Source organism: Phacochoerus africanus, chromosome 1 (genome assembly GCF_016906955.1).
Source record: "Phacochoerus africanus isolate WHEZ1 chromosome 1, ROS_Pafr_v1, whole genome shotgun sequence".
NCBI lineage: Eukaryota > Metazoa > Chordata > Mammalia > Artiodactyla > Suidae > Phacochoerus > Phacochoerus africanus.
In genome coordinates, this window is record NC_062544.1 from 35,945,263 (window position 1) to 36,394,947 (window position 449,685).

Here is a 449,685-nt window from a genome sequence, read left to right on the forward strand (position 1 = left end):
CTTGGGCCGCTCCCGCGGCATATGGAGGTTCCCAGGCTAGGGGTTGAATCGGAGCTGTAGCCACCGGCCTACGCCAGAGCCACAGCAACACAGGATCCGAGCCGCGTCTGCAACCTACACCACAGCTCACGGCAACGCCGGATCGTTAACCCACTGAGCAAGGGCAGGGACCGAACCCGCAACCTCATGGTTCCTAGTCGGATTCGTTAACCACTGCGCCACGACGGGAACTCCGATTTTTTTTTTGAAGTAAGCAAATACTATCCCAAGTATACCAGGTCCCTTTTATAGAAAATACAAATACTGTTGTATTTTAGAAAATGTAAGTTCTTCAATAGAAAGATGTCATACAAAAGTACCTTCCTAGAATACTCCAGTTGGGAGGCAAAGGAATGAGCAATTTTTCATTCCTTGAAGTTACTAGAGTGAGGAGAAATGATTTCTGACAGGATAAGTCTGACAACAGTTCTATACAGCAGGTTGCAAGAAATAGATAAAGGCAATAAACAATTTGATGATTTATATCTACCAAAACTTACACAAGGGAAAAAAGTAATTTTCTATAAGCCTGTATCTATTAAATTAATAATTAATAAGCTTTCAAAACAGAGAACATTAGGCTTAAATAGTTTCACTGGTGAATTATACCAAACATTCAAGAAGAAAATGATGTTAATTGTGTGCAATCTGTTCCAAAAAAAAAGAAGCTAATTCATTCTGTGAGGCCAGCATTACTTTCAACCAAAGCCAGACAAAGGTATTACAGAAAGGAAAGCTACAAGTATCTCTCATGACACATATCTTTCATGAACATAGGTATAAAAATCCTCAACAAAATAATCAAATTCAACAATGTATTACAAAAAATTATGCACCAGAGCTAAGTGATATTTATTCTGGTATTCAAGACTGGTTCAACATTCAAGATCAATTAATGTAATCCATCACTTCATCAGATTAAAATAGAACAATTAGGAGTTCCCTTGAGGTGCACTGCCTAGGGATCTAGCATCACTTCAGTGGCTCTGCTTACTGCTGTGGTGTGGGTTCAATCTCAGGCCTGAGAACTTATATATACTGTGGATGTGGCCAAAAAAAGAAAAAAGAAAAAAAGAAAAAGAAAAATCATATGACCATACCAACAGATTACAAGACAGCTATTTGACAAAACTGGATACCTACTCATGACGAAAACTCTCAGTGAACTAGAAACAGCAAGGAACTTTCTTAGCCTGATAAAGGAAGAACATCTATAATGTGATGCATTATTACTTATTCTTGAAAAAGAAAAAATCTACAGAGAACTTATGACTAACATACTTAATGGTGGGAAACTAGATACTTTCCATCTAAAATCAGGAACAAGACAAGAATGTCTTATCTCACCACTGCTATTCAACATTGTACTGGAAGTTCTACCTATACAGTAAGGCAAAAAAAAAAAAAAAAAATCCCCAAAATCAACAAAATCTCTTGGAAGTAAAGACCAATTATATCAAATTTATGGATATAAAATTAACGTAGGAAAGCCATTTGTTACCTATACACCTGAAATTCAAAACAGTACATTAGCATGAAAAATATGTATAAGATTAATGTGAGGGGAGTTCCCGTTGTGGTGCAGTGGTTAACGAATCCGACTAGGAACCATGAGGTTGCGGGTTCGGTCCCTGCCCTTGCTCAGTGGGTTAACGATCCGGCGTTGCCGTGGGCTGTGGTGTAGGTTGCAGATGTGGCTCATATCCCACAGGCTCTGGCGTAGGCCAGCGGCTACAGCTCTGATTAGACCCCTAGCCTGGGAACCTCTGTATGCCACGGAAGCGGCCCAAAGAAATAGCAAAAAGACCAAAAAAAAAAAAAAAAGATTAATGTGAGGAAACTTACAAAGTTATACAATTAAAGATCTAAATAAATAGAAAAATATTCCATGTTTATGGCCATTAAAACTCTCATATTGTTAAAACTCAGTTCTTTCCAAATTTTAATGTAATCATAATCAAGATTCCAGCAAGTTACTTTGTGGAAATCAATTCTAAATTTACATGGAAAAGCAAAAGGCCCAGAATAGCTGCCACAACATTGAAGTACACAGTGGAAGGACTGACAGCAACCACAGGACACTATGGCTACAGTAACCAGGACTGTGATATTGGTGAAAAAATCAAATAGATGAACAGAACATAGATCCCAGAAGTAGACTTGTACAAATATGGTCAGCTGACCTTTGACAAAGGAGCAAAGCAATCTAATGGAGAAAGCTTTAGTCTTTTTCAACAAATGGTGCTAGAACATGCACATGCAAAAAAAGAAAAACTGGAAACTGACACACTGACATTACACCTTTAACAAATATAACTCAAAATGGATCATAGATCTAAAGGTAAAATGCACAACTCTGAAACTTCCAGAAAATAACATGAGAGAAAAATCTAGTTTGAACTTGTTAGGTTCAAAGACTTTTTAGATAAAATACCAAAAGCAAAATCCATGGAACAAAATGTTGCTAAGTTGGACTTAATTAAAATTAAAACTTTATGCTTTAAAGATACTGTTTGAATGAAAAAAAACTAGGCCACAGATTGGGTGAAAATATTTGCAAAACACATATCTGAAAAAGATAATGTCGAACTCACCAAAATATAGGACTCTTAAGCAACAAAACAACAAATATCCCAATTAAGAGGGCAGAATGTCTAAACAGACCTCAGCAAACAAGATATACAGAAGGCAAATAAAGCAGATAAAAAATCTCTATCATATCTCATCATAGAAATGCAAATTAAACAATAGTGAAATACTACATACCTGTCAGAATGGGCAAAATCCAAAACATTGACAATAAATTCTGACAAGAATTTGGAGCAACAGGAACTCTCATTTATTGCTGGTGGGAATGCAAAAATGATATAGCACTTTGGAAAAAAGTATCCTAAGCATACTCTTACTATACAACCCACCAATTATGCTTCTTGGTATTTGCCCAAATGAGTTGAAAACTTATGTTCACATAAAGTCCTGCACACCAGTGTGTATAGCAGCCCTTTTTAGTAACTACTGAAATTTGGAAGCAATCCATATGTTCTCAGTGAGTGAATAAACCATGGGAATCCATGCAATGGAGTATTCATCTATGAAAAGAAATGAATTATCAAGCCATGGAAGGACATGGAGGAAACTTAAATACATGTTCCGTTTAAGTGAAAGAAGCCAATCTGAAAAGGCTTCATACCATATGATTCCAGCTGTACGCTATTCTGGAAAAGGAAAAACTGGAAACAAGGTCAGTGAGTGGTTGCCAGAGGTTGTGGTTTCAGGTTATTGGTACAGGGGAGGGCAGGGAACAGTAGGATGAATAGGTGGAATATAGGGAATTTTTAGGGCAGTGAAACTCTTCTTTATGATATTGCAATTGTGGATACATAGCATGTATTTTTCAAAACTGGTAAATCTATACAATACAATGAATCCTAATGTAAACTATGGACTTTAGTTAATAATAATGTTTCACTATTAGTTTATCAATTGTAACAAGTGTAACACAAATACAAGATGTTAAAGATAGTGGAAACTATGGGCAAGGGGGAAGGGAGTATATGGGAATTGAGGAACTTTGGGGAAAGATTTTTCTTAATGATTAAAAAAAATACAGGAAGAGATGGCTTCTCTAGTTCCAGTGGATGTTATTGGGTCTGCATGGAATACCTGCAACTCTCTATCCATTTTTGTAACCATAAAAAATTCCATGGACAAATTTGACATATATAGTATGTCAGTCTCAAAAAAGAACAAATGCTGATAATGTCATAGAACCAGGGAATTAATTGACCTGCTATACTGGGAAGCATGATATACAAGATAATATATTTTCCTTTTGGTTTAATCACTTGAGACAGGTTTTTTTATGTTACTTGCAAATGAGGACATTTTAGCATCACTCAAAATCAAATGAAGTTTTCACTCTTGTGGAAATTAATTTTATGCAACAGTCTGACACAGACATAGAAATGTGTATTTTGAGGTTGTTGGAAGAAATAACATTTCTATTTAAAAAGGGCTAGGCATTGTACAGCCCTTAACTCTTGTGGTAAAGTGGGTTAAGGATCTAGCATTGTGACTGCAGCAGCTTGGGTTATTGCTGTGGTGCAATAGGTTAAGGACCTGGTATAGGTCACAGCTGCAGCTTGGATTCAATCCCTGGCCTAGGAACTTCCGTATGTCACAAGTGTGGCTAAAAAAGGGGAAAAAAAGGAACAAATGAAATAACATTTGGTTATGAAAAGCAATTAATTATAAATCTTATATCTGATTAAATAAAATAATTAAAATACAAATTCTACAAATAGGTTGAACTCTTGCCTAGGTAAAGATGGAATTAATGAATTTAAGCATAATTTGAAGAACTCATCCAGAAAAATAAAGAGAAAATTATGAAGAGTCAATAAAATGAATAGAGGACAAATTGAGGAACTTCGCCAACATAGACATTCCCAATGAAAAGAATAGAGGGCATGAGGAATAATCAATATTTGAATAGATAACAGCTGAAAAAACAGAAAGCCTTAGAAAAACATGTACAGCAAATATGGTGCAGGATAAATCTAAAACCACACCATTAAATAGTTTACTGAATCTGTTAAATATCAAGGAGAAAGAATTTTCAAAGATACAAAAGAGAAAAAGATAGTTTACAACACCGAAATAGAAATTTTGTCATTTATCCAAAAAAATAGATGTTGGTGCTGAAGGAAAAGAAAGATTATCAACCTAGAATGTCATAATAAGCTAAACTATTAAAGAATGAGGTCAAAATAATTTTTTTGACAAAATCTAAAAACCTTTCCCACAATACACTCTCCCTAAAAGAACTGTTAGCATGTACCTCAATCAGAAGAATTGTTTAAGGAGTTCCCTTGTGGTACAGTGGGTTAAGGATCTGGCATTGTGACTGCAGCAGCTTGGGTTATTACTGTGGCATGAGTTTTGATCCCTGGCCTAAGGACTTCTGCATGCTGTGGGTGTGGCATAATAAATTAATAATAAAAGAAGTGTTCAATCTAGGAGGAGGATGGAGCATAAAGGAAGCAATCATGAATATATCGATTTTTTTAGTCTCAATTATGAAATGAAGACCTTGGAGTTCCCATCGTGGCTCAGTGGAAATGAATCTGACTAGTATCCATGAGAATGCAGATTCAATCCCTGACCTCAGTCAGTGAGATACGGACCTAGCATTGCCTTGAGTTGTGTGGATCATAGATGCAGCTCGGATCTGGTATTGCTGTGGCTTGGGCGTAGGCCAGCAGCTACAACTCCTATTCGACCCCTAGCCTGGGAACCTCCATATGCTGTGAGTGTGACCCTAAAAAGATAGATAGATAGATAAAAAGGAAGACTAGCTTTAGAAAAAAGTGTTTCTGGGAAAGATAAAAAGATACCACACTTTAAAACACCAGGCTATTCAAATTTTAAAAAAATCAACAACCTATGTTTAAAGGAAAAAGCTCTACAACAGGTAGTCAGGTTTGTGTTAGCTTGTTCATAGTGGGGGGGGAGTATTAATTTTTCTCCATCATTATTGTATGTATTTATCTTCAGGCATAAGTACATGCATATGCATTTATTTTTAGGCAGAAGTAAGGAGTAAAATTTTGGTAAGTTAATTTATGGGAAATATTCAAGGTTTTTTGAATGTAGAGGATGATACACATTCTTACTGTTGATGGCAGAAGGGCAAAGTGTTGCTTTTGCTTTGGGACAGTTGCATATTATAAAGGTATCAAAAAAAAAGTGTATCAAGAAGGCAAACATTTTTTTAGGAGAATACAAAGAACCCTATACATAAAAGCACAAAAATTGAAATGAGTTATATTAAACCTAGAAATTTCTGTCTATAAAAATGGAAAACACTTTTAAAAAGAGTTAGAAGGCAGTGCATAGAATGGGAGAAAAGTATTTACAGTGTCTGTATCCAACAAAGAACTCCAGTTTGGGATATATAAAGAATGTCCCAGAATCAACAAGTAGAAGACATTCATCCCAATTAAAAATTATGTTGGTAAAAAGATGCTTCACAGTAGAGAATAAATATCTTGAAAATGTTTTTAAAATAAAGGAGAAAGAGCATCTTTGTTCTGGCTGCCTTAAGAAAACACCACAAACTGGGTACTTACAAACAGATTTCTTTTAAAAATTTAATTATAATTGATTTACAATGTTCTGTTAATTTCTACTGTATGGCAAAAATGGCCCAGTAATAACATGTATATATACATTCTTTTTCTCGTATTACCTTCAATCATGTTCTATCACAAGTAATTGGATATCGTTCCCTGTGCCATACACCAGGACCTCATTGCTTGTCCATTCTAAATGTAATAGTTTGAATCTACTAACCCCAAACCCCTAGTCCATCCCACTCTCTCTGTATTGGCAACCACAAGCCTGTTCTCCATGTCTGTGAGTCTGTTTCTGTTCTGTAGGTAGGTTCATCTATATGTATTTAGTCTTTTTATGGCCTCTCCTGCAGCATATGGAGATTCCCAGGCTAGGGGTCCAATCAGAGCTACAGCCGCTGGCCTATGCCACAGCCACAGCAACTTAGGTCTGTGACCTATACCACAACTCATGGCAATGCCAGATCCTTAACCCACTGAGCAAGGCCAGGGGTCGAACCTGCAATCTCATGGTTCTTAGTTGGATTCATTGCCATGATGGGAACTCCTCCTGTGCCATATTTTAGGTTCCACATATAAGTGATATGATACTGTATTTGTCTTTCTGACATACTTCACTTAGTATAAGAATCTCTAGTTGCATCCATGTTGCTGCCAATAGCATTATTTTATTCATTTTTATGGCTTAGTAGTATTCCATTGTATATATGTAACACTTCTTTTTTTTCTTTTTAGGTCCATACCTGCGGCATATGGAGGTTCCCAGGCTAGGGGTCGAATCAAAGCTGTAGCTGCTGGCCTACACCACAAGCACAGCAACACCAGATCTGAGCCAGGTCTGTAACCTACACCACAGCTCATGGCAATGCCGGATAACTTAACCCATGGGGTGAGGCCAGAGATCGAATCTGCATCCTCATGGATCCTAGTAGGATTCGTTTTTGTTGAGTCATGACAGGAACTCCTGTACCACATCTTCTAAATCCTTTCATCTGTCAATGGACATATATGTTGTTTCTATGTCTTGGCTGTTGTGAATAGTGTTACAGTGAACATAGGGGTGCATGTATCTTTTTGAATTATAGTTTTGTCCAGATATACACTCAGGAGTGGGGTTGCTGGATCATATGGTATTTCTATGTTTAGTTTTCTGAGGTACCTCCATATTGTTTGCCCTAGTAGTTGTATCAGTTTACATTCACACCAACAGTGTAAGAAGGTTCCCTTTTCTCTACACCCTCTCCAGCATTTGCTATTTGTAGACTTATTAATGATAGCCATTCTTACTGGTCTGAGGCGGTATCTCTTTGTAGCTTTGATTTGCATTTCTCTAATAATTAGTGATGTTGAGCATTTTTTCATGTGCCTGGTGACCATCTGTATATCTTCTTTGGAGAAATGTCTATTTATGTCTTCTGCCTATTTTTCACTTGGGTTTTTTTTTTTTTTTTTCTGTTGAGTTGTATGAGTGGTTTGTATATTTTGGAGATTAAACCCTTGTGGGTTACATTATTTGCAATTATTTTTTACTATTCTGTAGGTTGTCTTTTCAGGTTTTTTGGTTTTTTTTTTTTTTTTTTTTTTTATGTTTTCCTTTGCTGTGCAAAAGCTTGTAAGTCTGATTAGGTCCCGTTGGATTATTTTTGTTTTTATTTCTATTGCCTTGGGAGCCTGACCTAATAAAACATTTGTACAGTTGATGTCAGATAATGTTTTGCCCCTGTTCACTTCTAGGAGTTCACTTCTGTAGCCATGTCTTATGTTTAAGTCTTTGAGCCATTTTGAGTTTATTTTTGTGCATGATGTGAGGGTGTGTTCTAGTTGCACTGATTTATATGCAACTGCCCAGTTTTTTCAGCATCTCCTTCTGAAGAGACTATCTTTTTCCCATTTCATATTCTTGCCTCTTAAGTTGAAGACTAATTGACCTTAGGTGTATGGGTTTATTTGGGGGTTTTCTATTCTGTTCCATTGATACTTACCTCTGTTTTTGTACCAGTACCACCCTGTCTTGATTCTGTAGTTTTGTGATATTGTCTGAAGTCTGGGAGAATTATGCCTCCTGCTTGTTTTTTTTTGTTTTTTGTTTTGTTTTGTTTTTTCCCTCAGAATTGCTTTGGAAATTCTGGGTCTTTTATGGTTCCGTATGAATTTTTGTATTATTTGTTCTAGTGCAGTGAAAAACGTCATGGGTAATTTGATAGGGATTGGATTAAATCTTTGTATTCATAGGGTAGTCTGCCTATTTTAATGATATTGATTCTTCCAATCCAGGATCATGGGATACTTTCCATTTCTTTGAATCCTCTTTAATTTCCTTAATTAATGTTTTATAGTTCTCAGCATATGTCTTTCACTTCCTTAAGCAAGTTTATTACTAGGTATTTAATTTTGGGGGGTGTGATTTAAAAAAAATTTTTTATATTTATTTTCTAATATTTCATTGTTAGTATACAGAAATGCAATTGATTTCTGAATGTTTATCCTATATCCTGCTACTTTGCTGAATTCCTTGATCAGTTTGAGTAGTTTTTATGTGGAATCCATAGGGTTTCCTGTATATAGTATCATGTCATCTGCATATAGTGAAATCTAACCTCTTCCAATTTGGATACCTTTTATTTCTTTTGTTTATCTGATTGCTGTGGATAGGACTTCCAATACTATGTTGAGTAGAAGCAGTGACACTATACTTGTCTTCTCCCAGATTTTAGCAGGAAGGCTTTCAGCTTTTCTCTCTCGAGTATTATATTAGCTGTAGGTTTGTTATAAATAGCTTTTATTGTGTTAAGTTATATTCCCCTCTATACTAACTTTGATAAGAGGGTTTTTTTTTTTATCATGAGTCAACATTGGATTTTGTCAAATGCTTTTTCTGCATCTGTTGAGATGATCCTGTGGTTTCTGACTTTCCTTTTGTTAATGTGATGTATGACAATGATTGACTTGCATGTGTTGAACCATCCATATGAACTTGGAATGAATCCCACTTGGTCATGGTCTATGAACTTTTTTATGTGTTGTTGGATTTGGTTGGCTAAAATTTTGTTGAGGAATTTGCCTCTGTATTCTTCAAAGTTATTGCCCTATAATTTTCTCTTTTTGTAGTATCTCTGGTTTTCATATTAGTGTGATCATGGCTTGATAGAATATCTTTGGAAGTGTTCCTTTTTGTTCTATCTTTTGGAAAAATTTAAGAAGGATAGGTATAAGTTCTTCTTTGTGTGTTTGGTAGAATTTACCTGTTAACCCATCTAATCTTGGACTTTAGTTTGTAGGGAGTATTTTTATCACATATTCATTTTCATCTCTAGTGATCAGTCTGTTCAAATGATCTATTTCTTCTTAATTCAGTTTTGGTGGGCTGTATGTCTCTAGAAAGTTGTCTCTTACTTCTAGGTTGTCAAATTTGTTGATATATAAATTCTGGGCCAGGGATTGAATCCCAGTCAGAGCTGTAACTCACTATGCTGGACTGGGGATTTAAGTCTCTGACTCTGTAGTGACCTCAGCCATTGCAGTCAGATTCTTAACCCACTGAACCACAGCAAGAAACTTCTGATCTTGTACTTTTAATAAGAAAGTAAATAAGGAAAGAGAGGTTCAAATGAAAGTAGTTTTTGCTACTATCTAGGTTAAAAATTTGGTTTAGAAAGACTGAAATTATAAAATAAAATCTAGGTCATGAATTTTCATGAGCTTTGCTCACCCATTAATATATTATCATATTGCTACGTGCAAATCTGAATCTTGTTGAAATTGCCAGATAAATTGTAATAACAAATCACAATAATCTTTCTATTTTGTAAAATTATAAATCATTTTAACTATACAGACATTAAAATAATAGATACTCATGTGTACTTGATACTCTGAATTAATAGGTGTTAACATTTTATGATAAGTGAGGTTGTTTTGTTTTTCAAGCAAAATTTTACAGGTTTAGTTGATGCTCAGTTTGTGCTCCTCCTTAATTCCATCCTATTCTTTCTCCCCTAGGTAACTATGATCTACTAAGATTCTATATATTCTTCCTCTGAATACTTTGGTAAGTTTGAGATATGTATTTATTGTTAAAAATATTTATAATTAAAACTATATAAATTATCATATATTCACATCCTATGCCAGTATCTATTATATACATCCTTTCCCAGTTTGAATCACAATGTATCCTATTGCAGCATTTCAACTTAATTCCAATTTATCCATGTTAACATGCATTGATTCACTCCATCATTTAACTTCCATGTAATACTTTGTAGGAAAAGATTACAGCTTATTTTTTCTGTATTAATAATCATTTAGGTTGTTTCCATTTATACTTCTATCAGCAGTATATTAGATTTCCAGTTTGTCCCCTCCTCTCAAACACTTGATATTATTAAATTTTTAACCTTGTTGCCACTCTAATAAAAGAAAAACCATTTACATTTCCATGATTATGATTAAGATTATACATTTCATTACTCATTTATTTGGTTATTAGCTTTTTTCTCCTGTGACTTTCCTGTTTATGCCATTTTCCTGTTTTTAATTTTTTGGCTAGTCTCTTATAGATTTTTGAGAGTTATTTCAATATTCTAGATATTTCTATGTGTTGTAAATTATTCTCCCACTTTCTGGCTTGTATTTTCACTTTTTAATATTTTTAAAATTTTCATTTAATAAATTTAAACTTATCAATATTTTTCTGTGTGCCTTGAGCCTTCACACATTAAGAAATCCTATAATAGTCCTTCAAAAGATTAGAAAATATTTATTTTCACTGTATCAAATTCCACTCAGTCTCATTGAAATAATAACATGTTTTGTGTTGAAAATGTGTTAGATTTTATTTTATGTGTTGAATTTGGTTTTAGTGGTCTTAATGTCTGGGAGGTAGAATTCATAATTCATCATCTTTAGAAACAGTCAGTCACCTGTTCCAATTTAATCATTTCAAACAAGCATAAAATCAGAACTCTTTTTTTTTTCTTTTTATTGCCATACCCATGGCATATAGAAGTTCCCGGACTAGGGGTGGAATCATCACTATAGCTGCAGGCCTTTGCCACAGCAATGCTGGAACCCAGGCACATCTGCAACCTACGCCACTGTTTGAGGCAACACAGGATCCTTAACCCATTGAGCAAGGACAGGGGTTGAACTGGCATCTGCATGGACACTATGTCTGGTTCTTAACCTGCTGAGCCACGACAGGAATGCCCAAAATCAGAATTCTTGATCTCACTTTTTTTCTTAAAATACAAGCAGTCTAATTTTAAGAAATGCTTTGTTTTTTTTTGACTAAAAAAAATTAAATTTATATGCTAATGTGTTAAAAATTATAGCATAGAAATTTACTCTTCCTTCTAAAAGTTCCCCAGCACATATTCTTTAACTCTCAAATTCTTCTGCCTTCTGGTTTTTCATCTCCGAAGTGCATAGACACATGGATGCAAGCATACCTACACAGAGATTGCTTCCTCTCCCAAATTTCTATTTATTCCACCTTTAATTTACTGCAAGGGTACTTTTATTTAGGTTTAATTAGACTTCTAAAGACTGAAAGCAAAGCTTTTTGTTTTAAGATCTAAGTATGGAGTTTGCTATCATTTCTACTTTGCCCATAATCCTCGTTTCTTAATTAAACAGAGGAAGAAAGGGAAAGCTGGAGTGGAAAAAACTAGAGGTTTGGTAATTATAAAAATTTTATTAAATTGAATTAATTAATTTATTGGTCTTTTTGTCTTCTAGGGCCACACTCGAAGCATATGGAGGTTCCCAGGCTAGGCGTCAAATCGGAGCTACAGTTGCTGGGCTATGCCAGTGCCACAGCAATGCGGGATCCAAGCCCTGTCTGCAACCTAAACCACAGCTCATGGCAACGCCTGATCCTTAACTCACTGAGCGAGGCCAAGGATTTAACCCGCAACCTCAAGGTTCCTAGTCGGATTTGTTTCTGCTGCTCCACAATGGGAACTCCTATACAATTTTTATTTATTAATGTTTTTTATCTTTATAATATTTTTATTTTTTCCATTAGGCTGGTTTACAGTGTTCTGTCAATTTTCAACTGTACAGCAAGATGACTCAGTCACACATACATTTTAAATATTTTTTTTTATTACTCAAATGAATTTATCACATCTGTCGTTATATAATGATCATAACAATCTGATTTCACAGGATTTCCATCCCATAACCCAAGCATATCCCCCCCACCCCACAAACTGTCTTCCTCCAGAGACCGTAAGTTTTTCAATGTCTGTGAGTCAGCATCTGTTCTACAAAGAAGTTCAGTCTGTCCTTTTTTCAAATTCCACATGTCAGTGAAAGCATTAGATGTTGGTGTCTCATTGTATGGCTAACTTCACTTAATATGATAATTTCTAGGTCCATCCATGTTGCTGAAAATGCTGGAATATTGTTCATTTTAATGGCTGAGTAATATTCTCTTGTGTATATGTACCACATCTTCTTAATCCACTCCTCTGTTGATGGACATTTAGGTTGTTTCCATGTCTTGGCTATTGCAAATAGTGCTACAATGAACATCGGAGTATAAGTGTCTTTGCAAGACGTAGTTTTCTCTGGATAGATGCCCAGGAGTGGGATTGCTGGGTCAAATGGTTGTTCTATGTTTAGTTTTCTGAGGAATCTCCAACTGTTTCCCACAGTGGCCGCACCAATTTACAATCCCACCAACAGTGTACTAGTGTTCCTTTTTCTCCACACCCTCTCCAGCTCTTATTGTTTGGAGACTTTTTGATGATGGCCATTCTGGCTGGTGTAAGGTGATACCTCATAGTGGTTTTGATTTGCATTTCTCTAAGAATGAGCGATGTTGAACATCTTTTCATGTGTTTTTTGGCCATCTGTATGTCTTCTTTGGAGAACTGTCTGTTTAGATCTTCTGCCCGTTTTTTGATGGGGTTGTTTGTTTTTTTGGTATGGAGCTGCAGAAAGTGTTTATAAATTTTGGAGATTAATCCCTTGTCAGTCGATTCACTTGCAAAGATTTTCTCCCATTCTGTGGGTTGTCTTTTCGTTTTGTTTAGGGTTTCCTTTGCTGTGCAGAAACTTTTAAGTGTGATTAGGTCCCATTTGTTTATTTTTGTTTTTACCGTTATTTTCTAAGAGGCAGATCTGAGAAGATGTTGCTGTCATTTCTGTCAGAGAGTGTTTGGCCTATGTTTTCCTCCAAGAGTTTGCTAGTGTCTGGTCTTATATCTAGGTCTTTAATCCATTTGCAGTTTATTTTTGAGTATGGTGTTAGGGAGTGTTCTAACTTCATTCTTTTGCATGTGGCTGTCCAGTTTTCCCAGCACCACTTGCTGAACAGGCTGTCTTTTCTCCATTGTCTATTCTTGCCTCCTTTGTCATAGATGAGTTGGCTGTAGGTGTGTGGGTTTAATTCTGGGCTTTCTATTCTCTTCCACTGATCTGTATTTCTGTCTTTGTGCCAGTACCGTATGGTTTTGATGACTGTTGCTTTGTAGTATAGTCTGAAGTCAGGGAGCTTGTTTCCTCCAGCTCCATTTTTCTTTTTCCGGATGTCTTTGGCTATTCTGGGTCTTTTGTGCTTCCAAACAAATTCTAAAATATTTTGTTTGAGTTCTGTGAAGAATGTCCTTGGTAATTTGATAGGGATTGCATTGAATCTGTAGATTGCCTTAGGTAGTATAGTCATTTTGATAATATTCACTCTTCCAATCCACGAGCATGGTATGTCTTTCCATCTATTTGTGTCGTTTTGATTTCTTTCATCAGTGTCTTATAGTTTTCAGAGTACAGGTCTTTTGTCTGTTTAGATAGGCTTACTCCTAGGTATTTTATTCTTTTGGATGTGATGGTAAATGGGTTTGCTTCCCTAATTTCTCTTTCTGATCTTTCATTGTTAGTATATAAAGAAATGCAGTTGATTTCTGTGTATTTATTTTGTATCCTGTGACTTTGCCAAATTCATGGATGAGCTCTAATAGTTTTCTGGTAGAGTCTTTAGGATTCTCTAGGTATAGTATCATGTCATCTGCAAATAGTGATAGTTTTACTTCTTCCTTTCCAATCTGGATTCCTTTTATCTCTTTTACTTCTCTGCTTGCTGTGGCTAGGACTTGCAAAAGTATGTTGAATAGTAGTGGCGAGAGGGGACATCCTTGTCTTGTTCCTGATCTCAGCGGGAATTCTTTGAGCTTTTCCCCATTGAGAATGCTGTTCGCTGTGGGTTTGTCACATACGGCCTTTATCATGTTGAGGTAGGTTCCCTCTATGTCCACTTTCTGAAGGGTTTTTATCAGAAATGGGTGTTGGGTTTTGTCAAAGGCTTTTTCTGCGTCTCTTGAGAGGATCATATGGTTTTTATTCTTCAGTTTGTTAATGTGGTGTATCACACTGATGGATTTGAGGATATTGAAGAACGCTTGCATCCCTGGGATAAATCCCACTTGATCATGATGTACAATCCTTTGAATGAATTGTTGGATGCGGTTTGCTAGGATTTTGTTGAGGATTTTTGCATCGATGTTCATCAGTGAAATTGGCCTGCAGTTTCCTTTTGTTTGTGGTATCTTTGTCTGGTTTTGGTATCAGGGTGATGGTGGCCTCATAGAATGAGTTTGGGAGTACCCCTTCCTCTGCATTTTTTTTTTTGAAATAGTTTCAAAAGGATAAGTGTTAGTTTTTCTCTAAATGTTTGATAGAATTCGCCTGTGAAGCCCTCTGGTCCTGGGCTTTTGTTTGTTGCATGTTTTTAAATCACACTTTCAATTTTACTTGTGATTGGTCGGTTCATCTTTTCTCTTTCATCTTGGTTTAGTCTTGGATGATTGTACTTTTCTAAGATTTTGTTCATTTCTTCTAGGTTTTCTGTTTTATTGGCGAATAGTTGGATATAGTCGTCTCTTATGATCCTTTGTATTTCTGTGATGTCCATTGTTACTTCTTGTTTTTCATTTCTAATTTTATTGATTTGAGTCCTCTCTGTTTTTTTCTTGATAAGTCTGGTTAAGGGTTGATCAGTTTTGTTGATCTTTTCGAACAACCAGCTTTTTGTTTCATTGGTCTTTTTTATGGTTTTCTTCATTTCTGTTTCATTGATTTCTGCTCTGATCTTTATGATTTCTTTCCTTCTACTATAGGTCTTGTCTGTTCTTCTCTCTCGAGCTGCTTTAGATGTAAAGTTAGCTTGTTTATTTGGGCTTTTTCTTATTTCCTGAGGTGGGCTTGTATTGCTGTAAACTTTCCTTTTAGAACTGCTTTTGCTGCATCCCATAGGTTTTGGAGTGTTGTCTCTTCGTTGTCATTTGCTTCTAGGTATGTTTTAATTTCCTCTTTGATTTCTTCAGTGATCCATTGGTTGTTTAGTAGCATGTTGTTGAGTCTCCACGTGTTTGCATTTTTTGCCAATTTTTTCTTGTTGATTTCTAGTCGTATAGCATTGTGGTCAGAAAGGATGCTTGATATGATTTCAATTTTCTTAAAGTTATTGAGGTTGGATTTGTAGCCCAGGATGTGATCAATCTTAGAGAATGTCCCATGTGCACTTGAGAAGAGTGTGTATTCTGTTGCTTTTGGATGGAATGTCCTATAAATATCTATTAAGTCCATCTGGTTTAATGTATCATTCAGGGCCTGTGTTTCCTTATTGATTTTCTGTCTGGTTGATCTGTCCATTGCTGTAAGTGGGTTGTTAAAGTCCCCCACTATGATTGTGTTATTGTTAATTTGTCCTTTTAAGGTTGTAAGCAGTTGCCTTATATATTGTCGTGAACCTATGTTTGGTGCATAGATATTTAAAATTGTTTTATCTTCTTCTTGGATTGATGTTTTGATCATTATGTAATGATCTTATTTGTCCCTTAAAATATTCATTTTAAAGCCTTTTCTTTTGTCTGATATGAGTATTACTACTCCAGCTTTCTGTTGGTCCCTGTTTGCATGAAATATTTTCTTACATCCTCTTACTTTCAATTTGTATGTGTCCCTAGAAGTGAAGTGGGTCTCTTGAAGACAGCATATGTATGGGTCTTGTTTTTGTATCCACTCAGCCGGTCTGTGTCTTTTGGTTGGGGCGATTAGTCTATTAACATTTAAGGTAATTATTGATATGTATGTTCTTATTGCAATTTTATTAATTGCTTTGGATTTGTTTTTGTTGCTCTTTTTTCTTTCCTTCTTCTCTTGTTCTTTTCTGCCTTGAGAAGTTCCTTTAGTATTTGTTGTAAGGCTGGTTTAGTGTTGCCGAATTCTCTCAGTTTTTGCTTATCTGTGAAGCTTTTGATTTCTCCTTCAAATCTGAAGGAGAGCCTTGCTGGTTAGAGTAATCTTGATTGGAGGTTTTTTCCTTTCATCACATTAAGTATATCATGCCACTCCCTTCTGACCTGCAGAGTTTATGCTGAAAAATCTGCCTATAACCTTATCGGGATTCCCCTCTATGTTACTTGTTTCTTTTCCCTAGCTGCTTTCAAGATTTTCTCTTTGTCTTTAATTTTGGTCAGTTTGATTATTATGTGTCTTGGGGTGTTCCTCCTTGGGTTTATTTTATATGGTACTCGTTGTGCTTCCTGGATTTGAGTGAGTGGTTCCTTTCTCATTTTGCGGAAGTTTTCGGCTATTATCTCTGGAATATTTTTTCTGTCCCCTTCTCTCCCTCTTCTCCTTCTGGCACCCCTATAATACAGATGTTGGTGTGTTTAATGTTGTCCCAGAGTTCTCTGGGACTCTCTTCATTTGTTTTCAATCTTTTTTCTCTTTTCTGTTCTGCATCCACCAATCTGTGCTCCACCTCGCTTATTCATTCCTCTGCCTCCTGTATTCTGCTGTTAGCTGCCTGTAGTGAATTTTTTATTTCATTTATTGTATTGTGCATCTCTTTTTTTTTTTTTTTTTGGTCTTTTTGCCATTTCTTGTGTTGCTCCCGTGGCACATGGAGGTTCCCAGGCTAGGGGTCGAATTGGAGCTGTAGCCACCAGCCTACACCACAGCCACAGCAACTCGGGATCCGAGATGTGTCTGCAACCTACACAATAGCTCACAGCAACGCTGGATCCTTAACCCACTGAGCAAGGCCAGGGATCGAACCCGCAACCTCATGGTTCCTAGTCGGATTCGTAAACCACTGAGCCATGACCCATGACGGGAACTCCCTCTTCTTGTTTAAGTTTTATATCTTGTATTTCTTTGCTCGTGTTTCCTGTAAGTTATCCATCTTTGCCTCCAGCTTATTTCCAATGTCTTGCATCATCTTCAGCATCAACAATCTAAAGTCTTTTTCCTGGAGGCTGCTAATCTCCTCCTCACTTAGCTGATTTTCTGGGGTTTTTCCTTTCTCCCTCATCTGAATTATAGTTCTCTGTCTTTTCATTTTTATAGGTTTTTGGTGTGGTGACCTTTTTACAGATACTAGATTTGTAGCCTCTTTTACCTCTGGTGTCTGCCCTCCTTGTGGCTGAAGTCGGGCTTGCTGTAGGCTTCCTGATGGGAGGGGTGATGCCTACCCACTGGTAGGTGGAGCTGATTCCTATCCCTCTGGTGGGTGGGGCTTAGTCTCTGGATGGGATTAGAGGCAGCTGTGTGCCTGAGGGGTCTTTAGGTAGCCTGTTTACTGATGGGTGGGGCTTTGATCCCACCTGGATTGTTGTTTGCCCTGGGGCTTCTCAGCAGCTGACTGAATGGTGGGGCCAGATTTTCCCAAAATGGCCATCTCCAGAAAAAGGCATGCTGCTGAATATTCCCGAGAGCTTTGCTTTCAATGTCCTTCCCTCACAACAAGCCACATTTACCCCTGTTTTCCCAGGATGTCCTCCAAGAACTGTAGTCAGGTTTGACCCAGATTCCTATGGAGACTTTGCTTTGCCCTGGGGCCCAGTGCATGTGATAGTCCGTGTGCGCCTTTTAAGAATGGGGTCTCCGTTTCCCCCAGTCCCGTGGAGCTCCTGCGCACATGCCCCACTGGCCTTCAATGCCAGATGCTCTGGGGCTCTTTCTCCCTGTGCCAGATCCCCACACATGAGAGTTTGATGTGGGGTTCAGAGCTCTCACTCCTGTAGGTGAGTCTCTGTGAATCAGTTAATTTTCAGTCTGTGAGGCTTCCCACCCAGGTGGTATGGGGTTGTTTATATTGTGAAATCGCCCCTCCTACGTCTTGATGTGGCCTCCTCTTTGTCTTCTGGAGTAGGGTATCTTTTTTAAGGTTTCCAGTCCATTTCTGTGAAGATTGCTCAGCCTTTAGTTGTGAATTTTGTTGTTTTTAGGAGAGAAGTTGAGCTCTAGCCCTTCTATTCTGCCATCTTAATCCCATCTTCAAATAATTTTTTTTACAATTTAAATTCATTCAGTGTTTTATTTAAATTGGTTTCATATAAATCAATTAAGAAATAATGCCTGGGGAGTTCCCATTGTGGCTCAGTGGGTTAAGGACCTGACGTTGTCTCTGTGAGAATGGGGATTTTACCTCTGGCCTGTCTCAGTGGGTTGAGTATCTAGCATGGCCATAAGCTGTGGCAAAGTTCACAAATGCAGCTCATATCTGGTGTTGATGTGGCTGTGGTGCAAGCCTCAGGTACAGCTTTGATTCAACTCCTGGCCATTAAAAAAATAATAATAATGATAACTCTTGAGTATCACAGCAAAGCAATAAACCATTTCTATGGTAATGGAAGTGTTGTATATAGTACTGATGGCAAGATATGGGGTTTCCCATTATGGCTCAGTGGATTACGAACCCCTCTAGTGTCCATGAGTATTCAGGTTAGATCACTGGCCTTGCTCAAAGGATTAAGGATCTGGCATTGCAGTGAGCTGTGGCATAGGAACCAGATGAGGCTTGGATCCTGCGTTGCTGTGGCTGTGGTGTAGTCCAGTAGCTGCAGCTCAGATTGGATCCTAGACTGGGAACTTAAATATGCCTCAGCTATAGCCCTAAAAAGCAAAAAAAAAAAAAAAGCAAGATATTAATATATTAATATAGCATTTATATTGCCAAGAAATGAGGAACCAATAGATTATCAGAGTTACATGGTTATATGGGCATGTCCTCTGTGAAAATTCATTAGATTGAATAGTTTTCTTGAAGTTATATATATATATACTCCTCTTTATGAGTATTCTACTTTAGTAAGAAGTTTTTAAAAAAGACATTAGAGATAGAACAACTTAATGTATTGATCCCGATTCCAATAAAAATAGTTCTTTTTAAGACTTAATTTGAAATCGAGGAAATCTGATATTTTGTGAAATTAAAGAATTATTACTGTTTTAAGAGTAATAGTCGTATAATAGTGTTTTTTTTTAAGTCCTTATATTTTAGAAATACAGATAAATATTTATTTATTTATTTTTGTCTTTTTAGGACTACACCCACAGCATATGGAGATTCCCAGGCTAGGGGTGTAATCAGAGCTATAGCCACAGGCCTACGCCAGAGCCACAGCAATGCCAAATCTGAGCTGTGTCTGCGACCTACACCACAGCTCACTGCAACGCCGGATCCTTAACCCACTGAGCGAGGCCAGGGATGGAACCCACAAGCTCACGGTTCCTAGTTGGATTCCTTTCCGCTGAGCCATGACGGGAACTTCAAGATAAATATTTAATGGATGCAATGAAATGTTTTCTGGGGTTGACTTCAAGGTAATCCAGTGCGGGAGAAAAGTAATGGGGAAACATTGGTCATGTTTTGACACCTGTTGAAACTAGATGATGGATACATTGGGTTCATTGTACTGTTTTTCTCCTTTTGAATGTGTTTTGAATTTTCTGTAATGCAATTAAAATGTACACAGACAAATTTAAATTGACAATTTCTCATTTTTCATTGCTAATAATTTCCCCCCATATTCATATTTTCTTAACTTGGGCATTGGGAGAAAAAAATCTTTTAGAAATTTTTCATTACTCTGTTTAGACACAGGATGGCACTCTTTGAATATGTAATTAACCAAAGTCCACTTCTCATTGAATTAGTTCCTTTCCTTTGCAATGCTGATACTTCTTAAGGCAGTTTAGCTTAGTTGAGAATAAAATCTTTTCAGTTAGCTTATATAGATGATTACTACTCACACCTTAACTTTAGTTTTTTCTGCTGGCTGTGTTTATCTACTACCAGTTTTTGAAAAATTACAGATAATGTTTAATAGCTATTTAAAGTGTGGTTTGATGCAAAACCAGCTCTGTACCCACTCTTAGCCATTTTGTGTATTTAATGCAAATGTATACATCTATATATCTTCATATGAATCATTTTTATTTAAAACTGTCAGTTCCAACCACAGGACATATTTCTATGTTTTAAATGGCTTTAAGCCATGTACTACTTACTAATTTAGGTCAAGATGAGGACTATTGACTGTGGACAGCCTTTAAAGAAGAATGGAAATAACTGTATTCTTGGATGTTCTAAGTCTGATTCTTGCCTTCTTTTAGCCAACTATTCATGTATTCACCAGAAGAATTACACCTACTACCTCCGGTGTAGGAAGGGAAAAAAAATGTCAAATGAGCAATAATGTTAACAGAAGGTTGAAACTTAAGAGCTGATACTCAGAAAGGCCCCCCTCCCCATCCCCTTCCCTCCCGTCCAATTCCCCTTTCTGGTTCTGGCCATCGGAAATTGACTTGGCCTTAACTGTGAACTGGAATTTCAAGGCGTCAATTCCCGTCCCCCCCTCCCCCCTCCCGGCCGCCCCCCTTCGGAAACTCTTAAACTTCTCCCTACCCTACTCTCAACCATAGAGACAGATAAATGATGCAGCAGATTACACCGCTGAAAGGCGACATTTGTCCTGAGCTATTTTCACATTTTTTCCTGTTTCCGATTTGTGTGCCAGACTTTGTTTGCTTGCTTAGGACATGGAAAACAGATTTGGGCATTTCCCCCACAGTTTAATTCCAGTGGCTTTCTCACAGCAAATGAAAGTGAAAGTGCTACGTTGTAGCCGTGTTTTATCCTTAAAGTATGGACTGGCAGCTGGTGTGTAAGTAGTTGAGGGGGAGGGGGTTGGACTGGGAAGCTTGAAGAACCAGTTTTGAGGTTTTGTTTGTTTATCTTGAGATCTCAGCAGGGTTCCTGCTCCTCTCCCCCTTTGGGGTCTGACTTCGGATTTATTTTCGTTTGGGCAGTCATTGAGGTTTCATTCAATGTACTGTCTTAAAAAAATACACTCCACTTGTAGCTTCCCCCGGTTGCACTTTAAAACACCATCCAGTCTCATTCTCATCTGGAAATAATGCAAGCTTTTCTCTCTTCCCCGGCTCCCTCTCCTCCCCCACTTCTCCCCCCCACCCTTTTTTTTTTTTTAAAGCCCCACATAACCTTAAGTCAGTAATCAGATGGAAAATGTGCTGGTCTTAGTTTATTTTAGTCTACTCTCCCTTTTGCTGGCAATATTACTCATTGAGGTATATTAAAAAAACAAAAAACAACCCCCCCCCCAAACACAGGCATTTTGTGCATGTGTAGCTACCGAGACTTGAATCTTCCATTGAAGTTTGCTATAGTTTCCTGAAAGACAGTATTTATGTGCAACTTTTAACATTATTGTTGTGTGGACTTTAAAAAAAATACACGGAGAGGGGCACCGGAGATCTCAGTAGTGACATTAGTTCTAAAGCCATTCATCCTCCCTCCTCCTTCCCAAGAAACAACTAATCACAAACCAGGCTAGACTTTCTAAAGAGGTTAGAGGAGGAGGAGGAAAACAGGAGGAGTGGGTAAGGGCACTGAGGTTAGAAGGGCCAGAATTTCTCTCATTCACAGGGTGGAAAAGTTGACATTGTCTAAGCCCTTCTGAATGGCTGGTAGTTGGTTACCCTGATTGTACCTCTACCTCCCCTCCCCCTCCACGTGACGGCCCAGGACACATGCGCACCCGACGCAGCCCGGCACATCTGCAGACTGACGTCAGTGTGCTCTGCCTCCGAGGAAAAGCTGCCAAAATTTTCTCCTGCTGCAATTCAAGTTGGCTGGGGGCCGGTAGTGAGATCTAGGGCTACTTCAACAAAACTTTGCTGCCCTTCCTGCTCCTCTTGTCTTCTTTTCTCCTGATACCTTTTGATGCTCTTCACATGTTATTTGCATAGCAAAGGCACTAAGCTGTCCAGGAAGAGGGCACCACTTCCACCCCCAATAAGTCTTTTTTTCCCTTCCTTCCTTTCTTTTTTTTCTTTCCTTTTTTTTTTTTTTTTGGAGGGGGGGAGTTGCGGGAGAGAAAGTGGGTTTGTAAAGACAGCACCTCAGGATGATAGCCTGGATGTATTGAAGGCATCTCTTTTTCTGCCAAGTCGGAAAGTCCGTTCTCTAAAGCCCGGGTTAGCCAGACTATAGGGTTTTATTCTGGCTGCAGAATAACTAACTGACTGCTGTGGCTTTGCAAAGGGGGGCAGAAAAAAAAGTTAAGAGAGGAGAGGGAGTACGTGAGTCGTCCAGTGCAATCTCTATTGTTTGAAACTTACTTTTTATCAGAATTTGAAGATGAAAACGGTAAGGAAGACTTCACAATATTCAATGAAACCTTTTTTTTTTTAAATTAAAACTTGTGCTTTGCTTGTCTTCCGAATAACGCGTAGAAAACTTTTTTTTCTGTGTGTGGTGTTTTTTTTTTTCTTTTTTTTTAAATGGCAATGAGTGAGCTTGACTGAACTCATTTTACAGATAGAACTCTTTTAACTCCAGACTAGTCGGGGGTTGGAGAATTCTGGGTCTTGCAAATATTTTATGATGCAAAAATATATACGTTTATTATACGAATATAGACATGTTTTGTGAAATATGACTTATGATTTTTTGTGGTCTTTAGTCACCAGATAGTAATCGGGAAAGTAGTAATGGTGTTATCTTTCTAACTGATTTCTAGTTTTCTTAAAGAAAAACCTGCATTTTATAGTTTAAAGTCAGTGTCTTTAGTTAGACAAGTGCATATTTTATGCCTTGGCTCAGAGGGCAGAATTAATGTACTAGCTATAGTCCTGATGCTCTAGGATATGTTAAGCTCTTAATAGGCTAATCAAAGAGATGGAAACGTGTGTTTTTGATTTACTCTTGGCCACTTGGGACTTGCTAGACTCATAACCCTTTGGAGCCTTGAACATTAGGATATGTCTGTATATATGCTATATGTGATCAAAATTCAGAGACTGAGGGGAAGGTTGTGCTGCTGGAGGGGTTATTGGAAACCTGTCTTCCGATAACGTGTGTACTACAATTCCTGTCTTTGGTAATTTCTTTACTTGTACTGGAGGCAAAGAGAGTGAGAGAGTGAGAAAGCGCACTGAGAGGGAACAAGAGTGAGTTTCTTACTCTTGTTTTTATTTGAGCTGCCGGTGCAACGCGTTTGGGCCAAATGCCAACTGTCTGGGTCACACGCGTTTTATCCAAATAGATTTAGCGCTGCTGTCTGGAAATGGGCTGCTGAATGTTAACTTTAGGATCAACTCAACCAGGGCAGCTCAGACTGTTAGCCTCTGTCTGGGTGAAGTGGGGCGGGGGTGGGGGGGGGGATGATGAGTGTGTACAGAATGGGGGAGGAAAGGAGAAACTGAACTATTGCTTGCAACTTTTAAAAACACAGTGGAGTGTGATTTTCAACATTTTTTTTTTCGTTTAAATTTCTTGGACAATTTTTCTTTCTCTTTTTCCTTTCCTTTTTTTAGTTTATGTTGATTAGAATGAAGCATAGATGTATGAATGACAGCCCTCAAAATTCACAATAGGGAAAGAAATGTAACATAAAACTGGTGTAGTTGAAAAGAATTTGAAAAAATTAATTTTGGGAATAATTATTTTCCTGTTTTTCACCAAAGTGGTAGCTACAGTTCTGGTCTGTATTAATTTATATACGATCATTGGTGTGTTAGAGTTTTGAAGACTATCTATATAGGCAAATAAGTTGATTTCAAACAAATCAAATTCATTCATTTCTCACAAATGGCAGCAAATGAAATCTCTGTTGTGGTATTAATGTTTTTGTGACTCTCAAGGGGGAAAAAACCTCTAACCTCAAGACCTGAACTACTTTTCATGTCTGGGCCAATACATGTAAGATTAATTCCCACTCTTGTCTACTCTTACCACTTCCTCTTCATTTCCTTAGCAACCATTAGTAGCTACTAGTGGTTTAGGATGGTCTTCTATGCCAAATCTTACCCTGTGTGTGACTTTTGTGAGAGAATAAAGAAAGTTAACATATTAAGAGAGTTAATGGCACAGTCTTTGGAACATTATGGAGGGGAGATTAAAAGGTGAAAGAGGTGGATAGTGCTCTTGGTTCTGCCAACAGATATAGTTGATTATCAACATTTTGAACTAACCACAAGAGAAGCTGTTTCTGTTTTTCAGGAGAAAAGCTATGAAACGTATAATGTATATTTAACTTGCCATCTGAAAAAAAAAAAAACAGTTTGAGACTTTGAGCCTATGTGTAATTTGGAGTTTGCTTTTTTTTTTAATAATATTTTGTATTTTTGCTTTTGGCTCATTTGCTTGCTTTCCTTGTGGGGTAAGTTTTGAGTCTCTTTAACTATACCTGCCCTTGGAAACCAATCTCACAAAATTTATAAATGATCTAGAAACATTTGTACTTCAAGCCTTGACATATTGAAGGTGACGTTAAATATTTGTTGAGAGAGTAAATGGAAAGTAAAATGAGAAGTTAATTTTCACATATAAAAATTAAATACCTGAAGGAAGCATTGTATTGTTGCTTCCTCTATTTAGACCAAATCAGCTTTAAAAGAAATAACCAGGTTTAAGATGAATAAAAGAAATTGAGGGAGTTCCCGTCGTGGCGCAGTGGTTAACGAATCCGACTAGGAACCATGAGGTTGAGGGTTCGGTCCTTGCCCTTGCTCAGTGGGTTAACGATCAGGCGTTGCAGTGAGCTGTGGTGTAGGTTGCAGACGCGGCTCGGATCCCGCGTTGCTGTGACTCTGGCAAAGGCTGGCAGCTACAGCTCCAATTCGACCCCTAGCCTGGGAACCTCCATATGCCGCGGGAGCGGCCCAAAGAAATAGCAAAAAAAAAAAGACAAAAAAAAAAAGAAATTGAGAAGATGCTATACATGTTCTTTAGCTCCATAATAATAGTTCAGGAAGGAAATTATTACCTTGGCTACTCATAGATCTTTTGAATGGGGAGTAAACATGATAGGGGAAAAAGACAACTACTTACTCTCCAACCAGAGCAGACTACTGAGGGAATCACTCAAGTGCAAGTTGTCTGATCTTATTTCTACTTAGTGTAGCTTGTTTCCAAGGATGTAGATAAATGATTCCTAAACTTTACCAGTTGGTGCATTTGTATTAGGGAAAAAGCCTTTGAGATCAAAGTAAACTGGAAGTTTTGATTCTGTTTTCAAATTTAAAATAGTTGTAAGCCCAGTTATCATGACCTAAATTCTTTACTGTTTGATCTAAAAGACAGTACAACCTAGTTAGTTGATTGCATCATCATATCCAATCATTCCAAATTTTTAAGGCAAGGAGGACATGAAACTGTTTTTGAAGGAAGGCCTTTGAGAAGTGATGAGTCAGATAAAGAGGAGAGGGGGGCTAATATTTATGTAACCACTAAAATGAAATGTGTGGATACTTTACATCATGTGCAATCTAATTTAATCTTTCAAAAGTCTTTTAAAGGTCAGTATCATTATCAAGGTTTTATAGTAAGGAAAGAGATGCAGAAAGGTTAAGTAACTTGAAGTCAAGCCAGAACTCAAAGCCTTTGTATTTTCTATAGCATGATATTTCTCCTACACAATGTAAAGAGTTAATGCATTGTGATTTATGGATAATTATGTACTATTTTAATATTATTCTGGATTTTGGAAACTATATCTGGAAAAGTTAGTGCCTCTACATATTTGTTTATGATATCTAGATTAACTTTTCTAGTAGGAACCAGCAAGTAGTTTCACCCATTCATTTTTGTTGTGTAGGTGACTAAGAGTGGTTAAATATGTTAGTTGTTGATTTTAGTTGCACTTGAACCAGCTCATTTACGTATTGTTAAGTTTCTTCATTGGCAATGGAGATTTTTAAAATGTGGGGAGGGAAGGAAGGAGTGAGAAAGGCAAAAAAACCTCAAATTTATTGAGTGCCCATGTGCCAGACATTGTAACTAGTTGTGGAACCAAGCTGTAGCTCTGGTTTGTTTAACTTCAAAGCTCCCTCTCTATTATGCATCAATGCCCTTTTTACTACACGTCCTTAAATCAAATGTAAGTCTACTTCTGGCCAAGTAATTACATACTACTTTTTTTCTTGATGCTACTGGCTTACTTAACCTGGATGTTTATAGGACCAGTGCTAGTAATGGTAAGAATGGGGGTTAAAAAACTATGAAGAGCAAGAAATTTCTCCCTAAACTTTGGTAATTATATTGTAAGTTTATCAGTTTCAGAGTCTAGGAAAAAAGGATGAATATTATTCAATACAAATCTATCATCACTACTAGAAAATTAACTCAAACTCAAATATGTTAATTATATATTTCTCTTTAAAGGGAGATTAAAGTGTATGAGGAGCTCAATGTCAGACATTGTTTTGTTTTGTTTTGTTTTTTAGAGCTGTACCCGTGGCATATGGCGGTTCCCAGGCTAGAGTTCTAATCAGAGGTATAGCTGCTGGCCTATGCCAGAGCCACAGCAACACCAGATCCAAGCTGCGGTCTACAACCTACACCACAGCTCACGGCAACACCGGATCCTTAACCCACTGAGCAAGGGCAGGGATCGAACTGGCAACCTCATCGTTCCTAGCCGAATTTGTTTTCAATGTGCCATGACAGGAACTCCAATGTCAGATATTTTTTATGCAAAGCCCTCAGGACATCTGGGAAAAAAAAAAAAAAGAAATGTTAATGAGGCAACAGGTACGGAATTGGAGACTGTACTTAAGTAGATTGGGAATCAGGATAACTGGATTATTTTCTTTTTTTTTCTGCTGCACCTATACCATATGAAAGTTCCTAGGTCAGGGATTGAATCTGAGCTGCATCTGTGGCTTATGCCATAGCTACAGTGCCACAGCTGTGGCAACGCTGGATTCTTAACCCACTGTGCCACTCTGCGGATCAAATGGACAATTCCACAGAGACAACTCAGATCATTAACCCACTGCACCACAGTGGGAACTCCTGGATTATTTTCTTTACTACAGTTGACTATTGAGCAACATGGATTTGAACTGTATAGATCCCTAATACAAGGCTTTTTTCCTAAGAGTAATTTTACAGTACTACACTAGCCTTCGTTGGTTGAATCCATTAAGGAGATACCATGAATGTAGAAGGCCAAGTTATACTCAGATTTTTTTTTTGTCTTTTTGCTATTTCTTTGGGCCACTCCTGCGGCATATGGGGGTTCCCAGGCTAGGGGTCGAATTGGAGCTGTAGCCCCCGGCCTACGCCAGAGCCACAGCAACTCGGAATCCGAGCCGCGTCTGCAACCTACACCACAGCTCACGGCAACGCCGGATCGTTAACCCACTGAGCAAGGGCAAGGACCGAACCCTCAACCTCATGGTTCCTAGTCGGATTCGTTAACCACTGCGCCACGATGGGAACTCCTATACTCAGATTTTTGCAGACAGTTGGTGGCCCCTACACCATATGTTATTCAAAGATCAATTATTCTGTTATTAAATGACGATATGATTTAATCTCTTTATAGATTTTTGCCTTAGAAAGGATATATATTCCCTGTTGGTTTGCCTAAATCATTGTAGAAGAAATTTTGAGATGAAATAATTATTTTGTATCAAGTTGCTTAAAACTGTTCATGTTAATTAACTTATATCATTTATGAATATATAATTTGATATGGTTTGTATGCAGTTGCTATTGAATATTTAAGTTATAGTGACTTAAAATAGAAGTGTGATGTAATAGAAAGAGCTGGGTAGTCTTATATGTGACTCTGGGCTCTGCTGTATAGCCGCTATGAGCTTCAACTTTTTTATTTGTAAATTGGCAGCTGTATTAGTTATCAATTGGTGGAAAAAAAATATCACCATAAACCTAGTGATTTAAACCAACGTACATTTATTAACACTCATTTTCTGTGGTTCAGGAGTCTGGGCATGGCTGAGCTCTATCTTTTGCTTCAGAGTCTCTCATGAGACTGCAATCAAGGTGTTGGCAAAGACTGAGATCACCACAGAAAACTTGAGAAGGGCAGAATATGCTTCTAAACGCAGATATTCAGGATTCAGTTTCTTGCAAGCTGTTGCGTTGAGGGCCTCATTTCCTTACTAGTGGTTATCTGAAGGCTGCTCTCAGTCCCTTGCTATGTGAGCCTCTCCATATGGTAGCTTGTTTCATCAAAGCCCGACAAGGGAGTCTACTATTAAGATAGAAGTCAGAACCTTTGGTAATCTAATCATGGAAGTGACATCCCTTCACAGGTGAGGTGTTCCATTTAAGTTAGGATAGAATTACCAAAGAAAGTGGATTACACAAGGGCATGGATATCAGGAGTCATAACTATTAGGGCCATTGTAAATTCTTCCTCACACAAGGACAATAATACCTACTTTACAAGATTGTTGTGAATATTGAAAGAAGTAACATATATTTAAAGTCCTCTTTATTTTTGGACCTGACCTTAAGTTACTTTTCTAGATATTACCTATTAGTCTTATGTATAGGGACCAAACTTACTATTATTACTAATACTATTTTCCGTTTTTTTCTTGCCATCTCTACTTTGTGGAATTTATCTCTTTAACTTGTAATGAATTCCCCCACAGATTTGACTTCTTAAATTCTGTTCATCTTCCAGTATGTCTATCACATATGTTACTTTTTTTTCATAGAATTTCCTTTGCCCATCCATATCTGATGTCATCTCCCTCATCTGATCTCCTCTAACATGTTTCATGATTTTATTATGGCATGTGTCAGTCTGTTTTGAGTTTTTTCTTTGTTCTTTAGATTATGAGCTCCTGAAGGACAAGAATTGTGTCTTAGTCTTTTCTTATCCTCATACTGTTATAACATCATTTTTAAAACATTGTAAGACAACATTTTTTGATTAATGAATTAGATTGTCCAAAGTTTACCAGATTAATAAACCTGGGGAAACAGATGTAAGGAACTTTAAAATGGTTGTGGTTGTTTTACATGTTGTAATAAACAATATTTCTAGCACCATAGGAAATGTAGTATTCCATATAAATTAATTTTACAGTCAACCTTAAATATCCTTTAGTATTATCCCTAAAGTGATTTTATTTTAATTACCATCCATTCATTTACTCATTCTTTTTTTTTAAGCGCAGAAATATGTAAGGATTTATGATATGATAATTTCATATATTAGGGATTTGGGATGAAAATCTTTCTGGTATCTTGTGTATTTCTCTGTCATAACAATAAGTTATTAAAAGTAATTTAACTTTTTATCATTGACTCAGGTAGATTTTGAATATTACATATAGAACTATAACACAGTCATATATATAACATAAAGTATTAAGCTATATAAAGGCCATTTGCCCCTATCTTCAACTATATTACTTTGGAATCCTAAAGCTATTTTTAGTTTTTCCTCTCTTTTTTAAAAATCACATTTGTGCTTTTATTTGGCTAGTTTCTAGTTCCTTTGTTATTTTCTTTTTCTAAAGTGCTATTCAAATATGCCACTGTTCTGTTTAAAATGTGAATCCATGAACTGAGTGAGATTGTAAGTCAAAAGGAATGTACATGAGATGCGACATGAAATCTGTTGTGATACCTGAATTTTTTAAAAAATTCATTTCTTTTCAGAAAATGAATGTTTTTTCTGTACAGTTACATTCTTATTTTATTTTATTTTATTACTTTTTTAGGGTCAAAAGTGTGGCAAATGGAAGTTTCCAGGCTAGGGGTCGAATTGGAGCTGTAGCTGCCAGCCTATGTCACAGCCACAGCAATGCCAGATCCGAGCCAAGTGTGCGACCCTCCACCACAGCTCATGGCAACGCCAGATACTTAACCCACTGAGCTGAGGCCAGGGATCGAACCCGCATCCTCATCGTTACTAGTCAGGTTTGTTACTGCTGAGCCACAATGGGAACTCCTACAATTACATTCTAGATAGTTAAAACTGCCTCGTATATGTTGCCTTATTAGTCATATAAGACTTCCAAATAAAGTCAAGGGTTATGGTAAATGTGGCTCAACTTTTCAGAAGTTTAGTTTATGCTGCTGTCTGAGTTTTCACAGACAGCTGCTTAATGCCACTGTGTATTTGTAGATCTCTGTATCAAAAAAGTTTTTCTGTAAGAAAATAAAAGCAACAAATCAATCTCTGGATAAGAGTGTACTAGAAAGCATGTTAAGTGATATGATCATATACTGTTTATCACTTTCATAAAATCAACTTTGTGAAGTCAGTCTAGTTTTTATTTTATCAAAAGGAGGTTAGTCACTCTACCCACACATTTTTATCTTTAGTTTTAAAAGGAGAATTTTTATGATGCCTTTCAATTTCCTTTTTTGATTGTTAATTAACTATGGCATTGTCCTGGTAACCATTTAGGTTTTAATTCTGTGTTTAGTCTTCTGAATGTTTATTTAAACTATAAAGAGCAACAATAGTCTGATTTAATTATGTTATTTTGTGGTATGTGTCTTTTTGCAAACATTCAGCAAAATAGATCTGTCCATGCCAGATGTTTTTTCAGTTAACTTAAACATTTTTGTTTGTTTGTTTGTTTCTCTAGGTTAAAAAATGGCCATACTTTAGCAATTAATCAGCCTAATGCTCTGCTTATGAAAATTTTACCATCATTATTTTTTTCATTTTGGATTGAGAAAATGAATCCAGATATAGAAGAAAGTATGGGATGTTGGAAAAAAGAACCTCTTAAATAGTGGAACATCTGGTAACTAATCTGCAAGAAGTTTTAAAGAAATAAAATTGTTATGCTTCGATTTTGGTATGGTATTGACTCTCTAGCACATAGGTAGCCCTCTAAAAATCATCCAGTTTTCTAAATTATGGAAATTTTGTGGAAGACGTTGACCTGGGTTTTGAGCCTCATCATGGCTTCATCACAATTTCATAGTGACCGCAGACTTTCATACAGTTCTCAAGGTAGGATTCCTGCTTTTGAAAGTGACAAAAAAAAATTACTGCTATTATTCTGGCAAGAAAAGATTAAATATTTAGTTTGAGTGATCATTTTTCGGGGGATGTATAGTGGTAGGAACCTGCTGTGTCAATTCAATGCTAGTTTCATAAATGTTATTGCCTCTAGGAGTCCATTTAACTTGTCCTATTAGTATTTAACATCCACTGCATTTTCAAGTTGACTTTTCTTTCTTAGAAAATGACAGACTCAGGCCTATTCTTCTGAATTCTGACCTTTAATAAGCTCATGCAGTCATTTCCAGGGTTTACAGGCAAGGTCATTTTCAAAAGAAATCCAAAGGTTTTTGTGCTGTGAAAGAGCCAGAAACCAGACAAATTCTCATACAAGATCCTTCTAACATGGACCCTTAGTGAAGAAAAAGTATTTTCAAACTTAAGAATTCTGATCTAAAGACTAGAAGCTGAGTAAAAAAAGAAGAGTTATAAGAAGTTCAACTTTTCAAATTCTAATTCATAGGTCCCTGTAATTTAAATCCATAAAATTAAACTTTATAGATTGATATATATGTCTAGAAGTCTGTATGTACAAAATATGGCTCTCAAAGTAGTTCGACAAAGCCATAGCATTTAGTATTAACTCTTACTTATGAGAAATGAAATAAATATTATCTTTTAATTTTTTTCCTTTTGGTCATGGTTTCATGGGAGTTTATATTTGTGGATGAACTTCAAGTATAGACAGTGAAGCAATTTGCAGACATTTGGTTCCCCCTTAGTGGTAAATTTAACCAAAGGAAGATGTGGTTAAGAACATAGATTGGTAATATTTAGTACACCTAAGTGAGGAAAATATATTTAATAGTCTTCTGAATATTTTGTCATTCTGATGGTTTTTAAACAACTGTATTGTGATAATATACATATCATATCATCACCCATTTGAAGTATACAGTTCAGTGGTTTATAGTGTATTCACAGAGTTGTACGGCCATCATCAAAATTTTAGAACATTTTCACCACCCCAAAAAGAAACTCTTAATCTATTACCAGTCACTCCTAGTTCCTTCCAAACTACCTTACCCCAGCCCTAGGCAACCTTTAATCTATTTTTGTCTATAGGGATTTGGCTGTTTTGTATATTTTATATAAATTGAATCAAATATGACTGGTTCCTTTCACTTAGTTTTTATACTATTAGATAATGAAATTTTATTATGAAGTTTCATTCTTGTCATAGCATATATCAGTACTGCCTTTTTTATTGCAGAATAATATTTTGTGTGAATAGAGTGCATTTTATTCATTTGTTCATCAATTGATGGACATTTGTGTTATTTCTGCCTTCTGGCCATTATGAATAATGCTGCCATGAACACTCATGTACAGGGTTTTGTGTGGTTGTATGTTTTCATTTCTCATGTAAAAATAAGAGTGGAATTGCTGGGTCAGATGGTAGTTTCATGCTTAACTTTTTGAGGAACTGCCACACTGTTTTCCAAAATGGCTGCTGTATGTTATATTGGACTGATAATTTTTTTTTTAAATGCTATAAGTCTTTAGAAATTCTATATAAACTTTTTTGGATAACTTTCATAAAAATATTTTACCTGAATGAAATTCTAGTCTTTTACATATGTATAGTTTTCACTGTTTTTTATTTCAATATAAAATAGTCATATTTACTGTAGAATTTAGCTCTTAGAATTTGTGTTTTTAAAATTTTAAAATGAAAAATAGCCTTTTGAAATAATCTTAAAATGTTATTTTGAGGAAAGAAATATATGGTATGTAATTCATCTTTAGATTTTAAGCTTTCAGTCTTTCATTTTTGTTTAATATAACATTTTTTGTCCGTATCTCACATTTAATGATACATAATTTAAGCATTATAGTTGTTGTTTGTATTGCTACATCTTTGTTCTGTTAAATATTCTTTTCTTCCATGTGTTTTTTTCTGGATTCTCTGCCTTGTGATTACAAAGAGGAATTCCTGACTTATCTAGAACACTACCAGCTAACTATTCCAATAAGGGTTGATCAAAATGGAGCTTTTCTCAGCTTTACTGTGAAAAATGATAAACACTCCAGGAGAAGACGGAGTATGGACCCTATCGATCCACAGCAGGCAGTATCTAAGTTATTTTTTAAACTTTCAGCCTATGGCAAGCACTTTCACCTAAACTTGACTCTCAACACAGACTTTGTGTCCAAACATTTTACAGTAGAATATTGGGGGAAAGATGGACCCCAGTGGAAACATGATTTTTTAGACAACTGTCATTACACAGGATACTTGCAAGATCAACGTAGTACAACTAAAGTGGCTTTAAGCAACTGTGTTGGGTTGGTAAGTAGATGTTACAATTTTACATTTCTGGCGGGAAAATGCATTCATGATGCAGTCATCTTTCTTCAGGTTAAAATACACACACACACATAAATGGTTTATTTAGGGAGGGTAACATTCTAAAAATTATTGTTATTGCTGCTGTCTTTGCTTTTGATAATGTTTGCATTGACTTTTCAAAGCAAGAACAATTTTTTTTCTCTGTTTTGGCTACCCTATGGCATATGGAGTTCCCTGGGCCAGAAATCAGATCTGAGCTGTAGCTGCTGCCTACGCTACAGCTGCAGCAATGCCAAATCCTTAATTGTGCTGGGTGGGGATAGAACCTGCGTCCCAGCACTATAGAGATGCCGTCTACTGTGCCACAGTGGGAACTGCAAGAACAATTTTTAAAACCCTATAGTAAAAGAATGAATGAAACCTCATGTTTCCTCTTCGATTTATGTTTTTCTATTCAGATAAGATATACTTGATATATAGACGAAAGTCAGTCATTAAGTGCGTAAGGGTATATGTGTATGCATGTGTGTGTATTATAGCAGGAAATCATGTTGCTGATTGCCTCCTTAGGTCTTTCTCTGGTAATCACCATAGCTTAAATGACCTACTTATGTTTATAAATTCTTTAAGCAAAATCTTTTATACCAATGTCTCTTTATGAAATAATTTTTCCTTTAATTTATCTGAAAATTGATAATAAATCTTATTTTACTTAGAAACTGGATCTCAAGGGTATAGGATCTATGCTGGGGATTTGAGTCCATTTTAGTCTAATGGTAAATGCACAGTTCAAGGTTGTATCTAATAATGGTTGTAGAACAAAGCATGTTCTTCTACTTCCTCTATTCTGTACTTCCTCTACTGCTTTTACCCTGTTTAGGCTAGTGTAGATGTTCTATTAAAGCTTTATCTGTATAAAAGAGTACAATTTTATGCTCAACTCATATTTAAAGGAACTGTTTTTCTTCCTTAGGCTATTACATCCTTATCTTCATTCTTACTTAAGTATAAAAAGCTACATAATTAAAGTTGGGTTTAAATAAGTTCTAAATATGAAAGGAGTATTAAGAACCACACATTGAAGAAAATTTTTCAATATAGGTATATATAAGAATTTACTCAGATTGTCAATTTTCTATAACTCTTTGTTAAGTCAAAATGATTGCTTAGATGTTATTTGGGTTTAATTCCTATAAAATAGACAAATTGAATACATTTACCACTAGTTTTTCTGTAAGTGATGTTAAGCTTTATATACAAAAGAAACATGTTTTTTGAATAAATTGTCCAAAATAATTCTGTTTTAAAACTTTGTATATGTTTAACGGCACTTGCTTTTATATATGATGGAGAAATACTATTCCTGGTCATTGACCAAGCTCTTTAATTTTGGCATTAACATTAATAATGCCATTGATAATTTTAACAGGGTGGTAAAATGACAGATTTGAAATTTAGGGGGAAAAACACTAATTCCACTGTGATATTTGAGGAAAGAGGAGTGATTAGAAATATGATGATGAGTTAGATCATGTAGGCAGTAATGAAGGCCTATACCAAGATGTTGGCACTGGGAATAGAGAAGATAGAATGAATTTGAACCACATTTTGGTGAGAAAATTTATAGGATTTGTGTCTTATTAATTTCTCTTTCCTGGCATATAGTCCATATCAGATATTTAATACTTTTAAAAAACGAGATATTCTACTGGATGTGGAATGAAGGAGAGAAAGTAATTGAAGATAGCTGGGGTGTCTCTTTTGGATGAGGCTGTCTAGGAGTTTTACTAATTGAGAAGGGGAATGCTAGTGGAATGCTGGATTGGATAGGAAGATTAAGCGAGTGATTTTGATGTAGTAAATATGAGGAATCTAAAGAAATAAAGATTAAAGATGTCTAGCTGACATTTGGGAAATATAGCTCTGAAATTTAGAAAAGAATTTAATTCTGAAAACAAGTAATTTGAGAGTCATTAATATAAGTGACTATTGAGGAAATTGTGAAAGATGTTGAGTCAAAAGTGAGAAGGTTGAAAATGAAAACTTTTCTGTACTTAAGGGGATAGCAGAGTGTCACACTACTATTTTTCATCCTCATTGAGACTTTCTGTGTCTGTTGTTCTGTCTTCCTCTATTTGTTAACACTTTACTTTGTTTCCTATTGAAAAATGCATGGTCCATGTTGACTAACTTTAATTATTTGATTAAGGTGTGGTCTGCAGGTTTAGCACTAAAGTTTCTGTTTCCCCTTTGAGACTGTGTAAAATCTTATTTCTTATCACAGTTTTTCCCACCAGTCTTAGGAATCCTTGCCTTCATTCTTATTTTATATCATGTTACATTTTTAATCAAGTAGAATATGCAAACAAGTTTTCCTAAAATCCCACTTTCTTAAGGCTTCTTTTAATCAATTCTATTTTTAATTCTTCTATGTAAAATGGTTTTCAATGTAGAGATCACTAGTGTTTTCTAACCGTTATTTCCTTACCCATAGTTTGTCTTACAACATTTGCACCATTCAAAGGAAAAAATTCCTAGCATTATAGTCTATGAATTATTTAAAATAACTTCTGCTTTATATTTGGACTATGACTTTCTTATTCATGTTTTTTTTTTCTAGAGTTTCTAGTTACTTTTATTTTGTCTTATTGAGAAAAAAATATGATTTCTTTACCTACTGATCAGTGTCATCCAGTTCTTTAGTCCTTGTATCTGTTGCTTGGGATATATTCCATTCTTCTTTGGAGGCATTTTTCTTGGTGTCTACTAGTTAATTTATTTCTTGAGCGACTGCACTTCTCTCATCTTGGGATTTCTTTTTTCCTAGGTTAGTTCTACATCTTCTTTCTGAGTTTACAACCTGATTTTGTTGGAGAACATCTTCAAGTAATTACCTCAGAAAAGGTGCCTGAGAAGTAAATTTTTGAGTCCTTGCCTGTTTGAAAGTGACTTTATGTTACCCTCATGTTTTGTTAATAATTTAGCTAGATGTTGAATTCTAGGTTCAAAAATAATTTTCTTTCAGAACCATGGTGATGGAATAGGAAAAGGGATTATAGGGGGCCTCAAATTTACGTGTATGGTTAATATATGAGGAAAGGATTTAAAGATCTAAAAAAAAAATAGCATTTATTCTTTTTGAGTGGCAGAAGTCTGCTTCTTGTTCTTTTCTTAAAAATTTTTTATCTTCAAAATGATATGATTTTCTCTATATCTTTCCATTTCAAGAAGTTTACAGTAATATGATAAGCTGTGGGTCTTCTTTCCTGACCCCTCCTTTGTGTTTGATGGGTGCTATTACATCCTTATCTTCATTCTTACTTAAGTATAAAAAGCTACATAATTAAAGTTGGGTTTAAATAAGTTCTAAATATGAAAGGAGTATTAAGAACCACACATTGAAGAAAATTTTTCAATATAGGTATATATAAGAATTTCAATTTAAAGCCCCATCTTCAACTTAGAGAAATTAAAAAAATTATTTCCTCAATAATTTTCTCTATTCCCCCACCACCCCATTCTGTACTTAGTTCTCTCCTACTGTTATCTCTGTCTTTTTTCCATCCTTTTCATTTTTGTTCTAAGTTCTTTGAGATTTTCCCAATTTTGCCTTCTTTTTCTTCAATTGATTTAAAAAGTATAGCAGTCATATTTCTAATTATCAAGAGATCTTTATTTTCTTGATTGTTTCTTCAGATTTTGTTCTTATTTCATGAAAAATGATTTTCTTTGGTCTCTATAAAGATACTAAAGACGGTATGGCTAGAAGAAACTATCAATGACCCCACTAGACTTTCTATTCAGTTAGATATGTCCACAGTTGCTTTTCTACTTTTTCTGTTATTAATTCATCCATTATAAAAATGTTTAGAAGTACCTGTCATATAGTAGACACTCTTCTGTGGTGCTAGGAGTACAACATGAACAAAACAAGAATCCCTGTTATTGTATAGCTTGCACTCTAGTGGAGGAGATATACAGTAAGATAAACAAATAAAAATCATAATATGTTAGATAATGATGAGTTCTAAGGTGGAAAAAATATTGATTTAAAGACCTTAAAAGAAATGAGGAAAGAAATGGCTAACATCTGAGGGATAAGATTTCTGAGTAGAAATCTTCAAGCACAAAGCTCTGATCTGAGAGTGGTTTGAAGAAGAGCAAGAAGACTACCATGGCTCCAGCTAGTGAGAGGCAGGAAGAGTAATGGAAGTAATGAGGTTAGAAAGAAGGCTGGGGGCCGGATGTTTAGGATTTAGAGACAGTTAGGATGGGATAAATGATGATTCCAAACTTGGGGCCTGAGCAACTAGAAGAATATAGCAGCCATCACTTGAGATGAGAGACTCAGGCATTGACTGAGATGGAAAAGCTCTGGCAAAGTAGGTTGGGGGGGTTATATATCATAACTTCAGTTAGACATGTTAAACTTGAGATGTCGTATAGGATGCTAGCTAGATATGCAAGTCTGGAGTTCAGGAGAGAGATGTGAATTATAAAGTTAAAATTTTGAAAGTCCTCCATATATGGATGACATTAACCTCCAGGAGATTTTGTGAAATTGATTAGGGTGGGAGTATATGTAGAATAAGTAATAACTCCAAGGAACTGAGGCTTTGGACACTCTGAGGGGTTAGGGAGGTCAGAAAGATATGATGGAGACAGCAAAGAACAGTGGAGTAAGAAAGTCGAAGGAAAACCAAGTCAATATCCTAGAAGTCATGAGAAAGAAGTATTTCAAATGAAAAATGCTGCTGAGTCAAAATAAGAGTGAAAACTGATCACTGAATTTATTAATGAGGACATTGTTGATGACCTTGGCAAAAACAGTTTTGGTGAAGTCATGTTGTAATTTGGAAAAGAGGCAAAAGCCTGATGGGGGTAGGTTTAAAAAGAAACAGGAGAAGAGAAAAGAATGTATAAACAATTATTTTGAGGACTTTTAGAAAAGCATGAAATGATCAATTGCTGCAGGCAGAAGTGGGGGTCTTTATCATTTTGTTTGATAAAGATGACAATGGGAGTTCCCTGGTGGCTCAGTGGGTTAAGGATCCAGCATTGTCACTGCCATGGCATGGGTTTGATCCCTGGGCCACCAGCATGAGCTAAAAGAGAAAAAATGAATATATAAAAAGAAGGGAAATTTCTGCAGGAATTCTTTGATAGGTGAGAAGGGATGACATCATCTACATAAATAAAATAATTGTTCTTATCTAGGAGAATGGACAGTTATGTATAGTACAGAATATATGGACATGAGGTGCAGGTAGGTGAGTATCTTTGGTTGTAGGAGTTTGTAGGAGTTTGCATGCCGTTGTCTAGTGGAATGGAAGATGGAAAGATAAGGTGTTAGGAGATTAATTAGAGAGGAGAAACTATGAAATATTTATCCTAGAAAGTGGGATAGTGAGTGAACTAGAGAAACATAGTATAATTGCCATGAAGCATTAAGGACACAGTTGAGATTATGATGATGAATTTAAAGTAAGACTAGTCAGCATCTTGGTATGTTTTTCTCTGGCTAAATGAAGCTGCAAGGGTGTAGGCCCAGAGCAGCAAAATTTAATTTAATCAAGGTTGTGGTTTAGGCAAAAAACTCTACAAGGGGAGGTAAGGGCAAGAGGTTTGAAGGTAGAATTGTAGCTTATTTAGGAGGGAAGTGAGAACATGATGTGGGTGGAAGACAATGAAAAGATGATAGAATTCATGGGTCCTGGTGGGTGTAAATGGACTAGTATCTTGGGGTCAGGATACTAGAGGGATACTACTAGAAAGAGAGAAGAATGGGATATTTGAAATTGATATTATGGTAGGGTTGCAAATACTGATAATGTTGAAATCTAGGGTTTAACTGTGGTTATGAGTGTCTCAGGTAAGGGAGACACGATATTTGAAGGAAGGAAAACCAAGGAATTGAGAGGACAGGGATTCAAGAGACCATCTGTTATAGTAGTTCTTAACTGCGGTTTACAGATGGAATTCAGGAGGTTTGGTAACTGGAATGGGGAAATTTTCATCTTTACTAATTTTTCACTGAAATTTAACATTTCCTTCAATTAAGAATGTAGGTCACAAGCCAATAAAATAACAGCAGTACCTTTGACTTTGTCTCCAGTAGAAATTATAGATATTTTCTGAGGAGTTCCCATCATGGCTCAGTGATTGACGAATCCGACTGGGAGCCCGAGGTTGCAGATTTGATCCCTGGCCTTGCTCAGTGGGTTAAGGATCCGGCGTTGCTGTGAGCTGTGGTGTGGGTCGCAGATGCAGCTCGGGTCCCTCCTTGCTGTGGCTCTGGCATAGGCCTGTGGCTGCAGCTCCGATTAGACCCGTAGCCTGGGAACCTACATGTGCCACGGCAGTGGCCTGAGAAATGGCAAACAGACCAAAAAAAAAAAAAAAAGTATAGATATTTTCACATCATGTTACAGTTTTTTCAGGTCCTTTAAAATATTAATGTTAATCACTATTATGAGATTATGGTAGTTATTAGATCTATGGCAAAGCTTCTTATTTAAACTGTTGCAAAAAGTCATGTGTATTATTATATTACATTTAAAAATATTTTGATAATTATCTTTCATTACAGTTGGTTTTATTTATAATCCTATATAATTCTTTTACACTTAAGATATTTTCTGAGAAGTGGTCCCCAGGCTTCACCTGTAGACCTCCAGAGGGATTTGTGTACACACAAATTTTAAGAAGCAATGATAAGAGAAGATACTGAAATCAACAGTTATTTAGGAATGGTATTGCAGAGAGTAATAGAGATCCAGAAGCTAAGATCTTTGAGGAATGAGGGAAGTAACTCTGGGTCAGTTGATAACTACAGCTAGCAAAGGGAAAAGGTAATGGTATGGGATTCAAAGGTGGTGAGGTTTTTTCTTTTTTTTTCTTTTTTTTTTTTTTGTTTTGGAGGAGAGAAGGAGAATTATTTAGAAATGTCAGTGCATGCAAGGATACTTAACCCTACCTCCAAGTCCAATACAAGGCATGTAGAAGAGAAAACAGCCACCATTCCAGAGGATCGAAGGGAATAAAGAATGTTATTTAGGGAGATTCAAGTTTTTGAGCAAGATGAAAGTGAATATTCACAGATGAGGCTGAGGTTATAGATCTTGCAGACAATTGACCTGGAGTTTTAGAGGACACAATAGAAGTGTTTTGAGTAGTGAAGAGGCAAATAAGAGATGGAATCAGAAAACATGAATTATATAACCATATGGGGAAATAGAGTCCAGGGGATGGGTCGGGTCTTGGGCTTTTTGGAGGGATTGGCATTGCAGGGAAAGGGGGCATGGTAAGATTAATCCTGATGGTTGTAAAGCCAATAGTGCAGAGGTGCATGGGGATGCTGAGGGAAGTGGAAGTAGGCCTTTTGCTAGGCATGCACAGATTTCTTGGTCTATCACTTAAATCAGATTCTCCATCATCTGGCTTCCAATACTTTTCTGATCACATAGTCATTTCCCCCTTTCCTCCCTGTAACTGCAGTAGCTCCTTGTTGTTTCTCAAATACGGCATACATGCTTCTGTCCCGTTGCCTCTGAATTTGCTTTTTCCACTGTCCGATCTCTTCTTTTCCCAAGATATCTGTTTGGCATGCTCCTTCACTTTTTTCAGGTTTCACTTCATTAGAGAAGATGTTCCTGACCATGCTAAATTGTTTGTATAATTCTCTCCATCCTCTGATTTTTTTTTTCTTCTTAACATTCTTACTCCCTAATTGATCCATTTATCTAATGAATGAATGACTTTCTAGCTCCTCCCAATAGAATGTAAGCTCCATGATAGAGCCAGAACTTTGTTTTGTTCGCTGTTGTATCCCTACCACATAGAACAGTACTTGCCGTGTAATAGGCACTCAAAACGTATTTGGTAAATGAATAGATAGAAGTTAGAAGTACCCCTCAGAGGATAAGCAATTATAGTATAGTATATAGTAGCTAAGAGTCCAGGCCCCAAAGCCGATTGAGTGAGTTTGTTGTTTAACTTTGCTCACTATGGGTTTCTCATCTGCCAGGTAGATCTGATAGAAGTACTTCAAAGAGCTATTAAGATTAAATGATACAGGAGTTCCTGTCGTGGCGCAGTGGTTAACAAATCCAACTAGAAACTATGAGGTTGCAGGTTCGATTCCTGGCCTTGCTCAGCGGGTTAAGATCCGGCATTGCCATGAGCTATGGTGTAGACGCAGCTTGGATCCCGTGTTGCTGTGGCTGTGGATGTGGCTGTGGCCGGCGCCTACAGCTCCGATTAGACCCCTAGCCTGGGAACTTCCATATGCCAAGGGAGTGGCCCTAGAAAAGGCAAAACAACAACAACAACAACAAAAAAGATTACATGATATAATGCATGTAAACATGTTACGGAGTACTTACCACATAAAAAGTCTGGATTTTTCTTCCAGAGTCTTTCCATTCTTAAAATTGAAGATTTTGTTTACTTACTGGTTTCTGATTCTATTTTTCTTTTGTTGGGGACCTTAAAACATTTTTTGCCCATAGTCCAACATCACATAAGTTAATTGCTCTGCCCTTTCTGGGGACCCTACATCCTGCACTTCGCTCTTATCAGAGCTTCTTATAAAAGCCCTCTCTTCTGCATGTGCCCTCTTTTCTTCAGGAACCTTGCTCAGTTTGCTATCACTTTGTTAATTTTCTTGGTAAAGTTAATTCATGATCACGTATTAGTTCATTAGTGGCATATGGTATTCCTGTCAGGATTTGCATTTAATTTAGGGACTAATATCCTTAAAGTAAAGCCAACAGTGGTAAAAATAATGTCAAGTGATTAGGTCTTCTTTTTTTTTTCTTTTCTTTTTTTGTATTCTTTAGCTCATTTCATGTAGGTGGCTGCCAACTTCATCCATAAGTTAGAGCATCTTTGATTATGTCTTGTTTTTCTTTCTAAGAATGAATTTCCCTAAACAGAATAATGGCGATTTGGATTCAAAGGGATCTTAGAGATTATCTGGACCAGAGGTTTTCAGTTTTTTTGTTTATTTTTTTTTAAAGTGGCAAAACCCTTTTCTCAAATGAAATGTTATGTGGAAACTTAATATATAGATTAATTAAAGCACAGCTGATTCCTAAGCCCAGGAATCCAAGTCATGTAGGTCTCCCTTTGTTGTCTGGGGCAATCCCCTGAGGGCACTTCCATGGAACCCTTAGGGCTCCCTAGAGTGCTGTTTTAAAACCACTAATTTACATCAACCCTTTCATTTTTCTAGCTGAGGAAATACACCCAGAGAGTTTCTGTTTTATCCTGTTAAAGGGTAAATTAGTTGGATTAAGAGCAGTCCTCACATGTGCCATTCTTAGGAAAACACTATTAAACAAGGATGGAAAATCTTATTTCTGATGCAGATAACTTAATATCTCATTTCTTTTAGTAAGCAAATTTTATTTGTTGTATATACTACACATGAGACACTTTCTTTGGCTGTAACTAATACAAAAAAATATGGGACATAACCCTTTTACTTTAAGAGAGCAAATACTATGGTTGGGAAAATAAAACATGTAATTGAAAGGTTATAACAAATTTAAATATGAGATGTAGCAAAGCAGTACAGAATTAATTATAAATAAATGATACCAATAATAAGTTCTGTAGAAGGTCAGAGGAGGATGATGCTACTCCAGTTGGGCTTGAAAAAGTTTTAAAGAGGAGGTATGACGGAGCTAAGTTGGACTTGGCTAAGTAAATAGGTATAAGGCAATATAATACTGTGGAAAAAGAGCAGAGCTTTGTGTGAATAACAGTTCCTTCACTTACCTCCTAAGCTCTAAGCCTATTACTTCATTTACAAAATGAGACTATATTAGAATGTATATGAATTAAGGATGTATTAATTGGTATAACATAAACCTTTAAATGTAAGAAGTTTATTGCAGTAGAAGTTTATTTCTCCCTTAAATCAGTGTTTAGATTAGATGTCACTCAAAGACCCAGGTTCTTTCTCTTTTGGCTTCCACCTCCCCTTGGTCTTTTTGCAGAGAGACTAGAAATTCCACTTGGGATGTTCTCAGGGCCTGGGCAGATTTATATAGCCTTCCCTTTTTCTATTGGGCAAAATTCAGTTACAACTATGCCTAAACACACAGGATTCATTTAAGTCATGTGCACAATTTGGAAAGGAAACGAGTCTTAGTGAACATAAACAGGGGCCTCTTCTATCTCACAGAGTTATTGGGAAGATTGGGAAATAATGTAAGTGTCATGTGTAGTACAGGGCATAACATATAGTGGTATCTAAACATCCTTTTAAAGTACAGGAAAATTTATATAATGTTTTGCTGAATATAGATAATTAAAATTTCTATTAACGTTTGCTTTAACCTCCTTTTTTGAAGTGGTATCAATTTATTTTTGACTCCTGATATAATGGTAATTAATATTTAAAATGGTTCTTCTTGGTAAATTCTTTGTTTCTTTTTCTTTTAGCATGGTGTTATTGCTACAGAAGATGAAGAATATTTTATTGAACCATTAAAGAATACCACAGAGGATTCCAAATATTTTAGTTATGAAAATGGCCATCCTCACGTTATTTATAAAAAGTCTACCCTTCAACAACGGCATTTGTATGATCACTCTCATTGTGGAGTTTCAGGTGAGTGTGTGGCTTTTATTTTATTTTTTCTTTTTTTGCCACCTTCAGTATATGGAGTTCCTCGGTCAGGGATCAGATCCTATATACAGTTGTGACCCACACTGCAGCTGTGACAGTGCTGAATCCTTTAACCCACTGTGCCAGGCCAGGGATTGAACCTGCACCACAGCAGGAGCTCCAAGTATGTGGCTTTTAGTTTAGTATTGTACTGCCACTCTCTTTCTTCTGGTAAATATGATAAGATTAATAATAAAAGTAAATAGGAATTTGAGTAATTAGAGTGCTAATGTCCAGAGTCCTCTTAAAAGATGTCATCTATCAGTAGTTTTAAGTCAATTATGGAAGCTCTTTAAGAAATCCTAAAAATACAAGTTTGTGTAAAATTTGATAAATTGTTCTTTGAAGGGGAAACCTTATTTTATCCGTAATACAGTTTTCATGCATAGGCGTTCCATAGTAATCTGTGCTATTTGGTTTACCTGATATTTTTATGCTAGTGGTAGGAATCTAAATGCTTGAATAAGACTTGAAGTATCTTAAAGGTAGTATTTGAAGCTAATGTCAGTTAGAATACTATAGAAATACATAATAGACACAACAAACCTACACATCAGTGGTCAAAGAAGGCTTCGTGGAGGAGGTGACTTCTAAACTGAGAGAGTAGTGAGTAGAACGCTCCAGATAAAGGAAATAACGTTTATAAAGGTACTAAATTAGAAAAGAGAATGTCACATTCCAGGAACTAACAGTTCATGTAACTGGGCATTAGAATATGGATTAGAGAGATAGGAGTGAGATTCATAGTGGTTGGAGGGAAGAGGCTGTGAGAGGTAAAGCTGGAGAGATAAGATGTGGCTCAGTCACAAAGCGCTTATAAGCCATGTCAAGGACTTTGTTTATCTTAAGTGTACTGGAATCCCACTGAAAGTTTTCACACAGTAGAAATCACATTGATCAGACTTATGTTTTAGAAAGATTATTCTGGGCAGCCGTATGGAGACTAAAATAGAAATGAGAAAAACTAAATGTAAGGAGTTTGGAGGCTGTTTAGTGTAAAGATTAGAAAGCTTAGAGAAATAGAGGATAGAGCAAAGCATGGTAGAAAGAACGTGGGCTTCAGTGTACTTGTGGACAGATTACCCAACCTCTCTGATACTCCTCTCAGCACACTTAAGTCGCTCAATCCAGTTGTAGCTATCATTATTATTGGGATGACTGTTTTTAGCATTTAAAGGGCCACTGTGTGTGTGTGTGTGTGTGTGTGTGTATGTGTGTGTGTGTGTGTATGTGTGTGTGTGTGTGTGTGTGTATTAAAGATTAGATTTAGTCTATGTAGTTCTAGTAGCTGGAACTAGGAGAAGACTATTTCAGAGGCAGATTTCAGCTTACTACAAAGAAGAGTTAACCAACAAGTAAATTTAGTAAAAAATAGAATGGGTTCAACATGTGGATTTGTTAAAATGGAATGGGTTGCCTTGTGAATTGGTGAATGCATCGCTGTCTTGCTTCTTCTCTGTGTTCTTCATAAGGTCTTTTTCTTCTGCTTCAGGTGTAAGAGTTCTTTGGAGTTCTTTTCCTAAGCTGACTGTCCTCATTCTCCATAGTCTCTTCAGTAATCTCTGAAGCTTTTAATCATGGGAGGTCCTTGTTGGTTGAGAATAATTGGTACTAGAAAAAGGTCACTTTAAAGTGACTCACATGAGACATGAAATACAATTTCATAGTAAAGTAGTGAAGAAAAAATATTTGATTTGTCTTTGGATTGAACAGTGAAACTAAACATTATGTAAATAGTTTAACTTATAGTAAGTTGCCATAAGTACAACTTACTATAAATTCTTTAAAAGCTAGGATTCAGATATTTAGTTTGTTGTGATATAATTTTTGCATCACATGGCATGCTTCATATCATGATTGTAAAGATCATCTTTTGCAAAAATACTTAAAGATTTTGTCTTATTCTGAAAAGTATCTCTTAACCATTTGATATTCAGATTATCCTCTTTTGAAGTGCCTATTTCATTATTAACTGGTATTTACCAGGCACATTCTTATTTTTCAATGGCATAGGCATAAATCAGGAAGTTCTCCAAATCTACTGTAATTGCCATCATAAAATTCTGCCTTTTGGGGGAAGATTTTCATATTCTACAATCTCTCCCCTTGGATTACTGAGACTGTTTCCTAAATGGTCCCCCTTGCTTTTAATGTGTTCCATTCCACTAGCCATTTCTACTACTTCTAACACCAGTGCATTTAGTTCAGACCTTCATTATCTCTTGCATAGACTATTTTGTCTTTCTGGCTCTGGGTTTATCCTTTTCTGTCTTTGGTCAAGTCTGTTCCCTAATTCTGGCTTGCAGACTTTGACTAGCTTACTAATAGTGTGAATATAGTAGTGGTTACCTAAGTTCCATGGGAATGCAATTGGGAAAAAAGCATTTTATGTTTAATAAATTTGGGAAATGTCTGCTTAAGAACTACTGATCCTAATTGTGATCCTATTTCAACACACCTAGTTCAAGTGTGATGTGCATTTACTGGCACATTGCCAGTTAACCTGTTATCAGGAACTCGAGTTAAATCAAAATATAAGATATAAAAATCCTTTTGGGAGTTCCCACTATGGCGCAGTGGGTTAAGAATTCCACTGCAGGGGCTCAGATCACAGCTGCAACTTGAATTCAGTCTTTGGCCGGAGAGTTTCCATATGCCATGGGTATGGCTTAAATGATATAGAACAAAACAAAACAAAACCAGCCTTTTGACAATGGGTATATTTATCTCACACTCAGATATGAATTTTCCCACTTTAATTAAATTTAAGCTATCAATTAAAATTTTTAATGTAAGTTATATCTGTTCTTTGTAGAAATTTTAGAGAATATAAAATAAAAAGTTGCTCTCATACCACCACTCAAAGATAACTGAATATTCTTATGGTCCACTCACATAAATATTGTTGTCTCTCTCTTTTTTAATTACTTAATGAACTTTATTACATTTATAGGTGTACAACAGTCATCACAACCAGATTTTACAGCATTTCCATCCCAAACCTTCAGTGCATCCCCCCAGCCTCCAACCTGTCTCATTTGGAAACTATAAATTTTTCAAAGTCTGTGAGTCAGTATCTGTTATGCAAAGGAGTTCATTGTGTCCTTTTTTTAGACTCCACATGTGAGTGATAGCGTTTGATGTTAGTGTCTCACTGTCTGACTGACTTCACTTAGCATGATAATTTCTAGGTCCATTCATGTTGCTAAAAATGCCATTATTTCTTTCCCTTTAATAGCTGAGTATATTCCAATGTGTTTTATGTACCACATCTTCTTTATTCACTCCTCTGTCGATGGACATTTAGGTTGTTTCCTTGTCTTGGCTATTGCAAGTAGCGCTGCAATGAACATTGGAGTACATGTCTCTTTTCGAGTCATGGTTTTCTCTGGATAGATGCCCGGGAGTGGGGTTCCTGGAACAAATGGTAGTTCTATTTTTAGTTTTCTGAGGAATCTCCATACTGTTTTCCACAGTGGTTGTACCAGTTTGCATTCCCACCAATAGTGTAAGAGGATTCCCTTTTCTCCACACCCTCTCCAGCATTAATTGTTTAAGGACTTTTTGATGATGGCTATTCTGGCTGGTATAAAATGGCTCATTGTAGTTTTGATTTACATTTCTCTAATACTTAGTGATGTTGAACATCTTTTCATGTGTTTTTTGGCCATCTGTATGTCTTTTTTTGGAGAATTGTCTGTTTAGATCTTCTGCCCATGTTTTGATGGGGTTGTTTGTTTTTTTGGTATGGAGCTGCAGAAGGTGTTTATAAATTTCGGAGATTAATCCCTTGTCAGTTGGTTCATTTGCAAAGGTTTTCTCCCATTCTGTGGGTTGTCTTTTCGCTTTGTTTAGGGTTTCCTTTGCTGTGCAGAAACTTTTAAGTGTGATTAGGTCCCATTTGTTTATTTTTGTTTTTACTGTCAGTACTCTAAGAGGTGGATCTGAGAAGATGTTGCTGTCATTTATGTTAGAAAGTGTTTGGCCTATGTTTTCCTCTAAGAGTTTGATAGTGTCTGGTCTTATATCTAGGTCTTTACTCCATTTTGAGTTTATTTTTGTGTATGGCTGTCCAGTTTTCCCAGCACCACTTATTGAACAAGCTGTCCTTTCTCCATTATATATTCTTGCCTCCTTTGTCATAGATGAGTTGGCTGTAGGTGTGTGGGTTTAATTCTGGGCTTTCTATCCTCTTCCACTGATCTATATTTCTGTCTTTGTGCCAGTACCAAACTGTTTTGATGACTGTAGCTGTGAAAAGGATCTTTGGTAATTTGATAGGGATTGCATTGAATCTGTAGGTAGTATAGTCATTTTGATAATATTCACTCTTCCAATTCAAGAGCATAGTATGTCTTTCCATCTATTTGTGTCATTTTGATGTCTTTTGTCAGTGTCTTATAGTTTTCAGAGTACAGGTCTTTTGTCTCTTTAGATAGGCTTACTCCTAGGTATTTTATTCTTTTGGATGTGATGGTAAACGGATTGCTTCCCTAATTTTCTTTCTGATCTTTCGTGGTTAGTATAAAGAAATGCCATCGATTTCTGTGTATTCATTTTGTATCTTGCAACTTTACCAAAATTCATGGATGAGCTCTAACAGTTTTCTGGTAGAGTCTTTAGGATTCTCTAGATATAGCATCATGTCATCTGCAAATAGTGATAGTTTTACTTCTTCCTTTCCAATTTGGTTTCTTTTTATCTCTTTTACTTCTCTGCTTGCTGTGGCTAGGACTTCCAAAAGTATATTGAATACTAGTGGTGAGAGTGGACATCCTCTTGTTCCTGATCTCAGCGGAAATTCTTTGAACTTTTCACCATTGAGAATGATGTTAGCTGTGGGTTTGTCATATGTGGTCTTTATTATGTTGAGGTAGGTTCCCTCTGTGCCCACTTTCTGAAGGATTTTTTTAGATATTGTTGTCTCTTTAACTTCATTGTCTACTTATGTATTTATTAAATAAATACTCATTTATCATTTAACATGTATACTTAAGACTTTACTAGATACTGAGCAATAAAAAAATAAGAAAAGTCCTTACTCCCAAGGATCTTATATTCTAATGAGGAGAGACAGTTAACTAAATAAGCATTTAAACAAACAAATAAATGCATGGCCAACTGCAAGAAGTAATGAGTAGTGGAGTTCCTGTTGTGGCACAGCGGGAATGAATCTGACTAGGAACCATGTGGTTGCAGGTTCAATCCCTGGCCTCACTCAGTGGGTTAAGTATCTGTCATTGCTGTGAGCTGTGGTGTAGGTTGTATATGTGGCTCTGATCCTGCATTGCTATGTCTGTGGTATAGGCAAGCAGCTATAGCTGCTATTTGATCTGTAGCCTAGGAACCATCATATACTGCGTGTATGGCGCTAAAAAGCAAAAAAAAAAAAAAAAAAGCAGTGAAGAATGAAAGATAAAGCAGGTCCTTAACAAATTTAAGCATAGAAATTATTCAAGTATCTTCTTTGACTAAAAGGGCATGAAATTAGAAAGTAATGATGGGAAAAGAAATGAGAAAAGCCAACTGCATTGAGATTAAACAATATGCTACTAAAAAACCAGTGGGTCAATGAGGAAATCAAAAGGGAAATTAGAAAATACCTTGAGATAAATGACAATGAAAACACAACCATACAAAATCTATGGGGTGCTGCAAAAGCAGTTCTTAGAGGGAAGTTTATAGCAATATAGGTCTTCTTCAAAAAACAAGAAAAATCTCAAATCAACAACCTACCTACCATCTAAAATAATTAGAAAAAGAAGAAAAAAAATCTAAAGTCAGCAGAAGAGAGGAAATCATAAAGATCCGAGAGGAAATCAATAAAGTAGACATTAACAAATAATAGGAAAAAAGTCAATAAAACCAAGAGTTGGTTCCTTCAAAGCATAAGCAAAATTGACAAACCTCTGGCCAGGCTCACCAATAAGAAAATAAGAGAGAAGCAAAACAAACAAAATAAAAAATGGAAATGGAGAAATCTCAACAGATACTGCAGAAATACAAAAAAACCATAAGAGGATTCTACAAACAATTACATGCCAACAAATTTGAAAACCTAGAATAAATGGACAACTTTCCAGAAACATATAGCCCATCCAAATTGAGTCAAAAAGAAATAGATAATTTTTACAGGCCAATCAGTAGAAAGGAAATTGAATATGTAATAAAAAAAATCCCCATGAACAAAAGTCCAGAACCAGATGACTTCACAGGTAAATTCTACCAAACATGCAAAGAACTTATATCAGTCCTTCTTAAATTCTTCCTAAAAAGTGAAGAAGGAACACTTCAAAGATAGTCTATGAAGCTACCACCACACTAATACCAAAACCAAAGACCCCACCAAAAAAGAAAATTATAGGCTGGTATCATTGATGAATATAGACAGATATTCTCAACGAAATACATGCATGGATAAATAAGATCATATACCATGACCAAGTGGGATTCATCCCAAGCTCACAGGGATGGTTCAACATATGCAAATCAATCAATGTAATATAGCACCTTAACAAAAGAAATATCAAAAACCACATGGTCATCTCAATATATGCAGAAAAAGCATTTGATAAAATCCAACATCCATTCATGATAAAAATTCTTATGAAAGTGAATATGAAGAGAATATATCTCAACATAATGATAAGCCATTTATGACAAATCCACAGCCAATATAATACTCAGCAGAGAAAAGCTGAAAGCCCTCCTGCTAAAATCTGGAACAAGACAAGGATCTCCACTGTCACCACTTCTATTCAACATAGTATTGGTATTCCTAGTCACAACAATCTGACAAAAGAAGAATAAATGAAAGGTATCCAAATTGGAAGAGAAGAGGTAAAATTGTCACTATATGCGGATGACCTGATACTATATATAGAAAACCCCAAGGCGGCCACACAAAAACTACTCAAACTAATCAATGAATTCAGCAAAGTAGCAAGATACAAGTTTAACATTCAGAAATTGTTCACATTTCTGTATACTAAAAGTGAAATATTAGAAAAGGAATATAAGAAAATAATACCTTTTAAAATCATACCAAAAAAAAAAAAAAACCTGACCAAGGAGGTGAAAGATTTATATGCTGAGAACTATAAAACATTAATCATGGAAATTTAAGAGGATTCAAAGAAATGGAAAGTTATTCCATGATCCTGGATTGGAAGAATTAATATTGTTAAAATGCCTATACTACCCAAAGCAATCTATAGATTTAATGTGATTCCTATCAAATTACCCATGATGTTTTTCACTCAACTAGAACAAATAATCCAAAAATTCATATGGAACTATAAAAGAATTGCCAAAGTAATCCTGAGGAAATCAAACAAATAAATATGAAGCATAATTCCCAGACTTCAGAAAATATTACGGAGCTACAGTAGTCAATAGTGTGGTATTGGTACAAAAACAGACATATGGATCAATGGAACAGAAGAGAGAGCCCCCAAATAAACCCATACACCTAAAGTCAATTAATCATTGACAAAGGAGGCAAGAATATAAATTGGGAAAAAAGACGATCTCTTTAGCAAGTGATGCTGGGAAAACTGGACAGCTGCATGTAAATCAATGCCACTAGAGCGCATCCTCACACCATGCACAAAAATTAATGCAAAATGGCTCAAAGACTTAAACATAAGATATGACACCTTAAAACTCCTAGAAGAGAATGTGGGCAAAACATTCTCTGACATCAACCATACAAATGTTTTATTAGGTCAGGCTCCCAAGGCAATAGAAATGAAAACAAAAATAAACCAATGGGACCTAATCAGACGTAAAAGCTTTTGCCACAGCAAAGGAAACCATAAAACAAACAAACAAAATCAAAAAGACAACCTATGGAATGGTAGAAAATAGTTGCAAATGATGGAACCAACAGGAGCTTAATCTCCAAAATATACAAACAACTCAACAGGAAAAAAAAAAATTGAAACAACCCAATTAAAAAAATGGGCAGAAGACCTAAATAGATATTTCTCCAAACAAGAGATTTGGATTGCCAGTAGGCACATGAAAAGATGATCAACATTGCTAAGTATTAGAGAAATCTAAATCAAAACTGCAATGAAGTACTACCTCATAGCTATCAGAATGGCCATCATGAGTAAGTCTACAAATAGCAAATGCTGGATAGGGTGTAGAGAAAAGAGAATGTTGCTATGCTATTGGTGGGAATGTAAATTGTTACAATTACTGTGGAAAACAGTGTTAAGCTTCCTCAGGAAACTAAAAATAGAACTATCATAAAATTCAGCAATCCTACTCCTGGGTATATATCTGGACAAAACTATAATTCAAAAAGATACATGCACCCTTATGTTCATTGCAGCACTAATCACAACAGCCAAGTCATGGAAACAACCTAAATGTCCACTGACAGATGAATGGATTTGGAACATGTGGCACATATATACAATGGACTACTACTCAGCCATGAAAACATGATATAATGTAATTTGCAGCAACATAGATACAACTAGAGATTCTCAGACTAAGTGAAATAGGTCAGAAGGAGAAAGACAAATACCATATGATATCACTTATATGTAGAATCTAAAATATGGCACAGACGAATCTATCTACAAAACAGAAACAGACTCACAGACATGGAGAACAGAGTTGTGATTGCCAAGGGGTTGAAGGGAGGGAGTAGGATGGGCTGGTTGTTTTGGATTATAAAATGCAAACTATTACGTTTAGAATGGATAAATAATGAGGGCCTACTGTAGAGCACAGGTAACTACATCCAATGTGTTGGAATAGACCATGATGGAAAATAATATTAAAAAATAATGTATATATATATGTATGACTGAGTCACTTTGCTATACAGCCAAAATTGGCACAACATTGTAAATCAACTATCCTTTAATAAAAAATAGTAAATTTTAAAAAAGAAAAAAGAGCAGGTCAGTGAGAGGCTGTTTATATTAAAAAATTTTGTTATTGATCAAAAACTCAAGATCTTATTTCATGTGACAAACAGATCCATATATTTGCTTTGGGGAAAAATTATTTAATTGTATATTTTTGTGGAGGAATGTTTTCCTTAATATTCTATACTCAATCCAAAATTAAACTGAGCAAAGCAGGAGTTTCTGTCATGGCGCAGCGGAAATGAATCTGACTAGGAACCATGAGGTTGCAGGTTGTATCCCTGGCCTCGCTCATTAGGTTAAGAATTCAGTGTATGCTGTGGTGTAGGTTGCAGATGTGGCTCGGATCTGGTGTTGCTGTGGCTGTGGCGTGGGCTGGCAGCTGTAGCTCCGATTAGACCCCTAGCCTAGGAACCTCCATATGCTGCTGGGTGTGGCCCTAAAAAGCAAAAAAAAAACAAAACAAAAAACCCCACAAAAACTGAGCAAAGCACATGTTATGAGTATCATTTGAAGAATTAATTTATATTTTGAAGGAAAATAAAACAAGTCAGTTGTGTATTCTATTTTAAACTAAAAAAGGTATTAATCTCAGATCATTAAACTTAACTTTAAGCAGTCAATTGACAGTTATAAAATGCAGCTGTTTTGTAATGATCTAACCATGCAGTGAAGATTTTTATTTAATCCTTAAAATGTAACTGAAGATCTCTTTAGACTTCATTCAATATGTGTGTATATTATATGTATATATCAGATTACAAAGTTTTTGGGTATAAGGATTATATCTTTTCATTTATGAATGTCCATCAGAGATAGTGTGTGTGTGTGTTTAATGGATGAATAGCCAAGCAATTAATAATTAAAAAAGTAAAAAGTTGAAAATTATGAAGATGATGACTAATAACAGTAGCTACCACATACTAAATACTGTTAAATGGAAACACTGTTGTTAAGCATTTATTTTGCCTAATCATGTCTAATTCTTTATACAATACTTTAAATAAAAATAAGGAGAAATTAAATGAGAAGTGTAAATGATCAAAATAATGTCCCATATTTAGACATTTAAGCTGTCCAGCCAGAAAAAGAGATGACTAGGCATGATCTGAATACATAAGTGGTTTCATTATCACAGAAGACTGAGCAAGCGAAATTGGAGTTATATTAATGCAGCAAGAATTTTGTCTGTGTCATAACGATGTACCACAAACACAGTGGCTTAAGAGTGCACTTTTATTATCTCACATTTTCTATGGACCAAGAGTCTGTACACAGATGGGTTACATCCCATCCATTTCTGGTTCTCATTCAGAATCTTTAATCAGGAGGAATCCACTTCACTCCCATGGTTGTTGGCAGCATTCAGTTCCATGTTGTTGTAGGAGTGAAAGCTTTCGTTTTGGCTGGGTGTCTTCCAGAGGCCACCTGTAGTTCCTAACCATGTTCAGTTCACCAACCTTGTTGGTTGTTTCCTATGTTCAGTTCACCAAACTTGTTGGTTGCTTCCTCTAAGTCAGCAAGGGAAGGACTCTAGTAAGTGAGATGGTACAATATTATGTAGCATAGTTACGTCATTTTATACATGTGATTATCATCTTTTCTTTCTTCTATTTGTTGGAAACAAGTCACAGGTCTGGATCATACTGAAGGGAGGAGATCAGGAGGCAGCATGTTATGGGAGTCACTTCAGGAGTCTGTCTCCCACAGTGGACATTGGGGAATACTTACTGGCTGTAATAAGAAGTAGTATGTTTCTGACTCTCTTGACCTTTAGGAATAAAGATACTCATTTAATCTGTATGAGTTTCAAAAGTATTTGACTAATGCTTCTGGTGGCCATTTCCATCTCTTATTTCTTAAAATGTATAACTTCTATCAAAGTAATTTTTTTCTTTTTAGGGCCATACCTGCGGCATACGGAGGTTCCCAGGCTAGGGGTCCAGCCTATTCCACAGCCACAGCAACGCCAGATCTGAGCCATGTCTGCAACGTACACCACAGCTCACAGCAATGGCAGATCCTTAACCCACTGAGGGAGGCTAGGGATTGAACCTGCATCATCATGGATGCTAATCAGATTCATTTTCTCTGAGCAACAATGGGAACTCCTCAAAGTAATTTTTTTTTTGTCTTTTTTCTATTTCTTGGGCCGCTCCCGTGGCATATGGAGGTTCCCAGGCTAGGGGTCGAATCGGAGCTGTAGCCACCAGCCTACGCCAGAGCCACAGCAACTCGGGATCCAAGCCGCATCTGCAACCCCGGATCGTTAACCCACTGAGCAAGGGCAGGGACCGAACCCGCAACCTCATTGTTCCTAGTCGGATTCGTTAACCACTGCGCCACCACAGGAACTCCTCAAAGTAATTTTTAAAAGGAAAAATCTAAAGGAAAAGTGAGAATAGTGCTACTCTCTGTCAAGTAGATTATATATGTTACTCCAATTTGTCCTCACTAAATTTTTCAGTAAGTGGCAGTTAGAAAGATTTCCAGCTCACGATAAGGATATGAAAGTGAGGTGTACAGAAGACTTGTACTTGCTCAAGTTTATTAAATGAAGATTAATATAAACGAGGCAAGTGTTTATAAATGCCATTGTACTAAAAGGTTTCCTCTGTACTGAAGGACCAAATGTCTAGAAATCGAAGGATAAAACTACAATCCAAGCTAAAATGTGGAATCATTGTCTTTCCGCTCTCATTCTAGTGCCGTTTACCTCTGGGTTTTGGAAAAGGAATACTCTGGGTACTTTGCCAGGATAAATAGTTGTAGACCACAAAACTATATGAAAAAGATAATTATACCCTTTTAGAATTGAGATTTTTAGAACAGTAGAATTGCTGTAATTAAGATAATTTTAAAAACTTTAAAATAAAATATCAAAAGCATTTTAGGAATAGATTTTTACAATATTAATGTTCTTTATCAGAACTATCCTAGGGAGCTTAGAAAGTTAATGCTCTAGGTGCTTTTTAAACAACTTTAAGTGATTTTTAAAAAGCACTTATTCTAAATGTAAAGGTATTTTTTATGATATAATTACTCACTGGAAAAATATGAAGTGATTATTTTAAGATTCCTTTGTTAAAGTAAGCTATTAGATTTATTTTGTTTTCATGAACACTTGCATATTATTAATGTTTAACTTTTTCTAGATAATAGGATTATTTTGAAAAATTTTGAGTTTACTTTTTTTCACTACTGCATTTCCTTATCCCCTTCCCTCACTTTGAAAAATCTGAATAGAGAATTTATGAGAAATGTCTACGTGAAAGCTCTATGGATAAGAGGTTTATCTGGTGAACCTCTCTGAACTAATTATTTTTATTGTAGACCTCATAAGAAATGGCAAACCTTGGTGGTTGAATGACACATCGGCTTTTCCTTCTTCAATCCCATTTAATGGCACACATATGCACCAGAGACAGAAGAGATCAGTAAGCATTGAGCGGTTTGTGGAGACATTAGTAGTGGCAGACAAAATGATGGTGGGCTACCATGGCCGCAAAGACATTGAACATTACATTTTGAGTGTGATGAATATTGTAAGTTTGATCCCTCTATATAACATTTTAACTTAATTTGTTGTGGTTTTTGACTTAGGTCATGGATTTATATTGTGAAATAATTATTTTGAGGATTTACTTTTTGAAAGTTAGAAAAATTTATATGTGTTTCAGTTCCATAGAAAATAAATCTAAAGGTGACCTTATGGTTCATTTTCATATATTATGATTTTTTGAGTGCATCATGTTAGATCCTATTTAAGATTAGCCTGCCGTCTTAATTACTATGTTGTAGTTCATAATTAGAAGAATATATTTCTTGAAGTAGACTTGTACAACAAATCTTTTACTGAGGCATCTTGAGGGTAGAGTTCTAAGTGATGTGGGGTAAAAGAATACCTTTTTATATACATAGCAGTTAAATTAATGAAAAATTGTTTTACCATTCAAAAAAAAATAAAACAATAGCCTTATGATTTTTGTCTGACTTTGTGTCTTTTCTTATTTTCTGGAGGTCAGGTTGCCAAACTTTACCGTGATTCCAGCCTAGGAAACGTTGTGAATATTATAGTGGCCCGTTTAATTGTTCTCACAGAAGATCAGGTAAGAATGAGTTAGTTTATAAATCTAACACTCTTAACAGACAGGCTATAGAATTATGTATTAAAAATATATCTATTTTTATTATTACTATTAGGAACTTCTAGTTGAATGTGATTTCTAGCTCTAAGCATTTAATGTTTTAAGCCAATTTTAAAAACTTACAAGAATACGTCTCTTACGTCTCATTAAAGCTATATATATATATGCCCTATGTTTCAGTATAAAGAAGAACATTTGGATGGTGGACTTTATAACAGTGGTTTGGGTTGTTTTTGTATGCTCAGTATCACATATATCATTAAAGCTGGAACTAGAAAGACTGTTCAGTAATACATTATATTAATTTTAGATCAGATACTACAGAGATAGAAATTGGCAAGAGATTATTCCTAGAAACTACTGTTTCTAATTATAGTCCCACTGTAGTCTTCAAAACTTTTAACAACTGACCTTAGTAATTTGTTTGGAACATTTCTGGTATGCATGTTGTATTGCAGCCAAACTTGGAGATAAACCACCATGCAGACAAGTCTCTCGATAGCTTCTGTAAATGGCAGAAATCCATTCTCTCCCACCAAAGTGATGGAAACACCATTCCAGAAAATGGGATTGCCCACCACGATAATGCAGTTCTTATTACTAGGTATGGTTTGTTGAAAGTATTTTACTCTTGATTGTTGTGTTTGATATTGTAACTCTATTTGGTTCTATCTAAACCCTCATTCAGGTAGTGAGCATAGAGAAAGCAAAATGATAATTTATTATTCACAATTGCGAAAGAATATTTTACAATATTATTGTGTTTGTGCCAAATGAACTAGGTAAGAGAAAGGATTTAGAACTTAGAGGTTTATGTTCTAAAGATATTTAATAAATATCTTTTCTTCTTCTAATGTTTATTCATAAGGCTTAACTGGAAGCATGTGTATGTTTTATTGCTTGAACAAAATATATTAAAATCAAGATTTAAAAGTATGAGAATACATTTTAAAAATAGAAATGAGTCATCATTCTTGGTTATAAAACATGTTAATTATTCTTACTGCCAAATTGTTAAGAGGCAGGACATCAGTAATAACACAGTTTACTGAGATGAATATTTAATTAAAATATTTTAATTAAGAGGTGTAAATATAAGGAAAGCAGATTTATTACACTTTATGATGAACAGCTTGTCTCTCCAGCAAAATTATTACTTGGTGATAACCCAATTAATTCATATATTTCTCTCCAGTTTTTTAAAACTGTATTCAGATCCATTTTGTTCCATACTCTCCAGTGAAGATGCTGTGAGGTAGATAATGTTTTTATCTTTCTCATGTAAGAAATGAGGAGACTGAAGGTCCTGTAGTGGCTCAATGGTAACAAACCCAACTAGTATCCATGAGGATGGGGGTTTGATACCTGGCATTGCTCAGTGGGTTAAGGATCCAGCATTGCTGTGAGCTGTGGCACAGGTCGCAGACAGGGCTTGGATCTGATGTTGCTGTGGCTGTGGTATATAGGCTGGCAGCTACAGCTGATTTGACTCCTAGCCTAGGAATTATGCTGAGGGTGCAGCCTTAAAAAGGCAAAAAAAAAAAAAAAAGATATCAATACAAAATATTTCAGTAAATGAGCAGGCCCCATGACCTCGTGATCCTTTCTTCTTTGATTATACTATGCTGTCTGTCTTAATCTTTAATACTCTAATTATGGTTGGTTAGAAGCACGCTTAAATCATTTACAAGATACTTGCCCTTGACCTCTTAGCAATATTTAAAAATGAAAAAATAATAATAACAAACAAACAATAAGCAAAATGGAAGTATTATTCTATCTTGGCTAAGTGGAATAGCCTTTTTTTATCTTGATTATTTCTTTTAATTTGCAAGTCAGTATCTAACATATACTTCATCTGTGGTGTGCCCATTGATTCCACATTAGACTCTCTGGAGGGAGGGTATGAAGTATATGGGATCAGAATCTTGAGACCCAGTAAGATATGTGAATTTAGCTTTCTCAAAAATGTTCCCTTTAAGTGAATTATAGAGCTAATGTTTCTGGGTTTATTTTTTAAAAACAGTTACACTTATTTGAATTGATTTCATCTACCTGGCATTGTAAACCAAAATATTTTGTTTATGACATGCTTGCTGAATAAAACCAACATTGTAAAATTCTATATGCAGATGTATTGACATGTCAGCCTCATAAATTCTGCAATTCTGCAAAGTCTTGTGGACTGGAATGTCTCCCAAATATATTTGAGGAGTTAAAAATATACTTAGAATTGTGCAAATATAGAAATTTTTGTGAAAAAATATATATGATGTGATTAGTTGCAGTGAAATTACTAGAGGATAATATCTGTTATATATGGTTAACAGGCTGATCACAGATGTTTACGTTGGCATCTGTACTTATATTTATAAAACCTACCTCTCCCCAAAAGGCACATTTTTGTTATTGTATCTGCTTTGGATTTTTAACTTTTGCATCAAATGACAGGAGTATTCAGCTCTCTGAATTGTTACTCTGAATTGGCCTAGCTATTTTTTTGATCCTCTGCAGAAGTCTTCTTTGAGCGCTTTTTGGCTGTCTGAGGGATTTGAGCCCCAAATTTTCTTTTAAAAAATTTCTCCTAATGGTCAGATAGCACTAGAAATAATCTCAGGATTTAAAGGACAGTACTACAAAGAATTCATATCTCGCATCATTTTAGATTGGTTCTGTAATGGAGGTTAGAAAAATGCCTTTTGGGGAAAGCATAGAATGCCTTTTTGAGTTTATTAAAGTTTTACAGTAACTTTTAATTTATTTAAAAGTCTACAATTATCTTTGAATTATTAGGGCCACAGAGTGACTTATCTAAATGAGAGGACTATTTGAGTATTATCTCTAGAGTTTTTTGGTTGAGAGTTTTACCAGTGCTTGAATCTCCTTGCATATACTTTTGATTTATGAAATTAAATATATGTTTAAATTATGGTGCTACTTTTAGCAAAAATAAATATGAGAATTCTGCAGGTGACTTTTGTTAGTGTTGAAAATTGCTTCATGTAACTCACTTATTAACATATTCAGTGCTATGGCTCCATCAGTTAAAGGTAAGATCATGATTTATGTTTGCTTGAAATGTCATCTCACTAGGGAGAGTATATAATGTGTTTATCAAGAATTCCGGAGAAAAAATGATGTATATGTTTATTTCTGGTAGGCCAAGTTTTGTCCTAGGGATTTAAATGATTTAAGTAGAAAACCATTTGAATTATAGTTACTTAGGTAATGATAGTTTTGAAAAAAATTTTGAAAACTCAAAATATTATCTCCTCTTAGCAAATAATATTTTATTACTTTATTTTATTGATACAGATTTAAAACAAACCACTATAAACTATTAGATCACCATTAACAGAATGGAAATAAAGAAAATTAAAAAATTAGAATTTTGTTGTTTTATCTGTTATCACAATACTGAATTAGGGTTCCTGTTATGGCACAGTGGGTTAAGGATCCAACATTGTTTCTGCAGTGGCATGGTTTTGATTCCCAGCCTGGTCCTGTGGGTCAAGAATCCAGCATTGATGACACTTCGACATAGGTTGCAGCTGAGGCTTGGATTAGATTCCTGGCCTGAGAACTTTGCTATGCTATGAAAGTGCCTTCCCACCCCCCCAAAAGTATTGAATTAACATCAAAGAACATATTAAAAATAATATGTATATTTTAAAATATTTTATATTCATGTTTATTTTTATATATGAGTATATATATATATACATATATATAATAGTGAGCATCTGTTGTACACTAGGTAGCTTTATTTAATCTTTTTAAAAATGAGGTATGATTGACAGAATTGTGTATATTTAGTATACAGTGTAATGATTTGATGTACATATATGTTGTGAGTCGAATGCTGTAATCAAATTAACACATCCATCATCTCATAGTTATATTGTTTTTTCTCCCATTTTTGGGGTGAGAATGCTTAAGAGCTACTCAGTGAATTTTAAGTATACATACAATATTATATGTAGTCATCGTACTGTATATTAGATTCTCAGAATTTATTCATTTACTAACTAAAAGTTTGTGCCCTTTGGTTAATATCTCTTGATTTACTCTAGCCCTGCAACTCTGGACAAATACCATTCTACTCTTGGCTTCTGTGAGTTCAACTTTTTTTTTTTTAAGATTCTACATATAACTGAGATCATATATTATTTTGTCTTTCTCTGTCTGGCTTATTTCATATATCATACAGCCAAATGCCTTCTAGTTTGATTCATCTTGTCACAGATGACAATATGACCTTCTTTGTTATGACTGAATAATATTCCTGCATGTGTGTGTGTTTCACCTTTTCTTTATTCATCAGTTGCTGGACACTTGGGCTGTTTTTATATCTTGGCTTTTGAATAATGCTGCAGTGAATATAGGAGTACAGATATCTCTTCAAGATACTAATTTACTAATTTTATTACTTTCAGATATATCCCTAGACGTGAGATTACTGGGTTGTATGATAGTTCTATTTAAAAGTTTTAAGGAACCTCTGTATTGTCTTCCATAATGGCTATACAAATTTACATTCCCACCAGCAGTATACAGAAGTTCCCTTTTCCCCATGTACACAGTACACGTCATCTCTTCTCCTTTTGACAATAGACATCCTAATAGGTTTGAGGTGACATCTCATTGTGATTTTGATTTGCATTTTCCAAGTGATTGGTGATATTGAGCACCTTTTCATGAACCTATTATATAGGCTGTTTTTGTCACCTCTGGAAAAATATCTATTTGAGTCTTTTGCCCATTTTTAAATTGTATTATTTTTGGTTTTGGTTTTTGGTTTATATACATCTTTATGTACTTCAGATGTTAATTAGTTATCAAATATGTGGTTTGCAAATTTTTTTCTCATTCCTTAGATTGCCTTTCCATTTTGTTGTTTCCTGTACCATGCAGGAAGGAGCTTTTCAGTTTGATGTAGTTCTACTTGTTTATTTTTGTTTTATTGCCTTTGCTTTTGATGTCATATATATATACAAAAAAGCAAACCATTGCTTAGAGCAATGTCAGGGAGCTTTTCACCTATGCTTTCTTCTAGGAGTTTTATAGTTGCAGGTCCTACATTTAAGTTTTTAATCTATTTTGAGTTTATTTTTGTAAGTGGTGTAAAATGGGAATCTATTTTTTGTTTTGTTTTGCATATGGATCTCTCATTTTTCCAACATCAATTTAGAGACTATCCATTCCTTATTGTATGCTCTTGATGCCATTTTCAAAGATTAGTTGGTCATACATGCATGGGTTTTTTCCTGGGCTCTTTATTCTGTTTCACTAGTCTATGTGTCTGAGGTTATGGTGGTACCATACTGTTTTGGTTACTTCAACTTTGTAATGTAGTTTGACACCAGTATGTGTGATGGTTCCAGCTTTGTTGTTCTTTCTCAGTGTTACTTTTACCATTTCATATTGTGTTACCATATGAATTTTAGGATTGTTTTTTCTATTTCTTTGAAAAATACCATTGAAATTTTAATTGGAGTTGAATTGCATCTGTAGATCACTTTGGGTGGTATGAATATTTTAACAACAGTAATTCTTCCAGTCCAAGGGCAAGCAGTACCTTTCCATTTAAGTGTTTTTTCTTTAGTTTCTTTCATCAATGTCTTGTAGTTTCCACTATAGGTCTTTTACCTCTGTGGTTAAGTTTATTCCTAAATATTTTATTGTTTTTGATGCTATTATAAATGAGATTGCTTTCTCAATCCTTTTTCAGAGAGTTTATTGTTAATGTATAGACATATGACTAATTTTTACATGTTGATTTTGTATACTGTAACTTTAGTAAATTCATTTATTAGTTCTAGCAGTTTTTGGTAGGATCTTAATGGTTTTTCATGTATAAGATTTTATCATTGCATACAGATTTTTACTTCTTTTTTTTGGATACCTTTATTTTTTTTTTTCTTGCCTTTCTTTCTTTCTTTTTTTGGTATTTTTAGGGCCGAATCTGTAGCATATGGAAGTTCCCAAGCTAGAGGCTGAATTGGAGCTGCTGGCCTGTGCCACAACCATAGCAAGGCAAGATCCAAGCCGCATCTGTGATCTACATGACAGCTTACAGCAACCCCGGATCCTTAACCCACTTGAGTGAAGCCAGGTATTGAACCCACATCCTCATGGATACTAGTTGGATTCTTAACCCACTGAGCCCCAACAGGAACTCACCCTTATTTCTTTTCTGGCCTAATTGCTCTAGGAATTTCACTACTATATTGAATAAAAGTGACAAGTGGATATACTTGTTTTGTTCCTGATCTTAAAGGAAACGCTTTTAGATTTTTAACATTGAGTATAATTTTAGCTGTGGGGTTGTCATATATGGCCTTTGTATTGTTGAGGTATATTCCATCTACTCCTGATTTGTTTATGGCTGTTAAGTTTTGTCAAATACTTTTTCTGCAGCTATTGAGATGATCATATCATTTTTATCCTTCATTCTATTCATGTGGTATATCACAATTTTTGATTTGTGAATATAGAACCATCCTTGTACTCTAGGGTTGAATCCCACTTCATGGTATGATTCTTTCAAGATTCTCCTGCATTGAGTTTGCTAATATTTTGTTGAGGATTTTTACATCTATGTTCACCATGAATATTGGCCTATAATTTTGTTTCTTGCAGTATCTTTATTTGATTTTGATATCAGAGTAATGCTGGCCTCTTAAGATGACCAGGAAATGTTTATTTATCTTCAATATTTGGGAACAGTTTAGTGATTGGTATAAAAAAGATAATCAACAAGGGCTACTCTATAACACAGGAAACTTTTTAATATTCTATAATAACCTGATGGGAAAGGAATCTCAAAAAGAATAGATATATGTATATTTATAACTGAATCACTTTGCTGTACACCTGAAACTAACACAGTATTGTAAATCAACTATACCCCAACATAAAATAAAAATCAAATTAAAATGAAAAGAATTGGTATTATTCTTTAAATTTTGTAGCAGTCACTAGTGAAGCTAGCTTGTACTGGGCTATTCTTTGTTGGGAGGTTTTTCATTACCAACTCAGTCTCCTTACTGATTGTATATCTGTTTATACTTTCTGTTTCTTCATGATTCAGTTGATAGGTTGTATGTTCCTAGTTGTTTATCCATTTCTTCTAGGTTGTCCAATTTTTTGGTATATAATTGTTGGTAATAGTTTCTTATGATTCTTTGTATCAGTTTTAATGTCAACTCTTTTGTTACTAATTTTATTTATTTAGGGCTTCTCTCTCTCCCTTTTTATGTATTTATTTTTTTAGTTGAGCTAAAGGTTTATCAATTTTGTTTATCTTTTCAGAAAACTAGCTCTTAGTTTTGTTGACCTTTTTTATTGGTTTTCTAGCATCTATTTTATTTATTTCTGTTCTGATTGTTGTTATTTCCTTCTAAATTTTAGGCTTAGTTTGTTCTTTCTCTGTTTTCTGTAAATTGTTAAGCTAGATTATTTATTTGATATATTTCCTTTTTCTAACATAGTCTTTTATTGCTGTAAACTTCCCTCATAGATTTTTGATGTATCCCATAAGTTTTGGTACACTGTTTTCTCCTTTTTGTTTGTGTCAAGATAGCTTTTGATTATTATTTTAATTTCTTCTTTTACCCATTGTTCAGCAAGTATTTTTTAATTTCTATGTATTTTCTGCCCTTTTCCTGTTGTCAATTTCTAGTTTCATATCATTGTATTCATGGTTTTAATCTTAAATTTGTTGAGACTAGTTTTGTGACCTATCATATGATCTATCCTGGAGAATGTAGCTGATGTGCTGAAGAAGAATATGTGTTCAGCTTCTGTTGAGTAGAATATGTCTCTTATGTCTGTTTGGTTTAGAGTATAGTTCAAGTCCAATATTTTCTTATTGTTTTTCTGACTGATTTTTCAGTTGTTGAAAGTTGAAGTATTGAAGTTCCTTACTACTATTGCATTGCTGCCTATTTCTGCCTTCAGATCTTTTAATATTTGTTTAATGTGTTAAGGTGCTCTGATTTTGGAGTACATATATATTTACAATTGTTATATACTCTTGGTGAATTGATCCCTTTATCATTTTATCATGATCTTTGTTTCTTGTTCAGCTTTTGACTTAAAGTCTGTATTGTCTAATATGAGTTTAGCTACTCACTTTCTAATTCTTTTGTTTTAGCACTGCACCCACATCATGTGGAAGTTTCCAGGTTAGAGATCAAATCAGAGCTGCAGCTGCCAACCTACACCATAGCCACAGCCATGACAGATCCAAACCATACATACACAGCAGCTCACAGCAATGTCAGATCCTTAACCCTCTGAGCACAGCCACAGACTGAACCTGCATGCTCATGGATACTAGTTGGGTTTGTTACCACTGAGCCACAATGGGAACTCTGCTACTCCTTTTCTGTTTTAGTTTCCGTTTGTATTTATCTTTTATGTCTTTTTCCAGCCCTCAACTTTCACTCAATGTATATCCTTAAAGGTTAAGCATTTACAGCTCTGGAGAAGGGCCAGCAGTATAGTCTTCATGCAGTCTGTTCAGCTGAGATTAGCGTTTTTGAAGATTGTTGGTGTCCCCAATGGCCAAGGTTGCTGTTGTCTGCAGTAGCAGTAAAGGCTGCTGGAGAACACCTGATCTCTTTTTCTCCTACAGGGGATGGTGAGGTGAAGGAGATTTTCCTTAGTACTGGCTCCAGCCTACACCAGTGCTGTATCTGATGTGCAGGTACCTGTGGAGCAGTGATGGAGCTGAGGACTGGAGGACTAGTGCTTGCAGAGTGATAGCAGCTCTGGGGTTGGTGTGCTGGCTGTTCCGCAGCAGCAATAATGTATGAGTTCTAAGTGTATGTGAAGTGGCCATGAAGGTGGATTCTGAAGTATGGGCATATAGAGAGCAACAGTGGCAGTAGAGTCTAGCTGCTAGACTCTGAAGTGATGTGGATCTGGTTCTTAAGATGTGGGCATATGTGGAGCAGTGACAGAGCTGGATTCTGGAACCTGGGTGCCACAGAGTGACCCTAGGTCCAGGATCTGGAGTGTGGGAACAGGTAAAGCAGCTGTGGCTCTGGGGTCTAGAGTGTGCTCAGGGTTGGGGAATGCTGGCACTTCCGTTCTCAGGGCAGCACAAGAACAGGTCCTTCTTGAGGTGAGTATGGTGGCATTTCCCTCTCCAGGGTCTGTGGTAGAAATAGCCTTTAGTTACCTTGGTGGTGAAAGCTGCTGGTTTCCTCTGAAACAAGCCACTGGGGTTTGTGCAAACCAGCATTAAAGTGTCTTCCACTATGAAAGCTGTGGGTAGTCCATGGCTTTTGTGAAGGCTATTAAGGCTTATGTCTGAAATTGATAGTGCCTACCCTTCCTCTTTTTTCCTAGCTGCCTCCAGACATCTCCATTAATCTCATCTCCCCAGTGTTCCTTTCTGTGCAGTTGCTGGTTATTTTTTGTTCCACTATGTGGCTGTAGGTTCTTAATTGGGGCTCTTGGGCCTTCCTAGGGCTATTTTCATTTGTGGATTCCTATTTAATTGTTGTTTTCTCTTGGGTAATGAAGGTTGCTATCTCCTATGTCACCATCTTGCTGACATAACTTTCCTAGCTTTACCAAAATTATGCCACACCAAAGAGCAGTTCTGTGTTACTTTCTAAAGTGACGTACTTGAGAAACAATGGCTTTTTCTCTGTGGTACATCAACTACCTGACATTTTCGTCCTGAATACCATCATTAGTGCTAGAATGTATAGATTTGGTGGAATATGGCTCTGTGAAATCAATAAACATTAATGGTGGTTTATTGAAACTGGGATCTTTCATTTTTGTGGTCTGTTTTAAGTTAAAATATCAGTAATAGTAACTTACACTGACTGCTTCTATAGGTTAGATCTGTTAGATAATTATTAATGCTCATTTAAATAAACCTGATATTTATTAACTTTTTAAAATAATAGACTATGACACAATATAATTAGATCAATAAATAATATTTTGTACTTGATGCTCTAGAAACAGAATTTAGGAAGATAAAATTGGGTGTATGTATACACTTAAAATGTTATACCTGCTATGATACTTTTAGATTATTCTTATTAAACTTTGTATTGAGAAATTGTTAATTGTTACTCAGGAATAAAAATCTTTAATTTCACAGATTATATCAAAATTACTTACATTTGCACATGAAGTCAGGAAATATCCACCACTAATTTAAAGTTAAACTAATTTCTAAATTTATTTAGTGGCAAACACATTCAAGAAATCCATTTACAAGTCTGAAAATGAGTAGGTACTATTGACATATACTGTACTTGCATCAGTGCTGGTCAAGTTAACATGTATAGACTAATGCATGTATTTCCAAGTTTTCTTTCCTATCAAGCTTTGGAATCATGTTTTCCATTTTTAAGATATTATTGTGTAACAGTATATGTTTTGAATAGGAACTATAACCTAAGTTCTTCTTTTGGTCTAACAGCTTTATTGAGATACTTTTCACACACCATACAGTTTATCAACTTAAAGTGTACAATTCAGTAGTTTTTAGTATATTCATGGGATTGTGCAAATATCATATAATTTTAGAACATTTCCATCATTCCCAAAGGAAGTCATTCCCCATTCCCTTCATCCTCTCCACCCTAGCCCGTCTTAGGCAGGCACTAACCTACTTTTTTTGTCTCTGTAACTTTGCTTACTATGAACTTTTCATATGAATGGAATCATACAATATGTAGTGTCTTGTGAATGGCTTCTTTTACTGTGCATAGTGTTTTTGAGTTGCATCCACGCTGCAGCACATACCAGAACTTCTTTCCTCTTATTAGCCTAAGTTCTTGAAAATTCAAGGTATAGATCTTTTAAGAGTTTCTCTTTTAATAAGCCATTCTTCAAGAACTATACTTTCTTATACATTTTATTAATGAAATACATAGTACATATAAATATGAATCAAAATACAGATGCAAAAATTACATACCAAGTTACATAATTTAGTCTTTAATTAAAATGATCATATTTATCCTCTTAAGGGATCATGACTATTTGCTTTGATGCTGTTGAATTTTAAAGGGATTAGAATTTCCAAAGTCAACTAATGCTTTCAGGTAGGAGATTAAAAATAGCTATAAAAATGGTTTCTTGCTAAAACCTGGCCTTTAATGGGTGGATTTAAGCAAGTTTTAAATATATTTTAAAGAATATTTCAGTTATATATTGGCTTTATGTTTTTATATTAAAACAGAAGAAAGGGAAATTAAAGTTGTATATTAATATTTACTTGGTATTCATTTTTTTTTAATCCTCAAGGGAATGCCAGTTAAATTTTTTATGAAGTATTACTAAGATTTAAGAGTATGTTGGGTTTATAAGCAGCAGAGGAGTCTTAAATTTAGGTTGTGGATGAATTGATTTTGGACATTTTGAAGCATTTATTATTCTCTTATCACTCTGGCTCTACCATTCTTACCTATCTATCCCCACTGCCTATACATTTCTTTTTCCTTTTTCAGGTTTTTTTTTTTTTTTTTCACTCCATGGCTGATTTGTTTGATCTTTACTCAGATGTATTTATCTAGATTCTGTTTCCTTTCCAATCTAGGATTATGACACTGTTGAGTGAACCTAATTTCTGTGCAATCTGTGACACTTAAGAGTGAAAGAGGGTACCATGGACAGTTATGCCTAAACAACAGGCACAAAGTAGAACCAGGTTAAACAAGATTAATAATAACAAGTTGTTATTAATTATATATTAGCCACAACCAGGTTTTGAGAAGACAAAGTATAGTGGAATCATAGAATCAGCACTTGATTTTACCTGATAGTATAATATTTGATCAGGGACCTGAAAGTTTTATAGGAATTTAGGTAAATGATAGGTACCTGTTCAAAGAGCAGGCACTGCATATGCAATGATATAAACTGTAAGAGGAGAAAATTTGGAGAACTAAGAGGTTATTTGGGTAACTAAAAGCTCAGTATTTTTAGGGTAGAAAGTACAGGTAAGGATTTACAGAAGCTGAGGTTGGACAGGTAGAAATTCAGTCCCTGGTTCATTCATTCAGTCTTTATCTATTGAGTTAATAATAGTCATAATGCTCTGTGTTTATATATATATTCCATTTCCGGGAGCTCCCATCATGGCTCAGTGGTTAACGAATCCGACTAGGAACCATGAGGTTGCGGGTTCGGTCCCTGGCCTTGCTCAGTGGGTTAACGATCAGGCGTTGCCGTGAGCTGTGGTGTAGGTTGCAGACGCGGCTCGGATCCCGAGTTGCTGTGGCCTTGGCGTAGGCTGGCGGCTACAGCTCCAATTAGACCCCCCTAGCCTGGGAACCTCCATGTGCTGCGGGAGCGGCCCAAAGAAATAGCAAAAAGACAAAAAAAAAAAAAAAGAAATATTTATTAGAAGGCCTTCATTTTTAGTTTGGTTTTCACACTGTTTCTTTTGGGACAATATTTATTAAATTGGCTTTGTCTTTCCTACCCTACTCCCCCCAAATTTAGCAAAAACCAGCATCCCTAGAAATGGTGTATATTTCTCATTTCATAAATTCTTAGCACATTAATAATATGTCAATGCTAAAGAAATGTTGATAGAAATTATTCTGAAAAGTCTTTCTAGAATAAGAAAAAAAGCAGTGCTTGAGTACCTTAACCATTTCTTTCACAATCTCTTTTCAACTTTTATTTACTTTCAGTGATCTCATTCATTTTCATAATTTTAAGTACCATCTGCATGGTTAGGAACATCTATTTGTATAGTTTTAAGCACCGTTTATATCTAAATATACATCTGCAGCCCAGACCCTCCCCATAACTCTGTAATTGTGTATTGCATTGCCTGATATCTTTATGCTTTTCAAACTTAATATGACCTAAACCAAATTCCCAGTCTTTCCTTTAAGCCTGCTCTTTCTGCAGCTTTTCTTATTTCAGGTTCTCCCTGAATGGCAACTACAGTATTTTTTTGTGTCATGTAAAGCAAAAGAGGTTCCAATTAGGAAACTAATATCGATAAAGTAATAACTTGATGCTAGGAAATTAATATATATTAGGTTCAGCTCTTACAGAATTTTCAAGCATTTCCTCTATTTCCTTACTTTCTGTCGATCTGTTTTTTTGTTTGTTTATATGTTTTGGTCTTTTTAGGCCCACACCACGGCATATGAAAGTTCCCTAGCTAGGGGTCTAATCAGAGCTGTAGCGGCCGGCCTACTCCACAGCCATAGCAACTCTGGATCAGAGCTGCATCTGCGACCCATGCCACAGCTCATGGCAATGCCCAGCTCGCAGCAATGCTGGATCCTAGACACAGTGAGTGAGGTCAGGGATTAAACCAGTATCCTCACAGATACTACTTGGATTCCTTTCCCCTGTACCACAACAGGAACTCCCAGAAAGGTCTCTTTTAATAAGTTCTGAAGGATGAGGAGTTAGCCTATTGGGGGAAGAAATGATGAGGGCCTGTGTTTTAGGAAAAAGAAGTAGCACATGCAAATCATAAATAAACACTAGTAAGCACAAGAGAAAGGAAAGAATTTAACTTGTTTTGAGAATATTTGCTACAAATACAAGCACATTCACTACTTTTTCCCTGTTTACCTTTGCTTTCTTTTTCTTTGAGCACCCTTGGCTGGCTGTCTGTTCCTATTGAAAAAATGCTAATTAAGAACCATATTACATTGTGTATAGGATTTGTTGACCAAGAATTTCCCTAAGGGTGATTGCAAGTTGGTTGACTTTAAGGGATCGGTATCTATGAGTCTTTTTTGTGAGACCATTCAGTTTCTCCAGAAATAACCTAACAGTTTCCTGCCTAATTGCAAGTGTTCTGACGGTATGATGGAGGAGGGAGTAGAAAGGTTCCATGAGAGCACTTTTTTCAGCCTTGGGCTTTACCTTTACCTTCCACTGGGTAAGATATCTTTGAAACTGAGCCTCTCTGTTTTCATTTCCTTAGGTAACAAAACTGGCAGGCAGTTAGGGGTAAGGAGGAAGGCAATCTTCTAGACTTGTAGAAATAAGTAATCTTTTGTATACAGATTTTTGAGCCAATCTCTATTTTGGGCCTCATGTCTCAGTCCTTTCAAAGGTGGTTAATTCTTAATTTTCCATTTCCTTTTAGCAAGTATTGTTTATTTAAATCATTCAGAAATATAGATCTTACTTTGATAATGATAGCCAAAGTTGGCTATTATATGATTAGGGTTTACTTTCCTTTTCCTTTTTCCTCAAGTACCTTTTTAGTTTATTTACAGAAAGTCTGTTTGTAGGAAACTTCTGTTTTTTTTTTGTTTTTTTTGTTTTTTTGTCTTTTTTGTCTTTGTTGTTGTTGTTGTTGTTGTTGTTGCTATTTCTTGGGCCGCTGCCGCGGCATATGGAGGTTCCCAGGCCAGGGGTTGAATCGGAGCTGTAGCCACCGGCCTACGCCAGAGCCACAGCAATGCAGGATCCGAGTTGCGTATGCAACCTACACCACAGCTCACGGCAACGCCGGATCCTTAACCCACTGAGCAAGGGCAGGGACCGAACCCGCAACCTCATGGTTCCTAGTCGGATTCGTCAACCACTGCGCCATGACGGGAACTCCAGGAAACTTCTGTTTTTGATCTTGAAATATTTTGCCCTCGCTCTTGAAAGATAGTTTTGCTCGGTTTACAATAGCAAGTTAATAATTACTTCCTCTCAACATTTTGAAAATAATATTTTAGTTTCTTTTGGTTCCCATTGTTGCTAGTATGATGTGTGAGGTTAGTGTGATTGTCATGTTATGTGGGATCTATCTTTTTAACTGCTATTAAGTTCTCTGTATCTTTGCTATTCTGAATTTCTCTTAAGGAATATATTGTTAGGTTTTCATCCTGCTTAAATTAGTATATCTTTTATATCTGCAGATTTGTATCTTTCATCATGTTGCCAAAATTCAGCCTCATGTTCACTTGGGCCGAATAGAAATGTGGAGACAGAGTTTTGGGTGAAGGAGAAAAAAATAGCTTTTACTGTTTTGCCAGGCAAAGGGGACCACAGCAGGATACTGCCTTAAAGACTGTGTCCTCCCTTGGAGAAGAATTGCAGGGAGTTTTATAGTCTAAAGGGAGAAAAACAGGTTTTCAGAAAAGACTCAGAATGGGGCAAACGTACATTCTTCTTCCTTTGGGGGAATCTTAGTCATTGAAGATGGCATCAGGAGATCTAGGCATGATCCTGGTGGTGGTCTTATGGATTATTGTTTAGAATAACAGTACTTGAAAAAAAGGCATATTGATCAGAACAAACTAGAATAGTTCCTGGAAAATGTCATGTACTAATAATAATCTTTAACTCACAGACAATTGTGCTCAGGGTGCTTAATCTTTAGTTTACAGATGATCGTGTTTAGGATGCAATCCAATGAGGGAGAAGCACAAGGAAGGGTTCCAAACTGTTAATTTTAAATATTCACTTCTAAAAGAAGCATAAGGAATATAACTTTTTTCATTGGTGTGTAAGATGCTTATGTCATTATGTATATCCATTTAAAGGCAACCAGGATAGTGCCTAAGGCTGTACTATTGTTGCTTGACTATTCATTCCTCCCTGTCTTTGCATCCCCTTCCTTCCCTGATCAGCAACTGTCTGAAACTGCCCCTTAGAACTCAGGGAGGGCCGTGGAACCTGAAAGAGGCGCATTTTCTAGAAACAAGAAATGGGGGACACAGAAAGGCTTTTGTGTCCAGGAGCTCTAGAGGGCCCTGCTTGGTTATAATCACTGCTGGAAGTTTACTGAGTGTTAGATTTGCAAATACAGGTTTTCTTTAAGTCTTATTTCCTCCTGGGTCTCTTTAGATGTGTGTTTGATCTTATTATTTAGCTTTCTGTTCTCTTAATCTTGTATTTTTCCCAATAATTTCCATGTACCTGTGTCTTTGTGCTGCAGCCTGGGTAATTTTTTCATATCAAAATTTCCCAATTCTCATTTCCTTTGTGATTAATCTGCTATTTAACTTATCCACAGATTTTTTTGTTTTTAAATGATATATTTTTCTTTATCTAGAAGTTCTTTTTTTTTTTTTGAAGTCTGCCTGACCATTGTTCTCATCTGCTTACTTTCCCCTTGCTTTTTAAATATTCCTTTTCATTTTTTTGTTATTAACATTTTAATCCACTTTCATTTTGTTTGTGTCCAGTTCCCTGTGTAAAATAAAAAGTAGATTAATCTTCGATTTAACTGAACCCATGTAGAAATTTGCCTTTCCTTTTAAAAGTTTGTTTATTTATTACTTAAAGTAATGATATTTCAGGAAGGTATGAATGATAATGACTAAATTGCCCTAGGCACAGAGAGACAAATTAGGAGGCATCTACATGGAATATATATTGTGGTGTAGAATTAGAAAGTAGGAAATACATTTAATGCAGAATACATTTAATTAGAAAGTAGGAAATACATTTAATGCAGACACATCACAGACACAATTCTGGTCTGTTCTATGTGAGAACCAAGAAAGAGTAGTCAAAAATAACACCAAGTTTCAACTTGTGGGGTGAAAATGATTTTTGCATTTACAAGTATGGAAAAATTCAGGAAGTTAGTGACTTTAGAATGTGAGAGTGATGATTGGTTTATTAGGTACAAAGATATCCTAGGTAGGAGAAAATACAGATCTAGCATTTGAAAAGTAAAAGATTCCATATCATTAGGAGAAAGAGCTGAAACAAAGGGAATAGAAAAGCTTCCAGAGGAATTAAATTCTAAAGGGACTGTGACTATGATATAATTCCAATTAGGTCCTAGAGACAGCTGTAGATTCTATCAAGATAAATAATATAATTAAGAAATCAGTTTAAGATCAATGAAACAGGGAGTTCCCGTCATGGTTCGGTGGTTAACGAATCCGACTAGGAACCATGAGGTTGCGGGTTCGGTCCCTGCCCTTGCTCAGTGGGTTAATGATCCGGCGTTGCCGTGAGCTGTGGTGTAGGTTGCAGACGCAACTCGGATCCTGCGTTGCTGTGGCTCTGGCGTAGGCCGGTGGCTACAGCTCCGATTTGACTCCTAGCCTGGGAACCTCCATATGCTGCGGGAGCGGCCCAAAGAAATAGCAAAAAGACAAATAAAATAAAATAAAATCAATGAAACAATTGAGGCCGTAGTTTTTACTATCTTTTTGTATGGAATTGACTTGAGATTTTTGAGTATGCATGTACCTTTTTTTCCTAAGTAGACCATCTTCAAATAGCCACAAGAAGAGATGTTCAACATCACTAGCTTTAGCGAAATGCAAGTTAAAACCATTAGATACCACTCCACATCTATTAGAATGGTTAAAATTAAAAAACAAGAAAACAACAACAACAACAAAAGACAAAAAAAAAACCAAGAAAACAACTGACAGTACCATGTACTGATTGGGATGAGGAGCCAGTCAGTTGGAACTCTCATACATTGCTGGTAGGAGTTCAAATGGTACAGCCACTCTAGAAAAACACTTTGACAGTTTCTTATAAACATAAGCTTACCAATGACCCAGGAATTAGGTTTTTGAGTATTTATCATTGGGAAATGAAATTTGTGTTCAAACAAAAATTTATATATGACTGTTTATAGAAGTTCTAGTCACAATCACCGCAAAGTTGAACCAACCCAGATGTTCTCCACCAGGTGAATTCTACTCAGCAATTCAACAGAAAGACCTTTTGACATGTAGCAGTTCAGGTGAATCTCAAAGACATTATGCTGAAACCAGTCTCAAAGGTTATGTACTGCTATGATTACATTGATGTGAAATTCTTGAAAAGGCAAAACTATAGTTTTTTCTGGGCTCTGATGGTTAGCATTAGGGAGATGATATGAGAATAAAGGGCTGGCAGGAAGGAGAGGATTTTTTTGGAATGATAGAACTGTTTGTGGTAGTGGCTACACACTTGTATTTATGTTAAAATCCAAAGAACTGGGGAGTTAGCACTGTGGCTCAGTGGAAATAAACCCAACTAGTATCCATGAGGATGCAGCTTCGATCCCTGGTCTTGCTAAGTGGTTTAAGGATCCGGTGTGGCCGTGAGCTGCAGTGTAGATCACTGACACAGTTCAGATCTGGCATTGCTGTGACTGTGGTGTAGGCTGGCAGCTGCAGTTCTGATTCGACCCCTATACCCCAGGGGTGGGAACTTCCATATGCCTCAGGTGTAGCCCTAAAAAAAAAAAAAAAAAAAAATTCCTAGAACGATACACAAAAAGTTAATCTTACTGTAATGGTAATTTTTAAAATAAAAATTTTAGGTGTCTTTTTTTTAAAAAAGGCAATTTGGCAACAGCCTTAAAAATGTAAGAACATATTCTTTTAAGCATTTCAACTTTTTAGGAATATATATAGAACCTATGCTGTCCATGTTGTAACCAATAGGCACATTTGGTTAATGAGCACTTGAAATTGTGGCTCATCTAAACAGAGAGGTAATTTAAGTATAAAATACACATTAAATTTCAAAGAATTAGTATGAATAAAAGAATGTACAATATATTATGACTAATTTTTACATTGTTTTACACATCAAAATGAAAATATTTTGAACGCAATAAGTTAAATATGTTTTTAAATAAAAAATAAGCTATTTTGTGTTTTTCGTCTGTTTGTCTTTTTAGGACCAAACCTGTGGCTAATGGAGGTTCCCAGGCCAGGGGTCAAATCGGAGCTACAGCTGCCAGCCTGTGCCACAGCCACAGCAACACCAGATCCGAGCAGTGTCTGTGACCTGCACCTCAGCTCATGGCAATGTCGGATCCGTAGTAACCCACTCACTGATCGAGGCCAGGAATGGAACCTGCGTCCTCATGAATAATAGTCAGATGCATTTCTGCTGAGCCACAACAGGAACTCTTATTTTGTGTTTTATAGATGCAATCTTTTTTTTCCCTTTTTTTTTTCATTTTTAAAAATGTTATTGAAATATAATTGATTTACAATATTGTGTTAATTTCCTCTACATAGCACAGTGAGTCAGCATGTATATATTCTCTATGAATAGGTATATATACACCTATATAGCATTTATTTGATCCATTACTATGAATCAGAATATATTATCCTAGGCTCATTTGTGGAAAGGTGTTCTCACACTTTAATCTAAAATGCAACTATAGGAGTTCCCGTGGTGGCTCAGTGGTTAACGAATCCTACTAGGAACCATGAGGTTGCGGGTTCGATCCCTGGCCTTGCTCAGTGGGTTAACGATCCGGTGTCACTGTGAGCTGTGGTGTGGGTTGCAGACGCAGCTCGGATCCTGCGTTGCTGTGGCTGTGGTGTAGGCCGGCGGCTACAGCTCTGATTGGACCCCTAGCCTGGGAATCTCCATATGCTGCGGGAGCAGCCCAAGAAATGGCAAAAACACAAAATAAAATAAAATGCAACTGTAATTGAAATATCTGCTCCCCCAACTATGCTCATTTAGTACTGATAAATGCATAGACATTTACATATTATTCCAAGACTTTTAATATAGGAAGATGGAGAAACTTTAACTTCATGCACCTATTCTCCAAGCATTCATTGACAATATGATAAAATAATTTTATAAATTCTTTTTTTTTTTGTCTTTTTGTCCTTTTAGGGCCACACCTGAGGCATATGGAGGTTCCCAGGCTAGGGGTCTAATCAGAGCTGTAGCCGCCAGCCTATGCTACAGCCACAGCAACATGCCATCGGAGCTGAGTCTGCGACCTACACCACAGCTCACGGCAACACTGGATCCTTAACCCACCGAGCAAGGCCAGGGATCGAACCCACAACCTCATGGTTCCTAGTCGGATTCGTTAACCACTGCACCACGACGGGAACTTCTTTTTTTTTTTTTTAAATAATTATTTCCCCAATACAGTTTTTTTCTACTGTACAGCATGGTGACCCAGTTACACATTCATGTACACAGTCTATTTTTGCACACTATCATGCTCCATCATAAGTGATTAGACATAGTTCCCAGTGCTACACAGCAGGATCTCATTGCTAATCCATTCCAAAGGCAATAGTTTGTATCTGTCAACCTCAAGCTCCCCAACCACCCCACTCCCTCCCCCACCCCCTTGGCAACCACAGATCTGTTCTGCAAGGCCATGATTTTCTTTTCTGTGGAAAGGTTCATTTGTGCCATATATTAGATTCCAGATATAAGTGATATCCTATGGTATTTGTCTTTCTCTTTCTGACTTACTTCACTCAGTAGGAGAGTCTCTAGTTCCATCCACTTAGTCTTTATATATAAATTTGATTTTCTAACTAAACCTGCCCATTTAATTGCCTACTTCATGAGTTCTGTAGTAGATCTTTTGGGGAAAACAAAGGTTTCAGAAAAGCTTTTATGTATTTATTTTTTATGATCTGTACTTCCAAGTGGAATTTTTCTTGTTTGACTACACTTAAGGGAAGAGAGATTGGAGAGAAGGGGGAAAATCAAAGTGAGCTATGCTTTAAAAAGAAAAGAAAAAGCAATCCCAGCCTGGAAAACAGTCTCTTTAGTTTTATATTGTTTCAGGTAAACCCTTTGATGGGGTAATTCCTGGTGAACTACTTACTTCTTAAAAATCCTGCTGTTGTCTTGCCATCTTGTTATTTAGGAAAGAACAAATTAAGGCAATTACTCAATTCATGTCTGTTGAGTTCAGTAAATTTGTTCCCTGTTGATAATTGCTTCTTAGATGTGAAACGTAGAAGGGTTCTGAATATTAGGCTTTGAGACTCCACTTTTTTAAAAGTAGCAGCTATTGAAGTATAACATAAATACTAAGATAGTATTCATGGTTTCACATTTTGTGTTTTTTGTGATTAAAATTAGAAATCTAAAATGGTATGTAACTTTAAGTGCATTAATGTCATATTAAAAAAATTCTTTGAAGATTTTTATCCTAGTATGAATTTGAGATTAGTTTTGCTGGAAGAACAATAACAGAAAAAGTCCAAGAAGAAGATGCTTTATATTAAACAATAGATTTTATGTAGGTTTTTGCTTTTAATTCCTATTGATTATTAACTGAACAATGTAACCTTAACTTTAGGAAGCGGCCCTTTCTTTCAACTTTTGTTTCATTTAGTTTAATTATGTATTTTGTTTTTTTAGGGCAGCACCTGTGGCATATGGAAGTTCCCAGGCTAGGGGTGGAATTGAAGTTGTAGCTGCTGTCCTACACCACAGCCACAGCAACATGGGATCCAAGCTGGATCTATGACCTACACCGCAGCTCACAGCAACGCCAGATCCTTAACCCACTGAGCAAGGCCAGGGATTGAACACTCATCCTCATGGATACTCATCAGGTTCATTACTGCTGAGAATGAAATGGGAATGCCTTAGCTTTTTTTTTTTTTTTTTTTTTACTCTCAGAACACTTAACAGCTTTATTGAGATAAAATTCACATACCATATAATTCACTCATTTAAAATGTACAGTCCAGTGGATTTTAGTATATTTATAGATATGTGTTACAGTTGCCACCATTTTAGGGCATGATATTCCATTGTATGAATATATGATATTTGTTTATCCATTCATCAGTTGATGGATATTTAGATTATTGCCTCTTTGGAGCTATTATAAATAATGCTGCTATGAAATTGTGTAGAAGTTTTTCCTTGGAAATCTTTTCATTTATTTATTTTTATTATAGTTGATTTACAATATTCTGTCAATTTCTGCTGTACAGCAATGTGATCCAGTCATATATATATGTGTATATACACACATACATTCCATTTCTCACTTTATCGTCCATCATGTTCCATCACAAGTGACTAGATATAGTTCTCTTTGCTATACAGCAGGATCTTATTGCTTATCCACTCCAAATGCAATAGTTTGCATCTACTGATCCCAAACTCGTTTAATTATAAATCAGCAATGTTGAAGTCTTTCCCTGGAGGTAAAAATGTTATATTCCCAGATTCTGGAAATAGAAACCTACAGTGAGTTGGGCTTATAAAAGCCTTTCCTTCTTTTTAAGTAAGAGACACTGACAGTTGAGTTTAGAATGCTTTTCCCTTTTCAAAAAACAGTTTGGTACGTGTTTACTTTGATCTAATTAGTTGATAATTTATCCTGCACCAATTTACCTTCCCACCAACAATGTAAGAGGGTTCCCTTTTCTCCAGACCCTCTCCAGCATTTATTGTTTATAGACTTTTTGAGGATGGCTCATTTCGTTTTCTTAAGATTTTTTCCATTCAAGAAAATTATGCTCCACAACTTATTAGTTTAGGACTTCTTACATTTCTTATGTTGCTACTATAGCAAATCTTGCAATCTACTGTGCACTTCTCTGATTTCTCAGAAATCACTGTTAAGTACTTTCATTGTTTAGGTGTAATTGGCTAGGACATAAAAGTAACCAATAATTATTTTACCATATTTTTCATAGCTTTCATTTTCTACTTCTCTTCTTTAATAATGCTCACATAATTGCAAATTGCCAGTGATATTTTTGGAAAGATAATATATGAATATTAAATGATTAGTAGCTCTCCTGTAAGAATCCTACCTAAAAGATACAGAATTTTTTGTTTGTTTTTTGGCTGCCCCGGTGGCACGTGGAAGTTCCCAGGCCAGGGATCAAACCTGCGAAACAGCGGTGTCCTGAGCTACCGCAGTGACACTGGATTGTTAACCTGCTAGGCCACTGGGGAACTCCTAATGTTTTTAAGAAGTAACTTTAGGCACAGATATCCAAGCCAGTATTGAGGAGTGAAATATAAGAATTTATATCTTGTAACATTCATTTTGACAGCTTAGAGTGAGTTCAAAGTTTCATTCTGTTAACAATTGTAGTACAATTGTCATTCATGCTCATAAGTATGTAATATTAATATTAATTTGCATCTGATTACAATTAATTTTGTAATTGCCTTTACAAAATTCTCTTTGAAATTCAATGGTGATGTGAATTAAATATTTTTCCCTTACAATATGTCAGAATTACTGTCCAAAAATCTAGAGGAGTATTAATGGAATAAAAAGTAAAAGATTATTCTTGGAATATGTATTACAATTATGATTAAAGATGATATAGTCTAATTTTACTGCTAAAGTCTTCCATGCTTCCTGTATATAAAAGGAAATTCTATCTCTCAATTTTAACATGTGACTATAAAGTGAGAACATAAATTTGTCTAAGAATTTTAATTTTAGCAGGTTTTAAAGGAAAATTTTGACTTTTATTTCCAACTTTTGAATTACTTAAGAAAGTGATTTTTATATAACAGGAATGATAAACAATGGAAACTGGTATGAAGAAGATGCTTTGAGATGTCATAATGTTTCACTATAGCTTTTAAGTTGTTTTTTTAAAGATTGATATATAATTTGATACTGTGAATGTTTTGAATTCTAGAAATTGCTCTATTGGAGCTTCAAAAACTATTAAGAAAAAGGATTGAAAGGACAAGGTACATAAATAGTTGAAATCTGATTTAGGGGCTAAGAAAGACCCTTGAGATAGAAAGAAAGAAAGAGAGAGAGAGAGAGAGGGAGGGAGAGAGAGAAGAGAGAGAAGGAAGGAAGGAAGGAAGGAAGGAGGAAGGAAGGAAGGAAGGAAGGAAGGAAGGAAGGAAGGAAGGAAAGAAAAAGAAAGAAAGAAAGAAAGAAAGAAAAGAAAGAAAGAAAGAAAGAAAGAAAGGGAATTCCAGGACAGTTTTACATTCATGAGTTTTTGGTAGCATCACATTTGTGGGTGAATGAGGGAGGCATTGAGGAAGACAAGTCCAAGTCTCTGAGAAATGAACGTGTAAGAATTTGGTAAGCAGTGGTGGGGCTGACTGATTTGGATGGATGGAATCTGGGAGATGATATTGGGGTAAGGGAACCAAGAAGCAAAGGTTACTTTGAAAAAAGATTGGTAATGAATCTCTAAAACACTGTTATTTAAAATGATTTGGTGACCACTGTCCAATATCTGATATTAAAGTACAAAAGAAAGACTTCCCAGCTTTGACCCTAGTTGTTCTTTACTTATTATCATCCACATAATAACATATCTTTTGCGTTGTCGATTTTACATTTAGTTAAAACCTTCTCTGAAGATTAGTTTAAGAGAAAATAAGAGGTTATCAAGATTTAAATCTAAAATGCCCTTTTAGGGTTCCTGTTGTGGTGCAGAGGAAATGAATCTGACTAGGAACCATGAGGTTGCAGGTTTGATCTTATAAAATATATGATTTGCAATTTTTTTCCCCCATTCTTTGGATTATCTTTTCAATTCTTTTTTATTTTATTTTTGTGTGTGTGTGCAATTTTATTTATTTATTATTATTTATTTATTTATTTATTTTTTGCTATTTCTTTGGGCCGCTCCCACGGCATATGGAGGTTCCCAGGCTAGGGGTCGAATCGGAGCTGTAGCTGCCAGCCTACGCCAGAGTCACAGCAACGGGGGATCCGAGCCACGTCTGCAACCTACACCACAGCTCATGGCAACACCGGATCGTTAACCCACTGAGCAAGGGCAGGGACCGAACCCGCAACCTCATGGTTCCTAGTCGGATTCGTTAACCACTGCGCCACGACGGGAACTCCCAATTTCTTGATACTGGTTCTTGAAGCCAAAAAGTTTGAAATTTAATGAATTATAATTTATTTTTTCTTTGGTTTTTGTGCTTTTGGTGTTACATCTAAGAAACCAAAGCTGAATACAAGGTCACAGAGATTTACTCCTAGTTTTCTTCTAAAATTAAAAAAAAAACTTTCTTGTATAATTTTTTAGCTCTTGCATTTAGGTCTTTGACAGATTTTTGAGTTCATTTTTGTGTTATTAGAAGTAAGGCAAAGGACACTTCTTGACCTTGGTGTCCACAAAACACCATCACAATTTTGCCTTTATTTGAAAATGTTCCTGTACTTGGGCCACTCCTCTCCCATTCTGAATCATCTCTGAATTTTATGTCTTTTATGTCATAGTTCAAATGCCCAGAAATCCTTTAAAAATTTTTCTCCTTTACCCCCCAAGAAACCAAGAATAATCTCTCATATGGCTTTATCTATATTCTTCTTACAGCACCTTTGTTGCTTATTATCTAGTATTATAGTTATTTATGAAAATGTATTAGCTTTCCCTCCCTTACGGCAAGGTCACAGTTTGATTTGTTTTCCATAGTTTAGCATTATTATTATCTGTTGATTGAATTCTATAACCTAATGTAAAGGAGACAAAAGGTAATCAAAATTGTTTAGAGAGGGAATAAGATTAATTTAAAACACGAGTAGAGTAGCAATCGTCAGTGAACACTGAATGTGTATTTAATTGTTCCTTTATTAATCTTAATTGTTTTAATGTGAAAAAAGGATATTCTTGTAAAATGACTCAACTTCATGACATCAAGTTACAAATGTAATTTTTTTTTTGTAGGATTAAAAATAGAAGACGTTAGATGAGAAGATATTTTGGGGATGGAAAGGAATATTCATTATATAATTTAATTGGCCAATTAGATGTGATTAATAGTATTGCTTATATTTTAAGCCTTATTTTAAATATTAATCCTTTTTTACAAATGGTTGGTTATAGATAATGGTGAAAAAAGTTTACTTAAAAAAATTCCCTGCAGTGCTTGTTATTGGAAATGTTTCTGGAAAACCTAAGTAATAACATTGCCCTTTTGAAGAAAAAAAACTGCCTGGGAAAACTGTGACTGACAGCTTATGCTGAGGTTTGCAATCTTGCTTAGGTATCATGCCAAGCTTTTATTTATTCAGTTTCTTGAAAGTGGAAAGAGGCTTAGGAAAATGTAGGCTTACCACAGAGTTCCTTTTGAGAAACCATTGTCATCTGAGAGGATATCCTGCTGAGCCTGCCTATAGTTGTTTCTAGTGATTCTTTAAGAGGATATGGAAGCCTGTTGCTAGGTTTTATAAGGTCATCTTGAGAGGCTACAAATTTATCGAAACTACATGTTCTTCCTTTGGTGCTACAGAGAAGTAAATGCATTCTGTGAACTTTGATTTTTGATTTGTAGATTAAGGCTATTTATTAACAAACTACTAAGCAAGTTATAAAAGTTTACTAAAACTTAATATTTCATAAAATTAAGCAACACAGTGTATAATACTGAGATACACATGATTAGAGACTTGTCAGCCAACACTAAACAGTTTCCACCGGCAAATATTTGGATTTTCAGAAAAGCAGTTTGTTATTATTTTGAATTAACCCTACTCAATTCATTGCTGCTTTTGAATCATATTATTAATTTAATTTTATTCAATTAATTTTTTATTTCTTATATATATTTTTGCATAAACAATCTTTTCTGTCTGTTTGACATAATATTCTAATAACAATTATCATATATCTAAATATGAATCATCTATAACTTTATTGCTAAAGCAGATGTATACAAATTACCCTCTTCTCTAAGTTTGTTTGTGTAGGAATATATTATTGGTGATATGTGCTATGAAGGTATAATGTAAATAGTTTACATAATACTGTCAAGGTGAGAATAATAAAATTATTGCCCTAAAAATATTTATGGGACATTGTTTTATGATATAAAGTTATATGTATATGGTCAAGTAATTTGTATAAATGTGCTTGCCAAAAAAATGTGCTTATACATGACTTTACAATCTAATTAACTCTTCTAAGGACTAACTTTTATTAATAGGTGAGACTCTACATTCATTTTTGTCATTCTATTGTAATTGAATTTCTTGATTCTTAAAGACTTTTAGTTTTTATATTCCTGTTTTCCCTTTTTAAAATATATATTCTTCCAGAATATATCACATCTTAATCAATTGTTACATTAAAGATTTTCCTTGCTTTCCTAAATGTATGTCCTTGGGCAAATTATGTCTTTGTATTTAATTTTCTTCATATATTAAATGGGGATTATAATAATGACCTACCTCTTAGAGTGATTATGAAGATTAAATAGTTCTTGTAAGTATCCTATAACAGTGTTTGGTACAAATTAGCACTCAATAAATGATAGCTATTATTAATATTTGTACCCCTAATGAGATTAATTGACTTGGTAGGAGACTTACAAATGGAATATATCATAGGGCAGCTGTAATTCCCTACTTCTCCACACTTAAGAGCATAGTAAAGTGATCCACAGAAGAACCTAGAACTTTTAGCTTGTGACAACCTTCAACAAATGCATAATTTCTTTCAAGGCTTCTGTGCACCTGTTATTCTATAATATGTTCATGTTTATTTTAATAAGTGTTTTCAATTAATATTTAAATTGTTTTTCTCTCTTTCCCCAATGTACCCCTATCTTTGAATAAAACTGAATCAGCAAGAAGATGCACCATGTTTATCTTATGGTTTTGCCTACCTTTCGGCAACCTGCTAAGCTCCTCTCGTTACTCATGCTCCAGTTTGAGAAGTACAGGGACCAGATAGACTGTGGGAACAAGTTGGCAGCAAAGGATAGGAGGCAGTTGAAATAGGAATAAAAGGCTTATGAAAGAGACAATAGGATTCCATTAGAGTTATTTATATAAATTTGACTTTTAAACAGTTTTTTCCTTTTAAGTTGTCTTAGTTCAGACTGCAGTGAAAAAATACCACAGACTGGGATGCTTAAACAGCAGGAATGTATTTCTCACAGAATGCTAAGTTCAAGATCAATTTTGCTGTGCCTTAACAGGGGATAGAGAAGGAGGGAGGGAGGGAAGAAGATAGAGAGAGAGAGCGAGAGCGAGAGCGAGAGCGAGAGCGAGAAGGGGGTAGAGGTGGATGATCACTTCCTTTTAAGGAGACTAATCCCGAAGTGGAGACCAATCCTCATGACCTTATCTAAATCTTATTACTGTTTTAAGGCCCAGTCATGTTGGGGGTTAGGAATTTGGGGGAGGACACAAATATCAAGTCCATAATATAAGAAAAAGAAGCTAACAACTATTATTAGATATAATTGTATCTGTGATTTATGCAACTTAATGAATTATAGGTAGCTCAATATAAACTCTTAAGTGTAACATAATTGAATTTATATGTAATAATAATTTATATGAGAATAAATGTCTTTTCTCATAATATACAGACGTGTTTCTTAGTTGGTTACCTATAATGTTTGGGACTTGAGCACTTGTGACGTGGCCAAGTTTGTCATTGGGATTCCCAAGTTCTCTTTTTGATGCCCTTTCTTACTCTTGTTCCCAGTTGTGCCTGGGAGCATAAATATGTTTTTAGAAAAGAATATGGTAATTTCATTCAAAGGAAGTTGTAAATAATTTTCTGAAATTACAAATACTGTGTTTTCTCTTCTTAGAGTATGTGATTTTCATAGAGGCCAAAGCCTTTAAATAACTTACAGAGCTTATGTCAAAAAAAAAAAAAAAAGACTCAGTCAAGTATATTTTCTTAAATCATTGGTGAATTAATATCAATACTAAAATGTGCAAGTTTATTAGAATTTTTTTCAGAATTTGATATACCTGGATATAATGGACAATTTGGGTAAACATTCTTAAGCAATGATTTTAAATTGGGATAACATAATATTCATGGATCTATTTTTATTGAGCCCTTATGTACCATGTATTCTAAGAACAGAAGTACAGCAGTTAAAAAACAAAATTCCTGTTCTCTTTTGGAGAGCTTGCATTTAAGTAGGGGACACAGATGAAAAGCAAGATAAATGAATACCGAATAAGTTAGCTAGTGATAAAGCATGAAGATATTAGAGTCTAGAGTCATAGTATGTGTTTGTGTATGTGTAGGAATTGCTATTTTATGTAGTGTGGTTAGGAGGCTTCTCTTAAGGTGAAATTTAATTTTAGAGACTCAGTTGAAGTTATGATAGTGTAAGTCAGGTGGATATTGGGAGAAAGACATCTGGTCAAATGAAACAGGGAGAATAAAGGCCTTGGGGCAGGAGCAAGCTGAACATATTCAAGCAAAAACCAAGGGACTAATATGGCAGGAGCTGAAAAAATGATGGGGGGAGAGGTATAAGGTAATGTCAGAAAGGTTCATGGACTAGATCATATATGACCTAGGAAACCATGGTAAATATATTATTTTACTCTAAGTGAGAAAGAAAGGCACTGCAACATCGTTTTGACTTTTAGATGTGCAATATGCTATAGAAGAGCAATGGTGAAAGTCCAGTTGCCATTTAAAAGTTATTTGGCATTTTCAGTCAGACATAATAGGAACTTAGAACAGCTGGGTAGCAATGGGGTCTAAATATATACTTGGAAGGCAGAGTTAATGGATTTCTGTCAGTGTATTGAATAACGGGACAGGGGCATGAGAGAAAGAGAGGAGTAAATGAAAGCTCCAAAGTTTTAGACTGACTGGTTGAATGGAGTTGCTTTCTACAAGAGATGAGGAAGCATGCTTGAGGAACAGATTTTAGAGGAAGATAAAGTATTCTTGGTCTTGCTAATTTTAAGATGCTAATCAGATAGAGGAAATGTCAAGATATACAATTATGGATTAGCACTGTAATTAATGTTTGAGAGACATGAGTAGGTTGCATTTAAAGCCATTGAACTGGATTAGGTCACTTAGGAAGTAAGCACATGTAGAGAAAAGAAGTGGTCCAAAGATTGAACCTGGATTACTTTAAAGTTTAGAAGTCAAAGAAAAGTGGAAAAAAATCAAGAAAGGAAACTAAGTAAAAGCAGATATTGAAATAGAAGGAGAACCAACACAGTGTAGTATTCTGGGAGACAAGTGAAGAGAGTATTTCAAGGAAGGGAGCATGATCAAATATATCAAATGCTGCTGATTGAATAAAATGAGGGCCTAGAAATCATTAGGAAAGATGGAGGCTATTGGTGATCTTGGAAAGAGTGGTTTCAGTGGAAGGGTGAAATGAAAGCCTGATTGGAATGGGTTCATGAAAAAAGGAAGAAAGAAACAAAGAACGGTTAAGCAGCAGAGACAGTGAAAATACAATGAGTTTTTTTCAATGAGTTTTGCTGTAATCAGAAAAGAGAATTCAGATGGTAGTGAGAAGGATCATGGAGTCCATGGAGGTTTTTGTTTTTATCTTTGCTTTATAGGATGGAGAAATATTACATGTGTAACAGAAAATAATAAAAAAAAGAGGTAAAAATTGATAGTATAGAAGATAGATGGGAAATCTGAAGTAACAATGCCCTTGAGATGGTTTAAAAGGATAGGATCTCAATATGAGATAGAGTCCTTGAGATGGAGTCTGTTGAATTTATTCATTGTAATAGGAGGGGAGGGAGAATGTGTGTCAGAAGATAGTAAGATCTGATGTAGGAACATCTGGACGTTTTCTTCTGCTTGCTTCTATTTCTCAGTGAAAAAGGAAACAATCAGCTGAGGACAAATAAGGAGGAAGAAAAAGAGGCACTGTCATTTGAAGAGAAGTGTGAAATAATCATTTATGAAAATAGAAGGAAATGTAGTAGCATTATTGGGAATTGCTAAGGGCTTACTTCAATTCCTTCTTGAATTTCAAGTGAAGTCAGGACTTCCCTGGTGGCCTAGCGGTTAAGGATTTGATGTTGTCACTGCTGTGGCTCAGGTTCAATCCCTAGCCTGGCAACTTTTGCGTGGCTTGAGCACAGCCAAAAAAGAAAGAAAGAAAGAAAGAATGAAATCAATCAATGTGTTCATGTTTTTTCTTCAGTCATATTCATCTGGCTGAGTGTAAATGTATGACAGATGGAGAGTTAGATTTCTCTAGGATTGGGGTTTTTGCAAGTGGGTGCATTGGAGGGAGAAAAGAAAGGGTCACGAATGGTATATACAAGAGGGTGAGGATAGTGCTTGACCATGGTGTCTAACTAAGCCTGTTAGGAGGGAAGTCATTACACAAAGTTAGGGAGGAATAGTGAAAAGTGGTAAGAAGCTGGAAAACAGAAGGTGGTAGTCAGAAAGTGGAATGCTTGAAATTAGTAATGACGAGGTCTTGGGATTGGCAGAGGGGCAGGACTGTTAGTAATAAGAATGTTGAATAAATGAGAAGCCAGGGTATTAAGATGATTTAGGTTGGTATTTGTTTATCATTTATTTATATATATTTTTATACTGTACAGCATGGTGATCCAGTTACACATACATATATACATTCTTTTTTCTCACATTAAGTGTTCCATCATAAGTGACTAGACAGAGTTCCTAGTGCTAGGTTGGTATTTAAATCACTGAGAATTATCACAAGTGATAATGGAGACAGGGAAGGAGAAAGAAGGAGAGAAAAATGGAAAAGGAAGAAAGTGAGGGGAGGAAGAGTGACCTTGAAAAGTAATCTTTTCTATGCAGATCATTTCATTAGGAATTGTAATGATTACAGAAAAGTCAAAGTTACAAGGATCTAGGCAATGAATTTTTTTTTTTTTTTTGACTTTGGCCTGTAGTGGCTTGATGTGGGATTTCAGTTCCCAGACCAGGGATTTAACCTGGGCCACAGTGGCAGAGGTAAAAGCACCAAGTACTAACCACTAGACCCCTAGACCACTAGGGATCTCCCCTAGGCAATGAATTCTTATATAAAAACCATTTGTTTGAAAAGAGGAGGAAAGACAGAGAGATGAGATTGTCTTAGAAAAGAATAGAATAAGGATTGATCTAGTTAATTATTTTGAAGTACCCAAATAATATTTGAATATGGGGTGCTGAAATGTTACTTTCTTTTTTTTTTTCTTTTTTTCTTTTTAGAGCTGCACCCGTGGCATATGGAGATTCCCAGGGTCGAATTGGAGCCACAGCCACAGCAACTCAGGATCCAAGCCGAGTCTGCAACCTACATCACAGTTCATGGCAACACAGGATCCTTAACTTACTGAGAGAGGCCAGGGATTGAACCCACAACCTCACGGTTCCTAGATGGATTTGTTTCTGCTGCACCACAACAGGCACTCCTGAATTGTTATTTTCTATTTTCACAGAAGATGGAGATTGGAGAGCTGGAAACAGAAGGATGGGGGAGATTAACAGAATGAATGAGATGGGTTAGGTGAGGAGTGAGCAAGGAAGAAACTGGGTGGATAGTAGTGTAGTTTTCTTTTGTATCTCATGGTTAAGACTTTTTTTAGGGCTGCACCTGGACATATGGAAGTTCTCAGGGTAGGGGTCGAATCGGAGCTGCAGCTGCCAGCCTAGATCCTATCTGCATCTTCGAGCTACACCACAGCTCACGGCAATGCTGGATCCTTAAACCACAGCAGCGCCAGATCTTAGCTGCGACAACACAGCTCACGGCAATGCTGGATCCTTAACCATTGGGTGGGGCCAGGGATTGAACTCACATCCTCATGGATAGTAGTTGGGTTTGTAACTCACTGAGCCAGACTGGGAACTCTGATTGAGACATTTTTAAGTCTGTAAATGTTATCATAAGATGTTTTTTTTTCCTGAACTTAAATGTTTTACTTATATTAAGACTGTTATCCCAGTTCTTGGCAGGAATTATTAAAATGGCTGTATATATGCATAAAAACAGGGGGTTAGAAACTAGAAATGACATCATCTGGACTGTTTATTTACTTTCCCATAAAAAGGAAGGAGGGACAAAATGTTTTTAGAGTTCTAGTTTACTTTCTTGAGATAGCTAGTTTACCTTTTTATCTTTTGTCTCTATAAATTTCTGAAGGGGAATTATCAGGTTGAATTGTCCTGGTCTGTTACCTTAATTATATTTATTTGTTTATTTTTTCAGCACTAAAGTGCCCTTCTAGTGATAAAACAAGTGCATTGTGGCCTATGGTGGGCTAATGTCACAAGTATGTGGCTTGAAGCCAGTGTAATGTCTGTATCTTTGCAGTCATACTTGGATGTTTTCAAATATATAGCTATCATAATTACTCTGCCTGCTATACTGTTATGATTGTGTCTATTTTAATAGTAATTTTAAAGTTAATTGTTAAACTGTTAAAGTGTAAGTTATGAGATTTCTTTGTGCCATTAGTTCAAAGAAATGTTTGGTGTATCTTTTCAGTGTTGCAAAAGGGACCAGGGATTTACAGTAGAACTACAGAAGCTTTAAAATATTAACAGCCCATTAAGTACAGGATATGGTTCATGAAGTTTAATGGGAAGTTGTTAAAAGGGATGAAATTATTCCAATGGTTAGGGAGGGGTGGTTAGTGGCAAAGAACAGGGCAAAGAATTTTTTAAAAGCTTGTTTTTCCTATAAATAATCAATGTTTGGGTAAAGCAACAACAATGGCAACAAACTTTTTCCTTCTTGATAAGCAGTACTTGGAGCTCAATGAGAATTCCATTTGGTCCATATGTTAACTTTCCTTTTCGGAAGATATCCAGCAATGTTGTGCTAAAAAAATTTCCTGTGGATTTGAGATGCTTGGCATTCATTAAATCAAAACTTTGGACTTTGAAATAGTACCTACTTTGTTTAACATTTTAAAAATTACAAGGCTCCTGAGACTAGTCCTTGGAATAGCCTCTAGTGATTATCCAGAGAATAATAAAAATGCAAGTTTTTCAGAGGAGGGTATTTTTAAAGCAAAAGAGTGTAACACTTAAAAGCATGCTATTTAATATATGCCTGAATCTTCATTCTTGGAGAGTGGCACACTTCCAGCATATACCACAGGATCAGTGACAGAGTCTAACATATCATGTACCCCATGCACATACTTAGGTCTTGGATCCCAGGTCAAGACACCAGGTCTATAGTTCTACTTGTTTTGATTAAATATATTTTCTCCCCAGCTCTTCAATCCTGAGCAATTTGTGTAAATTCTCTGAGTCTCATTTTTCTCACTGTGAGGCTCTGCTACTTCACAGGTTATTTTTAAGATCAAATCATGCACATGAAAGCCCTTTGTAAGTTATTATTTACTAAGTATATATAATATTAATAGATTAGAATAGGTAAATCAGAAGCTAACACTCAAGAACTTTGGAGTTAGCTCCAATTATTGGAATCACAACTCTACTTAATGTTACTGCTAACTCTTTTTAGCAGACCAAAGTTGGTTTTATCACTTATGCTTCATAATTTTTTCTTTGAAGTTTATTTTATTTTTAATTTTGTCTTTTTAGGGCCGCACCCACGGCATATGGAGGTTCCCAGGCTAGGGGTCAAATCAGAGCTGTACCTGCTGGCCTACACCACAGTAAAGCAACGCCAGATCTGAAACCTACACCACAGCTCATGGCAACACTTACTTCTTAACCCACTGAGCGAGTCCAAGGATTGAACCTGCGTGGTCATGGATACTAGTCAGATTTATTTCTGCTGAGCCATGATGGGAACTCCTAAAGTTTATTTTAGATCAACATTATTGAATGAACTTTGAAGAAAACTGAGAGCTCTGTGGATATTTGAATGAGAATTACAATAAATATTCAGCATAACTTTCATACTTTTAATTCTTTACCTGGACATTTCTTTTCAAACCAGTCAATGGTAGTATTCACTATTTATTGTCTGGAATGCCAGCATGTTTCACTTATCTATTGCTGTATAACAAATCACCCCAAAACTTAGTAGCTTAACACCACAGTCATTTTTATAATTGTTCACAGATTATCTGGATCAGAATTTGAGAAGGCTCATCTGGGTAGTGCTGGCCTGTTCTCTAATGCAGTTACAGTTGAGTATAGTCAGAGGTGATAAAGGGGCTGATGAAACTGGGGGCTAACTGGGCATCTTTTTCTCTTTCATGTGGTTTCTCCATGTGGTCTAGTTGTGGTTTTCTCACAGCATGCTGGCCTTAGGTCAGCCAGCCTGCTCACAGAAGGCTCTAAAAGACAGTGTCCTGAGAGAAACAAGAACTGTAATGCCTCTTATGATCTCTCCTCTGAGGTCACAAACATGCCAAGATTCAAGAGAAAGAAATGTAGATCTCACCTTTTGAGAGAAGTGTCAAAGTCATAGGTGCATTGGAAGTGTCATTATGACCATCTTTGGAAAAAACAATCTGCCACATTAATATGACTAATCTTGTCCTTTCATGTGTAACTCTTGCCCCCACTGACTTCTTCAGGGCCACAATATGGAATGATTTACTTTCCTTTTTCTTTTGTAGCTATACAGTTTTCCTGCTACATATGAATAAGGAAAAATAAAAGCTAACTAGAAGTAATAGGCCTACTCTTTTTATTCCCTCTTAAATGTACAATTGGCTTCATTTTGGAAAGATTATTTGACACTCCTAATGAAAAAAGAACCCCTCAATTTTTTCTGGTGTCATAGTTACTTACCAAGTGTACTGCTAAATATTGGTTTGGAAGGCACGTTTTAGGAGAATACATTGCCATTGACTTGCATTAAAACTCTAGAAACTTTTGTTGGGAGGACTGTTGGTGCCATTACAGTAGTGAGGATGTTTATTCTTATTTCATATGGAATTTTTGGTACACTTTTCTTATCAAATTTATCACCTTATACTATGTTATAGTTATGTGCATGTTATTTTCCAAATATTTCATCATTTCTTTATTAGTAATATTTGTTAATTATTCATAACCACTGTAGGTGCTTGTTAAACATTAGTTGAATTTGAGAAAATAATCTATATTTTCAAGGAGTTGACAGGAATTGCTTCTGAGATGGACATGAGCACCCTGGTAGCTGGTGCCCATAGGTAGTGTCAGTTACTCAGTATTAAAGAACATTAACATCCTTCTGCTTTTGAAACCTCCTCCTATTAATTCAGAGATTTATTAATTTGGATAATTTACCTATTTTAAATGAAGCTCATATCTACTCTATTCTGTTTTTTTCTCCTCCAGATTTATTGCGATATAATTGATGAATAACATTTTATAAGTTTATAGTGTACAGTGTGACCATTTGATATAGTATGTATATAGTAATAAAATGATTACCAGGATCAAGTTAGCTATCATAGCCATCACCTCACACAGCTCCTTTTTGTTTTTCTATGGAAAGAACTTTCAAGATCTATTTTTTAAGCAGTTCTGAAATTTACAATACAGTGTTTTTAAATATAGTCATCATGCTGTACATTAGATCCCAGAACTCATGCATCTTATAACTGGAGATTTGTACCCTTTGACCACCTTCATTTCCCTACTTAAATCTCTGCCTCTCCCTGCCAACCACCAATCTACACTCTGTTTCTATGAATTAGTTTTTTGTTTTGTTTTTTTAAGACTCCACATGTAAGTGAAATTGTATTTGTCTCTCTCTGCATGACTTATTTCACTTACCATAATGTCCTCAAGGTCCATCCAGGTTGTCAGAAATGGCACAATTGCCTTCTTTTTATGGCTGAATAATATTCCATTGCGTATATCCAATATTTTCTTTATCTATTCTTCATTCACCTGTGTCTTGGCTATTTGTAAATAATGCTGCAGCAACATGGGAATGCAGATATCTCTTTTGACAATGATTTATTTCCTTTGGATATATACCCAGAAGTGGGATTGCTGGATTATATGATAATTCTATTTTTAGCTTTTTGAGGAAACTTCATACTCTTTTCCATACTAGCTGCACCAATTTACATTCCCACTAATAGTGCACTGCATCCCCTTTTCTCCACATTCTTACCAACACTTGTTACATCTGTCTTTTTTGTAATAGCTATTATATCAGGTGTGAGTTGATATCTCATTGTGGTTTTTATTTCTAGAACATCTTTTCATGTGCCTATTGGCCATTTTTGTGTCTTCTTTGTAAAATAGTCCATTCAGATCCTTTGCTCATTTTCTCATTTTTTAATCAAATTATTTGTTTCTTATCATGGCGTTGTATGAATTCCTCATATATTTTGCTATTTACTTTTTTTTTTTTAAGGGCCTCACCTGAGGCATATGGGGGTTCCCAGGCTAGTTGTTGAATCAGAGCTGAAGCCCCGGGCCCACGACACAGCTGCAGCAACATGGGATCTGAGCCGCGTCTGCGACCTACACCACAGCTCAACAGCAACACCAGGTACTTAACCCACTGCACCAGGCCAGGGATTGAACCCACGTCCTCATGGATACTAGTCAGGTTCGTTAACCACTGAGCCATGATGGGAACTCCAAGTTCCTCATATATTTTGAACATTAATCCTTATCAGATATATAGTATACAAATATTTTTTCCCATTCTGTAGGTTGCCTTTTCATTTCATTGGTTGTTCTTTTGCTATCCTGAAACCTTTTAGTTTGATGTCATCCGACTTGGTTGTTTGACTTTTGTTGCTTATGCTTTTGGTATCATATCCAAAAGATCATTGCCAAGAACACTGTCAAGGATTTCCCCTATGTTTCACGGTTTAAAGTTTTACATTTATGTCTTTATTAATTTTTACTCTATTTTATCTTTATTATGTCTTCATTCTATTTTACTTTTTGTGTGAGATCTCTAGTGTAAGGTAGCAATCTAATTTCATTCTTTTGTATAGAAACATCAACTTTCCCAGCCCCTTTTATTGAAGAGATTTCTTCCTACTTGAATTTCTTGACTCCCTTGTCAAATATTAGTTGACTATATATACATGGGTTATTTTAACAAATTTAACTCTTCTACTCCATGAACATGAGATATATTTTCATTTATTTGTGTCTTCGATTTATTTCATAAACATCTTACATTTTTTAGTGTATGGATCTTTCACTCCCTTGGCTAAATTTATTCTTAAGTTTTTTTTGGTGCTATTGTAAATGAGATTGTTTTCTTCATTTCTTTTTTCAGATAGTTCATTATTAGAATATAGAAATGCAACTGATTTTTGTATGTTGATTTTGTATTCTGTACTTTATCGAATTCATTTATTAGTTCTAACCATTTTTTTGGTAGAACCTTTAGACTTTCTGTGTATCTGTATATAAAATCATGCCATCTGCATTCAGGGGCAGTTTTACTTTTTTTTTTTCCTGATTTTGATGCCTTTTATTTCTTTTTCTTATCTTATTGGTCTGACTAGTTCTTTTAGTACTGTGTTGAATAGGAGTGGTGAGAGTGGAGAGGATACCTTTGTCTTGTTCCCGATTTTAGAGGGAAAGTTTTCCACCTTCTATGTTGAGTACAGTACAGCTATGGGCTTGTCATATCTGTCATACTGGTCTTTACTACGTTAAGGTATATTCCTTCCATGCCCACAAGTTGAAAGTTTTTATAATGAAAGAGGGTGTTGAATTTCATCAAATTTTTTTCTGCATGTACTAAGATGACCATATGATTTTTATCTTGTTTTATTAATGTGACATTTAATCACATTTACTGATTTGTATATGTTAAGCCATCTTTGCATTTTAGGAATGAATTCTACTTGATATGGTATGTGATCGTTTTCATGGTTTTTTTTTTTTTTTGCTAATATGTTGTTGGGAATTTTTGCATCTATAGTCATCACATTCATCAGGGGTACTAAAGAGTTTGTAATGACATTTTTCCTACAAACTTTAAGCAGTTTTACAAATTATCAGCTATCTGTGTTCAGTAAATGTAACATTTTAAGGTAAAAGAGTAATAAAAAAAGACATTCTTTTATTTTACTACCTAATTATCCTCTAAGTAGTTTTTAAATACTTTGTGACTTTAATATATGAACTAAGTTTCAAGATTACCTTTAAATGAACAACTGTAAAATGATAGGTATGTGAGCACACTTTGAAAATCAGTTTTCAACAGGAAAAATAAAAGTAAAGTTTTGCCAATTTGAAATGTTGATAAAATTTGGCAGCATTGGAAGGGAATATTCAGAGTACACTATTCACATCCTGAGATTCTAGGTAAGTTAAAAAGAAATATAAAATGTAATTATTTTATTTATTTATTTATTTATTTATTTATTTATTTATTTATTGTCTCTTTAGGGCCACACCCACATCACATGGAGGTTCCCATATAGGGGTTGAATGGGAGCTATAGCCGCTGGCCACAGCCACAGCAACGCCAGATCCAAGGTGTGTCTGTGATGTACACCACAGTTCATGGCAACGCTGGATCCTTAATCCACTGAACAAGGCCAGGGATCAAACCTGCATCCTCATAGATACTAGTCAGATTCGTTTCTTCTGAGGTGTGATGGGAACTCTGTAAATGTAATATTTTTAATTTTCATAATTATCATGTCTTAAATGACTCTATAGTTACTTGATAATTGAGACATTTAAACTTTTAAATAGTTGGAGAGTTTTAAAATATTAATCACCAGGCAGCTTTATAATGTTGGCTTCTCCATTGTTTTAAAACGTACTAAAATAGATGATCTTTAAATTCTAATGTTTCAAAATATTCTAACTTTGCAAAGGCAAAGAGGATCTGGAGACTCCTTGGAGAAATAAATAGCTGATTGCAGGAGTATATTAGTGTCAGTGCTCAAGAAAATGATGTTATCATATAGCAAGAAACTAAGAGGCCTATTGAAGGAGTTCATGATGGCCAACTTGGGACCATTTGAGCACCAAAATAATTAAATATACTAAGAAATTATAAATCATTGAAAAACTAGCAATTGATGAATCTAAAGATAGAAGAGAAAAAGCCACTCTTGCTTATAGTAGAAAGTTGAGGAGGTAAATGTAAATGAGGTCTGAGTGGGAAAATCATTATGATAAAGATTAGATTAGGCAAGGATTATGTATAGATGCTAAAGCCAGGGGGAATTTTTGATGAAGAGCAGGATATTTGATTGACTTCAAGGGTCAGGCTACTTATTAAGTTGCAAGAGGAGTAAAAGCCCAGTAATTATGTGTGGAGAAATCAGGCAACAGCTGGACCAGGTGACTGAAGTTTTCAAAGTGAATGAAGGACAAATAGACCTGGTGTGTCTCCAGATATGATATTCTGGTCAAGAGTGCCTGACATCATCCTAATAACAGACACATGCAAAACGAGGAATCTTTTATTTACAGAAGGGAGAGAGGACCATGTCCTTTAAAAAGTGTCAATATCATAGGAGTTTCCATCATGGCACAGTGGAAATGAATCTGACTAGGAACCATGGGGTTGCGGGTTCGATCTCTGGCCTTGCTCAGTGGGTTAAGTGGGTTAAGGATCCCATGTTGCTGTGAGCTGTGGTGCAGGTTGAAGACACAGCTTGGATCCCACGTTGCTGTGGCTGTGGTGTATGCCAGCAGCTGTAGCTCTAATTTGACCCCTAGCCTGCGAACCTCCATATGCCGCAGGTACAGCCCTAAAAAGCAAAGCAAGAAAAAAGTGTCATTATCATAAAAGACGGACTCTGGAAATGTTCACAATAAAAGAGATTAAAGAGACATAACAAGTAAATATGATACCAGACCCTAGATTGTTTTTGGTATCAGAAGAGAAAAGATAAATACTATAAAAGGCCGAGTTCCCTGGTGGCCTAGTGGTTAAGGATAGGGCATTGTCACTGCTTTGGCTTGCCTTACTGCTGTGCACAGGTTCAATCCCTGGCCTGGGAACTTGTGCATGCTGTGGGTATGGACAAAAAAACAAAAACAAAAACCCGGCTATAAAGGACATTATGAAATCAACTGACAAAATTAGAATATTTGATAAAAGTATTATCAATATAAATATAAACAGTTGATAATCTTTGTGATTATGTAAGAGAATATCCCTAAGTGGATTTCTTAGGAAATAATACACTGAAATTTTAGAGGTAAAGGACCGTAGTGTATGTAATTTACCATCTAATGGTTCAGAAAAAAAAAAGTATGTGTCTGTGTTTAGAGAGCATGGTATGAATAATAAAGCAAATAGGGTGAAAAGTAAAAAGGTAACTGTTGAATCTGAGTATTGTGTTTTTTGGTGCTATTTTTATTTCTACAGCTGTGTGTAAATTTGAAATTTTCAAGTAAGTTTTCTTTAAAAAAGGAATAGAAAACACCTAGATAATGTTAGCATTTTTAAAAATAAGTGAAAGCAAATCTAAAAGTTTCCTGGGACATAATTTCATTATTTAATAAACCAGTAGGAAATCCATTACTTTAAGACATTTGAAACTATAAAGTCATGAAAGAGATTATTTGGGGAAGGCTTCAAAGTCAGGAACATGATGGAATTATTTCTGCTGTCTTTGAGTTTTTCTCTCTGTGAGTTTGGCAACTGGTATAATCAAAAGTGTGAAAAAAAGTTGTAATAAAGATAAAGAAAAAATAGCAATGAGTTTATTGATAGCGTCCTAACTTGTTTCTCTTATTTTGAGGTATTCAGATGTGTAAATAAGAAAAAGGTGCTCAAATTATTATTCTTTCTTTTAGAATATCTAGAATTAGAGAATAAACAGCATACCTTATTTTCAATGACCTGAATGACTATGAATTTATACTGTTATTCATGAAAATAGTTGCCAACATATGCTAGTATATTAACCATTCCTTTGTTTATATCTTTCTTTGAAAGCTCCTTTTGCTTCTGTCCTGTAGCCCTGTAATAAAATTCATTAATCTTCTAATCTACCGTAATTTTCACCAGTTTACTGAAATCTCTGGCAGCCTACTCTATCAGTGCCTTCCTTTAAAATTTATTTTCTCCTCTTATTTTGACCCAGTGATAAGAGTTCCTCTTATCAACTAGTTGGGAGAAATCCTGACCAATTCAGTTTTAAAATGCTTGACTAAGCAAGTTGCAACACCAGGTGATATCTCTCACTGCTGTAGACCTGGTCTGTGGTGAAATTTGTCATATCTACGGCTTTGTTAATATGCTTGTAACAAATTCTTTATGGAAAGATGTTACAATTAAATGAATAAAACTAGTTTGTTTTCAGTGATTTTCTTACTTCTACTTTCAGGATTGTTAGAAAGGGCTAGAATTACTGTATAACTTGTAACCTGTTAGGCCCTAATTACTTCTGCTTGTTAGAAACGATATCATTCCAGGCTTTGAGTGGAATATCTCTTGAATACCTTACATCCTGTTCTCTTCATTAAACCAAAGGTATATGTTTCTAATGATAAAATTCTAAGAATGGCTATTGAAGGTGACTTTTTTTTTCATTGGAATGACCACGAAAGTGAGTACTAAATCTGCTACTCTGTACCCATTAATTAATTTCTGCTGAATAAAACCTAAAAATGGAAGTTAAATCATGCCCATCAAATCACCCCTTCCCAATCACCCATGGATATGATTTTTTTTTTTCTTTTTAAATATTATGTCTGCATCTGTGGCACATGGAAGTTCCAGGGCCAGGGATTGAATCCGAGCCACAGCTGATGACTTACTCAGCAGTTGCAGCAACACTGGATCCTTTGACCCACTGTGCTGGGCCAGGGATCAAACTTGTACCTCTGCAGTGACCTGAACTGTAGTCAGATTCTTAACCTACTGCACCAAAGTGGGATCTCCTACCATGGACTTGAAAAAGCAAAAATACCTAGCCAAATGCCAGATACCTACATTATAGTAATACTTATGTACAGGGAAAGGGATAGGGACTAAATTTTGGGTTAAGCACTATGTATGTATTATCCCAATTGATGAAAAAGAAAAGTACAGACTCCTTTTAAAGAAAAAAATATAGTCGCAGATACTCCAATATTAAAATGTTTTTATCATTGTTATGCAAATACGAACATACAAATATGAAACAAAGAATAAGTTTCTAGAATCGTAAAACTAAAATTAGTTATAAATTTAATAGCAAAAAGGACAACACCAATAAAAGGTTACATCACCTTCAAGGCAAAAACTATTATTAAAACTAAATTGCCTCTAAAAATGAATATGACAGATTTCTCTTGAGTTCAGTGTGCCTGCCCCACTTTGTGATGATAATTCTCCCACCATTTTTATCTATTTAAAACTATTAGGGAGTTCCCGTCGTGGCGCAGTGGTTAACGAATCTGACTAGGAACCATGAGGTTGCGGGTTCAGTCCCTGCCCTTGCTCAGTGGGTTAACGATCCAGCGTTGCCGTGAGCGGTGGTGTAGGTCGCAGACGCGGCTTGGATCCAGCGTTGCTGTGGCTCTGGCGTAGGCCAGTGGCTACAGCTCCGATTCGACCCCAGGCCTGGGAACCTCCATATGCCGCGGGAGCGGCCCAAAGAAATAGCAAAAAAAAAAAAAAGACAAAAAAAACCCAAAAAACTATTAGAAACCTTCATTTGTATAGCATTATGACCTCATTTGGCCTTCACTTGGCACAAAAACATTTCTTATGTAAGTATTCCTCTGCCAGTTTCTCATCACTCTATGACAACTAAAGTAGTACTCTGGGGGGACAATGTGATCCAAAATACAAATGCTAAAGCAGGCACTAACACGTCACAGCAGTACTTTATTCTCAGATTTTCATTCCCTTTATATGCTTATTTTTTATCATACTTAAGTTAATTATTTTAAAAAAGATTGTTACCAAAATGAAAATCTAAAACTAAAACAAAATTATTAGTAAACCTCTGACCAGGAGGAAAAAAATTACATTATCAGATTTAATCTTTTAACAACCTTAGATTGATATTTTTTTTTCTACCATTTTACAGATGGGACTACTAGGGTTCAGAGAAATAACCTGCTTCACCCTAGAAAGTAAATTTAGTAGAACTCTCAGATACACTGGCAGAAGAGTGGCAGTGGAGGAGTGTTAAGGGTTAAATGGCATGTTATACTTACTATGCCAGTCTTACATTTATTGTACAAATTCCACCATTTATTTTCTTCTTTGGTCTCATACCTTGTATAAGTATCCTAAGGCAGGAGAATGCTGTATTATTTAAGTTCACTATTGTTTCAATTCACTAAATAGTCTTTTGCCTATGGTAGCATGTGGTAGCCTACACTTTTTTTTTTTTTGGATGGGAGATTAACCACCAAACCTCACTGTGGAAATTTTCAGGGTAACTCCTGAGTTAGTTTAATCCATGTGAGATACACATCACACAACTTATTGATGGTCTCCTGCTTTATTACCTTCTGAGATCATGAATATTACCACTGTAAAACAGCTGAGGATTACCTGCTTGGATTCATGCAGTCCATTCTGCTGTTCTATCACTCAGATGTCAGGTTGAGTTGACTGAACCATGAATCTGAAGTTTATAGTTACCTTAATGTCAACCTGTCAGACATTTTAAAACCTCTGATTTAAAAGGTACCTTGTCACCATATATAAAGTGTAAAATTCTAGTCCTGTGCTGAAGTTAGAATTATAAAGTTCGAAAAATGTGATACTGAACACCTAGTCATAGTTCCTCATCATAGTTTAATGACTAAGTAAAGAAGGAATTAGCTAGTATATGAGGTGTACTTTTTTTCTCTTATTTTGAATGTGCTTTAAGTGAAGTGAATATGAATATATTTTTAAGGGTAATTATCTATCTATCTACCTATCTATCTATCATCAACTAGTCTTCTAGCTTTCACACTAAAATTAAGACTCATAGTATAGGTTTTGTTTTTTAGCACTGATAATTTTAACTAAAATAAATAGATATCTATGCTGAGATAAATGTGTCAATTATCATACACACTGCCCCATGTTTTAAACCAAAGAATGACTCTCTTGAAGGAATTGCATGTACCATGGAAAGGCAGCATGAGACAATTTTGAAATTGTACAGTTTTCAAGTGACTTAAGTAGAAACCAGCTTGTGTTATTGTTCTTCCCTCCATAACAAATCCAGTGAAATAAATAATCATTTTGTATTCATCATGAGCAAAAAGTTAATAGCATTGGCTTGTTAAGATGTTGATTAAAGAAGCCAGTAGCAATTCCTGTTAATGTACTGTGCCATAGTCCCTCATATCCCCTATGTTTAGTGGTATAAATTGGTATGGCATTACCAAAAGGTATTTTGTCAATATGAATTAATAGCTTTAACATTTATATACTTTTAGATCCATCAAGTGCACTTCTAGGACTCACTTGTAAGGGAATAAACAGATATATCATTCAAGATTTGTGTTCAAGGATATTCATTACCATTTTATTTATAATAGAGGAAAATTACGTGCAATTTAAATATTAAGTAAAGGAGGATGTTTAAGTGTAAAATTTCAAATATATACAAAAATAGAAGTTCCTCTTGTGTCTTGGCAGGTTAAGGACCTGATATTGTTTCTGTGAGGATGCTGGGTTTTATCCCTGACACAGTAGGTTAAAGATCCACCATTGCCAAAATAGGTCACAGATGTGGCTCAAATCCAGTGTTGCAGTGGCTGTGGTGTAGGCTGCAGCTGCAGCTCCACTTGGGAACTTCCATATGCTACAGGTATGGCCATAAAAAGGGTAGAAAAAAAAAAGTACTCATTATCTAATGTCAAAAAGGAACTTCAAAAAAAAAAAAAAGTGGGATATTTTCAGGGCCAGGCTTGGTATAATAATACATGGGTTAAAATTCAATTGTAAGAAAAATATCTAAAGATGTAGCTGAGGAGCCATCGGTTTAATTCTTTGTAGAATACTTACAACCCTGGTAGAGTGTAGCTTCATTAGTAAATTATAGAGCCTATATTGTTAACATTTTCAAATATGAGGCTGGAGAGGTTCTGATAAACTAGAGTGTCATAAACAACTTCTTTTCTCTGACCATAGAGGTCATCACTGCCCTAGAATTCTTAGTTCTTCCTCCATGCTCAGCCAAAATGAGTAGTGGTAAGTTGTAATGACCACATTGAAACTTACATTTGTGCAGTGCTTATATACTCTTGAGATATTTCTCATAATATACTATTCATTTTAGTAATTCTTTTTTTTAAATTTTTGTTAAGTGCATATTTTTTCACTCAATTTCTTTTATTTATTTACTTATTCATTCTTTTTTTTTTTCCCACTGTACAGCAAGGGGATCAAGTTATCCTTACATGCATACATTACAATTACATTTTTTTCCCCACCCTTTGTTCTGTTGCAACATGAGTATCTAGACAAAGTTCTCAATGCTACTCAGCAGGATCTCCTTGTAAATCTATTCTAAGTTGTGTCTGATAAGCCCAAGCTCCTGATCCCTCCCACTCCCTCCCCCTCCCCCTCCCATCAGGCAGCCACAAGTCTTTTCTCCAAGTCCATGATTTTCTTTTCTGAGGAGATGTTCATTTGTGCTGGATATTAGATTCCAGTTATAAGTGATAGCATATGGTATTTGTCTTTGTCTTTCTTAAATTCCTACAACCACTTCGTCTTGGGTATTAGAAAGTTGGATCTATTTAACCTTTTCTTTGTAAAATACTCAATAATCAAATGTAGTATCATGCCATAGCAAATTGAAAGAAGAATAAGCATCTTTTGTCTTGATGCTTTTCAAATTTACTGGGAATCAGAATTAGTTTTGAGATATTGTTTATCTTTACATAGAATGAATGACAAAATATAAATAATAAAAATGTAAATAATATAATAATAAAATGATTATAATTGTTATTTTTTAAAAAAGTAATATTATGAACTAGTCTTCTGATAAGCACTTTATATATATGAATGGAATTTTTTTTTGTCTTTTTTTTTGTCATTTTGCCATTTCTTGTGCTGCTCCCGCGGTATATGGAGGTTCCCAGGCTAGGGGTCTCTTTGGAGCTGTAGCTGCCGGCCTACGCCACACCCACAGCAACCAGGATCCTTAATCCACTGAGCAAGGCCAGGCATCGAATCTGCAACCTCACAGTTTCTAGTTGGATTCGTTAACCACTGAGCCACAGCGGGAACTCCTATTAATGGAATTTTAAGAGGATCCACATGTTGGTGAGAAGTAAAGAAAACAGTATATTTGAAATGGATTGCTTAAATGGGGAGACCTTGAAAGAAGGGACAATTCAGAGACTGTTGGAATAAATCACATTAAATGGATTTAACTGAATTATTTTCATTATTAAAGAAAGATTGCTAGACTGGATGGCTGATTGAATATCAGAAGATGAAAAGAATAAATTAAAGATCATTCAAGAGATCTGTGAGCATAATAATAGTATTGAAAGTTTTATGGGAAAAAATAATGCATTTTATATTTGATGGGATAATTATATATCTAACTTGAAATGTCCATTTGTCAGATGCTGTGAGTTGGATTGTTATCCCCTCCCTAAAAAAACCATACTGAAATCCTAACCTCCAGTACTCTAGTGATCTTACTTGGAATGCAGTCATTGCAGATGTACTTACTTAAATTGAGATAAAGTCATACTGGCATGGTATGAGCTGTTAATCCAATATGACTGGTGTCCTTGTAAGCAGAGAAGAGACAAAGAGACAGAGACACGGAGGAAGAAAAGAGCCATGTGACAATGGAGTCAGATATTGGAGTGTTGCACGTAACAAGCCCAGGAACCCCCCCAAATTATAGGCAAATAACAGAAGCTAGAAAAGGCAAAGAATGATTCTCCCCTATAGATTTTAGAAGGAGCGTGGCCTTGCTGACAACTTAATTTTGAACTTCTACCCTCTAGGAATGTGAGGCAATAAAGAAACTTCTATTGTCTTAAGCCACCCTGTTTGTATGCTCTGATATGGCAACCACAGAAAACTAATGCATATGTTGATGCTATTCTTTAATTCTTTTTTTACCATTCCTTTACCCCAACTTCATCCGTGAGAAAAAAATTACAGAAACAAACACAATTAAGTATATGGAATCAGAAGTAGAACAGTTAGTTAAATTTTTTAAAATATTTAAGCATTTATTAGTATTTATCATCATCATTCTTAAATGGGATTTTAATATGGGTCAAATCATCTTCGATTGTGCAGGGATAGGTCATTGGAGTGTGCACTCTGCATGTGCTCTTAGGGAGTACAGATAATAGTCTTTCCAGCTTGTTTGGCAATCTAAAATTATATTACCTATGTTGTCGAGAATATCAGATATCAGAAGTTAAATGGAAATTCATCCATGTGAAATGGGAAGAATATGAAGATCACAAAATGAGCAAAGAAAGCATAGGTTACAGAGCATATGAGTAATGGCATAAGCTCAGATGCTTTGAGTACCTGCTATAATAAAAGGAAACTAAAAAGGGAGAGCGTAGTAAATGCTTGTCTCTGTCACTCTCTTTAAGGAGGTCCCATGTAAGCACTTGCATTAGTGTTTTAACTGACAAATTCAATTTTTTAATGATTGAAATGATATCAAGGTTATATCTAATTTTAGACACTATTCTTTTCTCCTTAATCTGCTAAGTTTTGGAGATTGGTCAATTAGGCTACCAAATATTTAATGGAATTTGGAAAGTAAAACTATTTTAAGTGCATATGAACATTTGATTTTTTTGGAATTTGCAGTGCCTAAGCCACAACTTTTTATTCATTTTTTAAATGAAAATATAGAATTTAATTCCCATTGACCTTTGATCATAAGCTTCTTTTCCCAGAGAGTATGCATTATCCATTTAAAACTCTTCCTTTGAACAGTCTAAAGAGCTGTCTTTATTTTCCTCAGTTCTGTTATCAGCTGTGAAGCATGAGTGACTCTATACTTTTCCTAGTTTAGATGATTTCTAAAATTGTTATTTTGTTGCAGAATTAATCACATCAAGAGAAGATGTGCCAGAAGTGGAAAGTTTATGGTGAAAGGAAACCAGATAGGTCATATTTGTATTCTTGTTAATAATATACCTAATTTATAGTGGTTACTATCTTTATTCAGTTATAATAATTAAATAAAATGCCAAAAGATTTTAATATTCACTTTTGGTAAGATGTTATAAGGCTATTTAAATGAGTACTTAAATTTTTTGACTTATTTGTTGTTTTCTATAAAATCTGAGTTGGCTACTATAATCATAGTTCACATTTGCTTTATTCAGATTCTAATGTTTATTTTTTTAAAATGAAGCATAACAGTGATTAATGGTTCAGCTGGCTAAAAACAGGAAGATTTGAATGCTTAACCAAAAAAAAAAAAAAAGAATATCTTGTCTTTCTGAATTTCTGTACTTATTTTCAACCATACTAAACTGCCATTTTTGTAGGGCAAAAAGAGAACTTAATACAGTTCAGCTATTAATTAGTTCAGAATGATAAATTTCAGGTCTACCCTGCATTATCTACCTCTGTGTTAGCATATAACACACGGGGTATTAAAACAATAATTTATCACATTTACTGTACTTTTTTTGCATAATTAGAATGGATTTTCAGGTTTGGAAGATAGTTTATTTTTTAATCCAGTGCTTTAATTATTTTATAGCTAAGGTCAATTTATATTTTGAAATTACTGTGCCATAGCTAATGAAAGTAGTGTGACGTCCCCTCTTACTGCTTAAAAGAGTATTTGATTCTTTAGTTAGGACAAATGAAAGACAGAAAATCCAACTGTTATTGACTTCATTATGTAATTAGACTATTCAAATAAAACAACATTCTGGAAATATAATATTAAATTAATTTTATTTGGTCAGATACAAAACTGCTTCCTATGGGGGAATTCTGTCTTTTCCCTTAAGAATATCTGTAGTTTATCACTGCCTATCTATAATAAAGATTTTTGTTTTGTTAGCAACACAGAACACCTACACAAATGACATTTCTTATTAACTCTATTCTTGGAATTTTAGAAAGGGTTATCCAAAATGTTATGTTAACTATCTATCTTTCTAGGATTGACCTTATTTTATGTCAAATTAGATTAGTAAACTAAGTATTTCAGTTTTCAAAGACCCAGGTTGTAGCTGTATTTCTCTTTTGCATTTATCCCTAGTTCAGTTTCCTTCTCTCCCTCCAGCCTCTTCTTCCTTCATTCATTATTATGCCAGGAGTTGGCGAACATAATTTAGTTCCAGACCACTCTTAACACGGTGGTTAAGAGAAAGAAAGAAAATGTTATTCAGTATCCATGTGTGAAAACATGGTGATAAATTCTTCATATAATTTAATGTTAAGAGAAGTTTCTCTTAGCATACAGATATGCATCGTATTGTTGTTAATGAACATACTGGAAAACTAAAAATACTTTACTAGCTTAAGTCATTTTTTTAATTTAAAAATTTTTTTATTTTTATTTTTTTCTATTATAGCTGGTTTACAGTGTTCTGTCCATTTTCTGCTGTACAGCAGGGTGACCCAGTCACACATATATATACATTCCTTTTTCTCACATTATCATGCTCCACCACAAGTGACTAGATATAGTTCCCAGTGCTATACAGCAGATCTCATTGCTTATCCATTCTAAAGGCAATAGTTTGTATCCATTAGCCCCAAATTCCCAGTCCATCCCACTCCTTCCCCCTCCCCTTTGGCAACCACAAGTCTGTTCTCCATGCCCATGATTTTCTTTTCTGTGGAAAAGTTCATTTGTGCCATATATTAGATTCCAGGTATAAGTAATATCATATGGTAATTGTCTTTCTTTTTTTGACTTACTTCACTTAGCATGAAAGTCTCTAGTTCCATCCATGTTGCTGCACATGGCATTATTTTGTTCTTTTTTATGGCTGAGTAGTATTCCATTGCATATGTATACCACAGCTTAATCCATTCATCTGTCGATGGACATTTGGGTTGTTTTCGTGTCTTGGCTATTGTGAACAGTGCTGCAATGAACATGCGGGTGCATGTGTCTTTTTCAAGGAAAGTTTTGTCCGGATATATGCCCAAGTGTGGGATTGCTGGGTGATATGGTAGTTCTATATGTAGTTTTCTAAGGCACCTCCATACTATTTTCCATAGTGGTTGTACCAATTTACCTTCCAACCAACAGCACAGGAGGGTTCCTTTCTCTACACCCTCTCCAGCCTTTGTTATCTGTTTTATTAATGATTGTCATTCTGACTGGTGTGAGGTGGTACCTCATAGTAATTTTGATTTGCATTTCTCTAATAATCAGTGATGTTGAGCATTTTTTCATGTTCTTGTTGGTCATCTGTATATCTTCTTTTTTTCTTTTGTTTTTGCTTTTTAGGGCTATACCCATGGCATATGGAGGTTCCCAGGCTAAGGGTTGAATTGGAGCTACAGCTGCGTGCCTGTGCCACAGCCACAGCAACACCACATCCGAGCTGCATCTGCGACGTACACCACAGCTCACAACAACGCCAGATCCTTAACCCACTGAGCGAGGCCAGGGATGGAACCTGCAATCTCACGGTTCCTAGTCAGATTTGTTTCCATTGTGCCATGACGGGACCTCCATCTGTTTATCTTCTTTGGAGAAATGTCTATTCAGGTCTTTTGCTCATTTTTCAATTGGCTTGTTGGCTTTTTTGCTGTTGAGTTGTACAAGTTTGAATATTACAAATGATTAAGCCCTTGACATTTGCATCATTTGAAACTATATTCTCCCATTCTGGAAGTAGTCTTCTTGTTGTTGTTTTATGGTTTTCTTTGCTGTGCAAAAGCTTGTCAGTTTGATTAGGTCCCACTGGTTTATTTTTGCTTTTATTTCTATTGCTTGGTGGACTGACCTAAGAAAACATTTGTAAGGTCGACATCAGAGAATGTTTTGCCTATGTTCTCTTCTAGAAGTTTGATGGGGTCTTGTCTTACGTTTAAGTCTTTAAGTCATTTTGAGTTTATTTTTGTGCACGGTGTGAGAGAAGTCATTATTTTTCTTATGTAACAGGAAGTATGGTGGGAGCTAGTCCAAGCGTAGGGGTAGTTGCTTCTTCAGTGTTTCTACACTGCTATTTTTAGCACATGGCTTTTATTTTCTTTCTTATGGCTTCAGATTCAACATGACTCCTGCATTTCCGGACTTTACATTTACTTTCCAGGAAGGAAGAAGGATAAAAAAAACCTTATTTTTAGACTCCTCTTCCTTTCCTACAAAGAAGAGAAATTCTTACCGGGGACTTCTGCCTTCATCTGATTTTCTAGAATTGTGTTACATGCTTGAAAGTAATTTGGTTTTCTAATCTCTATATTGGAATAAGGCAAAAGAAAGATACTGAAATGTGTATTGAGTGACGCTGTGAAGCAACAAATGATAACCTAATTCAAAACTAGTAAATTCCGATTGACTTGATCTTTGCATTCTGAAAGCAGATAATGCCTTAAAAAACAGCAGGATCCAAAAGAAATCTTGTTATAGGTGAAATGATAGCTTAAAAAGCAAAGGAGTTCCTCATCTTAAACTTAGACAAACTGATTTCTAATGATCATATTTGCTCTAGGGTAATGTGAAATGATAATGAGGAGGAAAAACAGACATACTGTTACTATCTTCATTAACTCTTTCCTTTCAAAACATAGCCCATTAAAGCTTCTGAATTTCATTGCTTTAATAAAGGTAGATTTGCATCCTTTTAATGTTCTTTTTGTTTTATTTATTTGTTTTGTTATCTAATTATTATTGACATAGTTGACATACTATGTTAATTTCAAGTGTAAAATACAGTGATTTGACATTTATACACATTATGAATTGATCACCATAAGGCAGGTAGCCAGCTGTCACCATACAGTTATTTTATTATTATTGGTGATCTTCCCAATGCTGTATGTTACATTATCATGACTTAATTATTTCCTAACTAGAAGTTTGTACCTCTTAATCTCACACTTTTCACTCTGGCAACCACCTGTCTGTATTCTCTATATTTGGGTCTGTTTTCATTTTGTTTTGTTTGTTTTTTAGATTCCACATATACATGAGATCATAAGGTATTTGTCTTTTGCTATCTGGCTTATTTCACTTAGCATGATACACTCTGAATGTATCTCCTAACTGGCATTAGCCTGCTGGTAAGCTGGTTGCTTGGTGGGCATAGCCAGGTCCCAGAGTCTCTGACTGCAAGCTTTGGGGTGTCCAATGTTGATGTCAGCCTGCTGATGAGCAGAGACATGGTCTAGAGTATCCTGGGAATGCCTTTCTACTGGTGGGCAAAGCTGGTTCTGGGGCTAGTGCTGGCTTACAGTTGGGTGGATCCAGTTTCTAGCGACTCTGGCTGCAGGACCCTAAGGGTCCTGGAGTTGGTATTGGCCCACTGATGTGTAGGGCCTGTCTTCAGTTTACTGAGATTTGTTTGTGGATGTGTGTTCTCTCTTTGAGGATATTCCATGCTCTTGAAAAGAATGTGTATTCTGCTGTTTTGAGGTGGAATATTTTGTATGTATCTATCACGTTAATATGGTATAATGTGTCATTTAAGGCCTATGTGTCCTTACTTGTTTTTTGTCTAGATGATCTGTCCATTGACGTAAGAGAGGTGTTAAAGTCCCCTAGTGTTAGAGTTCCAACTCTGGCACAGTGGGTTAATGATCTGGCATTGCCTCTGGCAGCATGGGTTTATTCTCCAGCCTGGTGCAGTGGGTTAAGGCTCTAGTGCTGCTGCAGCTGTGACATAGTTCACAGTGGAGGCTTGGATTCCTTCCCTAACCTGGGAACGTCAATGTACCATGAAAAAGTCTCATACTACTTCACTATCTCCATTTATGTCTGTTAATTCTCTATTTACAGTCATTGTTTTGAAATCTATTTTGGCTGATATTTACATTGCTATCCCTTAACTTTTGCCATCCCTTAACTTTTGCCATCCCTTAACTTTTGCCATCCCTTAACTTTCAGTCTGTGTGTGTCTTTAGATATGAAGTGAGTCTCTTATAGGCACCATATATATGGGTTTTGTTCTTTTTCTCCATTTAGCCGTCCTATACCTTTTGACTGGAGCATTTAGTCCATTTATATTTAAAGTATTAATAGATTTCTTGTTGTTTTTGTAGTTCTTTGTTCCTTTCTTCTTTTTTTTTTCCTCTTCTCTTGTGATTTGATGAATTTCTTTAGTGTTTGTATTCCTTTCTCTTATTTAAACTTTTTGTATATTTACATAGGTTTTTGTTTTGTGGTTATTTTGAGGTTCATATGTAACATCCTATGTACATTGTAGTCTATTTTAAGTTGATGATTGCTTAAGTTTGTGTGCACTCTAAAAGCAATGCATTTTTAACCCCCCCCAAATTTTATGTTTTAGACATAGTATTTTGCATCTTTTATTTTGTGTATCATTTAAGTAATTATTTTAGATGTAGATGCTTTTGCTACTTTTGTCGTTTTATTTTTTCCGCCTTTTAGGGCCACACCTGTGGCATATGGAATTTCCCAGGCTAGGGGTTGAATTGGAGCTTCAGCTGTCGGTCTATACCACAGCCACAGCAACAGCAACACAGAGTCTGAGCCAAGTCTGGTACATACAACACAACTCATGGCAAAGCCGGATCCTTAACCCACTGAGCAAGTCCAGGGATCAAACCCACATCCTCACGGATACTAATTGGGTTCTTAACCTACTGAGCCACAACAGGAACTCCCTATTTTGTCTTTTAAGTTTCATGCTAGCTTCATAGGTGGTTGATCCTCTAAATTTAGCATATGTTTGCCTTTACCAATGAAATTTTTTTCTTTCATAGTTTTCTTGTTTCTAGTTATGGCCTTTTCATTTCCATTTAAAGAAGTCCCTTTAACATTTCTTCTATGACTTGTTTAGTGATGATGTAAGCTAATTGTTTATTTGGAAACTCTTTATTTCTCCCTCAGTTCTGAATGATAACCTTGCTGGGTAAAGTATTCTTTGTTCTAAGTTTTTTTTCCCCCCTTTTTTAACTTTGAAACTAGAAAGTTTACAGCTGAAAAAAATCAGCTAATATTCTTAAAGGGTCCCCTTGTATGTAACTAGATGTTTTTGTCTGATGTTTTTTAAAATTCTCAATCTTTGGTTTTTGAGATTACAGTTGTAATGTATCTTGGTGTGGGTATTTTGGCTTCATCTTGTTTATGCTCTCTGTGCTTCCTGGACATGGATGTCTGTTTCCTTTATTAGGTTAGGTAAGTTTTCGGCCATTATTTTTTTCAAGTAGCATTTTTCCCTCCTATTTCTGGGACTTCTATAGTACAAATGTTAGTATATTTGATGTTATGCAAGAGGTCCTTTGAATTATCTTCAAACATTTTTTTTTTTTTACGTTCTATGTTTCCTTTTGGGTGATATCTACTACCCAGTTTTTTAGTTTGCTGATCCAATTTGTCTACATCCTCTCATCTGAATACCTCTGGTTAATTTTCCTTTTCTTTCAGTTTTTTAATTTTTTATTTTTATTAATTTTTTCATTTTTTAAAGTTTTATTGAAGTATAGTGGATTTACAGTGTTGTGATAGTTGCTGCTCTACAACAAAGTGATTCAGTTATATATACACACAACCACTCTTTTTCAGATTCTTTCCTGAATAGATTATCACAGACTCTTGTGTAGACTTACTTGTGCTATACAGCAGGTCCATGTTGAACAGTCATTCCATACACCACAGTGTGCATATGCCATTCCCTCCATCCATATGTCCCCCTTGGATAACGATAAGTTTGTTTTCAAAGTTTGTGAGTTGTTTCTATTCTAGAAATAAGTTAATTTGTGTCTTTTCTTTAGATTCCACATATAAGTGATATTATATGATGTTTGTCTTTCACTGTCTGACTAACTTCACTTATTTTGATAATCTCTAGTTCCATCCATGCTGTTACAAATGGCATTATTTCATCCTTTTTTATGGCTTATTAATATTCCATTGTGTATATGTACCACATCTTCTTTATCCATTTTTCTGTCAATGGACATTTGGGGTATTTTCATGTTTTTGCTGTTGTAAATAGTGCTGCACAGAACATTGTGGTTCCTTTATCTTTTGAAATTATGATTTTATCTAGATAGATGCCCAAGAGTGGAATTGCTGGATCATATGGTCATTTCTATTTTTAGTTTTTTGAGTAACCTCCATACTGTTTTTCCATAGTTGTACCAGTATACATTCCTACCAACAGTGTGGGGGAGAGTTCCCTTTTCTCCACACTCTCCAACATTTATTGTTTGTAGATTTTCTGGATGGTGGCCATTCTAGCTGGTATGAGGTGATACCTCATCATAGTTTTGATTTGGCTAAATTGTAGCAAATAACTAGTGATGTTGAGCATCTTTTCGTATGCTTTTTGGCATTCCGTATGTCTTCTTTAGAAAAATGTCTGTATAGATCTTCTGCTTATTTTTTTATTGCATTGTTTGTTTTGTTTATTATTGATCTGGCTGAAATGTTTGCATATTTTGGAGATAAATCCCTTTTTGGTCGCTTCATTTGCAAATATATTCACTCGTTCTGTAGTTTGGCTATGATTGTTATGGACTGTCTAGTGCTATGGGCTGTCTGGTCTTGGAGTGGGGGTCATGTTGGAAGTGGGTGTGGTTGTGTGGAGGCACTTGGGAGGGGTGCCTTATTAAAGTGGCCTACCAGGTGGAGTGGGGCAGGGGTAACTTTGGGGGTACTGAGGTTGGTGAATTGGGCAGAGCTGGTCCTTTATGGCATGCTGCGGTGGGGCATTAGTTAGTGTTAATAGTGAGTTGATAGTGAGTGGAAGAAATGATGCCTGCCATCACAGGGCCAGCTGGGAGAAAGGAGAGTTTAAGGCAAAGAATTGGTATCTATCAGCACTTTCGTCTATAGAGAGTTCTGCCAAATCCCTGCCTCTCTGGCACATGTCCTAAGATTAGTCAATGAATTTCTTTCTTATATGACCCAGATGTTTTTCAAGCTGCTGCCTCTTCACTGGGACTAAGAGCAAGTGAATTTTTGCATGCGGCCATTAAGACTTGAGGCTCGATTTCCCACAACTCACTGGCTTTCCTGGGTGTAAACCTCACTGCTTTCAAAGCCAGATGTATGGCAGCTCCTCTTCCTTATGCAGGTTCCTCAGGGTGGGGAGCCGTATGTGGAGCTCAGACCACTCAATCCTCTGGGGCAACCTCTGTAGTTGTGATATCCCTCCTGCTTATGAGTTGCTGCAAGATAATAGCTTTAGGAACATGGATTTTGATGACAGTATATTATGATAGATGCACTAGTTATATGAGAGTCTCATACATCTTATATAGCAAGGTTGCAGTTTTTTGGAGTCTAAATCTACCAGGCCAAATATCAGTAGTGAGTGAAACATCATTTTACTCAGCTACCTGGGCAGTGTGACTAACTTCTTCCTTCATGTACCCCTGAGGTTGGTTAGATTCAAATATGATTGGTAGATTTTGGTAGAGTTTCTGTATTAAGTATTTTCTTCTTCCTTCTCTCACTCTTTCACCTTTCCCTTTGGCTATTTGAAGACACAATCAGAGGGGAAATTATAAGGGTTCCCTGGTGGCCTAGTGGGTTAAGGATCCAGTGTTGTCACCACTGTAGCTCAGGTCACTACTCTGGCAGGAGGAACTTCTGCATGCTGCAGGTGTGGCCATGAAAAGAAAAGAAAAATTAGAGTGAAAATTATTAAGATGGTACTTTTTTAATGCCTGCCAAACTTTTTATCATTATCATTAGCAAACAATTTGAACTAATTGATGTAGGGTTTTCTGAGTGATAATTCTCACTTACCTTTTTGTAGCACCAAAGGCTTTGTATCTCTTTGTCCCATAGGAGATTGCATTTACAAAGTGGCTTGCTTTTTTTCTCAGGTTGGTTTTAGAAGCACCGTTATCTGATATCTGATGGAATGGTCTAGTATAAGCCAGAAACAAATGGATGTTTTTTCTTTTTTAGTTTAGTTGATGACTTTGTGCCTATGCCATCAAAAGGGATGTTTTTCGTTTCATTTGGTGATTGTAAAGTTCAGAAACAGAATCAGAAATTTATCTACTAGGAGTTCCTGATGTGGCTCAGCATGTTAAGAACCCACCATAGGGTCTGTGCAGATACAGGTTCCATCCCTGGCCTCGCTCAGTGAGTTAGAAATCAAGTGTTGCTGCATTGCTATGGCTGTGATGTAGGCTGGCTGCTGCAGCTCTGATTTGACCCCTAGCCTAGAAACTTCCATATTCTGCTCCCTTATATATGGCACCCCCCTGCCAAAAAAAATAAGTTTATGTACTAGTATTTGCTGGTATAAGAATGCTCATTTTCTGAAACTATAGACATTTAAAATCTCTAAAGTGCTAACAAATCTGTACATAAATGTAACAATTAGCTGGCAAAGGCACTATTGTGTATTATAATCTATTAATCTTTATTTTACCTTGTAGAAAGAGTAACATTGCTTGCTTTTTAAATTCAGATTTGGGCTAATTTTACATAAAAAATGACCCATCTAAAAAAAAGGTACCCTAAATATGGTCCTTAGAATATTTAGACCCTTAGAAAATTTGCTCCAAATAATTTGTTTAACATTTCTCTGTTCAAATAATATTGAGGAGACATTTTTAATTTATTGTTATTTTTATTTAAATATAATTGATTTACAATGTTTCAGGTATACAGCAGTGATTCAGTTATACATCCTTACACATATATGTATGTATATATATCCTTTTTTAGATTCTCTTCTGTTATAGGAATATATTAAGCAATAACTGAATATAGTTCCCTTTGTTGTTTATTTTGCATATGCTAGTGTGCATCTGTTAATCCCAAACTCCCAATTTGTTCCCCTTACCCCTTTATTTTTTTGATAACCATTAATTTGTTTACCATATGTATGAATCTATTGGTAAATAAGTTCATTTGTATCTTTTTTTAAGATTCCACATATAAGTGATATCATATAATTTTTGTCTTTTTTGTTCTGATTTACTTCACTTAGTTTGATAATCTCTAGGTCTATCTATGTTGTTGCATGTGGCATTATTTCATTCTTTTTTGTTCCTGTGTGTGTGTCTGTGTGTCTATGTGTCTGTGTATACCAGATGAGATTTTTTGATTAAAATTTTTCCTATTTACAAAATAATTTTTGCATACTGGTTATAGAGTATTTGGGCATATTTCTTGGTGATTATCATAATAATTACGTGGAATCATTAAGTCAGTTATTGTCCATTGTCTATAGATGAGTGCACTGAGGCATACGATTAATAAAAAAGGTACATCTCACTCTAGTAGCCTTTCTACCACCTTACAGTATTTTCCGTGGATGAACAATTTTTTTTTGAGATTTTTTTTTTAATTATTTATTATTATTTTTTTCCCACTGTACAGCAAGGGGGTCAGGTTATCCTTACATGTATACATTACAATTACATTTTTCCCCCACCCTTTCTTCTGTTGCAACATGAGTATCTAGACAAAGTTCTCAATGCTATTCAGCAGGATCTCCTTGTAAATCTATTCTAAGTTGTATCTGAAAAGCCCAAACTCCCGATCCCTCCCACTCCCTCCCCCTCCCATCAGGCAGCCACAAGTCTCTTCTCCAAGTCCATGATTTTCTTTTCTAAGGAGATGTTCATTTGTGCTGGATATTAGATTCCAGTTATAAGTGATATCATATGGTATTTGTCTTTGTCTTTCTGGCTCATTTCACTCAGTATGAGATTCTCTGGTTCCATCCATGTTGCTGCAAATGGCATTATGTCATTCGTTTTTATGGCTGAGTAGTATTCCATTGTGTATATATACCACATCTTCCGAATCCAATCCTCTGTCAATGGACATTTGGGTTGTTTCCATGTCTTGGCTATTGTGAATAGTGCTGCAATGAACATGCGGCTGCACGTGTCTCTTTTAAGAAGAGTTTTGTCCGGATAGATGCCCAAGAGTGGGATTGTGGGGTCATATGGAAGTTCTATGTATAGATTTCTAAGGTATCTCCAAACTTGAACAATTTTTTTGATGTACATAGAAATTAAACAGGATTTCTTTCTGTCTTTGCCTTGAGCAAGCAGAATCTTTTTTAAAAAGGCAGTACTAGGTATTGTGGGTTATAAGAAATGCGGATCTTTATGAGGCTGCCAAGAACTGTGAATTGGTAAGTTGGTTTGATCTACACAGCATATTTATGATATGTGGATTATATAAAAATAAATCAGGCTTCCATGATCAGGAACTTAGCAAGGAGGTAAGAAAGCTTTCATAATGATCATAATAGCAGGGTTGAGTTTCAGAACTCCAGAGGGCATACTTTATTGTATTCTCTATGAATGTTATCCTCTGGAACTGTGCAGCATGACAGTACTCCATGATATATTGGGAATACTAAAAGAGAGTAGTTATCCAGTGAAGAAGTTCTGAAGACTGAGGTCTTTTATTCTGGCTAACTCTGATAATCAGTAAGTCATTTTCCCAGACAGAATCTTTTGGTCTTAAAAGCTGGGGTCAGCTCTCACATCTGTAGTTTCTTCAGGGAAAAATACTTGTACTTTGCCAAAAGACTTTCATGTCAACATTTGAAGAGAAAAAGAGAACCATGTCCTGTAGTCAAATTTGAGAATATTTATGCCCCTTCCAAACACAGGGAGGTTGGCTTTTTAAATGGTGAACTGTTTGGCAAGGTGACAGGAGTTCAGAACACCAGAGTCCTTATCATATCTTCATTTGATTTTTGTTCTTCAGTTTTTCTAAATTCAAAGTAAATTGTGACAGTTACTCTCAGTTGGATTTGAGAACTTATGTTATGGCTTAGATCAACTTGAATATCCTGGGATGAGTTTTAAATGATTCATAGTTAGGTGTTAGGTTTTTGTGATGTTAACATTTCTATTTGACATGAAAATCATTCTTTTTGAATAGTTGATGACTTATTTTGATTTGGTATTATAAATCCCAAAGATAATTTTCTTACCATAAACATCGTGTGGTTTGGCAGATAGCTCTCCCTAAAGATTATTTAAAAGTCTGTTACCTTTAACTGAATATGTTGCACAGCATAAAAGTCCACTAAGCAAAGCTTCCAAAAATTATTTGCATTTAGTGAAAATGCTAATACATTTAGGTTAATGTATAACCCTCTTTTAGATTTGATGATAGGAGTCAATAATAGTAAAATGAGCTTAAATGCATTTTCAAGATGTAGAAGTACTCATTGCCAAAGAGAAGAATAAATATTGGTCTGAAATGAATTAACAATAAATTTTGTCATATGCCAAAAGGTATCATTTTGGAGGGAGAAGATGATTTTAAAAATTCATGTTAATGCTAAAAATTTGTGTTAATTGCTAATGCTAAGGTCACTATTTGCCAAAATACCATAATTTGCATTATTCTTTGAAGCTCTTGTTATAACCTTGTTTGCTGTAGATTACCATCTTGGTATCTTATCAGATTGACTTAAAAGTACAAAAACAGGGAAACCAGTGTTTAAAACAGCTTACATCATGGCTCAGTGGTTAACGAATCCGGCTGGGAGCCATGAGATTGCGGGTTTGATCCCTGGCCTTGCTCAGTGCGTTAAGGATCCGGCGTTGCCGTGAGCTGTGGTGTAGGTTGCAGATGCGGCTCGGATCCCGCATTGCTGTGGCTCTGGTGTAGGCTGGCGGCTGCAGCTTCAATTAGATCCCTAGCCTGGGAACTTCTATGTGCCTCGGGTGTGGCCATAGACAAAAAAACAAAACAAAACAAACAAACAACAACAACAAAAAAGCTTACATTGAAATTATATCAGTAATATAGTTAAGTTTTCTCTATTTTTTCTTAAAAAAGATGGAATATTATATATTTTATTTATATGAGAATTGCAATATTTTACACATGGAATAGTATATAGTCATAGAACTAGGCTATAATAAATGCTTAATCCGAAAATTACTTTGAATATATTTTAATAAATATGAAATCCTGATAAGACTCCTGCATTGTCTTTGATACATCCTTATGAATTCTAGATATTAAACAATACCGTGGGAAAATCCTAGTTTTTTAATTTTTCCTTTTGGATTTCAGATAGAATCCTTCTACATTCTTTGATGCCAGATTTTCAGAAACAAATTATTTTTATTCATTAATATTTAAAAGTATCCTTTAAAAAAAAGTTTTCTACTGAAATAAGATAGTTTTCTGTGGTTTAAAAATCACAGTTGTGGGAGTTTCCATTGTGATGCAGCAGGTTAAGAACCTGACTAGTATCCATGAGGATGTGGGTTTGATCCACGGCCTCACTCAGTGGGTTAAGGATCCAGCGTTACCATGAGCTTTGGTGTAGGTCACAGATGTGGCTCAGATTCTGTGTTGCTATGGCTGCAGCATAGGCCTACAGCTGCAGCTCTGATTTGACCCGTAGCCTGGGAACCCTGCCCCCCCCCGAAAAACAAATAAAATTAAATTAAAATAAAATTGTAGATTGAGCTCTATTTGTTTCTCCCCCAACTGAAGGCATAAATCTCAAGTCATCAAAATGTTAGCAAGACAGAAATAAAATATTTGATTGGAAGAACTGAGTCTAGTGATTCCTGCTATTATTTTAACTTTAATTTAAACTTGTGAGATACTCCTCAAGCTCTATTTCCTATTGTTGAATTAATGTAATGTCATTTAGAATATGATTTGAGTAGTGTTCACTTTTCTGGATTTATGATTTGATTTTTTAGGAAACAGTTTCAGAAAAGTATTTTGCTTTGGATAATTGTTTTTGAAGGACAAATAATATATATGTATATATATATTTTTTATTTTTTATTTTTTTTGTCTTTTTGCTATTTCTTGGGCCGCTCCCGTGGCATATGGAGGTTCCCAGGCTAGGGGTCGAATCGGAGCTGTAGCCACCGGCCTATGCCAGAGCCACAGCAACGCGGAATCCGAGCCGCGTCTGCAACCTACACCACAGCTCACGGCAACGCCAGATCCTTAACCCACTGAGCAAGTCCAGGGATCGAACCCACAACCTCATGGTTCCTAGTCGGATTCGTTAACCACTGCACCACGACGGGAACTCCAGGACAAATAATATTAATTGAGAGAATTCTCTCTAGATTAAAAAGATGATATAATGAAGTTATTTTTGTTGATTTTGATTGATTGGTTTTTATGTTCATTGAATACTTTTCTGTTCATCTGGAATATTTCATCCGGCTCAGAGCCAGTTTTGGAAAATTATAGCACAGTGAGATGACTTATCAAAGGAAATGTAACTAGTTACTGGTAGTATCAGAATTAGAACTCGGGTCTCCTGACAGGCTAACTTCATGTTCTCTTTAGCCAGTCACAGTCTCATTTATAACCTGTTGATCACTATGTGCTGAAGTTTTAACGTTATAAAAATGATCTCTTTCGAAAACCTACCAGAATGATTCAATCAGGTACACTGTTATTCATACAAAGCAAGTTTTTTGAGTGATAAATACAAAATCACCATGATAAAAATAAAATTTTATTTAGAAAGATATAGAATGGAAATAAGGGGATGCTTTGACTTAAAGCACCGAATGCTAGCCCAGCGGACTCAAATCTTTATCCTGGCATGAATTTGGTGGCACCTCCTAGTCCCTCATGGATTTTTTTCCACATCAGACAAAACCACTGGATGGTTTTGTGCAGTCTGGCAGGATTGTTAGTTGCAGTGGTGTAGGAACGGAAACAATTTGGGACATGTAGGTTGAAACTGAGGTGCCTGGTTCTATGAAGTGGTATTGGTACTGAACTCTGAGTACCAAATTTATGTATATATTTAAAACAATTTTTTTTAAGGTAGATGGTAGTGGTGGCTATTTGAGTGTCTTTGGAATACTGAGACATTCAACATAATTGCACATCTTATAAAGAGGAATTTTGGAGCAAGATGGCTTGTAAATTCACTACAAATTTAGAATCCAAACAAAACTCATTTCATGTTTATATAAACTATATTAAGCCATCTTGTTCTTACTGAAATTTTTTTCTTTCATTCATAGTTTTTGTTTTTAAGGGCAGCTTCCCTCTTTTCACTACCAGGTTCATATTCATGGGCCTGCTGAATCTCTTCTAGATAGTTCCACACGTGGTTGATGGTACTCAATTTGGTTAAATACATTATGATCTTTATTTGCAAATAATTTTTGAGGATCCAGAGATTTCACTCAAGTTCTTGAAAGAGCTTACATGGTAGAGAAAATATATGATTAATAACTTCTAAAAGCTCATTTTAATGTGGTATTAGACTAACATAGTAAACTATTTAAAATATGAAACATTTTATATAAGATATATAGCATTAAGCTTGTATTTTTAGCAACTTCTATGCAGGAAACAGTTAAATTTGTAGTACTTTCGAAGACATACTTCTGTAAACTTTTAACATTATCTTTCTCAGGTCTCTGGGACAAAGGACTATTCAGAGTGTTTTGTAATGGTAAATTTTCAATGTGTGAATGAAATGAGGAAAATAGTTTTGAATTACAAATAAAATATTGCCTTAAAATCTGCAGTTTCATTAGACCTTTTACTACAAGGTCATCTTATGTAATTGCTTCTCAAGTAATTATAGTACATGGAGTAGTTTTGTTTGATTGTTTTGCTTTTTTTCAAGCCTTTTTAAAAAATTTAGTTGATGTACAATATTATATTAAAAGTTACAGGTGTACAGTATAGTAATGTACAATGTCTTAAAGGTTACACTAGCAGTGCCCATAGTGGCTTAGTGGGTTAAGAATGCAACTAGGATCTGTGAGGATGTGGGTTCCATCCCTGGCCTTGCTCAGTGGGTTAAGGATCCAGTGTTGCTAAAAGCTGTGGCGTAGGTCAGATGTAGCTCAGATCCAGTGTTGCTGTGCCTGTGGTGTAGGCCAGCAACTGCAGCTCTGATTTGATCCCTAGCCTGAAAACTTCCACTGGAGGTGTGACTCTAAAAAGAAAAATTAAATGTTATCCTCAGTTTATAGTTTTTATAAAATATTGCTTATATTCATTGTGTTGTATGGTATATCATTGTAGCTTATTTTATACATAATAGTTTGTACCTCTTAATCTTCTATTCAATATTTGTCTTTCTCTTTCTGAATTTTTCACTTAGCATAATACCCTCCAAATCTATCTGTGTTTTTACAAATGGCAAAATTTAGTTTTTTTATGGCTGAGTAGTATTCCATATGTTTGTATATGTATATATAGACACACACACACACACACACACACACACACATATATGCCATATCTTCTTTATCCATTCATCTGTTGATGGATATGTAGATTACTTCCATGTCTTGGCTAGTGTGAATAATGCCGCTATGAATATTGGGGTGCTTGTATCTTTTCAAATTAATGTTTTAGGTTGTTTTTTGGGGGGATATATATTCAGGAGTGAAATTGCTAGGTCATATGGTAGTTCTGTTTTTGGTTTTCAGAAAAATCTTCTTTATACTATTTTCCTCAGTTGCTGCACCAGTTTACATTCCCACCAGCTGTGTATGAGGGTTCCCTTTTCTTTCATTCTCGCCAACATTTATTATTTGTGTTCTTTTTGACAATAGCCATTCTGACAGGTGTGAGGTGATATCATTATGTTTTTGGTTTGCATTTCCCTGATGATTAGTGATTTTGAGTATCTTTTTCATGTGCCTGATGGCCTTTTCCTCCTTGGAAAAAATGTCTGTTCAGATCTTTTGCACATTTAAAAATGTCTAATCAGGTCTTTTGCCCATTTTGCCCAGGGTTTTTTTTTTTATATCAAGTTGTATGAGGTATTTATATATTTTGTATATTAAGTCCTTATCCATCATATCATTTGCAAATATTTTCTCCCATTCAGCAGATTACCTTTTATTTTATTGACAGTTTCCTTTGTGATACAAACACTTTTCAGTTTAATTAGGTACCATTTAAAAATTTTTGCTTTTAATTCCTTTGCTTTAGGAGACAGATCAAAGAAGATACTGCTATTATTTATGTCAAAGAGTGTTCTGCCCTTGTTTTCCTCTGTGAGTTTCATGGTTTCCAGTCTTACATTTAAGTCTTTAATTCATTTTGTGTTTATTTTTGTATATGATGTTAGAGAATGTTCTAATTTCAATCTTTTACATGTTCCTGTCCAGTTTTTCCAGCACCACCTATTGAAGAAATTGTCTTTTCTCTATTAACTATTCCTGCCTCTCTAATCATAGATTAATTGACCATAAATGCATAGGTCATAGAATAGTTTTATACATAGTTTCAAGTGCTGTCAATTCTATTAATTATGCTTTTACTATTTGTTTGACACTCTTCTTCTTTATCTTCACCCTTAGCACACTCCACAGCAAACTCCATGCCAAACTCAGTTAGTGGCTCCCAATCTGCACTAAAGATTTATTTCACTATTATTTTTATCACTACTGAAAAATATGCAATATCTTTATTTAAAATTAAAAGCTAAATAAAAGTGAGTTTAGATATGGAAGGAAAGCAGAGGTAGAAAGCTGAATGCCTTCAATGTGCATTCTCCAAAATGCAAAATTTTAATATGCCTTAAAACTTCATGGAGCAGCTATTATCAATATTTGTTTGGAACTTAAAATCCCTAATTCCAGCTTCTCAGCAAAATAGAGTTGGAGCAAAGTGATAAATGGTGTCATCGGTTTGGATTAATTTGAAGAGACATACACAGAGGGGATCCTTTGCAGAGATGGAAATGTATGTAAACAAAAGATATTAAATATTAAAACAGGAAAAAGTATGAAATATCTTCCCTGAGACAAGAGCTGAAAAGCACAACTTGGAGTTCCCGCTATGACGCAGTCAGTTAGGGATACCATGATATCTCTGCAGTGGCTCAGGTCACTGCTGTGGTGTGTTTTCAGTGGTTAGGGGATCCAGCATTGCTGCAGCTGTGGTGTAGGTCACAGCTGCATCTTGAATTTGTTTCCTGGCCCAGGAACTTCCATACGCTGCAGGTTTGACAAAAAGAAAGAAAGAAAGAAAGAAAGAAAGAAAGAAAGAAAGAAAGAAAGAAAGAAAGAAAGAAAGAAAGAAAGAAAGAAAAGGTAGGAAAAAAAAGCATAGTCAGCTGCTTTCTGGATCATGGGAGATGGGATCATATTGTTTGGCTCCTTTTTTGTATTGCATGGAATATACTTTTTAGATAAACAAGAGGGAAAAAATAGCAATCCTCATGTGACATAACTGTAGACAGTTTCACTGACATATCACAACCAAGAACAGGATGCAGTTCTCAGCTCTTTCCTTTGAGAACAGCTAGTTTGAAACAGAGACCTATAAAATTGTTTCATTTTCAAGATAAAATATTTGCGAATGAGATTATTTAATTGGATTATTAGTAGAAATATCTGTACTTTAAATTTTTTTGTGAATCCTTGTATTTTTCTGGCTGTCAGCTTACAAAATAAGTATTATATTGATGAATTGAATGTATATAATGTATTGACAGAATCTGAAAAGGCTTAGATTTTTGATCATTTAAATGTAAGATAAATTATGTCTACTAAAAGTAGGAGCCCTGGTATGAAAAAAAATCTCATACTAGCATAAATATTTTCTTAGCATCACTTTATTGTAGGAATGATTCTGCTTTTATTTTAGCCAGTAATGAGGAATGCAGTAATGAAATTAGAGGATAGAAGGAAGCAATTTAAAAAACAAAGAATCAAGAGTTCTCTTGTGGGACAGTAGGTTAAGGATCTGGCATTGTGTTGCTGCTGTGGCACAGTTTTAATTGCTGGCCTGAGAACTTCCACATGCCACAGGCACAGCCAAAAATAAATAAATAAATAAACAAATAAATAAGAAACAATTAAAATATATAATCTAATGTTATGATAGCAATTATAAATTCCAGATGTATTTTCTTCAATAATCTCATACCAGACGAATATGTACTGTTAGTTTTATTAAACATGTTCCTATACCAATTATAGTACTAAAACAAACCCTGAAAAATTAATTTAAATGAGACTGATAATGTTATTAAAGTAGCATATTGATCATACTTTAAAGGAGTGTTTGATTTCCATGTTTACTCGTTTTCCGTAGGTAGAGTAAACCCAGTTCTGTTTATCCAAGGTAGCTTTGTGTTTTATTTTTCAAGTGGTCATTAGGTTTCATTATTTTGAAACCTAAATGGCTATGTGCCATGACAAGCTAAAGATGAATTTTGAGAAGTCATTCAGTTTGAGTGAAGAAAATACTCTTTACTTTGGTTGAATTTTTTTTTCTTGGTTCCATAATGCCAAATGTGAGTGTCACAGTTTTTCCCTTTTGCCATACTGATTTCTTGGTGAGAGTACAATCATGTCTTATATAGCATAGGAATTAAGTTCATACTGGAAGTTTAGTCTTTGAGTAAAGATAAATTTTCCAGCTATTTTGGTATTTTGAGGGTCATTCTGCACTTTAGAATTTTGTTCTTTATGTCTGAAAAACATTCCCACCTTAGATTATTGCTTTGTCTTTGTACGGTTTTAATACATCATCCACATTACATCTTTTAACTAATCACACAATGATTCATTATCATGTTATATTCATGTTGATGTTCACCTCAATGTGATGCTTTTGTAGCAGAACATCACCACACACATTGTGACACATCTTTGGGTTACAATGACTCCACAAGACTGACCATTAAGACTTTTGCTCAGAAAAATTTTTGGTCTTGGAAGCAACATAAGGGGCATGGAACAAAAAGTTGAAACAAAAAGATATATGAGATTTGGCCCTCAAACAGCCCAAGCATTTGGGGATTTCACATTTGATTTATAACTCTTCTAAAAAAAAAGCTGACTACTTTTACAGTGCTCGCAAGACTAAAAGAATAGTGGTTTTGGAAGAAAGGTTAAGAATTCTTTAAATTGGCAGATATAAAAAATTTATCAGCCAAACAGACCTTCATACTTGCCGCAAAACTTTCCTGACACTTTATTTATCTTAACTACATTAGGGTTAATAATTTTTTAGTTTAGCATCCTCCAGGGAAACCTTGTTGAAAATTCAGAATAAATTGCAGGGCAGTTCCTAGCTTGCTATTAGTTAAATTAAAATTCTATAAATGTAATTTTCAGTGTCCATTTTGTGAATTTAATTTAGTGGGAATCTACAGGATGTAGAATATTATAAACTGCTTCATAATCTTTGATAAAAGAGTTACTGTTATTTTGAAATTATGCAGCTTACTGATGTGAAATTTGGAATTTGCGATTGTTTCAATAAAGAGATGAAAGATTTTTAAAACCAAAATAATACATTATTATGCTAAAAAGAAATAGTCTCTTGTCCTATTCCTTCCCAGCTATTGCTTTTGAGAGTTAGTGCTCTGTTTGTAAATAATATTGATTTATCAGTTTTAGATATTCTCTTTTAGCGTTTTCTCTTGTGGAAAATAATTTCACTGATTTAAACCACTAACTTTATGTGAATCTTCCTAATATAGTTAATCATTTAAAATTCCTCCTTTGGTTGCCATTTTAACTTTAAACAATTAACTTTGTTTCTTATTTATAACTATAAAAGTTATAAACATCTTTCGCTTTTTCACTTTGTAGAGGACAATATTTGTGCTCACTTGATATTTTTAAAAGTTGGCTGGAACAGCTTTGTTCAGATGGAGCATAGAACACCATGATTATTTTCTTTTCCTAGCAATTAAGTACTGATCCTTGTCTTTCGCCTCTTAAGTACATTTACTCTTTAACATTGTTTAATGTGTAGTTCATGTCCGTGAAAGTAGTAGGTGACTTGATGGATTTTATCTGGCTGTGTATACTTCCAAGTTAATAAGTTCGTACCCAGTGGAAACCAGGTCAATTTAATTTTCTTAGTCTTTTATCTGACATAGTTCCATATGTAATAAGGTCATTATGAAAGTGCTTTTTTGATATTTATCAGTAAAGTTATTCAAACAAATTTTGTTCGACTAATGACTGAATTGAATACCTAGTAGAGCAAGGTAACCCAAATAGTTAGAGTATGTTGTGATCCTGCAAGTTTTTCATTGTTTTCTGCAAAAGAGATTTCAATCTAGGTCTTTGAGACTTTTTGAAATTGTATTCAAAATTTTTTTGTTTTTGTTTTTGTTTTTTTCCCTTATATTCTACCCTCTAGCCCATGAGATAGTGTTGGGCTAGGACCTGAAGGTGATTGAGCAAATTTGAAAAGGCCTGTGTAATCATAGTCTTTCAGAGGATGACTTCTGGCATTTGGGGTTTTTTGTTGTTGTTTTACAAGAACACTTACTTATAGACATGTAGCAATTAGTTTTTCTAACATTCTTAATAAGTTATTGGCAACCGGAATTGGAGAGAAGTATGATAAGAGACATCAATACCTCATGTCAAAGTAGAAAGTGGTGTTAGACTAAAATAATTTAGCTAACTGGAATATTGATTAGAAACTTGAATAATGAATTATGGTAGGGGGCAAATAGAAAGCACTATGATTAGAGAGGGAAATGGCATAAACTGCAGAGGATGAGTAACTGACTATATTTAAATAAAGTTGGAAGGACACTCAGTAGTACAGGAATAATATTATGGATTAACAATGTAGTGTTGTGGTTAAAGGAAACACAATATAAGGTCACATAAATAAGAATAAAAAATGTGGGAAACTTGAGATTATTTTCCCATTGTACTTGCCACTGCTCAGACCCCTATGAGAGCATTGTTTCTAGTTCTGGGCTCTACCATTAAAGAAGGTTGTGGAGAACTTGGAGGAAGTTCAGAGGAGGACCACAAAGATGATTAGAAGGTTGAAAAAGAAACCTAAAAGAAAAATTGTAAAGTTGCAGGGATTATTATTCCAAAGAAGATTTAGAGGTATTTAACTTATGTATAAAGAATGGAGAACAGATGTTCTCAGTGTTCACTGAAGGTTAAACAAAAAGAAATCAACTTAACCTGTGGCATGAAGGATTTAGATTAGATATGAGAAAAATTTTACACATAGAATGTTAGATTAAGTGACTATAGGCCATGTGAAATCTTTGGCAACACTGTAGATCCTTACTGATAACATCAGACTGCTCACAGGGCCTTTGAGGCATTTATCATTGTAGTGGCTCATTAGGTACACCTGCATTTTTTTCATTCTGAGGAAAATTAACAGTTAATTCTGACTTGTGATCAGTACTTGTGGAAAAGTGTATCTAGTTGTCTTGATAGAGATAACATAATTCAAGTTTTATTCAATTCTGTTTGATGTTCCATTAAATCAGAGGGTAGTCAATATGACGTCGCTCCATATTTCTTCAACTAGACCGTGTTTTAGAAGACAAATGACAGCTGTTTATTAATAACTGGTTAATGGTAAATATCAATAAAACAGAGAAATGATTATATTGCAGGAAGGGGTCCCTTCCAGGTCCCAAGATTGGGCTCTTGTCCAACACTCAGAAATGAATGGTCAAAGGAGACACACTGTGCTGACAAAGCAAAAGACTTTATTGGGAAGGGGGGCCCAGGCGGAGAGCAGTAGGGTAAGGGAACCTAGGAGAACTGCTCTGTCATGTGGCTTGCCGCCTCAGGTTTTATTGGAATCGGGTTAGCTTCAAGGTTGTCTCCAGCCATTCGTCTTGCTTGGCCCTTGTTTGTTCTGACTCAGACTCCTTCTTGGCAGCACTCACATCTCTCAGCCGAGATGGATTCTGGTGCCAAGGATTCTGGGAGGTGGTCATCTCTTCCCTCCTACTGGTCCTTCTTAAATTCTTCCAGTTAGTTTTACAAGACATGTTAAGGGCTGGTGTCACCTCCCAATTTGTGGCTCCTCCCAATTTCTCCCAGTTAGTTTTCAGGGTAGCATATGTGGTGGTGCAGCCTTGGGGCAGGGTCCCGATTCCTCCTCGAAGAGTATGCATAACAATATCTTTGAGTTCTTCTGAAGAACTGAGGCCCACTGAGGTCGAGGAAGTTAACTTTAGGCTCATCACAAGATTCCTGGAGCACTATCCTGTTACCTCATCACTAACCAATCAGAAGAAAATCATACACATCCTGCAAATTTTGCCTTCCTTTTCTGTGCCCTACAGTAACCATCTTGTTAGGCCTCCTATCTGGCCCTGTGTGTTTCAGTTGCTAACAAAGTTTATCTCTGATGGGGTCTAACAGTTTCAGGCTAAATTGTTACAATGAGGGTGGAAGCCGTTTTGGACATGGAATATCTCAATTTAGATCATGTGGAGGGAAACTTCTACTCCATTAGGCAGGATGAGGCCCACTCCCATCAGGAAAGAATTATGGAAGAAAGAGACCTCTGCCCCAATTCCCAAGAAGTATCTTGAGTATTAAATCTCTCAGGGGGGAGTTCTTAGGGAATGGTTGACTGAAACTGCCCACCTTGGCCAGGCACGATAATAACTGCTTGCACAAGCTGTCTCACAGCAGGAAGCTCCAACAGGGAACATGGTGCTGCCCCAAAAACTAACTGGGAGAAATTGGGAGGAGCCACAAATTGGGAGGTGACACCAGCCCTTAACATGTCTTGTAAAACTAACTGGAAGAATTTAAGAAGGACCAGTAGGAGGGAAGAGATGACCACCTCCCAGAATCCTTGGCACCAGAATCCATCTCGGCTGAGAGATGTGAGTGCTGCCAAGAAGGAGTCTGAGTCAGAACAAACAAGGGCCAAGCAAGACGAATGGCTGGAGACAACCTTGAAGCTAACCCGATTCCAATAAAACCTGAGGCGGCAAGCCACGTGACAGAGCAGTTCTCCTAGGTTCCCTTACCCTACTGCTCTCCGCCTGGGCCCCCCTTCCCAATAAAGTCTTTTGCTTTGTCAGCACATGCGTCTCCTTTGACCATTCATTTCTGAGTGTTAGACACTCTCCGGTCCTGAAAGGGGATCCCCCTTTCTGATAAAATGTATTTTTATTTTATAGACATATTTACAAATGATAATACTGTGGTGGTGTTTTTTCTACGAGTAACCCTTTCATATGTATTTTGGAAACTCAGTCAAATTCAAAATTAATGTTGGTAAATAGCTTTATGACCATAAATAAAAACTATTTATCTTTGCAAATCAGCTACTAAAGTCCTGACAGGCAGAACTAGACTCTTGGTTGCCTGTGGTTTGATTTAAAAGACCCATGTGCTAACAATAGAGAAATTCTTATCCCTGTTGAGCAATGCTTTACATTGTATATTATGCTTTTCCTTTTTTGCTTTAAATAACTTCTTTGGTTTTGAGGTTTTTGAGGAAGAAGACAAAATAAACTGTGTACTTTATTTTAAGGCAAAGAGCTGTTGTGGTCTACCATGTACTGTAAAACTAAAAAGATGATATGGTAAAAGTTTGGAAAGAAAAAAAAATTTAGATGTGGTAAAGTATGTAGTCATTTGTGTAAACTATCTTTGTATTATAAATAATATAAAATGGATCGATCAATTTTTCATTATTTTTAAAGCATTTTCATTCATATTGATATCAAATGTAATTTTTTTATTTGTGCTAAAGGAAGTTGTGCTCTTTGTGAGCAGGTAGTTTGTTTTCTAATGTAAGAGCAACCTGTTAATTTTTTTTTTGAGAATCAACTTTTCATTGACCAGTCTTATCCATTTTTGGTCTAGGTGCTATAATGGTTTTAAATATTTTAATATTAAAAGTACATGATGTGTTTGTTTTTGCAACTGCAAAAGAATACTGAGATTCTTATTTATTTATTATTTTTTTTCCTTTTCTAGGGCCGCTCCCATGGCATATGGAGGTTCCCAGGCTAGGAGTCGAATCGGAGCTGTAGTCACTGGCCTACACCACAGCCATATCAACCTGGGATCCGAGCCGCGTCTGCAACCTACACCACAGCTCACAGCAACTCTGGATCCTTAACCCACTGAGCAAGGCCAGGGATCAAACCCGCAACCCCATGGTTCCTAGTCAGATTCGTTAACCACTGCGCCATGACGGGAACACCTTGAAATTCTTTTTAAATCCCTAACGAAAGAAATATGTATCTCTAGGTGGCATTCATTAATCAGGGCAATTTAGTATATTGTACAACCTGGTCCTTAACCTTCGAGATTTAAAAAACGACTTTTTGTCAGCATGCATGCAAATCGACTTTTAAAGATACATTTACAATTAACCAAACTTTTAAAAGCTGATCTATATGAAGTAAAAATACCCCATTCATTTTTAACTTACAGTGATAAATATGGCTAACAGTGGACTGAAATTTGCAAGTTAACATTAGCAGCAATTTTCTTTCTTGTAGCTAAACCACATGAAAAGCTTAATCATAATCTGGAACCATTTAATAATTTTACAGTGAGAAATATAAATATCCCAAGGATAAGAAACCCATAAGACTCTCACAGTCATTGTTTTTGTTCTCTCTCTCTTTCTGTTTTTTTTATTGAGGTGTTGGAAGGGTGATGGGGAGATTTTTTTATCCCCTAAAATACTGATGATAGTATTTAGAAGGAAAATGAGGCTTATGTAAGTAACTGTGGTAAAAACAACAATGTGAAACACAAGAATGCTGTAATAGGAGTTCCCATTGCAGAGCAGTGGAAACGAATCCAACTAGGAACCATGAAGTTGTGGGTTCCATCTCTGGCCTGACTCAGTGGGTTAAGGATCTGGCATTGCCGTGAGCTGTGGTGTAGGTCACAGATGCAGCTTAGATCTGGCGTTGCTGTGGCTGTGGTGGAGGCAGGCAGCTGTAGCTCTGATTCAACTCCTAGCCTGAGAACCTTCATATGCTGTGAGTGAAGCCCTAAAAAGATTAAAAAAAAAAAAAAAAAAAGAATGCTGTAATAATTAGAGAAGTGATAGATCACTTTAGGTATAGTGAAGGATGAAATATTTAAACTGGGCCTAAAGGATGTCTCGAATTTCACAGTAGAAATGGAGGAGGATATTGCATGATCAAAATGTGGGATGGGGGGAAGGATATTGCGTGATGAAAATGTGGGACACAAGAAAGATCAAGGCCTAATTAGAAAGTGGTGACTATCTAGTCAAATTTGGCTAGAGTAAAGGAAAATGCTAGGAAGATAAATTGATTTTGAGGGGTCTTGAACTCCAAGCTAAAATGTTTAGCTTTGGGGGAACAATTGCGTTTTTGAGTGGCAGAATAGCATGAACAGCTACACTTTAAGACTAATAAGCTGTAGATAGAATTGGGTAGAAGACATTTGCATATATCCCAACAGGAAATACTTAAGGATGTGAATTAGTAGAATTGGAGCTCAAAGGATGAATGCAGCTACCCTGAGAAGAGGTTATCCAGTTATTATGAAAAAACGAAGTAAAGGGAGGGCACAAAAATAACTTTAAAATGATTAAAGTTGTGTCCAATAAATCGTACTCTAGTGATGTAAAAAAGTGGAAAGATTTTCTCTTTCTGGTGATGCCTGACGAAATCTTTATTGATCTTAGAAAAGTTTCTAAGCTTATTCAGTTGAGGGATATGTTAGTTCTGTCCATGTTTTTCCTTATCCTAACACATGGAAAACTCTCAGTAAATATTTGTTGAAAAAAAAATTGTTTAACTTTGACGTTTACTAATCTGAAAGAATATTTTAGTAGATAAATTTTCAATGAATTGAACTTATTCCATTATCTATTTACCAGGGCAATGCTCTACTAAATGTGCCTTTAAAAAATTGGGAGTTCCCATTGTGGCTCAGCAGTAATGAGCCCGACTAGTATCCATGAGATTTTTAGTTGTTGTTTTGCTTTTTAGGGCTACACCTGCAGCATATGGAGGTTCCCAGGCTAGGGGTTGAATTGGAGCTACAGCTGCCGGCCTACACCCCGGTCACAGCAATGTGGGATCCTTAACTCACTGAGCAAGGCCAGGGATCGAATCTGCAACCTCCTGTTTCCTAGTCAGATTCATTTCCACTGAGCCATGACGGGAACTCCAAGGACACGGGTTTGATGTGGCTGTGGCATAGGCCCACAACTACAGCTCTGATCCACCCCCTAGCCGGGTATGCTGCAGGTGCAGCCTGAAAAAGCAAAAAAATAAAAATAAAAATAAAAAATTCTGCTTCCCCGACAAATGTATAAAAACGTCATTATTTAATTTTGTTTCAGTACCTTAAAATAACATTTTTCTTATTAACTAGTGACAAAAGTATTGGGGAATAGTTTTATGGAAGCCTTAACTAATAGGGCTTTTCTAGAGGGCATTAATTCTGTAAACACTAAATACCTATTGTGCTCCAGGCATTGTGCTGGGTGCTGGGAAACAGTAGTGAGCAAAACAGCCCAGTCCCTAATCTCAAAGGAATTTGCAGTCTAGTGGGAAAGACATACATGAAATTACCAGTCTGGTAAAAGCTATGAAGGAAGAATTTAGGGAGTTTGACAAGTGTTTATTAGGGTAATCTCATCTAGTCAGGAAAGACTTCCTTGAGGAAGTGCATTGACTTGGAATCTGAAAGATTAGTAGGAGAAACCAAGCAGAGAGTAGAGTCAGTAGAAAAATGTTTCATATAGAGGGAAAAGCAAGGTCAAAGCTCATGAAATAGTAGGAAAGGTGACATGTTCAAGAAACCAAAAGAAGGCAAATAAGACTTGAGACTGCAAAGAGGTGGGCATAAGGCAACCTCTCACAAGGGTGAAATCATGACAATATGAATGATAATCGTTTTTTTTCTTTTGTCTTTTCAGGGCTGCACATGCGACATATTGAAGTTCCCAGGCTAGGGGTCGAATTGGAGCTGTAGCTGCTGGCCTTTGCCACAGCCACAGCAACGCAGGATTAGAGCCACATCTGCAACCGACACCACAGCTCATGGCAACGCAAGATCCTTAAGCCAATGAGCAAGGCCAGGGAGTGAACCCACATCCTCATGGATGCTAGTTGGGTTTGTTAACCACTGAGCCATGATGGGAACTCCTGAATGATAATCCTTAAATGTGTTTCATTTCTAAGATTTTAATATGAATAAATATTCAGACAGGTGTGCAAATATATAGTAATGTTCATTGTGCTTAAGTTTGTATCAATGAAAACTTGGAAACAATTTAAGTTTTCAACAATAGGGAATTGTTTAAATAAATTTTGTTACAGTAGAATTTGATAAAGTCATTAAAATGATGGGCACATTTCTTTACTGACGTAGAAAGATGTTTAAAATACATTGTTTATATACCACATCTTCCGAATCCAATCATCTGTTGATGGACATTTGGGTTGTTTCCACGTCCTGGCTATTGTGAATAGTGCTGCAATGAACAAGCGGGTGCTTGTGTCTCTTTTAAGTAGAGTTTTGTCCGGATAGATGCCCAAGAGTAGGATTGTGGTGACATATGGAAGTTCTATGTATAGATTTCTAAGGTATCTCCAAACGGTTCTCCATAGTGGCTGTACCAGTTTACCTTCCCACCAACAGTGCAGGAGGGTTCCCTTTTCTCCACAGCCCCTCCAGCACTTGTTATTTGTGGATTTATTAATGATGGCCATTCTGACCGGTGTGAGGTGGTATCTCATGGTAGTTTTGATTTGCATTTCTCTTATAGTCAGCAATGTTGAGCATTTTTTCATGTGTTTGCTGGCCATCTGTATATCTTCTCTGGAGAAATGTCTATTCAGGTCTTTTGCCCATTTTTCCATTGATTGATTGGCTTTTTGCTGTTGGGTTGTATATGATATCACTTATAACTGGAATCTAATATCCAGCACAAATGAACATCTCCTCAGAAAAGAAAATCATGGACTTGGAGAAGAGACTTGTGGCTGCCTGATGGGAGGGGGAGGGAGTGGGGGGGATCAGGAGCTTGGGCTTATCAGACACAATTTAGAATAGATTTCCAAGGAGATCCTGCTGAGTAGCATTGAGAACTTTGTCTAGATACTCATGTTGCAACAGAAGAAAGGGTGGGGGAAAAAATGTAATTGTAATGTATACATGTAAGGATAACTTGATCCCCTTGCTGTACAGTGGGAAAATAAAAAAAATAAAAAATAAATAAATAAAAATAAAATAAAATACATTGTTAACTAAAAGACAGGATGTAAACAATGTAATACTCCATTGCGTGAATTTGTAGAGATATAATAACAATTTACTCATTGTAAATAATATATCATGATTTAGTGACAAATAATAAAGGAGAAAATCACTTAGTTAACCAGGAAATGTAATACTTTTACTTAGGAGATGGAAAAGTATTGAAATAGTATTGAAGATAGGCCCAGATGACAGAAATGGTTATCTGTCAAACTGAGGCTCTTGGTGATTGCAAAGGAATGAAAACCCTGTGTTGGTAGGCCTTTATAACTTAGATTTGAAAGTTTCAGTCTTGTCAGGTAGATAAATATTTTACACTGGTTTGGGGAAATTTGGTAAGGCCAAAGGGCATTCCTTGCTAATAATCTCTATCTTCCCAATAGAAACACCCTAGTAGAATACGTGGAAAACTCATATCATGATGTAAATAGCCAGGGCTATGTCTTATAGTCTAATGATAAATCTTTAATTCATTCCATGAGCAAAAGCATGGGTAACCTTTGACACACGATAAGAAGTAGTAGCTAAATATATCTAATATTTGTTAAATAAATAACTCTAATATATCTTTGAGAACTATTGTATAACATTCACATCATCATAATAATAAGCCACCTCATCAGATAATATGCATATAGGCTTTAGGTGTTCAAAATATCAGCAAGTTAACTTCCCAAGATAATGTCATTTGGATAAAGAGATGAGTATTATTAAAAATATAACTTTTAAACTAAAGTGCATAAACTGAACCAGATTAGCTGTTTTTTTTGTTTTGTTTTGTTTTGTTTTGTTTTTTTGTCTTTTTGCCATTTCTTGGGCCGCTTCCGCGGCATATGGAGGTTCCCAGGCTAGGGGTTGAATCGGAGCTGTAGCCACCGGCCTACGCCAGAGCCACAGCAATGCGGGATCCGAGCCGCGTCTGCAACCTACACCACAGCTCACGGCAACGCCGGATCGTTAACCCACTGAGCAAGGGCAGGGACCAAACCCGCAACCTCATGGTTCCTAGTCGGATTCGTTAACCACTTTGCCACGATGGGAACTCCCAGATTAGCTGTTTTTAAAGTAGTGCTGTGGGAGTTCCTGTTGTGGCTCAATGGGTTAAGGACTCAATGTTGTCTCTGTGAGAATGCAGGTTCAATCCCTGGCCTGGTTCTGTGGGTTAAGAATCTGGCATTGCCATGAGCTGTGGAGTAGGTCGCAGATGTGGCTTGGGTCTGTTGTTGCTATTGCTGGGGCATAGGCCTCAGGTACAGCTCTGATTCAGCCACTGGTCTGGGAACTGCGGCTGTAAGATAAATAAATAAATAAATAAATAAATGGTGTTGTGGATTGAATGTTTTTGCTCCTCTAAATTGCATATGTTGTAATTTTAACCCCTAATGTTATAGTATTAGGAAGTGAGACCTTTAGGAGGTAGTTGGTTTTAGATGAGGTTTTAAAGATAGAGCCCCCATGATGGAATTAGTGCCCTTATAAGACAAGACCAGAACCCCATCTGTCTCTGCCATATGAGAACACAGCAAAGAGGTGGCTCTCTGCAAGTCAGCAAGAGGGCCTTCACCAGGCACAGAATCTTCCAGCGCCTAGATCTTGGACTTCCTAGCTCTAGAAATATGAAAAATAAATGTTTGTTGGTTAAGCCACCCAGCCTATGACATTTTGTTATAGCAGCCACGTTAATTTAGCAATTGGTACTGAGAAATGAGATGCTCCTATAACAAATGCTTAGAAATGTGGGAGGTTTAAAACCAGATGGTGAGTGGAAGCTGGAAAAGTTTTGAGGTGTCTGCTAGAAGAAGCTTAAATTGCTGTGAAGGGATTTTAAAAAGACGATTCTGGTGAGAGCTCAGAAATAAGAGAGTTGTAGCAAAATATTCGTTGTTCTTAGCGAATACACAAATAATTATGAGCAAAATATTGAAAAAAGTATTGATGGAAAGGCCATTTTGGCAACGTCTTAGTCAGAAATGGGGGTTGCTGGACAATGGAGAAAAGATGAAACTTCTCATGAAGTGGCAAAGAGCTTGGTTTATTATGTTCCTGTTCTAGTGTTTTGTGGAAGGTAGAACTTGTGAGTGATGAAATTGGATGTTTAGCTGAGGAGTTTTCTAAGTAGAGCTTTGAAAGAATGCCTTGGTTCCTCCTGACTGCTTACAGTAAAATGCAAGAGAGAAATGAGGAGGAATTATTAAGCAAAAAGAAACTGGAATTTCAAGATTTGGAAAATCCTCATCCTGTCCAAATTGCAAAAAGTGAGGAAGTCTGTTCAGTAGAGAACACTAAAAGTGATTTAGATGATAGTTAAGACTCTGGACTTTAGTTGATTCTGGAATAAATTAAGACTTGAGGCTGTTGGGTTGGGATGAATGTATTTTGAATGTGAGAAGGACATGAATTTTGGGTATAAGAGTGACATGTTATGGATTAACTGTTTCCCTCCCCCACCTCAAATTCCAGTGTTGATGTCCTTAACTCCCATTGTGATGGTATTTGGAGGAGCCTTGGCAAGTAGTTAGGTGTAGATGGAGACATGGGGTTTGAGTCTTCATTATGGGATTAGTGTCCTTAATAAGAGGAAGAAGAGACACCAGAACTTTTCTCTTTTCATGAGCAAGCACCAATGCAAGGCCATGTGTGCACACAAGGAAAAGGCAGCTGTGTACAAGTTAAGAAGTGGGCTCTCACCAGACACTGAATCTGCAGTCACCTTGATCTTGGAATTCCCAGCCTCCAGAACTATGAGAAATAAATATCTGTCATTTAAGCCACCTAATCTATGGCATTCTGTTACAGCAGCACAAGCTAAGACACGTGGTCTTATAATTTTATCATAAACAGTGGTTTATTTTCCAACATATATTGGGTTAAAATAATTTTTGTTTTCATTATTTTATTACAGTTTTCTTTAGAAATGAGGTCAGTTTTATAATGCTGCTGCCTCAGTACATGTAAAGTAAGCAGGAAAGTGCTGTGTCTCTATCAACTTGGCTTTTGCCACAACATCTAAAAGAACAAAATGAGACAGCACAGTATGTAGGACATTCTGTTTAGAAGTTGATCTGTGATTCTGTTAAGTGAAACTCAGAGTTTAGATTTTGTTCATTTCACTTTTGAAAACTAAATCATTGAAAAGAATCCTTTGCAATGATTGTTTCTCTTATATAAGAGTGGAATTTAGTTTTTGGAAAAGGTTTGAAGAAACCATCCAGGTATTTCATCATTGTATGATAGTGTGATATTTTGCTTAAATGAAGACCTTAAAGGGTTGACAGTATCCACAATAGAAAATGTAATAGTAACAGATATTGAATCAAGTCCGGTTTTAATCTTGCTCAATCAATTCAAGCTTGTGAATTTAGGATAAGGAAATGACAATGTATGCACACGTCTACTTATCCAAAAGGAACCCTGATTTTCTTTAGTTATTTGGCTTAATGTAGAACTCCTATGATCACATTTCTTAAGCTTTTTTTTAAAATCTGCCTTGAGTTCTTTACTATTCTTCCATAAAAAGAAAACAAAAAGTATCACCATGATAAGGTGTTGCTTTTTTATCCAAATTCAGAATCCAGAGAGCCTTTTCTAATCATATTTCATCTTTTCTCTCACTAATTAGGACTCCAGTGTACTTCTTGGCTTAGCCTGTAGTTTAGACCAAATGCTCAAGTTTAGGGGCTCTTGCCACATCTGGATTGGTCAAAATTTAGTACAGACTGATTTGCTTACAGGATGCTGAGAGTCGGTAATGGGGAACTCCTTTTCCTTGTCTCTTATTTCTTCAGTTCATGTGGCAGCAATTTAAATCCTATAAGCACACTTGTTTTGGGATAAAGCAAGATTACTTGCACTTTTTTTCCTTGGAGTTTTTCCTGAAGTGGCTCAGGCTTGGAGGAAAATAAGGCAAAAACATAGTATGGCAGATAGAGTACAGAGTGAATTTGATGTGAGGTAAAAATGAGAAAGTCATGAGAAAGAAAGGGATGCAGTGTGAAATTTGTGAGGATTGTCATGGCATGATGCTGAAAAATGATGTTTAAAGATGAGATGTGAGGAGTTCCAGTCATGGCTCAGTGGTAACAAAACCGATTGGTATCCATGAGGACATGGGTTCCATCCCTAGCCTTGCTCAGTAGGTTAAGGATACGGCATTGATATGAGCTGTGGTGTAGGTCGCAGATGCCACTTAGATCCTGTGTTTCTTAGGCCAGCAGCTGCAACTCTGGATCAGCCCCTAGCCTAGGAACTTCCATATGCCATGGGTGCAGCTCTAAAAAGACTAAATAAATAAATAAATAAAAGATGTGAGAAGATTAAGGGATATACACTGAAGCTAAAATGAGCTAGTTCATACTTGGCCTAATTTCAGAAGTCATGGTTTAAGTGTAACATAGCTTGACTTAGATAACTCATCAAAATTCTTATCTTCTGTAGAAATATGGTACAGGCAACAAAGAGATATTTGTGGGAAAGCAGCAGAAATTTATGCATAAAAAAGGAAAAATAGTTATGAGAGAATGGATGTAATACGAAATAACACAAAAAAGACATTTAAAAAGCAAAATATGAAAGAATAATTTTATAAAAATATGGAAGTAAGAGTTCCCGCTGTGGCACATTGGGTTAATGATCCATTGTTGTCTCTGTGGCAGTGCAGGTTCTATTCCTGGCTTGGCATTTGGGTTAAGGATCTGGCATAGGTTGAGCTGCGGCGCAGATTTGATCCCTGGGCGGGAATTTCCATATGCCACAGGTGTGGCATTTTAAAAAAAGGGTTCAGTCTTTTTAACTTTTATTTTTTTATTCTCACTTTAGAATTTTGAATATTTTTGATTTTAGGGATTAGTTTACAAGGATGTTATAACTTAAAATAAATGTCCACATGGATACTGATTTTGCACTTTAAATATACTAAATATTAAAATATGCAACATTATTTTATGGATGCCATCTTTTATATTGCAGTACAGCATTACAATAAGTATCTGACCAACATTAGAAAAGCTTTCTATTGAACTGTTTCTTTAGCTGTTTATAAAATATTTGTGTTTTAACCACATTAAATTGCTGGTGTACAATTAGGAAAACTCTGTGATATCAGTTTTATTTCCATTGCTGTATTGCCCTTTTTTTTGTCTAAGCAAGAACCTGTGTTAGAGTTGAAGGAATTCCAAATATTGCTTAAAGCTCAGAAGTATAAAATATAGTCTGAGGCTAATGAAAAAATATTCCAGTAGATCCAAAAGATAGTGGGAATGAAAAGCCACCCATTTGCTTTTTGCAGAAGCAGTAGCAATCTGCAGACAGGCTATTCTAGCTTCAAAACAGTATGGTAGATGGTTTTATGGAACTTGCAATTACAAAAATCCACTTTAACCTTTCTTTCTTACTGGCAGGTGTCCCATTGGCTTGCAGCCAGAGGCTGTGAGTGTAGTGCAGCCGGCATGTCCCCTAGAGTGCTGAAAATGCCGACACTCCAGCTGGCTGCTCATAATTGCACTGATTGTGGTCTGACAACCAGAGCTCCATGGCAGAAATGTGATAATATACGAAAATATTTTACAAATTTGATCAGATTACAAATTTCATTTCTCTTTTTTCTCCTCTATAGATATGATATCTGCACTTATAAAAATAAGCCCTGTGGAACACTGGGTAAGTTTTTTTTTTTATAAAGGAAGGATAGTTCAGATTATCTTTTTGGTCCAATGACTTCACTCTTCGTCATTATTAATTAGGTAATGTTACTTTCTGGCATGTCTGAAATTATTCCTGTAAAGTATTAAACCTGAACTTTGTGGATGTCACTTAACTAGGAAACAAGTAGAATAGTGATTAAAAACAACTTAGAAGATTATTTGAAATCTTCAAACAGTAATGGTAAAAGTTACTACTCATTTTCGTATAACCCATCTCTGTAATATATTTTCCAAAAATACTATGGAGTTTGAGACCAAATTAAAGCAATCAGCAACTTCACATCTCAGTCTAGGAAAGGAAAGGAAAAAAAAAAAAACTTGGGGGATACATGGAGAGGCATTACAAACAGTACTTTTTTGGGTCCAATTTTGTGGAGGATTATAGTCCCATAATTTAAGATATTATTGGAAAAGTTTATTACCTAAACAGAAGAAAAGCAATTTGTAAAGTACTACAGCCAAAGGTAGAGAGAGAAGAAAGAATTGTCTTTCTTGTGCTTCCCAAATATCATTTTTTAAAATGCAATTCTGTACTATTATAGAATTTTTAAAAATCACATTTTCCGGAGTTCCCGTCGTGGCTCAGTGTCTAACGAATCCGACTAGGAACCATGAGGTTGCGGGTTTGGTCCCTGCCCTTGCTCAGTGGGTTAACGATCTGGCGTTGCCGTGAGCTGTGGTGTAGGTTGCAGACGCGGCTTGGATCCCGAGTTGCTGTGGCTCTGGCGTAGGCCGGTGGCTACAGCTCCGATTCAACCCCTAGCCTGGGAACCTCCATATGCCGCGGGAGCGGCCCAAGAAATAGCAACAACAACAACAACAAAATCACATTTTCCGGAAGAGCATAACTTCATACTTGTTAAAAGTTAACTGCAAATACAAATGGGGGGAAATTGTAGCTTTCGAGGTGACTAAATTGTTAAGCAACTAGATTTATCTTAAGAAATGGGAGTTTGTTTTCTTCCATGATTTTTTTTCAATGTCAGAGAGACTTTTTACAGACTCACAAGTTAAGCAACTGAAGGTGAATTCTCTAGGTTCTGTAACAAGTTTCACTTTTCTTATCTGTAAAGGAATAGTTATGAAATCTGTTCCTATGCATCTCATGAGAATTTTGGGAAGATCAAATTTCAAGTAGAGGTGGGAGAAAAGATGTTACCCAACTTTCTGGGGAGTTCAGTGAAACATCGCTTCAGAAATTAAATTTTTTTTTTAATGATTTTACCTGGCTTCCCAAGCTTCTCCTTTCCCACTTCCCTCAGGATTTATGGCTAAGAAGAAATACCAATCTGCCAATGACAAATAAGGTGTAAAGGTTTGCTAGTTACAAAGCATATAACCCAGGAGTTCCTGCTATGGCTCAGCGGTAATGAACCCTAACTAGTATCCATGAGGACACGGGTTCAATCCGTTGGCCTTGCTTAGTGGGTAAGGATCCGGTGTTGCTGTAAGCTGTGGTGTAGGTTGCACACCCGGCTTGGATCCCGAGTTGCTGTGGCTGTGGTGTAGGCCAGCAGTTATAGCTCTAATTCGACCCCTAGCCTGGGCGCTTCCACATGCTGCAGGTGCAGCCTTAAAATGACAAAAGAAAAAGCATAACCCAAGAAAGAGCTCTTTGCCAAGAGGGCTCACATCAAAAAGATTTTTTCATTATGTTTTAGCTAACAAGACCAACAGTAATCCAAAGGAAGGGAACATGAACTGGAAACCAACCCACAGCTGGCTTTGGCAGTTTCAGTGTATTACCTTTTACAGTTCATTTAGCTCTTTGTTTCTCAGTTTCCTAATCTATGAAGTAGATGTAATATCTGCCCTTATGCTGCAGGGATATTATTAAAATCATTTAAGGAAATATAAAGGCATCAGTAAAGAATACTATAAAAATGAACCTATATCATTATTTAATGTAGAAATTATCTCTACTGTTTAACTTATTTGCTCTATTATTGTTCAAATAATATAAGCACTAAGTGCTTAATTTTAGGTACAATATTCACTGCACCTCAAAGAAGTTACAAGCTTGGTTTATATTTTCTAGTGTATATTTTAAGGAAATATATATATAGAGAGAGAGCTATACATATATGTATAGATCTATACATATTCTGTTTTGTTTTTTGAAGGTAGTTTATTTATACTGAGATATGTTCTTCACTGGGACATTAGTAATAACACTGCTTAGTACTTCTGTCATCATTCTCGCCAAACTAGATTTGAGATTTTTTCCTATCCTACTTCTCCTTTTATTTTTTTCTAAATAATGTTTCAATTTTGATAGTTTATTAATTTCCACATATATGTGTTTTTTATATGACATAAAAAAATTAAAAATAAATAAAAATTAAAAGATTGATCAGGTTTTTCCTTTTTAAGTGGTCCCTCTGGGTAACTTTCATATTGGTTTCCATGCTGGTTCTTGCATACACTCTTACTTAGTGCTTCTTGTGACAACTGTAATATGGCTAAGTAGGTTTAAGAGCGCAAACTGTGGCCATCAAACTGAGGAAATCTAAATGACCTGAATAGTAATCAAACCTCTATTAACACAGTCACACATAACAACTTTGACAGCTTCAATTTTACAGGAATACAAAAAATGATGGGGAGTTGTGAAAAACACATTAGCATCTCAAGTATTCTTTTAGCTAAGGTTTACCTTGTATTTTCAATAAGTAGTGGTTATTTAAGTTGTTTTTTTTAGTGAAGGTAACAGTCTTATATCAGATGCAGAGGTAAATCTGTGCTTCCAAATCTTGGGGAATTATTAAGAATTCTCAATTAAAAATAGGGCCACATGGGGAGTTCCCGTTGTGGCTCAGTGGTTAACAAATCTGACTGGGAACCATGAGGTTGCGAGTTCGATCCCTGGCCTCGCTCAGTGGGTTAAGGGTCCAGCATTGTCGTGAGCTGTGGTGTGGGTCGCAGACGGGGCTCGGATCTGGCATTGCTGTGGCTCTGGTGTAGGCCAGCGGCTACAGCTCCAGTTGGATCCCTAGCCTGGGAACCTCCATGTGCCACAGGCGTGGCCCTAGAAAAGACAAAAAAAAAGAGCAAAAAAAAAAAAAAGTAGGGCCACATGGCACATAACAAACAACAAAAAGCTAACCTATGGAATGCTATATTTTCAGAAATATAAGAAATGTAAATTTAACATTAATTATTCTTAGTAATTATTTTTAAACCAAATTTCATGAAGCTCAAATCAGAAACAGTATTCAGAGTGGCCTTGTTTTTCCCATATCATCACCCATATTGAACCCGATAGCTTAAAGCCAGAAAATGTACTGCATACTTTTTGCATTTTCCCTCTGTCATTTCTTCTCTCAGTGGATTTTAGAAGACATATTTATTGAATATTTTTGATTAGCCAAAACAAGAAATTTAGTCATCTTTTTACTTCTGCCTCTTTTTACTTCTGCCTCTTTTTACTTCCTCTTCTTCAGGTCCAAGACTACTAAGTGAACAGAAGGGCACAGCAAGGGTATCACTAGTATTTACAATAATTCTTTGAGACAGAAATCAACTCCTTTCCCAATTCCTGCCCCTCCCACGTAAAACACTATGAAAAACAACTAATGTATACAGTGAAACACAATTTCTAGAGCTTTATTTTGTCAGTAAAAATATGAATTGAATAGATTTTATTGTTTCAAATTACTGTACCTAGGACATTGTACCTATCACAGAATATTGTTCATTGCCTTCAATAAATATTAATTGAATTGGATTGAAATCACTTTTGGTGGGAAAGTAATTATTAAGTGATGATAGCAGACTACTAACATATAAAATAATTTTCCCATTTTTCCTTCCATTTCTTCTAATTAACTTTAGAACATATTGGTGTTAAATATGATTTGGTTTCTGGTTCCTTATATCACATGACATTTTATCTTTTCTATAAAAATTCTTTTTTCTCAGCACTATTTTAATTTTATATACTAATTCACAGAACATGACATTCATTTGGAAGTAAATACTAAAACTTTTACATAGTAAAATTCTCAAGGGAAGAATACCTTGAGTAACGTATTTCACTAGAATCTGTGAATTAACACCATGGTTCTTGCTTTATTACTAAAACTCTAATGCATTTAAGGGGGATGGGAGAGGAGAGAACCACACTGAATGTGTGAATGACGTTCTGGCCATTCAAATACTTAAAGAATGGTTGCATCACTAGCAGGACTAATTTCAGAAGATCAAAAAAAAAAAAAGCAAAAACTTCCCATCTTTACTGTTCTTTTTTTCTTTTTCGTCTTTTTTTTTTTTTTAATGTCACTTTAAAAAAGCATTTGGGATTCCCTTTTTCTGGTAACTAAAAAGTTGCTTGTATATTTTTATGAACCCACTAAACTTAAACAGATCTCTTTAGAAAAATAATGTGGATATATTTTGCTTTCTACAGACTGAAGAATGTTAAAATAGAAATGCTTTCTTGAATTCCCTCTTCTGGCTCAAGTTACTAGGTGGTCCCAAGTTACCAGAAGTAAAATTTATAAATCTAACCCCTAGTCTAGACATTTTCCAGCACTGACTGCAGTTCAAAAAATATTAATGTCTAGCCGGCAAAGTGAAACTCCCCCCAGTGATTTTGCAAATGACTAGAAAGTTAACCTTTTGCCAACTGCTCCTTCTGTGCATGGAGGTTATTAAAAAGAATCCAGGCATTTATAAGTATGGGCTTTTTAAGACTGAAACACCTTGGCTTGACCCTTGTGTCTCCTTCTGTTTATTCAGGCTTGGCCTCTGTGGCTGGAATGTGTGAGCCTGAAAGGAGCTGCAGCATTAATGAAGACATTGGCCTGGGTTCAGCTTTTACCATTGCACATGAGATTGGTCACAAGTGAGTGAGTTTAAGAAAATCAAAATAAATTTTAGAACTCCACTCTTTTGAGCAACTCATAACTACTGTGTGGCATGCCTGTGCTCAACTGTATTTTACTGCTTTTCTGTCTGATTTCAATAGAGAATGTTATCATTTAAGGTATTGGGATAAATCATCCTAAGAACTAGAGACTTGTTAAATAATTTTTCTGATTCAATGATTAGTGTCCTCAGAGTGGTTGAATGTACCACACTTAAGTTTTGTTATATACATTTGATGTAATTTAGCTTTATCGTGGTCAACTCAACACCCAGTTTCTCAAAGTCAGACTGTTTAAATAGATCTTTCTTTTCCTCAAGTGATAATACATATATATATATATATATATATTTAAAATCATCACTGACGCCATTACCATGAAATATACTTTGAGTTTTCACTCTTCATATAGCTGTGAGCATGCCTTTTCTAGGTTTATGTAATCATTGTTCTACATCTTGTATTTTGAGGATATTTGTGTGTCAGTGAAAAAAAAAACAAAACAAAAACAAACCCTGGTATTACAAGAGTAGTGAAATACCATCTTCATTCACTACTTTTTAGGAGTATCTGGAGTTTTAATATCTGTTTTAAGTAAATCTGTGCCCAAAACTTCCAATGATAACCCCTCCCCTAACCCACTGCCCAATAACAATAAAACACTTACTTTCTTCATTTCAAACAATAAGCAATAGTAAATGTAAAATTTTGCTTACATGGGGGGAGAGAAGTTTGAAAACTTTAAAAGGATATTTAAACATTTTTAACTAAAACAAGCAGCCTGTTTGCAAAAATTTCTGATGTTTATATGATTTAAATATATATAAACATTTTTTGGTAGAGAAATGAATGGGGGAAATAGGAAGAAATAAACATGAATGTTTATTTCTTTATTATATATTTGCCTCAGAGGTCATTCCTGAGATAAATCTGTATTTCGGCTTTTTCTTTGTTCAAAGTGGAGAGTAAAATTGGTTCAGTATACTGTATTATTTTGAAATTTTCCATTTAAATTTTACCAAATTTGTATTGATTTATGTATGAATTCAAGTAACCAAGTTTCAAACCTGACTTAATTCAGATACAAGGAAGAGTCAGCATTACACTTTTAATGAAGTCCTAAAAATATTGATATTCAAGTTTCCATTGCAGTTAACAGCAGGGGAACAAAAGGGAAAAGCCCTCTTAACCAGGCAGTTTATCTTCAACCTACTTAAAAACCTGACTCATTAATGACTGTCATAATCTTATGTGACCAGACTGAATTTAATAGGTTCTGTTAGATTCAATTAAATTGAAAAGTCCAGACAAGTAACATGCAGCAGATGAATAATGTGTGTATGAGAGCACTAATACCCATGCAGCCACAAGTTAGTCAGTGTCAACATGTGCATTTTAAGTCCCATTCTTATATGTTCTTAAATAGCCAAGGTGAGGGTTTAATCTCTCTTTGTATCTTTTATTAAGATTCTAACTGAGCTACTCTCAGGATTCCTAGATTATTTTGTTGACCCTATGGATAATTCCTTTTAATTCTTCCTAAGATGAATGGTTTGTAGAAGAAATTTAAAAGAAAAGTAGAATATACCTTTCAAAATTTATGTGCCTAGAAGTAATTTTATTTCATAGCTAATCCTTATTTGATGATGTGAATGTTAAAAATGGGGGGAAGAGTTTCCATCATGGCTCGTCCTCCATGAGGACACAGGTTCGATCCCTGGCATTGCTCAGTGGGTTAAGGATGTGGTGTGGCCATGAGCTCTGGTATAGGCTACAGGCGCAGCTTGGATCTGGCATTGCTGTGGCTGTGGCGTAGGCCAGAGGATACAGCTCTGATTCGACTCCTAGCCTGGGAACCTCTGTATGCTGCAGGTACAGGCCTAAACAAGACAAAAAAAAAAAAGAAAAAAAGAAAAAAAGAAAAAAGGGGAGGGAGGGAATCCACAAAATGCTTTTGTATTGAGAGCTAGAAGAAATGCTTCAATTCAAAAATATTATTTGAAACCCTAAAATTTAGCTTTCTTTCCACGTTGATTACTATGACACTACCCCATATCCACTTTTCCTCAAATAACTACATAGGATATGTTTAACATACTGTCTTATTCATGGATGAAAATCCTTTTAGGTGCTTTTAAGTTCTTAAAGTTTAGCTTTAAGGAATTTAGCAAGTTAACTCTGGTACAAGTCATGTCATCATTAAAATATTGTGCTCTCTATTCTTCTTAATACAATAGTCATGGTAAATATGTCAAGTTTACTTTTCATCTTCTTAATACAATAGTCATGGTAAATATGTCAAGTTTACTTTTCATCTAGAGTATGATGTAGTCTATACTCTATGGAATATAAGAGTTCCCGTCATGGAAACGAATCCGACTAGGAACGATGAGGTTGCAAGTTCGATCCCTGGCCTCGCTCAGTGGGTAAAGAATCCGGCATTGCCATGAGGTGAGGTGTAGGTCGCAGACGCGGTGTTGCTGTGGCTGTTACATAGGCTGGCAGCTATATCTCCGATTCGACCGCTAGCCTAGGAACCTCCATATGCTGCAGGTGCGGCCCTAATACAAACAAACAAAAAGAATTAAGGCAAAAGTTCCTATAGCTCTTATCATTTAGTAGAATGAATGTTAAATGATGTAGTGATATCTGCAGATTTGTCATAGTGAAGAATATTTGCCACAAATTAGTGAAAAGTGCCTCTATTAAGTTACTAGATTGTGAAATTTTATACCTATGTTTAGGTTGTATAGAATATGGTTTTGTACCCAATGTATACTTATATAGGCATATAATATCCATTTTAAACAGCAATGGATAAATTTTTTCTTTATCTAGGCCTTAGTGACCACTTTTACTTCTGTTTATCCCTTTGTGAAAACAAGAAATTAGTTTCCTTGTCAAATGAAAAACTGAGATTTATGCTATATTTAAGTAATATGTCTCCTTTAATGTAGGCTATAAGCTATCAACACTTAATGAAACCTTATGAGGAAGACTGTTCTTTGAAGTTTTAAAATTAATTATTTAGTTACCATAGGTTTCAGAAGTTGAAAAAAATGTAATGCTGAAGAAGGGCCACAAGAATTAAACCAGGCATCTAGTATATTGAGAAAGCTATCCAATATTGTTACACTGTATCAAAAAAATTTTTTAAGAGAGATCTTAAAAAAAACCCCTCTATTTTAGAGATGCACATTGAAATATACATGACTGAAGTGGCAGGACATTTGAGATTTGCTTTTAAAAGAAAGGAGGAAAAAAGAGAAACATAAAGCAAGAATAATAACATTTTATAATCTTGATGACATGTGAATGAGAGTTCGTTATTGTTGCCGAAATTTAACTTCTGTCCACCTGTGCTGAATACAAATGGGGAGACAGAGTTTTGGGTGAAGGAGAAAAAGATAGTTTTATTGCTTTGGCAGGCAAAGGGGGCCACAGCAGGCCTTAAAGACTGTGCCCCCCATTGGGAAGAATTGCGGGGAGTTTTATAGTAAAAGGGGGAAAAAAAAAACAGGTTTTCAGATAGGAATCAGAATTGGGGCTGACATGCATTCTTCTTCCTTTGGGGGAATTTTAGTCATCAAAACTGATATCAGGAGATCTCCTGAAGAGATCTTGGCATGATCATGATGATGGTATTCTGGGTTATTGCCTAGAATAACAGTACTTGCGAAAAGGGCATATTGATCAGAGATTAGAACAAACTAGGAGAGTTCTTGGAAAACATCATGTGCTAATAATCTTATCCTATAGGCAGTTGTGCCCAGGATGCCTAATCTTTAGTTTACCACTAACTGTGTTTAGGGTAAAATTAAGCCGTGGAGGAAGATAAGTAAGGACTCAATTTTAAAGTATTCATTTCTAAAAGAAGCAAGTTTCCTTTTAGATGTATAAGATGCCTGTATTATTATGTTTATCCCTTGAGGGGGAACCAGGATCCTGTCCCAAGGCTGTACTATTGTTTATTGACTATTCCTCCCTTGTCTTCTCATCCCCTTCATTCCCTGATCGGTGACTGTCTGAACCTGTAACCTAGGAACTCAGGGAAGGTCATGACAGCTGAATGAGGTCCATTTCCTAAGAAATGGAGGACACAGAAAGGCTTTTGTGTCCAGGAGCCCCACAGGGCCCTGCTCGTTTACATTATGCTACTCTCTCTACTTATTTTTTTTTTCATGAAAAAATAGCAGGTTCTATGATGATAAATCTTTTAGATTTGACCTAACTCATTAACTAATAGTAATTGAGTAAACTATTACTGACTTTGAAAGAATTGAAAGAAGTGTTATATTGAAAGATTATCTTGAAAGCTGCAGAGTATATCAGTCTTGCTTTTGGAAATCAATATCAATTTTTAGTCACATAATAGGGTATGCTTTTTATAGAAGATTGGTTAGGAGATGAATTTTTTAAAAAGGAGAAATGTACCAAGACTTCAGGATAAAAGTGTAAATTCGGTTGGTTATGTTAGGAAGCTCTTATTATTGTTTCTTTATTCAAACTTCCCCTCTCCTGCTGCACATACCTAAGTGTCTTTAAATGCTGTGTTTTCTTGATAGAATGCTTATAATAAGCATCCACTAAAGTAGTTGGCACTTTGATGGCTTTGTCTAGTTTTGGTATCAAAATATTGTTAGTCTTATAAATGAGTTGTGTTCTATTCTCTAGAAGTGTTTGCTTTCCCACGGGTATGTTTAAAAACATTTAGGTATAATTTACATGCGATAAATAAGCACCCATCTTGTGTACAATTTGGTGAATTTTCACAAATGTAGCTACCATCTCAGTCAAGATATCAACATTTACATTACCTGAAAAAGTCCTTTTGTTCCCTTTTACAGTCTCCAGACCCCTCCCCCTTTCCTTGGCCACAGGCTACCACAGATCTACTTTCTAACTTTTAGATTAAACTTGTCCTTTCTAGAGTTTCATTTAAGTGGACTCATATAATGAGTATTCTTGTGTCTAGCTTCCTTCCCTCAGAATAATGGTTTTGAGATTCATTCTTATTGTGTGTTATCAATAGTTCTTTTTGTTTGTTTGTTTGTTCTGAAGAGCATTCCATATCATAGTAGCACACATCACACATTTTAGATGGTTTCTAGTTGGGGCTATTATGAATAGTTCTTTGAACAGCCATGTAAAAGAACTTGTATGAACATATGCTTTCATTTCTTGTGGGTAGTTCTGCTGGGAATATGGTATGTGTAAGTTTCTCTTTATAATGAATAAACTGTTTTTCAAAGTGTCTACCAATGTAAAAGTATATACCATTTTACATTCCCGCTAGAAATATCTGAGAGTTCCATTTACTTCAGATTCTTGCCAACATCTATGACTATAAGTCTTTTTAACCTAGCCATTATTATACATTTTAGTGGTAACTCATCATGACTTTAATTAGTGGGTTATCTTTAGTGGGTTTTCTGATAAATAATATAACAACAACATCCCTAGCAAGGGATGATGAGCATCTTTTCATGTGCTTATTTGTTATTCATTATTTTCTTGAATGTCTATTAAAAAACTTTTACCATTTAAAAAAAAATGAGATGTTTTCTTCTTATTGAGTTGCAAGAATTCTCAATATATTTTGAATAAAAGTCTTTGTCATGTATTCATAATATGAATATTTTCCCCAAGTCCGTTACTTGCCATTCATTTTTAGTGGTGTCCTGTGAAAACCAATTTAAAAATTTTGATGAAGTCTAATTTGTAGTCTTTCTTTTATGTTTTGTGTTTTTTGTATCCTCAGAAATCTTTGCCTACTTCAATATTGTGAAGATTTTCTTCTATAGTTTTGTCCAGAAGCTTTATACTTTTAGCTTTTATATTAAGATCTATAATCCATTCTGAATTAACTTTTTTGTATGATGTAAGGGTTGAAGTTCTTTTTTTTCTTATATGAATATCCATTTATTTCAGCACAATTTGTTAAAAATGTTTGTTGATTTGTAGTTTTCTTTTAATGTCTTTAGTTTTAGTATCAGAATAAAGTTAGTCTTATAAATTGAATTAGGAAATGTTCTATTTTGTGGAAGATATATATAAGATTGATATTATTTCTTCCTTAAATGTTTGAAGACTTCATCACTGAAGTCATCGTGAGCCTAAAATTTTCTTTGTGACAACATTATTAATAAATTTAAATTAGATAAAGGATAACATTATCTAAATCCTTTGAATCTTTTTTGATTATGTCTTTTGTAGTATTAGACTATTTCAACCTAATTCTCAGATTTTTATATAGTTATTCCTAATGTTCTCTTGTCTTTTTAAATATCTATAATATATGGAGTTCCCGTCGTGATGCAGTGGTTAACTAATCTGATTAGGAAGCATGAAGTTGTGGGTTCGATCCCTGGCCTTGCTCAGCGGGTTAAGGATCCAGTGTTGCCGTGAGCTGTGGTGTAGGTCGCAGATGTGACTTGGATCCTGCGTTGCTGTGGCTCTGGCATAGGCCGGTGGCTACAGCTCCGATTCGACCCCTAGCCTGGGAACCTCCATATGCTGTGGGAGCGGCCTAAGAAAATGGCAAAAAAGGCAAAACAAAACAAAAAAACCATAAATATCTATAATATAAATGATGTTTCATCATTTACTCCTGATATTGTAATTTGTTTTTTTCTTTTTAAATTTTTTTCCAGTTTTATTGAGGTATAATTGACATATAACATTATATAAGTTTAAGGTATACAATGTGATGATTCTATACACATATATATTACAAAATGATTACCACGATAGGGTCAGTTAACACATCCAACACATCATATAATTACCTTTTTATATGTGAGAACATTTAAGATTATGTAAGAACATTTAATTACCTTTTTATATGGTGAGAACATTTAAGATTCATTCTCACAGGCAACTTTCGAGTATAGAATAATGTATTATTAATTGTAAGTCACCATGCTTTATATGAGACCTTCAGAACTTTTTCATCTTATAACTGGAAATTTGTACATTTTGAACACCATCTTCTCTTTGCCCTAGGCCCCAAGTCCCTGACATCCACCAGTCTACTCTCTCTTTCTATGAGTTCAACTTTTTAAAATTCCACACATGAGATCAGACAGTATTTGTCTTTGTCTGTATGACTTTTTTCACTTACCATAATGCCCCAAAGATTGATCCATGTTGCATGTATTTTCTTCCACTCCATAGACTGCCTTTCATTTTGTTGATTGTTTCTTTTGCTTTGCAGAAGGAAATGGCAGAATTTCCTATTTTTAAATGACTGAATAATATTCCACTGTGTGGTGTGTGTGTGTGTGTGTGTGTATCACATTTCCTTTATTATGCATCCATTGATAGATACTTAGGTTTTTTCATATCTTGGATATTGTGAATGATGCTTCAGTGAACGTGGGGGTATAGATGTCTATTTGAAATATTGGTTTTATTTCCCTTGGCTATGTACCCAGAAGTGGGATTGCTAAATCATGTGATAGTTCTATTTTTAATTCCTTTGAGGAAACTTAATACTATTTTTCAAATGGCTATGCCATTTTATATTCCCACCAGCAGTATACATGTTCACTTTTCTCCACATCCCTGCTAGCACTTGTAATATCTTGTTAGCTGTTCTAACAGATGTACGGTGATATCTCATTGTGGTTTTGATTTGCATTTCCCATGTGATTAGTGATGTGAGCATCTTTTCAAGTACTTGCCCAAGATATTATTGGTCATTTGTCCATCTTCTTCAGAAGAAACACCCACTCAAGTCCTTTGACCATTTTAAAATTAGATTCTTTATTTGTTTTGGCTATTGAGTTGTCGTACAAGTTCCCTTATATTTTGTATTAATATCCTTATTAATCCCTTATCAGATGTGTGATTTACAAATATATTTTCTTCCATTCTGTAAGTTGTCTTTTCATTTTGTTGATTATTTCTTCTGCTGTTCTGAAGCTTTTTTTAGTTTGCTATAGTCTAACTTATTTATTTTTGCTTTTGTTCCATATGCTTTTGATATCATATCTAAAAATTCATTGCAAAGATCAGTGTCAAGGAGCATTTCCTCATGTTTTCTTCTGTAAGTTTTATAGTTTCTGGTTTTGCATTTGCATCTTTAATCTATTTCGAGTTAATTCTTGTGAATTGTGTAAGATAGGGGTCCAATTTCACTTGGGGGGGGCGTGGAAATGTCGTTTTCCAAACATCATTTATTGAAAGGACTATTCCCATTGAGTATTCACGGTCCCCTTTTCAAATATTAGTTGGCAATATGTGTGTGGTTTTTCTTCTGGACTCCCTGTTCTGTTCTATTGGGCCTACATGTCTATTTTCATATCAATACCGTGCTCTTTGGGTTACTGTAGCTTTGTAGTATAGTTTAAAATTAGGAGGAGTGATGCCTCCAGCCTTGTCCTTTCTCAAGATTGCTTTGGCTGTTTAGGGTGTTGTGTAGTTCCATGCAGGTTTTAGGATTGTTTTTCTATTTTTACGAAATGTGTCATTGATTTTTTTTTAATGGCCACACCCACAGCATATGGAAGTTCAAAGTACAGGGATTGAATCTGAGCTGCAGCTGTGGTAATGCTGTATCCTTTAACTCACTGCGCTGGGCTGGTGATCAAACCTTTACTGCCATAGTGATCCAAGCCGCTGCAGTTGAATTCTTAACCCACTGTGCCACAGTGGGAACTCCCTTGAATTTTTATATAAATTACATTGAACCTCTACTACATGGCTTAAATGGTATGAACATTTTAACAATATTAATTCTTTTCTATCCATTAACATGGAATGTCTATTAATATCCATTAAATGGAGTGTCTTTATAGCAAAACAATGTCTTGTAGTTTTCAGTGTATGGGTCTTTCACCACCTTGGCTAAATTTAAGCTATTTCTTTTTCGGCTTGTTCATTGTTAGTGTACAGAAATACAACTGATTTTTGTATGTTGATTTTTTATCCTGTACTTTACTGAATTCATTTATTAGTTCTTACCATTTTTTGATGGCATCTCTACATTTTTCTGTTCACAAGATCAAGACATCTGCAAAAAGGGACAATTTTACTTTTTCTTTTCTTACTTAGATGGCTTTTATTTCTTATTCTTGACTGACTGGTCTATCATGTCCTGTGTGGAATAAGAGTAGTGAGAGAAGTCACCCTTATCTTCTTCCTGATCTTAGAGGAAAAGCTTCAAACTTTTCATCGAGTATAATTTAGCTGTAGGCTTATTATATATTATTATCTTTTTTGTGTTAAGGTATTTCCTTGTATACTCACTTTGTTGAGAATTTCTATAATGAAAAGTTTTGAATTTTATCAAATGCTCCTTCTGCATCTACTCTGATGATCATATGATTTTTTTTAAGGATTTCATTGTATTAACGTAATATATCACAGTTATTGATTTGTGTATGTTGAACTATCTTTGCGTCCCAAGGATGAATCCTACCTGATACTGGTGTATGATGCTTTTAAAATATTGTTGAATTTGTTTTGCTAATATTTTGTTGAGAATTTTGCATCAGGAATATTGATCTGTAGTTTTTTGGGGTTGGTTTGTTTTGGGCCACACCCACAGCATGTGGAAGTTCCTAGGCCAGGGATTGAATCCACGCCATAGCACTGACAACAACAGATCCTTAACTGGCTGAACCACCAGAGAAATCCTGCAGTTTTCTTTCTTGTAGTATCTTCATCTAGCTTTGATACAAAGGTAATAATACTGCCTTGTAGAATGAGTCTGGGAATGTTCCTCTTCAATTTTTTTTGAAGAGTTAGAGAAGGATTGGCATTAATTTTTTCTATACTTTTTTTAGAGTTTACCAGTGAATCCACCTGGCCCTGGGCCTTTATCTTTTGGAAGAATTTGATTACTGAACAATGTCTTTCCTTGTCATTGATCTGTTCAAAATTCTGTTTCTTCATGATATAGTCTCAGTATATTATATGTTTCTAGGAATTTTTCCTTTTCTTCCAAGTTATCTAATTTGTTGGTTTATAATTGTAGTAATCTCTTATAATACTTGTATTTCTATGGTATTAGTTGTAATGTCTCATTTTATTTCTGATTTTATTTAAAATTCTTTTATTCTATTACACTATTTAATGGTTGATTAGTTTGGTTTATCTTTTCAAAATGCCAGCTCTTGATTTCATTATCTTTTCTACTGTTTTTCTACTTTTTTTACTTCTTCTCTGAACTTTCTTATTTTCTTTCTTTCAATTTCTACAAATTTTGCCTTTTTTTTCCCTCTAGTTGTTTAAAGTTAGGTTGCTTATTTGAGGTTTTTTTTTTTTTAAACGTAGGCATTTATTGCTATAAATTTCCCTTTTAAAGTTGCTTTTGCCGAATCCCTTAAGATTTGGTATATTTCCATTTACATTAGTCTCAAGATAGTTGTGATTATCCTTTTAATTTCTTCTTTGACCAGCAGTGTGTTATTTAATTTCTATGTGTTTATGAATTTTCTTACTTTATTTTGTTGTTGATTTCTAGTTCTATACTATTGTGACTGGAAGTGATTTCAGTCTTCTTAAATTTGTTAAGATTTGTATTGTGATCTATTATGTGATCACATATATTTGGAAGATGTTCTGTGTATACTTAAGAATAATGTGTATTCTCTTGCTGTTGGATGAAATTGTCTGTATAGGTCTTTTAAGTCCATTCGAAATATAGTTCAAATCCAATGTTTCTCTTTTGATTTTCTGTCTGAATGATATATCCATTATTGAAAGTGGGGGATTGTAGTCCCCATCAATTATTATTTTATTATTAATTTCTTTTTTATGTTTGCTTTATATATTTAGATATTCCTATGTTGAGTTTATAAATATTTACACTTGTTATATTACCTTAATGTATTGACTCCCTTATTATATGACTTACTTTGTCTTCTTACAGTTTTTTAGTTAACGTCGACTTTGTCTCTTATTAGTTTAGCTACTCCTGTTCTAGTTTGGCTTACATTTGCACTGAATATCTTTTTTCCATCCTTTCATTTTGAGCCTACTTGTTTCCTTAAAGCTGAGTTAATTCTCTTGTAGTCAGCATAATTGAATCTTTTTTCTTTAACCATTCAGTCACTCTGTGTCTTTTGATTGGAGAATTTAATCCATTTACATTTAAAGTAATTATTGATAGGTCAGGACCTGGTAATGCCATCTTACTATTTTTTGTCTGTTTCATGAATCATTTGTTCTTTCATTCCTTTCTTATTTCTTTGTTCTTGTCTTCCCTTTTGTTTGTTTTTTTGTTTTTTGGGGTTTTTTTTTGTCTTTTTGCCTTTTCTAGGGCCACTTCCCATGACATATGCAGATTCCCAGGCTAGGGGGTCTAATCGAAGCTGTAGCCACCAGCCTACGCCACAGCCACAGCAATGCCAGATCCAAGCCGCATCTGCAACCTACACCACAGTTCATGGCAATGCCGGATCCTTAACCCACTGAGCAAGGCTAGGGATCGAACCCACAACCTCATGGTTCCTAGTTGGATTCATTAACCACTGCACCATGATGGGAACTCCTTGTCTTCCTTTTTGAATTGATGATTTTCTCTGTTGGTATATTTGGGTTCCCTTCTCTTTATCTTTTGTGTATCTCCTGTAGGTTTTTGCTTTGTGGTAACAATGAGCTTTACACAAAACATATCATAGTTGTTAAGTTCTACTGTAAGGTGATGACAGCATTTATTGCATACAAAAATTATACCCTTTGACTCCTCCCCTTTTTTTGTGTTTTCTGTTTTAGACATCACAATTTACATCTTTTGGTCACAGTCACACACACACACACACACACACACACACACACACACACACAGACACGGAGTGAGAGAGAGAGTTAACTGGATAAAAATGAAAAAGCAAAAATGATATGATGCTAAAAAAGGACCCAGAAAGAAATGTATAGCTTCAAATTATTTCTCATGTGTTTTTTGTGTTTGCTGTGTTTCAAGGAGTTGCTACTATCTCACCCCTGAATTCTGGGATCCTCACAACAGCAACTTATCTACCTATATTTTCAAGTTCCTATTTCTGTGAAGGGAACCAAAGTTAGGAATTGTCTTTTTTGCCATCTTGCTAATCTTACTTCGCCTTTTTTTCCTGATCAATAAAGCAAAAGATTTATCGATTATACTGAAGTATTTTAAAAAAACAGATTTTGATTTATTGATTTTCTCAGTTTTTTTGTTCATTTTAAAGTATTGCTGTTTTATTCTTTATTTTTTCTTTCCTTATGCTTATTTTCAATTTTATTTCCTCTTCTTTTGAAATTGTTTAAAAATAGAAGCTTAGTTCATTACTTTCTGCACCTTTTTTATTAACAAAAATTTAATATATATGTATGCGTGTGTGTGTGTGTATGTGTGATTGTGACCAAATAATATACTCTATGATTTTAATCCTTCTGTATTGACTTGCTTTAGGGTCCTTCACATTTTTTATCTTAATGAATGTATCTTGCACTCTTAAAAATGAAATGTATGTTGCTATTGTCAAGTGGAGTGTTCTGGCATTGTCAGTTAGAGGCATTTTATGGGATTGCTGGATCATATGGTAGTTCTATATTTAGTTTTCTGAAGAACCTCCATACTGTTTTCCATAGTGGTTGTACCAATTTACATTTCCCCCAACAGTGAAGGAGGGTACCCTTTTCTCCACACCCTCTCTAGCATTTGTTGTTTGTTGACTTATCAATGATGGCCATTCTGACCTGTGTGAGGTGGTACCTCACTTTAGTTTTGATTTGCATTTCTCTAATAATTAGTGATGTTGAGCATCTTTTCATGTGCCTCTTGGCCATTCCTATGTCTTCTTTGGAGAAATGTCTGTTTAGGTCTTCTGCCCATTTTTCACCTGGTTTGTTGGCTTTTTTGTCATTGGGTTTTATGAGTTGTTTGTATATTTTGGAGATTAGACCTTTGATTGTTGCATCATTTTCAAAGATTTTCTCCCATTCTGTGTGTTGTCTTTTCATTTTTAAAAGTAGTTTCCTGGAGTTCCCATAATGGCTCAATGGTTAACGAATCCAATTAGGGAACATGAGGTTGTGGGTTCAATCCCTGGCCTTGCTCAGTAGATTAAGGATGTGGCATTGCAATGAGCTGTGGTGTAGGTCACAGACGCGGCTTGGTTCTGGTGTTGCTGTGGCTGTGGTGTAGGCCAGCACCTACAGCTCTGATTAGACCGCTAGCCTAGAAACCTCCACATGCCGTGGGTGTGGCCCTTGAAAAGACAGAAAGACAAAAAAAAATAGTTTCCTTTCTTCTGCAAAAGCGTTTGAGTTTAATTAGTTTCCATTGGTTTATTTTTGTTTTTATTGACCTTATTCTGGGAGGTGGATCAAACAAAATGTTGCTGTGATTTTTGTTGAAGAGCATTCTGCCTATGTTTTCCTCGAGGAGTTTTATAGTATCTGGCTTTAGGTCTTTAATCCATTTGGAGTTTATTTTTGTCTATGGTGTTAGAAGGTGTTCTAATTTCATCCTTTTACATGTAGCTTTCCAGTTTTCCCAGCACCACTTGTTGAAGAGATTATCATTCTTCCACTGTATGTTCTTGCCTCCTTTGTCATAGATTAGTTGACCATAGGTGCTTGGGTTTATTTCTGGGCTTTCTGTCCTGTTCCCTTGATCTATATTTCTTTTTCTGTGCCAATAGCATGTTTTTTTGATAACTATAGCTTTCTAATATTTTCTGAAGTTAGGGAACCTGATTCTTCCATTTCTGTTTTTCTTTTTCACTGTTGCTTTGGCTCTTCATGGTCTATGCTGTTTTCCAAACGCATTTTATTCTTTTTGGGGTTTTTTTTTTTCTTGGTCTTTTTGGGGCTGCACCCATGGCATATGGAGGTTCCCAGGCTAGGGGTCAAATTGGAGCTGCAGCTGCCAGTCTATGCCACTGCCACACAATGCCAGATCTGAGCCATGTCTGCAACCTACACCACAGCTCATGGGAATGCCAGATCCCTAAACCACTGATGAGGCCAGGGATTGAATCTGTGTCCTCATGGATGCTAGTCATATTCTTTTTCACTGTGCCACAAAGAGAACTCCTCTAAATTTTAAAACATTTTCTTGCAGTTCTGTGAAGAATGTCCTTGGTAATTTCATAGGGATTGCATTCAGTCTGCCTTGTAATATAGTCATTTTGATAATATTGATTCTTCTAATCCAAGAGCATGGTATATCTTTCCATAAGTTTGTGATGTTTTTGATTTCTTCAATCAGTGTCTTATAGTTTAGGTCTTTTTTATGTATATATTTTATTCTTTTTGATGAGATGGTAAATGGGATGGTTTCTCTTATTTCACTTTCTAATATTTCATGGTTAGTATGTAGAAATACAGTCAATTTCTGTGTATTAATTTTCTATTCTGCAACTTTGTCAGATTCATTGATAAGCTCTAACAGTTTCCTCGTAATGTTTTTAGGATTTTCCAGATATAGTATCATGTCATCTGCAAACAGTGATAGTTTTTCTTCTTCCTTTCCAGTTTGGATTCCTTTTATTTCTTTTTTCTTCTCTGATTTCCTTGCTAAAGTGGATATCCTTGTCTTGTTCCTAATCTTAGTTGAATTCTTAACCCACTGGCCAGGTTGGGAAATCAAACTTGTTGCTGATGGAGGCAAGACAGATCATTAACCTGCTGCACCACAATGGGAACTCCTTCTTTATATGTTTTTAGTGGTTGCTCTATTGTTTACAATTTGAGTCTTTAATTTATCACAGTTAATTTTTAAATAAAATTTCCATTTCAAAAAATTTTTTATTGAAGCATATTGATTTACAATTTTGATTAATTTCTGCTATACAGAAAAGTGATTCAGTTATACAAATATATGCATTATTTTTCATATTCTTTTCTATTATGGTTTATTCCATGATATTGAATATAGTTCCCTGTGCTATACAGTAGTACCTTGTTATTTATCCATTCTATATGTAATGGTTTTTACCTACTACCCCCAAAATCCCAATTGATACATACCCTATGCAAACTCTACCTTGGCAACCACAATTGTATTCTCTATGCCTGTGAGTCTCATTCTGTTTCATAGATAGGTTTATTTGTGCCATAATTTACATTCCACATATAAGTGATATCATATGGTATTTGTCTTGGTCTTTCTGACTTCATTTAGGATGAGAATCTCTACTTGCGTCTATCTTGCTGCAAATGGCATAATTTCACACCTTTTTTATGACTGGGTGGTATTCTCTTGTATATATGTACCATATCTTCCTTATCCATTCCTCTGTTGGCTAGAACGATTTTTTTTTAATAATTTTTTTTATTTTCCCACTGGACAGCAAGGGGGTCAGGTTATCCTTACATGTATACATTACAATTACATTTTTTCCCCCAGCCTTTCTTCTGTTGCAGCATGAGTATCTAGACAAAGTACTCAATGCTATTCAGCAGGATCGCCTTGTAAATCTATTCTAAGTTGTGTCTGATAAGCCCAAGCTCCCCATCCCTCCCACTCCCTCCCCCTCCCATCAGGCAGCCACAAGTCTCTTCTCCAAGTCCATGATTTTCTTTTCTGAGGAGATGTTCATTTGTGCTGGATATTAGATTCCAGTTATAAGTGATATCATATGGTATTTGTCTTTGTCTTTCTGGCTCATTTCACTCAGTATGAGATTCTCTGTTCCATCCATATTGCTGCAAGCAATGGCATTATGTCATTCTTTTTTATGGCTGAGTAGTATTCCATTGTGTATATATACCACACCTTCCAATCCAATCATCTGTCGATGGACATTTGGGTTGTTTTCCATGTCCTGGCTATTGTGAATAGTGCTGCAATGAACATGGCTGCACGTGTCTCTTTTAAGTAGAGTTTGGTCCGGATAGATGCCCAAGAGTGGGATTGCGGGGTCATATGGAAGTTCTATGTATAGATTTCTAAGGAATCTCCAAACTGTTCTCCATAGTGGTTGTACCAGTTGACATTCCCACTAGCAGTGCAGGAGGGTTCCCTTTTCTCCACAGCCCCTCCAGCACTTGTTTTTGTGGATTTTAATGATGGCCATTCTGACTGGTGTGAGGTGGTATCTCATGGTAGTTTTGATTTCATTTCTCTTATAATCAGCGATGTTGAGCTTTTTTCATGTGTTTGTTGGCCATCTGTATATCTTCTCTGGAGAAATGTCTATTCAGGTCTTTTGCCCATTTTTCCGTTGATTGATTGGCTTTTTTGCTGTTGGGTTGTATAAGTTGTTTATATATTCTAGAGATTAAGCCCTTGTCGGTTGCATCATTTGAAACTGTTTTCTCCCATTCTGAAGTTGTCTTTTTGTTTTCTTTTGGGTTTCCTTTGCTGTGCAAAAGCTTTCAGTTTGATGAGGTCCCATGGGTTTATTTTTGCTCTAATTTCTATTGCTTGGGAGACTGACCTGAGAAAATATTCATGATGTTGATGTCAGAGAGTGTTTTGGCTATGTTTTCTTCTAGGAGTTTGATGGTATCCTGTTGTCTATTTAAGTCTTTCAGCCATTTGGAGTTTATTTTTGTGCATGGTGTGAGGGTGTGTTCTAGTTTCATTGCTTTGCATGCAGCTGTCCAGGTTTCCCAGCAATGCTTGCTGAATAGACTTTCTTTTTCCCCATTTGATGTTCTTGCCTCCCTTGTCAAAGATGAATTGACCATAGGTGTCAGGGTTTTATTTCTGGGTTTTCCTCTTCTGTTCCATTGGTCTGTCTGTCTGTTTTGATACCAGTACCACACTGTTTTATGACTGGCTCTGTAGTATTTCTTGAAGTCTGGGAGAGTTATGCCTATTTGCGTAGATTGGCCCACTTTATATTATCCATAGGTCTCTTATATTGCCTTCCAGTTTTTTGATTCGGTTTTCTGTCTGTTGACCGGATTGAGTGATTTCCATTATTCATATCTCCATATCACTGATTCGTTCTTCTGCCATTATTCATTCTGGTTTTTACTGCCCTTAGTTCAGTTTGCATCTCTGCAAATGAATGTTCTAGTTTTTCTTGGCTCCTCCTTATATTTTCTAGTTCCTTTCTGAGGGTATCTGCATTACTGCTCATATCTTCTTTTAATTCCTTCAGTATTTTCACTGTTTCTCTTTTGAACTCCAGGTCTGTCAGACTGCAGGGATCTGTTTCATTGTTGACTGTTTTAGGTGAGTTCTCCTGTTGGTTTGACTGGGGGTGGTTTCTCAGCTTCTTCATCTTGCTTGTTGTTTTCTTTCTCCTGAGGGAGTTGTACTCTCCATTATCGGGCAGTGTTTGCCTTGTCACTGCCATGGACTATTTCCTGAGGGCTGGCGTTGTTGCTCAATCTTTTTTGAGGCAGTGTGGCTTTTATGGAGTGTTGATGGGGTAACAGTGTTTCTTTGAAGCAAAGGAGGGCTTCCTGAGGGCAGACAGGACTGGGAGGTCCACACCACGATGGTAGCAGATTTCACTTGGTCATGCAGAGCTTGCTCTGGTGTTTTTGGGCTGTGGGGTTCTTGCAGGGGGTTGGCGGTGTTGGGCAGCTGTTCCTCAGGAGTGCAGCAGCCCCTGGGGGCTGGAGCAGCTATCTGGGTCACTGAGAACCTAAGAGGCTCTTCCCTAGGGCAACCCAACTCAGAAGGACGGCCTGAGAATGTAGGTGGATCTTTTCACAATCTGGCCGAGTTTGTTGCAGCTTTTCTGGGCTGCAGGGGCTCCTCCAGGGGGCTGGTGATGCTGAGCAGCTATTCCGTGGGAGTGAGGCACCCCCTGGGGGCTTGGGCTGGTAGCAGGGCCGCTGGAAACCCAAGAGGCTCCTCCCCAGGGCAGCCCGACTCAGAAAGACCGTCTGAGATCTTTTCCCGACTCGGCCAGGCTTGTTGCAGCTTTTCTGGGCTGCAGGGGGTCCTGCCTGGAGCTGGCAGTCCTATGCAGCTGGTCCACTAGGTCTTGGCACCCCCTGGGGGCTTGGGCAGGTAGCAGGGCTGTTGGAGACCCAAGAGGCTCCTCCCCAGGACAGCCTGACTCAGAAAAACCGTCTGAGATCTTTTCCCGACTCGGCCAGGCTTGTTGCAGCTTTTCTGGGCTGCAGCGGGTCCTGTGTTGGCTCGAACTTTAAGTTGCTTCCATATCTTGGCTATTGTGAATGGTGCTGCTCTGAACATAGGGGTCCATGTATCATTTTGAATTATACATTTATCTGGATATGTGCCTGGAAGTGGGATTGCTACATGATATAGTAATTCTATTTTTAGTTTTTTTGAGGAACCTCCATACTGTTTTCCATAGTGACTTCACCAATTTACATTCCCATCAACAGTGTAGGAGGGTTTCCTTTTCTCCACTTGCTCTCTGACATTTGTAATTTGAGAATGTATTAAGTATAGTATCATGTAATCTGCAAACAGTGACAGTTTTAATTCTTGTGCATTTAAATTCCTTTTATTTTTTTCTTCTTTGATTGCTGTAGTTGGACTTCCAAAATTCTGTTGAATAAAAATTGTGTGAGAGAATATCCCTGTTTTGTTCCTGTTCTTAGCGGAAATGCTTTCAGTTTTTCACCATTAAGAATAATTTTAGCTGTGGGTTTGTTATTTATGGCCATTATTATGTTGAGGTAGGTTTCCTCTATGCCCACTTTCTCAAGAGTTTTTATCATAATTGGTAATTGAGTTTTATCAATAGCTTTTTTTAGCATCCATTAAGATGACCATATACTTTTTATTCTTCACTTTACTAATGTGGTGTCTCACATTGATTGATTGGTGGTTATTGCAAAATCCTTGTATGTCTGGGATAAGTCCCACTTGATCATGTGTATGATCCTTTTAATGTATTGTTGGATTTGGTTTGCTAATGTTTTGTTGAGGATTTTTGTATCTATATTCATCAATGATATTGGCCTTTAGTTTTCTTTTTCTGTTGTGTTTTTATTTGGTTTTGCTATCAGAGTGATGATGGTCTCATAGAATGTGCTTGGGAATATTACTTCCTACACTGTTTTCTGGAAGACTTTCAGAAGGATAGGTGTTAACTCTTCCTTGAATGTTTGCTAGAATTCACTTGTGAAGCCATCAGATCTTGGACTTTTGGGGGGAAGTTTTTAAATCACATATTCAATTTCAGTATTGGTGGTCCATTTATATTTTCTGTTTCTACTTTGTTCAGTCTTGGAAGGTTGTACCTTTTTAAGAATTTGTCCATTTTATCTAGGCTTTCCATTTTGGGGGAGGGGCATATAGTTGCTTATAGTACTCTCTTATGATCCTTTTTATTTCATGACTTCAGTTGTAATTTCTTCTTTTTCATTTCAAATGTTATAGATTTGGGCCCTGTGCCTCTTCTTCTTGATGAGTCTGGATAAAGGTTTATCATTTTTGTTTGTTTTTTCAAAGAACCAGATTTTAGTTTCAGTGATCCTTCCTATTTTTTTTTTCATCTCTGTCTCATTTATGTCTGCTGTGATTTTTACCATTTATTTACTTCTACTAACTTTGGGTTTTGTTTTTTTTTGTCTAGTTGCTTTAGTTGTAATGTTAGGTAGTTTATTTGGGACTTTTCTTGTTTTCCGAGGTGAGATTGTTTTGCCATAAACCTCCCTCTCAGAAGTGCTTTTGCTGTGTCCCTCAGGTTTGGAATCATCATATCCTCATTGTCCTTTGTCTCTAGGTTTTCTTAAATTACTCTTTGATTTCTTCAGTGATTCATTGGTTGTTTAGTGGCATATTGTTTAGCCTCCATATGTTTGTATTTTTTGCAGGTTTTTTTTTCTTTTGGTTAATTTTCATTCTCCAATTGTTGTAGACTGAAAAAATGCTTGATATGACTTCACTTTTCTTAGATTTACTGAGATTTGATTTATGCTCAAGTTGTGATCTATCCTGGAGAATGTTCCATGTGCACTTGAGAAGAAAGTGTGTTCTGCTGCTTTTGGATGGAATGTTCTATAAATATCAATTAATTCTGTCTGTTCTAATATGTTGTTTAAAGCCTGTGTTTCTTTCTTTATTTTCTGTTCGTAGGACCTATCCATAGATTTAAGTGGGATGTTTAAAGTCCCTCACTGTTATATATTACTGTCAGTTTCTCCTTTTATGACTGTTAGCAGTTGCCTTATATAATGTGGTGCTCCTATATTGGGTACCTATGTATTTACAATTTTTATATCTTCTTAAATTGATCCCTTGATCATTATGTAGTGTCCTTCTTTGTCTCTTGTAAACATCTTTTGTTTAAAACCTATTTTGTCTGAAATGAATATTGGTACTCCAGCTTTCTTTTGATTTTCGTTTGCATGGAATATCTTCTTCCATCCTCTCACTTTCTGTCTGTGTTTGTCCATAGGTCTGAAATGGGTCTCTTGTAGATAGCATATATATGGATCTTATTTTTTTACCATTTCAGCCAGTCTATGTATTTTGATTGGAGTTTTTAATCCAAAGTAATTATTGATATATACGTATTTATATTATACTCAAAGTATTTATTGACATATATGTGCTTATTATCATTTTCTAATTGTTTTGGATTGACATTGAACTTTTTTCTTCCCTTTCTCTTTTGTGATTTGATAATAATCTCTGGTGGTATATTTGGCTGCTCTTTCTTTTTCTTCTTTTTTTAAAATGTGTGTGTCTATTGTCCTTTCTTAAGGTTCTCATGAAGTTTTGCTATAGCATTCTGTATATATGCAATATTATTTTTATTATTATTATTACTATTATTATTATTATTTTGCTTTTTAGGGGAGCACCCATAGCAAATGGAGGTTCCCAGGTGCTGGGGGTCCAGTCAGAGCTATAGCTGCTGGCCTGCACCACAGACACAGCAACATCAGATCCAAGACTCATCTGAGACCTATACCACAGCTCACGGCAATGCTGGATCCTTAATCCACTGAGTGAGGCCAGGGATGGAACCTGCAACCTCATGGTTCCTAGTTGGATTCGTTTCTGCTGTGCCGCAATGGGAACTCACAAAATTATTTTTTAAGTTTCTGGTCTCTTAATTTCAAATGCATTTCCAGTATCCCATATTTGTACTTTCCTCTTCTCACAAGTTCTGGTTTTGAAACCATATTTGTGTGTGAATGATTTCCTACCTTTATTGTACGTTTGCCTTTACCGATGAGGTTTTGCATTGGTAATTTTGTTTCTAGTTGTGGCCTTTTCTTTTCAACCTTCAGCATTTGTTGTAAAGATGGCTTGGTAGTGCTGAATTCTTTTAGTTTTTGCTTATTGGTAAAACTTTTGATTTCCCCACTGTATCTGAATGAGAGCCTTGCTGGGTAGAGTATTCTTGGTTCTGGGTTCCTCCCTTTCATTACCTTAAATATATCTTGCCACTCCCTTGTAGAATGCAGAGTTTCTGCTGAAAAATCAGCTCTTATCTTTATGGAAGCTCCTTATATGTTATTTGTTGCTCATCTCTTGTTGGTTTTAACATTTTTTCTTTTAATTTAACTTTTATCAGTTTGATTACTATGTCTCTGGCTGTGTTTCTCCTTGGGTTTATTCTGTATAGGACTTTCTGTGCATATTCAACCTGAGTGTTTCCCTTTCCCATATTAGGGAAGTTTTGTTTGTGTGTAGTCTACTCAAATATTTTCTCTAGCCCTTTCTCTCTTCTCCTTCTATGATGTGAAAATTATTTAATGTTCCAGAGGTCTCTTAGACTCTCCTCCATTCTTTTTTTTTTTAATTGTTTCCATTGTAGTGATTTCCACCACTCTGTCTTCCACTTCACTTATTCATTCTTCTGCTTTCATTATTCTACTGTTGATTCTTTCGAGGGTATTTTTCACTTCAGATATTGTGCTATTCATCTTAGTTTGCTTGTTCTTTAAATTTTGTAGTTCTTTGTTAAACATTTCTTATAACTTCATCTTTGCTTCCATTCTTTTTCTTATATCTTGGATCATCTTCATTATCATCACTCTAAGTTTGTTTTTGGGCAGATTGCCTATCTCCTCTTCATTTAGTTGCTTTTGTTTCTTTTTATCCTCTTTCTTTGTCTGAAAGCTGTTTCTTTGTTGTCTCATATTGACTAACTCTATATTTGTGGTATTGTTTACATCAGGTGTGTAGATGTGGCAGCTGATGCCTAGTCCTGGAGTTCCCAGGGATGGTGGTGGCTCATGTGTATAGTATCTTACTACCTCTACTGGTGCCCAGTGGCTGCTAGGGGTGGGTTCTATGTGAGAGGTGGCAGTGGTTCACCATTCTCTGTATTGCTCTTGGAACAAGCAGGAGAGTCAGCAGTGGCTACTAAGTCTCCGCTAGTTACCAGGCTGCTCTCAGGTCCATTTCCTATAGCTGGTGTTGTTAGCAGCTGCTCCTGTGTCCTCTTCTTTTGCCAGGAAAGTTGCAGGACTGCTCTCTGTAGCCATGGGTGAGTGGGCAGTGTTCCTGTTGTACCTCACTTTGCCAGTTGGCTCACAGGAACACTCTCTAGCTGTCTAGTCAGCCAGCATTCCCACAGTGCCTCTCTTTGAATGGTGTCTCATAGGAATGCTCATGAAAACATTCTTGATCAAGGCTTATGATTTGTAAAATTTTTGGATTCAGGTTTTTTTTGTTTGTTTGTTTTGTTTGTTTGTTGTTTTTTTTGGCAGCACCTGTGGCACATGGAAGTTCACAGACTAGGGGTCAAATCAGAGCTACAGCTTCTGGTCTACACCACAACCACAGCAACACTAGTTCTGAGGTGCCTCTGCTACCTACACCATAGCCCATGGAAATTATTCATCCTTTAACCCACTGAGTGGGGCCAGGGATCAAACCCATGTCCTCATGGATATTAGTCAGGTTCCTTTCTGCTGAGCCGCAACAGGAATTCTTCAAATTCATTTTTTTTGAAAATTATTTATTGAAAACCTTCTCTTAATTTTCTCTCTTCCCTCAACTGGAGATAAATTTATCCTCCAGTTGAGAAAATTGTTTCTAGACTCCAAGAATCAGGAAATACTGATTTTCTTAATATATTCTATTTTCTTTCTTATTCTATTGTAGTTTTAAAGACATAACCTGTATAAATTAGAAGATATGTCATGACTTAAATAAAATTGATGTATTGCCAACATAGACTAAAATATCTCAATTGTGATGTTTGAAATAACATGAATCTAATCATATAATTTATTTTTCATTCTTTTAAAAATTATTTATAAGCGTAGCATTACACAATTCTAAAGTAAGTAGCCTAACATTAGAAATCTGTGATCAATGAAATATACAGTTTTAGTATAGCTTATTAAAAGTATAAGAGGAATTGAGTATGTGAAGGCTATCAGAAGGGACAGACAAAATGCCAGTTTTGTTAATTTTGGTCTCATATTCTGAAGAGAATTTTTATAGTAAATCTTATTTTTTCATAATTTGAGTAACTGCAAAATTAGTTTGTTTGTTTTTTTTTTTATCAAAGATCAGTCCACAGTATTTATGCGTGTCTATTTTTGGAGTCTACTTTGTTCCATTGATATGTGTCTGTTCTTTTGCCAGTACCACACTATCCTGATTATGGTAGCTTCATAGTAAGTATTGAAATTGCTACTATGAGTTAGCCAAATTTGTTTTCTACTTGAATACCATGTTAGCAATTCTGAGTCTTTTGCCTTTCTGTATAATATTTAGAATCCATTTTTTAATATCTGAAAAATACCTTCCTGGGATTTTGATTAGGATTTTATTTAATCTAGAGATCAAGTTGGGAAAAACTGACATCATTATTCAATATAAGTACTCATTATCAACAGTCTTTAGTCTTCTAATCCATGAACACAGAATATCTGACCATATATTTAGATCTTTTATTTCTTTCTTCAAAATCATGTAGTTTTCTGCATATGAATCATATATATTTTGTTAGATATGTAGCTAAGTGTTTAATTTTTTGGTCCTGTTGTAAATGGTATTGTATTTTAAACTTCAGTTCCAGTTCTTTGCTAGTACATTGAAAAGCAATTGACTTTTACATACTACCTCAGTTTCGGTGGCATTACTATACTTTCTGATACATTTCCATACTTTTCTGTTTTTTGGGTATTTTATTTGTGTGTGTGTGTGTGCCCTTTTGAAATTTCTTATAGACACAATTATGTAGTCTGTAAACTAAGTTACTTTATTTCTATTTTCCTAATTTCTATACCTTAACAAAAATGCATTCAGCACTTACCCTATGGCCTACAGCATGACTCCAGTGTTGTCACTGCAACAGCTCAAGAGCTGGCTCTGCAACTTCCACAATGGCACAAGTGTGGCCAAAATTTTTTTAAAAATGCATTCGTTCATTAATTCATTTTTGCCTTCCTGCGCTAGCTAAGATTTCCAGTGTGATGTTGAATGTAGGGGGAGAAGACATATTTTCCCTGAAAGTTCTCAATCTTAGGGTGAAGTAACTAGTTTCTCACCATTAATTATAACTCTAGGGATTTTTTTCTAGACTTTATTAATCAAGCTAATGCAGTTATTTTTTTCTCCTTGCTTTCTGAGAGTTTTAGTACAAATGGGAGTTATATTTTCTGAAATGACTTTTCTGCATCAATATTTGAATCATGTGATTTTTTTCTTCCTCACTGTGTAGATGTAATGGAATCCATTTGTTGATTTTTGAATGTTTAACCAGTCTTAAACTCCTGAAATAAGTTCCATATGGTCATAATGTATAGTTCTTTTCATACAATTGTTGATTTTTGATTTGCTAAAATTTGTTTAGGATTGTTACATGAGTGCTATTGGTTTTTATTTTCCTTTTTTTTTCTCTTTTTTTTTTTTTTTTAGGGCTGCACCCGTGGCATATGGAGGTTCCCAGGCTAGGGGTCTAATTGGAGCTGTACTGCTGGCCCATGCCAGAGCCACAGCAATGTGGGATCCAAGCCGCGTCTGCGGCCTATACCACAGCTCACGGCAATGGCAACGCTGGATCCTTAACCCACTGAGCAAGGCCAGGGAGCGAACCTGCAACCTCATGTTCCTAGTCAGATTCATTAACCTCTGAGCCATGACAGGAACTCCTATTTTCCTTTCTTATATAATACTGATCTCCCAGAATGAGTTGTGAAGTATTTCCTTGGCTTCCATTTTCTGGAGAATATTGTGGAAAGTGGATATACTATCTTCCTTAAATGTTTAATACAATTCACTAGTAAAATTATCTGGGCCTGATTTTTTTAATTTGGAATTTTTTAAATTACTTAATTCTTTATAAACTGTGTGTTTTGGTAGTTTAGATCTGTCAAGGAATTGGTCCACTTCAGCTAAGTCATTTAATTTGTTGACATAGACTTGTTTATAGTATTTCTTTATCATTGTTTTTCTATGTCTAATGGATCAGTAGTTAAAACCCACATTTCCGATATTTGCAAACTGTGTCTTCTCTCTGTTTTAGTTGGTTATCTTGGCTAGAGATTTATCAATTTTATTGACCTGAAAAAAGAATCAGCTTTGGTTTCTCTGTTGTTTTTCTCTTTTCAGTTTCTTTGGTTTCTTAGTATTTTGATTACTTCTTTTCTGCTTGTGTTTGGCTTAAATTAGTGTTCTTTTTTTGGTTTCCTAGAATGGAAGCTTAAAAGATCAATTTTATATCTTTATTCATTTTTATTATACGTATTTAATGCTATAAATTTCTAAGTGCTGCTTTTGCTGCATCCCAAACATATTAATAAGCTGTATTTTCATTTTCATTTAGCTCAAAATATTTTTTGAATTTCTCTTGAAACTTCTTTGACATGTTATTTTAGAAGTCTGTTCTTTCATTTCCAAATATTTTGAGGTTTTCCAACTAGCTTTATGTTATTGATTTCTACTTTAATTACATGTGATCTAAGAACATATTTTATATGATCCCTATTTTTAAAAATCTGTTAATGTGTGTTTTATGGCATACAGTGTGGTCTATCTTGGTGAATATTCTGTGCAGGCTTGAGAAGAATGTGTATTCTTCAGTTGCATGTAGTACTCTGTAAATGTCATTTGGATAATGTTGAAGTCAACATTAATTTGGATAATGTTCAAGTCAACTATATTTGGATAATGTTCAACATTATCCAACATTAATGAAGTCAACATTATTTGGATAATGTTCAAGTCAACTATATTCTTACTGATTTTTTTCCCTGCTTGATCAATCAATTTTTGAAAAAGGAATGTCAAAGTCTCCACTTATAATGGTGGATTTATGTATTTCCCTATGCATTTAAATGTATTGACACTGTTAAATGATACACTCTAAGTTGTTTGTCTCCTTGGATACTTGACCTCTTTATTTTTATGTAATTAATTCGTTATCTTGATTGTTTTCCATTTTCTAAAGTGTGCATTGTCTGAAATTAATATACCTATACCAACTTTCTTTGTGTAATTTATTTTTTATTGAAGTATAGTTGATTTACAACTATTTCTGCTCTATAGCCAAGTGACTCAGTTATACACATGTATACCATCTTTTTAATATTCTTTTCCATTATAGTTTATCCCAGGATATTGAATAAATTTCCCTGTGCTCTATAGTAGGATTTTGTTGTTTATCCATTCTACATGTAATAGTTTGTACCTACTAACCCCAAACACCTAATCCACTCCCCCTTACCCCTCTCTTCCCCTTGGGAACCACAGGTCTGTGCTCTATGTCTGTGAGTCTGTTCCTCTTTCATAGTTGTGTTCATTTGTGCCATATTTTAGATTCCACATATAAGTGATATTATATGGTATTGTCTTTCTTTTGCTCAACCAGTACGAGACTCTCTGGTTGCATCCATGTTGCTGCAAATGGCATTATATCATTCTTTTTTATGACTGAATAGTATTCCATTGTATAAATGTACTAATTCTTTATTCATTCATCTGTTTGCTGGACATTTAGATTGCTTCCATGACTATTGTAGATTGGTCTGCTATGAATATAGAGGTACACGTATCTTTTTGAATGATACATTTGTCTGGATATATGCCCAGGAGTGGGAATTACTACATCATATGCTAATTCTATTTATAGTTTTCTGAGGAACCTTCATACAGTTTTCCATAGTGGCTTCACCAGTTTACATTTCTACCAACAGTGTAGTAAGGTTCCCTTTTCTGCACACCCTCTCCAGCATTTATTTGTAGAGTTATTAATGATGGCCATTCTGACAGGTGTGAGGTGGTACCTCATTTTAGTTTTAATTTGCATTTCTCTAATAGTTAGCAATGTTGAGCACCTTTTCTTGTGCCTATGGGCCATCTTTATGTCTTCCACGGCCAGTGTCTAATTAGATCTTCTGCCCATTTTTCAATTGGATTGTTTGGGTTTTTTTATTGTTGAATTGTATGAACTATTTATGTATTTTGGAAATTAAGCCCTTGTCAGTTCCATTGTTTGCAAATACTTTCTCCCATTCTGAATTTTTTTTCCATTTTGTATGGTTTCCTTTGCTCCAACTTTCTTTTGACCCATGTTAGCATGGTATATCTTTTTCTATTCATCCCATACTGTTTCTTTTTAAATGGTCAAACCCATGGCGTTTGGAAGCTCCCGTGCCAGGGATTGAATCTCAGCTTCAGCTGCGACTGCTGCAGCTGGGTTAATCCTGGATCCTTTAACCCTCTGCACCAGGCTAAGGATTGAACCCATGCCTCTGCAGCAAACTGAGCCTCTGCAGTTGGATGTTAACCCACTGCACCACAGCAGGAACTCCTCCATTCCTTATTTTTAACCTATCTGGTTATATTTATAGTATATTTCTTATATTCAGCGTATAGTTGGGTCTTTTATTTTTATTCACTCTGATATTTGCTATCTTTTATTTGATGTATTTAAACCCTTCTTAAAGTGATTATTGATATATTTCCATTAGTATCTATCATATTTGTAAGTATTTTCTCTTTGTTGTGCTTTGTTTCTTTTCCTTCTCCTTTTCTCCCTTCTTTGCTTTTGTTTTTGTTTTTGTTTTCTTTTTTGGCCACCCCACAGCATATGGAATTCCCAGGCCAGGGATCAGATCCAAGCCCGGAATCAAACCTGCTTTGTGGCACTGCAGAAACATCACAGATCCCATTGTGTCACATGAGGAATTTCTTCCTTCCCTGGTGTTAACTGAACATTTCATATAATTCCATTTTATCTCTTCTCAGGGCTTATCAATTATACTTCTAAAAATTTTAGTGGTTGCTCTTGAGTTTTAATATGAAATTTTTAATAAAACATAATATTATATACACAGATATACAAGTGCTTACATTTTTTTGTGAATTTACATATATATATAAAACTAATGTGTGTCCACCTTCAAATAACGGCATCCTCCCTCATGTGTATTATAGGTAATTTATAGCATCATACTTTGAATTCCTCATTCCTGTTTCTTATGACATTGCTGTACTTTATTTTCTTCATTTTCCTCTTTACCATAATCACCAATACATTTTTACTGTTTTTTTTCTTTTGTCTTTTTAGGGCCTCACCTGTGGCATATGGAGGTTCCCAGGCTAGGGGTCTAATCAGAGCTGTTGCTGCCGGCCTACACCAGAGCAACAGCGATGCCAAATCTGACCCACATCTGCGACTTACACCACAGCTCACCGCCAGATCCTTAACCCACTGAGCGAGGCCATGTGTTGAATCTGCAACCTCATGGTTCCTAGTCAGATTCATTTCTGCTGCACCACGATGGGTACTCCTTTTTTTTTTTTTTTTTTGCTTTTTTAGGGCTGCATCCACAGCATATGGAGGTTCCCAGGCTAGGGGTCGAACTGGAGCTGCAGCTGCAGGCCTAAAAAAACCATAGCAATGCCAGATCCAAGCCACATCTGCAACCTACACCACCCCTCATGGCAATGCTAGGTTCTTTTTTTTTTGTCTTTTTGCCATTTCTTGGGCCGCTCCCAATGCATATGGAGGTTCCCAGGCTAGGGGTCGAATCGGAGCTGTAGCCACTAGCCTACGCCAGAGCCACAGCAACGCGGGATCTGAGCTGCGTCTACAACCTACACCACAGCTCACGGCAATGCCGGATCGTTAACCCACTGAGCAAGGGCAGGGACCGAACCCGCAACCTCATGGTTCCTAGTCGGATTCGTTAACCACTGCGCCACGACTGGAACTCCTCAATGCTAGGTTCTTAACCCACTGAGCGAGGCCAGGGATTGAACCTGCAACTTCATGGTTCCTAGTCGGATTCACTTCCGCTGTGCCATGACAGGAACTCCTGCTTTATTTATTGATTGCTTTATTTATTCCTTTTCTGATGCCTTTCCTTCCTTTATGTAGATTCAAATTTCTGACATATATAATTTTCCTTTTCCCTGAGAACTTCTTTTAACATTTCTTTAGTACCAGTCTGCTGATAATAACTTTACTGTTTTTGTTTGTTTGAGAAAATATTCACTTATCCTTCAGAATATATAATTTTCCTTTTCCCTGAGAACTTCTTTTAACATTTCTTTAGTATCAGTCTGCTGATAATAACTTTACTGTTTTTGTTTGTTTGAGAAAATATTCACTTATCCTTCAGAATTTTTGAAGAATAATTTTATTGGATATAGAATTTGCATTGTGTCTGATCAAAAATTGCTTTTATTGTTAACCTTGTTCCTCTAGAAGTAAGGTTTTCTCCCTCCCAACCCGGCTTCTTTTAAGATTTTCTCTGTGTCTTTTTTGTCTTCTGTAGTTTTGATTGATACACATAGGTATAGTTTTTTTGCTATTTATTTTGTTTGGTATTCCCCAGAATTATTGGTTCTGTAATTGGTGTCCATTGTTAATTTTGGAAAATGCTTGGCCAGTACTCAACTGTTTATTCTGCTCCATTCTTTATTTTATTTCAGGTATTCAAATTACATGTATGTTATACTTTTAGATGTTGTTCCAGAATTTATGGATGTTTTATTATGTTTCCTGGGTTTTTTTTTTCTTTCTTTCTCATATTTTTTCTCTCTGCATTTCAATTTGGGAAAATTCTATTGAACCATCATCAGGCTTACTGATTCATTACTTGATGACTCCAGTCTACTGATGAGACTGTGAAAGGCATTCTGCATTTCTGTTTAACTGTTTTTTGATTTCTAGTATTTTCCTTTGATTCATTCTTAGAGTTAGCATCTTTTTTCCAATATTACCCATCTTTTCTTTGATATTGTCTTTTTTCCATTGAAAATAAATATAATTGATATATTAATTACATAATGCACTAATATATTAATTGTATTTATCTTCAATTCCCTGTTAATTCCACAATTTGTATAATATCTGAGTCTAGTTTTGATTCTTATTTTGTCCCTCTTAACTGTGTTTCAGCATGTCTTGCCATTTGTTATTTATGGCCAGACATGATGTATTGGGTAACAGGAATTGAGGCAAATTTCTTTAATGTGAGGTAATAGGCATTCTGTCCATAATTGTTAATGAATAAATGAATCAGTGTATGATGATTGTACTGTAAGGTCTAGTTCTAAAATGAAATTTGTGGGCTTTTTTTTTTTTTTTTTAGTCTTTATACCCTTTGGAAAAAGCAAGTGAGCTCATTTTTTTCTGGCATGGAAACTTTTTTAGTCAGTGGAACACGACAAACATTTTACTCTGTCAGTTGATTAAGCTTTAGAGCTTTATAGTGCCATTGTTATTTACCCAAACTAGGAATACCATGCAATATATTATTTTTTATTTCTTCACATTTATATTAGATTTTGTAAATATACTAAAAAAATCTTTGTATTATTTTAAATTAGAACATATTGCTATTATAATTAAAATGCCATTCTATTACCATTGGGGCTGGGAAAATGCCAAAATTATTACCTATCTGTCCACACACATAGATGCACACACATACACACACATATGTGTTATATGTGCAGTATGCTTTTCATATCTAGGCAGTCACATATGCAGACCTATTGTTATAGTAGCTAAAACAGTGATAAACAAATATAAACAAAATTTTTTATAAAAGTTATTATAATAAAATCTAACAAATTGAATTATTTTAATATAATTAAGTCTTTGCCATGACATGCAGGAATGACAAAATTAGGTAAAATCAGTCAGGTAATTACTTAATTAAGTGTCTAGAAATATAGGACAAAGGACAACATAAGTGTATGTATGTGTTTGTGTATTATAGAAATAACAAAGCTACTGAAGTGGAACTTAGTCACTATCAACTTTTGGAACTTTAATCATGCATTCTCTTCACTTTGATAGAAAAAACTAAGAAATGAATTTGTTGGCAGACACCATTGTACTAGTTGGTTAATATGAATTTCAGCTACCATAAACCAATTGAGTAATGTTTCACCCATAGTACAGGAAGATTATAATATCTTTCCTTCTTCCAGCTATCTTTGCCATGATTTCCCTATCTTCCCTACCTTTTCCCTGCACATGAACACACACACACAGACATGCATGTACATATACATACCACATTCACAATCCTACTATACCTACATAGATTGTTTCCCTTGGTCTCTGGTATCTTTCCAATTAGATGAAAGGAACAATATGTGAAATAGTAGTAGAAAAGATGTCACTCTATTACAGTGATTGGCTTTGGAAATCTAAGTTTCAACTCAGAAATGTTTATACTAAATGTGAACATTTCTTTTTTTTTTTGTCTTTTGTCTTTTTTGTTGTTGTTGTTATTGTTGCTATTTCTTGGGCCGCTCCCGCGGCATATGGAGGTTCCCAGGCTAGGGGTTGAATCGGAGCTGTAGCCACCGGCCTACGCCAGAGCCACAGCAACGCGGGATCCGAGCCGCGTCTGCAACCTACACCACAGCTCACGGCAACGCCGGATCGTTAACCCACTGAGCAAGGGCAGGGACTGAACCCGCAACCTCACGGTTCCTAGTCGGATTCATTAACCACTGCGCCACGACGGGAACTCCCTAAATGTGAACATTTCTTTCTACACATTTGAAAATAGTCTAGGTACTATATTCTAGGCACTGCCGCTCATTAAATATCTCCCTAAATAAGTTCATGATTTTGAGTTCATTTACTTTAGTAAATTGTATATAAACCCCAAAAGTAGCATTGAGTTCTATACTTTGTTTTAGAAACTCTTGAACCAGTTGTAATAACTCTCCTAGTGAATAACTATTAAATCTAGAAATGTTTGCCATATGTGGATATAGAAGTTTATGAACACAACCCTTAAATTTTGTATTTGCTTTTATAACAAGTGATTCATAACCAAGATCAGATCAAAGAGACTATAAATGTAAAATAATGTATAAATGTATAAATGAATAAGAACAGATCAAAGAGACTATAAATGTAAAATAATTGTAAAGATAGATGTCCCTTTGTTTCTTTGTATTTTTCTGCTACAATGGGAAGGCTTAATTTTGGATTTTTATAATTGTCACAATTTAGACTATAATTATCTCATCACTTTTTGAAGAGAAATTTAATCACATTAGAAAACATTTTTTTATTCTTTATTCTGTAATTGCAAATGTGTTATAAGTGATCATCTACTTATTCTTTTAGTGGAGAATTTAAAAGTACTTTCTTTGTGAACTGTGATTATTTAACAAAATGAAAGACAAGGTTTAAAGTACCATCAAAAACAATGATGTTAATATCTTAGCAACATGTTAAAATTGATTGCTTAGACACAAAAATTGTATTAAGCATTTTAACATTTTCCTCAGCTGTATACATTTTCTGTTAGGTTTGAAACATCTGTTATGATTTTTAAAAGAAATCCAGACTAAATGCAAATTAAATTTATATCCAGTAATCTATGTTTAGTCTTTTTCATTTCTAGAAATCTTTCAAAAGAACCAATAATAATTGTGTACCCAAATAAAGAGGAAGCTATTATTTTGTGATTCAATATATATTATATTACTTTTGCAATATTAAGTGGTCATATAATATATAGTGAAATAATGCAAAATATGATCACAAATGAGCTGCCTCTTTTTTTTTGTCTTTTTTAAAGGGCCACACCCATGGCATATGGAAGTTCTTAAGATAAGGGTTGAATCGGAGCTGTAGCCCCTGGCCTACACCACAGCCACAGCAATGTGGGATCCGAGCCAAGTCTTTGACCTACACCACAGCTCACAGCAAGTCTGGATCCTTAACCCACTGACCAAGACCAGGGATTGAACCCACATTCTAATGGATACTAGTCAGGTTCATTACTGCTGAGTCACAATGGGAACTCCGAGCTGCCTTTTATATATCCTAAAAAATAAAAAGATATATATATATATATATCTGTGCCTCTGTATCTATCTGTCTATTATTGAAAAAGAAATTTTGCTTTCTTAAGTATAGTTTCAAAGGACAAATATCACTTGGACTGAACACTATATACATTACTAATGAAAAATATTTGAGGAAAGCATATGTGACAATGGATTGATAAATATGACACTCTCCCTGAGTAATAGAAGTTTAGGTAATGAATAACCATTTTTGCATATTCTCTTAGTCTCTATATAGCAACTGTCTTGTCTCCAACTAGTGATGCCACTCATTTTGACCCCATATCTACCCTTTACCCCTTTTATTATTTATTATATGATACTACATATTTTGATTACATTATTCATCATAAAGCAGGTTATCTTCCCAAACTTTGTCTCTTATGTATTACAGTTAATCAGTAGGTATTTTCTCACTAAGGTAAAATTTATTTGATTCCATAGATATACTGATCACCTTCTGTATTTACCTAGTATAAAATTTATTGTGGATACAGTGATAATGAAAACAAAAGCTCCTTTCCTGAAGGAACATATCTTTTGTATTCACTTTCTCTTTTCCTGCTCTTGGTCAACTTTCCAGGTCTTGATTAATTGCTTTAAGAACATCTTCTGATTCACTCTTTTTTGTATTCTTTTTTTTTCTTCAAGTTTTATTGAGATATGCTTGCTGTATAGCATTGTATAAGTTTAAGGTATACAGCATAATGATTTAACTTACATACACCATGAAATGATTATCACAAGAAGTTTAGTAAACAACCATCATTTCATACACATAAAGAACTAAAGAAATACAAAAAAGGTTTTGTAATAAGAACTCTTAGAATTTATTCTCTTAGCAATTTTCAGAAATAACATACAGTAATCTTAATTATATTTATCATGCTGTTACATCCTTAGTATTTATTTATCTAATAACTGAAATTTGTACCTTTTGACCACCTTTATCTAGATTCCCCTCTTGTTACCCTCTTCCTCTGATAACCACAAATTTAATCTATTTTTCTATGAGTTCTTGAAGTATAATTGACCTATAACACAATATTAATTTCTGTTATACAGCTTAGTAACTTAGTATTTTTATATATTTCAAAACAATCCCCAAATAAGTCTTGTTATGATATGTCACCATACAAAGATATCACATAATTATTGACCCTATCCCCTCACATTTCATATGTAACTCATTTACTTTGCAACTGTACATTTCATATGTAACTCATTTACTTCCCAACTAAAAGTTTGTACCTCTGAGCTGAGACAAAAAGCAAAACTGTTAGGCTGGGGTTATGAAGGAAAATAAGAAAAACGTAATTTTTTAGATTTAGACATAATAGAATCAGAAGCATTTACTTGCAGAAAAAAAATTTATTTTTGTCTTTTTGTCTTTTCTAGGGCCATACCCGTGGTATATGGAGGTTCCAGGCTAGGGGTCCAATTGGAGCTGTAGCTGCTGGCCTATACCAGAGCCCCAGCAATGCCAGATCCGAGGCCAGTCTGTAACCTACACCACAGCTCACAGCAACACCGGACCCTTAACCGGCTGAGTGAGGCCAGGGATCAAACCTATAACCTCATGGTTCCCAGTCGGATTCATTAACCACTGAGCCACAACGAGAACTCCTAGAAATTTTTAATAATACTTAAATGTACATTTAGAACTTCTTCAGTAACCTTCACTTATTTTTGCCTTTAGTAAATCTGTTTTTCTTCAAGTACTATTAATTCTACAGAAAAAAATACATTCCATTTTGTTTAATTGTTAGTTCCAGCACTATTATCATATGCTTTTTTCATTTCAAAGGCACAGTTTTAGTGTATTAAGTGGGTTAAGTAGGCTTATGTAGGCTATCCTGGACATATAATAATAATTTATACTGTTACCTGTGTAGTAAAATGTTTCAAGCTCTCCAAAATTAGCTTTAAAACTTTGGAACTAACCTAGCAATACTATTCACTATAGCCAAGACGTGGAAACAACCTAAGTGTCCATCGACAGATGAATGGATACAGCAAATATGGTAATATATACAATGGAATACTACTCAGCCATCAAAAAGAAAAAGTAATGTCATTTGCAACTAGAGATTCTCATACTAAACAAAGTATGTTGGAAAGATAAAGACAAGTACATGATACTACTTATATGTGGAATCTAAAATATGACACTATTGGACCTATCTACAAAACAAAAACAAACCCACAGACAAGGAGAACAAACTTGTGGTTTCCAAGGGGAAGAGACTAGGGAGAGAGGTGGTGTGGAAAGTTGGAGTTAGCAGATATAAGCTATTATACCCAGAGGGGATAAAAAACAAGGTCCTACTGTATAACACAGAAAACTATCATCAATGTCCCGTGATAAGCCATAGTGGAAAATAATATGAATGAAGAAGAATTCTTCATAATATGGAAGAATAATATGAACGAATACAAATGAAATCACTTTGCTGTACAGTAGAAATTAATACATTATAAATCAACTATACTTCAATTTCAAGATGAATTCTGAGAGGATAAACATTTTAGAACTAAGTCAATTTACAGAGCCAAGTTAACTATTTTGTGTAGTTGGTCTGATAGGAAAATTTCATTGCTGAATTTTATAACAAAGTATTCTTTATATGTTCAAATATATGTAATTAACTATGTAGAGATTTTCTTTTAAAATGTTTTACTTTGAAATATTCTCTCTGTGTGTTTTATAACAAATAGCCATGTGCCCACCATTCAGATTTAACAAATGTTATTTTTCCAATTTTTGTTATTACTTTCAAAGATTCCTCGTGTCAAGATCATGTTGCTTTAATTACTATAGTTTCATAACAGGTATTGAAGTTTTCCCCTCCTTCTTCAAAATCCTCTCATTTTTTTCTGACCCTTTACTTTGCTATATTAATTTTAGAGTCTTAATGTCATTTTACTTAAAAAAAATCTGACAGGATTTTAGTTAATCTTTTTATTAAAATGGTGTTGATAGGTTAACAGGTGATTTGTATGATTTCTGAATATATCTCCCATACTCCCATACACTGAATGTACACTTGTCCTCATATGGGGTACAGTCAAGAATCTAGGTTGCACTTTAGTAAGAGGGGCCATCCTGGGAGGACTGTGCCCATAGGAAGAGAAACTACTATGCTGGCTAGGATGAGAGATGAAACCAGGCTAAATGAATAGAGTGCCTTTTTTCCCTCTCTAATGGCATAGTTACAGTTCTTAAGAGGCTATGTTATTTAAAATTGTTTTTAAAAATATTGTTTGCATATGAAAAAATTGAGTAGCAAGCAGAGTTTCAAACTCATTATTTTACAGTTATTTCTTTTAACAATTTATTTAGTGATTAAAGTAAACTACTAAGGATTTTGATTCAAACCTGACCAAATAGACCTAATTACATCATTTTTTCCTTTTAACCACACTCAACAGCCAATGATTTTTGCTGTCATTTTGGTCTTGACCTTACAGTTTTGCTTCGAGCACAGTGCATAAACATCAGTCATTCTTACAGAAGCACATAAAACCGTGAGTAAAATCACACTCATAAAGCAACTTGAATATCAAGCAAGTATGTGTTGCTATGCTACAGTCCTGAGCTTTTATTTTCTAAATTGGTCTAGTTCCAATTGTATACCCTCTGATGTATAGCCAACAGGGGTTTATTTAAAATAAATTATGTTAACTAATTAATTAAGCATATTATATCTAATTCATGTTGTGAGAACTTTACTAGTTTAGTCTGCCACCAGTGTTTAGATAATTCAGTTAGGAAATCATCAGTATCAGGGAAGTCCTATGAATTGCTGTAAGTGTGTATCCAGGTGGTAAAGCATAAGGGAGCCTGGATTACATACCCAGGACTTTACCACCCCAAAGCCAAGTGAGATCCCTGCTCAAAAAGAAATAGCATACTGGCCCAGAGTCTCAGAGTCTCAGGAGCAGATGAAATAAACAAGGAATTCAGTTACTAAGACTCAGTGTAAGGAAATGTCTTTTTCAAGAAATAGGACGAGAGTTCAACAATTACAGTTACCTCAAGAACTAGAACTGGGAGTTCCCATTGTGGCGAAGTTGAAATGAATCTGACTAGGAACCGTGAAGTTGTGGGTTCAATTCCTGGCCTCGCTCAGTGGGTCGAGGATCTGGCGTTGCCATGAGCTGTGTTGTGGGTCACAGACACAGCTTGAATCTGGCATTGCTGTGGCTTTGGCATAGACCAGTGGCTGCAGCTCAGATTAGACCCCTAGCCTGGGACCCTCCATATGCCTGCTATGGGTGCAGCCCTAGAAAGAGAAAAAGACAAAAAAGTCAAAACAAACAAACAAACAAACAAAACTAGAACTGAATTGGGGCAACAACTTGCTGTATTTTAATGCCTTCCACAAAGCTATTGGCTTCATTCTCTTTACATTCTCGCTTATGATGAGCAAAATTAGTCCCAGAACCCATGAGCAGAGTTGAGCTTTCCTGTGCTTATGAGTTATATAACTCGTTATGGTAATTGCAAGAACACATGCGAAAAAAGTGAAGTTCATTGTAGTAAATATGGAGTGTCATATAGTATGGATTCCATGCTTTATAAGAGAATGTTTATTAGATCTGCATTTTAACCTTCTGAGTCTCCTCATTTTATCCAAAATAAATCTCAGCTAATATATGTTTTGTTCACGTCACTAAGCCTCTAAGCCTTTGTCCTCAATTATTAAACTCTGATCATAGTGAATAAGACAAAGTATAAAAATATACTTTTTGCTTGGTGAAGCAACTATTAAAAATGGATCCCGGATTTTTCATTTTAAAAGGAAAGTAGTCAGGCTCATTGGTAACGAACATGACTAGTATCCATGGGGATGTGGGTTTGATCCTTCACCTTGCTCATGAGTGAACAATCCAGTGTTGCCGTGGACTGTGGTTGCAGATGTGACTTGGATCTGGCATTTCTGTGGCTGTGGTGTAAGCCAGCACCTGCAGCTCTGATTCAACACCTAGCCTGGGAACTTACATATGCTTACATATGATGCATGTGTGGATCCCAACAGTTGCTGTGGCTGTGGCGTAGGCCAGTGGCTACACCTCCGATTAGATCCTTAGCCTGGGAACCTTCATAGTCCGTGGATACAGCCCTAGAAAAGACCAAAAATAAAAATAAAAACTTTAAAAACACCATAAAATGAAAATATAGGACACAGTATAGGAAAAGATATTTGCACCTAATGTAAGGAACCCCTACAAATTAAATATACAAAGTACTTTAACATTTTACAAAAGAAGAAATCCAAATGGTCAATCAGCATATATGTAAAAAGATGTTCAACCTGATTAGTAATCAGGAAAATGTAAATTATATCCACCATGATTGGCACAAATTTAAAAGTCTGACAATACCTAATGTTGGTAAAGATGTGGTACAACTTAGAGTTCTTATATACTATAGGTGAGAATGTAAACTTGTGGAATCATTTTGAAAAGCTGTTTGGTATTATGTAGCAAGTTGACATTTAATATAACTATGACTCAAGAATTTATATTCTACATATATCCTAGGGCAGTGATTCTCAGTTTGTGATCCTTGGCCCTGGGCTTCCTAAAGCACTTTAATAAAGTACAGTTAGTTGGTGTACAATGTTGTGCCAATTTCTTCTGTACAACAAAGACTACTACTTAGCCGTAAAAAAAAGAATGAAATAATGCCATTTGAAGCAACATGGATACAACTAGAGATTATTATACTAAGTGAAGTAAGTCAGAAAGAGATAAACAGAAGATGGCAGAGTAGAAGGACATGAAGCTCAACTACTCCTAACCACATAAATACATTGAAAAAACATCTACATGTGAAAAGATTCAACAGAAAATTTATTGAACCTTTGCAAAAGACCTCAGGATTCTGATATAGCAAGAAAATCTTCACAAAACTGGATAAGACAAGTGAAAATGAGAAAGAAAGTGAAGCAGGACTTCTACCCTGGGAAGGAGCTGTAAAGAAGAAAAGTTCCTGCACCTTGGGAAGTCCCCCCACCAGCAAGCAAATCAGCCTCTGCAGAGGAGGAAGTTTAGTCTTGAAGGAGAACACAGCAATAAGTTTGAAGCAATGAAAATGGAAACAATTCTCCACAAATGGTTGGTGCTACCACCCAGCATTTCTCAACTGTCTGCTGGTATGGGCAGTGGTTAGGAACCTAAAACTTGGGTGTTGGAGATCAAGAAAATTGTACTCACCTTGTTGGGAGAAAAACTGGAATTGGCCACGTTGAAACAGTCAAGAGGGACTAAAGTCTAGGATGATCACATTTGAGAGTGTAAGCTGAGGAGACCTGGATGGGCGTAGAGGCCAGGCACCATTGTTTGCGGGTGCTGAAGGGAAGGGGCAGGATCCACCACCACAGCCCTGTACCCTGCACATGCTCTCAGGTGGCAGGATACCACCTGCTCCAGATCTAGGAGCCAAAGTATGAGCTGCTATTAGGGAGGAGCCCCCTGCGCTTAGGGCTATAGTGAGTGTTCCCACAAGCCACTCAGCAAAGAGAGTGCTGCGGGAACAGCACCCTCCCCCGATGGCTAGAGAGAGCACTGCCTAGCAACAACTAGAGAGTAGCTCCAGTTCTTTGGGCTACAGAGAATGCCCCCAGGAGCTACCCAGAAAAGGGATTGACAATGGGAATGACATCTAACCCCATAGCTACAGAGAGCACTCTTGCAAGCCACCCAGCAAAGGGAAGGACTGAGGTAACAGCATTTGTCTCTGCAGCTACAGAAAGCAATCCTGAGAACTTCTGTGGTAAAGGGAGGTACCATAGGAGAAGCTGCTGATATTGGCAGCTACAGGAAATGCTCATGAATGCTGCCTGGTAACTCGAGAGGTTGTGGGAGCCACCCCTGCCTCCTGTTCTGCAAGAGCAGTCCTGTGAATCATGAACCATTGCCATTTCTGACATGGACCCCATCCCTAGCAGCATCTGGCTCCAGGAGAGGTAGCAAGATACTGCTGCACTCATCATGTGCTCTGGGTACACGTGAGCCACCACCAACCCTGAGAACTCCATGAGTACCAGCTACTGAATCTACATACCTGCTCTCAAGGGGACCACAAATCTACATACCTGCTCTCAAGGGGACCACAAACATGGGAAGTTAGACAATAGGAGACAACAAATAAATAATTTCAGAAAAAGGGACATGATAAAAATACACAAGAACAACTAAATGAAGAGGAGATAGGCAATTTACCTGAAAAGCAATTCAGAGGATGATATTAAAGATAATCCAAGATGTCAGAAAAAGAATGGAGGCACAGATCAAGAAGTTATAAGAAATGTTTAACAGTGAGCTAGAATAATTGTGGGATGGAAATCATATAAAATTGGATTGTGATGATTATTGTACAACTATAAATGTAATAAATTCATTGAGTAATAAAAAATTTAAAAAAAGAACAAGCAAACTATGATGAATAGAACAATATTGGAAATGAAAAATACACTTAGAAGGAATCAATAGTAGGATAAACAGATGCAGAAGAATGAATAAATGAGGTGGCAGAGAAATCACTGCCATAGAAAAGAATAAGGAAAAAAGAATGAAAAGAATGAGGAGAGTATAAGAGATTTCTAGGAAAACATAAACATACCAACATTCATATCATAGGAGTTCCAGAAAGAGAAGAGAGAAAGAAATGGCCAGAGAAAATATTTGAAGAGATTATAGCCAAAATCTTCCCTAATATGGAAAAGGAAACACTCAAGTTGAAGAAGCACAGAGAATCTGATACAGGGTAAACCCAAGGAGGAAAATGGTGAGACATATAATTCAGCTGACAAAAATTAAATATGAGGAAAAAATATTAAAAGTAATAAGGGAAATGCAACAAATGACATACGAGGGAACCCTCATGAGGATAACAACTGATTTTTCAGCAGAAACTCTGCAGTCTACAAGGGAGTGGAAAGATATATTTAAGGTGACAAAGGAGAGGAACCTAGAACCTAGACTTCTCTACCCAGGAAGGCTCTTAAGCAGATTTGACAGAGAGGTCAAAAGCTTTTCGGACAAGCCAAAGAAGGAGAATTCAGCATCTCCAAACCAGACTTAAAATTACTAAAGGAACTTCTCTAGGTGGGAAAAAAAAAGGCCACAATTAGAAGCAATAAAGTTACAAATGAGAAGGTTCACTGGGAAAGGCAAACGTAAAAGTAGGAAATCACCCATTAACAAATATATCAAAACTAGCAAGCACGAGAAGAGAGGACAAAGAGAGAGAAGAGAGAACATTGATCAAACATTTGTTTTGTTTTCTTTGTTTCTCTTTTTGCCTTTTCTAGGGCCACTCCTGTGGCATGTGGAGGTTCCCAGGCTAGGGGTCTAATCGGAGCTGTAGCCACCAGCCTACGCCAGAGCCACAGCAATGCAGGATCTGAGCTGCATCGGCGACCTACACCACAGCTCACAGCAACACCGGATCCTTAACCCACTGAGCAAGGTCAGGGATCGAACTCGCAACCTCATGGTTCCTAGTCAGATTCGTTAACCACTGTGCCACGACAGGAGCTCCATGATCAAACATTTGAAATTAAGAGACCAGAAACTAAAAACAATTCTGTACATATATAGATTGCTATGTTAAAATCAATGGCAGCCACAAACCAAAAAACAATAGACACACGCAAAAACACACACAAAGAAAAAGCAATTGACATGAACACTAAAGACAGACATCAAATGACAATTGAAGAAGGAGTTCCCCTTGTGGTGCAGCAGAAACAAGTCCCACTAGTATCCATTAGGATGTGCAATCCCTGGCCTTGCTCAGTGGGTCAGGAATCTAGCCTTGTGGTGAGCTGTGGTGTAGGTTGCATCCGTGGCTCATATCCCGAGTTGCTGTGGCTGTGGCTGGCAGCTGCAGCTCCAATTCACTCTCTAGCCTGGGGACTTCTATATGCCACAGGTGTGGCCCTAAAAAGACACACACACACACACACACACACTCACACTAAAGAATAAGGTATATTATATGATCCCATTCTTGTAAAACCAGCAATGACCCTGGTCAACAAAATTAATAACCATTGTCCATATATGTACAAGTATGTATGTACAAATATATATTGTACATATATACAATGGAATACTACTCAGCCATAAAAAAGAGTGAAATAATACCATTTGTAGCAACATGAATGCAACTAAAGATTCTCATACTAAGTGAAGCAAGTCAGAAAGAGAAAGATAAATGCCATATGTTATCACTTATAGGCAGAATCTAATATATGGTACAGATGAACATATCTCTGAAACAGAAAGAGCCTCACAGATGTAAAGACTTGTGGTTGCTAAGGGGGAGGTGGGAGGAAGTGAGATGGACTGGGAGTTTGGCTTAGTAGATACAAACTTATATTTAGAATGGAAAGCAATGAGGTCCTACTGTATATAGCACAGGGATCTCTATACAGTCTCTTTGGGTAGAATATGATGGAGGATAATATGAGAAAAAGAATATATATATAAATGTAAATGTAGATATATGTATGACTGTGTCACTGCCGTACAGCAAACATTGGCAAGTTGTTAAATCAACTATAATTAAAAACAATATAAAATATGGTACAAAAAAGAAAAAGGCGAATACCACATGATATTATGTATGAAATATAAAATATGGCACAAATAAACTACAAAGCAGAAAGAGACTCACATAGTGAACAGAGTTGTTGCTACAATTTTTATTTAAAAGAAAAATTGAGAAACTATGTCCGGTTTGCAGAAATTCTCTTGAAAAATGAACATATTACCATATTATTCAAGGAAAAACACTAATACTATTTATTGCCAATGATAAAATTTGAGCTTCTGAACAAAAATTCAAATTTAGGAATAGTTCTGTCAGTATGAGCTTGACAGCACTCCTAATGCTAAAAGAGTTTCCCAATGAGATTGGTGATATTAATGAAACAGGATACAAGAAGATATGGTTTCAGAATCGACGTGCAACTAACCTTTAAAAAAATTACTGGTTGTCCAGTTTTATTAAAGTATCAAAAATCCACAGTTATCTGAAATGGCTATGAAAATACTCTTTCCTTTTCCAGATTTTTATCGTATACTTCAAACAAGACAAAATACCAGAGTAGATTTAATGAAGAAACAGATATGAGAAACCAGCTCTCTTGCACTAAAGAGATTAGCAAAAATGCAATTAAAGAATAATACTCTTCTCAATGACATTGTTTTGTTTTGGAAAGTTTTTTTAAATTAAACTGGTTATATTAGCATGTATTGGGCTTATTATTACTTAAAATGAATTAATAACTATTTTTAAAATTTACATGTTTTAATTTTTAATGAGATAAATAGCACTACATATGACTTCAAAAACAGGTCTTTGAGGTCTTCACTATTTTTAAGAGTGTATAGGACACCAAACATTTAAGACAGTGTTCTAGAGATACTCTTACGTATATAACCAGTTTTGTTCATAGCAGCGTTAGCCATAGTAGCCCCATGCTAGGAACCACCTCGAATCCTTCATCATAGAATGGACAAAGAAATGAATATTTACAATGAAAAACTATATGGCAGTGAACATGAATTTATATATATATTATATTTATTAAAAATTTCTTTCATTACTCAATGAATTTATTACGTTTATAGTTCTACAATGATCATCACAATCCAATTTTATAGGATTTCCATCCCACAACCCCAGCACATCCCCCCATCCCTCAAACTGTCTCCTTTGGAAACTGTAAGTTTGTCAAAGTCTATGAGTCAGTATCTATTTTGCAAAGAAGTTAATTCTATCCTTTTTTCAGATTTCACATGTCAGTGAAAGCATTTGATGTTGGTGTCTCACTGTATGGCTGACTTCACTTAGCATGATAATTTCTAGGTCCATCCATGTTGCTAAAAATGCTGGTATTTCGTTCCTTTTAATCGCTGAGTAATATTCCATTGTGTATATGTACCACATCTTCTTGATCACTCCTCCATCGATGGACATTTAGGTTGTTTCCATGTCTTGGCTATTGCACATAGTGCTGCAATGAACATCAGAGTACATGTGTCTTTGGAAGTCATGGTTTTCTCTGGATAGATGCCCAGGAGTGGGACTGCTGGATCAAATGGTAGTTCTATTTGTAGTTTTCTGAGGCATCTCCATATTATTTTCCACAGTGGTTGCACCAATTTGCAATCCCACCGATGGTGTACTAGGGTTTCTTTTCCTCCACACGCTCTCCAGCAGTTACTGTTTGTAGACATTTTGATGATGGCCATTCTGGCTGGTGTAAGGGTACCTCATAGTGGTTTTGATTTGCATTTCTCTAATGATGAGTGATGTTGAACATCTTTTCATGTGTTTTTTGGCCATCTGTATGTCTTCTTTGGAGAATTGTCTGTTTAGATCTTCTGCCCATTTTTTGATGGGATTCTTTGTTTTTTTTGGTATGGAGCTGCAGAAGGTGTTTATAAATTTTGAAGATTATCCCTTGTCAGCAGCTTCATTTGCAAAGATTTTCTCCCATTCAGTGGGTTGTCTTTTCATTTTGTTTAGGGTTCCCTTTGCTGTGCAGAAAGTTTTAAGTTTAATTAAGTCCCATTTATTTTTGTTTTTATTGTCATTCCTCTAAGAGGTGGATCTGGGAAAATGTTGCTGTGATTTATGTTGGAGAGTGTTTGCCCTATGTTTTCCTCTAAGAGTTTTATAGTATCTGGTCTTATATCTAGGTCTTTAATCAATTTTGATTTTATTTTTGTGTATGGTGCTAGGAAGTGATCTAATTTCATTCTTTTGCATGTGGCTGTCCAGTTTTCCCAGCACCACTTGCTGAACAGGCTGTCTTTTCTCCATTGTATATTCTTGCCTCCTTTGTCATAGATGAGTTGGCTATAGGTGCACGGGTTTAATTCTGGGCCTTCTATCCTGTTCCACTGATCTATATTTCTGTCTTTGTGCCAGTATCATACGGTTTTGATGACTGTTGCTTTGTAGTATAGTCTGAAGTCAAGGAGCATGACTCCTCCAGCTCCATTTTTCTTTCCCAGGATGTCTTTGGATATTCTGGGTCTTTTGTGCTTCCAAACACACTTTAAAATATTTTGTTCGAGTTCTGTGAAAAATGTCCTTGGTAATTTGCTAGGGATTGCATTGAATCTGTAGATTGCCTTGGGTAGTATAGTCATTTTGATAATATTGACTCTTCCAATCCAAGAGAATGATAATGTCTTTCCATCTATTTGTGTCATTTTGATTTCTTTCATCAGTGTCTTATAGTTTTCAGAATATAGGTCTTTTGTCTCTTTAGGTAGGTTTACTCCTAGGTATTTTATTCTTTTGGTTGCGATGGTAAATGGGATTGCTTCCCTAATTTCTCTTTCTGATCTTTCATTGTTAGTATATAGTAATGCCATCAATTTCTGTGTATTCATTTTGTATCCTGCAACTTTACCAAAATTCATGGATGTGCTCTAACAGTTTTCTGGTAGAGTCTTTAGGATTCTCTAGGTATAGTATCATGTCATCTGCAAATAGTGATAGTTTTACTTCTTCCTTTCCAATTTGGATTCCTTTTATCACTTTTACTTCTCTGATTGCTGTGGCTAGGACTTCCAATACTATGTTGAATAGTAGTGGCGAGAGGGGACATCCTTGTCTTGTTCCTGATCTCAGTGGGAATTCTTTCAGCTTTTCCCATTGAGAATGATATTCACTGTGGGTTTGTCTTATATGGCCTTTATCATGTTGAGGTAGATTCCCTCTATGCCCACTTTCTGTTTTTGTTTTTTTTTTTATCAGAAATGAGTGTTGGGTTTTGTCAAAGGCTTTTTCTGTGTCTATTGAGAGGATCATATGGTTTTTATTCTTCAGTTTGTTAATGTGGTGTATCACACTGATGGATTTGTGGATATTGAAGAACCCTTGCATCCCTGGGGTAAATCCCACTTGATCATGATATACAATCCTTTTAGTGTATTTTCGGATGTGGTTTGCTAGTATTTTGTTGAGGATTTTTGCATCGATGTTCATCAGTGAAATTGGCCTATAGTTTCCTTTTTTTTTTGTGGTATCTTTGTCTGGTTTTGGTATCAGGGTGATGGTGGCCTGTGTGTTTGGGAGTGTCCCTTCCTCTGCAATTTTTTGGAATAGTTTCAAAAGGATAGATGTTAGCTCTTCTCTAAATGTTTGATAGAATTCGCCTGTGAAGCCATCTGGTCCTGGACTTTTGTTTGTTGGAAGGTTTTTAATCATAGTTTCAATTTCAGTTCTTGTGACTGGTCCATTCATCTTTTCTATTTCATCTTGGTTAAGTCTTGGAAGATTGTACCTTTGTAAGAATTTGTCCATTTCTTCTAGGTTTTCCATTTTATTGGTGATAGTTGGATATAGTAGTCTCTTATGATCCTTTGTATTTCTGTGATGTCCATTGTTACTTCTCCTTTTTCATTTCTAATTTTATTGATTTGAGTCCTCTCTCTTTTTTTTCTTGATAAGTGTGGCTAAGGGTTTATCAGTTTTGTTGATCTTTTCAAAGAAGCAGCTTTTCACTTCATTGATCTTTTCTATGGCTTTCCTTGTTTCTGTTTCATTGATTTCTGCTCTGATCTTTATGATTTATTTTCTTCTACTAACTTTGGGTCTTGTTTGTTCTCTCTCGAGCTGCTTTAGATGTAAAGTTAGCTTGTTTATTTGAGCTTTTTCTTGTTTCCTGAGGTGGGCTCCTATTGGTATAAACTTTCCTTTTAGAACTGCTTTTGCTGCATCCCATAGGTTTTGTTTGGAGTGTCTTATCTTTGTTGTCATTTGCTTCTAGGTATTTTTACATTTCCTCTTTGATTTCTTCAGTGATCCATTGGTTGTTTAGTAGCATGTTGTTGAGTCTCCACATGTTTGTGTTTTCTGCAGTTTTTCCTTGTTGATTTCCAATCTTATAGCATTGTGGTCAGAAAAGATGCTTGATATGATTTCAATTTTCTTAAAGTTACCGAGGTTGAATTTGTAGCCCAGGATGTGATCAGTCTTAGAGAATGTTCCATGTACACTTGAGAAGAGTGTGTATTCTGTTGCTTTTGGATGGAATGTCCTATAAATATCTATTAAGTCCATCTGGTTTAATGCATCATTCAGGGCCTGTGTTTCCTTATTGATTTTCTGTCTGGTTGATCTGTCCATTGCTGTAAGTGGGGTATTAATGTCCCCCACTATGATTGTATTATTGTCGATTTGTCCTTTTAAGGTTGTTATCAGTTGCCTTTTATTGTGGTGAATGTTTGTTGGGCATGTAGATGTGTAAAAATTGTTATATCTTCTTCTTGGATTGATCCTTTGATCGTTAGGTAGTGACCTTCTTTGTCCCTTAAAATACTCTTCATTTCAAAGTCTATTTTGTGTGTTATGGGTATTGGTACTCCAGCTTTCTTTTGATTCCCGTTTGCATGGAATATTTTCTTCCATCCTCTCACTTTCAATTTGTATGTGTACCTAGAAGTGAAGTGGGTCTCTTGAAGACAGCGTATATATGGATCTTATTTTTGTATCCATTCAGCCAGTCTGTGTCTTTTGGTTGTGGCGTTTAGTCCATTAACATTTAAGGTAATTATTGATATGTATGTTCTTATTGCCATTTTATTAATTGCTTTGGATTTGTTTTTATTGCTCTTTTTTCTTCCCTTCTTCTCTTGTTCTCTCCTCTTGTGGTTTGATGACTATCTTTATGTTGTATTTGAATGGATTTTTCTTATTTGTGTATCAATTGTACATTTTTGGTTTGTAGTTATTCTGAAGTTTTGATATAAGAGTCTATATATATATGAGATTGTTTTAAGCTGTTGGTCTCTTAATTACAAGTGCATCCCAGTGTGCTGCATTACCCACCTCTTCTCACAATTTCTGATTTTGGTGACATAATTGTGTGTGGATGATTTCGTATCTTTACTGTATGTATACCTTTACTAGTGAGCCTTGTCATTTGTGGTATTTTTGTTTCCTGTTGCAGCCTTTTCTTTTCTGCCTAGAGAAGTTCATTTAGTATTTGTTGTAAAGCTGGTTTGGTGTTGCTGAATTCTTTTAGCTTTTGCTTATCTGTGAACCTCTTGATTTCTCCTTCAAATCTGAATGAGAACCTTGCTGGGTAAAGTAATCTTGGTGGGAGGATTTTTTCCTATCATCACGTTAAGTATATCATGCCACTCCCTTCTGGCCTGCAGAGTTTCTGCTGAAAAATCTGCCTATAACCTTATCGGGATTCCCCTGTATGTTATTTTTTCTTTTCCCTTGCTGCTTTCAAGATTTTCTTTTTGTCTTTAATTTTGGTCAGGTGGATTAATATGTGTCTTGTGGTGTTCCTCCTTGGGTTTATTTTATATGGTACTCGTTGTGCTTCCTGGATTTGAGTGAGTGGTTCCTTTCCCATGTTAGGGAAGTTTTCGGCTATTATCTCTTGGAATATTTTTTTCTGTCCCCTTCTCTCTCTCTCTCCTCCTTTTGGCACCCCTGTAATACGAATGTTGGTGCATTTAACATTGTCCCAGAGTTCTCTGAGACTCTCTTCATTTGTTTTCAATCTTTTTTCTCTTTTCTTTTCCTCATTCGTGCTTTCCACTCATCTGTCCTCCACCTCGCTTATTTGTTCTTCTGCCTCCTGTATTCTGCTGTTGATTGCTTCTAATGAATTTTTTATTTCATTTATTGTATTTTGCATCTCTTCTTGCTTAAGTTTTATATCTTGTATTTCTTTGCTCAGTGTTTCCTGTAGGTTATCCATCTTTCCCTCCAGTTTATTTCCAGTGTCTTGCATCGTCTTCAGCATCAAGAGTCTAAAGTCTTTTTACTGGAGGCTGAGATTCTCCTCCTCGCCTAGCTGATTTTCTGGGGTTTTTCCTTTCTCCCTCATCTGAGTTATAGTTCTCTGTCTTTTTATTTTTATAGGTTTTTGGTGTGGTGACCTTTTTACAGATAATAGAGTTGTAGCCTCTCTTACCTCTGGTGTCTGCCCCCCTTGTGGCTGAGTTCTGTATGGGGGCTTGCTGTAGGCTTCCTGATGGGAGGGACTGATGTCTGCCCATTGGTAGGTGGAGCTGATTCCTATCCCTCTGGTGGGTGGGGCTTTGTCTCTGGATGGGATTAGAGGTGACTGTGTGCCTGGGGGTTCTTTAGGCTGCCTGTTTGTTTACTGAGGTGTGGGGCTGTGATCCCACCTGGATTGTTGTTTGCCCTGGAGCTTCTCAGCACTGATGGGTGCAGCCACATTTTCCCAAAATGGCCACCTCCAGAGAAAGGCACACTGAGGAATATTCCCAAGAGCTTTGTTTCCAATATCCTTCCCCCACAACAAGCCACATTCTCCCCCTGTTTTCCCAGGATGTCCTCCAAGAACTGTAGTCAGGTTTGACCCAGATTCGTATGGAGGCTTTGCTTTGCCCTGGGACCCAGGTGAAAGTCTGTGCACACCTTTTAAGAATGGGGTCTCTGTTTCCCCCAGTCCCATGGAGTTCCTACGCACAGACCCCAGTGGCCTTCAATGCCAGATGCTCTAAGGGCTCTTTCTCCCATTGCCAGATCCCCACACATGAGAGTTTGATGTGGGGTTCAGAGCTCTCACTCCTGTAGGTGAGTCTCTGTGAACCAGTTAGTTTCTGGTCTGTGGGGCTTCACACTCAGAAGGTATGGTGTTGCTTATATCATGTAATTGTCCCTCCTACCTCTTGATGTGGCTTCCTCTTTGTCTTCTGGAGTAGGATGTCTTTTTGAAGGTTTCTAGTCCATTTGGTTGAAGATTGCTCAGCATTTAGTTGTAAGTTTTGTTGATTTTAGGAGAGAAGTTGATCTCCAGTCCTTCTATTCTGCCATCTTAATACCCATATATATATAATTTATATGAAATACATAGTTTTTGTGAAACTTAAAAACTATATGGCAGTGAACATGAATTTATACATATATGATAATTTATATAATTTATATAAATATTTTTATATATTATATATATAGCTAGATGGCTATTATATATTATTTTATAGTAAATTTTATATAAATATTTATGTATGTTATATATAGCTAGATGATGTTATATATTATATTCATAGTATAATTTATATAATTTTTATAACTTTATATATGTATTATATGTGTGTACATATGTATAGCTAGATGGATCCATAAAGGTGATGCTTTTGATGAAATTGTTCAATAAAGGAACCAAGTTATAAATGAATATATACAGTGTGATTCCACTTTTATAGATTTCAAAACCAGGCAGAATTAACATATATTGTTTAGTTTTATATAGGTACTGATGACCACAAAAGTCAGGATAGTGGTTTTTTCTCTGCAGAGGAAGAACAGTAATTAGTAGGATGAATACTGGAGACAAGCTTTAATTATTCTGAAAATGTTCCTTCCTTAAATTTGGTAGAGATAGCATGGATATTTGCTTTATAATTACACTTTAAAATGTAAATGTATGTTTTACTCTCTCAAGTATGTGTGATATAAAATATGTATTATATGGAGTTCCCGTTGTGGCTCAGCAGGTTAAGAACCCAACTGGTATCCACGAGGGTGCAGGTTCGATCCCTGGCCTTGCTCAGTTGTTTAAAGGACCAGGCCTTGATGCAAGCTCTGGTTTAGGTTTTAGACATGGCTTGGATCTGGAGTTGCTGTGGCTGTGGTGTAGGCCAGCATCTGCACCTCCCTCTAGACCCCTAGCCCAGGAGCTTCCATATGCTGAAGAAAAAGCCCTAAAATAAAATAAAATATATATTATGAATGTAAGAGAATAAAATTAAGCTCAGAAAAACAAAACAACAAACAAGAAAATATAATTAAGAAGTATTAAAAGGAAGTTAATCTGGTGACTAATTTCGCTTGTGTTTTATGCATTGCTTGCTATGTAACTCAGTCATTAAACCATCAAACTTTTACATTATTTTAAAACAAAGCTAAAGTTTACCTTGTAGCAGTTTTTGTAAGAATGATTCATAATGCCTCTATTCCTTGAGTTCTTGTTTAAAATGATTTTATCCTCACTTTGGCGGGATTCAATACTTTTCCTAAGCACTATTCCATTGAGTACTGATGTGAAATATCATCATGGAGAAAGCTGAGGTTAATATGATTGTATTGCTATCACAGGTAATTTGTTCTTTTGCCCCAATTGCCCAAAATATATTTCATTTTTGTTATTCACTAAGTTTACTAGGATGTGACTTGGTGTGGATTCACCTATATCAGTTTTTCCTTGGACATAGAGTAGTTCATATTTGATGAGATTTTAGCCATCTTTATTTCTTGAATGTTTTCCTGATTTCTTTAAATCACTTTTATTTCTGATTTTTATTTTGATTATTTTCTTTGGAGACAATAATGATTCTTATGTTGGAGTTTTTTAACTTTGGTCCTTTTAAACTTTTTGTCCAATTTTATTTCACTTGCTCTTTTCACTTCTGTGCAAATGTTTTCAGTAGCTGCCTTTTTTTCCTACCTCAGCATGGCCTTTTTTCTGTGATGGTTATATTTTTTCCCTTCCATTTATTTCCTATGACAATTAATGTTTTCTTCTCTTGTCTTGACATACCTTCCCTGGTTGCTTGTATCTATGCATTAAATTCATGTTTTTATTGAATGATGGCTTCATTAAGTTTTTTTGAGTTCCTGTGTGTCCAATTTTTATCTTTCCTGTAGCCACATTTTTTTTCTGTTGATTATCCCTCATCTTCTGTTTGTATTTTCCTATTCTTTTTAAAATTTTATTTAATATATTTGTACATATACTTCTTGTTCCATTTGAATTACACCTCTTTGAATGAGTTTAATTTTTCTGGATGAACTGCTTGTAGAAGTCTTATGTTGGATAGAGGCCCAAGCTCTTTCTCAGCAGGAACTTATTAATGGTATACAGTGTTGTATGTGATTCAAGTTCTTTAACCCTATATTTCTTTTAAAACTGCTAGTGAGGTAGGATCTCTTTCACCTTTCCTCAGTGAAAGACTGATTTCTACAAATATGGTTTGTACAACATTCCACTTAACCCAGCCTACTCTTCTGCTAACTACAAAAAGCATGTGTATTCTAATAGTCTGTACCCTTATTCTAATTTTTCATAAGCACTATTATTGATTTAGTTCCTCAGGTAGTTGCACTTATTTTGGAGAATATGCTCTACTTGTTTTAGCTTAGATCAAACAATCTATTATGGTCCCCTCTGTGTGTTTTTCTGGATTCCTCTCTGTAATCAGTCGTCCTTCCACATACATTATGATATTGCAGTTTATGGTTTTAGAAGTTTCCTACTTTTCATTAAATATAGAGTTTATGATTCTTTTTCTTATTTTTCTTGTTGCTTTTGGGTGGTATCTTAGAAGAAAAGGGAAAACTTTTTTACTCACTGCGTAGAAATAAGAATGTCCTTTAATGTTTTGAGATAGAATCAGAAATATTAAGATAGGAGAAAGGGAATTTCTGGTCTTTTACTTGTACATACTAGGAGGTTTAGTTGGAAAATCTTTAACACACAGTGTATGTCCTAGGAAAGAAACAAAACAAAAAGCTTACTTTATCTTAATGGATATTATTGAGAATTTGGGCTTCATTTTCTGGAAAATTGAGACTAATTTGGAAGAACTTTGTTTTTAGGATTACTTAGCTTTCCATAATTGAGTATGTTATCCTAATCAGCTACAAACTTCTCTCCCATTGGGTTTAAGATTTGATTTTACCCTACTTATAAGCTAATAAATTAGCTTATTACTGTTGCATGGATGCAGGCAAAACACGTGAGATTCCTGAGTCGAAGACAAAGGACTTTATTACTTCAGCAGAGCAAGAAGCATAAGCATCAACATATTTATTTTTGACCCCAAATCTCCCAAATCACATGGGCAATACAACATGGCCCAGATGAATGCCACACATGTAGTGGGTTTGCATTTCTCAAAACTGAGAAATATTGAGCTTGGGGGATCTAATACTTTAATTAATAAGTAGTAAATAAACCTGTTCTTTGTCCAGGGGTAGAGTATACCTTATTTCTCAACGTTATCCTGAAGAATGGCCTGCGTTAGGAGCAAGCCTTGCAAACTTGGCTTTCTCAGCAACATGTGGGGAATCACAAGAAGTCTATCCCAATCCTATCTGTCAAAACTTCCATAAATGACAATCATTACTTAATCTGAAATGTTTTATTAAACACATAAAGCCAGCCATGGAATTATTCTCTTATTATCACCATTCATTCATTGTGCTGGGCACTATTTTTACCAAACTTTTGTTCTTTCTTAAAAAATTATTATTTATGTAAATCAAGAGTAGAGAGTAGAGAGTTGGCTTAGCAGATTAAAGACCCGACATAGTGTCTGTGAGAATGCAAGTTTGATCCCCGGCCTTACTCAGTGGGTTAAGGATCCAGCATTGCTGCAAGCTGCAGCATAGGTCACAGGTGTGCCTTGGATCTGGTGTTGCTGTGGCTGTGCATAGGCCTGCAGCTGTAGCTCCAATTCAGCCTCTAGCCCAGGAACTTCCATGTGCCATGGGTACAGCCATAATAAGAAAAAAAGCAGAGTTGAGTTTATTTTATATTTTTCTATCTATCTCTATCCTAATTATCCACCTACTTCTCTATCATTAGTTCTTGACACAACATCAGTAGCAGTCCCAGCAAGGACCCTTCTTGTTTAATATGTACACATATATTTTTAAATTCCCATTTCCCCCCTCCCATTTCTCTGTCCCATTGAAAAATCTTTTAATAAATTTGATAGGTATATGTGAATTCATAGGTATCCTTGCAAAATATTGGATGTTGTTTTGTGTATTTATGGCTTTTTTTTTTTTTTGGCTGCACCCAAAGGCACGCAGAGGTTCCCAGGCCAGGGATTAAACCCATGGCACAGCAGTAACCAGAGCCATAGCAATGACAACACCAGATCTTTAACATGCTGAGCCACCACCAAGAAACTACCAATATGTGTTTATTTTTTAACTTATGCCCTTAAGTCAGACTTAAAATTTGTTAATATTTTGCAGCATTTCTTTCTCTCTCTTTTTATATGTACATGTGTTTTTTTTCTGAAGTATCCGAGAGTAAGTTGTAGACATGTTCCTTGTCCCTAAATGATCTAGTGTCTGTTTCCTAAGAAGAAAAGATAATCTGTTACATAACCACAGTACAGTTATCAAATTAGAAAGTTTAACATTGATAGATTACTGTTATCTGATTTACAATCCATATTCAAATTTCCTCAATTGTCCCAACAATGTTCTTTATATTTTTCCCCACTCCAATCCAGTTTCTGTTGCATTTATTATGTCTCTTCAGTCTTTAATTTGGAACAATTCTTTGGCCTTTCTTTGTAATTTGACAATGTATATGTAATTTTGGTTTACATATGTGATATACTGCTATAGATCTTGTTCCTTTTCTTAACTTTTCAGTTTTTAAGATCAACCTCTATTTATGTGTAGACATCTCTCTTGTTTGCTGCTTCCAACTTCTGCTTAGTATTCCATAAGATGAATCTGTGAAAGTTTACTTACGCATTCCCCAGTGACAAACACCTAGGTTTTCTTTAATTCATTGCTATCATAAATAATTCTGTCATGAACATCATCATACCTCTTCCTTTTGGGGATATTTCTAGGCTATCTCTCCAGAAATAGGATTGCTGGGTGATAATGTATCTCCTATTTAATTTGACCAAATACTGCTGAATTGCTGTCTGGAACAACTGCCTGACCATAATACAATTGTTATATACTAAGATCCCCATTTTTCTACACCACTGCCAACAATTAGTCCTAGGTTACATTCTAATTTTTGCCGGTATAGTGGTTTTAAAGTGTACTCTTGTTTATTTTCTTGGATCACTAGTGAGTTTCATTTCTTTTTCCCAACTCTTCGCTGATAGAGTTTCTTCAGGAAGGAACTTGTCTATTTAAAATTATATAATGCCATTTGCAGCAACATGGATGGAACTAGAGATTCTCTTACTAAGTTAAGTGAGTCAGAAAGAGAAAGAAAATACCACATGATATCACTTATATCTGGAATCTAATATATGGCACAAATGGACCTATCTATAGAAATGAAAGAAACTCATGGACATGGAGAATAGATTTGTGGTTGCTAAAGGGTAGGTAGAAGGAGTAGAATCGACTGGGAGTTTGGGTTTAGTAGATGCAAACTATTGCATTTGGAGTGGATAAGCAATGAGGTCTTGCTGTATAGCACAGGCAACTATACCCAGTCCCTTGTGATGGAACATGATGGAAGATAATGTGAGAAAAAGAATGTATATATGTGTATAACTGGGTCACTTTGCTTTATAGCAAAAATTGACAGAACATTGTAAATCAACTATAATAAAAAGTTAAAAACACACTACAGCCTGGCGGACTGCTAGAGCTCCCTTTTGAAACTGATGTCATAAATTGTAATTGTAAACCCCCATTTCACTTTGTATCACTGTCAGTGAACTAGTTGACATGTTGACATCAGTCAAGTCATTTCTGGGATTTCTTTTTTTTTTTTTGCCTTTTTGTCTTTTTGTCATTTTAGGGCTGTACCTGTGACATACAGAGGTTCCCAGTCTAGGGGTCGAAACGAAGCTACAACTGCCAGCCTACACCACAACCACAAACCAGATCAGAGCCGCATCTGCAACCTACTTTACAGCTCATGGCAACACCAAATCCTTAACCCACTGAGCAAGGCCAGGGATTGAACCCACATTCTCGTGGATACTAGCTGGATTTATTTCCACTGTGCCACAATGGGAACTCCAAAAATGTTTTTAATTGTGTAAAATATCTCTAACAAATTTTAGTTCACAATTTCATTTTTAAAATTTCCTGTGATCAGATAGAAAGTCCAGAATTAAACCCACACACCTACAGTCAACTAATCTATGACAAAAGAGGCAAGAATAAACAATGGAGAAAAAACAGGCCCTTCAATAAGTGGGGCTGGGAAAACTGGACAGCCACATGCAAAAGAATGAAATTAGATCACTTCCTAGCACCATGCACAAAAATAAACTCAAAATGGATTAAAGATCAAAATATAAGACCAGATACTATAAAACTCTTAGAGGAAAGCACAGGCCAAACACTCTCCAACATAAACCACAGCAACATCTCAGATCCACCTCCTGGAGTAATGACAATAAAAACAAAAATAAACAAATGGGACTTTGTTAAACCTAAAAGTTTCTGCACAGCAAAGGAGCCCTAAACAAAATGAAAAGACAACCCACTGAGTGGGAGAAAATCTTTGCAAATGAAGCTGCTGACAAGGGATAAATCTCCAAAATTTATAAACACCTTCTGCAGTTCAATACCAAAAAAACAAACAACCCCATCAAAAAAAATGGGCAGAAAATCTAAACAGACAATTCTCCGAAGACATACTGATGACCAAAAAATGTATGAAAAGATGTTCAACATCACTCATCATTAGAGAAATGCAAATCAAAACCACTATGAGGTACCACCTTACACTGGCCAGATTGGCCATCATCGAAAACTTTACAAACAGTAAATTCTGGAGAAGGTGTAGAGACCTCTTACACTGTTGGTGGAAGTGTAAATTGGTACAACCACTGTGGAAAACAGTATGGAGATTCCTCAGAAAACTAATAATAGAATTACTCTTTGATGCAGCAATCCCACTCCTGGGCATCTATCCAGAGAAAACCATGGCTTGAAAAGATACATGTACTCCAGTGTTCACTGCAGCACTGTGATCATTTTTAAAAAAAGGCTTTTTTCTGGATTATATGTTCATTACATTACAGTCATTAGTTAATGATTGATTAGAAGAGCATATACATATTATGAATTTTAATAAATATGAAAATAAAGTTTTTATTAAGAGAGGCATCTTTAGATGTGTATTTTCAATTATTGTGTTTACCTCTGTATTGCTAGAATGAGGCAGTATTTCAGCACCAATCTGATTTCCTTCTTTTTTTTTTTTTTTTTTCTTTTAAAACCACAGGTGTGGCATAGTGGCATATGGAAGTTCCCAGGATAGGGGTCGAATTGGACCTGCATCTCCAGCCTACATCACTGCCACAGCAATGCCAGATCCAAACCATGTCTGCAGCCCATACCGCAGCTTATGGTAACTCCAGATCCTTAACCTACTGAGCGAGATCAGGGATTGAACCCATGTCCTCATGGGTACTAGTTGGGTTTGTAACCTGCTGAGCCACAACAGGAACTCCACCAATCTGATTTCTTTATTTTGTTTCTATAGATGCAAATGCTGAGAAACTTTTTTTACATAAGTAAATAGACAAGATAAAAGAAGTTTATTATAGAAATATTACTCAGTTCTTTGAACTCCCTTTGAACTATTAGTCAAAGCATAACCATGGTGATCTATCATCAAATTTTAACAGCCCATTAGCTGTTAATTTGAGTATGCCTTCCTCTATGAGAGCAAGAAACTACATATGTTATTTAATCATTAAAGTCATTCTTTTTCTCATTGCTGACACCAAATGTTTCCAATTGTCTCTTTCCTTGATACCCATGCTTTTATACCCCATGACAGTGAACTATTATAAAATTATGAATGGGTGAAAGATAAGTTTTTCTTTTGTAAGGTGGAAGAAATATAATTTCAAAAGGAAAAACTTAGTTTTTTAGAATGAAGTACATAAGAAAGTTGGGAATCTCAAAAATGATTTTCTGAAAGCTGTCTGTGCCTGCCTACACATATCTTAACATGACTCGGGGAAAAGTATGAGACAGCTGCTCAAAGGATATAATATTTTCAAAACTATCATCATTTTAAAAGAATCATAGTAGTATTCACACAGTAGTATTAACCTTTAAGATAAATATAGAATATTAATTTTATTGAGTTATAAATTTACTATATAGATATTTTTATGTAAATCTATAAATTTTTATGTAAATCTTTTATATAAATTTTTCTGTAAATCTGGAGCTGATTATTTCAGTGGAATATTCATCTAATTCAACAAACAGTAAACTCCATCATTATATTCCTAGAAGACTATTCAAAGATATTGACTTGAGTATGTTGATGTCAAACACAAGAAGACTAAGTATTGATGTTCTTGGAAGACTATTTGGTGGTTTAATTTAGTGCTTTCATGTACTTCTCTTCCTTTGCTTATATTAGCCCCTACACTTAGGAATTATTAGTTCCTCTTTCCTCCCTCCATATGTAGACATATTATATGTCTTCATTATAACTCTTTTATGTTGTATTTATGAAGGCCATTTCATTCACCTTCATAAACACGTTTCAGGTCAATCCCACTTCTTTATCCAGGGCCCTAATTCAGACCTGCATTACTTCTCAATTGGTTATCTTCTATCTGGGCTCCCCAGCTCCATTCTCTTTCCACTACATTGTTTTTACCACAGAATTACTATAATGATCTGTCTAAAATACAGATCTATTCCATATTTCCCTACTCAGAAATCTTCTATATTTGCTCTTATTGACAAATCTTCAAAGTTGGTACACTGCCAAAATTATTGATATTTACTTTCATTTATTATAATTATCTCTTCTCAACTACCTTTCCAAATTTCTTTTCAGCAAGTGTTCTTATCTATATTGTACTTGTGTCACACAAATTACTTATTTCTTTAAACATATATCATGGTGCATTAACTAGGATGTCACAGTGGACACAATAATGATATTTTTTTAGTGATGTTTCACCTAAGCTTTTAGCTACTTGTGATGAAAGGCTCAAATTTATTCATATATTGTGGGTATATCCTTTACAGAAAAATTTTATGATTTATGCATTGAGGTATATTTCTAGATCATATTGATAGCACTAAGTATGGCTACAGGACACAGAGGAAAAAATGACAAAGAAAAGCTTTGAAAAACCAAGGGAGGCCATAGTAAAGAAAAGGCTTTATTCATAATCCTTAAATGTATCAAGATTTTTCAAAAGGTGTTTTAAAAACACATACACACACTAACATAAATTTTACATTATTTAATTCTTCTTTATACGTATTTATAAGGAAAAGAATTTCAGTGTTTGGCCTGAAACCTAGAACTCTATCGGTCATAACTATCTTTTCGTAATTCTCTTTTGTATTCAGCATAGTGAGGTAGCATGAACTCTAGCATGTTAAAGGTAGGTTCTACTAACAATTTCAACATGTACTAACTGTATGATCTTTAATAGGTCCATTGTCTTTACTAAATCTGTTTTTTTCTCATCTATAAATTGAGAATTAATATATATCCCTGTCTGTTCAAGGAGAAATTGTATCATATGAGATAACATTTGAGAGTATATGATGAATTCAAAGAGATCTAGAAATATATTGTATCATTGAATTATTCCTTAGTCTCTTTAACTTTAATCCTATATTTCCTTAGAGGATCTGGTCTATCTTGTTGGAAGCCATATGTTGATAAGGCTAATAAATGATCAAATAAGGAAATAAAGGATGTATTGGGGTTTGTTTGTTTTATTTTTCTTATTTTTTTTCTTTTATGTTTCTTATGTTTCTTCCTTGTTAAAACAGTTTTGGTATGAACCATGATGGAATTGGAAATTCTTGTGGGACGAAAGGTCATGAAGCAGCAAAACTTATGGCAGCTCACATTACTGCAAATACCAATCCCTTTTCCTGGTCTGCCTGCAGTCGAGACTATATCACCAGCTTTCTAGAGTAAGTAATCTCTGGAGAGTGATGATGAATTGCTCCAGAAGTAAGCCATTGATAGAAGCCTAATATGTAGTGCTTCAAACTTTGCATACTGAGTACTTTTACAGGGCTCAGTGATATTTCAGGCTATTTCTCAAATAATTTGATATATCATTGTGGCAATTTTTTTCCTTCATACTTAAACAGAGCACAAGCTGTACAGATTAGAGGAACTGGAGCAAGTCTGTAAGAGGGTTTGATGATGTGAGTGTTAGAAATGTTAAATAAATGGGAAGCAATGTCAGAAAGAATTTAGATTTACGTAATTTAATAGAGAATAAGCCAAACTTTAGTTCACTGATTACATAGTTGATTTTGTCCTGTAAGAATACCAAAGTATCTAATAGTAACAAACAACAACAACAACAAAAAAACAAACATTTAGGAAATGAAAATGAGAAAATGAAAATTTTTCTTTGAAAATTTATTAAATGACTCATCTCTTCTGCAGTTTGAGAACTTCTTTGCTGACACTTTATATTCCAAGAGTCTGGTTATTTAAATATGAAGAACATAAATTAGCGCAGGTATAACTCTTTTTAGAAAAGCAGATGTTTTTCCACATCTCACCTGCATGAGACTTCAAGATTAGACTTTGGAAACTGATCGACTTAGGTCTTACTATCTAACTGTGTGACCTTGGGCATGTAACTTAACCTTTCTAATCTTCAGAGACCTCATTTGTTGAATGACTTTAGGTAATAATACACACATCATTAAGTTGCTATATAAATAATTATGTATAACACTATAAGGTATATAAAACACTTAATATACATTCATTAAGGGATAAATATTATTTTAAATAATATCAAGATTTTAAGCATGAAGCTTTGTTCTATCATTACCTTCAACTATTTCGTGTCAGCCATTTTTTTCTTGAGGAGGAGAGATTAAATACTTTGAAAAAGTGAGTCATACATAAAGTAGAGGTGAATCCTTTTTAAAAATTGTCTTGGTTCAAACTTTAACATGATTATAATATGAAATTTTAAAATTCGGATAGGTTATACAGGGTAACATTATTCATTAAAATTTTGATTTATATCTGCTAATAGCCAGATGGTATTCTTAAAATTTATAATCATATTTTTAAAAGCCCCAAACAAGAGATTTTTAAATTACCTAGTCAATGCTTTGCTCAAAGATCAAAAAAGAAATGTTTAAAATGTTCTCTTTTGAATTAATTAACATACTAATGAAATTGTGAGAATTGGAAACTTATTTTATTCCTAATAACCACGTAATAACTCAACCCTTTTTAATCTTAGCAATAGATTAATTATTACACTGTACTTGCCTCATACCAAAACTGGGTGAAGGGCTTTGAACATAGATAGACCACAGAGAATTTGTTTGACATCTTTTGGTAGTTTTTAACACAAGGCACTGGCAATATTTTTTTCTAAAATGTTTTTAACAAGATCATATTACCTGAATTTTAAACATTGTTGAAGATCTGTTCTCTCCAGAAATCAAGCCAGATTTGGAATTTCTCCCTTAACTTGGCTTATGTTTTTATAATGGAATCTTAGTGTCTATCACCAGAAAGACAAGCAATGCATGCTCAATATTCTTGTACAGTGTTAGGGCTTTCTTATATTTTTTTCTCCCACATACCATATCTCTTTCCTCTATCCTGCTTCTACTGCATAGCCTAATTGCTAGGACTATCTCATGTACTAAATACAAGGACCAATTCTGATCTCTTGCCAAACCCTGCCTAGTTAAAGCCATATTAAGGCCATTAAAACATTCCAAAAGGGAATCCCTAAATTACCGATAAAATACAGTTAAGAAATCATTACTGGTTTGGTGAGAGATATAAAATTATTACTAGTTAGAATAAAGTGTTCCGTTGAATTAATTGAAATAATTAATCCAAGAAGCATTATGTAAGCCTTATTGCCTCTTTGCATTTTTTATGTTTAAGCATGATTAGTGTTGACAGGGTTCTAATGGGTTTATTTATTCTGTATTTTATAAAAATATTTGGGTTGTGCATCCTCATGGGAATTCTCAGAGTTAAAGTCATTAGTAAAAGATAGATGTGAAAGACAATGGGTACAGATTTGGGGAAAACTTGGCTTTTTTTCCCCTTTCTTTAAATAGTAAACTAAAAAACTCTGATGATGATCTGACCAAGCAAAAAGGTTTTTTAAACACAAGTCCCTTTAAAAAGGTCAATTCACTGGAGCACAAAGACATAATAGTAACTTTCTTGAATTTCTTTGTTCCTTTTTATTAATGCAGTGGACTTAATTGCTTTAACAGCTATCTGTGATATTTTTAAAAATCCAGTGATATTTTGATCAAGGGTTGAGGTTACATCTATGTTTTATACTTGGCTCAAAAAGACTCATAACATTTTATTTTAGTTTCTCTTCTCAAGAAAAAGAAATTTTGAAAGATGAATTGTTTAGGAATTGCAGCCCAGCCAACAAAGTGCATACTTTTCTCTACTTAGTGACTGTATAGGCCAAAGATGATGGTGGATTTTAACAATGAGCTTTCTATGATTTATAGATTCACTATTCACTATGTTCACCTGAAAACAATTCCATGGCCTTTAAATGCCAATAGAGTAAAAAGTCTCTCGTGTCATTCTGAAACACTAGGTGCTATTCATCAATCAGGAGATGGTGTTTACCAACTCCCAATATTTTTTTTCAGATTTCTTAAACTCGGTGATTCAATAAGTGGTTCATGAATCGCCCAGAAGCTGTCCTGATTAAATAATAAAGAACCCATTTCCGTTAAAATGGACGTGTTATGCCAGCTTCTGATGTTTTCCGACGGCGGCTTTGCAGGTAGTGTCCTTCCTATCTGCCTGCGGGACTTATTTATTTATTTATTTATTTAGAAACTAGAGAAAGATGAACCTGGTATTATGGCTCACACTCTTTGATGTCGATGGGCTAATTTACCAGGCAGTGGAAGGCAGCCAGAAATGATTTAGGCCAGTTTTTCCTATATTTTCCACCACTTCGTGGTAGTGCAGAGTAATTTCATATAGTCTTCAAAAATCCTGGGGCCTCTGTGAATCTACTTTTGCTTTATTTAAATTAAAGGCTGTTATATTGTTTGAACTGTCAGAGGTCCATAGCAAAATTTCCTACAGTTCCAAATTAAATACAGTCTAGCCATTTTCACAGAAAGGATGGCAGCTGAAAAAAAAGGCAGAATTATGGTTGAAGATGAACTAGGAAGAAACATGAGTGTAGAGCTGCAAGAGAAGTGATATAAGATGAACAGAATGACCAAAATGCTCACAATGCCTCTGTAGCAATTATCTTTGAAGGTCAATATCCATAATCTATTAGAAAGAAAACAAATTTTATAGATTGGACCTCTTTTTTATGTGGAACCCAATAAACAGCTTAGGAAAACAGATTTTTCCTCTTTACATTTATCTGACACATTTGGGAATTTCAATTTAACCCATAAATGTCTTTGATAAGTTATAATTACATATGGAGAAAAAGAGAGCATAACATAGTAAATATTATCAATGCCTTGTTTGTATATTGGAAGCCTCCAGTTCATTGTTTTCAGGTACCCCAGAGGGCAAGTGAAAGAGTCTAAAATAGAATAACTCATTTTAGAAGGTAATGTATTGTTAGTTTTGTGAAGATTGTTAGTTTATGAGAATACAGTTGGTAAGACACTTGACTTGTTATAGATCATACAACCTAATTAATTTTTGTTTAATTTAAGTATATTAGCACAATTTTGTGGGGAAAAGTAGGAGATGGTATTATCTGTTAACTTTTTGTTGTTGTTGTTAAGAGACTGTTAAGATATGTACAGGGTTATGTAGAAAGTTTTATTTCTTAGAGTGACCCACTGTATAGTAGACTGAAGGTCTGTACTTTATAGTATAATTATTTAAGTGAAAAATAAATCCAGGAGTTCCTGTTGTGGCTCAGTGGTTAATGAATCCGACTAGGAACCATGAGGTTGCGGGTTCGACCCCTGGCCTCGCTCAGCGGGTTAAGGATCCGGCGTTGCCGTGAGCTGTGGTGTAGGCCAGCAGCTACAGCTCTGATTGCACCCCTAGCCTGGGAACCTCCATATGCCAAGGGCCAGAAAAGGCAAAAAGACAATAAATAAACAAACAAACAAACAAATAAATCCAAAATTGCAAATAGGAGTATGTCCCCATGTATTCTGGATACAAAGCCAAGAGATCATTTATTTAAGAATCTGTAAATTTTAGTTGAAGACTCAAGTCTGACCCTTGTTCCTATTTTTTCAAGGCTGATTTTTTTATTATGTAAATAAGACTTCTTTAAAGCAGAATACATAAAATATGACTTTGCTATCAGCTGCAAGGATTTCTGGAAATGTAAATATACTTTGATTTACTAAGAATTTCATAATCAAGGGAAAAGCATGTTCTCAAAGTAATATACATTTTTGTCTTATCTTAGAACTATAAACGAAAGTACAGTGTATTAATTCAATAAGTATCTATTTTGCTGTAGATATTAACCAGAATTGAGCTTTTAGTTGTGAAATATGTGCTGCCAGGGAAATATTAATAGTTATATGTTTTTTAGTATATAATTTTGCTCAGGACAATTATACATATAATCTGAGCCTAACAATAGTAAGTTGTAAAACATCTCATAGATGGATACTATAGTGTTATTCATCTCACTTATTAATGAGTGAGGTTTATGTTTTCTGAGTGAAAATACTCATGTATGACACCAAGGTACAAACCAGCTGTGCTTACAAGTGAATTAATGAGAAAATTCAAGAAGATTTACATACAGTATTACCACTATTATTTTGAAAATGGTAGCATAAATAACACTACAGTCAGTATCATAAGAATTGTATGATTATATTGATTGTCTAGCATCCTAGATTAAATAAAAATTACTCATAACTTTCATTTTGTTAAAGGGAAACAATTATAGATTTTAAGAAAATAACTCATATCTAATATTTTTAAGAAAAGAAAAGTATTTATACCAGGAAAGTAGGCAAATATTTATATCAGCATAATTTGTAATTTCTAGAAATTGCTTGTTAATAGAAGAAAGGATAAGTGACTGTGGCATAGTCTTAAACGGAATATCAAAGAACAATATAAATGAACAGCTTATACACATCAACGTGGATATATTCACATTTGTAATAAAGTCACAAAAGAAAACCTACAGTATGAGGTTATATAGAGTCCAAAAATGGGCATCTGAATAATTGAGAGATAAATAATTACTAAGAAAAACCAAAGAGAGCATTACTTTAAAAATCATCCCATACTACATGGTCTCTTCTTGACCACACTGGGACTCTTAGGTAGAAATTAGCTTTTCCTTTTTTATAGAATATTAAAAATGATAATAAAATAAAAAATAAAAATCAGAATATTTGTTACTTCTTGGGAAGACAAGGAGGGATGTGATTAGGATCAAGGACATTTTCTAAAGAAAAAAAAAACAAAGAAAAACACTACTAGGGTTAAGTATATACCTCTAAGATTCATGCCCTCTACCTTCTACATCTGTGATATTTCATAATGGTAACTGATGGCATAACAGGTTGAAAATATCCAGAATTATTAACTTTTAAGAGTTAACTAATTATCATGATATATAGATTTAATTTATTTGAATGTAGCAGGATTCAAATAGCAGACAAATTTTGGTAACATTATACAAAAGATATTTTTGTAGCTTTACCCTTGGGTAAAGAATTAAAGTATGAAAATCTTACCCCCAAAATTCTTTATCACGTTTTTATTATATATGATGTATATGGTTACTAGAAGGAAATTATGGAGTACATTTTCTACTCAAAATGCAGAAATAGCTTAAATCAACCTTGCAGCTGTCACACATTTGCTTTCCTGAAACAAATCCTAGTAGGTAAGACACTTGACTTGCAAGTATTGGTATTTTGTACAAATATAGCCAAACCCATTTTAAAAGGTCTTTGTTGATGAATATTCCTAGATACATGTTCATTATTTGAACATCTATGTAATTTTTCACTTACAGTATTTCATAAGGTGTTTTATTCTTTTGCAAAAATGTACTGGAAAAGACAGTAAGACTTGTCTAGATATTTAATTAGACCACATTAACGCAGAGAAATAGATACTTCTAAAAAATTGAAACAAATCACTTTTGGGGTAGACTTTCTCAGAATTTTCTCAGTTTTTCTTACAACAAAAGCATGGTATTTGTTGTCTGAAGACTCCTGCAATGGTCATCTGATTTGGTATTTTTTAAAGAACATGAACCATGGAAGATCGTTAAAAGCCGGGAATAGGAACTTTAAATGAAGTAATTATTCTAGATTCTTCTTGGGTTAAGTCAGTTTTCAATTTGCAATCAGGAATTCTTTTCTCAGGTTGTCTCTTCTTAAACTCTTTTTTGGAGGTCCACATACTTCTTCATCTAAGTTTTTAGGTTAATTTTCTATAGTCCTGAAATTATTTGTGTGTAATAATTTTTAATGGATTTTGAGTTGGTGCCACTTCTTTGAATATATCTTATACTGTCTTTGTTTTGCTGTTGGCAGATATTTTTACTGTAGGATCCTGTACTTAAGTACATTAGTGCTAAAAGTTTTCCTACTGATTTACATAGTTTATTTTTATTACATGCTGCTTTCATAGACTTATAATTTTGTGGTAGAGATGAAACTCTAGAAGGAAAATTAGGAAGTTAAACTACTAATGCAATTATCTCATAATTTCTTCTTCTTTTATTCCTTTCACATTGACTTCTTTATCACTAACTTTAATAAAGAATTTGGGATTTACTGGTAGAATTACATTGGCTTAAAATTTGCATACCCATATGAAGATATTTTACATAATAAAATAAAAAGAAGATACTATTTTTACAATTTATCTAGAAATAGTTTTTTCTTACTGAGGTACATGTTAATTTCTAAAAGTACAGTAGGCAGAAAATAAAAAGTACTCTTATGAAATCTGGATAGCTGGATGAAAAAAGTTGTTGTCTATCAGTTAGACACCTTGAGCAGTGACAGATGAAATGATTATAATAGCCAATAATAACATCCGTCTACTCAGTACTACATTTAATATTCCAGCTAAATATTTTTATTGTTTAAAAAATTAATCAAGGAGCATAAATGAAAGAAAAGGGACACAAAGAAGACAATATACTGTCCCTTGGGTTTTGAATCTATCACCTTATGAATAAATAGTACGGTTCAATTTTTAAAAGGTATTTATTTGCTACTGTGCAAACATGCATTTTTATATAACAAATTTACTTTCAAATTTTAAGAATATGATAACATATTAAGTGAATATGAAACTCATTATTATGCATGGTTCTTTCTTACTTACCTATAAATGAAAACTTGTATTGTCCTAAATAATAGTTGAGGAACTTCTACTTGCGAAATTATTTTCCTTTGGCAAAGTGGATGGAAAAGATTTGGAAAAAAAAACAGAAGTGCTGGCACAATTGACAGGAATGTTGGAAAAAATTTTTAAATGTTGGCATAGGAATTCTTTAAAAATTCTAACTTACTCACATGTGAAATGAAAGTAAAAAAGCATCTGTCCTATTTTATGCACACTGACTAAATAAAAATGAACAATTATATTTAACAAAATATAAAGCTCTTTAAACTAAGGTATTCTGTCTGGCTTTTGGCAATCTTTATGTTATTTGTTCCACTGAATTAAAATATTATGTTTGAGTGCAAGCGTACTTTGAAAGGCAGAAATTATATATAGAGAAGAACATTCTCTTTTCCAACTTTGATGATCCTAGATGAAATATGAAATTTTTGAGAGACTAAACACTTCTAATATACTTGAGAAGAGAACTTTGGATCTTGGCCTCATCTGTCACTCAGCCCATTTGTTATTGAAATATTTCAAGAAATTTTGGACATGTCTTACCACAGCATCTATTGTTCTGCCCAAGGTGGAAGTATATAGAGTAGGTCTTTAAGGATCACAACCACAATTTTTCCCCACATTTTATGTTTTTAATTCTACTACCAGATGTGGTTATATTTTCACTCAAAACAAACAAGAAGTTTAGAGTAATGTGAAATTGTTTTGATTCCCCCAGAAATTAGTTTAAATCAGTGTTCAAAGGCCAACAATGACATTTTTAGATTGTTTTGTGAGATGCTTTTATTGTGTCTTGGTGCTGGAAAAAACTTCTGGAGCTCTTATTTGAGTTTTAGTAAAGCTATTTCTATTTTGCCATGTGATTATTTTTTATAGAATGTATTGTTTTTCATGCATCAGTTATTAAAAAGCTCAACACATGGTTTCATAGCTGTGATTGAAACAGTCCACAGTGTGCCTAATTTCCTTTGATCCTTTATGTTGAACAGTTCAGGCCGTGGTACTTGCCTTGATAATGAGCCTCCCAAGCGTGACTTTCTTTATCCAGCTGTGGCCCCAGGTCAGGTGTATGATGCCGATGAACAATGCCGTTTCCAGTATGGAGCAACATCTCGCCAATGTAAATATGGGGTAAGAAGTCTTAATCCTTATGTTCAGTCATTTGTATGTGTTCTTTCATGACACAATTGTTAGGATGGAATTTGGTGAATGTAGTTTACCTCTGCTAACATCATTAACACAAATATGGCCTTTGACATTGTTCTTTTCCTGATATTTATGTAATAATCTATTTCTAAATATTTGAGTAATCCTAAATTAAACAAATTTCAAATGTCTTATGAGAGGTGAAGATATAATTTTAAAATTTTCTAATGTGTTTCTTTTTAAGTCCTGAGTTTATGATGCCAACTTTTGTCTTTGAAATGTTATGATTTTGAAACCTCCCCACTTCCCCGCCTCTCCTGGTACTCTAATAATTGAGTTAAGGGCATTTTTACTTTGGCTAGGAGCTTTTACTTTAATTTATACTTCAGTATTGAGTCATTTCAAGTTGCTTTATCCACTGCCCATATTCTAATAGAATAACAGAATGGGGACAAGATGACATTAACCCAAATAGAAAAACAAGGAAAACTGCTGTGGAAAAAAAAGGGGAGTATCATGATTGACTGTTCTTGCCTTCCTAAAAAGTCTGTGTTGGAATTCCCATTGTGGCTCAGTGGAAATGAATCTGACCAGTATCCATGAGGATGCAGGTTCGACCCCTGGCCTTACTCAGCGGGTTAAGGATCTGGTGTTGCTGTGAGCTGTGGTGTAGGTCACAGACACCACTCAGCTATTGCATTGCTGTGGCTGTGGTGAAGGCCAGCTACAGCTCTGATTTGACTTCTAGCCTGGGAACCTCCATAAAGCCACAGGTGTGGCCCTAAAAAGACAAAAAAAAAAAGTCTGTGTCTATCTCAGAAAAATATATTAAAAAAAATCTTTTCCAGTTTTATAGAAAAATATTTCAGGGTCTAAATAATATAGGGAGATGTTCGTAGTAGATATACAACATAAGAATGTTGAATGAAAGAATAGGATTTTTAAACGACAAATTGTCAAAAATATTCAGAGGCGTTCCCATTGTGGCTCAGTGGATTAAGAATCTGACTAGTATCTATGAGGCTGTGGGTTCAATCCGTGGCCTCACTCAGTGGGTTAATAATATAGAATTGCTGTAAGCTGTGACATTGGTGATGCAGCTCAGTTGGCATTGCTGTGGTTGGTGCAGGCAGCAGCTGTAACTCCAATTCGACCCCTAGGCTGGGAACTTCCATATGCTGTAGGTAGGGCCCTAAAAAGAGGGAAAAAAAGGGGAAAAAAATCCTGATAAGGCCTGGTTCCTATTTTTATGCAAATAGTGTGTTTAAAAATCCCTTTTGAAAATTAATAACAACAAAAGGAATTAAGTTTTAATGTAGTCGAGACTAAACATTTTATGCACTGTGTGATACCAGTTATTCCTCTTGGGTGCTTTACAAAGGAAACTGAGTTTTTATTTTTTTATTATTATTTTTTTTAATTTATTTATTTATTTTTTTCCCACTGTACAGCAAGGGGGTCAGGTTATCCTTACATGTATACATTACAATTACATTTTTCCCCCAGCCTTTCTTCTGTTGCAACATGAGTATCTAGACAAAGTTCTCAATGCTATTCAGCAGGATCGCCTTGTAAATCTATTCTAAGTTGTGTCTGATAAGCCCAAGCTCCCGATCCCTCCCACTCCCTCCCCCTCAGGCAGCCACAAGTCTCTTCTCCAAGTCCATGATTTTCTTTTCTGAGGAGATGTTCATTTGTGCTGGATATTAGATTCCAGTTATAAGTGATATCATATGGTATTTGTCTTTGTCTTTCTGGCTCATTTCACTCAGTATGAGGTTCTCTAGTTCCATCCATGTTGCTGCAAATGGCATTATGTCATTCTTTTTTATGGCTGAGTAGTATTCCATTGTGTATATATACCACATCTTCCGAATCCAATCCTCTGTCGATGGACATTTGGGTTGGAAACTGAGTTTTTAAATATCCCTTGAGTGACAAGTATATTATTATTTCTGGTAGGCTTTCACATTTTGTGCACTAGATTTAAAGATTGTATGCAACTATCTGAATATCTAGACCTTGAGTAAAAGTTTGGTATTTATCTCTCTGTCTATTTTTGTTTCTGTATGGTTTTAGTTTCTTTTTTTTCTTGGGTTGATTTTTCCCTCAGAAGAAGTCAGTCAAACTATAATCACAGTCTTTATATATACGTATAGCTTTAGTAGGCTGGAATTCCTGATCAAATGAAATTACAAATTTTCTGTTAGATTATTATCTGTGGTCTCTCATTTTTTTGTTAGCAAGTAGAAAAATTAATCTACATATAGAGCTATATATTACTAACAGAGTTCTTGGGTCATAACAGATTCTTTACAACCACTTTCACCTCTTAAACTTATGCCTAAAAAATTGAGTTTATACTATTGATGACACCCATACACACACCAAAACATACCTGTTTTGTCTGAATTATCTCTAAGGTTTTAAGTGATTTTAAATGCTACTTTAGAAAATGGTAGTGGCTTTAAAAGTGAGAGTGCAGTCAGGTAAACAAGTCATGTTTCAGTTGGTAGCTGAAGGGAAAAACAAACCAACCCTGATTCAGATACCTATCTGAGTGTAGCATCCTGAGACGAATGCCAAACACAAGTGCTGGAGGTTTAGAAGAGCACTGTAGCCTTTTAATGAAGAGATACTTCTGGTGTTGAAGCATCTACAGAATGATTCATAACTGGAGCAGTGGTCAGCTTTCCATCTCTTCCACTTGGCCATTATGTGGTCATTGTAGGGATTATCAGTGATTACATTGATAGTTATGAAAAATCTTGCCTAAATTCTTCTATGTTCATTAATATACATTTTAGATATATTTGGCCAGTGGTACAGAATAGAGACCCAGAAGTGAACTTATGCATACATGATCTTCCATATGTCACAGGTGCGGCCATTAAAAAAAAAAAAAAACACTCAAAGTGAATTAAAGACTTATGTAAAATCCAAAATTGTAAACCCCCTAGAAGAAAATATAGGAAAAAAACCTTGATTTTGGTCTTGGCAATGATTTCTTAGATATGACATTAAAGGCACAAGCAACCAAAGCAAATATAGACAAGTGTAATTTCATCGAAATAAAAAGCTCTGCACAGCAGAAGAGCAGTCAACAACATGAAAGGGCAATTTATGGAATTAAGAGAAGTTACTTGCAAACCATACACCTTATAATGGCTTAATGTCCAAAATACATGACGGAGTTCGTTCCCATTGTGGCGCAGTGGAAATGAATCTGACTAGTAACCAAGAGTTGTGGGTTTGAACTCTGGCCTCACTCAGTGGGTTGAGGATTGGCATTGTGGCGAGCTGTGGTATAGGTCACAGATGCAGCTGTGATCCTGCGTTGCTGTGGCTGTGATGTAGGCTGGCAGCTGTAGCTCTGACTCAACCCCTCACCTGGAAACTTCCATATGCTGTCTGCTGTCCATTAACTATTATCTTTGATCTCAAATTGACCACCAATAGATTTTACTCAGCCACTTTTTAGAGGTGAAAGCAGTTAACTTGTTATCATAAGCCTCAGAAAGCTGAAGAGTATGACAAGCATACAAAGTGTTTTCATTTACCTAGCACATAGCAGACATTCAATAATTATTTCCCTTTCCTCTGAATATCTCTGTCATCCATGACACCATTCCTATGTAGCTGATTTGCTAGTGGTGGTTTAGGAGAATCTGAGCCATCTGTACTTTGGGAGCATATTAAGATACTCTAAGGCACTCATTCTCATCCTTCAGTTTCAGCTCACATGTGGTTTCTCTTAAGACAGACTTTCTGTCTGATCCATCTACATGCAAAGGCTTCTCTCAGTAACTTACCTTTATGCTACCAGTTAAAGCATAAAGGAAATTATTCTTTTTATTTTCTTCATAGCACTTATTACAATCCATAAACATTTTGCTTATTCAATTTCTGATTAATTAGTTAAACATATCTAGGTAAGGCCTTCCCTAACAACCTTATCTAAAGTTGCACATGTACATGTGCACACATGTATACAAACACACTCACTTCCTGTTATTTTTCCTTGCTTTATTTTTCTCCTTACCATTTATTATTTTCTAACATACTATATATTTTGCTTATTCATTTTGCTTAATGTCTGCTTTCCCTGTTAGAATCTATTTTCCTTGAGGCAGAAATTTTGCCTGTTTCTTTTATTGCTCTATCTCTAACACTTAAAACAGTGCCTGGCTCATACTAGGTGCTCAGTAAATATTTACTGAATGAGTGAACTGATAATTATGAGAATGTAAGTTCCATGAGAACAAGAATTCTACCTATTTGTTCATGGCAATTTGTAAAGTGAATAGCACAATACCTGCCTCATAATAGGAACTTGGGAAATATTTCATGAATAAATGAACAAAAAAATTATCTGGAAAAGAGATAGTGGAGAGAAACCTTTGTGAAGACCCTGAGGATATGTATTTGAAAAACTAAGAGAAGGCCAGTGTGGCTGAAACTCTCAAGGCAAGCATCAAATACATGAGGCAGGAAAAGAGTAGGATCCAAATCAGACTATGCTTTTAGGGTATGTTAAGAATTTTAGCTTTTTGTCTTAAGAGTAATGGGAAGCTACTAAAGGACTTTTAATGAATGAGACCAAGAGAACTTACTGATGTGCAGAAAATCATGGAACTTCAAAGACACATTATCTTAGGAAAAATTTAGTTTTATAATCTTGGAAAACTGTATTGGAAAACTGAAGACTTTTTTTTAGTGATCTGTGTTCTCTTCTTTCTCCTTTTCTGTTCCCTGACCCCCAAACCCACCCTAAAAAGAATACTAAAGCAACTCTGCCACTGATAATTCTCCCTTATGGTAATGCCCTTTGCTTTTCTAGGTAATTCACAATTTACTCTTTTTATATTGGAGGGTGCTGCTCCATAATTTTGAGATCAAATGAATGGAGATGTTTATGTATAGAAGTGTGTGGGATCCATAATTTTGATTGCAGAATCTGGGAGTTCCCATTGTGGCCCCGCAGGTTGGGAACCTGACATAATGTCTGTGAGGATGGAGGTTCGATCCCACGCCTCACTCGGTGGGTTAGGTATCCTGTGTTGCCATAAGCTGAAGCATAGGTTGCAGATGTGGTTTAGATCCAGTGTGGTGAGGGCCTCAGCTGCAGCTCTAATTGCACCCCTAGCCCAGTAACTTCCATAAGCTACAGGCTCAGCCATAAAAAGAAGCAAAACGAAACAAAGATTTGCAGAATCTCAATGTATTGTGGTAGAACTAGAACACAGAAAAAGAAAATATGCCATACCTTTGGAAACTTGAAGACTTCTCATTCATTTTTAATCTTTCCAGGGGAAATGTATTTGTGGAAGGGCTATATATTTTCTTTTTTTTTTTTTTTGTCTTTTTGCTATTTCTTTAGGCCGCTCCTGCGGCATATGGAGGTTCCCAGGCTAGGGGTCAAATCGGAGCTGTAGCCACTGGCCTACGCCAGAGCCACAGCAACGCGGGATCCGAGCCGCATCTGCAACCTACACCACAGCTCACAGCAACGCCGGATCGTTAACCCACTGAGCAAGGGCAGGGACCGAACCTGCAACCTCATGGTTCCCAGTCGGATTCGTTAACCACTGCGCCACGACGGGAACTCCAATATATTTTCTTACTTATAGATTGTTAAACTTTTTAATGTTTCTCTTTTACATACCTTAGTTAAATGATTAATGATAGAATAATCTATAAATTGGTAAAGTGTACCACATTAGCTTCACACTTTTAAGTTATGAGAAATTTTTAAGATCTAATAGTAGATATGAAAGATCAAAGGAAATATGTTTGTATACAAAATTGGATTTATTAATTGTACTAGAAAATATGGCCTTTCTCTTTATACTCAGTCAACTGTGCTGAAGTCTGAATACTTCATTACCTAAGGAAATCTACCCAGTAGGCCAATTTATTATCATAAGGTTGTTTGGTAAGCATAGAATTAAAATACAGGACTGTATAAATTGTTTTTATTAACATGTCAATTAATAACTATAATAAGCATGCCATCAAGCTATGTCTGCCTGAAGTATAGCTCTTTGCAGTTCTAGTAACCTGCTAGAGATAAGGTATTTGAGTTCTCAGAGTATTATCCCCCTGGAGTGTACTTAATAAAGACGGACCTATTTTATCTCTTAGACTCTTAGTTATTAATGTTTTCATGCTTCCTCCCCTTTTGTTTATTATTTTATCACTACCATTTAGCTAAGATTCAAGTCATTTTTGCTTTCTCATTGAGAATCATTGCAATAAAAATACTTTATTAGTCTTTTTAGGGTACTGTTTGCTACTTAACCTAATTTTTTAAGAGATGCAGATAACTTGGGAGAGGGTAATAGTGAAATACTTAGAAGTACATATAAGGGAAGTTTAAAGAAATTGAGTTTGAGTAGCCTGTAAAAAGAAAGCTAAATTTTGGCTTCAAAATCACATTCAGGCTTAGGAACATTTATTATAGTTTGATTGCTGGTAACAAATTGTTCTCCTTCCCTACCAAGAGCATAAAAAAACATCGTGGCCTTAATTTTTACAGCTGGAAGGTTGTAGATTAGGTAGTAGGAAGAATTTCAAGTTATTAAATATTGGAATTTTGTACTGAGGGAGATTAGAATCACTTTCCTTGAAGATTTTAAGGTAGTATAAGTATTCTGCCATATGGCTTGATGTGAGCTTAGAGAATAAAAGGCATGGCATGCAACACCTCAATATTCTTTTGGAGTCCAAATATATTTATTTATCAGGCATATACTTGACAATAAGTTGATTTAATTTTTATTTTTCCTCAAATATTAAGCCAAAATCATAGGTTCATAACCACTTGTATTCTTTTTTTTTGTCTTTTTTTGTGATTTCTTGGGCCACATCTGCAATCTACACCACAGCTCATGGCAACGCCAGATCCTTAACCCACTGAGCAAGGCCAGGGATCAAACCCACAACCTCATAGTTTCTAGTTGGATTCATTAACCACTGAGCCACGACGGGAACTCCACCACTTGTATTCTTAGAGATCATTAGTTTTTACTCTGGGTTTACTTCTGAAAAGTATTTTTTAAACCATTTAATAATTTTAACCCCTTCAAATTGATAATTATTTAATCTGAATTTCTAGTTTTTTTTATATGTGTATTTAATGTATATTTAAAATACATAAATGAAATACACCCTTGTGTGTATGTGTATATATATATATATATATATATATATATATACATTTTCTTTTGCCTTTTTAGGATCTCTTGCACTTAAATTACCCGTGTAACAGGATTAACCTATTTAAAGCTGAAATAAAGGTGCATTATTCTCTTTCTTCAGATGGCTACTAAACACCTGGAGCCAGGCCATGGGGTCACCATATGTTGGTTTTCAATTTTCCTTTGTATTATACAATGATGAGTAACCTTTTTAATCACAGATGCTCCTTCTTGACCTCTTCAGTGCTCTGCTCTCTCCCTTGGCTGTCAGGATCATTTATTGCAAACAGCTGTTGAGAGATGTTACCGATAGGATAATGAGGACAAAGAGAATGTTTCATATCCAGAACCAAGGACCCTAGATGACAGAGTTTAGGGTGTCCCAAGGGTGAAAAATTTGTATCTCTTTATCTGTCTTTTTAAAAAATTAAAAAACAAAAACCATCAAGTGATAAAAATTCCATTTTATCTCCATGTACTGTCTTCCTAAATGATATAATAATTATAAAATGCCTTGCACTTTTATAGTATCCCTTTCCCCCTTATGTGAGCTCATTTAACAGCAATATTACTTGAAAAGCATGGAAACATTAGAAAAAATAATTTGTTTCTTTTATTGTACTGAAACGGTCTGGACTGTAAAATAATCAACTATTCTATTCTGATCAAAGGAGCCCAAGATCAGTTCTTTACAAAGTTATTTTCTGAATATTAAGTAAATTATTTTACATTAGATAATTACTTTAAAAGCCCATTCTATATATTATTATGATTTATACTTGCTAATATTTTTATTGTTATTAATGTTTGAAAACAGTGCCATTCATTTGAAAAATCAAATAGACTATAAAATCTGGGAGTTTATATTAAAACTTTAAATAGGTGGGAATATTTTAAATGTCTTTTGTAAGACCATGGAGTACTTTTTAGGAGTAGGTTAACATTATCTTTAAGTGGTGAGGTTACATTCAGAAGTTATAATAATAATAATGTAAAAATTGGTGCCTAAGCTCATGTATTGAATGAATATGTTTATGAACTAGTACATGATAGTCTTGATTTATATATCTTCCTTTAAGATACAGATAATGGGTAGAAGGCTATTATGAACATTTGGTGAGATTTTGTATTACATTAAAATACAAGAAAACATTTACTTTATTGGCCAATGACTTTTTTCAGTTTTGATGCATTTAAGGAAATGGAAAAGTAGCTTAATTGTGTGGCAGTATTTGGGGCATTATATCAGACATCTGATTCAAATTTAGATATAGTTAGGAATGAAGAAAATTGCTGTCTTTCTGAACCTAAATATCCTCACACTTTCTAAGAAGACTGTTGGGATGATTAGATGAGATATGAATGTGAAGATGCCTGGGGAAGTAACTAACAGTGTACCCTGAAAAAACATTAGTTCCTTTTTCTCCTGCCAACAACATTGCTGCTAAGAAGTCATTAACTGTTAAGTGTATGCTGGAGTATCTCCAGCGATGGGAGATTGAGCTTTACTTTATGATTGTTCAGCTCTGACTTTTGGAAGATTTTTCTATTCATTGAACTGAAATCTGCACACTCCTACCTTTTCTAACTTTTTCAGTTTTATTGAGAAATAATTGAGACATATATCAGTGTATAAGTTTAAGGTATATAACATGATGGTTTGATTTACATATATTGTGAAATAATGAATACATTCGGTTTAGTTAACATCTATGATCTCATATAGATATAGTAAAAAGAAAAAAGTTCTCCTGGTGAGAACTCTTAGGATCTATCTTTTAACGATTTGCAGATGCCCCCACCCCTTGCTTTTACCTATTAATTGAACTGAGTTTTTATGAAAGTGGTTTCTGTTGGAGACAAATACCCTCAAACATCTGACCTACATCTCTAGAAAGGAAGCATCACAAGCCACAGAGTTTAAGCCCATCAAGGTACAACTGATTGGCACACTGAGAACAAATGCCAGCAGAGATTTATTTAATAGCACAAATATTTAGCTAGTACTGTTGACATTTTTGTTTTCTGGCTACAAAGTTACATAGGTTTTGAGTGGTCTGCTCTAACACTATTTTTTTTAATATACCCTGTTTTTACATAAATGATTTTGGTTTTTTGGTTTTTAAATTTTTTAATTTTTTGACCATACCCATGGCATGTGGCAGTTCCCAGGCCAGGGAATGAACCCAAGCCATGGCAGCAACTGTTATCATTGCAGTGACTATGCCAGATCCCCAACCTGCTTCACCACAAGGGAACTGGTCATAAGTGATTTTGAATAATGCAGGGTTTCCCACAGAATGCATTTATCACCTTTCAGTAGAAAGCTTGTATGTATCAGAACCAAAAGAGAGAGAAGGAGTGTGCCATAAATGAAGGGGAGTTTTAGTTCAAGTGGTAATCTGGTGAGCTGATATTGTCCATGTTAAGATAGGAGACATCACCTTGGGCATGAACTAGGGACCTGGAATGGAGACCCTTTCATAAAGCCATAACTTTTGGAGAGTCATCTTTCTGTGTTAAAAGAACTAAATGGAAGTGACAAGTAAGCTTATCTGCCCTTTGCTCTGTGTGGGGAAAAATAGTTCCCTGGAGAAATTGAAGCCTTAGACTCGTAATAAGAACATTAGAACAGAGTAAGATTTTATACAGTCTATGTACATGGTGCTGACCAATTAAATCAACATGAGAACTGTGACATCTTGGAATGTATGACTGATAGAAACAAATATATGAGACTACACTTCTACAATTCTGGAGGAAATAATATTCACTTAAGATGAGCTTGAATACCAAACAACAGAAGTCAACATGCAGAAAGAATAGTACCCTAAGAAAAAAAGATATGGAAAATATGAAGAGATTAAGAAACATGGTGGTTAGAATGAGAAGGTCCAATATAGGTAGAATAGGAGTTCCAAAAGAAATAATGGATAAAAGGTATATTAAGAGATAATGACTAATAATTTTTTCAAATCAAAATGATACAAACCCTCAATGCATAAATCACAATTATATAAATGAAAAGAATACCTAGATACAGTAGTGAAACTGCACTAAAACAAAGACAAAGAGAATGCTTGAAAGCAACTAGAAAGACTATCACAAAGAAAAAATTAGAATGACCAGTGACTTTTCATCAGCCTCTGTAGAGTCTGGATACCAGTGAACTTAACACCTTCAAATGCTGAAATAAGATCGATATAAGCCTAGAATTCTATATTCTACCAAAGTATCTTTTTAAAAATGAAGGTAAAATAAATATATTTTCAGACAAATAAAAATGAGTCCCTTGCTAAATTAACTACTAAAGAACATATGGCAGGACAAAAGAAATTGAATTCAGAAGGTGGTGATGGGATATAAGAAGCACTTGGTTATCAAATTTTGATCAATTCATGGTTCACAAATTTTTAGATTTTTATAGACTTGGAAAATTTCTCTCCAAAAATTAATGAACCAAATTAGGTGCCAACTTTTACATTTTCCAAGTAGGGACATTTTGTAAAGCTTGCCATAAACATACACACTCTCAGAAATTTTAGAGTCTTTTGTGAAACTGAGAAACTAAAAATAATAATATTTAAGTAATAAGTTCATTGAAATAAAAAATTTAATTTCATGAAAAAGAATCTAACCACACTGACATCATTCTTATAATGTCACCACAGAATATTAAAACTTTTATCACAGAGCATTACCAATCCATGGCATTTGGGCTACATGTCTAATTATACCCTACCTTCTCCCTGGTTCCTATAAATTCTAAGTGATTGTGGTATTTTTATCATAGAATTAACCTACTGCTTTTTTTTTTCAGTTTAAACTTCATTTATTCAGCTTTCTGTGACCACCTAATTCAAAGTCTCTATCACATTACCCTGCTTTATTTTTTTAATTTAATTAATTCTATTGTATTTACAGTTGTACGACTATAATCACAACCTAATTTTATAAGGTTTCCATACCAAAGTCCCAGCCCACGCCCCCCCACCAAACCTGTCTCCTTGAGTAACCATAAATTTTTTAAAGTCTGTGAGTCAGTTTCTGTTCTGCAAATAAATTCATTGTATCCTTTTTGTATATTCCACATATAAGTGATAGCATATGATGTTTGTCTCTCATTATCTGACTAACTTCACTTAGCATGATAATTTCTAGGTCCATACATGATGCTGCAAATGCCATTATTTCATTCCTTTTTATGGCTAAGTAATATTCCATTGTGTATATGTACCACATCTTCTTTATCCACAACTCTGTCGATGGACATTTACGTTGTTTCCATGTCATAGCTGTTATATATAGTGTAGCAATGAACTCTGGGGTACGTGTATCTTTTTGAGTCATGGTTTTCTCTGGATAGATGCCCAGGAGTGGGATTACTGGATCAAGTGGAAATTCTATTTTTAGTTTTTTGCAGAATCACCATACTGTTTTCCAAAGTGGTCACACCAATTTACATTCCCACAAACAGTGTAAGAGGATTCCCTTTTCTCCACACCCTCTCCAGCATTTATTGTTTATAGACTTTTTGATGTTGGCCATTCTGGCTGGTGTAAGGTGGCTCATTGTAGTTTTGATTTACGTTCTCTGAAATTTGTGATGTTGAACATCTTTTCATGTGTATCTGGGCCATCTGTACGTCTTTTTTTCGAAAATTGTCTGTTTAGATATTCTACCCATATTTCGATTGGGTTTCTTGCTTTTTTTGTTGAGTTGTATAAGGTGTTTTTATATTTTGGAGATTAAGTCTTTGTTGGTTGCATCATTTGCAAAGATTTACTCCCATTCTGTGGGTTATCGTAACTTTTCTTTTTTTTTTTTTCAATTGTTATTTCCCCAATACAATTTTTTTTTCTACTGTACAGCATGGTGATCCAATTACACATACATGTATACATTCTTTTTTCTCCCATTATCCTGCTCCATCATAAGTGACTAGAAATAGTTCTCAGTGCTACACAGCAGGATCTCATTCCTAATCCACTCCAAAAGCAATAGTTTGCATCTATTAACCCCAAGCTCCCAATCCATCCCACTCCCTCCCCCTTCCCCTTGGCAACCACAATATTCTCCAAGTCCATGATTTTCTTTTTTGTGGAAAGGTTCATTGTGCTGTATGTTAGATTCCAGATATAAGTGATATTATATGGTATTTGTCTTTTTCTTTCTGACTTACTTCACTCAGTATGGGAGTCTCTAGTTCCACCCATGTTGCAGCAAATGGCATTATTTTGTTCTTTTTATGGCTTAGTAGTATTCCATTGTGTGTATATACCACATCTTCCTAATCCAATTGTCTCTCAATGGACATTTGGGTTGTTTCAATGTCTTGGCTATTGTGAATAGTGCTGCAGTGGACATGCAGGTGTGTGTCTTTTTTAAGGAAAGTTTTGTCCGGATATATGCCCAAGCATGGGATTGCTGGGTCATATGGTAGTTCTATGTATAGTTTTCTAAAGTACCTCCATACGTTCTCCACAGTGGTTGTACCAGCTTACATTCCCACCATCAGTGCAGGAGTGTTCCCTTTTCTCCACACCCACTCTGGCATTTGTTATTTGTGGGCTAATTAATGATGGCCATTCTGACTGGTGTGAGGTGGTATCTTGTGGTAGTTTTGATTTGCATTTCTGCAATAATCAGGGATGTTGAGCATTTTTTCATGTGCTTGTTGCCCATCTGTGTATCTTCCTTGGAGAAATGTCTATTCAGGTCTTTTGCCCATTTTTCCATTGGGTTGTTGTCCTGTTTGCTGTTGAGTTGTATAAGTTGCTTATATATTTTAGAGATTAAGCCCTTGTCTGTTGCATCATTTGAAACTGTTTTCTCCCATTTTGTAAGTTGTCTTTTTGTTTTCTTTTGGGTTTCCTTTGCTGTGCAAAAGCTTGTCAGTTTGATTAGGTCCCATTGGTTTATTTTTGCTCTTATTTCTCTTGCTTTGGGAGACTGACCTAAGAAAACATTTGTATGGTTGATGTCAGAGAATGTTTTGTCTATGTTCTCTTCCAGGAGTTTTATGGCGTCATGTCTTATGTTTAAGTCTGTCAGCCATTTTGAGTTTATTTTTGTGCATGATGTGAGACTATGTTCTAGTTTCACTGATTTGCATGCAGCTGTCCAGGTTTCCAAGCAATACTTGCTGAAAAGACTATCTCTTTCCCATTTTATGTTCTTGCCTCCTTTGTCAAAGGTTAATTGACCGTAGGTGTCTGGGTTTATTTCTGGGTTCTCTATTCTGTTTCATTGGTCTGTTTGTCTGTTTTGGTACCAGTACCAGTACCACTCTCTTGATTCCAGTGGCTTTGTAACATTGCCTGAAGACTGGGAGAGTTGTGCCTCCTGCTTGGATTTTGTTCCTTAGAATTGCTTTGGCAATTCTGGGTCTTTTGTGGTTCTGTATAAATTTTTGGATTATTTGTTCTAGTTCTGTGAAAAATGTCATGGGTAATTTGATAGGGATTGTATTGAATCCATAGATTGCTTTGGGTAGTAAGACCATTTTTATGCTATTAATTCTTCCAACCCAGGAGCATGGAGTATCTTTTCATTTCTTTACATCTTCTTTAATTTCCTTGATTAATGTTTTATAGTTCTCAGCATAAGTCTATTACTTCCTTGGTCAGGTGTATTCCCTGGCATTTGATTTTTTTGGGGGGTGCATTTTTAAACAGTATTGTATTTTTGTATTCCTTTTCTAATATTTCATTGTTAGTATACAGAAATGCTACTGATTTCTGAATGTTAATCTTATATCCTGCTACTTTGCTGAATTTCTTGTTCAGTCCAAGTAGTTTTTGGGTTGAATCCTTAGGGTTTTCTATATACAGTATAATGGCATGTGCATACAGTGACAGTTTTACCTCTTCTCTTCCTATTTGTATGGCTTTTATTTCTTTTGTTTGTCTGATTGCTGTGGCTAGGACCTCCAGTACTATGTTGAATACCAGTGGTGAGAGTGGGCATCCTTGTCTTGTTCCAGATTTTAGTGGTAATGCTTTTAGCTTTTCTCCATTGAGTATTATATTTGCTGTGGGTTTGTCATAAATGGCTTTTATTATGTTAAGTTATGTTCCCTCTATACCCACTTTGGTGAGAGTTTTTATCATGAATGGATGTTGGACTTTGTCAAGTGCTTTCTCTGCATCTATTGAGAAACAAGGTTTAAAATGGCAATAAGTACATATCTGTCAAAAATCACCTTAAATGTCGATGGACTGAATACTCCAATCGAAAGACACAGAGTGGCAGATTGGATAAAAAAAGCAAAAGCCTTTAATCTGCTGACTACAAGAAACTCACCTTAGGGCAAAAGACACATATAGATTGAAAGTGAGGGGATGGGAAAAGATATATCATGCCAGTGGACAAGACAGGAAAGCAGGAGTTTTAATACTCATATCAGACAAAATAGACATTAAAATGAAGGCCATAAAGAAAGACAAAGAAGGACACTATTTAATGGCTAAAGGATCCATTCAAGTAGAGGATATTACAATCGTCGATATATATACCACTAATATAGGAGCACCCAGATACCTCCAACAAATACTAATGGACATAAAAGGAGAAATAGATGGGAATACAATCATAGTAGGAGACTTTAACATTCCATTCACATCAATGGACAGATCCTCTAGACAGAAAATCAATGAGGCAACAGAGATCCTAAAGGACACAGTAGAAAAGTTAGACTTAATCGACATTTTCAGGACATTACATCCAAAAAAATCAGACTATACATTCTTCTCAAGTGCACATGGAACATTCTCAAGAATTGATCACATCCTGGGGCACAAAGCTAACCTCAACAAATTTAAGAATATAAAATTATTTCAAGTATCTTCTCTGACCACAATGGCATGAAACTAGAAATCAACCACAGGAAAAGAAATGACAAAAAACTGACTACATGGAGACTAAGCAACATGATACTAAAAAAACAATGGGTCAATGAGGAAATCAAGAAAGAAATTAAAAAATACCTCAGGATAAATCATAATGAAGACACAACCACTCAGAATCAATGGGATGCCACAAAAGCAGTGCTCATAGGGAAATTCATAGCAATACAGGCCTTCCTCAAAAAAGAAGAAACATCTCAAATCAACAACTTAACTCACCACCTAAATTAATTAGAAAAAGAAGAATAAACAAAACCTAAAGTCAGCAGAAGGAAGGAAATCATAAAGATCAAAGAGGAAATCAATAAAATAGAGATTCGAAAAACAATAGAAAAATCAATCAAACCAAGAGCTGGTTCTTTGAAAAGGTAAACAAAATTGACAAACCTCTGGCCAGACTCACCAAGAAATGGTGAGGAAATAAGAAATGAAAAGGCAGAAGTCACAACAGATAATACAGAAATACAAAAAACTATGAGAGAATACTATGAACAATTCTGTGCTAACAAATTTGACAACCTAGAGGAAATGGACAACTTTTTAGAGACTTACAGCCTGCCAAAACAGAATTGAGAAGAAATAGATCAACTGAACAGACCAATCACTTGAAGTGAAATTGAATATGTCCTAAAAACACTCCCTACAAATTAAAGTCCAGGACCAGATGGCTTCACAGGTGAATTCTACCAAACATACAAAGAAGAACTTATACCCCTCCACCTTAAACTTTTTCAAAAGGAAATGGAGAAGGAAGACTCCCAAAGACATTCTATGATGCCACCATCACCCTAATTCCAAAATCAGACAAAGATACCACCAAAATAGAAAACTATAATCCAATATCTTTGATGAATATAGATGCAAAAATTCTCAACAAAATTTTAGCCAACCGGATCCAACAACATATCAAAAAGATCATACACCACGACCAGGTGGGATTCATCCCAGGTTCACAAGAATGGTTCAACATATGCAAATTAATCAATGTCATACACCACATTAACAAAAGTCAAAAACCACATGATCATCTCAATAGATGCAGAGAAAGCATTTTCTTTTTTTCAAATGTTTTCCTTTGTTGTGTGAAAGCTTTTGAATTTAATTAGGTTCCTTTGATTTATTTTTGTCTTTATTCTAGGAGGTGGATCAAACAAAACGTTGCTGTGATTTTTGTCAAAGAGCATTGTGCCTATGTTTTCCTCTAGGAGGTTTATAGTATCTGACCTTACATTTAGATCTTTAATCCATTTTGAGTTTATTCTTGTGTATGGTGTGAGAGAATGTTCTAGTTTCATTCTTTCACATGCAGCTGTCAAGTTTTCCCAGCACCACTTATTGAAGAGACTGTCTTTCCTCCACTATATGTTGTTGCCTCCTTTGTTATAATTGGTTGACCATAGGTGCTTGGGTTTATTTCTGGACTTTCTATCCTGTTCCATTGATCTATATTTCTCTTTTTGTGTTTTGATGATGTAGCTTTGTAGTAGAGTCTTAAGTCAGGGAGCCTAATACCTCTGATTCATTTTTTAATTTTCGCTATTGCTTTGGCTATTCAAGGTCTTTTATGTTTCCATTCAAATTTTAAAATATTTTCTTCTAGTTCTCTAAAGAATGTCATTGGTAATTTGGTAGGGATTGCATTGAATCTGTAGACTGCCTTAGGTAATATCTTCATTTTGACAATATTGATTCTTCCAATCCAAGAGCATGGTGTATCTTTCCATCTATTTGGGTCATCTTTGATTTCTTTCATCAGCATCTTATAGTTTTCAGAGTACAGGTCTCTTGTCTCTTTAGGTAGGTTTATTCCTAGGTATTTTAGTCTTTTTTGATGAGGTGGTAAATGGGATTCCTTCCCTAATTTCTCTTTCTGATCTTTCAAGGTTAGTATATAGAAATACAGTCAATTTCTATGTATTAATTTCTGTGTCCTTCAACTTTACCAAATCCATTGATGAGCTCTAATGGCTTTCTGGTAGTGTCTTTAGGATTTTCTATATACAAACAGTGATAGTTTGTATATGTTTGTATATGTCATATACAAACAGTGATAGTTTTACTTCTTTTCCAATTTGGATTCCTTTTATTTCTTTTTCTCCTCTGACTTCTGTGGCTAGGACTTTGAAAACTATGTTGAATAGTAGTGGTAATAGCAGACATCCTTGTCTTGTTCCTGATCTCAGTGGGAATTATTTCAGCTTTTCACCATTCAGAATGATGTTAGCTGTGAGTTTGTTATATATGGCCTTTATTATGTTTAGGTAAGTTCCTTCTATGCCCACTAGCTGGAGGGTTTTCATCAGAAGTAGCTTTTTCTGTGTCTATTGAGAGGATCATGTAGTTTTTATTCTTCAGTTTGTTAATACGGTATATCACACTGACGGACTTGTGGATATTGAAAAATCCTTGCATCACTGGGATAAATCCCACTTGACCATGGTGTAAAATCCTTTTAATGTATTGCTGGATTTGGTTTGCTAATATTTTGTTGAGGATTTTTGCATCTGTGTTCATCAGTGATAATAGCCTATAATTTTTTTGGGGGGGGTTGGTATCTTTGGTTTTGTTTCAGGGTGGTGGGAGCCTCATAGAGTGAGTTTGGGAGTTTTCCTTCCTCTGTGATTTTTTGGAATAGTTTCAGAAGGATAGATGTTAACTATTATTAAATTCACCTGTGAAGCCACCTGATCCTGGACTTTTCTTTGTTGGAAGTTTTTTAGTCACAGTTTTGATTTCAGTACTTCCAATTTTTCCATTCATATTTTGTATTTTGCCTTGGTTTAGTCTTGGAAGATTGTACTTTTCTAGGAATTTGTCCATTTCTTCTAGGTTGTCTGTTTTATTGGCATCAAGTTGCTTGTAGTAGTCTCTTATGAATCTTTGTATTTCTGTGATGTCTGTTGTAACTTCTTTTTCATTTCTAATTATATTGATTTGAGTTTTCTCTTTTTTTCTTGATGAGCCTGGCTAAGGGTTTATCAGTTTAATTGATCTTTAAAAAAAAAAGGTTTTAGTTTCATTGATATTTTCTATGGTTTTCTTTGTGTCTATTTCATTTAATTTTGCTCCAATCTTTATGATTTCTTTCCTTCTGGAAACTCCGGGTTTTGTCTGTTCTTTCTCTAGTTGCTTTAGGTGTAAAGTTATGTTGTTTATTTGAGATTTTTCTTTTTTCCTGAGATAGGCTTGTATTGCTGCTATAAACTTCCCTCTTTGAACTGCTTTTGCAGCATCCGGTAGGTTTTGAATTATTGTGTCTTTGTTGTGATTTGCTTCTAGGAATTTTTAATTTCCTTTTTGATTTCTTCAGGGATGCATTGATTGTTTAGTAGCATGTTGTTTAGTCTCCACGTGTTGATGTATTTTGCAGTTTCTTTCTTGTTATTGATTTCTAGTCTTAGAGCATTATGGGCAGAAGTGATGCTTGATATGATTTCAGTTTTCTTAAATTTACCAAGTTTTGATTTGTGGCCCAGAATGTGATCTATCCCAAAGAATGTTCCTTGTGCATTTAAGAAGAATGTGTATTCTACTGCTTTTGGATAGAATATTCTATAAATACCTATTAAGCCCATCTGGTCTAATGCATCATTTAAGGCCTGTGTTTCCTTTTCATCTTTGTGTCTGGATGATCTGTCCATTGCTGTAAGTGGGGGTTAAAGTCCCCCACATTATTGTGTTATTGTCAATTTCTCCTTCTAACTTTGTTAGCAGTTGCCTTATATATTGAGGTGATTCTATATTGTGTGCATATATATTTATAATTGTTATATAATCTTCTTGGATTGATCCTTTGATCATTATGTAAGTCCTTCTTTGTCTCTTACAATATCCTTTATTTTAAGGTCTATTTTGTCTGATATGAGTACTGCTACTCCAGCTTTCTCTCGATTTCTGTTTGCATGGAATGTTTTCTTCCACCCTCTCACTTTCAACTTTTATGTGGGCCTAGAACTGAAGTGGGTCTCTTGAAGACAGCATATATATATGGCTCTTGTTTTTGTATCCATTAACCCAGTCTATGTCTTTTGGCTGGGGTATTTAGTCCATTAACATTTAAGGTAATTATTGATATGTATGTTCTTACTAGCATTTTATTAATTTTTTTTGGACTTGTTTTTGTTGGTGTTTTTTCTTCCCTTGTTCTCTTGTTCTCTTATCTTTGTAGTTTGATGACTATCTTTAGTGTTATATGGCCCTCAAGGCCAAATGCTCTGGGAGCTCCTCCTCCCAATGCCAGATCCCATGTGTGGGAACCTCACCTGGGGCTCAGAACTCTCACTTCTGTGGGTGAGCCTCTGTGATCTAGTTAATTCCAGTCTGTGGGCCACCCACCTGCAGGTATGAAGTTGCTTATGTCTCATAATCATCCTTCCAAACAGGTCGATGTGGCCTTCTCTTTGACTTTTGGAGTAGGATATCTTTTTTTCATAGATTCCAGTCTCTTTCATTGGGTTGTTCAGCAGTTGATTGTAACTTTGTTTTTTTCATGAGAGAAGGTGAGTTCCAGTCCTTCTATTCTGCCATCTTAATCTCCTTTTCCCATAACAGTAACATTTTTCTTATTGAATAATGGGTGCTTAGTAGATGTTCTTGAATGAATGGGAAATAATGCTATTACTTTTTTTTACCGTACAGTTTTTCTAATTGATGAGACGTTGATCCCGTGAAATTAGAGATTACATTTCCAATTTTCATTGCCATGTAACAGAAATTTCCCTCAATGGAAATTGTTGATGACTTCTCTCTCCTTCCTTAGTTTCAAGGGCAAGCATCAAGAACCAAAATTCTCCTAGAGATTCCTCACAAATGAACTGTAGGTTTAGAGAAGGGAATTAATTGCCCTAACACACAGGCAATAATTTATCATTTCATAGAGATTATGAAACTGATCTTAATACATCTTAACTTCTGCTATAAAAAAAAAATCACAAGTATGTGAAAGAGAACTATGTTCTTCTAGAGCTAAGCTGATGTGTGGTCAAGAAAAAAAAATCATTGCTCCCTCTCATTAACTGTGCTCCATCACCTCATATAGTATTGAGGAAGATTAATTCAGCATGCATTTAACTTTTGTTTGGGACTTACCTTCTGGTGCTTATTCAGCACCTGATATACACATGCAAATAGAACTGATATTCCCCTGCAAATATATGAACCATGGTCTAGGATCCAGCAGTTTAGAATAAGAAGGGAATTTCTGAAAGTATGAAATTGTTTTTACATTCTTTCAGGAAGTATACCTCTTGCTTGCTTGGTATTAAATAATACTTTCTTGATTTTATCTTCCAATCTTCTTAATTGGGATATTAAAATCTTTCTTATCCAAGATGATATTCTAAATGAGAGGTCTGTTCTTTAAACAGACTAGTTTAATATCCTGAGAGTATTCCCATACATGGATTTCCAGACTCATACTTTAAACAATAGTCTATGAAGTTAATGTTCTACAGAATTCAAATCCCTAGGAGCCCACTAAGGTAACTGTCTTTTTTAAAGTATGAATCACCTTTGAAAATGTATCATTCCCTAAAGGATAAGAGGGCTCTATCAGTGGCCTCTGTTGTTAATTCTGAGATTACAGATTCTTTGTCAAGATTATTATTTTGAGAACTTGCCATTTTGGGTATAGATTTTCAACATATTTTTGCAAAATAGAGTTTCTGTATTTTGAATAAATAGTATGTTTTCCTAATAGATTCTGTGAATAGTCTTTTTCACTGATAGAATTTTCATTTCATAGTTATGTCTAAAATATACTTTAGGCTTTTTTTTTTTTTTACTTCTGTCTAAAGTAAGATTTAGACCTAATAAAAATCTTAAAACATCAAAAATATGGTTTAGGATTATGGGTCTTTTTTAAAAAAATTTTAGTGCATTGTCCTAGCAATGTTTCTCTATTTTTGTGAACACATTTCTTTTTGAATATGATTATTTTTGATACATGAAATAATATTTTAAGAGCTTAAAATGTTAATCCTACTGCTTTTAAAGTAAACCAAAAGAATATATTAGGTTCCATAAAGTAAGAAATCATCTCCTATAGAAAAGGAAGAATAAAGTAGTATAAATAACCTTCTCTTTAAACAGAAACTGAAACTTTGAAAGAAAGTAGAATTTGTAGTACCTTGGATTGTTAGAACAGAAAAGTTTTATCTTTATATTATGATCCACAGCACATGTTAGTTTTCTTTTCTGATGTTTAACTTTTCTTCTAGCTCATTAGTTTTCTACATGGAGTTTGAAGTAGATAAATAAATTAGATATAATAGATAAATTTTTAAAAATATCTATAAAGTCTACTAAATATATTATATCTCTTTATCTGCCTGGTGGAGGGGAGTACCCTAAAGAGAGGTCCAGAAAGATCCCATCTTTTTGCTTTACTCTGTGGGGCATTTCCATTTGTAGCAGTAGTTAATCAGTGAATTCAGTATGTTACCACTGTATTTCTGAATTGTGTATATGTGACATAAATCCCTTTAAATTTTTTTTAAATTAAGATATAATTGACCAATAACATTATATTAGCTTCAGGTGTACAACATAATGATTCAGTAGTTACAAATATTGCAAAATGATCACCAAAATAAATCTAGTTAACATCCATCACCATACACAGTTGTAAAAATTTTTTCTTCTGGTATATGGCATAAGGTCTTATAATTATGTTTTGAGAATAAAAGAGCAGTTGGGGAATAACCGCAACAGAATTGAATGTTGTTATATATAAATGTATCTTTGCTTCCAGATTCATATATTTTATTGCAAATATGTTTTGTACTAAATGGTTTCAATTTAAATTAAAAACTTTTCATATCAATAATGATGCTAATTAGTGATCATCCACAAAAATAAACTGAAATTTTTTAGTATTTTCTTCAAAGTAATCTTTTTTTGGCTATTCAAACACTTTATTTAGGAATATGTTGGACAGCTTATTTTAAAATCTGATAGATTAATATAAGTGTGAACAAAATGAGGTATTTTAAATTTCTAACATTACAAAAAGTGTTGTAATTCTCCTATGCTGTGGTGAGATAATGAGAAACCATAATAAAGAAGACAGAGTAGCTCCAAATAACATGTGAAATATATCAGTTATGGAAATGGCACATAAATAGCAACATTTGCTCCAAACCAAATTTCCCTTTAATGAAAGTGGACTACTTTAATGAACCACATCTGTTTCTTTTTTTTAGTGATTTTTATTTTTCCATTATAGTTGATTTACAGTGTTCTGTCAATTTCTGCTCTACAGCAAAGTGCCCAGTCATACATACATATATACATTCTTTTTCTCACATTATCTTCCATCATGCTCCATCATAAGTGACTAGGTATAGTTCCCTGTTCTGTACAGCAGGATCTCATTGCTTATCTATTTCAGTAGGTCTAGGAAGTCATCTACTTTGGCAATACTCTATGAGTAATCAGCGAGTTTGTGCTATTGCATGTTTTGGGGAGTAATAAACATATATTTCCTTCCTAGACAGTCATTCTTTCTCACGATTCTTCTCTATTAATGAAATTTCAGTATACTATATTTAAAAGATTCTAATCAGCATTAAAAATGAAGATATGCTTTATCCACTGAAATAAGAATTATAAATACAAATGTTTAAGTGATTTTGAGAAATGGTAACCCACCTTCCAGAAGGACATCCTTCAAAATCCTTATCTCTGATGCAAGTGACAAGTAATGCTTAATATTACTTACATACTGTGGGTATATATATACATATATATATATATGTATATATATAAATTTTTATCAAAATATAGTTGATTTACAATGTGTTAGTTTCTGGTGTACAGCAAAGTGATCGTATATATTTTATATATATATATATAATTCTTTTTTAGATTCTTTTCCATTATAGATTTTTACAAGATATTGAGTATAGTTCCCATGCTATACAGTAGGTCCTTGTTGATTATTTTATATATAGTAGTGTGTATATTTTAGTCCCAAACTCCTAATTTATCCCTCCCCTCCCCACATTTTATAGAGGAGTAGACATGATTTTAGTCTCACTTCTGATCAACTTGCTTTTGCCTTCTTTCCTAGGAAGTGTGTAGAGAGCTCTGGTGTCTCAGCAAAAGCAACCGCTGTGTCACCAACAGTATTCCTGCAGCTGAGGGAACACTTTGTCAAACTGGGAATATTGAAAAGGGGGTAAGCTCCAATGATTTATTAGCTATTTGTCATGTAGACTAAACTGATAAATTTCTGGTATGATATTCAACCTCTAGGAAATTATGCATACTAATGAAAATGTACTTGGGAAAATAATAAATTCCTAGCCTAGTGAATTATGTTGATAGCTGCAAATATGCATTGTTTAAAAAATCATCATGAGTATTTTTGGGGTCAGTTTCCTCTCTCTATACATATATTTTTGAGTTACATTTGTACAAAAAAGTCCAACAACAGTCTTATTTAATATAGTCTGTTTAGTCATATGTCTTTTTTTCCTGATAATTTCTGGAAAATTATGTTATCCTAAAATAGATTTTATAACTATAGTATAATGAATCACTTTTATATTATAATATGAAAGAATAGTAGAAAAATAAGCAATTTATTGAGCATAGATTTGTTGCTAAATAATTGTTTCATCAGCCTACTTTTCAAAAACAATAATTATTAAAAATTACTCGAAAAGATAAGAATAGCTCAGGCTATTCCTGAAATTCTTTAGGATTTACTCTATATGTGGATCCTAGAATTTATTGCTATGGACTGAATTTACAACAATAGCTACTACTGTCATTTGTTCTCAGTTCTGACTTCTTCCATGTTAGTTGGGCTAGTTTCAACAAAGATTACACTGAATTTCAGTTTACAATCTGATGTTTAAATAAAAAGAATGAAAGCTTTTGGGCAGCTGTCACAGTTTATTAATCCTTGCTGACGGCTTCATTCAGGACCCATGACCTAGTGCCATGTTGATGGCTTTTCCATGCTGAGTTTGGAAATGTTGGTAAATTATGCTAAATGTATAAATTGATAGAGTCATTTTAAAAAGATTAAGAATCTTTTTCTGAAACTTCGTGAGTAGCCAATAAAAATACAGAGACCTTCACACACTACCAAAAATTCCTTGTTTTTTTTCACAGAAGTAATAGAAAATATTAGGAACTACATTCTTGAAACAACAGTCTAGGTTTGTTTTGGAACCAACAGTTCTTGTCAACGACAAGTAGCAATTCACATCAATCTGTATTTAGAAGAAATACACAATTGTAAGGGGAAAGTCCCTGTGAGAATCTGTTTCTATAATTTGCCATTGATTGATTATTATTCTTGTGATCTACACCAATGGGCCACTCTTTCTATTTGCCTGTAATAATACTAGGCCTGATGGCTCTCTTTATTTTACTTTATTTTTTAACCTAAGGCGTAAAAAACTCAATCTTTTAAACACCATTGCTCCCCTGAAAGCATTCTATAAATTATATAATAACTCTAAATAAGTAAGCCACAGGTAGTGCCTATCTGAGAACACAAACCTCAGTCATCTTTATGGTAAACACATATTTAATATTGAATTATTTGTCCTCTGAAATGTCATATCTTACAGCTTATTTGTATGTTTTTGATAGAGGTGACATTTTTCATGAAAGTTACAGACAATTTTAAAGACTACCTAGAAAATTCTCTAAATAATATCAAAGCTAGAAGTATTAAACTTATATTTAAATAAGCATATAGATGGGAAATAGAATTACTTCTGAGAATAAATGAGTAAACACAGACATGAGAAAGTAAATAAAATGGGGCCCAAATATATTTGATTTCTAAAAATTCTCATTCTTTATCTAGGCTAATGGTTGTCAATTTTTTGATCCTTAAACCCTTTCTTCACATGCAATCTACATAATTCTGATATGTACATTTGAAAAAAGTGGCAATGCTCAGATTAAAAGAATCCCTTGCTTGCCTGCTTACCCTGTCCTTAGAATCTTGTCAGCTTCCAGAATACTTTAGCAGAATATTTTTGACTCCATGAAAATCTATTTAAGAACCTGTAAGTGAAGAAAAATTTGTCTACCAAGAGGCTGTTAATATTCACAATATTAGAGTGTAGTTTCATAAAAATCAATACATTGTATTTCACCATCAAAAATTAATCTATAAAACAAATCATAGCCGTTCTTCCAGACTTGGAAGGTTGGTAGACAGCTTTAAGTATGGCACTAGGGAGTGTTTAAATGAATGAATGAATGAAAAAAATATATATCATACAGGGTCCTAGAAAGAAAAAGGACAGAAATCTAAGAGAAGACTTCCAAAGTATTTCTATAATTATCTTTGAATTTATGAAGAGGCTTTCAAAGAATAGATCAACCTACATTTTTAAGTGGGAAAAAAAGTACAAAGAACTCTTTATGTGAACTGAGCACTTCATAATTATTGTTAATTTGTTTTTTACTAACTGCATTTGCCATGTCATCTATTTGTGAATTTTTATTTTTGATTTCAGTTACTTTTTTTCCTAATAAGAGGAGCGTGATTACTGTTAACAAATGCAGATTTTTCTCTTTAAGGCTATACCTATTTGAATATTAAACCAGAGCTCAGTATTTTGACTCAAATCAAAACAATCATGCAAAACATGTCACCTAGTGACAAAATTAAAGTGAAATTTTCAGTTGTTCTGGTCAACTTTGTGTGGCCAGTGTATATTCTTACCATCTAAAAATAGTTGACATCGCCAGTAAGAATGATAATAATGATAATGAATAGTTTTAAAGTACTTACACTATGCCAGATACATATTTGTTCTGTTTACTATTAACAAAAATCCTATGAGGAGGGGTACTGTTTTAACTCCATTTTACCAATGAAGAAAGCAAGATTTGAAAGCCTAAGATTACATAGCAATTTAATATTAGAAATGAGATTCCAGTCCAGGTCTTTCTGATTCCAAAGTTGAAAACTTGGCCCCTCTATACTGCCTCTGATTATGCTTCATCTTCAGATGGGAAATTTTGCAGATTAAAAAGAAAATTTTCATTGTCACAGAAATAGTGAGCCACTGAGCATGAGATGGGTGTTAATAATATACTTTACCCTTTATTACCAAGTGGATTTTTCATTTGTTTACCTATAATAGTTTTTTATCTCAGGAATCACAATAAAAAGTCACCTGGAATTTTGCTAAGAATATATGATAGTGTTAAAATTGGCAAAGTAATAAGTCTTTACTGTAAAATGAGAGAAAAATCTATTTCTAAATATTTCATAGAGATATTGTGAGGATGGAATGAGATAATATCTCAGTGAGCTTTTCATTGGCTTCCTCAGAGGGAAGGTGCTAGTATATATTACGAGAGCATCATCATTACTTTCCACTATTATTTGCCAACCTTAAATGATAGTGGGCAGAAAATTATTTGCCATACTGTCTTTACTGACCTCACAGACTGGCATCTCATGTCTTTATGAGCATCACAGACTATAAGCATGAGTTTGTGTGTCTCAGAAACATGAATGGAATATTCACAACTTCTGATCTTAACTCTGAATTTCAAAACTACTCTCATCAGAAGAACAAGGAAAAAATATACATCCTGTCTAGCCAGCAGGATAAAACCAAAGCTGCTTATAGCTTTTTGAATAAATCTTCTCAAAAAAGGTTGGGGGTGGGGGAAAAACATGGCTCAAGTGATAGCATAGATATATCCTGAGGACTGGATCCACAATGATCTCGTCAAACTCTGGCTGCAAAAGATATGGGATCTTTGCCCGGGGGCACAGTTCCACAAATGTTCCACGTAAGTATGGGAACTGTTCCATGCACATTTAGCAGATGGAGTAAGAAATATGGCCAAAAAATTAAAAACTGATCTTTGCGTGAGTCCTGGGGGGTCTGACATCGCTATTACAGCCATTGGATTTTTGCCTGAATAAGCCATTCAAGGACTGAATAAGAACCATATGGTCTGAATGGATGTGCTCAGGGACAGTAGCATTAACCAAAGGAGGAAATTTGATGAGCCCAGACAGTGTGCTGGTACTGTGTGTCCATGGGTCGAACTCCTACAAACCAATCAATATAAATTTCAGCTAAAAGAACTTTCCTTAGACATGGCATCAGCATTAGCCCTTTGAACAGAAATCGGAGGGATGCCATATTTGATGAAATAGCAAACAAAGCTTTAGACTATAAAAACTCTGATAGTAGTGTTGGCATTGTTACTGAACAGGATATTAAGGATAATCAAAACCCAATCCTTGCAAGCTCCAATGGTGACCACAAAGAAGGTTTCAGATACTTGGTTTATTGCCAAAAGATTGATTTAATGATTCTATGATACTCACTTAGAGACTGCACAGCATTTGGGCTTACATGTACATGACATTAATTCCTAATATTTTTACATGGGAAACATAGGGCTGAATTAGAATAGGATTATTTCATGCCCTTCTAAAGCACTGGACATTTACAGCCTTAGAACTTAATTCACTTAGAGTAGAATGTCGTATGTTTTGACTGGGTCCCAAACTATAAACACGGAAAGTGAAGAAAGAATAACTCTTCCAATTGCTCTAGAAATTTAAATAGTATAGAATGACAAGTTCTGATTTAGAATTTGGGCTGAAATAAACTTTAGCATTCCTGCACCTGCACAGTGGAAAGATAAGGCTTTTAATAGCACTGTGCTCCAACTCTCAGCTTTTTTGATTTGGGAAGAATGTTCTATATTGAATCACCAATATCACTTCCTTTAAAATCTTAGCATTTCCTTAGAGGTATCTTATTCCAGATGCTGGCTGTACCCAGTGCTGGCTATGGTACAAGATCTACCATAATCATATCCTAAAATATCTCGTTTAAAGAAATTATTTAAAAATACTGTGTGTGTGTGTGTGTGTGTGTGTGTGTGTGTGTGTACAGTATTATTTTGAAATTTTTCTTTTAGAATTCTGACAAATTTTCAAGGTTAGATTGTTTGATTTATTTCTTTCTTAAGGTAGTTCCCTGATAGAGATCATGAAATTCAGTGGTCTAATAGAATGAAATGTTGTTTAAGGATAAATAAGTGTTTCTTAAGAAAAATTTTAAAGCCTCATTGGAATGTATCATCTTTCATCTTGTTTTTGTTTTTGTCTTTTTTTTTAGGGGTTTTAGGGCTGCACTTGTGGCATATAGAGGTTCCCAGACTAGGGGTCAAATCAGAGCTATAGCCACTGCCTACACCACAGCCACAGCAACGTGGGGTCCAAGCCACATCTGCAACCTACACCATAGCTCATGTCAAGCTAGATCCTTAACCCACTGAGCAAGGCCAGGGATCGAACCTGCAACCTCATGGTTACTAGTCACATTCGTTTCCATTGTGCCACAAGGGAAAGTCCATATTTCATCTAGTTTTTAAGACACATTTCTTTTATTTAGAAGGAATGTGAAAAGCAAGAATGAACAATAGGAAATTTTATTTTAGGGATGTGATAGTTTCACTTTTTTCACCTTTCTGAATCTGGTTAAACACAACTGAGTTAGCAAAAAAGAAGGCCAGGTTTATCCAATTTATCTGGATAATTTAGGTTGAAATAATATAACTCATATTTAGAATAGTCCAAAATCACTGAATTGTGTATAATTCTTGGGAATAAAGATTAAAAACTGGTTTCCATCCGAATATATTTAACTTCTCTGTATCAAGAAATGAAGTAAAAGTCTATGCCTGTGGAATTAGAGCTTTTAGTTTTGACCCTTTCGGGTTAAGGATAAAAATAGAAAATATAATGCTCAAAATTCTCACCTTTAGTGTGCTTATAGGATTTGTATAACTTCAGTTTGCTTTATTTGGTGTAGTATAATTATATTAATTATGACTTACACTAAAATCTTAGTATATATTGATTAATATTATCATCTAGAATATTAGCTCAAATAACTTGATCCATATGAGGTTCCCTATAAGTTTCTTTAAAAATGTATTAAGTAAATTAAGTTTCTTTTAAAATCATGTACAACGTCAAGATATTTAATACTACCAGAAAGAGAAGTAGTAAAAATTCCAAAGTGATCTCTTCCTATAAATACGAGATGAGGGGAAACTAAACAAGTACAAAAGAACATTTTTTGCCAGAGAGAAAATTAAACAAGTCATTTGATAGATTTTTAACTTTTTCGAAGGTATGTCTACATAGAACTAATTTAAAAGCCATCCTCATCCAAACCATATTATAATCAAAAACTGATTTTAATCTCTACTTTATAGTTAAGGAAGCTGAAGAAAAGGAACAAATGTCTTGGGAGTTGCCTGGTGGCCTAGTGGATGGGACTTGGGCCTAGATTCAATCCCTTGTCTGGGAACTGAGAGCCCATCAAGCTGCTGTATCCTGTGGCCAAAATAATAACAGTAATAATAATACAAGAAAGAAGGGAAAGAAAGAAAGAGAAAGGGAAGGAAGAAAGGAAGGGAGGGAAGAGAAAGGAATAAGAAAGAAATTACTTGCTTTAGATCAAAGATACTACTAGAATGTAATACAGTCAACGAATAGACTGAAGTTTTTCCTACACAAAGTTGTTAATTGCTGAACTAGTCGGTAGTCTCTTGTCAACTGCTAGATGACTGATAATTATTATTATAAATCATTCTTGAACCATGTATGTGTTAATTAACTTTCTAATATATTGTCTGTTATGTTAGAACTCCATGGAATAGATAAAATTACTGGCATGAATTTATGCAATTAAAGGTTTAGCAAAAACTTATGGAATACTACTGCTGTGTAGATGTTAATTAATGGTAAGAACTGAGCAACATTTTACAAACTAAATATTTGTGTTTATCTTTTACCTTAAGGATAAGTTTTAAAAGGAAAACAAAAGAGTTTATGTGACTTTCCTTATTCCACATTCTATGAGCATCCAAGAAACATGCAAAACATGTTTAGAACCTAAATCTTTCAGTATTTTGTGACCTTCACAATTTTGTCCCCTGAAAAATGCAAAATGTGAGTTTTTTCCTCTACTAATTATGAGAATATTCAAGGAGGTATGTTATAACATGTGGTTGTATATTTGCAGGTAAAATTTTTTTTTAATCTCTAGTGTTATTTTGTATTTTATGTAGTAAAAGTAATTCAGTAAAGTACGTTATTCATTATTGTCTTCAAATATATGATTCTAACCTCCAGATGATTTTTTTCCACTGATTTTTTATGTGTTATTTGGATGGACAATCCTTTTCTACAATAAGTGACTTTGGACAAGGTCCTTCAGGTTCTATTTTTTTCTTCTGAAAAAATGAAGTGCTTAGACCACATGAATTGTAAAGTCTCTTTGAGCTTTAAGTGCAGCTTAAATAAATGTAAAATCAAATTTTATTATTTGAAATAAGTAATGCTAAATTTCCAACTTGAAAAAAATAGGCATGTTTTAAGATTTGGAATTCTTTAGTATTAATTGTCATTAATAGAAGCTATAGGGAAAAAATCAGTAATTGCTATTTAATACTACATTGCTCAGTTACTGTCATAGGAAAATAGGTTCAGACATAAGTATTCTTACACACAGCTACTTGCAGTAACAAAAGTGTAAAACTGGGGATTATTTGGTCCACTGTTGTGACTTTTATATGAATAAAAGTTTAATGTAATTGGTATATCATTATACAAATGATGGGTCTTCAAGATCAATTAGATAAATCATAATCTGGTAGCTGGAATATTCTCTCCCTCTTACATGTACATTGGTAGTAGCCCTGCTCCTGGAGTTGATACTATATTATTGGTTTAGCCAACTGCCTCTGCTTTATCATTTTGGACAGATGATATTTTTTCTTCATGGTAATTTTAATTGCCTAAAATTCAGTCTTTTTTAGTGTTCTATTTTAATATTTATTTGATTTAGGATCAGATTGTTTGGCCTTAGAGCCAATCTACTGGCCTTAGAGCCAATTGAATACTAACTTCTTTTTGCCTAGTTTTTTATAGATGAATGATAATTGCTCTGCACTTCTCTATAAAAGTCCTTTATACTGTTACAACTATTGAAACGTTTGTTGAATGTCACCTACCAGGGAAACTACCAGGAAATTTTACTTTCTTTACCCTCCAGTATGTCCAGTTCCTTCCTGACATGTAGTAACCAAAATAAGACACAGTATTCTGTAATTTAACTCAAGTATTCATTCATTCGCTAGAGTTTTGTTGTATATCTACTTCATTCTGAACACTGTTCTAGACATTTAGCATTTCCAGTTAGAACATTGGTGATCTATATCTGCTCTGTCCAACACTGTAGCAGATAGCGACATGTGGCTGTGGAGCCCTAGAAATATGGCTAGTGGGTCTGAGGAGCTGAATTTTTAATTTTAATTAATTTAAATTTGAATAACCACTTGTAACTCTCAAGGCATTTACTAAGGAGAAGAGGAAAAAAGTAATACAGAAGTTATTTGAAAAATAAACAGGCTAATTTAAAGTAGTGGTAGCAGTGGACACTAGAACCGGAAGATGTAATCTCTTGTACATCCTGGAGATGGGGGAGGGGAAAGCAAGGAGGGGTAGTGAAGTACCAGCACTTCAGAAAGAGAGTGATCGAGGAACAATCTCTGCAATAAAGTGACACTCACTTGACCTGAGACCAAATGATAAGAGAACAATAAATGGAATCTGGAGAAGAGTACTCCCAGGAGGGCTAGCAAATGCAAATAACCTGAGGAGAAAACAAGTTTAACATATTGAGGAAAGAAGAGAAGGCCATTATGTCTGGAACATTCTGTACAAGAGAGAATAACGCTGGAGAATGAGGAGCGGCTAGATCACAAAGGCCACTGTTGACCAGAGTTAAGGGAAACTGCCACAGTTTTTTAAGCAAAAAAGTGACATGAGGAGTTCCCTTCTTGTGCAGTGAGTTAAGAATCTGGCTTTGTCAACTGCAGCAGCTTGGGTCATTGCTGTGGCTAGGTTTGATCCCTGGCCTAGGAACTTCCACATGCTGCAGGCATGGCCAAAAAAAGAAAAGTGATGTGATGTGATAATGTGTTTTTAAAAGAGCTCTCTGAGAACTCATTGGGGGAATAGATTGATTTTAGGTAGAAGAAAGTGAGGCAAGGGATCAGGTAATGAGCTATTCCACTTGCCAGTTTGGTCTAGAGTAGTAGCAATACAAACAGTGCAAATGGAAGAATTCTAAATATACAGAATTTGTATAATAGGCTGATTACTCTATAAGCATCGCATGCCATAATCCCTTTACATTTTAACATAAGGGTTCTTACTTAACAATCTAACATTGTTGACAGTTACTCAATTCTAATAATATTCCATATTTTTTTCACATAAACAAATAATTTCCATAACATCAGTACGGTTTGTCAAATTTTGATAACTCAGAAAAAAATGCACCAATAAAAGCCTAGAAATGCTTGGGTTGTTTTTTTAAAAAAGATTTTCATTTTTACCATATTCTGAAAATAAGATTTATCATGTTAGAGTTATGAGCTGATTATGCCATGTCTGTGTCTTGATAAATTATTCCTGGCTTTCTACTTATGTGCAGTATGTGTGGTTTATTGCAGAGAGTAAGGCTGAAAGGAATTCCAGTACACATGTTCATGCAGGACCTATACACATGGCCAGTCAGTGTATAAGGGTTTTTTTGTACCCCGTCCCTAGTGTCTTGGCATTACTTTTATTATGTCTGCAGTACTCATGTAGATGAAATGCCACAGCACATTCTTTTACTATTGTAGCCTCAACCAGCCTTTTTTTTTCTTTTTTCTTTTTTTTTTTTTTAAGAAAAAGCAATTACCATCATAAAAATTCCTTACTGGGGAACTTTCCATATTGCATTATCATTCCATGAGTCTAATAATAGTGGGATATAAAGAAAAAAGTTTTAATACTAAAATATCTAAAAAAGACTTTTGAGGTCTCTATAATGTGAAACACTAAAAGTCTGGAGGAGGAAAAATAAGGAAAAAGAAGTAAAGTTTTTTAGACTCTTGGTACTTGTTAGAGATTTATAAATCATTGCCTAGGTAAAGATAATTTGCAGATCACATGTACCTTTACCAATGTCTAAACACAGTTAAAAAACTCTGTTATCTATTGGGAGAATGCTAATGCCTATAATTGGTCATTGCTGATCCTTATGTATTTCTATCCTGATAGCTCTATCTGCCTAAAAGCTAATTCTGTGTTTTCTGTGAAATCTTGCAGTGGTGTTATCAGGGAGATTGTGTTCCTTTTGGCACTTGGCCCCAGAGCGTAGATGGGGGCTGGGGTCCCTGGTCACTATGGGGAGAGTGCAGCAGGACCTGCGGGGGAGGCGTCTCCTCATCCCTAAGACACTGTGACAGTCCAGCGTAAGTAGCTAAAGTAAGCCGGAGCCAACAAAAAGACACAGTTGGAAATGATTCAAAGCTGCGGTTTCACATGTTATCTGTAAAAACGTTTCACCAGTGAGCCAAGTACTTGTCTTCAGAACGAGGAATAGGCACAGGAAAGTGGAGGAGCCTTGTTAGGCAGACTTTCTTTTTCTTCTTTTCACCTTGCTGTGTAACTAAAAGAGAAAAGCATTGTGTATCTATCCCAGGTATAGCCAGACTTTTAATTTAGTAATAATCAGATAGATTTCCTCCTCCAAAAAGTACTGAATTATGGATGAATCCAGGTCTGGTCTAAGCTACATTACCATTATTCCCAGGAAACCTGAGGTCTTTTCACATGTCACATAAAATTATTACTGCTACATTAGTATTAAAAGGACCAATGAGAGCACTTCAAGGATTGAAATGCCTTGATTCGCATCACAAATCACAATGAAAAGAATACTGCCCATGTGTTAAAATAGTTTCCATTCACATGCCCCCATTAATCATCTTCCAGAGCTGCCACCACTTTTCTCCCCATGACTGTTTTATGCAGGTCAGACTGCTCCTCTCCCACCACTCTTTTTCTCCAGCCAGAGTCCCCCTGGCATGTAGCCAGCTCCATCAGTATTCCTTGCTAGCTGTGTTGCTCCTTCTTCCCACAAGTGCCCATTACAGGTGGATGATTCCTCTAGTTGGTCTTTCGTGTCCTCCCAGAGACTGAACTGCTCCTTAGCTGCTTCATGTCAAAAGCTCCCATTTTGGTTTAGAGCTCAGGTTGAGGACTTTCTTTCCTGACAATTATTTGAGGCAGAATAATGTTCTGATATCACTTCTGCTTTTTTCCCCCTTCTAGAGTAAAAGATGGTCTGTTCTTATTTTTTCTTTTTTCTCATTTTAACTCAGGATCCCTCTCTTTAGTTTCTCTCTCTAAATATCTCTTTTCTTCTCTTTTATACTCTTTAACTTGAAATTGTTCCTTGTTTTCATTCTCCCACTTTCTGTCTTTACCCTCCTGCTAAACAGAGCTCACCGTCACCCACTCATAAACCAGCTTTGCCACCACCATCCCCACTACCTTGTTTTTGTCTGACCAACCCATTTCTCCCATGCTGATTCAAGCTGGGTCTTTTCTCAGCATTCACAGTATATTCAAAGTGTAACTTTAATTATCCCATTGATACCATTGAGCCAAAATTATAATTAGACTTGATCTTTTAAAAACAAGTACAGAATAATTAAGTCCAACTGAAGGCTACTGTAATTTAATAACCAAAAGTATAAAACCCTATGATAATAAATAATATACTTAGATACTTAAGAAGATGACATGGACTTCTTTTAAAAGAACAAGTTAGTTTTTTCCAGTCAAAAACTGTATGCCCAAATGATAACATAACTTTCCCTAATGTTAAATACTCCAAAAAATCAATTCATGTAAAACAAATATTTGACACATTAATTTGAGTGTAACATAAAGTACTTATATAATGCAAGCCCTTCTGATGTTTAGATTTAATTTTTAAAAACTCCATGTATTATTTGAAATGAGATAGAAATTTCTTTGTGCATTAAAAACTTTGAACTGAAGCTATTTCCAGAAAGTTATTTAGGGTCCTCTCCTTATTTCCAGTCTGGGAGAAAAAACTAAACTCCATTTTCTGCTTGGTGAACATATGACATCAGATTATGTGTTTTATTGAATATGATTCAAATGGCTTTTCATTGTAAATGATTTTTTAACTCATTGTATTGAACTGAGTACCTGTTTACTAGGATAATTAGAAAAATACATTGATGTGATTGCATTTTCTTAAGAATGTATATCATCACAATTAAGAGGCTTATAAAGTTATTCGTAGTAAATCACCTTAATTTTTATGTTCAACAACCGTAATTATTATTGCCCTCACCAGCATGACTATTATTTTAATAACTAATAAAATGCCTAATTTTGTATCTTTTTAAAGTAAATGTTCTTATGTTTTCATCAAGCAGTATATGTACTCTTTACATGGTTAAATATATTACATTCACATGTTAAACAAAATGTGTTTTCAGACCTTCAGGAGGTGGAAAATATTGCCTTGGGGAAAGGAAACGGTATCGCTCCTGCAACACAGATGTAAGTAAAACCAAACTCTGCTATTAAAAATTAGCTTACATTTCCCCTGGAGCAGGGAAATCTTTAAAATTGTGAGCTATTTGATCAGAAATCCATGTGTATGAGGGTCACATGAATTTTTCAAAGTACATGGAACCAGCCTCAGGTCCATCAATTCCATCAACAGTGCTAAAAGCAAATACACTCTCCCCTGATAGGAATCAAAAGAGAAACACACAGCCCCTGAACTTCCCTGGGCCCCCAACACTCACAACTTTGCCACCAATATCTTTCTTGCGTTCAAGGAACAAGGATTAATCTTATTATTCCATTTATCCCATTTTGTATTTGCCACTGCAGTAAGTCCCAAGCTTCCACATCATTCCTTGTCTCTTGCCTTCCAATCCTATAAATCTGTTATTCCTTCTTTTGCTTCTTATCCCTGCCCAACGACTGAAACTCTTCTACGCCCTTGGAAACTCATGATCCATCATCAGCAAAACCCTTTATATCCTGACATCTCCAATTTTTTTTTGATAGGCAAAAAATAGATTTATTAAGATAAAGCACTTGTGAGAGATGCAAGTGTGCAGGAATGGTGATTCTCTAAATTTTCTTTCTTTTCACATTCTTGTTCTAATTAAAACTGGCTCAGAGTTCCCGTCGTGGCCCAGTGGTTAACAAATCCGACTAGGAACCATGTGGTTGCGGGTTCAATCCCTGACCTTGTTCATTGGGTTGGGGATCCGGGGTAGGCGTGAGCTGTGGTGTAGGTTGCAGACGTGGCTTGGATCCTGCGTTGCTGTGGCTCTGGCGTAGGCCAGCAGCTACAGCTCCCATTGGACCCCTAGCCTGGGAACCTCCATATGCCGCGGAAGCAGCCCCAGAAAAGGCAAAAAGACCAAAAAAAAAAAAAAAAAAACCTGGCTCTCCTCTGAAGCTACTCCTTCCTCTGCAGCCCCCAAAGTTAAGAATATAGGTTTTCTCCCTTAGCTTTTAAATGACTGGGCCTGGAAGTGAATTGACTATCTTTTTTATACCTCATTTCTCCTCCCAGATAATTTTTGCTTCCTCCTATGTAAAAACCACAGCTTTTAATTTCATGTCATCACACTATCACCCACACACCCACACTATGCTCTTTTGCTCTCCAACCCTATGCCTATCTTAATTCTTGGTTATTCATAGATATGTAGATGATTCTTCCAACATCTTCTCTTTTGGCTTTTTCCATAAATATACAAACATGCTGTTATTTCTGCTATCTTTAAAAAACAAAAGCAAAAAACCTGCCATTTATTTTCTTTGCTCCCTTTGAAATAAAATTCCTCAAAAGACTGACTTTACCTACTATATCTAATTCCTCTCTAATTCCTCTTCTCATTTTCCCCTAAAGTGGTTCCTATCAAGTTTTTGCCTCCATCATTCTACTGGAAGTGCCCTTGTCCAGTCCCAGATGTCTTTTGTGTTGCTAAACCCAATAGTCAGTTGTGAGTGTTTATCTTACCTTCACTAGGCTTCCATGAAACTCTAACTTTTTTGTTGTCCTTCTGTATTGCATCTTATTCTTTCTCATGCTCCTTTGCGCCTACTGTTTTCTTTGATGTCTTAATGTTAGAGTACCCAGGACTTACCCCTATTTCTTTTTTTTCCTCTTTTGTCTTTACCCACAGCATGTGGAGGTTCCCAGGCTAGGAGTCAAATCGGAGCTGTAGCCACCGGCCTATGCCACAGCCATAGCAACTTGGGATCCTCACAGATGCTAGTTGGGTTTGTTAACCTCTGAGCCACAATGGGAACTCCCCCTTGGTCTTTTTCTCAGCCATATCAATGCTCATTTCTTTGATGATCTCATCCAGTTCATTGCTTGTGATAGCATTCCTATGTTATTTGACCCCCAAATTTACATTTTTAGCCCAGCTTCTTCCATGGATTTTAAACTCAAATCTTACCATTTATTAAACTTTTAATAGATATATAGTATTTAACATGTCCAAATGTTATCTCCAAAACATTTCCACAAACCTGTTCTTCAACAGTTTTTTCCATCTCGGATGTCATCTTCATCTGGCTCAAGCCAAAAATCCTTGATTCATTCTCAATTCTTTTCTATGTCTCACAGCCTATATCCAATCCCTCAGGAAATCCCACTGGCTTTGCCTTCAAAATATATCAAGATCTGACTTATTCTCACTGTCTCCACTGCTACCACTATTATCTTTCACTGAATTACTCTAAATAGCTTTTTCAGTGGCTTTCCCAATAATACTTCTGCTCCCTACAGAAGAATATAAGAGGCAGAGTGATTCAATTTGAATATATCCTTCTCTCAAGACCTTTCAAAGGCTCCCTGTTTTACTTAAATCCAGAATTCTTCCAATGGCCTGCAAGGCCTATACTATTTGGCCTTCTGTTACTTCTCTGAACATCTTTTACTATTTCTCTCCTTATTCATTTTGCCTCAGCTACACAAGCCTCTTTCCTTATAAATGCCAGGCATGCTCCCACTTTAGGGCTTTTGCATTAACTGTTCTTTTTGTCTTATATACTCTTCCATCCAAAATATCCCTATCACTAACTCCCTTACCTCACTATTACTCAACTTTTATCTTCTCATCGAGGCCTAGCCTGAATACATATTTAAAATTGCCACCTTCCCTACTCCCTATAAGCCTGAAACTCCTAATCTTCTATATCCTGCTCTATTTCCCCTCATTTACACTATAGCTTATATATCATATTTAATCCCATGAAATTTGCATCTTGAAGTAATTACATATGGCTTAAATTGCAATGATTGTTACCAACATTATTTATTCATTCATTCAACAAATAATTGAGTCCCTACTCTGTATCAGACTGTGCTAGAGTGTGAGAGACAATCTTTGCCCTTTAAGGATTTTATAATTTCTTGGGAAATCACAGAAAATTTCATTGCAGAATGATAAGTGATATGATAGGACAAAATAAGTATGGGGTGCTATAAAAGCACATGGAATTGGCACATAGCGTAAATAGGAATTTAAGGATTTCTTCCCATAGAAAGCTAAAGATCTATCTGAAGGGCAAATTGGATCTGGCCAGAAAAGTGTGACAATGAGAACATTCTAGGCACAAAGAAAATTAAGTGCAACATGTGGAGATCTAGCCTCAGATTTAGATGAAAATGGGTTAGAAAAAGGTGCAATTACAACGGAACAGTAAACAAATCAAGAAGAATTTAAGGAAGCTGGTGAGAATGAAGTGCTGAGCCATGCACTCTACACTAGGGAGTCTAAAGAGGGCTTGCAAGGAAAAAATTAAGGATCTGACTTTGAAATATCCATGAAATTTAAAGAACCAGTGTTGTAGGAAAAACGGAGTGATACATAGCAGGTGAGAGAATCAGAAAATGAAGTGTATTTGAATTTAAGTTATGAGACATGAGCCTCTTCTCAATAAGGACAAATCTGGAATATGGCCATGGGAGTAAATGCCTAACCTTGAGTGGAGGTGAAGGAGTTCAAGGAACTTCAAGGCTAAGGAATTTGGGGAGTCTTCCATGTGGATGGTGGATTCACTCAGAATGTTTTAGGACTTGGAGTGTATAGTGAGCAGTTATCAAGCTCTTTAACAAATGAGGGAAACTGACCACCATGAGGTTAGTAGAAAGCAATGATGAAGCCAAATAGTGATTTGGATGAATAACATGAATCTTAGAAAAATAGAGGTTTTATGCAAGGGTAGAATTGAATAACTACTGTATATTAGACCATGTTAGGTAGGAGTGAGAAGGCCAAACCCACCTCTCAATTTGCATCTATTTCTGTTATATAATTGTAGAGATAGGCACACATTTGGCCCTAATAACACAGGTGCTATGTAATATGGATAGTGTATGATGGGTCACAGAAAAATAAAAACAACCTGCCAGGCACATCTCAGGCTTGTTGCATTTACCCATGAACTATGTTTAGATACTCATATTCTAGAGCTTGCTCTTGGTAGGTTGACATTTCTAATACTATCTTTGTCTTCTGTTTCAGCTTTTAGCAAATGTTAAGGAGATATAGGTATCTATAACATATCTATATCATGTATATAAATATAATTGTTTTTTCATTAATATTGTCTCTACTAGTTCAGAATTTGAGACAAACCAAACTGAAATTTATTTTCATGTTAATCCAAGTTTTTTAATGATTTTTATTTTTTTCCATTATAGCTGGTTTACAGTGTTCTGACAGTTTTCTACTGTACAGCAAAGTGACCCAGTCACACATACATATATATATATATACACATATATATATATAAATTCTATTTCTCACATTATCCTCCATCATGCTCCATCATAAATGACTAGATATAGTTCCCAGTAATATACAGCAGGATCTCATTGCTTATCCATTCCAAAGGCAATAGTTTGCACCTACTGAACCCAGATTCCAAGTTAGTAAAGCTGTCTGAGCACAAGTTGTATAAACTAGAGCCTTTTAAAATGTAATCTAATACATGAAATTTTAAACTTTCAAAACACATAATCTAGTCCAGCACTGTCCAAGAGAATGTTCCTCAATGATGGAAATATTTTTTGTGCATTGTCCAGCCTTGTAATCAGTAGCCAAATTAGCTGTTGAACCCTTGAAATGCATCTAATACAACAGAAGAGCTGTTGAACCCTTGAAATGCATCTAATACAACAGAAGAGCAGAATTTTTTTAAAGTTTTATTAATATAAAGTTGAATTGCCTCATGTGGCTAATGACAACTGTATTGGACAGCACAAAGCTAGTCTAGCTATGTAATAGAAAAAATAATTGTTATAAAGAAAATCGTATCTGTTAATCTCAAAGCCCTAATTTATCCCTTCTTCCACTTTCCCTTTTGGTAGCTGTAAGTTTTTTTTTTTTTCTATGTCTGTGAGTCTATTTCTGTTTCAAAGTTCCTACTGTATAGCACAAGGAACAATATTCAATACCTTGTAATAACCTATAATGGAAAAGAATCTGAAAAGAATATATATATTCTTTATTTAAATATATATATTTATTTACAAATGAAATCACTTTGCTGATTTCAACTATATTTCAATATAAAAAATTTTTAAACAAAAAAGTAAATTATGTATATAATTCTCAAAACAATTCTATCTTAGTTCATTTTAGAAACAAATGGGATACCTCTGGGTTTTTTTGGTAATGAATGGTTATTATGACAGAAACATTTTTTTAATTGCTAATAAGATGTGGGTTTTTTTTGACATTTTAAAATCAGCACAGAACTGACAGGTTAGTAAGGAACATGCCCTATGGTCATATTTTTTGAAGGGGAACTCAAAAATATAAGTGGATTATTAGAGCAACTAAGGTATTTTTTACCCTGACAATATTCAGAGGAAGAGAAAAGATAAAGTGCTCTAGAGTATCCTTCTTAAGTATAAGGAAACTAGTAGTAGTAGCAGCTGCTGCTAACATTTACTGAGCGCTTACCACATACTAGACCTATTATTTTAACCATATTTTCTTTCCATACTGAGAGTTGTCCTCAATGGTAAGTTGACTTGGTAAGATATTTTAAATTTCCACTTGTTCAGTATAAACTTAGAAAAACTATGCTAATTTAAAGGTTTGATATAATCCATTCCATTTTAACCTTGTTTCTGCAACACAAATTAGTTCATAAGTGGTTTTGTGCCACTAGGTAATACAGCAGATGAAGTCAGACTGCATTTTGACTTTATACAGCTGACAGCAGATGAAAATTGTACTGTACCTATTGGCCATTCACTTTATATTTTTCTTTTTACTCACTTTAACCATAGCACCGTCATTTCTATGTGTCTGTTATTGTGCATTTCTGCCTACTTGTACATTGCCTCTTGTCTATAACCCAGCAACCTCAAGCCTTCCTTGTTATTTCATTTTTTTTTTTAAAGATAAAGGCCTATGTTTTCTCCACTATTTCCTTGTTAGGGATTTGCCATGTATTTTTAAAATTGTGCTAGAATTAGAATGATTACTGTTTATGTTAGTTTTCTGTCTTTGAGTTATTTGCCTCTAACTCTGTTTTTCCCATATGCCTGTTATTTTTAATGTACAATTCTGCAGAAAGATTTTTTAAGGAAAATTTTGTATCATATTAAAGCAGAAATGCCTATACTATATTTTTAACATCTATTCTAAAAGTTTCTATTGCATAGACTATGTGTATTATAGGACAGAGAATTTAATGATAAAATCATGAAGAGTGAATTGATTGGAATTAAGATTGAGTAAAGCAAGCAAGACTTCAGTATTTTCTAGTTAGCATAGAGTGGGCATTACTATAGGAGCATTACAGGGCTATTGTGTTTATATCCTTTAAATTAACCATGGTCCTCTTTTCTAAATGTATAATGATTTAAATGTTTGCTTTTTTTTCTATAATGCCTGGGTGTCTGTTCTGTGTAAGCTACTCTAATTTGAGGGATTCAAGAGAGTACACTTGTTTGAGATCAGCCTCTTGCCTTAGTGCATGTTTTACTTAATTTAATACTATGCACATTGTATTCAGTGACCCTGTAAATACATCTCAGAGAAAACTTTCCAATTAGTTAGAATCAATTTGACAGTCAAGAACTAGAAAACAATTCATGAGTATTTTTGGCTTTGTAATTTGGGATCCAAGAGCTTTCTTGAGACAAAACTGGGTCACCATGCTGTACAGTAGAAAAAAAAAATGTATTGGGGAAATAACAATTAAAAAAATAAAAATAAATCATTGTACTCCTATTTTAAAAATAGGGATAATACAAAGGATAACCAAATGATCCTGAAGAATTTTCAAATCAGTGCCCAGAATGAGATCATGTCAAGCAGTCAAGCAGCAAGAGCACCACGGTTCCTTATTTAGTATCATGAATCTTTGAAACTTGTTCTCTGCTTTCTAACTTATGCCCAGAATACACGTTCAAACAGAAGATAGAAAAACTAGGAGACATTAGGCCGATTCACATATATTTGATAGACCCTACTTGTATTCCTTTCAAGATCTTTCAACCCATTCCACGTAACCTATCAATTTGCCATGTAGTATAGCAGTCTTGACCCTCTTTTTTCTGTGATTGACCAGCTGGTACTAAAGATTATTGCTTAGTTCTTATGTTTTTACATATAGTACTAAATATCATTATTGATTATAACTCTCTTATTAGAGTAAAAAAATAGTTTCATTAAAATCACGAGAGAAACAGAATAAAGTAGAAAATTATAAGGATAAGAAAATAATATAAACTGGGATCAGTATCTTAAATATATACCACAAGGTCCTTTCAGTTCTAACAGTCATAATGTCTGGTAGCCATGACAAAGAGAGATATAGCCACAAAGGAACACTTCATTGTTTTGCAGCTTTAATATTCCATCTATGTGAATACCTACACTGATGAGTCAGATTGAAACATTCAAGGCTGACAGTATTCTTTTTGCTTAGGTTTGAAGAGAAATTGGACCTAGAATCAATGTAGGCCAACACTCCTAAAAAGTAGCAAGCGCAAAAACAAGATAGCCACACTTGCTCTCTAATTCTACCACAAGTATTTGAAGGTTATAGGAGGGGAAGAAAGAGAACTCTCCAGTGGAAAGACAACAGTGTTCCCATTAACTCCTGACCCCCTTACCCTAGTTTCAAAGAAAGAGATCCACAGAAATTGAAGAGACAACTTATAAAGAGAGAATCTCAATCTTTAAGACTTTAAAATAAATCAGAAAAGGATAGCCAGCTGTAAAATTGGCCTGACTACTGTCAACAGCAACATAACCAGCCTTGGGTCAAACGGTATCACATGACAGACTGAAGCCGATTGTCTGCATTAAGATGTATTGGATGGGTGGCTTGTTTCCTGAATCACCACTGGTCACCCCCGGGAGCCTTCAAAAGCATCTAGACAAGCATTATTTCTTTCACATACACATGTTGGTCTTCAGGACACTAGCAGGTGAAGACAGTAGTGAGAGCAGGAACAAATGAATATGCTTTTCACCTTGAAGCTACTGGGAAACCAAGAGTATCTGTTAAAGACATAGGATAATTGGATGAAATTTGGTCTCACCATTAAACCAGGAAGTTCAATAGAATATTTGGGATCATAAACTAATTCAGTAGTCATCATCTTGTGGTACTTGGATTTGAAAAGCAGAGTTTTATGGAAATCATGATGCTGAGGGCTCATTGGTTGGGGACACAGTTCTTTTTGGACACGAAGATAAATGATTGATAAGGTCAAACAGTTTTTAGTAATGAACAAATGAGAAATAAAGACCCGAGTTCTGTGTTGTCTGCTAAAAAGTATTTAAGAGCTGCTCAAAAAATACTTTATTATTGAATAGAGTTCCTACTGTGGTGCAGTAAGAATCCAAATGCAGTGGCTCAAGTCACTGCAGAGGTAAGGGTTCCATCCCCAGCCTGGTGCAGTGGGTTCAAGGATCTGGCATTGCCACAGCTGCAGCACAGGATTCAATCCCTGGCCTGGGAACTTCCATATTCCATGGGTGCAGCCATAGGAAAACAACAACAACAACAACAACAAAACCTTATTATGTGTATGAAATATCCTTTTTACTGGCATAAAAGAATGACTATTAATTGGGCATTTCCTGCTTTCCTGAGCGGTTTTTCACTGCAATGACCTAAAACTATCAGGCAAAATGTTCTAAGAGGGTAAAAATTGGTGTGCATAATGTAAGTATTTTAAGTAGCAGAATTTGTAGGTCAGTGCTGGAAATTGTTAACTTGAAAACTTGATTTTTGTCAATAGTGAAAATATGGCTAACATTAAGGTTATAAGCCAAATTTTATATCAAAGCCTAAAGAATAAGTATTAACTACTGTGAAAAGGACTTTTCTACATTTACAAAAAGAACATCCTGGTGTTGCTTAGCTGTTTTCCAGAAAATCTTTGTGTTTTTCCTATTCCTTATTATTTGTGATTTGTGTGTCTACTTGATAATTTGAATAGGATAGAACTTTTGAGGAAAAGTCTAAGCTCCACCTTGGCTAGGATGAAGCCATCTTGCTTCTTAAACATCTCATTTCATCCTTTGTTTTATGCATCAAAACTATAAAAAAATTATGGAGAAAAAGAGTTTTCCAGGTCATCTGTGGTCTGATCTAAGTTTAAGCATAGTTTATATGGTACTGAAACCATACCACACACCTCAGATGAGAATTGAACCCACAATCTTCTAACTGGCACCATACAACTCCTCTCAGGACTTAGTGAAGCTCAGATTCTTTATGTTTCAGTGCAGAAGGAATTCAGCAGGAAACATAGTGATAGGCAAGAAGTAAATTTATATAGGAAGGGTATGAAGGATACAAGCTGGCAGGCGAGAGGGCTCTTGCCCTGATAATTAAGTGGGCTATATTTTCATAATCAAAGGAAAAGTAGGGAGAGGGAAGATCACTTTCTTCCTCTCCCTTTGTAAAGATGTTACAGGAAAATGGGGTGCAAGAGGATGGTCATATCCCAGGTCTCAGGCAAGTTCTCAGGCTGCCAAGTGAGGGTTCTTGACTTTGTGAAGGAAAGAATTCAAGAGCAAGGTCTAATAAAATGAGAGCAGGTTTACCGAGATAGCATATTGCATAGATAGAATACAGTCTGTCTCAAAAGGCAAGAGTGACCCTGGGAGAAACACACTCCATAGGTGGAGTGTGGGCCATCTCAGAAGGCAAGATGCCCTGAAATATGGGGTGGCTAGTTTTTATCGGCTGGGTAATTTTATTCCAACTATTTTGGAGAAGGGATGGGGGTAGCCAGGAGTTGGGCCACTGCCCACTTTTTGGCCTTTTATGGTTAGTGCCGGAACTGTCATGGCACCTGTGTCATTTAGCGTTTTAATGTATTACAGTAAATGTAAAATGAGGCTCCAGTTCTACTGGAAGTTGAATCTTCTGCCATCTGAGGCCTAATCAATTCTAATCCATTTTTGTTGTATCCTTACTTGCTATTTTATTCTTTCAAAGATTATGCCCTGCCCCCTTCCCTCTGTCTCAGTACCTGGGTGTTTTTCCAGTTAACTTTGCTACAGGTACACAATATTGTGAAGTTTTTTTTCTTCTACAATCCATTGCTTAAGGTCATTAAATGGTGTTATTGTCTTGGTTGTCATAGGAAAAATCAAGTTATAATTGTAGGTAGGATTGTAGTGAAAAAAGAATGGACTTTGGATTCAAGTTGACTTAAATTTAATCTGGACTGTAACAGGATTGTTTCTATTTGACCGTGGTAAGAAACCTAACTTCACTAAACTTCAGGGAATTCCTATATAAATAGAATAGGATTGTTGCAAACTTGCAGAGTTGTTTGAGAATTACAAGACATAATACATTTAAACATCTAGTGCTATTATTCCTAGTACTTAATCTGTACTCTGTACAATGTAGCTCTCACTATATGCATTTATGTTTTGTAGATTACAAAGTACTTTTACATATAACATCATTAAATCTTCAAATCACTCTTATAAAGGAAAGGACAAGTTTGTGTTTTTTTAAGTGTTTTAAAATGAGGAACTTAAGCTCAGCCACAGGCTAGTGCTACGGACAGAATTCATGAAGGCATGGAATTTCTGACTACAATTCTAGTCCTTTTATAACAGATGAAGCCTTTGGGAAGCAACTGTGGCAAAGTAAGATTCTCTGAAAGAGTTTGCTCATCTTTGACACTGCCTTACTTTCAGTCTAACCTTACCTTGTAGCAGAGCCAGATAGCTAAGAACATTTTGAAACTGCAGATCTTGCCCCCAAGGAAATGTGTGGGGTAAGTGATGACAAGGTACAGAGTTGATCCATTAACTAACAATCTTATAACTCTGTCCCAAGTTATAATTAGAAAACAAATTTGTATCAACCAAGTTATTATTATAAATATACTTTACTACACTTATGAAAATGTACTTTCATATATATTATATATAATGGCAAAAAATAGCAAGAGCAATATCATTAATCTTTAGGTTAAGTATGAATTTTATACTGTGCATCTCATTTTGAGAAAAAAAGACTAGCTTTTAAGCACAGAATAGAGCTTCCTTGTTTATTTTGTTCTTTAAAGAGACGTTTTAAAAAATCACAAAAGTTTGTTTCTTGGGAGTTCCCGTCATGGCTCAGTGGAAACAAATCTGACTACTACCCATGAGGATGCATGTTCGATCCCTGGACTCATTCAGTGGGTTAAGGATCTGGTGTTGCCGTGAACTGTGGTGTAGGTCGCAGAAGCAGCTCAGATCTGGTGTTGCTGTGGCATAGGCTGGCAGCTACAGCTCTGATTTGATCCCTAGCCTGGGAACCTCCGTATGCTGTGGGTGCGGCCCTAAAATGAAAAAAAAAAAAAAGTTTGTTTTTTTTTAACATTTTTATAGGCTTAGGGGAAAGGGTCATGCTATGGAAAAATGTCGTTTAAATTAAATTCAGGCTATACAAGACATATAGAAATATCTTTAATTTTGAAAATTTACATAGAAGATTATGATATCAAACGTGACAACTAGATTCAAGTTTGTCTAACAGTACACGTTTATCAGGTTTTGTTTTCTTTTTCTTTAAAAGTAAATGTACAAACCAGACAGAAAAGAACAATGAGAAGAAAAGAGAACACAGCAAACACCTTTTAGACCCACTACCTGATCCTCTTTTTTCTTGAACATGGAAACCAATGCTTACCTTCTTGGCTGGGCTTCTTTTATATATTGACAACAGAAGCTTCTTGAACCTCAATCCAGAAGGTGATCTCAATACTTGCCTTATTCTTATGTATACTTTAAACAAGTGGCAGTGAAATAAATAACTCTGCCTGGGGGAAGGAAAAAAAAATCAATGTATAGTGAAACTGCCCCCCACCCCACCCCCAAGATCAGAAACTATTTGGGGGAGAAAAGGTGAGAGGTTTGCATCAAAACTGGGGTTGAAATGATTCACTACATGCATTGAACACCAATTATAATCTTGGAAATGCCCTAGTGAGTTACTTTAATGAGATAATAAGACAGTATCTGATAATTAGGAAATAATTTTATTTGCAGTTTATGAAAGAGGGTGTAGAAGCAAGGCTCTTGTTAGCCAACGTGACATCTTTATATAATTGGGGGTGGGCATGCCTATGGCATGTGGAAGTTTCTAGGCCAGGAATCGAACTTGTGTCACAGCAATGACCCAAGCCACTGCAGTGACAATGTCAGATCCTTTACCTGCTGCACCACAAGGGAACTCCCATCTTTATGTAATTTTAAAAAGGATGCCTGTGTGGGTAAAAGAAGAGAAATATGTTCCCTATCAAGTGCATGATTTGCTAAGCAAAGCAAGGTTTAGACTCCAACCTCTACTTCTGTACCTGTCTAAGAATATGTTGCTGTCCTATAGAGGAAGAACATTAAATTTGGGGGGTGTAGAAAGTTGGTATAATGTAATAGTGAAGTACAAGTGCATTTGGCATGAAAGGAAGAAAGAAAGAAGAAGCAGAAGGTGGGAAAGAGAGAAAGGGAGTAGAAGAACCAAATGCCAATTTTATGCATTTTGATGTAGGAATCCTGGTATCTTCCCACTCTGCTCATCTTTTTTAGGAAGAGAAGAGGAAAGGGAAAGCGGGGAAAGAGTTTTCATTCTTGGCTTGCTTTTCACTCTTTATTACCCATAAGACATAATACAGTATTTGTAGGTTTTCCTTGTTTCCAAACATTTTGGGATTTATTTCTCTTGAAAGTAAGGGCATTTTGGGTATATTTTGCAAATGAAAGAAGGAGGCACAAGGATTTCCTGTCGTGGCTTAGCAGAAATGAATCTGAATAGTATCTATGAGGACACAGGTTCCTGGCCTCACTCGGTGGGTTAAGGATCCCACATTGCTGTGAGCTGTGGTGTAGTTTGCAAACACGACTCAGATTCGGTGTTGCTCTGGTGCAGGCCGGCAGCTGCAGCTCCAATTCAACCCTAGCCTGGGAACCTCCGTGTGCTGTGGTTATAACCCTAAAAGACAAAAAAAAAAAAAAGTATAGTCAAAAACAGTTTCTTTTAATCTATCAGTATAATCAGAAGTATAAGATAGTCTATAGAATATGCTTACTTACACAGATCTCTGAAAAAAAGTGATAAAAATGCTAATATTAGTTTTTGAGTCTTAGAAACTACTAAGAACAACATATATACTGAGACATACAGTGTTGCTCTCTGAATTTATGTGCTTTTTTTTTTTTTAGAAGAGGATGCTTGATTAGTATGAATACTTGGAGGCTGAAAACTTGTCAAGCTTTAAATAAAAAAATCTGCTGCTTATGCCTACTGTTTTCTGTTACAGCTTCTGCATGGTGTCAGTATTTATAATACTCAAGTAATTTAAAAAAGATTACTTCTTACTCTCTACTATTCTTAAACAAAACAAAAATATACTTTGTATACTTTTTTGTTAAGAAATTACTGTTTTCTTTGTTTCTCTCTTTCTTTGCAACCAGAATATACAACTCTTACTAAACTTATTTCTAATCATCACAGATTCAGAGCATTAAGTGAAATCCGGAGAACAGAGAGCTCACTAGCTGATACTTTCTAGAAACAGAAAGACCTGGGAGTCTACTACATTTTCCAATTTACAAGACAGTCCATATTCCATGATATTCTGCGAACATACTAAACACACTCCTGCCTCATCCCTTTGCATTTAATGTTTCCTGGAACACTTCACAGGTGTATATATAAGTCACTTTAGTTTCTTTTAACTCTCTGCTTCAGTCCCACCTTATCAGAGAGAACTTCTCTTACCCTACCATTTAAAACAATTCCCCCCACCTCTACCACTTACTATCAATCCCCATACCTTACTTTATTTTTCTTCTTTCTCATTTCCAACTCCAATGAGCGCCATGAAAGCAGAGACCTAATCCGTTTTGCTTATTGCATTATCTCTGGAGCCTAGATCATATGTGATATGTAATAAGCTTTCTATATGTATTTGCTAAATATAAAAAAAGATGCTTTAGGCCAGTTCTTGATGCCTGATATAAGGGTACTAATGATAAGTTATGTGCCTGTAGGAAAGACATAGGGTCTAGATACCTTTTAGTTAGGGATTAGTTTTGTTCAGTATGAGTCCAGAAGAAAGGGGTAAGACCAGTGGGTTATGAGAAGATCCAGATAGTAATTGCAGCTGTCCAAAAAGTATTTGATCTATCTTTCTGTAGATGTTTATACAGATTGTATGACCACTTTGAGGATAATTGTACAGGAAGTTTAAGCATTTTGTGCAAATTATATTCTGACATCAGTTCTTAAAAGTGTATGATTCTATATTGATTGAAAAATTGAAGTTAGGTCCTCTGCAAAATGCCAGACAAATGTTTCTATTATGTTAATACCCAATATGCATATTGCACCTCCTGGGTCAAATTCGGCCCATCACCTCTTTTTATAAATAACATTTTAGTGTAACATAGCCCTGACTGTCACTTACAGATTGTCTGTGGCTGCTTTCATACTATAATGGCATGGTTGAAGAGCTGTAACAGAGAGTATATGGACTGCAAAATCTAAAATATTTACCATATGGCCCTTGACAGAAAGTTTGCCAAATTCTGCCCTCAACCAATAAATTGCAAAGTATAACACAAGGAAACATATCTCTATTCAGCCTCTCAAGTACCACCACTAACACCACTATTTCTTCTCCTCCTCCTCTTATTTTCCTTTCTCTTCTTTTTCTTCATCACCGTCATCATCAACTGTTGTATCTGTAAAGATCCAACCATAATAATATAAACCACTATGAATATTTAAATAGAGGGAATTTAATGCAGAGAATCTTCAGCAGGAAGATACCACCACTCCTACCAGAAGAACATAGGAAGGTTGATAGTTTTCTTAAAGCCTAGAGGCTGAAATTATACAGCAGAATCTGGAATCGTAGTATTGGGGTTGGGGGTGGGTTTTGTCTGAAGTTGGAGTCACAAAAATATTCTGCTTCTGCCTAAGATGCTGCCCGAGGTAGAGAGGAAATGAGAGAAATACCCTGGCTTCTTCCACTAGTGCCTTCCATTGCCTGAACTCAACCAGAAGTCAGCTGACACAGAAGCCTAGGAACTGGAGCCTGCAGATTTGTTCCCCTGAAATAAAGAGCAGAACAAGAGAAGGGTGAAGAATGAGTCTAAGGATGCCTAGAGTAAAGACCACACAACTGCTAATAGTTATTGAGTGCTACTATATACCAGGTACAGAGCTAAACAGTTTATATGTATCCTCACCTACAAGTAAATAGTAGTATTATCTTCAGTTTATAGATGAGGCTTGGAAAATTAAGTACATTGCTCAAGGTTGTGAATTAAATGAGTAAGTTAGAATTGAATACAGGTTTGTTTTACTCCAGAATTCTTGCTTGTAGCCTTCTCATTTTGTAAAGGAGAAGAAAGTAGTTTGGGGAGTTCTGTCGTGGTGCAGTGGTTAACGAATCTGACTAGGAACCATGAGGTTTCGGGTTTGATCCCTGACCTTGCTCGGTGGGTTAAGGATCCGGCATTGCCGTGAGCTGTGGTGCAGATTGCAGACGTGGCTCGGATCCCGAATTGCTGTGGCTCTGGCGTAGGCCGGTGACTACAGCTCTGATTAGATCCCTAGCCTGGGAACCTCCATATGCCACGGGAAGCGGCCCTCGAAAAGGCAAAAAGACCAAAAAAAAAAAAAAAAGAAAAAAGAAAAAGAAAAAAAGATAAAAAAGTAGTTTGGAGCAAATAAGAAACTTACAGTTGGTTAAGACAAGGCTAGGTCTAGAATCCAAGTTATTCTATTCGATTTTTTTATATCTTAAGAGTTAAAATCTTATGCCATTATTACAGTATTTAGAGAGTCCAGAGATGGTTCTCACTCAGATGAAGGAGATTCAAAGACACCCTGAAACAATTACTAAGCAGCCTTTCTGTACCCAGTTTTCTCAGTTGTAAAATGAGATTCTTAATTTTAACTACCTCATGAGAGTATTGAGAGAGCTTAAATAGATGATAGATTTTTAGAGTCCTCTGAACAGTGTGCCATGAAATAGGCATGTAACAAAATGCTTAGAAAAGGCATAGGTGTTGTTAATATTTTTATTATACTGACCCTGGGAGTGATTATCACAGGAAAAGAATAGATCAGAAATGTTATGAAATGTTATCTCGGAGTGTCATCCAAGTTTGTCATCCAAAAGAAGTAGTATTCTCCTTTTGGATCTTTTACTTCTTTTCTGTTTAGGCTAATCATTACAAGATAGTCAAGAATAAGATTTTTATTTAGTTTGGTTTGAAGTGAGTGATGCTCAAGATGCCTTAGTTTATTATTTTTATTTTTATTTTTTGTCTTTTTGTCTTTTCTAGGGCCACACCCGCAGCATATGGAGGTTCCCAGGCTAGGGGTCTAAGCAGAGCTACAGCTGCCAGCCTACACCACAGCCACAGCAACATCAGATCCGAGACATGTCTGGGACCTACACCACAGCTCATGGCAACGCCAGATCCTTAACCCACTGAGCGAGGCCAGGGATCGAACCCTCAACCTCATGGTTCCTAGTTGGGTTCCTTTCCGCTGTGCCACAATGGGAACTCCAAGATGCCTTAGTTTATTAATTCAGGGCTTTTGTTGTTTTTTTTTAACCGGTTCTTACCTATGAAATGTTATCTCTTATGCTTCCATACAGTTCCTTTCTTTCATTCAGGATGTCCTTTATACAACTATTCCCAAAATATGACCTTTTCTTTCATGTCCCCATGGCTCACTTGGCTTATTTCTTAATAGTTTTTTTCTACCCTAGAAGTCCTTTTCTTTCTTAACCAGTTCAGTACCTATACTACTTTATAATCTGGTAAAGAATAAGTATGTATGATACTTCTATTATAATTCTTAGAATACTCTCAAGATTTTCTTCTTCAACAAATATTTCCCTAACTAATCACCTGACACATTGATCTTTCACCTATGTATAGCACCCATAGTCAACCTGTAATGTGCTGTCATATACTTATGTCCTGAAATTGGGCTGTAGTTTTCCATTTTTACCTTGTTTCTCCGAATAGATTGAAAGTCATGCTTGGATGAAGTTTTAGTTGGTTGCTGCTTTGCAAATACCTAAGCATTGTGTGAAAACTTGTAGTTAATTTTCCATTTTTTTTTTGAAAAGTAGAAATGTTTATTAAATAAAATAAACCCTAAAATTCCCTCAATGGGCTACTTTTATTTAAAAAATTTAATGATTTTTATTTTTTCCATTATAGTTGGTTTATAATATTCTGTCAGTTTTCTGCTGAACAGCAAAGTGACCCAGTCACACATACATATATACATTCTTTTTCTCACATTATCCTCCATCACGCTCCATCAGAAGTGACTAGATATACAGCAGTGAGCAGTGCTATACAGCAGAATCTCATTGCTTATCCATTCCAAAGGCAATAGTTTGCATCTATTAACTCCAGATTCCCAGTCCATCCCACTCCCTCCTCCTCCACCCTTGGCAAGTCTTTTCCCAAAATCCATAAGTTTCTTTCCTGTGGAAAGGTTTATTAGTGCCATATATTAGATTCCAGGTATAAGTGATAGCATATGGTATTTGTCTTTGTCTTTCTGACTTACTTCACTTAGTATGTGAGTATCTAGTTCCATCCATGTTGCTGCAAATGGCATTATTTTGTTCTTTTTTATGGCTGAGTAGTATTCCATTGTGTATATATACCACCTCTTCTTAATCCATTCATCTTTTGGTGGACATTTAGGTTGTTTCCATGTCTTGGCTATTGTGAATAGTGCTTCAAGGAACATATGGGTGCATGTATCTTTTTCAAGGAAAGTTTTGTCCAGATATATGCCCAAGAGTGGGATTGCTGGGTCATATGGTAGTTCTATATTTAGTTTTCTGAGGTACCTCCATACTGTTTTCCATAGTGGTTGTACCAATTTACATTTCCAACAACAGTGTAGGAGAGTTACCTTTTCTCCACACCCTCTCCAGCATTTGTTATTTGTGGATTTATTAGTGATGACCGTTCTGACCAGTGTGAGGTGGTACCTCATAGTAGTTTTGATTTGCATTTCTCTAATAATCAATGATGTTGAGCATTTTTTTATGTGCTTGTTGACCATCTGTATATCTTCTTTGGAGAAATGTCTATTCAGGTCTTTTGCCCATTTTTCCATTGGGTTGTTGGTTTTTTGGTTTTTTTTGTGTTTTTGTTTTTGTTTTTGTTTTTGCTGTTGAGTGGTGGAAGTTGTTTGTATATTTTAGAGATTAAGCCCTTGTCATTTGCATCATTTGAAACTATTTTGTCCCGTTCTGTAAGTTGTCTTTTTGTTTTCTTTTTGATTTCCTTTGCTGTGCAAAAGCCTGTCAGTTTGATTAGGTCGGTCCCATTCGTTTATTTTTGCTTTTATTTCTGTTGCCTTGGAAGACTGACCTAAGAAAACATTTGTATGGTTGATGTCAGAGAATGTTTTGCGTATGTTCTCTTCTAGGAGTTTCATGATGTCTTGTCTTATGTTTAAGTCTTTCAGCCATTTTAAGTTTATTTTTGTGCATGGTGTAAGGGTGTGTCCCAGTTTCATTGATTTGCATGCAGTTGTCCAGTTTTCCCAGCACCACATGCTGAAAAGACTATCTCTTTCCCCATTTTATATTCTTGCCTCTTTTGTGAAAGATTAATTGACTGTAGATGTCTGGGTTTATTTCTGGGTTCTCTGTTCTGTTCCATTGGCCTATATGTCTGTTTGGTACCAGTACCACACTGTCTTGATAACTGTGGCTTTGTAATATTGTTTGATGTCTGGGAGAGTTATGCCTCCAGCTTGGTTTTTGTTCCTCAGGATTGCTCTGGCAATTCTGGGTCTTTTGTGGTTCCATATAAATTTTGGATTATTTGTTCTAGTTCTGTGAAAAATGTCAGGGGTAATTTGATAGGGATTGCATTGAATCTGTAGATTGCTTTGGGTAGTAAGACCATTTTTGTGCTATTAATTCTTCCAACCCAGGAGCATGGAATATCTTTCCATTTCTTTTCATCCTCTTTAATTTCCTTGATTAATGTTTTATAGTTTTCAGCATATAAGTTCTTCACCTCCTTGGTCAGGTTTATTCCCAGGTATTTAATTTTTGGAGGGTGCGATTTTAAAAGATATTGTGTTTTTATATTCCTTTTCTAGTATTTCATTGTTAGTATGCAGAAATTCAACTGATTACTGAATGTTAATCTGGTATCCTGCTACTTTGCTGAATTTGTTGATAAATTCGAGTAGTTTTTGCATTGAGTCCTTAGGTTTTTCTATATAGAATATCATGTCATCTGCGTACAGTGACAGTTTTACCTCTTCTCTTCCAATTTGGATGCCTTTTATTTCTTTTGTTTGTCTGATTGTTATGTGTAGCTAGATTTCAAATTACTTGTTTTTTTTTTTTTTTTTTAATGGCCACACCCATGGCATAAGGAATCCCAAGCAGGGGATTGAATCTGAGCTACAGCTGTAGGCAACACTGGATCCTTTAACCTACTGCTGCATTGGGCTAAGGCTTGAACCCTCGCCTCTGCAATGACCTGATCTGCTGCCGTCAGATTCTTAACCCACCACACCACAGTGTAAACTCCATTTGTATTTTTTTAAATTGTTGATATTTTCGTAACTAGTCTTGCTACATGGCAAAGGCACTGACAACCTTGCTCCTTTTGTGGAGTCCTTGAATGTATTTTGTAAAGGGAAACATTTCCTTAATCCATGAAACAAAAGACCCTGGAACCCTTTTCTTCCAATGTGGTACACTGTATAACCTATGGTAAATAGTTATTTTAAATTTTTTTAAAGGGCAAGCAAAAAGGGTAATTTGACAGGCAAAACCATTAGGTTTAGCATTACACTGTCACATTTTAATGTGCAGAAAATATTTTAAAGTGAAAGCCTCATAACAGAATGTAAACCCTTTGCCACTATTTTCAAAATCTGAGGCTTTGCACTTGATATGATAGACATTTGAACTATATTATATAGGAAGTAATGATGGCCATGCATGTATTTGCATATTGTGCTCTGTTTTTTTGCACATGCTTCAAGGGACCATTTGCAGTGTATTAACCTCAGGAAACTGTATAAAGTAAATGTGGAGATCTGAGAGAGGGTAGTATAATGTCCTCAGAGTGAACTCTGAGAATGTAACATGCTCACCATTTATTTACAATTGAAAATTTCATTTGATGGCTAGTTCTGTTCTGTTATTTTTAAGGGGAATGTTTGTTTTCCCCATCCATGTTTCAAAAGCAACAACTTTGCTTTTTAGGTGCTACTGTTTGAGTTATTCAAATTAAGTCATATTTCTTGAATTCTATGAGTAGTTGTATTTTTAATTCTTTGTGAACTTAAAGATTGAATTTAGGATGGCTCTGTGGTATTTGGAATCTAGACCAAGCTAGATTGTCAAGATTTTCTTCTTTAAAAAACAGGTAGAAGAAGCATTCCAAACTTTTAAAAACAAATAATCCTCTTTTCCACTACCCAACACATGTATGTTTTGAAATATTAGGATTTTATTTTCTGTGATTGTAATAGATTAAATGTAAATCTTAATAAGTCCAAATTCCTTGAATTTAAAGGTGTTTAGACTTGAAGCCTAGTATGTTGCTCATTTTATTCCACATCTTAGAATACAGTTTTTTTTCCAGGGCTAGGCAGTAAACAGCTATAATAGTTGGGATCCAAACCACAATTAGTAGTGCTAAATGTCATGTTAAAACCTGTCTTTTATTTTCTTAAATAAAGAGCTGGACCTCAAATACTGTTACCGAATAGGATTTTGTATTTTAGTTTCTTCACCTATTTTTTATGTGTGTTTATAAGGGGTTACCTGATGGACTGATTGCCAAGTGGAACATGAGATGCATCGGAGTGTAAAGTTATATGGAAAATGTCTAACACTTTGTTTAAATTACTTCAGTTATTTCTTCTGTGGCTAAGATTATAATTCAGACACTTCAGTCTGTATACTGCTTGTAAAACAGTAAAGTAAATGCCAGAACTACGCCAGAGAATAAGGGAGTGAGTTAATGTGATGGAGTTCAGACACTTAATTTTAGGGACATTGTCCCTTGGTTATGGCATTTTTCAACAATCATGGTTTTATTTTATTTTAGCCATGTCCTTTGGGGGCCCGAGATTTTCGAGAGAAACAGTGTGCAGACTTTGACAATATGCCTTTCCGTGGAAAGTATTATAACTGGAAACCCTATACTGGAGGTAATGTATAACCTGGCAGAATTTTCATAATGCCTCAGAGCTTTGCAAATGTAAGAGTATTTAAATATGTACAAACACACTCACACATTAATATACATACTAGTAAAAATTAGTGATTGCAAATCAAAGCAGGAAAGTGCTTCTAGTGCTATAAAGGTCTCATATTTAGTTTTCCTGTAATATAGTTAATGTGTTAGTACAAATGATCGGAAATCATTTTTTAAACCTAATTCTATTTAACAAGGTACAAAGTTTCTAGAAAGTTTCGAGACTCCTTTAGGGTATATGGACACTATACTATAATAATTTACAATCATCGAATATTTGGAATTATTACCCTAAAAAATATAGCAATATAAATCCATTCAAAAGAGGCCAGGAAGATTTGTTTCTTTCTTGGTCATGGACCAAGAATCCTTCCATAGATGATTATTGTTCTTCTTCTTTTTTTTTTTTTCTTTTTTCTGACCACACCTGTGGCATGCAGATGTTCCCAAGCCAGTGATTGAATCTGTGCCACAGCAGCAACCCAAGCCACAGCAGTGACAATGCCAGATCCTTAACCCACTATGCCACCAAGGAACTCTGCTTATTGTTCTTTTTTTAGGGAATCATTTTTCGCTCTTTATTTTGGCCAAGTATTTTCCAACATAAAGCAATATTAAAACAACTTTACAGTGACAACTGTATACCCACCATTGAGATTCTATCATTAATATTTTAATATACTTTCTTTATTACCATGTCTAGTCATCTCAATTCATTCAGTTTTTCAGGTGCATTTTAAAATAAATTGTAGTCATCAGTATGTATAATATTAACCACAGTTCAATATTTATCTACTTTTTTCTTTTGAGGGAAGATTATATAGAATGAAATTCTCAAAATTAAGTGTATTTTCCCTGAGTTTTGACGATTGCACACACCCGTGAAACCGTACTGAGGTCTAGAACATTACCATTACCTCCAAAAGTCTCATAGTCCTGATAGTTCTTTCTAGTTAGTATCTGCCTCTATCTACTTCCAAGAGATAACCAATGCTGATTTTTTCCCAATACCCTTGATTATTTTTGTCTGTTCTGGAACTTCATGTAAATGAAATCATGCCATGTTTACTCTTTTGTGCAAGGCTTCTTTAAACCTAATGTTTCTGAGTTCCATCCATATCATTGCACATGTAATTAGTTCATTCCTTTTTATTGATGAGCAGTATTCCATTGTACTAACCAGTTTGCTTTTCCATTCTGCTATAGATGGAAACCTTGGTAGTTTCTAGTTTTCAGCTCTTATGAATAAGCTTCTATGAACAGTTGTACATAAGTCTTTTTGTAGGCATATGTTTTTATTTCTTTTGGGTAAATTCTTAGGCATAGAATTACTGGACATTAGGGTAGGTGTGAGTTTAGTTTTCAGAGAAACTGCCATATGTTTTCCCAAAGCGATTGTACAGTCACACTCCCACCAACAAAGTGTGAGAGTTCTGTTTGTTCCCCATCCTTGCCAACATTTGGTATTGACAGTCTTCTGATGGCTATATTAAGTTGTCTCAGTGCAGTTTTAATTTGCATTTTCTGATCACTGAATATGTTGAGCACAGTCTCATGTGCTTAATGAGTATTTATATATCTTATAAAATGTTTTTTTAAATCCTTTGCCTATTTTTAAATTGGTCATTTATCTTTTTATTCTCAAATGATTCATTTATCAGATAGGTTTTACAGATATTTTCTCACAGCCTATGGCTTTCTTTATTTTTACTTTATTTTCTCTACTTTTTAAATGGTTTTTTGGATGCGTATAAGATTTTAATTTTTATTAATTCTGATTTTTCAATTTTTAAAAATTTTGTGGTCATTGTGTTCTGTGTTTTGTCATCTAAATCCTTGCCTACCTTAACTCAAGAAAATATTTATGTTTTCTTCTAAAAGCCTTAAGGTTTTGCTCTGTATATTTAACAGTGATTTGGGGCTATGGTGTGTTTTTGTAGTGTATTCGGACTCTGTTTTGTTTCATTGATCTACTTGTCAATCCTGTGCTGGTACCACACTGACTTGATGACTTTACTTGTGTAGTCTTGGACAGAAGTAGTATAAGCTCCTCCTACTTGGATCTTTTTTCAGGATTCTTTAGATAGTCTAAGTGCTTTGCACTTCTGCATAAATCTTTGAATCGGTTGTTATCTTTTACAAGTCCAAACATATTGGACTTGTAATTGCTGTCATGTTGAAGCTATACTTCAATTGAAGGAGAACTAATTTACTAACAATAATGCATTTTCCAACTTAGGAACATGGTATATATCTCCATGTTTTCTTTAATTTCTCTCAGTTCTGCTCTATAGTTTTAGGCGTAAGATCTTGCACATCTTTTGTTAAATCTATTCCTGAGCAATTTATGGCTTTGACACATAAATAAAAGGTAAACATTTTTTATTTTCAATTATTTGCTCTAACATATAAAAACAAAATATATTTTTATATATTAACTTTGTATTCTGTGCCATTTAAAAATTCCGCTTATACTAATAGTTGTTTTATAGATTGCTTAGAATTTTCTTGGTAACTAGTCATGTTATGACTATTTCTGTGATTATTGGTTTTTTGTTTGTTTTGGCCACACCTGGGGCATGCAAACTATTTATTTCAGTTTTTTGTGCCTTTTTATTTTATTTTCTTTCCTTAATTCACTGTCTTGGCACTTCAGTATAATTTGTGCATGTATTGATTATAAGTGGTTTTCTTTTTTATTCTGTTAATATGGTGATTTAGTCGATAGATTTTATAATGTCAAACAAAAATTTTATTCCCAGAATAAGCCCTATGGGATGATGATTTATTATCTTTTTATATGTTATTGAATTTAATGCTAATATTTGATTAAGGTTGTTTACATTTATCTTCATAAGGAATACTGATTTGTATATTTTTTTCTTGTCATGTTTTTGACAAATTTTGGTATCAGTGTTACTCTGACTTCCATAAATAGAATCTTGTTTTATTCTAAAAGAGTTTGTAGGATTTATAATATTTTTTCTTTAGAATAGATTTTACTTATAAAATCATCTAGGCTTGATCTTTCCTTTGTGAAAAGAATTTTTATTACAAATTCGACTCCTTTAATAAAGAGCTACTCAGATTTTTTAAAATTCTTATGTCAGTTTTTGAATTTGTATCTTCAAGAAATTTACATTACCTGCATATTGTCCAGTTTATTAGCAGTAAATTGATCCTAACATTCTCGTATTATCCTGTTTAATATCTGTAAGATCCATAGTGATATATACTCTTTTTTTTTTTTTTTTTGTCCTTTCTAGGGCTGCACCTGAGGCATTTGGAAGTTCCCAGGCTAGGGGTCAAATCAGAGCTGTAGCTGCTGGCCTACTCCACAACCACAGCAATGCCAGATCTGAGCTGGGTATGTGACTTATACCACAGCTCAAAGCAATCCCAGATCTTCAACCCACTGAGCAAGGCCAGGGATTGAACCTGTATCCTCATGAATACTAGTTAGATTCATTTCCACTGCACCACAACAGGAACTCCCTCAAAATATTTTCTTATTTACATTGTGATTCTTCTTTGGGTTATGTAATTTTAATTTCCAAATAGTTGAAAATTTTCTATATTTTTGTTATTGATTTATAATTTAATTATATTTTATGATCAGAGAAACTGTATGATTTAATTTTTTAAATGAAATGAGATTTGTTTTATGATATAGCTTATTGTCAGTTTTAATGAATGTTCTGTGTATACTTGAAAAGGACAGTGTTTTCTCTAATTGTTGGATATAGTGTTCTATATGATCATGAGATCAGGTTGACTGATAATATTGTTCAGATTTTTTGTATTCTTTCTGATTTTTTTCTGCTCTGTTTTTTTTTTAACCAGTTCCTGAGAAAAGCATGTTAAAATCTTCAGCTATCATATAGCTTTGCTTTTTGTGTGTGGGTATAGATTTTTGTTTCATGTATTTTGCCTATACATTTGTCTTACTGTATGAGAAGGAAGTCTCTGAAATAATTCTCAGATTTGAATTAGCATCTAGATAATTGTGTGCTTAGTAAATTAACCATAAACTCATAATAAGCTTTAACTGAAGGTAATTGCTAATGTGACCTTCCATTTAGAGAATCATCTTAAATCTTTTCTTGAAATAATAGAAGTACCTCTTCTGAAAACTTACTGTAGCAGAGGAAGCTGAACACATCTTCAGCAATAAAAAAAAGAATAAATTGGAGTTTCCATTGTGGCACAGGGTTAATACCCCGACTGCAGCATCTCAGGTCTCTGTGGAGGGAGTTAGATCTCTGGCCTGGCACAGTGGACTAAAGAATCTAATGTCACCACAGCTATGGTTTAAGTCGCAGCTGCAGCCTGAATTCAGTCCCTGGCCCGGGAACTTCCATATGCCACAGGTGTGGCCATTTAAAAAAAAAAGAAGAAATTTATTTCTATTATTATCACATAGCGTAGTGGGCTAAGGAATACGACCATAGCATTTATATGCTCTGCTTATCAAATACTGCCTTACATAATTAATGCTAAAATTGTATAAACAAAAGGCTCATGTTCTCTTTTTAAAGCCTGGTACATAAAAAGCTACATTAAATTTCAAAGCATTACAATAAAAAAATGGGGAAAGAACTATACTGAGTAGTAATGAAAAAAATCCCAGTAAGATCTATCAAAATTTAGAGCAATTGTATTCACAAGAATCTTCTAAGAATAAATATAATACCTTGATTATCAGTCTAGGAAGATTTATGTTCTCAGTATAGTAAAATATATCGTGAATCTAAGACTAATAATAACATGTTATATATAAATTCTATAACCTATAGACATTGAAAATGGAAGAAAACATGGACTTAAGCCAGAGGTTATTAACTGGCAATTTAGGAACTGTTTTTACTTAGATACATGTGTAGCCTCCACAGTATTTTTGAAAACTTTAAATGAGTTTCCAAGAAAAATTTATATTTTTAAAATCTATGTTTTCATCTTCTCTTGAAAAAACAGAATGTTTGACAATATTGGGCCTTCTTACATGACAACTGTCAAATGTAACAGTGATCTCCTTTAATGGAATATTATCTCTCTAATTTATTATTATTTCCACCATTTAGTTGGCTTCTCTTTTATTTCCCCCTGTGGAAACTTGGTTTCTATCTTCACTGAGATGTAGGCATGTCATTTCACCTTTCTGCCTAATTTTCTTTTTTTAGAGGTAGTCTTCTTTATTTCATAGAAATTTTATCAGCATCATTAGAATAAGGCCAGAGTGTTTTAAACCTCCTACAACAAAGGTTCAACAGAATGTATTTTTAAGTGATAATTTCCAAGAAATAATTACATATTTATAAATAGCTTTTTATGTATTTTTTTTTCTGGTTGCACCCTAAGCATGTGAAAGTTGCCAGGCCAGGGATCAAACCCACACCACAGCAGGGACTGAGTCACGGCAGTGACAATACCACATCCTTAACCTGCTGCTCCACAAGAGAACTCCTGTATGATGTTCAATAAAATAAATCCATATTTATTGCTACTTTTCCAATATATTAAAAAGTTTTGATATGCACTGTGCTTGTTTTTTTAAATTGCTATTATTTATGCCTTTTTTTTTTTTTGTCTTTTTGCCATTTCTTGGGCCGCTCCCGCGGCATATGAAGGTTCCCAGGCTAGGGGTCTAATCGGAGCTGTAGCCGCCAGCCTACGCCAGAGCCACAGCAATGGGGGATCCGAGCCGTGTCTGCACCCTACACCACAGCAATGCTGGATCGTTAACCCACTGAGCAAGGGCAGGGACCGAACCCGCAACCTCATGGTTCCCAGTCGGATTCGTTAACCACTGCGCCACGACGGGAACTCCCTATTTTTTAAAGTTTTTATTCAATTTAAACTAAAAAAGTTTGATGCTATGTAATATTTATCTTTGATTTATTAATCTTATAATAATTAGTCAAATTTAATACTATAATTTTATTTTTGATTTACTAATCTCGTAAGAATTCTTTTCCTGCTAGAGCCGCATTCATGGAGTATATAATATGTTTATATTTTACAACTATCATATTTCTGCTAGAAGAAGCAATTTTTGTATCATATACAGTAACAAGTGACATAATTTGCATAAATTCCTATTTGTCATATGAGGTCATCCTCAAGACCTTCTTAAAATTTATCTCCATAGTTTTTATTTCCTTAGTTTTTAAAAATAGCTATTATTTCATCCATTTTTTCCAACATTCATTTACCTCCACTGTGTTCCCTTTTGACATAAAATACATTGAAAAAATATATAAGAAATACTTGAAAAGATTACTCAGCAGGTCTTCCTTCAAGTTGCACAAGAATGCAAGTAGACATGAAATTTTAGCAAAGAAGGAAAAGAACCTACACATCTAGGTAAATATAGTCAAGGAATGATGTCTGTATCAATTGTAAATTTGCCGTGGATAGTATTAAATCACTGTTCCTTAGGAGAACCGCTCCATTTATTTCTCTTCTATTATATTCATCCAGGTGGGGTAAAACCTTGTGCATTAAACTGCTTGGCTGAAGGTTACAATTTCTACACTGAACGTGCCCCTGCAGTGATTGATGGAACTCAGTGCAATGCTGATTCACTGGATATCTGTATCAATGGAGAATGCAAGGTTGCTAAGATTATGAATTTCACTCCTTTTTTGTTGGGGGTCTTTGAGACTTTTGTCTTTTTCTCAGATATTAATTCCTAATTAATACCATGTTCATTTTTAATAAAGAGAGCTATGTTTTAGAGTACTAATTTTCACTAAGAAAATATACATAAAGTTAGAATTATCCATTCAGATTCAAGCACCATGCAAATGTGATTTATTCTGGTCTTCAACTTATGTTTTTAGGGATTGCTAGAGCTATGAAAATATTTTGGAATGTAATTTCATTATTCTTCTGTTTACAAACAAAACGATAGAAAAAGTGAGGGAATGAGGATTCCAACTCTTATTTATATGGCTACTGTGTATTCTCAAAGATTATTTTATATATTTCATAGTAAAATATTTTCTCAGAATATGAAACAGCTAGGCTCCTCCCATTTGTCTTCTTTTGAAGCATTTATGATGGTTTTCATTATAGAATTAGTCTTACTTTATTAAAATATTTACTTCAGCAGATTAGCCAGGCCATTTAGGAATGGCAGAAGCAAATCCCAAGTATTTTTCTAGACCTGTGTATGAATCTTATCATAAGAAAAGCCACAAAAACCACTTTTCTCTTAATTTTTTCCTTGTTTTTTTGTTTACCTTAAAGAGAAACACAAAACTAAGTGCCAGAAACTGAGAAAGATGAGATTTTAAAAAATGATTTTAGTCTCATAATTTCTTGCAAGTTGATGTCCTGGTTAACTTGCCTCCAAATGTATCTGATGATGCAGTGTGTGTGTGTGTGTGTGTGTGTGTGTGTGTGGTGTGTGTTGTGTGTGTGTGTGTGTACTTGAAGGGAAAGTTGTTTCTAGGACAGTATTAAAATGTTTTTCAGAATACAACCAGGTACAGGTTGTATTCAGAGATTACATGCCTGGTATCAATACCTAGAAGTCAAACTACAAACTTAACTGCCAGAATGCACCAAAAATATATAAAAATCCACATTTCTATAATTAAATGAAAAATCAAAAGGTAGAGTTTCAGCTTCTAAAATTGCATGTTCACATTTCCTTTGTCTTTATGATAATTTTATTCAACTAATGGAAACAGGTATTCATTTTTAGAGATTTACCCAGGCTTGAATTCCACAATTAATCCTTGACGCAGTTAGATATCTAAAAAAGCCAGTGGTTGACAAAGGAAAAACCATAATGCTCAGTCAAAACTCTTGTTGTTATAGCCCTCTGTAGGGCCGTATTACCATTTTCCTTAGATCTTGCATTTCTTAATAGAGGGTATAAATAAGAGCCCATTGTCAACAAATTATAATATTTTAAGAATTAAAGCATGGTATCTATAAATGAAAAAGAAATCTAAGCCAGATTATAGTGGCCATTCCTGGGGAATCTGAATTTTTTTCCTTTAAACTTATGTTTTGAGAAATGTTAGCTAGAATTACTAGAGAATGAAAGTAAACGTGGAAAAAGGAAAGTATTCCCTATTTTGATTTCCTTTACTGGAAAAACAAGTAAATACATAAGTTATATTTATTTGGTTAGTTATGGGTCCAGGAGTTCCTCCTTTTGACACACTGAATATTCTTCTCTGTTTTCAGCATGTAGGTTGTGATAATATTTTGGGATCCGATGCTAGGGAAGATAGATGTCGAGTCTGTGGAGGGGATGGAAGCACATGTGATGCCATTGAAGGGTTCTTCAATGATTCGTTGCCCAGAGGAGGTGAGTGTGTAGAAAGAACTCTTCCTCACACCTCTGGTGTACTTGGAATCGCCAAAGACTTGATTTGCCCCCTTATTTTAAAAATTTCTTTATTTAGATAGATGATTTTTTTTCCCAAATTGATTTCAGTCCTTTAAATATTAAGTGTGACTTCTTGTATAGGTATTTTAAAGAAAGATTATTCCCTTTCTACTTGACTTCATTTAGCCATGTTTCTTTGAGATGAGAATTTCCACAGAGCACTGATGTGGGGGCCATGCATTGAGGAAAAAAAAAAACAACCACCACCAATATTATATATGTCGAGACTTTAAGGATATCTTGAGATAATTTTAGAGAAAAAGAAAAATACTCTAGATATATTCATGAACCCAAAGGGGAATTTGCACATTATTCATAATTTGCAAAGTATAAAGTCAAAGCAAGAATGGAAGAAAAAGGAAACTTATTACTGAATGGTTATTAAACACTCATTTTCTGACAAAAGCTCCAGATGCTGCTTATTACTGGCTCTCTTCTGTGTTCTAGGCTATATGGAAGTTGTGCAGATACCAAGAGGCTCTGTCCACATTGAAGTCAGAGAAATTGCCATGTCAAAGAACTATATTGGTAAGTAGCATATTTTGCTAAATTTTAAAACTTAATGAGGAAAAGCATCACAATATCATGAAGGAAAAGACATACTGCTTTAAGGTAGAACACTTTCATGCTAAAAAGAAGGAAGTTTCACATGAAAGAACTAAACAAAAAATTAGTTTATTAGTAGCTTACTCTTCATGGGGTGGTTATTGATTTTTTAAGTCAATTTTATTGAGGTATAATTTACATATTATAAGATATATCCATTATAAGTGTATAATTCAAAGAATATTTACAATTATGTATCCTTATATATCCATATAAATACCACAACCGAGATGTAGAACATTTCTCTGACTCCAAAACATTCTCTCATTACCCTTCGTAGTCAAGTACCCCTAGCCTTTCCCTCAGAAAACATTGATCTCTTTTCTGACATTATATTACTATTTCACTTTTACTAATTTTGCAATTTCACATAAATAGGATTATACAGCATATAATCTTACATCTGTCTTTTTTTCTTCCGTAGTATTTTTGAGATTCATCTATATTATTGAGTGCATCTGAAGTTCATTCCTTTTTATTGCCAAATAGTATTCCATAGTATGGATATACCATGATTCATTTATCCATTCACTTGTTAATGGATATTTTGGTCATTTCCAGTCTTCAACTATTATAAATAAAGCTTCTTTGGACATTCATAGACAAGTTTTGTGTGAACATATATTTTCATTTCTTCTGGATAAAAAACCTAGGAGTGAAATCACGCAGTCATATGATAAGTACATGGTTAACTTTATAAAAAATTAACTCTTTTCTAAAGTGGTTGTATCGTTTATATACTCATAAATAATGTGAAAGAGTTGCAGTTGCTCCACATTCTTTTTTCTTTTTTTCTTTTGTCTTTTTTGTTGTTGTTGTTGTTGCTATTTCTTGGGCCGCTCCCGCGGCATATGGAGGTTCCCAGGCTAGGGGTCGAATTGGAGCTGTAGCCCCCGGCCTATGCCAGAGCCACAGCAACGCGGGATCCGAGCCGCGTCTGCAACCTACACCACAGCTCACAGCAGCACCAGATCGTTAACCCACTGAGCAAGGGCAGGGACCGAACCCGCAACCTCATGGTTCCTAGTCGGATTCGTTAACCACTGCGCCACGACGGGAACTCCTGCTCCACATTCTTTATAGTTTCGGTATTGTCAGTCATTTTCTTTACTCATATAGATGTATTTTTTATGAAGTCTGAATAAATATTTTGTCTATTTAAAATTTTTTTCTTTTTATCAAGTTATGTGTTCTTTATATATTCTAGTTATGTCTTTGTTCAACCATATGTTTTATGAATATTTTTTCCAGTCCGTGGCTTGCTTATTTCTGTTCTTAATGGTGCTTTTAATTTTGATGAAATCTAATTTATTCATTTTTTTATGGTTCGTGCTTTCATGTCCTACCTTAGAAATTTTGCCTATTCCAAGGTTCCAAAGATTGTTTATACTGTCTTAAAGAAACTATGGGTTTATCTTTTTTACATTTAGATATATGTTCCATTTGAAATTTTTATGTAATGTATAAAGTAAGGATTTGAGATTCAGTTATTTTCACATGTATGTTAATTTACTATAGCACCATTTGTTCAAGACTATTATTTCTCCATTGACTTAACATTTTTGTTAGAGATCAACTGCACATGAATATGTGGATCTGTTTCTGTTCCCTCCCATTGATGCATATGTCTATCCTTAAACCAAAACCACACTATATTGATTAATAGAGGTCTTAAAAATAGGAAGCATTTGTTCCTCTTTCTCAAAGTTACTTTTGCTTTTTTAGGTCCCTTACATTTCTGTATAGATTTTATAGTCAACTTTTCAATTTCTACAAGAAGAGATTATATAGAATCTATTGATCAATTTGAGGAAAATGGACATCTCAAAAATATTATCTTCCAACACATTAAAAGATTTAACCTGTATATTTATTTCAGTCTCACATTTGTTCACTAACGCTTATTTTTCAGTGTACAGTTCATAACATATATATATTTTTTTTTTTTGGTCTTTTTGCCATTTCTTGGGCTGCTCCCATGGCATATGGAGGTTCCCAGGCTAGGGGTCTAATCAGAATTATAGCTGCTGGCCTCCACCACAGCCACAGCAACGCAGGATCCGAGCCGCGTCTGCAACCTACACCACAGCTCACGGCAACGTCGGATCGTTAACCCACTGAGCAAGGGCAGGGACTGAACCCACAACCTTATGGTTTCTAGTTGGATTCGTTAACCACTGCGCCACAACGGGAACTCCAACATATATATTTTTTAAATGTATTACTAAATATTTCATGCTTTTTGATGTTTTTGTAAACAATATTGATATTTTAACTTCACATTTGAAATGTTAGTTGTTATATATTGATTTATTTTCATATTGACCTCATAACCTGTGACCTGGTTATACTCACATATTAATTCTAATAGATGTTTTGTAGATGTCTAGATTTTCAACATAGATTATCATGTCCTTTAAAAAAGGCAGTTTCAATTCTGTCCTTCCAATATTTGTCTTTTATTTATTTTTTCTTGCCTTATAATAATGTCAGGACCTTCAGAACAATGTTCAATAGAAGTGTGGAGACTGAACATCCTTTCATTGTTACTTATCTTAAGGAGAAAGTATTTAGTTTTTTTTAACCACTAATACAATGTTAGTTAGAAGATTTATGTAGCTGCCCTTTATCAAGTTGAGGAAGTTCCTTTCTATTTTTTAGTTCTGAGTTTTTCCCTACTTTTCCCTATTAATATAGTAAATGCATAGATTAGTTTTCAAGTGTTAAATCAATCTAGCATTCTTGGGATGAAAATCACTTTGTCATAATTTATTATCCTTGTATATTGCAGCAATTGATTTAGTAATATTCTCTTAAGAATATTTACATCTAGGAGTTCCCATCATGGCACAGTGGAAACGAATCCGACTAGGAACCATGAGGTTGCGTGTTCATTCTCTGGCCTCGCTCAGTAGGTTAAGGATCCGGTGTTGCTGTGAGCTGTGGTGTAGGTCCCAGACATGTCTCGGATCTGATGTTGCTGTGGCTGTGGTGTAGGCTGGCAGCTGTAGCTCTGCTTAGACCCCTAGCCTGGGAACCTCAAGTGCTGTGGGTGTGGCCCTAAAAGGACAAAAGACCAAAAAAAAAAAAAAAGAATATTTACGTCTATATTCATGAGGAATATCAGTGTCTAATCTTTTCTTATAATATCCTTGTTGGTTTTTATGTCAGGGTAAATCTGGCCTCTTAAAGTGGATTGGGATGTATTCCTTTCTCCTCTATTTTCTGAAAAAATATGGGTAAAATTGATATTATTCCTTATTATTTTATAGAATTCAACTCTGAAGCCATCTGGGCTGGAGTTTTCTTTTGGGGAAGTTTTTCATTAAAAATTTAGTTTCTGTAATAACTCTAAAGTTGTAGAATTTACTGGTATAACACACATAATATTCCTTTATCATTGTCTTTTAATGTCTGTAGGATATATAGTGATGGCTCTCCTCTCATTCCTCACATTAGTGATCTGTATCTTCTTTTTCTTGATCATTCTACTGAGGGATTTATTAATTTTATAGATCTTTTCAAAGAACAAGCTTTTGGTTTAAATGATGTTATTATTTCTCCATTTTCCATTGATTCCTACTTTTTGTTATTTCATTTCTGCTATTCACTTTTTGTTTGATTTGTTTTTCTAGTTTCTCAAGATAGAAACAGATTATTGATTTTTTGAATTTTTTTCTACTCTAAAATAAGTGTTTTGCAGTATAAATTTCCCTCTAAGCACTGCTTTAACTTCATTGCATATATTTGATGTTTTTTTTTTCATTAACACTCAATTTAAAATATTTTTTAGTTATCACTGGCTAGAAGATATTATTTAATTTCCAAACATTTGAGTGAGAGGTGGGTTCCTGATGTTGCTCCTGATTTTTAGTTTAATTTTGTTGTGGGCAGAGAAGATACTTTGTATGATTTTAGTTCTTTTGTTGAGGTTTATTTATAATCCAGAATATATGTGGTATATCTTAGTGAATGCTCCGTGTGCACTTGAGAAGAATGTGTATTATGGTGTTATTGGGTTTAGTATTCCATAAATGTCAATTAGATTAAATTGGTTGATAGTTTTGTTCAAGTCTTCTACATTCTTATTTATTTTCTGCCTCCTTGTTTCAGCAAATATTGAAAGAATCATTTTAAAATCTCCAACTAGAATTGTGGATTTGTTTATTTCTCCCATTAGTTTGTAAGGTTTTGCTTCATTTTTTTGAAACTTTGTTGTCAGGAGTTTAGACATTTAAGATTGCTAGATTTTCTTGATATATTAAGCTCTTTATAATTGTCAGATGTTTCTCCTTCTCCCTGATAATATTCTTTATCCACATCCATTTTGTCTGATACTAATCTAACCGCACACAGACTTCTTCTAATTAGTGCTTGCGTGGTTAATTCTTTTTCATCCATCACTTTTCTCATGTAGGTATTTCTGAACTTAAATATGTTTTGTTTAGACAGCTTGTAGTTTGATCCTGATTTCTTCTTGTGTCTAACAATCTTTGCCTTCTCAATTACCATCTCTAAACGGGGTGCTTAACAAACTTTTTCTGAAAAGGGCCAGATGTAAATATTTTCAGCTTTATAGGACATGAAGTCTCTATTTCAGCTTTTTAGTTCTACAATTGTAATGTGAAAGCAGTATATAGATAATATATAAATAAATGAGTATGGTTGTGTTACAGTAAACTTTACTTACAAAACAGGTGATGGGCCATAGTTTGCCAGCTCCTTGTCTGGATCATTTATATTTAATGTAATTTTATTAAAATAATTGGATTTAAGTCTACCATTTTGCTATTTTTCCACTTGTTCCATGTATTTTTTCCCTTTATTCTACTTTTATGTCTTTTAGATTTATCAAGTGTTTTATAGTATTTCATTTGATCTCTACTAATGGCTTGTTACCTACACTTGTTTTGTTTAATTAGTAGTTGCTGTAGAGTTCAAAAAATGCATCTTTAATTTTTCACAATGTACCTTCAAGTAAAAGTACACTATTTTATGTATAATGCAAGATCCTTATAATTGTTCATTTCCATTGTCTTCTTCCATCCCTTGCGTTATTTCTTAAAAACAAATCTTACTTCTTCCTATGTTATAAACCCCACAATACATTGTAATTATTTTTGTTGTAAAGAGTTAGTTATCTTTATTATTTTCTACTTACCTGCATATCTACTGTATCAGGCATATATTCTTTCTTTGTGTGCATCTCTCTATATGTCTTCCAGTTTCTTCTCATTATATTTGTTTTCCTTTAAAATCCTGAGTATAATAGCTGTTTGAAAGTTATTTTTTGCTAATTCCATAATTTCTGTCATTTCTGGGTCTGTTGCTTTTACTTGGCTTTCTTCTTGATGTGGACCATATTTTCCCCCTTCTTCCCATTTGTAATAATTTTTCATTGGATATTGTACATTGTGAAGGTTTTAAATCAAAGGCCTCTATTTTTGTTGTTGTTGTTTTTCCTTTAAAGAGTGTTAAGTAACTTGTAGATGAGTTTGACCTTTTTTTTTTTTTTTTTTTTTGTCTTTTTAATCCCATACTCACAGTATACAGAAATTCTCAGGCTAGGGGTCAAATCTGAGCCATAGCTGCTGGCCTACACCACAACCACAGCAATGCCTGATCCAAGCTGTATCCTTGACCTATCTGCAGCTTCTAGCAACACTGGATCCTTAACCCTCTGAGTAAGGCCAGGGATGGAACTCACATCCTCATGGACACTAGTCAGGTTCTTAACCCCCGAGCCACAATGGGAACTCCAAGCTTGATCTTTTTGAGGCTTGTGTTTGAGCTTTGTTAGGTGAGTCCAACATAGCCTTTATTCTAGAGTTTGCTCAGCCCTACTACAAAGACATGATTCTGTACTGAATGTACTGGTGGTTGAAACTCTCTGGAGTCTCACCCTAAAAATTTTTCTGCTTGTGGCTTCCTAATAGTTTTTCTGCTTGGCTTCATTTTATCCTATGCATGCATGGATTATTATTCAGCAACAGATTCTCTCTTTTTACTCTAATTCTCTAGTTTTGCGAATTTCAACTATCATAGCCTTTTCAATTTCTGATCTCTGCCTCCTAATTCAGTGAGACCACCAAGTTCTGTTTGGGTTCTCCTGGCCTACACTGACAGAAAGTGCCTCCAGACAGAAAGGTGGGAGGGTATATGACTCACCTTGTTTCCCTTTTTGCATGTGTCACAGTGTTGCACAATCTTGGCCAATGTCTAAAGACAGCTGATTCATGTATTTTGTGAGTTTTCTAATTGTTTACAATTGAAGGGCAAGGTCCAATCCCAGTTATTTAGTTATTTTACATGTAAAGAAGTGGAAATTCTGTTTATTTTGTGTTTGATCCCTTGAGATAAATTTAGACTCTCCACAGACCCCTAGGAAATCTGGATGAGTTCTTATTCTCCTTAAAGTATTACCTCTTTTTTCTTAAATCTTTTAAAAATACTGTATCTGGAATACATCTTTAGATAGGATACCAGTACCATCAGGTTTTTCCTTCCTTTATTTCAGAAGACTCATTTTTATACCATAATTTTAGATTCTTTTCTGCATCAACAAGAATAAAAGCAAAAATAAGATTTCTAGCGTCAGATTTTTCCCTTTGATAAATTCGTTGTCCATAATGCCATATCTTCTTCCCTTAGCAAATTCTTACTCAGTCTTTCTTAAATGTTTGCTGTTTTTTTAAACTATGTTATGTGGTACCAGCAAAGATGAGTTAGGATTCCTTCATTAAATAGATAAAAGAAAATGGAAAGTGAGTGCTTAAATTGAAGGAAAATTTAAAGCTACTAGAGGTTTGGTTTTTATTGTTTCATATCATATAGGCTCAGAAGTCCTTATATAAACTAAATAATTTTGATATTTCAAAGAGACAAAAACCACTGTGAGAATTGAAAATAAAATTTAAATACAAGAAAAATTTAAAAGTAAATAATTTTTAATATTGGTTGGCATGTTCCTGTCTCAAAAGATTAATTAGATTTATTTTTGATAATTAAATGAGCTTTACAGAATATCTGAAGTCAAAAAAAAAGTACAGGCATATTTGCCAGGCAAATGGGGGTGGAAAAATAAAAATGGTCTGTACTTTTTTTTTCTTTTTTTTGGCTGCACCTGTGACATGTGGAAGTTCCCGGGCCAGGGATTGAACGTGTACCATAGCAGTGACGCAGACCACTGTAGTGACAACACCAGATCCTTAACCCACTGCACCACAAGGGAATTCTGATAATGGTCGTTAAGGACAAGTGGTAGAGGTTCAGAGAGTAGGAGATTTTGTGCACCATGAGTCCTTTGGGGCTGCTTTTAGTCCTTTTAGGCTGCTCGTTCATCTGGCCTGGTAAAGTTTTTGAAGAAGCTGGCATACTAACAAAAAATATTAAATTGAGATGCCTGTCACTATCAAAGCATGATAATCATTATAAAATTACCACTCATTTATTTATAGAAGTTTTTCTATAGTTGTGCTAATAACCCTTTCTCTATCTAATATTTTAAAATTTTAATATCTTTCTTCTATACAGGTTTAAAAAATTTGCATGCATATCTGTTAATCTACTTTATAGCTTCTCAGGGTTTTGTCACACTTAAAAAAGCTTTTTCACTACCCAATATTATTTTTAAAAAATACTCTCCAATTTTTTCCCAGCATTTAATAATTTAACTATTTAATTAATAATTTAAATATTTAATAATTTAAATATTTACCCATCTGGCATTTATTTTTTTTCTCTCTTTTTTCTTTAACTTTATTTTTATTGAGGTAATATTCAAATAATAAAGAATTCAAACATTTTATTTTATTTTATTTTGTCTTTTTAGGGTCACACCTGCAGCATATGGAAGTTCCCAGGCTACGGGTCAAATTGGGCCTGTAGCCACTGACCTATACCACAGTCACAGCAACACCAGATCCGAGCCACGTCTGCGACCTACACCACAGCTCACGGCAATGCCAGATCCTTAACCCACTGAATGAGGCCAGGGATTGTACCTACATCCTCATGGATACTAGTCAGATTTGTTTCTGCTGAGCCACAATTCCCCAGAATTCAAACATTTTAAAATGAACAAACATAGGGGCATTTAGTACATACCAGAATATTTTCATTACCTTAAAAGGAACCCCGTATCCATTAAATATTTATTTCCGATTCCCCAGCCCCTGACAACCACCAATCTGCTTTTGCTCCTATGGATTTATTCTGGATATTTCTTATAAATAGAAGCCTATACTATGTGACCTTTTCTGTCCAGCATCTTCCACTTGGTGTAGGTTTTTTGTTTTGTTTTTTTTTTTAAGTTTCCTCCTTACTGGGACATGTACAGTACTTCATTGTTTTTTATAGCTGAATAACATTCCATTATGTCATATATACCACAGTTCGTTTATCCATTCATCCATTGATGGACACTTGGGTTGTTTCTACTTTTGGCTCTTGAGAATAGTGCTGCCATGAACATGCATGTATAAATATTTGAGTACTTATTTCCATTTCCTTTGGAATAGAGTTGTGGTATCTATTCTTATACAAAGAATGAGACAAATTCAACAATTTTTTTCCCTAAAACCTGGTTTTTTGTCTTAGTTCCATTTCTTGGTATTTTTCCTTTATTAATTTAATATGCTTCCTTTGTTATATACTAATTCCCGTACGTATTATGATTATTTCTTAACTGTCCATTTTTTTCTATTGTTCTCTCAGTCTGTGTACCACACTACAGGTTGTTCTTACCCCATATTTATATAACTATTGTTTTAATATTCAAACAGGAGAGTTTGCACACTTCTCCATGCCATCCCCAGTTACTCCTTTAGTCTAATTTTCCTTTCTAGTTCTATGTTTTTATTCCTTTAGATAAGCCTTTCATTCCTTTGTATCAATAACATTATAAATACTTAATATCTTCTTGACATTCAGGTGGAAAACTATTTTAATTTGTACTTAAGAAAATAGTTAAGAATCTCATCTCTAAATGGAAATGAATATTCATTGTGCACTTCAGTGCAGTTATTATCAATGACATTATGGTAAATAAAATTTCATATTTTTAGTTAGACATTGATTTTTTTGTTTTCTTTTAAAATTTTTTTTAGCTTTAAAATCTGAAGGTGATGATTACTATATTAACGGTGCCTGGACTATTGACTGGCCTAGAAAGTTTGATGTTGCTGGAACAGCTTTTCACTATAAGAGACCAACTGATGAACCAGAATCCTTAGAAGCTTTAGGTCCCACCTCTGAAAATCTCATTGTCATGGTAAATATGTCTTTGTCACTTCACTTCTACTCTTTGTAAACCACCCTGTGAGGTAGGAAGGTGCAGTCTTTATTATCTCTATTTTGCAGGTGGTGAAATTAAGGTAAATAAGGTAAAATGATATGCCCAGGGGTGTTAAATATGTGCAAAGTTAAGACCTAATGCTCTTCCCATATGACTGTCTGATCTTTTCACTGCCTGCTCGAATAATATATTTTATAACCAAACAAGGCAAATGAGAGAAATGGCTCCAAATTACCCATGAAAATGGAAGGAGAAAATTCAATATAAATGTATGTGTTCTGAAAGTTGTCTTAAATTTCCTATAAAACTTGTAACATTTTCTTCTTCAAAGGAATAATAAATATCTAAATAAAGGCTCATTGTGTTTTAATTATCTTCACCAGTTGTTTTCAATGGCAGGTTCTGCTTCAGGAACAGAATTTGGGAATTAGGTATAAATTCAACGTCCCCATCACTAGGACGGGCAGTGGAGACAACGAAGTTGGCTTTACATGGAATCATCAGCCTTGGTCAGAATGCTCAGCTACTTGTGCTGGAGGTAAGACACCCACTAGGCAGCCCACCCAGAGGGCAGGATGGAAAGCAAAACATTCTGAGCTATACTTTGTGTTTGCTAAAGAAGCTAATTGGAAACATTTCTTACAGGTTTGCTTCAAGCTGTAATTTAGCAAAAGAAACTTTGCTTTAACTATATTATATTCCGTTTGTTTTTAACCTCATGTAATTTGTACAGATTTGTTGGTAAAATACATCTTGGCACAATGAGTGTCTCTGCTGGTGCTTCTCCCAAGACTATCTTGAAGGTGGGCTGTTTGCTTTTCATGAACACATTCTTGGTAAAGAACATCAAGAGTTTTAAATAAGAAAACGAGCAAGAATCAGACGGCACAGATACAACTTCTTGTAATGGGGGATGAGATTGTATGTCTGTGTGCTTGTGTGTTTATGTTCGTGTGCTTGTGTGTTTCCCACAATCCTATTCAAACTCCCTTCTCCAGTCATCAAAGTTAAGGGGCTATATACTGGGATACTACAATAATTCTAGTCTCTGGGTCTCTGGGTTAATGGTGTTTGCAGACCCCATGATAGTCCCTCAGAGAGGTAGCTGATAGGCGGTGGTTGGTGATGTGTTGGTTGTCCCATGTGCGTTTTTCATGGGTGCCTTTTCCCCACAATTTACTCTATTCCTAATCCTCCTCCCTCTAGTGGCCACCAATGCAATTCTTTACCTCTGGCTGGGAGAGCAGGACAGTTGGCTTCCTTCAAAGCCAACACCCTTGCTGCTGCATGGACTGGTGAGTAGAAGTGCTGTGCAAGCAGCATCTTCCTTCTCTCTGGAGACTAAATGCATCGCCTCCACCGTACACCTTGATCCCAATAGGCAAGGAGACAAACCCATCTCTCAGGCCCAGGCTGGACCAGAGCACCTCACCATTCCAAAAGCAAAGATTAAATTTTGAGTAGTGATATTTAAAATGGGAGAAATGGAACTAAAGTGAATCATCCCATTTTATCCCATATTCCAATGTATCACCTGTTTTTCCTTTTAAATTGCTCAGAAGCATATGATTTACATGGACTTCCTATCTTGACCTATACTCACTGAATCTCTAAACACTTCTGATTCTTAAAGCTTGAATCTGAGAAATTATTTTCACTGAAATTAATAGATTCAGTAATTTTAGATTCATACAGAAATTAATAATAAACTGCAACTCCAACTTCAGTAGTAAACATTACACAAAGAGAACAAATTAATAATGTTTTCCTCCTGAGTGAAGTGTCATGAAACATGGTTATGCATCATCTGTGGCATATTTAAAAAGATCTCTAATTCCCATCTGTTTTATGTGTGAAATGGCTAGTGATTTATAGTATAAAGTTTGAAAAAGTATAAAGCATTACTATTTCTTTTAATAAGATAAAGGATATTTGAAATTAATTGTTCAAGTGAATGCCATTAAATTACATTATTGTGGCATTTATTTATATATATATTTCTTTCTTTGTTCCAATTAAATTCCTTTTTATTTAATCTATAAATTAACTTTCCCCTTTTCACATAACAAAAACAAGTCTTCATGATAATAGTAAGTACATAATTCAGGCCCTGAGGTAGGTGGGATAAGGTTATTTAAAAAGAGTCAAAATAATTTAAAGTTTAGGAAATATAATGAAGAGACTCTAAATGTCGAGGTTGATTAGCTTGGAGAAGAGAAGACTGAAGGGAAGTATATTACTATCTTTAAGTTTGTGATGGAATGTTGAATGGGAAATTCTTAGTGCCTGTTCATCTTTGTACTGAAAATTGCTATATTTGGGGATGGTTTAGATACAGTCTTGTCTGAGGCCAAGGAGGAATTAAGTGAATCCTTAATGTTCTTTCTAACTCTGTGATTTTTTTGCTTGGAAAGGAGGTAGTTCAACAAAAGGAGAGGGGGGAGTCCAAAAGAACTGAATTTAGAAGAAAAGCTATGACTTTATTAAAGTAAAGAAATATGAAAAATCTGAGTGTGTTATTCTTTTCTATAACACTTGTATTGAGAAATCACATTAGAGGACTGATTTCTTATGCTAGGGGATAAAACAAAAGAAAAACAGGGAGAGAGGAAAGCTCCTGGAAAGAGAATTTTCTCTTTGTTATTTGTACTTCTTTCTTCTCTTCTGGAGCTATTGATCCTAGATATTTGGAAGAGAGATGTACAGTGTTTGAAAGTGAGCAGGCGTAGTGTGATGAGCTATCATTTCTTGGTAAGTGGTTCTCAAAGTGTGGTCCCTGGACCAGCAGCATCAGTGTCACCTGAGAATTTATTATAAATGCTTACTTTGGGGTCCTATCTCAAACCTACTGAGCAGAATCTTTCTGGGTAGGGCCCTGAAATCTGTGTTTTAACAAGCTGTCCGAGTGACTCTGATGCTCACTTAAGTTTTGAGTACCACTGGTCCTGATTGAGAGAGAAACTTAAACCTAGCTCTAGACACATAGAATCCATGTCTTCATCACTGAAGTTTATGTATCTCTCTAGACTCATTTTGCATCTAGAAAAATGTCTGGAATATATAGGAACCCAATAAATGTTTACAGATAAGTGAATGAGAAAAAAGAATTACTCATTTTGGCAATTATATATTTGTGTTATTCTTTCCAGTGAGGAAGATGAGAGTTTAGAATTGCTGCTTTTCTTTTTTTTTTTTTTTTTTCCCACTGTACAGCAAGGGGGTCAGGTTATCCTTACATGTATACATTACAATTACATTTTTCCCCCAGCCTTTCTTCTTCTGTTGCAACATGAGTATCTAGACAAAGTTCTCAATGCTATTCAGCAGGATCTCCTTGTAAATCTATTCTAAGTTGTGTCTGAGAAGCCCAAGCTCCCGATCCCTCCCACTCCCTCCCCCTCCCATCAGGCAGCCACAAGTCTCTTCTCCAAGTCCATGATTTTCTTTTCTGAGGAGATGTTCATTTGTGCTGGATATTAGATTCCAGTTATAAGTGATATCATATGGTATTTGTCTTTGTCTTTCTGGCTCATTTCACTCAGTATGAGATTCTCTAGCTCTATCCATGTTGCTGCAAATGGCATTATGTCATTCGTTTTTATGGCTGAGTAGTATTCCATTGTGTATATATGCCACATCTTCCGAATCCAATCATCTGTCGATGGACATTTGGGTTGTTTCCATGTCTTGGCTATTGTGAATAGTGCTAGAATTGCTGCTTTTCTTATTAGGTGGAGCAAAGTGATTACCAAGGAAAGACAATGTAATTTTGATTAGCATAGCTAGTGAAATCAAGTTCCTCTCTTTTGTGTTCTTTACTTTGAATACTTTACTTCAACATATTCCCTAGGATATAGAGTACTGATACCAATTATTGGAATTAATCTTCCTACACATACCCCCACTTTTAACCCCAAGTTCTTTAACTATAGGAGGCAAATCCCTCAGGACTCAGGAATCTTAAAGAGAGAGCCAGAGTTATCTCAGTAATGTTAAATGGAACTTCAGCTACAGTTAAGGAATCCATTAGGGAAGGGTCATTTCTTCTTAGTTTTCACTCAGGAACTACGGATGAATACTATAATGAGTTCTTAATTGGGATACTCCACTCTCATCTTTCCAAGGTGGTGCTAGATATCTTGAGGCTACCAAAACTTTTTAAAATAGAAAAAGAGGAAAAGAAAGCTCTCAAAGAACTTTTAGTTGCCATCTCACAAGACTCCTCAATGTTCTTGCCTGTGCTATCGTGTATATGTCTTATTAATGGCAGTATCTTTGGACTTTGAGTTTGGGAATATGGATAGTTTTCTCATGTGAGATCTTTTAAGATAAGAAATTTCGAGCCTGTTTTTCTGTTGCTTAGCAGACCCAATGACAAATCTAAGGCTACAGGAAGCATTGCTGTGATTCAGTCCAAGAAATGGTCTTTTCTCTGAGTCAGTGATGACACACTTCCTTAGACTAAATAAGAACATTGAGATGCTGTAGGGTGTTGTCTTCAGGATAAATGTGATTTTTAACATACAGTTGTGACTCTTCCTCTGAAAGAAACCCGAGCCCAGTAAAGTAAAACTTGACTATTTTCTGAACCATTGTTACTCCTACTAGAATTTTGTTTCTTTATTCCTTACCCAAACTATTGTACACTCTGCAATTAATGTGACTCCCAAATTTATATGCTACTATTGTATTCATGATTAATGTGTTAAATAATAATGCGTGGCTGGGTAGTGAGAATTGTATTATTTTAAAACATGAAGCTTTAGGAGTATTCTTTAGTAGTAACTCATGCTTATATGCCTTTGCACTGTGACTTTTTAAGTTTTAAATAATAAATAATGTTTATTCATCCTTTGATTTTAATTTTATATACTCTTTTTTTTGTTAGATGTGTGGTTTTCAAGTTTTAGCCTGAATCAGAATCACTTGGAGAGCTTGTTCAAATAAGATTGCTAGGTTCTGATTCCAGTTTCTGATTTGGTAAATTTGGGGCAGACTCCAAAAATTTGCATTTCTATCAAATTTCCCAGGGATGCTGGTGACAGTGGTTCAGAAACCATACTTCAAAAATATTGGGCTAAACATTTAGATTTCATAAAGTAAATGTCTATTAAAACAAAGTGACAAATCTTTTAGGTAATAATCCATATTTTAGTTGTAAGCACATTAAACTAGTCTTTTTAATGATAAATGTATCTATTTCAGCTATATAATTACAAGTAAAATTTTACAGTTTATGAAACATTTTTTAATGCCATTTTTTAATAACTCTGGATCCTGTTTCATTTGCTCATTTTCAATACCATCATAAGATAGGCATTTCTATTGTTATTTCCATTTTGCAGATAAAACTCACATGAAGTAACTTGCTGAAATCAAAACTGAGAAGTCTTGGGGGGGTGGTTAATGGCCGCATCTGTGGCATATGCAAGTTCCCAGGCTATGGGTCAAATTGGAGCTGCAGCAGCAGGCCTGTGCCACAGCCACAGCAGTACTGGATCAGGGCCACATCAGCACCCTGTGCCGCAGCTTCTGGCATCACCTGATCCTTAACCCACTGAGTGAGGCCAGTGCAATTAAACCCACATCCTCACGGAGACTATGTTGGGTCCTTAACCTGCAGAGCCACAGTGGGATGTCCAATTGATTCCTTTTATTGCTATTACATTTTTTTCTTTTTATGGCCACAACTATAGCATATGGAAGTTCTCTGGCTAGGGGTCAAGCTGGAGCTTCATCTGCTGGCCTACACCACAGCCATAGCAATGCCAGATCTGAACCACATCTGCAACCTACACCGCAGATTGCAGCAACTCTGGATCCTTAACCTGCTGAGCAAGGCCAGGGATCAAACCTTCATCCTCATGGACACTGTGTCAGGTTCTTAACCTACTGAGCCACAGCAGGAACTCCATCTGAGTGAATATTTTTTCATGTAGCATTTTCTCTTATAATAAAAATGGTCCTTTAACTTGAACAGAGCTTTTTCATCAGTTGGCACCCTCAGTAGAGCAACACAATACACCCCTGCTCAAGAATTTCTTTACTAGCCTGAGATTTCGTTTTTTTCAAATGCTTTCCCTAATGCAGTGATTCTCAGACTTGACTGCACATTAGAATCACCTGGGGAACTTTAAACAATTTTGATGCTTGGGCCCTCCCCCAGAGATTCTGATTTAATTGCTTAGCAGTATGGCCTGGGCATCAGATTTTTAAAAGCTCCCTAGGTAATTCTAATGTGCAGCCAAGGTTGAGAAGTACTGCCTTTGAGACTAATTGAAGGTTTATTTAGTCTTCAAATAATTTGCATTCAGATGCAAATACCTCTGGGAGCATTACTAATTCACATCTCTGTTATTAATTGGCTACTAGTCGAATGCAGAGGTTAATGAGATTTAGATATAAGTATCTGGGGTGGGAAAGTAGCTAGGGGTATCAGAGGACAGAATGAAAAAAGTGCTAGAATACCAGTTTCATAACTTTCTTTAGTATGGCCATTGGCCTTGGACATGCTTTTAGAAAGCTTTTTTGTAGTTTAGTTTATTTACATGCTTTCTTCTTTACCTGATGGATCATTTGAGTATCTTATCAATGTTTTTAAAACTGAAATTGTGCTAAATATCATTTCTTGACCTTTGGCTCAGATCAAGCGAAACTGTGCTAAACAGATTTTCCAAAACCCTTTCTTCTGATTTAAAGTTTCTGTGATATTAAGAGCACTAAAATGAATAAGTGGCTATATATGCAATCAACTTTAGTTTAGACCCACTAGTCAGAATATGAGGCTTATGGTCCCTGTTTTAACTCACCATTTATGCAAACTGAGAACAAACTTTTTTTATCTTTGTGACTTATATTTCTAATCAGAGAAGGTCTTTTATTGTTTTGGAAAGTTGTTTTTGTTAGGGAATGAAGCCTTGCAAAATGCAGCAGTATTCATGATAGAAATTATCATTCTGGATGTGCTTTCATTTCCCACTATTCAAACCATTCTCTTCCCACCCCCATCCCCTCAATCCCCACCCCCACACCACACCCCTAACTCTCCCTCTTATTTAATACAACCCTTGTGCTTTAAAGCAAAATGTTCCAAAACCAATTAACTAAGAGTTGATGCTGTACTGTTGCACCTGTTCTATTAAGAAAAGAACCTTAAGGATGCTTTAATTGTGCAAGGCAACATCAGAAATACCTATGCATTTTCATGTACTAGTTTCAAATTTATACTATAAATATACAGTCTTCATCCTATAATCGACCTAATTTACACTTTTGATTACTTCAAACTTTTTCCTAGGCTTTTCTTTCTTTTTTTGTGTGTTTAAATACAAAAATTGCATACAGTTTGGTCAGGTTTCTGCTGACAAAGGCATCTCTCTGCTAAACATTCATTGCTTGGCAGCTCAGGGAAAAGAAGATAAGCTGGAACTATGCTTAGGTGGAGGACTAGGAAAAGGAGGCAGGCTTATTTTTAGAGGCAATTTTGATTTTGTTCAAAGATCAAAGAGGACAGATTTTTCTTATATTGTGGAGTGTTTCAGGAATGTTTCTGATCAATTGTCTTTGACCACTTAAGATGTTATCATTACTTTTTATTTTATATTTACATAGACTAATTATTATTTAATGTTTGATTCTTAAATTTTATATAGATGCTTATTTTATTTGTTATTCCTTTTCTTCCCTGGATGTCATCTTAAGCCTAGTGTGTGTGTGTGTGTGTGTGTGTGCGTGTGTGTGTGTGTGTGTGTGTGAGAGAGAGAGAATAGCATATAAACTCAAAAGATAGTCTACAGAATGGGAGAAAATATTTGCAAACAATGCAACCAACAAGGGATTGATTTCCAAAATATACAAACAGTTCATACAACTCAAATATCAAAAAAATGCAATTAAAAATAGGCAGAAGACCTAAATAGATATTTCTTAAAAGAAAGGCATACAGGTGGCCAAAAAGCACATAAAAAATGCTCAATATCGCTAATTATTAGAAAAATACAAATCAAAACTACGAGATATCACCTCACTCCAGCCAGAATGGCCATCATCAAAAATTTATAAATAATAAATGCTAGAGAGGGTATAGAAAAAAAGGAACCCTCCTACACTGTTGATGGTAATGTAAATTGGTACAGCAATTTACATTACCATCCATTTACATGGAAAAGAGTATGGAGTTTCCTTAAAAAATTAAAAATAGAAGTACCATATAATCCTGCAATCCCACTCCTGAGCATATATCCAGAGAAAACTATAATTCAAAAAGATGCATGCATCCCAGTGTTTACTGAAGCACTCTTTATAATAGCCAAAACATGGAAGCAACCTAAATGTCCATCAACAGGGGAATGGATAAAGAGGATGTAGTTGTATATATGCACATACATATATGCACATGCACACACACAATGGAATATTACTCAGACATAAAAAAATAATGAAATTATGTCATTTGCAGCAAGATGGGTGGACCTAGAGATAATCATACTAAGTGAAGTAAGCCAAACAGAGAAAGACAAATATATGATTTTGCTTATAGGTGGAATCTAAAAAAAAAAAAATTTGATACAAATGAATGTAAATACAAAATGAAAATAGACCCACGGACTAAAAGCAAACTGTAGTTACCAAAGGGGAGGAGAGGGATATATTAGGACTTTTGGATTAACATATGTACTCCTATATATAAAACAGATAACCAACAAGGACCTACTATATAGCACAAGGAATTGTACTCAATATTTTGTAATAAACTATAAGGGAAAAGAATCTGAAAAATAATATATATATGTATATATACATATACATGTATGTATAACTGAATCACTGTGATATACACCTGAAACTAATAATACATCGTAAGTCAGTATATTTCAATTTAAAAAAAGAAGGTGGTGTATTGGGATAAGTATAGTGTGGGGAGCCTGGTAGAGACTTCCATGTTGATAGTAGTGACAATCTGTTGCTCTGGGGAAGCTTATAATCAGTCAATGAGATAAAACCTTAATATTTGAGGGCACTGTGTTATTTAGCTACTGCTACAATAAAGTTGCATTAACAACCTCACCAAAAATAAAAATAAAATTTTTAAAAGATATTCTGTGTTTTTCCTCTTTCTAACTAGGACAAATTCTTTTCAATTTCACGTTTTGTGATTTCACCTGATTTACCTGGATTCTTATAAATATTGAAACTGAGATTTTGAGATGGTTTACATAGTTTCCAACTACTATTTTGCATTTTCCTGATTTAGGGCCATATTTTTCACACTGCACATGGTACCCCAGGACACTGCAGCAAACTTACAGAAGCAGAATATTGTAGAATATTGCACATATTCAGTGGAAACACAGTGACATGGATCCTATACCGCTCAAATTATTAATATTAAGTTGTTTGTACCAAACTACTTAAGAACATTCTTAGGTACTTTTTTTTCTGCCTGGGAGGACTGTGAAAAAAATTTATTGGAACTCTAAGGGTGATGTGAAAGAAAATTTGAGAACTCTTGATTTAGGGTAAAAGCAGTATCAGTAAAGTTGGACAAAAATTAGTCACCTCATTTCCTTTCAGTACATGATGAATTTCATTTCATAAGAGGAAAAAAATGCATACAAACTCCTCATTCAGGGTCCTGATGATGTTCAGAGTTTTTGAATGGAGACTCTTCTGCACTTCCATTAAGAAAACTAGAAGTTTTGAGTAAAATGTAAATTTCTCCTATCTGTATTATGTTCTCCTGAATGTTTCCTTCCTCTGTTTCAGTTTCAGATAAGAAGGTGATTAAAGCCAGGAAAAAAAAAAAAAAAAGAAAGAGGAAAGAAAAAGAAACTATATGTTTCAAAGAGCTCCTCATAACAAATTCTTCGCAATTTACTACCTAACAAGTTTATGTAATAGTCCACATTATTTAATTCACTAATTGTCAACTTTTCAAATTATTTTAATGAATCTGTCAAGCAGAATACCTGGTCCCTTTAAAAAGTTGGATATTTCTACATTGTTTCTATGGAAGCACTTGATTTTTTTCTTTATTTTTTTTAAATTTTATAATGATTTTTATTTTAAAAAATATTCCATTTTAGCTGGTTTACAGTGTTCTGTCAATTTTCTACTATACGGCAAGGTGACCCAGTCACACATACCAGTGTTAACATTATATATTGTGTTGTTTTCAAGAATGATACAACACCGTAATGTGTACTTAAAAGTACAGTTAATTCTAAAATAACAATTGTAAAAAATAATTATTGGAAAAATAAAATGCAGTCTTTATGCCAGTGCTAATATCTGACTGAAAAGAACAGCTCTCCAAGTACCAGATAAAACAGAGGCAAATGCTTTATATTTTCACAGGTGTCCTTTTAATTTATTTGCTAATTCTAACATGCCTAACATGTTCAACATCACTAAAAATGGTCAGTTGACAAAATTTGTGAACTAATAGAATGTGTTTCAAACAAACAAGACTTTGAGAGTGGGTTTTAAACATAGCAACAATAATAATGACTAACACTTATAAACGACACATATACTGTAACTTGGACTGAAACTCAAAATGGAGGAGTCCCACAATAGGGAAGAGGGAAACAAAATCCGATCGTTTTTTGAATTTCAAAATAGACTTGGTTTAAATTAAGTGTGAAAAACATTAATAAGTGAAATCTTATCATTGTTTACTTCCCTTTGATTTAGGAATTACCATCCAAAAGTTATTCAGAGTTAAGTAAAAGATAACAGATGGAAATTTTAGTTTGAATAATTAAAAGTGCTTTCGTCATTGCCATATCTTTTCCTTTGAAGAAATATAGTTATTTTAAGGAATATTCTCTATGAAAGATATTTTCTTTGTGAGGTTGCACAATGTGCTATTGTTTGAAACAATGAGAGTCCTTTTATGTTTGGTTCCTGTAAATACCAAACTTAGACATAAAACAGATCACTGTGATAATGATTCAAGTCCCTTGTAAAAAGTGACTTGAGTTTATAAGGAATAAAGATTTGCATTCGGTTTTGTTCATTATTCTCTAATTTTCTCTTTGAGCTTAGAAAACAAACATTTGTAAGACTAGACAATAAATAGTCTCTTTGCAATGACTGTGGTGTTCCCTTTTCACTCTCTCCCACCATTGCCTAGTTTCAATTCATTTTCAATGTTGAGAAGGAAGACTACTCTTTAACATATGGGATTAATTGTACCAGGCATCACAGCAGGGCACTTGCGAACGTCACAGCTCCCAAAAGCCTATGCTCTGTAGCCATCGGTTGCACCTGGCTGGCTTCTTATGTAACATGCCCTGGAGAGGAATAACTTCTCTAGGTAAACTCATGTTCTTGGCTGGTTCACACTTCTGGAAGTTAGTATGTCTGTTGTTTTGTCTCTAATAATTATTTCTATTTATCTTTTTCCTTCAGCACATGACTTCCTCTATAGAATACACTTTTAAAAAGTTCTTTGAATTCTGCTGTGTGTCTTCAATGTAATTTAGGCTTTCTAACTTCTTGTACAAAATCCTATATTTGAAAATTTAGTTAATAATCTGACATTTTTTATTGTTTACCCTCGCATATTGTGGCTTGTGTTTTCTCTAATGTTAAGATTTATAACAGAAGGCAAGAAATCTCTGTTAACCTAAAACATTCCTCCTAGTACTGTTTTCCTTCCTGTTTCATTTCATTTCTATTGTTTTAGAGATTATATTCTTCTGTAACATGAATAGGGCCTGGATACATATTCACTCAATGAAAAACTTGGGTAAGGATAAAGCCAAGGTTTGAGTGCATTCCTATTTTATTAATGATCAGTGTCAAAGTTCATATTTCACTTCATAGAAATTTTGTCCCAATCTCATTTTTCTTGTTGTTGTTCTTTTTGTCTTTTAGGGCTGCACCCACGCATATGGAGGTTCCCAAGCTAGGGGTCCAGTCAGAACTATAGCCACCGGCCTACACCAGAGCCACAGCAATGTGGGATCTGAGCCACGTCTGCGACCTACACCACAGCTCACAACAACGCCAGATCCTTAACCCAAGGTCAGGGATGGAACCCGTGTCCTCATGGATGCTAGTCAGGTTAGCTAACCGACGAGCCATGACAGGAACTCCCCAATCTCATTTTTGATGGTCATAACATTATGCATCTTTACAAAGTATTGTGCATAAAATACGTTTGGAAAAAAAACTTCTTATAAGTGTATGCATCATCACCCTCATTTTATAGGACCCTATGATATTACTTTTCCCATTTTTTTTACCTAAACAAAATGAAGATTTTGGTTTAAAAATCTTATAGCTTATTTATGATTAAATACTTGCAATAACTCAAATCTGAAGTATTTACTCTTTGGTTCCCAGAAAAGGATTTTATATATAATTAAAGAAAAATGCTTTATTGGTGATAAATCAGTTACAATGTGTGGAAGAAGCTCAAGACCTCCTTGCACTCCAACATCATTCTTCTAAATTTTAATGAAATACCCAAAACAAATGAGCTACTACTAAAGTTCACAGAAATTCCTCTTTAGTATGAGTTTATTTATATTAGGAGACTTGCCTCTCACAAATTCCTCTTTCTAGTTGGTGTTCTGCCTCTTGACATGTATAACCTCTTTGATATGTACCTCACAGTGCTAAGAACTGAGTCACTGAAACAAGCCTAAAAACAAATGGAATCTAACAAATGTACATTTTCGAGACTTATTATTCTTTAGAGTACAGGAGAAATGCGGGGGTGGGGGGGATGAACAATTGGATTGTGGAGGAAAAAAAAAGACAGCTTTCACAGAATTTTGGATCAATATTAGAAATCATTTAATTTGATTGTCTCATTTTACAAAAGAGAATGAAAACTTGCCTTCAGTCATTTACCTAAACTGCCTAGAACTCAAAAAGAGGTAACTAAACAAGGCAGAAGTTGGAGTAAGAAAAAAACACTGTAACAAGATAAAGTGAAAGGGAATGACATCATAGACATTTGGCTATGAAAAGATCCATGAAGATCAAGGAAAGAGAAATCAGATGGCAACATAACAAATGAGGGAATTGTAAAATTAAAAATATTAGACCTGGAAGTGCATTTTTATCAAATAAGATAGCTTCCATAACATGATTATAATGGTACTTGCCTCATCCCCTCCCCTCATTATTAGTGTAATCTTGTTTAGGTTGCATCTGTCTCACTCATTTTCTCCCTATGATAGTAAAACCCAAGACTTAGACATAGTAGAAGTTCAATGAATTAACTAAGTTAGACACTTTCCATTGAAGAGATTACTGTTCCTATATAATGAGTACTAGAAATTCCTTCCAGAAATAGTGTGATTTCATATAAATGCATTGTATGTATTCTTCATCCTACCTTACCATCACTAAACACAATTACTCTAGAAATGTATATATTTTAAAGCCACATTTCCCTTTTCTTAATCCTGCTTCCTGGAGAGTTTAATTTTGCTAAAACAGAAGGGAAGACACTGGAAAGGCAGAGGAAGAAGGCCTTTGGAAGATTAAAAACTAGCAGGACGTTCTTCAGAGGAAGGAAGTAAATGGGTGGAACTGATTGGTACCCTGATGCCAGCTGTTAGATCCAAGGCAGATGGGCTTTGCTCTGCCCTCCAAAGCTTATGTCTGGCCAATAATCACACAGCACAGCAGCCAGATTCCAGCCATGAAAGGCAGAGCAGAGAGACTTTTTTTTTTTTTTTTTCCTGGCGCTTGCTTTCTGGATGCTATCTGCACTGAAGATTTAGATTAAATTAATATTGTTGGCCATATGCTCTGTATTCTGTGGTTATGTAGTGTTGTCTTGGTTGCTAGCTACTTTGAATGCTGCGGTTAAGCAAATTTTTGCCTTAGCCACCAACCACATTTTTACTATAAGCTCTGACTTATTAATCCCCACCCCCTTCTGAAAACTGTTTCTTGGGTAGATAAGATGTGCTTTGCCAATAGATTAAATTTTCTTGATGTTTATTAGGCCATCAATCCCACAGTTACACCTTCCTCTCTTTCTTTCTTTCACTGACTTACCCACATGTGGTTATAGACTGTTTTCTTACCAATTTAATGGTCCAGGACTGAAATGCTGGGTCTTATGACTAGATTTGAGAAGACCTAGAAGGCCTTTCTCCTGCACTTGTCCCACATCCTCGTTGGTTTAATACATAGAATTCCTTTCAAATGAAATTTAAGTGGTAATTTTTGTTCATTGAGTGCCCTATCTCTCTACTTTTAAAGTGATGAAGTGCCCTGAGAAAAGCAATAAATTGCTAAATATTGTTACACATGAATTTATAAAATGATTTAGTTATCTGAAAGAAGAAAGATGGGACATGAGAACTTTGATCAGCTTATAAGAGTAGAGGAGGAACTGAAAAGAAGGCAAGAAATGAAGAGGAGCTATGGTCTGAGCCTACACTCAAGACTGGCAGCTGTTGAGCAAAAGACTGAGTATTCTTGAACCATGACCATTTCTTAGAGTAAGCATAGCAGATGGACTTGCCTACAGCTTGGTAGACTTCTTGCTCATTGTCCTATGGAATAAGCTATTTCACAATAAATACTAAAAGCCATTTCTTCATGTGTAGCTTGAGCAGTGATTCAAGTTGGGTTGTCCTTCCTCCCAGTGGACAACAGAACCTTTGTTGGGCAAATAGATCATCTGTAACTTTTAACTTTTATTGTCAGAAACTAAAGGTAAGATCTGACAAATTTAAACTTCCAGGCTAAAAATAAAGGTTACATTTCCATGTTGAGAACCATCTTTGGTATCAAAGAATCAAAATGATAAGCAAATTAAGTCTCTAAACAAGATACACTCATTTTAGAGAGTTTAAAGTGAAATATATATTGATAATAGCATCTTTGTAATTAAATTTCTAATATGAAACCATTAAATTTTTTCAAGCATGGAAGAGGAATTGCCTTTAAAAACAGCATAGGTACAGAATTTGCGTGCCAGTAACTTAGGTGTTTAAGAATAAAATATAATTAGTGCATTTTAAAATTTGACTGATTAAGTCTGCTAAACATCTGCTTCTCTCCAGGGGATATGGGCACTAAGCCATCAGAATTTTGTTTTTGATTAGGCATATACTGACTGACGTTTTATGTTTTGGGTTATAAACTATAAGTCTTTAGGTTCGAAAGCATAGTGGTTTTGTGTAACTGGATGTAATTATTCCCAAAAGGATTTAGGTCAATTTCTTAGCAATGTTTTACAGATTACTTTAAAAGAAGCTGTGTACAAGAGGCTGTCATAGTAAAAGATTCTAAACTCAATCATTTCTCTTGTTGACTTAGTTTATATTATTTCCAATTGACTTGTGTTTTCTACTCTTTAATGCTAAAAGCTGGATTTTCCTTAATCCAAAAGTATGTGTTGAAAAATCCATCCAATTAGGTGCATTGGTTTAGAGTTACTCTGTTGCCACTGACTTAAAAAAAAAAAAGAAAAATCTGTGGACCTGCCAAATGTGAGGGTAAAAGTTGGAAGGAGATTTGTATGCTGTTGATGGAGATAGTTCAGCGTTTTAGGAAGATTTGGAATAGATTACTGGTATAGTAAGTTTTTGAGTGTTAAATACCCCACTGTCTAATATGACTTTTTAGGAGAAAATTAATAAAAGATGAATGCAAGGAAAATACATCTTTTTAAAATAGTTATTTCAGCTGTTTATTTAAGGACTTTAATTTTTACTTCATAAAAAGATAGCATTCTGAAGTTAGGAAACTTAAATGCACCCCAAATACCCTAATTTCTAATTTTTAAGAAGCTGGAGTTATGACGAATTAAGTGAATTCGAGTTACAACTCTTAGCACTTAGCTTAATACCTCATAAATACAGTGCTTTCTATTTAGTAATTTTTTTCTCTGTTGAATGAATGAATGGATGAGTGAATAATGAATGATCTACCTATTTCAGTTACCTGGTGTTTTTACTTTGTGCACTATGTAATTTTAAATTAATTACTGGGTGCCACAGAAGAACAAAATTGTCTTAAAAATAAAGGTCTAGAGCAAAGATATGAGATTATGGATAATTTTTATTTTGTTCTTTCTGGTTTTGTGTATGTCCCAAATTTTTGACAATAAGTATTATATAGCCAAATTTTTTTAAGATTGTACATGACTAGAATTTCTTAAAATCAAATATAAATCTTATTTCTAATAACTAGTATTTCATCTGTGATTCAAATGCAGAGCCCTTGCTTTTATATTAAAGGCTACCTTTAAAAAGTCATGTCACAACCAAACAACATTTCGAAGATTAATTTAAAGGAAGTAAAATTTTATCTTAACCTGTGGAAACTAAATTAATGTTTCTCCCATTGATATAAAGCAACATCAGTTCCATTTTGTGGTATTGAAAATGTTTATTCTCCCTGAATAAAAATAAAAGAAAATGTTTATCCTTTTCTGGAAAACAACCAAGATACTAGATTGAATGCCAACTTTCGTATTGTTAAGTATAATCATATTTTTTAAATTGTTCAATATATGAAAGTTGGCTAAAGTTTTAAGTCCTTTGTATAAGTGGATTTATTTTAAGTCTCCCCTCTCCAAGATGATATTTGAATGATTTTTTAAAAAAGAACCATGTTAACTTATAAAAACAACCCCCTGCTTTTCCCAAAAGGAACAAAGAATTTAACCTGGGTGGATGGATATTCTGAGCCACTGTGACAGTTGGTAGTTGAATCCTATGACTAATGATAGAGATTTTTGTCTAGGTGAATCACAAGGACTTAGTTATCTGCCCACTGGAATGACACGGTGGGGAGATATCTGGTGAACACTGTGGAACATCTGTGAATGTGTCAAAGCTATGCCTGATGTGAATCATTCTTCCCTCAAAAATCCAAACTTTAATAGTTAAAGAATTCCAAGTGGTTGTCACATAAACAGAGATGTTTGGCCTCTTCAAGGGATTGGGAAGGAGTGAATACAACACATCCTCTGAGACATTTTGCCACTAAGTTGTTTGGCTGTGTTTTAAGCCCCTCAATTTAGGAAAACCTAAAACCTGTTGAAGGTGATCAGTAAAAGCTTTGGGTCATTGCAAGTAATAAAATATACCCTCTTAAAAGGAACTAAAAGAAAAAAAAAAAGAAAGCTGCAGGTTTGTGTGGGACTAGCTAGGTGTGAAGCTGCAGTTTCCTGGATGCCACTAATGCTGCTTTTACAACTGGTTCTGGGTAATTTAGCCTACCTGGTTATAGAAGTGGGGTGGGTGAGTAAATGGCCAGCTTAGTTTGTGTTTTATTTTCAATTCCAGGAACAAGCTGCTACCCCTACAGGATCTGAAACATTAGCATTATCTGGTAGTTTGCCTTTTTCTCTGAGACCTTAATATACCTATCTTTGCTTCTTTTGATTCCTCCACACTGAAGAGAAAATGAGTGTGCATAAAGTCTCTTTACCAGCCATATATACAAATAAGAGTGTGTTTGTGTCTGTCTTTGTATTTTGTGAAATGTGAGCAAGTTGTGGTGGATATCTTTGCCAATAAATAATAAACATATATTTGGAATTTTACAAATTTTAAGAGAATATTTTTGGCTGTGACAAACAGGTCACAGAGACTAATTAACTATTAAGAATCAGATAAGTATTTTATAAGTTAATATTTGGTGAAATATGAATGTATCTGTTTGACAGTGGTATAGTCAACAAAGGCTGACTCTTTTAAAATGAACAGACTGCTACTGGGTTGTAGACCAAAGAGGCTCACTACAGTCTTCAAAGTTTAGACTTTGTGGGCTTTCAGAGAAATAAGTCTATAAATGGAAGGGGGAAAAATGAGACGTGTGAATGTTACGTGTTCCTCACAAAGACTAAATTGATGAGAATCGTCCTATAAAATATTAAAAAGTAAAATTGTCCCTAATCATTGTTTTGCATTGAAATGTATATTTATACATTTTATCTGATGGTATTTTGGGAAAATAAAGTTTCTTTTTTTTAAAGGAAGCACGAAGAAGAATATACAGATGGGAATACCAGTTGTTTAAAATTACCAATAGTTTCTTTTCTGAACTTGGAAACAGTTATGTTTCTAAATATGAGAACAATAATTTTGCCTAAATTGCAGTATAATGACCAGGACTTCTCTCCTTTTTAGAGAAGCAGTCAAGTGTTTCTGGAACAGATAAGACATCAGCGATCCAGTGAGGTTGATTCCCCACAGAGGAAAGCTATGCATACCTAACTTACTGAAAGGTAAACTACTCTTCAATTAACAATGTCCTCCTTTTCTCAAGGTGTCCAAAGACAGGAGGTGGTCTGTAAAAGATTGGATGACAACTCCATTGTCCAGAACAATTACTGTGACCCTGATAGTAAGCCGCCTGAAAATCAAAGAACCTGCAACACTGAGCCCTGCCCACCTGAGTAAGTAAAAGAAAGAAGTGAGAATTATTTTCAAGTGCAAAGAGAACAACATTGACTATTCATATTTGTAAACATACATTCATATGATACGAATAAATTAGGCTGAGAAAAGGGGGTAAAACATCACAGAGTATGGAATTTTGATTCCTATTTATCCATAGGTTTTGGTTATTCACTTCTTTAAAGCAAGAACTTCAATAGGTTGATCCTGGCACAATGCTAGAAATTGTTATATTTCATCAATTTTAGAGCGCATTTTTTTTTGCATTTTAACATCTCTGAAATTCGATTCATTTTGCAATTGATTAATTCATAGTATCTTACAATACTAATTGGCATTATTTTTTTCTTAATGGTACATAAAATAATGGTATCTTAGATTCAGTAAAATACAGTAGATTGAAATGCAGTCTTATCTTTTCCAGATATTTATCCTAAAGGCTTAAAGACTTTTTTAAATGGTTTAGAGATATTTTGTAATGGAATATTTAAAGTCCGTCACCCTAAGGCATCCTATCTTCTGAGTATAGAGCACAGGCCTTAGAAGTGTACTTCAGTCCCTTTCTGTTGATTAATGTAACAGTTACAACTCATTGTAAAGGGAGGCACAAGAAGAGAGCCCATATATCTTCACGATGACCTTTAAAAAACTAAAATGTAAAAATATGATATCTGGTGTCAGTGGGCCACACTTTATAATCTGTAAGAACAAAAAAGTTTCTTGATTGAGCAAAAGGCAGTAATTATGTTAAAAAAGACAAAGATACTGAGTTAATCCTGAAAGTGCTGATCTTTGTAGGGATTTTGCCTGATTGACAAGTGCAAGACAGAACATGTGTGAATGGCATTTCATTCTTGTTTGAGAAATCAGAGTAACCACTATGCCCCAGGTTACCTAATTATTCCAACATGAAATTGATGAAGGAAAAGAGAGTAGGTAAATGAGTTTATCTCAATCTCTCTAGAACTGTAGAGGAAAGCTCTATAATGAAATAATCCCTTTTTCTAAAAGTGGAGTCATAAAAACCTGGGACTTAAAATGGATAAAGAATTCAGGTCCCTACTGTGGTTAAAGCAAGCTGCATTTCTTGATATTTGTTCCAAAACAATAATGCCTTATGAGCTTTCAATATCCAAACAAACATATGTCGAGTCAGTGTCTAACTGAATATTTGAATCCTAAAGAGAAATACTCATTCCTAATCTCTTGAAAAGGTTTAGGACAGTGGCTACCAAATAAAAACACGCAGAATCTAGAGTGATAGAAGTTGTCATTCTAAGATCTTTAAATTTCATGTAGCTTCTTTTTGAAATGTGATCATCATATAACTAACTCCTTAAACTGCAAACATGGGAAAATATAGAAATAAGACCTATGAGATGTATTACAAAAATAAGTTTTTTGGTCATTTTTAAAATTTTCTTTTGCCAATTATTTTTATAAATTTATCTCAAGAGAAAGTGAAAACCTATATAAAACAAAGTGATGCTCAAAAACTGTGGGATAATTTTTTATGTTTTCAATAACTTCAGCCTATTTTCATATAATGTGAGTCTCAATCCATTGAGTTAATTACCCGACACTCAGTATTTGAAGTATTATGTTTGTCACAATCAGCCATTTAAGGCATCCAAGTGGGCCTAGTCACACCTGTTCTGCTTTGCCCTTAGCTTTTTTATTTAAGTTTAAATGTTATTCAGACTCAGCCTTTGAGATTTCAATGGTTGGTCATTTCAGCCTATATATTGTATGTTTGGATGTTACATGGGAATTATTTTTTAAACACTTTAGAAATAATTGACAGATTTGAATTGACCTACATGATTAAAATTAAGTTTCTAGTTTCCTTTCCTTTTGTAGTTATGAAATAAAAAGTTATTTATTAACTCTTTTGTTTGTTTGGAGACAAGAGAGTGGCATTTGAAAAAGATAGACTATTTAGGCTGACAGTTTTCTTTTTTGGAAAAAGCTGATGATATATATTTAAAATATTACAGTTTATTAGTCCAGTTTTTCTTAGTTCTTTTGTCTTTATGCTTTTGAATTCAGACTGTGAAAAGGGAAATCTTTATTATTCAGAATGGTTGTTGTATGTGATAAGATTCCCAGTAGACACTGGTATTAACAGAGATAAAATTCAGTGAAAAACTACTGAATTCAATAAGACTTTAAATCAGTGTGGAAGGAAAGAAAGAAGTTTTTATCAGATTACAATATGGTAATATTTGTTTTTTGGTATATTAAAGCATAATTTTTAAATGCAGAAAGTAGAAAGAAGAAACTACCAAAACTTATAATGTTTATAAGACCACTGTTAATATTCTGATCTATATATTTGGTCTTTTTTCTCTTTCTACATAGGCACACATATGTAACAAAATGGTATTATACTATTTATGATGCTTTATAATCAGTTCTCAACATATTTAACATTATGTTTTGAACATTAACCATTAACTACATACAGCATTTAGCAGATATGTCATTGTTTATTTAAATTGGTTTTCCACTGTTGAACAATTTTGGCTGGGTCCTAACTTTTGATCCCCTTCTATTCCAGAGCATTAACCATTTTTGGTACTAAAACTTTTCTCTCTCTAATTACGGCTTTATGCTAAATGATTAGGAATAAAATTTCTTGTTTAAAGGGAATTATATTTTACCCTTTGAGACACATTGTCCAATTCCTGCCCAGAAAGAATGTATGAATGTATATACCCACTGACAGTACACATATAAGACTGTCATTTCCCTGAACAACCCTGGATATTACTATTTTAAAAACAATCTTTAAGTGCTTTTTAGGAAAAGAAAAGCCTTGATATTTAATCGCTGTTTTATTCCTTGTATTTCTAGAATTGCTAGTGAGGATGGACATTTAAAAATTATGTTCAGTAGTCATTTTTATTTCTTATTTTTTTGCTTTTCCTCTTCATGGCCTGTCCAGTTTTTTTTATTGAAGTATTTATCATTTTGCTTTTGATTTATATGTATTACAAATATTAACTCTTTATAAATATTTTTCCTAGTTTGTCATGTTCTCTGTTTTACTTATGATTTTATGATCTATATTTACTTATAAATGTTTTTTAAACACTATATAGGAAAACTATCAAACTTTCATGTTTTGCGGAGTTCCCGTCATGGTGCAGTGGAAACGAATCAGACTAAGAACCATGGGGTTGTGGGTTCAATCCCTGGCCTCGCTCAGTAGGTTAAGGATCTGGTATTGCCATGAGCTGTGGTGTAGGTCACAGACGTGGCTCGGATCCTGTGTTGCTGTGGTTGTGGTGTAGGCTGGCACCTCTAGCTCTGATTTGACCCTTAGCCTGGGAACCTCCATATGCCACTGGTGCAGTCCTAAAAAAAAAAAAAAAAAGCTTTTATGTCTTTCATTAGTATAATGTTAAGAAGGCCTTACCCATTCTATCATTATACTGTCAAAGTTTTTTTTTTTTTACTGTAAACCTCAATCTATCTGAAATATATTTGCCTGCTTTGAGAAAAGGACCTATATTTATTTTAAAATATTATTGTTTTCCCAATACCATTAATTTAAAATCCTAAATAGTATTTTTTAATAAGAAAGTATCTTTTCAGGTGATGAAATATTTTAAATGTCTTTTAGTTATCTCAGAGACTTTATAAGTAAAGTATGGAAAAATACAGGGCAATAACATTTATCTTGTGTTGTATAAAAAAAATTACAGGGACCTAGGAAGAATAGACAAAAGAGACATTGGTAAAGAAATAATAATAATAATAGTATTTATCTGGAAGACTTTGAAAGGCCAGAGGAACCCTTGCTAGGAAAAGGTAATGCGCTCAAAGCAGCAAATCTTTTTTGAGAAAGAGAATAGTAGTCAAGTTGGTGAGGTGACTGTGGAGAGGAAACAAACAAGAACTCTAGAGAAATTGAATGAAAATGGGATTCAGGACATAAGCAGAAATAATTAGAAAAAGGAAAAAGGAGGAGTTGATATTAAAGAACATGACTGATGGGAAGCTATTGCCTCGCCCACAGTAAGAAAAGGAAGTAATGGTGAGTCTGACTCCAAAGAGAAAGGCCAAGAGTTCATTTTGACCATAATGCCTTTTAATAGCAAAAATATTTCTATATGAACTCATGTGAAGTCTTTTTTTTATGATTTTTATTATTTCCATTATAGTTGATTTACAGTGTTCTGTCAATTTCTACTGTAAAGTAACCCAGTCGTGTGTGTGTGTGTGTGTGTGTGTGTATTCTCTCATTATTCTCCATCATGTTCCATAACAAGTGACTAGATATAGTTCCCTGTGCTATACAACAGGATGAGTCTTTGGATACTGAGTATAATCCCTGTATGATACTGTAAATTTTTTTTTTCTTTTTAGGGCCTCATCCATGGCAAATGGAGGTTCCCAGGCTAGGGGTCTAATCAGAGCTGTAGCTGCTGGCCTATGCCAGAGCCACAGCAACACAGGATCCGAGCCACGTCTGCAACCTACACCACAGCTCACACCAATGCCGGATCCTTAACCCACTGAGTGAGTCCAGGGGTCAAACCCGCATCCTTATGGATCTTAGTCGGGTTCATTACTGCTAAGCCATGACAGGAACTCCCTGATTTTTAAATTTATGAAAATTAGAAAGATGAAAACAACAGAGTGCTATACGTTGTGATAATACTGCGACCAAGAATTAGAAGACATTTTTAAACAGCTGTGATATGGAAAGTACTCTGCTTTTTGAAGAGTGGCTTCTTTTCCTAAGGACAATCTAATTGGGCAAATACATATAAAAATAAAAGGCAAAATGTGTTAAGTACTATAAGAGTTATAAGTGAAGGTGCTAAAGAATGCTCAGACTGGAGAGAGATTTTTTTTTTTTACCCTTGGGCTAGGTGCCCTTTAATAGTATCGTTTGTGATATATATTTAACAATGATTTTGAGTCATTGTACCTTACACCTATGGACAATTATAATCTGTTATAAAGATTCATCAATTTCCTCTATAAAACTCTAAAATTTAAGACCTGGGAAGAATCATAGAAATCATATACGTCAGCTCCCATCATCTCATCTCTTCCTCCAATAATATTATTGTATGTCTATTTTTTTTATTTTTAAATAACTCAGATAAAGGGTATCTAGAAGGAAGGGGGAAGTGTAGGCAGAAAGGGAAGTTAACAAATTCTTTTTTTTTTTTTCTTTTTCTAGGGCTGCACCCAAGGCATATGGAGCGTCCCAGGCTAGGGGTCTAATCGGAGCTGTAACCATTGGCCTACACCATAGCCACAGCCACACCAGATCTGAGCCACATCTGTGACCTACACCACAGCTCATGGCAACACCGGATCCTTAATCCACTGAGCAAGGCCAGGGATCAAACCCACAACCTCATGGTTCCTAGTTGGATTTGTTAACCACTGAGCCACGACGGGAACACCTTGTATCTTATTAATGTACAGATACTATAGATCAGATTACACAGGTTGCATCAAGCCACTCATTTCAGACACTCAAACGTGAATCCCACTAACTATAGTTTCTTTATCTAGTTAAGGATGAAGATAATTTAATCACTGGATCTTCAGTTCAGAAAGACAGTCTTGGCATTATTATTCAGACTATATGATTCAACTATTGACGTTATCAGAGAGAATTTTTGTGCTCGCATTTTACCACAATATAGAGAGGGAAAAAAGAGAAATAGGGAGAATGTCATTGGAGGGTCAGGTACATGGAGAATGAAGGTGAAGGAAGCAGTCTGTCTTAAACTGAGCCGGAGAGTGATGAAACTGGGACAAGTAGATGAAGTTGTAAAATTGCAAAACTGTTTAAATAACTGGATGGTTTTTTAATCCTTCAGAGAAACATGGGAAGGGATGATTTGGTGAGCAATAAAAATGTATCAGGGACTGAATGTGAAGCCTGAAATTAAAAGGGAAGCTGGGAGAGTGATTATTACCATGACTTTCATACTTTCTGAATTAAATGCTACAGTGATACATCTAAGCTAAGAGATGATTGGCAATAACAGAGAGGACAAAGAATAAAAAGGCAGAGATGGCGCTGGGCTCCTGCAGCATTAAAAAAACAGCAACAGCTCCTGAATCACTGCTGTTGCTCTGGGCACCTGTGTTTAATTTGAAGGCCTCCATCCCTCTTACATGATGAGACCTAATGAGATCATGGCTGGAGGTGGTATGACTGAACTTTTTGTGGCTGAGTTATACACATTTCTGTTTTATCCCCTAATCTTGGTGATGAAATCACTGTTGCAGATTGAATCAGTGTTTTACTATGACCGGCATGCAAGTTATTATTCTCAGGACACATTTCCCCCTTTACCAAAAATGGTGCTAACAACTTGGGATCTTGTTCATCTGTGGACAACAAAACAGAAAGAATATGAAAATCACTTTAAATCTCTTCTGGAAAATGACTTAGAAAAAAATGCTAATGTCAGATTTTTTAAATTCAGGATTTAAGTTGTCACTCTTTAAGTAAATGAGAATTTTTAGATTTTTGGCAAAATATATTTTAAGTTGAGAAATTGGTTAATTATGATTCTCTAAATGCTGCGTTTCCCTCTGTAAGAAAATATAATACAAGTAATAATGAACAAAACCCATTGTGGCTTATTTGGCTAAGAGTAGGTTCAAATTTAAGATACTGATACTCTGACTTCACTAAGGTATTGTCTTCCACATACAAAACTGGCTCAGTGAACTAAGATTATAGGAAGAGTTGGGTATATTCTCTCTGGGTAATCTCTTATCCAGCAGTGATGAGCATATTCATTTAGGATAGAGGCATGATTTATAATCATGGATTGAAGAAAATGTCTTGACCTCATGCTTGTGATCTAGAGTCTGCTATTAGGCGGTATTAAAATTGAAGCTTTGGAGTTCCCGTCGTGGCGCAGTGGTTAACGAACCCGACTAGGAACCATGAGGTTGTGGGTTCGGTCCCTGCCCTTGCTCAGTGGGTTGACGATCCGGCATTGCCGTGAGCTGTGGTGTAGGTTGCAGACACGGCTCGGATCCCGCGTTGCTGTGGCTCTGGCATAGGCTGGCGGCTACAGCTCTGATTCGACCCCTAGCCTGGGAACCTCCATATGCCGCGGGAGCGGCCCAAAGAAATAGCAAAAAGACAAAAGACAAAAAAAAAAATTGAAGCTTAGTGGATAGCAGTTGATGGGGGGATCTAGTCCTCATACCACCATTGCACTTTTCATGATTTTGGAGAACTGTTTCCTAACACTGGGTCTTACTTTCTTCTATAAAACAAAACACAGTGCCTTGAGCATAGTAGGCATTCATAATACATTCATTATATTAAATACAACACTATATCCATGAGGACTCTGGTTGGAAATAACACAACTGCAGCTTTGGCTACCTTCTGCTCTTAAGATGATTAATTGATTTACATAACAAAGGTGAGGGAAGTGTAAGAGTAGTTCTAGCTTCAGAAATGGCTAGAATCACTTTGGAACTCTCTGCCTTCTTGCCACTTGACAGGAACATGGCCATCTTCAGCTCATATCTTTATATACACCTTTGTGACCAGACAGGAAAGGGTCCTTTAACTCTCATTGAAATATAAAAATTCTAAAACTGATCTCTTGTTGGTCTGATTTGGATCATGATTCACCCCCTTGGACCAATTAACGTGCCTAAAAGAGTGAGTACTACAAAAATATTACACACACACCTGCACACACACACAAAACCCTGAAATTATACATATGAAATTCATTGATAGCTTTAGGAGTGGCGTACCCACAAATGTGAGACATGTTCATTTACTAAGATGCTTCCTGTTTCTTACCACATTAGTTGTATAGAAGCTGTTTTTAAGAGAAAAGGGATCAAAGCAAGGGATCCCCATGTTTTCACAGAACTGGCTCAGGGCTCTGCTCTTATGGCAGGGTTTTTAAGACCCTCGTATCCTCTGGATGGATATGTGGGCCACCTCTGCCCCCGTAAGGATAATAAAGACATCTGTCTTATGTGGAGCCTGATGTTCATTCCTGGGACTCAGAAAACAAATCCTTAGCTCCTATAGTTTGGTTTTGTCACAAAATTCTCAACTGAGGGAGAACTTGCCTCAACATAATAATAAAAATAGCTACTGTTTCTTGTTCATTGTGTGTCAGACACTGTTAGAAGCTCCTGAGACTATTCCTAGCATGTATTCTCATGTTTATATTCAGTTTGTCAAGGTGATAGCTTGAAATTGGCAGTAGTGAAGTATTCATACCACAAAAACTGGCAATATAACAAATTAGGACTCCCTCCTTCCCATGAGAAGCCAGTTGTTAAACATTTTCTAGTGCATGAATAGAAGCTTTATATATGTTACCTTGTTTAATCCTCATGACAGTCTCATGATTGATATCGTTATCCTCATTTTAGAAATTAATTTTTTAAAAAGGACTTTTAAATACACATAGTGCATTCCTTGTTTGAACCTGAGTTCTGCCTGCTCCAAAGCTCCAAAGCCAATTCACTATAGTCTAGAAGGCAGCTAACAGTGCATTATCTTTTCCTTTGCAGTTCTTGCATTTGTCATTTGTCACATCAGCTGACACTGAAATGTTAGCTTTTCTGGGAAGAAGTAGTCCACTGATAAAATGCTCTCACTCTGCTGAAATCTCTGGCTGCACTGAGGGAATGCTTTTCTATGTTTCTTCCACTTCTTGCTGCAGGTGGTTCATTGGGGACTGGTTGGAATGTAGCAAGACTTGCGATGGTGGGATGCGCACAAGGGCAGTGCTCTGCATCAGGAAGATTGGACCTTCTGAGGAAGAGACATTGGACTTCAGTGGTTGTTTAACACACCGACCTATTGAAAAAGAGCCCTGCAACAACCAGTCTTGTCCCCCTCAGTGGGTGGCTTTGGACTGGTCAGAAGTAAGGAAATCTGAGGCTGTATGTTTTGAGATGTCTTAACTATCAATACCAAAGCATTTAATATTAAGGACACCTGAGCATATGAGCATCTTAGAACTCAACAAGTAAGGACTGCATAACAGTGAATTTGGCCATGTTATGTTTTATTGCTGCTTGTCAGGAAGGAAGGGTTTTGGGGGTCAGGGAAATCAATGAGAAACTGGTCATCAATTTGATTAAAAACAAGCCTAAAGTGAACCTGAGAGAATATTATAGTGAGTACTCATGTAAATGTTTTTTCTCCTTTGCTATTCTTAAACAGCATTTTAGGCTCAGAACTAGAGATATGTTTTATCCTTTTTTCCAAGTAATGTTCTAGCCTAACTGTATAATTCTTAAATATGAGTTTGTCAATTTATTATCATGTGTTATATATCTATACCTATGTATATTAACTGACACTGTTGTATCTGGGGAAAAAAATATGGAGTTGAGAGTTATAACATATCAAAAGTCAAAATCAGATTTTGGAGTTCCCGTCGTGGCGCAGTGGTTAACGAATCCGACTAGGAACCATGAGGTTGCGGGTTCGGTCCCTGTCCTTGCTCAGTGGGTTAACGATCCGGCGTTGCCGTGAGCTGTGGTGTAGGTTGCAGACACGGCTCGGATCCCGCGTTGCTGTGGCTCTGGCGTAGGCTGGCAGCTACAGCTCCGATTCGACCCCTAGCCTGGGAACCTCCATATGCCATGGGAGCGGCCCAAGAAATAGCAACGACAACAACAACAACAACAAAAAGACAAAAGACAAAAAAAAAATCAGATTTTATTATTACCTCCATTTATATGATCAGTGAGGAATATATAACTAAGATAATGTTTTTCTGGCATATATGTATATCAGTATGTCTAATATAATCCAGAGGCTTCAGTAAAATGATTTTATGAAAAATGAGGTTAGAAGCAGAGTTAGTTCTTGACTCTTCATTCTGCATGAGAAATACACCTATACACACTGTACCATTCTCCACATTTCCAAAAGAACTGAATCCTTCTATAGTGTTGGTTAATGTTAGAAAGAATGAGTATCTGGCTATATAACTAAAAGGTTAGTCTTCTCAGTTATCAAAACAGGATGCATTTCCTGCTCTGGAAACATTGTGGTACTTGCTTTAGGTATTTCCTGTAGGCCTCATAAGTTTGTCAAAAAATGAACCAAAAAAAAAAATTAAACATTATCTTTAGGAACCTCTGGATGTAACTTTTCTCCCTGTTAATCTTACTGCATGAGTGGCCTTATTTTGCTAGAGGCATGGGGCTAAAAGAGGCACTGAGTTTAAGATGGTACATGGAAATGGAGATTCTGACCAGTTGTGGTTATCCATGGAATCTTTGGCATAAGTTGGAAGTGTTCTCCCAAGTTTCCTGGCCATTATCCAGCTTCAGTAATTACATTCTGCCCACCTAACTTTTATTTGTATTTCAATCAAATGTAGAGATATTCTTGGTATTATTCATTCGGTGGTTATGGAAAACAGTACAAACTCTTCTGTTCCCTAACAGTGGGTACATTAACGCCTACATTCATTTGGAAGATAAAATCCATTTACAAAGACACATTTTATAGAATTATACATGTTAGTAGTTATTTTACTTGCAAGTTAGGCTCAAGATTCCTATAGAAGTCCATAAATAGTCTTGGATAATGATGACAACATTGTTATTGGAAAATCTTAGGGGGAGACCTGATGATTGGCTATAACATTTTCAAGGTTTTACGCCAAGTCAGTAAGGATAATTGAGTGTTTTCTAAGCACACTGGGATAGACACTATGGAGAATACAAAAAGAAATCTTATAAGCTTGGGAAAGTAAGAAATATCCATGAAACAGCTAGAGAATAACATAAGATAGTATTTAATAAAATGGTGGATTGTAACATATAAATGTATAAGTGATATAGACATTCAGTCTGAGAAGGTCAGAATAGCCTGGAGTAGGATCTGAAGGCTTTTTAGTTGGATGGGAGTTGAACTGAATGTTGTGGGAGTATAAGATTTGAAGAAGGGAAGAGAACAGAAATGCTGGAGAAATAATGTTTCAGCAAAACAACTGAACAGAAACACAAAGATCATGTTGTGAAGGTAGGGTGGAAAAATTTGTTTTAAAGTATAAATGGAAGATAAAGTTTGAATAAAGTAGTGATAGGTAACAAGAAGACTTGAATACAGAACTCTATAACGCATCATCCTTCTACAAAAAGTGGGGGAAAAAAATAGACAAGCTCAAAAACAGAGAAACTAGAAAAAATTTCTGCCAACTGCTAATACAGCAAAACCTCCTCATGTGCAGAGTCATTTCACTCTGGTCACTGGACCTAAATTTTTCTGTATCATTATATTTTTATTTTAACAGAAAATGCCAAATATAATCACCTTAAGACATAGATTATATACATTGCTATATACATTCCCAATGCTATTTTAAGATTTTCTTCCAGGAGTTCCCATCATGGCTCAGCAGAAACGAATCTGAGTAGCATCCATGAGGACACAGGTTTGACCCCTGGCCTCACTCAGTGGGTTAAGGATCTGGCGTTGCTGTGACCTGTGCTATAGGTCACAGATGCAGCTCAGATCCTGCGTGGTTGTGGCGTAGGCCAGGGACTGCAGCTCCAATTCAACCCCTAGTTTGGGAACCTCCATATGCTAAGGGTGCAGCCCTCAAAAGACCAAAAAAAAAAAAGATTTTCTTCCCAATTCAACCTCATGTTTTTAGCTTTTTTTTTTTTTTTTAAGCGTTCTCATCTATCCAGTCTTAGTAATGACTTTCTCAAATAGCCCTCTGAGGCTCTTAAGCACTTTTGGAAGCTACTTGAAGAAATATGTATAAGCTAAAGGGACTCAATCACATTTCTGCTATCTTCTTTAAGATAGCTTAATCAAAGAAGTAGAGCTGAGTAGAGTAGTCAGGTTGGGACTATCACCTCCCCCCAAAATTAGTAGCTGTTGTTGTCTCCCCATGGATAACTCAGGAAAACTATCCTGTATTAAGTATGAGTCAAGAAATGCTGCCATCACTGTTTCAAAGATTCTAGCTGAACATCATCTATATCATCTTCATCCTTTGTTCAGGAGGAGATAGGTGATTTTTGTCCCATTCAGACTCTCCTGTTTATTTTCCAAAGGAGATGGGGCACTCTCAAACTACCATTTCCTTACTTTACCACAAAACCTACCTCTTCTCTAGAGGAGTTAAAAATAAGTAAAAGTAAATAGTATTAAGTGAAATAAATGTCTGAGTAGCTATGGAGAATGAAGTTCTTCCCAGAGGAGTAGAACATCTCCCACTCCTGAAAAGAGGAGATCTCAATAGAAGAGCAGGTCAGTGTTCAACCTCTTTCACTTAACTTTTGCAAAGATATTTCACACATTATCTTTTTGACACGCCCATGAAAATTTCCATCTTCTTTCTGCCCCCTTCCAACTATCAGCTGTCTGAGCTCTGCTAATCTTAAGGGTGAGGTTCAACTGGTGAAAACATGTTGCAATAAGAGGAATGTACCCTCTGACCTTTTTCTTTTCTTTGCCAGCTGCTCTAACATAAAATTTCCATTGTTGCAAAGCCAGGAACCATTTTCATTTTCCCCATCAGTGAAACCCACCCAGTGCTTATGACAAAAAGGGGGGGGGGTAAATTATCTTGGTGGAAAATGGCTCTTCTGCAATCTTTCGTGAAACTAATGAGGCCATGGCTTTCCCATTTCCTAGCCTCACTCTTGGGATCACCCATGATGTGTCAGACATAAATAGTTATGTTTTTGCCCTCTCTTGGCATGTGACTCTTAAAGCACTAGTGCATACTACTGAGGCTCCAGCAATCCGTAGCGATTCTTTTGATGTATTAGAATGGTTTCTTTTGACTCCCACAGAGTACCCATTGAAAAAGGTCTGTTTCTTGTACTTATTCTTGGAAAGTTGAATGCTGGCATCATCCTCAAATGACTTTATGGGATTTACATTTAGGTGGCATTATTTAAGAATGATGGTGGCGGGGGAGGGAGCTACCTACCAAGGGACTGTGCTTTGTTTTAGTGTACATTTGTGCTATCACCTTGTTTACACCTAGATTCTCCTCTGGTACTATAACTAAGTTAAACCCACCTCTCCAGAGAGAATTCAGTCTAACCTCAAAATGTTAATGTTTCTATCCTTTATAAGTGAAAGCCAAATTGTTTTCCCTGGTGTGGTTTCAAATACTTTTTCTGCAAAATATGTTTTTGCTTCTTAATCATAGGACGTTAAACTAAAGTATAAATGTATCTCTCATAAAAGTCACCTCCTGTATCCTACTGAGATGAAAACAAAAACCAAATGGTCTGGCCAGATGGTAAAATTCTGATTATATGAATAAAAAGAAGAAAGATATTTATTTATAATAAGGAGAAATAGTGAGAAATAACTTTACTGAAGAATGATTATCCACTGAAGTAATTATCTTCCACTCAGCTACCTAATGATTTATTATGAGAATGAATTTAATGGATTTTGATATACCTAGACCTTAATATTAAAAATGACTTTTTATTACTGAACTAAGACTTCAGTTTCTAATCATTTCTAATGAATTTTACTGCATACTCAAAAATGTGCAAAAATATACCAAATTTTACATGGATATAAACTAATGGTTATCTCTAACAAATGCTCTGAAGCATTCATTATTAATTTAATGCCTGTTAATCACATACATAATCATGGTTACATCTTTTCTAGAATTTCTTATTTTTTTAGATAGATAAATAAAACTGAGGCTGTCAGGTACTAATTTATTAGAAGCCTAAAGAGAGGCAAAGATGAAATGTAGGCTAAATAAAGCAGAAGGAAGAAGTAAAAATAAAAACAAGCCAAGGGATATCTCTGCTTGAACACAACTCTGACATGAGGTCAAAAGAATTTGCATGATAGAGTTCTACTTAGAATGAAGCTAGTCTAAAGAGTGGCATCCCTGTGCCTTTAATTTTTTTTTTTTTTGTCCTTTTTGAGCGGCTCCTGCAGCATATGAAAGTTCCCATGCCAGATCTGAGCTGTGTCTGCAATGACCTACACCACAGCTCACAGCAATGCAGGATCCTTAACACACTGAGTGAGGCCAGGGATTGAACCTGCATCCTCAGGAATACTAGTCAGGCTCATTTTCGCTGAGTCACAACTGGAACTCCATCTTTATTCTTTTTTACAAGCAATTTTTTTAAACATTCAATTTTATAATCATCCTTAATAAGTGAAATATTTGCAGAGACCAGAGTTGATATTCCTACTATTGACCTGTAATATTTGTGGCTAGATCTGCAGAGCTCAAGACTGGTATATTCATTGAATTAAAATGTAGTTTTCAGTCATTCACTATTTTGAGAATCCAATTGATTATCTTTCTACTTCCAGTGTTATTGGATAGAATATCCTTGGCTTATTTAGTGGAGCTTGGGCTATAATTTTCTAAAATTTTTTCTTTCTCCGTGGAAGATGTCATTGTCCCACAGAGGTTTTGTGTCTTTGTACATTTGTCTTTCAGAACATTTTCTTTTTCAGAGCTGCCATCTGAATTAATTTGTACTTGTCAATGCTTCAGTTTCTCACTAGTGAAATGCATGTGAAAACAGCACTTTGTAAGATTTCCTTGAAGATTAGGTAGATTATGACATGCAAAGGACCTAGAATACTTCCTGATGCTTAATAATAAATTTTAGTGTTAATTTCTGTTTTTATTCTTCTCCCTGTTTTTATCAACCTTATTTGTTTTGTATTGTCTTTGGGTCCCTGGGGACTTCTCAGACACAAATGAATACATTGTCTGTCTTTGTATTGTCTGCCTTCCCTAATTATAAGCAGAACTTTGGCATAGGCTCTTAGGAAGGACTGCTAGATATTACTAGCCTTCAAATAATAGCAGAAGCTTCTTGCTACTGGAAAAAGATATCAGAATAAGCAAGAGACCTATGTCCCAGGCTTTAATATACATATGTACGCTTTTAAAGTGTGAAGGGGGAGGGAAGTGGCACAAGTACATTTTTCAATAAGTGTTCCCAATTAGAAAAGTAATCATAGCCTGAAAATTCCATATACATCCTTTACGCTTCTGCCCATACACCTAAGGTCTGAAGTACCCTTCTGTCCTCTTGTACCTTTATTTTTTAATTTTTTAATAATAATTAATTAGTATTTCTTATATGTTCTCAAGACTTTGCCAATGCTAAGAGCTAAAATACGGATCAAAAGCCTTAGATTTAGTTCCAGCTCTGCCACTTGCTATCTATTAAACTTGATTAAGTTGCTTAAGCTTTCCTCATCTGTAACAAGACTCAAAAACTTACGTCAGAATAATGTATTGAAAATATTTTGTGAACTATGAAGCTCTAATGGAATATGAGGTAGTAGTGTAATTATTATTAATAATAATAAGCAGCATTAAGAAAGTGACAGAAATCCTCTAAGGCTGTGTCTTCTAACATTGGTGGAAGAGACTTGATATGAAGTCAAGAGGACCAAACACAAGTGGAGCAAGTGACAGAGTTGTTGAGAGGTTTGAATGAGATAATATATGCAAAGTACATAGTGTAGTGTCTTAACCTCCAGGAAACACTCAGTAGGAGTTAGCATTAGGTCTGCCATTTAATTGTTGCCTGACTTTCTACCTGTTGCTTACGCTAAGATTGTTTCTTCATTTAAAAAACAGAATAATTGTTATCTCACGGGACTTTTATAGGAGTATATGAATTACAGCACTTAGCACAACACATTATCTAGAGTGTATTTTAAATGATATCACTAATATCATTATTAATAGCAGCAGTAGTCATGGTAGCAGCAGCAGCAGTGTTAGCTCTGTGCCTGGCATAGGGCTGGCAATAGGATTACTGTACCTTAAGTAATATGGAGAGGTGAATCTGAACAGAGCCTACCTATCAGGTACAGTAAGTATATTTAAAGAGTCTGAATTTTTATCTTGAAAGCCATGGTGAGCCATTGAAGGATTTTTTTTTTAAATCAGAATAGAATATAACTGGATATGTGCTTTAAAGAGTGGATTGGAGTGAGGTAAGAGCAAGGGACAAGAGACCCATTAGAAAGCCATCGCGATATTACATTTAGGAAATGTTTGTCTGTACTAAGATTATTGGTAGTGGAGACAGAGAAATCAGCAGAAGTAAGAGAGATTTAGGAATTCAATTAATAGAACCTAGTGATTAATTATATAGGTAGAGTGAGGCAGCACCTGGAAATAAGGGTGTTAATTTGGCTGTGAAAAATAATAACAGGGATCGAGAATTTGTCTCTTGATCTCCAAATCCCTAACTAAAGCCTTTTCTGGAACCATATTGGAAGAAACAGGGTGTTACTCTCCTTCAAAATGCATTGTAATGACATGTTTCCTCAGCTGCAAGAAATGCATTCTGTTACTACGTTCATTGTAATGAAGAGTATTCATGGGATCCTTGATTTATAGCCCCCCCCCAAAAAAAGTTAATATTTTTCTTTCTTTGTATGACATGTACCCGGTTCAAGGATTGCCCCTGACAAAACCCCTCCAGGGTGTCTGTACAGTGTTCATTAAGACATCCCCATCCCACAGCTAGTACATCTTAATTTACCTAAAGATGTACTATCATCTTTACAAATCAAGGACAGTGTATATTTATTGGGTGTGTTCTCAAAGCCCTCTGCTGGATCCTGGAGGTTGGGTGAAGTTGTATATGAATGTGAAGCAGAAATGAAATAATTTTAAAGATCTTATAATCTGATAGGGATGAAAAGACATATAAATACAATTACAAAATAGATTATGATTAGGGGCACAAGAATTCACATACTTTACATCCTCTTTTATGGTACTTGACCTTGTGTTCACATGTTTGTCTCCTACATTAAAACTGTGAGCTCCTTGAGGTAAAGACTGATGTATGCAATCTTACATCTCCCCTCCCCCTCGTCTAGCATAGTTCATATAGGAAATTTGGAAATGGTTTTTGAATGAAAGGTATAGAAACAAGGCTTCAAAATGTGGTGGGTAAGATTTTCACTTGACTGAGAAGTACAGATTTTAAGGAACGGCTCAGATGTGCAGGGAGGAAAGCTGGAGGACTTCAGTTACCCATCATGTTAAAATAGGTGACTCTAGAACAGAGCACTCCTTAACTAACTTGGAAAATATGTAAAAAATAGACTTTGTGACATAGGAAGGAGGACCTTTTCTTCAATATGAAGAATAAACAGTCCAGGTAAAGAAGAGTCAAATTCGTTATGTTTAACCGATAGGGAAAATTCCAGAGATTTTCTGTGCAGTAAGCCTTCACCTGTGATCATGTATTCTTAGCTGCATACTCTAAGAGTACAGTCAGCCTTCTGCATCTGCAGGTTTTGCATCCGTAGATTCAACCAAAGATCTGTATTTGGGGAGTTCATGCTGTGGCACAATGGATCTGCGGCATCTTGGAGTGCTGGGATGCAGGTTCCATCCCTGGCCCGGCACAGTGGCATGAGGATCTGGCATTGCTGCAGCTGTGGCTTAGGTCACAACTGTGGCTTCGATCTGATCCCTGGCCCAGGAACTCCATATACCATGGGGCAGCCAAAAAAGAAAAAAGGAAAAAAGATCCATATTTGGGAACAAAATTCCAGAAAGTTCAAAAAATAAAACCTGAATTTGCCATACATTGGCACCTACTTAACATGGCATTTATATTGTGTTAGGTGTTTTAAGTAATCTAAAGATGACCCAAGGTATATGGGAGGGTATGTGTAGGTTGTATGCAAATATGATACGATTTTATATAAGGGACTTGAGCATCCACAGATTTTGGTGTCCTCCAGGGTCCTGAAACCTTGAAGATACTGAGGGACGACTGCACACATCTAATTCAAACCCTCGTTTTATTCACAAAGACTTCTCATGGCCTCCTAGTGACCTAATTCTTTTCAGAAAGCTACACCTACCAAATCTGAAACCAAGGATTCCAAATTCTAAAAATTTGCAGAATCTTATCACAACTGAATATGGCCAAGGATAGGGAGGAATTGAGGAATAAACCTACCCACAATAAAAGAAGAAAATATGCTGCCAAGAAAAGCAAGCTTTGGATTTAGCTTTTGAAGAACTTAGAGAAAAAGATAAAAGTTCTTCTGCTTAAAAACTTAGGAATTTTCATATCTGTAAGTCTGTCCGGAATTTTGTGTGTGTGTATGTTGAACACCCAAATACACATCTGTTTGGAGAAAGACTTTCCTCAAGTTTTCTTCTATCTTTAGACTATCATCATTCATCAGTATTTGTTTTGTTTCCAGTGCACTCCCAAATGTGGTCCAGGATTCAAGCATCGGATTGTTCTGTGCAAGAGCAGTGACCTTTCTAAAACATTCCCAGCAGCACAATGTTCAGAGGAGAGCAAACCCCCAGTTCGTATCCGCTGCAGTTTGGGCCGCTGTCCTCCTCCTCGCTGGGTGACAGGAGACTGGGGCCAGGTAAGGCAGCTGGGCTGTGGTTTCCTGCTGAAGCAGCATCTTGAGACTATTGAGGTTCCTGATTGGGTCATTGTAGGGACTCAAGAGATAAGTAACAACATATAGAAATCTAGAGAGAGATGTGAGTGTGAGACAGTATAGGCAGCAGCCGCATGTACTGAACCATGTTTCTCCCACATTTACACACTTTCCAGTTTCACCCACTCTTTGGATCCTAACTTTTTTTTTTTTTTTTGTCTTTTGTCCTTTTTAGGGCTGCACCCGTGGCATATGGAGGTTCCAAGGCTAGGGGTCTAATCAGAGATGTAGCCACCGGCCTACACCAGAGCCACAGCAATGCCAGAACCAAGCCGCGTCTGCAACCTACACCACAGCTCACGGCAACGCCGGATCCTTAACCCACTGGGCTGGGCCAGGGATCGAACCTGCAACCTCGTGGTTCCTAGTCGGATTTGCTTCTGCTGTGCCACAATGGGAACTCCTGGATCCTAACATTTTAACGTAAAAATTAAGAGAGAAATAGTCTAGAGGGACAGATTTGAACACACTACCAAAACTTTGGATTCTAGTGCCAGTTCTCTCAACAAATTCAAGAACAAATCAGTTAACCATTGTCTACTTGCAAAAGAACTCTTAACCTCACAGAAAAAAATGTGGAGGTTTTAATTAGCTTGATAATATAATTGACAATCTTTGAAATATTTTTTATACTTATTCTTCGATGGATTTAGCTGATGGAGGCTATGAATTTGGGAAACGAGTACATAGGGCTTTTGGTATGTATTTTTATATTGATTGGATTCTATTCCATTTTATGTTCCAATCCTATTTTTTCTTTCTTTTTCCTCATTTTTAAATTGTGTTATCTTGATAAAGGTCACCTTAAATCCTTTAAAAGCAAATGGGTATATTTGGATAGAAGGAAAATTAAGTGTTCTTTCAAATGTCAAAAGGAAATCTATTAGGCTATATTAAAAAGTAATGCTCCAGAAAGTAAATTTCTAGGCAGTCAATGCCCTTTTCCTGCGGTTTTATAATTAACCTTGTAGCTGGTCATTTTCTAATATCTGAGTCCTAAGTAAATCATAGTGGCATACAACTATACCAGCATGATTTTGTTTGTGCTCTCTAGGCCTGCCATTATATATTAAAAATGGCATTTCATAGGAGTAGTTACCAAAATTATGGCCAAAATTCAGTATTGCTAGAGTGTAGTAGTATCCATAGACCTCTTTGGGGAGCCAGGAAAGATTTTCGGTTTCCATTAAAGCAAACAAATATACTTGCTCTGGGCTCAGCCTTGTGGGGTAATAAAGGAAGAATGATCATTAAATAATTAACAATTTACATTTGCATAACAAATAATGAATAATTTGCTTTTTCAGGAGAGTATTTAATTTACAAAGTGCTCAAGTGGAATATACATCATAAGATTAATTAAGCATTATATGCAATTCAGTTTCTCTGTAGAGTGTGACAGTTTTACAATCTATAATTTATATTATGCTATTAAAGAATCAGTACAGACATGCTCTTATGATTTTTATTTAAAATGAGTAGGAATTTCTTATATAATCTTTGTTGCAATGAACTATGTAAAGATCATTTGAAAGTTTTTGCATGTTAATAATTTCACCAAATCTACAGTTATCAATTTGAGATTGTTCTTTTAAATATTGTCCTTTTCTTCTCATCTTTGTTTTCAATTCAGTTTCCTAAAATTGAAATTAATCAGTGAAAATGCCTTTTCAAAGACACTTTAATACATCTTTATGGTGCATTTATTTATTATTCTGTATTTAGAAACTTCAAAATAAAATGTCTGAATATCCTTGCAAGTCCTGTAAGTGCTTTGAGAGTTTTTGCAAACAAATCCAACAGGGCCTGGGTTTGTTTACTTTGTAAACATCACTATCACCTGTCTTCACACCACTGGCTCCTCATCTCTTTGATTCCAAACCTCACAGGCTTTCTGGTATTCTGGGCTGAAGGCCCAAATAATTGACCTCGGCTTCATTCTTCAGCCTAGACAGCTGATCATTCCCAGCTGAAACCAAGTCCCTGTGAGAGTAACTTCAATTCAAAGTAACTGAGTCCCGAAGTAGATAAAAAAGGAGAGGGAGACATGCTAATCGGCTAACATCAAACCTCTTCTCAGATTTGTCTCAGATTTGTGTGAAAATACCTTATAAAACTCAAGGTATTTATTTAAACTCTTTTTTTTTTTAAACTGACCCCATTACCAGGTTTCATAGCAGTCACTGCTGTTATACTGAACTAACATTTTGATCAGTTCAGAGCATTCCAGTAAATCATCAGGTTGTTATCCCACAAACCTATAATAGAGAGCAATAGTAATCCCAGAATCTCTGATTAATTATTCTACTTCATCACAAAGATTTTTCTCATATACTCCTGTTAAAGTTCACCAGCACTGCTTGGAACTGTTGGAATAATAGCCTAAGAAATCTCCACATATTGTCTTCTGGAAACTATAATGCTTTCATCTTCTAGGGTAATAACATAATTCTTGAGTTTCCAAATCAATACTATAGTAGAATGACCTAATCATATACCTCTCCAAAATGAACTACTTATGGGCTTTAAAAGCTAGTGTGTGGTATTTGAAATGACATACCTTCTGAAAATGATGAGATCAGTGTTTCATTTTTCTGTCTTTTGGTTTAGTGTTCTGCTCAGTGTGGCCTTGGACAGCAAATGCGGACTGTACAATGTCTTTCCTACACTGGACAGGCATCGAGTGACTGTCCAGAAACTGCTCGGCCTCCATCAATGCAGCAGTGTGAAAGCAAATGTGACAGTACCCCCATTTCCAGTACTGAAGGTAAGTTTCCCATGGAGAAAGGGCCTGAGGTCTCAAGTGATTCACCTGTCCTAATTTCCAGGGCATGAAGAGCCCTATAAAATCACTGATGTAGGTGTGTTGGTAGAGAACATTTGTTAAAGCTATGTATGTACTGGATAGATAATCTAGAAACCTATTTTTTTTTTTTCTGGCTATCCACTAACTATATGACCTTGTTAAATCACTTAACGTTTCTGGAGTTGTTTACTTATCTATACAATGAAAGGTTGGAGTGGATAGATAATCTCTAAGATTCTGTCCAACCTGTCATTCTGCTTGACTTGTACTGGAAATATAAAGATGATTTCTAATGAACCAAGCTTAAAAGTGAAAACTTCTGTTTCCTTTTGGCTATAACAATGGATCTCTACTATTGCGAAGATTAAAATACATACCAGTTATATATATAATGAAAGCACATATTTGAAACTGTCTGTGTTTCAAGTGCTAATTTTCTCATTGTAGAAAAATATAATTACACAGCTGTTTATATAAGAGGACAAAAGTCTTCAGACTCTAAAATTTTTCTTTGTTATATATGGGGAAATCCCTTTATTAAGAGCAGATGCCCATCCAAATCCTGAATTTTTTTATATCTTATTTAAATAAACATACTTTTAAAAATTCAGTTAAGCACTCATTTGAAATTTCCTAAATGCTGCTATGTACAAGGCACTATAACAGAAACTAGGGAGTATGGAGACAGAGATGGCATAGTCGGGAAGTTCAGACCACCTTCTCATATAAAAATAGAGGCATGATCAAAGAGGCATGCACAAACATTTGAAGCCATGGAATTTATTATGTAAGAAACCCAGCTGTAGGACTCTGCTTCAAAAATAATAAAAAAAAAAAAGAGCCATACTGAATATAATTTAATACCTTTCAAATGAAAATGATATGACAAATCTTTTAAAAAGAAATTGTTCCCATTAACCCCAAGCTCCCAATCCATCTCACTCCTTCCCCCTCCCCCCAGGCAACCACAAGTATGATTTGAGGTGTATAACCGCTTGGGTTAATATATGCAAACTATTGCTTTTGGAATGGATTAGCAATGAGATCCTGCTGTATAGCAGTGAAAACTATGTCTAGTTACTTATGATGGAGCATGATAATGGGAGAAAAAGAATGTATACATGTATGTATAACTGGGTCATCATGCTGTACAGTAGGAAAAAAATTGTATTGGGGAAATAACAATTTAAAAAAATGAATTCTACAAATTCCATAAATTAATAAAAACAAATATCAAGTGTGGGAAAAAAAAAAAAAAACTTGTGACTTTATTTGGGTAATTTATGCACATTTTTGGCCATGCCCACAGCATGTGGAAGTTCCTGGGCCAGGGATCGAACTCACATCACAGCAGCTTCCCAAGCCACTGCAGTGACAACACCAGATCTTTAACCCCCTGTGCCACAAAGAAACTCCTATACATATTTTTATAGCTAGACATGATAAACAATTTTTTTGTCTTTTTTTCTGTTTTTTTTAGGGCCACACCTACGGCATGTGGAGGTTCCTAGGCTGGGGGTTGAATCGGAGCTCTTGCTACTGACCTACACCACAGCTCATGGCAATGCCAGATCCTTGGCCCCCTGAGTGAAGCCAGGGATTGAACCGGCAACCTCATGGTTACTAGTTAGGTTCATTAACCGCTGAGCTACAATGGGAACTCCATGATAAACAATTTTAAAGGTGATTAGACTGTTCTCATCTTCTTTTATTCTCTAGAGGATGAGTTTGAACCCAACCATTTTTTTTGGCTTATTGACATAGATTACATATTCATACAACTATAAAAATTAAAGAAATTGTTTTGTAAATATTACTCTTATTTGTTTCCAGACTGGAAACAGTAATTTTGCAAAGGTGTTTGCTGACTTCAGTAACCATTCATGTGCTTTAAAAATATGTGTATGGGAGTTCCTATCGTGGCGCAGTGGTTAATGAATGCAACTAAGAATCATGAGGTTGCGTGTTCGATCCCTGGCCTTGCTCAGTGGGTTAATGATCCCGTGTTGCCGTGAGCTGTGGTGTAGGTTGCAGACACGGCTCGGATCCCGCATTGCTGTGGCTCTGGTGTAGGCCGGCAGCTTCAGCTCCGATTCAACCCCTAGCCTGGGAACCTCCATATGCTGTGGGAGCGGCCCAAGAAATAGCAAAAAGACAAAAAAATAAAAAATAAAAAATAAAAGTATATGTATAGAATATTTAATTATAAACTGTGCTAAACTCTTCACTATTATAATTATTCTTTTTCTAACATACCATCATTTCTTACCTACTTCAATAACTCTCCTTTCAGTTTTCTTTCCTTATTATATATTATTTTTTATTTTTCATTATACAATACTTTATATGTACCAAATATATATTGTGTAGTTTAAAAAAAAAAGAAATTATTCCTTTTGACCAGATTTATCTAGTTTGGAGGATTTTTTAAATTCTGTTTTTAATGTTTCCATAAAGAATTTCATTTAGGAAGAGCAATCATCTTGTATGAGAGGATACAGAAAACTTATATCTTTACAAGTGGCCTGATTTTATATCTGAGCCTCAATACAATATACTTATTGTGTAAATAACTCTTTCAAAGAAATATAGCCTTACCCTACATTAATTCAAAATAACAATTTTATTTTGCAGAATCTTTGGCTATAGTGTCATCTATTTCTTTTTGTCCCTTTCTTTGGTAAGGAACATTGTGAAAATCTAGCTGTCCCTCTCGAGAAGGACTCAAAACCTGAGAAGCGGAAGTACTTTTAATAACAAAACTATTTCCTTTAAATGATCTAAGTTTTAAAAATCTCTTTTCCATAAGACCTGCAGAAAACGGCTCTTATCTATTGTAAATTATTGGCAATCAGTCACATGGGTTTGGGAGTCTGTTCTTCAGAGCTAGAAGATGAGAGGTTAAGGTAGAAGAGAAGATACAACTATCATATTAAAATATGTTTGTTGTGTTAGAGTCTTTGTATTTACTATCCACTTTATATATCTCATATACATAAATGTCTATGTGTGTATTAATATAATCATGATAACAGCCTTTAGAGAGTTGGTATTACTGATGAGGAAACTAAGGTACAGAGAGAGAGAATGACTTGTCCACATTACAAGACTAGGAAGTAATAGAGTCCTGATTTGAAGTTAGATTTGGAAGAGCCCTAGGACATGTCATTTTCAACTACATTTATATGCTATTTGTAGTTCACCCTCTAAAGTTGGGCATTTTAACATGAAAACATAGCTTCTGGTTATGAAGTGTAGACACTCTACGTCAAAAGATTAAGGCTTAACTGTTGTTGAAGGAACTGGCTTTTTCACATGCCTACAATAATATATGTTGAAGATATGTTTATAACTTCATTTTAGGCCATTTTAATGATTTCTGCAAAAACTTCCCTGTAATGGATAATTAGCATACATAAGCTTTGCAGCTAAAGATGTAATGCTGTTTTTTTTAGAGTGGGCAGAATATCATTTGCAACTGCCTTAAAGAAATTCTCTTAAAATGGATAGGTGTTAGTTAATCTCATGCTTTTTGGATTATTTAGAGAAGTACCTCATAGTCATTCTGCCTGGCCAAATCACCTATTATTAACATTAATCTGAGATAAGCAGTTAAGACAATATTTTTAGCCTTCTCAGTAAAGGAGGAAACTTTTAGGAAATTACTAATCCTGCAAAGTATGACTAATCCTAGAATTGTTATTCCCTAAATCTGTTGACTCATATAAGATAAAATCACTGTCTCTTATAAAATCACAATCAAAGTAGAAACAGTATATCTGTTGTAACTCATTTTGTCTTTTCTTTAGCTTCCCAATAGCATATATTGAATATATTCAAATACCTGGAACTATCTGTTCATTTCCTCAGAAGCTACTTATTAAATGCTTGCTGTGGCTATCCTCTGCCATTTGCTGTGGAAAGTTCAAATGCATTTAAAAGTTCATAGTCTTACAGAGAAGATACTTCTTTAAAAAAATAATAAAGCAAGGTGGAATGTGTTATGTGGAGCAGTTTACACAAAGTGCTAAGGGTGTTCAAATGAAGAACTGATGACTTTAACCTTTTGGATCAAGGCAAGCTCCATAGGCTATGGCCTGTGAGCCAGTTGTAATGTGTAGTTGGAAAAACCCAGTGTGTATGTATCCTGAGAAGAGGATGAAGCAGTTGATTTGAGCCATAATTTGTCATCCATAGAGGAAAGAAATGGGCAGATAACATGGATTTCAAAAGAGAAGAGGCTCTTGCATGAAAGTAATGTGAGAGTTAACTTGATAGAGCTTCTGGGAATCAGATCAGGGAGAGAAAAAGTGCCTTTTACAAAGGGGAAGTTGGAAGGAAAGTCCAATGGTTGAGGGAAGGAGCAGGTTTTTGTTAATGCCGGAGGTAAAAGAGGACCCCTTTTTTCCCCAGCAGAATCAGGTTCCCTTGACTCTTAAAGGAGGCTATTAAGAAACTAGTCCATCTCTACCCAAAGCAAGACAGGTTAGGACTATGGGAGGTTCCTTGGGATCTAAAATACAGTCTTGGAGAGCCTGTCATGGCTCAGGGGAAATGAATCTGACTAGCATCCATGAGGACACAGGTTCAATCCCTGGCCTCACTCAGTGGGTTAAGGATCCAGCATTGCTGTGGCGGTGGCGTAGGCTGGAGACTACAGCTCCAGTTTGACCCCTAACCTGGGACCCTCCATATGCCACGGGTGCAGCCCTAAAAAGACCAAAAATAAATCATATAAAATGGTCTTTCAGTGGGGTCTCTATGGGTAACATGGGCCACTGTTAGAATCTTGAGTGTTGTTTCAATTACCAAAGTTTAGCAGATGATTCCTCTCCTGACATCTTATTATGAAAATAACAAAAAGTTTCAAACATACAGTAGAGTTGAACAACTTTACAATGAACATCCATCATCTGGATTCTAGCATTAACATTTTACTGAACTTACTTTATCACATAGATATCTATCTGTCCACCCCTCAGGGTGGTTGTATTTAAATAATATGCTCTAATCATCCAACAGTTAATTCATTTACTTAGCAAACATACCTAGTATGTGCCAGCCATTGAGAATATGAAAGGCTCTGTTCTCAAAGGAAGCACAGTTTAGAAGGGCTTGACAACATGCAAACAAATGATTTTCACAATATGGGGACTACTGGACAGAGTAAGGGTATTCAGCAGAAGAATCATGGAGAAGGAAAGCTTGAGCAGGGCCCTGGAAGTAGTGAGACAGTTGGCCAACAAAACTTTGAGAGGCTGGGCATTCCTGACAGAGATGAGAGTGTGCAGTCACAGTTCAGTGTGGCTGCAGTGGCTGACAGATGAACAGGCAATGGAGGTGAGGCTACAAAGAGAGAGATGGGACTTGCTTTGGGAGGGTCCTGTACACAGTGGAAGGAAGTTAGGACTCTATCTATGAGTTCTAAAGAGCAAGTGAAGGAAATTGGGGAGTGACATGCTTAGGCTGGCAAGTGTATAAAGGGGCAGAGCGAGGACAGCCTTGTCTGCACAAAGAGTTAGAAAGCTGGTCTAAGAGTCCAGGCTAGAAAGGATGAATGTTTGAACTCAGGCTGGTATAGTAAGAATCAAAACCAGGGTATTGAATTGGGGGGAAAAAAAGAATAAAATGGAAAGGGAAATAAAAAGATCCCGATGGACAGTTAGACATAGGGATGAGAATATGGCATGGAGTTCAATATGACTCCCAAGTTTCAGATCTAGGTAACTGGATACTCTTAATCATGGTAAGGCATTTAGGTAGCTATATGGAAATTAAGCACATTAGTCCCCAAAATCCATAATAAAATAATGGAATTTGATTAAGATTTTTTTTAAATAAAATAAAGAGTGGAGAGAGATTGAAGGAATAGAGGGAGGTCAAGGCAACAAAGTACAGTAAGAGAAAGAAAATCAGAAGTGGAGCATCAAGAAATTAAAAATGAATAGTAAGAGGAAAGTAGGAGGAGGAAGAAAGGAGATAGAATTTGCCCATGTTCAACGTCTGCTTTAGTTCTTTATTCCTGAAAGCCTTCAGCTAAGAGTTAAGGCATTATAGGCTTGATCTTGACAGATTGCCACTGATGAAGGTAACACTGCATTCCTGCTAAGAATGAATTATAGACACAGTAGGTATCACTGCATTTGAAATACTACTCAGAGTAATTTTTTAAAGTACATCTGGCAGCTGAGACTAGCCTACTCAGGCTCACATGAAATTCTATCCGAAATGCCATTTTATTCATCTTTATGCAGTTTCAGTTTCCCTTGTAGTTTATATGGTGAGTCTTTTCAGCCTCTCAATAGCACAAGGCACTCTGTCATCTAGTATTTATTGCTGCCAGGTAATGATTCATGGTGTGGAAAGGTGAGCAGGAAAGGTGTGGTTAGTGTACACTGCTTTACCAGCCCAGGCTGTCTTACAGTGGCTTTGGCAGGTCTCAGTCTCCCTCAAGTAAATGACTCTAAGAAAGCCTGAGTAGCTCCTGAAATCTCCTAAGATCCCTGGAACAAAACGGCTACTGAATTTGGGTTTTAAAGTGGCATTTGATGTATTAAAATCAGTGAAAGGAATGAATGGTGAAGATCATTTGAACTTTGATTTCAAGGAGATGAGGAAGTCCAGTCATTTTCATTGCCATTTTAAAAAGCTGATAATCCATCTTAGCGTTCAGGTTTGCATCCCTGGCTATCTAGTTTGGAGGGAATCCTGGATTTGTATTGGGAAAAGAGTACCTTGAGGTTGACTGTGGGTGGCATCCAGAGAATAAGACTGGGTTAGAAGAAACCAAGAAAGCAAAGAGATAAAGGAATGGCTTAGTCCGTGGTAGAGTGGAATCAGAATAAAGTTCCATAGTTGTTATCCCCTTACTTCAAGGGTAAAAATGTGGTCAACTGTTCCCACTGCAATGAATAATATCAAGTTCCTAGGCAACACTTATTTCATCCCTTTCCAGTCTGAATATGTTAAATATCAAGGACTTAAGTACAGTTTCATCAGGAAACATACTGAGTTCACATCCCCCATCCCCAACTCCTGCGTCACACATGCACATGCACAGCCTTTGCCATCTCTCTTCTCCCCAGGCTCTGCAACTCCATGGGCAGTTTGAGAGAGCTACAGCTGGTTGTATTTTTATAATCCAAAATATAGACCCTTAGGGGAGAATTGTAACTCTCCGCTTACTGTGTTCTTCCTCTGAATCTCATCAAGAGCTTATGGGCACAGAAAACGTGTATTCTTCAAAGAAAGATACCGAATGGTCCATCCTGTCCTTATGTATCTCAATGCCTTAAGTGATACAGTTTAGGCAGGCTTGGCAACATTTTATGAAATATATACAAGAGCACTGCATTTCAGGAGCTCCTCTTGTACTCCTTGGATTAAGTCAAGCCATCAAAGTCACACTGAATCTCAGTCCAATTGCATCATAAATTCATACACCTATGTGCTCAGTGTGAGTACTTTGAAATCATGTCTTTTAGGTCAGGGTTTTGAAAGGTTAATATAAAGCACCTGGGGGCGGGGGAACCCACTGGAACATCAATGATAAGTAGATTCATGTGTTGCCTATGAAACAGGTTGTCTATTTTTTTTGCTCAACTCTACCAAAACTCAGATTACCAATGAGACCCACTCCAGCATACCTGGAAAGTCACTTAGGATTCTAATCATGGGTCTAATTCCCATTGTAGGGCCTAGCAGCTGGCTTTCAGCCCTTGATATATTACGAAGTCTCTTTGAGAAGAATTTAGGAATAGTCCATAAATTGCCATTCGCATCAGAAACTTCTAGCCTAGGATAAAGTGAAATTTTATTTTCAGGCAGGGGAGTGAAAGGAGATGATGTTAAAAAAAAAAAAAAAAGAGGGAGAGAGAGACTAGTTAGGTCCACAAAATATTTCCTAGAAACCACAAAATAAGGACCCTTCACCCTTACTTGCAATAGTCTCATAGGAAAAAGGTAGAAAGAGTGTCTTGTCATTCTCCTCCCCAGAGAGTACTTAGCCGGTGCATAATGATAGTACAAGAGAAAATCAGACTTCTTAATCTTAACATCTTTGACCCTGCTGGCTCAGGTTCCACTACTTAAAAAGTAGTAGCTACAAATGTATCTGCATGAACAAAATACGGTAAAGATCAGACCTTCAAAATAGATCAGTTTCAGAGGAATCATATTACAAAAAGATTCTACGGAAAGGATTCCTTGCAATAGCTCTCCTAGTATAATTGTTTATATGCAGACAGTGTATTACTTGGGTATAGAGAACCAAATCTTTAGATATTTTAGATATTAGCTAGATATCAATACCAACTGAGAACCATTTAGAAATTAAGCGAGAATATATGTTATTTTTTTGTTTTTTTGGGTTTTTTTTGGCCACACCTCCAGCATGTGGAAGTTCCTAGGCCAGGGATCAAACCTGTGCCACAGCCATGACCTGAGCCACTACAGTGAAAATGCTGGATCCTTAACCTGCTGTGCCATAAAGGAACTCTTTGTTTTGATTTCAATAGGAAAATGTGATTTAATTTATGCACAATTTTTCCAGAATGGTTTTTTCACATATGTAAGTTGTGCTGGTATTGGCTGAAGGGAATGAAGACTATTTAATATTTTCAGTGGGCTTTGAGGATGAGGCAGACTAGTGAATGGTAAATTTTATAATTACGGCACCTCAACTGCATAAAATGTCAGTAAGTCAGTCCAAGGGCACATCAGGTCAGTCCTCTCTAGCTAAGCTAAGGAAGTGATACAGGGGCTGAATGCACCAATGTAATTTAAAACTTGTACACATTTTTAAGATTACATTCAGCTTTCTGTAATGATGGTGCTTTAAAACTTCTTGATGTGTTAAAATTACCCTTCTCTCATGTGATTTTACAAAATCTAGGGAGAAAGGGTTAACTAAAGAAATGTATTCATTCGGAGTTCCCATCGTGGCACAGTGGAAACGAATCCGACCAAGAACCATGAGGTTGCAGGTTCAATCCGTGGCCTTGATCAGTGGGTTAAGGATCCGACGTTGCCGTGAGCTGTGCTGTAGGTCCCAGACATGTCTCGGATCTGGTGTTTCTGTGGCTGTGGCATAGGCCAGCAGCTACAGGCCCAATTGGACCCCTAGCCTGGGAACCTCCGTATGATACGGATGTGGCCCTAGAAAGACAAAAAGATAAAAAAAAAAAAAAACAGAGAGAGAAAGAAATGTATTCAGGCAATTCTGAATGACCATGACCTAGAAGCCTCATTTTAAAAAATATTTACCCCTTCTCTAATGTGGCAGAGCAAACTTCCTGATAATGATGACCCTAAAGGTTGACCTATCAGGACTATTAGCGAAGAACAAGATGTATTGACAGACACCTTTTTGCAGTAAGATGCCAAAAATGTTGCCAAAATAGAGTGGTTTTGGAGTCAAACAAACTTGAGTTATGGCCCCAGTTCTTAGACCAACCAGCTGTGTGCCACAGAATGAGTTTCCTAACGCTTTTGAGCTTCAGTTTTGCCATCTGTGTAAAGCTGACATTGTATATACTTAAAAGGGTTAAATGTATATAAATATGTAAAACTGCCTAAGGCAATGCCTGGCACATAGGAAGTGCTCAATAAGTTACTTTTATAATGTTATCATTACTAGATTAATCTCTCATGAAGTTAAAAGACTGAAAGAATGAAAAAACAGTAATTAATTCTTCCAGTCCTGGCAGTCCCTCGAAGGCAAAACCACAAAGTAGGAACGGGATCTTCCTCAGGGCTCCTCCTTCATGGGAGACCCCTACACTCCAGCAAGGCTGAGTTTCCTTCTCCTACAGCCCATTTAATCATTTAAGCCCATCATTTAATGACTCATCAAGGCCCATTGCTTGCTTGGCAGTCCCCAACCCTGAATCTTATATCTCTCCCCACTCCCACCTCATCATGATTTACTTTCTCTCTGTTAAAATCTTTTTGCCGATTTGCTTGTGTGTTCCAGTGAAGAGCCTATATATACTTGGATAAGGATCACAGAGAAATAATGCAGGATGGTTGTTCTCAGAAGCAGATGTGTTGTTGGTAACAGTAATGAGAGCTAATAGACTGTGTGCTCCCTCTGTGCCCAGGCCAGGCACTTGCTGGAGATGTTAACCTCATACAAGCCTCACAACATCCTAGGAACTGGTGTTATCACCATCCCCACTTCACAGATGAAGAAACTGAGGCTGACAGGGGTGAAGTCACTTGGCCAAGGACAAACAAATGCTGGAAGGAGGCAGTGCCAGAATTTACCCCCAGTCTGCCGCCCCGAGCCGGTGGTGCACGCACAGGTCCTGAGGCACTCCCAAGCACTCCCTACCTCCCGAAGCTTGATTCTGCTCCCAGGACCCAAATGAGTTCCTTTTTTCAATGAGGGTACTTGGAACCAAGTCTGTTGAGAACCAACGTAACAGGTATTGGAAGTTGAGAGGGGAAAACTCGGGCAGCTGGCCACCAGCGTGTTCCTAGACTAGACACTGCTCATTTTCAGCACCCACCTGAGGAGCTGAATCCCCCCCAAGCATTTATATTTCTAATAGCCTGAATGAGTCTCCCAATGAAGTTGTACCTCAGGAAATATTCTTTGTTTTGTCTTTAAACCGACTTGAGCCCAGAGGACAGCATTTTCTCAGTAGTAATCTGAATGTTGCATCCATCCTTGTTGAGAAGTTCAGAGCGCAACTTAAGTTGTGGTAAGAGGGAATAATAACTAATAGTGATGATAATAGTAATGGTCATTCAACATCTTACGCTTATCGAGAGCCAGTAACCATTCTATGCACTGAGCCAGGTGATATCGTGGAATACCCATGCTGCAAGGAGGAGCAGTAACACTCCTCATCGTTATTCGCAGATGGTGATGCTTAACCTCTTAGGCCCAGAGAAGGTAGGCAGTTTGTTCAGAGTCTTGACATTAGTAAATGGTAAAGCTGGGCTTAAACCTAGGCAGTCTGGCTTCTAATTTTATTTTCTTGTGCTATTAAAACAACCAGTCCTCCCCTATCGATTTGTCAACTAAATCATTTTTATGACCAAAGCCAAAGTTTATTTGGTACTCTAAGCAGTCCCACCAAGCCCTATTACAGAGCATGAGAGCAGTAATCTCTGTTGGCAGGCTGCCCGTTTAGGATGGTGATTTGAAATTAAAGATGAGTGATAGTGTGCCAGCTTTTCTCATCCTTTATGTTTGGCTTTTCTTATAATTTTAATAATTGCATTAACTAGGCAATATATTCCTCTTGGTAGCACTGATACCACTTTTTTTTCCCCACAAGAATATTCTTAGTCTAAACTTTTTTTGGTTACTTTTTACTGCTCATGATAGAGAGGGAAAAAAGTAACAAGTGACCTCTAAATTAAAATATATGGAGATATTTTCACCTCAGATTCAAACTTGATTCATCAAATATCATCTGATTTATTTTTAGTGCAAAGTTTAAAGGAATTTTTAATGTCCCTCCTACTTTCTTTTAGCCAAAACTTAAATTTATTGAGACTCTTAGTGTGGAAAGTTTCTATTCAAATTTTTTAACTATTATTCTCTTGATAAATCAAATCTCAAATATGGGAGTTTGATGGTGGCAGGGCTTATACTTTCAGAGGATTATGGGTTACAGTTTAAAATTTTAAGTCTTTCACTGAAAGAACCTTGAAAGTGAGATCAATAAAATTGTTACCCTACTTTTCAATAATAGGAACTGGAAACTTTCCCATTTCTTTGCATTTAATTTTCCATGTTTAGCATATGGCTTGTATACTATGTATGTGATCCCCTAGAACTTTAATGGTTTTCTAAAGCCAGGGAAAGAGCAGGCAAATAAACAAGGAAACAACAACAACACACGTTCTGTTACACTGAATATTTCCTAGTGTTCTGCCTGATTCTAATTACCTTAAGTAATTTACCCAGGATGCTTCAGTATAACCACCTGGAAAAATGAGGGTGGAACTTTGATTCTGGGAGGCATATGGAAATTTAATTACTAGATTTACAAAGTATTTTAAAATCCCCAGATAAAATTGACCAGATTGCTGGAGAAGAATATCATTATTAGCAGTAGTGGGGTTATATGGGGTGGCAGGGGCTTCTGAGGATTAAAGGCCAGTGTTTTTTTCTCTACCCTGGGCCCTCATCCCCATCTTCTGCAACCAGCCTCAAGGGGAAGTGGAGAAAGAATCATTTATTCACCTTCTGGCTACAACAACTGCAGACTTCAACTGTGGCAATTCTAGCACTGAGGAGAAAACACACATAGGAAAAAAGAAGGCCATGTCTCACTTCCAAATTAAAAAAAGACATTTCTACATGTTTCCATAACCCACAGACTGCTGCCATTTGAGGCCAACCTCTCAAAGTTTTCCTCTTTGTCTAGCGTAGTTGCTGAATCTAGGCCACTGTCAGCAATCCTTTTCATTCACCCAGGCCCATCCCCACACCCCACAGATGCAGAGATTCTCTTAAGACATGTGTACTTTGGTATCAAACAATGCAACTCATGTTTGATTTTGGATAACCTTGCACCGCTGAATAAAATAACCCTTGAGAAAGAAGCAATAAAAGCGCTGTAAGAAAAATGACTCATGTTTCCAAGCTGTCTAAAGTGATCACTTATCCCAACAAATGGTAATTCTTTCAAGACACAGTGGGCATGTACCATACTTATAAAAGTCTGGAAGAAAAGCCTCACAATCATTTTTTAAAAAATTGTGTTAAAATATATCAAAAGAATGTTTCTGGTAGGCTGTACCGGACAGGGTATGCTTGAAAACAAAAACAAAAATCACATGGATGTGAAAGCCGAGGGGCCTTGGCCCTGGGGGTTGGGGGCAGTCCTTGCTGAACATCGAGGCTCATCGTCTTGTTTATGTACGTGTTTATATGCCCTTAATTGTTTTTCCCCTTTTTGCCCTCACTCGTTAGAGTGCAAAGATGTGAACAAAGTGGCTTATTGCCCACTGGTGCTGAAGTTCAAGTTCTGCAGTCGAGCATACTTCAGACAGATGTGTTGTAAGACCTGCCAAGGACACTGACCTACGGAAAGCCAGAGAGAGTGCCTTGTCATTTCATCGTGGAAATGCGTCCATCACAGAGAGCCACCCAGAGGAAGAGGATTGATGTCCTTGCAAATGCATTACCCTGTGGAAAACGTAACCACTGGTCAGCACTAGCTGACAGGATTTCAATATTATTTTAACTTCTGTGAAGTGGGATTTATTGATCCAAAGTGCTGGACACGGTATTAGGAGGGAATGCCAGATTGGAGAGATCCAAACAACACAGGGAGACTTGCTTACTGTGGAACGTTTGTGTTCTTTCGAGTAAATCCAATAGCCTGTTTACCTCCTTGGACCATTAAGATAATTTTTATTAAGGACTTAGCAATGACACTGAATCCATTTGTATTTAAAACTTTAAAATGTAGCTGTTATGACTTGGTCAACTATGGAAGTAAAGAAGATTCAGAAATCTTAAGTCGTAGCTTAAAAATATTTACTATACTTTATCTCACTACAACAGCACCACAATTTAAATTTTAAACAGGCTTTGAACTGTAATTTAAGGAGCAATTTTATAAATCAAAAGTAATGAAAGTTTGTATTATTTTTCTTCATTCCACTTAATTTCCTTAGGAATAATCCCCCTGTTCTGAACACTGCTGTGAGCCATATATAAACTGTATTAAACTGAACAACAATGAAGGACTTAGTTTAAAGCAGTGCATCAGTTACTGCAGCTGTGCAAGTCTATAAATTCACTGCTAAAAGACTGTGGCCAACTTGCCATTGTGCAAGTGAAGCTGAGATTTCCATTAAAACTTTAAGAGAAAAACATTTCAGTTTCATGCAGAAGCCAGACCTGGGGTATGGTAGAGACTGAAGTACCAGGCCTTTTGCTGCCATCACAAAGGATGCCTCAGTTCTTATTTGAGTCACCCCAACTCACTTGTGTTTACATCCTCTCCAGCCACAGAACGGCTTCTGCCCTGTTGGATTGTTGCATATGCATGTTGAGCTTACTGAGATGATACCGTGCAAAAGAGAGACTGGCTCAATGAAAACCAGGCAGACCCTTTTGCTGACAATTACGATGGGTTCCAGATGTCCCTTCTTTGATATGGCAAAAGGGCATTTATTTATATGAGAGCAAGTGTGTGTGTGTGCGGGCGCTTTTGAGTGTGTGGGTAGCTGAGTGTGCTTGCACATAAATGTGCTATTTCTGTGAGTTTTAAAGTAGACAAGGGATAACAACCAAAGAAGAAAAACTCATGAAGACTAGAGATCATAAAGCATCATTTTGATAGTCACTCAACCAAGTATTTTGTATTTTTTATGGATACTCTGAATGGCAATTAAATGTGAAACCCAATTTCTTGGGCATATCAAATTCTAGAATCAAATCCACCTAAATTAAATCGACTAGCTCACATTTTCCCTGTCCACAAGTTTCACATCATGCTCATCCAAAATTTGACAGTGAGATTTTAAAGGAGAGAAGAAAGAGGGTACTTGCTTATATGAATATTTTGTACTTGAACACTTGCAGCAGGATCTTGATGAATGTGTCTTACGTCCTACGCATGTGTGCATCATGTGAAATGGACACCTCCAACTCAAACCAAACGGCTCCTTTGTAAAGTTATTACTTGCAGTTAAAAGAGTATATTTGACTTAAACCCGTCACTGTGCGCTCCAACAACATAACAGGTGTATCACATGCACCATGGTGGTCGATTAGGTCTTTTCAGAAAGGAAGAGAGACTCATAGACTTCAAAAACCAAACTAAATGTCAGGTTTGCTGTGGACGGTCAGCATGGGACGTCCGCTGCTCTGCGTGTTCAGTCACAGTCATCTGTGTCTCCTCACCTGCTTTCTCTCTCAACACCCCAGCTCATGTCCCTGAGTTTCCAGAGAAAGCTATTGTCGGTAGATGAGAGTGGCTAGGGCCCCTATCTCTGCTGCCTTGGAAAACAGCCAAATGCCACCTCAGCCATGCAGTGAAGGGCAACACGGCCTCAGCACTGACTTCCCTGGGCCCCTTGCAAAGAGCAGTTAACTTGGTGCTAATGTGCCCTGTTGAAATAAAATCAATAAACAAAATGTGGGTGGTTTCTGCGGCATTTTAGGCATAAGTTTGCTATTAGCATCTGCTTTTCTCCATCGTAAATATCAGATCATGTTTTTATTTTTTTAAAGATTTCATATATTACTGACTAAAGGCTACTTTTCACCTCACCTGGGAGCTAACATTGTGTGGGCCACTCCTGCCTCAGCCCCGTGCAGCACCCCAACTTGGTGCTGGAAGAGGAGGGCAGCCAGTGTCCCTCTGGGGTGTGCAGAGGCACCAAGACCAGGAGGCAGAGAGCTCCCCGGGGCAGCGTCAGATTACCTTTCTAGAAGGAACCAAGCACAGGATGTGTAACCGGAGTAAACTTTCAATTTGCCTTGAGTTTAAACCTGAATGGGGAAAAATCACATTCCACGGCACCTCACAATACTGCTGCTACTCCGTAGTCAACCACATGGCTAAATGATGCTCTGTTCCTAAATAATAACAATAGGATTGTCGGTGCAGGCTGAGCCACCATGACACACCTTCCAAAAGAAGTGAGTTATATAGGCTACTTAGGGAACCCCAGGGAAACTGGTACCCTGTGGCTGAGAACAGTATCTACCATTGGCGTAAAGGCCCACCATAAAAGGCAAGGTAAACATATCCAACTGATTAAACCCCTTGAGATGTGTGTGACTCCCCAAAGAGTCCATTTCATTAGGAATTTTGTTATTTGAGTGAATGTCACATAGGTATCCTTAATAATGCAGAATGAAATTATCTTTGTATTATTGTGATTAGTTGTTGCTTATTATTTTATACTCAGTATTAATGTGGTACACTGTTACTTTTTTTTTTTGCTTTTGTAAATTATATTCTAATTTATTGCCATGTTTCCTAACACTTGTCCTACATTCAATCTCCTGCTTGTAATGAAAATGAAAAATTCATTGTAACACTTGATGGAGTGAAATTCCACACCAGGCACAGATTTTTTTAACATAGATAATTTAGTAAAAATAAAAATTCAGCTTGTAAGAATGATTGAGATGGAAGTTGTCTGTTCCCTGAAAAGCTGGTGTTGAACTCACAGTAGGAGGACTCCGTGCCTTGGAATATCACACTACATTATCCAAAATTTCCAGGTAGTGTCCAGGATTATGTAATTTGTTGCATTCTTGTTATCTTCTCCACAGATTGCATCTGTTTATAAGTGTTTTAATAACATCTAAATGCAAGGCCTTAGTTATTTCTGGTGGGGGGATATACCCAGATGTTACCACCCAGCTATTTTAAGGCCAGAAAGGAAGTCAAGATTGGCCATGACCACATAACTTCAATCAGATGGCCCACAACTCTTTTTGCCCCCTCCTTCTTTTGCCTTCAAACAAGGCAGATTCAGAGAAGAAGATGCAAGCTATTTCTTTGTGGAAAGTGTGCTAGATATGGAATTCATACTTGAAGAGCTTTTCTTCTCAAACTCAACTGTGAGCAAAGAACATGATAAGCACACTTTTCCACCTTCAGACACTTCCTCTTTGGCCAAACCACTTTGCTGAACTGGGGGATGCTATCATATGCAAAGACAACTCAACAGTTAATAAGTTCAGCAGCTAATACGAAGATGGCCTTCCTGCATGGTTAGCTATTTGAATACTTTCATAATGACAACTTCATCAGGTACATAAGAAGGTGTGCAGTGTCCAAGCATGGCTGTGCTTTAATCCACTTACCACCCCTCATGTCCCTGCCTAACACATTCAAAGAAATCAAGTGAGGTGATTAGATATTCCTTGGGGGGGTGGGTATACTTTTCCAAGGTCATCCTAGGAGCCAAAAGTGGCTGAAGTATTATAAATGCTCAGTTACTAAGAAGACCCTAAGACTAACTATTTTAATCTCCCACTGTATTTGTAATAGGGAAGAACAAATCTGACTCGGTGTGGGATCTGTTTCTTTTACTTTAACCTTTGTGCTCTGTTACCTGTGCTTAGTCATGCTAGCTATGTACCTTTTGTAAAAGGATGTTGCCTATAGCCTGCAATATGTAGGATAGCCCATTCTCAAGTCTCTGACTTTTAAAGGTGTAACACTTTTCTGTTCATATAGAGAGAGATAAAGAGTTATAGAACAGAAAATGACCTTTGTCTTATCGGAGGTTTACAGGAACATCATGACCTGACCTAGCTGGAAAGACGCAAGAACAAAGGATTCTGACACCAAGAAGTCTACAACAACCGACCACATTCCCTCTCCTTTAGTATAAAAGAAGCCTGAATTCTAACTCAGGTAAGGTGGTTCTTTGGTACGCTAGTCTGCCAACTTCTTGGTCTGCCAGCTTTCCAAATAAAGCAGTACTTTCTTGTCCCCAAAACTCATCTCCCAGTGTGTTGGCCTGTCATGCAGTGAGCAATGAGTTTGAACTCATCCACACATTTGCAAAGGATATGTTTGCAATAGGATAGTTCTGCTAGGGGTCAGAGATGGGGGAATACCAAGAAACAAGACTTTCCTTAGATTCTTCAGTCAAGTGTATCTTTTCATCTACAGTTGTTTTCAAGCTCCTGATTAAATGGTACTTTCCCTGTGAAATATTCAAAGGGTACTGTCCTCCTTAAGGCACTGACCGCAAGGACAGTGTGTCCACTGTGGACGTTTTGCCACTCTCTGAGGAGCACTAGGATCACCTTCAAGCCCTTATGCTCCAAAAGGCCGGGTGACATTTTTTTCTGGTAAATTAGGAAGAAAGTTGAGGATTGCTCTTGGAAACAAAAATTTGAATTTGTGTGGCTCGGATAAGTTTCATTACTTTTAAAAGAAGGGGAAAGAAATGTAATTTGGAGAGAAAAAAAGCCATAGCTCAGGCAGACTGGAAAACTCTAAATAAGTGGTCACTGAAAAGAGCAAAGATCAGTCATTGAATATAAAAAAGTGACAGATTAACTGTATTTGCAATTCTGTCTCATTCATATTACCAGAATGTGTGGAATAAACTAACATACGTTTTTTAAAAGAACAGCTGTTCACAATGGTTTTGTGCCTCAGACTGCAAAACCTCAGGCTGGAACTTAAAAGGAAAATGATCTTTTCTCCCATCTCTTTCTCAGAGGGTTATTTCTAGCATCCCTTGTCCCCCTTTTCATCCACAGATGACATGTGAACCCAGAAATGGAGCAGTGGTTTGAGGGCTGGCTCCACTCTGTGGAGGAAACCAAAGTTATGCCATATTTTCTCTTGGTTGATGGTTTTCCTTACTTGGGCTGCATAGGTGATGAAAACTAATTTCCATGAAAAGGCCCTGTCTTCACAGGAAGGACACCCTCTGATTAAAGAAGGGCCAAATAATACCTAAATTCTCCAGCTCCAGAGATTAGGGAACCTGATTCTCCTTCACTTGAGGACACAGAACACCATGCCAGACTAGTCAGATTCCACTGTCCCAGACCTTAGAGCTTGTGAAATTCAATCACGAGCTTTCTTCTTGGATCTTGGCTTTGATGCCTTACCTTACAGAGGTTTCGTATAATAAAGGGCAAGTTATCCCACCAGCTCCAGCCTACCAGAAGTCAGAGTGCTTCTTCAGGTCAATGGCTCAGGAGGTGGTGGCATCCACCAGCCCAAGACTGATGTAATTCTTGGAGGGCCTGATATGTGCCCCCAGCAAGGGCAGGTGTGGATAGCAGGCTCCTATATGGGCCCACAGAGTGGTAATTATGAGATGAGACCCCTGAAATCCCAAGGAAAAGTAGCCACTGAAAGTTCCAGTCCAGGGCCAATCCAGGCCAGGTGTGGCCTCTGAGTCTGGAGAGTGGTATTAGCCATGGTCATTCATTTATACCCAGTATTTGCTGAGTCCCTATTGTGCCCAGGTTCCATGCCAGGCACTTAGCATATGCTTGCATGGAATGTTCTCTCAACAGAACTATGAAGATAGTACTGTCAATCCCCGTGTACAGATGCCAAAACTGAGGCTCAGAGAGATTAGTCACAGACTAATGAGGAAGTGTCACTTCTTTGGCACATGCCTGGTCTGCCTCTGGGACAGGGAAGCTGGGGAGGATGCTTCTCTATCAGAGAGAAAGTGAGGAAATAGGGTCCTCTTTCCTGGGAGGCAGTGGACCTGAGGCCTTGGGAGGGGCCTTAGAGCTCAGGGAAGGGTGAACTTCGGGTTCCTCTCTGGTAGGTGTTCACTATGAAAATTCCTATTTCTGGTGACAAAATTACAAGTGGGGACCAAAAGTGGTTTCGGAGCATGTAGTTAGAGTTCGTGGGAAGAAGCTGAAAAGAAAGGTCAAAGGCACTGGAGGATGGACGGTGTTTGCAATGGTAGCAGCCAAAGAGCATGAAGAAGGCTCTCACCTCCCCTGAAATGTCCTCTTTTGAATCGTGGAGCCTGTCCCTGCCTGACAGCCCCCCACACCATTTCCAGACATGCCCAATGGCCTTGCTGACCTGTTTCCACACAACTGGAACAGAATGATTCCCGTATTGGCTTTGGGGTAATTTTGAAGAAGAAAGGTGGGTTTCTCTCTGTTTCAGTCAGAGCAGGACCATTGGGGCTTGAAAGCTCAGGCCGTGGGGTTGCTGCCGGCAAGCACATTCTTTGACCTTTCTGTGGTGGGTCCACAGAGTGGAACCAGGTGTTCTTTCAGCCCATGCCAGAATGTATTGGCCACCCAACTGGCCACCTGCCTCCACCCCACCGACAGGGCTTTGGCTGGCCCTCTACCAAACAGCTGTGCTGGGAGCCACAGGTGGCCGCCCACGCTTGTGCCCAGGCCAGCAGCTGCACTGGCCTGACTCAGCCTGGCAAGATGGATCTCATGGGCCTCTGCCCTCCGCCCCAATTCCTCCCTGAGCCAGGTCACTCAAGGAGCTGGGGAGAAGGAAAACCAAAACTTATACACACTAAAGAATTGCTGTTGTGGTCCAAAGGCAAGCAAAAAGCATACCATTCTCTTCCCCTTCCTTCAATATCATCAATTTTGGCATTTAGTTTTTAATCATTCAAATTGATCTGATAAGAATGAATAGGCATTTCGTTCCTGTTTGTTGGGTTGTATTATTGTTAGAATAAAAATATCCTGGTACTGTATATCTATACAAACATAAAAGCAAAGGAGGATGACATTCCAAGTTTATCTATTATATCTAGATAATAAGAATTATTTGATATTTTGTAAAACACCCACAGAAGTGGCTAAAATATAAGTTTGAATTTAAATGGGTAGGAAAAATAGGTATCACAGCTGAACTAATTGCAGTAAGAAAGAATTTGATTCAGAGTTTTAAACTTTAAACAAAGTAAAATTGAGAAATTAAATGTTTTATTTTGAGATTTAAAGGAGAAAGTTTATGTTGAAATTATGAAACAAGAAGCCCCGTTGAGCTTTGAAGGTTTTCTGAACATGGACTGGACCAGGAAGATGTTACTGTCTACTGCACTCGGGAGCCAGGCCCCCCACCAGTGTGGGGGGGGGTTCCTGCTGGAGAGCAGGAGGGAGGGACCTGGTGTTTTATTTCATTCCAGATTGAATCTCAATTGTAGAAACTACATGTACCAGCTATCTCCGATGTCTGGCTTTTAAAATCAATACATTAGAACCTAGCTCTCCAAATGAATGCTGTTCCCTTCCACTTAATCACCAGAGATCACTCTGTACTCATTCTGAGAGCAAAATCACTACTCAAAACTCTTTTAAAATTTCTGGTTTAGACTATCTCCCGGGGTACAATGGATTTGATTTTCACAAAAGTCCAAAACCAAATCTCGTGAGTAATTTGCATATAATCATTTTGGTGGCAGATATCTTCTGTGTCTTACAAATTGACCCCAGATGATGCCACAAAAGCAGCTCCAAATGTGCTTTAAGTAAATGACTTCTTTGAAGGATTTCACTTCTTTGGATACAAAAGTGCTGTTTTGTCTAAAAATGATTGATATTGCTATATAATTCAATTTAAGGTTGATATAATACAGCTTTTTACTAAGTGTTAGACTCTTTCCAATTCTAAAATTAGCTGGAACCAGGCCCACCTAAACTGGCGTGTTAACCTGTTAGGGAGAAGAAAGATCGCTGACCTCTCAGGATTGAATCAAGCCTTAAATACGGGAAGCAAGACCCCTTCTCAGATTCTGGAGCTATCCTTCCAAGATTCTCCTTGCTAAGGGCTAATTAACCAAGGTCACCTAGCAACATCCTTGAAACCACCGCCAATTGTGCAAGACTTGGTGCTATGCTTCCTCACCACTGGGGCAGGGTGACTACACGGATGTGCCACAGCTTATACAGTTGTAGGTGTGTTCCACCTCTGTAGCTCGAATCATTTCCCATGTACTAAATAGTAATTCCAAGACAAGCCTATCTTTGATCCTTAATTGGCTGTGTGGGGCTGATAGCCAGCATTGAGTGTCTTCTCCCTTAGTCGGCCTTCTTTTAGAGTTTTCAAGGAAGTTGTCAGTGATGCGCAAACAGATACTCAAAACATTTGGGGGAGACTGCTACTGTAGAGTTCTGAGAGTGGTCTTTTGAAGAGAATAATTCCTCCCTTATTTATTCAACTTTGAATTGTGAATTTTCACCGTGGATTAAATTCACACCTTCTCTTTCTAAACAGTTTCAAAAAGGTGTGAATTTAAACTAATTTGGTTTCTTGCAGAGGGGGAAAAAATTGTGGATTTTAAGGCATGTCCCAGCAAAAATGTTAGGAAAAAAGTTTTGGTTTGCGTCTTGATAAATACATGGATATCTTTTTATTAAAAAAAAAAAATCCACGGTGAAAATTCGTAATTCAAAGTTGAATAAATAAGGGAGGAATTATTCTCTTCAAAAGACCACTCTCATGGAGTTCCCGTCGTGGCGCAGTGGTTAACAAATCCGACTAGGAACCATGAGGTTGCGGGTTCGATCCCTGGCCTTGCTCAGTGGGTTAACGATCCAGCGTGGCCGTGAGCTGTGGTGTAGGTTGCAGACGCGGCTTGGATCCCGCGTTGCTGTGGCTCTAGCGTAGGCTGGTGGCTACGGCTCCGATTCGACCCCTAGCCTGGGAATCTCCATATGCCGCGGGAGCGGCCCAAGAAATAGCAAAAAAACAAAACAAAACAAAAAAAACCAAAAGACCACTCTCAGAACTCTGCAGTAGCAGTCTCCCCCACATGTTTTGAGTATCTGTTTGCACATCACTGACAATAGCCAGGACACTTTTGGAGTCCACTGTCACTCCAAATCAAGAAGAAAACTTCACTTTAAATATGTTTATAATCCCCCCCACACAAATAGTCTAGCCAGATCAATCTTTTTCTTCAACTTTATAATAATTTGTTTGCTAATAATTGCTTAGGAGAAAAGCTCTGATAAGAAGACAGATTGGGATCCTTCAGGGAGTTCTAATGAAGAAATAATGAGTGATTATGTGTGTATTTAATGCAATGTCCTTTATAAGAGTGAGGGATGCTGAGAAATCAGAAGTGTCTCCTGCAGTGTTGAAGTTATTTAATTCAATATTTGTCGTTTTCGATAAGAAATTATCAACTTTGTTTATTTCATTTTTATTTATTTTGGAAATTGTCAAACAAATGCAAAACAGAGAGACTGTTTGTGGCCACAGCCACAGCCAGGGATGGAATCTGGGCCATAGCAGTGACCCAAGCCACGGCATGACAATGTCAGATACCTAACCAGCTGAGCCACATGGGAACTCAAAGAGAAACTGGTTTAAGCTACGCAGCCTTTGTTACCCTGTTTCCAGCAGCTATGAACACATGACCAGGCTTCCTTCCATCCATATTCCTCTTCTGTTAATTATTTAAGCAAACATTGTATCATTTCATCATTAAATATCTTGGAATATTAAAAGAGGAAGACTCTTTAAAAAGACTACATTACTATCAAAAATATTTGTACTTTTACTGTAAAATTGCACATATTCTTTTTAAAACTACTGTTCCCAAACTTGAAGGAAGTTATAAAAATTGTATACTACCCCTTAATGAGCACCTACTGTGTGCTCTATTCCAGGCATACAGTATAGTAAGTGCTTTCTGTGCATTATCTTATCATCGTTATTATTGATTATATAGAGGCTTAAAGAAGTTGACACACTCATTCGCTAGCAAGTCCAGCCCAGCCAGACAGTGGAAAACCAGGAATTATGAATAAACAACTCTGCCACCGCCAGTGCCTATCCTGTTTCTCTGTTGCAGATCACATTTAGGAAGAAGAATATCCAGCATCCCTCTTTGCTTGTTGATCCCAGAGGAGTGGTCCAAAAACAAGTAACTCATGAAGAAAACAATCCTCTAGCCCTTCTGGACTGTGGCTGCTTCCACCTTAGTTGCATAAAACAGTGTTGCTTTCCTATAACTGCCTTGTTGCTTCAAATGATTTCAGCCATATTTTTCTTTATAATCAGCAACTCAAAAGCTATCCTAGTTAATGAAACTCCTCTCAAACTCCAACTCCACTGCAAAATTTCCAACTGTAATAACCACATGTAAATAAAAAGTAATTGTGAAGTTCCCTGGTGGCCTAGTGGTTAAGGATCCGGCATTGTCACTGCTGTTCAATCCCTGGCCTGGGACATTCTGCTTGCCACGGATGTAGCCAAAAAAAATTAATTGGAACTAGCTCAGCTGAGGAATAAAATGTTATCTGCAGGGTACAACATTGTAAATCAACTATTCTTAATTTTAAAAAATGTTTTTAAAAAGTTATCTGTAGTGAAGTGTCATGATACCTGTAAATAGCTTTCAAAGAATTGATTTTTTTTTTTTAATGGAAGGTGGTGTAGAGAGAGAACAATAAAACAAATATGGCAAATGTTAGTAGTTGCTAAATACAGGTGATGGGTATGTAGGAAGAAGAGAGTTCAGCCCTATAGAATGCATCTGTGTGTGTGTGTGTGTGTGTGTGCGCGTGTGCACACGCGTGTGCGCACATGTACATGGGGGAGGAGGGAAAAGAAATGAGCAGTGGTATATTGATACCTCAGTCCAATAGGAAAGCTTAGTGAACTACCCTTCCTATCCTTTTTCACTTTTTTATCTTTCTAAGCAGGAAACCAAGTGAAGGGCCGCACTTAAGAGTCACAATCTTTCATGTGAAGAGTAGCCAGAAAGGAGAGCAACCAGGCCAGAACCCAATTCTGAGTCCTGGTCCAAGAACGAGTTTTTCCAAGTTGGAGTGGTGGTTCCCAGACTTTCAGATTTCATGGACCAGTAAAATTGCAAGCTACTTTGAAGATGGATGTAGAGTGACTAACTTTTTATTTTGCCAAGCGAAGACATTTTTAAAAATCTGTCATTTACTATTGCCATAAAAGGCACTTTATAAAAGAAAGTACATTTTAACACCAAAAGCATAAATACGTTTCTCTTTAGTGAAAGTTACTGTCTTGTTCTTATTTTTCCATTTATCGTCATTTTCAAATAAGAAGGCTTTTTAGCATCAAGTATACAAAACTAAACAAGTGACTTAAATGCTAAAGGCAGGGCAGTCCCAGTTCCAGGTGAAAGTCCTGCTCCACAAGGTCCCAGGGGACCTAGGGCTTCCCCCCACCTCTTCCCTCTGCCTGTCTCCCTGTAGTCATGCCTTGCTTCATCCACAAGACGGCCACAGCAGTCCCAGGGGTGCATGTGGAAGAGACAGCTGCTAGGAAAGAGGAGAGGCTGCTTCTGCTGTGTGTCACCATCACGGAGAAGGAGTGTTCCCGGAAGCACGTGGACCCTTGGGACATGGCAGCCAGGACTGAGCCACACTCCATAGCCCAGCACCAGGGAGGCTGAGACTCTCTGTAATATCTTGGCTTCTCCAATGAACCTGCCTCTGCTACAAGGGGCAGGATCGGCTGTTCGTAGGAACCAATGGGACAATATCAGATCTCTGAAAGCCTTGTCTAGGAGCTGAAGCCTGATATGTGGGAGCTATTCACTTAGAGCTTCCCATGCTGAGGCCTCCAGTGCCTGCTGAGTATATATCCACCATCTAAGAAATGCTTTATTTAGTTTCATCCAAGTTGAGAGCAGAGATTTATGTAAATAACTCTCAAAGTCTTCCTGCATTGCAAGGGAGCCTGAAGAAACCTGGCCAAATGATATCATAGTTCTGCTGAGAAAAGCTTGAATAATCTCCCATCATTTCGCCCCCAATTGCTTGTGAACAATTACTCATCTTTATTAACTGCCTGGCTGAATTATTCATGAAAGCAAAGGTATTCAGACCCACAGAACTGGCTTTCCTCTGCTGCATAAAGGAAATTGTAACAGCTCCTAGTGAGAATTGTTAGTGTAATTAAAATGAGCTTTTTTACTCTCCAGACAAGCTATGGAAAATGTGATAACCCACAGATAATTTTAAAACAACATTTTAACCTGGAGCTTCAGACCCTTTCAAGACATGTACCATCACTGAGACTGCATGAAAGGTAAATTACAGTTTTAAGAAAAACTAAAGAAAGTTTTCTAGGATAAAATGACAGAACATAACAATAATACAGACCTTCTGTCAGTAATGATATAGATATTCTGTCAATCTAATAAAAGAATTTTTTAAAGGACCAAAAAAAAAAAAAAAAAAGATCACCAGCAACAAACAAGAGAGGCAGAATAATTTTTTACTGTCAGTATTGAAAAATGGTAGAAGGAAATTTTTATGCAGTCCACACATAGACAAAGCTCCAACTTTGCACCTGCCTGTCATAACTGATATTCAGAAAAGAAGGTGAGTCAACAAAATCCTAAAAATTCTCACTAATATTCTCAAACATGGGAAGAAGCAGTTCGAGGGACTGAGTAGGTGGCTCTGGGAAAAACAGAGATAAGTTATCAAGAGCACAAGTCTCTGCTTACCAGAACCTCAGAGATAAGAAAGGCTGCAATATATGAGAACCAATATGGGCATTCCTCAAAAAAATTAAACATAGAACTATATGTTTTCTAGCAGAGTCACATCTGGGTTATATACCCCAAAGAATTGAAAGCAGAAACTCAAGATGTTTATACACCCATGTTCAACCTAAGTGTCAATTAACAGAAAAACAAAATGTGATACATATATACAAAGGAATATTATCAACCTTAAAAAGGAAGGAAATTGTGACACCTGCTGCAACATGGGTGAGGCTTGAGGACATTATGCTCAGTGAAACAGGCCAGTCACAAGAAGACAAATACCATATGACTCTACTTGAATGAGGTACCTAGAAGGGTCAAATCCATACAGACAGAAAGTAGAAAGGTGGTTGTCAGGGAGGGAGAGTAAGAGTTTTAGTTGGAGAAAATGAAAAAGTTCTAGAGATTGGTCATGGTGATGGAAGATGATGGATGATGGTGGTTGGCCCTTTCTTTTTGCTTTCTGCCCATTAGATTGGCTTGTCCACTGGGCATTGCTTGGATGGTTTCTGATTTGGAGGGTCATTTGAGTACACTGGCAGCACACGCCCACACCAAGAACAAGAAGAAAATGTTGACATATTAGCACAAATGATCCTGTTTCCCTACCTTCTCTTCTCTCTATAACCCTTTCCCCTTCTTCCCCCTAGTAGGGAGGATGCTTCCTGAAAACAGTACCCTAGATAGAATGATCTTCCCTGCCGCATGCCTGGCTGCCCAATCTTGTGAGCCTGGTCCTAGCTGAGGGTGACTATTCTGAAATTCCTTTGTGAAATCTTTCTCCAAATTTATCTAGAGAAATGAAAACAGCCCATCCCAATGAGCGCATGGGAAAATCCTGCCACTCTTGCCAGAGCATCAGAAGGGAAAGGCCATTGCTTCAGACAGACAGGGGTGTCCAAACCTGGAGTGGAGGGAATGTGCTTCACCATAGCCCCATCCCTCAACTTTCCTCCTCAGCTCATATAATTATACCTCCATTGTTCTTTGCTGTCTTCTTTCTTCCAGTATTCAGAATTTTTCTCCTCTTACTTGAGATGTGCAAGTTGCTAAATCCAGAGCAGATCCTTTCTTTCCCAATCTGACTCTACAGGAATTCTTGCCTGTTCCCTCAGTGTCTGCCCAAAATAGGTACAGTTATGAGAGCGGCTGCCGCCCACAAAAGTGCAGGCTGCTGTCCCCTGGGCTGCAGAGCAGACAGAGGGAATGAGAGAGGGTTTTTGCTGAAAAGGCCTGTGGCAGAAGCCTGTATGCACACACTTGCCAGACAGAAAATAGCCCAAGAGGATGACCTCAACTTATTCTTGATTGCTGCTAATTTCTAGTTGCTGTACTGAACATAGAGTTAGAAACAGTCTGTGCTTGGAGGGTTTGCAGTCTAAGCTGCCAGTAGTGTGCCCTGTGCATGAGGCTGGTCAATAAATATCATTTGATGAGCCAGAGGTCCTTCAGGGGAAGTGGGGGTGGGGGTGGACAAACTGGCTCCCTGAAGAGTTCACGCACTCAGTCCAAGAGGAGGGAAATGGGATTCTGCCAGAAATCAAAGCCTGGCCTGGTTGTGAAGTAGTAACAAATGATAAATAATCATTCCTGTTTATGAGCAGGGAGCTTTTATGCCACAAGGCTCAGGTACTTCTGAACACAGCTCCTGCCACTGCCCAGTGGTCTCAGGAAGATTTGAGGGACAGCATCATCCCCATTTTTGAGAAGGAGAAGTTGAGTTATGGAGGTATGAATCAGCTTTTCTGTGGTCATATGGTACAAATAGCCCCAGAGTTTGTTTCCTGCCTCCCAGCCAAAAGTGGCATTTTTCAGACCTCTTGCCTCCTTCTCAGGAGTCTTCTGACACAATGTCACCTGTCAAACATCCAAAAATCTCTACAGCACAACATGGTTTGGCTTTAAATTCAAGTTGGCAGCAGTTGGCTATGTGAAACAGAGACCTTTCCTCAAAGGGGTAGCAATGAAAATGGCCCCAGGAGGTGTTCTCAGCTGGAGGAAAGCAGACAGACACCAGACACCTCTGTTCTCCTGATGTGTGGTCCGCACAAGTGACAAACAGGACAGACCTCATCCCCCCGCCCCAGTGCCCAGATCATCATCTGACATGCTGGATTACAGCTGGCAGAGAACAGACTCCACACCTGGCTGGCCCAGCTCAGACCTCTCTGAAAATGAGCACGTGGCTCCAAACCCCTGTAAGTGCCTCCATTCAGTGAGTCTGGGACAGTTTGAAATATCTTGAACCAACTCAAAACAGGGAGAAAACTAAATAGCTTCCCCACAGGCATGGTTGCCGAGTCGATCATCAACACAGAGAAAATCAATACTCTGAATTATCCTGAAGAGAAGAAATGGAAACCAACTAGTTTAACCAAAGAGGCAAGATCCTTAGTTCTTTAGAAAATTCATCAAACACCGAAAAGGATAAAGTACAAAGCCAAGGGTTGCCAGTCGGTGGAGACTTGGCATGTTGAGAATGGTGGACCAGCTGTCCGAGATGACAGGATTGTTGTTGATGGGTACAGGCCTCCAGGGAGATGGGCTTTGGATGGTGTTGCCATGGCCCCATCACAGTTGTTTACATCTGTTCCTTGGAATACTAAAACAGCATTGTACTCCAAGCCCCATGCCTCAGAAACTAGCTGCTGCCCCCCTGGAAGCACAGACAGCCGTATCTTAAGAACAATCCTCCAGGCACAGGTTAACTAAAGGGCGCAAGAGGACACTGTGGCGGAAAAAGCCACGAGATAAACGGTCAGAAGAGCTGCTTTCCACCTCTACCTCTGTCACCTGTCTGACATTGCTGCTTCAGTTTCCTCTGGGTAAAGTGCCACTTGTACTTCCCTACCTGATGTGCTGATATGAGGTTCAGTGATATCTTGTGAAAAATGCCAGGTCTCAAGCTTGTTGTCCCAGGGCTATTCCATTGCCTTGGCTTGTGGTGGATCTCAAGGTGATGTTGTGCTGTCATCTCAGTCACAGGTAGGGGCTTGGCCTACTACTCCCCCCTCAATTTTTGGAGTGTAAGTGTGTCTTTGGATGTTCCTGTGCATCATCACGCCTATTGGATGATGGCCAGCTAGGGGCTATCGTGATACCCCAGCCTACGCCCTGTTCCTGAGCATGTTTGCTAGAATCTAATATTTACTCCAAGCCAAGATCCTAATGATTCTGGCAAGACATATAGGGTCTCCTAAACCTGCTGCCAAGAATCAGTCCTATAGAACACTATTTGACAAATCCTGAGAATCCGCATGTTTTCTCTATATTAGAGGAGGGAACTGAGAAGCCAGATTGAAAATGAAGATGTAGCACTTAATGATATGAAAAACTCGAGATGATCACAGTGAATGCATGAAAACAAATAAGCACATGCAACTCATGAATTGAAATCAGATTGTGAAGGACTGGGTGTGTTTTGGGGTGCCTACTCAGTTCCTCTTCTGTGAAAAAGGCCCTCTTCTCCATCAGGTGAGATCCTTGCAACCGTATTTGTAGGATGTGCTCCTACTTGCTCAGCCACAGCTGATCTGGTGGGGCCTTGGTGTGGATGGGCTGATAGAATGTGGAGTTGGGATGTAGCCAATCTTGGGACATGGGTAGACCTGTGGAACATATAAACTTGTCCTCTGTGGAGCAATCTTCTGCCAAGCGCATGGTGGTGCAGGAAAGAGGACTTCGATAGAGCAGAGAAGCAGCAGACACAGAGACAGCCTGAAGTGCTATCCCATACAGCCCAAGCAGAGTGGCTGCCTTAGTTCCTGACAGCCACCCAGGGCCTGAATCCAGTCCTTTGTGAAAGAAGCTCCTTCCCTGCTGTTCCATGAGATACTTCTCAATCCTTATACCACATCCTTCTTTTCTCATTTACACTAGATTGAGCTCTTTTCTGTTATTTGCTATTCTATAATATAATGTAATTATGCATTACAATGGTAAAGAACTTGATGATCAAGTGAAGACGTTTAGGCTTTATTCTATAAGCAGTAGAGACAGTGCTCAGCCAGGATTTTAGCAGCTCCTCAAACAACCACTTCGAAAAAAATGTGGAAATGTACCTGACACAACATTTTCACATAACAGCCACTCAATTACTTTTCTTGAATTATAAAGTCATGCTCAATCTTCTATACTGTATTTCAGTAAAGGAAAGGAAGACAATGAGAGAAAACTGCTGACAGGTCTTATTAATCATCATGATACTCGAATGATCTGTCACTTAGGAAATGATACCTGGGGGCCTCCATCTGCTCTAAGTAGTATATTTTCAGAATATGTCCATATATTCTGGCACCTCATGGTGCTTAGATGGTACAAGAAAGGCAATATTTATGGAGCCTTCTTTTATGTATGGTGATTACAAAGAGATGGATTAACAAAATACTTCCAACTAAAGATGTTTCCCCAGTACGTTTAATATTTGACAAATAATAAGGGAGAAACTTACTCAGTTCCTTTCCAGTGATGCGGGGCTTCTCATCCTCCTCCCGTTGTTGTTGTGCTTAGGACCAAAGAGGAATAGACACGGACAAACTAGAGATTGAACACATAACTCACCACACGAGTGGGCTTTACATTAAAGAATGAGGTCTTGGACCAGAGAATACTTGGCATGGAGATGAATTCTTAGTCTTTACACCTGTCTTTGAATGTTGTAAAGATTTTCAAATTGCAGAGAAATTAGACTTGTCATAGGCTTTTCCAGAAGAGAAAACTACAGGGACATATTTTTCATCCAAAAAAAGCAATATTGTCCCAATATTATGTAGTTGGTATGGTTTTAATACTTCTTCTTATAGCATCTACCCTCACAATGGGCCAGTCATGGATCCTGTTACTTGGCTTTACCCATTGTTTGGCACATGAATCAGGAATTTCCCTTTCCATTGGTGTCTTTGCTTATTCCGGCTACTATAGTAAAATACCACAGACTGGGTGGCTTATAAACAACAGAGGTCTATTTCTCACAGTTCTAGAGACTGGGAAGTCCAAGGTCGAGGTGCCCACATGTTCACATTCTAGTGAGCACCCTCTTCTTGGCTCATTGCTAGAGCCTCTTGCCATGTCACATGGTGGAAGGGGCAAAGGAACTCTGTGGAATCCCTTTCTTAAGAGCACTAATCCCATTCATGAGTCTCCACCCTCATAACCTGAGCACTTCCCAAGGGCTTCACCTCCCAATACCATCATTGGGGTTAGGATTTCAACATAAGGATTTGGGGAGACACAAATATTCAGGCTCTAGCAACTGGGCTCATGTTACAAGCAACTGAGAGAGTCCTTCCTGGGAACTGTAAGAGCTGCCTGATAAGATGCAGGCTGTCCCTCAGCAGACACTTCCTGTGAGGAGGCTTGCCTCCAGGAGGGCTAGAATCTGCTTAAAGGGATGTTAGGGGACGTTAACAGTAAAATTCCTTCACAAATGATTCACTGGCAAGCAGAAAATAATTCATGGCACATGTCACGTAAAAAATAAAAAGATAGAAAATGCTATAAATAAATTATTATACTCAATTAAAATTTACATTTATTATGCAGCTCATCTTCATGAATATCTACCTCTCTTGCTTGCCTATAGGTTCCTTGAGATCAGGGTTTATGTCTTTTGGGAGTTTGGGGGGTTTTGGTTTGGGGTTATTTCTGTATCCTAGGATCTGGAACAAACATTTTTTAAATAATTGAATATAGGTGGCTCTTTGTTTTTGGTTCGTTTGTTTTTCAGCCATGCCCACAGCATGAGGAAATTCCTTGGCTAGGGATCGAACCTGTGCCACAGCAGTGACAATGCCAGATCCTTAAACCACTAGGCTACCAGGGAACTCCAATCTTTGTTTTCAATAGTTTTCAGCTTTTAAAGGAAATGATTTACTTGAATTCAGAGATTAACTTAAACTGGCAAGTGTACTATCTTAGCTTGGGCTACTATAACAAAATACCATAGACTGGGTGGCTTAAGTAACAGATATTTGTTTTTCATAGTTCTGAAGGCTGGGAAGTCCAAGATCAAAGTACTGCAGATTCAGTTCCTGCTGAGCCCCCTCTTCTTGGCTTGTAATATCCACCTTCTCACTGTGTGCTCACCTGGCAGAAAGACACCTTTGGTGTCTCTTACAATGACACTAATCCCATCGTGGGGGCCCCCACCTCGTGATTTCATATAAACCTAATTACCTCTCAAAGTCCCCACCACCAAATACCACTACACTGAGGCTTGAATATATACATTTTGGGGTGTCCATAACACACACTTATTAGGAAAAGAAATGCTCCCCGATTTCATCCAGGGTCCAGACTTCCTCTTGGAGTAAGAAAAGAATCTCATTAAGGCTGGGCACTGGGCTGAGTTCTGATTCCCACTTCCCCAAGGGCAGCCCATTATATGGGGGTGTACGAACAGGCTCTTTCATATCCCAGGATGGGACTGGCTCTCGTGGCAGGTTGTCCTGCTACTGCGAGATTTTATATTAGCATCAGATTTCTTAACTTAGCCCTAGACTTGACAAGGCATGGATGCTTCCCTCCAGATATCAGTTATGATGAAATTAGCCCCATCAAACTCCAAACGGAGAGCACCACAACTCTGCAGGCTGCACCTCTGTAGGCTGATCAGGGGCAGCAGAAACTGTTAGAATGTTTAAGCCAGATTTCTTGTGGCTTTAGCCATTGTTGTTCCACTCTAACCCAGCTGCCTATCCGCACGGCCTCTCAGATCACCAAAAGGCAAAGGCCTCAGATCTCTCTCCCATACACAGGTGTCAGTCACCACTCAGTGGCATCCATTGGACACTGGAATCACTGAACAAATGGAAGCACTGGGGGGATCTGGAGGGTTGCAATCTTTTAAAAAAATACTTCAGGCCTTTACAGGTGGGGGGTGACCAGACAGAACTGTGATCTCTGTTCCTGGAGAGAGAGAAAACTTAAAAGTCATTTAATTATGACATTCGGGCTTAATATTAACAAGCTCAAAAGTTTCCCAACAGCCTTCCACAAAGTTTCTCAGCCTCCAAATGACTTCAGCTCAGCTGCTCCGAGACATTTCACTCTACGTCTGGGGCATCAGTTTGATTTACAGAGCACTTCAAAATATTTATATATTTTTTAGGGTTTCCATCACAGCCTCAGCCAGTAACCTGCTGTGTTTGAAAATGTCTGGGCAGTAATTGTCATTGTTTGCAACAGCTATTTTGGATTCCAGCGAGTGCTGTGGCATTTTGTAGAATCTAGGAATGCAATTACCAAAATTGTATACATAATCCAAGTGACCTCCTGGCTTCAGAAGCTCAACCCCTAGGAAAAAAAAGATAACAACAGCAAAACGTTTGTTTAATTTTTCTTCTGTAGTTGGTCAGGGGTAGGTGGATTATGTTATGGCCAATTTGGCAGAAAGATGATTAGTGTAACAATTCCTTATAAGTACAAAACAATGTTGAATTAAACATACAAGAAAGAATATGATTGAGATGATGGGCTCTTCTGACCCACTTTCTTACCTAACGTGTCTGTGGAGGAAACTCGATACTGTGGGGACATCTGGGTTCTGTAATGACTCATCTTTTTTGATACAAGAAATTTTTTTTAACCAATTAAAAATGGGCACTCTAACGTCATTTAAAAGCAAGTTGCTAACAATCAAGACGTTTATGTAAAACAACAACAATAACAACAACAACAAAAAAACACTTACTCAATAAGAAAGAGACCATTTTGCAGTCAGTAAATGAATTTACAAGTTGCCCCGAGTGTCATTAGGGGGATTTAGGTTTCTTGGAGCTTATCAGTTTCTGAGAGGCTCAGGTTACTCCCAAATTATTTTCTTCTCTCCTGTTGTTTTTCTGCTTTCTGATACTATCTGGAAACTGCACTGTGAAAACCCTCACTTAGTGTGAAACAGAGCTGTTAGACCTAAGTAAGGAATTGATAAACACAATCTCTTGATTTCTGAGCAGATCAGTGATTTGCTGGAAATAGAGAATTGCCAAGAACAGTCTCAAAACTTCCAGGCTTCCCTTAAGAAAAAAACAGTAATTTGTCATAGAAACACCCAGGATGGAGTTCCCGTCATGGCGCAGTGGTTAACGAATCCGACTAGGAACCATGTGGCTGCGGGTTCAATCCCTGGCCTTGCCCAGTGGGTTAAGGATCCGGCGTTGCCGTGAGCTGTGGTGTAGGTTGCAGACGCGGCTCGGATCCCGCGTTGCTGTGGCTCTGGTGTAGGCTGGTGGCTACAGCTCCGTTAGACCCCTAGCCTGGGAACCGCCATATGCCGCGGAATCAGCCCTAGAAAAGGCAAAAAGACAAAAAGAAACACCCAGGATCGTTTTGCTAATACATTTCAGGCTTACGCAACAGCTCCTCATTCCTGTCTGTCTATAGGTGTGTACCAGTACCTGCAGATTTGGACCCGGTGCATTTCAAGCCACAGACAGAGCTTTCCCTCAGATCTAGTGCTAGGTGAGTGACCTTGCTCTGCGTGCTACCCAGGGCCTTTGCTTGATAGTGGTCTTCGCTTTCCATCCTATTCACAAGGCACTAGGAAACTAAAATGATAGTGGCCTGAAGCGGGTCCTCTGAAACCCCATGAGGGCCTGAATCTCTCTGAAGTGACTCAAGACCTAAGAAATGGGACCCAGCTGATCTTGGGCCCTCTCAGGATTTGGGGTTCATTTTTATTTATTCCACTTCTTTACTAACCCCTTCACTTCTGCTGTTTCCTCACTCCTGCATGGAATTATGCTAAGTATAGACAACACGGTTTAGCCCTCACACCCTCCAAAAGGATGCGTTCCTTCGGAAGTGCTGCTCTAAACCCCCAGTGGTCCACGAGAGCAGCAACCAGAGCACCAGGAGCACACACAGGAAAGCACTGCCAGCGAATCTCAGATGGGAAAAGCTTTGTCCAGACAGGCTAATCACTCCCAGAGAGCTGGGTGCTGTAGGATTGTGTGCAGACAGCTGTCGGCCATGGTTACAGAGGAGGCAGTGGGCCCAGAGAGGCCAGGGAGGGGGTCCTGAGCCCGGATTCGGGAGGCACTCAGATCAGAGTAATAATAATTACATCTAAAGTGTCTGCCACCTAAAGAGGTGACCTCATGCTCAGTCTCTTGATAAATCATCCAGAAAGCTCCAGCGGGAAGCTGTCCTCTAGGAGGATCTCCAGTTTTTTCTTTTCAGATTATGCACATGACCAGATAAAATATCTCAGTGGCTACCGTTTACATAAATTATAGGGCTCTGAAATGCCAATTTTGTATCCAAACAGGCAAATCTTTCGGCCAAAGGAGCTTTTATAATGTAAGCTTTACTAGGTACTTCCTCCCGCTTTCATGCATACCCAGTTACCCCGGTTTGTCTTTTATTACTGTAAGCATGGCTTTTGATTAAAGGAAATGAAAGCATTGACATTTTTGTTCATTCATTCATTCATTTTAAAAGGAGGCTGATGCTTTTGTGATGTAAAGATGTTCCCTGGGAAGCAATGACAGCTCTGCTGGAAGAGCGGATTTAACAACAAATACATTATTCTCGCAGAATTTTTCCTGGTGCCAGGAAAGCATAGTGCTGTGAGCTTCTTGGGGGAATGTTGCCTTGTCCATGTGAATTCAAGGCCGTAGAAAGGGCTCCAGGCCCTCTGGTGTTCACTGGGGCTATAGCTAAAATGCCCACAGCAAGAGCCAGCAAATTAACCCTTTAGCGTGTCTTTAACTCTGTTAAAGTCTAGATAGCAGGGAAGTGGGGAGGCTACAAATTTATCATCGCTCATGTGTGCCTGAATCTGAATGAACTATTTGAGAGTAGATTTTGACAGAAGGGGACCACAGAACGTTAGAGTGTAATGCATCTCTAGAGAAGATCAAACTTAACATCCCAGGCCTACACTCTACATTCTAAGTGTCTCTGGATGGTGTCAAACTATGGGACAGATTTGTGAGTGAGTGGTTCTTTGGAAATCTATCACCAAGTGCTAATATTGTTATCTGGAGCAAAATATAAGACGTTCTCTCTTCCACCTACAGGCCTTCAAATATTTGAGGATAACCAAGGTGTTTCCACTCAGTCTTCTATTCTCTGGGTTTCTATTCCTACAGCCCCAGTACACACATGTCCTTCTACTAGTATAACGTCCTGATTCACCGATAGTGGAGCTTTTGACAATTGAACTTCTGCCTTGTGCAGAGGGCTGTTTGTGTTCTCCCTACCATGAAATACACTATAAGTGAATCAGCTCTAAAACCCAACCTTACCATCTGTGCTCCCAGACTACATCTGATGCCAACTTCTCTAAGGAGCAGGTTGAGACAGAACTTAACATGCAGCTTGCTTATTAGGGGGTACCCTTGCCATAGACCTGAATATGACCCCCAAATGCAAATCAACTGTGTTATAAGGCTTGATCAAGAGATAGTAATGTGTTTGAACTCTGGAGGGAGAACTGGCTGTGGTAAACTTACCAACAGATGATGACTTTTTGTCTTGACATGGCATTTTCTTGAGGAAATGTCTAGGAAATTTTGACTTCATATGAATTTCATATTAGGCCTAGGAAACTAAGCCTCAAGTGAGCTATGCTCCACTGCTTTGTATAGTTTTTCTAGACTCTTCAGGTCACTTGCCCTCAATTCTTCTCTCTAGTTTCCCACCATTCCTGAGGGTGGAAAGCAAATGTGAGGGCACTGACTGAGGAACTGAGGGGAAACTTGCCTACATCACAATTTTGTCCATATTTGGAGATGAATAAGCCACAGAATATCTCCCTTCTCACCGTACATTCACTGATACACTCATTCATTCAACAAATATTCACGACTGACTGCTCTATTCCACGCACCAGGAATCAGACATAAAAAACCATGGGCCTGCTCTTATTACTCCCTCATAGGACAGACAGAAATAGAACAAAGTGATGTATTTAGTGACAAAATAAAACATGTGGAATAACAGAGGTACAGAAAGTAACATGGCATAATGGACCTGAGCACAGGCCTTGAGGCCATGAGACCTGGGTTTGAATCCTGACATTGAAAACGTATTAAGCATGAAGACTTGGGCAAGTCACTTAACCTCTCTTACCTCAAGTTCCAAATTTATGTTCGTTTGTTTGTTTGATTTTTAGGGCCACACCCATGGCATATGGAGGTTCCCAGGCTAGGGGTCAAATCAGAGCTACAGCTGCCAGCCTACACCATAGCCACAACAATGCAGGATCTGAGCTGTGTCTGTGACCTACACTACAGCTAATGGCAACACCAGATCCTTAACCCACTAGCAAGGCCAGGGATTGAACCCGCAATCTCATGGTTCCTAGTCAGATTCATTTCTGCTGCACCACAATGGGAATTCCTCAAGTTCCAAATTTTTTATTGGACATAATTGTTTTTTAATTGGACAGAATAATGGCTAGTAGCAGAGAAACTAGTATTTGTATGATCTATATGATATATTACTATCATTATCGTTAACATAGATTGGCCACCATGGGAAGACAAAGCAAGACTACTCTTAAGACTACTTAACTCTCTTAAGAAAGTTATGGCAAGCTTTCCAGATCTCAGCTGTCTTAAGCTGGCCAAGTTGACACAGGAGAAAGCACAGTTTAAGCAAAGGGAATTACATATGCAAGGGTATAGAGTCATGAAAGATAATGACAAGTATCAGGAACAACATTGAGATAATCAGGGTGATGCTGTCCAGAAGGGGCAGGAAATGAAGTGGGAAATGTCAACTTTGGTCAGATCATAAAAGAAAAGAATCCTACCTTGGGCATGACATATAAGAAATTTAAGAACAGCATCACAATTGGCTTTGTGTTTTTATAAAGATATCTCTGGCTGTGATGGTGAGAATAGGTTGAAGTGAACGAGGCAGTTAATCAATGAGACTAGTTAGAAGGCTACCACCTCTACGAGACAGGGTTGGCAAAGACAGCAGAAAGGATAATAAATAAGCTTTGTTGATTGAAAGGATATTGGAGAAGAGAGAAGGAGGAGTAAGGAGGTGCCTCCCAGGCTTTTGGATTGTTCTCCTAGGAGGATATGGACCATGGGAAGTGGACCAGATTGGGATGTAGTTGGAAATACGCATCTGGAACCCAAGGGAGAGATTCTAGAAATTACACATGGAAGCCATCAATGACTAGGCGGCAGCTGGTGTAATTAATTCATCATGTTCACCACTGTAACAGGTTCTGGAGATGCTATGACATGGACTTGCTCTCAAGGGCTTATAGACTAGTGGGAAAGATGAGACATTTAATAAATAATGTTTGTAAGAAGTGTGATGGGCAGTGTTATGATCAAGAAAATACAGGAGTTCCCATCGTGGTGCAGCAGAAATAAATCCAACTAGGAACCATGAGGTTGCAGATTTGATCCCTGGCCTTGCTCAGTGGGTTAAGGATCTGGCATTGCCGTGAGCTGTGGTGTAGGTCGAAGATGTGGCTCGGATTGTGCGTTGCTGTGGCTGTGGCGGAGGCTGGCAGCTGTAGCTCCGATTTGACCCCTAGCCTGGGAATCTCCATTTGCCATGCGTGCAGCCCTAAAAAGCAAAAAATAAATAAATAAAAAACAAAAAAAAGAAAAAAGAAAAGAAAACACAGAATACCTAACCCAGTTCAGGGTTCAGTCTCTCTGACAGAGTGATTTGTTTTTTTTTTTGGTTTTTTGTTTTTCTTTTTAGGGCTGCACTTGCAGCATATGGAGGTTCCCAGGCTAGGGGTCAAATCAGAGCTACAGTTGCTGACCTATGCCACAGGCACAGCAAAGCATGATCCGAGCCATGTCTGCAACCTACACCACAGCTCACAGCAACGCCAGATCCTTAACCCACTGAGCAAGGCCAGGGATCAAACCTGCAACCTCTTGGTTCCTAGTTGGATTCTTTTCTGCTGCGCCATGACGGGAACTCCTGACAGAGTGATATTTTACACTTTGATTTTAAGTATGAGTCCAAATTAGTCGAAGAAGGACAATTCAGGCAGAGTGAATACTATGTACAAGGCCGAGAAGTGGGAGAGAGAGAGAGCATTGCTAGTTGGGGTGCACTGCCCGTGCAGAGGTGGGACAAGAAGTGAGCAGGGCCTGGTAAGCCCTGGAAAGGAATTTGGACTTTTAATCAGGCGTATCTTGATAAGCCTCGAGTTCTAGAAAAGTCATGGTGGCTGCCAGTGGAGAAAGACACAGAAGGGAGTGAGACCATGTGCAGAAGTCATTTACAAGTCTTTCAGTGGCATGGATGAGACTGACAGTGGTACACACAGAATGAGCAGAGGACAGACTGATGTGCTAATCAGAACTCTCAAGGAGACAGAGACAACCTCTAAGAAAATCTGCTACAGGTAGGGAAACTTTTTGCTTCCTGTAACCAAGTCACAGAAAGGCAAGGGAGCTGCCAGCCTCGCAACAGCTGGGTGGGGGAATAGAATCCGGCAATCTTTGCCTATTTTTGTTCTTATCTCTGAGTTAGCTGTTCACTCTTTCAGGCCTGGGTACATGACCTGTTGGTGGCTCTGAAATCATGTCTTGACAGCTTCTGATGAAAGAAGGCGTCCTGCTCTCTCTGATTCAGAATAGATTCAGAAGGTAGGGTTACAGAAAAAGCTGTAATTGGCCAGGCTTGGATCATGTGCTCATGCTTATGGCTGGGCTCGTCTCTGGATACAGGAGAAAGAGACTTTGTGTAAGGGCCATGCTCTTGTCAGTGGTCAAGGAGGTAAGTAATGTCACCAATAAGCAGAGGGGAGATTCAGGCAGTCCTTGGCAGATACAAGGGCACTGCAAAATTAGCTGAACTTAGGAGTTCCTGTCGTGGCTCAGTGGTTAACAAATCTGACTAGGAACCATGAGGTTGCGGGTTTGATCCCTGACATTGCTCAGTGGGTCAAGGATCTGGCATTGCCATGAGCTGTGGTGTGTAGGCCGCAGACGTGGCTCAGATCCCACATTGCTGTGGTTGTGGTGTAGACTGGCAGCTGTAGCTCTGATTTGACCCCTGGCCTGGGAACCTCCATATGCTGCAGCAGCCCTAGAAGAGACAAAAAAAAAAAAAGAAAGAAAAAAATTAACTGAACTTAGTGATTAATTGAGACTGAGTGATTGATTAATTGTGGAGGAGGGGCAGGAATGAACCAAGGACCACACTTTGATTTCTCACTGGGTAATAAGAAGGAGGCCGGCACCATTCACTTAGGAAATGGAGTAGAAGCAAGTCTGAAGGCGAAAATGATGAGTCTAGATTTGTGCCTGGGGAGAACTGAAGAGCACATGGACCCTCCAACTGGAGATGCCCAGAAAGAAACCTGGTACTCAGAAGGAACAGCTGAGCTGAACAAAGTTATGCGAATCATCATTGTCGAGGGGTCCTGGAAGCCCCAGTCCTGGAAGTGATCTCCCAGGGAGAATGCAGAGTGAGAAAAGGAGTAATTGAAGAGGAATTCTGGGGAGTGCCCGCATCTAAAGGAGACACAGATACAACTAAGGAGCATGAGGGAGGAGAAAACCAGGAGAGGACTCCAGGGTTATGTGAGTTCTGGTTCATGACAGTTGGAAGAGGCGGCAAAGTAGAAGAGAGAAGCATACTCCCCAGTCTCTTAGAAGCTCACAATGTCTCTAACGAGATAGGAATATATCAGCTGACAAAGCTGGGAGTGTGTCATAGGCGCCAAAATAATTTCTAGGAAGAAGGGCAAGAGAAGGAACCCTGTGATCCATGGGGGTAGCCAGAGTAAGCAGGATTTAGGTAGACCCTAAACATGGAGTAAAATATGAATAGCTGGGCAGTGGTGGAAGAATTCTACATTGGAGGATTTCATAAAGGAGGCATCACATCAGGAATATTCAGGAGACATGCTTACATAATGAGAAATGTTGAGGATTGATGAGAGTTCATTTTAAGAGGGCGAGTTCAGGCTGGGAGGAGAGGGCCTTAAATGCCAAGCGAAGCATCTGATAATCAATTCTGGTTACTAGGAAGCCTTCAAACATTTTGAATATGCCCTAAAAGAAAGAGTCTTGTGTTATTATTTTTTTCCTTTCAGAGCATCTTTGTCAGACCAGTCCTTGTTATGTAAACTTATTTCTCTCCTATCATGCTGTCTCCCCCTTTGTTGATCCTGTTGTAAAGAACGTCAGTTGTGACTCCGACACTTCTTGAGTGTCGAAGTTGATCTGGGGCTGTTCGGAAGCTTTCTCCAACAGGTAGTTAAGTTTTCTTTTCTTCCATCCTATTACTTCCAGTTACATCCCTCAGGGACCATGTGAAACAATTCCATGTTCTCCTTGTGTTTATGTTCTGGGGATGCTTATAGAGTTTCCACATTCCCTCTGCTTTGAGCTTAGCCAAGGTATACATGTTTAATTCTTTTAATCTCTCCCCCCAAGTCACTCCCTCTGGCCTCTTAATCATCCTAATTGCTCTTCTCTGAATGGCGGCCAACTCAGTGTGTGCATCTTCCTTGTGAGGCCATGAGGAACATAGTATTCCACGTGTGGTCTCACTAGACCCATATATTACCTCGCAGTTTTATCATCTGATGGCTGGACATGTGGGGCTGCACTGTGCCTGCTCTGCCCCCTCCGCACAGTGCACCCTGGCCGTGGTAAATCCCTTATCTCAACAGGTTATCTTTCCATTTCCAGGTGGCCTGTTTCAGAGCTTGGAATTTGTGTTCACCACATGTTCTCCCCCAAGCTCCCATCCCTGGAGATTTCTTCCTGGGGAAGGTGGCTGGAAACCAGGTCTAGTATCTGTGGAAAATTGCAGCTAAGCTTGTATAAGTAAACCTTGGAAGAGGGAGGCTGAGGCCTGCCCTCAGCTCTCTGGCCCGCTGAACTGTGAGCCTTCAAGAAGGTGCAACTTGGAGGCTGCTCTTCTGTTTCCAATTATCCTCTTTATCTCTGCTCTGGCCCCTCTCCTTACCTAAGTGTTTTCATAGCTCTCAACCATTACTGTTTAGCTTTGGGAGGATAAACGTGAAACCAAACAAATTATAAATATCCCGTTTCAAGATGTGTTATCACTCTGTGGATTGAAATCCCCAGAAGCCTGAGTCTTCTGAAATCTCAAGCCTTTTTTTTAAGCCTTGGGAAAAAAAAAAAAAAAAATCCTCTGCCACGCTAAGGATGTGGTGGCAGAGGTTAAACTGCCTTTGAGAAAGTCAAATGTTTGGATTTCAGTGAAGGTTGACATGGAAACCCACCTGAGGCTTCCTTGGGAGTCTCGGGAGGAAATAAAACCCGAGATGGACATTCTTGCTGCAAGAGGAAGAGCAGTTCCATGGAGCCGGGGACCAAAAGCCAAAGAGGGCACACGTGGTGCGTGCGGGACCCCTGGGGTTGGGGGCGGGGGTGGGGTGGGGGGAAGAGTCCGCCGTCCTGGAACTTTGCAGGGCTGCAACTAGAAAGTTAAGGGTTTTTTTTTTTTTTTAATTCAAAGCCCTTTCTGCAAGCAGCTTAATAATCAGATGCGTGGATGGGTGGAGGGCAGCCACCAAGGGCACTTTTCTCCCCTTAAGGCCCCAGTCCCGGTCCCAGCCCCACTGCCCTGCTCGCCCTGCCTCACCGCCTGACTGGTGGCTGCAAATCCTAATGAAGCTTCACTCACACCTCATGGTTAATTGCTTCAGCCACATCTACACTTTACACAAGTGAAAATCACACAGAAAAAAAGCTTTCTGGTTATTTGGCTTTGGGGGATACTAGGGTGAGGGGAAGAGATAACCGAGGGGGAAAGGGGGGAGAAAGCAAGCAAGAGCCAGGACCTGTAGGGAGGGGAGGGGGCGCGCGTCCACGGGCTTCCACCCTTCTGATTCCTTGCTCATGGCCAGCAGGTGGACCAGACTTGGGGGGCGGGGCGGGGGCTAGCCCTCGCCCTGCAGGCCGCCTCAGACTCTCCACATCTGCTCTGGGTACTTGAGGATGCCCTAGAGAAAGAAATCTTGAGATCCTTTCTCTTTGGAATTTTGAGGGCTTCAGTCTTCCACAACCCACATTTCCTCCGAGTCCTGGTTGTCCATTCAACGGAGGGTTGTGATGGCGCTCGTTCAACCTGAGCATCAGATAAACAGGGACTACTTTTTAGCATAAGTGTGTCCCCTACCGTATTTTTTGTTTGTTTTGCTAAATCTGGCAACCCTAACTCAGTATGTATTTATGATTCTTCTAGTTCAATTCCTGTCCAGACAGCACCGCTTTAAAGCCGGAAAGGGACATGCTCTCACCATGCCAGCCGCCAGACACAATTTCCTGTCTTCCCCTTTGTCCCTTCTAAAATTGGTGCAGGTTCATCTTTAGGCTAAACCCACAGGTGTTTTCTGGGGCAGTCGGGAGAAAGAGTTGAGGGGGGAGTGGAGTGCTAAGGGGCAGTAATTTAGGTCACCTGATTCAGCACTTGGAATTTCCAGTGTGAGATAACATTACTAGTAAGTGCTGTTTTCTCATTTATTGGAAGCATTTACAAGATGTGCTGTGAACATAAGAGTTAAATAGTAATCGCCTTTTGTAAGCGGCAACTCTAACTGGGGTTTACATTTGGGATTAATAGTAAACTCCCCAGGCCTTACTGACCAAAGAATGTAGTTGCCCAAATAAACAGTATTTTCGATCAGGAGGCAGGACCAGTCCTCAGAGCACGCAGCCCCTTCCTAGCAAAGAGCATTTCCCAACTCTGAAGTAATTTGTAATGTGCTAGGAAAACATTTTCAAAAAATGGATATCTTAGATACCATAAAAGGGAAAATGGTTCTCTCTTTTGAAGTAATAAATACCACTTGTAGCAGAATTCCTTCAGTTTGTATTTCTGAATTATTTCCTGATAGTGCTAGGCTTACAGTGCCTGCGTGGTGCCTACTGCCTACTAAGGAAGAGTCTAATGGAACAATATGGGTCTGGGGTTTATTGTCCTCTAAATGTCACACATTCTTCTTGGGACATAAAACTAAGAACTCCCCCCACCATACACCCTTGTTGGATGACTGTCGACTTCATGGGGCTGGCTGTTCCGACATGGAGTGGAAGGCTCCTGAGACGGTGGAATTCTGTTACAAGGTCTCCAAGCAGCTACTATTCCTTCAGCCTTCCCAACCAAAGAATGAATTGTCAACATTCCCCTAGGAACACCAGCTTTCCAGCTTACTGCCTTCCTCTCCTTCCCATCCTGCCCCAGACATCACACGCTAGATTTCAGAGATACTGCATTTTGACTAGAAACACGAATGTGCCGAGAAGCACAGAAAATATGTTGTTGTTCTACTGGGAGGTCTCAAACGGCTCCAGGAGGACTCTCAAAAAATCACCAGCTCTCAGTCAACTCCAAAAATGCTGCTCACTCTGCCCCCTGGTGCATGTGTGTGCGGCTCCTTCAATAAGAAATTCAGTCCTCCCCACTTCCAGGTGATGCTGTGAGCAAATTTGCAGGCTCCTGCCTCCCACGGGCCCAGTGAAAGTTTCTCACTCTGTGTGTCCTGTGCTCGAGGTGTGGGGAAACCAAAGACTTGGATTCCTTTCCAGTTCATTCCTTCAATAAATATTTGTTGATTTCCTACTGTGTCCACATCACTCTTCACCAAGCTGTCAAGGGAGGCAGGCTTGTGGATAAATGTAGGGTTCTGAGTCATCGTGGGGAGTGGTGAGGGCTTGGGGGTGGCAAGGAGAGAGGGTGGGTGTGTGGGAGGTTAGCCACAGTAGAGCTGTTCTGTGCCTAGTGTCTAACCCTGTACCTGGCACCAAGCAGATGCTTGGAAAATAATTATTGAATCTATTTGAGAATGAAATTTTCTGGATGATTTTTTTTTTGTTATCCTTTAACCCCTCTTTTCTTTTGATTAAAAATCTCTTATTAGTACCACCTTCATGATGTTGTGTGCTCAACAATGCAGTTTCTTTTCTTCTTGGATGGTTAGAAACCTGGTAACATGTCAGACACGTTCTGATCTTGAATTGTGTCTACCTGGTAGTGAGTGAATCTTCAGCCAGAGGTGTTGTAAGGGATGGGGTGGGGGTGCCCTGACCCAGGGACAGGTCTGCCTTTTCTGAAGGAACCCCTTATGTGAATTTCTTTGTGGAGCTTCAGCATGTGATGTTGGGGATGAGGATAGGAAGGAGAGGAACATAGTTAGCTAGAAAGTTGGTACCCCTTGGGGGCCCTGCTAAGTAATGTGGTGTGTTACCCATGGCAACAGGCAGGTGTTTTAGATTTGCCGGAGTAAAGTGGAAGGGCCTCTCATTGTCTTTGGCTCCTAAGAACATTATGGGAGACCCCTATCAATTTCACCTGACTGCCTGCTCAGACCCTGCATGAAATTTTGAGAAAAAGTTTACCTAAGAGTTGACATGAGAAACCATGCTACTGGTTTTTCAACTAAATAATATTTTCAAGCAATTGGCCACTTACATCTATAATGTGAGAACATTCCACAGTGCTCAGTGTGGTGAGAGAGGGAGGAAAAGGCTGTCTCTACCTGTCCAGAGCTTGTAGTGTGGTTGAGCGTTCACAGCTAACACACGCAAAACCACCACATGCCACTTAAAGGAAGAATGGAGAAGGCAGAGCAGGGGTCTTCGGAGTCAGAGAAAGTTGGAAGCTGAGGAGGGACTTGAGCTGAGAGCATCAGCAGCAAAGCCCATTCACAATTCCTGGGAAATGAAAATACAAACTGGGTAATAAAGTCTAAATTTTTTTCTCCCTATATGCTTAGTCTAGTTTCACTTGCTCATCAGGGGCCCGAGGGCAGAGGCTTCACACCTGACCTTTCAGACCAGAGTTGCAGATGCGAAACAGCTGCTGTGGCTCCTGGGCTCCTGTGCTTCTGCGCATGACACTCAATGCAAGATGGCGGCGGCGGGCCGGGCAGAGATGCTGCGCCCCACACTGGGCTGGAGCCCCAGCAGTGCACCTGCGCATGACTCTGGAGAACCCCCTCCCCTCCCCACCGATTCTATAAAGCAGCCTGGCCCACGGCTTGTGAGCAGCATGTGTTCTAGAGCTGAGCTCCTGCCTCTTCATTCTCTGGTCAAAAAAGAAAGCTTCCCTTGGCTGGACTTGGTCTACCTTGCTCAAAGGACCCCCGGCAGGAGGACCCTGTGACAGGGTCAGTTATGATAGGATGCTTGTAATGGGCTAGGCACCCTGCTAAAAGGACTGTGTGTAGACAGTTTCCATGATCCTCACCGCAGCTCCGTGGTTGTTGTAAGGTTGGTGCTCCCATTTTCCACGTGAGAAAACTGAGAGTTAAGTGACCTGCCCCATGTCACTCAGCAAGTGGAAGCGAAACTTTTGTACAGAAGGTAAGAAGGGTGAATGAAACCTGCAGTGTAGTGGGAAAAACACCGTTTCCTCCTCCTCTCTTTACAGTGCCTGCCTTTATAAGAATGCCTACCTTTCAGGATTGTTAGGCGGGATAAATGGGAGTGCTTGTGAATGTCCTGAGCTGCCTGGTGCTCAGCGGGAGGTCAGACCGCATTAGGGAAAGGGCGGCGAGGACAGACGTGGCGTAGAGGGAACTGGGACATGACTGATGGCTGCAGTGGGAAATAAACTTGGAAGGGAAAGGGATCCGGTTCACAGAGGACCTTAACAACCTGCAAGAGAGGGTGGGGATTGATGGGGCCCTAGGTGCTTTCACAGAAATGATTGTTCTCCTCTTATTTTGAAAATCCTACACACTCATGACTATTTGGGGGGAAAAACTCCAGGAAAGTATAAAGATGAAAATAAAATAATTCCACCACTTAGAGATAAGCACTTCAAATCTTTTGTATTACTTAATTTTGATCCTAACTTAATGAAAGGTGTTATAAAATAGGACATTAGGGTGTTAACTTTGAGTTCCTATGCATAATATGTATAGAAATACTTAGTGTCATTTATGATTATACTGTATAAGAAGCCCTGCTTTTTTCACTGTTTGTTGTGAACATTTTCCTCATCACTAGATAATATTTTTTAAAGTTTTTTTTAAGGTTACAGAATATTAATAAAGTAGAACTGTAACATACTTGACTATTTCTCTATTATTGGCTATTTAGATTGTTTCCAGTTTTTCACTCTGAGAAATAGTACTGTGATGAATATCCTTATACATAAAAACTTTCATTGCACTAAAAATTATTTCTTTAGGCTGAATTCCTAGAAATAGTGACACTAGGTCAAAGAGTATAGTGTTTTTAAGGCTCTTGATTCGTAGTGCCAAACGGCTTTCAGGAAAGGTTGAATTCATTTATACTCCCATCAGCAGTGCATGAGAGTTTCCATTTTTTTATGGAACATTTGCCAACAATGAGAGCTTTTTTTTTTTTTTTAACTTTGTCAATTTCAAAGAAAAACTAGTGTCTTGTTTAAATTTGTATTTTTTGGATTATAGGTGAGATACAAACAATTTTTCTGGAGTTCCCATCTTGGCTCAACAGTTAATGAACCCAACTAGTATCCATGAGGACTCGGGTTCAATCCCTGGTCTCCCTTGGTGGGTTAAGGATCTGGTGTTACCATGAGCTGTGGTGTGGGTCACAGATGCAGCTCAGATCCTGCGTTGCTGTGGCATAGGGCAGCAGCTGTTGCTCTAGTTTGACCCCTAGCCTGGGAACCTCCATGTGCCGCACGGGTGCAGCCCTAAAAAAGACCAAAAAAGAAACCAACAATTTTCCCATATTTTACTGGCCATTTGTATTTCTTCTTTTGTAAATTTTCTCTTTGTTTTATTAACAATTAGTCTAAAACAACACTTTCCCATAGAGGCCTAATGTGAACCCTGTATGTAGTGTAAAATTCTCTAGTAGCCACATGAAACAATAGAAACACGTAAAATAAATTTTAATGAAAAGGTATTTTAATAATAAAGTCTTTTTTTGTTGTTTTTGGGCGGCACCTGCAGCATATGGAGTTTCCCAGGTCAGGGATCGTATTGCAGCTGTAGCTGCTGACCTACACCACAGCCACAGCAACCCCAGATCCGAGCCACGTCTGTGACCTACACCACAGCTCACAGCAACGCAGGATCCTTAACCCACTGAGCGAGGCCTGGGATCAAACCTCCGTCCTCATGGATGCTAGTCAGATTTGTTTCTACTGAGCCACGACGGGAACTCCCAATAATAAAGTCTTAATAAAAAATTTATTTAGCCAAATGTGTCCCAAATATTATCATTTTAACATCGGCACTCACCATATTTCAGGTGTTCTTGTGGCTGGTGGCTGCCATATTAGTGCAGATTTAGAGCATTTTCATCATCACAAGAAGGTCAGTTAGCTAGAACTAGCATAGAATGTTTCTTTGATATTTATTTATAAGAGACCTTTCTGTATCTGGAATATTGGCTTTTGTCTGTCATACTTGTAACTTTTTCTAGTATGTCATTTGCCTTTTAATTTTGTTTATTCTTTTGAATTACATATTTTAAAATTAGATAGCCAAACCTATCATTTCTTTCTTCTGCTGTTTCTTCCGTTGTTTCTAGACTTACCCATTCCCAAATCAGTTTTCCCCTATATCCCCAACCCCAGTTTCGTTCAATAGTTTCATTTTAATGTAATCATTTAATTTTAGAATTTGTTGCATTTATTTTTAAAGGCTTTTCATCAAAAAGATCTCTCTGGTTGTATTTCTGTTGATTTCTCCCTGTAATTTTTAATTGTTTCGTCTTATGCATGTTGATGCTGTGTTATTTAGTACATAACAGATCATGATTGTTGATACTTGTAAAGCAATATGATCCTCCTTGTCCTTTCTAATGTCTTTGCTTTAACTCTACTTTGTTGGAAATTAACACTGTGCCTCCTAGTTTGGGTGTATGCATTTGCTTAAGAAATCATTGCCCAGTCTTCAATTTTTAACCTTTAAATTTTAATTTACACATAGTTTTGTGATCATTTTTACGACTGTCATTTAATCTTAGCTGTTAAGTGGATCCTGGTTCTTATTACTGGTCCTTTTATATAGTGATTTCTCTAATTTTTGAGTTGTTATTTTTGTTTTATCAGTCAACCATCCGAAGTATGCCTTCAAGTATTTTCTAGTGCCTATTTTGTAGTAAGTGCTCAATAATATTTTCTGCAAAAAAGGAATATATGAACAAATGAAAGTTGTTAGGCTTATGCATGTCATAGAATGTCTTTTTGTTATTGTCATTCATCAATGACAATCTATTTAAAATGAGATTTTTGCCTCTAAATTCTATAAACATTGCAGAATTATCATTTAGTAGAACAGCAGGAGGGGAATGGAGACCAGCATGAATATTTGTTTTGTGATAAATCTACTTTTCACCCCTGAAGGGTGGTCTTATGTCTCTATCCCTCCTTTCTAAGAGACTTTTAATTTTTGAACCTTATATATATATATCTTTTTTATATTTAAATATTTTGCCATAATATGTCTGTGTTTTGGTTTCCTTTCATTGAGTTTTGCCTGGAACATCATGAGACCCTTTTATTGGAAAATTTAAGTCTTTTTTAATTTCAGGAAAGTTTTGTTCTGATATATATTTGTATGTTTAATATAGTTTTTCTGGGTCCATTTTCAGGAACATGACTAATTTTGAGATGAGATCCCAAGTTTTAGCCCTCCTATCTGTCATTAATTTTTGACTGTCCATTTTATGTGTGCTTTAAAAACAATTCCTATGATTATCCTGATAGTTTTCATATGTCCATTTCAGCAAGGTGCTCTTTCTCTTATTCTTCAGTAATCTTTCTCTTTATTTTTGAAAATTTTTTATTGACTAATAATGTACATGAAAGTACATAAATTATAAACAGACCACTCCATAATTTTTTTCAAAATGAACACCCCTGTTTAAGCACAACCCAAATCAAGAAAGGTAACAGTATGTGTATCAGAGAAGCACTTATATCACTTTCTAGTTACTAGCCCCAAAGGTAACCACTGTCCTGAGTAATGTCACCATTTATTAGTTTTGTCTGGTTTTAAACTTTGTCTAAACAGATCCCAGTGACTCTTCTTTTTCACCTTTTTAGTTATCCTGTAACAAGAAGAAATAGACCCAGATCTAGTGTTGGCCAAAACGGTGATTCCCTTGTCCCTTTGACTATAGTCTTGAGTAGATGGATTCTCCTTTGCATAATCACAGCACCAGGGAAGTCAGCAAAATATCCTTTCTGGTCCAGTTTCCTAGAAGGTGGAATTGTTACACTCTTCTCCCCCAACTCTCCAATTCCTTGATACCCGGATCCTATGGGCATGAAAAATATAAGTTCCAGCACACACTATGTCTTAACTAGGATTTGGTTCTGTATATACAATAGAGAAAAAAAAATTACTGCTGCTTATAAGAGCTAGAAATGTATTTCCCATCAGATAGGAGTCCAAAGACATGCAGTCCAAGGCAGGTATGAGAGTACTGTTCCACCAAGTCCTTGACGATCCAGGGTCTTTCCAGATTTCTGCTTCTCCCTGCCTAAGGTTTGGTACTCATTCTCAGGGCCCAAGGCAACCATTAGAATGCTGGGCAGTAGGATGAAAAAGGGATGAAGCAAAGGGGGGGCAAAGAGGAAGCATCAGCTGTGTCTTAGATTCACGCATCTTTGTCTTAAATGCCACTGGTTAGAACTTCACTCATGGGAATACCCAGGTGAAAGGGAAGCTGGGATATAAAGTCTTCATTCTTGGAAGCCATCATCTTAGCTATACATTCTTATCAGAGAAGAGGGAAGAATATATATGGAGGGATTACTAGAAGTTTCTGCCACACTGAGAGCAGAATTCTCTCTGCCTCCTGCTCCATAGTACATTGCATCATGGGAGGCATGGTCTCCACACCCATTTTCCTGTCTTTCTACCCTATTGTCTGGAAGTGACAGTCCTAAAAGGATGATGGGGGGGGGGTGGCGTACAGTTATGAGGACACTTATGAGGACATGAGGGGAATTGTCATGTACTGCTCCAAAAAGCAGTACCCACACAGTGCAGTGACAGGGGCCTGATTTTCTAAAGTACATACCAGAATGTCGGGCATGACGTGGGAAAGAAACGGTGTCTTTGACTTCTTTTAGGCTTTAGATTGTTCAATTTTAAGTGGCAAAAATATGGCACCTTCTGTAGAATTTCTCAATTCAATTCCAAAGCTTTTGTAATAAATATCCTCGTATATTTTAAAAATGAAGTGACTGTCAGGCTTGGCTTTAGTTTTTCTCTGTTCATAGATATACAAGCATCAGGAACACTTAATCAAACACTCTGTTTTCCTCTGTGTTGATAATTATACTTTGACCAGAAGTTGAGATCAGGAGAGCCATGTGTTAGAAGGATGCCTGATAATACGGAAGATATTTTGGAAGAGTTTGAGCTTGGAGGCGTGTACAGAGGCTCAGAGGCAACTGCAACAATCTTAGGCCGAGGCAGTGAGACTCTTAGTGGGATCAGCACACTAGGAATGGAGTGGAAAGTGTGTGTCCACAGATAATTCCTCTTCAAGGAAACACTGAGTCTTTGTAAAAGTTATACATAGCTGATGAAAAGAGTTGACCTAAATGTGTTTTTTTTTTGTTTTTTGTTTTTGTTTTTTTTTTTGGTTTGGTGAACAGAAATTCTGTGTGGTATTGCCTCGGCAAAAAAGGGAGGATTCAAAGTCTGATTTATAGGGAAATGTTATTTTATTTTGGGGTATGCTAGATTGGAGGGGCAAGCGGTCTGTTTGTGGAAGAAACTGAAGCTTTGCTTATTTGATGTTCATACACTCTGCCTTCTGGCTTGTCCTCTGTCACAGGCTCTAGAAAGCTAACCAAACATAGCTCTTTCTCTCAATCTCCTTGACAGGTAGGCTGTAAGCTCGTGACCTAGATCCTACCATTAATTGCACCTTGAGAGATTTAATTGCAGGACTGAGCAATTAAATTCCACGTGCTTGTGGAAGAGGAACTATTTGAGTAATTATGTTCTGAGAGTAAAGGAGTGGTAGGAGGTTGGCTACTCAAAGAGAAGAAGAAACACGCTGGTCCCATGTGTGGAGATTGTGTTAAGGAGCTACTTTGAAAAGCGTAAAAGGATTGATTAGATGCAGTTGTGGGCCTTGTTGAAGCTAAAGGGCATGAAACTGTAAGGGCTCTATCAGTTCAGTTTTATATCTTTTTCCTTTGGCAGCCAAACCAGTGCCTTGCAGAGTAACATGATCTGTATTTGACTTTGTGACCTTCAGGAAGTTGCTTATAGTCTCTGAAATTCAGCTTCCTCATCTGTAAGATGTTCATCTTACATATATAGCAGAGTTTTTGCCAGGACTGAAGCACCCTCCAAAGTGAATCTTCAAGAGCAATTCCTGGCCCCTATGAATCAAACAATGGGCTAGGCAATTAAGATACAGAGATGACCATGACAAGGTTCCTGCCCTTAAGAGCTCACGTTCTGTTGGGGCAAACAGACACGCAAACAATAATTACAGTACAAATAAAGCCGGTGATAAAGGTGCATTTCTGCTTAAGTAAGGCTGGGGAATTGCAGGGGAAATCAGGGAGGGATTCTCAGAGGAGCAGACATTTGCTCTGGATCAGAAGGGTGAGTATCAATGTAAGATAGACAAAGCAGGTCGAGTCATTCCTCGCTGCTAGAACAGCATGAACAATGGCATAGAGGTGTGAAAACTCTTGGCCAGCCTGGGGGCAGGACTGGGGGTGTGTCTAGGTGCACGGGGCATGGGGGTAACCATGAGAGACCCTTCTGTTGCCTCTGGACTGGCTCTATTAGCTGACCCCTTCCTTACCAGGATCTTAGCAATTCCTCTACCTTGGCTGCTGCTCTTCGCCTCAAACCTATAATGGCAAGGTTTCTCAGATCTGAACTAGTTTTCCTTGTTTGGCTGTTTTTCAGTCTACTGTCCTGTGTCTCTCCTTCCTTTCCTTTCATTCTTAGCCTCGTTTGCTTCCCTTTTTAACTCACTACTCAGTCCCCTGTGCTCTGGGTTCTCTGTCCATTCCTGTCCTGAAGTCTTCTTACAGGTCACCAATGGCCCCTTGGTGGCCAGAATCTGTTGCCCCCTTTTCTAGTCCCTTCATATTTACCTCTGTGATATTTGGCCTTTTGCTACCTCTTCCTGAGTTTTCTATCTCACTATTTTCTCAGATCCCATTGAAGCTTATGTCACTTTTATCAGTTCTCTTCTGCTGCCCAACTTGAAAGCTTGATGTTTCATAGCCTTTTCTGAGCTCTTTCTTACAGGCAACATCTCCCTCTGAAAAGACTCATGGTTACTGAGCAGCAGTGGGGGAGGGATGGATTGGGAGTTTGGGACTAGCAGATGCAAACTGTTATATATGGAAGGGATAAACAGCAAGGTCCTATTGTATAGCACAGGGAACTATATTCAATATCCTGTGATAAGTTATAATAGAAAAGAATGTGAAAAACATATATATGTAAACATATACATAGCTGAATCACTGTGGTATACAGAAGAATTTAATACAACATTGTAAATCAACCGTACTTCAATAAAATGTAAAAAAGATTCTCTTTGGGTAGTATCATTCACACCTGAGGTTTCAGTTTCCCCTCCTAATTGTTCTAGTGATTTCCGATCCTTTATCTGTGGCTTCTGCCTCTTCCCTGGGGGTCCAACTCACATTTCCTATCTCCTAGCAAGGATTCCACTCCTCTGTCCCTCAGGCACCTTCAACTGAATAGATCCCAAATCAAACTTACTATCCTATCCTTTCCAGCAATCCTTTTTCCTGTTTCCATTCCCATTTCACAGTCCAAACTTGAAACCTGAGAGTGATCCTTAATCCCTCCTTTTTTTTCAATTTCCTCCATATCTGATCTGTTAACAAACCTTTTTTTTTCCTACTTCTTACGTATTTCATGAGATTATTCTTCCTCTGTCCCTCCCTGTCACTGTCAGAGATCGTAATCATTGTTCAACTTGACCAGCTTTCTAAATGATGTCCTTACTTTTCCTTTCACCCCAGAGTTCATCCTTGAATATCTTTTAGAATGATCATTCCAAAATACATTCATTCCCACGGTAAATGATTTAAATGATTTAAATCATGCCACAGTCTTAAAGCCATCATTACCAAAAACAGTAGTTCCCAATCCTTTTTTGCATAGAGCCTTTTTTCCTTTCTTTCTTTCTTTCTTTTTTTTTTTTTTTGGTAGCATGGAGCCTTTTTCATGTCAAAAAACATAGTGGGTGCCCCCATGATAGCTATACTCTTATTACCTGGTAATTGAGAGGTTATACAAACTAAAAGCTACTTCAAATTCAGCAACAGTTTACAATTTATTTTTGTATTAAGAAAGCATTGACATACATTTGATTGATAGTAATATCTATCCAGAAACATAGATGTATTCAATCAGTAGACAATGAGTGGTAGTTTTTTGGCTCCTTGAAATAACTACTTACCACCAGTCAAGAACCACTACTTAAAGATAACATCCAAATTAATTAATGAGCTATATAACCTACTTTAACCTCTTGAAACTAAAGTTTCCATTCTTATCTCCAGTCACTTGCTGTCCTTCTTAGCTCACTTTAGCCACCTGACTGCTCCTGATCCTTCTGCTCCTCACTCATCACTTTTCTCAGGAATGTCCTTTCTTTCTTTTCTTTGCCTCACCTTGTCCCACAAGATTTTTTGCTCTTTCACGCAACTGATAACCTTCTATGCATCATCTCTAGTGAAGTACTTATTATGCTGTACTGGGTTGGTTTTTAACCTTTGTCTCCTTCATCAGATTTCTGGGCTCCTACTAGTAGAGTTTGGGCTCCTAGGAGAGTGCCTGGTACATAGTAGGTGCTCACGTGGTGGAAGTGGATTCAGAGTGACTATTAGAATATCTTGTACAACCTCAGAAATACCAGTTTCCTGGCAGAAGAAGACAAACAAAATAGCCCTGCCCTGAGTGCCCAGGTCTTTCCTTGTAATTACCACTCTATACAGGAACAAATAATAATCAATCTTACCCTTAGCCATAAAAATGTAGAAAGTTAAGCTGGGAGGAACCACAGCTGTCATTCAATATGACTCCTTCATATTGCAGATCAAGAAACAGCACTGAGCCTTTCCTTTTCCAGATTCAGCAACAGTTTTCAACTTTCTCCATATTCAGGTTCTTGATTTTTTTTTTTTTTCCTGTTTTGGCTCTTGACTTGTCTACATTCCTCCTAGTTTGTTGGAGTAGTAAGTTGCTCATTTACAAAAGTTGTAAAATTTGTTTTCGTCTGTAACATGAATGCTTGCAACTCATAGATGATTTATATTTTTGCATGATTTAGACATGTCAGCCTTCTTCTTGGCCAAGTCTTTTACCAGAAAGTATCTAAGAAGGAACAAAACTGGCAGATTCAAATTTCTAACTTCACTTACTTCTCTTGCCCAGGCTCTGGTAGATGTGTGAATGGACAGCAAAATGCCAAAGGCAAGTGGCCAGAGGAAGAGCAGCAAGCAACCTGGACATTCAGCCTCTGGAAAAATGAAAAGTCACTGGAGTCTCCTTTCATTTTTGAGAGCAGAAGCTGCCTGGCTTCTAAACTTCTGAGTGCCGAGCCTCAAATGCCAGGTATCAAGTAGGAGATGAGTGCTTATGTGGCAGCATAGATGAATTTGGGTGGGGGGATGATTCGTAGGAGCTGTGGAGTAAGTAGATTGGGGAAAATATAAGGGAACATCTGTCTTTGGCAAAACGCTAAGCCACTGAGGTATCTTCAGGGCACTGCATTCAACATGGAAAAAATTAAATTCTGTTGCATCCAAATGACTGCATGGTCACTTTGAGAACAGTAAAGTGGTAGTTATTCTTGAAGAAGTGTGTGGAAGAAAAATTAGCAAAAGGAGGTTATAACCTAGGACTTCTGAGAAGCCTCCCTAAGATCTAAGGGAGATTGTTGCTTCTCCACAGAGGAAAAGCTGGGCATTGCTCTGAATTTCAATGAAGTGTTACTGCTAGCCATTAAAAATGAAAATTTTCCTACATCCAGTAGCCTGTAGGTGTGCAAGTGTCCTTACCAATCTGTGTTCCATCTTTTGGCAAATTAATAGGACATGAACTTATCTGTTTGAACTTTATACAAAATTCCTAACTCCAAGGGGTAAAAATTGTCAGGCTCCCAAATTCAAATCTAGAGAAGTTAGAATCCTTATTGTTTACAAAGCTTGCCCATCAGATGGAGCTGGTGTTAATTAACTCTGGCATCCCTACATTCACTTTGCATATTCAGTGGTTGCTATGAAAATCTGGGTCTGAGTAACAAATGCACAGCCGGCACCATTAAGCAGAGTGCTGCCATCACATATTTTTCCTCGGGTTGCTTCTGTTACCAATCAAAATTGCAGACGTGAGACTAGAGCGTTTCTGACAGTGAGTCCCACAGTAAGATGCTGTTCATTTATTTTGGCAGTGGGTCATCCTATTCTAAGAAGGCAGCTGTGCGTGGCATAGCCCAGCATTATAACTCAAAATCTGTCCTTAACACTTGCAGGACATGGGGTTATGGCATTTTAGAGGGAGACCAAACAGATAGAAGGCTGCATTAAGAAACAGCAGTTAAAATGCTATCTATGCCTTGTAAAATCCCTTACGCACAGTACAATGTTTTCAGTTATTAAACGAGCATAATTTAAAGGGCAATTTACTTTTCATCATTTGTACTATTGTGTATTCCTACCATATTGGCCAGTTTTTTTTTTTCTTTGTAGACAATTTTCAACTTGAGCTATTTAATAGTAGCTTACAAGTATATTTGTCTCAAGCCAAGAGGCTTGCATTGTTATTTTAGGAATTATAGTGGGCATTTTTCAAGTTGTATTAAGTTCTTCAAATGCCCTATTAAAAAAATATTCTCGACATAAAGCAAGCCAACAAGACAATAACTGCGAAATGAGCCTTTATTTTTTTACCGATACTTTTTTGGACAACAAAATTGTGAGCTCACTTTGAGGGAATTCTGAGCACATGGGGAAACACCCATGTATGTAGCCCAGGATCATGCTGACCTACCGTGATGCACAGGGCTTGGGGCTCACATGACCAGAAAACCCACAGACGCTCTAATGATAGACACATCTTTTTCCTTTTGCCTGTTGGCAGGATGCTCACTATAAACCGACAGCAGTTTAACTGGGTTGCTAAGCAGGGCGGGGGGTGAGAAGGAAAGGAGGAGATAACAAAGGGGTCCCAAGCAGTTTTTCTCTTTTCCCCAGCACGAAAAGTACACAATGTGTGTGTGTTTCCTCTGTAAATTATGAGGCAAATATCTAACTATGAATACTCACATCAAGTTTTTTTGGGTCAGTGCTTCTAGAAGAAAATACTGTGAGCATCCAGAGCCATGGACATACATGAGATACTACTGCTTTGCATGTATGCTAGAGTCTACCGACTTCGGTTCACTCCGTTGTGTAAATCTGCATTGTTTGATGTTGGAATAGAGATTTGGGTTTGGAACTGAGATCTATTCGTATACTTTTTTGTAATTCTTCCTTCTCTGATGATTTCCTTTTATTCTACTTTGCTTTAAACCAGACACTCCTAAAATAGTCTGTACCTTGAACAAATTGGCATTGTTAGGGAATACGTGCTGCTGTTCCATGGAAACCATCTCCATGAGTCAGAAAGAAAACGCCAATCCTGTTGTCCTGATACTGTGATGTACGTTGCTAATGTAACACCTGATATGCATAAACTGGGCAAGAGTTGCTTCCCCAAGACCTGCTGTGCAGAATGCAGGGAGAGATGGAGCCATTTGGAAGTAGAACCCCTGTCTGTTTGGGGAAGGCAAAGTCACACCATCTCAGAGGCAGGCCTTCCCATCTGCCTCTTGGTGGGGCTCCTCTCTCCTGAATAGTGTGCACGGCTTTAGGGCAGTGAGTGGAAGACACTCATGGTGGTCCTGAGACCCTGATGTTCATCAGGGGGGCGGGCCACACAAGCCTTGCTCCTGAATTCTTAGTGCTTAAACAAATCAGCTACCTGCAAGAATCCAATTAATCAGACTCTGTGGTAGGAAGAGGTGAGAATAGAAAACTCAGATGTCTTCAAAGTATTAAGCAAAACAAATTGCCTATCTTTTTCTGTCTGTGGCATCAGGGGTTTGCTTTAAGCCAGGGGTTGGCAAGCTGTGACCTTCAGCCTACTTTTGTACAGTCCAAATCTAAAAATGATTGTTTATATTTTTAAAGCATTGTTTAAAAAAAAAAAAGGCCACTAAAAGCAAAGGAGATAGAGACTGCATGTGGCCCATGAAACCTAAAATATTTACTGTCTGGCCTTCTACAGAAAAAATATCTAAGTTAGGAGGCTGAGATGATGAAAAAGTTCTCATTTCTCATTGCCATATCGCTTCTCTTTGCCTCTCAAGTCCATCTGTCCCCTCTCCCCAGGAGAGGACTTTGGCTTTGACTCAAGGGACCAGATGAGACCCATGCGTAGCTGGGATTTCCTGCACCTCCTCCAGGCAGGCCTTACCACAGTCCAATGCTGCCTTACCTTGTGTTCAGTAGGTGAGTGGATGCGGAACCAAGGGCTTACAAAAAGTGAGATTGAACACAAATTAGAACAATCCCCTCTAACTCCCCAGGCATGACAGGGTGTCCAGAGCAGCCCAGCCTCTCAGAGAGCACACATGTTTATCAGATCTGCTGAGCCATTTGATACTTGGGTGTTTTTCTTCCAATACCTTTCTTTAAGAGCTGGCTTACCTCCAAGGTTTGGGGAAGATAAGATTCTGAATTAATTCCTAAAGTTTCTGGTTAGATAGAGACTGCCCTTCAGTCCAGGTTCTTCCTCTTTGTTCTTTGATCTGAATCCCAGGAGAGTCTTGAGTGTTTCTCCTGCTGCTGCTTTGTCTGAATTTTGCCAGTCAGCTCTGCTGATGTGCCTGTAGGTTGGTTTCCAGGGGTTGGTGTAGAGGGGAAGTGCCCCCTTTGTCTTGCTCTCTTTTTCGACCAGACTTTCTGTCCTTGAAGGAACACAACCCCCAAGGCTAATGTGCTCCCCCTGAGGTAGGTATTTCCCCACATAAGTGGACTGAGCAACAAGCCTAGGATTTAAACAAGCTCCAGGGTTGGCATCTGTCATCATTTCCTTGTGACTCTCATTTCCTCCACCCTTACTCATCCTTACTCAGGCTCTCATTATCTCCCACTGAGACCAAGGTAGTGGCCTCTTAACTGGTGACTTGGCTCCAAAGCCAACTCAGGCTACTCTACATCTTGCTTCTCGGGAGCTGAAAACCTGACCATGTCACCAAAGGCCGGAAGCTTTCTTTTGGTTCCCCATCGCCTATAGAATAAAAGTTCAACTCTGTTGCAGCATTTTGAGATCTCCCTACTTTTTTAGTAGCTCTTCCTACTTCCTTACTTTTCCTTATTCTTCAACCATGGTTACTGAGAAGTATGTTGTTCCTTAAGCAGATTGTGTCACACACCCATGCCTGAAATTCCTGGTTTGCTTCACTAATAACGAATCATTTTCAAGTTGGCAGGTCAAGAGTTGTATTAAGATTGAATTGTGTCCCTCCCCTAAAAAGATGAAGTCCTAACCCCGAGTCCCTGTGAATGTGACCTTACTTGGAAATACAGTTTTTGTAGATGATCAAGTTAAGATGGGGTCACTAGAGTGAGCCTTAACCCAAAACAACTGGTGTCCTTATAAAAAGGGTACATTTGGAGGTATATAGACTTGTAGAGAGGAAAGACAACATGAAGACCCAGGGAGAACATCATATACAAGCCTAGGAATGACTGAGGCTGCCAGAGGCAAGGAGAGAGGCATGGAACTGATTCTCCTTCACAGCCCTCAGAAGCAACCAAGGCTTCTGACACTTTGATCTTGGATTTCTAGCCTCCAGAACTGTGAGAAAGTAAATCCTTTCTTTTTTTTTAATTGAAGTGTAGTTGATTTAAAATATATATCATGTTTCAGGAGTAAAACACAGTGGTTTAGTTATACAGATATATTCTTTTTCAAATTCTTTTCCATTATGTTATTATAAAATATTGAGTATAGTTTTCTATCCTGCATAGTAGGTCTTTGTTGGTTATCTATTTTATATATATCCCAAACTCCTAATTTGCATTTCCTCCCACCAGTGTTTTCCCTTTGGTAATCATAAGTTTGTTTTCTATGTCTATGAATCTTTTTCCGTTTTGGACATAAGTTCATTTGCATCTCTTTTTTTTTTAAGATTTCACATATAAGTGATATCATATGATGTTTGTCTTTCTCTGACTTACTTCACTTAGTGTGACAATCCCTAGGTCCATGCATGTTGCTGCAAATGACATTTCATTCTTTTATGGCTGAGTAATATTCCATTTCATTCCTTTATGGCTGAGTAATATACCATATCTTCTTTCTTCATTCATCTGTTGATGGACATTTAGGTCGCTCCCATGTCTTGGGTATTGTAAATAGTGCTTTGAATATTGGGGTGCATGTATCTTTTCAAATTAGAGTTTTTGTCTTTCCAGATCTATACCTAGGAGTGATATTGCTAGATCATGTGGTAGGTCTATTTTTACTTTTTTTAGGTGCCACCATACTGTTCTCCACAGTGGTTGTACCAATTTACATTCCCACCAACAGTGAAGGAGGGTTCTTTTTTTCCATACCCTCTACAGCATTTAATGACATTTTATTGATGACTGTTCTGACTGGTATAAAGTGGGTAACTCGTAGTTTTGATTTGCATTTCTCTGATAATTAGCGATGTTTATAAAGCATCTTTTCATGTATTTTTTTGCCATCTGCATGTCTTCTTTGGAGAAATGTCTACTTAGATCTCCTGCCCATTTTTTGATTGGGTTTTATGTTTTTTGGATATTGAGCTGCACGAAGTCGTTTGTGTATTTTGGAAATTAATCTCTTGTTGGTTGCATCATTTGCAAATATTTTCTCCCACTCTGTAGGTTGTCTTTTAATTTCATTTATGGTTTCCTTTGCTGTGCAAAAGCTTTTAAGTCTAATTGGGCCCCATTTGTTTATGTTTGCTTTTATTTCTATTACTCTAGAAGATGGATGCTAATATAGTGCTACAATTTATGTCAAAGAGTGTTCCACCTTTGTTTTTCTCTAGTTGTTTTAAAGTGATCTTACATTTAGGTCTTTAATGCACTTTGAGTTTATTTTTATATATGGTGTTAAAGAATATTCTAATTTTATCCTTTTACATGTAGTTGCCCAGTTTTCCTAGCACTACTTTTTGAAGAGACTGTCTTTTCTCCATTGTATATTTGCCTCCTTTGTCATAGGTTAGCTGTCCTTGGGTGTGTGGGTTTATTTCTGGACTTTCTATCCTGTTTGATAGATCTGTATTTCTGTTTTTGTGCAGATCTGTATTTCTGTTTTTTTGTGTGGTATAATGCTGTTTTGATGATAGTAGCTTTGTAATATAGCCCAAAGTCAGGGAGCCTGATTTTTCCAGCTCCATTTTGATACTTGGGGTCTTTTGTGTTTCCATACAAATTAAAAATTTTTTTTGTTCTAGTTCTGGGCAAAAATGCTATTAGTAGTTTGATAGAGATTGTATGGAATCTGTAGATTGCCTTGGGTAGTATAAACATTTTGACAATATTGATTCTTCCCATCCAAGAACACAGTATATCTTTACATCTGTCCACTTTCACCACTTTTATTCAACATAGTTTTGGAAGTCCTAGCTATAGCAATCAGAGAAGAGAAAGAAAAGTCCAAATTGGAAAAGAAGTAAAACTATTACTGTTTGCATATGACATGATACTGTATATAGAAAATCCTAAAGATACTACCAGAAAACTAATGGAGCTCATCACTGAATTTGGTAAAGTTACAGGATACAAAATTAGTACACAGACTGGAGTTCCTGTTGTGCCCCAGCAGGTTAAGAATCTGACATAGGCTCCATGAGGATGTGTGTTTGATCCCTGTCCTCACTCAGTGGGTTAATGATCCAGTGTTGCCACAAGCTGTGGTGTAGTTCCCAGATGTGGCTGGGATCAGGCGTGGCCATGGTGTAGGCTGGCAGCTGCAGCTCTGATTCACCCCTAGCCCAGGAACTTTCATATGCTGCAGGTGCAGCCCTAAACAGAAAAAATGAAAAAAAAAATAGTACACAGAAATGTGTTGCACTTCTATACACTGACAATGAAAGATCAGAAAGGGTAATTAAGAAAACAGTCCCATTTACCACTGCATCAAAAAGAATAAAATACCTAGGAATAAACCTACCCAAGGAGGCAAAAGACCTGTACTCCCAAAACTATAAGATGCTGATGAAAGAAATGGAAGAAAACACAAAGAGAGAAAATAGATTTTTGTTGTTTAAGCCACCCAATTTATATAATTTTGTTATGGCAGTCTTCCTTAGCAAACTGGTATTGCTTATTTTTAGTGTATACCTTTTTGGATCCATATAAAGTCAAAATGACTGGGCTTTCATGTGTTCCAATTGTTCCAGGTATATCCCACAATCCCAGCAGCCTAACACAGTGAGGTGGTACTTTTTAAGTTACAGTGTGTGTATGAATCACCTGTAACCTTGTTAAAATGCAGATTTGGATTCATTAGGCCTAGAATGGTACCAGAGATGCTGAATTTCTAACAAGCTCCCAGGTGATGCTGATGTTGCTGGTCCACAGGCCACAGTTTGCATGCCAAGACTTAAGGGCACTTGTTTATATGACTCCATGATACTGTAATGTGCCTGAAGGAAAGAACTTTGTCTTTGAATACCCATTGCTTGATGCAGCACTGGGAATATGACAGGTGCATAATAAATTTTGATTGAATAGTTCATGAATGAATGAATGCATCTAATTTATTAGGCTCATGCCTTGCTATCAAAGGGTTCATGGCCATTCCCAAAATCTTTTGGGCATATAATAATTGCTCTGCCAGATATCTCTTAGCTTTCCTACCCTTTAACATTTTTACTCATTCAAAACTCTTCTTGGAGAGGAAAAGAAGCTCTAATTACACACTTGAGGAAAAACCTCCTGGAATGCCACTTTGATGGTAGGGAGGCCTATCACTAATCTTTCACCTGTATTGGAATAACTCTAACACCAGTCGGCAAAATCCTCCATCCTACCTCCACATCTACCCTTTGGTTAACTTCCCAGAATCTGGTCACTTAGAGCCCGAGGATAGGCAAGAAATGTACATAATTAATCTCATGGTAGGAGTCCGGCACTGTACACTTAAAGCAGCTCTCTGGGGTAGATACTCTTATCCCTATTTATAGATAGAAAGTTGAGGCTTGAATAAGTAGCTTGTCCAAAGCTATCAAACTGCTGCATGACAAAACCAGGGGTCAAACAGATTTAACTTAAAAGTTTGTGTTTTTCATTGTACTGTGATAAAGAGATCTCATGGTCTAACTGGCCACATACTGTAGTATCTATGCTGCCTTCTTTCCTGCCAATGGAAAGTTAGAAGCAGCAGGTGCTACTCTGTAGCTCAGAGGGAATTTCTCACTGTTTTCTAGAGTATTCCAATTCTAGTAGTTACAGAGATGCCTCATTTTTTTGGCATCTTCAAGAAACATGATGTTTCTTCCTTTAAATAATTCCTTCCTTTAAATTAAGAAAATTATTTTAACAATTTTTGGATAGAATAATTCTGATGTATAGTACACTTGTTTTGTCTTCTTAAATAAGATATGTCTTTTCTTAATGCTTCAGGGCCATTGCTTTTTTTTTTTTTTTTGTCTTTTTGCCTTTTCTAGGGCTGCACCTGCGGCATATGGAGGTTCGCAGGCTAGGGGTCTAATTGGAGCTGTAGCCGCCGGCCACAGCCACAGCCACACGGGATCCGAGCCACGTCTGCAACCTACATCACAGCTCACGGCAACGCCTGATCCTTAACCTGCTGAGCAAGGCCAGGGATCAAACGCGCACCCTCATGGTTCTTAGTCGGATTTGTTAACCACTTAGCCATGATGGGAATTCCAAGGGCCATTGTTAAGGAGTGTCAGTCCAAGCACTATGCTGACATTCATTCATATTGTCAAGTGTTACTTTAATGAACTGTTTGCCCCCATATTAAATGGTCTTAGACTTGATATTTTGAGACAATATTTCTGCTTTTATGTTTATTTCCTATTCCTTCCTCATTCTAAAGACTTGTTTTTTTTTTGTTTGTTCTTTGTTTTTTTTTTAGGGCCACACCCCTGACACATGGAGATTCCCAGGCTAGGGGTCAGATCGGAGCTACAGCTGTTGGCCTAAGCCACAGCCACAGTAACGTGGGATCCAAGCCATGCCTGCAACCCACACCACAGCTCATGGCAACGCCAGATTCTTAATCCACTGAGCAAGGCCAGGTGTTGAATCTACATCCTCCTGGATCCTACTTGGGTTCATTAACCACTGAGCCACAAAGGGAACTCCCAAGATTTGCAGTTAATTCTTTTTGTTGCTGTCAATGAATCTGCTTCAAACATTGTCTTGTTTCTAATTCACTTATTTCTCAAGGATAAATAAAACTGATATGCAGGCTTGTTAGATATATGTGCAAAGTAGAAGAGAGTAGGACATGAAATGAACATGTAAAAGTTTTCATTTTGAAGTAACATGTGATTTGGAGCCTTTAAACAGTTGTTTTTGATTCACTTGAGGTTTCCGTTCATTTCTTGGTTCTGAGTTTTATTTTCAAGTTAAGGTCACCTGAAAAATAATATCTATTAATATGCAGTAGTACTATACAATATAGTGGCTTTAGATTCCATGTCGCCTATAGAACAGCTAATTACAGTAAAACCTCACTAATCTGGAACAAAACTAAGGGGAAGACATCCTAAACTGAATTATTAAAATCTGATTTAAAGGAGTTCCCATCATGGCGCAGTGGAAACAAATCCGACTAGGAACCATGAGGTTGTGGGTTAGATCTCTGGCCTCTCTCAGTGGGTTAAGGATCTCGCATTGCCATGAGCTGTGCAAGCTACAGATGGGGCTCGGATCTGGTGTTGCTGTGGCTGTAGCATAGGCCAGCAGCTGTAGCTCTGATTAGACCCCTAGCCTGGGAAACTCCATGTGCTGTGGGTTCGGCCCTAAAAAAATTAAAAAAATATTCTGGGAGTTCTCGTCGTGGTGCAGTGGTTACCAAATCTGACTAGGAACCATGAGGTTGCGGGTTTGATCCTTGGCCTTACTCAGTGGGTTGGGGTTCTGGCGTTGCCGTGAGCTGTGGTGTGGGTTGCAGACGCGGCTCAGGTCCGTGTTGCTGTGATCTGGCACAGGCTGGCGGCTACAGCTCTGATTAAACCCCTAGCCTGGGAACCTCCACATGCTGTGGGAAGTGGCCCTAGAAAAGGCAAAAAAAAAAAAAAAACCTGATTTAAGGTAATGTTCAAAAGTTATGTAGGTCTCTTGCTTTCACAAAGAGTGACTCATAATAGCTACTAAGACAAGTTTCCCACGACTTCTTGCTGGATACTTTCTATTGAATAGACAACAATATTCATTTGGCTTTAAGCATTAACTCCAAACACTTTATTGTCCTAAGTAATTTAAACTTAATGCCATTATCTTTTATGGTATTGATCCCCAGTAAAATCATTTCGAAAGAGTAAAAAGATAAACTCTAGTCTCAGGTTAAATTATTATAAATTCCCAATAAATAGGATCTAATTTTACTATAGATATGTTTTGGGAAGCAGTTTTAAAGGTAAAAGTTAATTTTATTTATAGGTGTTTGTCAAATTATACATTACAGCTTTTCATTTAGAAAAATGAGAACAAAGGAAGAACAAGCAAAGATGAAGAGGGGAAATTGGCCAAAATTAAGTGTGATATGTACATAAGGCTGGTTAGGGGCCAGAGGAGAGACCCGGCCCTGGTTGACTGAAACGTTTGTGTGAGAATAAAAGAAGGCACAGCCGCTGGAGGCAGCCTATTCCTTGTTACAGACAAATGACCCTTGGGTTCTTCTAAAATAAAAACAGCATTTGAAAAGTCAGTGTGGTTTATTTAAGAAGAAATCAGTACCAGCAAATTAAGTTCCTTTTAAAAATATGGACAAACCATAAGGGCTATTTTCTAGACTGGGTTTTTTATTCCAAATAGCTTTTGAATAAAGAAGTTCATGACAAACTAAAAGTACATTCAGCTCAGATAACGTAACAAGTTTGAGTTCTAACAGGATTTCCTGGTTTAAGGGAAGCTTTATGTAACAAAATAATTGTAGTCTAGCACAAACAAAGAAACCATGCTTTAAAATGTCTCTTTTCTTGCCTTTTATTCTTTTGAAATGACAACAGTTTTTTCTTGTTTCAAAAAGTTTTAGAATTAATGAGATAAGCTAATATGTTGGAGTTTAGAACTAAATACCAGGCAAACATGCCGTTTAAGGAAATTTACAGCTCACTAGCCAGAGACACATATGATGGGCAAAAAAACCTTCATAAAATAATTATGAATATATATAGTTAACTTTGTTGGTCATTTATGGAAAAATTAAGGGCCATTTTGCTGGCAGTAATAGTACTCTCCAAAGAAAGAAAGAAAGAAAGAAAAAATAATATAGAAGGACATTTTCATAAGATGTATGTTTACACAATCTAAATAGATTCTTAAAGAAATGCAGCCACCTATGTGCAAATTAAATAGTCCCCTAAACTTTTTCAACCCCTGATTTAACAACCTTATTTTTTAAACTTATTTTGAGTTAATGGCAAAGCTATTTCCACCTAGTGCTTCAAAGAGCAGGGAAGTCTCTGTCAGTAATTACCTCTAAACTTTCTTCATCAAAGGCTTTAGGTTTCTATTGGTCTCCCAGATATGGCCTTCTTTCTCCATTCCAAAAGGATCTAGACTGCTCCCTAACTGTGAGAGGGAAATCTGCATTCTCCTAGGGAAAGTGTATGTTGTACTTGCTGATACTTATAACTCTTGAATCTTTCCTTTTACAAGGTGAAAATTTCTAAATCGATCAGAAACCAAAGGGGGAGGGAGGAAAGAGGAAGATCCAGATGTCAGCAAGATTAGCCCCAGTTTATGGAAACTCCATGATGGTCTCTTTCTAACTAGAAAAGATTTCTTAAGAAAAGTCACTCATTTAAAAAACAAACAAACAAACCTTCCTCTTCTCTCTGTATCATTGAAGCTCAAGTTTACATGCAAAATAATTTTGCATTGAATTGCCAAGCCCCTCGTTGTTTTCAAAACTGGTTCTCAGAAAATCTTAGATCTTTTTCAGAACATTTAAAAATCGATTTTAACAGGGAGTTGCCGTCATGGTGCAGTGGAAACAAATCTGACTAGTGTCCATGAGGATGCAGGTTTGATCCCTGGCCTTGCTCAGTGGGTCAGCAATCCACTGTTGCCGTGAGCTGTGATGTAGATTGCAGACGTGGCTCAGATCCCCTGTTGCTGTGGCTGTGGCATAGGCTGCCAGTTGTAGCTCTGATTTGATCCCTAGCCTGGGAATTTCCATATGCCACCAGATGCATCCCTAAAAAAAACAAATAAATAAAAATAGATTTAAACAGAAGTTTTAATAATTAAAAAAAGCCAGTATAGAGGAAAGTAGTATTATCACAGAGTCTATTTTGCAAATGGGCAATGAGGACAATTTGTTAGCAACAAGAATTACTAGCAGTTCTACGATCCAGCTACAAGCATGCTCCTGTCCAGTTACTCAGTCACTCACACAATTGCTTTCCCTGTGTTCCATATCACTGATTATCCATATCCAGGATAAATTAACGGATGTGGTTCATTGACATTATACGTTTTGGTTACCTACTTTTCCAGCCGTTAAAAAAAATCCATATATGTGCTCAACTTGTGTTTTATTATGAAAAATGAACTTTAAATGCTTTTTGGCCAAGAGAAAGTATGTTTGGCTTCAGTAACATGCCAGATATTTCTTTTTTATTAAGTTTGTAAGACCTTGGTAGACTTGTACTTCTTGGACTCCACAGTCTTTTGTATGTACGTGTGTTTTTGCGCGCGCGCGCGTGTGTGTGTGTGTGTGTGTGTGTGTGTGTATTGTTTTTAGGTAAATGCTGAGACATTTAAGTAAATGTTTTTAAGTAAATCTGATTCTTTATGTTAAACAATCTTAATTTCCCTCTTAAAATTGTGGTTATGGGTGAGAAACTCATGGTCTCTGTTTCAGTGATCAACTTTCCAATTACTTAGCTTGCGCCTCCATTTGAAAACCCTAGTGTCTTCCCTCAAGAGAGACTGCTCCAACAAATTCTTTTTTTTTTTTTTTGTCTTATTGCCTTTTTTCTAGAGCCGCTCCTGCGGCATATGGAGGTTCGCAGGCTAGGGGTCTAATCGGAGCTGTAGCTGCCGGCAGCAACGCGGGATCCGAGCTGCATCTGTGACCTATACCATAGCTCACGGCAATGCCGGATCCCTAACCCACTGAGCAAGGCCAGGGATCGAACCCGAAACCTCATTGTTCCTAGTCAGATTCGTTAACCACTGCGCCACGATGGGAACTCCTGCTCCAACAAATTCTTTTTTTTTTTTTTTTTTTTACCTTTTTGCTATTTCTTTGGGCCGCACCCGCGGCATATGGAGGTTCCCAGGCTAGGGGTCGAATTGGAGCTGTAGCCACCGGCCTACGCCAGAGCCACAGCAACGCGGGATCCAAGCCGCGTCTGCAACCTACACCACAGCTCATGGCAACACCGGATCGTTAACCCTCTGAGCAAGGGCAGGGACCGAACCCACAACCTCATGGTTCCTAGTCGGATTCGTTAACCACTGCGCCACGACGGGAACTCCCCAACAAATTCTTAATGTCCTCATTGACCTTCCTCCATCCATGAGTTGAGATACGATTCACATAGGGCCAGGGAAGACAGCCTCTTTTCCTTCCACCCTTAAGTATTTAAGCCATGTCCACTATACATGTGGATTTTGTCTTTCTGAGAGAATCCTGTTCATTTGAATTGGGTGTTCTGTTAGCTTTTGGTGGTGAGGGAAAAATATTTCAACAATTCCCTACCCTTCTGCTGGAAAATATGTCTCACCCTGGTCTGTTATCTTCTTTTTGTGTAGAGTGAGGTAAAGAAATGATTTATCCTCTCAACTTCACGCTCTGCATTGTCTCGCTAACTTCCCTTCCAGGCTCTCCATGGGATTTGAGAATTTATATTTCCTTGCTTTTGTTTGCTGATTGTATAAAGGATTTTTATCTTCTTGTTTCAAGTTAAGTCTCACAAGCTAGGATTTCCTTTCTTTAGTAACACTTTGTCCCTTATGCTTTTGTTCTTGAGTTTGTTCACACTCCATTTCACTCTTATTTTGTTTCTTTTTTTATGTATACTTTAAGAAGCCATTGCTTTTCATCTCTGTTGTCTTTGTCTCTTTCTTTATTTCCCTGGAATGGCAAACTATTGCCTCTCTCTCTCCTGTCTTTCTTTCACTATTATTTAAAATGACCTAAAAGGTGAAGTCCAGTGTCCACCCCATGGGCTCCTATATTTTTGTTTCTGAAAGCACCACCAATCAGAATTTACACCCACCCTGAATAGCTATTCTCAAATTAGAATCACCTATTATCATCCACCTAGTGTCATTTGTCCTTGGGGTGTAAGTTTAGCTCTACACAGGTGAAACAGAATATGCACCAGAGGGCACAAAAGAACAAAGACCATCATTCTCTAGGCTCCCACCTACCTAATCACCAGCAGTCAAGGACTCAGCATAGCAAACACGTTAGGTCTAGGACTTCAGTGTTTCACACCAGGGGGTAGGTGTAAGATATATATTAATTTCTGTAAGAACAAAAAATGGATGAATTTCATATGATTTTATTAAATCTTTTTGTCTTTTAGGGCTCACCAGCGGCATGTGGAGGTTCCCACGCTAGGGGTCAAGTCAGAGCTGTAGCCACTGGCCTATGCCAGAGCCACAGCAATGCGGGATCTGAGCCTCATCTTCGACCTACACCACAGCTCACAGCAACTCCAGGTCCTTAACCCACTGAGTGAGGCCAGGGATCAAACCCGTGTCCTCATGGATGCTAGCTGGGTTTGCTAACCACTGAGCCACTCTGGGAACTCCCCTCATATGAATTTCATAGAAGACAAAAGAAATAACATTGCAAGTTAAATTTAATTTGTAGAAGACAATTACAACAGAAGCTATATTTGTAAAATATTTTCTGAGCTGCAATTGATGGCTCACATTTTTAAAAGATGACATTCTGTATAATAAAATGCCAAGTCAAAGAAACTGAAATGTGCCTCAGAATTTGCTATAGCCAAATTTGGTTTTTGTTTAGTTAATTCAATTTTCGTTTGTAAATTCTTAATACTTAAAAAAAAAACTTATAAGTTTGATTCAGGCATTTTTTGCTGTTGTTGTTGTTTTTCTGCTTTTTAGGGCCATACCTGCGGCATGTGGCAGTTCCTAGGCCTGGGGATCGAATCAGAACTACAGCTGCCAGCCTATACCACAGCCATAGCAACCTGGAATCCAAGCTGTGTCTGTGACCTACACCACAGCTCACGGCAACGCCAGATTCTTAATCCACTGAGCAAGGCCAGGGAATGAACCTGCATCCTCATGGGTACTAGTTGGGTTCATTACTGCTGAGCCACAAAGGGAACTCCAGTTTGACTCAAGTTTATCATAAAGGATAAAGTAAAAGACCTAATAAATTGTATGGTTTTAGGCAGCAATGAAAAAACCTGGCTCTAAAAATTTCATGTTAGCAAAAGCAGCAAAAAGGACTCCCATCATCAGCATTTTTGAATATTCCTTAACTCTACTGTCTTAGAGAATCAACAGCAGCAGCAAAACATCATTACCCTCAGATGTTTAGGACATCATCTTATGAGAAGTCTCCTGCGATGTAGTAAGGAGGAAAGTTCAGAACTGGCCAACTCAAAAGCAAGAGTTAAATAGTACAGCAAAGGTTTCCCTGACTTCCTCTGTCCCCTGTTTCAGAATCAATAGGTTTCATGATTCTGTTGGGTGTTTTCTATGTATGTGCTATTGAGGCCTTTTGTCACAGTCTAAATATGCCTATAACAGATGTGCAAGGGGATTTTTAGGGCAGTGAAACTAAAGACTGCATGAAACTATAATGGTGGATACATGTCATTTATGATACGTTTGTCCAAACCCATAGGATGTGCTCCACCAAGAGAGAACCCTGATGTAAACTGCGGTCTTTCGGTGATTACCATGTGTCAGTGTAGGTTCAGTTGTCACAAACATACCACTCTGATGGGGGGAGCTGATCATAAGGGAGAGGGGGAGTTCCCGTCGTGGCGCAGTGGTTAATGAATCCGACTAGGAACCATAAGGTTGCGAGTTTGGTCCCTGCCCCTGCTCAGTGGGTTAATGATCCGGCGTTGCTGTGGGCTGTGGTGTAGGTTGCAGACATGGCTCGGATCCCGCGTTGCTGTGGCTCTGGCGTAGGCCAGTGGCTACAGCTCCAATTCGACCCCTAGCCTGGGAACCTCCATATGCCACGGGAGCGGCCCAAGAAATAGCAAAAAGACAAAAAAAATAAAAAAAAAAAATAAGGGAGAGGGGACGGGAGTCACTCGGGAAATCTTTGTACCTTCTTCTCAATTTTGCTGTGGACCTAAACTGCTCTAAAAAATAAGTCAGTTTTTAAAAATGTACACAGTAAAGACCTCTCCTTCTCTCCTGCCCCCTCTCTCCAGGCAATTTCAGTTCAGTTTTCCAAATGCTTTGGAGTAACTGAGAAAGCACATAAATAGCCTCCAGACATGTCCTATATCTAATATGACCATAGAATTTATCAACTCCATAAGGCATTTTGGGGAGTGAAGGGACCACTATTAATAATTGTGTAGGGACAACAGGCACTTGAGACTATTTCAGCCAAACAGGGTGTGTGATTACCTAATATTCCACTGTTTATTAGCATTTTTAGACTGTGAAAGTAATGTAGCAACATAATGGAAAGTTTGAAAACTAGGGGGGAAAAACATAATCTTATCATCCTAAAACAACCACTCAGTTGATAATTTTGGATTTGTAACCAATGTCTTCCGTATATATATACATTTTTTACAGTTGCAGTCCTGATGTGATTTTGTATCCTGTGTTTTTCTCTTAATGTTATATCATAAATGGTTTTTCATGTTGCTAGTTTTCAAATCATTTTAACATCCATTTCAGTGTTCAGGGGAGATGTACCTCCCGTTTATTTAGTCATTTAAGTGTTTTTAAGTCATTAAGACTTTTTTTTTTTTAAGATGCATATTCAGTAAGACCCTTACTACTCAGAGTGTGACCTGCAGGCCAGTAGCACAGATTATCACCTGAGAGCTTTCTATAATTGCAGAGTTGAAAGCCCCACCCAGACCTCCTGAATCCTCCCTTAAAGGGATACATATCAGAGTCTGAGAAACACTGAGTTTCCCAAACTACTTATAAATAATGCTACTGTGAACATCTTCATGCACGTGTATTTCTCCTGCTTGTGGGTAGTTTAGTTGTATCTGATTCTCAGAAGTGAGATTATGAGTTGAAAGGATTTACAGATTGTTATGCTTGCAGAATCTCCAGAGGGTGCTTTTTAAGAGCCAGAGGGGCCAGTGTAACTGAGCGCTATAACCTGAAGAGCTATAACTTGAGGGTCCCCTTAGTGCCCTCTGTTTCCTGGGGGATTATGATCCACCCGTTGGGGCCCTCTGGTGTTAAAACTTCTACAAATGTAAAGAACAAGCCTCATATTTCCACCTGGAGGCAGGGTCAGAGAGAAAAATAACTTTCTGTTCCATCTTCCTGCCCCATAGGCTCAGAGAGTTTTTTGCAGTGCCCATCAGATTGCAAGGCTGACAAGTCCTAAATATTCCAGATACAGGCCAGAAACCTCCTTAAATTTCATGTCCAGGGAATTCATTCCTGACTTTCTCTGAGTCATGAAGAAAAAGAAATGCTTCTTTCGGGGGCCTTTAGATTCACCTTCCAAGCCACAGTAATTCTAGATTTGCTCTGGCAGCCATAACCCAAAGGATCACTGTGCCGCCTCCTTGGTGGCTCCCCAAGTCTCTCTTCCTCCCTAGGAACTGAAGATATTTTCTTTTACAGATCATCTCAGCCCTTCAGGGGTCTGTAATTCCAGTGCCTATGCCATTCTCATTGGGTTTCAACATACTGTCCAGACTTTGCTCGCCACTGCTTGCATATCTGACCTGCGTTTGTACTCCAGCGTTTCTAATTTTTTAGCTAGCCTCTAGGTTGCTGTTTTTCTTGGGCCAATGTCACATTCTAAGGTTTATGATATACTTTCCTGATAGTGATATTGTCCAGATCCTCAGTTTGTTTCTTAGTGTTCTTAAGCCTGCCCGTCAAAACTGCCACACATCAGGCCTATTTATCTGTGTGGATGTCTGGGGTAGAGTCTGGTAACTTCATCCTGCTGATTCACCTTCCTTTAAGGATGATCTCCAGAGAACATCTGGATTTGTCTTAGGATAACCGAGACATCAGCATCCATCCTGGCAGCCTTGACTGGATCCCTAACTTGCCTTTACCATTTCTTCTGAAGATATGCTCCCTAGTTAAGTTGCTTGCCCTTTTCCATCAATGACAGAGCTTAACATTATCTCCGAAGGAAATGGAAGCATGCTTTCTGCAACCTACTTTCCTTTATGGGATTCCGCCTACAAGTCCCACTTTATGTAATCGTCTTCAGTTTTCAAGCGTGGTAGTACAACGAGCATCATTTGGAACTGTTTGTTTAAAAGAGTGTATGTGTGAGAGAGACAGAGAGAGAGAAGGGAAGGAGGGAGAAATATTGAGAATGTAATGGACCTTTACCTGTAGTTCATTTTGCTCCGAAATAGGCGAAGCGGAGTAACTCATCCCCAAGATGACCTCCATCCATTCCTTCCTGTTTTCACAAACCATTCTCCCATTGAGAATCTGGGCGGGTCCATGACTGCTGTGACCACTAGATTATAGAGTAAGTGAGGCCAGGTCATATGAAGACTGATAGTTTCTGCCTGGCTCTCTTGAAATGCTCACTCCTAGGGGAATCTAGCCATGCTATGAGAAATCTGACTATCCCAAGGTAGCCACATGGAAAAGCCACATGGACAGAGATAGGACCCAGAGGCCCACAGTTATTTCAGCCCAAATTCCAGGCATGTGAATGGAGAAACCTTTAGAAGACTTCAGCCTCTGTCTCTATCCCACTGAAATTACATAAGAGAACCACCCAGCTGAGTCCTTAGAGCCTCAAAATCATGAAAGATGTAGTAAATATCTGTCACCCACTAAGTTTTTGGAGTGGTTTGTTAGGCAGCAATAGATAAGTAACTACTATACCAAGTACCTATTTTTTGTAACGATTTTTTTTTTTTTGGTAGGAAAAACTCTCAGATCCAAGGTAGTGAAACAACTGCCTTTGTAACGATGCCATAGGGCTTGAAGTTCTGCTTCAGTTTGTCTTTAAAAGCTGAATTACCCTGGAAAGGGTCAAGTGTTATGGTTCCTTTAATTTGTAATTCAGCGTGGCTCAGATGGGCTCCTCTCCAGCGGTAGGTGATGAAGAACGTCAGGTCATTGTTGATGGACTAACTGGCTGTGTTCTAGGACTTTATTCTCGGAGAGTCCGACATTAGGAATATTAAGGACAGTCTGAAAATAGGCAAGAGTCACAGAAAATTAGAGGAAGAAGGGGCCGTATATATTACAAATCACCTAGTCCAGTCATCTATTTTTTTTTTAAGATTAGGTAAACAGAGGTGCACAAGGGTCTGATCCAAATCACAGAACCGGTTGGTTTTGATGTCAAGACAAGAATTCACATCTCCTGGCCCAGGATCAGCTCCTTTCACCATATTGCTCTGCCTCTTGGATGCTAAAGAGACACTGAGGAAATTAGTATGCTCTGTGGCTTTATCTTCTTTTCCGTTTATTGTGTACATCCTGTGTGCTCTTGATCTGCACGATGGGGCTACTCCCAAGCTTATGTGATTATTATGAGAGTTAAAGATACAGCTTTATGGAAGTTATCTGGCACTTACCATGTACTCAATAAACGGTAAGTACCGTCTTCAAGAGCCTCCTAAGACAAATTCTTTGGATAACCATCTCAAGGGCCTTTCAATTGAAAGAATTTCCGCCACAAACAATACCCTAGGTATGAGAAATTCGTCACTGTAGAAGGGAATTTAGTATCCACCCAAGTTCCAACCCAGACGAGAAGACATTTAAACGACCTGTGAGAAAAGAAAGGAGCAGGACGTGGATAATTAGCACGAGCATGGAATAACTCACCATCCTGCAAAGGGAAACAGAGGGGGCTGAGTCAGCTCTGGACCAAAGAATGAGAAGGGAGCAGGCCTGGATGTCTGGAGTTATTTCTGTCAACTTTTTATAAAAATAAGTACCTCTAGCTGTCTGTCTGTCTGCTGAGGAGACGATCCATCACCCAGTCTGTGAAAGTAGCTTTTCTGGGCCCATCTCGCCAGACTTCTGTTGTGGTTACTTGTCTCACTGTGGTTATCCCCACGTCTGCTCTCTGCCTCCCTTGTATCATATGTGCTGCGCGTGTGTAAAACTCTTTATGTGGAGTCTGGGAATGGTTTTTAATACATGCAGAGCAATAAGCCAGAACCTCTACCTTTAATACCTGCTTCTGCCATTTCTCATCAGCGGGGCTGTGAGCACATGTGAGGAGCAGCCGCCCGTGACGGATCGGGGCCTCACTGTGCAAGGAGAAGCAGATGGGGAGAGAAGGGAGCTATTGTACTGAACACCTGTCTGGCATTTGGGACCAGAAAAAAGAGGGGTTATAGCAGCCATAGGAAGAGTGGGCAGAGCCCAGTTGTGGACAGAGTATCTACGGATGCCGCAGGTTAACCATCACAGCCATCTCATGTGATAAGTCAGCAAAATGATTCTCACTCGTTTTTCGCTTCCCTCATGGCAAGGTGAAGTTGTTTCAGAGCTGTTGGCACATGCCTTTGGAGTTAGACTGATGGGTTCAAATTACTGGTCTGCTGCTGGTTGGCTTTATGGTTTGTGGTAAGCTATTTAATTTCTTTGAGCTACAATTTCCTCACCCTGCCCCCCGCCAAATAGGGATGATAATTATGCCTGCTTTATAGGCAGGTTGTAAAGAAGATTACATGGAAATAGTGTAAGAAAAGTGCCTATCACTGCCCTGGAATATTGCAGATGTTCTATGAATTATAGCCATTATTATATTGATAATGGTTTTCAAAATAAGAATGAAGAAATGCTGTACAGTGAATACAATTAGCTTATTCATTTGGGCTAAATCTTCAACCTAACACTTAAAACATCACTCACCCTCCCAGGACCTGTTAAAGGAGGATCATTTTGTTTGACATATTCATAGATTTGGTGACTCTTGATCTTAAGTCTAGCTGGGCTTCCTTTTCTCTGTGACATCAAGATGTCTAGCTCCAGCAGATGTGAGGGGCCACAGAGTTTTAATCTGGGGTTAAGATTGCTCTGAATCTGTTTATAAGTTTCAGGGATTTTTTTTGGTTTGTTTTATTTAATGGGAATTTGTTGGAGTTCCTCCTCAAAAGGGCACATCATAAACATTGGCTACTATTTATGCTTTTAAAGTGTTAATATTCTGTATAAAGAGTGAAAAAGGAACTTCTAGTCCTATGTGTTTTGCTAACAATTTTGTGATACATATAACAGAGACTTGTGTTTATAGACTCAACTAATAATTAAAAATAGAAAAACAGCCATTTATTGAGTGTCTGCTGCATATACAGCCCTCCTCTGAGGACTGTCACATTCCCATTTTACAGAGGCGAAATCTGAGGCTCTGAGAGGTTTAGTCCTTGCCGAAATCTCTGCTGGCAATTGGTGGAGTTGGTTTTTTTTTTTTTTTTGCAGATCTGATTCCAAAGCCTTTGCTCTAGAAAGAGCCCCACAGTTTTCTTAGGCTATTGAGATTCTATGAACCATCCTTGCTGTCATCTCTGGAGTGGCTCTGCTGCTTCCGCTCTGGGTCCAGACGATAGAAACTCTCCGCATATGTCAGTTATTTTAAGATGCTGAGTGTGAACCATTTAATCAAGTGTTTCAGGGGAAGGCTGCGTCTGGAAACAGTTATCCAGATGTTATAAACCACGCTGGCCAGTGGTTCCCAAACTGTTGTCCAGGTGATGAGCACAGGACTGCTCCATATGTGGAAGATATCCTGGAGGGGCTGAAAGCCGAAAGTTTGTTAGCTATTGGGCTGCATTCCTCCTTGGAAGTGTTGTCAGGGACTTGTGTCCTCAAGACCAAGGGGTGTCCTGATGACTCAGAAAAATCTCTGTTTTCCTCATGATCCCTAGCACTGCGGATTCCATGCTAGCACCTGCTCCCGACAGCTTGAATTTGGGACTTTGTTTATGGGTTGCTTTCTTTTTCCCCAACCGTGTACCGAGGAAGCTCTGAGTCCCAGAGCTGCCTCGGAGAGAAAAACTCTGGAATTACAGAGTTACTGCTCCTGGGAGACAGAGGCATGGAGCAGATCCTCTGCTATGAGGTCCAGATTTTTAAAGAACTCAAATCACCATCCACATGTGGGAGGGCTCCCTGTGGTTCGCACAGCTCTATTAGACAAAAATGACACAGGTAACTGAGTTCTCATCAAAGTTTATGGTGTATTCAATATCACACAGCCTTTTGATTTTAATCCCATTGTTCATGGCTGCTATTGTCAGCTGAAGTCAGCCTTCTCATAAGGAAGCAATACAGGGTCAGGCAAAAAGGGTGGAAAGCATAGATGCCAAAGTTAAACTGTCTTCATTTAAATCTCTTGCTTCCTACCAGTGTGACCCAGGATGAGTTGACTTTAATCTCACAAAGCTTGTTTCCCTCCCTGAAAAATGGTAACATGACAATAATATCAAATTTCATAGGGCCGTTATGAGGATCTGAGGAGATGATTCATGTAAAGAACTTCACACAATGTCAGTACTCAGTGAACCTCATTATGGTGGTGGTGGCTGCTAATGACCATTCATTCTAAGAAAACTCAGTGTCTTCCTCTTAGCTGAAAGGTCAGTGGCAGGTGTTGGGGTCACTTGTATTTAAAATCAGTTGGCAATGATTTGGGCTCCCAAGAAGGGAAAAGCTGATGGGAGAGGCTGAGATCCAGCTGATGCTATTCACATTCACCTAGCAGACTCGGATTGTAATCTTGTTCAGCCAGCTTGATTCAAACGCAGTCTCTGCACAGGAATTTCACACATGTAAATGAGAATTTTGATTTTAACCTCCAGTTTCATCTGCACAGCCCTGCCCTTTGAGAGCCAAAGTCCCCAAGGTGGGCCACATTCATTGCACAATTGCTCTAGTCTGATCCAGCCTGGGGACCTGCAGAGGCAAGTTTTCTATCTTCCAGTCCTGGAGGGTGCTCTCAGCATTGCTAATGAGCGAGTGAGTCTTGTGGTTATTTCTGAGCAGGAGGAGCCAGGCAACACTTAGGCTAGGAAACAAAAATGAACCCTCATTAGCCCCCCTCATTTAGTAATATGTGCAAGCAAAAATGTCAAAACTTAACCTTTAAGGATGAGAACCATTGGTTTATAAAGCCAGTAGGACCCTTTCAAGGCCGACCTATTTACCAACTTTTCTTGATAGTTTGAACATTTCAAATGAGGATTATATGCCTGTAATTATTCACTTACTTTCTGAAAACCTCTACTTATTTTTAATTTTTTTTTAGAAGAGTAATAGTTGAGCTCTTGGAAATATTTAAGTATAACTTTGCTTTGCTTTCTCTGATGCATCTGGATTAATTTAGCCCAGGCAAAGATCCATTAGCATCAAGCAAAACAAAACTGCTGCCTTCAAACCATATTTTTGGTTAAAAGTTTCCACCTTAAAGCAAGTGATGTTTATATCGTTCCATACAGAGGAGACTCATTCATACTTTTACTTCTTGGATGATCCCTTTGTATTTACTTCTTTCCTCCTCTCCCTCAGATGTAGACCTGTCCCAATAGTCTGTCCTTGGTCCTTATCCCATCTTAGGATGCTCCTGAGCACAGGGATCTTAGTCGCCCCTATTGCTTTACCTGCTCCCTCTATTCAGGTGCCATCCAAATAGTGACATTAAGGGAAAAAAAAAAAGGAATGATCCCTGCTTCAAAAGCATCAAACCCATAAGATATTCAAATAGAAAAGTCCAGCAGATGCATGCAGAGACATTCTTGAGTAAAGCTTTATTCAACTTTCTCTTGCCTATAACCATGCCTTGAAAAACTCCTGTTGGAATAAATCATAGCCATATCTGTTTGCCAGAGAGGCTGATGAAGCAGGTCTATTTTTCTAACTTCTTTTTTCCCCTAGTCTGTGGGGTCTCCCATTTCATGCTTCTGTTTATCCAAGTTTTATTTACAGTATCCTAATAAATCTCTGTGCTTTAGGATCATGTGGACATGAAGACAGCTTCAGGGGTTACCCATGAGTGTTGTAATGTTACAAACCATATGGCAATGCTTTACTGTTGAGGACACAGGGATCTCACTGTGTGAGACTAAAGTCAGGTTTCTTTTTCTTGATGTAAGGAAAGCGATTCAGCCAGAGGACTAGCTGGAGTCTTACGCAGGCCCTGTCCAAACCACCACTGGCCTAGGAACAGTGAGAAATGCCCATGCTGTTCCTTCTTCACTTGGATGATGACAGGTGGGAAACAAATTACTTCCATAATAAAAGTGTAGGCAAAAATTCTTATTGTCCAAATGTCCCCAAGTCTCACCTGCCTGCAGAAATAAAGTGAAGTCACATCAGTGTCACTTCCTCAGCCTTCTTCTAAAATGCTACCCACATCATTTTCGGGAGTCTCCAGAACTGTCCTGCATGGGTTAATATTTTGATACTAGTCCATCTGGACATACATTTGGTATATATTGTTTTGTCACCTCCTTTTTCACTTAGTGTACTATGAACTTTCTCCTATGGGTAGATGTTTTTCTATGACATGATTCTTTACGTAATATTCCATCCTATGGCCATTTTGTTTAACCAGTCCTTTATTGTTGTATGTTTATACCAATAATAAAATCTGTGGTAATTGTCTTTCCACAGACATCTTTGCACACATTTCTAATTATTGTCCTGAAATTATTTCTGGGCATGGAATTGTGTGGCCAAGACTTGCTCATCATAAAGAGTTAATTCTATTATTATTAATAAATCGTGACATCAAGTACTACTAAACACTGGACTAAGGGGAGGTAATTCCTCTGGAGAGAGCTCTTGAAAACTAAAATCAACACTTACAGTATCTAAAAAATGCATTTTAAGAAACAAGAACTATTACAAGTCGATCAATAAAAAGGAATAATTTTGAATTTTTGAAACCACTGATACTTTTGTTTCTTAAAATTGAAATTAAAGTATTTTTATGTAAGAGTAGTAAACATCTATTTAAAAGACAATGTTTAAATTATTGTTTTATTATATTTATCATCAGTAAATCATGCAAATCTGGACAGATATTTTCACTTTATGTGAAAGCTCAACATCCTAAAGTTTGTTAAACCTCTACTAGAGAGATTTTAAAGTTCCAGGGATCTCTAAGGGTTAAATGGAATATATGACTTGTATCCCTAACTGGATTTTAAGAGAAAGGAGTTGTCACCAATATATTTTGACCAAATATATCTTTTTAAAGACACCACCAAGAATGAAGCTTGGAAGCAGAGGCTGCCCAGACACCCCTGGCAGCTCCATCATTCTGTACTTTAATAACTCACTGGCAACAGGATGAAGTAGTTTATGTTCCAGACTTTGCCTCCTGGTATCTAGATTTTTATAGGTGTTTTGACTGAGGTGTAGAGGAGGCATTTTTTTGGCCGCTGATTTCTATTCCAGATTGTGGGATGTGAATAATTTGGTAAATTAACATCAATGGGTTAGACTGTTCTTTGTTACCAAATGCCCCTGGGCTGCCTGTTCCACTGGATGGTCACATTAATTTGCAACCACAGGAGGATGGCTGCTGGGCACACATACCCAAGTTAAATTTCCTTTTGCAGGTTTTCCCCCTATTTTGGATATTCAGGTAGCCACTGAAGTCTGAGGCAGCTCTCTCTTGTGCATTCATAATTCTGGCTAAACCTGGGGCTTCCAAAACTAATACCAGAGAGGAAAGATCCAAATCTTAGTACTTTTGTGGCTTCTCCCCCTCCCCACCCCCAGGGCCAGCTTTCAGCCATGATTCCAATGACCAGTCTGTACTCCTAGTTATATACTAAATGCATAAACTATGTGTGCTACAAATGATGTTTTTCTAGCCTGTCCGTATAGCCAATTAAACCAGAGTTGGCAGTTTTCCATCTCTTAGGAGAAGCATTTGGCATAAATAATATTGTCATTTGGGAAGGCTAGACATGGTTTGAAGAAGTGACCTTGTATAAATATTGTCTGAGGTATAACAGGCTAAATTATATGACAAGGAGCTAGTATAGTCTGGGCTCTAGGCCCTCCTGGTAATGAAGCAGCTTCTTGTAGTAATGGAATCGTTTGAATTGAAAATGTAATCAAATACATCAGAGACTCTTAAAAACACAGGAACCAGGCTATTTGTGAACCCCCAGAGTCCAGAGAATGGCAAGAAGGTACTGGAATTTCTTTTGTCATTCAAATGGCTTTGTCCTTCTAAGAGAAAAGATGTCCTAGAAAGTGCTTTTTGTCCTTGCCATGGAGCTTCCCTCAGTGTTGAGTCTCCTGAATATGCCAGATGCTTATTGATCCTCTGCCCACATTTGGGGTGAGCTGTGGGCCCTGAGCACAGTGTTGCCTGCTGTTCGTGGGTGACCTGGGGTATCAGCACAACACAGTCCCTCAAGACAGTTACTTTCCATTCCCTTCACAACATCTCACTTTAGGATTTTGTTCCTCTTTCCTGGCTTGTGTTACTCTAATGGCCTTCTAATTATATGGAACTTCCCTTGACTTTCTCTTCCTTCTGTTAATTGATTTGCCAGATCTGTCTTTCAAAGGCATGATTTTATTTTCATCAATCTGTAAATTTATCCATTCATTCAACAAATATTTATTGAGTGCCAACAGTTTGCCAAGCACTTTGCTTTCTGCTATCCTAAGATTTATAGTCTAATGAAGGAGAGAGATCTTTGACAAAGAATTCCGCTACTAGATATACAATTACAAATTAGTGTGAGCATCCTGTAGGAAAGAAGGAGGATTCTTTGACAGTACATATTAAACAAAACTTTGGGAGTTCCCACTGAGGCTCAGCAGGTTAAGGACCCGACATTGTCTCTGTGAGGTTGCGGGTTTGGCCTCAATCAGGAGGTTAAGGATCTGGTGTTGCCACAAGCTGTGGTGCAGTTCTCAGATTCAGCTAAGATCCATGGCTGTGGTGTAGGCTGGCAGCTGCAGCTCTAACTGGACCCCTAGCTTGGGAACTTCCATGTGCCTCAGGTGCAACCATAAAAATGGAACCCCCCCCCCCAAAAAAAAATCTCATCCGAACTGAGGAGTCAAGAGGCCTCTCTGAGGAAGTTATGATTAGGTTGCAGGATGAGCGTTTATAGGCAAAGGAGGGGGGTCAGGGTGCAGGTTGGGGTGCACAGTGTTTTCCAAACAGAGGAGCAGGCCAGGACAGGGGGAAGCATGGTGCCATGGGAGAGATGGGCCGAAGGTCACTGTGCCCAGAGTATGGAGATCAGGGACCACACAAGGAAGCATACGTAAGCTCTGTTAAGAGTTGTGGTCTCTCTCTACCAGCAGTGCGAAGCCATTTAAAGAGCCTTTGAGCAGGCTGTGATTTGGTCAGATTTGGGTGGTAGTGGGGAGAATTCGTTGGCAGTGGCCAAAAAACTCAGGAGGGAGACATAGCAAATGTGGGCTTTAGCCGTGGAGATGAGAGACAGATTTGAGCATTGTTTATGTTGGGAAAAAATGCCCCCAGGGTTTGATGGTGGATTGGGCATGAGGGGAAGGGCGTCATCAAGGATGACTCTGAGGCTGCAATTTGTGTACCTGGATTGGTTGAGCTGCCATTTACTGAGTAAGGGAATCACTGAAAGAGAGGATGGAAATCATAATGAAGGTGGCCTCGGATTGGGAGAAGGCCTGATGACTTTCAAGGAACGGCAGCTGGGAGAGCTGTGGAGATGACATCGCAGAGGTGTGACTGGGGAGGGTAGCACACGTAGGCCACCAGAAAGGGACTTTACTGTGCAATTGAGTGATAGGGGAAACTGGTACAGGGTTTTGAGCAGAGGAATTACATGTTCTGACTTACCATTTTGAAAGATTACTGTGGCTTCTGTATAGAGACAAGACTCTAAGACAAGACCAATATCAAAGAGATGGGTTGGGTGCCCGTCACAGTAATCCAATTGGAAGGTGGTGGTGGTGACTCACTTCAGAGCAGTAGCTGAGAAGGTGGTGAGAAGTGGTTAGAACCTGGACAGATTTTTAATACCAAGCCAGCAGCACTTTCTGATGGGTTGGATGTAGTGAGCAAGAAAGAAAGGAATGAAAGAATACCACCAAGATTTGTGGTTTGAGCTATTAAAAAGATGGATTGCCATTCACTAAGATGGAAAAGACTCCTGGAGATTTAAGGAGTTTAGTTTTAAATATTAGGTTTGAGATCCTTATTAGATAACCAACTTGAAAGTTGGACATACGGGTTCTAGTTTAAAAGAGAGATCCAAAATAAACACATAAATTTTGTTATGTTTGGGGTATATAGGTGATATTCAAACCAGTGAGAAAAGATAAGTTCACCAAAAGAATTAGGATAGAGAAGAGGAACAGTTATGTTTAGAAATTAAGCATAAGGAGGATAATTGTAGTCAGTAATCAAGATTGACATCAGCAATAATAAGACATATCGACATCATACACCCCTGGATATGATGCATGGAGTATGACATCACTTTCGTGGCATTTTTATCAAAAAATACATAATCTCAATCTACCCATGAGAAAACACCAGACAAATCCCAAACTGAGAGACCTTCTACAAAGTAACTGACCGATACTCTTCAAAAGTAAAAGACAATGCATGACTGACAAATTGTCACAGATTAAAAAGTCACATCAACAAAACATAATATGGGATCTCAGATTGGATCCTGGAACAGAAAAGGATGTTCGTGGCAAACTCATTGAAATTCAAATATAGGTTGTAGTGTAGTTAGGAGTATGGTACCATTGTGATTTTCCTAGTTTTGATAATTGGACTATGGTTATATAAGATGTTAATATTAAGGGAAGCTGGTATAACGCAATGGAAGAACTCTTGTTTTATTTTTACAACGTGTCCATAAGTCTAAAATTATTCCAAAAGAAAAAATGAAAGAAAATTAAGTTTAAAGCCTTTAGGCACATACTTCACCACCACCCTCGCCCCCATCCCCCAAGGATGTGGCTGCCTTCACATCCAGCAATAGAGATACCAGGGAAATAGGCAGGGCCATCCTATAGGGTCTTCAGACTATGTTAAAGACTTTGAACTTTCCTCTAAGAGCCAGTGAAGAATTAGGCAGGGAATGCAGAGGAAGATGGGAAACTAGACATGTTTGTTTTAGGCAAAAAGAGACAAGAAAACAGAATAAATACTGGGTTAGGCCCACATTCAGGCAAACACCCAGTTACTCTCAATTATTCATCCTGTTCTCCAAACAGAATTGACCATGAGTTAGTTCATGACTCACAAGGGTGTTAGCACATTGTAACGTCTGGCTGGGAAGATTGCTTAAATCCCGAAGGATTATCCTTGAGGAGCCTTGCAGCGTCCTGTTTTCTCCTGGCACTCCTGCAGTTCAAGGCACAACTGTGGAGGGGATTTTTAGCTCGTAGGCCTGAGAGGTGAACTGTGTGTGCATTACAGCTGAGCCTCCCTGTCCGGAATGATTCCAGAACAAAGACTGTAGTTGGATTGAGATATCAACCACTGCAGTGAGTGAGGAAATGACCCTCTAGGAATGAGGAGACAGGCTCCTTCTGTGCCCTTCTCAGCTGGCTCTGCTGGGGGGAGGGGGTTGTGGCAAAGTGGGGTGGGGTGGGGAGTATTAAAGATTTTATCACATCACATTTCCCAAGGGGGTTGTAGAGCAGTTGGAGATGGTGACTGGGAAGTGCTAATTATAAAATTATGTATTCAATATTAGCCTAGGAAAAATAGTAAAAAATGTCTCATAGAGAAGACAGAAGGGTTTCCTGAATCTGGGGAGTCTGAGCCTTTGCCCAAAGAAAGGGTGAACCGAGGAAAAAGATGTGCCTTTAACCTCCCTGCTGTCTTATGGGGAACAGAGAAACAGGAGAGTCTCAGGAGTTTTGTGGGGTATTGCCACTACCTTCCCCAACACCAGCCTGCTGTCATTGCTGGGCTGGCAAGAAACTGCAGGTCAGCCTCAATGGCTGGCTCTGCTCTAGAAACTCTGAAATCATGCAGTCCAATACCCTGAGGCTTGAATCCTACAAAATGATTATTAACAGTTACTGTTGATTTCTGAATACTTGCTGCATGCTAGGCTCGTTATATAACCATGGCTAATCCTTTCAACCACCCTTCAAAGTAGTCACTATCATCCTCATTTTACAGGGAATATTCCTGGTGAGGACTGGAGGCTTAGTTTGTCTGAGGTCACACAATGGCGTGCGGCTGAACCAGGATTTGAATCCAGGTCTGGCTTCCCAGTTTGGAATGAGCCCGCAGTGCCAGGAGTGAGGACTCCTCGGGGAAGTGACATGACTTGCCCTGACTGTCACCCCCCCGTGGCCCAACTTTATAGACACACCAATGTACACAATTTCAGGAAATCTCACTGGGGATGTGAACTCAGCAGCTCATGACTCATGGGGCTGAATTCAGGAGAGGCTGCCTTATGTTGCTGTTGCAGCCAGTTTACAGTAACTGAGGTCTGTGAAGAGGTAGAAGGAGGGGTGCGAGGAGCCACGACTGGCACACCTGAGCTCCTGATGCTGGAAGAGCTTGAGGACGCTCTGTCAGTGTTGGCCAGCGGCTACATTTCTGGCTTAAATTTGGGGTGGCTTTACCAAGCCTCAAAAGTGGAAAGAACATATCATATTGAGAGTCTGACAGTGAGTGAGGTCCAGGGCCTAGCTGGCTCTTCGCCACAACTTGACATGTGAAGAGGAGCAGAGAAGCTTTCTCCTTACTGTCAGTCTGTCATCTGCTCTGAGCGTCCCACAGAGGAAAGGTCGCCGGACCTCAACCCCACACCCTAGAGGTCACCCCTTTGATGCAGAATTAGAGAGGTGACCCAGCCCACAAAAGACACTGTGTAACGACCTCCCGCATCAGTAACTGGATCTGCTATGAACTATTTCCGTAACTGCAAGCAATGGGGCAAGAGCATGTTGCGTGTTGGGTACATTTTATGAAATCAGCATTTCCCAGAAAACATAAAGGTTTCTTACGTTTTTCTCAAAGGAAGTTCATTTCTCATGGTAGGTGTTGAGAAGAGGGAGTTGAGGAGGACTCCACTGCACTGGTTAGTGGGCCAGAGCCCTGACTTGTCCTTGTTTTATCTCCCACTGTTGCCCTCTTCAGCCTTCCTCCCATTATTTTGTTATCTTGTTGCTCTGCTTTTGAGCATTTTCTCCCTCTCCGGAATAGCCCCTGCCGTATTCCTCTTCCTGCTCCCCGTCGTCTGAGTAGCTCCTACTTGTCCTTCACAGCTTGGCTCAGTATCTTCCCAGGATGTCTCCCTGCCTGCCTAAGTTTAGGTGGGAGGCATCCTGGTGCGTCTTGTGGGTTTTTCTAGCAAAACACTCACCACTTTGTTTTGTTAGCTCCTCCAAAGCAGGAACTGAATCATTGTTCCCACCTCTTCATGTCCTAGTCTTCAGGGATTCCCAAGAATAAGAAAGTAAGGATGTCCCACTGGCTCCTCTACTGGATTCCTTGGTGTTTCAACCCCCATCAACCGTCTTTGACTCCTCCTTCCCCTACTCCTTTTATTCAGTCACCTACAAAGTCCTGTCCATTCAAATAACAGTAAGATTAAGCCCTTCGTATATATTAGGTGTCCCCAACAGTACTATACAATGTGGTCATTAAGCCTCACAACGACTTTATATAAGAAGGATGCTATCATACTATTGCTTTCCAGATGAGGAAACTGAGGCAAAAGAGATTAATTTGCCTTAAGTTGCACAGATAAAAAGTTTTGGAACCAGGATTAGAACCCAGGCAGTCTAGCTTTAAAGCCTGAAATCCTAAATCTGTCTCAGTCCTAGCAGGCCATGATGTCCTTTCCCCCTGGGTTCCTTTCCCTATAATACAGCCAGGGCAGTTGCTCTAAAAGAACTCACTTTAACCCCACCCCACCCCCCTACCCAAGAGCTTCCTATTTTCCTCCAAAGTCCAAACTTCTTAAGCACCAGACAAGACCTTTTCCTTAGCTGCCCCTGCCCACCTTCCAGACTCTTCTCTTGCTTCTCCTCACTTTATCTCCTGGGTCCAGGACTTTTTGTGTGTGCAACACTGTGGCCTCTTCCTCTCTTTTGCCTGGCTAACCCTTGCTTGCTCTCAGGTCTCAGCTTAGATGCCACTTCTTCCACGAAGCACTCCGTGACCCCCTGTCTCATTAGTGCTGCCACAGCATCCCACTCCTTACCCCTTTGCAGCAACTATCCTACCTTGAGAAAGTCTGGTTCATGCCTATATCTCCTCTACCAGCCCTTAGTTCCATAAATGCAAATACTGGGTCTTGTTTTTCGTGAGTCCCCTAGGAATTGCGCAGTATTCAAAAACATTTGTCACGTGAAGGAGTGTAGTGATGACTTCTAAATCAAAGTTCCGACCTTGGCTGATTCTAGGAAGGTCCCTGTCCCTGCCTCTTCGTACCTTATATAACATAAAAAATTGCCAGATTCATGAGCGGAGTTGGTATTAAGGGGCTGATGACAGGGAAGAGAGGACCACAAAGGGAAGCAGCCACTCTCCCCATGACTCACTGTCAACTTCTACTTCTCAGAGGGTACAGAAGCCTTCCTGGGACCTTTGGCTTGAGAAACTCTGGCTTTGAATGAAATTCCCTGCACCTGTCCAGCCAGAGAGCTGTGTGAGAGGTCAGGCTACCTTTGGCTCCTTCTAGGTGTCAGCACTACTTACTTACTGGCTTTTGTACATACATACAGCTTTATTAAACCTCATTTCATGCATTTGGAAAAAAACACCTGGGTTTTAGTTTCTATCAGTATAACAGAGTAGATACATTGAAGGACACTTCCAACCAAAGCAACTAAAATATAAGAAGGAAAAAAAGTCTTTTTTCTTAAAGCATACTGTTAAAGTGTCTTGAAAGCACAGCATCTGTGACTTTCAAAGGGAAAGTAGTAGGAGTTCCTGCCGTGGCTCAGTGGTAATGAACTCAACTAGTAACCATGAGGATGTGGGTTCTATCCCTGGGCTTGCTCAGTAGGTTAAGGATCCCGTGTTGCCTTGAACTGTGGTATAGGTTGCAGCCACATCTGGGGTTTGGCATTGCTGTGGCTGTGGTATAGGTTGGCAGCTGCAGCTCCGATTTGACTCCTAGCCTGGGACCTTCCATATGCAGTGGGTGTGGCCCTAAAAAGACAAAAAAAGAAAAAGAAAAAAAAGGGAAGTAACAGTAGGAATCATCCTGAGGAAAAGCAGGGTGATTTTTACCCTGAGGTTTTCTGCCTGGGCCAGGGAACTTCTACTTTGCTGGATGTACAGGAATCAAGATGTAGGAGATAAAGCCTAGAACTTGGTCAGCATGGAGGTTGAATAAGACACCCTGGCACTAGCTGCCACACAGAAAAGAGAGAGCAAGAAGTCTGGCCTGGACTGACCTGGTCACTGGCTGGAGGGACTGACAGCTCTTCCCCCAAAGATTATATAACCACAACTGAGCCTTCAGCAAGGCTGATTTCATGTACCTTCGAGGTCAAAAACAACGTTGGGTAAGAATTCAACTTCGGATAGTACCAGATTAATGCCCTCAGGAGACTGGCAGAAGCAATTTGAATCTTCTGAAGAGGAACTCACCTTCAATCCAAGCCTTAAAGGATTTTTTCAGATAAAGTTACAAGAAAAATGAGCAACTCACAATAAAATAAAGCCCCCCAAACACACTAGGAAAAAAACACTATGAATGAGGGGGAAAATAAAAGAGAGCAGAAACAAGACGTCAATTATGAAAAAAAATTCTTAAAAAGATGACATTATAAACAACTTTATATCAATAAGAAAATTTAGAGGAAATGAATCCTAGAAAAACATAACAGGAAAACTGATTAAAAAGTAAAGAATCTGAATAGTTCTACAATAGTTTTAAAAAATAGTAATTTAAAATCTGTCCACATACAAAAACAAAACAAAAGAGCCTCCAGGCTCATATGACAAAAAAAAAAAAAAAAAAGGTATTCGATCAAATTATACATCTATTCATGATTTTAAAGAAAATGCAGACATGAAAAGGAGATTTACCTAATCTGGTGTCTATACAAATTTCTACGGAAAATATTATAATTTGTAAGGAAATATTGAAAATATTCTATTTAAGATCCAAAAAAAGGAGTCGCATTAGATATTCAGTATTTTACAAGAATAGTCTGTCACATTCAGTATATCATCCATGATCAGTTAAAAAAAATTAAAAATAATAATAATTTATGGAAATGCCAAAATATGTGTAGGAAGAAATCTGAGAAGAAAATGTGGAAGTGCTTTGTGGAGAAAATTATAGAACTTTACTGAAGAAGATTAAAGACCTAAATAAATGGAGCCATCCAGCAGATTTTTCAAAAGGAAGCTTCAATAGTGTTCTAATTGATAAATACAGACATGCAATAGAATTATAGTCAATATTCTCTCAGGGATTTTCCTGGAACTTGATGAATTGATACTAGAATTTTTATGGCAGAACAGAGGGCCTACCATAGCCAGTGTTCTCTGAAAGAAGAAATGCTGAGGAACATGGCCTACCAGATAGCTAGCTCTACCTGACAGAGCTACAGGAATTAAATCAATGGAATATTTGGAGTTCCCGTCATGGCTCAGCGGAAACTAATCTGACTAGTATCCATGAGGATGCAGGTTTGATTCCTGGCCTTGCTCAGTGGGTTAAAGATCCATTGTTGCTATTAGCTGTGGTGTAGGTGGCAGACATGGCTTGGATCCTGCATTGCTGTGGCTGTGGTGTAGGCTGGCAGCTACAGCTCTGATTTGACCCCTAGCCTGGGAACCTCCATATGCCAGGGGTGTGCCCCCCCCAAAAAAAATCAATGGGATATGTGTGCAGGGACAGATAAACAGACCAGGGGAACATAATGGAGGGCTCCAAACAAACAGGTACATATGGAAACTTGAAATAAGGCAAAGGAAACATTGTGAATAGTGTGAAAGGAAACAAATGGTGTTGGGACGATTGGTTACCCACAGGGAAGGACCTGAGTCAATCCCAGCCTACACCCTACACAAACGTCAGGTGCAAATGGAATAAAGACTTAAATAGGAAAGGTAAAGGCATAAAACTTTGAGAAGGCAAATTAGGAGAACATCTTCATGATATTTGCTGAGTAAAGAAAGATTTCTCTAAGTGAGATATGAAAACATAAACCGTAGAAAAAAACTGGAAAATTCAATTCTGTTAAATATCTGTCAAAAAACATCATATAGAGAGTAAAAAGAGGTCATAAAAATGGAGACGTTTCAACATATGCACTCAGTAATCAAAAAGAACTAGTATCCAGAGTATATTAAAAATTCCTATGTATTAGTAAGAAGACATGGTCTGATAGAAAAAAATGGACGAAATAGGCATTTCATGAGAGAAACTCCACCTCATTAGTGCTCATCCATTTTAGCAATCATGGAAATGTATATTAAAATTACAATGTAATATACTAAATATAAATATATACATAAATTATAAATATATATATACACACATACACATGTATTTTTTTTTATTTTTAGGGCTGCACCCATGGCCTATGGAAGTTCCCAGGCTAGGGGTCGAATTGGAGCTACAGCTGCAGGTCTACACCACAGCCACAGCAACGCCAGATCCGAGCTGCGTCTGTGATCTACACCACAGCTCACGGCAATGCTGGATCCTTAACCCAATGAATGAGGCCAGGGATCCAGCCTGCATCCTCATGGAGCCTTGACAGGTTCATTAAATGGTGAGCCATGAAGGGAACTCTGTAAATATAGATATATTTAAATGTATGTATAGAAGTATATATTTATGTTAAATATATAATATATATATTTGTATAAATACATAACAAATATATTAAAATTCTTACTGGATGGGCAAAAATTTTAATTCTGATAAATCCCTATGGCAAGTCTGTAGAGTAGTGAGACCCTCTAATCCACTGTTAGTAGAATGTGACTTGGTATAAACATTCTGAAAACACTTTGGCATTACCTAGTAAAGTTTAAATGTGCATATCCTGAACCCATCTGTTCTACTTCTGAGTATGTAACCTAGAGAAACTCCGCCTATGTGCAGTAAAAGACACGTAGAAGAATGTCCTAGCACAGGTTGCACACAATAGCTCTGGTCGGCGATACACCAAATGTCCATATATAGCAGAATAAATAGATTGTAGTTTATTTATACAACGGAAAATTATGCAGCAGAGAAAGCTACTATGACGTGTATCAACATGGATGAATCTCAAAAAACATAATTATGGGCTTTCCCTGGTGGCCTACTGGTTAAGGACTCAGCATTGTTACTGCTGTGGTTCTGTTTAAAAAACAAAAACAAAACCAAAAAATCGAAAATATAATGATAATGACAAAATAAATGGAAAAACATAAAGAAGAACATAACAAAATAACCTACTAAGATTACAAACAAACTGATTTATAAAGAACACAATTTGGCAGAGCTAAGTATTATACTCTAAGTGATGCATAGATAGTTGGCGAATTATAAAGGAAAGGAGGACTGTGATTAATGCAAAATTGAGATGGTGTTTCTCTTGCAGGGAGAGAAGCAGTTTAACTGGAGAGAGGTCTACAGAAGCCTTTGAGATACTAGTAATGCATATCTTATCCTGGGCAGTTGTTACACATTTCATTATTATTTTTAAAATTCTACAAATGTATTCCTTTTCATATATGATACATACTGCATTAAATGGAGACTGTTTTGTGGTTTTATGGCAAAGATCAAACGACATAAGACATAAAGTGCTATGCATCCGAGAAGTACTCAATATAATATGTTTGTAAATTAAAAAATAGAATAATTCTTCCCTGCGGCCTGACAAGGGCAGAACAAGAAGGCACAGAAGAGTGGGTTGTGGACAGCAGGACAGAGTCTCATGGGCCCCAAGTAAGGATGCAGAGACTCGAACATTGGCTGGAGCTCATCCAGTCTTTGAGGAATCTGCCAAGCAAAGCAGGCAGACACATTCCAGAGGATGGCATGTTTACAACCTCTTGGCCCGACACCACTGCTATAAAAGCAGCCAGCCCAAATCCCTTTCTTCTTATCTACAAATGAGCCCCAGGACATTATACTCTTCCTGGGAGAAAATACTGTTTTCTAGAAGATGACCTGCATTCTCTATGGCTCCTCTCCACCCACCAGCCCTGCAGAGATTTCGCAGAGAATGATGGGACCACCAGACAATACTTATCCACCTCACCCTTGCCCATGGGCGGAGGGTCTCAAACACACTGGCTGGGGGCCCTCAAGGTCTTTTAGCAAACCTTCACTGAGCATCTGAGAACTACAAGGCACTTTGCTTGATGCATGGGTGTTATGGGTTGCCTTGTATCCCCTAGAATGTGGCTTAACCCCAGTAGCTGTGAATGTGACCTTATTTGAAAATAAGGTAATCACGTTAAGATGAGGTCGTTAGGGAGGGCCCTAGTCCAAAGAGACTGGCTCCTTATAAAAGGGATCTTTGGACACAGAGACCAGGCATACGGGGAGAATGCCATGTGAAGATCAGTGTTTTCTGCCATAAACCAAAAAACTACCAGAAGCTAGGAGGCCTGGCACAGATCTTCCCTTAGTCTCTGCGGAAGAAGCGTGGCTCTGCCCACACCTTGAGCTCAGACTTCTCTAGCCTCCAGAACAGTGAGACAATGAAGTTCTGTTGTTTAAGACAGCCAATTTGTGGTACAGTATTTTGACAACTCTGAGAAACAAATACAAAAGGGCAGATACAGAAATGAAAAAGCACGACATTGTAAATCAACTATAATTGAAAAAAATGAAAAAGAGCATATCCTGCCCTCATGGAGTTTCCAAGGGCATGGAAAGAGACAGCTGTGTTTCAAGCAGAATGAAATAAGTAAAGTAAGTAAGCAAGGAAACCATCCTAGCCATGCAGGCTAGAGAGTACTTCCAAATGGAGAATGTAGTACAGAGCTTCACACTTTCATTTGTTTATTCTTTCTTTCATTTAGTCTCAGGGGGCTGTTGAATATATTGATCACAAGTATAGGCTCAGGAATCAAATAAATCCAAGTTCAAATATCAGCTCAGCTGCTTTTTAATCAGGAGATACTGGAAAAGTTTGGTATCTTCACTAAGTCTCATTTTCCCCATCCCCTGTAAAACGAGGATAACCACACCTACCTTGTGGAGTTTTTATCTGTATTAAATAGCATGATATGGCGTTCCCGTGGTGGTGCCGCAGAAATGAGTCTGACAAGGAACTGTGAGGTTGCGGGTTCGATCCTTGGCCTTGCTCAGTGGGTTAAGGATCCTGCGTTGCCGTGAACTATGGTGTAGGTCACAGATGCGGCTCAGATCCCATGTTGCTGTGGCTGTGGCGTAGGCTGGCAGCAACAATTCTGATTCGACCCCTAGCCTGGGAACCTCCATATGCTGCAGGTGTGGCTCTAAAAAGACAAATAAATAAATAGCATAATATATAGGAATACACATATATCGATATATATAAATATCTTGATTTGGGACCTGGCCTGACGCACAGGACATGTTCCATAGCTGCAGCTGACTAACTACAGCAGGAATAGCAGCATTACTATTCATCCAACAAAGGTTTGCCATGTCTACTATGGGTCAGATAGTATGTTCAGGATACAAAAACAAGGTAGTGATTCCTGCCTTCAAAGAGTTCACAGTCAAGCCCCTTCCTGTCACAGAGACAGACATGGAAGCAAGCAATCATGAAATAGAAGAATAAGCACTGGTAGATGTAGGTGTCAAAGGAGTGTCTGTCAAATTGGCAGTGTCTCATCCTGCATGAGGGATCCAAGTAGAAGCAGAGAAAGGTGATTCCTGAGATGAGTGTGGAGAACAAGTAAGTTTCTTGGGGAGAAGGCCATTCCAAGTAACAGGAAGGAGTGTGTACAAAGAAATGGAAGCAGAAAGAACAGTGTTTGGAGAAAGGCAAATAGTTTGGTGCAGCTGAAGCACAGGATCCTGAGCGAGGGGGGTATTGGAAAGATGGGCAAGGACTGCATGGCAGAAAGCTCTATCTGCCAATCCGAGTATGGACTTCGTCTCTAGGCAATGAGAACTTTGGAAGGACTTTGGGTTTTTTAATAGCAGATGGGAAGTAAGGGTAAGCTTTGCTTGTACCATTGGTATAGAGGTGAGAAAAGAGGCAGGCGAAACCAGTTAGGAGGTGATCCCATTAGTCAAGACCACAAAGTATGAAGACTAGTGCTGAGTCAGTGGTGGCGGGTGGGCTGAGGCAACAGGAGACAGTGTTGACTGACATCTGGGCTGCCTTGTGGTTACCCTGCATTTCTTAAACACTCATCCTATGCTTGGGGAATTTCCCAAGAAGCTAGAAACTCACTTTCCCAGCCTTCCTATCGGATGAGGCACAGGCATATGATCTGGGCTCCGCCCATGAGGACCTGGTTTTAGAAAAGAGGTATGTGAAGGAAGGAGATAGCATGCGGGATCCATTCTGGAAAGGAGAGTAGGGGGGACACTGAGTTTTGAGAGACAGTGTTCTTAGCAGTCGTTTTTTGCCCTGGACTTGGTTGTGATCTGTGGGGCCTGTGCCTGCAAGTGGCAGTGGTGGGATTTCCACTGGACAGCCTGGCAGGGTGACTGGGGCATTGTTCCCATCTGCAAATCCTCCAGGTTGGGCCCTCCTGAAGGTTTTGTGTGCTATCTAATAGTTTAATAAATGTTTTTTCTTAAGCTAGCTAGAGTGGCTTTTGTTGTTTGTAAGCAAGAACACAATCTGATAGAAATGACAGGATTTTGTGACAGATTGGTAGCGAGAGACAGGGTGAAATCTGGAATGATGCCCAGAGCTCTGTGTTAGTGACTTGGGAATGACAGGGGATGGGTGGCTCAAGGAAGGAAATGGGAATGAATAGTGAGCTCAGTTTCCGAGATGCTAAGTTTGTTTCCTTTGGGATGTGTGGGTCTTAGACAGGGAGATATATGAATATGAATATCAGCAGAGAAGTCTAAAAACAGATCTTGGACTTTTTAGAATACATTCGTTTATTAAATTATGTTCATTCATTAAAGGAAATTCAATAAATCATTTGAACACTTACAAGGTGCCAGGCACTGGGGAAACAACTGTGAATAAGATTTCTGCTTTCATCAAATTTATAATCTAATCAGATAAATCAGAAATAAGTAAACAAGTAAATATAAACTATGATTTGGGGAGTGATAAACACTGCAAAGAAAATGGAGCAGAATAAAGAGAGAAAGAGTGACGTTTGGAGGTGAGGAACATCTGTTTCAGAAAGGGTGTCCACAGAGTCATCTCTGAGGAGGTGGCGTTTGGAAGGAATTAAGGAGTGGAGCCTACAAAGGTTTGGGGACAAGGAAAAGCCGTGTGAGCAAAGGAAACAGCAAGTGCAAGGAGAAGATAAGCTTAGGGTGTTTAAGGGACAGCAGGAAGGCCAACGGGAGCAAAAGGAAGGTGGTAGAAGATGCGCTTGGAGACGTGGTCAGGGGCTAATCATGTCGAGTCTACATTGTTGACCTTGATGAGGAATCTGTATTTTATTCTAAGTTTGATGAGAAGCCATTAAAGGGTTCTGAGCAGGGAGAGAAATGATGTGATTTATGCTTTTAAAGATCACTGCTGCCATATGGAGTTAGAGTCTTTGGAGGAGCAAGAGTAAAGGAAGATAGACCAGATGGAAGGCTAGTCCAGGAATCCAAGCAGGAGATAACAGACTACAGAGGTAATGAGGATGGCAGGGTGGTGAGAAATGGTTGGAAGCTGGGCATCTTTAGAAGGTACAACCAATAGGACTCACCAATGGAATTGTTGTGGATGTTAGGGACAGAGAAATCAAATTTATGCTTTTGGTGTAAGGAATTAGGTGACCAGTAGTATAATTTAACGATATGGATGAGAGCAGGTGGTGCAAATCAAGTATTTAATTCTGGATTTAAGTTGAAGATGTCTATTAGATAGACAAAAATGAAAAGTTTGGGGCAAGACTGATCAATTTGGAAGCTGTCATGTCAGAGAGAGTTTAGCCTTCTTCCTCCCCTCCCCCATAAATCCCTCCCCAAATCCCCTCTACAGCCTTAGGGAAGCCTTCTGTCATGGGTGAGTTATGGAAGGAATCTTCATCTTTCCTCTCTGGCACAAGTCTTTTCCCAGGAGGTCTGTGCTGAGCATACCACAAGTAAAATAGAGAAAATAGGAAAAGCAGAAAATCAAGGTAAGAAATGTTATAGAAAGGTACATTGCATTGCATTATAAACTTAAAAATTGTTAATTTGAGTAAGTACATGGCACATGTGTGCTACACATTTTAGAATTTAAGCTTTCATCAAATAGCAATTTTTGTTTTGCTTCTTGGGAAGCGGTTCAGAGAAGTAGTGTAGTGGAGATCACTGGCCTTGGAATCTCGCTCCTTGGTCCAACTTGGAAATGCATTGTCCTTGTCTACTTAGTAAATCTTTCAGTATCCTCATCTGTTAACATGGGCATTGTAATAGAACTGCAGTTTTGGGACTGTTACAGAGGTTAAATGACTGAATATGTAAAGCCCTTAGAATGGCATTCATGTTAAATGCACTCCATAACCACTAGCTGTTGGTACTAAGTATTCTGCAGGAATGTAGTCATACTATGAACCCCACAGAGGAAATGCTCAAGCAGAGGCTAAAATACTCCTATTAAAATGTTGGGGAATACAGTATTGAGAGGTGGGGGGATAAGGGTGTCTGGATCTAACCTCTCATCTTGGATGATTTTTCATTCTATGAAATAATTCCCATGTTTTCTGGGAGCACAGTGTGATAACCGGAGGACAGAGAATGAGGCTGGTGAGCAGGGAACTTCTCAGGCTCTTTTCATTGCCGCTTCCTTTCTTGAGATGCTCACTCTTATCTCAGGCGCCAGATGATTGGGTCTGCTTCCTGCTTATTTGGGTTCCTGCCTCTCCATACCTCCTATCTGGTGAAGTCCCTTTGCCACAAAATCCCTTTCCCTATCAGCCTGAAAAATAACTCATCCTGATTCCTGGTTCTTCAGGTGAGAGTCTTTGCTAGCCAGCTAACCATAATGATGAATCTTTCATTCTTCCCACTAGGCAGTATTTGTACTTTAGCAAAGGCTACTCTGACGGGGTTGCCGAGGCAGTGGTAATGGGCACGTGAAGCGAGGGAGAGGACTGCAGAGCCCACACTGGAGAGCATAGTGGGATTTGGACAGGTCCCTGTAGCACATCCTGCGGGAGCCCTCAGGAGAGTTATTATAGAAAGGATTAAGTTTATCTAAACTGTAAGCTCTGAAAAATAAGATAAACTTTGCACACCAACTGAGTGTCACCATGCTTGTATGTAGCATTGGACTCTAATTTCTCTGGAGAGGATGGATAAGATATTTAAAATTTTTTAAAAATTTTATTAGAGCATAGTTGACTTACAATGTTGTGTTAGTTTCAGGTGTACAGCAAAGTGAATCAGTTATACATATACATATATCCATTCTTTTTTGTTTCTTTGTTTTTGTTTTTTAGGACTGCAGAATATGGAGGTTCCCAGGCTAGGGGTCTAATCGGAGCTACAGCTGCCAGCCTACGCCACAGCCACAGCAATGCCAGATCTGAGTGGTGTCTGTGACCTACAGCACAGCTCACAGCAACGCCGGATCCTGAGCCCACTGAGTGAGGCCAGGGATCAAACCTGTTACCTCATGGTTCCTAGTCGGATTCGTTTCCACTGTGCCACGATGGGAACTCCCATATATCCATTCTTTTTTAGATTCTTTTCCCATGATAAGATCATTAAGGCTAGAACAAGGACAATAAAACTCCTTTGCAGCAATGTTTGAATGTTTTGCTGCTATTCTGAGGTAGGCGCCATATCCCTGTACTTGCCTCTGAAAATCCAGGTCATTGTATGCGGTTTGCATAAAAAAGACCACAATGGGCCTAACCATTACAGTGTCTTCTCTGGGTGATCCCTTCCGTAGGCAACTGGACAAGACCTGGCTCGCCTCTGCCTCTCCCTCCCTGAGAATGTGAGGAGGGTGGTCCCTGTCCAAGTATATCACGGGGGATCTCACAAGGGAAATGTCAACACTTGCACTGGGTCTTTGTATAACTAAGTAAGCAGCCAATAAAAAGCTCACATCCTCTGTCTAAAGGGACATGGCAGCCAAATGTAATGTATAGTTCCTGACTAGATCCTGAATCAGGTAAAAAAAAAAGCATTTTCAAAATATGTTTTACAACAATTGAAGAAAGTTGAGTATGAATTGTATATTAATTAGCTCCCTGCTATTTAGAGTGTGAGCAACTGACCACTTATGGCAGCAGAACCTGGAAGCTTCTCAGAAATGCAGTTTCAACCCCCAGCCCAATGGTTTATAAGCACATTACAGATTGAGAAGCACTGCATTAGACGATGTTATTGTATCAACGTTCCGTTTCTTTGTTGTGATAATGGTATGGCAGGGGAATGCCTGTATGTGCGCATGCTGGGCTTTCCAAGTGGAAGAATTCAGAGGCATTTCTGCAACCTAGACCAAAGATGAAGCCTGCAAGTTCTAGGGAACTGGACCCTCAAGTCTCGTGAGGCACTGTGGATTGTCCTGCTGGAGTCTAAAATTAGAGTCTTCTAGACAGGATGGGCCAGGCATGGACATGGGGACTGCAGGGAGAAGAAGAAAAATGATGGAGTTAAAGCAGCCCGCATGGGCAGAAGCTCCAGAGTCCCAAATGTGCCTGGGGATCCATCACCACTCTATGACCACAAGTCGACAAGGTTAGGAGTTTGGGTGTGTCCCCTTAACTTGGTGAAGATTTTTTTTCCCTTTGTTGGATGACACAGCTTAAAATTCCTTCCTTTGTATGTTGTAATTCCCTTTGGTTTTCCCCAACCCCTTTCTGAGGTCTGACAACACCCCTTCAACATTGTGCACTAGTGACAGGGGAGAAGAGACCTGCCCTGTGTACACAGCCCTCAGTGGAGGCCTTTGCAGAGGCAGCAGTATCCCTCTGGGGGGTGGAGGTCCCAGGTTCTAGGCTGCATTTTCCAGAAGGAGAGTGGAGCTGCTGCCATCTCCCGAGTCTTCATTAAGTGTCTCTGTCTCCTTGGCCGGTCTGAGTCTTGTATTCGGGATTACTAGCTCTGAGACCTTTTCTCTACTTGCCAAATCACTTAAGGGAAGTGGTAAGGATGAACCTTCCCCAAGCGCCTAGCTGTAGAGGATTTGATTTATGCTGGGCATTTATTTCAAATAAAGACACACTGAAAAGATTGGAGAAATTACCTCTTCCCATTCTTTTCCAAATTCTGTTCAGGTTTGGAATTTATTTGAATAATTTTCACTTGGAAACTTGAAAAGGTGGAAGAAGCCAGCCTCCTCCTGCTAACAGGAGACAAAGATAAGCATCTTTCCACAAAGGTACAAGATTATGTTACCCTTCTGGAATCCTGGTAGCCAGTTCAAGTTGTTTTTGAAGCACAATGCTACCCATGAGGCCTAAACTAAAAGAACCAGACATTCCAGATTGACTCAAATAATTCCATTTTTTAAATGTAATGTTCTGGCACTCCTGTGATTTCCATATTTGTTCCAGTTTTCATCACACCCCGTGATACTGAATGGCAGGATCGAGAACAAAATGCTTCTTTAAATGACTCAGCTGCTTTCCTACCTTGTGGTTCAGGTGTAGGACACAGTTTGTCAGGAATTAGAAGAAAACAAAATTTCCACTTGAGAATTTAATTCTCTTTCAACAAGTATAAAGAAGGGAAAATTTGTTTTGTGGTTTTGTGGGGAGAGGAAATCTTATTTTAAAAAAAAAACACAAATAGAAACTATGAATCTTTGATGAATTTTTCATTTCTGCATGATTGATATTTATTAAGAGCCAAACTAAAACCCATTTTGTTCTTCACTTTATCTTATAAGTAGAGGTGGAAATAAGTGGTAACTATTGAGCCATATGACTGAAATACATAGTAATTTGGCTTTGCAGGCAATTCACAATGCCTCTAAAATCCCAAGATAGGAAGGTTAAGTCCGTTTCATTTTCTTTGGAACTGTATGGACGCATTCACAGCTCAGAGCTGGGCTGTCCATCCTATGGTCTGTGCAGCATAGCCATGTTATTTTTGACTCCACAGAACAAGAGTTTACAACCAAACTGGAAAACGGCTCTCCTGTGCTCTGTCTAGTCTAGTCTGTGTAGGCCAGGCTTTATCAGTTTTTGGTACTCTGTGTGATAATTAGCGCTTGCCAAACATGCTTATCTGAATTATTCCATAAAACAACGTGATAAATGGACTTATCAAGACCATTAGGTCTTGAAGAACTTAAATTAGTCCCAGATGACTCTTTTCAGTTAAAAAATAAATTTAAATAAAATGTGAATGTAAACATTTTCAACTCAAAGAGTTCTAGTTCAACCACTGAAGCACATTTTGGCACTAAGCACTGTATCTATTTTTGACATTTATGGCTTTTGTGCTTTTTGGAAACTAACAAGATCTCAGGTGCCTGTATCTATTTCTTTATATTTATGACTCCTTTGTATTTGCTGGAAATGAACAAGTTCTCAATTTTTTATCTGTAAAATAATACCAGCTGCTTCATAAGGATCTTGGGATGATTAAATAAGAAAGTAGACAGAAAGTGATTATCATAGTACAAGGTACATTGTGAATATTTAATAAATGTTATAATTAAATTCCTTTAGCTGATGGTAAATGTGCAAAGACTTGGGAGGTGATTTAAATATACAGGTTTCTCTCACTGGACTGAAAGTAGAGCTTTCCTAAGAAACATTTCATAGCTAAAATGGTGAAAAGTGAAGAAGCAATGCCCTGAGGAAACATCTTGCAAAGGATACACAAAATAAAATAAAGCACAGATGTTCACAGACACAGCTCATAGCAGCAGCAGCTAAGATGCTGAGGGTAGCTCCCAGGGAAGGAGCTGTGCGGTGCCACTCTCACTGCCTGGAGTGGGTGCTGCCTCTATATATATGATCACTGCAAACGAACACTGAACAGGATTTTGGCTTTTCACTTTTTTTCATAAAAGCAAAAAATCCTCTTCAGACTTCATTTGGTTAGTGAACACAGGTACTAATTAGGCCTCCTGTAAACGTCAAGTGATGTAAACTTTTGTAAAGCAAACTTTCAAAAAGCGCGGGATACCCTCATCTTATTTCAACTTAATGTAGTTATCTTTCATTGTAAAGTAATGGATTTTGACAGCAATTCAGAGCTAATTTATTTTTTATTTTTTAATTTTTTAAATTTTTTTCCTGCTGTACAGCATGGGGATCAAGTTATTCTTACATGTATACATTTTTTCCCCACCCTTTGTTCTGTTGCAATATGAGTATCTAAACATAGTTCTCAATGCTACTCAGCAGGATCTCCTTGTAAATCTATTCTAAGTTGTGTCTGATAAGCCCAAGCTCCCGATCCCTCCCACTCCCTCCCCCTCCCATCAGGCAGCCACAAGTCTCTTCTCCAAGTCCATGATTTTCTTTTCTGAGGAGATGTTCATTTGTGCTGGATATTAGATTCCAGTTATAAGTGATATCATATGGTATTTGTCTTTGTCTTTCTGACATTTCACTCAGTATGAGGTTCTCTAGCTCCATCCATGTTGCTGCAAATGGCATTATGTCATTCTTTTTTATGGCTGAGTAGTATTCCATTGTGTATATATACCACATCTTCTGAATCCAATCATCTGTTGATGGACATTTGGGTTGTTTCCATGTCCTGGCTATTGTGAATAGTGCTGCAATGAACATGCGAGTGCACGTGTCTCTTTTAAGGAGTTTTGTCCAGATATATGCCCAAGAGTGGGATTATGGGGTCATATGGAAGTTCTATGTCTAGATTTCTAAGGTATCTCCAAACTGTTCTCCATAGTGGCTGTACCAGTTCACATTCCTACCAACAGTACAGGAGGGTTCCCTTTTCTCCACAACCCCTCCAGCACTTGTTATTTGTGGACTTAATAATGAAGGCCATTCTGACTGGTGTGAGGTGGTATCTCATGGTAGTTTGATTTGCATTTCTCTTATAATCAGTGATGTTGAGCATTTTTTCATGTGTTTGCTGGCCATCTGTATATCTTCCTTGGAGAACAGTCTTTTCAGGTCTTTTGCCCATTTTTCCATTGATTGATTGGCTTTTTTGCTGTTGAGTTGTATAAGTTGCTTATATATTGTAGAGATTAAGCCCTTGTCGGTTGCATCATTTGACACTATTTTCTCCCATTCTGTAAGTTGTCTTTTTGTTTTCTTTTTGGCTTCCTTTGCTGTGCAAAAGCTTTTCAGTTTGATGAGGTCCCATGGGTTTATTTTTGCTCTAATTTCTATTGCTTTGGGAGACTGACCTGAGAAAATATTCATGATGTTGATGTCAGAGAGTGTTTTGCCTATGCTTTCTTCTAGGAGTTTGATGGTGTCCTGTCGTCTATTTAAGTCTTTCAGCCATTTTGAGTGTATTTTTGTGCATGGTGTGAGGGTGTGTTCTAGTTTCATTGCTTTGCATGCAGCTGTCCAGGTTTCCCAGCAATGCTTGCTGAATAGACTTTCTTCATCCCATTTTATGTTCTTGCCTCCCTTGTCAAAGATTAATTGACCATAGGTGTCAGCAGAGCTAATTTCTTAATGCATTATTGAAGTTTTTAAGTTTAAGGCTCTTCGTGATCTGTTTTTAAGGCCCTCTCCTTTTCTGGTCCCATTCCATACTGCTTCTTTCTTGCCCCAATTCACCGGTCTGCCCGAACCATGTACTGGCCAGTTACACATTCCACAGCTTCTTTTCCAGCTTTCCTGAGATATAACTGACATATAACATTGTGCAGGTTTAAGGTGCATAATGTGTTGATTTGATACATGCATATATTGCATAATGTTCCCCACCATAGCATCGGGTGGATGTGACACCTCTGTCATGTCACATAATTACCTCTTCTTTTTTTGTGGTGATAACATTTAAGATGTACTCTCAGGAACTTTCAAGGATGTAATACAGTGTTATTAATCATGACTACCATGCTGTACATTAAGTCCTTGGAACTTACTCATTTTATAACTAGAAGTCTGTATACTTTGACCAACATCTCCCCCCCCCCTTTTTTTTTGTCTTTTTTGCCTTTTCTTGGGCCGCTCCCGCAGCATATGGAGGTTCCCAGGCTAGGGGTTGAATCGGAGCTGTATCTGCCAGTCTACGCCAGAGCCATAGCAACTTGGGATCAGAGCCACATCTGCGACCTACACCACAGCTCACGGCAACACTGGATCCCCAACCCAGTGAGCAAGGCCAGGGATCAATTCGCTAACCACTGCACCATGACGGGAACTCCCAACATCTCCCTATTTTTTATTATCTCCAACCCACTGTTTTCTTTAACCCACTATTTCTTTAACTTTGTTTTAGATTTCACATATAATTGGTAATCATACAGTATTTGTCTTTATCTGGATTCCTCTGACTTAATTTCATTTAGCATGATGCATTCAAGATCATTGCCAAAGAGGCAGGCTGTCCTTCCCTCTTGTGGCTCAATCTTTAATGTATTATATATATATAATTTATAAATACATATCTTCTTATACATTCATCTGTTGATAAGCCCTTAGGTTGTTTCCATAACTTGGCTATTGACTCCACAGTTTCTTGTATCATTTTTTCACCCGTCCAGAAAACTTCTTCCCCAGTTCCCTTTATTATTGTCCCATTCTTCCTTTAAGATTCACAGTCCTTTCCTCTACAATGTTATGTGATTCCCTCAGTCCAAAAGTAATCTCTTCCTTATAGTCATTGTCATGAGCTTGCATACTTTTCAAATCTTTAAATTTGGACTTCCCGTGCAGCTCACAGCATAACTACTCGGCATTGCTTCTACAGTGGCTGTGACTCGACCCCTAGCCTGAGAACTTCCATATGCTGCAGGTGCGGCCACTTGTTAATAATAACAAACAAACAAACAAAAAAACTTTAAATTTAGAATATAATCAGATCTGCAGACAAGCTACAGGGACTGTATAGAGAATTCCCACATACCCTCAGCTAGTGCCCCCTAATGTTCACATCCTACATTACTACGGTACATTTGGCACAGCTAAGAATTTAGCATTGGTATACTGAGCACTTCAACTTATATTGTAGCTGCCTCCTAACTGTAAACTCCTTGAAGCCAGGCCCTGTGGCCACTTACTTATTTCTGACATATGCACAAAGTCGATGTTTACCATTGAGCACTGAGTTGCTCTAAAACTAAAACAATATATATCAAATGAAAGAATAAGTACCTTAATTGCCTGCCTCAACACATCCCCTCAGTTTTAAGCCAACCTTTTATTGAACATACATGCATAAAAATGTGATCATAAATTACAGAGTTCAATGAATTTTTACAAGTAAACACACTCATGTAATTATCACCCAGATCTTCAAATAGAACATTTCCTGCATCTTTCCTTTCCCCAGGAATCACCCAATGTACCCCTTCTGGTAACTACTGCCTTCCATTTTGATGTCTTGTATTGGCCTCAGTTTTATTTTAATAATGGGTTCACAATATCCCAGTGTATATCCCACTTTCACGTTGTTATCATATCCATGCATAATGGTTTGAATCTCTCTATTAAAAAATCCACTGCTTGATTAAAGGAAGTACAGTGAAGTAGATTTTTCCAACAGTTAAACAATGTCCATTGTCTTTGAAGTTTATATAGTCTCTGCACCCAGGTCCAGCTTCTGGTTGGGTGTACCCACTCTGGGCTGAAGGGCAATTCCAGTCTGACAACATCAGTCAGGCCAGTGTAGGAAGCAGGACATAAACCATTTTGGTTTCTGTTCCCTTAGAAACACATGGAACAAAATAGAGTTTGCCAAATGGAAATATACAAAACCACTGGGGAAATAAATGTTATTTTTAAGCTTCTAAGAGGCTATCGCAAATAACTGGGAGGAGAGTGGAAAGAATTCAAAAAGCAGGTGACCTTGTCACAGGCAGAACACAGCAGGGTCAGCAAGTGCCTAGAGAATGCTGTGACTTGGAGAAAGAGATGCCGAGAGCCAGACCGAGACTGAACGCACTGGACAGGACGAGTACTAGCTGTGAAGGATTGGGCTTTTCCCCAGTCTTGTGAGAGAAAGATAGCCAAATGAAAACCATCCTCCAGAAATGGGGGAGCTTCCAGAATCCCTGAGTACTAAAAAAGGAGTAGAGTTGGAGATCTGAGGGCTGGTGGGTTTGTTGCTGGCAGGCATCCAGGACTGGAGCATTGCCCTCAGAAGGCTAGATCTCCTCTCCTCTTAGAGCAAATATCACCCTGGGCAGACACCATGGTGACCTGTCTTTTGGGTGGAAACCATAGAGACCAGGCAAGAGCATGAGAAGGAGGGTATGGCTGCATAATTAGTAGAGAGTGCTGCTCTAAAACGTGGACAGGGAGAGGGGCAGGCACCCCTTCTGGGTTCAGAGGGAAAAGAAAGCTGCCATGGCCTGTCTCTGTCCTCTTGAAGTTGTATCACTGCTTCATGGCTAGTTCTCAGATGGGCCAAGAATCAGTTACTTTGCAAAGTGTACGCCAGTTACACAAATTGCCTGCTCTGTGGTGTGTATTTGAATCAAGACAGAGTGTTGCCAGTGGGTCAATCTATCTTTCCTCACAGAGATAGCATTGAGAAAACTGGCTCCGAAGGAGACAGTGTTTGTGCCACACTTTCTCTCATAAAGAGAAAACCTCCCAGGCCAAGCAAAGAGGAAGATGCCAAGAGCTGGCTGTTGCTGCTTTTCCCTTGGGTTACAGACAGTTAGGACTCCAAGCATGGCAGGGACCTACAGTGTTTTGTTATTCACACAGCTAATAGGGTGGCATGCCCTTACTAAACCAGACTAACAAACCAAATGAGAGTGCATAAGATCATCTGTTAAAAAAAAAAAAAAAAAAAAAAAGGGCGCTGGGAGACTGAATGTATTCTCTAACCACCAGTCTTTTTCCCTCTGTCCTCTTCTCCTACTATAATTTTCAGTCAAGGTGACTTACAGGAGATAGAAGTAGGCTTATGCAGGAGCTCAGAGAGAAGTTCTGGATGGCTCATGGGCTCTGCATATCCTTGCTATCTGGAATCTTAAAAAACATGACACCAGTCTCTCATAAAGTGGGACAGAGACTTCCCAGAGGGACTTATCAGAGCAAGGCAGAACATGCAATTGTGTCACTCTTCCTTCACTTAGGCCTAGTTCTTTGTTCTGTTATTTCTCTGATTTTTTTTTTTTTTTCAGTAAGAGAAAGACACAAGAATTTCCCCAAATAGTAAGTTGGAACTTGTGATCAACAGAATTAAAATTAAGAATGTTTGACAACAATGTTCTGAAAACGATCAGCCACTTATCTTCAGGAGAGTTTTTCCCTTAGATGCCAGATCACTCCCTTCGTCTTGGCCTCTCTTTCCCAGTAAGGCAGTATGGAAAGCACATTCTCTGAGGGTAAGGTGCATCCTTTTCTGCCACCAGCTTCCACTGCAAAGCCTGTGATCTCCACTTCACAGCCACCACAACTCACTTTGCAGTCAGCTCCAAGCCTGGTTCTCCACCATCAGCAATATGGAAAAGGCAGAATTTTTCAAGTTTCCATCCCCCTTTAACTTATACTGGGTGAAGTTCTTAGTTTGCCTTTGCAGGCTCCACCAAATAGTATCCCAAGCCAACATGGCAATGGGTGCAGGGATGATGTACCTTCTACCTATATACCAGTGGAAACTGGAAACATTCTAGGTGTCTGTCAATAGAAATAATATTCAAGTATCTGATAGTACATCCACTAAGAGTCTTTCGGAACTTTACAGAAATGCTTGCTGAAAACTCATTTCTGCTACAATATTAAGTTAAAAAGGTAGTATACAAAATTATTTACGACATGACTGCCACTGAGCAATGCTTGAAAATCTGTCGCAAATAAAGAGAAAAAAAGACTAGAAAGAAATGCATCAAAATTAACATTAACAGAGACTAAGCCTTCAGGGTGTGGCTTTGGTTGATTAATTTTCTCTTTATAATTTTCTGCCTTTTGAAATGAGGATATCGGGGAGTTCCTGTTGTGGCTCAGAGGTAATGAACCCAACTCCTATCCATGAGGACGAGGGTTTGATACTCGGCCTTGTTCAGTGGGTTAAGGATGGGGCCTTGCTGTGAGCTGTGTGGCTGTGGTTTAGGCCAGCAGCTGCAGCTCTCATTTGACCCCTAGCCTGGGAACTTCCACAGGCAGCAGGTGTGGCCACTAAAAAAAAAACAAAAAACAAAAAAAGTCCTACTTTTATAATTATGAAAAAAGGGAAAGAAAACCTTGAACTTTCGCATTTAACCAGTGAGCCAAAGCAATAAACAGCAGGGGCTCGGCGGCGGGGCACCGGGTGCTCTGGAGCCTGCGGGACGGGGTCCGGGACAGCTTCCAGGACATAGGAGCCTGCCCTGGCAGGAGCTTTCCAAGAGAAGTCTGTTTTATCTCTGAGCAGCGATGACGTCACCCTAGGAAAACCAGAAAATGCCAATTAATCACGAAGTCAGGACTAATCCCCGAGAAGAACTTGGGTTGCGGTGAGAAGAGAGGGTGCCCCAGACCCACGGTGACGTCAGTCACCTACGTGGGGCCCACGGTCTGGGCAGTCTAGTCTCCCCGCCTTTCGTTAGCCAACCTCCCACAGGGTGCACTGCACAGGGGCGCATGCGCAGCAGTCACAGCCCCCCCCCCCCCCGCTGGCTGGCCACCTGCTTGCTGCCGCCTGGCTCGCACCAGCCCGGGTTCACTCTGTACTGCGACCATTCTTGACTATCACCACGGTGGTGAGACAATTATTTGGCTGAGAGCTGGTCGTAGTATCAGAGCCCAAAAGGGTGAATTAGATCCTGGACTGTAATTGGAAGACACTTGGACAGAGAAGCTGTTCTTCTTTGTAAAGTATACGGTTTTATTGCCGTCTGTTTTAATGAGATCTGTATTATAGTTACACATTCATGATTTTATTTTTTTTTAATTATTTTAACGATTTCAAACCATTGTTAGCACGCTTTGTCAGCCCATTGCTGGAGGACGGCAGGGCTCTGGGAGCCAGGGCCAGGGTGTAGGCTGACGTTCTCCACAGACCCTTGCATGCAGCTACAGCAGGAAAAACAGAAATGGGCGCCTAGCAGCATTGTGAAACAGGATTGCTGATCCCTGGAGAGGCCCTCTGAGGGATAATGAACCTTGGATCAGTTTTCCTTGGAGAAGGTCCTCACGTGGGTCTTGCTAAAAGCTGTCTGTGCCCTGGAGGTGAAAAAGTGATCCAAGGACTCTGGGGGTCGGGGGTAGGGGTGGGGTCTGAGATGTCAGTAACCTGACAATGAAACATGTTGCCCTTATGAATGGCTTTGTAAAATCTTCTAAAAAGAATTCTGGATAAGGTGACACACTCTTTTTAGGTTGGTTTAGCAAAGGACCTGAAGCATTTTAAGTGGGAAACTACTGAGCTCTGCTAAGAAGGAGATGCTGGGAAGAGTGCCCAGGAGCAGAAGGATTGAGGAATGTCTCCACCTTGCCTTCACAGAATTTCCTCTTACAGAAGATTCTTACAGTAACTTGGCCTTGTGGTCAGTCTTGAAGGAGCTCCTGCTGGAGTCCCTGCAGCTCAGTGCCCCAGCTCCCCCATCCTTTGCTTGTTATCTATTTTTGTCAGGTAAATGTTAAACAGGGAACCACAGAGGACTGTGTTCCTGTGGGCTGGATGTAGGCAAGTACTCAGAACCTGGAGATGAATGGAGATAGAGCTAGAATTGGGGTCCAGGTGAGCAGTACTCATTCCCTTCCAAAATACCCACAAATACAAGTTGCCCTGCTGAGTTGTTTTCATCACAGCAAGACTTGCCACAATCGATTTTCCTTCTTTTCTTTTTTTTTTTCTCCTTTCTCTTAGAAAACAAAGGTCTCACTAGGGTTGCTTTATGAACCTCAGTAGAGTCAGTGCTGCATCACTTTAGATTGCCTTGGCAGGGAGAAGGGTGTTTATCTGCTTTTGATCACTGCTGGAGTCTCAGGCCTTTAAATCTTTTGAACTTAGATCCACTGTTCCACATTAGCTGCTACTGATTCTACAGCCCTGGTGCTCTCGATTATATTTTTTTGGCTCAAATATGATGCCTTTTCTGTCTTTGGGCCCAAAGGGCTGGAGATGTGGAGGAGGGTTCCCAAGTTATAATCAGCAGCTTGAGTTCTTTGACCTGTTTGGAGCTCATGGTAACCAGAGTCAGCAACCAACAGGGTTTAGAAGAAACAGCAGCAGGTTTATGTAGCTCAGGAAAGATAGGGATGTTTGGCGGCTGCTAAAATCGGAGTTTCTCAACCTGGGGTTATCATCAGAGTCACCAAGAAAGTTAAAATTAGAGATTTCCAGGGTTGGGAATGGGGCAGACATCTGTGTTTTTCAAAGCTCTTGGGTAATTCTGACATCAGACAAAGCAGGGCCTGCTGGTTTATGGCCTGGGCTACTGTGAATCAGAGGCAGCACTTAGCTTAGGCAACACTGTGTGTCTGAGGGTGGAGTTGGTGATCAGAAATAATGAGCTTCTCAGATACATTTGGTCCAGCTTCCCAAAATTAAAGCCTTACTCTTGGGGATGACCTTAAAACTTGGGGCTCAGGAGTCCCCATTGTGGTTCAGCGGGTTATGAACCTGACATAGTGATTCTGAGGATGCCTGTTTGGTCCCTGGCATTGCTCAGTGGTCTCTGCGGCACAGGTTGCAGTCATGGCTTGGATCTGGCGTTGTTGTGGGCATAGCTGTGGGCTGGCAGCTGCAGCTCCAATTCAACTCCTAGCCCATGAACTTCCATATGCTGCAGGTAAGGCTGTAAAAAGTGAAAACAAAACCCCAAAATATCTTGGGACTCAAAGCTGAAGGGATCTGGGAAGAGGAAAGAAATACGTTCTTCTTGAGTGACTAGGAGGCAGAGGTTTGGAGGTCCTTAAGCCCAGGGGCTCAGGTCCAAGAACCACCAGTGGAGGGGGTATAGTAACAGGAGAATCCAAGGTGGTTGCATAGCTCTGCAGAGCATCTACCCACCTGGTTCCCAGATGGGCCAGCATGGAGGAGCCATAAGTAGAAGCTTACAAGGAACTTTGTTAGACAGGGGTTCCAAACTAGTTATGCTTTGACTAAGGGTGGTAATGTTTGTAATAATCATTACTAAAACAAATGCGATTGTGGTTAGCATTTATTGAGCATCATGTGAAACCCTTTACAAGTATTAGCCAATTTAATCCCTCACGACAATCTTCTGAGGTAAACTACAGATGAGGAAACCAAAGCTCAGAGAATTTAGATGAATCATTTAATGATTCCCAGCTAGTCGGTGGCAGAGACTGAACTTGAACTTAAGCCTCTTGGATTCCTACGTATGAGCTCTTTTGATGTCAGATTTCCCATTTCAGAAGCCTCTTTAATCCTACACAGGAGCTTAAGACAAGTTGAAGAGCTGAGGTACTGCTGGTGAGAGAAGTTTGGAGAATGGATGAGTCGATGCTGAAAGGTATAAAGAGCAATTATTTTGAAAACGCATATATTACATATTTGGGATTGTTGTTTTAATGTGATTATTCATACTCTGAGATTTCCCTAGGTCCATGACATTCAAATCCACCTATTAGGTAGGGGCATAATAAACCAAATCAGTGAAACTGGAGAATGATTTTGTGGAACTATCTGTACCTTTCCAGAATCATTTAAAATGAAGCTGGTATAATTTTGCTAATTTAACCCTCACATTTTAGCAGTGTCTCTGAAGTACTCACTAACTTTGTTTAAGAAGGAAGTTGGCAATGACTTGGAAAGAGTGTTGTCCTTGTAACATGGGCTTGAGAGTCCAGTGAGGGAAGAGTAAAGGAAATGACAAAGCACCCTTTGGAGGACGATGACAGAAATCCACGTATGAAAATAATCACACCTTGGGGATCTTGGAGGGTCTGCAAACACCACTGATTACTCACCAGTTGTAAGGTCTCCCAGCATTAATCCATCTTGGCAGTGGGAAGGACATTACCAAATCACTACGTTGCCTGCTGGCTTCTTCCAAACTCCTGGCTGGAAAAGAAAACAAGTGAATATTCACTCTGGAAGATGGAATTGTTTCCTGTATGGAGTCTACCACATGGAAGTCCTTCAGGCAAGTAAACCAGGATTTGAAATTTTATTTTTCTGTTGACCATGTTCCAACAAATTCTGAAGCATCTAAGTCCTATCTTGGAAGCAGTTTCCTTAGGTTTAACCAGACTCATGCCAGGCCAGTGATCACCAAAGTTATTTTTTAGCCTTATATTTTAAACACTATGAAAATCTCAAACTTTGCCCCATCATGTTGGATGACAGGGGGGAAGAAAAAAACCTTGGTTCTTGAAGATGCTCTACCATTTTTAGGTCAGCACTTGATGGGATTGTCAGGAAAAAAAAAAAAAAAAAAGCCCTTTCCTAACTAATAAACCTCGGGAGATATTGAGTGTCTTGGATATCTAAAGAAATGGAAGAGAGAGGTGGGGTTAAGTATACACATTTTCACATTATACCTACAGAGAGGGTTTGCCCAGGAGCCAGAGGCAGATTATGGACCATATCAGAATGTCATCCAGAGAAATGATCTGCCCCTAGCTCAGTAGGTCATGAGGACCTCATTCTTAAACCTGGGACTATCACTAGCCTGCAAAGAGACACTTCTGCTACTCTTACAGTTCATAGGCCTGGGAAAGTGCTCCACATCTTGCTGGGAGCGGGAGGCCATTGAATTGTAGGCCTTGTGAAGAGCCATCTTTCTCAAAGTGGTGCAGATGGCTGGGGGCCAGAGGCAGGGGGCTCTGGTCCTGGAAAGTGATGTTCCGACGTCTCTTTAGTTATAGTAGACTCTGGTCTATTTCCTGAACAAGCCATGGGCCTCTGCACTTCCGATGGAACATCATATGGCACAAGTCACAGTTGACTGTCTTGTAACTAAATCTACTAGCCTGTGCCCCAAGTTTTACAGAAAGACAAGTCTTTGACTGGAGGATTTGCTATGGGAAACAGTGAGGTGGCTCAGTCATACAGAACAGACAATACTTTTAGCCTACACATGTTAAAGGCCTTGGCTCCAAAGCCCATTTTATCTCAGGGAGTGCTGACCAGATTCCTCAGAGCAAGAGTCTAAGAACAGAGTCCACAGAAAAGATCAACAGAACTGCTGGTAGGAAAGGGAGAAAGAGAGTCAGGATTAAGAGTGGGAAGAGATAATTCCAAGAAGGTAGTGTTACTGACCTTGTCCAGCTGGGCCCGGGCATGTGTTCTCTAGCCAGATGTCTCCCCGGCTGATAGAATGAGGCTGAGTTCAGTTCAGAAGCAAGGGAAGCTTTCTTCTTGGATCAGAAGCTAGTGAAGTGGGAGGTAGTGTTCTCCAGAACACTCTCTCCCGTGACACACTGTGGGTGGGGCTGCTTTATAGGGATCTCATCAGAGGGGGCTGAGTTCCTGTGAAGTGGGTGTTGCTGTTTAGGGTACACGTCTCTGGCCATGGCTGGCTGCTGCCACCATCTTCAGTTGAGGCGTTGAGAGTTTCCACGTGGCCTGCCAAGTTGGGGTGTTGGCCCAGTGGTTTTGCACTGGGTACTCTAATCTTATGTGTTAGGTGCAAGACCTCTGCACATGACCCACTATAGGCAGGTGAAACGAGACTAAATACTAAAGAAGAGGTTAGATCTTATAACCTGGAGTCCATCCTATTTTTTTCTGGGGACCCCAGTGGGCTTTGCTGGGAGCAGTAGATTTAAGTTTGGCAGGAAAAATATCATGAGTGATCTTTGAGAGATTACTTTTAGGACTCTAAGGAGCATTCGGGCTGGGCTTACAAATGGAGATGGCTGACAGTGAAGGGGGAGAGAGGAAGGGCTGTTCTACACGGTTGTATTGCTGGGCATTGAACAAGGGCACCATATCTTAGAGGACATGCTCATCATAAACAACTTAGGTTTGATTTTTGCTATGGTGATTTTTCCTGCAGATATGGTGTGTCTTATTGGAAGAAAATTAGTGTTATCACAATTTTCTGATATGTGCAAGTTAAAGTGTCTTGGGGAATGGGTGCCTTTTTCAAATTCACACAAATGCATTGAATGGGCTAGCAATGACCCTGAAGAAAAAAGTGCATTCCATGTCACAGAAGATATTAAAGCAGTAGAATCCATGAAATATTCTAAAGAGAATCTGTTTATTTCTTACCCTTATCAATACTGTGGTTAAAATGGAGGAATTCATGTTCATTGCAGCACTATTCACAATAGCCAAGACATGGAAACAACCTAAATGTCCAATGACAGATGACTGGATTAAGAAGATGTGGTACATATACACAGTGGAATACTACTAAGCCATAAAAAGAACAAAATAATGCCAATTGCAACAACATGGATGGAACCAGAGACTCTCATACTAAGTGAAGTAAGTCAGAAGGAGAATGACAAATACCATATAATATCACTTATATCTGGAACTTAATATATGGCAGACATGAACCTATCTACATAAAAGAAACAAACTCATGGACTTGGGGAACAGATCTGTGGTTGCCAAGGGGGGAGGGGGAGGGAGTGGGATAGACTGGGAATTTGGGTTTAGTATATGGAACCTGTTGCATTTGGAGTGGATAAGCGGTAAGATTCTGTTGTATAGCCCAAGGAACGATATCTGACCACTTGTGATGGAACATGATGTGGATAATGTAAAAAAAAAAAAAAAAACAACCAACCAAGAATGTATAAATGTATGTATAACTGGGTTACTTTGCTTTATAGCAGAGAATGACAGAGCATTGTAAATCAACTGTAATTAAAAAAAGATGGTGGCATTGAAGTCTAGTATTTTTATGTGTGTGGGGTACTCACTGGAAATCAATCTTTCTCTCTTTTTTAACATAGAAGGACTTTATATGTTTCGAAAATTTCTAAGCGTTTTCCTTTGCAATCCTATTTTGCCTTAAACCCCTCCCCCACTAGGGCATGAGGCCATTTCCTGTGGTTGCTAGATAAGATTTGAAAGAGGCAGGAGAATGGATAAATGGGAAAAAATTACTTCTCAAGTCAAAACCACTTGGCTTGCATGTGAAACCCTTGATTGTTTCAAAGGCATCATTCAAAGCACAATAAAAGTAAATCTGACTTTTAATTCTGACACCTTAGGTAATAAAGGGTCTCTAATAAAATTCTTCCAATTTATTCTTTCTTATATCCTTGGAAAAAGATTTAGGAGAGTGAGTCGAGTTTAAGGCAAATGAAGCCCTAGTATCCCCCCCACCCCCCGCCCCAATCCACTATTCTTTTTTTGTAGTGGAGTTAGTATTGCCAAAAAAGGGGTACCTGATTATATGTAGAGAACAAACACTCTAATCTTGATGTTATGATGGGGGACATTTCACTGATTAACTTTTTGAAAAACTAGTTTACTATCTACTAACTTTGAAGTATTTCTTACAAAAAGATGTCTGTGGGAAGGTTATAGTCAAACCCACTTGGATAAATCACCCATTGTTTCGGTGAACCCAACTATTTTTTTTTCTATCTGATAAATAACTCACTTAGCCTTGGAGCACTACAAAGACTTACTGAGATCATTAATTACGTTTTTCCTTCATGTAAACATTGTGTTCGAGAAGAGCCATAGTGGGCAGTGCAGTGAATTGAAAACAGGTGAGCTCTTCTTGTCTTCTGGGCTTCTAGGTTGACTGCATAGGTGTACTTGACTTTATGCTGCTTCTATGAAAAATTCTACATATCACAGAACACTGAATTTAGGAGCTTATTACATAAAGGAATAATTAAGGGATGTGTAAGAAATTTTTAGATCCTTTTTTTTTTTTTTTTTTTTTTAACCATTTTATGTTTGCATGTCGAGTAGGTTCTTTTCATTCTCCAGCTTTCTGCTTTAGGCATGCTTTTAGCATGTAAGTCTGATTTACAGAAAACAGGCATCAGAATTCATTGGGGGAGCTTGTTAAAAATCAAACAAAGTACCCCAACAGATTCTTGGGCTTCCCCCCCAGATCAACGGACTTGTCATTTCTGAGGCCTGGGAAACTGATTTTAACAAGTTTCCTGACCCTTCCACCTCCTCCAGGGTGATTTGGAAACACATTAATACATTTATGGTCTCACATTCTGTGTTGTTTCTCTGGTAGAGGGAGGAGGAAGGGAGAGAGAGAGAGAAATAGAAAAATAGATTCTCAGTTTTCTTCCAAACCATGAACAAAGAGTAACTTCTTTTGAATGTTCTTTCCTTGTTGAAATGAATAAGGCATCAGTCGAAGAAACCTGGCTGTGTTTGTAAAGGGCACACTACTGGTTGTGTGGGCTGATAAGCCTGGGGCTGAAAATATTTGAAACTGCAAATTTGCAAAACCATGAACTGCATGCATATTTAGAATATTTTTTTTAATAAGCGGGAGCACGCTATCATATAACTATCATAGTCTGAATCCTAGTAAATTGGAATTTGTGACTATTTATAAATGTAACCTTGATTCTTGTCAAATAAGATGTTTGGAATTTTTAAAAAAATCTGCAAAATATTCAAACCAAGAGTCAAACATTCCAAGGTTTCATAAATTAAGGATTTTCAAAAAATATAAATTCTTGAATTCAGCCATTAATTTTGCCTGTTAACAGGCTTTTATAATGCTAATCTAGGTAATAGAGGTACTATATAATTTCTCTTAATCTCATGTAATTTATTCATACCTGTATACATCTTAGTTTATATTACATGCTGTATAAAAGCAAATGTCATTAAAATAATTGTCTTAGATTTTTTTCACTGAAGTTGTGTCTCCCTGACAACCTGAATCTAACATTCTCAACCCTCTGATGGAACTGGATCTCAACAGAAATAAGTTTTGGTGGCTCCAAAGTGAATAGGAACCTTACATGAGAGTTGGTTTGTGGTCTCTGAGTTCCCTCCACCTGTGGGCCTGGCTCTGGGCTCTGGGCTCTGGATGGAGGTTGAGGGGAGAGGTCTCTCGGGGATTCTGTCTTGGTTTACTACTGTGGTGTGGCTGACGGCAGCTGCTTTCCCAAGCCTGGAGGCTTCCAGCCTTGGGGTGAAGTGCAGTTTCTCTCCCTCGTATAACCCATCATGACTTCCTGTTCTTTTTCTGTAATGTTTTTCAGATCCACTCCTTCCTGTTGCTTCCCCAAGCCTGATTCTGGTCCAGGCTCTAATTACCTCACACACACCTGCACTCTCCTAACATCCTCTTTCCTGTCTACAAGTCTTCCTCTCACCAATTTTTTTTCTTCACATAGTTGTTAGAATCCTCTTCCTTAAGTATCATTTCTATCACACTCCTCCTCCAGCAGCTCCCAGTTGCATCAAATCCAAGCTCCAGGTCCTGTGCTCCAAAGCCCCCTCTCATTGCCTGGACCATATCTCCTTTACAGCTGGACTCCACTCCAGCCAAGCAAATGTCCTGACACTATGTCTATACACTGCTACAACATCTGGTTAATTCAGTCAACTCTGTCACATCTTCAGTTAATCATCTGGATGTTTTGTCTACAAGACGCCAAACATCTGGATTGACTGAAGAAATCCACTGTGTTGATGGAGGTGTTTTTTAGCTGAATTGACCAGATGTTTTGGCATTAGGTGAGACACATCACTGTCTCCTACATTTGTCTTAATGGCTTGTCTGCATAACGTTCCCTCCACCTGGAACATGACCTGTCTCCTCAATGCCATGTTCTCGCTTCCTTCCAAATTATGGTCGGAATTCCCTCCACTAAAAGCAGTTCTAGATTAATGTCACAAAGCCACAATCTTGGGACATTCTAGCACTCAGTTTTTATATATATATATATATTTTTTTACAACTGAAATCAGTGTTTTTGTTTTGGGGTATTATCTTCCTCCTCTACCTACTGGATTATAATCTCTATAAGTACATATGTGGTTTTGTAAAACAATATGGTTTGTATAGTGAGAAGCATGGTCGTCTGGTGATCAGCCGAAACTCTGGATTCAGTCTTCTTTTAAATTCCAGCTGCTCTGCTTTCTGTGTGACCTGGAAAAATTATTTAACTTTGCTAAGCCTCAAGCCTTCTCCTCATTTGTAAAGTGGAGATAATAATAGAGCCTACCTCATAGAGATGTTTATAAGGATTAAGAGAGTTAATACGGATAAAGGGCTTAGAAGAGTGTCTGACATAAAGTAAGTATCCATTAAATGTTAGTTGTATCATTATAGGCTTTGTAAAAGCTTGGCATTCTTGTTTATTCTTTCTTTCAACCATGACAGCTAGGTAGGTAAGGGGGCTGTTCTGATGTGAGAGAGGAGAAGACAGTTAAGAGGTTATACCATTTTCCTGTTAAATTGGTTGCAGGTCTGAAGTCTTTATAGCCACAGTACATATTGGCCCTTGGTTCTTTCTTAGGAGTTAGAATATTGCTTTCTATAAAAAGCAGATCCTCAAGGAAGCCATAGGTATAAGTGTGTTTTCCTATAGACCAGAGATTTCCTCAAAATGGTCTTTGGATCCATGCTTACCTGTGACAAAGTGTCTTAAGTTAGAATGAGAAAAAGATACTGTGTAGTAGAAAGTTAAATTTGTTCACATTAGAGTTGTTTCTGAACTGAGGTTATATCCTTCTTTCATTTTTAGTGTAACAATGTCCTAACTTTATGAAATGATGGTAATATTAAGTGGTAAAATATGGAGTAACCCTATATTGGATCCTTTCTTGGGGGGGGGAGGGACATGGTGCTTTATGAATTCATTCAGCAAATATTTACTAAGTGTCTACTCTTTGCTAGGCTACTAGTCACAGGATCAATAGTAAACAAAACTGACAAAAATCCTTGTCCTCATGGATGATTTTCGATGGTGGGAGAAGGATGGTAAACTATAAATGAGTAATTAACATTTCTAAGGCTCGGTTTCCTCATCTGAGAAAGGATACCAAGAGTCTATACCCACTTCATAGGGTTGTTTGTAAGAGTTAAATAAATTCATAAGGCGAGGTGCTTAGTTTACAGTGCCATTGAGTGTAACTGTAGGGTGGGGATGGTTTGCAGTTTTAAAGTAGAGTGGTTTATGTAGGGCTTATTGAGAAATTGCCTTTTGAACAGACTTGAAGAAGCTGCGGGGGTTGGATGTTTGATCATGTGGGGAACGAGTGTTCCAGGTCAAGGAACCGGCCAGTGCGGAGCACCTGAGATGGACTGCACCTAGCTCCTTTGATGGTGTGGCCGGTGCAGAGAGCAATGGGGCATGTAGTAGGGAGAAGGTCAGAGATAGAGAGGAGGGTGTGGTGATTATCCAGAGCCTTCTAGGCCTTTGTAGGGATGTGGGCTTTTATTGTGAATGAAATAGGGAGCCATTGAAGGGTTTTTTTTGTTGTTGTTCTTGTTTGTTTTTTGTTTTTGCTTTTTAGGCTGTACCCGCAGCACATGAAATTTTCCAGGCTAGGGGTCAAATTGGAGGTACAGCTGTGCCGGCATATGCCAGCCACACCAGATCAGAGCTGCGTCTGTGACCTACACCACAGCTCAGGGCAACACTGGATCCTTGACCCACTGAGCGAGGCCAGGGATGAAACCTGCATCGTCATGGGTACTAGTCGGGTTCATTACTGCTGAGCCACAACAGGAACTTCCTGAAGGTTTTTTTTGTTGTTGTTGTCTTTTTGCCATTTCTTGAGCTGCTCCCACGGCATATGGAGGTTCCCAGGCTAGGGGTCTAATCGGAACTGTAGCTGCCAGCCTACGCCAGAGCCACAGCAACGCAGGATCCGAGCCGCGTCTGCAACCTACACCACAGCTCATGGCAACGCCGGATCGTTAACCCACTGAGCAAGGGCAGGGACCGAACCCGCAACCTCATGGTTCCTAGTCGGATTGGTTAACCACTGCGCCACGACGGGAACTCCAGGTTTGTTTTTTTTTTTTTAAATTTTTTAAAATTAAAGCGTAGATGATTTAGTGTTCCTTCAATTTCTGCTGTACAGCAAAGTGACCCAGCCACTCATACACGCACACATTCTTTTTTTTTTTTTTTTAATTTTTCCTCATGTTCTAACCGAGAAGACTGGACACAGGTCCCTGTGCTGTAGCAGGACCTCATCACCCATCTGTTCTAAATGTAACAGTCTTCATCTACCTACTCCAAACTCCTCATCCATCCCTCTCTCCCCATCCCTCCTGGCAAACACAAGTCTGCCCTCCATGACCAGGATCTGTTCATTGGAGAGTTTTGAGCAGAGAAGTATAAAATGTGATGTATGTTTTAAAAGGTTTCACTTGGCTGCTATGTTGTTAATAAATTTGGGGTTGCACAGGTGAAAGCAGTGGGTCTAGTTATTGAGATTTTATAGCAGCCCACGTGAAAGTTGATGGTCCCTTTGACTACCAGGGTGGTAGTAGTGGAAAGTGGTAAATAATAGTGAGATTCTGGGTATTTTTTGAAGGTGGAGCCAACAGATTATCATAACACACTGAATATGGGGTGTGAGATAAAGACGGGAATCCAAACTATTTGGCTTAAGCAACTGGAAAGATGGCATTGCCAGTAGTGAAGATTGTAAAATCTGTAGATGAAGCAGGTCTCTTGGAGGCAGGGCTAGGAAGTGTAAATGATTTCAATTTCGGACATGTCAGGTTTGATGGGACATGAAATCCCCATGATGGGCGTTAGTAAGCTTCACTCTGAAATGGACCTGGGTCCTGGGTTTCACATAATAGCAATGTGTAACTTTTCTAAATTAATTAAAAAATCACTTTTTGAATTCTTTGGTTGCTTGGAGATAGTAGCCATTCTTTTTTTTTTTTTTTTTTGGCTTTTTAGGGCTGCACCTGTGGCATATGGAAGTTCCCAGACTATGGGTTGAATTGAAGACTATGGGTTGAATTGTAGGCTGGCAGCCTACAACACAGCCACCAGCAGCTTGGGATCCAAGCTGCATCTGTGATCTACACCACAGCTCATGGCAATGCCAGATCCTTAACCCACTGAGCAAGACCATGGATCAAACCCACATCCTTATGGATCCTAGTCGGGTTTGTTACTGCTGAGCCACAACAGGAGGTCACAGTACCCATTCATAATTAGTCTATTCATTTATACCAATAATAGAGTTAAACTTGAGAACAGAGATAAAGTGATTACATTTCTCTTACCCTAAATAAAATATTTCCTCAAAATATTTAAAGAACAATTTATGCACATCACACAAAAACATAACTCACAAATTTTAAGTTTATTCATAACTGTTGAGAACTAGCCATAGAATATATGCTAGGCATTTATTTTCTATGCATGATGCCCTTTATTTCAAATCTGTGGTCATTAAAGCATTTGAATAATAAAACTTCAACTAATTAGAAAATAAATGGGAAAGTCACTTATGAGTTTTCTGCTCTCAAAACTATTCTGGTTATTAAACAGTGCTGGGAGTATAGCAGTCATTATAATTTTTGATTAAAATTTTTTAATTTTTGGCATCATGAGAATGAGAAAACACCAGTTTTCTTAAAGACTAACACCTTCTGTTTGACTGTGTTGTGAATAAAGCCTCCTGAAGATGATTTTGCTGATCAAGTAACATGAATTAATAGCATGATCTAACCTTAAAGGAATAATCCCCAGCAGATGTGGAAGAGAGAGACTGGATTCCTGTCTGCATTTCATTTAGAAGCCAGTCTTCCCTCCAGGTAGGATTCTCCATCCCTAATTCAAAATACCTTCCAAAAAATTAAATGATGAATTTGTACATTTTCACTTATAAGGAATAATTCAAAGAAATACAATTACATTTCTTTCCTTTCTTCCCCTCTGTCTCTCCCCCCTCTCCCCCCCTGCCATGAGATTTGGACTAAATTGAGGCAAGAACATGAGCAGAGGGAAAAATAAGTGTGAGCCAAGTGACTTTGGAAAACGTCATTAACAGAGAATCTAAAGATACAAACTAGTCATAAAAAGCATGGGGTATATAGATGTTGCTACAACCTAGAAGTTCACCAAAATGTGAAGTTATCACCTAAAATAGAAATACTATTGAAGATTGTGATCTTGGAAAAAGTTTAAACACCTTTGTGAGTTCTTTAGTACCAGTATAAGAGTTACTAT

At 37.0% G+C, this 449,685-nt stretch overlaps 1 protein-coding gene and 1 long non-coding RNA gene across 3 annotated transcripts; one reads left to right on the top strand and one right to left on the bottom strand.

The window, feature by feature from the left end:
* The first annotated feature begins 22,042 nt into the window (after window positions 1–22,042).
* On the top strand, window positions 22,043–344,386 carry ADAMTS6 (ADAM metallopeptidase with thrombospondin type 1 motif 6). Of its 2 annotated transcripts, XM_047752832.1 has the most exons (25): window positions 22,043–22,638; window positions 30,858–31,231; window positions 33,211–33,575; window positions 44,028–44,196; window positions 56,475–56,686; window positions 57,167–57,250; window positions 57,748–57,893; window positions 140,160–140,203; window positions 144,988–145,093; window positions 204,775–204,921; window positions 213,310–213,451; window positions 236,644–236,751; window positions 246,763–246,908; window positions 248,976–249,039; window positions 270,153–270,255; window positions 276,783–276,916; window positions 278,505–278,628; window positions 279,157–279,237; window positions 288,423–288,586; window positions 289,010–289,148; window positions 306,872–307,001; window positions 315,702–315,906; window positions 325,223–325,399; window positions 328,088–328,244; window positions 341,218–344,386. In XM_047752832.1, exons 2-25 carry the CDS (start codon window positions 31,135–31,137, stop codon window positions 341,325–341,327), a joined length of 3,354 nt encoding a protein of 1,117 aa, XP_047608788.1. In that variant the 5' UTR covers window positions 22,043–22,638; window positions 30,858–31,134; the 3' UTR covers window positions 341,328–344,386. The 2 variants fall into 2 exon arrangements, with proteins under 2 accessions (XP_047608788.1, XP_047608871.1); XM_047752915.1 differs by lacking the exon at window positions 246,763–246,908 and having other exon boundaries at window positions 236,648–236,751.
* A 94,366-nt stretch (window positions 344,387–438,752) lies between these two features.
* On the bottom strand, window positions 438,753–441,544 carry LOC125111744 (uncharacterized). The gene is made up of 3 exons (XR_007130927.1): window positions 440,837–441,544; window positions 439,543–439,636; window positions 438,753–439,078 (listed from the first exon to the last, which is right to left on the bottom strand). It is a non-coding gene; the product is annotated as an uncharacterized LOC125111744 (long non-coding RNA).
* Between the last annotated feature and the right edge of the window lie 8,141 nt (window positions 441,545–449,685).

Coding starts and splice junctions, on each gene's coding strand:
- ADAMTS6 (XM_047752832.1), top strand. CDS start 31,135: ATGGAAATTTTGTGGAAGACGTTGACCTGGGTTTTGAGCCTCATCATG. Junction 33,576..44,027: donor TAAGCAACTGTGTTGGGTTG/GTAAGTAGATGT, acceptor TTTTTCTTTTAG/CATGGTGTTATTGCTACAGA. Junction 278,629..279,156: donor TGATTCGTTGCCCAGAGGAG/GTGAGTGTGTAG, acceptor TCTGTGTTCTAG/GCTATATGGAAGTTGTGCAG.